General features: G+C 41.4%; 56 protein-coding genes, 4 long non-coding RNA genes and 3 other non-coding genes across 110 annotated transcripts in view; 33 read left to right on the top strand and 30 right to left on the bottom strand.

Moving 5' to 3' along the window:
- Positions 1–902, bottom strand: part of LOC116602128 — a 1452-nt gene extending 550 nt beyond the window's left edge. The window contains exons 1-2 of the long non-coding RNA XR_004290293.1: positions 770–902; positions 1–232 (exon numbers count right to left, since the gene is read on the bottom strand). The exon at positions 1–232 is cut by the window's left edge and continues 550 nt beyond it. This is a non-coding gene — a long non-coding RNA (uncharacterized LOC116602128). The remainder of the gene's footprint in view (positions 233–769) is intronic.
- Positions 113–4226, top strand: LOC116602126. Its single transcript, XM_032363280.2, has 4 exons — positions 113–249; positions 548–1396; positions 1696–1965; positions 2223–4226. The coding sequence occupies exons 1-4, from the start codon at positions 184–186 to the stop codon at positions 3369–3371; spliced, it is 2334 nt and encodes a 777-aa protein (XP_032219171.1). The 5' UTR covers positions 113–183; the 3' UTR covers positions 3372–4226.
- LOC5518581 (probable Werner syndrome ATP-dependent helicase homolog 1) lies at positions 3625–6344 on the bottom strand. The gene is made up of 2 exons (XM_001638418.3): positions 5822–6344; positions 3625–5461 (listed from the first exon to the last, which is right to left on the bottom strand). The coding sequence occupies exons 1-2, from the start codon at positions 6313–6315 to the stop codon at positions 4285–4287; spliced, it is 1671 nt and encodes a 556-aa protein (XP_001638468.2). The 5' UTR covers positions 6316–6344; the 3' UTR covers positions 3625–4284.
- Positions 6345–7558: 1214 nt separating this feature from the next.
- Positions 7559–12632, top strand: LOC116602144 (uncharacterized threonine-rich GPI-anchored glycoprotein PJ4664.02). The gene is made up of 3 exons (XM_032363302.2): positions 7559–7788; positions 9539–9925; positions 10330–12632. The coding sequence occupies exons 1-3, from the start codon at positions 7707–7709 to the stop codon at positions 10464–10466; spliced, it is 606 nt and encodes a 201-aa protein (XP_032219193.1). The 5' UTR covers positions 7559–7706; the 3' UTR covers positions 10467–12632.
- A 754-nt stretch (positions 12633–13386) lies between these two features.
- Positions 13387–16623, bottom strand: LOC5518530 (peptide methionine sulfoxide reductase-like). Its single transcript, XM_001638417.3, is given in 3 exon segments — positions 13387–14496; positions 14747–14998; positions 16313–16623. Coding segments are annotated over 3 exon segments (738 nt in total). The 5' UTR covers positions 16579–16623; the 3' UTR covers positions 13387–14276.
- Positions 16624–17291: 668 nt separating this feature from the next.
- LOC5518529 (enoyl-[acyl-carrier-protein] reductase [NADPH] FabL) lies at positions 17292–20346 on the top strand. Its single transcript, XM_001638484.3, has 2 exons — positions 17292–17931; positions 19617–20346. The coding sequence occupies exons 1-2, from the start codon at positions 17374–17376 to the stop codon at positions 19887–19889; spliced, it is 831 nt and encodes a 276-aa protein (XP_001638534.1). The 5' UTR covers positions 17292–17373; the 3' UTR covers positions 19890–20346.
- LOC5518580 (F-box protein SNE) lies at positions 18983–21492 on the bottom strand. 2 transcript variants are annotated; one of them, XR_007306294.1, is made up of 2 exons: positions 20710–20829; positions 18983–19892 (listed from the first exon to the last, which is right to left on the bottom strand). XR_007306294.1 is itself a non-coding variant. In XM_032363239.2 (2 exons), the coding sequence occupies exons 1-2, from the start codon at positions 21467–21469 to the stop codon at positions 19843–19845; spliced, it is 594 nt and encodes a 197-aa protein (XP_032219130.2). In that variant the 5' UTR covers positions 21470–21492; the 3' UTR covers positions 18983–19842. The 2 variants fall into 2 exon arrangements, 1 of the variants encoding a protein (XP_032219130.2); XM_032363239.2 differs by lacking the exon at positions 20710–20829 and adding an exon at positions 20926–21492.
- On the bottom strand, positions 20655–20726 carry Trnad-guc. The gene has a single exon. It is a non-coding gene; the product is annotated as a tRNA-Asp (tRNA).
- A 543-nt stretch (positions 21493–22035) lies between the features above and the next one.
- LOC5518528 (maestro heat-like repeat-containing protein family member 1) lies at positions 22036–58910 on the top strand. Of its 2 annotated transcripts, none has more exons than XM_048720823.1 (42): positions 22036–22223; positions 23021–23166; positions 24961–25092; positions 28227–28389; positions 29119–29217; positions 29537–29688; positions 31178–31318; positions 31848–31940; positions 32227–32305; positions 32594–32707; positions 32941–33014; positions 33477–33596; positions 34051–34158; positions 34639–34783; positions 35431–35471; positions 35804–35945; positions 36218–36276; positions 36923–37030; positions 37484–37603; positions 37896–38018; positions 38094–38176; positions 38794–38860; positions 39871–39996; positions 40385–40464; positions 40988–41111; positions 41575–41685; positions 42396–42512; positions 42692–42827; positions 43115–43227; positions 43673–43825; positions 44185–44339; positions 44645–44810; positions 44983–45161; positions 46256–46393; positions 46690–46804; positions 47315–47455; positions 48681–48869; positions 49890–50042; positions 51298–51432; positions 51883–51985; positions 52805–52870; positions 58730–58910. In XM_048720823.1, exons 1-42 carry the CDS (start codon positions 22181–22183, stop codon positions 58765–58767), a joined length of 4890 nt encoding a protein of 1629 aa, XP_048576780.1. In that variant the 5' UTR covers positions 22036–22180; the 3' UTR covers positions 58768–58910. The 2 variants fall into 2 exon arrangements, with proteins under 2 accessions (XP_048576780.1, XP_032219127.2); XM_032363236.2 differs by lacking the exon at positions 58730–58910 and adding an exon at positions 55690–56612.
- LOC5518579 (pathogen-related protein) lies at positions 58789–65284 on the top strand. Its single transcript, XM_032363290.2, has 5 exons — positions 58789–58986; positions 60877–61093; positions 61645–61833; positions 64488–64554; positions 65173–65284. Exons 1-5 carry the CDS (start codon positions 58789–58791, stop codon positions 65282–65284), a joined length of 783 nt encoding a protein of 260 aa, XP_032219181.2.
- A 1039-nt stretch (positions 65285–66323) lies between these two features.
- LOC5518578 (MIP18 family protein galla-2) lies at positions 66324–71103 on the top strand. Its single transcript, XM_001638481.3, has 4 exons — positions 66324–66483; positions 66610–66815; positions 69593–69638; positions 70643–71103. Exons 1-4 carry the CDS (start codon positions 66354–66356, stop codon positions 70738–70740), a joined length of 480 nt encoding a protein of 159 aa, XP_001638531.1. The 5' UTR covers positions 66324–66353; the 3' UTR covers positions 70741–71103.
- A 448-nt stretch (positions 71104–71551) lies between these two features.
- LOC5518527 (ankyrin and armadillo repeat-containing protein) lies at positions 71552–75547 on the bottom strand. The gene is made up of 2 exons (XM_001638415.3): positions 72821–75547; positions 71552–72311 (listed from the first exon to the last, which is right to left on the bottom strand). Exons 1-2 carry the CDS (start codon positions 75055–75057, stop codon positions 72122–72124), a joined length of 2427 nt encoding a protein of 808 aa, XP_001638465.1. The 5' UTR covers positions 75058–75547; the 3' UTR covers positions 71552–72121.
- A 1522-nt stretch (positions 75548–77069) lies between these two features.
- Positions 77070–79689, bottom strand: LOC116602081. Its single transcript, XM_032363199.2, has 2 exons — positions 79439–79689; positions 77070–78905 (listed from the first exon to the last, which is right to left on the bottom strand). The coding sequence occupies exon 2, from the start codon at positions 78743–78745 to the stop codon at positions 77576–77578; it is 1170 nt and encodes a 389-aa protein (XP_032219090.1). The 5' UTR covers positions 78746–78905; positions 79439–79689; the 3' UTR covers positions 77070–77575.
- Positions 79690–80641: 952 nt separating this feature from the next.
- On the top strand, positions 80642–88040 carry LOC5518577 (carboxypeptidase D). Of its 2 annotated transcripts, none has more exons than XM_032363262.2 (6): positions 80642–80933; positions 83777–84038; positions 84624–84819; positions 85601–85883; positions 86325–86479; positions 86807–88040. In XM_032363262.2, the coding sequence occupies exons 2-6, from the start codon at positions 83798–83800 to the stop codon at positions 87351–87353; spliced, it is 1422 nt and encodes a 473-aa protein (XP_032219153.1). In that variant the 5' UTR covers positions 80642–80933; positions 83777–83797; the 3' UTR covers positions 87354–88040. The 2 variants fall into 2 exon arrangements, with proteins under 2 accessions (XP_032219153.1, XP_032219154.1); XM_032363263.2 differs by lacking the exon at positions 80642–80933 and adding an exon at positions 81703–81853.
- On the bottom strand, positions 88016–94727 carry LOC116602117 (RNA-binding protein NOB1). Its single transcript, XM_032363264.2, is given in 8 exon segments — positions 88016–88637; positions 89166–89307; positions 91148–91245; positions 91557–91818; positions 92539–92741; positions 93125–93181; positions 93787–93920; positions 94465–94727. Coding segments are annotated over 8 exon segments (1383 nt in total). The 5' UTR covers positions 94685–94727; the 3' UTR covers positions 88016–88370.
- An 8051-nt stretch (positions 94728–102778) lies between these two features.
- On the top strand, positions 102779–109043 carry LOC5518574 (procathepsin L). The gene is made up of 6 exons (XM_001638478.3): positions 102779–103046; positions 105239–105455; positions 106226–106391; positions 107568–107674; positions 108093–108225; positions 108360–109043. Exons 1-6 carry the CDS (start codon positions 102882–102884, stop codon positions 108547–108549), a joined length of 978 nt encoding a protein of 325 aa, XP_001638528.1. The 5' UTR covers positions 102779–102881; the 3' UTR covers positions 108550–109043.
- Positions 109044–112573: 3530 nt separating this feature from the next.
- Positions 112574–113768, top strand: LOC116602143. The gene is made up of 2 exons (XR_004290298.2): positions 112574–112835; positions 113499–113768. It is a non-coding gene; the product is annotated as an uncharacterized LOC116602143 (long non-coding RNA).
- A 260-nt stretch (positions 113769–114028) lies between these two features.
- Positions 114029–119390, bottom strand: LOC125558954. The gene is made up of 2 exons (XR_007306195.1): positions 119295–119390; positions 114029–114384 (listed from the first exon to the last, which is right to left on the bottom strand). It is a non-coding gene; the product is annotated as an uncharacterized LOC125558954 (long non-coding RNA).
- A 1204-nt stretch (positions 119391–120594) lies between these two features.
- On the top strand, positions 120595–129322 carry LOC5518573. The gene is made up of 7 exons (XM_032363298.2): positions 120595–120721; positions 126121–126141; positions 126230–126461; positions 126834–127180; positions 127620–127742; positions 128233–128539; positions 128903–129322. Exons 1-7 carry the CDS (start codon positions 120679–120681, stop codon positions 129261–129263), a joined length of 1434 nt encoding a protein of 477 aa, XP_032219189.2. The 5' UTR covers positions 120595–120678; the 3' UTR covers positions 129264–129322.
- LOC5518526 (late histone H2B.L4) lies at positions 122270–122714 on the bottom strand. The gene has a single exon (XM_001638414.3). It carries the CDS (start codon positions 122655–122657, stop codon positions 122286–122288), a length of 372 nt encoding a protein of 123 aa, XP_001638464.1. The 5' UTR covers positions 122658–122714; the 3' UTR covers positions 122270–122285.
- LOC5518525 (histone H4) lies at positions 122587–124188 on the bottom strand. Its single transcript, XM_048720524.1, has one exon. It carries the CDS (start codon positions 124013–124015, stop codon positions 123704–123706), a length of 312 nt encoding a protein of 103 aa, XP_048576481.1. The 5' UTR covers positions 124016–124188; the 3' UTR covers positions 122587–123703.
- Positions 129323–131958: 2636 nt separating the features above from the next.
- Positions 131959–137376, bottom strand: LOC125558953 (protein PRY1-like). Of its 2 annotated transcripts, none has more exons than XM_048720522.1 (5): positions 137244–137376; positions 135298–135429; positions 134585–134851; positions 132960–133452; positions 131959–132303 (listed from the first exon to the last, which is right to left on the bottom strand). In XM_048720522.1, the coding sequence occupies exons 1-5, from the start codon at positions 137353–137355 to the stop codon at positions 132054–132056; spliced, it is 1254 nt and encodes a 417-aa protein (XP_048576479.1). In that variant the 5' UTR covers positions 137356–137376; the 3' UTR covers positions 131959–132053. The 2 variants fall into 2 exon arrangements, with proteins under 2 accessions (XP_048576479.1, XP_048576480.1); XM_048720523.1 differs by having other exon boundaries at positions 134585–134848.
- On the bottom strand, positions 137285–158199 carry LOC5518523 (multiple epidermal growth factor-like domains protein 6). 10 transcript variants are annotated; one of them, XM_048720511.1, is made up of 16 exons: positions 157948–158197; positions 157183–157203; positions 156253–156384; positions 155540–155806; positions 154790–154921; positions 152110–152376; positions 150853–150984; positions 148173–148439; positions 146980–147111; positions 146267–146533; positions 141972–142103; positions 141259–141525; positions 140295–140426; positions 139596–139862; positions 137943–138074; positions 137285–137510 (listed from the first exon to the last, which is right to left on the bottom strand). In XM_048720511.1, the coding sequence occupies exons 1-16, from the start codon at positions 157991–157993 to the stop codon at positions 137398–137400; spliced, it is 2706 nt and encodes a 901-aa protein (XP_048576468.1). In that variant the 5' UTR covers positions 157994–158197; the 3' UTR covers positions 137285–137397. The 10 variants fall into 10 exon arrangements, with proteins under 10 accessions (XP_048576468.1, XP_048576472.1, XP_048576475.1 ...); XM_048720515.1 differs by having other exon boundaries at positions 137285–137507; XM_048720518.1 differs by having other exon boundaries at positions 139596–139859.
- A 913-nt stretch (positions 158200–159112) lies between these two features.
- On the bottom strand, positions 159113–192667 carry LOC5518509 (phosphorylase b kinase regulatory subunit beta). Of its 6 annotated transcripts, none has more exons than XM_048720506.1 (31): positions 192528–192667; positions 191504–191648; positions 190980–191079; positions 189762–189872; positions 189312–189371; positions 188690–188826; positions 187998–188061; positions 187288–187488; positions 186642–186734; positions 186442–186499; positions 185309–185536; positions 184821–184924; positions 184519–184571; positions 183772–183865; positions 183575–183658; positions 183172–183276; positions 182465–182547; positions 181969–182121; positions 181309–181548; positions 180524–180734; positions 180025–180093; positions 179808–179867; positions 171432–171557; positions 167118–167212; positions 166610–166677; positions 166023–166084; positions 165483–165590; positions 164512–164586; positions 164040–164087; positions 161286–161460; positions 159113–161193 (listed from the first exon to the last, which is right to left on the bottom strand). In XM_048720506.1, the coding sequence occupies exons 1-30, from the start codon at positions 192601–192603 to the stop codon at positions 161335–161337; spliced, it is 3237 nt and encodes a 1078-aa protein (XP_048576463.1). In that variant the 5' UTR covers positions 192604–192667; the 3' UTR covers positions 159113–161193; positions 161286–161334. The 6 variants fall into 6 exon arrangements, with proteins under 6 accessions (XP_048576463.1, XP_048576464.1, XP_048576466.1 ...); XM_048720507.1 differs by having other exon boundaries at positions 159113–160165; positions 161290–161460; XM_048720509.1 differs by having other exon boundaries at positions 159113–159788; positions 161290–161460.
- Positions 173248–173980, top strand: LOC5518572 (late histone H1). Its single transcript, XM_032363299.2, has one exon. The coding sequence runs from the start codon at positions 173306–173308 to the stop codon at positions 173855–173857; it is 552 nt and encodes a 183-aa protein (XP_032219190.1). The 5' UTR covers positions 173248–173305; the 3' UTR covers positions 173858–173980.
- Positions 174288–174986, bottom strand: LOC5518521 (histone H3). Its single transcript, XM_001638411.3, has one exon. The coding sequence runs from the start codon at positions 174954–174956 to the stop codon at positions 174546–174548; it is 411 nt and encodes a 136-aa protein (XP_001638461.1). The 5' UTR covers positions 174957–174986; the 3' UTR covers positions 174288–174545.
- Positions 175427–175924, top strand: LOC5518571 (histone H4). Its single transcript, XM_001638473.3, has one exon. It carries the CDS (start codon positions 175448–175450, stop codon positions 175757–175759), a length of 312 nt encoding a protein of 103 aa, XP_001638523.1. The 5' UTR covers positions 175427–175447; the 3' UTR covers positions 175760–175924.
- On the bottom strand, positions 176321–176972 carry LOC5518508 (histone H2A). The gene has a single exon (XM_001638410.3). It carries the CDS (start codon positions 176931–176933, stop codon positions 176553–176555), a length of 381 nt encoding a protein of 126 aa, XP_001638460.2. The 5' UTR covers positions 176934–176972; the 3' UTR covers positions 176321–176552.
- LOC5518506 (late histone H2B.L4) lies at positions 177247–178375 on the top strand. Its single transcript, XM_032363300.2, has one exon. The coding sequence runs from the start codon at positions 177266–177268 to the stop codon at positions 177635–177637; it is 372 nt and encodes a 123-aa protein (XP_032219191.1). The 5' UTR covers positions 177247–177265; the 3' UTR covers positions 177638–178375.
- A 1150-nt stretch (positions 192668–193817) lies between the features above and the next one.
- LOC116602101 (Bardet-Biedl syndrome 4 protein-like) lies at positions 193818–207239 on the bottom strand. Its single transcript, XM_048720863.1, has 15 exons — positions 206741–207239; positions 206038–206117; positions 205491–205554; positions 204902–205013; positions 204354–204426; positions 204238–204256; positions 203729–203763; positions 200030–200157; positions 199572–199626; positions 199270–199338; positions 198697–198849; positions 196858–196949; positions 196123–196272; positions 195317–195458; positions 193818–194429 (listed from the first exon to the last, which is right to left on the bottom strand). Exons 1-15 carry the CDS (start codon positions 206967–206969, stop codon positions 194244–194246), a joined length of 1587 nt encoding a protein of 528 aa, XP_048576820.1. The 5' UTR covers positions 206970–207239; the 3' UTR covers positions 193818–194243.
- A 33-nt stretch (positions 207240–207272) lies between these two features.
- On the top strand, positions 207273–210839 carry LOC5518502 (putative methyltransferase-like protein 7A). The gene is made up of 3 exons (XM_001638471.3): positions 207273–208023; positions 208544–208577; positions 208847–210839. The coding sequence occupies exons 1-3, from the start codon at positions 207493–207495 to the stop codon at positions 209086–209088; spliced, it is 807 nt and encodes a 268-aa protein (XP_001638521.1). The 5' UTR covers positions 207273–207492; the 3' UTR covers positions 209089–210839.
- LOC5518514 (cleavage and polyadenylation specificity factor subunit 2) lies at positions 210640–225893 on the bottom strand. The gene is made up of 20 exons (XM_032363231.2): positions 225595–225893; positions 224511–224670; positions 223898–224003; positions 223435–223680; positions 223187–223275; positions 222569–222667; positions 222243–222310; positions 221863–221917; positions 220611–220778; positions 219820–219920; positions 219257–219347; positions 218964–219064; positions 218682–218739; positions 218033–218081; positions 217862–217919; positions 217302–217389; positions 216328–216468; positions 212678–212887; positions 212115–212249; positions 210640–211156 (listed from the first exon to the last, which is right to left on the bottom strand). The coding sequence occupies exons 1-20, from the start codon at positions 225741–225743 to the stop codon at positions 211064–211066; spliced, it is 2265 nt and encodes a 754-aa protein (XP_032219122.1). The 5' UTR covers positions 225744–225893; the 3' UTR covers positions 210640–211063.
- A 42-nt stretch (positions 225894–225935) lies between these two features.
- Positions 225936–235989, top strand: LOC5518516 (serine-rich adhesin for platelets). Its single transcript, XM_032363230.2, has 2 exons — positions 225936–226190; positions 229695–235989. The coding sequence occupies exon 2, from the start codon at positions 229741–229743 to the stop codon at positions 235264–235266; it is 5526 nt and encodes a 1841-aa protein (XP_032219121.2). The 5' UTR covers positions 225936–226190; positions 229695–229740; the 3' UTR covers positions 235267–235989.
- Positions 235571–236149, top strand: LOC116602125 (high mobility group nucleosome-binding domain-containing protein 5). Its single transcript, XM_032363279.1, has one exon. It carries the CDS (start codon positions 235571–235573, stop codon positions 236147–236149), a length of 579 nt encoding a protein of 192 aa, XP_032219170.1.
- A 2325-nt stretch (positions 236150–238474) lies between these two features.
- On the top strand, positions 238475–241053 carry LOC5518517. Its single transcript, XM_001638469.3, has one exon. It carries the CDS (start codon positions 238693–238695, stop codon positions 240067–240069), a length of 1377 nt encoding a protein of 458 aa, XP_001638519.2. The 5' UTR covers positions 238475–238692; the 3' UTR covers positions 240070–241053.
- LOC5518510 (ATM interactor) lies at positions 240610–245858 on the bottom strand. Of its 3 annotated transcripts, none has more exons than XM_048720861.1 (4): positions 245428–245858; positions 244714–244752; positions 242996–243222; positions 240610–242432 (listed from the first exon to the last, which is right to left on the bottom strand). In XM_048720861.1, the coding sequence occupies exons 1-4, from the start codon at positions 245719–245721 to the stop codon at positions 241232–241234; spliced, it is 1761 nt and encodes a 586-aa protein (XP_048576818.1). In that variant the 5' UTR covers positions 245722–245858; the 3' UTR covers positions 240610–241231. The 3 variants fall into 3 exon arrangements, with proteins under 3 accessions (XP_048576818.1, XP_048576819.1, XP_032219124.1); XM_048720862.1 differs by having other exon boundaries at positions 240610–242429; XM_032363233.2 differs by lacking the exon at positions 244714–244752.
- A 119-nt stretch (positions 245859–245977) lies between these two features.
- LOC5518520 (ribonuclease P protein subunit p40) lies at positions 245978–249642 on the top strand. Its single transcript, XM_001638468.3, has 8 exons — positions 245978–246107; positions 246222–246366; positions 246764–246832; positions 247293–247382; positions 247643–247771; positions 248122–248335; positions 248417–248554; positions 248796–249642. The coding sequence occupies exons 1-8, from the start codon at positions 245985–245987 to the stop codon at positions 248989–248991; spliced, it is 1104 nt and encodes a 367-aa protein (XP_001638518.1). The 5' UTR covers positions 245978–245984; the 3' UTR covers positions 248992–249642.
- Positions 249439–252568, bottom strand: LOC5518515 (centromere protein N). Its single transcript, XM_001638406.3, has 8 exons — positions 252272–252568; positions 252115–252171; positions 251954–252036; positions 251483–251659; positions 251017–251118; positions 250831–250909; positions 250641–250765; positions 249439–250458 (listed from the first exon to the last, which is right to left on the bottom strand). Exons 1-8 carry the CDS (start codon positions 252468–252470, stop codon positions 250225–250227), a joined length of 1056 nt encoding a protein of 351 aa, XP_001638456.1. The 5' UTR covers positions 252471–252568; the 3' UTR covers positions 249439–250224.
- Positions 252569–252817: 249 nt separating this feature from the next.
- On the top strand, positions 252818–272896 carry LOC5518499 (SUMO-activating enzyme subunit 2). The gene is made up of 17 exons (XM_032363232.2): positions 252818–253008; positions 253589–253672; positions 254146–254216; positions 254325–254389; positions 254713–254935; positions 255405–255597; positions 256099–256195; positions 256714–256807; positions 264338–264395; positions 264887–264980; positions 265652–265764; positions 266199–266300; positions 266374–266427; positions 267876–267933; positions 268424–268462; positions 269409–269514; positions 271939–272896. Exons 1-17 carry the CDS (start codon positions 252853–252855, stop codon positions 272201–272203), a joined length of 1872 nt encoding a protein of 623 aa, XP_032219123.1. The 5' UTR covers positions 252818–252852; the 3' UTR covers positions 272204–272896.
- A 5941-nt stretch (positions 272897–278837) lies between these two features.
- On the top strand, positions 278838–284833 carry LOC116602121 (short transient receptor potential channel 4-associated protein). 2 transcript variants are annotated; one of them, XM_032363274.2, is made up of 18 exons: positions 278838–279094; positions 279174–279308; positions 279499–279624; positions 280214–280280; positions 280405–280558; positions 280711–280778; positions 280900–281010; positions 281165–281230; positions 281337–281399; positions 281482–281583; positions 281762–282012; positions 282234–282348; positions 282467–282512; positions 282670–282844; positions 282999–283242; positions 283468–283577; positions 283787–283926; positions 284116–284833. In XM_032363274.2, exons 1-18 carry the CDS (start codon positions 279005–279007, stop codon positions 284315–284317), a joined length of 2265 nt encoding a protein of 754 aa, XP_032219165.1. In that variant the 5' UTR covers positions 278838–279004; the 3' UTR covers positions 284318–284833. The 2 variants fall into 2 exon arrangements, with proteins under 2 accessions (XP_032219165.1, XP_032219166.1); XM_032363275.2 differs by having other exon boundaries at positions 278839–279094; positions 281482–281574.
- A 1056-nt stretch (positions 284834–285889) lies between these two features.
- On the bottom strand, positions 285890–297654 carry LOC5518504 (4-coumarate--CoA ligase 1). The gene is made up of 8 exons (XM_001638405.3): positions 297475–297654; positions 295471–295749; positions 293594–294025; positions 291753–291924; positions 289554–289651; positions 289249–289330; positions 286921–287066; positions 285890–286503 (listed from the first exon to the last, which is right to left on the bottom strand). Exons 1-8 carry the CDS (start codon positions 297583–297585, stop codon positions 286195–286197), a joined length of 1629 nt encoding a protein of 542 aa, XP_001638455.1. The 5' UTR covers positions 297586–297654; the 3' UTR covers positions 285890–286194.
- Positions 297655–298091: 437 nt separating this feature from the next.
- LOC5518505 (conserved oligomeric Golgi complex subunit 4) lies at positions 298092–319225 on the top strand. 5 transcript variants are annotated; one of them, XM_032363304.2, is made up of 31 exons: positions 298130–298194; positions 298661–298743; positions 299110–299192; positions 299870–299984; positions 302126–302176; positions 302762–302812; positions 303278–303353; positions 303439–303556; positions 303799–303874; positions 304329–304383; positions 304952–305053; positions 305586–305623; positions 305792–305860; positions 306401–306456; positions 307173–307269; positions 307979–308024; positions 309885–309943; positions 310415–310474; positions 312017–312111; positions 312231–312287; positions 312740–312808; positions 313924–314005; positions 314413–314475; positions 314560–314613; positions 315290–315343; positions 315639–315731; positions 316295–316378; positions 316985–317086; positions 317848–317976; positions 318604–318695; positions 319108–319225. In XM_032363304.2, the coding sequence occupies exons 2-31, from the start codon at positions 298726–298728 to the stop codon at positions 319148–319150; spliced, it is 2187 nt and encodes a 728-aa protein (XP_032219195.1). In that variant the 5' UTR covers positions 298130–298194; positions 298661–298725; the 3' UTR covers positions 319151–319225. The 5 variants fall into 5 exon arrangements, with proteins under 5 accessions (XP_001638516.1, XP_032219195.1, XP_048576511.1 ...); XM_001638466.3 differs by lacking the exon at positions 298661–298743 and having other exon boundaries at positions 298092–298194; XM_048720554.1 differs by lacking the exons at positions 298130–298194; positions 298661–298743; positions 299110–299192; positions 299870–299984 and adding an exon at positions 300472–300477.
- A 124-nt stretch (positions 319226–319349) lies between these two features.
- LOC5518519 (activating signal cointegrator 1) lies at positions 319350–321305 on the bottom strand. Its single transcript, XM_001638404.2, has one exon. It carries the CDS (start codon positions 321165–321167, stop codon positions 319596–319598), a length of 1572 nt encoding a protein of 523 aa, XP_001638454.2. The 5' UTR covers positions 321168–321305; the 3' UTR covers positions 319350–319595.
- Positions 321306–321420: 115 nt separating this feature from the next.
- LOC116602147 lies at positions 321421–340658 on the top strand. 2 transcript variants are annotated; one of them, XM_048720553.1, is made up of 16 exons: positions 321421–322087; positions 323989–324162; positions 324733–324855; positions 327718–327813; positions 328495–328609; positions 329032–329096; positions 329416–329583; positions 330199–330290; positions 331774–331899; positions 332342–332595; positions 332915–333172; positions 335304–335952; positions 336245–336539; positions 337392–337522; positions 338267–338348; positions 339000–340658. In XM_048720553.1, exons 1-16 carry the CDS (start codon positions 321518–321520, stop codon positions 339411–339413), a joined length of 3612 nt encoding a protein of 1203 aa, XP_048576510.1. In that variant the 5' UTR covers positions 321421–321517; the 3' UTR covers positions 339414–340658. The 2 variants fall into 2 exon arrangements, with proteins under 2 accessions (XP_048576510.1, XP_048576509.1); XM_048720552.1 differs by having other exon boundaries at positions 335301–335952.
- A 1340-nt stretch (positions 340659–341998) lies between these two features.
- LOC116602146 lies at positions 341999–349838 on the top strand. 2 transcript variants are annotated; one of them, XM_048720557.1, is made up of 10 exons: positions 341999–342076; positions 342164–342281; positions 343460–343642; positions 344123–344556; positions 345682–345774; positions 346185–346733; positions 346981–347073; positions 347399–347533; positions 348373–348979; positions 349303–349838. In XM_048720557.1, the coding sequence occupies exons 3-10, from the start codon at positions 343474–343476 to the stop codon at positions 349332–349334; spliced, it is 2112 nt and encodes a 703-aa protein (XP_048576514.1). In that variant the 5' UTR covers positions 341999–342076; positions 342164–342281; positions 343460–343473; the 3' UTR covers positions 349335–349838. The 2 variants fall into 2 exon arrangements, with proteins under 2 accessions (XP_048576514.1, XP_048576513.1); XM_048720556.1 differs by having other exon boundaries at positions 342006–342281.
- Positions 349839–351213: 1375 nt separating this feature from the next.
- LOC5518513 (deoxynucleoside kinase) lies at positions 351214–358452 on the bottom strand. 8 transcript variants are annotated; one of them, XM_048720631.1, is made up of 11 exons: positions 358382–358452; positions 357934–358006; positions 357535–357639; positions 356439–356513; positions 355480–355533; positions 355149–355238; positions 354681–354754; positions 354209–354297; positions 352936–353015; positions 352097–352174; positions 351214–351807 (listed from the first exon to the last, which is right to left on the bottom strand). In XM_048720631.1, exons 1-11 carry the CDS (start codon positions 358435–358437, stop codon positions 351667–351669), a joined length of 915 nt encoding a protein of 304 aa, XP_048576588.1. In that variant the 5' UTR covers positions 358438–358452; the 3' UTR covers positions 351214–351666. The 8 variants fall into 8 exon arrangements, 6 of the variants coding, with proteins under 6 accessions (XP_048576588.1, XP_048576589.1, XP_032219135.1 ...); XM_048720632.1 differs by lacking the exon at positions 358382–358452 and adding an exon at positions 358153–358375 and having other exon boundaries at positions 357934–358004; XM_032363244.2 differs by lacking the exon at positions 357934–358006 and having other exon boundaries at positions 358382–358436.
- Positions 358453–359181: 729 nt separating this feature from the next.
- Positions 359182–364868, bottom strand: LOC5518512 (thymidine kinase 2, mitochondrial). Of its 4 annotated transcripts, none has more exons than XM_048720633.1 (10): positions 364740–364868; positions 363493–363773; positions 362837–362928; positions 362660–362734; positions 361770–361823; positions 361426–361515; positions 360610–360683; positions 360393–360481; positions 360217–360296; positions 359182–360073 (listed from the first exon to the last, which is right to left on the bottom strand). In XM_048720633.1, the coding sequence occupies exons 2-10, from the start codon at positions 363593–363595 to the stop codon at positions 359894–359896; spliced, it is 837 nt and encodes a 278-aa protein (XP_048576590.1). In that variant the 5' UTR covers positions 363596–363773; positions 364740–364868; the 3' UTR covers positions 359182–359893. The 4 variants fall into 4 exon arrangements, with proteins under 4 accessions (XP_048576590.1, XP_032219141.1, XP_032219140.1 ...); XM_032363250.2 differs by lacking the exon at positions 364740–364868 and adding an exon at positions 364020–364162; XM_032363249.2 differs by lacking the exon at positions 364740–364868 and adding an exon at positions 364024–364151.
- On the top strand, positions 364194–365461 carry LOC5518498 (acyl-coenzyme A diphosphatase FITM2). The gene has a single exon (XM_032363248.2). It carries the CDS (start codon positions 364194–364196, stop codon positions 365064–365066), a length of 873 nt encoding a protein of 290 aa, XP_032219139.1. The 3' UTR covers positions 365067–365461.
- A 1416-nt stretch (positions 365462–366877) lies between these two features.
- On the bottom strand, positions 366878–416563 carry LOC5518518 (kinesin-like protein KIF15). Of its 5 annotated transcripts, none has more exons than XM_048720627.1 (43): positions 416424–416563; positions 411757–411895; positions 408751–408778; positions 406435–406615; positions 405467–405543; positions 405014–405155; positions 403990–404169; positions 403580–403681; positions 401895–402002; positions 400480–400605; positions 400052–400110; positions 396996–397059; positions 396279–396366; positions 396081–396104; positions 394770–394918; positions 394411–394473; positions 389765–389878; positions 389178–389271; positions 388906–389037; positions 388441–388550; positions 387297–387440; positions 387087–387164; positions 385958–386251; positions 385286–385393; positions 383173–383278; positions 382688–382818; positions 382158–382235; positions 381768–381884; positions 381025–381174; positions 380692–380778; positions 380357–380419; positions 379787–379867; positions 379567–379650; positions 379255–379353; positions 374408–374455; positions 372829–372978; positions 371677–371861; positions 371179–371266; positions 370502–370539; positions 370010–370081; positions 369735–369828; positions 369177–369287; positions 366878–368205 (listed from the first exon to the last, which is right to left on the bottom strand). In XM_048720627.1, the coding sequence occupies exons 2-43, from the start codon at positions 411812–411814 to the stop codon at positions 368131–368133; spliced, it is 4380 nt and encodes a 1459-aa protein (XP_048576584.1). In that variant the 5' UTR covers positions 411815–411895; positions 416424–416563; the 3' UTR covers positions 366878–368130. The 5 variants fall into 5 exon arrangements, with proteins under 5 accessions (XP_048576584.1, XP_048576585.1, XP_048576583.1 ...); XM_048720628.1 differs by lacking the exon at positions 416424–416563 and adding an exon at positions 413391–413536; XM_048720626.1 differs by lacking the exons at positions 411757–411895; positions 416424–416563 and adding an exon at positions 408876–409126.
- A 1189-nt stretch (positions 416564–417752) lies between these two features.
- LOC5518497 (T-cell immunomodulatory protein) lies at positions 417753–431290 on the top strand. 2 transcript variants are annotated; one of them, XM_032363256.2, is made up of 20 exons: positions 417753–417978; positions 418212–418290; positions 418820–418974; positions 419553–419610; positions 419690–419782; positions 420422–420558; positions 420861–420922; positions 421371–421467; positions 421646–421734; positions 422834–422933; positions 423302–423365; positions 423908–424016; positions 424755–424811; positions 424993–425104; positions 426265–426308; positions 426655–426736; positions 427306–427427; positions 427898–427980; positions 429185–429302; positions 429922–431290. In XM_032363256.2, exons 1-20 carry the CDS (start codon positions 417813–417815, stop codon positions 429979–429981), a joined length of 1887 nt encoding a protein of 628 aa, XP_032219147.1. In that variant the 5' UTR covers positions 417753–417812; the 3' UTR covers positions 429982–431290. The 2 variants fall into 2 exon arrangements, with proteins under 2 accessions (XP_032219147.1, XP_032219146.1); XM_032363255.2 differs by having other exon boundaries at positions 418817–418974.
- Positions 431291–432972: 1682 nt separating this feature from the next.
- LOC116602111 (mucin-5AC-like) lies at positions 432973–437094 on the top strand. Its single transcript, XM_048720458.1, has 2 exons — positions 432973–434124; positions 434291–437094. The coding sequence occupies exons 1-2, from the start codon at positions 432973–432975 to the stop codon at positions 436919–436921; spliced, it is 3783 nt and encodes a 1260-aa protein (XP_048576415.1). The 3' UTR covers positions 436922–437094.
- A 2947-nt stretch (positions 437095–440041) lies between these two features.
- Positions 440042–464588, top strand: LOC5503492. Of its 2 annotated transcripts, none has more exons than XM_048720894.1 (31): positions 440042–440401; positions 440471–440501; positions 442762–443130; positions 443651–443824; positions 445938–446036; positions 446717–446811; positions 447845–448070; positions 448526–448607; positions 449173–449240; positions 450071–450141; positions 450227–450412; positions 451111–451191; positions 451632–451725; positions 452081–452197; positions 453008–453083; positions 453879–453978; positions 454557–454612; positions 455131–455248; positions 456614–456717; positions 457222–457324; positions 457912–458065; positions 458767–458833; positions 459263–459329; positions 460400–460485; positions 460749–460875; positions 461583–461624; positions 461790–461861; positions 462693–462753; positions 462879–462931; positions 463594–463707; positions 464387–464588. In XM_048720894.1, exons 1-31 carry the CDS (start codon positions 440357–440359, stop codon positions 464462–464464), a joined length of 3216 nt encoding a protein of 1071 aa, XP_048576851.1. In that variant the 5' UTR covers positions 440042–440356; the 3' UTR covers positions 464465–464588. The 2 variants fall into 2 exon arrangements, with proteins under 2 accessions (XP_048576851.1, XP_048576850.1); XM_048720893.1 differs by having other exon boundaries at positions 440044–440401; positions 464384–464588.
- Positions 454736–454842, bottom strand: Trnai-uau. Its single transcript has 2 exons — positions 454805–454842; positions 454736–454771 (listed from the first exon to the last, which is right to left on the bottom strand). It is a non-coding gene; the product is annotated as a tRNA-Ile (tRNA).
- On the bottom strand, positions 454916–455022 carry Trnai-uau. Its single transcript has 2 exons — positions 454985–455022; positions 454916–454951 (listed from the first exon to the last, which is right to left on the bottom strand). It is a non-coding gene; the product is annotated as a tRNA-Ile (tRNA).
- A 3330-nt stretch (positions 464589–467918) lies between the features above and the next one.
- Positions 467919–488581, bottom strand: LOC5503485 (FACT complex subunit SPT16). The gene is made up of 36 exons (XM_001624509.3): positions 488423–488581; positions 488208–488324; positions 486928–487152; positions 486522–486683; positions 485942–486019; positions 485505–485591; positions 482428–482495; positions 481730–481835; positions 481173–481239; positions 480963–481053; positions 479719–479792; positions 479289–479401; positions 478831–478896; positions 478452–478493; positions 478253–478306; positions 478105–478179; positions 477774–477817; positions 477251–477333; positions 476899–476969; positions 476252–476316; positions 476110–476172; positions 475595–475730; positions 474499–474600; positions 474174–474198; positions 473911–473984; positions 473480–473524; positions 473180–473233; positions 472854–472925; positions 472003–472115; positions 471481–471556; positions 470972–471028; positions 470538–470650; positions 470297–470426; positions 470010–470133; positions 469077–469151; positions 467919–468859 (listed from the first exon to the last, which is right to left on the bottom strand). Exons 1-36 carry the CDS (start codon positions 488495–488497, stop codon positions 468750–468752), a joined length of 3132 nt encoding a protein of 1043 aa, XP_001624559.1. The 5' UTR covers positions 488498–488581; the 3' UTR covers positions 467919–468749.
- A 1985-nt stretch (positions 488582–490566) lies between these two features.
- LOC5503478 lies at positions 490567–497814 on the bottom strand. Its single transcript, XM_032371830.2, has 7 exons — positions 497660–497814; positions 496859–497131; positions 495459–495528; positions 494815–495014; positions 492713–492894; positions 492338–492398; positions 490567–492194 (listed from the first exon to the last, which is right to left on the bottom strand). Exons 1-7 carry the CDS (start codon positions 497709–497711, stop codon positions 491878–491880), a joined length of 1155 nt encoding a protein of 384 aa, XP_032227721.2. The 5' UTR covers positions 497712–497814; the 3' UTR covers positions 490567–491877.
- A 1963-nt stretch (positions 497815–499777) lies between these two features.
- Positions 499778–506089, top strand: LOC5503473 (core-binding factor subunit beta). Of its 3 annotated transcripts, none has more exons than XM_032371836.2 (6): positions 499778–500040; positions 500117–500203; positions 500291–500392; positions 502922–503038; positions 503367–503503; positions 504402–506089. In XM_032371836.2, exons 1-6 carry the CDS (start codon positions 499963–499965, stop codon positions 504457–504459), a joined length of 579 nt encoding a protein of 192 aa, XP_032227727.1. In that variant the 5' UTR covers positions 499778–499962; the 3' UTR covers positions 504460–506089. The 3 variants fall into 3 exon arrangements, with proteins under 3 accessions (XP_032227727.1, XP_032227728.1, XP_001624566.1); XM_032371837.2 differs by having other exon boundaries at positions 499779–500040; positions 503367–503477; positions 504418–506089; XM_001624516.3 differs by having other exon boundaries at positions 499780–500040; positions 504418–506089.
- Positions 506090–506581: 492 nt separating this feature from the next.
- Positions 506582–522495, bottom strand: LOC5503481 (katanin p80 WD40 repeat-containing subunit B1). Of its 2 annotated transcripts, XM_032371834.2 has the most exons (25): positions 522233–522495; positions 521339–521403; positions 521127–521257; positions 520129–520246; positions 517898–517998; positions 517784–517825; positions 517570–517653; positions 517321–517436; positions 516832–516903; positions 515285–515345; positions 514890–514979; positions 514674–514727; positions 514397–514459; positions 514125–514189; positions 513675–513731; positions 513128–513243; positions 512655–512717; positions 512155–512222; positions 511764–511862; positions 511398–511500; positions 510808–510893; positions 510490–510566; positions 510082–510156; positions 509416–509535; positions 506582–507420 (listed from the first exon to the last, which is right to left on the bottom strand). In XM_032371834.2, the coding sequence occupies exons 1-25, from the start codon at positions 522241–522243 to the stop codon at positions 507288–507290; spliced, it is 2070 nt and encodes a 689-aa protein (XP_032227725.2). In that variant the 5' UTR covers positions 522244–522495; the 3' UTR covers positions 506582–507287. The 2 variants fall into 2 exon arrangements, with proteins under 2 accessions (XP_032227725.2, XP_032227726.2); XM_032371835.2 differs by lacking the exon at positions 521339–521403.
- A 32-nt stretch (positions 522496–522527) lies between these two features.
- Positions 522528–525142, top strand: LOC5503482 (UPF0598 protein CG30010). The gene is made up of 3 exons (XM_001624515.3): positions 522528–522885; positions 523592–523640; positions 523794–525142. The coding sequence occupies exons 1-3, from the start codon at positions 522730–522732 to the stop codon at positions 524276–524278; spliced, it is 690 nt and encodes a 229-aa protein (XP_001624565.1). The 5' UTR covers positions 522528–522729; the 3' UTR covers positions 524279–525142.
- Positions 525143–534568: 9426 nt separating this feature from the next.
- Positions 534569–537055, top strand: LOC116611481. Its single transcript, XR_004293501.2, has 3 exons — positions 534569–534752; positions 536036–536433; positions 536635–537055. It is a non-coding gene; the product is annotated as an uncharacterized LOC116611481 (long non-coding RNA).
- Positions 537056–537747: 692 nt separating this feature from the next.
- Positions 537748–541373, top strand: LOC5503483. 2 transcript variants are annotated; one of them, XR_004293499.2, is made up of 2 exons: positions 537748–539042; positions 540386–541373. XR_004293499.2 is itself a non-coding variant. In XM_032371839.2 (2 exons), the coding sequence occupies exons 1-2, from the start codon at positions 538454–538456 to the stop codon at positions 540724–540726; spliced, it is 531 nt and encodes a 176-aa protein (XP_032227730.1). In that variant the 5' UTR covers positions 537757–538453; the 3' UTR covers positions 540727–541373. The 2 variants fall into 2 exon arrangements, 1 of the variants encoding a protein (XP_032227730.1); XM_032371839.2 differs by having other exon boundaries at positions 537757–538643.
- Positions 541374–542816: 1443 nt separating this feature from the next.
- Positions 542817–544815, top strand: LOC116611480. Its single transcript, XM_048720457.1, has 3 exons — positions 542817–542874; positions 543047–543557; positions 543692–544815. Exons 1-3 carry the CDS (start codon positions 542817–542819, stop codon positions 544428–544430), a joined length of 1308 nt encoding a protein of 435 aa, XP_048576414.1. The 3' UTR covers positions 544431–544815.
- A 6406-nt stretch (positions 544816–551221) lies between these two features.
- On the top strand, positions 551222–555316 carry LOC116611476. The gene has a single exon (XM_032371832.2). It carries the CDS (start codon positions 552755–552757, stop codon positions 553547–553549), a length of 795 nt encoding a protein of 264 aa, XP_032227723.2. The 5' UTR covers positions 551222–552754; the 3' UTR covers positions 553550–555316.
- The last annotated feature ends 4574 nt before the right edge of the window (positions 555317–559890 follow it).

The following is a 559890-nucleotide window of genomic DNA, read 5'->3' as shown; positions in this document are numbered from 1 at the left end:
TCACTGCCATTATTTAAACTCTCTGATTTTATTGAGGAGTTAAAGACCAGAGCACCATTAACAACTGAACTGCTAGACTGCATATGCTGGTCAAAAACCAAGAAGCGTCAGAGGGCATCAGATGAGAACCCTGACTATACAGTTGTGGCTACTGTTGCAGCAACCATTCTTCGTAACCGGTGCATGCAGATGTCAGCCTTGGCCTACCAGATTGGTCTTATCCTTCGTTTCTCTGGAACATCACAAACAGTTAGTATACACGTTATCTTTTACTAGTATTACAGCTCACAAAAATACATTGCATCACTGTTTACTCCAAAATTGAAATTTAAGTTGCTGTAAATGCTTGTTTATTGGCCCTTTTTATTTTTATTTAGTCGCAAGAGTGGGGGTTGGGCGCTTAGGTATTCATTATTTTAGCTGTGAGAGGGGTTAAATTTAAAGCAGGGCACTTATTTGGTGAACGCTAAGCACAAAAGCAAAATTAGGGAGGGTCAGTTGTTATATTGCCTTTTGATAATGAAAGTAATTGTGTTTCTGTTTTAAGGGACTGGAAATTCTGAAAGCTCATGGTCTTACTGTCCACCCTACCCAGCTAACAGCCAAGGCAAAAGAAATGGGGCATGATCATGACAAGACTCTTCTTGAATGGAAGGGAAATATTGAGAAGCACAAAGACACAATGCAGTGTTTAGAGATTGTAAGGCATTGTCTACAAAGCTTGGAAAATCATCCAGAACTACCCTCAATTGGACAGTTGTGTTCTTACCTTACAGCAGCTGATCTGAGTGATACATATTGCAGTGTGATAAATGCTATTGATACCAACATGGGCACCACAGATTTCTCCTCATTAAACCTGTCATGTCTCTACAATATGTCCCTACCTATCCATGTTATTCAGAGCATAGGAAGGGAGCTACTGGAGAAGCAAGTCAGTGCTGAAGTTGCCAAGAACACATTTACATTTGTTTCACATACAACACAACCAGGAGATGATGCTTTGAGTGCCATTAACAAATCTATTCAGATTGGAAAGCATTTAGCCCCTAAAGGGTACCAAATTATTGGAGACAACTTGGACTTGCACATCAATGTAAGACATATGGATAACTCGAACAAGAATAAGTCTCTTCATACATTTAATCTTGTTGCCATGGAGGATTTTGTCTCAGGCTCACACCTACCAGATGTAACTCAAAGGACTCTTGACACTGTTCCAGTACATGAGTTTCTACCATCTGTAGAAGATATACCAAAGCTGAAGAAAGATCTCATCCCACTGTGGTCTCGTGTTATGGTTAAACAGCTACCAGCATTCCACTTTTTTAGGTCTGCAGTTGTGTACCATATACCCCATGAGTATAGCGAGGTGATGACTCTTCCATCCATTGAGGTGTGTTTATACATTGTTTGCTTAAATTTGTGGAGAGGTAATTTAAAAAGCTCTATTAAGCCCCTCCCCCTATCTAGAGCCCACAGAAAAGTGAAATATACACAAAGTTCTGATGACTTTTGTAGGGCTAGTCACCAAAAAGGGGTAAACCCAAGGGCTATCCACCAGGCGCTTTTATGTGTTTTATGTCTTAGATCTTTCTTAGTCAAGTGCTGTCAAACTAACTATTTAGCGTCTTTCATATCTCGCTTTTCATTTTACTTTGATAGACACTAAAGAGAGTTTATTTATTTTAACAGGTACCCCTTGGTTGCCTGCCAAAGAATGAGACACTTAATGAAGACATGGTCGACATAATGGAGCACATCCAAGAAAAATATGTTCCTATGACACAAGCAAATGGGAGAAAGACCCCTGCTGACTTTGTTTGCTTTGGGGGTGATCAACTCACTGAGGAAAGAGCACGGAATATCCAGAAAGCACGTGCAGATGGAAGAGACGTTGATGACTCGCTAGTAGGTCTTTGGAACAAAAACGAAGATTGGCATGGTATTCGCATCGCATACCAGGTGACTTGCAGGTTATTTCCTCATTTGAAGGTTACGGGGTGCCTTCAGCCCGTGGAAGGCAGAAAATCCCTTGATAGACACATCAGAGTTAATGGACAATGCTCATGCTATATGTAAAACTTGAATAATTGGGGAATAAGATAATCCTGTTTGTTTTTATATAACATGAGCATTGTCCATTAAATGTGATGAGTGTATGCAATTAAGTAGTTTTCAACATTGTTTCTGATGTTTGTACTTTTTTTCCTTAATTACAGCTGGCTGTTGATGTTTTACGGAAGCCTAATTCAGTTATGGATTGGGGGACAATGGCAAGCAATGCTATTGTTTCTGGGAATAACAATGCCCTCAAGGACACACTGGACCACTATGATTCAGTGAAAGAGTTCTTCGCAATTGAGGTGGATGCATTTATTATTGCTGCTACCCTCAATCATTTTGGAATGGAAGACACAACAAGTGTACCCCAAAAGATGCCAGAAAATCTAAAGAAATCAAGTAAAGAAGCTCAGAGAACATGGCTTCACAAGGAAATCAGTTCAATGCTTGAGTTGCTGGTAATGCCAGGGTACTCTAGGCTTCCTGGTATTATATCAGCTTACCATCCTCGTCCTGACCTACCATGCCGTGGACCAAATTGTGGCAGAATTTTCAAGTATTCCAAATGTCGCATCCAGCACGAGGAAAGAGAGCATGATCTTGTGGCAGCAGATGAAGCAATAACGGAAAGTGAAAGCACATCAAATAATAATGAGGAAGATTACATTTTCAATTATGGTTGCCTCCATTTAAGTATTGGTCTTCTTCTTAGAGATGCAGATGACTCCGTGAAGGAAGGTGATGGTGAACGCCTCTTGCGAGTGTGGAACTTTCTTACTGTTTTTTATCAGCTGCATAACCACACCAAGTATGCTCTGGCTGCACTCCGTTTGAGAGCATCACAGCTTGCCTTGCTCACACCAAGAGAAGCACACAGATTAAAATGGAACCGTTTCTCATCCATCAAAGGGGGACAAGCCAAATGCATATCTCGAGACTTGAGGCTTGAAAAAATCAACAAAGTGTCAAAGGAATGCATTCGGGCCATGGGTGCACCAAACGTCAACAGCGCATCGATCAAATCCTCCACGCAATCTACTGGACCACTCTTAAAACTGTTGGAATGCTCAAAGCAAGACCTCGGACAGAAAGCACGCTCTACACATCACACAAACAAGATCAAGCAGCAAACATTTGTCACTGTGTTGGAGCAGGTCCACAAAAAGGCAAAGGTCTTCACCTTTCAGGCTGGAAGGAAGTATGCATCCTTTCCAACACTAAGTCGTGACCTCTTTGATGGTGTAAATGCCCAACTGCTACATCGCTGGATTTGCAAGCACCGAAAGAAGTGGCACAGGCAGAACTGACCTTATTACAAGATGCAGTAGTACCAGGAAACCTTACAAACCAAGTTCATGCTCTGGAAAGTTTGGTTGCCTTAGGCAAGTACCTGGATTTGCTTATGGGTCTGGGTAGCCTTTGATTGTTGAAAAAAGCGTATTAATGATTTCTATCTGTACTGCTTTCATTTCTGCTTGTCAAAACATCCAACAAATATCATTGTTTCTCAATTGGGAAAGTTATTTCTGAACTACTGTAAATTGCAAACAGAAGCAGGTATGTTGCAGGCCCGTAGCCAAATTTAATATTTAAAGTAAAAATCAGCAGGTAAGAACATAGATTATTTCAAGACTGGCAAAACAGGAGACAATCTACATTCTACTTCTTAATTTCTGGTTATAGGTTCTTAAATCAGTAGGTTTTTACATGTGGGTTTTTACTGTACCCATACCCTTCAAATTGCATATAAGGTGTACATAAGGTTTTAATATTATGAAATTTTCTCCTAGTTCTAGTTGAAGAAAGATTTCACTTCAGCTTGATCATGCTTCACCATATGGAGAAAAGAAGCTGGCTTGGGAAAATAAATTGTACTTACATTTCTATGTATAAATGAGTAATATACATGCTGTATAAAACTACCAGTGCAGAGTAAAAGAGTACAGTAAAAGAATTGAATTATAAAAAAAACTGTTTTAGTATTATATTACATTATCAAATTTACAAAGGGTAGCTATTACGTAACTTAGAGCATATAGAGAAATCCCCACCCATCAATGCTTTATGTATATTATTGTGTACAGGATGTTCTTTTGAGGCAACAGTTTTGTCAAAAAAAGTAAAATCGGGATTAGCAAATGCAAAAGTAATTGAAACCCTCATATTGAATAAGTGTTTGTGTATAGTGTGGTTTCTTTACAGTTGAAATTACTATTAAAATCAATCTATGGAAATGGCATCATCTGAATTACTTGAAACATCACTTAAATAGGCAGCGTCAAGGAAGTATGGATCATCTAAATCATCTAAGTTCATACTGAGAAAGCTTATGGCAGTATCAATGTCATTAAAAATATCATTTACTACTAGAATAATATCATTTGCTAAGTTTGTGTTAATTATTGGAAAATGCTCAAGCAAGTAGTCAGCAAAAAAAATGTACTCCAGCCTAGCAGCAATCTTACTTATGAGCTCTTTACCTAATGTCTCATAGTTCCCACTCTTATCAATGTCTGTAATTACCTCAATGAACAGTTCTCTCTCGTTATCCATCACAGCACGTGTAGTGTGTCCTCCCTGGTGCATTTCAACCACATTTTCCTCTTCTTGTTCAGAAAACTCACACTCATCTCCACCACATTTACATAACTGCATGCAGTTATCACAGCAATTGTGCAATGGCTGTACACCTTTTATCTTTTCCTTGAAATGTTTTGCCAGCACCTCACGCCTGCACTGCTCACCTTTGACATAGTTGCGCATGCCACTATCACAATGGGCAAGGTGGTAGGGCTTGTAGTACAAGGTTGCATAGCATAATCTTCCATCCCTACCACCTCTTCCAATCTCTTGCACATAATGCTCTACTTCAGATGGTATTCCAAAATGAATAATATGATCCACATCTGGAATGTCTACTCCCATGCCTAAGGCACATGTTGCCACAACCACACGTATTTTGCTGTTGGACTTGATAAATTCTCCCAGCACTTCTTTTTGTATAGAGTCTGGGGTTTTGCTGTGGAACATGGCATAGGTTTCTTTGCTTTCAACATTTTCAGAAAGAACTTCGTAAATGTCCCCACAAGCATTAATGGATTTGCAATAAATAATTGTCTTTTCCACTTGTCCTCCATTAGATAATTTTTTTATAATGGTAGTGAAAATGTTCTCAAGCTCAACGTCCCTTCCAACTTTCTTGATATTGAGCTTAATATTTTTCTTGTCAGGTGCGAGGTTGATTACTCTTGCATTCTGCATATGCAAATTTTTGATAATTTTATTCCTCACTGTTTTTCCGGCTGTTGCTGTTAAGCACATGATAGGCTTTTTAGTAAAGCCACGAAGATCGCCAATCTTCCCATATGCAGCTCGAAATGGCGTGACTGTAAGACCCCTAAAAGAAAAAAAAATCCGAACACATTAGTGGAAAAGTCAAAGAAATCTAAAACAAGAAAACCAAAATCTAAAACAAGAAAACTCGGCCCACTATCGATACTTTCCTGGCATCTATTTAGTTTATTTATTCAGTCTGTTATAGTTATGTCTATAGTTATTTTTTTATTTTTTTTTTTTATACCTTTACGATATGGCCATATATGCCTTTGTGAAGTATATTATTAAACGTAAACGTAAACCATCCAATTACGAGAGGCTAGAAATACTGTATAACTTCAAGGGAGAAAATTATCGTTGGTAAGTCACCGCGGTTTTTCGTGAAATTAATTTCTGCTCACTAGCTCCTCAAGCTACTTACCAACTTGTGACACAGTGTGATTCGTCTACTACGATGCCGAGAAGGCGATGATCCAACTTGGAGAGAAGTCGCTTGGCTTCGAGAGGCTCGAGCATTTCAGGGCTACAAAACACCACTTCTGTTTCGTCCACTGTCTTGGAATTTTCTTCTTTGCACAGATCGAGCTCAAACTTGGCAGCAATTAAGCCAAGCGATCGGCACGAGTCGATCTGATCTTGTATCAGTGCATTTAGTGGCGATATAACGACAACAAATGGTTTTGTCGGAAGACCACTGATTTTCGCACTTCTCGCAACCATCACCGCCATCTGATAAATTAGACTTTTACCGTAACCAGTTGGTAGACACGCGAAAGTGTCTTCAGAATTCAAAAAGGAGTAAAGCGCATCGAACTGTGAATCTTTAAGGCTCTTGATATTTTGCTTGCTGGATTCAGCTATAACATTAGAAACTACCGTCTTGAGCTCTCTTCGGGATACGGACGCGGACGCCATGTTGGTAGTGTAGTGGGCTCAGGAAAGGACAGCGGATTAGTAAATAGACATGCGCGTCGGTATTGTGGGCTCAAAAAACGACCAGTAATATTCAAATAAAGAGCATGCGCTCTATTTCCCGTCCACGATCGTGGACGGCGGTTTGATCAAACAAAGTAGCGACCCATGGCAGAGGTATCTTTTCCTCGCGAACTCCAGCCCAGCGAAATACAGAGAAAAGAGGCCTCTGCTAGCAGGGAAGGCTAGCGCGAGTAATTGAATGATAATTGCATATTGAATTAGCATGTTATCTTTAGTTTATTTTGTCCAAAGGGAGATTTTCTATCGACTGCTATTCACAAGCTACTCTTTAATAAATATTGGTGAACAGTATTTTCTACAGCAATAAGATTTGTAATAGACAATAAAAGCTAAGGGGTTCTGTGTTTGAGATGGCCCAGATGCTAAGAATAGCATATTAAATTGTTCCCATTTGCACACTTCAGGATACATAAGAAAACACAGCTGCTGTAAGAGTGTCTGTCATTATTTTTAACAATCTAGACGGGATACAGAGTGAGAAAGACAAAGAAGAGCCACTGGAGACGAAATTACAAGAGAATAAGATTTTCAAGATAAATATACTCAATTGCTATTATAAGCTTTTGCACTCATATTCCCGCATCAATTTTTTATTCACAGCAGCACTGATTTTATTAGATAACCATGGCGTATTAACATTTTTTTAGAACTTGATGCTCATGTAGACTCAGATAGGTCCTAAAAAATAACATTTATTGCTGGACGCATAGCCATCGCAATCGCGTTTCTGTGGGTTATCAGGTGGAGGGAAGCCTCCACTATATGCTCCTATCTTCCTCCCCCCCACCCCCCCCCCCCCCCCCCCTCTCCCCTCACCCCGGATCACCCTCTCCCCTCACCCCGGATGTGCTAAAATGAGCAACTGGATTTCTTTTCTCGATCTACTTGGTTTTAAGCATTCTTTCCAATATATTAATAGTTACTACGCGTGAGGCTAGGTAGAGAGACCGAGAAGAGAATGCGGGAGAGACGGCGATAGCGAAAAAAAAAAAAAAAGGACCCCCCCAACATTGCCGTGGTTTAATAAATAAGTCCTATCCTGCTCTTCTCTTAGACTCGGTCCACGTGCAGCCCTACACAATACAGAGGAAAGTAGAAGGAAGACGGAAGTACGCCATCTATATAAGGGTCTTCCCCGCATCGCTAGACCATACCGCTTGTCACGACAGTCAGATGGTTTTCGATATTCAGTCAAGGGTCACTGACTTTGAGTCTGCAAATGTTCACAACACAGCCCTGTGCCATTATAATCATATGCAAATAGAGAATCGCAGTGATTCTACTCACGCGTTACGACAAAGAACTGAAAGATGAAGATCGCCAAAATGCGAAAGCCGGTCTCCATACTTTTTCTCCCTGTCATCGCCTCACTCCTCTGCAGCGAAACAACAGGTAAATGTCTAATTCGGGAGTTATAAGTATCGATATTCCGACAGAGGAGAAATACCAAATGTGTTATCATCACTCCGTATTACGAGGAGGATAATCGTAACCCAAAAATAATCGCGATGTGTTTTTACAAATAGAGGATGTAAGTATCTACAGTGTTGTCCCGTTCAGGGGTTCGGCTTCAGTATTTTCCAGTCCTCTTTGTTTACAGTCGATTATTTCTTGTCACGGCAAGAAAGTTTGTTTCCGGGTGCGGGTGGCCGGAATCGATCAGAAAGTTAGCAAAATAGTGGAGCTAACTCGAACCATAAAAGATGCCAGGGCTAAACTGCAGAATACCCGTCCACTTATTTGCATTTTCTTTGTATTTACTGCCTCGATCTATAGAGATCGAGGTGTGAAGTCTCATTGTTAACTCTTTGTGGACGGGTATTCTGCAGTTGCTCCGATGCCAGACCGAAGTAAAAAGAACAGGAACAGAAGCAGGAACAGAAAGTGTAGAACCTACAGACAAAGGGGTGACTAGGGAACTGTCTAATAAAGGAAGTCCTTTGGCTTCAAGACTTTCCTGGTCCGCCGCATGTATGGATCGTGTTTTCTCTTTCCTGCGAAACGTGCTTTCCAAAAGCGCCCCAGAAAAGCTATCGAGAAAGCCTTTTATTAGGGAGTGTTCATATGGCCGACGGGGGAGGGTCGCTATTCAGCGCCACTCCACTTGACTTTTCTGTTCAACACCCCCTTTGTAAACATCGAAACTTTTTAAGCCCCCCCCCCCCCCCCCCCCTATGTAGGAAACTACCCCCCCCCCCCCCCCCCCTCGGCCATAAATAATAAACACTCATCGGCTATTCCAGCTCAGCTTTTGCCAGTTTCTGTCTTTTACGCAACTAGCTCCTGTTGAACAGGCTATGTTTTCTCCAGGAATAATAATCTCCCTCCTTTTGTCGGGGAAGAAAAGACGATTATCCGTAGTTTCTTTAAGTTCTATCCAAAATTTTATCTTTGACAGCTAAAACGTTTTATCTAGAGAAGTAGAGATAGAACGGATCACGAAACAAGCGCCTCCCCTATGATGATAATGGTTATATTTATAATGACAAATGATAAAGCGGGCGCGTACCCAGGATTGACTAACGTGGGGGGTGGGGGGGGATTGGGTGTGTACTTCCATGGATCCACCGAAAACGATGGAAACCTCAGCCGTTAAAAGACAAAAGAATCTATTAAAATCTGAAATATTAAACAGGCCATCTGCTCTAAATTATCAATCACATCCTCGAAGAAACTTGCAATAGACACACTGCTTTCAATATTTTGAAATATTTTTCGCGTTTTCATCAGGGATTGTTAACGTAATATTTTGAAATATTTTTCGCGTTTTCATCGGGGATTGCTAACGTAATCGACCGGAAGTAAACTGGTGACAATGCGGCTTTAATAGAAATGACCCACCAAGAGGTGTACGCGCGCGCCCTGCGCATTCCTATGTACACGCCTGATAAAGTGATTATGACAAAACGTCTAATGATATTAATAATCAGAGCCGTAGCAGGCCACGAAAGATTGGGGGGGGACAATACAGAAACATTGGAAAATATTGGGGGGGCACAGCCACGCCCCAACTGGTCATTTCCATATACCCAAGTGTTCCACCCCCTGCTACGGCCCTGATAAGACACGACCCCTGTGCTAGACCATCCCTTATTCAGCTTAATTATTTCACATCAGAATATCGTTCCATGTTCGTTCCTAGGCCAGTCATCCAGTTTATCGACCACAAGTCCCGCAAGCACTTCCAGCTATAACACAACATCCTTCGTGACAGAATCAAGTGTGAGCAACACGAGTACAATCTCCTCAATCACCCATGGCAACGCATTTACTGCCGAGCTTGTGACCACCCCTATGTACAACCTGACATTGACGCCATCGCCGGGAATCGACACAAACACATCGGCTGCAGTGATGTCATCGCATACGTCATCTGTAGTGAAGTCATTGAACTCGTCTTCTACAGTGACGTCATCGTCATATGTTCCACCGCTCGTCACGGAATTGTCAACAACGTTCGCCTCCACGTTTGGGCTTCCTGTGTCGACGACGAGTGTTCCTTATATTACCGCGGCTCCTAAGAATCAAAGTAAGTGGCGTCATACCTGGTAGACTTCGAAGGAAAATTTGCGGAGCTGCAATATAAACTTAGGAATAGAATTCCGTCTACTCTAAGCCTACGTAGCAAGCGTTTACGCGGGTAAGAACGTGCATAAATTGCGCAGCCGAACTTTCCACTAAAAAAACTTCAGCTGAAATCCAGCTGAAACGTTTGCTACACAGACTAATTTACATGTTTGCGGTGTTTGCAACTATGTGTACGTGGGCGAGACGTCGTCAATGTCACTTGCCCGCAAAATTTGGATGCCACAATAACGTTTCGAGGCACCAGCGCCCCTATTCTTAAACTGCAAAGGACAATAGCAATTAGGCAGCTAAACATTATAAACCAAGAAAAAAAGTGTAAAGCAATGAAGTTTTTGTTTCTTTCAGCGGAAACATCTGGCGCCGTTGAGGAGTGGAAGACAGATGTGACATTGTACCTACTGGTCGGTTGTGCTGCAATCTTTGTGCTAATACTCATTGTCCTCATTATCCTACTGATACAGATGAGGAAAATGACAATCTAACGCTAACGTAACAGGCCTCGAAATATGGGAGGGGGGGGCACAATACAGAAACATTTAGAAAGGATTGGGGTCACAGCCACGCCCCTACTGTTCATTTCCTTATAATTTGTGTAAACATTGAGGGGGCACGTGCCCCCAGTGCCCCACCCCCTGCTACGGCCCTGCGAATACACTCTTTTTTAAGAACGTCTAATTTTCAGTTGAGGCTGGGCCGTTCTTCTTTTTGGATAAGATATTCTAAACGATGTTTTTACATTTTTAATGTATACAAGAATATAATAGCCAATGAATTATTAGGAAGGGAATAACAGAAAGACCAATAGCAACTATATTTAAGTTCTTGTGAACACAAATTCGGCATTTTAGAACGTTTCAGACTAACAAATCAATATTTTGCTGCTATCCGAGCCTCGGCATGTTCTTAGCATGAAATCGCAGCCTGGACGTTCTCATAAAAAATATTTTATAAAGAAAAAGAGTGTTATCTTGATACTCAATCCACTATTTTCGAAAGAAAGAAAACGATTTACGTAACCTGAGTATCAGGCCCTTCTATGTTTCTATCGCGCCGGCGAGAAACAAGACAATGGCATGATACAAGTACTGTTCGAATCGCATGTTTTCATGCCGGATTCCGGCATGGCTCCTGATTGGTCAAAAAAACCAAGGGTACTCGAATGGGACGCGCTGACTGGTTCAGCTATATATAGTACCCTAGCCCGTCGACTGCTCGTTCTCAGAGTAATGGCGGACTCCAAAAGTGCTTTTGACCTGGCGTTTGCAGAATCAGAGAAATCGTTTTCTATAACATTTAAAAAAATTATTTTCCTCTTTTCATTTTCTTCGGAAAAATTACGCCTGATACTCAAGTTAGATGTTCAAATGTTTTGCCCGGGCCGGTCACAGCGTGTGTTTATTTCTTATTGGTATCGTTTTTCGAAGCGAAGATCTACTAGTTATTATGCACTAGTCATTTGAAACCCCCACCCACACCCCCATGGTCCCGGGGAAGTGTGGGGTTAAGGTGGGGGTTTAGAGCATTTTTGAACGAGAATCTGTCCCGAGGGGGTGGGGAAATTGACAGTTTTTGACTCTAAGACTTATCCCCATCGTGGGGGCTTGGGACAAGTGAATAGTGTCACAAATATCATGTTAGTTTCTGGCTTGAGACTCTGTTTCTTCTATAGCAAGCAATTCCATGTATCAGCGTGTGGCATGCTGCACGGCGACATGTGCAAAAACGAATATTTAAAAAGTAATTTGTACAAATGTACTCGCTGAAGTGTACTGGCTTTGAAAGATAAAAAAAAACTTATTTCAGGTGACTTGTTGTCGGGTTATTGCCTATAGTTTACATCCCAAGGGGTAGGGGCATTAAACTGCTGTTATGTCCCGAGGGGGTGGGGTCTTTTCTCGGTTTGGTACAGGGTCAAAGTCTAACCCTCCACCCTTCCCCGGGACCATGGGGGTGGGGGTTTCAATTGACTAGTGCATTATCAAAGGCGCTAGATTCATAGAAGCTGCTTAATACTACATACATCATTAGTCGTAGCTATAAAATTTTTAGACAAGCCAGGCGCCGAATATACGAAGAATGCTTCAGATGCTTGGAATTGTTTGCGGCGCTCCCCGCGAGTTGTTGATCGAGTGAGCTTATCAAATAATGGCATTTGTGTTCAAGCAGCGGTTTGTCTATTTAGACGAAAAAGCCTGTAGTAAATTGGTGATGTGACTATCTTGTAGTAATTTAGTGATGTGTGGATCTGCAGTCATATACTTAAAGCCGCATTGTCACCAGTTTACTTCCGGTCGATTACACAACAATCTCCGATGATTTTTAACGGAAAACGCGAAAGCAGTGTGTCTATTGGAAGTTTCTTTGAGGATGTGATTGATAATTTAGAGCAGATGGCCTGTTAAATATCTCAGATTTTAATAGATTCTTTTGTCTTTTAACGGTTGAGGTTTCCGTCGGACCTCCGGAAGTAAACTGGTGACAATGCGGCTTTAAATCGTAAAACTCCTCAGCCGTGAACTATCTTTGCGTTTCAAATCATTTAGCATAAAAGTTACCCTCACGGGGGTTCATTGTCGTTACTAAAATTATTACCTTTGCATATAACACCAATGTAGCTTTGTTTTACATAAATGCTGTTTATAATTTGATTCGGGCATTTGATTGTGCCACCACGAGAGTCATTGGAAAATTGACAGCCGGCGTATTTTGACAATGGCCTGAAAAGGGGCGGCATGCGTCGCGTCTAGTATTTGTGACAGGCGTACTTTTACTTTTCCTCTCCGACTTTTGAAAAATAAAATCGCCTGATACTCAGGCTACGATTTACGAGGAAAGCGAAGGGTTCTGAGACCGACTTTTACTTTGGTGGTGAGCAATGCTTTCCGAGTCTGAGCTCATCACCCTAGTACAGGGCCGTAGGAGGGGGTGGGGCACTGGGGGCATGTGCCCCCCCCCCCAATATTTTCAAAAATTATAAGAAAATGACAAGAAGGGGCGTGGCTGCCCCCCCCAATATTTTAAAAAATTATAAGAAAATTACCAGAAGGGGCGTGGCTGCCCCCCTCCCCCAATATTTTCAAAAATTATAAGAAAATTACCAGAAGGGGCGTGGCTGCCCCCCCAATATTTTAAAAAATTATAAGAAAATTACCAGAAGGGGCGTGGCTGTCCCCCATATTTTCTTAATGTTTCTGTATTGTGCCCCCCCAATCTTGCATTGCCTTCTACGGCTATGTAGTAGTCCATAATGGAATGGAACATGGAGTAAGGGTGCGTGGAGATTACGCAAAACTGTCTAACAAAGTCAAAAGTCACAATTCTTATCAATTACTGGTACAGAAGAATATTCTAATGCAGCTTTCGACCCACGCAGGATGTATATCAAGAGAAGATACATTTTTATACAATTCAAAAGACAACAATGACATTTAATCGAAATATTCTGTACTGCCAAAGTAATATGTAAATATCTATCACATTATTAAAAAGATTCCATACATGATCTTGTCTGCCATGTTCAGCTGAGTCATCAATCAAACAGCCACCAAGCAGAACTTAGTATTAGCTGCAGGACATCATAGTGTTGAACATAACAAGAACTTGACTCATTTGAATCTAACGTATACAATACAACAATACTTTCTAGTAGAACAACATTAACTTGCCACTAAATCACTTATATGCATACCTGTCAACCTCCGAAAATCTCAAGGCTTGAGTTTTTTGGGGGGAGGGGTGGGGTATATTCATTTTTGGGGTGGAGGGGTGGGGTTAACCTTGCAGGCATTTGTCATATAAAAAGCTCTCACAAACAAATCCACTAATAGATCTCACAAGGTTGTTAGATAAATTGCGCTACGCAAGGGAATTATTGTTTCAAATATTTTAATAAAAAATACTCAAAATGACGATTTTCTATAGAATAATTTTCGGGGGTCCAAAATCTTGAGACTTGACAGGTATGTATATGGTATAAACAGGTTATTACTGTACAGGAGATTAAATAAATAAATGGAATGTGCTTGAAAAATTATACAAAGCAATAGAACCATTGCTGGTAAGTGTTTCAGAGCCAAAATTCTCACTACTAAGAAATCTAGGACATCGAACTTGGGTCAATAGTTTTTAAAATAATTAAAATCCAGTAGTCAAATCATTATTTAAAAAAAAATCTTTTCAACCCTCTCTTAAGACTGGTTTGATCATAACCTAAAGAGAATGATCACAACCTAGAAATAATGAGAGAATGAAACTCTTACCGACTCTAATCTAAATCTTGGTTCCTACCCAGACTAACTAGACCTGTACCTCACAATCTCCCTTAGAGCATCAAGCACTTCGTCTGTAAGCCCTAACTTCTTGGCCTCCCCATCAAGCTGTGAGAGAGACCCATGGCCACCTAGATACCCATTCAACCTGGTGGCAACATAAGAACTCTTGATTTCCTCATTGCTTAGACCAAGACTGGCCAGAATGTGTGATGAGTTCCTCAGTATGTACTTCTGGTGGTAGCTGTGGAGAGAAACACATAGGAAATATATTTGATAGCAACTAAATCGTTGCTTGAGTAAGTAGTGAAACAATGGTTGCTTATAATGCTTTATAAAAGAAAAGTCATCTATTTATGACATATTTTAAAAACAGCAAATCCTGGGTCATTTTGAACATTCCTTTAAGCCCCCCAACTAGAAAAGTTTTTCACAGATTCTATGTTTTTGCCATTGGTTGATTGGTTGACATACAATTTCTTGGTGCTACTTACTTTTCAGCATCATAGAATGTTTGAGCAGGTAGGATTTTCGTAACTATCGGTCCTCTAACTTTTTGCTGGTGCTCATTTCGTGTTATCTCTGCATCCTGCTTTTGCTTTTCATTGTGAAAGAAGATGGCGGACATGTACTGCCGCTTGTGGCAAGAAGTAGAGTCATGGTTCTCCCAGAATATTCTCAAAAGTTTGTTGTAGTCTGTCTCTTTAGGGTCATACTCTATCTGAACTGACTCAGTATGGTCCCCGCTGAAAAAAGAAACTACATTGAAGACACAACAATCAAGTATAAATAGACCCTATCAATATCATTGAGATTTTTAAGATTTTGTTTTGTAGAATGAAAGGCTCATTTTAACTCCACACACCTGGACTTCATGGGTATGAAGCAAATAAGTGTAAATAAAATACAAATCCAGGTTTCAAAAGCTGTAGGATCTTAGTTTACATTCTTATGATCATTCACATACCTTATTACACTCAATTTTCGCGACTTCAAAATTTCACGATTTCGAGATGGTGATATTTTGCGACACTTTATTTTTGTGATTTTCCTATTTTCATAAAAATCAGATATCATGATTTTGGGAAAATAAAATCAAGTGGAATTAAAATGTGCTGAATCATCAAAAATAAAACAATTGGTAACAAAATGATGCGTGGAGTAAATTTAGATTCATAAAAATCTATAAATACATGTCCAACTCAACCCTTACCGTACTATTATACATTAGATGACTAAATAAACAAGGTGTTTACATAAAACGGCCAATAGTCCCCAAGGCTTCTTGTGCTCACTTAATTTTCAAGCATCATAATTTTCACGACATTTAATTTTCGCATAACTTTATTTTTGTGAATCTTTTAGAATCACGAAATTAAGTGACGCGAAAATTAAGATTAAAAGGTAGCTTTCAGAGTCAGGCAATTTGATTGGGCAAATGAAAAATATCCGCACCTCGACACAAAGAACGAGAAGAATAGAGACAAAAGAACTCCTTTGCAAAACAAAGATAATAGGAGACAAAGCAGCTGCGTACTTACCCAGCTTTCAGATTCAAGGATTCAGCCGTTTATATTCTACCCATGAACCACCGCGGGTTACAACACATGAGTTCTCAAGTGCAACCTTATTTGAAATAGGTGTATGTTTACTTCAAACTAAGTCACAACGTAGCGTAATGACACACTGTGAGCTTGGCATACTTGTGGCTACTGGCGACAAACATCGTTACGTAACAATATTCGCAATAAAATGGGGCCATAAAATTGCCTCTACTCGCATCCTAATGACTCCAGAACAACAGTTTGAATATCGAAACACTAAGAAAAATCCACTTATAATAAAAAACTTCACTATTGTGCAGTATTATTATACAAAATGACAGAAACAATGCCATCCTTTAGTTCCGAGTTCCATCTTACATAACCACCATCCGAACGTAAGTTACATTACGTTAATAACTTACCGGTTACATTCAAACAAAAAAAGCAACTAAACAAAATACACCGTTAATTGCTCAACCAGACACAGTTTAGCTGACAATACGATTCTATACTCACAGGCTATGGTAGGTCGGATATTCTTTCTGTCCGCCAGTGTATCCGACTTTAGTGCGGACCACACCAGGCGCACACCCGAACTGCGCCTCGGGAAACCAAAATCAGCTCATGGCAAACGTTGCCTTCTCTGTTTTCACTCCCTCCATAGCGTTGAGGTTAGGACGAGTGATTGGTAACGCTGTGCCGCTATAATTTCCCGTTTTGGCGATGGATTTAGACTGGAATATACGTGAGATGGATGTAAGAACTCCTAAACTACGCGACATAATAGTTCACGTTCAACACGTCCGAGTGGGTGCAACTCGACCGAGGACCTCGCTTTTTTTCAACCACAGCCACGCTCACAGTGTGAGAGGAGGGGAGTGGGGAGGGAAATCTGATAAAAAATAGGCTTTACTTCTCTTAGAAATGGTATTCTTTAATGCTTCTGAGGTATTTTTTAGGGTAGCAATTTTTGGTGTGCAGGAATTTTTTAGGGGTATATTCAAAATTCCCGACGAACATCCCTATCACTTTTACCCTGAGGAACCCTCCCCCGGGGGTGTGATCACACTACGATTTAACTCTTTGTTTGTCGTAAACATCTTAAAAATCTCAATAATATTCGTACTTCATTGTTGTCAAATTCTGAGCTATTTGGGCAAGTGCTTTGCGAGCAACGGTTGTTGTGTTTCCACATACCAGCGAACTTGCAAACTGCTCGCCCAATTTCCCCCACTTTTTTTCGAAATAATTGTAGTTTTTTAACCTTTGTTTTTCCAAATCGTTTGAAACTATATAGGCAGCAACATTCTACAAAAAAATATTTTCTTTCATGAACAACCAACCAAAAACCTTAACATTACCGGTCTATCCCGGTTTTACTGGAATTGACTACTTTTTCAGCCGATAGAGTAAAATTACTTTTTTTGCCATTCCTAAACAGGGTTTAACCGGACAGACGAGCTCAACGTATATACACTTGAACTTGTTTTCAAACTATATAAGCACTTCTTTCCCCCAGAGAGCATTATCATCGCTACAGCAGTGCCCTCTTGGATTAAACACAAAAACGTGAAACAATGTACGGAGTTATTACCGGGGGTACTAGGGGTTTGGGGTTCAATGTAGCCGAGGAAATGGCTAAAGAGGGCTATTCTGGGCTAATTTTGACCTTCAATTCCAATGTAGAGGCCGCGAACAAGGCCAAACAAGAGCTCGAATCAAAATATGACGTGAAAGTTTTCCTTCTAAAGGGTGATATTGGCGAGGAATCAACCGTTGATGAGATTTTTCATTGCGTCGAGCAAAACTTTGGGAATAAATTAAACGCATTTGTGCATAACGCCGGGGCTGCCGTAGGTATTACATCAGGTGCGGAAACCGACAACGCGAAGAAAGCGGCGGAAAGTTACTCGCTTAACATCGGATCTGGCGATTTCAGGAACTTTTCTACATACGATTATTTCCAGAATATTTACCCGAAATGCTTCATCCGCTGCGTGGAGCGGGCCGTTAAAATTATGGAGGACGGGATGGGGTATATTGTAGCCGTGTCTACATACGGGTCAAATGTTCTACAGACTCCTAAGCCCGGCTACGCGATTACCGCGCAAGCTAAAGGTTGCATGGAACTGCTGGTAAGACGTCATTTTGCACTATATTCTAGCATATCTATCTGATACGGATAGTATTCTCTTGTGAAGGTATTACGTGACTCCTTTATTTGCTAGTTGGAAAAAATATTACGCTACAGCTGTTTTGCGAAACAGACGATGCGTATCTGGGTCAATCAAGTACCCTACTTGATTTTCCAGTATATAACTGGTTTCTGTGAGCTATTTGCGGTGTTTGAAGAGTATTAGTGTCAATCAAGTACTTTTACTTGATTTCTCAAGTCTGTTACTGGTTTCTATTAGCTATTTGCGGTGTTTGAAGAGTATCAGTGTCAATCAAGTAGTTTTACTAAACACCCTAACCTCTGATTCGAGTGTCACGCAAAAAAGTAATTACTCTAAAAAATTTTTTACCTATCTTTAATGGAAAAATGTTACAAATTAGATAAAAGCCCACATACCGTAAAGTAAGCAAGCTTTGTTCAAATGAAAAGAAAGATATATTCAGTTATGTTATGATAATAATATGCGGTATCGTCTGTCAGACCGTCGCTTAGCCCAAACAGGTTTTACTTGTTTGATAGACCCAGTCGGCAAGTAGTTTTACTGAATATGAGTGCTAGTACTGGAGAACGAACTTGAATTATCGATAATTTATTTCAAGCCAGAAAAACTTGTTACGAGCTCTTTGATGATTGGTGTTCTACTAATATTATATTCCTAATCAAAGTAGGGGATTAACGAAATGATGACGTTAGAATACTACTTCTACCATGGATAATAACATTACTGCGTTTTAGAAAAGGTTTTCGTGCTACAATTTTTTCTAAACACCCGTCTTTTTAGAATTATTGGCAACGTTCTCTCTAACGAACATGTTTCAGTACAGGGGTTCTCGAAAAAGACCGCTGACAAGCATAAAATCAAAATACAAATAAGCCGAATGGGAAGCCTGTGGTGTGGACACGAAAAATCAGGTTTTCGCATATGCGATACCAAGATTAGACTTGCTCTCTGGTCGCTGCGCTCCCTCCAAGGCCCCCCTCCAAGCAACTAGGAGATTTAACTCTTTCTCTTTATTTTTAGCTCTTTATTTGCAGATTCGTTGTTCGTTTGTAGTTTTCTTCTCAACATGAAAAAGGAACCAAAACAGCGCGAGTAGCCAAAAATCGCGAATATCTTTACAACCGAGAAACACCATAGGAAAAGCCCTACTTGCAAAAATACACAGTTCATTGTCGTAGCTCAGCTTTTCCTAAAGGGGGCCAGACATAGCGTATGTCCTTATTATACCAACATTTTTAATGAAGACTCGCTATCCCTAATATTTTAGGGTGGGGGGGGAGGTAGTATCAAATTTCCGCCAAACTTGTGAGACCGCTGTCCACACACCCTCTCCCACTAGCAATGCCTATCCCAAATTAGCAAGTATTACACATACAAAATAGTTATTTAAACACAAAACAGTAATAGTTATTTAAATACAAAGCAGAAATAGCAAGGTAATAAGGCACTGGCAATAATGAGTGTTCATTATACACCCTGAGGGGTAAAGGGGAGAACTTCCTAGCTGGATGGCTACCTGTAGCAAAGTGGCATTCAAATTTGCTGGGGTTTATATCAGGTTTACAATAAGTATATTTTCACTTACTATTCAGCTTTCTATTCTTTTGCATAGTCACGATTGAATTTGCTATCCCTTATTACAGGTGAGATACTATGCACAAGTCTTGGCTCCGCGCGGAATTACTGTCAATGCTGTTATCCCTGGCTACATAATGTCTGACGCATGGCACAATATGACTAGAGCCATGGGTGGAGTCTCTGCCGAACCTGTCCAGAAGCGCATTCAGTCCACACCCATGAGGCGCTTTGGTGAGGGTCGAGAGTTCAGTCAGGTGGTCTCATTCCTCTGCTCACCAAGAGCAAGCTTCATCACTGGTGTTGCGCTCCCTGTGGATGGCGGGCTGCATCTCCAGTAGGACCTGGGGCCAAGTCAAACACAAGACATTAGCTTTAGTCTGATCAATGGAAAAAATTTTTACTGTCGAATCTGTTGTATCACAACACCGCATTTTCAAAACATGGATTTAATTTTGTCTTTTGGGATTTTCTGTTCAACCGGTCAAATTATTCTAAGCCAATCAGATTCTTGCCATCTCTTGCCTAGTGCAGTTGCCTGACTTTCTGTTGGGACACTGTCTGGTTTTTATTCAGAGTATAGCCAGGAAAGTGCACAAAGCTGACGGAGCAGAAAACCACTAACTTTCAGTTAGGGAAAGGTGATAATCAAATAATAATCAATAAGTGTAGGTGCAGTACATGGGGAGTGGTGATAAAATTGCCTGTCATGGTAAAAGTTTATATGCAGAAAGTCAATAGATATCAATGTAAATTAGGTTTCATTGCATGTAACTTTAATAAACTATCATAAAATGAGCAGTAGGTGTTTGTCTTCAGCTGTTCTGCAAATCCCAGGGGGTCATAACAGGGGCGAAGCCCGGCGGATGGCCAAGGGGGTCCGTGCCCCCCTCCCTTCTACCCGCCAAAAATACAGTAAATTTATGTGTTTTTTTTTCATAAATAAGCAGCTTTATATAGCTTCCCACCTCAATAAGCTATGCTTTTTGTGGGACTGCTCATATGTATATATGTAACTTCAAACAAAGTTTTGTTTTTGTAACCCAGTATAACATTAAAAAATATATCACGAGGGAGGAAAAAGGAAGAAAAAAAAAAGAAATCCTCTCCCCGGCGGGGAATCGAACCCCGGTCTCCCGCGTGACAGGCGGGGATACTCACCACTATACTACCGAGGATTTCACGCCGTTGAACAGGTAAAATTAGCTATATAAACCGTTTTTGCCCGAGAATAAAGTAATATTACTGAATACCTCTCTTACGGAACCATCTATGTCAATTTATAAACAACTTTCGTCCTTGACTGTAATACACGGTTAACTGAAGTACTTTGTACGAAGACAGTGTAGTTTTCGCGAGTTCTGATGTCTAACTGACCAGGTTGGATATTCCAATCTTGCATTCCTTTACCCAAGCCAACCATTTCTCGAGCTGCAGGGCTTTCGTATATACTTCCAGAGGCCTTATCTTGTAAAATTATGCGCTTCTTTTGACTAATTGTCTCGGATTTCGTGTGTTCGTAGTAAGCGTTCCCTAGTCGGTATTCAAATCCAGCCATCTTAACAAATTCCCGTATCCCGTTTTTCGCCTTTACGTAGAGTATGACGTATCTTTCCCTTTCCAATCGCTTTAGAGACTTTTCAAGCTCATCGTATGACGGTTTTAGAAACTCTCTTTGGCTTGATCGACGATACAAACATTTAAAATGTAGTTGAAAGAACCTTTCTTTCCAAGTTTCAGCTCTCCCGAGATGTGGTCTGATATTTCGCTTCCTGCACTGCTGGAAAACGAGCATTTTCCATAAGCTGGAGATAGTGGAAACTTCATACCACTGTTTACAAACCTGACTACATGAGCACAGGGATTGAGCATCGAGGTGCGAGAAAATATGCAGTAATACATCTGTTCCCAAAATCTCCATGTTGTCCGAAAAGCGCGCGAGATTTGATTTTCAAGGCCCGCCACAGGAAGCCCAAATATGAAATTCGGGGGAAATAAATCAGTTCTTTGAGCAAAGCAGCAAAGCTTGCTTTTTTTCGACTTGATCTCAGATAATTGTGTAATGGAGGAAAATAACATTAAATTTAATTGAATAGAGCTACCGTATTTAAAATGTATATGTCCGCAAATACTACACCCTCTCTTTCGTTGCGAAAATCTGTAACTTTAACTTATTTTTATATTTTCCTTTTAAAAATTTGCCTTTTTTTTCTTATAGCCAAATTCGTTGTTGCACGACCTCGCAGAATCCAAAATTCCCTTTTTCGTTTGGGAATAGCGCGTAGTCAATCAAACCAAACAATCAAAACCATACAAACCGCCCCCAACGCTTGCCTGACAACGCGCTATTCCTAAACCAGACAAGGATTTTGGATTCGCCGAGGTCGCGCAACAGCGAATTTGGCTATAAAGAAACTTTCCCCGTCCCCGCATTCATTGTTTATTTGCAAGGCTTTGTTTTGATTGAAAATATGCGCCTCCGATCCTCTGGTACAGCAGTCTCACTGTTGAACATGGCGGATCCCGTCTCGGGGTGGTGTTCGATCGTCTTGTAAATTTCATTGGAACCCAGGTTCAAATACACTCTTTCTGTACCTGAATACTACTGCATAGGATTGTAACATAAGTAACCATGGCTAGCGAGGAAGTAAGGAAAACTGGAGGGCAGATTGATGGTAAGATTGCAACTACAAGCAAGTGAATTCTTCCCCGTCCTATTTCCGTCTTGTCAATTCCAAATAAAATGTTGACCAATGCTTAACTGCTTTATTCTGTATTGCACTATGGCTTATGCAAGTAAATTATGACGTAAATCTAATTCTCTGCATGCTATGTGCAGTTCTGTGGTTAAGTTTTTTATGTCTATCGGTTTTGCTTCGAGGTCACGAGATACGTCATACACGCAGCTTTCAGAATATTTGTTTTCTCTAGGAATACACTTTCTAGTAAGTTACTTAGTTAAATGCTAGTTATTGTAGACTATGCTACTTTACACAAAATGTGTGATTCTTTCTTTACTATTGACTTATAATCCTGCAAGCATTAAAGACAATCTTAATTAATTGATAATCTTAAAAAGGACTGTAAACCTGCAAGTATTCCAAATAAGGAACTGATACAATACAATATTTTTTTATAATGTCAATAACGTGAGGAGGGGTTACCCAATCTCGGACAGCTCGTGTAACATAAGCTTGGCAGCACTACTGTCACATATTTACACATTGTTTCCATAAGATGAGGATCTGCTACCTGTAGCATAATGACTTGAATGCCATTCTGGCCATTTTCTACCAGCCAGTCCCATTCCAGAATGATAGGGTGAAAAAACGCGCCCTAAGATGTGCAAGAGAAATGTTCCACAGAATACCTAAACCCCCTCCCCTCAAACTTAAAATCCTGGCTATGAGCCTGATACTCTTCAATCTTATCCTTTTTTATTTATTGTTGTTTGTTTGACTGATATCCATAGAGCTCTGTGTAGCGCTGGTGGATGCTGCTAACGATAAGCAAGATGGCGTGCGAGAGGTGATCATCATGGCGTTGCATGACATCGGGAAAAAGCAGCCAGAGATGGTTCTCACAACAATCAAAGCATTCCTTATCAAACATCAGAAGGTAACTTTGCAAAGTGTTTACAGCTAAGTCTTGGTCATTGTGTTGTTATAATGTTCTCTTGTGTTTACAGCCAAGTCTTGGTCATTGTGTTATTCCAGATAACATCAGTACCACCCCCACTCGCCCCCCCCCCCCCCCCCCCACACACACACACACCCCTTGGAGGGAATTGGAAATTCCTGGGCGGTTTGGGAGGGGGTATAGTACATTTTACCGTTTTCAGGGGTCAATTCTGCATCTTTAACCAACTGTCTCTTTCATGGTTCGAATAACACAGGCATACCAATCGATGTTTCTTTTGCACAATCTTGTGTGAAGCAATCAAGGGGAAGCTAAACTAAAGAGTTTTGATCAAATTTGAATGAATAACAATCTTTGTGGGTTTTCGTTCTTAATTTGGATTTGATTGTTTTTGTCTGTATTTGGCGTGGCACCTGTATCTTTATTTACTATTGGTTTCCAAATAGACTATTTTAATCACTGTTATTTCCGGTAAAGAAACCAACCAAATGGATCAACAATAAAGCAGGATGATCGGCTCATACACACACGTGCATTTAGGTGATATGAATTAAAATATTTTTTTTGAAGATCAAGAAATTATTATTTTTGCATTGGTCACCATGCTTGAAAATCCAGTATACTTTGTGGGTGCTTCCAAAGGTCACTCTCGCGAAAGAGCTGCTGGAAAAGTTTCCTAGAAAGACTAGTTCTGGGGGCATGACAAGTTGGAAGTTTAAGCCAATTTAAAACTGACAGCCGATGAAACCAAAATCATTCTGACAGAATTAAATACAGTTTCTTTCTTCGAAATACTAAAATGGAATGTCAGAAATATGTTCCTATTTGGTCAGTGTACACTAAATTGTTGTCTTGTTTTTTATTAGTTTAAACTTTTTGGGAAGAAACGCTGTCGTTGACAAAATGTGGAAAACTTAGCATTTGTTTACATTATTTTCATGCTGCAGCCCAACGCTCCAGCAGGCGGAACTCTTTGCTTGCAGTTGAACGACCGATTTCAGCGAGCAAACAACCACAATGACAGGGTTCCACGTGAACATTTTAGTCACCAATTTTGTGGTCTTCTTTGAAAAGAAGTGGCAAGATTTGAAATACCAGGCTTTTACCGAAGCCATTATCTGAGCAAAAACATTGCTCTTTCCCACTAAATGCGACTGTGTCACAAGCAATTGTTCTTGCTTCAAGAGTTTTTCTTATCGTACAAAACAAAGTAACTTGATCTACCAAACAGGCAAAGCAGCGATGTCAGTGATGCGAACATAGTAAATTAGGGTTTACAAGTAAACACTGCTGTGCTGTGATTGGGCCTTTTTTTGCACCTAAAACTCTAATAAACTTTCCAGCGGCACTTTGGCGAGAATGACCTTTTGGAGCACCGGCAAAGTATTCTGGATTCTCAAGCATGCAGTGGTCACAAAACTCCAAGGAATGTTCTGCAATAAATGCCAGTTAGAATACTGCAGAAAAGTAAAATGTTTGTGTGGGCTTTTCTTCAGTTCTTACCAATAAAAAACTTTGATATTAGTCTAAAACGCTTACCATCGACCAAGCAAATAAGGAAACGTTTTAATCAAACATGTGTTTACATGACCTTTTTGTCAAAGCAATATTTCCAGAGGGGGCTGGGGGTATTTTTGATGGAACTCAAAATTCCAGGGGGTGGGGATGTTCTCTTTTGTTTCAGCTCAGTCTTGGTCATTGTGTTGTCTCATGTTGTCTTTTGTTTTAGCTAAGTTTTGGTCATTTTTCTGTATACCTTTTCTTTCGTTTCAGCTCAGTCTTGGTCATCGTGTTGTTCTACTACGAGCAGCATCTGCAATTATAAAAGATGTTCTACCTGACCTTGACCTAGAAGTATCTAAACAACTCATAAAACTGGCTTCTGATGAGCTTACAAAATCAAAGGTAAAGCAGACAAATTTCTCAGTGATCTGATACAATTAATCTGATAAAAAATACAGGAGGATGCAGGATTATCTTGTGAAGTTAGGGACGTGTCATTATTTAGCGGGGGGGGGGGGGGCTCTGATTTAAAAAAAATGTGAAGAAAATTCAGCCCTACCCTTAGACGCACGGAAAAAAAATAGGATCCTCCCCACCCATAGGGTAAAAAAATAGGATCCTCCCCCACCCATAGGGTAAAAAAATAGGATCCTCCCCCACCCATAGGGTAAAAAAATAGGATCCTCCCCCACCCATAGGGTAAAAAAATTGGATCCTCCCCCACCCATAGGGTAAAAAATAGGATCCTCCCCCACCCATAGGGTAAAAAAATAGGATCCTCCCCACCCATAGGGTAAAAAAAATAGGATCCTCCCCCACCCATAGGGTAAAAAAATAGGATCCTCCCCCACCCATAAGGTAGAAAAATAGGATCCTCCCCCACCCATAGGGTAAAAAAATGGGACCTTCCCCCACACAAAAAAAACTCACACGCTCGTATGAACATGAAATTCATGGAAAAATACGTTTGGTTGTCAAACGAATAGATATTTAGGGGTGATATGTTTATAAAAAACGAGGTTTCTAATGCAAGGCCATAGCAGGGGGTGGGGTACTGGGGGCACGTGGCCCTTAATATTTAAAAACATTACAAGAAAATAGTTTCTCAATTTTTCTGTATCATGCTCTTCCCCTCAATAAGGCCTGCTATGGCACTGTAATGTCAGAGTCATGGTCGGAAGTGCTAGTGTTTAGAGTGTGAATGGTAAAAATTTTGGCTGTTTTTAGCAAGGTTGTGTTTTTATGCTGTATTCCTTTAGCAGTTAAAAATTGTGTTTTTGTTTTAGACCCTGTTTGTGAGTTTAGTGGTACCTATTCATCACAGATCAGATGCTATAGCATTGTAATAAATAGAGTGTTCATGTTTGAATTTGTAGCTTTTTTGTTTTTAAAGCCACATTGTCACCAGTTAACTTCTGGAGGTCCGACGGAAACCTCAACCGTTAAAAGACAAAAGAATCTATTAAAATATGAGATATTAAACAGGCCATCTGCTCTAAATTATTAATCACATCCTCAAAGAAACTTTCAATAAACACTGCTTTCAATATTTTGAAATATTTTTCATGTTTTCTGTTAAAAATCATCGGAGATTGTTACATAATCGACCAGAAGTGAACTGGTGACAATCCGGCTGTAAGTCACGTTCTTTAGATATTCATCTGCTGGAAACCCTTTATTATGCTTAGAATTGCAAGTCATTTCTTCCACTTTTCTTAGTCCATTTACAGCAATTTCTTGTGGCATATTTCAGGGACTGCCCGGGATTGTTTTGTGTCCTGGGATAAGTTTTAAGTCTTCCTCTCTTTTTTCTATGGGTGCCCATGTTATGGCTACATTACAAAGACATTCTTGATCTTGTCTAAGCATATTCAGGACTCCTCATCCCTGGTTTTTTTTTCTAGCAAATGTTGAGTATTTAAGTTCGGCATTATCTCCCTTATTTATCTTCAAGGTCTCCCAACTGCATAACAAAACTGAGGGTACCAGTTCCTCGTTCAACTTCTTCTTCATTCTATTCTTCTCATGATCTTTTTCATGCTCCATATTCTTCTCAGTCTAGTGTATGCACCGTTTGCTTTAAACAGCTTTAAAGACCACTACATATAACAGCTATATGACAAAGTGGAAAGGCGGTATAGCTTCTGGTTGTATTCAACCATATTAAACATGAGGTTCTGCTATAAAAGGGAAAGCTCCTCCCACCCCTGGGCTCGGATTTGCATCATAATCATAAACTGCCAAGCTAACAGTCTCAAATTATATGTCTCTTGTAAAATTGGTTATCTCTGAGCCTTAGTTGACTGGAATAAAACTTTTTCTGCACAGGTAACAAGACAGTTGTGTTAAGAAATTGATTGATTCGCTCTCTACTCACGTTTTCGTAATCTAACGCATCTGCATAAATTACTATCTTGATGAAAATACTCATATTTTAGAGTGCATGCAGCTTGGTATAGCAATATTTTAATATAAATAGAACCATTTTAAGTCGACAAGTCTAGGAATGAAATTTTATTAGGTTTAGAATATGAAATTTGAATTTAGCACTCAGAGCAATTTTCCGGACATGTTGGTTGACTCATTGACGGCTGATGATAACTGATTGTTCTTGACCCTGGGGGTGGGAGGAGCTTTCCCTTTTATAGCGGAACCTCGTGTTTAAGTGTCACATTCATTGTGAAACAAGTCTGCCATTTTATTAATTTTGCAATTTTTATTCCTTTTGCACCTGTTTGTACAAATAACGGCCCTTCCAAATAGGATAAATCCTACCTGACTTTGTCCTATGTAAGAGTTAATTAAAATTTGCCATGCCCCTTCTACAGCATTTATCTGACAATGAGTCTGATATTTATCTGATGATGATAATGGTATTTATACATGTTAATTGCACAATGGCCAAATAATGGTTGACTCGTAAAGTAACAAAACTATACAAGACAGTACTGTGCAGATTAATGGGTTCCATGTTGAGGTTTATGTGATGGAGCAAAACATGCACTGGAGCACTTCTCCAAGAAAAAAAATATGTATAAGAAAGCATGGACCCTCCCAACAAAATTTTAGATTGCCTGAGTCTAATTAACAATAGATAAAATGGGAAGTGTAGTGAAAAAAGGACCATACCTAAAAGATGATCTCTTAAACCTAGCAGTGATAAGCATTGACACACAGTGCATCTTTGGGGTGTCACTCACTTACTCACTCACTCACTCACTAACTCACTCACTCACTCACTCACTCACTAACCCACTCACTCACTCACTAACTCACTTACTCTCTTACTCACTCACTCACTCACTCACTCTCACTCAATCACTCACTCGCTCGCTCGCTCACTCACTCATTCACTTACCCACCCATCCACCAACCTACCCACCCATCTCCCACTCACTCACTTAATCACTCGCTTGCTCGCTCGCTCACTCACTAACTCGCTCACTCACTCACTAACTCGTTCACTCACTCATTCATCCTATATTATTATTAACCATGCATAAATAAGTGTTACTTCAAGTGTTGTTATGTTCTAGGAAATTGAGCCCGAGTGGCAGACCGCGGCGTCTGAGGTGCTGGTCGCTCTGGGCAAGAGGTTTGACCATGAGGTCATGGCTGAGCTCCTGGATAAACTTGCTCCTGGCACTCTGCCACACTACTTTATTGTCCAGACACTGGCGTCATTTGCTTCTGCGAATGGTGAGATAAAACACTTGTTGTCAACCATGTAATATTCTGGTGGGACAAGAAAGACTACAATCAGGGTGTAGAAAAACTTGGTAGTCTGTGTACTAGATGTGTTGGATTCAGGGAAACAAAATTAAAAAGGGGATGAAATGATATGTTTCAGTTGTTGTGAAAGCAGAGTAGTTTTGCTGAATCTTTGAGCATTTACCCTTTAGAGCTATTGAACTTATTTTCTCAACTTTCTTTTCACAGTGGCTTGAAACATGCCATTTTAGCATGTATTGATTTATTTCCATTTTATTACCTGATTCATTCTGATACAATTTTGTGCAATCCTTTTTTTCTCAGTATTCAAGACATGATAGATTTAGTGTGGTGGCATATCCAGGGGGTCTATGGGGGATGCTCCCTTTTTTACAGTAAAAGTACAGAAGCAAAAATTGCAATTACTTCTTATAATAATAATATGTTATACTGTATAAATACAGTTGATTGACAAAACGTTGTCAGTCGTCAACCGGCTTCACAACTATGGGACAAGCCCGCATGTAAGCATGGGTAAAAACCACTGAAGTGCCTAGCTGCATATATAAAGCCACCACATAACTGCAGGCTTAGACGTTTTGTCAATCAACTGTATGTGTCCTGCTTTAATGTTACCCCCCCCCCCCCCCTCTCTATCAGCCTATTAATAACAAGAGGTCACTTGAATAAATTAAATTTGCTTGTTTCTGTCTTTAGCTTTTGGTGTGGTCCCCTTTCTCAAGGACATTTTGGGGCGCATGTTACCCATGATGGGAATGGCTAAACAGGACAACATGAAGTGGGTATTTGCTAACTGTAAGTATCACTCTTTTACAATTACCTATAATTGGGGTATGTGCAATTTACAATAATATAGCCTTTCTCTTTAACCTGACAACTATTACATTGATCTTTATTATCTTAAGTTTGACACACTAACCATCCATGCTCCTACATACCTGTTAAGATTTTCTTTTTTTTTTTGCTATGTTTCAACTACGAATCTGTCATAAATGATGACATACAGTTAAAAAAATAGTAAACATGATTGTAGAAGGATGTTGCCTTATTTTGGTCTGTCCCATTGTGTCCCACAGTATTGTATTATTCAGTAATTTTCCTTGATTTCTTTAAGGTCTTGGCCGCTTTTCAGAGAGTATAATAGAGTATGTTGCCAATGCTGAGAATGCCCCGTACCCTGATATCAGCCTTGACAGGTTTCATGGAGAGATTGACTCAGCTTATGACATTCTCTTCAACATCTGGCTCAAGTCCAATGAGGCTAAGGTAAACTGTCAATTTCGTAAAGAAAAGTTTCTATCTAGAATGATAGCTTTTTTACTGTAACCCAAAAATTGATAACAAATAAGATATTATTAATTTCAGTTTTGAAATAAATTCAGTTGAGTCACTGTGAAATAGAATATATCCTACACTTAAAAAAATAGCTCCATTCTATTGCTAATGCATAAAAAACACATATTTTTTACCAAAATAAAGACACTTCAATGTTCATCCAAGATGGTTTAAAGCTGAGCTGAAGTTAACATGTAGATTGCAAGATGCTAAATGAATCATGTTAACACATAGACCCCTCAACCGGCCTGTACTGGCCTTGAGAAGTACCCAAATCCAAAAAAATTCATAAATGCAAAATAAACACTACAAGATAAAGATACTCAGGCATCAGTCAAAGGGATATTAAATGTTCTTGAAGATATACATCCAACCAAGGTGATAGCGACTATTCTTTAGCCAAATAATAGCTCAGGTTCTTTGACAATCAAACCGAACAAGGAAAGAAAGAAAAATTACCCCTCTCAACAAAATGCACAAAATACCACACAAGGGAGAGAGATCAGCAAACACACCAAGCTCAAGACACAAATAGATACCTTTATTCTGATCCTCCAGGTTCATTTCTGAGACCTCAAAACACAATGTCCACTCCTTGAAAGCTTGTGAAACCACTTGGATGCCATTATGTATTGCAAACCATTCTAGAAGATCCAGGGATAAATTCACGAGGGGAGGGCCAGTCAACACTCCTCTCCCCAAAGTCAGACGGTTTTTATGAGTCTCTTCATCCCAAAGCCAAACAAATCAATTCCAGGTCTTACAGAATCAGAATAGCAGTGTAAACAATTTTGGAATCAATTTGGTTTCAGAAAAGACAGCATTTAGGAGAGCTGTGGTGGTTCAGTGGAAAATTATTTTCTTATCCAGGCAAAGCCAAACAAGAAAGTGGTGTTCCACTTTGATGGGCTGTATAAAACTCAAAACAGGGGGGGGGGCAGGACTCTGTTTTCTGTCTTTTTTTTTGGTAAATTCAGCTAAAAAAAGCCAGGAGTCAATGTCCCAATAGACTTCATGATGTCCTAGGACACTCTCCCAATATGTTCATAGCTGTATTTTTTATGAAAAATACAAGCAACCATCAACTTGCGCTTGCATCAGCACGGCGACGAGGGATTAGAGATGGGACTGCAAAGTACTGCTGGAAAGCTAGGATACTGCTGATTAGGAAAATGGGTGTTTAACTTTGACGGGCTGTATAAAACTCAGGGGGGGGGGGGGCTGGAATCTGTTGTCAGTGTTTTCTGCTTTCAATTATAGTGAAACAAGCTTATTCTATTGCTGTAATGTTTTATTAGTCTATGATTCTGTTTGTTGCAGTTGCCTTTCCTGTCTAAATAAAGAGAAAATACATAAAGCCCCATGACCTGATAATGTCAGGTTTTTTTTTTAATATTTATTTGATATTTTTCCTTGATAGATCCGCCTGGCTGTGGTTGACGCAGTTGGTCACATGACTCACATCCTGTCACAGGACAAGCTTGAGGAGCAGTTACCAAAGTTACTGCCAGGGATCACTAATCTCTACAAAAAGCACACAGATCACTATCTCATCACTCAGGTATTCAACAGAATTCTTTCAAAAACAGAACACTATCTCATTGTATAGATATCCAGAAGAAACTGCAAAAGGTCAGTAGTCAACCCTGTCTAATTGAGTGCTGTACAGGGGTTCATTTTGGGGCCTGGTTCCTAGAAAGCAGGTTAGCGCTTATCCATGGATAAATATGGTTATTAAGATATTTGATTGGATAACAACCTTATTTAAATCTGGGTTAGCGTTAACCTGCTTTCTAGGAACCCTGCCCTGGGGATCATTTTGGGTACTGGGATCATTTCTGTGCTAATGGAGAGTTTGCAGAACATGGATGGTTATTTCTCAAAATGAAAACCCTGTTTCTCAATCGTTTTGGACATGCCCCTTTAAACCCTTCCATGACCCATGCTTATGGATCCAGAACTTTCTTTCTTTGGCTTAAAAAGAGACTTTCTCTAGCACCCACAAAGATCACTCTGTCTCTGAGCATTCCCATAACCAGGTAACTAGCTTTGTTCACTAAGACCTCTACTAAGTATAATGTGCTTTGCAGGGTCTGTGTTCAGTACTTGATGCAGCCTGTTGCAATGGTGGGGCTCTTCTCTCTCCACATCTTGACCCGCTCCTAGGAGGCTTGCACAATATGGTGAGCTGTTGTTGAAAACAGTGGAATTACCCATGACAAATTAATTTGTCCATTATTCACATATCCATCTCATGTTCATTTGTCTCATATTCATTTGTCCCATATTCATCTCATATTCATTTGTCTCACATTCTTCTCCTATTCATTTGTCTCACATTCTTCTCATATTCATTTGTCTCATATTCTTCTCATATTCATTAGGTGTACATTCTCCACTTTGTATTTAGAATACCTCAGATAGTGGCACACTTGTATGAAAAGTACTGAAAATTTTGTCAATTTTCAGGCGTGTGTTCAACCAGACTTCATCAACCCATCATCAGTCAAGAATCACAATGAACTGCTACGATGCTTTTCTGTATTAGGTGAGTATTTACATATAGAAGAGAAGATATAATATTCCCCTCAGGAGTAGATCCAAAATTTTGTAAAGGGTGGGGTGTCGATGAAAGGGTCTGAAAGTAGGTTTGATGCTTTATATTGTTATTTTTAATAATAAGACATTACGTTTCCACCCCTGATGCAATAGAAGAAACAAAATCGTTAATTTGTAACTGCAATGTTTCCTTAATACTAGCCCTGCTACAGTTTACTCAGTTTACCCCAGTCACCCATTTCCTGTTGTCTTTATTATTTCATTGTCCTTTTTGCAGCTCGGGTGTTTTCAGACCGTGTGGTTGCATTTCTCCTTGCTAAACTTGAACCCAATACTGAGAGGACGCGTATTGGGTCACTAGCCATCTTAAAACACCTTGTCAACAGCAGCGGTGAGTCTTCATACACTTGGATGAATAGTCTCATTTTGTCTTTGAGGTGGTGGAATGATAAATTCCACAGAAGAACAGAAAAAAAAAAACAGAAGAAAAAAAATATGCTAGGTTTGCTAGACTATATAATAGAAAAAGTGTTCCACCTGACAATTGCATCCCATTGTTAAACACAATAGATTTTTTTCCTTGAAATGCAGAAATGCATGATCCAGAATCGTTTGCTCTTTCAGGGTCGTTTTTGGAGAACAAAGAGGAGTTAATTGTTGCTGGGGTTCAGATCCTACTGAACGAAAGCAACCTCAAGGTTGGTAGCTTGTACATCCAGAAATGATTTGTGGGGCCCATCCTTTCTTTAATTGTCAACTATTACACTAATATTATACTATTCTTAGAACCACATTGTCACCAGTTTACTTCCGGAGGGCAGACGGAAACCTCAACCGTTAAGAGACAGCAGAATCTATTAGAATCCTTCTATTAAACAGGCCATCTGCTCTAAATTATCAATCACATCCTCAAAGAAACTTCCAGTAGACACACTTCTTTCACAATTTTGAAATATTTTTCACCTTTTTTGTTAAAAATCATCGGAGATTGTTACGTAATCGACCAGAGGTAAACTGGTGACAATGCGGCCTCATGCACCTTTTGTCGTAGAAAAGCCATTTGCCTTTTTGTCTTGGAACTGTCATTCACCATTTCCATTTGTATTTTGCATTCACAACATTTTAAAATAGGTGAATATGTAATTTATTTTATTATGCAGGTGAGGCGTGCTTTTGCCCAGGCCATAACGGCCATGGCACACCACAGGTATCTCGAGCTTGAGGGTGGACACAAGCTGGTGGAGTTTATAGTGAAACAATGCGCCCTTCAAGATGACGAGGTATTCAAATTATTACATAAAAAAATGGAACAAAAGATATTAATCACTTTTATTTAATTTATTAAACTTTCAGATTTCTTTTGCAATAATCAGTGATTTGAAATAGAATTGCTGTGAAAGAAGGGTTTCAAGTTTATATATTAATATATATATTTGTCACTGCATATTTTTAAAAATAGTAGGTTTTCTGGCCATGTTATATTCAAAATATAATTTCATAAAAGTTTGCAGCCACCAAAATGTGAAATACACAGCTTATTTTGCTTGGATTTTGCAACTTGATTGGTGTTAGTTATATGGAGTTCTGTTTGTGACAAATCGACTTCTACTAAGAAATCATGTGTCTTTTGAGTGGTAAATTCAAGCCAAAATAAACACAGAAATAGCAAAGGGCTATGTTTGATTTCTGAGTAATGTAAGTAGCCTTCCCTTAAGTGCCTGTTTCATTCTGTAGAAGCAAAGACGTCCTACTGATATTGACAGTGTGAGCCCACTTGCCTTGCGTGCGATGTGCGAGAACATCCTGCAATTGTTAACCACCACAGTACCTGTTATGGAACCGGTATGTACTGTCACGCAATCCCCCATGTACTGTCACGTAACCAGCCATGTCACACGATCCTCTTTGTACTGTCACTCAATCCTCTATGTAGTGTCACACAAAACTCTATGTACTGTCACACAACCAGCAATGTACCTGTCGCGCATCTATTTGTGTGATGCACATGCACAAAAATAGGAACCTCTCACCAACCAAATGCGCCCAAAATACCCTGAGACTCAGCTCACAAACATATGTAAAACACCTTTTAGTCTCCAAGGTCACGGAGTAACGCAATATGACGTTGTAGTTTAGGCAGCAACGCAGTTAGGAGAAGCAATCTATCCTGAAGTACACGTCATGTTTTATGCAACAAAATCATGACATCGATAATGTCTCGTCATCAGGCCAAAACCTTTCCACGTAAAAACATAGTCTGTATGTGTTACACAGGGATATTTCCCTTCGCATTGTTATGTTATTCTGTTGGTTTGTTTGCAGGTTCTGTGGCCTTACCTCCTGGAGTGTGTTGTTCCGGAGCCCTTCACCCATGCCATGACCGCTGTCTGTAAGAGTCTCTCTCATCTTGCCGCCAAGAGAAAGGAAGAAGAGGATGGAGGTCTCGCCATCAACTTTGAGACTCAAAGTGAGCAACGAGTAGATGACACACTCAGCCTGCTTACAGGCGTTAACCTGGTGTTTTTTGCTATGTACAGAGTCGTTGCCGCCCCCCCCCCCCCCCCCTCCGCACCAACTCCTGCACAGGAAGTACAATACAAGATGGTGGCTATGACTCGGTACTTAGCGAAAAGCACCAGAAAAACGCCTGCTATACATTGTTTGACATAATACAGTTTTAGGTCATGATCTCGAACAATTTTATTCTAATCTCATGGGACTTCGGTTGGCTTCCTATGAGGTGCAAGAAACTGTCATTCGCTGATACGCCCCTTTAAGTACACGGGGGATCTTTTAGCAGCGTCTGTCAACTGTAATGGAATGTTGGGTATTGAAGGACATTGTGCGGGTCATTTTGACTAAAGCTGAAGAATGATGATATAGATAAGCCTCAGGAATCGAACGTTGGATATCTAAGAGGAGAATATTGTTGCTTCTCTCTCCTTGGAATATTTTTAACTAGATTGGTTACTTTTTTTACGGGAGTCGGCTGTTCTATTTATAGCCAAAGCGGGGGGAGGGCTCGTTATAAGCCTGTTAGATAACCAATGGCCTTCCCTTATTTCTGATTTAATATGAAACTCAAGTAACACCAAACTGTTTCTTGTTTTGTAGCTAATATCCCCAAGCCAGAAGCCATAATATCCAGACTAATTGTAAGTTGTTCTTTGATATTATGAGTGTTGTTAAATAATAAGAAACATCATCTTAGCTTAAACTAGTCCTTTTTCAGGTTTTATGGCAACCTCGGCCAGTAACATTTTGAGAACTAATAATCTGCACAAAACATATCGAGTCCTATTTTGGTTTAGCTAATCCGAGCTTGTACAACCTTACAATTTGAGCTTTGATGTTTTTTAGTCCTGTAGACTGCAAGTCGGCCACAAAGATAGATTTGACAGATCAACAATAAGACTGAGTTTCATTAATAGCTAACCTAAAAACATTTATGTAAACAGAGCATTATTTTCGTTTCTTCGCTGTTCAGGTGATGTCAGGGCATCCATTGGAAGGAATAGGGCGTGGCTCGCACGTGCTCAAGCTCTTGCAAATCTTGTCGCCTATTCTGAACCCCAGCCTAGTAGAGATATGGGATAGTGTGATTCCCAAACTTCTTCAGTACCTAGAGGGTATGTACACGTGATCACGTTAGGGAGAGGGCGTGGCCCGCACGTGCTTAAGCTCCTTGCAAATCTTGCAAAAATTGATAGAGATATAAGGTAATTCTTAAGCCCTTATAAACCATGTCACTCACTCAACGCAAGCCTGGTAGAAACACTGTCCTTTTCAATTCATCATTAAACCCAATCATTAAATCCGCATCAAACCACGCCCTGTATGGAATTACGCCCTGCATCTGCAATACATTTCCTCTTGACTGGCGATTCACGTACATCTTTAGAACATTCAGAAGATCCAGAGAAGTGGAATCAAAAGGCGTGGGAAGATCTGGTATTGAAGGTAAGCCCTTTCCACAAACCTCACAAATGCGGACCATTTTTAAAGAGTTTATTAAAGGTTTATTAAAGAGTAAACCACTCCTTTGTTATTGTTTATCATTGAAAATACAATGGTTTATTTGCAAGGAAACTTCAAAATAACAGTCTTATAATGGTCTGGTATGTTTTCGACGATATTTGATTGAAAATATCTTGGTTCCTCGCTTGAATGAGCCGATGGAAAATTACGCTTTGTGGGAGCATTAAATGTTGGCGTGATTGGCATTCTTCAATATATATCTTTTAATATTTTAAGATTGTGGTGCACTTATAAAGTCCACTAGTTTATTTTGACATTTTGTTTATCATTTCTAATGTGTTTAGAGTGTACAAAATTCTTTCAAATAGCATTTGCTCAGTTCATGACACATTTGGCTATTAAACATGACACTGGGGCAAAATAAATGTGGCTGTATTATTATGACCAAGCCAATAACAGAGATTTCTGCACAGTGATGTCACTAGATTATTTTGAATCATGACTAAGGCAAGTGCCACGTTTCGCCTCGTACTGGGTTCGGCACTGAGCGTTAGAGTCTGCCTATTATAGTGTATAGTTAGGTTTTCTCTTACGCAATGTCGTGGTATTTTTTATTTTGTGTGTTTAGCTTCTGTCCAAGAGTCTTGATGAAGCCGATTCTGAAGACTGGGTCTGTGCACTGGGCAAGGAACTCAGCCATCAGCTGCCTCTCTACGCTGAGCTCCCAAACGATAAGGTGTGCCCCCCTCCATACAACTTTACCTTTCTTTACTTAATTTATCGTCATTTCCTTTTTTCTTATTTTTCTGTCTAACAGTTGACAGCCAAGTTTTTCATCAGATCCGATCCCATGTCCTCTTCTGACGTTATAGATATTATTTTTCTGTCTAACAGTTGACAGCCAAGTTTTTCATCAGATCCGATCCCATGTCCTCTTCTGGCGTTATAGAAACTCTACCTCTATCTCACCTCGGACATAAAGCCTTTTCTTGGAAATAGATCGGGGATTGTGGGGACAGTTGGGTAATACGTTCAGATCCCTCAATGATCAGGGCTCGAAAAAGCGGCCTGCCACTTGCCATATGGCATGCCAAATTTAGCACTTGAAGCTCAATGACAACAGACAGTCTATGGGATGGTTGGAGGGGGCGCATATGCTCTGTTTCATCCCTGGTCTTGTTTGTTTCAGAATTTCCTTTTCAAGTGTATTGGCATAGTGCTGAGGAAGGTTACCCAGAAAGACTTTCTACAGATCCAACTGAATGAGATGTTTAACTCTGTGAAGCACAGTTGTCAGATTGAACGAGAGGTGAGTACTGAGCGATAAAACCTTGTGACTGCCTTTTGACTGCACTAATAAAAATATGTCATTAGTTCAGATAATGATATTTCCTATATCAAACGTTTAGATATTATCAAGATGATGATGACGATGATGATGTTTGTATTGGTGATGATGATGATGTTTGTATTGGTGATGCTAATGATGATGATGTTAATGATGATCATGTTGATGATGATAATGATGAGCCCAGCAAGGGGGATAATAATTTTAATGACAATCGTATTGGTGTTACCGCTAATGTTTTTACTATTGCTAGGGCTGTGCAATTGGTCTTGGGTTTTGTGCCGGGACCAATCTCGACATAGCGCTCATAAAACTTGAACAAATTACCAAAACAGACATGGTTAAGAAGTCTTCTGGAATACTTGGGTTTATGAAGGTGAGTGTTGCCATTTCTCCAATCTTTGTTCAAAGGACATCGACGCCTGATTTATGAGAGTTTTGTGACATACAGGATAAGACAGACGTTAGCACAGAAAGAGTAAAAAGCACAGTGATGCTATGTTACGGATACGCAGTGCTTTACGGACCGCCAAGGTATGATCAGCATAACGTTAGAATACTTTACAAGACGCCCCCTCCCCCCCCCTCCTCTTCCTCTGATTGTTCAAACAATGGGGGTTGATTGGTTTGGCCTTTAAGCCAACACGGGAATTTAAGCAAACACATTTCTTAACGATGGACGCGACAAGAAATGTTAAGGTTTTCCTTCTTTGTAAAGTTTTTGTTTTCAACCTAATATCTGTTTCAGTCAAGCAGTCTTACATATGAAACATGCTACTGTAGCAATGCGATAAATGCGTTAGCGTTCGACACAAAAAAAACTACTTCCGATTGTTGTTTGTAATCTAAAAACGTGTGCTTTCGACCATCAAGTTCTCTATTGGCTAAGCCTTTCTCAAATAGTTTTTGAGGAGCAGGTCATTATGAGTTTGGGGGAGGTTTGTGTGCTGAAGGTTTATCCTTGTCGGTAACAAAACAAAAATAATATATTATTTCTGTCTGGATGGAGATGGTCAAACCTCAAGAGAAGGCGGCTTGTTGAGCTGGCAGCCGGCGGTTTTTGAGAAGGCTGTTGACTCCATAAACCCCCAGAACATAATGGTCTTATGTGTCTAAGTCTTATGTTCAGTAACATTGTTGTATTTATACAGCCTTATCACATCACGTCTTGAGGCCAGTGTTTTCAGGATTATAAGCAAACATTTTTCAAATGTCAAGGTGAGTGAATTACTTTTTACCGAGTCTATATGTAGAAAATAAATTTGACCCTAGAAAAAAAAATTGGCCAGAAAAAATAAATGTGGCGGTGGCTTTTTTGTACGATATGTTGCTGAGAGTTGCACGCAATACAAAGATTTTCTCTTAATTGCGCTTATTTTACAATTGCATTTACCACTGTTTCACCATATAAGATAAAAAATATTATGTATGGAGTTGTATTACGCTTTAGCCAACGATGTCCGCAACAGTCATTATGAACAAACTTTTAACAAAGATAAACGATTTACAGTGGAACCCTGTTAATAGGGAAACCGTTGGGACCAACTAAACTGTCTACATATAATGGAACCTTATTAATAAGGACACCGCTAGGTACAACTAAACTGTCTACATATAATGAAACCTTATAAATGAGGACACCGCTATGTACAATAAACCTGTCTGCATATAATGGAACCATATAAATAAGGACACTATTGGGACCAACTAAACTGTCTACATATAATGGAACCTTATTAATAAGGACACCGCTAGGTACAACTAAACTGTCTACATATAATGAAACCTTATAAATAAGGACACCTCTAGGTACACCAAACCTGTCTGCATATAATGGTACCTTATAAATAAGGACACTATTGGGACCAACTAAACTGTCTACATATAATGGAACCTTATTAATAAGGACACTATTGGGACCAACTAAACTGTCTACATATAATGGAACCTTATTAATAAGGACACCGCTAGGTACAACTAAACTGTCTACATATAATGAAACCTTATAAATAAGGACACCTCTAGGTACACCAAACCTGTCTGCATATAATGGAACCTTATAAATAAGGACACCATTGGGACCAACTGAACTGTCTACATATAATGTAACCTTGTTAATAAGGACGACTTATTAAGACTTTTACATTCAATATGAGTACGTTAAATTTATTCCTATTATTCCTGTTTTACTTCCGTTCATCACAGACCGTCATTTTGTCCCTTCCCAGGATGTAAATGTCAAACAAAATATTATACGGATGACCGAGCTGATCGCCAAGGCCCTGGAACCAAGCCGACTTCAGCAACCTGACTTTGTATTGACTAAGAGATCGGAGCTCATTAACCATATGCTGGTGGGTTACCTGTGGTTTTTCTAAGACTCATCCTGGCTATTTACGTCATGTTGTTATCTCTTGTGGAAGTGATGGCATTAGTCAAATGAAAAACGCCATCTCTTTGTTAACCGGCCTCTCTTAATTGAAGGGCTTTCAAATTCTCCATTCAAATTTTATGAAATGAAACCTCATTAAGGCGGCCACCTCTATATAACAGACACTTGTCTTAGTCGCAGACTGTCCGTTATATAGAGGTTGCACAGAGTTTTTCCGTGTTTAGATTTAGATGTCTTCTAGGCGTACATGCGCCATCCCACCCTCTTCATAACGGACACTTTCAAATTCTTTGCTCAAACTTAATAAATTAAAACCTCCATAGAGCAGTCACCTCTGTTCTATCTTCCAGGCGTATATAAGAGCGGAGCCATCCACATCCATCACCACTGAGACACGTGCTCTCGCCTTGGACGCATGCGCGAGTCTTGTGTATCCTTTTGTTTTAGATTTACCTTGCTTAACAAGCTTCCATTTTTACTCTACGTTTAAGTCTGTGAGCCATGCTTTATTTAATGGTGCACTTAAGACTCGATACCATTAGATCTTTATCAGGGGCGATAGACGGGGAGAGGCAGTGGGTGTGGGGGTGCTTGCCTTTTAAAAGTGGATTTTGTAGGCACTTAAGCCTAAAAAATCCGATACCATTTATCAGGGGCGGTGAACTCACAGCTAGCGATATCGCATAGTTACAAATGTACTAGCGATATCACAGTTACAAATGTACTTAATCGTTAAATGCTCGACTCCAACGTTGGCACATTATACCGATTGTCTTAGATCATTTTTTCATATGGTCTCTTCTTATCGAAAAATAATGCTCCCTGAATATTCAAATAACTAAAGAAGTCAACAGCACAAACGAAAACAGTCCATGCTTGGATAATGGTTTGGCTATATGGTTAGATCGACATTTACACATATCTTGCTCTTTCATTCCTTGACCACCTTACAGAAAGCTTAATCCTCGACTGACAGACGCGGAGGTGTTCGACGTTGTCAAGACAAGTTTTGATAGTGTGTTTGCAGTGCAGCTTAATCAACCGACCTCCCCCGGGAAGGGCCACGAGGCATCGCCGGTCAGTAACTATTAGCAGGGCCGTAGCAGGGTATGGGGCACTGGGGGGTGGCATGTGCCCCCACCCCCTGCCCCAATATGTTCGAAAACTATAAGGAAATGACCAGGAGAGGCGTGGCTGTGCCCCTAATATTTCCCCCCTAAGGTTTTGTATGGTGTCCCCCCCCCCCATGAAAAAGAACACATGCAGAAGTTTCACAATCTGTTTTTTTTTATTTTTGTAAAACAAATACTAAAGTTAGCACTATCTATTATATACTATTAGGCGAAATTGCAGTGATAATATTCAAATTTATGGAAGTCTGCCAACCGTTTACAGTGTAAAAATTAAAACTATTGTAAGAAAAAGTTGCAGTAGCTACATGTAGGCCTGCATGCCTATTTTTATTGTGGCAATATCAACTTGTACAATAGCTATATTGAAAACCCCATGACTCTTTTTTTGAGCGCTTCTATTTGTACAGGAAATGGAGCCGAGTGAACTTCTTCGTTTAGCTCTTGAAAGTGTGGACAAACTGCTAAAAGAACTTGTTCTTCGAGATCCTGTTTTACCAACGTTACAGAATATTTTCAAGGTAAATAAGAATAACTAGTTTACTGCCTTGAAACCAGTGGTTGATCCTTGGCATATTGAGATTTAGTTGATATCTGTTGATAGCCTTCTCAGACAACATTCTTCAATTTATCTTCTTTTGGTTTTAAATGTTCCATTACTAAGAGATACCAGACGAAGATGCTAATCGATACACAGTTCGCGAATCTCGTGTCGCGTTGCATTGTGGGCAGGGTCCAAATTTCATCGGGGAATAGATCGAATGCGTGTTGTAAGGATTTGGCTGAAAGTCCATAATCCTTCTCACCAGTACTCTAGTCGCTAGTCTAAAATTGAGTCTAAAATGTTCTATTTGTTTCTCGATAAATCATCAACAACAACAATCCCAGGTTTTATGTCACGATCTTCAGTCTAAAGTTAACAGTCTTCTGTTTGGTCCTCAATATATAGATAACCTTTGGTTGGTCTCGTTTCTTGATCTTTTCTAAAGTTCATAGTCTTCTGCTTGACCCTTAGCAAAAAGAGAACCCTTTGGTTGATCTCGATTTGTGATCTTTTGTCTAAAGTCCATAGTCTTCTGTTGCACCTCAGCATATAGAGAACCCCTAGTTGATCTCAATTCTTTTATAAATTTTATAGTCTGTGATTGATCCTTGGCATATAGAGAACCGTTGGTTGATCTCGATTCTTGATCTCCTGTCTAAAGTTCATAGTCTTTTGTTTGATCCTCAGCATATAGAGAACCCCTGGTTGATCTCGATTCTGGATCCTGAGCGAGATCGTGCGATGGACTGCGCTCTCACACTACTCAATGAGTTCAAGGACAACATGCTAGTGTCTGCTGATGGGGTAGGAAGACCCTTACACGACCACACCCACTGCCCCCCCCTTCCTACATTGCCACCTTACTCACCAAAACGTTTGATAATAAAACTAATAACCAAAATAAAGTCAAGTCCGGAAAGGATGAAACAATGGTAGAGTTCTGAGGTATTATTTCTAAAATGATGTTTTTATTTTACCATCAGAAAGAGGCAAATTTTACCGCCATAGGTCCCATACTGGCCAGAATCGTGCCACGTTGTACAGACCCTTTGATAACTGTGAGGCAAAACGCCATCGACTCGATTCAAACTTTGCTACGAATGTCCGCACGCTACCAAGGTGAGTTCAAGCACAGTCAAAGGAAGCGGACTACTCATCCCTCGGTTGCGGGGAAGTTTAACCACTAAATTCCCTTGGCGCCAGTATAAGGGGAAAGGGGAATGATGCTGTTGTTAATAAAGTCCGTATTTCGTACTTGTTCAATCCGGCCTTCTTTACTTACGAACCCAGCTCTCTCTCGATATCGCGCCACAGGAATCCCAATACCCACTTATTTGTGGAGAACACACTAAAGAGATTGTATGCAGGCAAAGTGTTGTTTTACTGTGTATTATATTTTGTTCCAGGGTACTCACCAGACAGCAGAGATGACCTCATTGACGCCCTTGCAACATTACAACAGCGCGCGCAAGAAGAGGACGCTACCATCATGTTCAGTGTGGCTAGCGACTTATCTAAGGTATACACTGTTCGATATATCCAGGTCATCGCAAAATAGTTTCCGTTCTATGTCTTATGTACTGTTCGATATATCCAGGTCATCGCAAAATAGATTCCATTGTGTGTTTTACGTACTCTTCGATATATCCAGGTCATCGCAAAATAGATTCCATTGTGTGTCTTACGTACTCTTCTATATATCCAGGTCATCGCAAAATTGATTTCATTGTGTGTCTTGCGTACTGTTCGATATATCCAGGTTATCACAAAATAGTTTCCATTTTGTGTCTATACGTACTGTTCGATATATCCAGGTCATAGCAAAATAGTTTACGTTCTGTCTCTTACGGTATGCTCGATTTATCCAGGTCATCGCAACATAGTTTCTATTCCATGTTTTACGGAGGTTTGATATCACAAAATGTGTTCCGTTGTATGTCTTATGTACTATTCGATGTACCCAGGTCATCGCAAAGAAAATCCCTTGTCACCTCCTGCCAGGATTCATCTTCACTCTGATGGAAGGTTTGACGGACTCGCACTCCTACAGCTCCAGCGGCGCATGCGTAGTCTTCAATAGCGTCATCAAAATAAGAGGGCAAGAGATGCGTAAAGAGGTGAGCATGCGCACTAGATACCATTTATTACGTGATCTGTGGTAGAAGCCTTTAAGTTTTTTACTGCCATGTCACTGTCTCCATCACGTTTACAACGTGGTGACGGCCTTGTATAAAGGCTGATTTAGACACCACGATTTAGTCGTTTGCGACCTGCCATGTCTTGCCCCTGAATAACACACTACGACTTTTGTAGTCGAGCATCGTAGCGGAGTCGTAGGCTGATTTACACTCTACGACTCGAGTTGTAAAGGTGTCGTATACAACTTAATCGTGCTGTCTAAATCATCCTAAGAATGACGCCTCGGTATGCATAAAGTTATTTACCGTAGCTGTATCTTGTGTCTCCACCTCTGCAGGTGCACGAAATCATAAAAGGTCTCCACGAGAAGCTCTGCCTCATCAACCATCAACAGACACGCACAGGGACACTGCGCATTGCTAGAACTATTGCCTCACACCACCTTGTACCATTACTGACGGCTCTGTTAGAGTTCCCTCTGCCTTACGACCAGTGAGTATTATGCCTGCGACCCTATTATTTCCAGTGTTATAACAATACCAATACCTTTCCTGTTGGTTGTTTTCTCGACATTGATTTACCCTACCCGTTGGAGAAACAATAATCCATTCATATCAGTTTTAGGCGCCTGATTCCTACATATCATACCACTGACTTGTATCTAAAAAGATTACCGGATGAATGTTGTTTTTGTGTAGCGCTGATTAATAATACCATGGCCCAGTATCCCCAGCGTTTCTTCGCGTTCCCCGTGTGCTTTTTCACGGACTAAACAAGGTTTGTTTTATCAATTGCAGACATATCATGGATATCTGGAAGACATTGGCCGGTGACCCCAGTCTAGCCCTTAGTATTTATGATTATCTCTTGGACCTCCTGGTCCGGTCTTTGCCTTATAACGAGAAACCGAACCCGAAAAAAAAGAAAGAGATTGTTCGTATCGCTACACTCCAGCCATGTGCAGTAAGTTACAACAATTTATCCGTACAAGTAGACCAAAGAGTTTCAATAAAATGTTCTCATTCTCTTCTCAGATATTTGTGAATTTTATGTGTATTTTGAATGAAGTAATAATAACAATATTAAGACTATAATGTAAAGTTATGAGTTTCGATCTGATTATTTTCGTTCCCAGATCACATGTGGGCTTACAGAGATGTTCCGAGCAGAAGATGCCACAGACGTCATCCTTGAGAATGTGCCACGCCTTTTTTCCGCGGTGCTCTCCCGTCTCGGAACATGTGTTGGCCTACTTCCTCCAGAGCCGCCTAAGGACGCCAAGAAAGGCTCAGGGCCACACATTGATCCTCTAAGGTCAGTCTATACAAGATCAGGGCCACACATTGATCCTCTAAAGTCAGTCTATACAAGATCAGGGCCACACATTGATCCTCTAAGGGCAGTCTATTCAAGATCAGGGCCACACATTGATCCTCTAAGGTCAGTCTATACAAGATCAGGGCCACACATTGATCCTCTAAGGTCGGTCCATACAAGATCAGGGCCACACGTTGATCCTCTAAGGTCAGTCTATACAAGATCAGGGCCACAAATTGATCCTCTAGGGTCAGTCTTTACAAGATCAGGGCCACACATTGATCCTCTAAGGTCAGTCTATACAAGATCAGGGCCACACATTGATCCTCTAAGGTCAGTCTATACAAGATCAGGGCCACACATTGATCCTCTAAGGTCAGTCTGCACAAAATCAGGGCCACACATTGATCCTCTAAGGTCAGTCTATACAAGATCAGGGCCACACATTGATCCTCTAGGGTCAGTCTTTACAAGATCAGGGCCACACATTGATCCTCTAAGGTCAGTCTGCACAAAATCAGGGCCACTCATTGATCCTCTAAGGTCAGTCTATACAAGATCAGGGCCACACATTGATCCTCTAAGGTCAGTCTATACAAGATCAGGGCCACACATTGATCCTCTAAGGTCAGTCTATACAAGATCAGGGCCACACATTGATCCTCTAAGGTCAGTCTATACAAGATCAGGGCCACACATTGATCCTCTAAGGTCAGTCTATACAAGATCAGGGCCACACATTGATCCTCTAAGGTCAGTCTATACAAGATCAGGGCCACACATTGATCCTCTAAGGTCAGTCTATACAAGATCAGGGCCACACATTGATCCTCTAAGGTCAGTCTATACAAGATCAGGGCCACACATTGATCCTCTAAGGTCAGTCTATACAAGATCAGGGCCACACTGATCTTTTAAGGTCAGTCTATACAAGATCAGGGCCACACATTGATCCTTTAAGGTTTGTTTGTTCGTTCGTTCGTTCGTTCGTTCGTTCGTTTGTTTGTTTGTTTGTTCATTTGTTTGTTTGTTCGGTCAATCAGTCAGTCGGTTATCTATCGGTTAATTGACAAGCGTATGGTTCCCTTCAGTTGTGCACTAGACTGTATCATGAGCCTATTGGACCGATGCCAGTACACCAAGCTATCTGATTTCATCGCAAAAGAGGATCTCTGGAAACACTTTAGGAAGGAGGAAACGTTCCCAGAAGGCATCACGCTCCTAGCTCGGTAAATACAGGGGAACACAAACTTAGATTTTTATAATCTTTAATATAATGGGAACAGGCAACCCTACTCATGTTACATTGTTTTGAGTGATTTTTTTTCGCACGTGAATGCCAAAACATTAGTTGAGTTCTTTATAATATGTTCTTGTACAATTACAGCCATACAGTGGGAAAGGTTAGTCGCAAAAAATATCTAAACGTGAATTATTTAGGACTTCTCACTGGTGAACACAAGGATACAAGTGCCCGCATTCAGGCAAGGGTAATCTAGCCATTATGTTTTCTTATCACTTTCAGTGGGCTTTGCCTTGCTGCCCCACAACACGTTGCTAAGGTGGTCAATTGTTTCCAAGCGTTGCTATGCAGCGTGTACGACTCTCAGCGAATCGTGGTGTCGGCTTTCTTTTCGGAGGTGGGTTGCTGCACTATCCGTAGTCTTATCTGTTTTGATTGGTTCTACAGCTCATAATCCATATCTAAACTCTGTTTTGATTGGTTCTACAGCTCATAATCCATATCTAAACTCTGTTTTGATTGGTTCTACTGCTCATTAATCAAATCTAAACTCTGTTTTGATTCGTTCTACAGCTCATAGGCCATATCTAAACTCTGTTTTGATTGGTTGTACAACTCATAAACCATATCTTTACTCTGTTTTGATTGGTTCTACTGCTCATTAACCAAATCTAAACTCTGCTTTGATTGGTTCTACTGCCCATAAACCAAATCTAAACTCTGCTTTGATTGGTTCTACTGCCCATAAACCAAATCTTATATCTGTTATGATTCGTTCTTCTACTCATAAACCAAATCTAACCTTTTTTTATTGGTTCTGCAGCTAATTAAACCAAATCTAAACTTGTTTTATTGGTTCTGCAGCTAATTAAACCAAATCTAAACTCTGTTTTGATTCGCTCTACAGCTCATAGACCAGCAATGCAGCCAAGATCTCGTCGAGGTCCTCATGAACAGCCTTATGGGAAGGCTCGTGGACTCCTCGCGTGTAGTCCGCAAGTACTGCATCCGCGGACTGGGGAATATTTCCAGCGCCTCGGACGCTCAGGTAAGTATGCTAATTAAGCGTGATTGGAAAGCTCGTGGATTCCTCGCGTGTATTACAATCTTTCAAATAAAAGTCCACGCGAGATTGTTGTTTTGTTGGCTGTTTGTAGTAAGATCAGAAGTATTACAAATGCACTTACTCTGAGTACCCTTCTTTATACAATGCATAGACAGTGCTGAATATTAGAATTTCTTGTTGACTTTATTCAACAATCCCCTTGGGGATGCTCAAACGCTTAAATATTCCAGCCTAATGGTTCTTCCCACACTCCTTGTAACCGGGTCAAATTTTCTTTTCCCTTTTTTCTGATGATTGTGTTTCTGCCCGTCAGTATACACACTGTATGTGTTAGAAGATCATGTATTAGAAATAAACGATGTCGACCCACGTGCGATACCCCTCAACGCTTATTGTTGTTGTATATATTTAAACTAGAAGTCTTTTCTAGTCGCCTGAGCGTAGCGAAAGAGAATAGAAGCATAGTGTTAAAACCAGTGCTGAAAAACGCAAGACTAGTTCCAGTAACGCGCTGTTAAACCAGCCTTTTTGTTTTGAAATGGCGGCGTTTTACCGGCGAACTGTCACGTTTTGGTGAATGCTAAGAAAACTAGACCAAACCTGAGGCTATAATTTTTTTTATGACTCCCTCATTATCAAACAAATCTGTCATCTTTTGTACAGTATGGTTTTAATGCTGTACAGTTAGTCAAAATAGCAACTGAAGTCAGCCTTTCGTACCTTTACTCGAAGATTCAACACTACGATTGTGCTTGTTTTTGCCTGAGCACGCGCATGCGCATACGTTATTCAGCACTGTCAGTGTTGAATCGTTCGAGTAGAGGTACGAAAGGCTGACTTCAGTCGTTGTTGTAGCATTAAAACCACATTGGACAAAATTTGTCAGATTTGTTTGACAATGAGGGAGTCGTAAAGAAAATTATGGCCTTAGCTGTGCGTTCGAGGGCAGGAAGCCGCCATTTCAAGGCTGGTTTGACCGCGCGGTACTGGAACTAGTCTTGCGTTTTTCAGCACTGGCCCATGCATATACTGTTATATGTATAACAAATGTCTTTATAAGATTCAGATAGAGGACTTCTCCCAATATACCATATCGATATAATAATACTTGTGCAATATTTGCGCACTGTATAGTACTTCTTACCCCCCCTCCCCCCCTTCTCCCTCCTGTACATTATACCAGATACCATATGTTGACATTACACAGATAGAGAAGTACTCGACCACGATCCTGTCGGCCATGATGGCAGGTATGGATGACAAGGACGATCCTGAAGATGAGATCACCCTTGAGGCCATGTCCGGCCTGTCCAGAATCCTGGCCAGGCTGGACGAGAACAATGTCCGGCAAATTCTCATCAACATTTGTCTGCGAGTCAGGCCGTGCTTCGAGAAGGTGATGTCGGTTGTCTGTTTAATTTCTCTCCGTCCACCCGTCTAGCTTTCTTTGCTATTAGGGGGTTTATGCAACGAAGAAGGCGACGGCAAGCAGAACTTGACCGAAAGAACTGCCTTAATGTTCAACCCTCCAGGGAACATGCGCTAAGAGATCACGTGACCTTTCTGGCTGGCAAATTCAAAACAAAATAATCAAACAAAAAAATCAGAAATGACTGCGCCCGTCACACCAGAGAACGACGAAAAAATAAAATATTTAAATGAAACTAAACCTTTATGATAAAAAAAACAATTTCTGGTTTTATTCGTAAGCGCTGAATAAGTTGCTTTTTGTTGCTGTTTTTTTGCCGCCTGAGTGCGCGCTAGTTTGCCACGCAAACAGTCACGTGATCTCTTAGCGCAAGTCCCCTATTCTAAACTAGTTTCTAACTCGTTTTTTATAGTTCCAATGTAAAGATAAGTCAGAAACGTATTTCTACCATAACGGACACGTTCATGCCCTCCCTAGACCATAAACTTGGAGTATTTGTGGTTTGGAGGAAAACGGTTGAAATAGATCAGAGTCCATTTCAGTGTCCATTTCACGTCTGGCTCTTTGAGTTCTCTATTGTTTTCTACCGTCGCCGTTCTATTTATTTGCGCAAGGTCCAAAAGAATTGAGCGTTAAGCATCATAGCACTTTTTAATCTCGTTCTCCCCGCCGTCTCCGTCAACTTATACCTCTCACCCTGTTGTACTCTCGCAGAAGAAACTCATTCTATTGAGCTATAAGCTCACTGGCTTAATATTTGTCTCACAGAAGAAAGATTCGCTATGTTTATTGCGTCACCCAATTTTCAATGTTTTTTCACTGGCTAAATATTGTCTCACAGGAGAAAGACTCGCTATGTTTATTGCGTCACGCAATTTTCAATGTTATCTCACTGGCTTATTTTTGTCTCACAGGAGAAAGACTCGCTATGTTTATTGCGTTACCCAATTTTCAATGTTATCTCACTGGCTCAATATTTTCTTACAGGAGAAAGACTCGGTTCGCGCCGCCGCGTTCACCCTGTTCGGCGCGCTGTCTCGTTTTGGTGACGGCCCGTCCCGTGCACCGTACATGGAGCAAGTCCATACCAACCTCATGAGCGTCCTACTGCACATGAACGAAGAGCCGGACGTAGCCAAGGTATTGAATATATTTATTTATTCGCAGTATTTTAACAGAGGTGACCTGTTCAGCAGTGCTGGTTTAAAGGGGGCTTTATCTCAAGTTACTGTACATATAAGTGAAATGTTGCAAAGCAACATGTGACATATCTGTGTGTTCGCCAGGCGTGCAACGACATCTCTGTGTTCGCCAGGCGTGCAATGACATCTATGTGTGTTCGCCAGGCGTGCAATGACATCTATGTGTGTTCGCCAGGCGTGCAATGACATCACTGTGTGTTCGCCAGGCGTGCAATGACATCTCTGTGTGTTCGCCAGGCGTGCAATGACATCTATGTGTGTTCGCCAGGCGTGCAATTACATCTCTGTGTGTTCGCCAGGCGTGCAATGACATCTCTCTGTGTTCGCCAGGCGTGCAATGACATCTATGTGTGTTCGCCAGGCGTGCAATTACATCTCTGTGTGTTCGCCAGGCGTGCAACGACATCTCTCTGTGTTCGCCAGGCGGCAATGACATCTATGTGTGTTCGCCAGGCGTGCAATTACATCTCTGTGTGTTCGCCAGGCGTGCAATGAAATCTCTTTGTGTTCATCAGGCGTTCATTGATATTAGTGTGTTCGCCAGGCGTGCACTGACATCTCTGTGTGTTCATCAGGCGTGCAATTACATCTCTGTGTGTTCGCCAGGCGTGCAACGACATCTCTGTGTGTTCGCCAGGCGTGCAACGACATATCTGTGTGTTCGCCAGTCGTGCAACGACATATCTGTGTGTTCGCCAGGCGTGCAATAACATGTGTGTGTTCGCCAGGCGTGTAATAACATATTTGTGTGTCCCTCAGCCGTGCAATTACATTTCTGTGTGTTCGCCAGGCGTGCAATGACATCTATGTGTGTTCGCCAGGCGTGCAATTACATCTCTGTGTGTTCGCCAGGCGTGCAATTACATCTCTGTGTGTTCCTCAGGCGTGCAACGACATCTCTGTGTGTTCGCCAGGCGTGCGATGACATATCTGTGTGTTCGCCAGGCGTGCAATGACATCTCTGTGTGTTCGCCAGGCGTGCAACGACATCTCTGTGTGTTCCTCAGGCGTGCAATGACATCTCTGTGTGTTCGCCAGGCGTGCAACGACATCTCTGTGTGTTCCTCAGGCGTGCAACGACATCTCTGTGTGTTCGCCAGGCGTGCAATGACATCTCTGTGTGTTCGCCAAGCGTGCAATAACATCTCTGTGTGTTCGCCAGGCGTGCAATGAAATCTCTGTGTGTTTCTCAGGCTTGTAAAGGTTGCTTGCGGGCTGTCGGACCACTGATGGGTTCAGATGCAATCAACGCCATGTTTCAGAAGCATCTTTTAGAGGAGGGCCACTTACACTATGGAGAGTTCATGAATGACTTGTCCAGGCTTATAGTAAGTATTTATGTACCCTAGTTACTTATAGAGAGTTTATGAACAACTTATCCAGGTTTAAAGTGGATATACACCTATTTCAAATAAGGTCGCACTCGAGAATCGTGTCGTAACCCTGGTGGTTCATGGGTAGCGTATAAACGGCTGAATCTTGTATCTGAAAGCCATATGAATTTTCATAAGAACATGAACAAGAATTCTAAGTTTTTGAAACCAGGATTTGTATTTTATTTACGCTTATTTTTACGCAGAGATATAGTTACTTATAGAGAACTAATGAACTTGAGTACTTATGAACGACTTATTCAGGTTTTTATCTTCATTACAATATTTCAGGAAAAATATTTCTAAACAATAAGAGATCATATGTTGTAGTACTTGACTATTATTTAAAAATTCACATTCTTTGATATTTATCTCGTTTTGATAGTGTTTTGTTGTGATATTCAGATTGCAGATTTTCCTGAGAAAATCAGTTTCTACTCGATGGGCTGCGTATCCTTCTTCAAGAGTTCACGTGATGACATTAAAGCAAACGCCGCGCTTTTCCTAGGTAAGTCTACCACTTGATTAGAAATTTTCTTGCACATTTCAAAGTTTCATGCGAGCATCCGCTTTCTGGCTGCGCGCGGGCTCGTTTGATGGGGTCAACATCGGAAACGCGACGTAGGTTGCTAGTTTAAACAGGTCTTAAGAGATCTGCGCAGCACCTAGGCAGGTAAAAGTTGCTAGTGTAAACGTGTCTTAACAGACCTGTGCAGCACCTAGGCAGGTATAAGTTGCTAGTGTAAACGGGTCTTGCCCTCTTTAGAAAGGTCCAGAAAAGGGAGTTGCCCTCTTTAGAAAGGTCCAGAAAAGGGAGTTGCCCTCTTTAGAAAGGTCCAGAAAAGGGAGTTGCCCTCTTTAAAAAGGTCCAGAAAAGGGAGTTGCCCTCTTTAGAAAGGTCCAGAAAAGGGAGTTGCCCTCTTTAGAAAGGTCCAGAAAAGGGAGTAGCCCTCTTTAGAAAGGTCCAGATAAGGGAGTTGCCCTCTTTAGAAAGGTCCAGATAAGGGAGTTGCCCTCTTTAGAAAGGTCCAGAAAAGGGAGTTGCCCTCTTTAGAAAGGTCCAGAAAAGGGAGTTGCCCTCTTTAGAAAGGTCCAGAAAAGGGAGTTGCCCTCTTTAGAAAGGTCCAGAAAAGGGAGTTGCCCTCTTTAGAAAGGGTCAGAAAAGGGAGTTGCCCTGCAGCTAGGCGCTTCAGTGAATTTTACCCATGCTTACATGAGGGCTTGTCGCGTAGTTGTGCAGCCGGTTGAGGACAACCTTTTGTCAATCGGCTGTATGTGTATAGCAGATGGTGCTCATTGCTGAATTCATTTGTTCTTTCTTGTGTAGGGTTTGTGCTAGGTAACCTGCCGGTTGCCAACAGGGATGATATTTCCAAGGATCATATTTGTAGCGGTAAGCGTTTTTATTTGTTTTCGGTGTAAAGTAGCACTACCATAACAAGTAATAAATTACTGCAGAAAATCCTCAAAACATATATAATTTGAGTTGTACGAGAACACTTTATATTGAATAAAGCATCGCGCAAGCTAGACTCGGAAGACGAAATGATGTAGTTATCCCCTCTGTCAGGCCTCTCGCGGGTAATTGTTTTCAAAAAGTCGTTCAAATTGAAGCCCGTTTAGTAGCCCCTTCAAAGCTTGCGATCCATCTGATCTTTAGCGAACCTAATAACCAATGCTTCTAGTGTGTAAATTCTAAAATAAAAATTAGATATTTAAAATCGGAAAGGCGCTACTAGATTTCGTACCAAACCCCCAAAATGCGATTTTATTTGCACGAAATCTAAAAAAAACTGTAGTTGCGTATATGAGGTCCTACTTGTCTTATATGACAAGTGGACAACCGAATCGATTCCTTGGAAATAAGGAAAAAAATCGAGTGTCAATCTTACTGTACTACTAACTTATTCTTCCATATTTCCAAGGAATCGATTCGGTTGTCCGGTTGCCATATAAAAATTTTGTGTATTTTTTAACAGACGAGTGCAGACGGGCTATTAGGCAAAGGAAAATAAATCAGCACAAGGTTGAAATGATATGTTGAACGCCTCTGTGAAAATTGAGAAGTTTCGCTGTGTTTCGAGCGTTAGCCCATCTCCTGACAAATAGACGCGTAGAACCTATACCATTTCAACGTTGTGTTGGTTTATATCCCCGATCCCACCGCGCCTACACAGACCACCTTATTCTAGCTTGTTTGTAGTTCTATAAATGCCAGTATAACCAATGTTTAGTTCGGATGCAACGCGGACGGTGTTATTGGTAGGGACATTTTGCAAATTTGTCTTCGCTTGGTACTATGGGTAGTTTGATGAGGTTTGTTTGTGGGTTAAGGTTCGATTCTTTATGCTCGCAATGTGTTATGGGAAGCCCCGCTTGGCTTATTTTGTCAGTCTCCTCGTCGAGGACTAGAATCGCCATGATTAGCTCATCCAACTTTTGCAAGCCGTCTGAATTATGATACGGGGTGCCTGTGGCTACTAGGAACACACGGGTCCTGGGGATAGGCGGAAGACTGGATGACACTCGTGACTCTTTCTGGCTTTCTTGCATCTTGTCGAGATTTTTTTTGGTTTGTTTTTTTTTCTTTCTTTTCTTTTTTTTTTCTTTAAATGAAGAACGATCTCATTAGATTCATTAGAACGATCGATCTCATTAGATTCGCAGATTTGTAATTTTTATCTACTAGTGGGTACCCGGATAAGTTAAGGTTAGATATAATATCGAGTCGAGAGCAAAATAGAACAAACAAATACCTCATTAAAACAACGTCAGTGCAAACGGAAAATGGCGAATGTCAGTTTTAAGACCGAAATGTGCTTACAAATTACCTCCAGGGATGCCAAAGCTATAAATCGATAGGCTTTAATTTATCATACTATGATTTCATTTTCTCCTGCATTTGGTTGAAATATAATAAGACGCATGGTACCCTTCTGAGATGGAACTACAGTGTTTGCCATCGCGATTTGCCGTTTGTATTTTTTTAAAGATGCTATGCAATGCCTTGTGTATGTCCTTTGCTTTCTACGTCATTGTTTCTGTCGCAACCAACTCTTGTTTTCGAATTGCTTTTGTCGTTTCTTCTCGCAAAGTTGTACAAGAAAAGCTATGATAGCCTGTTAGTACTTCTGAGCTTGATTTTTTTTTTAATTAACTATAAATTGTCTTAATTTTTTTATGCTATAGACTAATTTGTTTTGCGGCATTTGCGTGACATTTGTCTTTGATTTGCGGCATGTTACTGCCGTCCAAGTGATTTTGCAGTCGATCGGTCTATCTATATCAAAGCATTTCTAACCGAATTTCTTTTAAAACAGAAAAATATAACACATTTTATGTTACATAACTGTAATAAGAATATTTAAAAATGCATATTTCAAAATATTTACTATCTATATCAAAGCATTTCTAACCGAATTTCTTTTTAAACAGAAAAAAATAACACACATTTTATGTTACATAACTGTAATAAGAATATTTAAGAATGCATATTTCAAAACATTTACTTCTGTAAAAAAAGTGTTGAACACTTTTTTTTTACATATAATACAGCAAGGGGGTTAAAACCGATCTGTACATTTCGGCTATTTATTTTAAAAGAATAACTCGACAACAACATAGGCTTTTTTCTAAACGATATTTCGGCAAGCCAGTACCTGCCTTCTTCAGGTTACAAATGAGTCACTGTAACCCATTCCTTTTAGAAAAAAAAACAAATCTGCGTTTTTGTCGTTTTTTTTTTCTTTTCAAGTTCTTATGCTGATATACCTAACTGTCGAAGCATACCACAAGGTCCGACGCGCAACTGTAGATGATGGCTGTCCCGTGGTTTTCCACCCACATTTTTGTACAATACTCAAAGTTCTTTGTTTGCCTACCTTACAATAGTCCTCAATATGTTTTGCTTTGTAACGTAGTCTTCTTTAAAATAACGGTAAATTCATGTATTGACTTAACCACTTGCTTGGCTCTTTTACATATGTATGAAAGGGTTCGTACCAGTATACCATATTTTCACTTCCGGTGAAACCATTTCCGGTCTCTTGATTTTTTCTATGAAACAAGCAAGAAGTATACAAAACTATGGAAAGGGGAACTTATTTGGAGTTATTTTCTCGGAATGCATTTTTCTTGGAACACCTGTCCGCAAGCTTTTGCTCGTTTCTTAGATCGCTCCCCATCTAATAATTTTTTTTTTTTTTTTGTCAGCTCTGATAATGCTATTGAAGGACCCGTCACCCAAAGTACGCTGTAAGGCAGCAGAAGCGATGAGTTTGCTTTACGAATACTAAACCGAGTCCGTAAAAGGCAGCAGAAGCGAGGAGTTTGCTTTACGAATACTAAGCCGAGTCCGTACAAGGCAGCAGAAGCGATGAGTTTGCTTTACGAATATTAAGCCGAGTCCGTACAAGGCAGCAGAAGCGATGAGTTTGCTTTACGAATACTAAGCCGAGTCCGTACAAGGCAGCAGAAGCGATGAGTTTGCTTTACGAAGATTAAGCTGAGTCCGTACAAGGCAGCAGAACGATGAGTTTGCTTTACAAATACCAAGCCTAGTCCGCACAAGGCTTTAGAAGCGATGAGCTTTAACGAATGCTAAGCCGAGCTCGTACAAGGCAGCACAGGCGATGAGTTGCTACTAATACTAAGCTGAGTCGTTGAGTTTGATTTTACGAATACTTTTCCGAATCTGTACAAGGCAGCTGTGTGAGCCTCGTTTTAAATAATTCGGAAGGCATTGCGAATGTAGTCAAGCCTCATGTAAAGACCTTCTACTGTTCTAAAATCTTACAAAGCAGGAGTATGACATAAGCACCTACCCCTCGACAATATTAAAAAAATATAACAAAAGAATTCAGCAGCTTCATTGTTAATGTGATTTCATTCGAAAGACGAGGTAAAAAAAAGTCAACAGAAGCTGAAAGTATACTATTTTTTAGAACACAGGAATACTGACTAAGAACAGCATATTAATGATATAATGGTAGAGCTGTTTGTTTTCCCTAGGCGGAATATGGTAAAAAAAAATTGCAGGGATCCTGGATAGAGGTTGGTGTAAATCACTTAAATAATTTACCTAAAATTATAGAATTATTGAAATTTAATGATAATTAAATTGTTTTTCGAGTGAATTTTTGTTGAATATTTCATTTAATTCATCTCTCTGTCGGTTCTCAACAGGTTAAAATAGAGGAAAAAAACATATTTTTAGCTAATAAGAGCTAATCTATGAGCGAATATGTCCCATGTGTTAAAATACTTTATTAAACAGATATTAAACTGCCAAAAAGCGTAACTGGCATTAACAGTAAAATAGCTTGCCGATCACCTGAGACCTCAAGAGAATCTTTTCCAAAGCTTTCTTACCTGCCGGCATCACGAGGAGGAAGGCAAAAAGACACAGGAAGACAGACTTCATTACAGCGTACGAAAGTCCAGTCACACTAAGGTATAACAGCGCAAGAGAATCTAGTAGTGAAGGAAGGTCTGATGTCGAAGAGAGAGTATTCTTTTGTAAGGCGGTTTAAGGAATGACCGGGGAAGAATGAGTCGAGTCTGACCTATCGAACCAAAATCCACCGGAAGTAAAGATTTCCCTTACAAACCTTTGTATATTTTGCGCGATGTGGGGTGCGCAAACTCACTTCAAGATGCCATATTTTACGAAAATATTGAACAAAATTGAATGCGATCTGAAGCGTTAGTATTTTAAGGCGATGGACCTCATTGGATTATAGGACTTATTGCTTTAGCGTCCAGCAACGACAAAAACCAAGAATTTGGGCTTATCGCGCCATTGACCAAGCGACTACAAGACGGTAATTTGCTGTACTGTATGCGGCGTATTCCATGTTTTAAAGAAACTATTTCCTCGGATATTAGAAAATAAGACCCACATTTGATCACACTGAGGCGAAAAGTTTGTATCGTAAAGCATACATGAATATCCCGGACTTACAAGCCGTTGCAGGCCAATGTGCAGGCCTTTAACTATCCCTTCTCTCCAAGAACAATACGTACCTGAAACCTTGTTCCTGACAAAGTAGTGAACGCTTCTGATCTGCCCTTATTTAATACAGCAGTAGCACCTGCAATAAATCAACTTTGCAGACTATAGATAAGCGCTGACTGTCCCTCCCGTTATTAGAGCAATCTATTTAGGGAGTACCTATTCTAAGTTTTGACTAAAGAAAGGGCATACAGTGTTATAAACGTGGCGATCATAGAGGAGGGGTTAATCGATAGAGGCAATTTTTGTATAATAATCGTTTGAGAGTTATTGCTTTAATGAATCATACCTTAGGATTCATGTCGCATCCCGGGTCAATACCTACGCAAAATAGTACTTTTTGGAGCGAGTTTATACACCCAATATTGTTCGAAAAATACAGAGGTTTGTATGTGGAACGATCGACGATCGAAGTAAACGTTGTCGTTTTGAGGGACTGGTACCGAGGACTCTTAGTTTCTTTTCAGATACTTTCTCCATTGACTAAAGATGGTCACAGTCACTGTTTTTCTCTTCTGATTACAAGTCATGAAGTTTACGAAGCACCTGCGGTACGGTAACCCTGAAAATAAAAAGGATCATACATTTTTTTCAAATAAGTATTTTTGCGTTTGGCAAAAACGACAATTTTTGGCTGAATTTTCTTGATATGCTTCAGGTAGATTTTGGCCCACTCTACCCATAGTGTGATGCGCAAAAAAATATTTTTTCTCGCCCATGCCATTAGGTGAATCCCCTCCCCCCTCCCCTCTCAAGCTAGACCCGCCTCTGTTTTAGGAAATATTCATGACACGGGGGTATGTAGGTACGACTCCCAAAATGAGCAGTCACGTGACTACTTGCACTAATTATTTGAATAAGCGCCCTACTTTTTTTATATCTATATAGATATCTATATTTCAAGTATCACACGACGTTGCCCATCGTTCAGAACATAACGGCATTCTGAAAATCTTGAAATCCAAGATGTAGGTCGAGCGCTATGAAATCACCTAGCGATTTGGATTGCAATGCTCCAACGCCATAATTTTTATTTTAACTGGATGTTATGTCTCTGACAAATCATCTAAGGTTGAATTGATGCCATGACGAGTCTTATTTCTCGAGATTTAAGCCAAAGTCCCCGCAGGCGGTAAGAGAATGACTGGAGTACAGAGCGAAAGTACGTGACGTCACAAATCACGCACAGATCACGCATTCACTCTGGGAGTAAGCCAGTACCTAAACTTTTTATTCCAGAGAAAAGACAGTTTAAGATTTGCTACAAGTCGACCTAAGACTCCGCCACTTCCCTCAAGATGGCCGATCGCCCAGTAAGGCAGTTTATGGATGATCCTAACATCAAATGGCGCACCCAAAAACCCGATTACACTAAAGCCGACAAGGAGTTTCTATCCGGGGTCACCAAACGTCATCCAAAAGGTTCACTTGAACGGACAGTTGAAGATCTCGTCAAAACATGGGAGATGGAAGCTTCGCATAAAGTTGATCTGAAGGTACACTCTTAATAAGAACATCTAATTTTCAGTTAAGACTGTGCTGACTCGTTCTTATATTTTGCTGCTATCTGCGCCTCGTAATGTTCTTAGCATGTTCATATAATTTGGTGAAATCTCAGGCTGGACGTTCTTTAAAAAAAGATTCATTTAAAAAATGTGCATCAAGATCACAAAGTCAGTGATTTACCGAACAAATCCGTATGCTACAAGAAGATTTGTACGGCGAGACAGCGGATTTACGTATTTGTACGTACCCTTAGGATACTATGCTATGGAGGCCCAAAACAAAATACAGAAATCTAGCCATGAAACATAATGAATTTATCTAGCACGAATCGCTATTTCAATCATGATATTAACGTTTAGGGGAGAGAATTAAAAGCAGCAAGAAAATGAACATTGTTAGAAAATTACCTAGAAAACATCAAAAAGTGTTTACTTTGAAAAGCTTGAATGCCTCAGCGGATTTTTATGGAAGCCCAGCGGGGCCACTGCCCTATTCGGCTTTGTATTTCCGTGTTTCTAAACAACATCACGAGTTTGTAATTTGCTTTTGCGAGTTTGTAATTTGCTTTTGCGAGTTTGTAATTTGCTTTTGCGAGTTTGTATTCTGGTTTTGCTAGTTTTTTTTTTTTTTGCCTTTGGGAGTTTGTAATTTGTTTTTGCTAGTTTGTACTTTGCATTTGCGAGTTTGTATTTTTCTTTTGCTAGTTTGTATTTCGCTTTTGCTAGTTTGTACTTTGTATTTGCGAGTTTATTAGACTTTTTGTTCTAACACTATTTTTGAACTTCGTGCAAGCTAAGTGACGTAATGTACGGAATGTGCATTTCTGTTGTTCTGTACACAAATAATGACGTCCATGCACGTTCCGTAAAATTTCCACGCCTCTTATTGTTTAAGCTTGCACGAAATTCAAAAATAGTGTTAGAACAAAAATGCCTATTTTGCTTTTGCAAGTTTTTACTTTGCATTTGCGAGTTTATATTTTGCTTTTTCTAGATTGTACTTTGCTTTTTCTAATTTGTATTTTGCTTTTGCGAGTATGTACTTTCCAAAGGCTTGAGAATTGTTTGGGGGAGCTGTGTTTATTTTTGGGGAGCGCCCCAAGGGGGCTTGCAAGCTAAAGCAGCTAAATGGCTTTCCTGCTGTCATTGAGGCAATCAGCAGACGTTTGTCGTTTAGAAGGTTCTTGCGTACAATATAGATCTCGCATGCGTCTTCGATAAATGGTGGTACACAGGGAATTATTATTTTTCGTTACTGTAGAGAAGGGTTTTCATGGAGCGATAAAAATCGCTAAAATATCAGATCTAATAAGTACTTAGTGAGTGATAACGAACAAAATATCAAATGCGACTTTTTTTAAATTGATGCGACTTATTGTAAAGTGTCATTAAAAATTTGAGCTTTTCGTCCCTGAGGTCATACAAATCGCAAGGATGATCAAGGAAAAAATATCTTAAAAAGAAAAAATCTGGGTATGTGCATTTCGGCCTCACGTTATTTGTGTTTCAAAAATCATTCCGGAATACAAGGAACCGATGGCCATTGTAAGAAATTGTGTCTTCTTTTTCTATTTCGAATTGCGAATTTTCCAGGGTTTTCCGTCATGTCTGTCCCACCACATTTTGATATCCGAAACAGAGCAAGCACTGCGTGATCGCACATGCCTCCTGGAGTGTAGAGATCAGCGGCTGCATGCTCAAGCGTATAGTCTCATTGCTAGTGGGTCGCCCTGTGTTGTTCCTTCAGACGAGGAGATTTCCTGACCTCCTGTAATAGCCAGGCGTGACGAAAGTCTATAGGTTTTAATTGCATAGACCTCACCATAACCGTCTTTATATCATAAAATACAATTTGTACAACATTTATATTTTATTTTTTAGGATTGGGGATCAGTCGACCAAAACTGTTTCACCATGGGCGTCAACAATCAAGTGCATTACACTGGCCATGATGTTGCCCAGCGTGGCTCATACAACTTGTTGATAACCAACACGCCACTGTACGATGCCTCCTCGGAGACTCTTGAGTCATCTCACAAGCTTTTTAAAACGGCTTTCAACAACGGTTTTTCATGGGAGGTGCTGGAAGTATTCTCAGGTAAGTAAGGCAATAATTTGCAGAGCCGTGGTAACATTGGTGGGGGGGGGGGGGCACGATACAGAAACATTGGAGACACTATCAAAACCCCTACTTAAATTATTACAATGTTGGGGGGGGTAACTTGGTGGATTTTGAGCAACTTTACTACATTTTTCTTTGAAAAAAGAGGCAAAAAAAATTTACAGAAACATATGCTTTTTCTCTTCGCTTTTCTATTCCTGCTATGTTGCAAAATGATCTTTGATTGCTTAGTGACTGCAAACTCTTTCCAAGGGATAATTTTCAATCCGGCGTCAACGGTTTTCATGTATAAATCACAGCTTATTCATTTGTAGTTTTGTTAAGAAAAGACAATTCTCCGATTAGATTTCGAATTCCAATATTGCGGACGGTAATCACAGCCTTGAAAAGTTTTACGAATCGGCGCATGGGCTTTCTGTGCATAACGCAATTTGGCAGATGTGTGAAAAAAACAGTTGCATTTTATGACTTGGCTACCACAGGAATACCAATAAAAGTGAGTCAACCCCTGATTTGTTTCTACCCAGATCCCCCCCGTATGGCTTTCACGTGGCGTCACTGGGCCCGCTGGACTGGTCCGTACCGTGACCACCCCCCCTCAGGTGAATTGCTTCAGATGTTTGGAAGTGCTGTTGTAGAAGTTGACGGGAATCTCAAGATCAAGTCCATTAATTTGTATTACGATCCTAACCAGATATTGGCAAAGCTTGAGGGAAGTGAGAACAAGGGGTGCCCTTTTGCCACCGGAGTTAATCGTAAATGATAAATGAAAACCAATAGTTGTGACAGCCCATCTTTTCTGTTCTTTTTTTGTAGAGAAATCTTTGTAAACAATATAATAACTATTAGGTATTGCCGAAAATATGTCCTTGTTTTATTATAATGAATAACATGTAGAGAATGGAACCACAATATAAATACCAACAGTATCGACATGAATCGGAATCACAGCGGATCTAGGGGGAGGGTTCAGGGGTTTTAGCCCCCCCCCCCCCCTCTAGGGGGAGGGTTCAGGGGTTTTAAACCCCCCCCCCTTTTGGGCCGCCAGAAAGGCATTATGTAAAAACAAATACCCCTCCCCCCTTTGTCACTGAACCAGCCCCTTCCCCCCTCTTTAGCGAAAAGCTAGCTCCAAGAATCATATAGTGTTTTACAGTTGTGTCCCGGGTATTATTCGTATTTGTCATGGTTTCGTTTTGAATTTGTTTTGAATTTGAGTAACTTTGATTGCAATTTGATTGGATTGCTTTATGAGCTTACTATCCCAAAGGAGTTTCTGAATCCCCCATGAGCTAAGGGAATCGATGGAGTATAGTCCCATCTCCTGGTCACGCCGCAAAATGTAATAACTAGTACGCGAACTGTTATACCTTCCTACGCAAAATGTAATCATCACGCGAAATATAATAGCTTCCAACGCAAAATGTAATAACTCTTTAACGGGAAATGTAATAAATTTTTAACGCAAATTGTAATAAAATATTTTACGCGGTCAGTCTATATGAATATTTGTTTGTCTCTAAGGGGGTTAAAATCCCCTCTTGCGCTACCAAGGGAAAGTAAACAATCTTCCCCCTATTCATCCTTGATGTCTTGGCTGCTCCGAAAATAAAGAATTTGGAGTTTTGAAAATCCTTGGAAGGCCTAAGAGAATGCGATATTTTCTTATGGCCCAAAACCACTCTAACTGGTAAGCATTTTTTCGATACAACTGCCCCGAGGAGATTCGAATCTGTCTTGTTTACCCAGCCAATCGCTATTAGGTCACCTCCCCCCCCCCTCTCACAAAAAAGCTAGATCATAGAAAAAAGCAAAAAACCCTATATAGCAAACCCCAGTTAAGCTCTCCTTAAGCCTCCCTTTATTTGTACCTAGTTTTGGACACACATAGACATAAAAAAGGGGCGTCTCTAGTACAAAGGACAAGGAGTGAAAGATTTGTGGATTATAGCTCCAACATCTTTACTCATCTATCTTATTTGTATCCATGCTTCATGAAAACAAAAGTCTGAATGACAGTACAATCTCCTACCCCTTTGGATCTGCCACTGCTTGACAGCCGCACGCGCAGGTTAAGAATTCGGGTATTAATCCATCCCAAAACAGTCTAAACATTTCACCCGTGGCCATTTTGTCTTTAAATCTTGACGATTATTCCTAATTTGAATCTCACACACAGATTTGACGATGTAGAATGAGTCCGCAAATGATCCCTGTTGAGCATCCCGTTGAGCAAATAATTTACTCTCCTGATAACAATAAGGAGCCAGTAATTTGGTAATAGAAACCACAGAGTTGGAGCCAGGGGTGCCGGCGCTACACCCCTTTAGAAAAGCAAAAATCTGGATAATAATATAAAAATAATTCGCAAAAGTACCTCGGCTATATGTTTTATGTGTTGGTGCCCCCTCTCGATAAATAACTTTAACATATCAGAAGTGTATTCTTCCAAAAACTGTAGGAAATTAGATAACATCTTTTAAATTGGTGAATCGATAATAATATCATTTAAATAATACAAAATCTTAATATAAGAAAATGTAAAAAAATATACAGAAAATCACATTAACTATTTTGGGTAGTCAAACTTAGACCGAAGGATAAGACACACCACCTCTTGTGATCGGAAACGAAGATCTCCTTAGGACTGTAATAAACACTGCAGTTACTATCGCGACCCGCGTTTTCAAAACACGATTTGGTTTTCTGTTCCGTCAGTAAAACCATTCTGAGCAAATCAGAGTCTGGCTTTATGCACTTCCCTGGCTATCCTCTGTGTCGCGACGGAAAGCCATGCAACTGCACTAGGCGAGAGATGGCAAAAATCTGATTGGCGGAACAGAAAATCACAAAAGACAAAAACAAATCTATGTTTATGTCCCCCTTTATGTTCGGCGATGCAGCGAAGCTCGCGTTAGAAGCAATAAGGCTCCTGGAAATTAATTGGTCGATAATTCCAAACAGCCTCTGGTATTCTACCATATGAATTTAGTGTGCGCCCATGGACACGCAAATTCTGTGGGGCAAATGGGATTAAAAAAACTGGTCATCAATTTCAATTGCGGCTCTGGCCATAACAACGTTTCTGAAGTTTTGAGAAACTTGGCGACCGACTTTCGACAGTGGAAAATCTCTTGCACCCAAAGAAAAAAGAATGTGTGCGAGGTAAGGTATGGAATTCTAACAAGAATAGTTTTTCAGCGACGAATGAAGTGATGGTTTCGTGGGTCCAATAAAACCATCCCCAAATAACCCTTGTCCTTATAGATAGACGATCAAGATATTGGAATACTTCGTATCGTTTAGCCACCCTTTGATAAATCCTTGATTTGCCTTTTTTATTGCTGAAAATGTTTTTTTTTTTTTTCAGAGAGGGTCGCCGCATTCAATGCAGGAGAACAGAGTACACAGCGACACAGCGAGAACAAGTTCAATGAGTAAGTGTGTAAAAACCGCTACCTTTACATAGGGAGATCATCCAGGCGCGGGTCTATAAGATGATTAAGAAACTGCGCGCGTTGATTCGTATGCCTTTTTATTAGAAGGTGTACTGTGACAAGACTACGGTAGGCGGTGGTTGGACAATGCCACAAAAAAGTCAGCGCGGGTCCGCCGACTGCTTCCCAGGTGGGCTGACTACAAGAGAGGATTCGGTCACAAGAATGGTGATTTTTGGCTTGGTCTCGACAAGATGAACCTGCTGACCCATCAGACAAGGAACAGACTCCGCGTCGACTTAATGGATGGAACGGAAATACCAGATACGCTTATTACAGTTACTTTGCCGTGGCAGCAGAGAGAAGCAAATATGCGCCCTAGGGCTGGGGACTTATTCAGGTGGTAAAAATTAAAAAATAAACGTTTTTCACAATAGGCCTTGAGCGTCTCTTAGTTACTAAAAAGCAAAGCCTTGTGACGCCGAACTCGTTCTAACTAGGTTCGAAGCTGGTCAAGCAAGGCTAGAAGGCTAGCAAGACGAGGCTAGGGAGAAAGTTGGCTTTCTCTTTCCCTTTGTATAAATATGCTGAAGTCTGTTGTTGTTACTATGGTTACAGGTACCGCTGGATACTCACTGTCGTTTCATCGTGGGTCTTCTTTTACCACCAAGGACCAGGACAATGCGCATGGACGCATGGTGGTTTAAGGACTGCGACGATTGCCACCTGAATGGCTCCTTCCATCACAAGAACCATGCATCCGTTGGAAACAAAGGCGTAGTTTGGGATGGCTGGAAGAATTCTAACTAATCCTTAAAAGCGAAGTGAGATAAAGATCCGGCCCGCTGTTTTTTTTTTTTTTCCAACATTTACAAAAACAAGGAAACGCTTGCGCATTACGAAAATCAGTTAACTGCCGAGTACTAATGGATAATGGAGCGATTCCTTATCTAGCTGCATAGGTAAGTCCGTGCTGTAATACGAATGATAAAATATTGTAGAGCTGTCGTTTCCCGATGACTCAATAGAACCAAGCGAAGGTAACATTGTTATGTTATTGTTATGGAAAAAGAAAAAAAGGAAAAGACGTGATTTAAATGGGAAAATCCACGAACATGACTGGAGTCGGGTGATAATATGGGTCCGATTAACCCACAAAAAAAAAACGTAGCCAGGGGGTTGGCATAGGGGGCCCGCCCCCTCCCCCCCCCCCCCTTTAGCGGCCAAAAAAAACAGTAAATGTATGAGACATTATCTAAAATACAGGAGAAAATGTCTTGAAAGTCCCTTTGGGCGTATTCCTGTTGAATATCCTGGCTACGCCACTGGTAGATAGAGTCACTGATTTCAAGGGTTACGCATTTGAATGCGATTTATTTTTTTATTTCATTTTTTTATTATTTCACAAATGTTTCCATTCTTTTATTTTGTGTGTGTTTCGATTTGTTAATTTGCGCACTATTAGTATCCATGTTTCCTGCGCTATGGAGAAACTTCTGAAATAAAAAAATGTTGCCCAAGATACACAGTGTGAATTGGGCTTGGAAAAAGACTATCTATCAATAAATTATTCAGCGCTTACAAAAAAGCCAGACTTTTACTTTCTTCGTCGTTCTCTGGTGTGACGGGCGCAGTCATTTCTGTGGTAATAATATTTTGGTTTAAATTTAAATATTTTGGTTTGAATTTGCCACCCAGAAAGTTGAAAAATTGGGAAAAAGACTATCTTTGCTTCCCAGAATGCCCCGAGGCTTTTGTGCCACAGAATACCCATACATCACACTAATCATTTCTTCAAAATGGCGGCCGTCACAGATCGGCTTGAGAATGTAAACCCGACCGTTTTTCAACGGCTGAAGGAACGAGTCGTATTGGCTGAGGAAGAAGACGATAATATAGTGGATAAAATAGATGATCGAGAGATATTTGGTATCCTTTCTACGTTTCTTCTCAAACTAGCATTGTTCACAAAAACCTCTTATTCTGCTTTTTTGCTCGTGATCTACCTAAAGTTATACTCTATTGCAACGTTCAAATCAGCTTAACACAACCAAGATATGATCCGCTCAATCAATGACCCTGAGCACCCTCTGACACTTGAGGAACTGAACGTGGTGGAACAGGCCTTGATTGACGTGAGTGATGACGAGAGCTATGTCAAGGTCCAGTTTACACCTACTATTCCGCATTGTAGCATGGCGACGTTAATTGGACTTGCTATACGGGTGAGGCTTCTGAGGTCTCTTCCAGACAGATTTAAGGTTTGTATTGATATGCCACTATTACAGTACTGACAGAAAGTAGAAATGCAACCTAAAGTTTCTGTATTTCGCTAATGTCTGAATCATTCAAAATTCACTGTAAGTTTTAGATATGGCATAGAGCTCCCAGGGGTATAAATATGTGGCTTGGTATTTTTAAGGCAATTATAAAGACAATTATAAAGATGCCTTTTTTGGCCCTTACCATATCATTTTTAACAGGCGCATGTCCAGTGGGGGGAGGGGGGGGGGGGGGTTGAGGAGTCCCCATGTAACCAGATGAGTTTGACTCCATTTACCCATGATTTTTTCGTCCATTTCACAAAAGTTTGTTAAAATATGATTCTGATGATAATAATTATTTTTCAATTTAACCCATTGACTCCTGGCTTTTTTGGAGCTGAATTTACAAAAAACAGACTGAAAACAGATACCTCCCCCCCTATTCTGAGTTTTATACAGCCCGTCAAAGTCAAACACAGCTGCACCTAGTCAGCGGTATCCAAGCTTTCCAACAGTGCTTTGCGGTCCCCACTTTTAATCCCTCGTCGATGTGCTGAAGCCAGCACAAGTTGATGGTTGCTTGTATTTTTCATCAAAAATACAGCTATGAGCATATTAGGAGAGTGTCTCAGGACATCATGAAGTCTTTTGGGGCATAATTGAGTGCTTTGCTTATGGATATTTGCAAGCAAAGGTGGATTCATGGTGATTTTTTCTTGTTTGGCTTTGCCCGGATGAGAAAATAATTTTCTAATGAATCACCACAGCTCTCCTAAATGCTGTCTTTTCTGAAACCAAATTGATTCCAAAATTGTTTACACTGCTATTCTGGGTCTGTATGACCTATTTGTGTCTTGAGCTGTGTTTGCTGATTTCTCTCCCTTGTGTGGTATTTTGAGCGTTTTATTGAGAGGGGTGATTCTGCTTTTCTCTCCTTGTTCGATTTGAGATTTGTCAAAGAACCTGTGCTATTATTTGGCTTAAGAGTAGATGCCAACACCTTGGTTGGATGCATATCTGCAAGACCATTTATCCCTTAGACTGATGCCTGAGTATCTTCATCTTGTTGTGTTTATTTTGAATTTATGAATTTTTTGGGTTGTGGGTACTTCCCAAAGCCGGTACAGGCCGGTTCAGGGGTCAATGTGTTTACCAACACACCCTAAAAATCATGCTTGCCTCACTGCCTGAGAACAATGCATTTTTCGCAAGCTTAGGTGCATACAACAGTGTAGGCAAATTCTGCTTGATATACAAACAAGCCTCCTTTAAGTTATGGCTGATATTCTAACATATAATTCTTATGTTAAAACCATTAGGGAAACCACAGGGAGCCCAAATTCTATAAAAATATTTGCCTTTATAAATTCAAAGCAGCAGTGTCAACTCACTTTTGGTACTTTTCCTGTATATTCACCGTCAAAGTAATCTTATCAGAAAACCTTGCCTGAATCTGATGTTTTCTTGGGCATTTTTTTCTAAAAAAGCTATGCATATCATCCCTATCAATGAGTCCAGTCATGTCCAAGTAAAAAAAATTCTATTTTCTAGGTTAAAGATATTCACTTGCTAGAAATGGCATATATGTGATCCAATCCACTGGTGTATGTCACAGCACAAGTCTAAAAAGGTCTAGTTATTTTGATTAAAATCTAGGGGTGGTTGATTAACCCATTGACTCCTGGCTTTTTTGGAGCTGAATTTACAAAAAACAGACTGAAAACAGATACCTCCCCCCCTAATCTGAGTTTTATACAGCCCGTCAAAGTCAAACACAGCTGAACCTAGTCAGCGGTATCCAAGCTTTCCAACAGTGCTTTGCGGTCCCCACTTTTAATCCCTCGTCGATGTGCTGAAGCCAGCACAAGTTGATGGTTGCTTGTATTTTTCATCAAAAATACAGCTATGAGCATATTAGGAGAGTGTCTCAGGACATCATGAAGTCTTTTGGGGCATAATTGAGTGCTTTGCTTATGGATATTTGCAAGCAAAGGTGGATTCATGGTGATTTTTTCTTGTTTGGCTTTGCCCGGATGAGAAAATAATTTTCTAATGAATCACCACAGCTCTCCTAAATGCTGTCTTTTCTGAAACCAAATTGATTCCAAAATTGTTTACACTGCTATTCTGGGTCTGTATGACCTGGAATTGATTCGTTTGGCTTCGGGGTGAAAAGACTTATAAAAAACCATCTGACTTTGGGGAGAGGAGTGTTGACTGGCCCTCCCCTCGTGAATTTTCGCCTGGATCTCCCATAATGCTTTGCAATACGTAAAGATATTTTCGTGGTTGTACAATCCTTCAAGGAATGAACATTGTGTTTTGAGGCCAAGGAAATGTACCTGGAGGATCAGAATAAAGGTATCTATTTGTGTCTTGAGCTGTGTTAGCTGATTTCTCTCCCTTGTGTGGTATTTTGAGCGTTTTATTGAGAGGGGTGATTCTGCTTTTCTCTCCTTGTTCGATTTGAGATTTGTCAAAGAACCTGTGCTATTATTTGGCTTAAGAGTAGATGCCAACACCTTGGTTGGATGCATATCTGCAAGACCATTTATCCCTTAGACTGATGCCTGAGTATCTTCATCTTGTTGTGTTTATTTTGAATTTATGAATTTTTTGGGTTGTGGGTACTTCCCAAAGCCGGTACAGGCCGGTTCAGGGGTCAATGTGTTAATGATCATGATTATGATTATTGTTCGATAAAGATTATAGTTGTATGGTCTGTTATGAAGGTTCCACCGTAAAAGCTTATGGTGTTCATTACACTCTTTTAGGTTGACGTGAAGATAACTCCTGGAACCCATCAGTCAGAGATAGCAGGTAGGCTACATACAGCAGGTACTCTCAAGGGCTCTGTAGAACCAAACAAGATGCCAAATGCTTCACTAAAAGATACCTAAAAGATGACAATTCCTTACTTTAAAGGGGAACTTGCATGCTTGTAAACATAAAAAATGTGCTATAGAGTAATGTAAAATCTTGGAATTGATAGGAACTCATTTTACTCAGTTGCTAGTTTTTACAGCCTGTTCTGAAACCTTAAAAAAATACAATTTTTTTGCATCTGCTTGATGGTGGATGCTCAAACCACACTATATATTTACCTGAACGATCGAAAGGACATTTAATAAGTCTGCATCATCATTCCACATGATTTTGACTGTTTTTGAGCTTATCAATCTAACACTGAAATCAGTCTTTTTAAACTTGTGCCCTTTTAAGCTGTATGATATTATTCAGGGCCGTAGCCAAGGGTGGGTCAGGAAAAAACCCCAACTCGATTGAAAGGTCGAAAATAAGGTACCACTATGAGAACGGACGAGCTACCTACAGTAATATGAGAAAATAGTCTGCTGTATGGGTTTACACCCCCCTCCTCCTCCTCCTCCTCTCAAAATCCTGGCTCAGGCCAGCTATTATATTGTTTTCTACTTAAATTGAAAGAGTTTAATATATATAACAGTGAATTTTTGAAATACACGCATCTTTCGAAAAACACCCAAAGCAAAATGAAGGTTCCTTACTTTTGATTTACAAGAATGATGTCATATCATTCCTAACCCTGTGAGAATGGTCTTTTTTCTATAAATGGAAGGTACACCATGATATTAACTTTGCTATCTACCTTTTGTCTCTAGTCTTTTTGTTATCATAAGATTTCAATGTCATGTCATGTTCCTACCCCTATAAGATTGGTCTTTTTAGTTCTATAAGATAAGAGACATTTTGTCATCCAGGTACTTTGGCATGACAGGCCCCCTACATAGGTATCTAATTTTGATATCCTGGTGTTGTCCATGATGGGATACCATTTTGTTTTTCAGTAAACAAACAACTTGCGGACAAAGAGAGAGTGGCTGCCGCCCTTGAGAATAACCATTTACTGGACGTCATTGACCAATGTCTGGTCAGCAAGAAGTGATTCGGTGTCAAAAGCAAAGAAGTACTGTAGCTACATTGCCTCTCAGACAATTGACAATACATCAAAATTTGTGATAGATGCAATGAATACTACATTAGACAAGACCAACAAATGAAAGAATCGGTCCGATGAATACTGCATTAGACAAGACCAACAAAAGTGTGGATTTATGTATACTGAGAATGAGGAAATGCCTGTATATCCGTTGCCAAGGAGAATTCAATAGCCCTCATGAAGAATGCATTTCAATTCAAGAGAGTAAGGGGGAAGTTGATACTTTAGGATTTATTGTCAGGAAAAAAAAAGTGTCCAGATTACTAAGGATAGGGTTAGTGCGCTCTGAATAAAGATACTTTTGTTGGATCTGTTTTGAACACTGGTGAAACAGCAAGGTACCAATAGTTACTGAGGCAGACAGACCCAGGTACTTTAGCAAGCTTGCACAAATTATTTTTTTTTTTAATGATTCTTTGAACTCTGTTAATTTGAGCTCCTTTATTATGTGCTTCCTTTTAGCAATAATTTGTGGTTAAAATCGTCTTAGAGCCATTCAGGTGTGTATGAGAGGGGTGTTGTTCTGTGTTTTGTATATTATATTGATTGCATTTTTATTTGTACAGTCATTCAATTTACACACATTTTGAAACCTCACTCACTTTCTAGAAATATACTTTACAGATAAATAACTCCTAACATTAACACACCAAACAATGCTATCAAACAATATGATAGAAGGCTCGATTTCCATTCAATTCGTTTTTTTATCAAAATAATTTCCTCTTAGTTATTTATAGTTCTTATTTATTTATAGTTTTATATTGGTCTTTTTGAAAAGGGAAATGAGATTTAGATCATCCAATCATAATACAATTTAGTGATCCTATTGGTGTACCATACAGCAAAGTAAACAGTTGATCTTTTAAAAACTACTAGGATCCCTATAATTTTCATAAATTGAACCAATCTTTGAGAAACCTGTTTTGTCACTGAGAACATATGCTTATACACCTGGTCAATCAAATTTTGATTACTTCACTTTGTTCTTCCAATATATTTAAATAAAAAATTGGATAAAACAATGTAACTATCCTATCAGGTGGTCACCTTTTTCCTATTTCTTTACAGTACATGTGTGTTGAAGTGTTATGGCTTTTCTTTTATATGAGGATAAAGTAAGTTATATAAAAATTATATGCTATTTTTCATGCCAACAAAATTAAAAATCTTGTAGTTTCATACACTTGCACCCCAAAATCATAGAAATATTTCAAAAACTTTTCACAGGGCAATACATTATTTTGCATGATTTACCATTAACAATAACAATTTAATGTATTTAAGGTAGAGTGCAGCAAGAAGGCAATATTGAAAAACACTATTGCTAAGCTATAGGCAGTCTGAGAATAGTTCCCGTCCGTGTGGATGCCGACACCTTTCTTTCATGTAGATCGTCAGACCCTAGACCTGCCGGCGACATGGTGTTACCGCTGACTATAGTGAAGGTCTGCTCAGGATCAAACTGCGTCGAAAACAACTTTTTGTCTCCCGCAATGAGGTTAGGAGGCTTGTTGCTATAGTTAAAAAAAGAAAATAAATTCTAGGAGACAAATGGCAGAAGCAAGCTAATGATTTATCCATGTTAAAATAACTTAAACTGGCAGCTTATTTAATCTCTTGGTAACTTAAAATGTTCTACTGTATAAAAAGATAATCATTCAAAATGGGGCACTTATTTAATTTTGTGTTTTATCTGTAAAAGAAGAGTGCTTTTTGGCAGGTATATCTGTCAGTTTTTATCATTTTCCTCCCAATCCCCTTATCATAGTATTATGTGCATCACATTTAGAAAAGCAGTTATTAGAGCAATTATGGTACTATCACTAAAAGGAATACTTGATTATTGCAATTTTTATACAATACTTTTCATGGGCAAGTTCTAATGCAAGTTTATTGTTTAAAGTGCACATTACTGTTGGTGACAACACATGAATTCACGAGTGCAACCTTATTTGAGATGTGTGTTCACTGGGTATGTATGGGTGTAAACCATTCACCCAAAGTGAATGATACATTTACTCACATGATTGGAGGGAGTCCAATTCTTTTGCAGTGTTGCCATCTCTCTACAAAGTCAGGTGATAGTTTGACTTTGCCTGCATGAAACTGAAGCACCTTGTACAGGAAAGGCTCGTGTCTGCACACATTAAGAAGCTGTCTCTCTCCAACCTTGTCGTAACTCAAGAACCCTAATGCCACTGCCGCAGCGGCCTGGACAGTCTCAAATGGGGATAGCAGGAGCTTGGCCAGTAAATTCACTGTGCCTATTGAAATAATGGCTCCTGGTATACCTGCCCTGGTATGAGCCAAGCCACCAATAAAATTAGCAGCCAGGGTTTGTGTGTCTTCAGACTGTGAGTCAAGCAGAGAGACTAGGAGTTTGATGCCGTTGGCGCATGTCATGGACTGATCCTCATCAGGTATGATGCGTGAAAGCACAACGACCTGGAAGGCAGCATGAGCTATTTGCCGATGATCTTTAGATTCCAGGAAATTTAAGAATGTGTGGTACCTTACTCCACCTGACATAGCAATGGCTTTCTGGTTATTGACATTATTGAATGCAAATACTGCTAATGCTGCCCCTGCGAGTAATGCAACTTCTTCATCCTCATCATACAGGAGGCGCAGAACATGAATAAAGCTGAAGTCTCTATGCTCAGTCACCTCCTTCGAGATGTCATTGTTGCCAAGAGCCACACAACTCAATGTATATGCAGACTCCACCTTGATAATCTCTTGTCTAGCATGGACCATAAATCTCACCAGAAACTTGGTCCCTCCTTCGTCACCAACTGCTTTCTGGTTCTGGTGATGGGCCCGAAATCCCACACAGATGCACAAAGCTCGTAGTGTCCTCAGAACACTAAGGATAATGTACCCTGGTGTTGAAGCTTTTGCTAATAGTCTTACCAGCGGCATCACTCCATTTGCTTGCGCGATCTCATTTCTTTTATTGTGAACTCCTTCTGCTAATACTCCCAGGGCCTCTGACCCGATAAAATGTAAACTCTGTGGAAGATTCTCAGACAAGAACTCTATGAGCATATTCACTCCAATTTCATTAGCAATGGATCTTCGCTGAGTGTTTTTAGCACCTGCAATGGCCCATAGTGCACCAGCAGTTAACGTCCTCAAATCCTTTGCTCTTGACTTCTTCAACAGTCTCATCAACATCATTACACTCCCAAGATCTGTCACAAGACTTTGATTATGCTCATTTTTTTCACACAGCGCATGCAGGGCCTCTACAACAGCAAATTGACACTCGCGGGATCTCAGCTTCATCAAATCCATGAGGTGCGGTATCCCACCCTCGGAAACAAATCCATCTTGATTGGCAGTGTGCAGTCTGACAATGACACTTATCGTCCTAGCAACTGTTGCTAGGACATGTTTGGATTTGATTTCACTTAGCAAGCCAATTAATGCTTTAATTGAGGTCTTGTTATTGCCAACAATAGTTTGAATCTCAGAGTTAGAATCTGAAAGAGTCTTGACTGTCCTCAGAACTGAGTCCACAACCTCCTCATCACCTGTGTGTTGAAGCAAACTCACCAATGCGTCAACCCCGTTGTGACTAGCAATTGCCTCCTTATTTTTCAGCGAGTTGGCAAGCTCCCCCAAAAGCTTAGTGGCGCGTAAGTATAATGACCGCTTGCTCTCTTTAAGCAGTCCTATAACTGCTGGTATACCCAGGTCACTCATTTGGTCTTTGGCTAAAGCATGGTGAGTGAGATTCAACAAGATTGACAGTCCATACATTTTGGCGTCATCGCTGGCGGCCTGACTCTTAAGTAACACCACAATCGCCTTGATACCATCCTCCCTCACAAAATCATCGTGCCGGTTCGAGTGGCCATCGAGAGTGAGCTCAGCCAGGCATTTAGCACACGCTGTTTCTATGTCTTGACCGCTCAGCCCGCTAATCAAATGTTTCCACACATCGATGTCTGCGTTTTTAAGTTCTAGAAAATACTCTAGAACTTCCAAGTGCCCATATAAAGCAGCTAGTACGATCCCACTCTGCAAAGAGCGATTCGTCGCTTTCAAATTCGCCCCGAGTTCGACTAAAAGTTGAACTGTCTCCAAGACACCACTCTTGCATGCGAGAAGGAACGGCGTGCAGGAGGTCCCGTCTTGTGTTTCTAGCTCAAGTTGGTCTTCTTTATTTTTGATAAAGCGCGATACACTCTTGTGGTATCCATTAAACGAGGCATGATGGATGTGGGCCCATCCATTTTCGTCGAATTCGTCCATATTTCCCCCGAGTTTTGCGAAAACCCTTCAGCTGTTACTAACTAAACTGCTCATTTGCCCTTCGGCGGCCTCACGGTCCATTTTATCCACAAACTTTACTCGAAATTGTTCCTGAATGATTTATTTGTCTTGAGATCGAGTTCTTGGATGCATAGAATAATTGTTAGCTGGATAATGTTGCTCCAGTTGGCCGAAAAACCGGCGATCGTCGTTTCTAAATCGGTTGCTACGTTGCGAAACCTCGCACAAAGCAGCATCAATCTTGTAGGAGAGAAACCTCGAAAACCACAAATTCGCACTCCTCAATACCCTCTAAACACACGTATTTACCACTCAGAGAATTACAAAACTTGACTTTTGAAGGATTCGCTCGAGGAACAGGAGAACTGTAGTGTTTTTTTTGTTTTTTTTACGGGATTTGTGTTTGGGATTACCCTGGCGATTGTTTGTCCAAACGAGGTCATTAGATATTCATCGTCTCGACACTAAAAGCGATTGGACGCTTGGGGGTCTTTGTGTTCCTATAATTAGAAACCATTCAATAGCAGATGACCCATAAACAGAAAGTACGTTAATATTCACCGGTTAAAACAGCAGCAAGTTTTTCCTGCAAATCTTTAAGGTTGGAATAAAAAACACGGCGTAAAGAATAATAAAACAAAAACAGTGGATAAACCACTGAGAGATTAAGGGAGTGTTCATTAAATACACCTGGGGGGAGGGGGGATTGAAGATATTGAGGGGGAAATTTTTTTACCACCAAAAGAAGGGGCTTCGAAAATAAAGATCCTTTAAAAGGGGGGGCTCTGAATTTTTAGGAGCCGTAATTTTCAGCTTTGACATTTTAATGATTTGATCTAGTTTGTAGCACAAATACAGATTAAATATTGAGCCAAATGACCAATGTTTAATACTTTGTCTTCATAAACCTTATATAGATACTTACAGCTTTCAGTATATAACAGTTGGATTTACCGATAAAGTTGATTTTTAGTTAACAGCAACAAATGGAACTCAACTTCTAAACAGTGGTGAAGCATCCACAAAAAGATAAACATACAATGTTTTATACGTTGGACATTATCCCTTTTTATACAGAATAATTATATACAAATGTATACTCCTTCACAGGCGTTTTTAGGGGCGGACCATGTGACTTTTGAGGGTGGGGTGATTTTGAAGTCTACAGCTTCTATCCTACAGTCTGTACGCGCAGTACGTTTAGAAGAGGCGCATATTCTAGACGAGGCGCATATTCTAGACGAGGCGCATATTCTAGACGAGGCGCATATTCTAGGGAGGCGCAAATTCTAGACGAGGCGCATATTCTAGGGAGGCGCATATTCTAGACGAGGCGCATATTCTAGGGAGGCGCATATTCTAGACGAGGCGCATATTCTAGGGAGGCGCATATTCTAGACGAGGCGCATATTCTAGGGAGGCGCATATTCTAGACGAGGCGCATATTCTAGGGAGGCGCATATTCTAGACGAGGCGCATATTCTAGGGAGGCGCATATTCTAGACGAGGCGCATATTCTAGGGAGGCGCATATTCTAGACGAGGCGCATATTCTAGGGAGGCGCATATTCTAGACGAGGCGCATATTCTAGGGAGGCGCATATTCTAGAGGCACATATTCTAGACGAGGCGCATATTCTAGACGAGGCGCATATTCTAGACGAGGCGCATATTCTAGGGAGGCGCATATTCTAGACGAGGCGCATATTCTAGACGAGGCGCATATTCTAGGGAGGCGCATATTCTAGACGAGGCGCATATCCTAGGGAGGCGCATATTCTAGACGAGGTGCATATTCTAGACGAGGCGCATATTCTAGACGAGGCGCATATTCTAGGGAGGCGCATATTCTAGACGAGGCGCATATTCTAGACGAGGCGCATATTCTAGGGAGGCGCATATTCTAGACGAGGCGCATATTCTAGACGAGGCGCATATTCTAGGGCGGCGCATATTCTAGGGAGGCGCTTTATTAAACGATCACAGACGGAATCAGACCATAAACACTCTATTTATTCCCCAAACCAAAAAACGCTACATAACAATGCAAAAACAGCTTCTGTATCTGATCTTGCAGTGAGTAATAGTAGTAGGCAGTAGGGCACACTATCTTCATGAGAACAGGGCCTAAAATAGAAAAGTTTCTGACTGTCTGGCGAAGCAAATGTGGATACAGTTTGGGTATATTCTGTTTTGCTGGGATCACATTCACGTCACATCCTACCAAGAGGTAGACTCAAACAGTTGCCGTTGTGTTGGGCTTTCTACTTTCCAGGCCCGCAGCAAACATCGATAAAACAAGGGCACAATACTGGTCATTTCCCTTATAATCTTAGGAGGAAAAAACGTGGGGGGAGGGGAGGGGGCTCCCTGGCGTTACGGCACTGCTTGGTGCAGCAGCAGCAACTGCTTGGCGATTCCAACCCCAAGGCTGTTCTATATAATCATTTCCAGTATACGATGCCTCTCTATAAACTAGTCTCCAAGTACGGTTAATTTTAACTGTGCGCCCCCCGGGCTGATATAACCACTCTGGGCGTACCAGGGGGGTAAATGGTTGCTGGCGTACAAGGGGGAACATCCGGGCCTGACGACAGCACTGATTGGATACGAATGGCCGCTGTCAAGTCTTGATCAGCGGTTGTTACTGGTAGGGTGTGCGCACGCCTGCGAGGTTTGTGTCTGTTGGCGCGGTGTTGGTTTCTTTTCCCATAATCCACTTCGTGCCACTCATAGCATACAATCTCAGGATATGGACTTTGTTTCCTGGAAGGGTTCGCAGAACTTGGTAACCGGAAGCTGCTCAAGGAGCTAGAGTCCACTCTACTGATGGAGTCTTCGCGCATGTGCAAAGCTGAGTCAGCCGAGAGGGCCCTGAGGCGACCAGGGTCCTTATATTGTTGGTACCCGTGCAAGAAGGGCAAGGATTCATCAGACGATAGAGCCCCTGGTGTCGTGGATGTGCTTGGTCTTTCTCTTTGTTGATTGGTTCCTTGTTGGGAGCTCGGCCGGAAGTGGTAAGCAGTGCCGCCGATACCTTGCTTTTTAGCTGTGCTTTTTCTTTCAGGGAGGGATCGAAATGCATACCGGGAAGAGTCGACCTCGACTGAATGTTGAGCTATATTGCGCAGGCGCGGAAGTGAATCTGCTTCTTTCAGGGCCGAACCAGAGTGATTCGCTTTTGGCGCCCGAAGCTTTACCGGAGATATGGATAGAAGAGCACAAAACTCAGGATTCTTGGAAAAGGCGCCATTTTTCCTGTTTGTGATTTCTTGTGCTTCTCTTTTGGACTCCGCTCTAGCTCTGTTGATAGCATGAGAGGGAAAAGGCTCATTATTCGACGGCTGACTCGAACTCATATTCTCTATCCCAAAGGCTTCCTTATTTTGATCGCACTTCTTGATAATCTGTACATCGCTTGATGAAGTCGATGAACCTGACGAGCTCATTTTCAATGCGGTCGCTTGCCGCTTTTCCATCTTCGCTTGTTTGCGAACTCTTTCCTGTAGAATGTATTTTTTCTCGAGTGAGTTTGCGGAGCCCAGATCTATCCTCGCCATACCCATGAAGTCATCATCTCGGCTTGTCGCCTGACTCACAAAAAGTCTGGAAGCTTTGCCTCCGTCTAAACTAGAAGTCGCTGGTGTTGCGTTTTCGCGGTCTTCCATTTTAGACTCCCTTCTTCTACCTCCCTCAAAAACAATCGAGCTTCAAACACAACTACTCCCAATTGCAGTTTTTCTATGCTTAGTTAATTGCTAAAGTCGTTTTTCATCCTTTGTTTTGGCATTCTTTTCGGGACTTCATTTCATCTCATCGCTTTGCGCCCTGGGGAGGAATATAATCAAATGTCATTCCTCCAAGCTTATTTTTAGTTGTATTATTTGAAAAGATTGAAATTGCTTTTCTACCCTTAAAAATTGGTAATTGGTAATTTTTCCTTTAACTTAACTTCGTCATGCACTCCTAACAGAGTCTTCCCCATTATAGTACAGTTTTTTAAATTATCTCCCACTTCCAATTTAACTGCTTGGAGTCTGAACTGAACTCCAAGCCGTATTATCGATGCTCGAGAAACTTTTGCGAGTCAAAAAAAAATTCCGAGCTGGCAGTAAATGCGGGAGAGTTGAAATCATATTTTAAAAGTTTCTACGCATCTGGAGTTGCCTGAAAAAAGTATTATTTATAATGTTAAAATGTTAATAACGTTAAGACATAAACCGAGACAAACCTTAAATATCATGGTTTCTCGATAAAGATTATATTTGTTTGCTGAATTTTAAATGTATTCGTGTTTGCGTGTTTATGATAAATAAGAATACATTTTCATTCATCTGAAGGATCTTTACATTATCTCTAACCTTTGGTTGCAACATTGTTTCAGGAGACCTCGTAGCTCAGGAAGTTGAACCGCAGAATGTTCGTCTAGACCTAGAAATTTTCTCCGTTTTCGCTTCCCCTTGAGAGGTCGAGAAAAGTTCTTGACACTTTTGCCAAAGAGGGGATTTGCTGTCTAACCAAGTGGAGGCAGGTGCAGCACAAAAGTCAAATCTCGCACTGAAAAATTAATGATTCCCACTTGACTAAGTGTTAACGAACCCTTGGTTATAATTGGTGCTTCATCTTTTTAATTTTCAGCTTTACTGTGTTTATGAAATGTGGAGTTATTGTGATGAAATTAGAAGAAGTGTAGTCTGTCAATGGCTGGAAAGGCAAAAAAAGTGTTAATTGGGCATAAAAATAAGAGAAAATAAGGCTTCGAATTCGCTTAGTCTTTTAAAAAAGTAACTAGCAATTGTTTTTTAAACGCACCGACGACATCAATTAATAAATTACTGTTCAATTAAGGATCTCTACCAGGGGCCGCGGTGGCCAGGGGGGTACCAGCCCCCCTCATCCCCTTCTCCCCCCCCCCCCACTCACACACCCTTCTTCCCTCCCCCTCAGGCTCTTTTTCAATTGAAATTCTTGTACACGGAAGTTTACACATGGATACTTTGGGCGCCAGGTTTGCATCGATGTATTACTTTGCACTCGGTTTTTCGATAGATGCATTGCGCGGCCAGTTTCGAGAAAATTCTTTGTGCAGCCTGTTTTCGATAGATGCTTTGCGCGCCCGGTTTTCGGGAAACGCATTGGCCGCCAGGTTTTCATAGATGCTTTGCACACTCAGTTTTCGATGGATGCTGCGCGAGCCAGGTTTCATAGATGCTTTGCGCGCCAGGTTTCATAGATGCCTTGCGCGCCCGGTTATCGGTTGATGGCTTGCGGCTTGGATTAGCTGCCATGTAACTCCTTCTGATCACAAAAATGCTTATTTTTAATTTCTGTGGCTTATAAAAGCAACAAGAACACATACCATCATGTTATTTCATTCTCTTTCCAGCACATTGGGTTTACGTCTAAATTATGCACAGCGGTCTTCCACAAACTTGCTGGTGGCAGTGACAACGCATACTACTTCATGTTTACCGTCTAGTTGTCATTTCTGAACTTTCTTGTACCGGCGCGTTTCACACAAAGTACCTGCACTCATAGAGCGCGAAACCTATTTACGTTCATTGACCAATTTACAATATTATCTCATCGAAAAAATAAAAACAGTCCCAAGTAAAACTAATCTAACTGTCATGGCGGAAATGGTTTGACTTTCATCTAAATTCCCTACGTAGTTTAGGAAATTCAGGAATCAAAAGTGTCGAGAATTGTGAACGGAACGGAACTTTTACGCTAACTTGATCCGTCGTGGAAAATCGGTCACCAGAAAACAATCACACAACAATCTCGGTGAAGTGCTCAAGCGGAAGAAAGACCACTTACAAATTGACAATGGGTTCTCGAGCAACGTGAATTAAGGTAAATATTATGCTCATTATCTTAAGATACGATTCATTATCATATTTATTCAAAATTTACGAACAAAATCGTATTCCATAAAATGTCTCGGAAATTACACGCATGGATGGAATTTGCTTGTTATATTTTATCATAATTGTGATATTTTGAGGACACAACAACGTACTCCGAAATCACGTAGACCAAAAGGTGAGGTTGGATTGGGGTTAAGGAGCGCTAAAAATGATATTAGTGCATTCTAGAGTCTGTTTGGTGTCGAAGCCATTCTGATAAGGGAAATGAGGGGGAAGGAGCAAGAGACGCTGTGTTCCATAGCATTTGGTAGTTTAGAGCATTTTAGAAGTTCGAAAATTATCAAGAATTTCCTAGGCTGCAGACCCTTATACACAATGCTTTTCAAGTTTAAAATTTACCCATCCCAACGCCTCTTTTTGGCCAGCTGCGACGCCCCTAATAGTAAATCACACAAACGCAAATGAATCTTTTACTTCGATTTGTATTGTCTAAGGCAGCACATGTAGAGTATATTATAAGAAGAAAACTATGTCTACGCCCACTAAGTGCTTTTAGACACCACACCACGGACATTGACCTTGTGGATTAAGGCACAAAAAAAAATTCGCGCGCTTTATTTGATTTTGGAGGTGTTCTTTGGTGCAAAAAAAATAAAGTAAAAAAAAACGCATTAGCACAGCGAGATAATATCCTCAAAATGCTATAGATATCTTCATCTGGACGGCAGTCCGTAGGTCAGCGGTGTTAGGTATTGGGCCGGGCGTGATAATCGTTGATCACAAAGAGCTCATTGATGTTAGTTATCAGCTGGGGCTCAGCGAGACATATGCCGAGAGCCGGCGGAGAGGCTAAGGTTAGCGTAGAGCATCAAACTATTCAGGTACAGCAATACTTCAACACCAAAGGTAGGATTTATATTGAATTTCCTTTTTCAATTCAGATGCGAATATAATAGTCTAAACCGTCAATAAATATCAATTTTAATCTATCAAATAAGTTTAAATTATTGTGATTAATCAACGCTGAGAAAATCATAAAAGCAATAGTGTATATTGATTTTTCATAGCTAGAATCAACACAATTCATTAATAGACTTTGGTTCGCCGCAGTCCAGATAATTCGCCTATACTTTCAAGCATCTTGTGAATAATACTGTTGCTCACATCACGTATTGTCAATTATTGTCTTCTCCTCAAACTGCACACTGTGCATCATCGGCGCGACCTCTTGGTATGTGGGATGTACGGTTAATTCACGCGAGATGCGGATCTGTTATGACCGACCGCCTTTAGATGGTGAGAGGGATGGCTTACTTTGTCACGCTCCTCTATAGCATATCTAGCTACAATCCAGGCGCAATGCGGCTCTGTTACGCACTGGTTACAAGGCTGGAAACGTAATAGACAACTGGCCAATCAGTGCGTAATAGACAACTGGCCAATCAGTGCGTAATAGACAACTGGCCAATCAGTGCGTAATAGACAACTGGCCAATCAGTGCGTAATAGACAACTCTGGCTCTCCGTAACTCCGCAACTGGCTTTTGTCGGCCACACCTTTGTTTATATTTTCAACCAATATTTAAAAAACAAAAATCTTAAATGTAAAATCTTATATTTTGTTTACAAAATTCAATCGAAATACCACAACAGCTACCCCAAAAAAGCGAAGGAAATAGCCCTCTTTTTTCCAGACTTGGTAATTTGCATCAGAGGCTCTTTGACTCAGAGCCGCCATGCTGAGCACTAACACCAAGCTAGTTACGTTCGTGCTATCTCGTGCCTCGATAGAAATTTCTTCAACGACACAATTGACTTTTATCAACAGTGAACTGCTGATAGAAATGGAGTAGAAAATGCTGAGTCATGCTTCTGATTCATCCAATCACGTGTGTCCTATCTGTCGGTATCTTATCTTTAGCTTTAGTTTTGAAGTGAAAACCGCTTGGCCTGTCCGCTAGCGGCAAGACGCTAGAAAAGCCTATTTATTTCTCGGATACCCCCTAAAATACCTGAGATTCTGATTTTAACCCCTAAAAACTAGGCCTCCCGAAAGCGGCTGCAAAACAACGGGTTTTTTTTTAGGATAACAGCGAGCAAGCCATGAAGCAGAGGTGTATCTGCCCGTAGGTGCGCTTATTTTTAAACGGCTCAACTATGCGAGATGCAAACTGTTTTACCAGGCTTTGGGCGGCATAACTATATGGGGAATCATAAAGGTTGCGCGAATGGCTGCAAAGAAAATAACAATGGCGCGGCCGATAAAAAGAAAAACATTGAAGTGTTTGTGTAATTAGATAGGGCGGCCCGCAGTAAAAAAGCTAAAAGAAACAAAAAGGACGTGTATTTGACGGCTGCGCATAGAGACTAAGCTAGGCGCGGAAACATTGTAGGGACGGCTTTAGCTTCATAAAGGTCATTAGCGGATAAAAAAAACCTTTGTTACAGCAGAAACCCGACCCGACGTGCTTTTAGCGTCCCCGGCACCCAGTGAAATTTTTAGATGAACCCGACGGGTAAGTTGAGTGACCGGCGGTAATAAAAATTAGCTGACCGGTGGAAATTTCAAACCCGACGAGTTCCCCCCAAAAAAGTCGAAAATCTAGGTTTCACCAAGTCTGTTACAGATGGGTGTGGTGTAAAGGATTTAGTGGTGATAAGCGGAAAACATAAAGGCATATAGCGTAGAAACATGCAAAGGCAAAGCGCAAGCTTTTGTAAAAATATATTTACAGTATAGAGGTTAGAATAAAGCTATAGCATTTTGAGGGAACATCGAATCTCGCGCATGTGCAGTACAGGTTCGACCGCTGTGCCTATTTTTTCGAAGGTTGTGCAAAGAGTTTCCCGGATGATGGTAATGAATAGGATTGGCGCAGGCCTGGTAGCACTGGTTCTCGTCCCAGTCCTGCTCCCCTTGGTCACGTCACGGGACGCATTACCTCTTCAGTTTGTTCACCATAACAACTCCGCCATGGATGCGATTATCGACAGCCTGGCCGAGAAGTTCCCGAACATTACCCGAGTGTACACGATTGGTCGTTCGTACCAGGGCAAGAGCTTACGTGTCATTGAAATCACTAAAAATCCTGGTAAGATATTCATACAGCTACATCTCATACATCCAGATTCATACAGCTACCTATCATACAGCCAGACGTTCCTACCCGCTACAAGGACGGTAGGAACAGGGTTTGTTAGGCTTGTTTCTAATAATATAGCCAGCGACGCGCTGGCAGAAACCTGCCCGATTAAGAAGAATAATTAGTCGGGCTGATTTTGGCTAGCGTGTCGAAGCCTGTTTGGGCGACACGGGGTTTGTCGGGCTGGTTTCGGCTAGCGAGTCGGAGTCTGTTTAGGCGACACGGGGTTTGTCGGGCTGGTTTAGGCTAGCGCGTCGCAACAAAACTTGACCGGGTTTTCTTAGTAAACACGGAGAGCGCGTAGCAAGCAAGGCACATTTCTGCAAAATTAGAAGGAGATTCGTGGCATATTATCAGGATTTAGCCTAACAAACTCCGTTCCTACCGCCCTTGCTACAGCAAGACTGGTCTTGTTCCTCTTCCTCGCTTCTGCCGGGGAAGAGGGAGGCTCCGGATCATCAATGATGTCTCTTCTTTCTAGTATATAAGCGGAGATTAGTCTTTGATAGCTGTGCCGCTTTTTATATCGCTCAGGTAAACACATCCCAGGCAAGCCTGAATTCAAATACATCGCTAACATGCATGGGAACGAGGTCGTTGGGAGAGAGCTGCTTTTGCTATTGGCTGAGCACCTGTGCGAGGCTTACGGCAAAATGCCTGGGATTACTCAGCTCCTGGACACGACACGGATCCATCTTCTCCCTAGCATGAACCCGGACGGGTACGAAAGGTATGTCCGGAAACATGTCCTCCCGGACAAAAATTCTTGTTGTTGGAAAGTTTGCGGGATGTGCGGACGCAGTCATCAGTAGCGGATCCAGGAGCTTCAAAAAGGGGGGGGGGATAAGGGTTTCAAGAAAGGGAGCGGGCGGATTTATTGTTCTTCCGTGGATTTCCTTATATTTCTTGTTATTTCTAAGGCAAATATATGATAATGGGGGGGCCGAGGCCGGCTCGGCCCACCCCTAGATCCGCCCATGGTGTCATAGATACAAAAGGGGAGGGGGAAGGCGTCAGTGGGCGAGAAAAATAGGGGAGGGGGAGGGGTCAGTGGGCGAGAAAAAAAATTGGAGCAAAAAGTAAACTTCCTGAGGAAAAGGAGGCATGATTTTATCTTGCCGCAAGTAAAGACTGAGCGTTTCACACGCTGTTTTGTAAATAGATGTCTTTTTAACCTTATTTAGTAGAGAAGTATATAAGTAGTTAATGGTTTGTAACCCGCCACGTCTGTCTGTCGGGATTATCTTTAATAAAGATCTTATTATTATTATTATTATTATTATTATTATTATTATTATTATTATTATTATTATTATTATTATTATTATTATTATTATTATTATTATTATTATTATTATTATTATTCCTTCCCCCCTCCTCTCCCCAGTCTTCCCCGACCGTTTGCTACGATTTTTTGTTCTCGCTCAAAGACCCTTTCCCCCTTTCCTTTAGTTCCGTTTCGCAGGCTCGTACTAGCGTGAAAATTAGACGCTTGCTTTTCATCTTTCCAGCTCAAAGGAGGAAGATTGCACCAGTGTCATTGGTCGGTTTAACGCGAATGGAGTCGACTTGAATCGTAACTTCCCGGATCCTTACGACAATCGGGAAAACTCCCTGCAACCGGAAGTGAAGGCCGTTATGAATTGGCTGAAGAGTGAGCCATTCGTATTGTCAGCGAACCTGCACGGAGGCACGCTCGTAGCTAATTACCCGTATGATAACATCCCTCCCGAGCTCAAGAAATCCACGGTCAGGGTGTACTATGGCTCGCCTGACGATGACGTGTTTGTCAAGGTAATGGGTGTGTGTGGCTGGTGGGTGTTAGTGATGATGATGACGATGATGATTGTGGCGAAGATTGCGATGATAAGACGGCGATGACAGGTCTTGTTTATGATGATGATGACGAAGATGATTATTATTATGATTGTGACGATGGTTACGAAGACTGATAATGTTGGAAACGATAAGAGTAGTGGTAGTAGATGATGATGATGACGGCGATGATGATAATGCTTATGATGATGATGATAATGCTTATGATGATGATGGTAGTGATGTTGATGATGGTGATGGTAGTGATGATGATGATGATGATGATGGTGGTGGTGATGATGATGATGCTTGTGATGGTGACGATGATGGTGATGATGATTGATGATGATGATAATGAGGCTACAGTTGTTGTATGATCGAGACGTCTCATTCATGATGGCATGCGCTGTATGTGTTCAGATTGCCAAGGCATACTCTTCCCAGCATCCAACAATGAGGAAAGGTGACCCAAAATGCCCCATTCACCGCAACGAGCGCTTCAAAGACGGGATCACAAACGGAGCGGCCTGGTACCCAATCTCTGGAGGCATGCAGGATTACAATTACTACCACAGGTATTCCAATAAGAAATGAAGGGCTTCACCCTCTACCACAGGTATACCAAAAAGAGGAGTGATGCTATTCCAGAGGTATACAAACTTACAAACTAAAGGGAATTTGACACCACAGGGTGACCGCGCATGCATCATCACTATGAGCACTTCATCGGGATTGTGTCAGACATGCGCGCAAAGCATTTTTATCAGTGACGAGGTTTGCTTTCATCTGCCCTATAGATTATTCGGAGCTGTAACTTTTTTTTTTCTCTCCCATTTACCACTTTTTTGTTTATTGTTGTATCGCGTTTGAGCCCTAACTTTTGCCGCTGTCTTTTATCATAGCAACTGCTTCGAGATAACGCTTGAGCTTGGTTGCTGCAAGTTCCCGCCAACACGATACGTCAAGGACTACTGGTACGCAAATCGCAAGGCCTTGCTCAGCTACATCAAATTGGTGCACACCACAGGAATAAGAGGCTTTGTCACCGAACCCGACGGGAGCCCTGTGGAAGGCGCGAAAATCGTTGTGGATGATCGCACCAAAAAAGTGACGTCATTCCAAGATGGCGACTACTGGAGGTTTTTGGTCCCAGGGACTTACATGGTCAGGGTCAAGAAGCGAGGCTACAAGAATACAGCCAAGACAGTGACTGTAGATGAAGGAGTTAGTTCCGTGGTGAACTTTACGCTTGTTAAAAGAGGCGAAAGCAGGTCGAACGTGGCGTCCATTACCGGCAGGTTTCGGGCTGCTAAGGCAATAATGGCCAACAAGATACAACTTTCTTCCCAAGAATCCGACCCCCTGGTTCTCTCCAGCACGGCTTTTCGTGCCAACCTAAACTTCTTGAACGCGGTGTTTATTTGTAGTTTGTTGATAGGTTTGTTGTAAAGTAGTTTTCTTGCGCGACTGCCTATCCAGGTCCCAGGCTTTCTATCCCGGTCTTATCACTGGAAACCATCTCCTCGTTGTAGGTGAGCTCGACAGTGCTGGAAAACGCAAGACTAGTTCCAGTACCGCGCGGTTAAACCAGCCTTTTTGTTTTGAAATGGCGGCGTTTGTTTTACCGGCGAACTGTCACAATTTGGCGAATGCTAAGAAAACTAGATCAGACCTAAGGCTAAAATTTTCTGTACGACTCCCTCATTATCAAACAAGTCTGCCATCTTTTGTACAGTATGGTTTTATAGATGTACAGTTAGCCAAAACAGCGACCGAAGTCAGCCTTTCGTACCTTTACTCAAACGATTCAACACTGAGATTTTGTTTGTTTTCGCCAGAACATGCGCATGCGCATACGTTATTCAGCACTGTCGGTGAGCTCAGCTAGACCTCAAGTTACCTCGGTTATTCTCCACACACAGGAAACCCGGTAAAACTGGGATAAGGCCGGGTAGTGTTCAGTCAAGCTGGAGCGGCGGCCACTGACAAGGAAATGATGAAAATAACAACGGTGCCTACGGTGGGCTGCAACAGGCTGGCGAATATATAGGGATGGCGCCAGGGGGTTGCACCCTCCTAGAATTAGCCTTACACAAAGGTAGTACAGGGGAAGAGGAATAAAGCATTTTATTGGAACCTTTGTATGCCTGTTCTGAAATATTCACAAGCATTTAAAGAGCGTACAACCGACCCCCTCCCCCAAAGTATCGATGCATGCTGTCTTAGAGGTTCCACAAAGCTAGCCAGAAGACCAGGGGCTCCTAAGTCTTTTGAGTGATGAGAAGTGAGAAGAAAAATGAGGAGGAAGAGTTGACGCCGCTTTCGACTTTTTGAACATATAATGCGCGGTCATTCATATAGAAACCAGCATCAAATAATTACCTGAAAACTATCAGCAGCTTTTCAGCCTTCTGTCACATTAATTTATCCACAAATAAATACTGTTTATAGTAGAGTAATTATACACTATTTCTTTTTCCGCCTTCCACCCGACTTTTTTACTTCGTTGGGGTTGCGTTTGTTCCAGTAATTTCCCGTCACGTGAAAGCCATGCTGCACCGCACGGCTGTTGACGTCATTAGCCGTGAACGGGGAGGCCCGCGCCACATAATCAGGGTTGAGGACATCGACTTTGTCGCGTTTTGGCGGGAGACGCCGCTGACCGCGTGGCTGGTCCTCCACGAGGACTGGGTTCTCGGCAAAGCGTCCACCTTGGGGCATGGGTAAAGGGAACTGCAAAAAACGACTACATTATGGATTTCCCATTTAAAAAAACGTGTAGTAATGTAGTGAGCACAAGTTGGGTGCAATTAAAGAATGTCGATCAGCCACTCATGTTATTGTTTACATAAAAAAATACGACCAGTCTATTTGCAAGAACACATCAAAATAACCACGACTTTTGCTATAATAACACAATGAGGATGCAGGAAACAATTGGCATAATCTTAGCCAACCAGCAAGGCTAAGAAATTCTTCAGAAATTCATCCGCTCTAAATTATCAGTCACATTCTCAAAGAAACTTCAATATACACACTGCTTTTACAATAAAAAAACATTTTTTTCGCGTTTTCCGTTAAAAATCATCGAAGATTGTTACGTAATCGACCGGAAGTAAACTGCTGACAATGCGGCTTAAAGCTCATGTCGATCAAAACTATGATTTTGTCATGGTAACCATGGCAGCATGCTTCGTACTATAAACCAATGGTTAAGTTTCATAAGGTGTAAGTTAGAAAGAGCTGCTCTGTAGGACCAACCTTTTTCCCTCGAATGTTGAACGGTCGTTTTCTAGTGGGGACGTTGTAGCGTATAACACCATGTTCGTCGACTGTCATGGAGACACGGGTCATGGTCTTGTTACCACACCAGGGGCAGAATTGTTTCATTTCATGGGACACTCTGCAAGGGATAGGGAAAACATGAAACAGGAATAACCCCTCCCCCCTCCCAGGGGTAGAACTGCTTTATCTTGTGTGACACTCTACAAGGGATAGGGAAAACATGACACAGGATACCCCCTCCAGGGGTAGAACTGCTTTATCTTGTGTGACACTCTACAAGGGATAGGGAACACATGACACAGGATAACCCCTCCCCCCAGGTGTAGAACTGCTTTATCTTGTGTGACACTCTACAAGGGATAGGGAAAACATGACACAGGATAACCCCCCCCCCCCAGGGGCAGAACTGCTTTATCTTGTGTGACACTCTACAAGGGATAGGGAACACATGACACAGGATAACCCCTCCCCCCAGGGTTAGAACTGCACTATCTTGTGTGACACTCTACAAGGGATAGGGAAAACATGACACAGGATAACCCCCCCCCCAGGGGCAGAACTGCTTTATCTTGTGTGACACTCTACAAGGGATAGGGAACACATGACACAGGATAACCCCTCCCCCCAGGGTTAGAACTGCACTATCTTGTGTGATACTCTACAAGGGATAGGGAACACATGACACAGGATAACCCCTCCCCCCCCCCCCAGGGGCAGAACTGCTTTATCTTGCGAGACACTCTACAAGGGATAGGGAACACATGACACAGGATAACCCCTCCCCCCAGGGTTAGAACTGCACTATCTTGTGTGACACTCTACAAGGGATAGGGAAAACATGACACAGGATAACCCCTCCAGGGGCAGAACTGCTTTATCTTGTGTGACACTCTACAAGGGATAGGGAACACATGACACAGGATAACCCCTCCCCCCCCAGGGGCAGAACTGCTTTATCTTGCGTGACACTCTACAAGGGATAGGGAACACATGACACAGGATAACCCCTCCCCCCCCAGGGGCAGAACTGCTTTATCTTGTGTGACACTCTACAAGGGATAGGGAACACATGACACAGGATAACCCCTCCCCCCAGGGTTAGAACTGCACTATCTTGTGTGACACTCTACAAGGGATAGGGAAAACATGACACATCAAAATAACCACGACTTTTGCTATAATAACACAATGAGGATGCAGGAAACAATTGGCATAATCTTAGCCAACCAGCAAGGCTAAGAAATTCTTCAGAAATTCATCCGCTCTAAATTATCAGTCACATTCTCAAAGAAACTTCAATATACACACTGCTTTTACAATAAAAAAACATTTTTTTCGCGTTTTCCGTTAAAAATCATCGAAGATTGTTACGTAATCGACCGGAAGTAAACTGCTGACAATACGGCAATGCGACACAGGATACCCCCTCCAGGGGTAGAACTGCTTTATCTTGAGTGACACTCTACAAGGGATAGGGAACACATGACACAGGATAACCCCTCCCCCCAGGTGTAGAACTGCTTTATCTTGTGTGACACTCTACAAGGGATAGGGAAAACATGACACAGGATAACCCCCCCCCCCCCCAGGGGCAGAACTGCTTTATCTTGTGTGACACTCTACAAGGGATAGGGAACACATGACACAGGATAACCCCTCCCCCCAGGGTTAGAACTGCACTATCTTGTGTGATACTCTACAAGGGATAGGGAACACATGACACAGGATAACCCCTCCCCCAGGGTTAGAACTGCTTTATCTTGTGTGATACTGTACAAAAGATAGGGTAAACATGACATATGTAGGGACAATCCCTCCCCCCTGGGGTAGAACTGTTATCACTTTCACTACAAGTTGATGAGAGCTTGCAATCAAGTGTACTAACTCTCAACTACTCCAATCAAAATTATATTGGGCTTCGCGAAAAAATTTCATTTTTCAAAGAACCAGGTACTCACCAAAAGCAAGCATAACATTTGTGAACGTAACTCTTGGCCTCACGAATGAGCAATCCATCAACAGATACAACATGCAGTCCCATCTGAATCAGCACATTCTAAAAAAAAATTGAAAGACTTTAAAAAATGTCAAATCAACTTCTCCTTTATTAATGTTTATCATTGAAAATACAGAGGTTTATTTGCAAGAACTTTAAACAAACCATCCACGATTGAAGTCTGATACTTTATCAATGATATTTGATTGAAAGTTTCTCAGTTACTTGCTTGAATTAGCCGATAGAAATGGATTTTTTGTTTGACTCAGCATTGAGCAGGAGCATAAAATGGCAGCTGATTGGCAGCGGATTCAATATTGCTTTTACATAAGATAAATGTTTCCCATTGTAGCTTCCCTGTGTTCACAAACCTGCATGGCAAAATCTGTAGTTAAACAACCAACTTCTACCACAGCTGCTTCTGCCTCAGGTCGGCCGGCATTAAGCTCTGTGCGAATTCTCAGAATATTCTCAGGTGTGATCCAGCCATCTTCATCCTCCTCGACAAAACCTTCATCGTCACCGGTATCCTCAACTGGGTTGTTAGCATCCATTAAGTCATCTTCCTCTCTCTGTGTATCATCCTCCACAATGTCATTATCTTCTTTTGGGTATTCCTGCACTTGAGATAAACTGAAGGAGAAATCTAAAGTCATATAGTGGACATAAGATGGTGCCACACAAGAAGTGTGGTCACACAAAATACAGGTTCCTAGTTTAAATAATAGAGTGCCTTCATACAAGTACTTTAAAAAAAGAAATAAGACTCCTGTATCATATGAACAATCTATTCCAATATTTACAATATCAAGAGGGGAAATGGTACATATGTCCTTTAAGGTCTAAAAAGTACTCAATACATGGCTTCCCATAGAGCAAAAAACACAGTATTTCACAAAGGAATTTTAGGATCCACTGGTTCCACACACAAAGGCAATCATTTGGTGATGAAACCTACTGTAACTAATCTGAACCCAGCAGGAGGTAAACTCCTTCAATAACAGTCAGGGTGATCATGAAGCCTGAGAGATAGCACTGGGAATGCATTTTCAGATTTTTCTTTCTTGAGTCTGGTTATTATTAAATAGGATAATCCATTTAATGTGTGAAACCTCCTAAAGGATAGTGGAATTGGAAAAATCTTTAAACACCTCCCTAAGTATGTAAGGGAAAGCAGTTGGTACAATTTGATACCCTAAAAGATGGAGATGATCACCTCTGTCTACTTTTATGGAGAGTCCCCCCCTGAAAGCTCAAGTTTATTATTATTTTTGGTTTTACAATTGTCAATACATATGCTCATTCATTTATGTGACACACAGAAAATCTGCATGGAAACCTCTGTTCTTTTACCTTTGAGATTCAGAAGCCTGCATAGGGGTATCAGTTGTACACTTCTCAGATATACTACAACCAGGCAGCCCAGAAATTTCATCTATCTCGTCTTCCAGGGTCTTGTCACTGTCATCGCCAACTGGGTCCTCACAGTCATTGTTTGCTGGCTCAGTAGAGGGTATTTCTGTTTCATCCTGGGTGCTACTAGGATCCTTAGCATTCTGTTAAGGGAAACAGGGCTTTGCTCAAGAGACTGCTAACAGAGAAAAGCATGAAGAAAGAAAGAGAGATAAAGAAGACAGACATGCCAACAGTTAAAGGAATGGAAATGGGGGGAATACATCTCATGGTAACAGACAATAACATGAGAAAGGATAGATAAAGACAGACAGACAGATAAACTAATGGATATTGAGAGTAATACATCTCATGATAACATACAGAAATATAAAGAAAGAAAGACAGACAAACAGAACGAAGAAAGGAAGGAAGCCCTTTGCTTTTCCTTTGCTCGGACAAAGGACTAATGCTTTAATGTCAGCAAAATTATTTGGTTTTCACATGGAGGGGACAAAAACATCTCTTCCATACATATTGATTTTACCTTTTCGACATAAAATCCTGGCAGATTGTTGCCAACAACACCTTGGGAGTACTGGACCTACAATAACAAAAATAGCCCCGCAAGGCATGCATGTAGCTACTGCAACAATTATTACTACAGTTTTAGAAATATTTCACTGTAATTTCAATTACATACACAGTAAATACAACATACAAAAGCAATAATTGTATGTATATATTGTTTTTAAAAAGCAAAATGAAGCAAGAATGTTATTAAAAATGTTTCTTAATAATAAGCTGTTACTTCGTGAGAATGAAAATATGCATGTCTAGTTTACACATCCATATCCATGCAGTGTCATGTTGGGTGAATCACATTGGCAAGTTCATACCACAGCTCTAAGAGATGACTAAGACACTTTGCTATTTTCTCCACAATAGGATATCCTATGCAGTGTCATGTTTGGTGAATCACATTGGCAAGTTTATACCACAGCTCTAAGAGATGACTAAGACACTTTGCTATTTTCCCCACAATAGGATATCCTATGCATGTCATGTTTGGTGAATCACATTGGCAAGTTTATACCACAGCTCTAAGAGATGACTAAGACACTTTGCTATTTTCTCCACACTAGGGGGTTGCTGTAACCCCGAATGAACTGTGGGCATAAACACACAGGGAACCCATACTACATTCACCTGCTGTGTGGGCTTGGTTTTAAGGTGCTCCACTCCACAAAATTCTTTTTCCAGTTGGTAAGTGAGGGCCATGACTCTAAGATCCACTGCAGACAACACCTTGAAGTCCCCAGTGAGCTTAGAGAACTCTGTAACTGTAAACAGAAAGCACTTCAAAATTATTTATGAACTTGCTAATCCGCTACATACCAATGCATAGGAGGACACTAAGTGATCGCCCCAACACCCCCCCCCCCCCCCAACACCCTTGATCGTTTATTCTGTACCCCAGCCAGGGTATGTTATTTCAGATATTTGTCCTGAATAGGGTCAGGGTTGCAGACTCTGTGGCACGAAAATAACATAAAACAGCAAACATAGGGTTGTACATCATAATAAAACAAAAAATAAAAAAATAATTTTATAATTTTAATGAAATAACGGAAATTATTCTCACAACATCAAGGTACTGTATTTTGCTTCTCACTGCATTGCTTTTCCGCCGAAAATGAGGGACTACTTACTTAATATTTGTTGTTCAAGTAAACAATAACAAAACGCACGTCACAAGGTAGGGTAACAGATCAAGCCAAGACATAAAAACACATACACACAAGAACGTTTAACTGTTGGTGTTTCGTCGAATGATTTGTGGTACTAAGCCGTGTAAAAATTAGAATAGAAAAAGCCAAATCTTACCTGCTTTAAGAGCTTCAGTCGATGGTTGTCTGAACTGAATTTCGTACGGTAACACGGCGAGACTTTGACGTGTGGCTGCATCTTTAATTTCGGAAACAACCTCTGATATAGTGTAGACATTCTCTGCTATCGTATCCAATGGAACTCTCTTTAGAAATGCAGCAGAGTCTGCCACAAGATGCTTTATTCGATCGCTCTTGTCGCTCACGGCCGCCGCCATCTTGAATCGAATTCCCAACCACGTTGCTCATGTTGCGCAATATGTTGCAACACCACAGGCTACCCGTGAGTTCACAGAGTGAAAAATGCCTACACGGGCTGAATGGCAATATCACCTCAGTTACCTAAATATAAAACACTTATAAAAAACAAAACTTGTCGCAACGATCTGCTGTCTTCCTTGGCCACATGTTATAAGGCCTATCTTTGTCATCTACCAGAAGACTTTTTTGTTTGTGTTTCTTACTTTCCTTTCTAGAGAGGGTACCACCAAAAGGTTGGTAATTTCTGATTGAAGATCGTCAAATATTATCTTTTTCCCCATATATACCTTTGACTCCCCACCGCTCCTAAATCCCTAGTTACGCGCCACATATATTTTTGACAGCGATTTTGAACCGGAAGTTGAGTAAATACTAGCAAGCTTGTTTCACTTTGCAATTCAATTACTTATTATCTTGGGATATAAAAATGGCCGATTATTCAATCCGGAAGTGAAAATCACGCGTCGTTACACACTATTTTCGAAAAACTAGGCATGTGTAGATTGTGCTAATAAATTTGGGAAAAGTTGCTTAAAAATATAGCAAACCGTTGCTCTAAAATTGCCGCCAGAAATTAAAAAAAGTTGCTCGCTCCCTAAGTCGTTTTTTCTACATAAATGCTAAAAACATGTTTGTTTGTTTGTTTGTTTTAATTTCCACATTTCATTAACCCATTGACTCCTGGCTATTTTTGAGCTGAATTTACAAAAAAACGGACTGAAAACAGATACCTCCCCCCCTATTTTAAGTTTTATATAGCCCGTCAAAGTCAAACACAGCTGCACCTAGTCAGCGGTATCCAAGCTTTCCAACAGTGCTTTGCGGTCCCATTTTTAATCCTTTGCCATTGTGCTAATGCGAGCACAAGTTGATGGCTGCTTGTATTTTTTCTTAAAAAAAATAACGGCTATAAGCATATTGGGAGAGTGTCCTAGGACATCATGGAGTCTATTAGGGCATAATTGAGTGCTGTGCTTATGGATTCAAGGTGGACTCATTGTTATTTTTTTTATTTGGCTTTGCCTGCATGAGAAAATAATTTTCCAATGAATCACCACAGCTTTCCTAAATGCTGTCTTTTTTGAAACTAAATTGTATCCCAAAATTGTTTACACTGCTATTCTGGGTCTGTATGACCGGGAATTGATTTGTTTGGCTTCGGGGTGAAAAGACTTATAAAAAACCATCTGACTTTGGGGAGAGGAGTGTTGACTGTCCCTCCCCTCGTGTTTTTCCCCTGGATCTCCCAGAATGCTTTGCAATCTTTAATAAAATCCAAGTGGTTTTACAAGCCTTCAAGGAGTGGACATTGTGTTTTGAGGCCATGGAAATAAACCTGGAGGGTAAGAATAAAGGTATCTATTTGTGTCTTGGGCTGTGTTTGCTGATCTTTTCTTTCCTTGTTCGATTTGAAGTTTGTCAAAGAACCTGTGCTATTATTTTGCTAAAGAGTAGTTGCTATAACCTTGGTTGTATGCATATCTGCAAGACCATTTATCCCTTAGACTGTTGCCTGAGTATCTTCATCTTTTGTGTTTATTTTGAATTTATGAATATTTTAGGGTGTGGGTACTTCTCAAGGCCAGTGTAGGCCGGTTGAAAAAAAAAATCAATCATTAATATATGTTGCATGAAAAGACTATCGGTACACGCGTGTGAAGTACCTACCCTGCTAAAAACAGCCGCTGTCCAGATTTCGTGGGCACACGTAAAACGAGTGAGAACTAACTGTCCAGAACCATTTGGGATTCGTTTTAATAAAATTGGATCGATTTTATACCAATTTGTCGCTCAAAAAGTTCCAAGGAAGGCCAAAGTTGCCCTAGGTTGCTGGTCCTACCAAAATTTGCTCAAAACGCCAAAAGTTGCTCAAAGGATGCTAAGCAAAATCTACATTTGCCTATTCGAAAGTCGTCAAATGACATAAAAGACACATGTAGCAAGCCCAAGTATACCAAAAAGATAGGAACACCATTTAATGTCATTCTACCGACGAAGGCAGCTGTATCATACAACACACCAAGAAAGCTGCCTTTCAGCAGGTCATTGTTGGGGGCAGAGCCGCTTTGTTAAAAACGCTACCAGGGCTTTGAAAGGCGTGCCAAGAACTATTAGATGAGGAACCAAGGGCTATTAGATGAGGAACCAAGGGCTATTAGATGAGGAACCAAGGGCTATTAGATGCAAGATAGGCTGCCCAGCACGCTGCACTTGCATCAAAGCCAGCTTGAAATGTTCGTATAATGCCTCGTGCACACTAGTGACATAACGACATAACAACATATTCACGCGCACTCTTTTATGCCTAGTGCACACTAGCGACATATCGACATAACGACATGGGCGCGCGCACTCTTATCTTCGACATAACGACATGGACATAACGACACGTAAAAACATGTTTTTTCTTTTATGTCATTATGTCCATGTCGTTATGTCGGGTTAAACATAGTGCGCGCGCTCATGTCGTTATGTTGTTATGTTGCTAGTGTGCACTAGGCATTAAGGCCGACATAACGACATGGACATAATGACATAAAAGAAAAAAACATGTTTTTTTCTCTTTTGTCGTTTTGTTCATGTAAGAGTGCACGCGCCTATGTCATTATGTCGTTATGTTACTAGTGTGCACCAGGTATAACAAGAAAGCTGTAAGATATCTGAACTGCGTTAAACGAAGATTCTCATCGGAGCATGTAATTACGTTAGACCGACGTATATGAACTACACTTGTTTTAGAATAATCTTTTTTTTAAAAGAACGTCCAGCCTGAGATTTTAAAGGTCCTGTGCACCCCTGCCGACATTTTACAGAATTTCTGGCGTAGATTACGAATATCGAGGTCTTTTTGCCCGTTTCGACCTAAAGGTTGACCTTTTGGCGATTGCAATTTTACTTTTGGTTGAATATACGGCGGAAGTAAATATGTTTTAACACTAATTTGATGGTTTTTGAGCTTAAATAAAACGAACTTCTTAAATTTAAGCATCTACGAAAAATGTTTCATCGGAAAATTTGATCTCTTCTTTACATCACAGAAGATCTTTGATAGAAATTTACTCTAACTTTGTTAGATTTTAAGGTTATTTTTTTCGTTCTGCACGACACAAAATGCTGTGTATTTTCCAAGGTTATCCAAGGTCATTTTTGCAAACGCACCGGCTAAACCTCGCACAGCAAAAGAACCTGCTCCTTATAAAACCTATAAAGTAGGATGATATGACTGAAATAAATCAAGATTGCGAAACAGCCGATGACTCATCATAGTCAACATTATGGTATTTTCATTCACGAATCGTTGGTGATTTATTTTCTCCCAAGCTACATTTAACATTAAACATAGTTATGCTATTAAATAGTAACGTTATGACGATATAAACATTGACTTTTAGCTTTTTGGGTAGCATCATAATGCCGGTTGAGATTGCGCCGTAGTTGTTATTTTTGCTTTAAAACCGTTCAATATATCCTATTCGAAAACTAAAACCTTCCCCCCCCCTCCCCCCAAAAGGCGAACAATTGTAACCCTTTCAGAGCAAATATTCTAGTGTTAAAATGGTAGCAGTTGCATCATAGAATTAAGGTCTGTGAATAAAATTGTATTATATTGAGCAAATTGAGCCTATTCACTTTCTTTTCACGAGTGAGACTTGAAATCTTAGCATTTGACTTTGTTTTGACGCAAGACCCCCACCATCCCCCACCATCCCCCATGGTGGGGGATGGTGGGGGTACTCCCTTATATGGGCTATACGGGGACGTGCTGCTGGATCAAGGTATACTTTTAAGCCCTCTCTGTCCTAAACAGGGTATACTTTTAAGCCCTCTCTGTCCTAAACAGGGTATACTTTTAAGCCCTCTCTGTCCTAAACAGGGTATACTTTTAAGCCCTCTCTGTCCTAAACAGGGTATACTTTTAAGCCCTCTCTGTCCTAAACAGGGTATATATTTTATTTCAGGCCTCTCTGTTCTGAACAGGGTATATATTTTATTTCAGGCCTCTCTGTCCTAAACAGGGTATATGTTTTATTTCAGGCCTCTCTGTCCTAAACAGGGTATATATTTTATTTCAGGCCTCTCTGTTCTGAACAGGGTATATATTTTATTTCAGGCCTCTCTGTTCTGAACAGGGTATATATTTTATTTCAGGCCTCTCTGTTCTGAACAGGGTATATATTTTATTTCAGGCCTCTCTGTTCTGAACAGGGTATATATTTTATTTCAGGCCTCTCTGTTCTGAACAGGGTATATATTTTATTTAAGGCCTCTCTGCCCTAAACAGGGTATATATTTTATTTCAGGCCTCTCTGTTCTGAACGGGGTATATATTTTATTTCAGGCCTCTCTGTTCTGAACATTTTATTTAAGCCTCTCAGTGTTCTGAACAGGGTATATATTTTATTTCAGGCCTCTCTGTTTTGAACAGGGTATATATTTTATTTCAGGCCTCTCTGTTCTGAATAGGGTATACATTTTATTTTAGGCCTCTCTGCCCTGAGGGTGTTGTTGTAAATCTAATTCACACTTAACATTTCTTTTTTGTAGGTTTGTAAGGGACAGGTTCTTATTCTTCATCGTTCTCAAACTTTTCGGACGATGACTGTTTTGCTGTGAGAGTTTCTACTAGGCAAGTTGGCTGAATGACCTTGACTGAATGACCTTTGGGTGAATGAGCTTTGGAAAAACACAGCTTGTGAAAAAGTGACTTAAACTTATATTTATTTCAAACTACAACTGCAATAAAAGTTGTGTCTTTTGAAGAAGCGAGGAAAATTTCCGATGTAAATACATTCTTTGTCTTTCATTTTGGTCGTCTAGTGGAAAAAAATTATCAAAATGTGCAAGTTTATTTCTTATTTATTTAACTTTTTTGGAAAAAGCTTATTTACTTCCAGTTTAAATTGGCGGTCAAATCAATATTCATTATTCATCAGAAATTAAAGCCGATCTGAGCTTGGCTCTAGCCTGTCTTGTAAGGGGTATTAAAAACTATCACAATGCAAAAATTGGTAAAATTGGTTTAGCAAAAAGTGGGACTAATAATTTGATGTTTTTATTCGATCTGAAATGCATTACAATTGTCGATTTAGATTTCCTATTTGCCGCTATCATAATACTGATTATCTAAAGTACATCAATGATTTGACTTACCTATGTTGGGGTATATAGGCGCGTTCCCAGCATTGACTGAGGGGGATTCGCAGTCATAGGAATTATATAGAAAAAGATAGTAATTTACGGAGAAATGACCCACTTTTGGGTGCGCACGCCGGCCAAGGAGGGGGGGGAGCGCACCCTTCGCCCCCCCCCCCCCCCCCCCCCGCGCGCGGTATAGCTCTCTAGTATTTCCAGGTTAGCATTAAATAAATTTTAATAACTGCTTGTCCCTGTTAGATCTCGTTTTCAATACCTTGTTAGTATCGTTATCTGCTAGGTGATTATAAGCGGTTTTATAAAAGTCAATCAATGTCTATCAATGATTACTCAGCATCTCTTGTCAAAACACAAACCATCTTATTTTGTTTGAACAAAATTCCGCAGTCGTGGCTCCTACAAGGTCCTACAAGGTAACCAGACCTACAAGGTAACCAGCCAAGCAGGTTAAAAGCACGCTTTTACGATAAATTAATCCTTTTAGTCGGCTTTCTCCTCTTTGAGATCTACAACAAAGGCCATTGTGTAGTGTGTGCATTATTAAGTTTCCCAAGATTAGTCAAATGTGTGGAGAATAGAACTTGTCAAAAGCTTTATAGAGGCACTTGATAGAAATACCACCCAAAATACCGTCTTCTGGAGTTTAGAGAACAAAGCATCAAAAACGTAAAGAAAAATAAATATAGTTTGTTTACATATAAAGAAAGATGCCCGATGCTAAAACATCGTTATGATCTGACCGTGTATAGAGTAAAGTTTGTTTTTCTTGAGCGCGTGCTATGTAACTGGTGGTAAAAAGACATGTCAATCATGTGTCTAATTGGACACCTTTCCATTTGTGCAAATCACCTAGAAATATAAAAAATAAGAAAATACTCATATTCTGCTAGTGAAAATGAAATGGAAGAAAATAGAAAGCCTGAATATAGTTTTAATCAGCAGTTTTCTAGTGTGGCTGATGACACTTCTTTATAGCATTGGCTAAAAAGATGTCAGATGTTCTGGTTTAAGTCTTTTTTCTTTTTCTACTTTTTACCCGAAACTTCTTTCTTGTGGCGTGCTTTCTATCTCTCTAAACAGGTAAACTATTTAAAGTCAAAACAATTATGGGAATCACAATTAACGCATTAAAGTCCCCAAAAATATCTCTCGTGTTTTGTGATCTCTCTTATCAGTTATATTTCCTTTATCCCCTAAATGGTGGCATTTCGCATCCAACAGAAATTGTAATACAACTGTTATATTTGGGGGAGAAGCAATTTGAAAGTAGAAATAGACTTTTCCAGCGCCCCTTGATGTTCAAGACTTGGGATTGCCATGTCTGAAAGAGACAATGTTTTTATTAGAATCAGTAGGATACTGGACGTATGCCCTTGATTTTGAAGTTTGTCAATATACTTGACTCCCCAAGAGTGAAAAGTTTGGTGGCCAAAGCCTTATTAATGAAATGCTATGATAGGAAATCTTTTGCAATGAGATACGCTCCATGTGTAAATTGTTTTTTTTTTGTCTTCGTGAAATCTGAATCTCATTTTATCAAGGTGCCGTTTGTTTTGTTTTGTATAAAATTTATCTCAAATGGAAATAACAAACAGCTATACAAAAATATAACTCTTATTTTAATTCGTTTAAAAAGAAACTCTCGCAAGTTTAAACAATACATATATTAAGAATATATTCATTCGAGAAAGAGAATCGAAACCTGTTGTATCGGCCACGCCTTATCGGAGAGCTCGTTGTTATAGGGGCTTTTCCAAATATTCTTGTACTTATTCTATATGTCTATAGCTTTATAACATTGATCAGTTGATACGAACTGGGCTCGGTAAAAATAAACACATTTGCCGTTTTAAATTGTACCACTGTATCACATTAAATATAACACAAAATAAAATAGTAAAGGATTTAGGCTAGATAGAAACATTTATATTTCGGTATACTATAGGCAAACGTAGGTAAAAGTAAAAAAATATTTCAAATTGAAAAAGCAGTGTGTCTATTAGGATTTTCAACATTATTGAGAATGAAACAGATAATTTAGAGCGGATGGCCTGTTAAATAGCGCGGATTCTAATAGATTCTTTTGTCTAGGTATTAACGGACTCTCCTCTGAACTCTCAAACAGCTCAAATTGGAAAGAAACGACATAGAGACTTCCTGTAAGACTGCAGCTTTTATTATACACAAAAATCCACTAGCAATTCTTTTATTTTTTAAAAACAAAAATACGTTTCTATGCCAATAAACTAAAATAAATTAAAATACGTTGAATTTAAATACGTTTCTATGGCCATAAACTTTAGTATCGAAGAGCTCTGAACTTTGGGGGGCCTGTGGTTTGTCGGCCCTTCGGAATCGTAAAACACTAATGACAATGCCGCATGCGCGAGGATCCATCGCTTTATTCTTCTCTTGCAAGACAAGCAAGACTGGTCCTTTGGGAGCGATACATGTACCGCAGGGTACCCGACCATAAGTAAATCTCCCAAAGTTGACAGTGGTGAAATTGGGATCCCGAACTCCTAGATCCAGATTTTTTCTCTTTCAATGGAAAAACCTTGTTGTCTTACACGGTAGAATTTCTCGTGGTGTACTTTGTGGTTCAAAGTTTTTATCCAGATTCCAATGGAAAACTCGTCTTACTTTGTATAAAATTTCTCTAAGTAATTTAGTGGGTTCCAACTCCTCACCCAGATTCCATCACTCCACTGTCCCCATCAATGGAAAAATTCTCGTTGACTCACTGTTGTTATCAATCATTGTAGCATATAAAGAGGTCCGTAGTCCTTCTACCAGATTCCAATGCTTCCATAACCCCATCAATGGGTCGCGTTGACTTTTCCTTGTAGCATGAGAAACTCGTGACTTGTGTTTACTCTACGGTGTCGTATTCCTCGTAGCATATTTTAGCACTCGTAGCTGGTACGCACATACCGACAGTCCCCGGCAAAGAAACACCTAAAACACTTTCGCTGACAGAACCTCCAATCTGCAAGCAAGATGAAAGCGTTTTTAGCTTGTCTGCTAGTGGCCGTACTTATAGCACAATGCTTTTCTGAGCTGAGCCAGGACAGACAATGGCACGCATGGAAGGATTTTCACGGAAAGACTTACACAGGCGAAGAAGAGGACCTTCGACGTGCAATCTGGAACGACAACTTAGAGGTTTGTTTGTAAATCTGTGCAAGAAATTAAAAGGGATTTACAGTGGAAACACATCAACTCCGATTTCAAGGGAAACGATAAACTGTTCGAGTTTGCTGGGAAATCGAGTCCGAGTAGAAATGTCTAAAAATTAGTGTCTATGAAACTTGAAGACTGTTCGAGTAGTCTGAGTAGAAATGACACTCTAGGAAACTTGGAGCAAGTTCGAAGTTAGTGAGAAGCTCGAGTTATTCGAGTTTAAAATGTACTCTAGTAGGGGTTAACTAATCAAGCAGTTTTATCAACCTATTCTTTTTGAGTGGGGAGAATGCTTCACTTCGCTGTCTGTTGTCCTAAAATAAAAACAGATGCAACAGAAATGCTTTGTGCAAAGGTCCGCAAAGTCGGAAACCGCGTATGGAATCAACCAAGTATTTTTGGTTTTCTCTAACATTATTCAATTTTGTTTCTGATAATCAGTTTTTGTGATGGTAAAATACTACTATTCTTTATCTAAATAACTTAATAAAATTATCTCCAACCCCTATCTTTCTGCATCGCTAACTAATCTCGATTTGTGCTAATTTGACCATGTTTTTGGCAAAATCTATGGTGCAATCCAGAACCAATAGCCAGGCGTTCATCTGCATGATACTAGCCTACGTGTAGCAGCTGACTCGCAGAAAAATCCTCTCGTAGCCGGTAGTGTCTACGCAACGGCGGCGATAATCATGTTCTGTGACGCCATTGTAATAAATTTGACTAAGAGGGTAATTGAGAAAATTTACGGACGGTATCTCGCGGATAGCTCCTCGTCTTTCAGCGTTCGAAGTGAACTTGAGCGTTAAGATTTCTGTGTACACAAAACAAGCGTGTACATATACAGGTGTTGCCAGGCTCTTTGGATAGAACTTTGGAAAATAATGCACTAGTCCTTTGAAACCCCCACCCCCATGGTCCCGGGGAAGTGTGGGGTTAATGTTGGGGTTTAGATCACTTTTAAACAAGAATCTGTCCCGAGATGGTGGGGGAATTGACAGTTTTTGACCCCAAGATAACATCACAAAATATACTTTGCAAAAGTCGTGTCAGTTTCTGAGTTGAGACCCTTTTTCTTCTGTAGCAAGCAATTCCATGTATCAGCGTGTGGCAAGCTGCATGGCGAAATGTGCATAAACTGATGCCAGATGGAAATTAATTATTTTCCATTTTTTTTGGTAACTGTTATCTTCATAGTTATTAGTACAAATTCGCTGAAGTGAACTAGCTTGAAAGATAAAGGATTTTTTCAGATGACTTGATGTCGATGTCGGATAGTTGCCTATAGTTTGCATCCCGAGGGGTGGGGCATTTGACTGCAGTTTTGTCCCGAGGGGGTAGGGTTTTTTTTCTGTTGTGTACAGCGTCAAAGTCTAATCCCCCACCCTTCCCCGGGACCATGGGGGTGGGGGTTTTAATTGACTAGTGCATAACTAACAGAACGGAATTGCTTGAAGACTTTCCGTAGCCAGTAGGAAGGCTCACACAACTAGACATCGACATCATCGTTCAGAAAAGCAGAGATGGCCTTCTCTTGTTCTTTGTGTGGTTTCTCTATCCCAAATAACGTTGACACATCTTCTAAGGCTAAACTTAGGACAGATTTATCGCGAATAGGTGGTAGAGCTGTAATCCTGTTTTTTCTCCATATTTGAACCGATAAAATCAAATCTGATCCAATCAAAATATCCAAGAGAAGTTTCTAAGTGAGTGACCAATCAGAGACTATTATAGGTTTCTTTGCTAAAGCCGTGACGTCACGGAACACGATTATCGCCGCCGTTGCGTAGACGCTACGAGATAATATTTTCGCGAGTCAGCGGCTACACGTAGGCTACATGATACCGATGATAAGCCGAGACTCATTCGTAGCCGCATTCGGGTGTTCGGCGGTGGAGAATTTCTTGCCTTCGTAGCATCGAACACAGGCTTCACTTCTTCTATAACTTATCTCTTATCCATTGACTATCAAATGCTTTAGCAGTATAATGCAGCCGTACTCATTGTAGGATGGAAAAAATTCACAGTGATCCAAACCGGATTTAGTTTGCTATTTTCCTTTTTTTTACTAATACTGCGGCATTTTCAAACGAATAGTCCCAGTTTAGCACACAATTCTGCTCATGGCTTACTCGTCCCAGGCTAAGAATACTGATCTTCGTATGTTTTTTTAGATTGTAAAGAAGCACAATGCAGAGAATCACTCATACAAGCTCGACATGAACCATTTCGCGGACTTGACCGTGACCGAGTTCAAGCAGAGATTTATGGGATACCGCGCCGCCTCTAACTCGACTGGCGGTTCGACATTCCTGCCCTTGAGCAATGTACAGCTACCCGCGGAAGTAGACTGGAGGGACAAGGGATTTGTTACAGCCGTCAAAAACCAAGGTTAATAAACGCACACCCTCCCCCCCCCCCCCCTCCCTCCCCGGCCAGCCACACTCTACCCCAGTTCCAAAAGCAGACACTGACAAACCATACCGGGATGAAGACGATCTCCCTTCAGACAGTTTCACAACAGTAAAAACACACCAGACGAGACATCAGAGGACAAATCCAAACCCTCACTAACACCGACCGCTACAGAACAGTGACAGCATTTTCATAACGAAAAAGCTGTTGAATTGTCGGCGAAATAAAAAACACAACCGAATACTAAGTTTGTGATCAGACAATTCACAAACTTGGGAACCGCGCAAAACAATCTTAGATAGCGGAGCGACTCATCACGCACTACAAGTCGACTGTCAAACACTAGTGACGTCACACACTGTAGTCACAAACATTCACTCTGTGTTACCCCCACAGAAAAAAAAATTGAAATGGCTCAGAAGCAGTTCATTGCCATCGCGGCAGACGACTTTTCGTTCGCCAGGAAAGTAAAGTTGCCAGACGTGAGAGCGCTAGCTGTGGTTAGCGTAACAGTGCCGGGTTACCTGTGTAACGACAAAACAGAGGTCGTGTTGTTTCTACATCATTCGGCATTACAATGTTGGCAAGCGTTCGACATCCTCGTGGATGCCGTATTCTTTCCGGACACGCATTCTCTTGACATTAGGGACTGAGTAGAAAACAATAGTGATAGTAATGCAAACAACGGAATGTTTGTTGTCTTGCCACTCCAAAATCTCTAACCCGCCTCTCCCTTCCCCCCTCAGGTCAGTGCGGTTCGTGCTGGGCCTTCAGTTCCACTGGGTCTTTGGAGGGTCAGCATTTCAGGAAAACCGGCAAATTGGTCTCCCTTAGCGAACAGAATCTGGTGGACTGCTCTAAAAAATACGGCAACAACGGCTGCGAGGGGGGCCTTATGGATTATGCCTTTAAGTAAGGATTGATTATGTCAATGAAACATAGCTCTTTAAAGAAAGCCAATCGAGCCGTCATTTTACGCTTTCGCTATTACTCAAATAAGCACCTCCTTTGAATACGCGCCTCGCCTAAGATGAAAAATATGAAAAAGCGCCTTCCCCGAGTTTGCGCCTCGCCTATACGTGTTACACAGTAGAGTTCGATGATGAGGAGGACTGTACGTTAAAAAAGAAAGTAACGAAAAACGACAGTGCTACTTGAATACAATTTTCAATTGAAAGCTTGTTTTGTTATGGCTCAGGCCAAAAGTTTCTTCCTGTAAAAAAACATCCTCGGATACGCAATGCATCATCGAGGTTAGCGTAACGAGGCGCGATAACGAGGCGGCGAAGGGGGGAGGGAGGGGACGGGAGAGATGAGAAAGTAAGGAGAAGATGTCTTTTCACCACTTTCTCTTCTCTTACGCCCCCTATACCCTCCCCCACCGCCTAGCGCCTAGCCTGCGTAGCAAGCGTTTCTGTGGAGTTTCAGCAGGAATATGGATCGAGCGAAGAGTATGGCCGCGAGCAAGCGTTTCTGTGGAGTTTCAGCAGGAATATGGATCGAGCGTAGAGTATGGCCGCGAGCAAGCGTTTCTGTGGAGTTTCAGCAGGAATATGGATCGAGCGTAGAGTATATAGCCTGCGTAGCAAGCGTTTCTGTGGAGTTTCAGCAGGAATATGGATCGAGCGTAGAGTATATAGCCGCGCGAAAATGGGGCGCGCGGCCATACTCGGGGTTTTTTTTATTTCCGTTGAAAATCCACAGAAACGCTTGCTAGGCATGCTATGTGCCGCCAATATTCTCGCGCTTGTGGCCTCGACGCCCTGGATTTCCGAACAAAAAACGTATCTTGAGGTACTAGAGATTTTAAACTCCTCCCACGAGGAATTGCCTTGCCTTGTGACATGAGAAATAAGATAAGCGCACCATCGCTTATTCTTGCAACCACTTTATGTTTGATGGTAATAATCTCCCTTTCTATGCTATGTATAGATACATCAAGGCTAATGATGATAATAATCTCCCTTTCTATGCTATGTATAGATACATCAAGGCTAATGATGATAATAATCTACCTTTCTATGCTATGTATAGATACATCAAGGCTAATGATGATAATAAAAATCTCACGTTCTATGCTATTCATAGGTACATCAAGAATAATGATGGCATTGATACTGAGCAGAGCTACCCGTATACAGCGCGTGACGGCCAATGTCACTTCAAGCCCGGGAGTGTGGGAGCCACTGTTACAGGTACATACACATTTGAGCATTTTGTAAACCAGACCAAGAGGGAGTTCGCCCGAGTTTTGGCCGACAGTTATACTTTGATGGTCATTTGCAGGACCTTTTCTTGCGAGTCATCACGCCCGTAGCCAGAATTTTTAGCATGGGGGGGGGGGGGGGGGGGGGTCCAATTCAGCGGACCATTTTATCTTAGGCAGTTTGCCCTGGCTCGCCGTAGTGCTCAATTTCCCTTCATTAGAGCGGACCTCTTGTGGGGGGGAGGGGGGGCTATTCCCAACCCCCCCCGAATCCCCCTGGTTACGGGACTAGTCATGTCCTAGCCAGGTTCACTGTTAGTAACTATTGATAGTGTAAACCTGTAATTCAGGTTTAGGATCTCTTCTGTAAGTGTCCAAATCATCACGACATTCTATTATTCTTCCAGGTTACACTGACGTCCAAAGAGGGAGCGAGGGAGATCTACAGAGCGCCGTAGCTACTGTTGGTCCCATCTCGGTGGCCATTGACGCAGGCCACAGCTCATTCCAGCTCTACAAGACTGGTGTCTACAGCGAGCCGTAAGTACCCTCCCCCCCCCCCCCCCCTGAGGTTTCAATGTAATTCTCATCTCTCCCTAATCCGGATAACCCATGTATAATGATGAAACACTATCCTTTTCTGAAACACCTGGATAACCCGAACGCTTTCACAGGGATTGTAGCAGCACGCAACTGGATCATGGGGTACTGGCGGTCGGTTATGGAGCCGAGGATGGAAAGGACTATTGGCTAGTGAAGAACTCCTGGGGGGAGGGGTGGGGCATGAATGGGTACATCAAGATGTCCAGGAATAAAGACAACCAATGCGGAATCGCCACACAGGCCAGCTACCCCCTCGTCTGAGCAGCTACTCCGACCAAACTCTGTTTTGTGTTGATAAAATGCAGTAGTGTATTTAGTGCCATAAGTCTGGTATGAAGGAATTCTTATTTGGCTGCGTAAAGCAACTCTCTACATTGGAACTTGGATTTTACGATAACCTCGATTTTACGATAGCGTTTCTTTCTCCCGACGAAAATACAGTTAAATACAGATTACTGTCTTACAGAGACTTACTGTACAGTCTTACACGGAGTACAGCTACAATATTACTATTTTGTAAAAGTTAATAATTAACTCGACCTCGCTACAACGATATTTTCAATGGATTTTCCTTTATATCGTAAAATCGAGGACCTCTTTGCAACGATTCCCCGATTTTACGATACATTTTCTTTCTCCCGAGGCATATCGCAAAATCCAGGTTCCACTATTTCGACCAAACTTTGTTTTTGTTGCTTTAATGTAATAATGTATTTAGTGCTAGCCTGGATATAAAGGACTTCTATGATAAACTAGTCATATGACTTATTGTTTCGTTCTCTTTTGTCTTTGTTTTAGTCGGTTAAGTTCCGGCTAGCGCGTCGGAGTCTGTTCTTGCGGCACGGGGGGCTAGTCGGGTTTGTTTCGGCTAGCGCGTCGGAGTCTGTTTGGGCGACATGGGGTTTCTCGTGCTGGTTTCGGCTAGCGCGTCGGAGTCTGTTTGGGCAACATGAGGTTTGTCGGGCTGGTTTCGGCTACCGCTTCAGAGTCCGTTCTTGCGCCGGTTTTGTCGGGCTGGTTTCGGCTAGCGCGTCGGAGTCTGTTTGGGCGACATGGGGTTTGTCTGGCTGGTTTCGGCTAGCGCGTCGGAGTCTGTTTGGGCGACATGGGGTTTGTCTGGCTGGTTTCGGCTAGCGCGTCGGAGTCTGTTTGGGCGACACGGGGTTTGTCTGGCTGGTTTTGGCTAGCGCGTCGGAGTCTGTTTGGGCGACATGGGGTTTGTCTGGCTGGTTTCGGCTAGCGCGTCGGGGTCTGTTTGGGCGACACGGGTTTGTCGGGCTGGTTTCGGCTAGCGCGTCAAAGCCTGTTCTTGCGGCACGGGGTAGCAGTCAGATTACGCAACGTAACTTGACCAGGTTTTCTTAGAAAAAACGGAGAGCGCGTAGCAAAACAAGACACATTTCAGCCAAAGTAGAGAGGATTTTGTGGTCAGAATTTACCCTAACAAGCTTGTCCCTACTGCCCTTGTTAACCTGGATATAAAGTAAAGGCAACGGCAAAAAAAACCCTGTGGCTTCTGTTGAGGACAGAAGATCCAGTTCAGTGACGATTCATGGCGTTTGACATAGCTAGTCAATGGTGTTGAGACGACAGGAGATCCAGTTAAGTGACGAGTCAAGGCGTTTAACACAGCCTACCCGTCTATGGTGTTTTGTTCAGGAGTCCTGTGTTTGACCGTGAGGCAAGTAGGGGCTGGAGATGATCTTTAGTGACATCACCACAGGAAACGCCACATGAATCCCTTGTGGAGGCACGGGTGGCCTAGTGTGTTAGCGCGTCGGCCTCTCACCGCTGTGGCCCAGGTTCGAATCCTGGCTCAAACTGGGGATTTTTCCAGGTTCCTGTCTTGATTCGAATTTGTGAGTGTGAGTTGAAGATATTCTCCCGTGTTTCCAGTCTTCTCGGAGAAGGACACTAAACCGGAGGTCCCGTCTCTTCAAGCTGCACTACACTAACCTGAACCGAAGGGACGTAAAAGAACCACTGGGGACGCAATAAACCCTCTGCCAGTGACCACCCCCAGTGACAGTGCTTACTAACCGAGGGCCATATGTTAGAAAACTGTATATTCGGATAAATATGTTACCCTCGATAAACAAAGATTAAACTGAAACTGAAGAGAGCACTAGGACTAGGTTAGGTTGAACAGTGTCTGTTACAGGCCCGTAGCCAGGTTTCAGGTCCAGTCCACTTCCGGTTCGTAAAAGACGTGCAGTTTGTAGACAAAACTTTAAAACGTAAGGAAATTAGACATGAAAGGCATTCTAGATTACACATGTCACAAATCTAAAAGTCAAACTTTTTTTAGCCGAATCCGATCATTAACGTCCCGTGGAGATACTGCAATGGTATAAAAAATCCCTTTTTAGTCTTTCGGGGGTGGTCAGATTTTCATCAGAACCCCCCCCCTCCCCTCCCTGAAAAATAAGGTCCACTTTCGGATTTCGCACCCTTCCCAAGAAAATTCCTGGATGGAACCAGCCTGTGTGTTCGGGATCCTATGTAGCCTAAAGAAGACTAAAACCTCAAAATTAGTGTGTGTCGCAATGCAAGGTTAGCTAATCAGGATGCAAGAAAAGTACATTTGATTGACAGGGTTAGCACTCAGCCCAGGCGCGTAAACAGAGGGGTGTACAGAGTTTGCTTGCAGCTCCCCCACCCCACCCCTAAGGTAATTTCTTTTTAAAACTATCCTCTTTTCATATGTTACTCATTACTGTGCACCCCCTCCCCCTCAGAAAATCTTGGGTAAGTGCTTGCAGCCTGTCTGTCAAAACTGATTCTTGTATCGTGATTGGCTATCTTAGGTAACCAGTCATCACCACACCATAAGACCTCCAAATGTTCAAATATTCTGTGCAGTAAGTGTGCAGTAATCTGTTCTAGACTTAAAATTTCACTTTTCTCTTTTTTATGATTAAATATCGTAGCACAACTATGAAATTGAAAATAAAGCCTTGGAAGTAGTTTTACGAAATATTGTAACTTTGTATACAATGTGTCTGCAGAAAAAAAACCTTTATGGGAGGGAGAGGTAAGTATGGCATGGGTAAATTAGGTGGTGTTGTATCACTTCAGGCGTGTACACAGGGAGTGCCCCCTTCATATAGAACTTTATATAAAGACTAATCACTCAATTCATTACCTTAGGTAGACAGCAATTTTCATCAATAAAAGGTTTTTATTTTCCTGACATACAAAATGTCATTCCATAGAGTATGAGTCTATAAAGATATTAAAGAAAACAAGACATGAGAGTATAAGGATACCTGCTTTATCAGGAAACCTTGTTTTTGAGGGCAGTAGTTTTGGAGTTCTAATAAAAGAAGCACTTTGCTTAATAACGAAGGCTTTTGAGGACATTTTTCCAGAGTCATCCTGATAAGAAAGGCTCCATGGATTTTAGAAAATCTGTTAAGTCCTGGAAGTCTTGCTAGCAGCCGTACGCATCCCCTTGGCCGCCAAAAAGTTGGTCCTTTCTTATTGTAGGATCATCAAATACTACCCTTTTTCATACGATACCTATAATTTAGCACCCAACTCCCCTCCTTCTCAGGAACTCCTTCGAACTGCCTGCAGTAGGATAGATTTTTCACAGTAATTTAAGTTGGTTCTTTGTAAATTTATGACACCTAATTGATACAATTAAAGTAAATTGATACCAAAAAATTGCATGAGCCTTGTTTAAATAAATGGTAAATTGCAATCTGAACCATGTTTACCTACAGAAATAATTTCATCTAACAGATCCCTGAAAGACAAAAAAATGTTTATAGCTAGATTTCACCAATTTGTACTGGAGGATAAAATTAGAATTTTGATAAAATGTTTTTAATGTTAAAATTATGAATTTTTGGTATGCGACACTTGTAAATTACAGGTTCTGATTGATCCATGTGTTATTATAGCACACATTGCGTCTGCCCTCAGATAGATGCAAAGATGACACCACGCATGTCATGAACAACAGTCATGCAATTCAAAAGTGACACATGCATGGCCATAACAAGCTGGGTGAGGGGTTAATGGGTAATTATATATTTTTTTTTGTTATTATTATTTAATGCTAAGCTCTGATGTTCTTCCCCCGCCATGTTATTTTTCTATAACAAATTTATTCATTTTTAAAGGTTTCAAGATAGCTAAATAGATAAATAAATAAATTCAACATGATTCCATGTGAGGTCTCACATGCAAATAAAAAACTGCTCGGAAATTCAAACTTCTAGGAGTCGTCGGCGCGGCCGTCGGCTTTTGAGGACATTTTTCACTCGGCCGCGCCGAGTGAGTGTCTACTGTCGCGCCACCAGCGTTGCAGGGAAGAAAACACACTCACCCGGCGCGGTCGTTGTCGTACCGACGACTCCTCGAAGTTTGAATTTCCGAGCAGTGCCTCGTTCCTAGAGCCCCTCGGTTAGAAAATGCACACGATCTGTTGGCACTGTTGGCACAGATGGTGAATTCGATAGTCGACGGTGAAAAGTGTAAAAAATATGAGTGAAATTTGCAAATCTGTGACATGAGACTCGGTTCAATTGGAAGCTAAGGTATGTTTTCGAAGTGTTTTTGTGCTGGATTGGCGGCTGGTTGATTTTTGCGAGTTTTATCGGGCCTCGAAGTAGTTGTGTGGTGGCCGTTAGCCGATCGAGTCCCCAGCCTTTCCTATTTTTATACAGAGAGAGAAACACAATTCGTGGCGGGCTTCAAACTCGCTCTAATGACATTCTATCGGCAAAATTGAAATAAAGGAAGACTCAAACACAATATAACATGGTCTAAAGTTTTATTTTTCACGATAAAGTATTTTTTCGCTAACATATAAATTCACCCATACATTTCTTTATAAACCACTGATAGTAGCCTTGGGCTGCCTGTGGAAACAGTCTCTTTTCCTTGGAAAAAATTTTTTGTCAGTTATTGTTCCATCAAATGTGCATGTGTGTATCAAATATATTTTCAACAAGGTTCTCTTCTCTTCTAAGTTTTATTAATGTCACTCAAGAATCGAGCATTAGAAACTGGTCATCAGGAGAATGTTTTTCACTACATGAAGCACCGGAAAAAATAAACAATAACAACAAAAAATAGGCAGCTGCACTGCATAGTGTGAGATACGTGAACTTATTAACGAATGAAGAGTAATGATACTGTAGTTTTATCATAGCAAATTTTTTTTTATCTTTTTACTATTTAATTACTCTTTATTTCAGATTTTGTGGAAAGGGCTTTGCTTTTCTTCAATTTTATTGAATGCAATTGCAGTTGATATAATCTTGAAACAGAAGTATTAACTGTACTGAAAGAAAGGTTCTCTTTCAAAGTCTGGCAGCATCAAAATAAAACAGTGCTATTACAGTTCTGCTACTGTTAGATCATGTAGTATTTGTGGCTTATTGTATGCAACAGAAGTATTAACTGTACTGAAGTCTGGCAGCATCAAAATAAAACAGTGCTGTTACAGTCCTGGTACTGTTAGATCATGTAGTATTTGTGGCTTATTGTATGCAACAGAAGTATTAACTGTACTGAAGTCTGGCAGCATCAAAATAAAACAGTGCTGTTACAGTCCTGGTACTGTTAGATCATGTAGTATTTGTGGCTTATTGTATGCAACAGAAGTATTAACTGTACTGAAGTCTGGCAGCATCAAAATAAAACAGTGCTGTTACAGTTCTGGTACTGTGAGCTATCCATGTAGTATTTGTGGCTTTTTCTATACAATGCTGGGCAACATCATCAGATACTGCATGCTCAATTAACCATCTCCATTTGATTTGGAATTTGTGTCTTTGTATGCACAATGTTAGAGGGGATCAAATTTATCATAAACAACAATGTTCAGTCGTTCGTGTTCAGTTTGTCACAAAACAGCATTTTCACTTTGTGATGACCATGTTGTGTATTAGTGGTTCGATATGCTTCAAATGCATCATAAAAAGCTGGGGTCACCCAGTCCGATCCCTGGCCTGTCTTTTTTATATGTATTCTCTGTTCCCAACATTTCCATAAGCAGTTCATTTCTTTAATAGCTCCTCTTGTTCTTTAAAGACTTTAATAATTGAAAACTCCCCATTAATGGTGTCACATCTTTAATGCCTGAAAGATAAGAGGGAACTCTCACTGGAAAGACCTACACATGTATTACTTTGGTGGTACATTTGATTCTTCAAATTAAGCAATTCATCAGTGTGGCAGTAAACATGTGTGACCCAAAAATATTTTGTAGAATAAAATGGAAAACATAAATAATAAGGCAACTCGATAATCCAAAGGTTCTATCAAAACAGTCTACTAACCACCCGCAATAAAATCAAATTAAAAATCTGTGCATACGAATAATTAATTAAAGTAACTTTCATGCTGTAGGCTTAGTTCCAAGATACTGAGACTCAAAAAAATATACTTCACTTCTGTATATAAGTTATAGCGGAGCTAAGCGCGGCCGCAGGCCGCGCGCGGAGCCCCATAGGCATAGAAATATGGTATAGGTATGCGACTTGGTTTTTGTGGTCATCGCGCGGGTACCGTGTGGTGTCACTCGCCAGCCAGCCAGTCAGTCAGCCACGCGACTCCCAGGCCCCACTCGGCCCCGAAATGGCGACTAAATACAAGCACGGAGCAAGGGAAAAAGTTCTTATCGATTATGCGATAATTATTTATTTTGCCTCAAATTTTGTGACTTAAGGATAAAGTCAACTAGAGGAGATCTACTAACATTCATTCACGCCAAGATTTATCTGGTTTTAGCTAGTAAATTTAAGCAAGTAACAGTTCACATTAAAAAGCGAACAGAACCACAAGAAAGCGACCAAAAAAAAACAAAAAAAAACAATGCAAGGTGAGTTTCGGACGACGATTTGTATTGTCTATTGAGGATATGACAGTTATTAGGCTTTTCATTGTCCTTTTTGTATGCTTTGAGAATGCGAGTACTTAACTTAGTAATCAAATTATTTGAGCATAACAGGTTTTGTTTTGACATTCTTCGTTTTATCTATATTCTTGATTTTGTTGAATAAAATACGATGCAACAAAAACTGGAATTCATCTTTAATAAGACTTCTTCAGGGCAGATTGGTTGTGTTGAGATATTTCATAAAGGCTAACCAATATCGTGTTGCATTTGTCAAATACTGCTAAAGAAGACCGTTCTTGTCTTTATATCCTGTGCTCTTAGTCCTAAGAAGATACAGCAGCTTTTTCAACTTACCAGAGAAATTTTTCTTACCGAGGATAAAAAAAAACCCTATTTTCAATATGTATTGTCTTCAACTTTTTTTTAACTTTTTTTATTGTATCAAATTGTTATTTGTAGTAGGTGTGACTGATCTGCAAATAGACGAGCTAATCGAGACGGATCAGTCACTTACTTTTTTACATAAATATAATTGTATAAGCAAAGTTAAGTGAGAACTAGTATATTATGAAAATTTGAAAAAATTTGGGAGAAAAATGAAAATTTTTGTTGTTATTGTCTGCATCTTGCATCTCATGTGTTTATTTTTTTTCAAATAGTTGTGGAAAATTAGTTAGATTATAAATGACTTGATAAAAAGATTGTTTTGAAAGAAATAATAAATAATTGTTTTCACTCTTTTATGAACCAGGAACTACCTGAGGGCCAAGATGAATGCTAAAGACTGGAAGACATGAGAATTAAAAATCATATCTTGAAGAGAACAGTAGGGAGTTCTTATTCACTAGTCATTTGATACCCCCACACCCATGGTCCCAGGGAAGGTTGGGGGATTAAACTTTAATAAAAGCCTGTTTCCAAGTTAAGAGTCAAAAACAGTCAATACCACCACCCCTCTTGACATATTCTGGTTAAAAAGTGGTCTAAAACCCCACATTAACCCCTGACTTCTGCGGGACCATAAGGGAGGGGGTGCAAATGACTAGTTCATTACTATGTGATTCAGCAGTACACACTCATAGGTTTTTTTAGAACAAGATACTTATATAATATAAAACTAAAAACAAACTTTTGCTTTTTAAATAATAAATCTGTAAAGAAAACAGTTTTCTATCAACCTAAAGATAATGGGAAAGGGGATATTTTAGAAAAGTACTGAATATAATTATCACATTATTGTTATTATATTTTCTTTTCAAACATTTAAGGAAGAGTCATATTTCTTCCTTTTTCTTCTCCCTGTTGACTATTTTTATGCAATTGATGCTCTTTACTATTTCCCCTCTACACCAAAAATAAATTAATGAACAGATTTGATTTTTAAATTAGAGATTTTCATTTATAACTTTCACTTATATTTTCTTTTTAGGATTTTCTTTCCAAGTCTCTTGCCCATTACATTTATTTTAGATGTTTAGATTTATTTCATTGGAATAGTTAGATCCAGGGTTTCTCAAAACACCAAAATATAATGCATTACTGGATGTATATTTGTAGATTAAAATGGTACATTAAATCTTCAGCATTGCATCTTATCTAAAATTGTGTCTGACACTATATTCCATCTTTGAAATCCTGTTTCATCCATTGTTCTTCGCAAGAACAAAGCTTGTCAGAATGTAGCTTTACAAATGTACATTAATGGAACTTTTATTAACCCATTGACTCCTGGCTTTTTTTGAGCTGAATTTACAAAATTTACATACTGAAAACAGATACCTCCCCCCCTATTCTGAGCTTTATACAGCCCGTAAAAGTCAAACACAGCTGCACCTAGTCAGCGGTATCCAAGCTTTCCAACAGTGCTTTGCAGTCCCCACTTTTAATCCCTCGTCGTTGTGCTGAAACCAGCACAAGTTGATGGTTGCTTGTATTTTTCATCAAAAATACAGCTATAAGCATATTAGGAGAGTGTCTCAGGACATCATGAAGTCTTTTGGGGCATAATTGAGTGCTTTGCTTATGGATATTTGAAAGCAAAGGTGGATTCATGATGATTTTTTCTTGTTTGGCTTTGCCTGGATGAGAAAATAATTTTCTAATGAATCACCACAGCTCTCCTAAATGCTGTCTTTTCTGAAACCAAATTGATTCCAAAATTGTTTACACTGCTATTCTGGGTCTGTATGACCTGGAATTGATTTGTTTGGCTTTGTGGTGAAAAGACTTCTAAAAATTCATCTGACTTTGGGGAGACTGGCCCTCCCCTCGTGAATTTTCCCCTGGATCTCCCAGAATGCTTTGCAATACGTAAAGACATCTTCGTGGTTGTACAACCCTTCAAGGAGTGGACATTGTGTTTTGAGGCCATGGAAATGTACCTGGAGGATCAGAATAAAGGTATCTATTTGTGTCTTGAGCTGTGTTTGCTGATCTCTCTCCCTTGTGTGGTATTTTGAGCGTTTTATTGAGAGGGGTGATTCTGCTTTTCTCTCCTTGTTCGATTTGAGATTTGTCAAAGAACCTGTGCTATTATTTGGCTTAAGAGTAGATGCCAACACCTTGGTTGGATGCATATCTGCAAGACCATTTATCCCTTAGACTGATGCCTGAGTATCTTCATCTTGTTGTGTTTATTTTGCATTTATGAATTTTTGGGGTAGTGGGTACTTCTCAAAGCCGGTACAGGCCGGTTGAGGGGTCAATGTGTTAAGGGGAGGGTTTTTTAGGGCAAGATACTTAAACTTTATAACACTAGCAACAACCTTGTTCTTTTTCAATAATAGAATTCTGTTCACATAGCTTGGATAGCAAAGAGGCCTAGAGGCCTGTGGCCTGTGGTGGTGAAAGGGTTAAGATAATGGGAAAGGGGAAATGTCAAGAAATGCTCAATCAAATTATTTTCATTACTGTTATATTCTTTTCACCAAACCTATCAAGTTGAGTCAATTCACTTTATATCTACTCTCCCGCCAATTATTTTTTAGTCAATTGATATTCTTTGATTCCTCTCTACTCCAAACATAGATCAATGAAAGGGTTTGGTTTGAAATTAGAAGTTAGCATTTCCATATAGTGGTAAAGTGGGGTGCACCAATATGTAATGCATGAAAGGAGATATATTTTTGGATTTTAATTTCCAGACATTTTTCTGAATATTCGGTCCAATGAAGGAGAGAATCGGCACTAAATCAATACATAAAAATCACAGTATGGCATCTAAACAGTCTAAATATATTATTTTGAATCTTTGGAATGCTGTTACATCCATGATATCTGCACAAGGGCAAAGCTTGTGGGAGTATTGTTTTGATTAAAAATAAGATATCCATAATGGAACTTCTATGATGGGACATAAGAATTTACCATTAGACTCTTGACAACTTTGACAGCCATATCCACACCAGGAATTGTGTTTGTTAACTTTGATGTACTGCATAATTTAAATTATTGAATAAGGCCTGGATCCATTTGGTCGGTACAATAAATAAATCTCAGTAGAGAGCAGGATCCTAGATCCCCCAATAATACCTTTGATCAGTCAACACTAAAGGTGTTTATGCTGGCTCCGCTTTTAGGCAGTGCCTAAATCTATATATTATTTGTTGTATTTCTCCCCCTGATAAGAAGCTAATCAACCGAGGTTTCAATCTGCTCGGTTCTAGCAGGTAATCAAAGTAATAATCAGTAATAGTAAATCAGTAAGTAATAATCAGTAGTAATCAAAGAAAATCTTACGGTGTGTTTACATGACTCACACCGTTTTTTTCAGTCCCCCTCATGTACACCTGTATTTTGTAACTCCGCGTTTACATGATTCCGCGACAAAACTGAAGTCGTTCCGGATCGAAGTTTCGTTCTGGTGCGAGCATTTACATTTACTCGCGGTATCTTGTAAACGCGGATCGAAAGCTCAATCCGGGGCGAGATTGCCGGTCGAGCTGCCTGGAACAGTAGCGCACGCGCATTGATCTCCAAATATCCAAGATGGCGGAATCGAGTAAAGGGAAAAAGCGTACCAAACTGACAAAAACAAGTGCCATGTAAACGTGGAACGAAACTCAAAGTCAACCCGGAACGAAACTCGATCCGGTATCATGTAAACAGCCCCTTAAGCTGGTAAAAGTTGCAATAAACAATACATCCTAACCTATCTTAAGAAGCTTCGTTACAGTTGAAGATGCTTTCCCTTCCAATAAAACTGCCAATATTGTCCGTGTGATAAATGACCGCCACCTTGTTTCTCATGCGAGCTGGCGCATGCGCAGTTTTAAGCAGGCTGGTCACACTTCAAAGTGTGACCAGAAACGCTCGCGCGCCTAGTTTGTCCTTCGAAGCCCGCATTTCATTGATTAGAGTTGCTGTCTCCGCTCGGTCGCTTCAGGCGACCTCGCTACGACAGCAATAAGAAAGCAATATAAATAACAACGCTCGATTCCATTGTTCGAAAACCTGCCTAGTTACGCCAATGTTGTGATGTTGGTATGAGACATGATTGATTGACAGCTCACCTTCTCTTTGAACTTATCTAGCCGCCGAAACACACCCGGGTTTCTCCCTTCCTACATAGATAGGCTAAAAACCATCATATAATCAATCAGTTTGTACAATATTTGATTTGCTATCCTTTTAGACATATCCACATTACTTCTATGTAGATAAAGGGATTTAATTCTAGAGTCCAACATTTCTACATAAAACCACTAAATACACGATACAAGCGAGCACTTATGACCGGAACTCACTTAGATTTTAATTGCGCCTATCAAGCTAACGTCTTCGCGTATCTTCGAGTAAACAGCGTCTTCATCAATTTAAATATTGCTGGCAGCGTTAGGCGAAGGAATACTACTTGCTGTTTTGACCAGCAATGTTTGAGCAGTTTACACACGGGCTGTAAGGCTTCGTTTATCCTCAATCGTTTTAAATTGCAATTTTACACACCACACCGATTGCATATAGCACGCTCCCACCCCTAACCCCACCCCCCTCCGAACTCGCGGTTTGGCCAAAGGTTCATAATAATCTTTTGCATTTTGCCCAGTCCTACTACCAGAATGACTAAAATCTAGACAGCATAAGATCTTATGCTCTCTTGCTAAAATAGTCTCAAATGTAAAGTCAATATCAAAATAACGATAAGATTTGCCTCAAAAGACAAGCTATCGTCAGATTGTGGTTATCATAGTATCGTGTTCTACTAAAAAAACTATTCAACTAAAAACTGATTATCTTTAACTATGGCATTTAACAGTGACACTTCACCTATACTAAATCGTGCTTTCTACACTCAGAAAGTGTAACATATAAAATAAACGTCAGTCACCAACCTTACCCTGAACTCAAGCACCATGGAAACTGGTCAGCTGTATTTGTCTTAAGTGCATGCGCACCTGCCCAGCCTTCAAAGGTGTTGTCAACAAAAACGGCAGGTGATAGACAAGCTCTTATATAACAACGAGTTCAGTATAAGACCATCAAATGCTGTTCACCACGAGTCGGGGATAGCACTGAACACATTGGAGAGTGGAGACATGGAAATGAGACGACTCTGTTGCCTCGTTATAGGCTTGTTATGTGAGTACATTTTAAGCCACACGAACCACAAAACAATATATATCTGAAATATTTCAAGTATTATATATGCCTATTAATTTATTTGTTTGAATATATCGTTAGACTCCATCTACATATTGTTAGACTCCATCTACATCGTTGGAAAAATTTAATACACACCAGCGGCGTAGCCAGGATTTTTAACAGGAGTGGGCTCAAAAGACCCTTCCAAGGCATTTTCTCCTGTATTTTAGATAGAAAGGGGCCCAGGCCCCCTTGGCCACCCCCCTGGCTACGCCCTTGAATACCCACCCTTTTCAATTACGTATAAAACGAAAGCCTCCGCTAAAATAAAAAAATAGAATTGAAGTGGTGGGCTTCACAGGGGGATAGCACCTTCCGTAACCAGGATTTTAAACGGGAGGGGAACCAAAAGGGACTTTCAAGGCATTTTCTCCTGTGTTTTAGATAATGTCTCATACATTTACTGTATTTTTGGCTGCTAAAAGGGGGGACCAGGGCCCCCTAGGCCACCCCCCTGGCTTCGCCCCTGCTATCTTTTATGGTGTATATCTGTAGTATTGGAGCAAGCCGCTAAAGGTTGCTGTTCACCACACCCAAATTGATATCCCTTGGCGTTAAAATTGTTTTGACCGAGAATGACGCCCGTTTGTTTTTATGGGAGTCTCGCTGGGGGTCCTTGAGGACCACGTCTTTAAAAGAAAAAAAAACATTGACTGAAGCATTGGTTTTTATTGGCCAAATTTATGTGAAGGGGAGCCTTCACATGGCTGTAGTCCCTGGACTCCACACCACTGGGTTCGATTCTTGGTTCCGAACTATTTGACTTAGTTGGTTCTCGTTTTTGCTCCGAGGGTTTTATTCCGTATCCTTGGGTTTTCCTCTCAACATAAAATAACAATTTCGATCCTAATCTGTATTCCGTTGTCAGACAAGAGTTGTATGGTGGTTGCCTGTTGCAACTTGACATACTTTCGGCTCGACCACGTCTCTACAGTTCAAAGTACAATTGATCAAAATATCCTAACAGAAACTGGCCTTTATCACGATTGGCGTCAAGTCTTTTCGTTTCGCAGTGGAACGATCTTGAATGAACGTGAAACAGATAACAATAATTTTTATGGTTGTTATTTTTAACAATTAGATTCTGTATTTTAGAACGCAACTCAACATCAAAACAATGTTTTGCTTCTGAGCCTCGGCATGTTCTTAAAATTTTGAGAAATCTCATGCTAGACGTTCGTATAAAAAAAAGCCTGCGTTGGAGAATGACCCCTACTCTGTGCTTTTCCTAAGAAAAGGGCGCGAAACGTAATGATTTGCATAAACGGCTTTTGGCGCCAAAATATTCGTGTCATAAGATCGTAAAATACCCTGACTAAAAATGTTATAAATCTTGTAGATCATATAACATATTTTTTTTCGAGAGGAGTTTTGTTTTATAACGTTGTCAAAGTCATGATTTTTATCAAGACATAAAAGATAAGATGCACGGCCATGACTTTCGTGTCATTTGGGTGGCTCCTAAAAGAGCCGTTGTTTGGTGCAGCACGGATTGCGCCGTTTACTTGCTGCTGGTGTACTTGGTGACGGCCTTGGTCCCCTCGCTCACGGCGTGCTTGGCCAGCTCACCGGGGAGGAGCAGACGAACGGCCGTCTGGATTTCCCTGCTCGTGATGGTGGACTTCTTGTTGTAGTGCGCCAGGCGGGAAGCTTCACCAGCGATGCGCTCGAAGATGTCGTTCACGAAACAGTTCATGATGCCCATGGCCTTGCTCGAGATACCGGTGTCGGGGTGAACTTGCTTCAGCACCTTGTAGATGTAGATAGCATAGCTTTCCTTACGTCTTGACTTTCTCTTCTTCTTGCCCTCTCCAACCTGCTTCTTGACGGCCTTTTTGCCTGCGGATTTTCCGACTGGAGGTTTTGGTGGCATTTTGCTACTGATTTTGCAAATGACAATAACCGCTCCAAGTCTGAGTGGTCATATTTAAACCAAACAGACGGGTGATTACGTAGGGTCGCGGATCGAAAATCCCTATTTGTGATTGGTTACTTTGAGGTTAATATGATAATTTAGTTAAGTTACTTCTTAGGAAACATAGCCATGAATATTCGATGTCACAGGTCATCGTTCTATTGAGAAATAGTGATTTGTGATTGGTGCTTCAGTTCCCCGTCGGTCGTATCCACCGTCATCTGCGCAAAGGCAACTACGCCGAGCGTGTTGGTGCTGGCGCACCGGTCTACATGGCCGCCGTGCTCAGGGTGGTGTGCTGCCCAACATACAGGCCGTACCGAGAAGAAGGCCAAGGCCCTGTTAGGAGCCACCAAGTGACACAAAAGTCGTTGCCTAACATGCAATCTATTCACCCTTATTCACACACAAATCTTGTCATCACAAATCTAATTCAAAGCCTCGCAAAATACCCCGGGCGTTTTGCTTATAGTAGCTCAAGTTCATGAAAATCTTCCGATATACACGTTTGCTAAAGCTCGTACAATAGTTATCCAATAAAGAACTACATTTCGGTGAGTTTATGCGACTAAGCTTTCGCGCCAAAACCCGTTATTCTTTGTTGCTTACAAATTCAAACCTTATTGATAACTTGGCGCCTGAGGAGTAAAGGAGACACAAATCGTCTCTTTCAAGTTCAAAAAATAGAGCATTCTTTAGCTTCAAATGTTTCCCTACAAGAATCCAAATCAACTAACAAATCTAAATATGATTTACGAGAAAAAGTTCGAATTAGCGACTGAAAATTCTATTATACTTCAGGATGCATGACTTTATGAAATAGTATTTATTTAATGTACGCAGTATCGTGAGTAATCCCGCAAAAACTACAGAGAGATTTACGAAAAGTATGACACGAAGTTGAAACAGAGCACACTAAAAAAACCGAGTGCACTTGATCATGACTTTTGTTGCATGTGGTGGCTCCTAAAAGAGCCGTTGTTTGTTGGAGTTGACTTGATACTCTAGCCGCCGAATCCGTACAGGGTTCGGCCTTGTCGCTTCAGAGCGTAGACCACGTCCATGGCGGTGACAGTCTTGCGCTTGGCGTGCTCGGTGTAGGTGACCGCGTCACGGATAACGTTCTCAAGGAAGACTTTGAGAACGCCACGGGTCTCCTCGTAGATGAGGCCAGAGATTCGTTTGACTCCACCACGGCGAGCGAGACGACGAATGGCGGGCTTGGTGATGCCCTGGATGTTATCCCGAAGGATCTTGCGATGACGCTTCGCGCCTCCTTTTCCTAGACCTTTTCCTCCTTTGCCGCGACCAGACATGATGAGTGTGAATTTAAACTGAATAATAACCTTCTCTGACAGTTGTCGGGTTTATATACCCGATATACCCCATTGTGTATGATAATTAACTCAAGGGTCAATAGTGCAACAGATATTTACAAGTCAAATGACTAACATTTCGATCCGATCAATGTGATCCAAGCCCTGGTTCGAGGCCATGTTTCTTGATTTAAATCATTGCTCTTTTACATATATCTCGTTAATTTAGCGGCGGAAGACGAAGAATCAATTTAGTCTACTATGTCTAGGTAAATTTGTTTGTATAACATTCGGGATCGTAGAGATATTATAGGAAAACTTAGCATTCAGAAACACAGTAAAGTCTTGGCGGGCTTTTTTTTAGTGCAAGACTGGCCAATCAGATCGGACGATTTCTAACCAATCAGATTTATAGGCGGCAAGTATAAGTTTTTGAAACCGACCTGAACACGCAATTCTTGCAATCTGTTCAACCGACTTGCTGACGAAATGGCTCGTACCAAGCAAACCGCCCGTAAATCTACCGGAGGAAAGGCTCCCCGTAAGCAGCTCGCCACCAAGGCAGCACGTAAAAGTGCTCCCGCCACCGGTGGAGTGAAGAAGCCTCATCGTTACAGGCCCGGTACCGTCGCTCTCCGAGAGATCCGTCGCTACCAGAAGTCGACCGAGCTTCTGATCCGCAAGCTGCCCTTCCAGCGCCTCGTCCGTGAGATCGCTCAGGACTTCAAGACCGACCTGCGCTTCCAGAGCTCTGCCGTGATGGCTCTTCAGGAGGCTAGCGAGGCTTACCTCGTTGGTCTGTTTGAGGACACCAACTTGTGCGCCATCCACGCCAAGCGAGTAACCATTATGCCCAAGGACATCCAGCTTGCCCGCCGCATCCGTGGCGAGAGAGCGTAAACAGTTCCTCGCAAGAACACCAACCAACGGCTCTTTTAGGAGCCACCACATGCAAAAAACTCAACGGCTCATGCCCCACTATAAACTTACCTGTAAGAATATAAACACATATACGGGAATTCTTCCCGTTCTATTTCCCCGCTCTTATTTCTCTGCTAACTTTTAGTCGGGAATAACTTGTAAACTAAAAAAGCCATTGTTAGCTCGATAGGAATTTTTCTGTCTAGTCATTTCTCTCAAGCTCTAGAAAATGGCGAGTTTCGCGAGAAAAGGGAATCGATGTTTTTGTAAGCGGGAGGGCTTGGAATAGCAGAGGGGTAGTCCCTACTGGAAAACTCATTAGATAACTTCTGTGTCCTGAGCATATTATACAGGAATGCTAGCGAGTATTGATGTTTGAGCGCCAAACTCCGCTAAGATATTCAGTATGTGCGGATCTCTGCGGAATCAGGATCGACACTGATGACTCCACAAGATGGTGGCCGCAAAGTGTGTTTGTTGTGTTCGTTTCTTCTCGCAGAATTCGATGATTTTTATATGGCAGGTAGAATGACTACCATAATACTAATATTCAATATGTGAAAATTATATTACGGCGTGTTTTAAGTCGAAGTGTTTGTAATAAGACAAGTTATGATTCGAATTCGACAAAATTTACCGAACGAAGTTTCGATCTTAAATAGGTACACTAAAAGAGATTCCGTAAAAATTCGTTAATTTTTGTAATTAACCCTGAGGAGCCTAACATTCTTATCATTTTAAAAATTGGATCTATTAAGACTGTAAGAATTCAAAAATTACTTACACGTTTGGACAATTTACTGAAAGATACAAATACAAGCTGTTCTGCATGGCTGACTCGTGAAAATTATTTTTGGAAGCAGTTTGAAGATATTTCCAAATTACTTAAGTCTTGCGTTGTATGGGTGGTCTTTTGGCTCTTCAAATATTTAAATGCGGCTTCCAACAGTGCTGTTTATTTTAGCTCACTTTGTTCTGCGTATTCTTTGTAATATAGCAGCCATGCTGGTATTCAAATAATAGATATATCCCGGGGGGTTCTTCAGGGTTAAAGCAATAGAAGTGATCGTCGGGAACTTCGAAAAACCCCTAATACTCCTTAAAATACCTGCACCCGTGTTTTGTGCAAAATAAACTATCTTCTCATGTTCATTTTATTTATTGCGTTTCTTTTTTCCTTCTAGGTTTGGTGAGTGCATCAGATGGTATGTAACATATGATATTGCTGCCTCTTTTTTCGTCAGTTATGTGAAAGCAGACTTACAAAATGTTTATGTCATGTTTTTATGTCAGCATCATATGAACAGGAAGCCCTGGATAGACATAACTACTTCCGCCGAGCCCATGATGCCCCCATGATGCAACTGGATGCAGCGATGAGTCACTCTGCACAGGCATACGCACAGAAGCTGGCTCAACGGGGAAGCTTGCAGCATTCAAGCTCGGGCGAAAGGCCTGGGCAGGGGGAGAATTTGGCAATGACATGTGAAAGGGACTTCAACGGCGCAACAGCAGTTGACATGTGGTAAGTAATAACAATGATGATGGTGATGTTGGTAATGGTTATGGTGATGAAATGATGATAATGATATTTATAATGGTAATGATGATGATGATACTGTGGTGATGGAACTGTTGATGATATTGGTAATGGTCATGATGATGATGATGATGATGATGATGATGATGATGATGTTATTGGTAATGGTAATGATGATGATTATGATAATTTGATGAAAATAAAGGGATGTTAATGATGAGGTGTTATATGCCAGGTGGAAGTGATAATAAGATTTTATAATACCAGTTATGACTATAATGTTGATGATGAAGAGGTGATGTTGATGGTAATATGATGATGCAGTCATCAGCTTGTTGGTTCCTTTCACCTACACAGGTACAAAGAGGTCTGTAAGTTCAACTTCAACAGTCCCAGTTGGGGTTATGGAACTGGTCACTTCACCCAGATAGTCTGGAAGGAAAGCACTGAACTTGGTATTGGAGTCGCAGAGAAAGACGGGCGCTGGGGAAAATGCTACTACATTGTCGGTCGTTACCGAAAAGCTGGCAACATGATGGGAGCTTTCAAGCAGAACATTGCTAGAGGGTGCTTTGACAATAACAGTTATTGTAGGAACAATGGCGCGCCTTGCCCTGGTGGGGTGGTGACAGAGAGCCCACCTCTGACTAATGGCCCGGCACCCCCCACCCCCCCTCCACCCCCACCAGTACCAACTGATCCAAGTAAGCTTATAGTAGATCCATTACCTCAGCAAGAGGGGTAGGACAATCTTAAATGATGGTAATACAGGCTTCACTTCTGAAGTGAGAACATCTGGGTTTAAATCTGGGATAGGTAATAGACAGCACATTTGATATTTGACAGGGATTTTTTTTCCTGGACAGCTTTTGTGCCCGATTCTTTTCCACAATGAATGTTGTGATTTTCTGCCAGTCTTTGTATGTTAAAATTTTTGTTATTAAGAACCTGAGCCTTGCTCCATTTCTTTTTGGAAATCAGCCACCCCCCTGTCAAATATCAAATGGTCAAATGGTCCGTCCTAAGGCTTTAGAATTTAGGTTGAACAAAGGTAGAGGGAAAACTTTAAGGTCAGTTAGTAATCCCAATAACCTCTGTGCTTGTGAGGTTTATTTGCGTTATTTTTTGTTTCCTTTTTTACAGCCGATTGCAGTGATAGTCACCAGCATTGTAGTTACTGGAAAAGCCAAGGTTATTGCACAAGTTACAAGAACTATATGATGAAAAACTGCAAGAGAAGCTGTGATTTCTGTAGCGGAGGAGGAGGTAGGGGGGCATGGATTAGTACAGTGGGGTAGAGGAAGATGTGAGTATACAGGGGGCAAGAAGGGTATAGGGGGCATGGTGGTGCAAGGGGTGAGAAGGAAACAGGAGGTGAGGAGGGGTACAAGGGGCGAGTCTGATACAGAGAACAGGGAAGAGGTAAAGGGGACAAGAAGCGCAAAGGGTGATGGGGCCAGCTTGGTACGGAGGACATAGGGTGGGAGGGTAAAAATAGTCTCGGAGTTGTAAGGGAGCAGGGCAAGGAGGGGTAAAGGTGGTAAAGAAAAACAGTGGGCGAGGGGGGGGGGGGTTACAGGAGCAAAGGTGGGGTACAAAGGGAAAAGAGGGTTACAGGGGGAGAGGAGTGTCTATATCAAATTCTTATTTGATTTTAATTATTTTTAATTCCAAAGCTCGGCTCCCCGTGGGTGCAGCCATGGGTTGGGCTTTATTTTTTGACAAAATACTGCTTACATTCATTTCTTATCTCTAGGGGGCGGTGCAGGAGGAGGAGGAGAAGGAGGCGCAGGCGGAGGTGGTGGGGGAGGAGGGGGAGGAAGTGTTGAGGACTCGGATGCGCAGGGGGGACTCGCGCAGCACAACAAATACCGCCAAACCCACAACGCCCCTGCTATGACATTGGATGCTGAGATGACGAGGTCGGCCAAGGCCTACGCGGCCAAGCTTGCGCGCATGGGCAGTCTGCAACACTCGAGCTCTAGCGAGAGGAACGGTCAAGGGGAAAACTTGGCGATGGCCTGCGGACGAGAATTGACATCAGCTGGGGCGACCGACATGTGGTGAGTATGGAAAACTACGAACACACAACTGCAACAAGGCTATGGCAATAGCGACAACTATTTTGCATTAGGCTATCTATCCGCTAGCCTGTGGCCGGCTCTCTTGGATTTTTTTCGTTAGGATCCCTGTAGCGCAAAAATCGAGAACTCGAGATCCCAAACAGGAATTTCCGAAGCCTGAATTTGAGAGTGTACGAGTGTACAGGCGCGTTCACATGGGGAGGGGGAGGAGCAAAAAGTGTTTCACAGGGAGAGGGGGAGGAGCAAAAAGTGGTTTACAGGGGGAGGGGGAGCAGTAAAAAGTGGTTCATTCTTTCGCAATTACTATTATTTTTGCACCCACAATCCATTGTTCTTTTTAAGGTACAACGAGGTGTGTAAATACGACTTTAACGGTGGGGGTTTCAGTAGCGGGACCGGTCATTTTACCCAGGTTGTGTGGAAGGCCAGTACAGAGCTGGGGATCGGGGCGGCCACGACGTACAAGGGCAACATGAAGTGCACATATGTGGTCGGTCGCTACCGAAAGGCTGGCAACTTCAGAGGGAGATACCATGAGAACGTGGAACGCGGGAGCTTCAACAAGGCGAGCGTTTGCAGGGGAGGCGGAGGGGGAGGCGGGAGGGGGAGGGGGAGGGGGAGGGGGAGGCGGAGGCGGAGGCGGAGGCTGGTGGCGTCGCTGAAAGTGTTGATTATGGCTCACAATAATAAATTAAGGATCTAAAGGCCGTATGAAAAGTATATCTATGGAATGCTAAGGAAATAAAGTGTTTGTCAACTTTATTCGTATATTGCGTTATTTTATAAAGTACTCTAATGCCATCAGCATAGATCTAGTGCTTCGCCAGAAACCCAATACATACCTAAACAGCGATCGCAACCCACTTTGTTTTAGTTTTGTTTTTTCCTCATTTAACAAGGACCCGCGGTATTAAGGACCCGTGCACTTCTTTCCGCTAGAATTCGTAGAGTGTAGAGCTCCATAGCAAACAAATAATTAGGAGCAGGTTCTAAATAATGTTATATATTATAATCCATAATTATAATAAAAAATAGTCTGGGCTACAATGCTTTTATTCGGTTATCCGTATGGAGGGAGGGGAGGGGATGCCTGCTAGCTCTGCGCTAAGGGAGTGTTTATTAAATACACCGAGAGGGAGGGAAATTCTAACCAACGAAACGGGGGGCTCCGGAAAAAAAAGGAGCCGTACTTTTTAGCTTTAGTATTATACTGATATGATCTAGTTTGCAGCTCAAATACAGATTGAAGATTAAGCCAAATGACCAATGTTTAATACTTTTGTTTTTATAAACCATAATAAAGATACTTCTAGCTTTTATAGTATATATCAGTTGGATTTACCGATCCAGTTTTGACTATATAACAGTTGGACTTAGGGAAAGTACATTTACTATTTATTATCCCGAGGGGGGTGCGGCGTGAGGATTTTGATAAAAGTAAGGAATGAAATTAGTTGACCCTCCTTAGGAGGAACAAAATCTTCCATGCCCCTTCTTACGCTTCCCCCATATTTTTGGTGCCCCCTCTCCCCTCCCGAAAACCGAAGAAAGAAGGAGCAAAGAAAGGAACGGCAATGACAATGTGAAAAACGCGAGCAAGAGATTTGCTGCAAGTTGGACGTGGAGGGGAAGAAATTGGCTGAAAACATTAATTCAGAAAAAGTGAAGGCACTCAATTTCTCAAAGATGCGACTAACTTCAGGTTGCAACCTGATGATGGTTGATGCTATAGATGACGTAAAATAAGCAAAAAGGCTTTTCGATCTTCTCCTTGCAAGAAAAACGCACCATGAGAAAAGAGAAAGAGAGCGATGAAGATAGCGAATCAGATATGAGCCAGGATTTTGATGATGGGGAATAAGCGCTCATAGCATTAAAATGTTTTGTTTATATTCTAGATATGGAACATAAGCACTTTATAATATTATATAGCGGAAACCATAAAAAGATGTATTAAGGGTGTATACAGGTTTGCATTGCATTGATAAAATGGGCTTAATACGTATCCTGGACTCCTTGATTGTGCATGCCAAATAACTGCCCCCAAACCGAGACAAGTTAAACCAAGAAGTCTGATTAGACACTTCGTCAAATTATATAGTAGAGACAACACCCAAAGGAATCAGTGACTGACTCCCCTTTTAAAATCCAAACACTTTCGATGCCCCCCATTTAGACCTCAAAAATTTCTCAAGCATCCCCCCCCCACAGTATCCTCCGGCCCCCCCCCCCTCCCCCTGGGATAATAAATGAACTTTCCCTTACCAATACTGTTTATTATCAGCTTACAGGAACGAATGGAAATAAACTTCTAAACAGTGGTTGAACATGCAAATCCACTAAAACGATATACATACAATGTTTTATACGTTAGACATTATATTCCTTTTTATACAGAAAAATATTCTTAACAAAACCAAATATATACTCCAAATATTTAATCCTTTACAGGCGTCCTTAGGGGCGGACCATGTGACTTTGGGTGGGGGAGGGTGATTTGGAAAAAAAAGTCCCTGCAAGCAAAATATCCCTGCAACCCAACCCTGCACCAGGCCGAAACCGAAAGTTGTGAAGAAGAGATGCCCGCTAAAATAAAGATAAACTTGACTGGATCATCAACTCGGTCAAGGAGGGCAACTTCGCAGTATTAATTTTCCAGATTTATGACTTTGTTGCCTATTGAGGTCGCAAAGGGGGGGGGGGGCTTTGAAAAGTTGTGGGGTTCTGAAAGGGGGGGCACCGAAAAAAATTTTTTTACAATGAAAGCCCCCCCCCCCCTCGGTGTATATTTCACCGTCATGATTTCTATTTACATTATAGATAATTTTTAACATCTTAACTCTCCTATTTTGAAAGGGGACTGTTCGTCAATGCATAATAATCATTTTGTTAGACAAGACCACAAACCCTGTGCACCCCGCCTCCTGAGTGCCTGACCCGTGAAGAATTCCAAAGCTATTAGTACCCCCTAGAATCTCTCCCAGACTTTTCTTGATCCCCTTTGCACCAAAATAACAGACCCCATGGCTCTTCTTTCTAAGTATATATGCCGTAACACATTTCGCGGCCGTTAGACCGCTTACTGATGAGAAAGCGCCATAAGCAAAAGGCATAAAAAGCAGACAAACGATACATAAACCATAATACTCACAAACCAAAAGCCCTTACCACATTTTTTTTAGTTTTTAGTCAAAATTGGAATAATTGGAATTTGAAGAAATTTCGAAAATCCATCTAAAAACAAGGCTTTACCTATTTTGATCGAAATTTAAGCAATAGCTTTTCCAAATCAGCCGATGGAAATAAATGCTTTCTCGCTCTTTGGCATTTTGCTTTTTGTTTTGCTAGGAAAACAGAATGGCGGCTGAGTGTCTCTTTAACCAACAACAACGCACAGCTCCAGAAACCACTCGAACTTTATTCAAATTATAAGAGTGAGTTCCTTGAGCATCATTGTGTGTTCAGAGAATACCTGGTTCTGATTATGTCAGCTCTATCGCCCTGACTTACAGTAACTATACTTTTTGAAGCTTCCTCGGTCCACCATTTTCTGGAATTGTCCAGACATGTTACCGTGCTCGCGGTAGCGCGCTACCCAGTACGTACATGGCCACCCCGTGTACTGGCCTGGCGCGTTACCGATTCCCAGCAGAGTACTCTCCTTCCATACAAGCTGCGTGAAGTGTCCGGTGGCTCCACTCATCCCGCCGTAGTTAAAGTTGTACATACACACCTCCTTGTACCTGGGAAGGGATAATTATGTTTACATTGTAACTCAATAATGCTAAATATCGCCATACGCGGGCATCCTGTTATTAAAGAGCCCTTGCCAGCCACACCTTTGTTATTGTTTTCATTAAATATTTGAAGGCACAAAATTTGCTAAAATCTCGAAATATCCATCTAAAAACAAAGTTTGATAATTTATTTAAAAAATTCAATCGAAAATATCGCATTGGCTTCGCCAAATCAGTCGATGGAAATGGATGCTTTTTCACACTTTGCTAGAATGACAAAATTACGGCTGACAGAAACTGTTTAAGGTTGCTTCCCACTAGGATGCAAAGCAACTCGTAATGTACCCATACTCACTGGAACGCACGAAAGAGCCCCCTGCGCCTTTTTTTCTGATGATTTGATAGCTATTGGCCGAGATGTCCTAACACAACACAGCCACAGCTATGACATCTCTGCTATTATCCTTCACCCCCAAATTAATCTCTCCGTCGGCGGTAGCTGACTATAATTCCCACATACTACCACACCCAACTCGAAGCCAAGGAATGGGTTGGGAAACGCCCTACCCCCCCTTCCCCAGGGTTCTCAATGCCCAACCTCTACCAAACAACATCTCTATACCAAAACCATACAACTCACCACATCACACCATATCACTCACCACATCTCCACGGCAGCGGTAGCTGACTGGTCATCCCCACAAACAATAGCCAAGTTCTCCCCGTCTCCACCCCTCTCCTGCCAGCTCGAGTGCACTATAGTTCCATAAGAGGCGAACTTGTACGCGTAGGCCGCCGCTGACCGAGTCATCGCACTGTCCAGGCTCATCATGGGGGCGTTGTGGATTTTACGGTAATAGTTATGACGCTGTAGAGCCTGCTTAGCAAATCCACTAACCCCTCCCCCTGTGGTTCCTTCTCCTCCACTACCCCCTCCCCCTGTGGTTCCTCCTCCTCCTCCTCCGTTGCATGTCCTACAGCTTTTCTGGCAGTTCGCTTTCATCCAGACCGGGTTTTTGGCGCATTCCCCGCTCTGGGCCCACTGTGGGCACCTAGAGTCCTTGTCAATGCATGGTGCTGGGGGAGGGGTGACTGGGGAAAGAGTGGATGGGCGAGAGGTTGACACCGAAGCAGAAGGAGAGACTGGGGGCGACACTAAAGGCGAGAAAACAAGTGTTGAATCATTTTGTGTGTTATTGTTATGGATTAGGAATTATCAGGGGGTGTTGGCAACACATTTTCCATTAATAGGTGGGGGGGATATCGAAGATGAAAATGTTCCATTCTAAGAAGATATGGTGGCATGCTTCCTGGGAAATATTACAAATGAAACAAAATTTACCACGTGCCTACAACAAGAATATCTACATCTAGAAAACTAGTTCAGTTTGTTTTTCACATGCGTATCCGAGGATGCATTTCCTAGGAGCCCTATAGCCCTACCATTACTGTCACTCACCAGTGGTCCCGCCCCTTCTGTCACTCACCCTAGACCTCGCCTCTACTGTCACTCACCCATGGACCACCCCTACTGTCACTCACCCGTGGACCGCCCTTATTGTCACTCACTCGTGGTCCTGCCCCTACTGTCAATCACCCATGGACCACCCCTACTGTCACTCACCCGTGGACTGCACCTACTGTCACTCACCCGTGGACCGCCCCTATTGTTACTCACCCGTGGACCGTCCCTACTGTCACTCACCCGTGGACCACCCCTACTGTTACTCACCCGTGGACCGCCCCTATTGTCACTCACCCGTGGACCGTCCCTACTGTCACTCACCCGTGGACCGCCCCTATTGTCACTCACTCGTGGTCCTGCCCTACTGTCACTCATCCGTGGTCCTGCCCCTACTGTCACTCACTCGTGGTCCCGCCCCTACTGTCACTCACCCGTGGTCCTGCCCCTACTGTCACTCACCCGTGGTCCTGCCCCTACTGTCACTCACCCGTTGTCCCGCCCCTACTGTCACTCACCCGTGGTCCCGCCCCTACTGTCACTCACCCGTGGTCTCGCCCCTACTGTCACTCACCCGTGGTCCCGCCCCTACTGTCACTCACCCGTGGTCCCGCCCCTACTGTCACTCATCCGTGGTCCTGCCCCTACTGTCACTCACCCGTGGTCCCGCCCCTACTGTCACTCACCCATGGACCGTCCCTACTGTCACTCACCCGTGGTCCCGCCCCTATTGTCACTCACCCGTGGTCTCGCCCCTACTGTCACTCATCCGTGGTCCTGCCCCTACTGTCACTCACCCGTTGTCCCGCCCCTACTGTCACTCACTTGTTGTCTCGCTCCCTCCGTTAGTACACGTATTACAACTCTTTTTGCAGTTCGCACTCATCCAGTCTTTGTTCTTCTGACACTCGCCATTCTTTGCCCACACCAAGCACATCTGCTGGCTGTCTGTACAGTCCCCTCTCCCCCCTCCCCCTCCGCAGGAATTGCAACTCTTGGCACAGTTGGCTTTCATCCAATCAGGGTTCTTAGAGCACTCTCCATTTGTTGCCCACTGGGGGCACATCTGATTGCTGTCCTTGCAGGGTCCTGCTGAAAAAGACCCATTTTATTCATTAGAGAAGACCAGTCACGCGGCCTTCTAACACTCCCCCACAATACCGAGCCACTCAAAAATTGAATCCATTTCCATCGGCTAATTCAAACAAGTAACTGAGACACTTTCAATCAAATATCGTTAATGATGTATTAGGCTTTATCGGCGGACAATTATTTTAAAGTTTTCTTTCAAATAAACCGTTGTATTTGGGATAGACTTTTTCATGAATTAATGTCTACAATATGTTGTCTGTAATTTCTTTTGAGCGGCAAATTCCAAAACTCGAAACGAAACCCCACCATTTGCATTGTCTGCAAGAGGTGATCGATGCACAGTCTTTAAAGTTGGCTCCCACCACGAAAAGCCAGCGCAACGCTAGAGCTTGTGAAAAGGGACCACACAGGGACCCCGTCAGAATTAGCATCCACTGATTACTCACCAGTCCCTCCACTGCCGCCATCACACAGGGCGCACGTTTTCAGGCAGTTTATCTTCCTATAGTCTTTGTAGGAGGAGCAGTAACCTTTGGACTTCCAATAAGTACAGAAGTAATTGTTATCGATGCACGATCCTGGTAGGAAGAAAATCTATTGTCATTTCTATTGTTTGAGACTAAAATTCGTCTGTCATTGCGTCCAAGAAACAGATGCGACTGTCTCCTTTTAAATCATGTGGGAGTCATGAAACTGTCATTCTCTCAGTCAATCCCTTGGGACACAGGGATCCCACGGAAGGATCTACCAAGTACCATGGCTGACCACAGGGTGTGGGAGGATATTATGCAAGCCATCTCGGCCGCGACAGAAGGATAATGATAATGATGTAATCAATTTGTTTATACTTAGAAATGCTAAAATGTGTAATATCGTCCTTCATCAAGCAACCGATTTATACAGGTAACATAAACATGTAATAATTTGATACATCAACATCAACTCAGAAAAGCGTGTTTGTCAGAGGGGGAGGGGGGGGGCAAGCGTCCCTACTGCCGCCAGGGTTTTCCCTGGGACAATTTCACTCTGGCTCTTGCCAACCTACTGTCACTCACCCATGGACCACCACTACTTTCACTCACCCGTGAACCAACCCTACTGTCACTCACCCGTGGTCCCGCCCCTACTGTCACTCACCCATGGACCCGCCCCTACTGTCACTCACCCATGGTCCCGCCCCTACTGTCATTCACCCGTGGTCCCACCCCTACTGTCATTCACCCGTGGTCCCACCCCTACTGTCACTCACCCATGGTCCCGCCCCTACTGTCATTCACCCATGGACCGTCCCTACTGTCACTCACCCATGGTCCCGCCCCTACTGTCACTCACCCATGGTCCCGCCCCTACTGTCACTCACCCGTGGTCCCACTCCTACTGTCATTCACCCGTGGTCTCGCCCCTACTGTCATTCACCCGTGGTCTCGCCCCTACTGTCACTCACCCATGGTCCCACCCCTACTGTCATTCACCCGTGGTCCCGCCCCTACTTTCACTCACCCGTGGTCCCGCCCCTACTGTCACTCACTCGTGATCTCGCCCCTACTGTCACTCACCCGTGGTCCCACCCCTACTGTCATTCACCCATGGTCGCGCCCCTACTGTCACTCACCCATGGTCCCGCCCCTACTGTCACTCACCCGAGGTCCCACCCCTACTGTCATTCACCCGTGGTCTCGCCCCTACTGTCATTCACCCGTGGTCTCGCCCCTACTGTCACTCACCCGTGGTCCCACCCCTACTGTCATTCACCCGTGGTCCCGCCCCTACTTTCACTCACCCGTGGTCCCGCCCCTACTGTCACTCATCCGTGGTCCCGCCCTACTGTCACTCACCCGTGGTCCCGCCCCTACTGTCACTCACCCGTGGTCTCGCCCCTACTGTCACTCACTCGTGATCTCGCCCCTACTGTCACTCATCCGTGGTCCCGCCCTACTGTCACTCACCCGTGGTCCCGCCCCTACTGTCACTCACCCGTGGTCTCGCCCCTACTGTCACTCACCCGTGGTCTCGCCCCTACTGTCACTCACTCGTGATCTCGCCCCTACTGTCACTCACCCGTGGTCCCGCCCCTACTGTCACTCATCCGTGGTCCCGCCCTACTGTCACTCACCCGTGGTCCCGCCCCTATTGTCACTTACCCGTGGTCTCGCCCCTACTGTCACTCACCCGTGGTCTCGCCCCTACTGTCACTCACTCGTGATCTCGCCCCTACTGTCACTCACCCGTGATCCCGCCCCTACTGTCACTCATCCGTGGTCCCGCCCTACTGTCACTCACCCGTGGTCCCGCCCCTATTGTCACTTACCCGTGGTCTCGCCCCTACTGTCACTCACTCGTGATCTCGCCCCTACTGTCACTCACCCGTGGTCCCGCCCCTACTGTCACTCACTTGTTGTCTCGCTCCCTCCGTTAGTACACGTATTACAACTCTTTTTGCAGTTCGCACTCATCCAGTCTTTGTTCTTCTGACACTCGCCATTCTTTGCCCACACCAAGCACATCTGCTGGCTGTCTGTACAGTCCCCTCTCCCCCCTCCCCCTCCTCAGGAATTGCAACTCTTGGCACAGTTGGCTTTCATCCAATCAGCGTTCTTAGAGCACTCTCCATTTGTTGCCCACTGGGGGCACATCTGATTGCTGTCCTTGCAGGGCCCTGCTGAAAAAGACCCATTTCATTCATTAGAGAAGACCAGTCACGCTGCCTAGTAACACTCCCCCACAATACCGAGCCACTAAAAAATTGAATCCATTTCCATCGGCTAATTCAAACAAGTAACTGAGACACTTTCAATCAAATATCGTTAATGATGTATTAGGCTTTATCGGCGGACAATTATTTTAAAGTTTTCTTTCAAACAAACCGTTGTATTTGGGATAGACTTTTTCATAATATGTTCTCTGTAATTTCTTTTGAGCGGCAAATTCCAAAACTCGAAACGAAACCCCACCATTTGCATTGTCTGCAAGAGGTGATCGATGGAAAGTCTTTAAAGTTGGCTCCCACCACGAAAAGCCAGCGCAACGCTAGAGCTTGTGAAAAGGGACCACACAGGAACCCCGTCAGAATTAGCATCCACTGATTACTCACCAGTCCCTCCACTGCCGCCATCACACAGGGCGCACGTTTTCAGGCAGTTTATCTTCATATAGTCTTTGTAGGAGGAGCAGTAACCTTTGGACTTCCAATAGCTACAGAAGTAATTGTTATCGATGCACGATCCTGGTAGAAAGAAAATCTATTGTCATTTCTATTGTTTGAGACTAAAATTCGTCTGTCATTGCGTCCAAGAAACAGATGCGACTGTCTCCTTTTAAATCATGTGGGAGTCATGAAACTGTCATTCTCTCAGTCAATCCCTTGGGACACAGGGATCCCACGGAAGGATCTACCAAGTACCATGGCTGACCACAGGGTGTGGGAGGATATTATGCAAGCCATCTCGGCCGAGAAAGAAGGATAATGATAATGATGTAATCAATTTGTTTATACTTAGAAATGCTAAAATGTGTAATATCGTCCTTCATCAAGCAACCGATTTATACAGGTAACATAAACATGTAATAATTTGATACATCAACATCAACTCAGAAAAGTGTGTTTGTCAGAGGGGGAGGGGGGGGGGGGGGCAAGCGTCCCTACTGCCGCCAGGGTTTTCCCTGGGACAATTTCACTCTGGCTCTTGCCAACCTACTGTCACTCACCCATGGACCACCCCTACTGTCACTCACCCATGGACCACCACTACTTTCACTCACCAGTGGACCAACCCTACTGTCACTCACCCGTGGACCACCACTACTTTCACTCACCCGTGGACCAACCCTACTGTCACTCACCCGTGGACCACCACTACTTTCACTCACCCATGGACCACCACTACTTTCACTCACCCGTGGACCAACCCTACTGTCACTCACCCGTGGACCACCACTACTTTCACTCAACCATGGACCACCACTACTGTCACTCACTCGTGGTCCTGCCCCTACTGTCACTCACCCATGGACCACCACTACTTTCGCTCACCCATGGACCGCCCCCACTGTCACTCACCCATGGACCACCACTACTTTCACTCACCCGTGGACCAACCCTACAGTCACTCACCCGTGGACCACCACTACTTTCACTCACCCGTGGACCAACCCTACTGTCACTCACCCGTGGACCACCCCTACTGTCACTCACCCGTGGACCACCCCTACTGTCACTCACCCATGGACCACCCCTACTGTCACTCACCCATGGACCACCACTACTTTCACTTACCCGTGGACCATCCCTACTGTCACTTACCCATGGACTGCCCCTACTGTCACTCACCCGTGGTCCCGCCCCTACTGTCACTCACCCGTGGTCCTGCCCCTACTGTCACTCACCCATGGAACACCCCTACTGTCACTCACCCGTGGACCACCACTACTTTCACTCACCCGTGGACCAACCCTACTGTCACTCACCCGTGGTCCCGCCCCTACTGTCACTCACCCGTGGTCCTGCCCCTACTGTCACTCACCCGTGGTCCCACCCCTACTGACACTCACCCGTGGTCCCGCCCCTACTGTCACTCACCCGTGGTCCCGCCCCTACTGTCATTCACCCCTGGTCCCGCCCCTACTGTCACTCACCCGTGGTCCCGCCCCTACTGTCACTCACCCGTGGTCTCGCCCCTACTGTCACTCACTCGTGATCTCGCCCCTACTGTCACTCACCCGTTGTCCCGCCCCTACTGTCACTCACTTGTTGTCTCGCTCCCTCCGTTAGTACACGTATTACAACTCTTTTTGCAGTTCGCACTCATCCAGTCTTTGTTCTTCTGACACTCGCCATTCTTTGCCCACACCAAGCACATCTGCTGGCTGTCTGTACAGTCCCCTCTCCCCCCTCCCCCTCCGCAGGAATCGCAACTCTTGGCACAGTTGGCTTTCATCCAATCAGGGTTCTTAGAGCACTCTCCATTTGTTGCCCACTGGGGGCACATCTGATAGCTGTCCTTGCAGGGTCCTGCTGAAAAAGACCCATTTCATTCATTAGAGAAGACCAATCACGCTGCCTAGTAACACTCCCCCACAATACCGAGCCACTAAAAAATTGAATCCATTTCCATCGGCTAATTCAAACAAGTAACTGAGACACTTTCAATCAAATATCGTTAATGATGTATTAGGCTTTATCGGCGGACAATTATTTTAAAGTTTTCTTTCAAATAAACCGTTGTATTTGGGATAGACTTTTTTATAATATGTTCTCTGTAATTTCTTTTGAGCGGCAAATTCCAAAACTCGAAACGAAACCCCACCATTTGCATTGTCTGCAAGAGGTGATCGATGCACAGTCTTTAAAGTTGGCTCCCACCACGAAAAGCCAGCGCAACGCTAGAGCTTGTGAAAAGGGACCACACAGGAACCCCGTCAGAATTAGCATCCACTGATTACTCACCAGTCCCTCCACTGCCGCCATCACACAGGGCGCACGTTTTCAGGCAGTTTATCTTCATATAGTCTTTGTAGGAGGAGCTGTAACCTTTGGACTTCCAATAGCTACAGAAGTAATTGTTATCGATACACGATCCTGGTAGGAAGAAAATCTATTGTCATTTCTATTGTTTGAGACTAAAATTCGTCTGTCATTGCGTCCAAGAAACAGATGCGACTGTCTCCTTTTAAATCATGTGGGAGTCATGAAACTGTCATTCTCTCAGTCAATCCCTTGGGACACAGGGATCCCACGGAAGGATCTACCAAGTACCATGGCTGACCACAGGGTGTGGGAGGATATTATGCAAGCCATCTCGGCCGAGACAGAAGGGTAATGATGATGATGTAATCAATTTGTTTATACTTAGAAATGCTAAAATGTGTAATATCGTCCTTCATCAAGCAACCGATTTATACAGGTAACATAAACATGTAATAATTTGATACATCAACATCAACTCAGAAAAGTGTGATTGTCAGAGGGGGAGGGGGGGGGGGCGAGCGTCCCTACTGCCGCCAGGGTTTTCCCTGGGACAATTTCACTCTGGCTCTTGCCAACCTACTGTCACTCACCCATGGACCACCCCTACTGTCACTCACCCATGGACCACCACTACTTTCACTCACCCGTGGACCAACCCTAATGTCACTCACCCGTGGACCACCACTACTTTCACTCACCCGTGGACCAACCCTACTGTCACTCACCCGTGGACCACCACTACTTTCACTCACCCATGGACCACCACTACTTTCACTCACCCGTGGACCAACCCTACTGTCACTCACCCGTGGACCACCACTACTTTCACTCACCCATGGACCACCACTACTGTCACTCACTCGTGGTCCTGCCCCTACTGTCACTCACCCATGGACCACCACTACTGTCACTCACCCGTGGTCCCGCCCCTACTGTCACTCACTTGTTGTCTCGCTCCCTCCGTTAGTACACGTATTACAACTCTTTTTGCAGTTCGCACTCATCCAGTCTTTGTTCTTCTGACACTCGCCATTCTTTGCCCACACCAAGCACATCTGCTGGCTGTCTGTACAGTCCCCTTTCCATCCTCCCACTCCGCAGGAATTGCAACTCTTGGCACAGTTGGCTTTCATCCAATCAGCGTTCTTAGAGCACTCTCCATTTGTTGCCCACTGGGGGCACATCTGATTGCTGTCCGTGCAGGGCCCTGCTGAAAAAGACCCATTTCATTCATTAGAGAAGACCAGTCACGCTGCCTTCTAACACTCCCCCACAATACCGAGCCACTCAAAAATTGAATCCATTTCCATCGGCTAATTCAAACAAGTAACTGAGACACTTTCAATCAAATATCGTTAATGATGTATTAGACTTTATCCGCGGACAATTATTTTGAAGTTTTCTTTCAAATAAACTGTTGTATTTGGAATAGACCTTTTCATAAATTAATGTCTACAATATGTTGTCTGTAATTTCTTTTGAGCGGCAAATTCCAAAACTCGAAACGAAACCCCACCATTTGCATTGTCTGCAAGAGGTGATCGATGGAAAGTCTTTAAAGTTGGCTCCCACCACGAAAAGCCAGCGCAACGCTAGAGCTTGGGAAAAGGGACCACACAGGAACCCCGTCAGAATTAGCATCCACTGATTACTCACCAGTCCCTCCACCGCCGCCATCACACAGGGCGCACGTTTTCTGGCAGTATATCTTCATTAAGTTTTTGTAGGAGGAGCAGTAACCTTTGGACTTCCAATAGCTACAGAGGTTATTGTTATCGATGCACGATCCTGGTAGGAAGAAAATCTGTTGTCATTTTTATTGTTTGAGACTAAAATTCGTCTGTCATTGCGTCCAAGAAACAGATGTGACTGTCTCCTTTTTTATTATGTGGGAGCCATGAAACTGTCATTCCCTGAGTCAATCCCTAGGGACACAGGGATCACACGGAATGATCTACCAAGTACCATGGCTGACCACAGGGTGTGGAGAGATATTATGCAAGCCATCTCGGCCGAGACAGAAGGGTAATGATGATGATGTAATCAATATGTTTCTACTTGAAGAAATGCTAAAATTTGTAATATCGTCCTTCATCAAGCAACCGATTTATACAGGTAAAATAAACATGTAATAATTTGATACATCAACATCAGCTCAGAAAAGTGTGTTTGTCAGAGGGGGGAGGGGGGGAAGCAAGCGTTCCTACTGCCGCTAGGGTTTTCCCTGGCACAATTTCACTCTGGTTCTTGCCAACCCACAGGGAGCCCACTCAACTTAGCGCATAATTTATTTAGCATGTGCTTTGGACTTCGTTTATAAATATCAATTAGGTCACCAAGTTCTCAATAAAACTCCAAGCCTTGAAATCGAGTTTTTGCAAAACCCGAGTAATTCTGAAAAAAATCGACGCAGCGCAGGGGTATAAAAAAAGTGTTACAAACATGAAAGGATGCAATGAAGAGTAAGACATATGTATTTAGAAGGGGTTTCATTGAGAACTTGTCCAAAGCACATGCAAAATAAACAATGCGCTGAGTTGAGTGGGCTCCCTGTGGCCAACCTGGTGAGGTTGAGGTAAATGGTGATTGGTAAATCAAAATAACAAAGATGAACTGAACTTACCTTCGCATGATGAGAGAAGGCCTGGGCCAGGAGATAAAAAAACCGTTAAGAGGTGGTTAAAAATACAGTGATATCTTAACATGCTGTTATTATACCAGTCTTACAGATAATTCAAGGGGAAGTTTTGGGGCAGAATTTCTCGAACTATTCCAAACATTGGAGGGGGGGGGGGGGGGGTTGTGGAAAGACAGAGTACCTGTCAAATGCTCAGGTATGGTTTCGCGATTTCATTCAAAACAAAAAGTAGAGGGGCTGATTGCTAGAAAGGCGGTGGTTTCTGGTAAAAAAAAGGGAAATTAAAGTAAGGGTGGTTAAAAGTATAAACAAGACATTCGCTTAACATCTTATATATGCCCAGATACCAAAGAGCCTAATTTGCTTTAATTTGATTAATTTGCTTTGAGCTTTTGTCGTTGAAGTACGGTAATCAGTCAGACTCTCTATTTTAGTGTCAAATGCACCTTTTAAAGTGGGTATACACCAGACACAAGCATTGTCTCAGTGCAAAGGGTGAATGGCAGTTTCAAGACCAAAAGTGCTTATGGGTTTCGTAAGAATAAAGGTAATTAATTAAATCCATCGATGCCAGAGCCATAAATTGATAACCTAAACTATTTTTTGATTGATCTATATGGTCTTCGCATTCGGGAGAAATATCATGGGACCGATGAAAACATTCGGTCGTAGAACAGCCACTTGCCAATTGCCATTTGCGCTGACGTTTTATTCAGTAGGGGTATAGAATATCGTAATTCCACTCGCTTACCTATCAGAACACAGAGCAATCCTGCAGAGATGTGAAAAGGGTTCATCTTGATACCGACGGAACACGCCTACTGTACGCAATAGCTGTAATGACTCGTAAAACAGTGAACTCAAGTTGACACCAGTGCTGTATTACAGCTGGCAGTAGAACTCCGCCGAGACCTACGATTGGTCGCGAAGCAGTTTATAGCGGACTTAGTAAGTACTCACGAAACAGTTGAGTCAACACGGTCTAGATGCGCATTGTTGTGTGAATTTAAAAATGAAATCAATTTAAACAGAGCTCAAAGCTGGGTAATGCTTTTAGTATCCTGTCACTATTTTTTTTATTAAAAAGGTGTCGTATAACAACAGTTTGTCAAATAGCAATATCCCTGTTTCCTTTGCAGGGACGCCCTAGAGACCATTATGCGAGTGATGGGGCGGGGGTAGCTTCAAACTCAAGTAGGAAAGGGGACCTGGTATAAAAATGACCGAATGGAACGATTTCTTACCTAGACCCCTACTCTGTTTAGATATTGAACTATGTATTAAACTCGCGCAAAGGTTAATAAAAATCCCAGAAGTTGATACTTGATGTGTTTTAATGACACTCATTATCGTAATTAGCTTTACATCTTAGCCATTACATATCAGATCTACACAAGTTCTATTTACATCTAGAAAACCTTTATCTTTGCACCTATTGATTTTGTAGCGTGCATAAATTGCAGCTGTTACTGCCAATAATATAAGAATAATATAAAAATGTATCAAATTACACTAATCGTTTTCAGCAAGTCATCTCAGCAAATTAATTACAGCTAATCAACAAGAACACTGTCCTATACTATCTTTTACTAATATCCCAAACTAGGTCAAACAGTGTTTCCGCAATAAACCTTATCAAATCAGTTTTGTTAATAATTATTTATTGATATATTTAAGAGTTTTGATGGTTATTGCCATCTTTACATATCCTTTTGTGGAGTCCATGCACCAACAAGATAATTATCCTTTGATGATGAAGATGATGGTCCTTTTGTGGAGTCCATGTACCAACAAGATGATGGTCCTTTTGTGGAGTCCATGTACCAACTAGATGATGATCGTTTGGTGAGATCCATGCACCAACAAGAAGATGATCCTTTGTCAGATTCATGTACCAACAAGATGATGATCCTTTGTCAGATCCATGTACTAACAAGATGATGATTCTTTTGCGAAGTCCATGTTGTACAAACAAGATGTTGATCTTGTACAAAATATTGATGTCCTATTTTGACGTTCATGTCTAATAAAATAAAGACTACATTAAGGTGTTCCATGTGCAATGTGAGTTGATGTTCTATAGTTAGAAGGTCCATGTACCATGTACCAGGTAAGTGGTGGTCCCACCTTTCCTGCCTGGAGAAGTGTTGAAGAATTACTCAGGTTTCTGAAAAAAAAAGGGATTAGAATGCTTAAAGAGCCTCTGCCATCCACCGTTATGTCATCCCGGCAATGCACCAAGTGTCTGAAACAGTGGTCTCGCCCCTACTGTCACTCACACATTGACAACCCCTAATGTCACTCACCGATGGACCGTCCCTACTGTCACTCACCCATGGACCGTCCCTACTGTCACTCACCCATGGACCGTCCCTACTGTCACTCACCCATGGACCACCCCTACTGTCACTCACCCGTGGACCGCCCCTATTGTCACTCACTCGTGGTCCTGCCCTACTGTCACTCATCCGTGGTCCCGCCCATACTGTCACTCACTCGTGGTCCTGCCCCTACTGTCACTCACTCGTGGTCCTGCCCCTACTGTCACTCACTCGTGGTCCTGCCCCTACTGTCACTCACTCGTGGTCTCGCCCCTACTGTCACTCACCCGTGGACCGCCCCTATTGTTACTCACCCGTGGACCGTCCCTACTGTCACTCACCCGTGGACCGCCCCTACTGTCACTCACCCGTGGACCGCCCCTATTGTTACTCACCCGTGGACCATCCCTACTGTCACTCACCCGTGGACCGTCCCTACTGTCACTCACCCGTGGACCGTCCCTACTGTCACTCACCCGTGGACCGCCCCTATTGTCACTCACTCGTGGTCCTGCCCCTACTGTCACTCACCCGTGGACCACCCCTACTGTCACTCACCCGTGGTCCTGCCCCAACTGTCACTCACCCATGGACCACCACTACTGTCACTCACCCATGGTCCCGCCCCTACTGTCACTCTTGGTCCTGCCCATACTGTCACTCACTCGTGGTCCCGCCCCTACTGTAACTCACCCGTGGTCCCGCCCCTACTGTCACTCACTCGTGATCTCGCCCCTACTGACACTCACCCATGGTCCCGCCCCTACTGTCACTCTTGGCCCCGCCCCTACTGTCACTCTTGGCCCCGCCCCTACTGTCACTCACTCGTGATCTCGCCCCTACTGTCACTCACCCGTTGTCCCGCCCCTACTGTCACTCACCCGTGGTCCCGCCCCTACTGTCACTCACCCGTGGACCGCCCCTATTGTCACTCACTCGTGGTCCTGCCCCTACTGTCACTCACCCGTGGTCCCGCCCCTACTGTCACTCACTTGTTGTCTCGCTCCCTCCGTTAGTACACGTATTACAACTCTTTTTGCAGTTCGCACTCATCCAGTCTTTGTTCTTCTGACACTCGCCATTCTTTGCCCACACCAAGCACATCTGCTGGCTGTCTGTACAGTCCCCTCTCCCCCCTCCCCCTCCGCAGGAATCGCAACTCTTGGCACAGTTGGCTTTCATCCAATCAGGGTTCTTAGAGCACTCTCCATTTGTTGCCCACTGGGGGCACATCTGATTGCTGTCCTTGCAGGGTCCTGCTGAAAAAGACCCATTTCATTCATTAGAGAAGACCAGTCACGCTGCCTAGTAACACTCCCCCACAATACCGAGCCACTCAAAAATTGAATCCATTTCCATCGGCTAATTCAAACAAGTAACTGAGACACTTTCAATCAAATATCGTTAATGATGTATTAGGCTTTATCGGCGGACAATTATTTTAAAGTTTTCTTTCAAATAAACCGTTGTATTTGGGATAGACTTTTTCATGAATTAATGTCTACAATATGTTGTCTGTAATTTCTTTTGAGCGGCAAATTTCAAAACTCGAAACGAAACCCCACCATTTGCATTGTCTGCAAGAGGTGATCGATGCACAGTCTTTAAAGTTGGCTCCCACCACGAAAAGCCAGCGCAACGCTAGAGCTTGTGAAAAGGGACCACACAGGGACCCCGTCAGAATTAGCATCCACTGATTACTCACCAGTCCCTCCACTGCCGCCATCACACAGGGCGCACGTTTTCAGGCAGTTTATCTTCATATAGTCTTTGTAGGAGGAGCAGTAACCTTTGGACTTCCAATAAGTACAGAAGTAATTGTTATCGATGCACGATCCTGGTAGGAAGAAAATCTATTGTCATTTCTATTGTTTGAGACTAAAATTCGTCTGTCATTGCGTCCAAGAAACAGATGCGACTGTCTCCTTTTAAATCATGTGGGAGTCATGAAACTGTCATTCTCTCAGTCAATCCCTTGGGACACAGGGATCCCACGGAAGGATCTACCAAGTACCATGGCTGACCACAGGGTGTGGGAGGATATTATGCAAGCCATCTCGGCCGAGACAGAAGGATAATGATAATGATGTAATCAATTTGTTTATACTTAGAAATGCTAAAATGTGTAATATCGTCCTTCATCAAGCAACCGATTTATACAGGTAACATAAACATGTAATAATTTGATACATCAACATCAACTCAGAAAAGCGTGTTTGTCAGAGGGGGAGGGGGGGGCAAGCGTCCCTACTGCCGCCAGGGTTTTCCCTGGGACAATTTCACTCTGGCTCTTGCCAACCTACTGTCACTCACCCATGGACCACCACTACTTTCACTCACCCGTGAACCAACCCTACTGTCACTCACCCGTGGTCCCGCCCCTACTGTCACTCACCCGTGGTCCCGCCCCTACTGTCACTCACCCATGGACCCGCCCCTACTGTCACTCACCCATGGTCCCGCCCCTACTGTCATTCACCCGTGGTCCCAACCCTACTGTCATTCACCCGTGGTCCCACCCCTACTGTCACTCACCCATGGTCCCGCCCCTACTGTCATTCACCCATGGACCGTCCCTACTGTCACTCACCCATGGTCCCGCCCCTACTGTCACTCACCCATGGTCCCGCCCCTACTGTCACTCACCCGTGGTCCCACCCCTACTGTCATTCACCCGTGGTCTCGCCCCTACTGTCATTCACCCGTGGTCTCGCCCCTACTGTCACTCACCCGTGGTCCCACCCCTACTGTCATTCACCCGTGGTCCCACCCCTACTGACACTCACCCGTGGTCCCGCCCCTACTTTCACTCACCCGTGGTCCCGCCCCTACTGTCACTCACTCGTGATCTCGCCCCTACTGTCACTCACCCGTGGTCCCGCCCCTACTGTCACTCACTTGTTGTCTCGCTGTCTCCGTTAGTACACGTATTACAACTCTTTTTGCAGTTCGCACTCATCCAGTCTTTGTTCTTCTGACACTCGCCATTCTTTGCCCACACCAAGCACATCTGTTGGCTGTCTGTACAGTCCCCTCTCCCCCCTCCCCCTCCGCAGGAATTGCAACTCTTGGCACAGTTGGCTTTCATCCAATCAGCGTTCTTAGAGCACTCTCCATTTGTTGCCCACTGGGGGCACATCTGATTGCTGTCCGTGCAGGGCCCTGCTGAAAAAGACCCATTTCATTCATTAGAGAAGACCAGTCACGCTGCCTTCTAACACTCCCCCACAATACCGAGCCACTCAAAAATTGAATCCATTTCCATCGGCTAATTCAAACAAGTAACTGAGACACTTTCAATCAAATATCGTTTATGATGTATCAGTCTTTATCCGCGGACAATTATTTTCAAGTTTTCTTGCAAATAAACCGTTGTATTTGGAATAAACCTTTTCATGAATTAATGTCCACAATATGTTCTCTCAAGAGAGCATAAGATAAGAGAGGGACACTTTGCTATTCATAGATCCGACATGTCAATCACGCGCGCACGAATAGCCAATCAGGAAAGAGATGGTGTAATAACAGCCATGTGGTCCCACAAATGTCCCACAAAAACTCGGCAATCGACGCCTAAAAAGATTGGTTTGAGATATTTTTCTGCGAATCTGGACAAGCAAATAAGCATTTTCCGGTCAGCGCAGAAAGTGCTAGCCCTGTTTTCTTTGCCCAGCCGCTTTTAGTGTAGAGTTGGGACTCAATTGTAGAAAAACACGTAAAATGTACTACGAAGAAACGAAAAACAAAAAGCAAACAAACCACTTACAAGAGCAGTGTAAGTCCTACCATTAAACTTGTGTTTGAAATTATACCTAGGCTTCTTCAATTACATATAGGAATGAGACTGTCGTTTGTATTTTTGCTGTAAATCTTGACGTTTGCCGATAAACTTGTAGTTAGAAGTCGGTCGTAAACAGCGAATTCGGCTTTCTTTTCTGATTTTCCCCGCACTTAAATCACTGCAAGTTGACAAAAATATGTTTGAAAACACATAAACACTTAGTACCTACCGTAGAGAGCACCGCTTTATCTTATCATTTCCAATTTTTCGTATTTTAAGCTGGATTCGTGCCGTTTCCATTCAACAATCAAACTCCTAGTTATCTATTTCTATGCTTCATTCTCACAAGATTTTCACCAAGCTTGGACAACAAGACAAGTTTCCATCATGTTAGGTTACTGTGTTTTATTTTTCAAGTCGCAGGAAAACCCCTATAAACGTCTGTACTTAAAATAACTCCGGGCAGGACTCACTGACCTCATCCGACATGTTGTAAAATTTGTGGGACATTTGGGTTGTACTTCGCTGGCTTCTTTTTGCTGCTTTCTGATTGGATATTCGTGCGCGCGTCGGATCTATGAATTACCCGCGCGCCATGTCGCGTCCGAATCCGGCTATTTTTAGTAACCACCACCCCACCACTGCGCGTGAGCATTTTTACTCATCCTACCCCCGCGCTTTGGCATTTACATCTTGTTGTTTGCCCCTGTTTTGTGACTTGAAATCGAAAAAAACACCCTATTTGCACAAATACCATCGGAAATTTAATTCTAGCATCGAGGATACAGGCACTTGCGGTTTATTAAGGGGATGTAGTACTTCGAGGATTGCAAGATTTCCAAAACGAGACTTCATTCAAAATCAAGAGCGGAAAACCTCGTGCTTCAATCACCGATTTTGCTCTAACTTTGTGCTTTTTTCTGGTTTCTCAACATTCATTATCTTCCTAATGGTCAAACGAAATCTGTAAGTTAGACATTAGATACATTAGATATAATATTGATTGTGAGTATTCCTGTGAATTGAGAAGGAATCCAAGAAAATTACATTTCATAAAACTATCCTTGTAGCGAGGGAATGCATTTTTATGATGATCAAAGCCAGCAAGCTGAAGTATCTGAGCTTTTGTAAAAGTGAGGAAATAAAGAGGAAGATATTACTGTATTTCTATGATGTTGTTATTATTATATGTTATATTATTATTTTGTTATTATACAAGCTGGTGTCGGGATTTGAATCAAACGCAGTATCACAGCCATTTTATCTCTTGTCGGTTTTTTCTTTCTAATTTGACTTCGCCGCTCAGACAAACAAAACAGTCAAACTATTCAGGGATTTAGCTTTCTGTGAGTATATTTGCCAATCTTGGTAACTTAAGTTAGACCTGTTTTCTTCTTCCGAGTTATTTTACATGATCTCTTTTCATTCCTATCGAGTTGGCAAAACAACAACCCGCAACCCGCGGGGGAGTAGGACAAAAGAAAAGGATCAAATCCTCACGCGCAGTGGTGGGGTGGTGGTTACTAAAAATAGCCGGATTCGGACGCGACATGGCGCGCGGGTAATACCAAAGTGTCCCTCTCTTATCTTATGCTCTCTTGGTTCTCTGTAATTTCTTTTGAGCGGCAAATTCCAAAACTCGAAACGAAACCCCACCATTTGCATTGTCTGCAAGAGGTGATCGGTGCACAGTCTTTAAAGTTGGCTCCCACCACGAAAAGCCAGCGCAACGCTAGAGCTTGGGAAAAGGGACTACACAGGAACCCCCGTCAGAATTAGCATCCACTGTTTACTCACCAGTCCCTCCACCGCCGCCATCACACAGGGCGCACGTTTTCTGGCAGTATATCTTCATTAAGTTTTTGTAGGAGGAGCAGTAACCTTTGGACTTCCAATAGCTACAGAGGTTATTGTTATCGATGCACGATCCTGGTAGGAAGAAAATCTGTTGTCATTTTTATTGTTTGAGACTAAAATTCGTCTGTCATTGCGTCCAAGAAACAGATGTGACTGTCTCCTTTTTTATTATGTGGGAGCCATGAAACTGTCATTCCCTGAGTCAATCCCTAGGGACACAGGGATCACACGGAATGATCTACCAAGTACCATGGCTGACCACAGGGTGTGGAGAGATATTATGCAAGCCATCTCGGCCGAGACAGAAGGGTAATGATGATGATGTAATCAATATGTTTCTACTTGAAGAAATGCTAAAATTTGTAATATCGTCCTTCATCAAGCAACCGATTTATACAGGTAAAATAAACATGTAATAATTTGATACATCAACATCAACTCAGAAAAGTGTGTTTGTCAGAGGGGGAGGGGGGGGGGGGGTGGCAAGCGTCCCTACTGCCGCCAGGGTTTTCCCTGGGACAATTTCACTCTGGTTCTTGCCAACCTACTGTCACTCACCCATGGACCACCACTACTTTCACTCACCCGTGGACCAACCCTACTGTCACTCACCCGTGGTCCCGCCCCTACTGTCACTCACCCGTGGTCCCGCCCCTACTGTCACTCACCCATGGACCCGCCCCTACTGTCACTCACCCATGGTCCCGCCCCTACTGTCATTCACCCGTGGTCCCCCCCCTACTGTCATTCACCCGTGGTCCCACCCCTACTGTCACTCACCCATGGTCCCGCCCCTACTGTCATTCACCCATGGACCACCACTACTGTCACTCACCCATGGACCGTCCCTACTGTCACTCACCCGTGGTCCCGCCCATACTGTCATTCACTCGTGATCTCGCCCCTACTGTCACTCACCCGTGGTCCCGCCCCTACTGTCACTCACCCATGGAACACCCCTACTGTCACTCACCCATGGTCCCGCCCCTACTGTCATTCACCCGTGGTCTCGCCCCTACTGACACTCACCCGTGGTCCCACCCCTACTGACACTCACCCGTGGTCCCGCCCCTACTGTCACTCACCCGTGGTCCCGCCCCTACTGTCACTCACTCGTGGTCCCGCCAATACTGTCATTCACTCGTGATCTCCTCTCTACTGTCACTCACCCGTGGTCCCGCCCCTACTGTCACTCACTTGTTGTCTCGCTCCCTTCGTTAGTACACGTATTACAACTCTTTTTGCAGTTCGCACTCATCCAGTCTTTGTTCTTCTGACACTCGCCATTCTTTGCCCACACCAAGCACATCTGCTGGCTGTCTGTACAGTCCCCTCTCCCCCCTCCCCCTCCGCAGGAATTGCAACTCTTGGCACAGTTGGCTTTCATCCAATCAGCGTTCTTAGAACACTCTCCATTTGTTGCCCACTGGGGGCACATCTGATTGCTGTCCGTGCAGGGCTCTGCTGAAAAAGACCCATTTCATTCATTAGAGAAGACCAGTCACGCTGCCTTCTAACACTCCCCCACAATACCGAGCCACTCAAAAATTGAATCCATTTCCATCGGCTAATTCAAACAAGTAACTGAGACACTTTCAATCAAATATCGTTTATGATGTATCAGTCTTTATCCGCGGACAATTATTTTCAAGTTTTCTTGCAAATAAACCGTTGTATTTGGAATAAACCTTTTCATGAATTAATGTCCACAATATGTTCTCTCAAGAGAGCATAAGATAAGAGAGGGACACTTTGCTATTCATAGATCCGACATGTCAATCACGCGCGCACGAATAGCCAATCAGGAAAGAGATGGTGTAATAACAGCCATGTGGTCCCACAAATGTCCCACAAAAACTCGGCAATCGACGCCGAAAAAGATTGGTTTGAGATATTTTTCTGCGAATCTGGACAAGCAAATAAGCATTTTCCGGTCAACGCAGAAAGTGCTAGCCCTGTTTTCTTTGCCCGGCCGCTTTTAGTGTAGAGTTGGGACTCAATTGTAGAAAAACACGTAAAATGTACTACGAAGAAACGAAAAACAAAAAGCAAACAAACCACTTACAAGAGCAGTGTAAGTCCTACCATTAAACTTGTGTTTGAAATTATACCTAGGCTTCTTCAATTACATATAGGAATGAGACTGTCGTTTGTATTTTTGCTGTAAATCTTGACGTTTGCCGATAAACTTGTAGTTAGAAGTCGGTCGTAAACAGCGAATTCGGCTTTCTCTTCTGATTTTCCCCGCACTTAAATCACTGCAAGTTGACAAAAATATGTTTGAAAACACATAAACACTTAGTACCTACCGTAGAGAGCACCGCTTTATCTTATCATTTCCAATTTTTCGTATTTTAAGCTGGATTCGTGCCGTTTCCATTCAACAATCAAACTCCTAGTTATCTATTTCTATGCTTCATTCTCACAAGATTTTCACCAAGCTTGGACAACAAGACAAGTTTCCATCATGTTAGGTTACTGTGTTTTATTTTTCAAGTCGCAGGAAAACCCCTATAAACGTCTGTACTTAAAATAACTCCGGGCAGGACTCACTGACCTCATCCGACATGTTGTACAATTTGTGGGACATTTGGGTTGCACTTCGCTGGCTTCTTTTTGCTGCTTTCTGATTGGATATTCGTGCGCGCGTCGGATCTATGAATTACCCGCGCGCCATGTCGCGTCCGAATCCGGCTATTTTTAGTAACCACCACCCCACCACTGCGCGTGAGCATTTTTACTCACCCTACCCCCGCGCTTTGGCATTTACATCTTGTTGTTTGCCCCTGTTTTGTGACTTGAAATCGAAAAAAACACCCTATTTGCACAAATACCATCGGAAATTTAATTCTAGCATCGAGGATACAGGCACTTGCGGTTTATTAAGGGGATGTAGTACTTCGAGGATTGCAAGATTTCCGAAACGAGACTTCATTCAAAATCAAGAGCGGAAAACCTCGTGCTTCAATCACCGATTTTGCTCTAACTTGGTGCTTCTTTCTGGTTTCTCAACATTCATTAACTTCCTAATGGTCAAACGAAATCTGTAAGTTAGACATTAGATACATTAGATATAATATTGATTGTGAGTATTCCTGTGAATTGAGAAGGAATCCAAGAAAATTACATTTCATAAAACTATCCTTGTAGCGAGGGAATGCATTTTTATGATGATCAAAGCCAGCAAGCTGAAGTATCTGAGCTTTTGTAAAAGTGAGGAAATAAAGAGGAAGATATTACTGTATTTCTATGATGTTGTTATTATTATATGTTATATTATTATTTTGTTATTATACAAGCTGGTGTCGGGATTTGAATCAAACGCAGTATCACAGCCATTTTATCTCTTGTCGGTTTTTTCTTTCTAATTTGACTTCGCCGCTCAGACAAACAAAACAGTCAAACTATTCAGGGATTTAGCTTTCTGTGAGTATATTTGCCAATCTTGGTAACTTAAGTTAGACCTGTTTTCTTCTTCCGAGTTATTTTACATGATCTCTTTTCATTCCTATCGAGTTGGCAAAACAACAACCCGCAACCCGCGGGGGAGTAGGACAAAAGAAAAGGATCAAATCCTCACGCGCAGTGGTGGGGTGGTGGTTACTAAAAATAGCCGGATTCGGACGCGACATGGCGCGCGGGTAATACCAAAGTGTCCCTCTCTTATCTTATGCTCTCTTGGTTCTCTGTAATCTCTTTTGAGCGGCAAATTCCAAAACTCGAAACGAAACCCCACCATTTGCATTGTCTGCAAGAGGTGATCGGTGCACAGTCTTTAAAGTTGGCTCCCACCACGAAAAGCCAGCGCAACGCTAGAGCTTGGGAAAAGGGACTACACAGGAACCCCCGTCAGAATTAGCATCCACTGTTTACTCACCAGTCCCTCCACCGCCGCCATCACACAGGGCGCACGTTTTCTGGCAGTATATCTTCATTAAGTCTTTGTAGGAGGAGCAGTAACCTTTGGACTTCCAATAGCTACAGAGGTTATTGTTATCGATGCACGATCCTGGTAGGAAGAAAATCTGTTGTCATTTTTATTGTTTGAGACTAAAATTCGTCTGTCATTGCGTCCAAGAAACAGATGTGACTGTCTCCTTTTTTATTATGTGGGAGCCATGAAACTGTCATTCCCTGAGTCAATCCCTAGGGACACAGGGATCACACGGAATGATCTACCAAGTACCATGGCTGACCACAGGGTGTGGAGAGATATTATGCAAGCCATCTCGGCCGAGACAGAAGGGTAATGATGATGATGTAATCAATATGTTTCTACTTGAAGAAATGCTAAAATTTGTAATATCGTCCTTCATCAAGCAACCGATTTATACAGGTAAAATAAACATGTGATAATTTGATACATCAACATCAACTCAGAAAAGTGTGTTTGTCAGAGGGGGAGGGGGGGGGGCAAGCGTCCCTACTGCCGCCAGGGTTTTCCCTGGGACAATTTCACTCTGGTTCTTGCCAACCTACTGTCACTCACCCATGGACCACCACTACTTTCACTCACCCGTGGGCCAACCCTACTGTCACTCACCCGTGGTCTCGCCCCTATTGTCACTCACTCGTGATCTCGCCCCTACTGTCACTCACCCGTGGTCCCGCCCCTACTGTCACTCACTTGTTGTCTCGCTCCCTCCGTTAGTACACGTATTACAACTCTTTTTGCAGTTCGCACTCATCCAGTCTTTGTTCTTCTGACACTCGCCATTCTTTGCCCACACCAAGCACATCTGCTGGCTGTCTGTACAGTCCCCTCTCCCCCCTCCCCCTCCGCAGGAATTGCAACTCTTGGCACAGTTGGCTTTCATCCAATCAGCGTTCTTAGAGCACTCTCCATTTGTTGCCCACTGGGGGCACATCTGATTGCTGTCCGTGCAGGGCCCTGCTGAAAAAGACCCATTTCATTCATTAGAGAAGACCAGTCACGCTGCCTTCTAACACTCCCCCACAATACCGAGCCACTCAAAAATTGAATCCATTTTCATCGGCTAATTCAAACAAGTAACTGAGACACTTTCAATCAAATATCGTTAATGATGTATCAGACTTTATCCGCGGACAATTATTTTGAAGTTTTCTTTCAAATAAACCGTTGTATTTGGAATATACCTTTTCATAAATTAATGTCTACAATATGTTCTCTGTAATTTCTTTTGAGCGGCAAATTCCAAAACTCGAAACGAAACCCCACCATTTGCATTGTCTGCAAGAGGTGATTGATGGACAGTCTTTAAAGTTGGCTCCCACCACGAAAAGCCAGCGCAACGCTAGAGCTTGGGAAAAGGGACCACACAGGAACCCCGTCAGAATTAGCATCCACTGATTACTCACCAGTCCCTCCACCGCCGCCATCACACAGAGCGCACGTTTTCTGGCAGTATATCTTCATTAAGTTTTTGTAGGAGGAGCAGTAACCTTTGGACTTCCAATAGCTACAGAGACTATTGTTATCGATGCACGATCCTGGTAGGAAGAAAATCTATTGTCATTTCTATTGTTTGAGACTAAAATTCGTCTGTCATTGCGTCCAAGAAACATATGTGACTGTCTCCTTTTTAACCAAGTGGGAGCCATGAAACTGTCATTCCCTGAGTCAATCCCTTGGGACACAGGGATCCCACGGAAGGATCTACCAAGTACCATGGCTGACCACAGGGTGTGGAGAGATGATGATGATGTAATCAATTTGTTTCTACTTAAAGAAATGCTAAAATGTGTAATATCGTCCTTCATCAAGCAACCGATTTATACAGGTAAAATAAACATGTAATAATTTGATACATCAACATCAACTCAGAAAAGTGTGTTTGTCAGAGGGGGGAGGGGGGGAAGCAAGCGTTCCTACTGCCGCTAGGGTTTTCCCTGGCACAATTTCACTCTGGTTCTTGCCAACCCACAGGGAGCCCACTCAACTTAGCGCATAATTTATTTAGCATGTGCTTTGGACTTCGTTTATAAATATCAATTAGGTCACCAAGTTCTCAATAAAACTCCAAGCCTTGAAATCGAGTTTTTGCAAAACCCGAGTAATTCTGAAAAAAATCGACGCAGCGCAGGGGTATAAAAAAAGTGTTACAAACATGAAAGGATGCAATGAAGAGTAAGACATATGTATTTAGAAGGGGTTTCATTGAGAACTTGTCCAAAGCACATGCAAAATAAACAATGCGCTGAGTTGAGTGGGCTCCCTGTGGCCAACCTGGTGAGGTTGAGGTAAATGGTAATTGGTAAATCAAAATAACAAAGATGAACTGAACTTACCTTTGCATGATGAGAGAAGGCCTGGGCCAGGAGATAAAAAAACCGTTAAGAGGTGGTTAAAAATACAGTGATATCTTAACATGCTGTTATTATACCAGTCTTACAGATAATTCAAGGGGAAGTTTTGGGGCAGAATTTCTCGAACTATTCCAAACATTGGAGGGGGGGGGGGGGTTGTGGAAAGACAGAGTACCTGTCAAATGCTCAGGTATGGTTTCGCGATTTCATTCAAAACAAAAAGTAGAGGGGCTGGTTGCTAGAAAGGCGGTGGTTTCTGGTAAAAAAAAAGGGAAATTAAAGTAAGGGTGGTTAAAAGTATAAACAAGACATTCGCTTAACATCTTATATATGCCCAGATACCAAAGAGCCTAATTTGCTTTAATTTGATTAATTTGCTTTGAGCTTTTGTCGTTGAAGTACGGTAATCAGTCGGACTCTCTATTTTAGTGTCAAATGCACCTTTTAAAGTGGGTATACATCAGACAAAAGCATTTTCTCAGTGCAAAGGGCGAATGGCAGTTCCAAGGCCAAAAGTGCTTATGGGTTTCGTAAGAATAAAGGTAATAAATTAAATCCATCGATGCCAGAGCCATAAATTGATAACCTAAACTATTTTTTGATTGATCTATATGGTCTTCGCATTCGGGAGAAATATAATGGGACCGATGAAAACATTCGGTCGTAGAACAGCCATTTGCCAATTGGCATTTGCGCTGACGTTTTATTGCAGTAGGGGTATAGATTATCGTAATTCCACTCGCTTACCTATCAGAACACAGAGCAATCCAGCAGAGATGTGAAGAGGGTTCATCTTGATACCGACGGAACACGCCTACTGTACGCAATAGCTGTAATGACTCGTAAAACAGTGAACTCAAGTTGACACCAGCGCTATATTACAGCTGACAGTAGAACTCCGCCGAGACCTACGATTGGTCGCAAAGCAGTTTATAGCGGACTTAGTAAGTACTCACGAAACGGTCTAGTTGCGCATTGTTGTGTGAATTTAAAAATGAAGCCAATATAAACAAAGCTTAAAGCTGGTTAATGATTTAGTAACCTGTCATCTAAATTAAAACAGTTTTTATTTTTTTTATTAAAAAGGTGCTGTATAACAACAGTTTGTCAAATATCGAAATTCCTGTTTCTTTTGCAGGGACGCCCTTGTGAGCATTATGCGAATGATGGGGGTGGGGGCTTTAAACTCAAGTAGGAGAGGGGACCTGGAATAAAAATGACCGAATGGAACGATTTCTTACCTAGACCACTACTCTGCTTAGATATTGAACTATGTATTAAACTCGCGCAAAGGTTTATAAAGAATCCCAGAAGTTGATACTTCATGTGTTTTAATGGCACTCATTAGCTTTACATCTTAGCCAGAGGCGGGGGGTAAGCGTCCCTACTGCCGCCAGGGTTTTCCCTGGGACAATTTCACTCTGGTTCTTGCCAACCCACAGGGAGCCCACTCAACCCAGCGCATTGTTATTTAGCATGTGCTTTCGACTTCGTTTATGAATATCAATTAGGTCACGAAGTTCTCAATAAAAGAATAAAAGTCCAAAGCACATGCTAAATACACAATGCGCTGAGTTGAGTGGGCTCCCTGTGGCCAACCTGCCAACATGCTCAGGTAAGCAAATATAAACAAAGCTTAAAGCTGGTTAATGATTTAGTAACCTGTTACTTAAATTAAAACACAGTTTTTATTTTTTTTTATAAAAAAGGTGTCGTATAACAACAGTTTGTCAAATATCGTTATCCCTGTTTCCTTTGCAGGGACGCCCTAGTGACCATTATGTAGGAAATTAGGAAAGGGGACCTGGAATAAAAATGACCCAATGAAACGATTTCTTACCTAGACCACTACTCTGTTTAGATATTGAACTATGTATTAAACTCGCGCAAAGGTTAATAAAAATCCCAGAAGTTGATACTTGATGTGTTTTAATGACACTCATTATCGTAATTAGCTTTACATCTTAGCCATTACATATCAGATCTACACAAGTTCTATTTACATCTAGAAAACCTTTATCTTTGCACCTATTGATTTTGTAGCGTGCATAAATTGCAGCTGTTACTGCCAATAATATAAGAATAATATAAAAATGTATCAAATTACACTAATCGTTTTCAGCAAGTCTCAGCAAATTAATTACAGCTAATCAACAAGAACACTGTCCTATACTATCTTTTACTAATATCCCAAACTAGGTCAAACAGTGTTTCCGCAATAAACCTTATCAAATCAGTTTGTTAATAATTATTTATTGATATATTTAAAAGTTTTGATGGTTTTTGCCATCTTTGCATATCCTTTTGTGGAGTCCATGTACCAACAAGATGATGATCCTTTTGTGAGATCCATGCACCAACAAGATGATGATCGTTTGGTGAGATCCATGCACCAATAAGAAGATGATCCTTTGTCAGATTCATGTACCAACAAGATGATGGTCCTTTTGTGAAGTCAATGTACCAACCAGATGATGGTCCTTTTATGGAGTCCATGTACCAACAAGATGATGGTCCTTTTATGGAGTCCATGTACCAACAAGATGATGATCCTTTTGTGAGATCCATGTACCAACGAGATGATGATCCTTTATCAGATTCATGTACCAAGAAAATGATGATCCTTTAGTGAAGTCCATGTACCAACAAGATGGTGGACTTTTTGTGGAGTCCATGTACCAACAAGATGATGGTCCTTTTGTGGAGTCCATGTAACAACAAGATGATGGTCCTTTTATGGAGTCCATGTACCAACCAGATTATGGTCCTTTTATGGAGTCCATGTACCAACAAGATGATGGTCCTTTTGTGAAGTCCATGTACCAACAAGATGACGATCCTTTAGTGAAGTCCATGTACCAACAAGATGATGGTCCTTTTGTGAAGTCAATGTACCAACAAGATGATGGTCCTTTTATGGAGTCCATGTACCAACATGATGATGATCCTTTGTCAGATCCATGTACTAACAAGATGATGATTTTTTTGTGGAGTCCATGTTGTACAAACAAGATGTTGATGTTGTACAAAATATTGATGTCCTATTTTGACGTTCATGTCGAATACAATAATGACTACATCAAGGTGTTCCATGTGCCATGTTGGTTAATGTTTCTATAGTTAGAAGGTCCATGTACCATGTACCAGTAAGTTGATGTTTCTATAGTTAAAAGGTCCATGTACCATGTACCATTAAGTTGATATTTCTATAGTTAGAAGGTCCATTTACCATGTACCAGTAAGTTGATGTTTCTATAGTAAGAAGGTCCATGTACCATGTACCAGTAAGTTGATGTTTCTATAGTTAGAAGGTCCATGTACCATGTACCAGTAAGTTGATGTTTCTATAGTTAGAAGGTCCATGTACCAGAAAGTTGATGTTTCTATAGTTAGAAGGTCCATGTACCATGTACCAGTAAGTTGATATTTCTATAGTTAGAAGGTCCATGTACCATGTACCAGTAAGTTGATGTTTCTATAGTTAGAAGGTCCATGTACCATGTACCAGTAAGTTGATGTTTCTATAGTTAGAAGGTCCATGTACCAGTAAGTTGATGTTTCTATAGTTAGAAGGTCCATGTACCATGTACCAGTAAGTTGATGTTTCTATAGTTAGAAAGTCCATGTACCATGTACCATTAAGTTGATATTTCTATAGTTAGAAGGTCCATGTGATATGTACCAGTAAGTTGATGTTTCTATAGTTAGAAGGTCCATGTACCATGTACCAGTAAGTTGATGTTTCTATAGTTAGAAGGTCCATGTACCATGTACCAGTAAGTTGATGTTTCTATAGTTAGAAGGTCCATTTACCATGTACCAGTAAGTTGATATTTCTATAGTTAGAAGGTCCATGTACCATGTACCAGTAAGTTGATGTTTCTATAGTAAGAAGGTCCATGTACCATGTACCAGTAAGTTGATGTTTCTATAGTTAGAAGGTCCATGTACCATGTACCAGTAAGTTGATGTTTCTATAGTTAGAAGGTCCATGTACTATGTACCAGTAAGTTAATGTTTCTATAGTTAGAAGGTCCATGTACCATGTACCAGTAAGTTGATGTTTCTATAGTTAGAAGGTCCATGTACCATGTACCAGTGGGCTGATGTTCCCCGGTTGTGCCAAGATCCCGCTCAGCTGACACTGCAAGACTCCACATCCATCCCCTCTGCAAGGAGACTATTGACCACCGCCCTCGTCAGGTAAGTGGTGGTCCCACCTTTTCCGTCTGGAGGAGTGTTGAAGAACTGCTCAGGCTCCTGAAAAAAAAAGGGATTAAAATGCTTAAAGAGCCTCTGCCATCCACCGTTATGTCAACCCGGCAATGCACCAAGAGTCCGAAATCAACCACTTCCAGACAGAGCAAAAAAAATGGCACCAAGTTTTCCAATTCTCCATATATTAGCTCACGAATCTGCATACAATGGATTCCTCTGACCAAAAGCTTAATTCCAAATTTTAAAGAAACTTAGAAGATATGAAATTTAGATATTAGCAAGAAAAGGTGGCTTGATTTCTGATCAGAGCCCAACTTTATACTTTGAAAATTTAAAAATTGCACTTCAAGTCTAATATCTCGAAGACGAATCCATTAGAAAAAACACTTTTTGATATGTTGGTTTACATATCATAAGGAACCTCTATGCAAAAATTCAAGCTTACCGAAGTTATTCAGACCTTATTCTGGGAAAACTTGCCATTTTTTTGCTCTGTCAAACTGCCATTAAAAATCGGTAAATGGAGAATTACATTGCATCTTTGGCTGGTAAGTTTAGGATCTTTCCAATATCTTTAACGTAGGCCTGGGGTATTCTCTAACGCCACTACTCAGGATTGTATAGGGATGTAACCATTACCAAATCCCAAAGGAACCATTACCAAATCCCAAAGGAACCATTACCAAATCCCAAAGGAACCATTACCAAATCCCAAAGGAACCATTACCAAATCCCAAAGGAACCATTACCAAATCCCAAAGGAACCATTACCAAATCCCAAAGGAACCATTACCAAATCCCAAAGGAGCCATTACCAAATCCCAAAGGAACCATTACCAAATCCCAAAGGAGCCATTACCAAATCCCAAAGGAACCATTACCAAATCCCAAAGGAACCATTACCAAATCCCAAAGGAACCATTACCAAATCCCAAAGGAACCATTACCAAATCCCAAAGGAACCATTACCAAATCCCAAAGGAACCATTACCAAATCCCAAAGGAACCATTACCAAATCCCAAAGGAGCCATTACCAAATCCCAAAGGAACCATTACCAAATCCCAAAGGAGCCATTACCAAATCCCAAAGGAGCCATTACCAAATCCCAAAGGAACCATTACCAAATCCCAAAGGAGCCATTACCAAATCCCAAAGGAACAATTACCAAATCCCAAAGGAGCCATTACTAAATCCCAAAGGAACCATTACCAAATCCCAAAGGAACCATTACCAAATCCCAAAGGAGCCATTACTAAATCCCAAAGGAGCCATTACCAAATCCCAAAGGAACCATTACCAAATCCCAAAGGAACCATTACCAAATCCCAAAGGAGCCATTACTAAATCCCAAAGGAACCATTACCAAATCCCAAAGGAACCATTACCAAATCCCAAAGGAGCCATTACTAAATCCCAAAGGAGCCATTACCAAATCCCAAAGGAACCATTACCAAATCCCAAAGGAGCCATTACTAAATCCCAAAGGAGCCATTACCAAATCCCAAAGGAACCATTACCAAATCCCAAAGGAACCATTACCAAATCCCAAAGGAGCCATTACTAAATCCCAAAGGAACCATTACCAAATCCCAAAGGAACCATTACCAAATCCCAAAGGAGCCATTACCAAATCCCAAAGGAGCCATTACTAAATCCCAAAGGAGCCATTACCAAATCCCAAAGGAACCATTACCAAATCCCAAAGGAACCATTACCAAATCCCAAAGGAACCATTACCAAATCCCAAAGGAACCATTACCAAATCCCAAAGGAACCATTACCAAATCCCAAAGGAACCATTACCAAATCCCAAAGGAACCATTACCAAATCCCAAAGGAACCATTACCAAATCCCAAAGGAACCATTACCAAATCCCAAAGGAACCATTACCAAATCCCAAAGGAGCCATTACTAAATCCCAAAGGAACCATTACCAAATCCCAAAGGAACCATTACCAAATCCCAAAGGAGCCATTACTAAATCCCAAAGGAGCCATTACCAAATCCCAAAGGAACCATTACCAAATCCCAAAGGAACCATTACCAAATCCCAAAGGAGCCATTACTAAATCCCAAAGGAACCATTACCAAATCCCAAAGGAACCATTACCAAATCCCAAAGGAGCCATTACTAAATCCCAAAGGAGCCATTACCAAATCCCAAAGGAACCATTACCAAATCCCAAAGGAGCCATTACCAAATCCCAAAGGAACCATTACCAAATCCCAAAGGAACCATTACCAAATCCCAAAGGAGCCATTACTAAATCCCAAAGGAACCATTACCAAATCCCAAAGGAACCATTACCAAATCCCAAAGGAGCCATTACTAAATCCCAAAGGAGCCATTACCAAATCCCAAAGGAACCATTACCAAATCCCAAAGGAACCATTACCAAATCCCAAAGGAACCATTACCAAATCCCAAAGGAACCATTACCAAATCCCAAAGGAACAATTACCAAATCCCAAAGGAACAATTACCAAATCCCAAAGGAACAATTACCAAGGGCCATTACTGAAACTTTAATTGAAAAGACCTAGATTCATCATAAGGGTAGAGATGCTGACATTATCAGTAGTCCGGGAAATGCCTCACACAGCTGTTCAGAACATACCGTTGCTGGATTATCGATGAGGTAGAGTTTTATTGCTTCTTCTAGAAACTGAAAAACACAGTACATTAGTAGTTTGGTACAGTGGTACTTTTTTAAAGTATTCTTTTTTAATAAGTTTTTATATCTTCAGTCGCTGAGGCCTGTAAAACATAGGGCCAACCCGTAAAAGTCCGAAATGCAAACTAAACATTACCATACCCGGATACTCAAGGATTTATCCAAGAGATGGTATTCAAAAGCACCGCAAGGAAATGTAAAAGAATCGATTCCATTGTCAAAATATAAATCTAGATTTTTGAGCAATTCGTAAACAAAGAATTTGTAGACAAAGTCTTACACATTTCTTATCAAAAATAAATCACAAGCAAACAGTAACAACAGGCTGTCACAGCGACATCACTAGACTGAAGTGACTGCAGTGAATTGTTGGCATAGACTTACAGGCATAGACTAGTCATGAAAGAATACTCACACTATCAAGGTCGATGCAGTCATCAAAATCCACCTCGGGATTGCGTTCCAGAATAGTTGCCAAGACAACCAACAACTATCGGAATAAAAAAAATCAGACATACGATCAAGGCAATGTGGTCTTAATCAATCATCGTCATCCACCATATCCTTCCTCGCCTCTGTAATGCCCCCTCGCCTCTGTCCCTCTTTCACACCCTTCCAATCCCTCTTTCACACCCTTCCAATCCCTCTCCCCCCTTCCAATCCCTCTCCCCCCTTCCAATCCCTCTCCCCCCTTCCAATCCCTCTCCCCTTCCAATCCCTTTTCCCCCTTTCAATCCCTCTCCCCCCTTCCTATCCCTCTCCCCTTCCGATCCCTTTCCCCCCTTCCAATCCCTCTCCCCCCTTCTAATCCCTTTTCCCCCTTCCGATCCCTCTCCCAATCCTTCTCCCCCCTTCCAATCCCTCTCCCCCCTTCCAATCCCTTTCCCCCCTTCCAATCCCTCTCCCCCCTTCTAATCCCTTTTCCCCCTTCCGATCCCTCTCCCAATCCTTCTTCCCCCTTCCAATCCCTCTCCCCCTTCCAATCCCTCTCCCCTTCCAATCCCTCTCCCCCTTCCAATCCCTCTCCCCCTTCCAATCCCTCTCCCCCTTTCAATCCCTCTCCCCTTTCCAATCCCTCTCCCCTTTAAATTCCCTTTTACCCCTTTCCAATCTCTCGCCCCCTCTTCCAATCCCTCTCCTCCCTTGCAATCCCTTTTCCCCCTTTTAATCCCTCTCCCCCCTTCCTATCCCTCTCCCCTTCCGATCCCTCTCCCCCTTCCAATCCCTCTCCCCTTTAAATTCCCTTTTACCCCTTTCCAATCTCTCGCCCCCTCTTCCAATCCATCTCCTCCCCTTTCCACCCCCTACACCCTATCCTTTCCCTCTCCCCCTCCACCCCCTTAACCTGTTAACATTCTCATCATCTCTTTTCCACACCCTCCTCACCTCCACTACCAGCTGTCTGTACTCAGGATTTGAAATGTCGCTCAGAAGCTCTTCTACTTTCAGCTGGAAATTCCTCTCTTGTTTGGTCATGTCAGATATCGTTGGCAGCTAGAACAAATCATCGTGTAAATCTTGGGTCAAGAAACTCCAACCTTGGGTCACAGACTCCCATATAGTAAGCTTTTATAGAATTGCTCGTTAAATGATCAGAGACAGAAACCCATGGAGTGGAAACTCTTACACAAGCAGGATTAGAAAATATTTCAAGAGGGGAGTTTTATTATCTAAGTTAAGTCTGCAACGACATCTGTGTCAACACTAAACAATTGGACATCTAGTATATAGAGATATCTCAGGTAGCTAAGTAGTTGATGCATGGTCCATTATCCCTCCCCTCCCCTTCCCGTTTCCCACCCCTCACCCCTAGGTTATAGGTCTGTGGCTCCCCACCACCCCACCCCCCAGGTTAGTAGCTCAGATGGTTGTTCATGTCTTATCTCTCCCCTCCCCCTGATTCTAGTGAAAATAATTACAGCTGACCTGGTCAAGGTGATGGTTGCTGACTTTGATGCCCCCAGGTGAACTGCACAGTATATTCCAGACTGCAAATACATCAAGACAATACACACAGTGATGGTAAGTTTGAACTACACAGGATATTCCAGACTGAAAACACATCAAGACAACACACACACAGTGACGTTTAGTTTAAACTACACAGGATATTCCAGACTGAAAAAAGATCAACACAACATGCACAGTGCTACATTGAGGACAAGTTTGAGCTGCACAGGATATTCCAGAATGAAAACACATTTATCCAAAACACACAGGTAAGGACAATTATTTTGGGATAGGCATCCATTCTTAACCCAAGGAATTTTATGAAGGCAAATAATTCTGCCATTAACACTCCCACTCAATACCCATTGCCAGAGCTTAGCTCAAATGATTTACTGAGATCCATCCAATCAAATATTGTCAATATAGCTTTAAACTGCTTTGAACTGTTTATTTTGCAAAAAAAAACCACATAACAACAAAGGAATGGCTGATCTACACTCAATTTATTTACAACAAACACAGTAAATTCTGTATAACATATCCCACACAATGACGCTAGATACCTTTGTCATAGAAACCGGGTGGAACACGATGTACAGCGCCGTCAAGCTGGCGGATCTGCAGTGGATTCCTACGGATAAACATCAACAATTAGCGACTTGCTCTAAGAAATCCCATGACTTTTTGGGTTGTAAACTTGTGTGCATTCTGGCTTTTGGCAGCAAACCAACAACAAAATAAAACAACTTATTTAGTTTTCACAAATTTTAGAAATTGTCTATGTCAAAAAAGGCTTTATTTTATTAAAAGATTTTACTTTTTGTGTTGCTCTCTGGGATGACAGCTGTAGCCGTTGGTGAATTTTATTTATCCTGGGTTTGCCACTCAAAACATCATTAGCGCGACTTGCCTATTTAAGGCATTAAATATCTGTGGGATAATAGAGTTCTTTAAAAGCTAGAGGACTTGGATTTAATTCCACTTACTATGATCCTAGTATTCTTTTTATAGGTTTAACAAACCTATCCATAGGGTAGTGTCTGGTCAAAAGAGAAGTGAAGATGCACTTACTTGGGTGCTAGGTCTTGTCCATGTAGCTTGCCTCGTGACTTGAGCACAATCTTAAGGAGCTTTTTGATGCCGCTTGGTGGCTGAGCATATAGTGACTGACCACACAACACAACAAAAAGTTAATTAACTGCACAAACTTAGTGAAGTCCCCATGACCCATTAACCCTCCTGAATTTCAAACTCATCACTCATTAATTTCATTTGATTACATTCCTCACCTTTTATGTTTTTTTTTCTGTAACTTAGTAGATGTTGTATATCGTAATAATTCCCCTCCCTCCCTCCCTGCCTGATTCCCCACCCCTCTCCTCTAAGTGAGGTCCATAGCTCAGTAGGTGACACATGCTCTTACCCCTCCCCTCCCCTCCCCTCCCCTCACACCTAGCTCAGGTCAAAAGTTCATTAGATGATGCATAGACTTATCCCTCCCCTCCCCTCACACCTAGCTCAGGTCAAAAGTTCATTAGATGATGCATAGTCTTATCTCTCCCCTCCCCTCACACCTAGCTCAGGTCAAAAGTTCATTAGATGATGCATAGACTTATCTCTCTCCTCTCCTCACACCTAGCTCAGGTCAAAAGTTCATTAGATGATGCATAGTCTTATCTCTCCCCTCCCCTCACACCTAGCTCAGGTCAAAAGTTCATTAGATGATGCATAGACTTATCTCTCCCCTCCCCTCACACCTAGCTCAGGTCAAAAGTTCATTAGATGATGCATAGACTTATCCCTCCCCTCCCCTCACACCTAGCTCAGGTCAAAAGTTCATTAGATGATGCATAGACTTATCCCTCCCCTCCCCTCACACCTAGCTCAGGTCAAAAGTTCATTAGATGATGCATAGACTTATCTCTCCCCTCCCCTCACACCTAGCTCAGGTCAAAAGTTCATTAGATGATGCATAGACTTATCCCTCCCCTCCCCTCACACCTAGCTCAGGTCAAAAGTTCATTAGATGATGCATAGACTTATCTCTCCCCTCCCCTCACACCTAGCTCAGGTCAAAAGTTCATTAGATGATGCATAGACTTATCCCTCCCCTCCCCCCACACCTAGCTCAGGTCAAAAGTTCATTAGATGATGCATAGACTTATCTCTCCCCTCCCCTCACACCTAGCTCAGGTCAAAAGTTCATTAGATGATGCATAGACTTATCCCTCCCCTCCCCTCACACCTAGCTCAGGTCATAAGTTCATTAGATGATGCATAGACTTATCTCTCCCCTCCCCTCACACCTAGCTCAGGTCAAAAGTTCATTAGATGATGCATAGACTTATCCCTCCCCTCACACCTAGCTCAGGTCAAAAGTTCATTAGATGATGCATAGACTTATCTCTCCCCTTCCCTCACACCTAGCTCAGGTCAAAAGTTCATTAGATGATGCATAGACTTATCCCTCCCCTCCTCTCACACCTAGCTTAGGTCAAAAGTTCATTAGATGATGCATAGAGTTATCCCTCCCCTCCCTCACACCTAGCTCAGGTCAAAAGTTCATTAGATGATGCATAGACTTATCTCTCACCTCCCCTCACACCTAGCTCAGGTCAAAAGTTCATTAGATGATGCATAGACTTATCTCTCCCCTCCCCTCACACCTAGCTCAGGTCAAAAGTTCATTAGATGATGCATAGACTTATCTCTCCCCTCCCCTCACACCTAGCTCAGGTAAAAAGCTCATTAGATGATGCATAGACTTATCTCTCCCCTCCCCTCACACCTAGCTCAGGTCAAAAGTTAATTAGATGATGCATAGACTTATCTCTCCCCTCCCCTCATACCTAGCTCAGGTCAAAAGTTCATTAGATGATGCATAGACTTATCCCTCCCCTCCCCTCACACCTGGCTCAGGTCAAAAGTTCATTAGATGATGCATAGACTTATCTCTCACCTCCCCTCACACCTAGCTCAGGTCAAAAGTTCATTAGATGATGCATAGACTTATCTCTCCCCTCCCCTCACACCTAGCTCAGGTCAAAAGTTCATTAGATGATGCATAGACTTATCTCTCCCCTCCCCTCACACCTAGCTCAGGTAAAAAGTTCATTAGATGATGCATAGACTTATCTCTCACCTCCCCTCACACCTAGCTCAGGTCAAAAGTTCATTAGATGATGCATAGACTTATCCCTCCCCTCCCCCCACACCTAGCTCAGGTCAAAAGTTCATTAGATGATGCATAGACTTATCTCTCCCCTCCCCCTGGTTCCTTACCCCTCACCTCTAAATTAGGTCTGAACTCCCCACCCCTTACCTATAGGTTGGATCAGTAGCTCCTCACCCTTCACCCCTATGTTAGGCCTGTAACCCCACCCCTTACCTATAGGTTGGATCAGTAGCTACCCACCCCTCACCCCTAGGTTAGACCAGTAGTTACCCACCCCTCACCCCTAAGTCAGGCCTGTAACCCTGCCCCTTACCCCTAGGCTAGGTATGTATCTACCCACCCCTCACCCTTACAATAGGTCCATAACTACCCATCCCTCACCCCTAGGTTAAGTCTGTAGCTCCCCACCCCTCACCCCTAGGTTAAGTCTGTAGCTCCCCACCCCTCACCCCTAGGTTAAGTCTGTAGCTCCCCACCCCTCACCCCTAGGTTAAGTCTGTAGCTCCCCACCCCTCACCCCTAGGTTAAGTCTGTAGCTCCCCACCCCTTACCCCTAGGTTAGGTCCGTAGCTCCCCACCCCTCACCCCTAGGTTAAGTCTGTAGCTCCCCACCCCTCACCCCTAGGTTAAGTCTGTAGCTCCTCACCCCTAGGTTAAGTCTGTAGCTCCTCACCCCTCACCCCTAGGTTAAGTCTGTAGCTCCTCACCCCTTACCCCTAGGTTAAGTCTGTAGCTCCCCACCCCTCACCCCTAGGTTAAGTCTGTAGCTCCTCACCCCTCACCCCTAGGTTAAGTCTGTAGCTCCCCACCCCTCACCCCTAGGTTAAGTCTGTAGCTCCCCACCCCTCACCCCTAGGTTAAGTCTGTAGCTCCCCACCCCTCACCCCTAGGTTAAGTCTGTAGCTCCCCACCCCTCACCCCTAGGTTTTAAGTCTGTAGCTCCCCATCCCTCACCCCTAGGTTAAGTCTGTAGCTCCCCACCCCTCACCCTTAGGTTAAGTCTGTAGCTCCCCACCCCTCACCCCTAGGTTATGTCTGTAGCTCCCCACCCCTCACTCCTAGGTTAAGTCTGTAGCTCCCCACCCCTCACCCTTAGGTTAAGTCTGTAGCTCCCCACCCCTCACCCCTAGGTTATGTCTGTAGCTCCTCACCCCTCACCCCTAGGTTAAGTCTGTAGCTCCCCACCCCTCACCCCTAGGTTAAGTCTGTAGCTCCCCACCCCTCACCCCTAGGTTAAGTCTGTAGCTCCCCACCCCTCACCCTTAGGTTAAGTCTGTAGCTCCCCACCCCTCACCCCTAGGTTAAGTCTGTAGCTCCCTACCCCTCACCCTTAGGTTAAGTCTGTAGCTCCTCACCCCTCACCCCTAGGTTAAGTCTGTAGCTCCCCACCCCTCACCCCTAGGTTAAGTCTGTAGCTCCCCACCCCTCACCCTTAGGTTAAGTCTGTAGCTCCCCACCCCTTACCCCTAGGTTAAGTCTGTAGCTCCCCACCCCTCACTCCTAGGTTATGTCTGTAGCTCCCCACCCCTTACCCTTAGGTTATGTCTGTAGCTCCCCACCCCTCACCCCTAGGTTAAGTCTGTAGCTCCCACCCCTCACCCCTAGGTTAAGTCTGTAGCTCCCCACCCCTCACTCCTAGGTTATGTCTGTAGCTCCCCACCCCTCACCCCTAGGTTAAGTCTGTAGCTCCCCAACCCTCACCCTTAGGTTAAGTCTGTAGCTCCCCACCCCTCACCCCTAGGTTAAGTCTGTAGCTCCCCACCCCTTACCCCTAGGTTAAGTCTGTAGCTCCCCACCCCTCACCCTTAGGTTAAGTCTGTAGCTCCCCACCCCTCACCCTTAGGTTATGTCTGTAGCTCCCCACCCCTCACCCCTAGGTTAAGTCTGTAGCTCCCACCCCTCACCCCTAGGTTAAGTCTGTAGCTCCCCACCCCTCACTCCTAGGTTATGTCTGTAGCTCCCCACCCCTTACCCTTAGGTTAAGTCTGTAGCTCCCCACCCCTCACCCCTAGGTTAAGTCTGTAGCTCCCCACCCCTCACCCTTAGGTTAAGTCTGTAGCTCCCCACCCCTCACCCCTAGGTTAAGTCTGTAGCTCCCCACCCCTCACCCTTAGGTTAAGTCTGTAGCTCCCCACCCCTCACCCCTAGGTTAAGTCTGTAGCTCCCCACCCCTCACCCCTAGGTTAAGTCTGTAGCTCCCCACCCCTTACCCCTAGGTTAGGTCCGTAGCTCAGTAGGTGGCGCATGGCTTGTATGATCCAGCCAATCCTGATCTTGAGCATCCCGGTGAAGGCTTCCGGCATGGTGGCAACATATGATGCCAGGTAAAGCACCATCTGCAGACAGATTCACCCAAAAGCACAAGAATTATTATAGCTATCCTATTTTTAATTATTTAGGCTGCCTTTTTGGATAACACATAAAGTCAAAATATTTGTCAACAATATGGCAAATATAGGTTCCTGTACAACCTAATAGTGGACAATCTTATACTAACAAATTGATGTTTGCTCAGATTTACCCCAGTAACTGCATGGTCAATACCTAGGGTACGATGAAGGGCTTACAAGGGTAACTCCGGGTTTAAAAGGGGGAGCTACAAGATGGTGATGGTCCATAACATCAATTGTAACCCTATGGGATAGCACTTTGGGTGCCGTCAACAGCAATTCTTACCCCTAAAATGTGCAATTTCAGGGTGCAATTTCTTACTCTAAGCACTAAAAACAGAGTATAAAATTCTTACCAACTGCTATCTCTTAGTTGGGTGTTTTAGGATTTTTCTGATTCTGCTATCCTTTAGGGTGTCACATGCTAAATGGTGGCCCAATCGCTCAAAACATATTTTACAATAAACCACAAGTCAACTGATCGGTTGATACTACCGGCTTTATTGCCCATAACGTTTTTCCAGTTGTTCATGCCGAGAGCTCAGATTTGTTCTAGAAATACTTGAAAAAAATAGGACCCTCCCCTTATGCCCAAGAAATAGGTGTAACAAATTGTGACACCCCCCATCATCATCACACACACAAAACAGACAATCGTTTTTTTCTGGAAATAAAGATTGTCACGGCCACCAAAGAGAATCACAATAAAAACGGAACGTCACATGATCTATGTCATGTGTCTAATTGACTTACATATCGAGTCCAGGCCTGAACTAACAACATAAAACAGATCATGTTTAACAAAATCAGAGATTCCGAGGTGAAAAAAACGAACTGAGGCTCGGTGTTAAAAATTGTCAATATGTTTTTAAAAAGAATGTGCCAACTATTGAGATAGAAGACTACCCCATGCTTTATCTAAACTTATCAGGACTGCTAATAGAAAATATCAAAATGGAAACAAGTGTTAAAAAGTTCATTAGTTGCGAGTATATAAACATTAATAACCGATTTTGACAAAGTATCCATCCTTATAAATAAAATTTGCGAATTTACCCAGATATCGAGAAATAATTGAAATGAGCGGTAATGCATACCTTACTAATCAATAAATTAAATGGTTTTAGTGAAATTAGGGTGATGTTTTTATGTGGAAAAATCCGATGGATCTTTTGTTGACAGTATCGAACGGACAGTTGACTGTATTTGTATCTTGTATTAAATTGCCAAAAAGTATAACTAAACTTCGAATCCTTACAGTTCTAATGGATTAAATAAATAAAACAATAAGTAAATAACACGCTGAAATGTTTATTATAAAAATTAAGGCATTTCTACGGAAGCCATTTCAGTGTAACAACTTGAGGATCGAAACTTCGCTAGCTACATTTTGACGAATTCGAATCGTAACTCGTCGTATCTTCAACACTTCGACTTAAAAAACCATCTAATATAATGACTAGATTTTGTTCATCAATAGTAAGGTAGAATTTTTACCTATCATGCAATATTATTGGAGTTATAGGGAGACAAACGAAGCAAACAAACACACTTTGCGGGCGCCATCTTGTGCAATTCCGTGTCGATCCTGGTTCCGCAGAGGTCCGCACACACTGAATATATTTGCGGAGTTTGGCGCTCAAACACCAATACTCGCTAACATTCTCACCGAGAACAACACAACTCCAATCAATATGTCCACCGAAGCAAAACCCGCCAAGAAGCCTGCCAAGCCAGCAGAGCACCCCAAGTACACCGAGATGGTTGCAGCAGCTATCGGTGCACTGAAGGAACGCGGCGGATCTTCCCGCCAGGCCATCGAGAAATACATCAAGGCCAATTACAAGGTCGGAGACGTTGGCACCCATCTGAAGCTGGCCCTCAAGCGCATGAGCGCGAAAGGCGCTCTAGTCCACACCAAGGGTACTGGAGCTTCTGGCTCGTTCAAATTGAACAAGGCCGTAAAGGCTGAGAAGCCAAAGAAAGCAAAGAAGCCAGCGGCTAAGAAACCCAAGGCTGCCAAGAAACCCGCCGCCAAAAAACCTGCCGCCAAGAAAGCGAAATCCCCCAAGAAGCCAGCACCTAAGAAGGCAACAAAGTCGCCCAAGAAGGCAGCGAAAAAGCCTGCTGCTAAGAAACCAGCAGCCGCCAAGCCCAAGAAGGCCGCGGCAAAGAAGCCAGCCGCCAAGAAAGCAGCGAAGAAGCCCGCAGCAAAGAAGGCCGCCAAGAAGCCCGCCAAGCAGTAAAGAGACTATACAGTCACTTTACATCAAACAACGGCTCTTTTAGGAGCCACCCACTTATTCAAAAGTCATGCCTCATCCATCCATGCCTACACAATATTATCCATATATCTGTGATAAAATTTATCAAAATGAACCCCTATGCCAAAATTTATAAGATCCATCATCAGCAGCCATATTTCGCCTATTGAGTTGACCTCGATACGTAACGTAAGCTCTTCCTTCCTCAAACAGTGGGCTCGGTAAATAACCGACTGATAAAATGATTTATATATGCATTCTCATGAACGGGGGATTGGAGCTCTTTTGCGACTGACAAACGTGGACGGCTGCAAAGGAAAATAGGTCCCCATAACCCTTATCGTCAAAGTAAGCGGGAATTTTCGCAAGTGGAAATTTGACAGATCGAGTCTACTCTCATAATTCATACGAATACAATGGGTACTTTCTTTTATATAAGCAGTAATATTGCATCGGAAACAATAAGGTTGGAGAAAATTAATTCTCAATTAATTTACGTAACCCGCTACAAAAAAAAAAAGCGGGAAAATAAACAGAACCATATACGTTTTTTTTATAATATATCGTGAATGGCAATAAGGGAAAATATTCCTGTAAGCATGAGCCATAAGCTTTTTGCATGTGGTGGCTCCTAAAAGAGCCGTTGGTTGGTGTTCTTGTGAGGAACTGTTTACGCTCTCTCGCCACGGATGCGGCGGGCAAGCTGGATGTCCTTGGGCATGATGGTGACTCGCTTGGCGTGGATGGCGCACAAGTTGGTGTCCTCAAACAGACCAACGAGGTAAGCCTCGCTAGCCTCCTGAAGAGCCATCACGGCAGAGCTCTGAAAGCGCAGGTCGGTCTTGAAGTCCTGAGCGATCTCACGGACCAGGCGCTGGAAGGGCAGCTTGCGGATCAGAAGCTCGGTCGACTTCTGGTAGCGACGGATCTCTCGGAGAGCGACGGTACCGGGCCTGTAACGATGAGGCTTCTTCACTCCACCGGTGGCGGGAGCACTTTTACGTGCTGCCTTGGTGGCGAGCTGCTTACGGGGAGCCTTTCCTCCGGTAGATTTACGGGCAGTTTGCTTGGTACGGGCCATTTCGTCAGCAAGTCGGTTGAACAGATTGCAAGAATTGCGCGTTCAGGCCGGTTTCAAAAATTTATACTTGCCGCCTATAAATCTGATTGGTTAGAAATCGTCCGATCTGATTGGCCAGTCTTGCACTAAAAAAAGCCCGCCAAGACTTTACTGTGTTTCTGAATGCTAAGTTTTCCTAAAATATCTCTACGATCCCGAATGTTATACAAACAAATTTACCTAAAGATAGTAGACTAAATGATTCTTCGTCTTCCGCCGCTAAATTAACGAGATATATGTCAAAGAGCAATGATTTAAATCAAGTAACATGGCCTCGGACCAGGGCTTGGATCACATTAATCGGATCGAAATGTTAGTCATTTGACTTATAAATATCTGTTGCACTATTGACCCTTGAGTTAATTATCATACACAATGGGGTATATCGGGTATATAAACCCGACAACTTTCAGAGAAGGTTATTATTCAGTTTGAATTAATTCACACTCATCATGTCTGGTCGCGGCAAAGGGGGAAAAGGTCTAGGAAAAGGAGGCGCGAAGCGTCATCGCAAGATCCTTCGGGATAACATCCAGGGCATCACCAAGCCCGCAATTCGCCGTCTCGCTCGTCGTGGTGGAGTCAAACGAATCTCTGGCCTCATCTACGAGGAGACCCGTGGCGTTCTCAAAGTCTTCCTTGAGAACGTTATCCGTGACGCGGTCACCTACACCGAGCACGCCAAGCGCAAGACTGTCACCGCCATGGACGTGGTCTACGCTTTGAAGCGACAAGGCCGAACCCTGTACGGATTCGGCGGCTAGATTATCTAGTCAACACAAACCAACGGCTCTTTTAGGAGCCACCACATGCAACAAACGTCATGAGCAAATGCAGACATATCGTGCCAAACTGTAAATCAGTCTTCATTGCTTTTTGAAAGTGACCAACGAGAAAAAAAAATACATCATTGGATTACCAATTCGAAACGTTAGGCTTCCGATATCTGGTAATGAATCACGACATACTCTGAATTGGCTGAAATTTGCCTTGTTCGCGACGCGCTCTCCGTTTTTAATTAGAAAACCCGGCCAAGTTACGTTGCGTAGTCCGAGCTATTACCCCGTGGCGCGCGAACCATCCCCGATACGCTAGCTGAAACGTGCCCGACTAAAATAGTTATTTAGAGGGGATTTCGTGGTATATCATACTTACTTATCGGCCGACAAAAATGAATCTAACAATATATAATCGTTGGGGAAATCGTAAGTTGAAAAATAACGGATTTGAGCGGGAAATGGCCGTCCGTCATGCCTACAGAATATCACAAAGAAACGGTTTACTACTAATCGCTGACGTTCTTGATGTTAAAATACAAGATTTTGCGAGACTATATTCTTGAATATTTTTATGGGCGAGTTTAATACATTTGCTTATTTTATTATGGTGGTGTATGGGCTATTTTGCGAGTTTAATACATTTGCTTATATTATTATGGTGGTGTATTGGCTATTTTGCGGGTTAAGTGGGGGAAGGAGACTGCATGTTAGGTCACGACTCCCGTGTCACTTGGTGGCTCCTAAAAGAGCCGTTGTTTTGAGTAGCAGTAGAAACTGCTTATGCCTTGGCCTTCTTCTCTGTCTTCTTGGGCAGAAGCACGGCCTGGATGTTGGGCAGCACACCACCCTGAGCGATGGTGACACCTCGGAGCAGCCTGTTCAACTCCTCGTCGTTCCTGACAGCCAACTGCAAGTGACGGGGGATGATCCTGGTCTTCTTGTTGTCTCGGGCAGCGTTGCCGGCCAGCTCGAGGATCTCAGCGCTCAGGTACTCGAGCACGGCGGCCAAGTAGACCGGTGCGCCAGCACCAACACGCTCGGCGTAGTTGCCTTTGCGCAGATGACGGTGGATACGACCGACGGGGAACTGAAGCCCAGCACGGGATGAACGAGTCTTGGACTTGGTGCCCTTAGCTTTGCCTTTTCCGCGACCTGACATTTTGGAAATTTTGAAGTAATACTCTTGCGTAAAGATATACTGAGAAATAATGTTCGTTTCGGGTTTATGTACCTCAAGCTTGATAAGCACCGGATCGAAATGCACCAATCACAAATCACTATTTCTCAATAGAACGATGACCTGTGACATCGAATATTCATGGCTATGTTTCCTAAGAAGTAACTTAACTAAATTATCATATTAACCTCAAAGTAACCAATCACAAATAGGGATTTTCGATCCGCGACCCTTCGTAATCCCCCGTCTGTTTGATATAAATACGACCACTCAGCCTATGAGCGGTTATTGTCATTTGCAAAATCTGTAGCAAAATGCCGCCAAAAACCCCAGTCGGAAAATCCGCAGGCAAAAAGGCCGTCAAGAAGCAGGTTGGAGAGGGCAAGAAGAAGAGAAAGTCAAGACGTAAGGAAAGCTATGCTATCTACATCTACAAGGTGCTGAAGCAAGTCCACCCCGACACCGGTATCTCGAGCAAGGCCATGGTCATCATGAACTCGTTCGTGCACGACATCTTCGAGCGCATCGCTGGTGAAGCTTCCCGCCTGGCGCACTACAACAAGAAGTCCACCATCACGAGCAGGGAAATCCAGACGGCCGTTCGTCTGCTTCTCCCCGGTGAGCTGGCCAAGCACGCCGTGAGCGAGGGAACCAAGGCCGTCACCAAGTACACCAGCAGCAAGTAAACGGTACAATCCGTGCTGCACAAAACAACGGCTCTTTTAGGAGCCACCCAAATGACACGAAAGTCATGGCCGTGCATCTTATCTGTGATACGATTCCCAATTTTGCCCCATTTCCAGTTTTCCCGCATATACTCTCACGTTATGACGGCCGGATAAAAGTAATACTTGGCCAAATAATAGTTTTGGCTTTGAATTCTGGATAACAAGAATACTATTCTTAAAAAAAGGTTTAAACTTTCGTAGTATATGATAAATACGTATTTTAGGGTACTTGGATCTCAGTTATCTCATTGATAATATTATATTATTTCGGCGCCAAAAGTCGTTTATGATAATGATGCGCGCCCTTTTCTACCCTCGATCTGGAGCCTATCAACGGGCTATAGGATAATCAACGTAGGAATATGTGCTTATTCAACACTAACAAGACATTAGACTTCATAGAATGTAATGTGTTGCTTTGAGGCCATATTTAGTTCGCATCGAAAAGGATAACTTTTACTCAAGAGAGAGGCGCTATTGTTTTCGTTCAATATGCAGCCCTTGTTGTACCAAATATAATTTTAGCAAACTTGAAATTGTCGTGCACAATTTGCTGGATTAGGTCTAGAATCTGAAATGTTGCTAGGTTGTCCATACACGAAGGCAAAAAAAATAGCAGAAGTCAAGCCAAAAACAGTCAGAACAAAGTTTAAACCTATGGCAAAAAAAATAATGATAAAAGCTGAGATAATAGCCGAGGAGGTCTAAAATCTTTTTAAAATAATCTAGAAATAATGAGCTTCCGTACTGCCACATAGACTCAACGTATTTTCACAATAATCCTTACTTCCCCCTCCCCTCCCCCTTCATATCATGGGTATACTTTTAGCTGACCCCTCCCCTCCCCCTTCATATCATGGGTATACTTTTAGCTGACCCCACCCCTCCCCCTTCATATCATGGGTATACTTTTAGCTGACCCCTCCCCTCCCCCTTCATATCATGGGTATACTTTTAGCTGACCCCTCCCCTCCCCCTTCATATCATGGGTTTACTTTTAGCTGACCCCTCCCCTCCCCCTTCATATCATGGGTATACTTTTAGCTGACCCCTCCCCTCCCCCTTCATATCATGGGTATACTTTTAGCTGACCCCTCCCCCCTCTTTCTCAACATATCCTGGTTATACTCTTGACTAAATTAAAACCGATCGAGGTTAATCGAAGGTAGAAGTTTGGGAAAAAAAGCGACTGTAGTACAAAAACAAAATGCTACTTTAATCCAAACCGAATGCGGGATAATTGAGGTTAATGGAACGTCGATATATTAAAAAAGAACACTGTAGCATAAAAACAAAAGGTGAGACCTCTCTTTAAAATATGATTTCAAAAATATCATGTCTATGAATTAACGTTGGTAGAAACACGTCTTAAAGAATGATGAACATACTTTAAATCAAATGGTTAACAGAAGGAATACTAAACCATCTAAACGAGAGAATTGATGTCCCTTATAAAATAGTGTAATTAACATTTGGAGATTCCTTTTGATTGGAAGGACTTTACCCCTGACTCACCCCCTATCATGGCTACATCCCTGATTTAACCCCTACCCCTTGGCTACACCACTGACTTACCCCCTCCCCTTTTAGTATTCTGGCTACACCCCTGACTAACCCCTTAGTATTCTGGCTACACCCCTGACTTCCCCCCTTCCCCCTTAGTATTCTGGCTACACCCCTGATGTAACACTTCCCCAATTAGTATTCTGGCTACACCCCTGACTTACCCCCTTCCCCCTTAGTATTCTGGCTACACCCCTGACTTACCCCCTTCCCCCTTAGTATTCTGGCTACACCCCTGACTTACCCCCTTCCCCCTTAGTATTCTGGCTACACCCTTGAAGTACCAGCTCACCCCTAAGTATTCTGGCTACACCCCTGACTTACCCCCTCCCCCCTTAGTATTCTGGCTACACACCTGACTTACCCCTGCCCCCTTAGTATTCTGGCTACACCCCTGATGTACCCCCTCCCCCTTAGTATTCTGGCTACACCCCTGATGTACCCCCTCCCCCCTTAGTATTCTGGCTACACCCCTGATGTACCGCCTCCCCCCTTAGTATTCTGGCTATACCTCTGACTTACCCCCTCCCCCCTTAGTATTCTGGCTACACCACTTATGACGTACCTCCTGCTGTAGCACTGCCTCTCTGACGTCATGTGGATAACAATAGGTGTACAGGATTTTCTGAAAGAGAGGATTTGTTTATCCCGTCATCAGCAACCCATGGCTGGGTGGGTGGGTAAACTTGGTCCATATCGGATAGGCCCAGGGGCGCAGCAAGTTGTATTTCGCACTAGAATTCTCCAAGTGTGTACCTTTCTCATATGGAATGACGACGTACCTGTATTGTAGCTGGCGTGATGGGCTCGTAAATCACATCTTCCTCGTGACCGTACATGCCGATAGTAACCTTTTTAAACAGAACAAAGCTGAGTTAGAACCCACAAAACAACACTGTTCATGCCGATCGTAACCTGTATAAACAAAACAAAGCTGAGTTAGAACCCACAAAACAATACCGTTCATGCCGATCGTCACCTGTATTTACAGACCAATGTCGGCACATTAAAAAATAACACAATACATGCGAGGTTAACCTGTATAATCATTCCTACGTTAAGTCGGCACATTTAAAAAATGCTGTACATTGTGATCGTAATGTGTATCAATAATACCAGAGTCAATTCATCGCTATTGAAACCTAGGTAAATAGACAACGTACATCTCTTTCATGACATGTGTAAACAGACCAGCGCTCGGACAATATACGGTAATACTGGAACGTACATTTCTCCCATGAGCTATGTTAACAGACCAGACACTACATACAAAATCCTCACCACTTTCCCAGACACAAGGATGGTGGTGATGCCAGGTGCTAAGCTGTCTGCAAGCTTGCCAAGGAGTCCCGCCCCTCTCCGCACCACAGACCAGTTCCTGTCATAGCCCGCCCTGCGGTAAACGGAGTCGATGCGCTCAAGGACTGTACCATCCGTAGTCATGAAGTCTTTACCCTCACGCTTTAGAAGCTCTTGAAGGATAAGCATTTGTCTGTGTGGAGTAGGGAAATGTTCATTGTCATTGTACATTCAACTTCAAGATAGATATCAACTTTTATAAATAAAAAAAGTATTATAAAAGTGGTATAACTGGAAAAACTACGGAAAAGCTGTAGAGTAACTAGGTTGTCTGCGTTGGTATGTTGTTTGCCTCTGCTTTGTTTCCACAGAGGCGTAAACATACTATTTCAACAATGGGTTGATTTATTTCCCTTCTATAAAAGTATTCTACTCTGAAACAGACTGCCAAAACCCGACCTGACTAAAATTTTAAGCCAGCTTGTTAAAATGTTTAGCATCACCGGGAACCATTGAAATTTCTGAATTTGCCCAAACTGTTCTTGCTTAATGGAGTAAGTACGTTAATCCTGCTGTGAAAATTCTCGGACACTGTGGAGAGAACCTGAATTCACCGGATCTTCTATGAAGTGTTTGTGTGAAAATCATTAATTTTGGCGGTTATCTCTTAATAGCCATTGAAATCAAATATTGATAAAAAAATCTAACCATAACAAAGGTTTGGCTTCCTAGTTTTCTATAAAATGCAGAAATCCGCGTGAGCTTACTTTGCTAGCGAGGTAGTGGACTGCAGATCATACACAAGGCTTTCACGAGATTTCGTCACCAGCTCTCTCCCATCCTCATCATCCAAAGGGTTCCCCTTGTCATCATCATCATTGACAGTCAGTGAACGGCTCAGGCGCTTGAAGCGGGTACTCTGCCGGGAGGGACTGGCCTCTATTGGTTCTACTTCCATGATCCTTTGCCGCTCAAACTCCATCTCCTCCGTGTCAGTCCTACTTGCGCTGAGGACATATCAACCAATCAATTACTGGCATGCTTTTACTGCCATTGCATGAAATTCTGATATGGAAATCTTATATTAGGGTGCCTGAGGTTCTTGGTTTATTTCCTGGTCTCGAAGTGAGTAGATTTTTCTGGTCCTGGACTGCGTACCTGAGCCGAACATGCCTTTCACATTGCAACCTGCAAAAACTAGACACTATATAACTCACCTGTCACCGGGCTGTACTAAGTCCAAGTGCTCAGTGCAACCAGCAGATACAAGACATACAACGCACCTTAACTCGTCATCGGGCTGTACGAAGTCCAAGTGCTCAGTGCAACCAGCAGATACAAGACATACAACGCACCTTAACTCGTCATCGGGCTGTACGAAGTCCAAGTGCTCAGTGCAACCAGCAGATACAAGACATACAACGCACCTTAACTCGTCATCGGGCTGTACGAAGTCCAAGTGCTCAGTGCAACCAGTAGATACAAGGGTCTGCAGTTTCCCCAGCCTGACCTTGACACCGGCGCACTCTCCACTCTTGAAGGAGGCCAACAGATCCAACATCTCGTGAAAATGTTTGCCCCTTTTGGAAAAAAATCCACATCAGTTTCATCAGTTTTAAAGAATGTCGATCACCCACTCCTTTTCATTGTTTAAATTGACAAATGCAACGGTTTAATTGCAAGAAATTTCAAAATGACCATCCTGGAATAAAGTCTGTTATTTCATTGACGATATCTTATTGAAAAAATCCCAGATATTCGCTTGAATGTGCCGATGGGAATGTATGCCTTTTTGTTTGCCTGTTTGCCTCGAAATTTTGCGGGAGCATGAAATGGCGGCGTGATTGGCCTTATGTATCTCTAAAGCTTTAGCAGGCCTATTGGGGGGGATATAACAATCATGAATGGACAAGTACTGCGTACCTGAGGTTGTTCTCCTTGAGCAGGAAGCAGAGCGTAGGTCTTCCGCGCATGCTCCAGTTGTTACGCACAAACGACAACACTGACTGGGGAGAAGTTAACACAATATTAAGGATAAATGATCAGTCACACTTCAGGCCTTGTTAGGGAAATATATCAACACACAGACAAGCTGTAGAGTAACTACGTGGTCTGCGTAGGTGTTGGTATGTTATACGCCTCTGTGAGACAGAGTGAAGAAAAAAAGAGTAACCAAACCAGACAAGTACTATATCCTCACCAGGTCAACTCAGCAATGCCCCAGGTTCTAAGTGGGGAATCGAGTCGCCCAAGACAGCTGTAGGCGAGTAACCTAATGAGTTCTGTGCCTTTTTCATTGTTGTGGGGAGGAAGGTGGGGCGCAAAAACGGGTTTGAATATGGCCTGGTTGGTGACACTATTAGAAAGGGCTGTAAATTATGCAGAGACAGGCTTTTATTTTACAAAGAGATGTAAATTCCTTGGACCCAAAATCACACATTTTTTCCCCTAGTGAGAATAGCAAAGAGTAGTGAAAACAGGCTAGCGAAACTACTCCTTGTTGTCACAGAGGCATGAAATTCTCCCTTATTCCACCACGCCAAAGCAAACCACCTAGTCATTCTACAGCTTGTCTGTAGTTTTCCTAGTCATACCATTCAGCCCTTATTACCATTAATTGCTTGACCAACCTTAATTTCATCAATGACAAGAAACATGTCCCATGACATGTAGAAATCCAACTCATCCAGGAGCTTGGGGTAGGTCACCACCGTACGACCAAGAATACGATAGATCTTGGAACATTATCAAATCATTATTATCATACTATACATAATTAGACAGAATTACGATATATAAAATTATAGATCTAGAGACATAAGATGGGTCCACATTTTAAAGGACTATGGCTTAAAAAAGATGAAAAACATCGAAGGAAAAGATATTTCTTTGGACAGCAAGCCTACGTAAGTTGTACTTGTGCGGAAGACAGTTGTACTTGTGTGGAAGGCACAACACAGGGAGGCTCAAAATCAAGTGTTCCCAGTAACAAGAGGAAAAAGACAAATTTTTTAAATTGCCAGGTTACCTTACCTTACTTGCCCCTAGCGCTCCTATTGGTCGAGACGGTCTTCCCATCATCCCTAGCTTCTGATTGACACCTAATCTCTCATAAGCCTGTATCACGAGTAAGAAAAACTTGGATAGTCATCTCGGTTATTTCATATGATTTTGAGATAACGCTAAAACCAAGCCTCAAACGTACAAGTGCGTCTTTAAGGCGTTTTTACCTGAATAAGCTGAGCAGGGGGCCAGATCTGAATCGGTTCAATCTGCTGTGGAGTCTGTGTCTCGATGCCGAAGGTCGCCAAGATAGACTGCAAGCTGTCAAAAGCAACAATTCAGCATTGTTACAGGGTGTCGTATATATAATGAAATGAAACGTCGAGTGTCTGTATAGAACAAACTAACATTGTAAGACATGATCAAATGCACTTCAAATGTAACTGACTTTATTCGTCAGTATAGATGCAGCCTTTCAGTTTACAGTCATAAGTGTGAGGTTTTACGATTATACCATCGACCACATTCCAACAATACCTAACGGCTCTTTTACGTCCCCCAAAACAGGGTAAAACGGTGCGAGTAGGGATAGGAACTCCAAACCACCAATCTATATAGAAGATGTAGAGGATTTTACACCTCTGAGAAATTCACATGAGTTTCACAGTAGATGTAGAGGTTTTACACCTCTGAAAACTTCACATTAGATTCACAACAGATGTAGAGGTTTTACACCTCTAAAAAATTCACATGAGATTCACAGTAGATGTAGAGCTATTCCACCTCTGAAAACTTCACACGAGATTCACAACAGATGTAGAGGTTTTACACCTCTGAAAAAAAAATGCTGACCTGACTTGGGAGTGACCCATTTCCATTTGCTTAAAGAGAAAAGCTCCAAAGTCAATGAGCTATTTCATCTCTAATACACTGACTGTATAAGAACACTAAAATAGACCAAGTACGACACATACTTTCTGCTCTCTGATATCAGAGCAACCTGGACAACAATATCAGCCTCCGACACCTGTAATATAAAGAAGATTGTACCATGAGATGTCTTCACACAGACCTGTGTACAAGAGATATGTTAGGCCTTAGCAAGTATCCACAAATAGAGGTAAAGCAACACAAAACATGGAGTAATATCATTAAGTTTTGTTAAATGTCGCTAGGCATGTGTTTTATGAACTTTGATGGCCCAGCATTATTTAGCCCTTTCAGAGTTGATAGTAATGTATCATGGAAAGAGTGTGTGGTAGTATATTACCCTTACCGTAAAGTACGAGTATCTGTAGTTGAAAGAATGTCGTGCCTTTGCCGAGGGGATCAGATGTCGTCCAATTGGGTCAAGCTCATTGATATCTAGTAAATCCTCAGCTAAAGGTATAAAGATATGATTCCACATGATCAGGATACAATACTGGCATTGAAACTGTCCTTATAATTATTATCATCATCATTGCCAGTAACTCCATCACTACAAGAATTGATTGTTACCATCACCATAAACAAACATAAGATAATCACATTTCCTCGGCCAGTAACTCCATCAGATTATAGGTATTGATTGTTCCCATCACCATAATCACGCATTGATTGTCACCATCACCATCGTCACCATTATCATCATCATCATCATCATTATCATTACATTCCCTCACCCAGCAACTCCATCAGAATAAGTATTGATTGACACATTACCATTAGCATCCTCATCACTATCATAATCATAATCATAATATATTCACTACATTCCCTTACCCAGTAACTCCATCAGAATAAGCATCGATTGTCCCCACAGGAACAAATCCTCTCCCTCTGAGTGTAGTCGGACCTGGGAGTGTGGCTTGCGCCTTTCGGCATCTATATAGATCTTGGGTACATAGTAATAATGTGGCATGACGTCACCATAATCACTACTTGTCAGCAGTCCATCCTGGAGAAGCTTTACGTAGTGGTTGGCACATTCGTAATCATGGCGAAACCGAGCTGTATTGGTCAGAGAGAGCAGAAAGAAAGTTGTTGAGCTCATTTGGGTCAAGCAGGATGCATGCGTGGTAAGGTTCCATAATATTGGGTGTGGTTGGATAGGGTATGTTAGGGTGGGGAAATAAAAGGATTAAGAAGGGCAGAGTGGAGCTAAGAAGTGTTGTGTAAGGTAAGGCAGGACATGGATGGAGACGTTTTGTACTATTGGAGGTGGTGGGACGGGCAGGAAAAAAATTGGTATGTTAGGACGGGAAATGAAAAGGGTGAGTGTAGGGTGGTGACCAGGAGGGTTGTGTAAGGTAAGGCAGAACATGGATGGAGACGTTTTGTACTATTGGAGGTGGTGAGGTAGACATGAAAAAAATGGTATGTTAGGGCGGGAAATGAAAGGGGTGAGTGTAGGGTGGTGACCAGAAGTGTTGTGTAAGGTAAGAAGGATATGGATGGAGAGATTCCATAAGGCTGGGTGTGGAGGGATTGTCATCATGGTGCATGGCACAGTTAGGTGTGTTAGTGTGGAACAGTTAGGATGGGTCAAAAAAGGGTTGAGGATAGTAGGGTAGGCTTGTTGCAGCAGGGGGGTGAAGTGGTTCATAAAAGGGCTGTGTATACTGCATAAAGCTTTTTATTATACATTTATGGTACTGCACACGTCTTCATTGGCCAGCTAAAAAATATTTGCTATGAAAATTATTTCTCAAAATGCTGTATAATAAATATCGCATTTTCCTTGTTTGTTTGGGTTGCTACAACAAGCTTCTTCTTGGGCCATACAACAATGGAAAAATCATTGGGTACAGAGGTTTCCATACAGTAGGGAGGCAAGGAGTCTTCAAAAAGAATGCTATTATATTCACAGCATAATAAATTTGCAAGCATCACACCATGTTTATCCAAAGACTTACCATCAATTGCTAAATATGCGAAGAATATTGGCCACTCGTTTTCAATACCATGAAAGTACTATAAAATTGAACAAACAGAGAATTGCTTTGTTCAGAAACATTTAAAAAGCTCAAAACCCTACTTTCTACCCTACCCTATTTTCTTTTATTTTTATAGCAATTTTTATAGAAGTCCTTAAATTCCAATGATCCTGTCTCACCTCCAGCTCTCGTTTCTCGTAGTATTTTCTGTTTTTATCTTCCAGCACGCATTTGTAGCCATCCCGCATGTAGCGTTTCAGGCCATATTTACCCTAAAGCATACACACAACACATGAATACAGGAGAAATGTTAGGTGAATTAAAGTATAATTTAATTCCTAGGGAACTCAAGCTTAGGTCAAGCACTTTGTCGGGAGCTTAGGTGGCGCTGTTGGCAGAGCGTTAATCTGTAGCGCATGTGCCTCTCACCACGGGGTTCCGGGTTTGATTCCCGGTTCCGGCGTGAGTTGAGTTAGTTGGTCTGGCCTTTGCTTTTAGGGTTTTCGTTCCTATACAAAACCAACAATTTCGATCTTAGCTGTGATCCGTAGTCAGGCGTGAGTTGTATGGCGGCTGCCTGTGGCGCCTTCCCATGCCTTCAACTCGACCACGTCTGAATCTGAGCTCTCGTAATTCAGCATCTAGCTGTGATGAGAGTGATCAGCTACTCCAATTTAAGAAATGGAACCAAGTTTGAATAAGAGGGTGTTTCAGTAATTTGAGTTCAAATTTCAATGTAATTGCCCTGCCTTATCATACTGGGCAGTTTTTCTTTTCAAAACGCAAACCCTTTTACAGGCACTGAGTAACATGTTAGTTGCTGACCTCTAACTTTTCCAGCACCAAAGCCTGAGTCTTTTTCCGCAGAGTATCGTCATCCACTGCAAAGCAAGGAAATCCTGTGATCATCAGCAGTGACGCATCTGTGACCTTAGAGGAAGAGGCCACAGGAAGCAGGGAGTGTAGGATGGTGCTGTTGCGGTTATGCGCATCAGGATCCACATAGATCACAGAGGATGAGGTGCCCTTAAAAGAAATAAAGTTCAATAATCCTAATATATAGATCTCTTTTGTAAGGACAAAGGGAACATTTAAGTGTTTTTAAAGGGGAGGGGGGTTAATCCAGTAACCATGGTGATGGTCACTGAATGAGTGACTCTAAAAACAATTCATACCCCCTCCCCCATGAACGGAACTTTCTTAGACCAGCACCACCACCCAGAGTTTCTGCCCTCTTGTGGTGGCCAAAATAAATGGCACAAAAAATATCAAGGCTTGGGATGAAGAGACTTGAGGATTGTCTCAACAAGATGCAAACAGTCAAATTCTGATGATTTGAAACCTCCAAGGGAAACAATCAGGGGAGGATTTGAGTACATAATTTTGATTCTTAACTTGACATTATACAAAACAAAGAAACATGACTTTTACTTTTTTTTACTAAAGGGTTGATACCAAAGTAATTAGCCCACCTCCCACCCATCCAACATGGTAAAAACCACATATTAACCATGATTTATTCAAATGATCATTACCTGCCCACCATATAAATTGAATCCATTAATAGTTTCCAGTGCAGCCTTCGCCATCCCTATTGACCTGTGAGAAAGGTTACCATTGGCTACTATTGAAGAGCGTGTATTCTACAGTTTGGACTGTATCACAGGTGGTAGCGCATAAACCTCTCACCTCTGCAGTGGTGGGTTTGATTCCCAGTCGAGACACGGATAGTAAATTTTTGTTTCTCGGCCATGAATTTTTACTTGTTGAATGTATGGAGCTTACTAGAAGCTTGCGTTTCTTAGTCCCAGGATGGGCCATTCTTAATAGGTGCTATCATTTTTATTGTGAAGCACTTAGAGCATGGCTGATATAGACACTTTTTAAAATAAATAGCTCTAATTGACCAAGTGTGCTTAGAATGTTTCAATATTTTTTGGTCACAAGAGCAAGCCTCTGGGCCACAAATCGATGAAAAAATTTGAGGCTCCATAAGTTCTTGTATTGCCCATGCAAACGAGGACAACAATACCTTTTATTATTCCACATTTTGAGAAAATATTTTAGCGCAAAATGTACATTGTTTCTAAGTAGGTTTGTGTTTTTGCAGCCCACTAATCGACCAATGGGAGTGTCATAGCTTTGCGGCTGTATATTAAATACTATATTTTAATTTTATTTTTATTTTTTGGTCACTGCTGGCATGGTGGGTGTGCATAGTCCATACGTGGCATTCAGCTCCTTGTGACCAATGTTCTCTTTGCTTCCTCTTTCCCACATGCCATAGTCTGGTGTACGGTAGGCTCTCTCGATGTAGTACACCAAATTCTGAATAAAATTCACTTCATCACTTGTGTAAATAATCTAGAAAGAGAACAAAAAATGGATTCAGCTTCAAAGCTATCTACAGAGTCAGACGCTGCCTGCATCTGGACAGCCAACAAATTAAAGAACTATTTTAAGACTTTTAAGACCTAGAATCAAAATTTTGATACCAGTAAGAACTTGCAAAAACATGACACTTGTAAAGCCCTGGCAAATGATTTCAAAAAGCCATTCAACAAGCATTTGATTTTACCAAATGGCCATGGTGAGTCGGCATGGTAACTCCTACAAATCAGTTAAATGGTGTTGGACGTTATTTGCAAGAATTTCAAAGAAGTTTGAGTTTGTATTCAACAGTCATTCAACATTTCTATTGCTCTTGAGATTATTGACACATGTATTCAAGCCATTTGGTGTATGAGACATTTTTGTATCTATACCATAATAATGTGTCAACCATAACCATACTCTTCCGCGGAAACATTATGGGAAAGTACCCCTGGGTCTCTGAGAATGAACCATACCTGGAGACCAGTAGAAATCATTTGTGCCAGAGTGATAATGTACAGGGACACCACATCTGTCTGCAAAAAAACACATTTTCAGTGAAAGGACAATTTACCAATAAAACACAGTAACACACTTACCATACATCCTTACTAATGAATAAACAAACAAAAAAGCAAAAGATAAATAAACAAATTTGTGAAGACTATCACCCTTCTTGAATGCTGAATAATGAGAGTATAGAGAGTGCCATACAAGTCGAGTGTGGCCATGGTACATAGATTAGATCAAGAAGTGAAAAGACCTCACAGCAAAGGCAAGAACCCACTCAACTCAAGTCAGAACCAGGAATCAACCTAAAACCCAGTGTTGAGAGGCACATGTGCTACAGTGTGATCCTCTGCAAACCCCGCCATCAAGACTCACTACAGTTATACTACAGTTATTTTGTGTGGCAATGTTTTTACCTGGAGGTGTGAATACTCAGTATCAGCCTTGTAGATAGGGTCCCCCGTGTTCACGTCAAACAACACATGCAGTGAGTTCTCACTCAACTGGTTACGCTTGAACAGCTCCACCTGTGATATTTAGCGACTTTATCAAATACTACAACTACTACACCAAAGAGGTGTAGAATTATAAAGGGTGCAACTATTTCTTAACACCTTTGTTTTGTACTTTTTGTATATTTGGGGATGCTTGTAGAGTGGGGTCCATGGAGGTCTAGGTCAAGGGGGCTCAGGTCATCTAGACCAGGGGGGTGGTTCAGGGGTCTAGTTGGTATGTCCATTTGGTAGGTCCAAGGTACAGGGGATCCCAGGGAAAGGGGTTGGCAAGGTCCAGGGTGTTCTAGGTCTGGAAGAGGGGCCAAGGTACAGGGTGTACCAAGGGAGAGGGGGGCAAGGTACAGGGTGTACCAAGGGAGAGAGGGGCAAGGTACAGAGTGTACCAAGGGAGAGGGGGCAAAGGTACAGGGTGTACCAAGGGAGAGGGGGGCAAGGTACAGGGTGTACCAAGGGAGAGGGGGCAAGGTACAGGGTGTACCAAGGGAGAGGGTGTACCAAGGGAGAGCGGGGCAAGGTACAGGGTGTACCAAGGGAGAGGGGGGCATGGTACAGGGTGTACCAAGGGAGAGGGGGGCAAGGTACAGGGTGTACCAAGGGAAAGGGGGGGCAAGGTACAGGGTGTACCAAGGGAGAGGGGGCAAGGTACAGGGTGTACCAAGGGAGAGGGGGGCAAGGTACAGGGTGTACCAAGGGAGAGGGGGCAAGGTACAGGGTGTACCAAGGGAGAGGGGGGGCAAGGTACAGGGTGTACCAAGGGAGAGGGGGGGCAAGGTACAGGGTGTACCAAGGGAGAGGGGGTCAAGGTACAGGGTGTACCAAGGGAGAGGGGGGGCAAGGTACAGGGTGTACCAAGGGAGAGGGGGTCAAGGTACAGGGTGTACCAAGGGAGAGGGGGGGCAAGGTACAGGGTGTACCAAGGGAGAGGGGGTCAAGGTACAGGGTGTACCAAGGGAGAGGGGGGCAAGGTACAGGGTGTACCAAGGGAAAGGGGGGGCAAGGTACAGGGTGTACCAAGGGAGAGGGGGGCAAGGTACAGGGTGTACCAAGGGAGAGGGGGGCATGGTTAAGGGGGTCTAGCTCCAGGGGGGTTATCTGGTTTTTCTTGTGAGTGTGACATACCTTGTCAGCTTGGCGCATGTAGCAAAATAGAATGCCTCTCATGCACTTGACCGCACTCTGCTGCAGTTCGTAGGTTCTTCCTTGGTTATCACCCATGTGTCTGTCGTGTGAATAAGATGTGATTTTTAAAAGTGATCTTAAAAGAAGCTAGCATCAAGCAATTGGCTTAGGAGCTGGAACAGATAATCAGAGCAAGTGGTAGATGGGTCTAGCAATCAGTGCATGTGTTAAGTGTTAAGCTGTAAATGGAACAAGGAATCAGATCAAAGAATGAGTGGGATTGGAGCTTAAGGTAAGCAAAAATAGTGAGAGTATTAGTAAGCAACAGGTTGTTGGGGGGAGATAGTGAAACATGCAATAAATGGAGTAGGCTACAGAAGATCTTTTTTAAGAAAAGGTATGTGCACTTAATTTAGCAGCAAAGGACACTATTATATCTGTCTCTCTGTCTCACTTAATGTCCATCTGTCTGTCTGTCTGTCTGTCTGTCTGTCTGTCTGTCTGTCTGTCAGTGATTCACATACCTATAGGCTGTCCCTACTCCCCAGGCAGCCATTGCACAGTAGATGTTCTCCCGCACATGACTCTCCCGGCATCTATCTTTGGATGATGTCTTAAGAGGAAAAAGACCAATACTTCCACTCTGATATTGAAGTATTTGACGCTTAACTAGAAGAAAAGAATTAAAGAGTTTCATTTTTCTAGGAAGTGCTGCTAAAATGTAGTATATAGTAATACCTGTCAACCTCCAAAAAACTCAAGGGGTGGGGTATATTAATTTTTTTGGGGAGGGGTGGGTAAACCTTGCAGGCGTTTGCCGTATAGAAAGCTCTTGCTGCACAAATTCACATAAAGATCTTACCATGGGGTTGGATAAATTGCACAACGTAAGAAAATTATCGTTTTATTCATTTTAATAGGAAATAGGGGAAAAATCTATTTTCTATAGAATAATTTTTCGGAAGCGATATAAAATCGCTAAGCGGGAGATTTGGTGTTCCATGCGGGAAAGCAGGAGAAGGGGTCAAAATCTTGAGACTCATGCCTAATGCGGGAGAGTTGAAATGTATGATAGTTTACAGGTATGTATTAGTTGTGACTACCAAAAAAGAACATGTGAGAACTTTCAGGATTTTAAACTATATATAAAATATAGAGTATTATAGTCTTAACATTTTGGTTGCAAATTTCAGAATAAGCATCATCATCATTGTTTCAATGAAACCCTGACAGAGATTTCTATCTATCTATAGAACTAATCAAGTAAAAGTTAAGAAAAACGCATCGCGTATTCACCATGAAAGTTGGAGTCAGAAGTGGTCTGGACTGTTTTTACTCCCAATAAAAGCTAAGAATTTAGCAAACGTTAATTCATCTATTTGAAAACAGCTCTACAATAACCCGCCATATAGCTTTTTACCCCAAATACTCGAATAATCCCATAATTCACTTCTTTGTATAAGTACTTAGTGTTTGCGCCATGATACGAACAAAGTTGATTTACGACATCTGTAATCATAGAAACCCAGTCCAGTAGCTCGTAATTACCTCTGTGGTAGAATCTGTCGAGAAGAAGCCTTCTCTCTTGGTCCTCTACTCGTTCCGACCCTCTGACCCACTCCATGTTTTTAATAAAATACTTTCCTCGTTCTACGAGAAACAGTCCGCCATCTTTGTTTTTGTTGCAGTGACGGATGCTGGGATGCGGATGTGATTGGGCACTGTACTTGATTCTTGGGATGCCTGTGGTGTAAAATTAGCCATATTCTGATATCGCTACCTCTCTCGTCAGCCCATGGCATTTTCAAGTGCAATTCTTTACTCCGTGCATTGTATTTTGTATACAGTTATTCCACGCGTTTATTACCAGCAAAAAACGCTACGCGCCAGTGTCTAATACCTTATTACGCTTAATTTCGTGTCACTTTAATTTCGCGAAAAGAGAGTGACACGAAAATTAAATGTCGCAAAAATAAGGATGCGCGAAAATTAAGTGAGTACACAAGAAGCCTTTGGGGGAATATTTACCGTTTAATTAGCATAATGTAAATACCTTGTCTATTTAGTCATCTAAATGCACATATAGTACGATAAGGGGTTGAGTTGAACTTGTATTTATAGATTTTTTATAAAACTGAATTAAGCCCATGTATTTTTTTTTATTACAAATTGTTTTAGTTTTGATAAATACAACACATTTTAATTTCACTTGTTTTTCTTGATTTTATTATCCCAAAATCGCGAAAAAAGTGATCTGGTTTTTAGAAAAATCGCGATTAATAAAGTGTCGCGAAATATCGCCATCTAAAAATCGCGAAATTTTGACGTCGCGAAAATGAAGTGTACTAAGGCATTGTGGCGCGGTTAGACCACCCCATCAAGATGGTTGGGCTTTATAGAGTTTGTGACAAAAAAAGTCATGCTGCAGCCCATTCATTATTAATACATAAAGCCTCCCTCCCCGCTCTTCCTCCGTGGATACCCTACCTCCCTCAAACAAAGCCAGAGCCTGTATCCATCCCTGAAAGGTTTCCATCCCTCTTTTTAACTTTCAAAACTATCAGAGGATGGAAACAGCCTACACCCTTCCTCCTCCTCCCTCAAAGCCAAAGCGTTTATCCATCCCTGGGGAGGGATTTTAAAATGACCAGTTTTAGTCACTTTTTAATAACAAACTTTTTCGATACAATTCCTTCTCTGCACAATTTTTTTTTTGTAACTTCAGGAATAAAGGCCACAAAGTGGATACTGAATCGCTTGCAAGTTACGAAATCAGTGTGAGTTGATCAGTGGGGCGTGATGGGATATGGTGTCGATTCAGGCTCAACAAGGCACACATCCATGAGTTATAGTTTATTTTAACATTATATACAGGTCTATTTCTACTAATGCATTAACAAGGAAGAGTGCGGTATTAAATAAAACTCTGCTTCTGATTCGAGCAGGACTAAACATGCATTGCACATACAGAGACTCCTTGGCAAGAGTATAGGAGTTGTTGGAGTTTGTCTGGTGTTATTTAGATTGATGGTGTTTTTTTTTCTTTTGGCGGGAAACTAGATTGGGGCCACGCTTTGCTATTCAACTCGCCCACTGGACCAGAAAACTGCGCGTACATTGGAAAACAAAAGCAGTAATGATCCACCAATCCACGTAGGCTATTGTTCTAAAAACTGAAAACGGACTTAAAGTTTTCAAAACACTGTGGGCTTATCAATGGTTTGGCGAATCTGTTATGTCCAATTTTACACAAACGCATGCGCATTAAACAAAGGACCCGTCATCCTGAATTGCGCCCGCGCTACTAGACTGAGACTGGGGCTCGGTCGGAGCCTGGGATCGGCCCTGAGCCTTCGAAGAGCGTGACGGCTGGCCAGCAGAGCTGCCTTCCCAGACCAGTTTCTCTCCTACTTGTAGCGTGGGGCCGAGGCGATTGGCGACCTCAAGAAGCTGAAAAGCACAAGGCAAGGTTGCATGAACTATGGAAATGGCGAGTAGTCGAGTTATAGGGAGTTTGGGTTATTGAGGGTGTAAACATATTTAAAAAACTCATTAATATTCAATAGCCATTTTACCTAATCGGATGACGGGATTTAGTCACGAGGATGAGGTTTTTTTTACCACATAATCCCCTCTACATTCCAAAAGTGAATTGAATAAATTTCCAGGGAATTACGGGGAACAATAGCGACTTCAAAGAGATGCAAATTACTATGATTTTTTTTTTATATAAAGAATACTAACGAAGGTGAAATTTTATATAAAACCTTCATCCCAATTTGCATATGAAATAAAACTAAAATACTTGAAGAGCTTTCTAGATTTAAGAAACTAGGGAAATCGTAAGTAGTCGAGTTATCAGAAGTTAGGGTATAAATAAAAAGAGAAAGTACTTCAATGGAATAAATTACGAATCGCTTGAATGTCAGGACTTCACTTCATATTATCACAGTTAACTACGTCCCTGGTGTGAGTTGCTCAGCGCTGAATGTAACCATTATAACCTTTTTTGAATAGGGAATTAAATGTGGATAATAATGGAAACAATTCAGGATGCTGTTAGAGATAGGCAATGGAATTCTCCTAACCCTAATATAGGATAACAAATGGGGGTATAGTAATGAGAAAATATTCAGGGTTGATGTGAGTGATTGAATTTTCCCAATCTTTTTATAGAAAGTCATAAATGGGGCTTAGTTAACGACAATCGTTATTCTGAGATGGGGTGATTTGTACCAGAATTCTTCCAGCCCTCACGAGAATTACTAATCTTAGATGTGAATGAGACATATATGGAGATATATATGATATGGAGTAAAGTAGTGAGAATTGCTTACCTCTTTGTCGATGTCACTGCCCTTAGTCTGCCTAAGTACTTCCATCTTCTTCTCGTACGCGGCGAAGTGTTTGACGGCGTGCTTGCGATCACCCAGGTTAAACAGGAAGATAGCGTAGTTAAGGCTGATGCCGGGGTCATCGCTACAACAAACAGCATGGACAGGAACTGTGAGGACACGCACGTGATAGGAGCGTGAAAAATAGTGCAGCATGATTATGGGGAGCGCACGTGATATGAGCATGCCCTAACTATTTAAATCATGTGATATACGCGTGCACATCACGTAATAAGAGCAAGTCCTTCTTACTTGTCATACCACGTGATACTCAGGGTGCCCATAATGTTCATTTTATGTGATACTAAGCGTGCCCATAATGTTCATATTACGTGATACTCAGGGTGCCCATAATGTTCATATTACGTGATACTAAGCGTGCTCATGTTCATATTACGTGATACTCAGGGTGCCCATAATGTTCATATTACGTGATACTAAGCGTGCCCATAATGGTCATATCACGTGATACGAGCGTGCCCATAATGGTCATATCACGTGATACGAGCGAACCCATAATGGTCATATCACGTGATAGTAAGTGTGCCCATACTGTTCAAATTAAGTGATACTGAGCGTGCCCATAATAGTCATATCACGTGATACTGAGAGCGCGTTTGCTGGCCATATCACGTGATACGAGCGTGCACGCTGGCATCACGTGATATGATCAGTGAGTGTGCACAATTTCATATTCACAATTTCATCAGTGAATGGTCATATCACGTGATATCAGGGTGTACACTTACTGATCTAAGATGAGAGCCTGTTCATACGCCTGTTTTGCATTCTCCTGGTCGTCAAGGTGAGTTAAGGCAACAGCGAGGAGCTGGAACAGCTGTCCATGCTTTGGCTTGAGAGTGATGGCAGCGCTAAGGAAGTGGAAAGCTGAGGCATATCTTCACCGCAGTCAAGGACAAACTTCAGTGCCAGAATATAACACTACGAAATGGAACTAGGAGGTGATGGCAGTTATAATGATAACAATGGTGTTGTGTTGGGGAAAGAAGAGGTGATGATGATGGTGGCGGTGGTGATGATAAAAACGATGTTGGTGGTGAAAATTATTATTTTATTGATGACGAAAACCATGATCATGACGACATATTTCATGTAATGATACTTTTGTATGGTCAGATTGAAATAGTGGCGCTGCAAGGGCATCATGGTGGAGATATTGATGATGGTGATGATGATGATAACAATGACTAATAATATTGTTAACCATGATGGTGTAGATATTTGTGTCGATGATGATGATGATAACAAGGATTAATGATCGTGATTATGACGATGATGATCATGGTGGTACTTGTAGTTATTGCGGTGAAGGTGATGATGATGACGATGTTAATGATGATGGTGATGATGATGGTCTTGGTGGTGTTGATGGTTGCTGCGATATTGATATTGTTGATGATAATGTTAATGTTGATGAAGATGTTAATGGCATACCACATACACACGCCAGTACGTAAGGATACTGTTGCATGGTTAGGTGGACCAGTCCGAGGTTGTATATAATCTTCCACTCAAACGGAGCCATATACGCGGCTCGCTTTAGACAGCTAATCGACTGGAAGTTAAAGCACATCGAGGTCACATTGAGCTTCTTCACACAAAAAATATAACTATGACAAAACAACGAAATTTAACGTGGCATAACCTTACTATTGCATTACTGCTTTGTAGTGGTACCTCTACACTTATTAGGCGGGGGGGGGGGGGGGGGGGTCTAAGGCTGCGTTCAGGGCTCCTCATAAGAAATCTAAATATCTAATGTAGTCTAGAGAGGCCAGGTTTCCACTTTGCCGCAAAGTACATTAATAAAATCCCCCACTTCCCCGCCGAGCCAACACAATGTATCTTCTGTTAAATACCAAGGAGCGGGTCATTGATTTTGAGAAAAAATGGAGCACTATCCAAGAACGCTGTCCTTCTGTGGTTAATCACAAATCTCCTCAGATTCAATTGCTTTCTGAGGAAAGGTCACTAACATAATTGCCCCGAAAACAATAGATGGTTGGGGCAAGTAATCCATCGTTTGCGGTGAAAATTAATCAATAAATTTTCCCCGAGCCATGGTATAACTAAAATTACTAAGACATGGCAATCGTAAAAGCGAAGTGTCCGAAAGCGGGAGTTTGTTGTACTAGTTTAACATGTGGAAAAAACCGGAAAGAGCCCATTTGATTGGTAAATTCTTAGTCAGGCCACGACTCAGTTTTCAGAAGTTTTCCTCACAAGGGAGGGGAGCTAGAAAGAAAGACGACGACGAGCGGTATAGGAAGAAAAAAGTTTAATAAAGACCCAACTTTTCGATATAAACTAAAGTTGTTTGTTCAGACATTATGGGAGGTCGGTGTATGTTGGATACATTATGGACAATCGGTATATGTAGGTTATCTGCTTCAGTGATATAACCATGTCTTACCGCTACGTTTGTTCAGACATTATGGGAGGTCGGTATATGTAGGTTATCTGCTTTAGTGATATAACCATGTCTTACCGCTACGTTTGTTCAGACATTATGGGAGGTCGGTATATGTAGGTTATCTGCTTTAGTGATATAACCATGTCTTACCGCTACGTTTGTTCAGACATTATGGGAGGTCGGTATATGTAGGTTATCTGCTTTAGTAATATAACCATGTCTTACCGCTACGTTTGTTCAGACATTATGGGAGGTCGGTATATGTAGGTTATCTGATAGTGATATAACCATGTCTTACCGCTAAGTTTGTTCAAACATTATGGACGGTCGGTATATGTAGGTTATCTGCTAGTGATATAACCATGTCTTACCGCTACGTTTGTTCAGACATTATGGGAGGTCGGTATATGTAGGTTATCTGCTTTAGTGATATAACCATGTCTTACCGCTACGTTTGTTCAGACATTATGGGAGGTCGGTATATGTAGGTTATCTGCTTTAGTAACATAACCATGTCTTACCGCTACGTTTGTTCAGACATTATGGGAGGTCGGTATATGTAGGTTATCTGCTAGTGATATAACCATGTCTTACAGCTACGTTTGTTCAAACATTATGGACGGTCGGTATATATAGGTTATCTGCTAGTGATAAAACCATGTCTTACCGCTACGTTTGTTCAGACATTATGGACGGTCGGTATATGTAGGTTATCTGCTTCAGTGATATAACCATGTCTTACCGCTACGTTTGTTCAAACATTATGGACGGTCGGTATATGTAGGTTATCTGCTAGTGATATAACCATGTCTTACGCTACGTTTGTTCAAACATTATGTACGGTCTGTGTATGTTGGTTGTCTGCTTCAGTGATATAACCATGTCTTACCGCTACGTATTTTTTCTTGCCGAAGAAGCACATGCCGATGTTGTTCCATAAATGCGGGGATTCGGGCGTAGACGTTGCCGCGATACGATACTTGGTCAGCGCCACATCGTAATCTCCGTGAGACTGGATCATCGCCCCTGCTCCAAGGATGGCCTACACAGTACAACAAATTATCATGAAAAGCACTCCACCAACGTAGGAGAGAAATTAACAAAACGCAGAGGTGTAAAATACGGTATTCTGTGTTGCTGCGTGGTATGTAAGCGACAGCCATATCACCTAAACGTTGCTAGGGTCGTACATCAAGGAGTTGTTAGGGACTCACCTCAACGTTGCTAGGGTCGTACGTCAAGTAGTTGCTAGGGTCACACCATTACACAGTCAGGGCCGTACGACAAGGCGTTGCTAGATTCTTACTTTAAACGTTGCTAGGGTCGTGCACCAAGGCGTTGCTAGGGTCACACCTTACACTACCAATGTCGTGCGTCATGGCACCTTTACGTTACGCTGCTTAAGCCGTACGCCAATACTAGCAAGGAAATCACCGTACGTTAGGGTGTTACTAGGGCTCACCTTTACGTTACTAGGGTCGTAGGTCAAGGCGTTGCCAAGGTTCTCAAAAGCTCTCTGCGTCATACCAAGCTGCAAAATGCAAAATCAGACAAATTTTCATCAGGCATCAGTTAAGCCTGATACCGACGAACAGTGAAAAAAGGTCGCAAGCTCTAACGACCTAACAAAAAGTACTATTTTAACTAAGAAACCGGTTTTCTGGAGGGTCATACAAAATAAGTAGAAATAAACGCAATGTTGAGAAAACACAAAGGATCTTGTGTTTAGTTCTTGCGAAATTTTTCTGGGTTCTGACAATATACCTGCAGATAGAGAAGCCCCAGGGTTGTCATGAGATCTGGATTCTCCGGAGAAAATCTGAAAGAAAAAAACCTTTACGTATACTTTGCATGATATACGAATTTTAGCGTAAACCATCCTCATGCCGTATTTGGGGACGCGGGAGCCCTGATCATGCGAAAGAAGACACGGTTCGGAAAAATAAATGACAGGAAATTCAACGTTTGTCTTCATTGTAAAGTTTTTGCACCATCACAAGAAGACATATCTGTTCTATCTGTTCAACCTGCTGGCGGCATATAAGCGATAAACACAAAAACCTTCTACTTCAAAACCGTCTACTTTAAGCTGCCGTCCGTCGTCCAGAAACGCGTTTGCTAAGTTCAATTATAACAAGATGGTAGCTGCAACTTGAAGCATCATTCTGCGAGCAACAACTTTGTATTCGTGCTGCTAACCTCGTCTTTGACTTCGTACTTACTCCACAGCTTTCTTGTACGTGTCCACGGCGGCCTCAATATCTCCCTCCATGAGAAAGATCTTGCCAAGCTGCGTGAACGAGGCGTCGTGGCGATGGTACTGGATAGCATGCTTGAGACATTCCTTAGCCTGCAGAAAAGCCAATTCACACTCAAGACCTGTCAACTACTTGTATAGAAAGAGCCGATCAAAACACAAGTCAAAATATGGCTGATGGCTAACTGGTTGAAAATTACTGGCCAACAAAAAGGCAGAATCATTGAAAGACGGAGATCGTGGCTTTTGTGACTGGTTTTGGGGTGTGTTTTGCTACCACTCTTCGTAGCAAGCGTCTCTAATAGGTTTCGGCGAAATAGTGTACAAGCGAAGGTATAGAACGGTCAAACTCCTTGTTTTAGTCATTATTTCTGCTAAAACCACATACACATAGAAATGTTTGTTTCAACTTGGAGTACTTTGTATCGAAATTTAGGGAAGAGCATGCAATGAATTAGTAGTGGCAATAAAATTTGAGAGCGGACTCGTACCTCATTCCCCCCCCCCCCCCTTATTTTTAAAGAAAAAAGAATACAAAGGAAATATTTAACATCCATGTAAACTTCAAAAGTCAATCTGTAAATAGTTAAATAAAATCGTGAGAAGGAAAAGGTGAGAAGTGATGTCGATGTTTACAGCATCGTCTCATGCAAACAGGCCATACTTGAAAATTGATTCTTAAGCTTTGTAAACTTTGTTGGCAACTTAAACGTAAACTTTGTTGGCAACACAAATTCTAGTAGAAAAAACTTAAACAGCCAACCATGTGCTAACGAACACGCGCAATTGACCTTGGAGGTGCGCTAATTTCGCTGGAACTCCGAAAATGTTGTTTTTTCTCGAATGCATCCAAAATGTTAGATTGTAAACATGGCAGCAAAACCTTTTATTATTATTTTATAGACAAGATATCGTTTTTTTATTATTATTTTATAGACAAGATATCGTTTTTTTATTATTACTTTATAGACAAGATATCGGTTTTATTGGAATCGAAATCAATTTGATAACGCTCAGAACTAATTTCGAAAGCGACGTTAAATAAACACAGACACCGAAAGAGAATAAATATCTGGCGAAAACATATGAGTAGCTAAAAAGCCTTTCGGTAACGGATATTAAAAACAAGGATCGTTTCTTATAAGATGCTTTGATTAAATTTTTGACTTCAATGTTTTTCACAAACTTCAGGGATATTTTTTGTCTAAAAAGTGTCTCCCAAATTATCTCAAAATTAACTTTGACCAAGTAATCCTTATTGTATTTAGTTTACGCCTTGTTTGGTTTGTATCCGAAATTAATTCAGACTCTCCTACAAAATGAAGCAATAAAACGGCTGGCTAGCATAAAGCAGGGCATTTGACAACTCGGAACAGAACATTTGACAGAACTTGTTGTTTTGCGTCTTGAATGGAAGATTATTTGGGATTTTGGATTATCTTTCTTCGTTCTCATTACAAGAAGTATTGAGGAGTTTAAGATTAGAAGGATATCGGCAGTGTAGAGAAGATTAAAAGGAGCTAAGAAAGTCTTTCACCAAAGTAAACACATTTATAAGCTAAAATTTGCTCAAGCTCAAAGGATGGAAACAACATTTTTGACACGCAAGGCTAAATTTTGAGACTATATTTGAATGGACACGTTTGGTGCAGTTAGAAAAATATAGTAGGTCTGTCATGAACGATAATTCAAGATTCGGTCGAGGTAGGCTACCAAGAATACGAAGTCTGTCTTGGGATGAGAAAATATCGAGTGAATTCAATCGAGAAATAGACTTAGACGTGCGAAAATTAAGTACAATACCAACACTGGGAGAAGAAGTGAAAAGGTACCATAAGGGAAAAGACGAAAAAAGTTTCTCCCAGAATAGAAATCTAAAAGCTAAAAAGAATATGGAAAGAGGAGCTTGGTGTTTGGAAGAAAAATCTCAAGACTACGAAGATTACGGCGCTCCATTCCAAACACTTGGTCTTACTGTACAGCCGACAAGATTACTCGAAAAAAACGACAAGAAACCAAAGCTGATATCACCTTTTGACTTCGACCCGAAAGAATTCAGGGATAAATACATGAGTAAATTACGGGAAAACAGAACAGAGGAAAAAACGAAAGAAGGAAGAGAGCCCAGAAAGGGAGCAGATAACGAATTAGTCAGCGTGTCTCGGGACATGATGAAGTACTTGACTTTGGAAGGAAGGAAAAAGCGGAGAAAACCTTTACTATCAAGACGACATTCAGGGCAAGGAGGCCATTTTGGTTACAACGACGAATATTTCGCTAGAAAACCCAGTATCAGACCATCAAAATCGTGCCCCATTATCGTGATACATGAATGTTCGGATAACGAGATCGACAGCGATGATGACCGAAGTGAGTACGAAACAATAGCGAAGACTACACGAATTGCCGAGCACAACGCACGAGGAAAGCCCGAAAGTGATACGGAAAAAACGGCTGATAAAACTTTCACGACTAGCTCGGAAAGATCCATATTCAAAACCCGTCATCAAAGTAGGTCCGAGTCTCTCACAAGTAAATCTCGAACGCAAAATATCGCCGAGTCGCGACCCGAAAAGGAAACAAGGGCGACAGGCGACAGCGAGCTCGGAATCGACTACAAGCCGACCAGCACGATGGGAACCGTATGGCGGCCGAATGCGAGTGTGGATTGGGAACGACTTTTATTACAGTGATTCCAAGCATGCTTCACTAGTGCCGATCAATGATTAAAAAGTAATAAAAAATTCTTAAGATGGACACATTCAGAAAAAAATATCGAATTTCGATATCCATACTTCACGGGAACTTCAAAAGAACGCTCTCCGATTGGTATGATTCCTCGGAATAATGGACAATATTCATATCTTCAAAACTTGAAGTAATGAGTCGATTTTTTTTAAAATGATCATTAAAAACTTTTTTTAAAAGTTCGAGAGCAAAATCAAATTATCCTGGGTAACAGAGGCTACGAGCTCTTTGGTAGTGAACCCGGGGGGAGGGAGACTCCGATAAAACAGACGGGGGTGATCGTCGGCAAAATCGGTTTTGACCCTAAAGGAGTGCACTTTGGGCGTGGTCAACAGAAATTCTTACTTCTAAAAAAAGGCAAATTGGATGTTGTCAAAGGAATTTTAACCCTAAGAGATGGCAGAATCGAAAAAAAAAGAAAGGTTTAACACCCCTTAGGAATAGCAATTGGTCGAATTTTATACCCTAAAAGATAACAGAATCGGAAAAAAATGTTAAATATCCCCTGAGGAATAACAGTTGGTCGAATTTTATACCATAAGCGATGGCTATTGGTCGAAATTTTATTCCCTAAAAGATGTGGCAATCACTAACATTTACTTTTCTGGAGAGTCCCCCCACCCCCCCCCCCCCCCTACCCCCCCCCCCTACCCCCCCCCCCCCCCCGCGGTAGTGAAGATTGGAGCTTCTGTTACCGAGGTTAACATCAAATCAGCATTTTTATTTGCCATTCTATTTGCTGTTTATTTGTTTTTGTGGCGCTCACAACAATTTTACCACTTTAAACAGTCGTACTCGTAAATGTCAGAAGGGATTTCAGTCTTACACTTAAAGGCTTTACCCTACTTTCCGCAAAAGAATTCTTTAAGGCGTGTGACAGCGATATCAATATCCCAGATCAACAAGTTCCACTTACTTTTTCAAAATCTTTCAAGTACATGTAACAGACTCCTGTAAAAAGAGTAAAATATGTTAAACACAAAATCGTGAATGTTTTTTTAAGTGCAAAACGATCATGTAAAAAGTGAAAATTTGACTTTGTCAATTTTCAAGAAACCCCTCTATTTTCACTCTCAACTTTCATTTTTTTTTATTCAGAGTGATTCTATGTTTGCCCTTTTTTGGTAGGATATTTATTACATATAAACATAGTCAATGAGTTACCAAGAAAAAGGAAGTCAAAACATTGACTACATAGTTTTGGATCCTTCTGTCATCCTGATCCATCCTGTGAGATGCAACATAGTGGGGGCTGAGAGGGTGGGGTCTTCAGTGCTGCATTCCTAAGGGTAAAAACCCTGGGAGAAGGGGGAGATTTCATGGGGTTGCAATCTTCTAGGAAAATTCCCTCTATGTGGGAAGAGGTACACTGTATCTGTTCTGTAATCACACATTGATAGACAGACCAAGCATTGATAGACAGACCTTGATTGTGGTAGATTTCCTAAACAAAGAGAGCACAAAATTATGTCAGGAACTTTTAAAACAGACATGATCACTTTTCAATGGTCACTGGAACTTCAGCTGGTTAAAAAACTTACCCAATCCTTGGTGCTCATTTTAGCTGCCTCATTGTACACTTCCAAAGCTGCTTTATGCCTTGCTAAAAGGAACCTTTAATTATAAGTAAATAGATTCAAAGATCATTATTATTCATGCAATATGTGCAATTTTGCTCATGTTCAGAATGCATATTACTTTTGGGTTGTATGTATTTAAAAAAACAACAACATTATTAGTTTGCAAGAGGAACATGGACAATTTTAACATTTTTTTTATGTATAAACACAGCCATAAAAGGCATGAACCATCAAGATCATCAACTGATATGAAAATAAACTTTGTGGATCTACTCACTAAAAAGCACATGATCCCAGTGTGGGGGTAGGGGAACTACCCATACTTCAATGGTAGCATTGGTCCTGTATGAGTCAGTGTAATGACCATTTCACAGCTTTTTCTGTAGCTGATATCTTAATTTCTTAGGAGAGATAGGGGCGGGGGACAGGTTTTGGCTTTTATGACAGTTGTCCCCACCCTTTATAACCTGAGGTACGCCCCCCCCCCCCCACTCCAAAGTATGACTTACAATGAACGTGCCACTTGTTTGAGGTTGTCAGCATTCGATGGGTTGATCTGTACAGTGCGTTGGAACAGATCAAGGGACTCCTGGATTTTACCTTCCTGCCGCAGAATAAGGGCTGAAAAAAGGTATCAAGTTAATTGAGAAGCAATTCTTGTTTCAAGGAAGCACAAAGCTCATTCTACAAAATGTTAACACTTCTGACACCCTACTGGTTGAGCAATTACTTGTTTAGGTTATTTTTACATTACTCTGTAGAAAATAGAAAAGCCTAATTCATTCAATAACGTGTTCAAGAAAACCTGAATGAGTTGTCTTATTCTTGCAGGTGTCAATAACCCATAATCCTGTTTATTTAGCTCCTGGTCCCACTATCAGTATCTGCCTGAGGTATCCTTACATCGCGACCAAGAAACTGTGAACACCGGAAATATGTATGGAATGTTTGTTCTGACAAGATATTCAAATGGTCAATTAGAAACATGTCTTAACAAGTTTCAGTGTCTGAATTTTTGCGTCCGATTCGTCAGAAAACAATAAACATTCCACACATATTTTAAGTTGTTCCCGGTTTTACTGGTTGTGCTGTAATTACCTTGTATGTAAAGGGCATATTCACACATTCCTTGAGTTTCTTGGAGCTGTTCCTTGATAAGTACCTGTAGTGAGAATAATCCATACAGTTTATTCTGAGCTACAATTATTTTTGCATTTTGTGTTGAATTTGCATTAAGAAAATGTAAAAATTAGATAATATAGCATATCAAAAGTACCAAATAAAGCAATGAAAAAGTGAACAATTGATGGTGTTTAAAATGAAAAAAACCCTGCATACTGAGTTTTGGAGTGTGTCAGGTATCAGGATTTCTTACAAAGACAACATCCCTGCCTTCTCAAGAGGATGTGTCACTTGTAATCTTCACATCCATAGGCTGAGGGGTTGCGGGGCATGTGGACAAACCCCCTCTTACACTACCTATTTTATTTGTTGTTTTATAGATGAGTATTGTTAAAACAACTGCAGCTCCTATGACTAAGATTTGGACTTGAAATGAAGGACCTTTAAAATGCAAATGGGCCTAGTTTTATCAGAATTATTACAACCAACACTGATCTAATGGATTAGAATATGGATTTCATACCTTGCAGTTTTCAAACTCCTTCCGTACGTAGTGCATATGTATTAGCCAGTTTCTTCGCTCATACACAGGCAAATCTGGGACTGAATTTTATAAGATTTGGATAAAGGCTTTGTTTGTCTATCATAAGAAACATTGCAATATTGCACTTAATAACTAGCTCCTACAGCCAGGGGACCCAGGGTACCTACCTCCTTCTAGCAGCCAAAAATACAGTAAATGCATAGGGCATTGTCATTGGGGAGTTTCTAATATGAAGGGTTCTTTGGATTCTTCCATTTTAAATACCCTGCCACTTGCTACATCTCTGAAAATGTAACAGGGACGTAGCACTGTTTGTAACGTATAGGGGGGGGGGGGTAAATAGGGGTGCTCGAAACCGCCAACCATCCTCTCAATTTTTTCTCCGCATATTTTTTAATCCGCATAACATATGATGTTTTTTTTATAGATCTGTGAATCCACTCGAATCAATCTTCTCTTAAAGAGAAACATGTATAATGAGATATTTAGACCAACAAATAATTGTTCCACAAACCTACCCCTCCCCCCTACATAATCAGAGATTGTGATGAAAGATGCATTCCCCTCCATTTTTCATGTTGTTCTGTTTATGGTCTGTTTACCATGTCAGATAAACCTTCCAAAATTTTACGTTAGAGTTTTTGTAAATAACACAATTTTTAGGATCACCAATATATAATACCTTTGCCTCTGCGCTTGGGGGGAGGCCCCGCTTCCTTCTTCACCGGCTGAGAAGCTACACTGCTCCCTCCATCTGGAGATTGAACGGAGGGAGGTGGCGAACTAGCTTCCGGACTCCGACTGCCTTCCGGACTACCAGAGCCGTTTTCAGACGGACTAGCAGTCCCAGTAGGCGATCTTACTGACTGCTGGCTTTGCCGAACGCTGTCTGTCGAAGACATCTGAGACATGGCTGCTGAATTCCTGTTTTTTGTCCTTTCAATACGATTTGATGTTGAGTTTTTAGTACAGTGTCTTAGCAAATAAACCACAGTTTTCTAGTTTTTCGTGAGATCGTAAACTCTTAAGTCGAAAATATTAAGTGAGACCTGACAGTATATTACTTCATTCTAGAAAGTGACCAATATTGGCGAATACAACTACTTTGTCCATGTCGTCTTCCTTGACAACAAACTGTTGGACGCCATTTTGTTTCTTGGGAGACAGGTGCAGATGGGGAGCTGGGCCGAGCCCCAACCGAAAGGCACCATGGGAGTAGGAAAGCTATAAAAATCTGCAGATTTATAAAACCTATATCGATGTTTTTCTTCTCAGTTAAAAATCTTTAAAAAAAAATAGATTTTGTGAAGAACAATGCTTTGTTTTTGACACGAACGGGCAAAAAAGATAAATAGATATTTCCTAGTCTCTTCACGGCAGAGTAACCGTTCGAACATTCTCAAGAACAACATTCGACAACTAAAGGCAAATATTATGAGCTTCTTTAACTTAACCAACATCGGCCTAGCTGTCATAGGCATCTCTGTTGTGGTGAAATCAGGATTGAGCTCCAGATTTCTTGACGCTCTTTGCTCAACTAGCGCTTACAAAAGCTATTTTGCCAAACTGTTGACGATGGCGCGAAAAAAGGAAGATAAACCAGGGCCATTCAAAGATATGAAAACTACGATGTTTAAAGGGATCAAGGAAACAGCCGAGGAAATTGGAGGAGATGTTCTTGAAATAGGATGTGGAACAGGCAGTGCTTTGAGAATGTTGTCTTTGCCAAAGGGCAGTGAATTCATCGCGTTGGACCCAAACCCTCACATGGAAAAATACTTCAGAGAAGAGTTGGACCGCTTTCCTGAAGTCAAGCTAAAGGCATTTTTAGTACAAGGAGGGGAGGACTTAAGCAGGATAGCCGATGATTCACTAGCGGCGGTGTTTGTCATTGATGTTTTGTGTTCCGTACCGGAGGATGGACTTGACAAACTATTAGAAGAAGTAAAAAGAGTTCTAAAACCGGTAATTTATCAATTAAACTTGACCTGACAGAGACCAACGTAGGAAACAGTCCTGTAGCCATGTGATGGCCTAGATCCCTGGGTTGGGGTTCTTCCCATGTTGACTTAATAGGGGTGCTCGTCATATTTTTTAGGGGTCAAAATCGGGCATCAGGTATTTTTAGCGGGTATCCAGGAAAATAATAGGCTTAATAGGCTTTTCTCTTAGAATTGTTTTTTTTTATGGCTTCTTGGGTATTTTTAGGGATATTTTTTTGGGAAGAAAGGGGGTGGGGTGAGAGGTTTTAGACCCATATAACAGATATTTTCATGTATTCTCTATAATTCAGCTTCCCCCTCACCCCTTTGATCCAGATAGGGGTGTGATTGCCAACTATAAGCAAGTTATAATTGTGAATATTTGGTACGGTGGGTTAAGGCTGAAAAAAGAAGATGTCCCCCTGTGGTGCATTTGACTGGCTAGAGAACAGTATGTCCAGGGTATTCCCATTCTCACTAAATAAATTTGTTCTGCGTTTTAGGGAGGACGTTTCTTTTTTATTGAACACATCATTGGTGAGTACAGATGATTTAAAAATTATTTACTTTACTGGTAGTATTTCTCCACTTACATTTCTTTTTTATTGAACACATCATTGGTGAATACAGATTATTTAAAAATCATTTACTTTACTGGTAAGATTTCTCCACTTACATTTCTTTTTTATTGAACACATCATTGGTGAATACAGATGATTTTAAAATCATTTACTTTACTGGTAGGGTTTCTCCACTTACAGTTTTAAATGTAATTGCCTGTATTTAAACATTCACTATCTTTCAAGACAAACCTGGAACCTGGCGGCGATCATGGCAAAGATTACTCTCAAGTCACCTGGGGGTGTGGCCTCGTCTCTTTGGCAACTGTCATTGTGACAGAGATACAGATAAAATCATACAAATGGCTGGCTTTAGCAAACTAGAAATGGACAAGGTCTACATGCCAACTGATAAAATCAAGAGTGTATTTATGAGGAATTTTTTTTATTGTGTTGCATATTTTGTCAATGGCTATGCCAGCAAATAGAATTTTCCTTTCAGTATTCATCACTTTTTTAATTTAAAAGGTTTGACAATCCATAAAATAGATTCAGTCCCATTCTTTGATATCACAGACACATAGCTAGTAATGGGCACAGTGGATACAAACATGATTTTTACACCCCCTCTTTCCTAAAAAAACACCTGGCTTTGCTTCTACTACAAACATATTTTCCTCATGTCAATCAAGGCCTGTCCTTTTTCTGAATGGTCAAAAACATTACCAAGCAGGTGGGAAATCTTGGTGTCAAGACTTCTTTTTCAAAGATTGTGGCTTGCAAAAGTCTAAGCAACGTGGACACCAGCAATTTCATGTGGAAATTGTTTACTTGTAATTGAAAAAAATATTTGATAAATTTTGCAGTTTTGTTTCGTGAGGCTAAATAATCAGTTGACTACCAGGTTGAAATACAATGATGACGGGAATACGTAACACACAACGGTTTTCAGCAATAACTAAAGAAGAAATGAAGACGAAACTAGGACAGCGCGCGCTTATATTTTCTAATGTAATTTGATTGACATCTCAATCTCAAGCCAGGCCTTACAGTTCACAGCCTTTTTTTCAAAGGTTGACCAAAATTCCTGTTACTTTAGCCTGTGAAGCGAGACCAAAGGGTTTGGGATAAAGAAAGACGGAGACGAGGCGCGCAGCTGACCCCCTGCTTTTTTCCGTATACACGTTCGCTCAAGCTAAGTTCAAACGTAGCCTCCTTCCCAGGCATCTCTAAAGCAAAAGAAAAGGGGAGAAAAACAAGGGAAAACATGACCGGGCTTGCGGTGGCGGAAGGGCGGGGAAGAAGAGGAGAGTGACACAGGTATACCAATTCGGATAAAAAATCTTTCTCTATCCCAGTGTTTTTTTTTTTTCCAACACTAGAGACGCCTGCGGAGGAGGCTAGTTCAAACGTCGTATTATCCATGAGCCGTATTCAGTGCATTGAATTGAATACGGCTCATGGATAGTACATTTGAACTTAGCCTCAATAAACGTTTTAAGCTAATGAGGTAAATCGCGTTCTGGTTGGCCGAAAAGCCTTGCGCGCTAGCCGAGGTGTCGATCATTTTAGAGCTAGAGTCAGTAAGCCTTAGCGGGAAGCATTTCTGGCGTCTTATATAAATAGCATTATCAGTATTCCTTTTTATGATTCTCAGTTCTTTGATTTTTAACTTTGGAAGCTGGGTAATTTTCCCACTAAAAGTGATATCCATTGCCAGCAATGCGCGCGCTCTTCTTTGGGTAAAACTGATAAAAACGAGGTCGGCTGGAACCCCCCTTTGTCCCTACACCCGCTCTATTTTCCATGCCAGAGGCGCGGGGTCTATCACTCATTTTCCTAATCCCTTTGCGCTTGCTACGCACCGGCACATACCGCGAGCTCACAGGAACGAGCTGGAAGTCGACCCTTGCAAAGGCTCGGGGAGGACAAACGTTTTTGATGGTATTTTAGGGTCTTCTATTCACGCCCCCTTATAATCATTTGTGCCTCGATGTCAACTTTAAGCGATTGGGAGTTTGCATATCCAGACAAACAAATGCAGCAGACAAAACTACTTTATTGACAACGTATTATGTACATTAACTACATGGGCTACTAAAACAAAGCAGTTCATCCTTGACATGGGTGTATTTGTGTAGGGAGTCGGTTCGAGGGGGGAGAGGGATGGATGGGAAAAATGTTGTAACGCTGTAATGCTGTGTCTTCTTCTAGACAATAAAATGTTGTGAATACAGAAGGTCCCAGATCTTGTAGTAGTGAATGCCGGATGCGCTGGTAGGCTGTGTCCTCTTCTAGACAATAGTATATTGTAAATGCAAAAGGTCCCGGATCTTGTAGTAGTGAATGCCGGATGCGCTTGGTAAGCTGTGTCTTCTTCTAGACAATAGTATATTGTAAATACAAAAGGTCCCGGATCTTGTAGTAGTGAATCCCGGATGCGCTGGTAGGCTGTGTCTTCTTCTAGACAATAGCATATTGTGAATACAGAAGGTCCCGAATCGTGTAGTAGTCTTCGCAAACAGTTCCCTCGAGTCCGACTCGACCCGTCTCGTTCTGCAAAGGTAAAATCACGACATTGTCATGGACGAAACACTGATAAACCAAACCGGTAGAAAAAACTAGGGTATAATACAGGTTTCTCGAAGGAGAACTTCGTAATGACATAAAAAAATTAGGACCTTAATGGTTCTATTCGCTACTGAGGAATGAATTAACAATTAAAATTGTGTGTTTTACACCTATTTGAAAACTAAGTTGAAAAGAACGTTTTTTTTTATACTATAGGTGTATAATTTTCCCAGCAAAGAACACAGCGGCCAAAACAATTTCAACATGCAAAAGGCAGAATAGTATTTCGTTGGCTTCACTTATATAGGCTACACTATATTCAGAGATACGTAAAACAGACCACGTCAACCTTGTGTTGATTCATTTTTGTGATTCCACCACGCCGTATATGTAGTTTTTCTAGCTTGCCTGTAGATGTTCTAGTCATGCTATTTAATGACTGGTTCACACTAGGAGGCAAGCGCAATAGCAAGAACAAACCCAAGCGCAACACAAGTAAAAATCGGCCAGACACAAGCGAAAGAAAATCCAGCAGCTTTCTCTTGCGCGTAGGTTGCAGTGAGAATGGGAAAATCAGGCCCGTAGCCAGGGTGGGGGGGGGGGGGGGTTAGGGGGGTTCAAAACAAACAAAAATATATAACGTTTGGCTAGAGATATACCGTACACATCAATATGTCTTTAAAATGACTATAAAAATCTTTTTATAATAATTATCTTTATTATTATCGCTATATGTTAAAAGGCACCCTATTAATAACATTTTAAATACAGGATTGATTACCTAATGTAATAAGGCGAGGAGAGGGGTATACCGGAAATTTGGTCCTCTGAAATGGAAAAACGAATTACCCCGCTCAAAATCCTGGCTACGGGCCTGAAAATAATGCGCGTTGCGTCCTAGTGAGAACGAAGCCTTACTCAGCAGGCAGCCTGGGTGACTCACCCTACGCACGCACACCACGTTGTTGCATATGAGGACTCCGCCTGCGAACTCCGCCTGAATGCCTGCCTTGTTGAGCACTTGCTTGAAGTCGGAGAGGCGGGGCTCATTAATAAACACGGACACGTGACCTGCGATCTGTCAATCATTAAAACAAATACGTGACCTGATCTACCAATCATTAAAATGAAAACGTTACCTGCGATCTGTCAATCATTAAACACACACGTAAGAGGAGGTATCTACCAATCATTATGATAAACACGCGATCTGAAGATCATAAACACAAAAGCTTGACCTGAGATTTGTCAAACGTTACACAGGCACGTGACCTGAGATCTACGAATCCTGGACATAGACACGTGGCTGACATCTATCAATTATTGAAACAAACGCGTTTATCGTAAACACGAGACCGCAACTTTCGATATGTCAATCAACGGAACAAGATATTCAGGGGTGGGATGGCGCATATTCATAACGTCGGCACAATACTTTGCTAGCACTAATTTAGCCATCAATTTAATGGTGTTACCCTACCTGTCTTTTAAAAACTTTGCCCCTACCTTACTAGACGTGTTCTGCTCCAATACTGGTACAGTATCTAGCGCCTCGTCCTGATCAGTCTCCATCTTCTCCTCACCGGGCTTGTCGCCCATCAAGTCCTGATTGGCTGGAGCCAGCTTCATGTCCAACTGCCCATCAATCCACGCGAGCTCTGCGTCACGTGCCTGCGCGAACTGTAACGAGCTCACCAACGCGTCACGCAATTTTACCTGGGAAAAAATCCAAATTTTCAGATGGCAGCGGCGGATACAGGGAGCGGGGGGGGGGGGGGGGGGGGGGTTGGTACTGTCTATGTGCCTTTGCCTGCTTGACTTTGCTGACGCGACAAATCCAATTCAGCTTGAAATATGTAAGATCTTCGTAGTGACTTACCCAGAACCACTAGATCAGTTATAAGCCGTCTATCCGACCATTATCCACCCCCCATATCGATATCCTGGGTCCGCCTCTGGATGGTGTATTAATTGTACTATATATTATTTATGTGTTATATGTTATTATGTGGCATTAAGACCCCGTCCCCACGTATCCGTTTTCGTTTGAAAACGCAACCTTTTTGATACGGCTACGGGTATCGTCCACACGGAAACGCGAAAACGATGACCGAAAACGGAACAATTGGAAAACGATCTCCAGAGTGGAACAATTTAAAAACGATACCCTTTCGGTGACGTGGGGACGGACGAAAACGGAACCTTTCGATAACGATGGCGTGATAGCTCAGGTCCAGTCCACTTGGCGCGCGAGTACGCATGCGCTGTAGAGCTTGTTATCGTTCTCGTATCGTTTTTGCGTTTTAGTGGGGACGGGTTGTATCAAAATGAAAACGCTTCTTGTGGACGCGAATCTTTTTTGAAAACGGAACAAAAAGGTTGCGTTTTCAAACGAAAACGGATACGTGGGGACAGGATCTAAGGTGTCGAATTTTTTTTCTATTTTAAGCACGTATTACATTTATATAAGGTTTAAAAATTCTCCCGCGTCTAACCTGAGTATCAGGCCCTCCTATGTTTCTATCGCGCCTGCGAGAAACAAGACAAGGGCCTGATACAAGTACTGTTCAAATCGCATGTTCTCATGCCGGATTTTGGCATGGCTCCTGATTGGTACAAAAAACCAAGGGCACTTGAATGGGGCGCGCTGATTGGTTCAGCTATATATAGTACCCTAACCCGTCGACTGCTCGTTGAGTAATAGCGGACTCCAAAACTGCTTTTGACCTTGCGTTAGCAGAATCAGAGAATCGTTTTCTATAACATTAAAAAAATATATTTTACTCCCCTCATTTTCTTCGGAAAAATTAAAATTCCGCCTGATACTCTGATGTTCAAATGCCTTGCCCGGGCAGGTAATTGCGTGTATTTATTTCTCATTGGTATCGTTTTTCGAAACGAAGATCGATCTACTAGTTTTACCAAAGGCGCTGGAAATATTGATGTCATAGAAGCTGCTTGATGCTACAGACATCATTAGTAGTAGCTATCAAATTGTTAGACAGGCCAGGCGCCAAATATTCTAGGCATAAAAAAAGCACGAAAAAAGCTTGGGATTGTTTGCGGTACTTCCCGCGAGTTGTTGATCGAGTGAGCTTATCAAATAATGGCATTTGTGTTCAAGCAGAGGTTTGTCTATTTAGAAGAAAGAGACTGTAGTAAATTGGTGATGTGAATATCCTGTAGAAATGTGTGGATCTGCAGTCATATACACCGTAAGTCTCCTGAGCCGTGAACTATCCTTGCGTTTCAAATCATTTAGCATAAAGTTACCTTCACCGGGGTTCGTCGTTACTAAAATTATTACCCTTGCATATAACACAAATGTAGTTTTGTTTTTACATAAATGCTGTTTATAATTTGATTTGGGCACTTGATTGTGCCACCACGCGAGTCATTGGAAAATGGACAGCCGACTATTTTGACAGCGGCCTGAATAGGGGCGGCAGGCGTCGCGTCAAGTATTTGTGTCAGGCGTACTTTTATTTTTCCTCTCCAACTTTTGAAAGCAAATGTCGTCTCGATTTGAATTTCGCTTTAATATCAGTCCGATGCTGGCTAGAGGCAAGATGTAGCCGAATTTCTTTAGCATTAAAATACGGGTACAAAAATAGTCAAAACAAAAGTATAACTATGCCGGGTTTCCTGTGTCAGGTGAGAGCTGGACCCGACTTGCAAAATCAAAATTTCGAAAACAAAATGGACTACAGTTGGTTTTCGAGTTCATCAAGTCTTTGGGTCAAAAGACTGGTATTTTGTCTGGGACTCGTGAAACTTCTAGAACTGTTTCTATCCATAACCAAACAGGTTTCAAACACGTCACAATCGGAACAAGATAGATGGCAAATCCAAGATGGCTTCCTCTATAGCAAACTTGAAAACTCGAGCGAGAAACTCCTTTCTCATGGACCTAGAGAATCACGAGTTAGGAAAAGAACTATATTTGGACCGAATTCAATACCCCGTATTACCGGGTTCTCTCAGGGGGTAATACCTAAAGCGGCCTCTGTAGAACGACATGTGCACGAGTCAAAATACGAGGCCTTCATGTGTGTTGAGGGCCAGGGCCTTTTTATAGTTGGTACCACAGCGGAGCCAAGGGACACGGACAGAGTGCTGGATTTGGAACCTGGGACTTGCGTTGTTGTTGCCCCAAGATGGTATCACTCTTTGGAGAGTGTTGGCAGTGATTTAGTCCTGCTGTATTTTGGCGTGGCGGAATAGATAGATGTAGTACAATAGGTGGTGATCTTGTGTTAGAGTATCTTTACATGATTCCAGGTTGAGCGCCAATCCAGACTAGTGGCCTAGCCCGGGTCAGCCATTCTTCTCATAACCTCCAGTAACGTTTACATGTACCCAGCTCTAACTTGGCTCAATTTTCATCCCGGGCATCCCAGTTCTCAGATGGGGTTGTCCCTGGTTGAAAACTGCCACATTCACAACTTTCTTGTGTAAACACACATTCACTAGCCTAATTGGGCTTATATCAAGATCTCTGTCTTCAGAAACAGCCAAAAGCTAGCCTGTATTGCAAGCATTGTGGGAATTGTGTGGGTTGACCTGGCTCATGTAAATCAAAACAAGCTAGCCCAGGTTAGCGCTCAACCCAGGATCATGTTGAAATACCCCTACGGTATTATGGCATGGCAGAATACTCAGCTGTGTATGTGGTGGTCTACTCTACTAAAAGTGGTTATAGTCTAGTTTCAAGAATGGCCATGTCACTCAACAACAATCACCCAATAACAGCGTAGTCTATTCCAATTTGTATTGAGAATACAGGGATAAAAGACCGTATTGTGCAGCTCATGCAACAAGTGAAGTGCTTGAAATTGCTAGATGTACCCAAAATCTTCTGCTACTACTACATTAGTCATACAACCCCTAGCGAACACCTTCCAACACAGTTTCTAATTCAGACCTGTTGAAAAGTTTCAAAGGAGCGTGAATACATTAGAACAGTCCATACTTTTGGTCCAGTGCTGTTTAATACTATATCAACAGTAAATTGTAAATATGTTCAAAAGGTACTATGTAAAGTAGATAGGTAATTAAGTAATTTTATTCTTCCTCTTAACAGTTGAACTGAACAGTTGAGTGGTTATACTGAACTGGTAATAAATCATTATCACCATCGCCATCATCATCATTACCTGGTAAATGTGCCTCTCTCCAGTTGCCTCCACCGTCTCCCCCACAGCAGGCGTGAACACCTGACTCACTTGGATGCTGCTGCTTGACTGACAGTAATCCGCCAAATGCTGGGTGGACTTGGAGTCCCCATGGACTAGAACCTGGAACAACAAAATGATATCAGTAAACATGACTGAACAAAATGTTTCAAAAAGCTCATTACACATCAGGCAGATGATCCCTTTAACTTTCAATTGCAACTTTTAGTAAGTGTCATGTAGCTTTTGTCCCAGCATTTATAAAAATTTAAGGATGATTAAGGAAAAATTCACTGAAAAGCCTAATTCTTGAAGGTGTGCATTTCAGACTAGTGGTATCAGGGTTTTGAATAGGAAAATCAGTCTAGAATGCAAGGGGCCAACAGTGATTATAAGAAGTCATGACTTCCTTAGCATCACTTGGCAATGCAAATGCCTAATGTTTTTACCTCGAGTATGAACACTCATTGCAGGGTGATGAAGAGTATTTTCGTGATTCCTGATTGGCCCTAAATTTAATCTGTGTTTCGCGAAAAAGCCTTATAATAAACTTGACTCATGATAGAGTACTATATTGCGGTCCGTGATTTGGGTATTTTACTTTCATGAAACGTGACAGTAGGCGCAGAGAATAATTAAAACACACATACATGTAATATATTTCTGAATAAACATGAACTTTATATAGATTGTTGGTCAATAAAACAGATTTGCGGGTTAAGCTGCATTGGGTCTCCAAGTGATTGTATATTAAATCATATAATCATGAGCAAAGCAAAAGTTAAAACCGTGATTGGTGCAAGCTTCTTTTTTAAATTAATGATTCTTGAAAGCCTGAAAAATAACCTCGTGATTCGTGATGGGCACCTCCTCTGTCATTGATTACATCAGCAAAACCATAACAGATAACAACTCAAACAAGTACCTTATTCCATTGTGAAAATATTTAAACCTACCAGTTTCCTGGGGTTCACAAGATTCAGGATACGCTTGATGGATTCTCCGTCAGAACGTCCCTCGAAGTCTATAAAAGCCAATGTACACCTGGAAAGTCACAAGTTTGTAAGAGTAAGCATGCAAAGGCATCATTAGGGACTTAGGGCGTCACACCAGGGGCTCCGGAGAGGGAGGGTCTGGAGCCGTCTATGTAATCTTAGGCTTGTGTTAGGGAGAGTTTTTGTTACAGTAAGTGCTATGTGGCATGTAACAGAACTAAAAAAAACTGAGGGGAAAAAATGACAGAAAGAAGACAACCCCCTCATTAAGAACAGAAAGACAGTCCAAGGCAGAAGTAAACCATCATAAAGTAGATTTTTTTTTAAAGCTTTGAGAAACAAAGCATGGTCATTCTCCTGCAGTAGGCATGTGGCCACAATTTGTTGAAGTGGGAGGAGGGGATATGTGAAGGTATAGACATGTGAAAATAATTTAAAGAAATCTGGGGATTTTTGAATGTGGCCGAGGGTGTGTTCCTGCACCCCCTGTTGCTATAGTTTACCAGGTGCACATTACCAACCTGATGCTAACAGTCTTCTTTTGGGAGATACACTTGGTAGGGACCTTGGAGAGATCTCCTATAAAATACATAATACTTTAACAATATTGTTTGGCCTTTGTACATTTGGTCAAGAATACACATCTTGCAATCTCAAAATATATTTTGCTGAATGTTCTCCATGCTCCATACCTTGGGATGCCAAGAGCTCTGCATCCACGGACTCAGTTTTTTGTTGCTCCTGCAATAAACAAAGTCATTGTTAAAGAATGGTGATCAACCACTCCTTTGTTATTGGTTATCATTAAAAATACAATAGCTACAGTAATCACTAGTAAACTTCAAAAAAGCAATCCACAAATGAAGTGAGATAAGTTATTGACAAATTTGATTGAAATCATCTTTTGGTTACTTGCTTGAATTAGCCAATGGAAATGGGTTCTTTGTATGACTCAGCATTGAGCAGGAGCATAAAATGCTGTCTTGATTGGCCTTGTTTAAGCAAGGAACTTAAAGGAACTGAAGAATGTTTTCTTTGCTTCTTTAAATTAAGGTAATATTTTTAAGGTATAATTAAGGTAATATTTTTTTTTAAATTAAAGTAATATTTGCTTATGGTAAAAGTGAGAGAAGAACAAAGGCAAGTATATAACCTAGCATACTTTATCAATGAATTATAAAACTGTTAATTCACAACCATATAGGGCACAACCCCAACCAGGAAAAAACTACATGATACTTGATCTATCTTATAATTTCTTAGCTTATTCAAGAAAAACCAACATTAAATTAAGGTAAGGGCTGGTGGAAGTTACTGTAATATACTTCAAATGTCACTTACAACTTTCTGCTTCTCTTCCTCTGTTGCTGATAACTCTCTCTGCATATAGTCTTCAGGTCTAGAAGTTCATAGTAATCATCCAATACTTACAGTATATGGGTAAATTTACATGTGAATAAGATCAAATGCTTAAAATTAAAGTACCCCTAAGTTAGCCAGGAACATTATTCTTTTAAAAACCTCTTTCACTGCATGAACAATTCTAAAGGTTAGCCTTATGTTGTAGTTATTGGTAATTGATAACCCTCAGGATTGGTGAACACAAAAGCATCAAGAGTTTACCTGATGAACTCGCCGTAGTCATCCCACTTAGCCTTCTCTTCATGGCAAGGGAACATTGGGAAGGACCTCGCTTGCTTGAAGAAACTGCTCTTACGCCCACTCTGAGTAACACGTAAGATATTTCAACTAAGGGATGCTATATGAAGATACAACACCTGCTACTGACGAGGAAACATTTATAGCAAATAAATCAAAGTTTTGTGTGCCATAATTTTGAAAGATAGAAGGTATATTTTGTATTCTTGTATCTTTCCCTAGCACTGCTTCCCAACAAGGCTGGATGTGGTACATACCTTTTGTTCTGCCATCATGAGATCATGCCGTGCGCCACTTGCAACCTCGTCCTCCACCTCACTGTCACTGTCATCCTCGGCAACCAAGGTACTAATAGCAAGTACAGGATAGCTCAATTCCTAGACAACTTGATCCCTAGACAGCTCAATTCTTTGACAGCTCAATTCCTAGACAAGTCAATCCCTAGACAGCTCAATTCTTTGACAGCTCAATTCCTAGACAACTCAATCCCTAGACAGCTCAATTCCTAGACAACTCAATCCCTAGACAGCTCAATTCTTTGACAGCTCAATCCCTAGACAGCTCGATCCCTAGACAGCTCAATTCCTAGACAACTCAATCCCTAGACAGCTCAATTCTTTGACAGCTCAATTCTTAGACAACTCAATCCCTAGACAGCTCAATTCCTAGATAGCTCTATTCCTGGATAGCCCCATTCCTGGACAGCCTTATTACTAGACAGCACTATCCCTAGACAGTCCAATCCCTAGGCAGCTTAATTCCTACACAACCCAATTTGTATAAAAAAAACTCCAAAAATGTCTGAAAGCTCTATACATACCTGGGCATGCCGTCAACAGCATGTAACTCCTTTTCCTTTTTCTTGTTCTCCTCTAAATAGCGCTCAAGCTCCTCCCCCCCAAGACGGACCCTCTGTTTGACCTGGAAATAAAAAGCCAAGGTTTACAACAAGTATACTGAAACAAGCCATTTGTTGAGCAGTTGATAAATGAGGCATTTCAGGCTTGGTATTCTCTGTGTGCGCTAGGATCTTGAGGGCACGAGCCACTGTGGCTAATTTTAAGCCAAAAGAATTTGCAACACTGATGGGGAATTAACCACAACCAAGAAGCTATAGCAAACAATTTTCTTTCCCAAAAAATGATCACATTTGCAACAATACTTTTTTTGAGATATGAACAATTAATATAATAAATTTGCTTGTAAACAAGTAAGAAGGAAAGGGTGTATGTACCAAGTCTGTTCTAAACCTCAGGGTTTTATTATATGTTTATAACCCAGTGATGGACTACAGTGATGTTCTAAACCTCAGGGTTTTATTACATGTATATAACCCAGTGATGGAAGACAGGGGGGTGGCCTGAGGGACCCAGGCAGCCAAAAATACAGTAAATGTATGAGGCATTATCTAAAATTCAGGAGAAAATGCCTTGAAAGTCCCTTGTTGGCTCCCTCCTGTTGAAAATCCTGGCTACGCCGCTGGACTAAAATATGACATTAGTTGCACACAATATGTGCCTTGGACTAAACTCTGAACTTCAAGGCCTGACTTCCCAAGTCCTTTAACTAGCCGATAATAGCAAAAAATCTAAGCCACGGACTCACACATACCTCAAGTTCTACTTGTTTTAGTTCCAGGTTGTCAATCAAAGTGCGAGCAAGGGTCCCCGGGGAGGAACGTGCTGTAAATATGACAGTGTTCTTAGGGTTGTCTGCCCACTCAACAAATAAATCACGGGAGAATCCTGCTGTGAGATCCATCATGCTTGCTAATACAACCTGAAGACAGGGACAGCAGGGTGCAATTAAACAAGAGATTAACACTTTAAATGGGGGGGGGGGGGGGAGGGAGAATATTTACAATAGGAATTTATAATACAAGCTACAGTTACCCTCCTGCACAGAAAACAAAGAAAACATGTGGACATAGAAAGCTCTGCACAAAAGGGTAAGCTGCAGTCAATGAGTCAAAGCTGCATTGTCACCAGTTTACTTCTGGAGGGTCGACGGAAACCCCAACTGACAAAAGGCAAAAAAAATCTAATTAGAATCAGCACAATTAAACAGGCCATCTGCCCTAAATTATCAGTCACTCCCTAGAAGAAACTTCCAATAGACACACTGCTTTTATAATTTTTTATTTCACATTTTCACCTTTTCCATGAAAAATCATCAGAGATTCAACCGGAAGTAAACTGGTGACAGTGTGGCTTTAAATGTGTAGTTCCAGAAAATATCCATCCCCCCCCCCCTCATGGAGGGGATTGGAAATTCCGGGGGGCAGGGGGTTCAAACGTCCAGGAATTCCCAGAGGGGTAGTGGGTGGAGGGGGGAAAATGCCCTTTTTCATGAACAGTTACTGTATTTATTATTTTCTAGGGGTTTGGAAATTCCAGAGGGGTGGGGGGTCATACCTCCGACCCCCTCCATGGGGGGTATGGATATTTTCTGGAACTACACAATGGTTGATGTAAATGATTGATGATTGATTAATGTAAATGGTTGATGTAAATGATTGATGATTGATTAATGTAAATGGTTGATGTAAACCAGCTATAGAGACAATATGCCTTTCTTGTATACACATTAATTCCTCCCTCCCCCTATTCATAGTTGAAACAGATACAAGGTGGTCGGACAAAGGCCTAGAAGCCACCACAGGTAGCAGCCATATGACTCATGTCCGACCACACAACACACCTGAGATGGTTCCAAGTAAACAAAATTAAAAATGAACACATTCAACACGAAAAAACCCATAAAATCCCTTGGATTCCCTCTTTACACAAAAGTTTTACTTGTGAGTACCCTTGTTCGCTGAGAGAGGGATATGTATAACCCTAGCTAAAAAAACCAATGGTACCTTAGGCTCAGGAACTCTGGCAAGGTCTGCTAGGCTGTGACACAGATGACAGTATCTAATATGTCAAAATTAAAAGTCAAGCAACAGACAGTGACACAGATGACAGTATCTAATATTTCATAAACTAAAAGTCAAGCAACAAAATAAATTGCTTTAATTAATGAACTACTCTCTAAGCCAGACAAAAAAATTGCTGTTTTAGGTTATTCTATATTTCACGGGTTAGGGTTAGAAGTGACTCCTGTCTGCAAAATTAATTTTAACCCTAAGGGATAGCAATGTGTGGTCAACAGCAATTGTTACCCCTAAGAGATTGTATATTCGGGGTGTTGTCAATTCACGATTGCAGATTGCTATGTAAGATATGTCTTCACTGTTACCTGAATTGGTAGGGGTTATTTCTTCCAATTTCAAATGCTTTCATGATTTTATCGCTCATCCATTCCACCTGAGATTATTAAATAATAAGGTTGCTGTGGTTCATATGAGGTCTATAAAAATGTATGTACAGTACAAGCTTGCTTGTACAGAATATATTCATGAGAATCGTTCAATATTCTTCTCGTTGCAGTGATTGGTAGAGGGCCTTGAAAGTATGTGAATAAATTAGAGCTGACAAACTTTTGGTTCCAGTGTTGTAAATACTGTAGGCAAATAGCTAAAAGGCAGACCTTGAGTATGAAAATAATTGCTTTCTCTTTCTAACCTGCGACTTGGCAAACTCAATCACATTGTAGCTGACATTATTCAACATCGCCAGGGAATAGGCAGAAAGTCCAGAGTCCAGATTACGCCATAGTTGATCCTATGGTAAAAAGCACAAATATCAACACTTCTGCCCAGGGCCAAGAAACAAAGTACTATTTTCAAGTCATCAAAAATTGGGGTATAATGTTTTTGATTTTATTACGATTGGTATAATTTCTTTTTGCTACTGTATGTTTGAGGGTTAATGCTAATTCTACATTCATCTTAGCAACTCTAATAAGATTTTCTGCAAAACAATGTGGAATAACATGATCTATAAGCGGTATAATGTAATAGAACGTTTTCCCATAAGCGAGGCTTGAGATGCTAATGAGCTCTCAGGGCTCACTAATATGCAAATGAGTGGATGAGCGTGATCAGGATTGCAGATTGATATTTTGGCTGAGATTTATCCATTTAAAACCTCCAGATTATTCAATTAAATGAATAAATACTTCTTTGACTTCTTGAAATACTATTCGTATTTGCCCATAAACGCTTGGATGACACATTTGAATTTGAAATGTGCTGTGAAGTGAGAATAGATGTTTTGTATTCTAATCGACAGACAATTTACCAGCAGTTGGGACAGCTCTAGAACCCTTCCAGCAGTATCTATAGCGATCATGACATTGCCATGCCGACGCATTGTCTTCAAGATTTCACCTACCAAGAAATATAATTAAAAATTGATTAAGGAGCAATAGCAGTTTTCCAGCATATATGACAATCAACAAACATTCACTCCAATTATCCCTGATACTCAAACTAGCTAGAAAACTGAACAGTGATTTATACTAGGATACTAGATAGTGGTTTATTTACCCATCAGCTGTGTATCCCTTTCTCTGCGCCGTGTCTGGATATTTAGAGCATTAAAGGAGTCTGTGATAAGCAAAGACGGCCGACTGAGTGTCTCAAGCACAGCGCCATTAAGATGCCTCTCCTTCTTGTGATTATAATCCACTGCATAGATTATATCTTCTTCCCCATCTTTGACAATCTTCCACATGGTCCCGCCAATCATGTGGCCAGCGGCGTAGGGTGTTATCGTTATACCATGGCCTTTGCCTTGAGAGGTAAGCAGGGTATAGGTATGTCAAATATAACATTACAGCAAGTACTGTATATTACAGCTGTGTTCCAGAGTTCACGGTTTAACAGGTCATGCTTTAATTCAGCTTCTATATCTTCTATATATATATATTTTTTTCAACTTAATCGGCTCTCTGCGTTTTTACATTCAGGTTCAATGTTTGTCTACATAACATATCAATGTAGCCATTACCTTTTAAGCTGACAGTCTGTGAATACTTTAGCTGTATAATCTTGTCAAACACAGCGTCAACGTCATCAAGACTGAAGACATCAAACTCCTCTGAGTTTTGATGACACTGCAAGAAGAAAGACAAACTAAAACATCATTCCTTAATAAGATGCTTAGTATTTGTATAGCACAAATCAGCATTGTGAAACATGATCAAAATGGCTTCGCAGTGACTGACTTCACTAGTAAGTAAGTAGTTAAAGTGTAGGCACTGTCACTGAAGATGGTATCACAGGCCAGTGTCCCCTGTAGTTCTTTAATGTCGTCCAACACAGGTTAAGGAATTGCAATGAGAGATGGGACATCTGGTCTAACATCCTTATCCGAGAAGACAAGGGATTCACAGTGAATTCTATACCTCTGGAAAAAAAACAAGTTTGAACTGACCACGGTTTAAACCCTGGTCCTTTTACATGAGAGACAAAGCCTATACCACTTAGTTATTGGGACATATTGAGTTTGTGCAGTTGACTTTGAACACAGAAACTGTTGTCTGCCACTGTAACAAATATACAAGGAATGACTTTGGCTCCAGACAAAATGTTCCAGGCATTAGCTTGATGGACATGTATACCTGGTACCAATCATACATGAACATCTGCCCCATCTTGTACACTGGTATAGTGGTGTAAATAGGGCAGTGAAGCCCACACTTGCCGACCAAATATGGTAACCCTCCCATGTGGTATATATCTGGAAATGATACCAGTACTGCATCAACTTGCTGAACATGCCTGGAAAAAAGATAGGGAAACATTCCAGAAGTTAGCATCTAAGAATTTAAACCATCAATTGCTGGTGTTGTGCCAGACTTTTATCTTTACAGACTAAGGCAAGGACCTGCAAAATAAGCTTTTGAATGCTCCGGCTGACAATCAGCTCAGCCAATTAATGCTTGAAAAGACAGAGCAAAACATGGCAAGTTTTCCCAAAATAAGGTCTGGTTAACTTCAGTAAGCTTGAATTTTTGCATATAGGTTCCTTAAGTTATGTAAACCAACATATCAAAAAGTGTTTTTTTCTAATGGATTCGTCTTCGAGATATGAGGCTTGAAGTCCAATTTTCAAATGTTCAAAGTATGAATTCTCCTTGTTTTAGGGAAAAGTTGGGCTCTGATCAGAAATTTAGCCAACTTTGCTTGCTTATATCTAAATTTCATATCTTCTAAATTTCTTTAAAATTTGGAATTAAGCATTTGGTATGCAGAATCTTGAGCTTTTATATTGAGAATTGGAAAATTTTATGCCATTTTTTTTTCTGTCGCGTGAAAAACATTAAGGCCAAAGAAGGATGAATATTTGCAATTCAAGGTATTGGCACCTATTCTTGCCCGGGACCTATTCTCTGATCAGACTAGAATAGGTTTGGCGAAGGGTTCGTATTTACTTTGATTTTTCTCGGTACAAAAACAACCTTGTGAGAATAGTCGCAGTCTACACAATTACTCTAACATGAAGGAGGTCAACAATGCAAATTAACTCTTTGACTTGAAATTTTCTCCGGAAATACATTTCAAAGATAAAGTGGACGAGAATAGGTGACAATACCTTATCTGCCATCCTGTATCTTACAAATTCACCCAAGTTTTAGAAAAAAAACATAAAAGCTAAGCTACCGTGGCGTTACTAAACATTATTTTGCCAGTTTCTACGCTAACCGCTTTATTGATTCCATGATCTCCATATCCAATGTCTCGTTCCAGCCGCAGTCGAGCAGGAAGCGAAATTCATCCACTTGCAACAGATAACACAGAGGTGCTTCGTCGTGGGCTCCAGAGAGCACATTTAGCTTAATAATGGACGTCATTGTAAAGATAGACTTATTCGAAACAAAACTCTAGGATAACTAACTATGGAATATTTTCATATAGGGAGCAATTCATTGTAAAGGATTTAGTTCAACGCGAGCATGTCTCGCATTGGCCGCCATGTTGAAAATTACCCATGTTGCACTTGAATACTACCACACCACAGGCATACCGATTAAAATTTGATTGACCTTTCAGTTTTCTTTGCTTTTTATATTATAGAAAGATTTCTCTAAGAAAAATATTTAAAGTTGCATCTTTTATGCATCTACTAGGAAGGATACAATATAAATTAGTATTTCTCTAAAAACGGGCCCGTAATGCACTGCGAGCATTTTGGCGCGCTACTTCTCAAATGTTCGGTGATCGTCTAGAATTCTGTACCTTCTTTCTCGACATTCTCCTAAACTAATTGACGGATGACATCCACACGTGGAACATATATTGTAAGTACTACGATCTTTGCATATTCACAGTAATAATGTTGTTAGTAGTTTGTTCAGGATCATTACAACTTTGTTTTGGAGACCAGTTCCTCGAGAACGTGGCAACATTCTATACCCTCCGTTGCCCTGAATCTGTTCTGATTGCTCGTTTTATTACGGTTTAAACCATTCACTTATTGTGGTATGTCAAGCTGTAGAATATCCGCCTATACACCAGCAACTTAAGTAATAAGAGCTATCTGTATAGAGTTTGTTTTCCAAATGCACTAGTCATTTGAAACCCACATTTGAAACACGCTATGCCAGATAGCGTGTGCCGCACTAGACATGAAAACATTCCTTAACTACCGCCATGCAGCACGCGCCTGCATTCTGGTAGTTGAGGTAGGTTTCTATTTTAATGCGTGCGCAAAGTTATAGCTGGAATGGCCTATTGTACATTCCGAAATTTGACTGAATACTTATGCAAAGCGTGGTGCAAAGCACATCACCCTTGGGAGTGGGAGTATCGGGACATGCTACCTCCCGCAAGGAGACTTTTCAAATTTTGTGTTTGAAACCATTTTGGTAGCCTACCTGTAGGCTTTGATAGTTTTTACCGGCACTAAATACCCGAAAACACGGAATGTGATATCACGCCCACCATATTGGATGTGCTGTGCAGGGGGAGGGGGAGGGGGAGGGGGAGGAATTCCTAAAGCCTACCGGTGGGCTACATTTTGGGGGAAGGTATTCGACATTTAAGGGATGTAGGTATATAGTCAGATGATAAATACACTATTACCTTACCTAATACAACAAACTTGTGTTCTTGAAAGTATAGTGAGGCAACCAGTTATGCTCTTTGAATACCCCTTTGACAAAATCAAATGGTGTGATAGTGGTTTAAAATAAAACTAACTCGCATTGGAATGTTGATAGGACCACAGAGAGAAACTTAATCAACAATTAATTTCATGACCTCTTGATTCTTAGCAATTTGTAGGTGCATTATAGCATTTAATTGGTCATCTACTATCGGCACTGCTCCTTTTTGCATGTCTCTCCTAAAGTATTCATCCACTACAGGCACAGAAAATTTGTATACTGGACAATTTTTCTTGTGTGCTATCATGTGAATCGACGCTGATGTCCAAAGTACAAGGGTTGATTTTAAATACCCAGGGCAAACAAAATATTATGCTATCAATATACTTAGAATACACTTACCAGGGGGTGATGCCAACAATCATCTATATTATTACACTTACAAGGGTGACCACTTTCCATTGTTTTGGGACTTCGAAAGAGTTATTGTATTGTCAGGTTGCCACACTTTTACCCTTACTTCCAACTTCTGGAATCTAAATCTGAACACAATCAAATACTACACCAATATCAAAAGAAAAGCAGTCCACCTTTCAGCAGACAGGCTCTCAATGAGAAACATTTGCATTTTGTGAAGCCCTGCTTTGTTTTTTCAAGATTTCCGTTTGAGAGATGTGTACAAGTGATCACACACTGAAGTGAACAGAGACCTAATTACTATCGGAATTTTATTGTCAACTGATTCCAAAGCGATTCACGCTTTATAGCAACCAATCAGTGCAGAGCTTTTACTGATTCCAGTTTTCTATAACCACACAAAAGCGCTTAGATACTGAAGTTTAAATGGACATACATAGAAACCTTTTTAAAAATAAATGAATTGGTAGTGGATTTTGTTGTATAATAAAGACTGAAGTCTTACAAGAAGTCTTTGTCTTTCTCTCCCTTGGAGCCGTTTTGGGAGTTCAGAGGAGAGTCCTCCAATACCTCGAACCCCAGAGGGTAAGGCAAAAAGCTTAAAACAGATCCCGCCACCAAAAAACTGAAAATTCGCTGGCCAGTTTTAGGAAAATATCCAATCCATTGGCAAAATCTTAACACAAGGCGATGGAGCAACTCATATTCTTTGATTTAAGTCATTGCTGCCACGAAAAGACGCCTGCAACATGGAGAGATATTAAAATATTGTTACCTCTTTCGAAACTTGCATTTGTATCAAACACAGCGGCTGGAGCGGTTGGGTCCTTCACTGAGCTCAAAAGCCTCACTTCCACGAAATTGCTCTCTCCCTGGTGGGGACAGTGACTTGCCATTGGCGTTGTCACATGTCACGTTGTCAAAATTCATCCATCCTCACCAGGGAAAGAGCACGATTAAGTGCAAGTCTCTGGAGGCCTAGGGTGTCTACAGGCGCCCCCGCAACATGGGGTGGAGTGAGGCTGAAATTTTAAAAATTTCATAGGGCCGTAATGAAAAGATAAACAAATTTTCCTACTTGTCATGGGGTATTTTATGAATGCTTAACAGGCTATGAAAAATCTCCCTCAACAGCTGACAGCCACACTGGTTGAATTAAAGCTCTGTTACCCTTAGTATAATGTTCAGATAACTCATTGAAATAATTTTTTTGGTAAAATTCATGTGCACCACCTATGTACTTATTTGATGAACGAAAATCAGTCATATTTGTATGTTAGCAAGAGGGATGTAAAAAAAGCTATGTGGGACCTGGGTTCCAGTAAGTTTTCCTTCTTCCTCAAATGTAGCTTTTTATAGCTATTTATACCTTTTATTGTTTGGAATGCGATAAAGTACAGCTTAAATGATAGAAATCGTTTTCAAATATGTGCATTTTGATCTTTTCTGTCTCGTTAAAAAGGTATGAAAATCTCATCACACGGTACCCATAACACCAGATTTTGAAAAGAAGAATTGGTCATTTTCTATTGATCCCGTGATGGTACCGGTGGGCAACGGTCTCAATATTGATTCCCATCCTCTAGGCTATATTTATACCAAGTTTGGTGCTTTTGTCCACTGTGTATAGATTGAGCTCTTTTTGTGCGCCCTGACTATAAAGATGACTGTTAATTGAACTTAAACAATACCCATTCTACTTACTTTTTTACTTGCACACAGTAGAATACCAAATAAATTATTGGGAAATTTAATAATTAATTAATACCAACCTTTTTTATAAGAACTTTCAGCCTCAGATTTCACCAAATTTTAACATGCAGAATAATATAACAACATATTGTTGTTGATCATTGTGCAATCCTCTTTCTAAATCTTCATATAGTATCATGTATTTATACATTGAAATTAAAAAAAAGAACATAGCTCCAAATATATGAACGACCCAGCCTCAGCTGAAAATTAGATGTGTACACAATATGTGTAACAGGTAGCTGGGTAGGCCATTTTCACACCTGTTGAAGCTTGAAAGAATCTTCTAAGGGAATGTGGAAACTAAATTTAGAGTTTTATGCATTCTCTAAAGACCCTTTTGTGAGTGCATTCCACAGGGTTATTGTTTATTTTACCTCATGTGGCCAACTTTTATATATAATTATTTGAATATTGCCTAATCTTTTAAGCCGAATTATAAATATATATTCTTTCTCTTAATTTATTTAACAGAATCTTCATGTATTTTTATTGTTGTATAAGTTCATTTTCATCTCTTTTTTACAGGTTATGCAAGATATATATGTAAGGTTATCATGATCATTGTAACATCATGAATGGTACAGCTATCCAAGACACCCCAATAGCAGTGGATATCTGGACCAGGCGGGTGTGTCTCAAGAGTCGCTTGTTCTTTCTCTCCCACGCACATGCTGACCACACCCAAGGTCTCACTTCATCATGGACAAAATACAAGATCTACTGCTCAGAAATCACCAAGCGCATTCTTATGCACAAACTCAATGTAAACGAGGATCTCCTTGTGGCATTACCTTTAGGAGAACCTGTGGTCTTACCCTTAGACGAAGAAGGGCGGGAAATGCTAACTGTAACCCTCCTTGATGCAAACCACTGCCCTGGAGCGGTCATGTTCCTGTTTGAAGGCTACTTTGGGACAATTCTCTACACAGGTGACTTCCGATTTAAGCCAGCTATGCTGTTACACGAATCACTCAAAGGTAAACAAATTGACAAGCTTTACCTGGATAACACTTACTGCCATCCCTCATGTAATTTCCCCACAAAAACTAAAACAATGAAGCTCATATTTGATATTATAAGGCGACGTTTGGGTGATGACATTATTATCCCCCTGAGGACTCTGGGGAAAGAAGATTTGCTGGTGAAGATTGCCCTTGAGTTTAATTGCTGGATTGGTGTTACTCCGAAGAAAATGGAGCTGCTCAAATGGCTAGACCTTCCGGATGTTTTCACTTCTGAATGGCACAAAACTCAAATAATTGTGGCTCAGCACCCTGTCAACAGTTATACCCTGAGTCAGTTCCGAGATCCTTTTGTTATCCTTCCAACTGCCCTCTATGAAGGTGAAAAAAGCAATCCTTATAGACACTTGCCAAACTATGTAACAGTCCCTTATTCAGATCATTCAAGCTTTAAAGAGCTTTTGCGTTTTGTATCTGGAATCGCCCCTGCGGAGGTCATTCCACTCGTTTCTTCATGCTACACTGATATGGAGGTCTTTGAGAGCTTCCTCTCGCCCCGTTTATTACCTGTACCAGTTGTACCTGACACTGTAAAGAAATTCATGAAAATTGATATTCTATCCATGAATTCTAAAAAGTCTAGAGCACGGCAGAAACCTCGTCAATTGAAACGGAAGCGTATGGGTGTGGTGTTTGATGATGAGGTTGATGATTCGACCGACAATGATTCTCGTATTGGGGCAAGGCGTGGAATTGACCAATCAATCATTCCAGTTAACATCAATGTGGTTATTGACGTGAGTATTGGCAAGAGGGGTGCAGTGACTGAAGATGGAAGAATTTCATCAGACAAATTGATTCAAACTTCAAAAGTCTCTCCAAGTGAACCCGCACACAAAAGACTAAAGTCAATGAGTGGGGAATATATATCTACTAAGAAATACTCAAACACAATTTCGCAACAGACAGCGCTACATTCAATCGTTCCTGGAAACCTGTTAGAAGAGGTTAATTCCTTTGAATCGTCACCCCCCTGTATCAATGGTGAGCCAGGCGAATTTGAGTACTCGACGAAAAATAAGCCCAGTACATCAGATATGAGACGGAAGCCATTAGGCGGCACTCTACCAACTTCTAAACAAATGAAACTAACCAGCTCAGAGTCGCCAGATGATGAACCTTTCAACGACCTAGATGTAACTATGTTGGATTATATTTCAGACGCAGGAAAAGAGACCACGGTGCAGAATGATTCGTCAGAGGGTCGGAACCCCCTGAGAGAAGTAGATCCCAATAATCCGAACAATCTTTCAGAAATAGAGTCTCCTGTATACGAGGATTTAACAAAGGGCCAGAACCTATCGGGGGTGGACCCCAAGCAGACGTCCAACATTTCAGAAATAGAGTCTGCTGTACATAACGAGTCGTCAGAGAGCAAGAACTTCTTAAGGGAGGATCCCAAACAGACGTCCAACATTTCAGAAATAGAGTCTGCTGTACATAACGAGTTGTCAGAGGGCCAGAACGTCTTAAGTCTAGATCCCAAGCAAACGACCCACATTTCAGAAATAGAGTCTGCTGTACACAACGAGTCGTCAGAGGGCCAGAAAGTCTTAAGCCTAGATCCCAAGCAGACGTCCAACATTTCAGAAATTGAGTCTGTTGTACATAACAAGTTGTCAGAGGGTCCTCAGAGAGTCGTCATGATTTCTCGTTGCCACCAAGAGGGACCTACCCTGACAACTCAGGCTGAGGACGTAGTCAGTGACTCAGACTCTGAGTCCGTCGACCATAGCACTGATATGAATTATTTTTTAGTCCCAGACATTCGTGTATACTCGAATAAGGGGCTAGTTACACCTGGTAAGCAAACGCTTGAACAAGACTCTGAGCTCTGCACTAACAATGATGTGGAGTCATCGGGGTCTTCTCTTGGACAGCCAAACTCACCTTTACCAGGGCAAACTGAAAAGTACTTTCCCCCGATGGCAAAAGATTCCTTGAATCAACCTGAAGTTCATTCATCCTCTACGGGACAACCAGGATCTGGATTGGTGAGGCAATCGATGGCACAGTCCAAGATAGATAAGCGCCATTGCACTTCACAGATCAGAAATAGCAAGCGCGTTTGTAGAGCAAGTTATCAAAGAATAGTGAAATTAGACCACAGTTATTTAAAGTTGTCAAAGACAGTGTGTTGTGCATGTACACCCGCTGCCGGTGGTAGGGCTCCTAGTAAACCCAAGGCAGATGTGATCAAGCAGATATCACTGCATGGATCAGATGTCCACGCAAGGACAACGATACAGAATACAAACTTTGTCAAGGAGACTAGTTTTAGCTCTGAAGTACCATGCCAAGTCGCCGAATATGCCACCGTCGCGACATGTGCCAGCAATAGACAAAGAAAGTCGGGGACTGTGCTGAGCATGTTAAATTTGAGAGTTGTTTTGGACTCTTTGGATTCACGCAAATACAAGAGGCTGGCTTCTGTTTCAGGCCTAGCGAAACCTGCTTCAAAACAACCAAATCTTTATAAACGGCAATCAAACGAGGAAGAAGGGCATTGTTTTGAAAGGACTGAGAATGGGACGACGACGAGACAAGCTTCACCTGGCCTGTTGGCAGGGAACGAGCGACACCAAGACGGGGGACATCGCGATAAGAGGAACCATGAGACATACGGGAATAACGACACAGAATGTGATGCTAATTCTTCTCTCGTGAGCATTAATATCGAGCATCCAGACTCGGACACGCTCTCTGCTTTGCAAGATGTTGATAATAGTGACACTGCATCTAATACGGAGAACTTTGACCAACACCGGGATAGTAGTTTTTCTTCTGCTACTGTCAGAAATGAGTCAGTAAATGATGATTACCACACAAAGGAATCAGCCTCAAGACATCTCAAAGATTATGTTGCTGTTGATAAACCTATGGACGTTGAATCCCAACAACGTCAGCCGATGGTATCTCCAGGAGTTACTGTGAAACAGGAACCGGAAGACAGAGGGTACACAGGTGGATCCATCTCGCCAGGCCATCCTACAGGAGGATATCAACCCTCAGATTATGTTGATAAACCTGGACAAGTTGATTGCCATTGTCACCAACAGATGTCTCCTGACGCATTTGCTGTTAAGCAGGAACCGGAAGATGATGACTGCATGGCTGGATCAAGGTTAGGGCACCTCTCAAATGAATCGTCTAGCGGGATCGAATTTGGAGACATTCACCGTTCCAAATCGATTAAGCCATTTGAAGTTACTGGGAAGAAGGAGCCCAACCTTAATTTAGGTGGATCATCCACACCAGTGAAACGCCCTTCTTCGGACTCAATCAATTCCAGGAAGTCTTACAACCATTCCCAAGTGATGATGCCATCAGATTCTGTTGTGAAGAAAGAGCCAGAGAACGACTTAAGCTTGGGTGAAGCCACCCGATCAGATGAGCACGTCATGTCTAGGAGCGTTACTTGCCCACATCAACATCTTTCATCTGTCACGGTGAAGAAGGAACCACAAGATGCTGATCTCAACACGGATGTCTCAACCTTGTCTGGACATTTCCCAAATGAACCCCGCTCTCCTGGTTATGCAAACGCCATTATGGAATCTGTGTCCCAGTCTAACAAAAGACGTAACGAGGATCGTCCTGTCAGAAACAATAGAGCTTCGCTATTTGCTGAATGTAGCAACTCTAATAGAGAGCCAGGCTCTGATAGTGACTCAAATAGTGATTTAGACTCAGATAGTGACTCGGACCTTGATAGTGACTCGAGCAATGAATACGATTCCACCAGTAGTTCAATGGACTTCACTTCTACTTCTGATACGTCCTCCGAGATATCTAGCTCAGTCGAATCTACAAAATGTCATGGCAAACAGTGTGAGAAAAGGAGCCATTTGAATTATGGCAATCTGCACTTGCGGGTCGTTTTGAGACCATTAGAAATGTGTGGGTACGACAAGAGAGCGCTTATAGCGAAGATGCCAAACGTGAAGGTGCGTAGTGTTAATACGAGAGTTCAATGTTTGCACGAAAATGGCAAGAGCGATAAAGAGAGAGCAAGGCTTACTGTAGATGACGAACAGATATTTCAAGGGAAAGGGGATGGACTGATGGACAGTCAGATCCAGATGGATGAGCATCACGAATGCATATACGATCAGATAAAAGTCAGACAGATATACGAGCAGAGGCAATTCGGACGGTTGGACAATCAGAAAGAAGCTCGGAAGACAACTTCAAGAAATGACCAATCACCTGTCCAAACCTCTACTTTTTCTGCGTTTGAAAACATGGACGCTGTTATTAACAGTCCATATAAAGCAAATTCCAATAGTGATTTTACTGACTCAGAAAGTGATACAATTTCTTACACCGTGTACTCAGAAAGCGAGTGGGGTTTAGCCAGTAATCCTCAAACACTTGGCATGCCCTCGTCTAGTTTGAACCAAACACAACACGGCAGGAAAGTTGATAAACTGACAGAAAACGAACAGAAGATTTGCGACCAGCAAGTGAAAAGTCTTGTGAACGAACGGATAGAAGCCGAAATGATAGACAAACTCAATGATGGCAAACAAGTTGAGAAAATGCACAAAGGAGACAGACAAATGGACGAAAACAAAGTCAGACAGCTGGAACGACCTATGGGGAAAGGACAATTGGACGACCAGAAAGAAGATCAGAAAACAGACAAGCGTGAATTAGCTGAAAGGATGGATGAACAGAAAGATGCCGGACAGATTAGCGAACAGAAAGAAAGCAAACAGATAGACCAACAGAAAGAAGCCGGACATACGGACGAACATAAAGAGGCCGGACAGATAAATAAACAGAAAGAAGCCGGACAGATAAATGAACAGAAAGAAACCGGACAGATGAACAGACAGAAAGTAACCGGACAGATGCTCCAACGGAATAAAACCAGTCAGAAGCAAAGACGGAATAAAGCTAGACCGATATGCTCACTCAATTATTCGCCTACAAAAACTATACACTTACAGAGTCGGTCAAAACGACAACGAAGGCTTACAGATAACCGGTTTGACTGGTTTGCCTGTGATCAGGCTTTAGAAACAGACGAAAGATTTGAGGAGACTCTCGCATTTATCAACAACCTCTAGAGAAACTCATGAAGGGGTAAAAGAAGTGAAAAGAAAACGAACCCTTCAGCAGAAAAGATAAATGAATAGATAGAAACTGGACAGATGTACGAACAGAAAGAAGCCAAACAACTGCACGGACAAAAAGAAATCGGACAAATGAATGGACAGAAAGAAGCCGGACAGCTGGACGAACGGAAAGGAGCCAGACAGATAAGCATATAGAAAAAGGCCGGACAGAGGGACAAACAGAAAGAAGCCGGACAGCTGGACAAACAGAAAGAAGCCGGACAGTTGGACGAACAGAAAGAGGCCATACAGATAAATGAACAGAAAGAAGCTGGGCGAACAGAAAGAAGCCAGACAGCTGGACGAACAGAAAGAAGCCGGACAGATGGACGGACAGAAAGAAGACGGACAGATGGACAAAGTGCAAGAAGTCAGAAAGATGAGCGGACGGAAAGAAGATGGACGGATGGACAAACCGAAAGAAGATGGACAGCTGGATGAACTAAAAGAAGCAGGAGAGATGAACAGACAGAAAGAAAACGGACATATAGAACCCGGACAGATGGATGAAGAGAAAGAACCTGGACAGATGAACGAAGAGAAAGAAGTCAGACAGATGAGCAGACAGAAAGAAGCCGGGCAAATTGACGAACAAAAAGAACCTGGACAGATAGTTGAACAGAAAGAAGACGGACAGATTACCCAACAGAAAATAATCAGACAGATTGACGAACAGAAAAGAACAAAACAAATGCATGAACAGAAAGAAGCCAGACAGATGAATGAACAGAAAGAAGCCGGACAGATAAATGAACATAAAGAAGCCGGACAGATAAATGAACAGAAAGAAGCCAGACAGATAAGTGAACAGAAAAAAGCCAGACAGATAAGTTAACAGAAAAAAGCCGGACAGATAAATAAACAGAAAGAAGCCGGACAGATGAACAGACAGAAAGTAACCGGACAGATGCTCCAACGGAATAAAACCAGTCAGAAGCAAAGACGGAATAAAGCTAGACCGATATGCTCACTCAATTATTCGCCTACAAAAACTATACACTTGCAGAGTCGGTCAAAACGACAATGAAGGCTTACAGATAACCGGTTTGACTGGTTTGCCTGTGATCAGGCTTTAGAAACAGACGAAAGATTTGAGGAGACTCTCGCATTTATCAACAACCTCTTGAGAAACTCATGAAGGGGTAAAAGAAGTGAAAAGAAAACGAACCCTTCAGCAGAAAAGATAAATGAATAGATAGAAACTGGACAGATGTACGAACAGAAAGAAGCCAAACAACTGCACGAACAAAAAGGAGTCGGACAAATGAATGGACAGAAAGAAGCCGGACAGCTGGACGAACGGAAAGGAGCCAGACAGATAAGCAAATAGAAAGAGGCCGGACAGAGGGACGAACAGAAAGAAGCCGGACAGCTGGACAAACAGAAAGAAGCCGGACAGTTGGACGAACAGAAAGAATCCATACAGATAAATGAACAGAAAGAAGCTGGGCGAACAGAAAGAAGCCGGACAGCTGGACGAACAGAAAGAAGCCGGACAGCTGGACGAACAGAAAGAAGCCGGACAAATTTACAGATAGAAAGAAGCCGGACAGATGAACAGATGGAAAGAAGCCGGACAGATGAACAGATAGAAAGAAGCCGGACAGATACACAGATAGAAAGAACCCGGACAGATTAACAGATAGAAAGAAACCGGACAGATGAACAGATAGAAAGAAGCCGACAGATGAACAGATAGAAAGAAGCCGGAGAAGATGAACATATAGAAAGAAGCCGGACAGATGAACAGATAAAAAGAAGCTATTCAGATGAACAGATAAAAAGAAGCTGTTCAGATAAACGGACAGAAAGTGGCTGGATAGATTCTCCAACGGAAAAAAATGGCCGGAAGGGAGGAATAAAGCCAGGCCATTTATCTTGAGAAACTCGTGATGGGGGAAATAAAGTAAAAAGAAAAACGACCCTTGAGAAATTTATTAATTGAAAGGAAGACGAGGGTTGCTGTTTCTAATTGAACACAACCTCAACTGTTTATCAAATTATTAAAATTTGTACATATACAGGTTATGTTTCCTGTTCAGTAACAGGTGATCACTTTTTTTTATGGGATAAACATTTTAATACTAAAACCGTGTTAATAAAGGATGATAAAAGAATTTCTCAAACTTTTGATGTCAAGGTTATGGACTATGATGGCCTATATAGTCGTTCTTACCTATGTCACGAAATGCACTTGGGCTGCGTGACAGAACGATTCTGCTTGGGTGTGCATCATTAGAATTTCTTCCCACCAGAATTTTTATTTGTATATTTGACCATACTAGATGTAGATGATGTAGATGTTTTATTATTGGTACCATAACTTTTGTTACATAGGTTGTTTCAACCAATAAATTTATATATTTCCTTTACTTACTACCAATATTTCCATTTCCTCCTTCTTACCCTGAAAAATTAGTTGGAAGGGGGGGGGGGGGGGTAACATAAAATTCGAAAAACCTAACATTCAAAAGATAAAACAAATAGTAGCGCCAACCAAACGGAAGTCACGAGAGTGCAGGCAAGAGACCCATCATAGTTTATTTAATTTTGAAATTACAGACTATTAGGAGGCTCGGAAATGATCAGAATACTTGTTCAAAAAAATGAGGCCCTACCCCAAATCAGCCCTAAAAAAATTCAACCCTCCCCGAAAACATAGCAGCCCTCCCACCGTTAAATAATTACCATACCCTTAGTGAATCTAGCCGATTTTGTCCAGCAATTTCGTGCGCCCAACAATTGAAAAGGAAATGCGGAATAAAACAAGTCTCGTTGTTTTAGGGAAAGTTGTTGTTGGGGGTGGTGGTGTGTACAGGTTTTTTTTTTTTGGATGACTTGCATATCATCAGCTATCTAGACTTGTGCCTTTATCCATGTGCCATTAGAATGATTATATATGTTGCACTTTTTTTGCCTTCCGTTCTCTTATGAGCAAATTCGTTGAAAGAAACAACGTTTCGTGGAAAAAGTTATTTTTCTTTTAAGTTGTCCGCTAACTTCACTGAGTTGCCCGTTAACTTCACTCCGGTTTTTCTTTATTTGATTTTTTTTTAGTACAAATGACTTTCTAAGTTTTTTTCAAAAGAGAGGGGCGATATTAACACGAGAATGTACGCACTCTTTTTCTTCCTTGGGACATATACAAGTACAGATTATTGTTTTATACCCACAAAAGCATTATTTTGGTCCGTGTATTTATTTACGTCTCTTTGTTGAGGTCACTTGGCCGTTGCTTGGCAACGGATATTGGCCAGCTATTACGAAGAATTGATCAATAGAAACAGCGACGATGCCACGAAACCAAAATTATACGGCCATTAAAACTTAATATGAACGACCTTGAACCAACTCAAATCTAATGAATCAGGAGGAGGGATGGACAGAATACAAGTTGCGGATGCTCATAACAAACTACGCGAGCGAGCGGCCGTCGAAAGTCTTCTCTCGTGCAGTGACGACTTCAAGGAAGATGACTTCGAGAGTTTCGTTGTCACCTCAAATTGGGAGGAGGTCGCTCGCGGCTGGCGCAACACAGAACCGAATGCATTCTTTTTGTCTTCAAGTGAAAAGCGTAAAAAGACAAAAGACAAACCAAGGAACAGTCCTCCGATTCTAGAACACGATTCCCAACTGGCTAAAGTAAAGAAACTTGCGTCTCTAATTACTAATTCGAACACTTTGAACGAATCGAATTCGAAACACGGACATGTGAAAGTGCCATCGTTAGCGAAATTTCAAAATACTGGTGTGTTATCATACGACGTGCCTTGCTGGAGATATATTGTGGACCCAAAACGGTACATATACGTTAAAAGACCTAGCGTACAACAACTAAGAATACTAACCGACCGAAGAACGAATGCTACTCAAACGATCCTGTTGGACAGTGGCGGGATGATCACATGCCAGGAGGCAAATGGTGGAATCGTGCTACTGGACCCCGCTCTTTCCTTTGATAAACATTTGGTGGAAACCTTAGATGTCCGAGAAGAGTTTAGGCAGAGATCGGGCAACCGTGTGCCTTGTAAATTTGAGTTTTCTTCGGTTACACAAATCCAAAGAGAGGACAATAAAATCAAGGTTGTCCATACTTTGTCCGCTAGACCGGAACTATCCCATTGCTCTGGGGTGTGCAATATGTGTCGACATAGAACGCAGGAATGTAAAAGCGATGATAACAAAAGCTTGAATGGTAGTAACAGTCGGACAGAACTAAAGCCACTACAGAAAATTACGCCCACTCAAAGAAGAGCAGCGGATGATAGCTTCACCGTCGGGAAATTAATTATGCAACAATCCAAATCCAAAGAGCACATTCCTAAATCGGACGCCTCTTCTTCCAGTTGTAAAGAAAGTAAATCAAAGAAAGACTCTAAATCATCACCTACTCATAAGGCCGAGCCAAAACTCGACTGGTTACCAATAACACGGAACACCATTGCTTATCCAGCCTATGTCCAAACCATGGCTGGCTTTGATCGAATCAGCCATGCGCGCCTGCCAGATAGAACATTACCAACAGCAGCCAAACCTGTGTCTTTTCCAGGCCATAAGACAAAAGCCAGGAAGTTAACACTGAGTGAAGCAGCCAACCTTGTCCCAAAGACATCAATAATTGGGGATGCTATCAACAGATTAAGTAAGAAACTTGAACAGACTAAGGAGAAGCCGCTGAGTATTAGTGAGCCACTACTACCATCTGTGTCTGGAACAAAACTGGAAGTGACTGCCTCTGGGATCTGTGATACCTGATGAGTATTTAAACTTGAACAGCGCCCCCAAATCTAGAGCAAGGAAATGCCAGCATCACATTCCTACCACCCAAGTTTGAAATCTTGCAGACTTGATTAATTAAAATGGAAAAAGAGCATACATACAGCCAAATTTGTTACACCTACGGTGTATATGTGCAGTTCATATTGAGCAGTTAGTACAGAAAGATTAGCTGTACTCTCATAAATACACATTGTAGTAATCAGCAAGCAACCTTTCTCTTCATATAAAGACTCTAGCTTGTTATTTTTACAGTTCTTCTGGGGGTAATTTTGTTTTCTTTCCTTTCTGTGTGTGTTCTTAATGATATAACTCATCATTGTTCATTTGATGACAGTTTTTTTAGCTAAGAGGCAATTTGGCAATTCACCCGAAGACTACTAGAAACCAAACAGCTTGAGTTTGGGGTTTTTAAAAGGTTTTCAAAATACAATTGTTTCCTGGTCCTAAAGTTGCTATTTTAAAAATCCAGTGACAAATTGTCTCCTAGCAGTCTCCTAGTAATGACTGACAAAAGTATTATTTCAGCATTGCTAAAGGCACATTGATATTTTAATCTTCTTTAAAGGTGATATTGATGTATCATCACTGGAACATATTTTTAAAAAAATGGTTTGGCATAGCTTGCAAATAGCAATTATAATATAGAGAAATACAATTGTAATTAATTATTGTGTATTATATTTTTGTATCCATACAGAACACACACAAAATTATTAGGAAATTTTGGATGGATAACACAATATCATATAAATGTTGCAATGTAGACAGAAGAATTTTCTTTCCTGTATTTGGTGCTATTGATCAATGTGTCTTGTTCTCTGAGATTATTTTGGCTAAGATATAAATATTTTTATAATTAAATTAATATGACCAAAAGCATAAGGTAATTTTGTGTTTAGTTTAGAGAAGTGTACAGTAGCTATTTATTTTTGGTTTTGAAATAAAATAGTATTTGGTTGATATGGAATCTGATATTCCTGAATCTGATCCACTGTGCATCCAAGGGTTTAACAGCAGAAGTCCACAGTACAGTGTCTATTTCCCCACATCAATTTTTTTTTGACAATCACTCAATGAGAAATTCCCACTTTTTGGCAACCAATGGTACAAACACACACTCTGCACCGGCCTGTTACAATTATGTCTGTGTTTGCACAGTACAAAGTGGCAATACTGCACTATCCCTGAACAGGGTCTGTGTGTGGGTGTCCGTGAGTAAACCACTGTCACCTATTCCATCCAAGAAACCTGTCTGCGTCATCTGTGTTTGGGTGTTGATTGACAGCGCACCCCAGGGATGATCCCCAAACAGCTCAGGAAGGGTTTGTGTCTCAGCACTTGACAAACTGACGTCATAGGAGGAGCCAGGAAATCCAGGTTCCATCATAGGTGTCTGAGTGTGGATGTCAACGAAGTCATCTAAGGAATTCCTCTCTGAATAGTTAGTACTGGACTGGACATCGTTTGCACCTTCAGTCAACCACCCAGTTAGCCATGTTTGGGTTTGTGATTCTGTGAGCTCCACATCAGAAGTCTGTTCTAGGATCTCATCAATTATTCTTTGCGTCTGAGTGCCACAGTCTGTGGAATAGCCAGGATCAAAGTCTAGCACTGAGATCAAGGTTTGAGCAGCATTATCTTCACAAGGAACCTGTTCTATCATATGTGTTTGTGTTTGTGAACTGCTTAGGAACCTTGAGTTGGTATCTGGGAGATCGGCACTTTTTAGATGGGTTTGAGTTTGGGAACTTAGTAGAAATGAGCTGTTGTTAAAAGAAGCAATGGCTTTTTCAAATTCTGAACTTGTCATGAATGTATTACCATCTAGTTGAGTTCCAATTGATGCTTGCGAGTTTGCTGTACACAGCTCGAAAAATTGTGGCTCTGTTCCACAAGCAAAGTCCAACATTGTGGAGACATTAGATGTAGCTGAGTTGTTAACTTGAGTTCCAACCGATGATTGAGCAAGGTTTGCAATGTTTGTCACGACTTGTGTTTGCATATCAAAAGAATTTGAATCCTTGGGGTAGTCTGTCTGGCTCGAGGTGCTTTTTAATCGTGGTTTCCTCTGTTTTCTTTTGAACACAGATGGGAAATCAGTCTGGGTCTGTGAATCTCTGGCAATAGACTTAACAACAGGTTCCACAAATACAGTGTTCTGTGTACATAATTCCGGTGATAAAACACCAGAGCTATGCAACACAACTGGTTTCGGGAGTATTGTAAAATATTTCTTATTCGCATCCTGTTCTGTGTTGTTCCCAGCCTTTCTTTTCTTGTTCTTAAGTTTTTCCCCTGGGTGGGTCTTTAGCATGTTGACTGCAGCCTCAGCAGCTCTTCTAGAACAATAAATAGTCTGGATTCAATTTGAATAAAGAAATGCTCTTTTTATTTGTGTTGTATGCAACAGGCCACTTAGGGTTAGGGGTGTACATCAGCGGCTCTCCTATAACAATACATAGTCTGAATTCAGTTTAAATAAAAAAAAGCTCTTTCCATTTTTGCTATATCAACAAGCCTTTTTATTTGTGTTGCATGCAACAGGTCATTTGTTAGAGGAGAGGAAGGGGGATACCCTCAAGAGTGGACCCAGGAGACCCAATAAAGGGGGGGCTAAAGCAAGGATTTTCAGAAAGGGGGGGGGGCAAGATTCATTGTTCTTATGTGGATTTTCTTATACTTCTTAATCATTAGTTTAAGCAAAATCACTGAAAACATGAAACAGGTCCTGCTTAGCCCACCTCTAGATCCACCAATTGCCCTATATCAAAGTTGTCTAATATTTTCAACTTGATAGGGTGTGTTTCCTGCTCTACCCTGGCTTATGATCTTTTCATGACTACACTATGTTATTTAGATATTTGTTTCACAGAGGCTATATGGTAAAGTGATTGTCATTAACCTTGCATTTTCCCTCTTGACTCTCAGGGGGTCATTCTCAGGCAGGTCATGTTGATTGCGCTGCGCATGCATGAGCATCGCCTCCCTTGTAGAAAAGGGGCAGGTGCAGGTACAATGAAAGATCTGCCCACACTTTGCCTCATGTCGCTCACAAGCATCTTTCATTCCAAAGCTTCTTGAGCATTTGGTGCATGTGAACTTCTTGTCAGCATGTATCGTCATGTAATGCTAGAAAAAGAAAAAGAAACAGTATGGGCAAAGACCTTAGGACCATGTCCACAATCCTTAACTCAGATAGCAGTGGTCCCCCCCTCCTTTTGCTTAGAGAGAAAATACTACAGCACCAAGTAATGTAGCTAGTGGTGGATAAAAAGGACATGTATAACCCCCTTGGCTGAAGCAGTGTATTTTTATTGTGAAAATAGAATTTTTATAACTTATTTTTCAATATCTATGTCTGAACACTCCATCCCCCCCCCCCCCCACCACCACCACCCTTGAAAAATCATGATGTTGTTAGTGAACATCTGAGTATCAGTTCTGGAGGTTTCACAAAAAAATGTCATATGCTTGCTGAGATAATTAACTCAATACTAAGGGATCAATTTGTCTATCATTTGTACTTGAAATCTTTCATGAGATTGATGAATCATAAGCTTTAGAACAACACAACTAATCATCGTCACCATTTTTTACTCGTGAATGCTTGCAAAGCATTTACGAGTTATTTGAGGGACTTCTGTGTCACTCGATCTTCGGGTCTTTTGTGCTTTAGCAACACAGCAATCCTTAGACCATATATATATACTTATGGTGTTCAACTTCCGTTTAAAGCCTAGGTTATTGGCCTGAAAACGCTATGGTCTTTCCTAAGTATGACCGTAAAGTATATATAAGCTAGTTCTTTCAGAAAAGTCTTCCATGTGGGTTTAGCGTGCGCATGCGCATTCGTCACTGACGTCAACCGGTCTTCTACGGTTAACCCCAATTCAAGCTGTAAGTTTGCAAACAAAACAAGTAAAATGCTAGCAAAGCTTTTAATTCTTTTTGTTTTAGTACTTGCCGATTAGCATCTCTGGGTTTTCGCGTTTTTTATTTGAGTTTGTGCTGAAAGAGCGACTAGCCAAAACTGTGACTTTTAAATCCAAGAAACACAAGGGAAAAGCCTCTGTTAGCAGGGTCTCTGTTTGCAGGGTAATAAAAAAAAGACTCTGTTAGAAGAACAAAATAGAAGAGGATAGATTTCCACAAACTAATTTTTCACAGTTCTTCCCAATCAGCTAAACTAAATATCAAACAAAACTCTTACAAACACATGGCCCTTGCTTCTTTATCGAATAACGATTTTGCACCTTTCTAGAATATTAACATCCATAAAACACATTGTATGACAGTAGCGTGATCAATTTTTGCGGGTATTTTAATTTGTTTCCGGAAAGAATATGCTCAAATTTGGCATGCTATCAAAAACTTTGCGAACGGTACGATACCAATAGTATTAAAAATTATTTTAGTTACAAGACGACTCAGCAATGCCACGTTAGTCTAGCGGTGTGGAAACTTGTCTCCGACCACAATGACCCGCGTTTGATTCCCAGTAGTAGTGCTTTTTTTCAGTTTTTTTTTAATTATTTTTTTTATAATGATAATAATTTATTATACTGTTCTTGGTGTGTCATGATGTCGAAAAAAAAAAGGTATAAGGACATTTTTATGTACTCTCTGCATCTTGGATGTGTTCATGCTTTGTTCAGTACCCTGAAAATAAATTTGCATATAAGTTCGCTCACAGAGCTTTTGATTTAGCCCCAGCTGAGATGGCCAACTCAATATCTCTCCACACCCGGAAAACTGTTTTCATACTTGGCAGCTGTATCCCTGTGTCCCTGTAGAGGGATACCTGTGTCCCTGTAGAGGGATACCTGTGTCCCTGTAGAGGGATACCTGTGTCCCTGTAGAGGGATACCTGTGTCCCTGTAGAGGGATACCTGTGTCCCTGTAGAGGGATACCTGTGTCCCTGTAGAGGGATACCTGTGTCCCTGTAGAGGGATACCTGTGTCCCTGTAGAGGGATACCTGTGTCCCTGTAGAGGGATACCTGTATCCCTGTAGAGGGATACCTGTGTCCCTGTAGAGGGATACCTGTGTCCCTGTAGAGGGATACCTGTATCCCTGTAGAGGGATACCTGTGTCCCTGTAGAGGGATACCTGTGTCCCTAAAGGTAGAATCCAGGGATGATAGTTTCTTTGTTCTCATGGAGAACTGACGGAGACCCCACAGGAAAAGACAGGGAACTACCAAATCTGCTGCTCGGAAGCAATGACAAGTTACTGTATTTCACCCGATTCACAAGATTTCTGTCCAAGTTGGGTTGACAGCTATGTACCTCACACCAGAACAAAACAGTTCTGTTAATTCTTAAATTTACCCACCTGCTTAACCTGCCCCAGTCTAGGGAAGGGTTTCCTCTTGCCAGGACCCCTCGAACACCCTTCCACAGGGCAGTAGAAATGTTTTATAGCTTTAGTTTTCTGATGGCAACTCTTGTCGAAACACCTATTTTCTTCATCTGTATCCGCAATCTTATGAGTCTTGATAACGTGCATACGAAGAGAAGGCTTATTGCATAAGATTTTTGAACAACCAGGGACAGGACACGGGATGTCTTTTTCTATACTTGTCAGGCTTTCTATGGAAGGACAAATAATTTCTATACTGGTCGCCATATTGAAATTTGCAAAACAACACGGTACTGACAGCCGTGGGGAACTGGACTCTACACAGGCAACCCGGTATTCGAATTTTTTTGTTGTTTATTCCTCACTGTTTTCCAATCAATCACGTTATTATGAATAGTTATATATTCAAGTGCAGCGTCTTTTGCTTTACTTTTCTTTTAATTTCGAAGTTTTTTAACTGATTGCACGGACAAAGTGCTGTGGGTAACCTGTGGTTAAGTACTATTCTCCTTACGATAACCACGTCCAAGATGGCGGACGAAACACCACACTTTCCAACTCCTAAAAGAAGATTAATTTTTGAGAAGTATTCTTTTAAAGATGCGAAAAAAAGATACGAAAAGCAGATAAAGGAGCACTTCTATAACCATTGTGTAAGTAGTGAGTAAGATGTATTTATTGCTTACAAATCGCACTGTTTTCTCATGTTAGCATGTGCTGCTCTTTAAAAATGCCTTCCTAGTCTGATTTTAAACTTGTTACTCCAGGTTTCTGTGATGATGCCAGAAACTGTGAAAGATGAGAGAATGGACTTTCTACACTCAAGTGACTTCCTTGGGGATTTTTTGGTAGCCACACTTCCTGTTCATTTATTTACAGATAAAGAGTTTATTGAACATTTTGTTAGAAATGGTAAGGATTTGTGATTTTAATCCATCCACACACAACTGGAGTGTAGTTTGAGCTTCTGCATTTACCTGTAGAATATTGCGGAATTATTTCGTATATGAAATCTATGACTGCCTTCAACGTCCCTCAGCACCCTTACAACATCCCCCGAACCCTCATAAGCAAATGTGGGCTACTTGTGTGAACACACCATGAGATCATCAATTATATGTTCTTTATATAACTAGGATTGGCAGATTGATTGGTGGAATGATAAGAAAACTGACAGATTTTTTACCCAGTGAAAATCCTAGTACATCAAGCATCCAATCCATCATGATTTTGGGTCGCCCCTATATCTTCTAGTAGTTTTGTGAATTCAGAAATTATTAATACAATTTTTGGCATATTTATGTTTCAGGAAGCATTACCGCATTAAGTTATGACACACACATAGACACCGAGAACTGCATTGCCCTATTGCCAACAGGTAATATCTAATCACACTTTTGGAATTTATTTAAATCCATCAGATGGTGTAACAATACTGTACTTAAGAGAAGTTATTTTTTTATGACGAACTGGGTGCTTGTCTTATCACTTAAAGTTTAAAATTAAAATCTTGCTATATTTCAACTTATTAGAAGTAATAAAAGCTTATTTTTCTGGAAGATGGCATCTTTGATTGTGTTCATGGTGAAAGACATCCCTAGTACCAGTAGCTTGTATTTTACACCGTTAGTCTTTCTCAGGGTCCTTCTTACCATTATCTGCAACTCTAGTGCTTTTTTAGTCTATTTATTTCTTACAATGTAGGTGCATTGTTTGAAATGGGATCTCTTAGGGGTAAGCTCCAAACTTTTGCACAAGATATCTGGAATGAGTGATTTAGTTTTATTGTTTCTGTCGGTGCTTGTGTAAGCTGCACCTGTTTTTCTTGTGCTTACTAGGTAAGCTGGTGCTGTCATTGGATAAAGACATCTATGAAGAATTAGGAATTCCTGGTAAAAAGTCAATATTTGTGAAGAGTAATAGATTTGGTAAGTGTGTCATGATGTTACTAAAATGCTTGCTCTGACAAAGGGCTAACGCTCGAAACATCAGAGCGCAACTACTTTGTTTCACAGAGTCGTTTAACATACGTTTTCAACCTTGTGTTGATTTATACCTTGTCTACACCACGCCTACGCAGACCATCTAGTTTTTCTACAGCTTGCCTGTAGTCTTTCTTGTTATACCATTAAATTGTTATATCTGGAATTGTGCAAATCAATGGTATTCTTTTTTACTTGTTTTCTAGTTGTTGAAGTTGATGTTAAGGCGGCTTCGTTTACAAGTGGCAAAAAGTTGTATAGTAGAGTACGGCAGTGCTTTAAAAGACACGCTGAATGCTTGACCAACAAATATCTCTTAATGTGGACAGATCAAGGTAATACCCAAATTGGGGTATGGGGATATTAAACAAACTTGATAGAAAGAAACTTTTCAACAACAAAAAACAACAACACATAGTCCATTCTCACAGTTGCTGTTAATATGTTTACAAGAATGATAGCTTATGATGGTTTGAATGTCATAGTGCGATCTTGTCCTCAATAGTGCACCTACATCAAGTTCTTTGTTGTTTTTTTGGAGGGGTGGGGGTTAGAATATGCTGAATGCTGAAAAACTATGAAAACACGCTGAATGCTCGACCAACAATGAACTGCCATCAACTGTCATGCCCAGTCATATTTGCTTTGAAGTGTTCCACATAAACATTCTAAATTATGCTTATAGGTGGTGTATTGGACAATGGAAAACTGCAGTCTTTCTTGATTAATTATGAATCTAAACTTCTAAAGACAAAGAGAAGTAGGCATGACTTCCATAATGTGCTTGCCCCTGTACTGGACTACCAGCATCCAAAAACCTCAACAGAAGCCATGCCTTCTGCATGTGATGCAGCGCAGTTCCACGAATGGTTGGGTTGCATGGAATGTGGAGTTGACTGGTAAGGGATGAATGTTATTGGTACCAGGCATGACCTAGGGAGCTTGCAAGCTTCTCCCTAATTGTGTTTACTCATTTTCAGCTCTAAAGCAGCAGCAGACAGCTACACCTCCAGACTAACATGTCCCGTACCTTCTCACCATCTATACAGAATCAGTAATCTCAAATGGACTGGCTTTATAGCCACACAGAGTGTAATAAATATCCTTCATAAAGCAAGGTAGGGACAGTAACATTGACCTTGATACACTGGGAAATAAGAATCCATTTAGTTGTCTGTGCTACGACCAGCCCCAAAAGACAAGTCTAGCTTGCAGAAGCAGGGTGGAGGGACCAAAGGGGGTGCTATTCTACGTCCTCTATTCTCTCTTCTTTTTTTTGTCAAAATGTGGATCTATTTAAGGACATGCCCCATCCCTGCCTAATTTAATAAATTATAATGAAACCTGTTTTTTTTTTAGAACTTTATTCGAACAAGATCGCAAGCCGCCTTGGATCACACTTACTGTGTGGGGCTTTGCGGACTCCCCAGTTAGTTGGTCAGATAACGAACATGGTTTCCAAATAGCTGGTGACAATGTCTATACTTTTGTCTTGTTTCCGGATGATAGTTATTGGTGTTTCATTGCAATGGGAAGCCATGATGTCTGTTCATAGTGTCATATATGTAAATGCTTATTGGAAACCCCTGCAATAATTGGGGACTTGCTAAGAGATCAATGCAGTAGCATATCTTGCTTTTCGCTGAAGGGGGGGGGGGGGTTTGGCTCAGTGACAAAGGGGGGAAGGGAAAATTTTTGTTACACATGGCTTTCTGGCAGTCCAAAGGGGGGTTTAAACCCCTAAACACTCCCCCTAGATCCGCTACTGACATGGCTTTTTGGGTGAAGAACTAGTGCACACTCAGGCTTTTATCGGTAAAGTAACAGGGGCAGTAAGGGTTATTTCATGATCTGTGAACAGCCTTTTTTGTTTATCATGAAAAGGGCAAACTGAAAACTGTGATTGCTACCTTTGCCGTAATTCGTTAATGGCGAAATTTGATCAGCATGGATTGTGATCTATGCTATTTTAAAATCATGAATTGTGATTTCAGAGTAAAGATTGATTCTTGTCGTCTGTTTATTGTGAAACATGGTTTCCAATTTTTGAAACTCGTGAAACATGCACGGACCCACCCTGACATAACAGCAACAAAAACTTGTTACTAGTACTTATAAACTTAACAGCAACTCATTTAGTGCTTACAAATAAAGTCAGAAAGTTACTGTAGGAAAAGGCTTATATTCATTAAAAAAAATAATTTTTTGTTTGTTCTCTGGTGTCATGGAGGTATTCATTTCTATGTTTATTTTGGCTTGAATTTGCCACATGATCTCTAAGCACAAGGCCCCTATTTTGGTTTAAATGTGAAACAAGGGGGGACATCTGGATCCTTTTTAATGCAGGTCCTCTTTTTGCATAAAATGCATCTTAGAATTTTTACCAGTATGTAGGTTAATATTCAGGGAATTTCTTTTTCTACTTTTCAAACAAAATATGTAATTTATATCTTAATATCAACACTTAAATGTTCTACTGCAAAGTACAATATCAAACTAAATATTGAACTAAAATTTATTAAGATTTACAAATGCTGTAAAAATAGATTCAGAAAAGATTTTGGTTTGGAATAAAAAATGAGTGATAGTACTGTGCTTTTGTCATGGAATGTAGAGAGTATACATTTTTAAACAGTTAAAAATGTTATCTATGTATTAATTTAATTTCCACTAAAGGTTAAAGGCATTTTTGTGCTGTGACTCTTTCCTGTATGTTGTTGCACTGTTTCCAGCCGGGACACGTCAAGCAATATATGCGCCTAATACTTACTTACTCGGGCAGGGAGGTCTAAAGATCTAAGACCTCTTTGTGTTGTGACCCCTTCCTGTCCTTGAGAAGGAAGTGGTTTTGAGATAATGAGTGCAGGTTTGATAGGTATGATGGAAGTGGCACTGATGTTACACCTGCAGCCGTCAGAGATTTGATGCCATCAATGACACTTGGTCCTTCAAACTTGACGGAGCATCTGAATGGCTTCTTATGAAAGGCCACATACTGAGTACCCCGGAATCTTGTGAGCATCTGTGACAGAGAGATAACAAACCCAAGGTTACTTGAAGGATTGGAGATGGACAGGCTAGCAGGCACAACTGACTATCGCAAGAATCATCTATTGATGGGGGTAGCTTTAAAAATCTGGAAGAACTGGACTGGGAAAACCAATAGTCAAGAACAGACAGAGATTGATAGAGAGTCTGTCGTACCTTGAATTCAACTTTCTGCAAAGCTGGTTGAGCATTACTTCCAAATGCTACGTCAATCTGTCTTTTTCGTTTGACATCTTCAGCTTGATTTTCACTGCAGATCTCAGGGTCTGAGGTATCCTTAACTGCAAAATTAAATGTTAATCACTTATAATGATCACTCTTAACATAATGACCATCCAGTCCCCACCTTTGGTTTGTTTTCTCTTTCTGCATGTGACCAAAGGATTGACATCTACTCTGTTGAGTCTGTATTGGCTGAATGAGCCCTAAAAAAAGGCAATGAAAATTATCACTCATTAATTACCCCTCTTTGACAAATATTTTTGCTTCAGTTTATAATATCATTAACCCAATTGACATAAGATGATCCTACCTGGCTTCTCTGGTAGAGTACCATATCGGATAAGGACCAGATATCCTTACCACTCAAGCCGACTCTCTGGATAGTCTCACCTCTTAGTGCATTAGCCAGTCCCTTGGAGAAATGCCAGATCTTAGCTTAGTATAACTTAATATTGTCTAAATATTGTCTATTTTTTGCTTTATACATAAATATTCGTTTGTAGAAATCTTGAAAGAAGCAATGAAAAAAAACACATGACCACCAGGACAAGAAATTGTGCCTGAAAGAGTCTCTAACTTTATTGTTCATTCCATGACTAGAAATTTGAAGTCATACATATTTATAGTAAGTATCCCTTATGTTTGCCATGTTTAGGAGAGTGCTAAAGCTGTCAAGTGTTTTTCTAAGTTTCCAGCCCTGTTTTTCAGACCTTTTACTATCCACTAGTTCACTTCAACTTCAAAAGTAAATGAAATATCTCTGAGGCTCACTGTACCTGGAAGAGAAATGCTTTATGGCCTGCCCTTATGTTGGTGGTGATGATGTATGGTGAGTGAGGAAAGTGAACCATGTACACTACGCTTGTGGAAGACTCAGGACTCAAAGGTTTCTTCTTGTCATGAATGGCTAGACGGACCCAAACAGCACCCTTCCACAGCTCAACACACAAGCTCTGCAAACGAAGAATACATTTCAATCATTGACTGAGAGAAAGTGGAAGAGATCAGGGTCATCTCTAAGGGTTTTGTTTGCTGGTTGACTAGGAGATTGCTTGCCGCTCTATTTTCCTTGCAACTGCCAGCCCAGCAAACTACAGAGAAAACAAGTCCTCTGCTAAAAGGGAATTTTTCCCAACCCTCCACCATTTGAAGAAACAGCAGAGTGTGCTCTCCTCCTGTCTGATAGCCAGCGATCAGGAAATCTTTTATTATTTGACGTCAGTACTGTAAACACCGCAATAACTAACCATGTTAAAGAAGAGGCCAAGCTGTGTTTTCAGTTTGTGTTCAAAGACAGAGGGATCAGCTGATTCTTTACAATTAGCCACGTCTGAGAGAAAAACAAAATAACAAATAGATAGAAACCAATGGAATGTTCAGGAAATTTAAAATGTCAAAGAGATCTCACCATATCCTGTAAGACGGAGGACATCCCATGATTTGGTACTAGAATTCTTTTGGAGATCTGAAAGTAAACAAAAATATACATAATTCTTGTCGCAGTTTTGGGGCCAAAATTAATCATTTGCAGATTGTAATGATGAATTTATTCCGGCTTTACTTACAAGTCATATCCAGCAAAGCAAGATTGTGAGGCGTCAACTTTCCATTACAAGCTTTCATTAGTTTTCGAGCAACCGAAAGTTTGCTCCCTTTTTTAGCGTCATTGAACCTCGCATCCAGGATTCCCCTGCACTTCAATGCATCAATAAGATCTTCCTTTTTAAATTTCTTGAATAATTTGAGCATAGCTTCGGAGTGCATCTTGGATTAAAGAAGTATAAAATGCGACAAGTTTCTGTTTATCAAAAGTTGTCCGCCATTTTGAAAACACCGCTCGTTTATTCAAAGGCTCCAAGCATCCAATCAAAAGACGGGGAAACGCTTACCCAGCAAACCCAGCGGGCGTATAAGTGACGGAAATTTGTTTACAAAAACGCCTTTTTAATCAACAAAAACAAAGCTGAAGCCATATCTGTAGCGTAGAATGTCTGTATTTTGTTTACGTGTCTGCAAAGAGAGGAAATAACACAACTTTTATCAAAATACAAATAAAGAAGGCACATAATCACGGTCCCTGAACCAGGACCGATACAATATGTACCACTTGTAACCGCTGACCAAGGCGGGAAGACATCAAAACAAAATGGCGGCGTGCACTGACGGAGTTTTAGCCGGAACTTTGGGAGGCAGTTTGGCTGATAAAGTTAATAACAGCAAAATCCTCGTCGTTGGAGCCGGGGGAATCGGTTGCGAGCTACTGAAAAACCTTGTTTTAACTGGATTCAAGAATATAGATTTGGTAAGGTTGCCCTCTCATGTTCAAATCAAAGATTGGTGTTTTTGTTCATTGAAAACATGGTTCGGCTCCGTGCTTTATTATTCGACATCTTTCTATACAATTTTTCCTATCATTTGCAATTAAAGGTATACCGACAATTAAATAGTTAAAGCTGATTTTTGTGGGTCACTTTTTATTAAATATTAGCTTGACAGTGAATTTAGTAGAATGAAGCGCGGCATGATTTCAAAGCGGAAACACGTGACTTTTTAATTGTTACCAAAATTGATATCAAATCTAGCGTGTCTTTTTTCGATTTTAGGTGGAGAAATAAAAATATTGAAATCATAGTAACAAAACTAACATTTTAAAGCAAACAGTTAAATACTTTTGGGGACTTTTTCAAGTTCAAGGGTGCGCTCTCTTTTTGTGCCCCACCTACTGTACTTGTCTGACAGATTTTGACATGCTCTTACAATCATCAAGAGAACTACAAGAAGCCCTATCTGAAAATCTCCCAAGAGATGTTAGGAAAAAATATCCCAAATTTTGCCTTCCCAGGTTGACACCCTTTAAAACCTTGTTGAAATTGTTGTTCCAGATTGATTTGGATACCATAGACGTCAGTAATCTTAACAGACAGTTCCTCTTCCACAAGCAGCATGTCGGCAAATCAAAAGCAAAGGTGAGCTGTTATATTGTGGATATTATGCTGATAATTAAAGTAGAGAGATCAAATCACTGGCTTGTGCATGGCTCTCATGTGTTCTTAACATCCTGGAAAGTCGTGGACTTTAGAAATGTCCTTTTCCAGGCCTGTAAAGTCAATGAATTTGAATAAAAATCCACAAAATCCATAAAGAAAAGTTTATAAAATGTTGACTGTATGCTAAAGTTGAGATGTAATTTGCCTTCAGATTCAACATATTCCCTTTTTTGTATGAAATGTCGAGGTGGTAGGGTCATAGGTTTTTGTTTTCATTAGTCCTTGAAAATGTAATTAGAAGTCCTGGAATTTTGATAGCCTGAAAGCATAAGAACCCTGTCTTAAAACCCTGTAAAAGTGTTATGCATTTTATATTCAGGATTTAGGACATCCTGTTATAAGTAAGAATAATTCAGAAATAGTTGTTTTCTGATTTATGTGCTCCTTTGAAGGTTGCAAGAGAGAGTGCTCTACGATTCAATCCAGATGCTAAGATTGTTGCAATTCATGACAACATAACAAGGTTAGATCCTGTAAAAGAATATTAATTTGAGCTCTCTGGGAAGTCTATACAACAGTTACTAGAACATTTCTAGCTACGATTCTAATTATGTGATGTTTTCGTTTTCAGTCCTGAGTACGGAATTGACTACTTTAAGCAGTTTGATGTGGTAATGAATGCATTGGATAACAGAGGTTTGTATAAAAATTGTTTTATAATAGTAATAATACTTATTCTCTTGTTAGCAATCCCCTTGAATACATGTTTGTTTTGGCAACCATTCATTGGTTAATTTAAGCTTGTGAGTCAATGAGGGTTGATGAGACTATTTTGGTCCGCAGTTTTCACAAAAAAAAGTAAAATTTAATGGGAAATATAAGATTTAGTGATGCTGAATTAAAAATGTGACCACTCTCATCTACTCTCAAAGACTGTTTGATCGCACACTTATGAGATCTGAAACGAGTGAAACTCTCATCTCCAATTGATCAAAGCTTGACCCCATTCTCTTTTCCAGCGGCCAGGAACCATGTGAATAGAATGTGTCTGGCAGCTGATGTGCCGCTGGTGGAGAGTGGCACTGCAGGCTACCTTGGCCAGACCACCGTGATCAAGAAAGGAGTGACAGAGTGCTACGAGTGTCAACCCAAACCCACCCAGAAATCCTTCCCAGGGTGCACCATACGTAACACTCCCTCTGAGCCAATCCACTGCATTGTATGGGCGAAGCACTTATTCAAGTAAGTTCCAAAGGCGTGATGTGCCCGGGGTTGGAGAGAGGGGGGGGGGGGAGGGTGCACAGTCATTAAATGGATAGTTGTTGTGAGTTGAATTGTTGGTAGTTTCACATAGATTAAAACTAAGAAGTTTTTTTCTCACTGCTATGTATTTAACTCAGAATAACCAAAATAGAGTGTGGTATTGGAATTATACACTTTTGAGATTATTTTAACGAGTGGCAAGGGGTTGAATATAGATTTTTTCAAAAGAGTTATCCATTAGGTAGTGTGTGTTAGCTAGGAGTTGGTGTTGATTGTTTTTGTTAAGCTTTATGAGAGTCAGACAGAACCCAATCTAGGAGGTCACAATTATTTGTAGATTATCATACTTGTTAGTAACTCTTATTTGTTTGAGTTTAGTGTCTTGGAAGGAAATTCTAGGTAAGTCGGCATACCATCTCAGACACTAACATAAAACAATCATGTTTAGTCAGCTTTTTGGTGAGGCTGATGCAGACGAGGAAGTCTCCCCAGACACGGAGGACCCTGAAGCTGTTGGGGAGGCGGGGGCTAATGCAGCACAGGACGGTGCAGCGGCAAACAATGGCGGAGAAATACAAAGACAATCCACAAGGCTCTGGGCTGAGCAAATAGGATATAATCCTCTGAAACTCTTCAACAAGGTACACTCTTCCTAGTCACACAAATAATGGCTCTTCTTAAAAGTACTCTAATTTTTTTTAATCTTTAATCTGCTTTGTAATTGACCTCTGTTTTTATTAAATTCTTATCTTGACATATTCAAATACATAACAATTTTTTTTTTGCTGGTCTTAAACTAATTTCCTGTTGACATGATGGAAAAACCTTATGCATGTGTACTGCAAAGAGATACTAGAGAAACAATTTTGTTTAATGACCATCGGTTCCTTGATTTCAGTGCTGATTTCTATTGAAGCACTGATACCATGTAGCTTTATTCCATACCCCCAAGATTTTGGCATTTTCAGTTAATTTTTCTTTGATCATCATGGTGCCATTTGTGGATGCCAGGATAAAAGCTACAAATTTTAATGAGGCTTTACATGACATGATACTTTGCTTGAAAAATTCTCTTATTTGATGTGAAATTAGCTTGTTTGAAACATTTTCCTGTCATGTGATTCCTGTTCCATTTACTTCAGCTGTTTAATGAAGACATCAAGTACCTTTTATCTATGGATAAGCTGTGGAAGAAGAGAACCCCTCCCACTCCCTTATTATGGGATACTGTGACAACAGGTAGATTTGATACTTAAGCGCACATTGTTCAAGCCACAACAACCTACAGTACTCAAATCTTTATGATACTTGATACATGTTGTTTGAGCCACCACAACTAAAATGTAAAAGACACTTACACTATAATAGCAAAATTTAATAAAGCTGAATCATTAAAAAAGTTAGAGCGAAATTAGTTGTCCGTGACCTCCAAGAATTCAATCCATTTCTCGTCTGGGAATAACATGTAGTCAATCATCCCACAGTGACCAATCAATTCCCTTGCCGTGTGCAGTCAAATGGTTTATGGCGTGTGAAAGTGAAAACATGAAAGCCATTGATTGGATTAGAGGGTTGATTGACTTTGCACTATTCCCAAACAGTCCTAGGAGTTTGGATACACTGAGGTCATGCGACAAAAAAAATTGGCTATAACTCTATAAGTCAATGGGATTGACTGTATAAAATGATATAAACAAGCATTGTAAGTGGGGTTAGAATTGATTATCATCAACTGACCGTTCCCTTATCCTCTGCAGAAAGCCATTCATCTGAGAATGGATCAGATGATAGTCAACTGCAAGATCAGAGGGTCTGGAGTGTACAAGAATGTGCTAAGAAATTCAGCACAAGGTAATGAACAAAATTGAGAAATATTAGTTTAAGTTATTTTGGGGGTTACTCAAAGAAGAATAGCGGGATCACAGTTGGCCCAGTGTGTTAGCATGTCATTGTATGTAGCCTCTCACCACAGGTGGCCCAGTGTGTTAGCATGTCAGTGTATGGGGCCTCTAGCCACAGGTGGCCCAGTGTGTTAGCTTGTCAGTGTATAAGGCCTCTCACCACAGGTGGCCCAGTGTGTTAGCATGTCAGTGTATGGGGCCTCTCACCACAGGTGGCCCAGTGTGTTAGCATGTCAGTGTATGGGGCCTCTCACCACAGGTCGCCCAGTGTGTTAGCATGTCAGTGTATGTAGCCTCTCACCACAGGTGGCCCAGTGTGTTAGTGTGTCAGCGTATGGGGCCTCTCACCACAGTTGGCCTAGTGTGTTAGCATGTCAGTGTATAAGGCCTCTCACCACAGGTGGCCCAGTGTGTTAGCATGTCAGTGTATGGGGCCTCTCACCACAGGTGGCCCAGTGTGTTAGCATGTCAGTGTATGGGGCCTCTCACCACAGGTGGCCCAGTGTGTTAGCATGTCAGTGTATGGGGCCTCTCACCACAGGTGGCCTAGTGTGTTAGCATGTCAGTGTATGGTGTACGGAACTTGCCTATACACTAAAATCTCAGGTTTTGATTGATATTTATTCTTCTGTAATAAAGTGGTAAAAGTATAAAAAGTGTTCACTTATCTCTTTCTCCTCGCTTGTCTTGTCTCGTGTTCTTCACGCGCTGTCCTCTCTCTACTCTCACACACCCCCTCTCATATTACAATCATGGAATCAAATGACTATTTACAATTTGTCACACAATGGCACCAAATCAGTTCCGGTCAATGGGGCCTCTCACCACAGGTGACCCAGTGTGTTAGCCTGTCAGCGTATGGGGCCTCTCACCACAGGTGACCCAGTGTGTTAGCATGTCAGTGTATGGGGCCTCTCACCACAGGTGGCCCAGTGTGTTAGCATGTCAGTGTATGGGGCCTCTCACCACAGGTGGCCCAGTGTGTTAGCATGTCAGTGTATGGGGCCTCTCACCACAGGTGGCCTAGTGTGTTAGCATGTCAGTGTATGGTGTACGGAACTTGCCTATACACTAAAATCTCAGGTTTTGATTGATATTTATTCTTCTGTAATAAAGTGGTAAAAGTATAAAAAGTGTTCACTTATCTCTTTCTCCTCGCTTGTCTTGTCTCGTGTTCTTCACGCGCTGTCCTCTCTCTACTCTCACACACCCCCTCTCATATTACAATCATGGAATCAAATGATTATTTACAATTTGTCACACAATGGCACCAAATCAGTTCCGGTCACTCTCCCCTAAAATTGATGATCCTTGAATTAATTTTATAGACAAAACAATAAGAGTCTCTTTAAAGTCTCTTTCTGTATAGAGTTTGTAGAATAAGTCCCGTATTATTTACATCGTTGACTTTCCGCTTTTACAACGTAGTCTTCTTGCTGTGTTGTCATCGAGTTCACTCGTCATCTTCGAGTAGGACGCGAACTTTTTCGCGCGCATCTCGTGCTGCTCCTCGAGTCGGCCTCACGATGACCTCCGATGCTGCAGGTGGCGCACGCTCTGGTATCTGCTTGCTCGCAGCTCTAATTTCTAGAGAGCAGACGAGAGTTAGTGGCCTTTGGATGATATAGCTCTCGTGAAGCAGAGACACGCCCCGCACAATGCCGTCTCTGCCGCGCACGTGATCAACTACTTTTCCTTTCGCCCACTCGCCTCGGTTTTTGCTTTCTCCAACTAGAAGAACGACTTCTCCTATGTCAGGAGCGATGTTACCTCCCCTCTTAACGCGGTGACTCTCCATTAAGCTGTGGATGTATTCTCGTCTCCAACGCTGCCAAACTTGCTCTCGTTTCATCATTAGTCGCGCATGCAGTTTGCTAACTTCGTTTTCGTCAACCTCGATATCTTCAAGAATGTGAGAATCCTGCCCCCACATGATGATGTTTGGGGTGAGGACGTGGTCTTCTCCGTTGTCACTTTCTACGTACGTGAGTGGTCGATTATTTAGATGTCGCTCGATGTCGACGACAACTTCCTCCATCTGTTCGTAATGCAGACTTGACCTCCCCATAGTCTTGTAGAGGGTCTTCTTTATTTCTCGAATTAGCTGCTCATACATCCCTCCCCACCATGGCGATCTCGACAAATTGAATTGCCACCTTATACCTTGCTTTGCGAGATAATCTTGCAATACTTCACTTTTCCGAATCTTCTTAATCCAAGTCGCTGTTGCCTTGAATACTGACGCGTTGTCTGATACGATGCGCACAGGCCTGGTGCGGCGGGTGATGAATGCGTTCAACTTCCTTTGAAACTCCTCCGCTGTTTGAGATTTCGTCACTTCAAGATGTACTGCTCTAGACGTCGCGCACGTGAATATGATGATATAGCACTTCCCCTTTCCATTTCTCGCTAGTTTGTAATCGAGCGGTCCAGCGAAGTCTACTCCAACTGTCTCAAATGGTCTCCCACCTTCTACGCGGAAACTCGGTAAATCAGCCGTTGGGCTCAGACCGTAAGGCTTGGCTCTGAACACTTTACACAGATTGCATTCATTAATCACCTTTTTCACTCTTGACCTCAGTTTTGGAATCCACCATTTCTCTCTAATCTCGGACATCGTGTTTGCAACGCCAAGATGACTTACTTGATGGTGAACGTGTTGAACGAGTTTGTCTACGAATGCTCTGTCATCCACGTAGATTGGCTCATAACCGCAGATTCTCCCTTTGCACCTCAAGACTCCCCTCTGCTCGTCCTTTATAACTTCCCATCCAGGGCTTTGTGGGTCTGGCTGTACGTATTTCTGGACTCTCTTCACCCAGCAAACCTCTGCTTGTGCGATGTCGTCCGTTGTTAGCGGTCCTTTGCGTTTGTTCTCTTTTCTCATTTTCGCGAGGGCGTTGGCCCTAAATCGCTGGGCCCATGCAGTTACACGCAGTGTCTTCCAGTGACTGTTCCGTTGTAATAGATCATCCCACTCATCGGGTTTTCGTTTCAAAACTAACATACTTGATTCAACAGGTTTGTGTTCTTCTTTGACGGCCTTAGTTGTTTGAAGTTGTGGTTGCTCCGGCCATTCTTCTTCCTTAAGTAACCAGTCTGGTCCTGCGAACCATTCTCCTCTTTCCATCTTCTCAATTGTTGCTCCACGACTACCGAGATCTGCTATATTCCTCTCTGTCGAACAGTGCTTCCAAGTGATTGGTGTTTTATTTGTGATTTCAGCAATTTTCCTTACTCTATTTGACACGAAGGTCTTCCACTGTCTTCCTGGGTTGCAAATCCAGTAGAGCGCCACTAGGCTGTCCATCCAAACTGTAACGGAAGTAATTGGCCATCGTTTGAGCGCAGCACACACGTTCTTGACCATATTTGCCGCCATGTGACCACTCACTAACTCAAGACGGGGAATCGAGGTGTTGCGCTTGGATATTCTCGATTTAGATGTAAGCAGCCCCTTTACTACTCCCGTGGTGTCCTCGACAATTGCTATCATCACAGCTGAACACGCTACGTTGCTGGCATCAGCGAAAACATGTAGATGAATTGTTTTCACTCTCCGAAGGTCCCTCACGAGGCTTCTTGGGATCTTGACGTTTCGTAGTTGGCCTGTCCACTTAAACCAGGCTTTCTTGGTACTTTCACTGACTTCGTCGTTCCAGCCCCTTTTTTCTTCGCACGCGTCGCGGTAAATCCGCTTGCCTTCAACAGTTGTCGGCGAAATAATTCCTAAGGGATCGTAGACTCCACTAAGCTTGCTCAGTATGGCGCGTTTCGTCACGGGATCCTTCTCTTGTGCACTTACATCGGCCTGTATCTCAAGGATATCTTCCCGCTTATCCCAGACGTGTCCGAGTATCTTGCTGGGGTTTGGTTCAGTGTCCAAATCTTGCAAATCTGACTCCCACTTGTGTGCGGGGAACTTAGCTGACTCAAATATTCTAGTCGCCTCTTCTCTGAACTCTTTTAATTCGTCTACGTCATTTCCGGTCTGCATCAAGTTGTCGACGTATGTGTTCTCCCGGAGTGCATTGACTGTGTTCGTTAGCTCGGTGGGTTGGCGGTCAAGATGATGGTGAATGGTGGCTCCTAACATAAATGGACTCGCTTCTGCGCCGAAAGGTACACGGGCGAACCGGAAGTGTTCCTCTTTGTTGTTTATGTTGAAGAGGAACCTGAAGGCGTCTCTATCTTCTTCCTTAATCGCAATCTGTAAGAATGCTTTCTCCAGGTCACCGAGGATCAGGTGTGGGGCCATGCGCGCTCGTATCATGATGTCCCACATTAGTGGTTGAAGAGGTGGACCGGTGTGCATGCATTCATTGACACTATTAGCTAGTGGGTGTGGCTTGCAGCTGGCGTCGAATACCATTCGTACCTTTGTCGTTTGGGCGTTGGCTCTAACCACTGGCTTGTGTGGCATATAGAAGATTCGGTCACCACGCGATTTTTCTATAACGGTCTCGATTATTCCCTCGTGTAGCTGGTCGCGGACAATCTTCTCATAGGCTTCCCGTAGTTCCACGTCATTTCTTAGCTTCCTTTCAACATTTCGTAAACGCTTCCTACTAGGCTCTTCATTCGTGTTCTCCAGCTTAGCTCCAGGCACCCACGGCACGCTTACTTTGTACCTTCCGTCATCTGTTCTTGAGATGTTTTCGCGGAACTCGCTGTACACGTCTGATTGGTCAGTTTCGCTCCTGTCTTCGATGCCGAGCACATCTAGCGCGTATAGCCTCTCATAGTCGTTTGTTTCGCGCACAAACATACACCTTCCATCGGCGTACTCCTTCCCTCCGTGGACGACCCAGCCAAACGTCGTTCCTTCCACCACTGGATCGTCTGGCTGACCCTTGATTATCTGCTCGGTTCGTATTTTACAGTAAAATGCATCTGATAAAATCACGTGGATCGGGTACTCTTCACTTGCGGTTCGGTAAAACGATTTGTCTCTCATGTGGGCATGTTTGGCCTTTAGCTCTGCTATGGTCGGCCTCTTGATGGTGGTAAAATCAACCATTTGACTTCCAGTGACTTCTAGGTTTTCGCGGGCTTTTCCGTCGACGGAATTCATTTCAATCTCAAATACGGGCATCGATTGTTTTTTAACTCCATTTACTGTCACTATGTGGCGTGACTCGTGTCGTACAGATCTAAGATTTAGCTTTCTGATCACCTCCCTCGAAACAAAGTTTCTCCCAGACCCCGTATCGAGGTACGCCCAAAATGTCTGTCCTTTTATTACCACTGGGATAATCGCTGGCAAAGTTTTTTCGTCACTCGTTGGCGTGAAGCCACTTAACATTGCGTTGTGTTGTTTATCATGGCACAGGCTTGTGTGGTGCCTAGCCTTACACTTATAACAGCCCCTCCCATTACATTTGTTCTCTCTATGTCCAGTCCGACCGCAATTGAAACATAGGCGATTCTCTGAGAAGAACTTGCGGCGTTTCTCGAGTGTATCATAGACCGGACAGAGGTCCCCCCAATGAGCTTCTTGGCACCCAAATATACACCGTCCCTTAGGGGTTTGGGGCGATACGCCCTTTTGATTAAAATAATGCCGCTCCTTCCTCTTATCTCCCGGTTCCCTTTCACTTTCTTCAGCTGGTTTATTCCTTTTTAGCCACTTCTGTAGGGCTTTGATGACATCTCCCATTTCCCATGACTCCCACCCTTCGTCGGTTCGTACCAGGTCTGCTCGGATTTTTTGCAACTTATTGAGGGTGGACAGGGCAAGACCCCGAAGCATATTCCCTTCCCCTAGGGTTTCCAATGCATCATGACTTTTGCTTAGTGTTTCGTAAAATTCGCGTACCTTTGCATGTCCCCCACTCTTAAGTATGGGTAGGTTTAATATTTGGTCGACGTGTGCGGCCACAACGGTTTTCGTTTGCCCGTATTCCTCCCTCAGACGCTCCCATGCTATTTTGTAACCCACTTCTCCTGGTTTGAGATTTGAAAGGTGATCGCGCACCCTAGGCTCAACTAGCTCTAATAAATAGCCAAACTTCTCCTCAGCTGAGATCTTTTTATTGTCAACTTGGGAAATAAACATATTTTCGAATCTTATCCAGTCTTCAGCGGTGCCTTTGAAAGGTGTTATTTTTAACTCGGGCAATTTCGAACCACTGGCCTTTGCGGCGCTTTCTATTTCTAGCTTCTTTTCTGCAACTCTAATTTCCGCTTGGAGCCTCTCCTCCCATAGCTCTTTCTCACGCTGCTGGACTTCTCTATGTAATCTTTCTTCCTGCTCGAATTTCAACTTATATTTCTCGGCCTCAGCTATCTGAATTTCTCTCTTGTTTTCCTCCTATAGGCGCCTTACCATCCTGTCTCTGTTGTCTAATAGCATGGAATATCTATCCTTTGTATCTTTCTTCCATTGCCTTATAGCTCACGCGGTATATTTTCCAAGATCTAATTTTAGTTCTTGTAATTCAAGAATCAAGCTGTTTAATCGCGCATTAATTTGGCTTGTACGCTCGCTAGTCATTTTCATCTCTTCAAAATCACACGAGTTTATCATTTCATCAGTGTCCTATAAATAGAATGTCAATTTCTCGATTTCTTTGTCGATCCTATTGTTAAGTTCGAGTTCTGGGTCTGTATCGACACTTTCTCTCGGTTCCGGATCACCCATGTTTGAGTTATCCCGAAGGAATGTTGTTTGTCTCTTGGTTCGTATCCTAGTTTTTCTCTTAATCCTGGTCACGGCACCACTAATGTACGGAACTTGCCTATACACTAAAATCTCAGGTTTTGATTGATATTTATTCTTCTGTAATAAAGTGGTAAAAGTATAAAAAGTGTTCACTTATCTCTTTCTCCTCGCTTGTCTTGTCTCGTGTTCTTCACGCGCTGTCCTCTCTCTACTCTCACACACCCCCTCTCATATTACAATCATGGAATCAAATGACTATTTACAATTTGTCACACAATGGCACCAAATCAGTTCCGGTCAATGGGGCCTCTCACCACAGGTGACCCAGTGTGTTAGCCTGTCAGCGTATGGGGCCTCTCACCACAGGTGACCCAGTGTGTTAGCATGTCAGTGTATGGGGCCTCTCACCACAGGTGGCCCAGTTTGTTAGCCTGTCAGCGTATGGGGCCTCTCACCACAGGTGGCCCAGTGTGTTAGCATGTCATTGTATGGGGCCTCTCACCACAGGTGGCCCAGTGTGTTAGCGTGTCAGCGTATGGGGCCTCTCACCACAGGTGGCCCAGTGTGTTAGCATGTCATTGTATGGGGCATCTCACCTCTGCTGAAACAGGTTTGATTTCCTGTCGAGACATGGATGGTATCTTTCTGTTTCATGGCCCTGAATTTGACTTGTTGAATGTATATCAGCTTGCTAGAAGCATGTGTTCCTTAGTTCCTAGATAAGACATTCTTAATACATACATAACAGGATTTTAAAAGTGAAGTGCTTGGAACATAGTGTAAGCGCTATATAAATGTTTTTTATGGGAATTTTAGTATTGAGAGTCTTAAGATTGAGCTGTCCACCAAAGGAGAAGACTTGTCATGGGATAAGGTAAAGTGTTATCATGGATATCTAACAAAAGTATAAACCTTGGAATCTTTGTTTCTATATTCTATAATTCACTTTTAAGGGAAATTCATTCAACTGCCAAAGTGTTTGACAAAAATGCTCTTCATATCAAAACTCAATGAAAGTTGGAATAAATCAACACTATGTCGAAATCCTATGTTTTACGCCTTTGTGAAAACAGACTAGTTTCGCTGAATTTTTTTAAGAATAGTCTATTTTTTATCAGACAAATGCCTAACATTAAAAACCTCAGCTTAGTTTTCATAGAGGTGTAAAACATTTTATTTCAACCTTTGGTTGATTCTGACACACCTTTGCCGTCCGCCTAGTCATTCTTCAGCTTGCCTGTCGTTTTTCTAGTCATATCAATAAGAAAGGTCTAGAGAAATGTTAGAGAGTGTATGAGTCAAAGTCATTCCCTATTAAATCCAGTACATTAAGTTCTTGCACATTCTGTTAAAATCTCATTAAAGGATGATCCTGCATCAATGGATTTTGTGTGTTGCGCTGCTAACATCAGAGCCCAGATCTTTGGAATACCCATGAAAAGCCGTTTTGATATAAAAGGTACCACAAGCATGGCAGTTTAGATGGTAATAAGTGTAAATAAGTGTGAGGGGAAGAGTATTATTGAGAACATCAGCTATGCTGGAATCTCTATCCTGTTTAGATAAATGTATTTATTATTCTTATAAATTATGAAAATTATCTTTTAAGCATCCGTTTTCCTATACCTTTCAAAGTGTTTTGCTCCAGACTAAAGTAAAAGATACTGTCCTCTTTTAGTGAGCGTTTGTGCCACTTGTTTCCTGGTTTCACATGTTCCCAGTTCTGATGTGAGTTCTGGCGTTTTTCTCTGATTTCCCCACTCCTACAAAAACAACAGTGTCAATCCAATCTGAGTTTGGTGGTCATACATGAGCCATATGCAGGGCTGTCAGAACAAGCCGGCGACTGATGGAGCTTCCCCAGCACGTTTTATTGCCTATACTTTTTGTCTAATGGTTAAAATGAATATTAGAGCTGATTTTGCATTATTCCTCTCACAACCAGCTACTTTTTTTAAGCAACCACCTACTCCATTTTGACAGCCCTGCTTATGCCATTATCTGGACCACATTGGACAATCTATGCTCTGATAATCCAGCATTCCAAGAAGTTGTTAAGCCTCGTAAATGTTTATCCATTTATTAATGTTTTCAGGCCATGAATGATTTATTTTGAAAACTTTGTTTCAGCTATGGCAGGCAACATTATCCCTGCCATTGCCACCACCAATGCCGTCATCTCTGGGATTATAGTCATGCAAGGCCTAAACATCCTTGCTGGTAAACTGGACAAATGTAAAACTGTAAGTTTTACCACAAGCATGTGTTATCTCAGGCCCATTGCCAGGATTTTGAGCAGGGAGGGGGGGGGGGTAGTTAACCCATTTAGTGGACTATTTTATCTTAGCTTATACTAGCTCAGAGTGGTACTTTATTCTCCTTCATTAGAGCGGACCTTCAAGTCAAAGTTGAACTACCTGAACCCTGGCTATGGGCCTGTACTTTGCCCTGAACCACCTAAAAATGGGGACAGGGGGATATATACAATTAAACCCCCTCGACCTTCCGATGTTTCCTTTGTTCAAAGATTTCACAGTATACCCATTGGGGGCACAGCCAGGCCCCTACTGGTCATTTCATTATGATATTTAAAAATATCAGGGGGCACATGCCCCCAGTGCCCCACCCCCTGCTATGGCTCTGCCATTTCTAAACTAGCCAAATGTATTGTTTCCAGATTTATCTAAACCGACAGCCAAATCCAAGAAAAAGAATTCTGGTTCCATGTGCACTTGTGGAACCCAACCCAAAGTGTTACGTATGTGCCTCAAAACCTGAGGTAGTGTATCTGCAGTATTTTGAGCATTTTTGATGTTGAGTTCCATTTGATAGTTTTTCTTTCATTGTTTTAGGTGACTGTTTTTGTGAATACTGAGACGATGACTATCCAAGCTCTTGAAGAAAAGGTACCTTTTTAAGTACCGAAGACCAAAAAGACAGATAGCGAGAGTTGGTGCGAAGACAACAGAAAGAGGGGAATGGGATACCCTAGGTCCCTCTATATTCACTGTATTTTCCCTAATGCCTAGTGCACACTAGCAACATAACGACATGGGTGTGCACACTATGTTTAACCCCACATAACGACATGGACATAACAACATAAAAGAAAAACATGTTTTTTCTCCTATGTTGTTATGTCCATGTCGTTATGTCGATATGTCACTAGTGTGCACTAGGCGTAAGAAATTAGCTACTTGGCTAATAAAATTGAGCTGGTTAAATACAGCACAAAATGTAGGCAAAAGTGCATCCTAAAGTCATAACTCATCATCACCATGATGATTTTTGGGCCAGGTACGTCATAACTCATCATCACCATGATGATTTTTGGGCCAGGTACGTCATAACCCATCATCACCATGATGATTTTTGGGCCAGGTATGTCATAACTCATCATCACCATGATGATTTTTGGGCAAGGTATGTCATAACTCATCATCACCATGATGATTTTTGGGCCAGGTACGTTATAAATCATCATCACCATGATGATTTTTGGGCGAGGTACGTCATAACTCATCGTTACCATGATGATTTTTGGGCAAGGTATGTCATAACTCATCATCACCATGATGATATTTGGGCCAGGTACGTCATAACTCATCATCACCATGATGATTTTTGGGCGAGGTACGTCATAACTCATCGTTACCATGATGATTTTTGGGCCAGGTATGTCAAAACTCATCGTCACCATGATGATTTTTGGGCCAGGTACATCATAACTCATCATCACCATGATGATTTTTGGGCCAGGTACGTCAACTCATCATCACCATGATGATTTTTGGGCGAGGTACGTCATAACTCATCGTCACCATGATGATTTTTGGGCCAGGTACATCATAACTCATCATCACCATGATGATTTTTGGGCCAGGTACGTCAACTCATCATCACCATGATGATTTTTGGGCGAGGTACGTCATAACTCATCGTTACCATGATGATTTTTGGGCCAGGTACATCATAACTCATCATCACCATGATGATTTTTGGGCCAGGTACGTCAACTCATCATCACCATGATGATTTTTGGGCGAGGTACGTCATAACTCATCATCACCATGATGATTTTTGGGCAAGGTACGTCATAACTTATCATCACCAAGATGATTTTTGGGCGAGGTACGTCATAACTCATCATCACCATGATGATTTTTGGGCGAGGTACGTCATAACTCATCATCACCATGATGATTTTTGGGCCAGGTACGTCATAACTCATCATCACCATCATGATTTTTGGGCCAGGTACACACTGCTTATTTCTTTCATAGGAACCAAAATCATACCATCGCCAAACGGTGCTTGGATGTCTAAAAGAGCCTGTCTTATTCATTGCTTGCAGGTTCTGAAAGAGAGGTTTGGAATGATAGCTCCTGATGTAGAGATTGATGATGGCAAAGGTACCGTAACACTTCATTAACCTACAACGATATTTGAGCTTTCACATAGCCATTTGTTATCCTAGCAAAGTACCAAGTGTGAGAGCTTATTAGGCTATTGTGATATTTTTTATTTAGTTTGATAAAAAAGACAAGAGACTATACTTGAAATGGTTATTTTAATATTTCTTCTAATGGTTTGTCTAATTATATGCCATATTATATGATTTCCAGCTTGTTTCTGTGAACTTGCAGTGAGTGATGGCTGGAAATCTAGCCCAGCCACCATTATGCTACATAATTCGTTTAAGTTTTAAGGGATGGATTTAGTTGATACTTGTATTTTCATGTATATTCCAGTATTGGTTTAAAGCAATAACAAAGGTTTGGCTGAGAAGGGTTCTTTAGAGTTTTTTTCGGCTCCAAAATTTGTGTGTGGACATTATTATGTATATAATAATGTTATATAGTTTTTTTTATGATGATGCATCAAAATGATTGACACTTTCAGGCACTATCATCATATCAAGTGAACAAGGTGAAACCGAAGGTAAAGATTTTATAAAAGTCAGACAGTTTTTAATAGAATCACTGAGCCTGTTACTTCTTATATAGGGGTGTGTCGAGAGACAAATACAGGGCCCTCCCTGTAACTAAGTAACAGTAACTAAGTAAGCTCGGAATTTTTAAAAAATGGCAATAAATTTCCTTATATTCTTAGCTTTTCCAATGTTTCAGAACATAGGTCACTAGACCTATCTAGATCCAAACTTTTTCTACGTACAAAACTCATAACTCAAGCGTTTTCTTAACTATTTGAATAATCATTTAAATCTATTCAATGGTTACCTACCCATACCTAATTGTTACGTAATTTCAAATATCTACAAATGAGTAGGGTGGGGCTCCAACTCCTTACCCTTGCCCCTCCCTGCTCAACCGGCTCCGAGTCACTCATGTTCCATTGGGCGCCATGTGATTATGGTTATTTTCCACACATTAATTTTCCCATAGCGCGGTGTGTATAATATTTGATTATCTCTCAAAAGAAAATTACCCACTAATAGCACTGTACACTGTACACTTGCTATGTATATGCCTGGAAAGAGACTAACACTCTTCATTTCAAAGTTCTTTTCAGCGGCGTAGCCAGGATTTTTAACGGGAGGGGGCCCAAAAGGGGATTTTCATGGCATTTTCTCCTGTATTTGAGATAATGTCTCATACAATTACTGTATTTTTGGCTGCTAAAAGGGGGGGGCGGGCCCCCTAGGCCATCCCCCTGGCTACGCCCCTGCCTTTAGTTCCCAGAAATAATTAGTGTATTTGACAGCCAAATATGATGTTCAGTGATGGCCTGCCATGCTGTCACATGTTTCGACTTCTCTATATGCTATTATTCATAGCTTATTTGTCTATTTAAGTAAAAGGTTTTGGTGAGTGTACTAGCATCCTTACTCTGATTCGATTCATAGATCTTTGAATTTTCCTCTCAGATAACTTGCCAAAGGCACTGGCTGAGTTCAACATCATCAATGGAAGTCGACTGAAAGCAGATGATTTCTTACAAAACTACGAACTGGTCATCAACATAAAGCACAGGTACTTTTTACAGTTTTTTTTCCATTGAAGTGTTAGGAGAGATGTGTTATCAACCTTGTCAACCATTTCTCTGTATTTGAGTCTGGAAAGCCTGGGTGGTGCAGAATTGGAAGCCTGGGTGGAAAGGGAGGAAGGAGGGAAGTGATACTGGGTTGGGGGGGGTGCGGAAGGAGGGAGGGAGGGAAGTGATCCTGGGTGGAAAGGGAGGAAGGAGGGAAGTGATCCTCAGTGGAGAGGGGGAAGAATGGAGGTGATCCTCGGTGGAGATGAGGAAGGATGGAGGTGATCCTCGGTGGAGAGGGGGAGGGATGGAGGTGAGCCTCGGTGGAAAGAGGGAAGGATGGAAGTGATCCTCAGTGGAGAGGGGGAAGAATGGAGGTGATCCTCGGTGGAGATGAGGAAGGATGGAGGTGATCCTCGGTGGAGAGGGGGAGGGATGGAGGTGAGCCTCGGTGGAAAGAGGGAAGGATGGAGGTGATCCTCGGTGGAGAGGGGGAAGGATGGAGGTGATCCTCGGTGGAGAGGGGGGAGGATGGAGGTGATCCTCGGTGGAGAGGGGTAAGGATGGAGGTGATCCTCGGTGGAGAGGGGGAAGGATGGAGGTGATCCTCAGTGGAGGGGGAGGGATGGAGGTGATCCTCGGTGGAGAGGGGGAAGGATGGAGGTGATCTTCGGTGGGGAGGGGGAAGGATGGAGGTGAGCCTCGGTAAAAAGGGGGAAGAATGGAGGTGATCCTCGGTGGAGAGGAGGAAGGATGGAGGTGATCCTCGGTGGAGAGGGGGAGGGATGGAGGTGAGCCTCGGTGGAGAGGGGGAAGGATGGAGGTGATCCTCGGTGGAGAGGGGGAAGGATGATCCTCGGTGAAGAGGGGGAAGGATGGAGGTAATCCTCGGTGGAGAGGGGTAAGGATGGAGGTGATCCTCGGTGGAGAGGGGTAAGGATGAAGGTGATCCTCGGTGGAGAGGGGGAAGGATTGAGGTGATCCTCGGTGGAGAGGGGGAAGGATGGAGGTGAGCCTCGGTGAAAAGGGGGAAGGATGGAGGTGATCCTCGGTGTGGAGGGGGAAGGATGGAGGTGAGCCTCGGTAAAAAGGGGGAAGGATGGAAGTGAGCCTCGGTGAAGAGGGGTAAGGATGGGGGTGATCCTCGGTGGAGAGGGGGAAGGATGGAGGTGATCCTCAGTGAAGAGGGGGAAGGATGGAGGTGATCCTCGGTGAAGAGGGGGAAGGATGGAGGTGATCCTCGGTGGAGAGGGGTAAGGATGGAGGTGATCCTCGGTGAAGAGGGGGGAGGATGGAGGTGATCCTTGGTGAAGAGGGGGAAGGATGGAGGTGATCCTCGGTGAAGAGGGGTAAGGATGGAGGTGATCCTCGGTGAAGAGGGGGAAGGATGGAGGTGATCCTCGGTGGAGAGGGGTAAGGATGGAGGTGATCCTCGGTGAAGAGGGGGAGGATGGAGGTGATCCTCGGTGGAGAGGGGTAAGGATGGAGGTGATCCTCGGTGGAGAGGGGGAAAGGATGGAGGTGATCCTCGTGAAGAGGGGGAAGGATGGAGGTGATCCTCGGTGAAGAGGGGGAAGGATGAAGGTGATCCTCGGTGGAGAGGGGGAAGGATGGAGGTGAGCCTCGGTGGAGAGGGGAAAGGATGGAGGTGATCCTCGGTGGAGAGGGGTAAGGATGGAGGTGATCCTCGGTGAAGAGGGGGAAGGATCGAGGTGATCCTCGGTGGAGAGGGGGAAGGATGGAGGTGATCCTCGGTGGAGAGGGGGAAGGATGGAGGTGATCTTCGGTGAAGAGGGGGAAGGATGGAGGTGATCTTCGGTGAAGAGGGGGAAGGATGGAGGTGATCCTCGGTGAAGAGGGGGAAGGATGGAGGTGATCCTCGGTGAAGAGGGGGAAGGATGGAGGTGATCCTCGGTGGAGAGGGGGAAGGATGGAGGTGATCCTGTATGGTGCAGTATGCGGAGCCTGGGTGGAGACGGGGGACAACTGGCAACGCTGATACCAGGCCCGTAGCCAGGGGGTTATATGTTAAAATGCACCCTATAAATAACATTTTAAATACACGATTGGTTACCTAATGTAATCAGGCGAGGAGAGGGGTATACCGGAAATTTAGACAGCTTAAATGAAAAATGAACCACCCGGCTCAAAATCCTGGCTACGGGCCTGGACACGCAGTCCGTTGGCTGACCCCATTTTTCGAGGGTTTTTCTTCAGTTGTTAGTTGTTCAGTTGTTCCCTTCCTCCACACACAAGCACAACAAGACACATCTGATCTAAACTGTGTTCCGTGGCAATCAACGGCCAACATTTTCTCTTTGTCTATGCGGGAGATAAAATGTTCCTTTTCTTCCTCTTTGTTACTTTATTTCTAGCTCTGGAAACCCTTAATAAACTTTGAAACTCCTCTTTTTGTTTCACAGGACAGATCTAGAAACCGATCAAGAGTTCGAAGTCGAGGGAGACATTCCCGAACCAGGCTCTCCCGGTCCTGCCCCTGTTGAACCTTCAAACGAACCCGGACTCCCTAGCAATGGCGACACCGCCAGTCAGGACGAGCTCATGGTCGTGGAAAATGCTACGCCCTCACGAAAACGAAAACTCGACGAGAACTCCCGAATAGCTCCCGAGCAGACGAAGCGTGTCAGAGTTGAACCCGACGATGACGACGGTGTGATAGTGCTTTGATGGCAGAACCTACGGGGAAGATGGCGGGGAAATCAAGCAAAGTAATTTATACGCTACTGAGACAACTCTAAATAGTATACATAGTGTAAACGCCTGCATAGAAGAGGGTTGTCCCATACATTCAGCCGAAACTCGACCCACGACCACGGACGCTAGGATAGTCCCAGTCTTTATAAAATTATCTGTATTTGAAAATTTAAATTCAATCAGAATCGTTATTTGTGTTCATCTAGTGAACTATTGATACCCGCTAAACCTGAGCCAGTTTACACTTTTCTCACCTTTAAAATGATCCTAATATACCCTCCGATCTTTGAAGAACCCTTAGAAACCCTTTAAACAGCCACAAACCTCGTTAAGACTGGGGCTATCCTATCGCCCGTGATCAGATCAGGTGGTGAAATGACATCTTGGCCGTTGAATGTCATTGGCTTTTCTTTCGTTGTTGCTATTGATGATGTTAGGCTTCGCAAAGCCCTTGAAAACTCGCCAAAAGTGGTAAACCCAGGAACGGCAACCAAGAACAACATACATCAGTACACATACCCATCGGTGAACATTTTACTTCCAGTCAGATTAAGCTTTTCAAAGTGTATTTATTACCGGACAAAGTATAGGGTCAAAGCGCCGACCAGTCGAAGTTTGCATATTGAAAAAAAAAAAGTGTAATAAAGGTGCACCTTTGGAGTCTTATCTGTGTCGTTGTTCTGATAACTTCAGTACCTCCATACAATTTCTAGATGAAGCATTTAAAAAAACACGGTTAGCCTGTGGTACTTGCACTGCCCCCCCCCCCCCCCCATGCTGGTGCCCAGGTTTGAATTCTTGACTGACTTTCAAGTAAAGAGGCTTAGCCAGCCACAACCTTGTTATTGTTTTCTTCTAATTTTGGAAGACAGGCGATAAAATCTTGAAGCTACCATTTTAATGCAAAGATACTTCATTTACCAGTACAAAAGTCGCCTTGCAGTTGGTTTTTACTAGGCTGACAGATTAGCGGTTAACAGGGCCACTGCTCACATTAAGCATTTTTCCAGAAAATAGCCCAAACTGTTTAACAAAAACGCACTAAGATCTTTTTTTGAGAATGAAAAAAACAAACAATGGGCGTTCCTTCGCCTTTTTCAGCTTTAGGCCTCCACCTATATTAAAAGGACTTATGGTTATTCAGGTGTACTTCGGTAGATTCTCATTTGACTTTTTAAGTGGTTGTCGAAAAATCTAGTTAAGCTCGGAGTTCACTGGCAAGCAGATACGCAACAGACGCGCATAGAGTTGTAATAAGAGACAAAATGGATTAAAACAACGCTACGTCTAAGGTTAGTTGATTTGAAGCTCTACAAGGTTGAAGACGGCGAATTCAATCCCATGACTGTTTTTCCCGCCTTTTGTTCTGCGCCGGCGCAATAAAAGACTTCTGAAAATGGCCGGCGAGCGTTGAATACCGTATTCCATTGTTGCTCATGCGCAGTATTGTTTGCAGGCAATCGCGGCGTTCGGGTACTTTTGTCTGACTGGTCGGCATGTTCCGCACTTTTGTTGTCATGATAGAAAGGCCGCCGCGAGTTGGTTTGCGACCCTTGGTTTGCCCTCCGTTGTGCCTTACGCCGCAAAAACAGAAAAAAAAATTCGAGAATGCTTATTGACCAATCAAAAATATTGTATAAGAAGTATTAAAGTAACATTTTAAAGAATTCCCTGAAAATAAAACAAGAATTATTGCCATAAAACACGGCGCAATTTCGATCTCATAGGCGATCATTCTTGTCCAACAAGAAGACCAAATCGTCATCTAGTGAAAATGACTTATATAGAAAGACAGGTATACAGATATACACACGAAACCTTACATCATATTCGTTTTTTTCGTCATATCTTTCCATATATGTTTATTGCATTTCTGATATTTCCACCAGGAATCAGTTCGATCAAACGAGAACACGACGAGATGCTGATCGTGGAAACAAGCCAGGCGATGCATACAGTCCAGCCTAGTCCCAGGCGTTCTTACCCGGTTTCCTGTGCTGGTAGCCTGGGGGCTGGAACGAGCTCCCCTTCCCCCCCCCCCCCCCCCCCCCCCCCCCCCCCCCCCCCCCCCCCCCCCCCCCCCCCCACAGAACGAGTGAAATTCGCCAAAAGTCCCTGATTTCTCAAAACGGTCCCTGATTTTTACCTTGCCTACGCATCGACCTCACGGCTTAGATATTCGTCATTTCACGACTTAGGGCTTGTTTCCCGAGAAAGGAAAGCATCCTCTACACATTTGGAGGGTTCCATGCCACTTTCCTCTTGTTACAGCTAAGTTGTTCTCATTTGTATTTCTTTTTACTTCTTTGCGAGTTATATTTCCGTGTATAACTAAAGTTATTTTAATAAATGTGGAGAAGTCAAGAATCGAAATCCATCGTGTTTTGATTTTATGCAGCCATATGCAGCCAGCATATAGAATCCTTTGATCAATCCTGTAGAATACTAAACGAATGTGTCTAATGAGATTTTTGTTAGGTCTCCGAAGCCACTTGAGCAGTTTATTCATTACAGGGACGTTTGCATAATGGATGTTTTTTATTTCATTTTTTTTTTATTTGGGGTGGGGAAGGTGGGGGGCTCATTGTTTTACAAGAGTAGCTGTTGAAAAACATTAGCCTGGTGGGATGTATTTTGAAAATCATGGGCCATTATAGCCAGATTTTTTTAGGGGTTAAGTTTAACTTTTCAGCAAACCATTTTTCTCTCAGGTTTGTTCTGTTGCAGTGGTACTACCTAGGTATCCCAGTTCCCCTTAGCCTACAGTGATACTAATTTATCTTTCATTTGAACACAACTCCCAGTTAAGTGGGTTAGTTTGACCAAATTCCTCTTCTTCACCTAGCTACAGGTCTGCTTACTTGCTTGATAACATTATTCTTTAGTAAAGTTTTCAACTCTCGCATAACATAAACTAATTGAAATGTCATCATTGTGTCCCATCTATTCCTACCAGAAACTAATATTTTGGCCATTTACTATTTCTTTCTATCGCTACCAGCACATGCAGCTCTCTGTGAGATTATAGGAGGGACACAAAAATTGTCTAATAAAAGCCTTTATACAATCATCTGATCTGTTAAAGCTAAGGGCAACTTGGGATATACTGGAGTGATTTTTAAGGGTAAATTTAGTGGCAACAATGAAAATAAAATACAAATTCAGTCCCCTTCAGAAGACTTAAACAAACTTTTTGAGTAAAAAATATCAAATAGTTTTATTTTTTTCAGACCAAAGGTTGTTCCCTTTGAAAGAAGCTGGGATGCCATTTGAAAAGGCTTCAAATACTAACACTTCATTGCTAAAACAACACCCGGATAAGATTATCAACTAGCTATTGAGGACAAAGGTGGAACATGAGGACAAAGGTGGAACATGAGGACAAGGTGGAACTGAACATTCCGAAAAACAATTACAGTTAAAAACAAAACAAAAGCTGCAGTGTTTCTATTTGCTTATTTCTTTCATAGAAAAAATTATCATCGCCAACAAACTAAAAATTTAAGTATAACATTTGAAACTAAATTTGACATTAAAACAGCTAAAATAAGTCATTACCAAGAGTGTCAGTTCGTTCTGAACACCGCTGAGAAATTATAAAAGATGACCAATATGAGCATGTGTGAGGTTATGCGTGGAACAAACTCCTCCAAACATCTCATCGAATCTTCGAGGCAAAACAGCCAAGCCAACCCATAAAATACAAGCGTCTTTGAACGTATTACTTCGTTTGCTACTTTTGCATAAGGTTGATTTCCCTGCAGTATAATATTCGCTATTCTCTGGTCGCCATTATGGATTTGGCGAATTTCACTAGGCGTTCGGGGAGATGGTTTCCTGTGACGTCACAACTCTTACCATCCACAGGAAACCCAACCACAGGAAACCCGATAAGAACGCCTTGGACTAGGCTGGCATACAGTCGATTGACAAAAGGTTGTCCTCAACCGGCTGTACGACTACGCGACAAGCCCGCATGTAAGCATGGGTAAAGACCACTGAAGCGCTTATCTGCATATATTAGCCAATATCATCATAGTCAATCGCTGTGCAGTAAACGCCGCTCATTAAGAAAATCGCTTCAGAATAACGATACTTTCTGAACAAACCATTGGATGAAATAAGCAGGATTTTTATCTCAGGAAAGGTATCATTTAGGTAGTTTTGGATTGTTCAAATCTACAATATTCGAGGCGAAAATATGAAACCAATTGCTGAGTGATACTGGTCACACGAGAGGTTTTGTCACGAGTGGTTGTCACGAGTGGTTGTCACGAGTGGTTGTCACGAGTGGTTGTCACCAGTGGTTGTCACCAGTGGTTGTCACCAGTGGTTGTCACCAGTGGTTGTCACCAGTGGTTTTGTCACCAGTGGTTGTCACCAGTGGTTTTGTCACGAGTGATTGTCACCAGTGGTTTTGTCACGAGTGGTTTTGTCACGAGTGGTTGTCACCAGTGGTTTTGTCACCAGTGGTTTTGTCACCAGTGGTTTTGTCACCAGTGGTTTTGTCACCAGTGGTTTTGTCACCAGTGGTTTTGTCACCAGTGGTTTTGTCACCAGTGGTTTTGTCACCAGTGGTTTTGTCACCAGTGGTTTTGTCACCAGTGGTTTTGTCACGAGTGGTTGTCACCGGTGGTAAAAAACGTTTTGAGTCTAGTAGTACTGTACGGTAAGACTGAAGTTATGCGTTGGCTAATATATGCAGCTAGACGCTCCAGTGGTCTTTACCCATGCTTACATGCGGGCTTGTCGCGTAGTCGCGAAGCCGGTTGAGGACAACCTTTTGTCAATCGACTGTATATGTGTGTGCATTTGCATTTGTAATTTCTCGCACGACGATGTGTGCATAAAAATAACAAACACAAAAAACGTATATTTTTTCAAGGCCTTTCACATATACATTGGCGACGCCTGACTCCTTAAACGTGGTGTTTAAACATAAATTTAAACAACTAGCGCAAATAACTTTGCAGGTGATCGGTCTAACATGTCTTTGTAAAACAATATCAGGTAGGTATGTCTTACGGAGATAAATCAGATTTAACACATGGCGGAGTATTTCTGGTGTATGCCTAAATTCTGGGCGATACATTAACATGTGTTCGGCGACATTTGGGCTGGCTTTTTAGCGAAAACTGAAAAAAAAACTCGATGAAACACAAATCCCTTTAGTCTTGACTACTGTGGTATGGTATTACGCTTCCGACACTATAGAGCATAGTGTGATTTGTTTGCCCAACTACCGGCATTGCTGAACCATCACCGGATAGGGTTTTATTCACCAGGAAATATTTAGAAAGTAATTGTAAAAACTTTTGTCTCGGAGTAGCTATCGCCTTACGATGCTAAAGCAGGGCCGTAGCCCCCCCCCCCCCCCCCCCCCCCCCCCACACACACACACAATATTTTGAAAAATTATAAGGAAATGACCAGTAGGGGCGTGGCTATGCCCCCTCCCATAGTGTCTTAATGTTTCTGTATTGTGCCCGCCCCCCCCCCAATATTTCGAGGCCTGCTACGGCCTAGTTTGTGTGATTCCATTGCTGAATCTAATCCCAGGCAGGGGCGAATATAGGGGGGGGGGGGGGGTGGATATCTTTCTATCTGAGTCTCTTTGTTTGAAGACAATTTAAATGTCTAAGGGACGGAAGGTACTTCCTTCGCCTGCTTGATTTTGCTGACGCGACAAATCCAATTATCAGCGTGAAGTATTGTAAGATACCTCTAGTGACCTACCAAGAACCACTGGATCAGTTATAAGCCGTCTATCCGGCGATCATCCACCTCCCATTTAGACAACCTGAATCCGGATTATATAAATGTTGCACCAGCAGTGATTGCCGTTTAGTAAATCTAATTGTGCAAACTTTTTGTGTCGAACTAACACTACCACACAAAAGCCTGGAATGAAATGCCGGAAATCGAGTTACACTCAGGCAGACATGGCCAGACATGCATATTCCAGGATCGAAAGTGTGAGAACGTGTCTTCTTATTTGGCTCTGCTTGCGATTTACTAAATCCCTGATTATCCTTTTATACATTATCCTTTACTAGATTAAAACTTTTTTTTAATGAATACGGTCTGTATGTGGTGTTTTTGGACATGTTTTTCTGCCGCTTTTTTATCACCTCATATATTGTTCTAATAAGGGAGTGCTAGTCAAATAGCCCGTTCTCGCACTGATATAAAAAAATATATTGGGACCCACATTAAGACATATACTGTAATCATAGACTTTAATTATTTCTTTTATTGATACCAATTACTCTGGGAAGACTCCCTGGACAAAATGGTGGTTCAGAAGTTTTCTAACCAAAAACTCGACAAATACAGTCCCATTTCTGTGGATGGAACCTGGGAAAAGTGTTATTGTCTGTAAGGAAATAAGTCGACTCTGTGTCGGTGTTCTTTCCCATAGGAATTTTGGCTCAAAAGGGGTTGTGAAGTTGATCGAATTAGCACCACCGTCGGCCATTGCCGATAGCGCTTGAACGAACACACAGACACTGGATAGTACGGCGGTTTCCATTGGAGCGTTGCTGCGGCTTATTTCTATCGGCGTCGGCAATTGGTCGCGTGCCGAAAGCGGGAGGGACATTGTCATAGCGAAATTTATTCACCGCGGGGATATATAAGGTTAGAATGGAGGCTGGAAGAAGCAATCAGTTCTTACTGAAATCTCCGTGCTAGTCACAGCGATCTCACGAGTAATTTAAGATAACTCAAAATTTACGATAAGTTCGAAAGTTTTTTTGGTAATTTGGATCAAACATGGCCGTAAGGAATCGTTCTTGTGATAAGAATTTGGCGAGCCAGATCATGCAGTCCAGAGTATCCGGCTCTTCCATGAGAGTATTTCAGGTCTGTAAAGTTCTTACGACCGAATATAGTTTTGATTTCCTCAGCTATAATGTTGCTGATGTTTTCTTTATTTTCCTAGCTGCCTGATGCGTTCGTCGAGGAGACAGATCGTCGACTAAGACTGGATGGCGTTCCCTCTTTGCTCAGGAAAATCCAGAGACAGATTCGTTCGGGAGATCGATTGAACGTTCCTCGCTGTACAAAATTGCTCGAGGTTAGAATCATTACACTTTGGAATGGGACATGTTACATGACTAATTTTATCCTGGAGGGATTATATAACATTTCGACTGCTTCTTCCTTTTGGTGAAAAGTTATTTCGAGTGAATGGTTCGAAAGTGTGTCATAGAAAGGCCAGACGTCTCCCCTAGTTAATATTCATGTCATATTTTGCTTCATCGCAGGAATTGTGTGAATCGCTGAATCAAGAAGGAATCCCTCCAGGTCCGGAATGCAATTTTCCAAGCATGAAGTTAGAAAACGAAAAATTCAAGGCTGGGAAGATTGTCAATTTGTTTGGAGGAGTCGAGGTACTTGCAAACATTCATAAACAAAACACACGATAGAACTCAGCTGATGTCGATAATACCATGTTTTTCAACATCGTCACAGAAAATAAGTCTCTCCTATCGAAGTTTTTGCAAAGTTTCAGCAATATATTTCATTTAGTTTGTTTGCTCGCGTGGTGCCAGACAACTGATGTTAAGGCCCGACTTACTAATTGATCGGGAGGGGATAAAAACAACTTTTGTAATTACATAGGTAATCATAATTGTGACTTCCAATCCTGACTTTCACTGAGGATTATATAAGCTTCGGATTTTACCAGTGCATTCAATATTATTATTGTTGCAGACCTATAATTTTACAACAACTTTATAGTTTTTGTAGTAGTACGTCACGTGCTATGTACACCACTCACTATAAATGTGTTCTTTAATGGAATGCGTTCGAATATACACATGGAAATTACAAATCTCCTAAAATCAGAATTGTTTAACAGGGAAATTTAAACTTGCTATTAACATTATGTCCGACTACACTGTAGCGACCGACATGCACTGTTGTATTTTATTTTGTGACCTTGTTTTAATTTTCTCTACTCTTAATTTTTCCCAGATGCTCATAAGTTTGTTATTTCACCCTGCTAATTCTTCTACAAAATCCAGAGGCCGAACAGTTAATGGTGAGTTTCCACTGAGTGTTCAAAAAAGACGAAATTGAGATGCAAGAGTGACAATGTTTACAATTTCAAATAAGATGTTCTCAATTGCCAGTCATTCTTATGATTTTATAATCTTTTTCAATAGTGGCACCTGTTCAGGTTGACTTGCTCCGTGCGACTTGCTTAGAAATTCTTCATAATCTGTGCCTTACTGTTGATGGTATCGCTGCTGCATTGGCCAAGAAGAATGAACTGATCACCCATTTATTCACTTTTCTACAACAACAGAGGACTTTTATGTGAGTATTTGTCAATAGGGGTAACAATGATAATGTTGGTGGTAGTGATGATGATGATGGTAATGATGTTGATGATGATAAATCCCTCTGTTTGCAAATCCCAATACTTAAGCTTAGATTAGCTCTTAATACTACTCTTTTGTCATTTGTAGGAATGCTGCTTCTGTTCTTGAGGATATCTTAGCCGCAAAGAAGGAATTAATTGATTTAGAATCTATAGGTATGTTTTTTAGTTTTATTAACTTGCATGCATTGTTATGTGGAAACTGAATTGGCTAAATGTGTTATACTTGAGAAAAAAAGACCTGGTTTCACTCTTTTATTTTGTTATTTTGTTTCAGGAAACCTGAAACAACTTATTTCAACATTAGAATATGGAAGACTCGCCAATTTCTGCCGGGTGTTATCATTCACCTTGACAGATATGGAGGCAGTTGAAGACAGAAGCACATGTAAGAAATTCAATGTCTTTAAACCGATCACAAAACATGTGTAATACAATGTATCATACAGTAACACTATAGATATGGTTCCCAAGAGATCCATACGCCTGATGTGCCTTGGTCTTAATATGTTGTTAATTAAACTCATTGTTTGCCACTTTAGTATTAGCTCAAGATGAACAAGAAAGGAAAGGACAGGACCAGAAAGAATTAGCTGATAGTAACCAAGGTAAACTCCCAATCATGTCATCTGAACTAAACACAAATTTATTTCCCAAACAGCCTCAAGATATCTCACTCAAATACATCCTAAACCCATCTTGTTGTATTTATAGAAAGCCTTATCAGAATCCCTGAATTTCTTGCAAGACTAGTAAAGCTGGCGTGTAGAAGTTTATGTAAGTGTTCAATAAATCTTATGTTTGTAGTTATTTAGAGTTTATCCTTTTTGTAATAGACTTCATATTTTATTTGATTCAGCTGATGCTCCTGTTTGGCCATCAATGTTCGGGAATGGTCGTGATGGTTTAATGGAATGGCTTGGATTTCATGCGTTTCTTGAGGATATGCTTGGTAATGAAGGTATTTTTATTATAGTAACACCTAGATTAGGCTTGGAAGCAAAGCATGATCTTGACTCGAGCAACTCTAGTATCTATAGGATTAATATAGCTTTTTTGAACAACTTTGGCAGGAAAATCTAAGTTATATCAAACAGAGATATTGCAGACTGATATTCATGGTGGTTTTTTTTCCACAGAAATTGATGAGCATGCAATGCCTTCACTGTCTCGCTCTCTCAAATTGATGCATGAGGTCATGTACAAAGTTGAAGTATTCTACGTCCTCTGCCTTTTCTTGACGGGAAAACACAAGCAGACAGTTCAGTCTAAACTCTCAGAGCTGCGACTGATCCCTGGCATGTGTGAGCTGTTCGACAACATCATATGGCAACATACAAATGCAAACAGAGGTCTGATGGAGATTGAAGGAGATCATGAGTGCACTCCTGTAAGTAACCTAAACGAATTAGCTCTTGTTTATCACACAGTATGATGGAGGGATAATAAAGGAAAAGTCATCATATATTGCATCTGTAATAAGAATTAGTTCATGTTTGAAGCACAACTTGGTAGAAAGATAGTGAATGAAAAGTGATCTCAAATGCAGCAGTGAGAAGTGAAGTGAAACCAATAAATCTAAAACATCCTAACTTCTATTTTTTAACTCAGGAAACAGCACTGAAAATCCAGTTCCTAAGACTAGTCCACAGCTTCTGTGATCGTCATGAGAACAAGCACCTCCTCTTGTCCCCACGTGAAGTTGATGAGCTGATTGACATCTACAGTAAGTGAAGTTTTCATTTTTCAGTGTACAACAACAAAAATAAAATCATGGAGAGGTGAAGACTTGCCTGAATATGTTTTGTAACATTTTTTTTAACTGCTGCTTTTTGATTTTGTAGGACAAAATGACAGAGAAGTCCCTAGTAATCTCTTAGCAATCAACAAGTAAGTAAAGTACTGTAATATAAATGACGTGCTCTAGATCAAGTATAACTGATGCACCATGTGAAACCTTACAGTAACTAGGCTATCCAGTTCCAAGACCTCACACAAAACATTCTCAGCATTTTCATCTTACCATTTTCTCTTGTTGTGTTCAAAGGAAGCGGTGCTGCACTGGTGAGAAAGGTCTGCTGTCTAAGATCCTGGAGGTGCTTGTGAAGACCCCAGCGACGGCAGCGCTAAGGTTCTGGTTGTCACGAGCGATTGAGGGGTTCTTACGTGGCCGGTCTTCCATTGGTGATCAGCTGTTCCTAATTAAGAGAGGTCTACTAGAGGTATGAAAAGGACTATAAAAACCTCTTAAACTCATTCCCTTAATCTCTATATTCTTCTCTCTTAGTACAAGTGTATCATCTGACACTGAATCTTCACCCTATGTATCACTCTTTTTCTTAAAAAGGAAAACTAATGACTCTATTATCTTTTTAGCATCTTGTTGAGCACATTACTAGCCCTGAGCTCAAACCCAAAGAGATCCTTCAGAGCAGCTTTGACCTGCTTGGGGAGCTGATGAAGTTCAATGAGGTCGCCTTCAAGATCTTCAACTCTGTCGTGACTGACAAGCAGTTTGAAAAGTTCCTGTCAATATTGACGTCCAATGTAGTGGATTCCAACATGCTGATCAGATGCCTGATACTAAGCCAGGAACACTTCCTTGAATCACCATTTGGTGGTAAGTACTTGATGTCTTCTAGCACTATCATGTTTAGCATCTCATTTGATTGTCATGCAAACAAACATCTTGTCATTAATTCGTCATGGAAACAAGCACCTCTTGATTCCAGAGATTAAAAAACTAGAGCGAAAGAATGTTTGATTCCAGAGATTAAAATAAAGGGTGAAAAAATTGAAGACTCATTTTTTGAAGTATATTGATCTTTATTTTATCAACTTACAGGTGTCCCTACTGAAGCTTGTAGACTGAGTGCACTCATCAATGACTGGGAACAGAGAATGTACCTTCTGTACAAGCTGATCAACTCCATCACCGTCACAACTCTCACTCAGGTAAACATCATGGCCACAATTGACCAGTATTCATAACACACAAAAAGTCTTATTGTCTTATGTTGGATTTCATGGATTTAGGTAGTTTTAAAATGTAGAAATCTTGGAATCTTGCGATTACATTATCTGCAGTGAAAGCAACATCATTAGCCTTTTTGCTCTTGTCTGAGCTGTTTTCCTTTACTAATCTTATGTCTTTCTGTTGACAGGAGAATGTTAGCTGTCTCAACACGACACTCGTCTTCTTGATGTTTGCATACAAGCAAGGCCACCTACCCATGTACCTGAGTGCCTTTGTCCGGGAGGAGAAATTGCACAAGAACCCTGGCTTTATCATGAAGAACTTGAGGTATTTAGACCTTTATTCAAATAATTGCAATAACTTTATATAATAGAAGCCACTGTAGGTATTTTAAACACTGCACTAAAGCTGGGAAATAATTTGCTCAATCAGTATTTTGTGAAAATAATTTGAGATGATTTTTTTGTAGATTCTTCTATTTTTCTTTTGCTCAATGTGCTGTCTTTGTTTCTGCAGGAGACTTCTTGAATTCTGGAAGACACACTATCTGAGACGGGGCAAGGATTGTTCTGCCCTGGAACAGAGCTCTTGCATCAGTTTTGACAGGTGGAAGAAGGTGGTCGATGTCCTTCTTCAGGACGACATGGCGTGCACATCCTCAGTCAACCACTACCTGACCGCATCCCTTCCAAGCACTCCACAGACTAGAGACTGCTAGTGACACACATAGGTATAATATATAGCAATCGTTCTTTATATAGCTAGGACTGATGTGTAAATACCCCGAGTAAATTATATGGTGAAGCGTTAGTGCTTGAGGTTGGATTTTAGCGCATTATGATAATGCAGCATCACTTTTTACTCATTTTGTTTACAGTCTTGAAATAAAAACATGGAAATCCAATGAAGAGATTTTCTTGTCATAAGTAATTAGACTGTAATATGTAAAAATTATAAATAGCAAGAGCTTATATATTTTTATCATAATTTAAAATACAGTATGCGTGAAATGACGAGTATTGTTAGTTTTTTTATATCAGTGATTTGTAAAGTGAAAAATTGTGACACCATTACATTCTTTTATACGGTTTTTGAAGGTTTATGCCTCGTGATTGTGATGTCATTAACGTCATCTGTTGTAAATTCTAAGGTGTTGTAACAGTACGTTAAGCAAATAACTACACGCGTTCATACTGTACTAGAAAATTCAAATAAAACTTCTAAAGACGGTAAACTGGTAGTTGTCTAAATATTTAATTTTCTGGAAATTACATCGACATCAAAGCCTGTATAGATTGCCTTAGGCTACTTTCCTTACCTTGACATATGAATTACCATATCAAGATATTTGTGAGTATCTATGATTAAAAGTTCTATCAGAGAAAGACCGGCGCTATAGTTACAAATATCATGATATGGCCCACGCTTATCCCCTCCCCCGCTTGCATAGTTTGCTCAGTGTTTGCTTAGCAACCTTTCAGAAAAGCCGATTTTGGGTAATCGAACCAATTACCTTTCCAGGCCACAGAAGTATGGGTCTACTGGCAGGGCATGGGATACGAATAAAGAAATACATCATATATTTTCAATTTACACTATTATCACAGTTTAGCGCTTTACAATTCTTCCAATGCGAATTAAGCAGTACCCAAACTAAAGAACACAAACTTCTAGTAAGGAAGTGAAATTGAGGGCCGAGAAAGAGGAGACAGGTTGTTTACCATTTAATCGGAGATTCCGGAATGAGACCCCAGTTTTTACCGGAATGCCATAATTGTAAGAAAAAGTTTCTTATATTCCAGAATTTGCGGGGTGACTTTTCAGGCGTGTACCCAGGATGGGGGGGGGGGGGGGGGGGGGGGTGGTGGTATCATGGAAAAAGCATAGTAGTTGAAGATTTCTTGATAAGAAATTACCCACTTTTTGGCGCCTGCTTATGAACCATTTGCTTCTGTACCCAGAAATTCATTCAATCAATCAATCATTAGTTTATTACCGTCTCTCGCAGCAAGACTGAATTACAGGCGGTGTCAGCACATATTACAAAAGAAGTCTACTTTTGGGCTTCATATACTAAGGTGATAACGCTCTTTGCCAGGTGTGATTCCTAACTATGACCATTGCAGCCGAAACCGTCGTTGCGCGTTTTCCCACACTCCCAAATCCTTATTGTCTCATGCGGAAATTCTCAACCGAAACTTTAAGGGCAGTTTTAATTGAAGCCTGGGTGGGCCTGATGTATTTTATAGCTGCACCTAGCAGTTAATAATATCAAATAATATCAAATATATGAGGCACTATAAAGATGTATATTTTTACACTTGCTACTAACTAGAACATTCATAGTTTAACAGAGCATATACATTTTCTATACACTTTTTTTCAATAATACATGATTTTACATGGTTTTACAAATCCTTTAGATTGTAAGAAAGTGTATAAGGGTGTTAAAGAATGTAAGAAAGCGTATATTAAAGTGAAAAAAAAATTAAAATAACAACCTAACTTGTTCTGTTACTGTTCTCTACCATGAAATTCAACTGCGGCGATACATTAAGATGCCTGCAAATATCATATAGCTGTTATCTCACATTTCTACAACTTGTGTTTCATCTTGCGTTTCTCCACCTCTTGTTCTCTCAGTTGGCGCCTCAGAATCTTCCCGCTAGGGGTCTTGGGAATGCTGTCAACTATCTCAACCCCTCCCCTTAACCTTTTCTGTGGCGATATATTCTCGCTAACAAACTGAATGATGTCTTGGGGGGTGGTTCCAAGAGTCCCCGCCTTGAGAACTACGAATGCCTTGGGAAGCTCGCCTGCTTCTTCATCCGGGACACCTATTACTGCGGCGTCAGCGATGTCGGGGTGGGACTGGAGCAAGTCTTCTAGCTCTGCAGGGGGTACCTTAATCGAATGATAATGAAATACTTAGTACTTGTATAGCGCATATTGACATCATGAGGGGTGATCAAATAAGCTATATATTTGACTCACTGTCTGGAAAATTATTATAAACTGAACGCACGCAGCGACGCGCCAGATAATATATGAATAGTATCTTCCTGATGCTATGAAAATTTGTAAATTCTATTTATCCCTTTAACCTTATCACGTCTTCTTCACCTTTTGCTAGGGGAAGGTGGTAGTCATAGCAAAATCAATTTTAACCTAAAGGGATAGCCCTTGGGTGTGGTCAACAGCAATTGTTACCCCTAAAAGATATAGCACATTAGATGTCGTTGAAACAATATAGCACCCCTGCCCAGGCCTGTGGGAGAACATGCATTCTACAGTTGTTTTTCATTGTTGTTGTTCATTTACCTGAAACCCCTTATATTTGATGAGCTCCTTAACACGGCCAACAATGTAGAAATGCTCTTGGTCGTCATAGTAACCAATATCTCCCGTATGGAGCCATCCCTCATGGTCAATGGTGTTTGCAGTGGCTTCAGGATTGTTTAAGTATCCTCATAATTGACATAAACAAACATCACAATGAATGAAATTGTCCTATCTTCATCATCAGAATGAAATGAAATTGTCCTCATCTTCATCATCAACAACAACAGCAGTAACATCGAGGGACGTAGCAGGGGGATATACAGGGCGGTCCCTCCTCCCCCGATATTTAAAAAAACACAAAGAAAATTACCAGTGGGTTCGTGGCTTTGCCCCAATATTTCATCTTAGTATCTCTATATCGTCCCCCACCCTAAAATAATTCAAAGCCTGCTACAGCTCCATCAACACAATTGCTATCCGGGTTCCTCCACCACTGTCACCACTATTTTAATTGTTCCCACAACGACCACCCCCTATCATCTGTATTATTGTCATCTTAACCGCCATAACCAACATCATCAGCAATTCAATCGTCACAACCATCTTAATATAATCATCAACAACATCGCTATTCATCTTTCATCACCACATTCACCACCTCACTCATATGACCAATGTCACTACACCACAAATCCATCTTCCATTGATAAATGCAGCAAAGAGCAAAATACAAACACCTGTTATTGAAGTATGCAGGCCATACAGCAACCTATGCACCCGAAATTTTTTTTTCCATTTTTTAAATGTTTTTATGGCTGAAAAGGGTGAAGCTTGAATGCCATAAGCCTGGGGGGGATAAAAGCAGACGGGGATGATCGTCGGCGAATCGATAACAGAAATTCTTACCCCTTAGAAATAGCAAATTGGATGTGGTCGAAGAAATTTTTAACTCTAAGAGATGGCAGGATAAAAAAATTAATCACCCCCTTAGGAATGGCAATTGGTCGAATTTTATGCCATCTATATATAAATATAAAGATGGTAAAATCTGAAAAATCCTTCAGCACCCTAAGGGATGGCAGTTGGTCGAAATTATACCCTAAAAGATGTGACGATCACCCCCGTCTACGTTTCTGAAGAGTACCCCCTAATAAAAATATGAAAATACAAGTCCAACTCAACTCCTTACCGTACTTTATGTACATTAGATGACTAAAAAGACAAGGTGTTTCCATAAAGCATAAGGCTTCTTGTGTACACACTTAATTTTCGCGAATCTTTTAAAATCGCGAAATTCGCGAAATTAAAGTGACGCGAAATTAAGTGTAATAAGGTACAAGATTTTCCATCGCTTCCGTTATTTCTGAGGGCTGCTAATCAACCAATAGGAATAGCATCATCTAGCTGGATCATGACTAACCTGTTTCTTCTGTATAACAAGTGTCGTTATCTTTGGCTTATTAGGTTAGGATATACATGTCGGGAACTTCATAAGAACGCGCGCTCTTATTGATTAGCTAACTCGGAATTATGGACAGTATTCACCACTAAAACACAGAAAATAATGAGCCTACTTGTCAAAAATGACCATCGAAAACTTTTACGTCCGAACTTATCGAGCTTGACGTGAAAATAGCATGTTAATCTACAATAAATCTAAATCGAAATGCATTTACGGAAAACTGCCTGTGTTGTACAATTTCCCGCCAAATTATTTCGAATTATTATTTGGAACAAAATCGCCCGTCTCTTTAATTATAAGAACACAACGAAAAATCACTCAAAGCTTTTGCCTGTATAACAAAAGAAAACATCTCAACGATCAAATTCGGTAAGAAAACGACGTGTCAATGGGCCAAGTTAATTATCTTCTTGTCTACAAGATAATGTTCGCAAACATTAAAAAAATGAAAATTCTGTGTTTGATTAAAAGCATTAGGTGAAAATACAAAATTGATATTTTATCAATGATATATCAGAACGATAAACAAATAAAAACTTTCTGAACTCAGGGCCGTGCCCCTGAACTGAACTGGGGGCACGATCCCCCCCCCCCCCCCCCCCCCCAATATTTTAAAAGTATATATGGAAATGACCAGTAGGGGCGTGGCCGTGCCCCTAAATATTTTCTTAATGTTTCTGTATTGTGCCCTCCCCAATATTTTGAGGTCTTCTAAGGCACTGAAACTTCAGACTGAAGTGCCTGACGCGACCGTACTTTATGTAAGGTAAAAAAAGTTGTAAATTCTATAACATAAAAATTAAAATGATAACTACAGCAATATATGTCCTTGTTCAGTCCCCGCTTAGGCTCAGCGAATATCGATGAATAGTTCCCGAGACACGCGAATCAACTGTTAACTATACCTTTCATCATCAAAGGCCCTTTGATGCAAATTTCCCCCTGTTTTCCAGCGGGCTGGGCGACACCTGTCTTCAGATCAACTACCTGCAAAAAATAGCATCACACAAGATTTCTAGAACAATACATTTATGAAATATATGGTAGTGTTGTTTACTCTAAGTAAAGTACTGACCCACATATATTATAAGTAAATATAATATTTGTGGGTCAGTAAGTATATCGACCCACAAATATTATATTGGTATATCACCTTTCACTGTCTATACCCCCCTCTCCTCCCTCCACCTGAATCCTCCCCTGTTCCTACCTTAACTTGAGAACAAGGCAAGACTTCTCCAACAGATGCTGGTTTCTTTAAATTCTTGCGGCCTATTAAGGCTACACAAAATTCAGTCAGGCCATACCCTAAAAAAACATCCACACAAGAAGTTCACCAACAAATTAACCATTAATCTTTAAAAAAATAGTTTTCATCAGTAGCATACTCTTTTTTTATAAGAACGTCTGATTTTCAGTTGAAGCTTGGGCCGTTCTTATTTTTGGACATTTTAAGGCTGAATATGTTCTTAACGATGTTCTGAAATTTTACTGTTTATAAGAATATAATACCCAATGAAATTTTAGGAAGAGAATACACTAATGATCAAAATAGCAATAATAAGGTTTGTACTATATGCACAATTTGATTCTGCATTTTAGAACGCATCAGGACTAAAAAAAAAATTTTTTCGGCTATCCGAGCCTCGGCATGTTCTTAGCATGTTATGCAAATTAGGTGAAATCTCAGGCTGGACGTTCTTATAAAAAAGGTTCTCATTAAAAAAACACAAGACAAAAAAGTAGGCAAAAAATTATATTAAAAAAGACGGGCTGACGTAATGCGTTAATCTGTCAACGAAATAAAATAGCCGAGCCTGTACGACAATAAAAGTCCCGTGGAGATACTGCAAAGGCATAAAAAATCCCTCTTGGTGGTCAGATTTTTATCAGAGGTTCCCCCTCCCCCTCCCCGAGAAGTTAGGTCTGTACAGGACCCGAAATGATCCCAGGACCCGAAACGATCCCAGGACCCGAAATGATCCCCAAAAGTACCCCAACTGATCTAGGGACCCGAAACGATCCCCAAGAGTCCCCGAAATGAACCCCAAGGAATTGCAGTAATGGACAAACAAAAGGAATGTGGAAGGATTGGCTTTCAGTTTTAAAAACATATGAAACATTTAAGCGTCATTTTTGTCACTATCCAGAAATTTGAATTAACTAAAACCATAGTATTAAGATTTTTATATACGATTGCGCGGGAAATACAGCTTTCGACAGCTTGGTTGAGTCAACAATTGGGGTCAAATAAAAATTCCCGTGATGGTAATTTGAAGAACCAGGCCTGAATAAATAATTCATACATAACACGCCATAAACGAATGTCTCCAAAGATTAGACATGCCTCTGCTTTCCCGTAGGAAAATGTTTGTTTGTGTTCGGTGAATGAAAGACCTATCATAAAGAGAGATAGAGAGAAATCATGCAGTGGTGTACGCACTACTACATAAGGAAATTCAAAACTCACATATTGCTTTCAACAAAAGCCACATCTCTTAATATTTTGCAACGGTAGTAAAAGGGTTGTTCGAGTGCATTACTCAGTGTGCTTTTGTAATTCCATCTTCTCGGCCAAACCGGCTGTCGGTAAATATTCGCTTGTGTGAACATGGATTTCGTGGTGAAAAACACGTTTGGTTGTCAAATGAATATAGATTTTTAGGGTGATGTTTACCGGAAACGAGATTTATAGTGTCAGAGTCATGTGTTGGAACTGCAAATGTTTCGAAGGTCAAAAGTTTGGTTGTTCTGAGCAAGGCTGTGCTTTGGCTGTGCTATGTTTATGTTGTACTCCTTTCAGTAGCAATTAAAAGTTGTGTATTTGTTTTGTTTTGGGTTTACCGCCGGGGCAATGTAATAAATAGAAGTATTGTATTGGAATTTAAGTTTTTTAAGTCATTTAGAAATAGATTGGCTGTCAACCCTAAATTATGATTTAAGAATTGGAAGTGCTTCTTCTGCTTTCCCTTTGTCCATTACCGCATTTCCGTGGGGTTGATTTCGGGGACTCCTCGGTATCGTTTCGGGTCCCGGGATCAGTTGGGGTACTTTTGGGGATCATTTCGGGTCCTGGGATCGTTTCGGGTCCTGGGATCATTTCGGGTCCTGTACCTTTTTCGGATTCCGCACCCCCAAGAAAAATATTTGGTACGGGCCTGATAGCTCACAAACGCACATTCCCATTGACAAAAGATAATTTGATTGAACGATAGTAATCAAAGTTGCAGTGCTTACTAACAAGATATAAACATCGGTTTATCCCGATAAGAAAACAGGATATGACTAATAATCGCACGTTTTAACGTGCTTTTTAAAAAGCACATTCTAAACGTGCACGAATAAAATCAATTACGTTTGGAAACAATTTGTAAAACTGCAAAACAATTATAATCGTAAATTCCAAAACCTTGGTTTGATTCTACATTTGGGAATCTGGACATGAATGCATCCATCATTTCCTCGCCGAGTGGTGCGGCCCCACACCCTACAGACTTAACGCTGGACAGATCATACTTTAACACACTCGGATGCTTGGCCAGGAAAATAAGTAATGGCGGAACCACACTTATATTTGTCACCTATAGGGAAAAGCAAAAATACAAGTTTTGAGTTCATAGTCGTTGCGGGTAACACCTTTTTGGCGGGTGAGTTGTGGGCATGTCCAGAAAAAAACGCAGATTGGGGTCTATCAGGAACACACATTTATTCAACTGATAATGATTTGCAGATGTGTGGCTGTAAATTTGTTAAAAAGTCATGCATTTCTTTGGCTATAGTAGTATGGGTGGGTTTGGATGTTAAGTTTCTATTGGTATAGTAGTATGGGTGGGTTTGGATGTTAAGTTTCTATTGGTATAGTAGTATGGGTGGGTTTGGATGTTAAGTTTCTATTGATATAGTAGTATGGGTGGGTTTGGATGTTAAGTTTCTATTGGTATAGTAGTATGGATGGGTTTGGATGTTAAGTTTCTATTGGTATAGTAGTATGGGTGGGTTTGGATGTTAAGTTTCTATTGGTATAGTAGTATGGGTGGGTTTGGATGTTAAGTTTCTATTGGTATAGTAGTATGGATGGGTTTGGATGTTAAGTTTCTATTGGTATAGTAGTATGGGTGGGTTTGGATGTTAAGTTTCTATTGGTATAGTAGTATGGGTGGGTTTGGTTGTTAAGTTTCTATTGGTATAGTAGTATGGATGGGTTTGGATGTTAAGTTTCTATTGGTATAGTAGTATGGGTGGGTTTGGATGTTAAGTTTCTATTGGTATAGTAGTATGGATGGGTTTGGATGTTAAGTTTCTATTGGTATAGTAGTATGGGTGGGTTTGGATGTTAAGTTTCTATTGGTATAGTAGTATGGGTGGGTTTGGATGTTAAGTTTCTATTGGTATAGTAGTATGGATGGGTTTGGATGTTAAGTTTCTATTGGTATGGTAGTATGGGTGGGTTTGGATGTTAAGTTTCTATTGGTATAGTAGTATGGGTGGGTTTGGATGTTAAGTTTCTATTGGTATAGTAGTATGGGTGGGTTTGGATGTTAAGTTTCTATTGGTATAGTAGTATGGGTGGGTTTGGATGTTAAGTTTCTATTGGTATAGTAGTATGGGTGGGTTTGGATGTTAGGTTTCTATTGGTATAGTAGTATGGGTGGGTTTGGATGTTAAGTTTCTATTGGTATAGTAGTATGGGTGGGTTTGGATGTTAAGTTTCTATTGGTATAGTAGTATGGGTGGGTTTGGATGTTAAGTTTCTATTGGTATATTTTGAGGGTGTAGATTTGGGCTCTGTCAGTACACACCCACCCCCTCCATCAAGTTTACGCTCACATAGCATCTCCCTGAGCTGAAAATGTAGTAAGCCTGCAATTGTAATAAGAAGTTGCCCACAAATGTAATAAAAGCATAATGTAAAAAAGGCAAATTCTTTTGGAAGTTGCCCACAAATGTAATAAACCCCCAATTAGAGCAAGAAATAGAAAGACCAAACAAGAAAATTGAAGAATTTGAATTTAAATAATAAGATTCTTGTTATAACACTTGTGGGTAACCTTTTTACATTGTGGGTTTATTATATTTGTGGACAACTTCTTATTACAATTGCAGGTTTATCACATTTGTAGCTCAGGGGGATAATATGTGAGCATAAACTTGATGGGTGCTACACATTCCAATCAAGTGTGTTTGTTTGTTTGTGTGTGTGTGTGTGGGGGGGAATTAATTTGGATGAGAAATCTTAGTAGTTAATATTACCTTGTACTTTTGAATTGCCTCCAAAAATGACACAGGATCAAACTGCCGTATGCACACCATAGTTACCCCAATAGCTATATTGATTCCTAACATAATCGCAAGTCCAAACACATGAAACATTGGGACTATCAAGACTTGGATGATTTTGCTAGCTTCTGTAGTTTGCTCTGATGTCATAGCCCAGAAATTATTTAGAATAACAACTGCTGATATCAGATTGTAGTGTGTGAGTAATACTCCCTTTGGGAGGCCTGTGGTTCCACTGGAGTAAAGTATATAAGCAACATCCTGTTTCCAGTTGACAGGCACGTGACTGGGAAAGGCAGAGCCATCATCGTTAAGTATCTGGTCATACAATGTTTGGTGGCCAGGGGTATCAGCCAAGACAAAAACACGGCGTACACATGAACACTTTGCTGCAGCCTGATTCACCTGCAAAGAGATGGATTGTGATTTGTTACATCAATTACCACTTCTTATCAATAATGCCTTTTTGAATACGTTGAATGATACTGCTTGTTAATCATTGAATAAACAAATAAAAAAAGTCTCTAACAGACTCAGAGCTAGCTTCCAATGATAACTTTATGTAGAGTTCAAGCACACCAAATTGTGCAAAGTGCAGACTGCCCCATGCTTGAATTCATTTGTCAACTCTTTCAGGGCAAAAGTAAAGCAAGATCTGCCTCGCTGTGTCAAGAAAGTAAGGATAAATACAAGAAATGCAACAAATGGTAATATAGCACCATGGCCTATTTATCTTCTTACAGTTTGTTTCACTCCCATCCCATTAGCAGCATCAGAGGGAAGAGTATGATAGGGGTAGCAGGCCCATACCCAGGGGGTGCGCAGGGTACAAGTATACCCTTCTGTTATAGCTAAAAGTGGGTAATTTCTTATTAAAGGATCGTGCACACCCCCACCAAGCCAATCCTGGGTATAGAAAATATGTATTTTGGCATTCCAGGTTTAGGGAAGGGTCATTATTTATCGGGGGGAGGGGGGGAACTGCTAAGTTGAATTTTTTGGGGATAAAAAAATTTCGACCCTCCCCCCATTGAAAATTGTGACTCTCCCCCCGAAAATTGTGACTCTCCCCCAAGAAGGCTTCCAAAAATTAAGGCCCTCCCCCAGAACAGCAAAAAGCTAAATCCATTCACTTGGTTCAGGAAAATTAATGGTTGTTTTCACACTATTTCACGAAATGGAGTGAACAAAAAATATTCAGGTACAGAACTGTATATTACTGCGCGCCGTATGTGTGGGAGGGGGGACTAAGCAGACAGCCCATGCAAGGGGCGGCGGAGCTGGCCTTTAAACATTATCAAGTCAGGAACAGTGTCAATTTTAAGCCCATATTCAAGGGATATTTAATAAAGTATTGTACATAGGGGGTCTGGGGGCATACTTCCCAGTGAATTTTTTGTCAAACATCATTGGAGCTCCTTTCCACCAGAATTCTTATTTGTAAATTTTTTCATACAACCAATCTTAAAAGATAGTGGGGGGAATGAATGAAAACATGAATGGAAATTGAAAAATCTAAACTAAGCGCCAGCAAGTCATGGAAATGCAAGCAAGAGGCCCATCATATTATATATTGGAATTTTGAAATTCCAGACTATAAGGAGACTCAGAAATCGATCAGAATACTTGTTCAAAATATAAGGCCCTCCCCTAAACCCTGTTTAAAAAATTAAGGCCCTCCCCCAAATCAGTGCTAAAAAATTGGGAGCCTCCCTCCAAACAAAGTAGCCCTCTCCATCCCCATTACATAATGACCCTTCCCTAACCACAAAATAAAAAAAATTGTTACTTCTGCCTCTGTCGTGACCCTTTTTCAAATTCTAGACCTTGTCCTAGTTTTATTTTGTTACCTGGTGAATCAGTTCAGGTGTAGTGATAATGTAGTTTGCTTGTGAATCCTTTAGCTGGGGGACCATCTCACGCACTGTATACTGAGGGTTGAGTGTTGTCACCCTCATGCCGACAGACAAGGCACCGTAGCACACCACCGGGTACTCTATCATGTTTGGCAAAATGACAGCCATTGTGTCTCCTATTTGAGCACCTCGTCGTACCAGAACTGAGCCACATTTTCTTATTAAAGTGCAGAGCTCTGAGAATGTGAAGGACTTGCCTGTTGCACTGTCAATCTGGAGGCAGGACATAGATGGATTTTTGTTAGGTTCTTAGTTATTAGTTTTTAAATAGCTGATGAAGCTAATGCTAGAAGGACATTAAAATTGAAATACTTCAAATACAAATATATACATAACAGCAACAATACTAAGCAATATGTCAGCAACTTGCTAGGTAATAAATAAATAAATAAATAAATAAATAAATAAATAAATAAATAAATAAATAAATAAATAAATAAATAAATAAATAAATAAATAAATAAATAAATAAATAAATGAATAAATAAATGAATAAATAAATGAATAAATAAATGAATAAATGAATAAATAATAAATGAATAAATGAATAAATGAATAAATGAATAAATGAATAAATGAATAAATGAATAAATGAATAAATGAATAAATGAATAAATGAATAAATGAATAAATAAATAAATGAATAAATAAATAAAAAACAAATGAATAAATAAATAAATAAATAAAAAATAAATGAATATGAGGCAGGGATAAGCAGGCACGTACACAGGGGGGTGTGAAGGGTGCGCACACACTCCCCTTGGCGGCCAAAAAGTGGGTCATTCCTTATTAGGGAATCTTCAAATACTATGCTTTTTCCATATGATAACTATGACTGCGCACCCCCCTCTGGGTAAATCCAATCCTGGGTACGCACCTGATAAGGGTGTGCTATTCAGGTAGAAAAGAGTCGGACCTCTTCCCCAAACCTTACTTATCAATTATAACCCACCCCTTTATTGCAATTGTTCTTGACGAGAAGAACAGAAATGTACTTCCGAGCGGGAACGAACGGGTCAACTGGAGCCAAACTCGTCTTGTCGCATGAGTTGTGTGGTGACCCTCCTCCCCCCCCCCCCATCCCTCTGGTCACACGCCTCCTTTTACATGTCTTAATCACCCAGGGGCAGCCCCCCTCTTTTATGGGCGGATTACGCTTTTTACAAGTGAATATTTCATACAAAAGTCAAACAAACTACACTTTTGGACAACTCCACCGCCTCTGTTATCAGATGGATAGATAGATATTTTATTCATGGCACCTTAAAAAACATTTACATTTACATTGGTGTAGATCCACAAATTAAAAATAAATAAATGATATTGACAGAAGTTGACATGTTTTGCTTTACCTTTTTTCATTTTTTTTTTATTCTCATAATTCTTCAGATGCGTCTAGGGGGGGGTGAATAGGTTCGCGGATCGGCGCGGCGGATTCAGCCTCGAAATGCTCACGGATTACGGATTTTGATGATTATTTCAGCGGATTGAGGGATTTTGGAAATACGGCGGATCTCGGATCTGTTGACAATTTTGGCACGGAATTCGGATTTTGACTGCTTTGACGGTCAAATTTCGGATTTTAAATGAATTTCAATCGATGCTATTGTTTATCTGTCAAACCATGCGGATCTAAAAATATCTGCGGATCCACGGATTTGCCCCGAAAGTGTTGCGGATCGGCGGATTTACATACCCCTATCCACCCCCCCCCCCCCCCACCCTTCTAGCAACAGTGTGGTGTCGGACTTTGTAGAACTGCCGCCGAGTGTAATGTAGTATTTTTGAGTGTGAAATGTTGTCAATAAAATTGCCAAAAAAGTTATAGAACATATCTTGGTTGAGTCTAAGTAAAATTTCCGATTCACGGATTTGTGCTTGTTTGAGTTTTCGCTTTCGAGATGAAATGAAATGAGATGAAATAGCCTATGTACTTACAAGGGCTTTCTCGTCCCCATACTCGGCGAACTTCTGGAGCATAAACCGCGGGAAAGATCGTACATCATCTGGGATCGGTATATCTGGGAGTTTGCTCCGTACCACCGACATCTTAGCGATCGCGTGACTATAGGCGACGAAACCCAAAACTCACACACTAGAGTTAGGGACGGACATGGGCTCATGGGACGGACAGTTAGAAAGCTGAAGGGGGGGGGGGAGGTGGGGACGTTACAGTCGTGCATGTTTTTTCTTCTTCTTGTCTTCAAGACGTGCATGAATTCTTTTTAAATTGTTGTATGCATTTTTCTTTCTGTCTGCTTGGGCTGCACTCATTTTTTCCAGGCTTTTCTTCGTGTATGATTTTTTTTGGTTCCCTACCACCCCCCTCTCCCCCCATTTACTTAGCCCCTGCTTTATCACAGGGAGCCCAAGATATTCGGGAAAAATGTTTTCAGTAAATCAAACCAGGTTCTGAGATAAGAGTCTGGCTCCATGGTTCCGGCTCACTGCTTTTTCTTACACTCGAAAGTTATTCTCCCCCATCTCATATTATTTTGTCCTAATTTTGATTTGCGGTATTCCTGTTGCACCTAGTTTCAGCGGACCTGTACTGCGGGCGCATGTTATTTTTTCAAGATGGCGGCCGATCATGATGTTTTCAAGCTGACGGATATTAGCGAAATAGAGCAAGCATACGCTCAAATACATTTAAAAGAGGTAATGGAATGCATAGAAACACTCTTTTTGGTTACTTTGTTTAAAAACTTGATATTCAAGACTTTCTCTTCTTGGTTCTCAATTTTGTTTTTGTTGACGTGGAAGCATGACTTAGGCCTTTACCCTCGTTCCCCGGTGTGAGAACCATTGCCAGAGGAAAAATGTTTTATTCAGCTCTGCTTTATCGCAATTCGTTGTTTCAAACAAAAAAATATTTGTGAGCAAGTCGTACACACTACACAAGTTAGATAGGATGTGAGAATTGTTGCCCGTATGGGTCAAATAAAAATAAATAAATAAATTGATTATCGGCATGTTTTGCTTTATATATTAATGATATCACCATTTCACATAGACTTGAAGAAGAGTGACTCAATAGATTTCGAGTTACAGGAAGAACTAGGCCTAATTAGCTAGTGTGCCAATTAGGAGAAAAAGAGAACATATCATGATCTGGTTTATATAGGTATCCTTCAACACTTCACTTCAGTTTATTTTACCATGCCACCTTGTACAGTATGAACTATGTAGATGCATAGCGCAGCCTTGGTAAGTTACATAGAGCTCATTAGAGCCTCGAAGGCAGGCACATTTGCATGTGTGGTAACTGTTGCTTGGTCCAGATTGTTCCAGTGTATTAGAGTTTTGATAACAGTAGCCGCAGTAGCCACTCATTTATATTAATAGACAGAGAGGCCTGAGCTGAATGTGTTCTCGACTTTGAAATGTGTCTTTGACTTTGCAATGTGTTCTTGGCTCTCTCTATAAAATAATAGTTTTTCTGGGATCTTTTTCATATTCAGATCTGTATTGCATATTTTTATTTTATTTTGTTTGACATGTTTGGGCCACCATGGTATTGTAAGGATACTTAGAAACAATGTTAACAAAATACTTCTCTATATATTTCAACAGCAACAGCTGAACAATGAGCTGGACACAATCCTTGAGGATCAGCCAAGATTGGATGCCAAAATGAACACCCTGCAAAATATAGTGTATGTTCTGTGTTTCTTGTTGTAATAGTTGATTTCAGGATGTTTACAAATTTGACTAAAGTAAAAAAAAATTGATTTAGGGGACTGCTCCTATTGTAGAGTTGAAAGTAAAATGGATTTGGGGTAATGTGAAGAATACCTATCCACTAAATTGGTATTTTCAAAGCTCTGCAATCCCACTGATGTAATTGGCGTGATGCAACTATTCTCATTTTTTTTTATGAAAGGTGGATGCGGTGGTCGCTATCCCCTCTGTAACGAAAAGCTATTCAGAGTTTCTATAGGCTTTATTGCAGATTCGTGGTCGATTCGTGTGTCTCATTCATGCTCAGGCTATTTGCAAACGGACACTGGTGCCATGGTACGAATACCCGCTTTTAACCAAAAACAAATACTGTGATATCCGGGGCAAGTGTGGAGCAGTGACTCATTGCATAACAAAATCACTAATAACAAATCACTAACTGAATATAACAATATTGTTACACCCTTTATTTTTATTGAATTTGGGTACATTTTTATTATTACCTACCCCTTTCTACTGTCATTTTCTTATTTATTCACCTCCTCATTTTAGACTGCGAATCTGCTAACAGTATATTATATTTGCAAGACATTTTGTGACCTGCTGTTGTTAGGACTACAGGTACAGGTATCAGCTGTTTCTTTATTTTCAGTCCTAGTCTCCAGCTGGTAATGAGAGATGCCCAGCAGTTGTATTCTGTCATTTCCAAGACTTCTGATCTTGCCGAGAGGGTTAGCAGTAAAGTCAGACTCCTAGATAGTGTCAAGGTGTGTATATAAGTGGCCTATCCAGGGGTCAGACTCCTAGATAGTGTCAAGGTATATAAGTGGCCTATCCAGGGGTCAGACTCCTAGATAGTGTCAAGGTGTGTATATAAGTGGCCTATCCAGGGGTCAGACTCCTAGATAGTGTCAAGGTATATAAGTGGCCTATCCAGGGGTCAGACTCCTAGATAGTGTCAAGGTGTATAAGTGGCCTCTCCAGGGGTCAGACTCCTAGATAGTGTCAAGGTATATAAGTGGCCTCTCCAGGGGTCAGACTCCTAGATAGTGTCAAGGTGTGTATATAAGTGGCCTATCCAGGGGTTAGACACCTAGATAGTGTCAAGGTGTGTATATAAGTGACCTATCCAGGGGTCAGACTCCTAGATAGTGTCAAGGTGTGTATATAAGTGACCTATCCAGGGTTCAGACTCCTAGATAGTGTCAAGGTGTGTATATAAGTGGCCTATCCAGGGTTAGACTCTTAGATAGTGTCAAGGTGTGTATATAAGTGGCCTATCCAGGGTTAGACTCTTAGATAGTGTCAAGGTGTGTATATAAGTGGCCTATCCAGGGGTTAGACTCCTAGATAGTGTCAAGGTGTGTATATAAGTGGCCTATCCAGGGGTTAGACTCCTAGATAGTGTCAAGGTATATAAGTGGCCTCTCCAGGGGTCAGACTCCTAGATAGTGTCAAGATGTGTATATAAGTGGCCTATCCAGGGGTCAGACTCCTAGATAGTGTCAAGGTGTGTATATAAGTGGCCTATCCAGGGGTTATACTCCTAGATAGTGTCAAGGTGTGTATATAAGTGGCCTCTCCAGGGGTCAGACTCCTAGATAGTGTCAAGGTGTGTATATAAGTGGCCTATCCAGGGGTTATACTCCTAGATAGTGTCAAGGTGTGTATATAAGTGGCCTATCCAGGGGTTAGACTCTTAGATAGTGTCAAGGTATATAAGTGGCCTGTCAAGGGGTCAGACTCCTAGATAGTGTCAAGGTGTGTATATAAGTGGCCTATCCAGGGGTCAGACTCGTAGATAGTGTCAAGGTATATAAGTGGCCTATCAAGGGGTCAGACTCCTAGATAGTGTCAAGGTGTGTATATAAGTGACCTATCCAGGGGTTAGACTCCTAGATAGTGTCAAGGTGTGTATATAAGTGGCCTATCCAGGGGTTAGACTCCTAGATAGTGTCAAGGTGTGTATATAAATGGCCTATCCAGGGGTCAGACTCCTAGATAGTGTCAAGGTATATAAGTGGCCTATCCAGGGGTTAGACTCCTAGATAGTGTCAAGGTATATAAGTGGCCTATCCAGGGGTTAGACCCCTAGATAGTGTCAAGGTGTGTATATAAGTGGCCTATCCAGGGGTCAGACTCCTAGATAGTGTCAAGGTGTGTATATAAGTGGCCTATCCAGGGGTCAGACTCCTAGATAGTGTCAAGGTATATATGTGGCATATCCAGGGGTCAGACTCCTAGATAGTGTCAAGGTGTGTATATAAGTGACCTATCCAGGGGTCAGACTCCTAGATAGTGTCAAGGTATATATGTGGCATATCCAGGGGTTAGACTCCTAGATAGTGTCAAGGTATATAAGTGGCCTATCCAGGGGTTAGACTCTAGATAGTGTCAAGGTATATATGTGGCATATCCAGGGGTCAGACTCCTAGATAGTGTCAAGGTGTGCATATATGTGGCATATCCAGGGGTTAGACTCCTAGATAGTGTCAAGGTGTGTATATAAGTGGCCTATCCAGGGGTCAGACTCCTAGATAGTGTCAAGGTGTGTATATAAGTGGCCTATCCAGGGGTCAGACTCCTAGACAGCGTCAGGGTATATAAGTGGCCTATCCAGGGTTCAGACTCCTAGATAGTGTCAAGGTGTGTAATATAAATGGGCTATCCAGGGTTCAGACTTTCTTGATAGTGTCATGGTATATAAGTGGCCTATCCAGGGGTTAGACTCCTAGATAGTGTCAAGGTGTGTTTACTGCTAGCTTTTCCAGGGGTTTTGGGTATTTTGGTATCAGGAGTATTTGAATTCAGGTTTCTGGTATTAGAAAAAAAAATATTTGGGGACCTTGTGTTGGCACTGTATATATGTTACATTCTAAATGTGGTTTTCTTCTTTATTCATCTTTAGAGTAGAGTCCAGGAAAGTATGAAGAGAGTTGATGACATTTTGGACTTAAAGGTATCTTGATGGTTGTTGATGGTGAACATGCTGCTAATGATACTAATGGAGAGGGTGATGTTTATATGATCGATGATGATTAAACCTTGTGATGATCATATAGCCTTCATGCAGCCAGAAACATTTCCATTATTATATATGCAGGGTAAATGGAGCTTTTGACCAATTCCATGGCTCGGTACATTAGAACCAGGTGAATGCCAATCAGAAATTGCTTCACTCCGGGGGTTGGTGCGCTGGGGTCTAAACAAGCTTTCTGTTGGTAATTTGCAGATGGTAATAAATGGAACTATTTCTGGCTGCACGCAGGCTATGATCATGATATATAGGCTTGATGATGATATTATGGTGATAATGATGCTGATATTGTTTTTTATAATTCTGATAATGATAATCATGATGACGATTGATAAGTAGTGATATTACCTGGTAATGGTGTGCGTGGTTGTGGCAATGCTTGTCTATCTTTTGCTGTTTATTGTGCCACGGTGATATGATATTGGTGATGCTAGTCATGCCAGTATTTGATAGATATTATACTAATAAAATAAAAAGACCAAAGACCATTGTACTTATGATTCTCAGGCTTGTGTAAATGGAGTTCAGACCGCTTTAAACACTGGGAATTATGAACAGGTTGGTAAAATGTAACTTTTATACTATAATTCTTTCTAGACTTTCTGCTAGTTTTTTATGATCTAGCATTCATTCTAGATTTTGCCATGTTTAAGGCTAAAGATTCCTTTATACTTTGAATTGATTATGTTTGAATTGATTATGCTTGCATTCTTTTTTTGTACTTTTTATCATTATTATGCTAGCATTTGTTTGTACACTTACTAGCTTTCATTCCTAACTGTATTTTAAGCTAGCATTTATTCCTAACTATATTTTAAGCTAGCATTTATTCCTAACTATATTTTAAGCTAGCATTTATTCCTAAATGTATTTTAAGCTAGCATTTATTCCTAACTGTATTTTAAGCTAGCATTTATTCCTAACTATATTTTAAGCTAGCATTTATTCCTAACTATATTTTAAGCTAGCATTTATTCCTAACTGTATTTTAAGCTAGCATTTATTCCTAACTGTACTCTGTAGGCGGCAGCCCATATCCACAGGTATCTCAGCTTGGACAGGGCCATGATTGAAAACATCATTGGTGACAAAAATGAAGGTACAGAAATATTTGGTTGCAATTCTAAGCAAGGTTTTAGTAAAAGAATGGGTGATTATTTTAGAACATTTCTTGTCTTTTGTAGGGTCTGATTTATCAGGTGCTTTTGTGATGCTTCAAGAGGCAGAGGAAAAACTAAAGGCCATTGTGCAGCAGGAATTTGACCAGGCGATATCAAAAGGCGACAGGAGCAGTGTTGAAAGGTATTGCTGGCAACAAAATAAGTAAAATGGAATGCATACACTGTTTACGTAATCCTTTATAGGATATACTGTTTTCTTTGAATGAGTGAATAAAACAAGAAAAGCATGGTACTTTTGTGTTTTTCTTTTAACCTTTTCACTTTCAGCAGAACTCAGGTCACATAACCTGGGTAGAATAGAAATGGCCTTTTCTTAGGTTTGTGGTGGTGAAAGGGTTACTAATACCGCTTATTTATTTTTAGGTTTTTCAAAATATTTCCTCTTCTAAACCAGCACGCCAAAGGCTTGGGAAAGTATTCCCATTACCTCTGCTCTATGGTGAGTTGCTGCTTGTGTCATTCACGAAAAATAGGTTATTATTACATCTCAGCAAGTACAATTGTAAACTACTGTGAAAAGATAACATTTCAAAAATCGGAAAGCAAACCTTCCTCATCTGGTCTTGTCTTAATCCTCTACACTGTATATGCTACAACTCAATTTAAAATTTCTCAAGCCCCAGGCTCCCATCTTCTCCCAATTATTAAATATTTGTACCCAGGGTGGCAGGGCAAGTCTTATAATAAAACACTATAAATTCCATCATCCCTCCGGAAATATTCTGTTTTTAAAGGACACTTGAAGAATGCTTGTCCTTAAAGAACACTTAAAGAATGCTTGTCCTTAAGAGCAGACAGTTTGTGGCTTAGAAGGCTTTGGTAGTCTTCATTAAATGTAACACCCTTTGAAAACTCCTGGATGTGCCTCTGATTGGTGATTCTGTTGTCGACAGGTTGCTGCTACGGCTCAACAGAATCTTGAACAGATAGACATCACAAAGGACTCAGGTATGCAATTCAGAACATCATATGCGCATACAGTAGGCATGTACATGGGGCTCTGCGCAGGGTGCCCCCCCCCCTGCTGGCTAAATATTGGGTCATTTCATATTAAAGGATGTCAAATGCTATCCTTTTTGTATATGATTCTATAAGACTCTGCACACCCTGCTCCCCCTCAGAAAAATCCTGGGTACACGCCTGATGCAAACAACATTGATTACTGTTAATATGTTTATGCAGTGATAGTACTGTACTACTCATATCCATCAGTTAGGCCATTCCAGCTATAAGCATATTTGGGCACTAGACATGGAAACCTAACCCAACTATCATCATGCAGCATGTGCTTGTTTGGTGCAAGCTTAAAAGGTGCGTGCTGTATTCTTGTAGTAATTGAAGTAGGTTTTTATTGAAATGCGTGTGCAATCTGGAATGGCCTATTAAGCAGAACCTTAGCAAAGGGCATTTCTGCTATGAATGGAAAAGTTGTTCTAGTGTCTACTCAGAACGCCTTTAGAATAATAGTATCATGGGGTCAATTTCGCCTGTGTGACCATCAGTTCTTCCATTTCAGATCGCCATGCCAATGTGCTATTTGCCAATACTCTTACAATGCTTTTTGAGGGGATTGCGCGAATGGTTGAGGAGCACCAGCCATTTGTTGAGACCTATTATGGTAACTGTTCGCTTCCGAAAAAATTCAAATCTGCCTAATTGGCTGCTTGCAACAAGAGATCATGGGACTTGTGGCCAACTAATGCAAAAATTTACACAGAAATTGCTGCAGCCGTCACACCATGGAGAGACAAAAAAATTTTTCTGGCTGATTTGTAAGCACTGAATTAATTGCTTTTTGCTGTTGTTATTTTGCAGCCAAAAGCCTGAGCTCAAATTAGTTTGCCACCCATAAAGTCATGTTATTTCTTAGTGTTAGTTGACTATTGGTTTAGACTTGTTTTAATTTAACTAAGAGCCCCCTACAAAATTACAGAATCACTTATTTTTACACGTTTTTGGGCATTACCTTGTCTGGTTTCCTGTGCACTAAAGTGCAACAAAAAATCAGTAAAGTTTTTGCAATGAATCAACAAAATATGTTGTGATCAATACAATGTTCCATCAGAACTCGTTCTGATTGGTGCATATTCTTTATTAAAGCCCTGTGTTGTTTTTCTATAACACTTTTTGTTTTTTGTTTGTTTTTCTAGGACCAGGACAAATGCCTACTCTTTTACAAATTCTTCAGGTGTGTACAAATAACCCAAGTTTACTTACTGGGTTATTAAGTAATTTTTGCTAGGTGCAGAGTTTTGGCTTCTATCTTGTTTTTTTTTTCTGGCCGGGCTTGACTGAACACCTTTCAGTACTGCACATACTTTTCTTGGTCAATCCAGGCTACTCTAACATTCTACAGGTCGAGTGTGACAAGCAAGCAGACCAAATTCTAGATGCTTTTGTCAAGAGACGAGACCTGCAGCACAAAGTATGTGAAACCTGGCAGATCTTGACATTCAGTCTTCACCCCCTTCCCCCCTAACAAATTCTATCCACACAAAGCACTCCTTCTCTCTTGGCTCATCTGAATGTGTAACTAATATTCGCTGAACAAATATTGGCTGCATTTGGTATTTTGGAAGTTTTCTAGAAAATAGTTTCAAATTTCTAGAAAATATTTTCAAATGTAAATAAAAGCTTATAAAAGTAAATAAAGACTTTAGTATGAGTTAATTTAGTACGCTCCAATGAGCGATCATGTATAATCACGTATCAGTATTGGACAAATCATATGTCTAGATATCGGTGAATTTGCCGCCATGGCAGACACAGGAAATTTCGCACTACGAGTGTGCAAAGAGAAAATGGTCTTACAACTGGGTCAAGGACCATGTCATTCCTCACCTCCCTAGCACTCACAAAATCATGGCATGACATCTGTGAACAGGCTGAGCAAAGGTTTTTAAAACATGTGTGATCTTGATTGGTATTCCCATGAACACTTGACACTGTCTCTGCTTGTTTATAGATCAAGTCTGTCACAAAAAGTCTCAATATTAAAGGATCCTCTGAAAAATCAGAAAGGTATATTGAAAAAATCAGAAAGGTAGATGAAAAATCAAAATGGTAAATGGAAAAATCAGAAAGGTAGATGGAAAAATAAAAAAGGTAGGTGGAAAAATCAGAAACAGATGGAAACATCAGAAATGTAGATGGAAACATCAGAAGGGTAGATGGAAAAATCAGAAAGTTAGATGGAAAAATCAGAAAGGTAGATGAAAAATACGAAAGGTAGATGGAAAAATCAGAAAGGTAGATGGAAAAATCAGAAAGGTAGATGAAAAAAAAACAGATAAAGGTAGATGGAAAAATCAGAAAGGTAGATGAAAAATACGAAAGGTAGATGGAAAAATCAGAAAGGTAGATGGAGAAATCAGAAAGGTAGATGAAAAAAAAAAACAGATAAATGTAGGTGGAAAAATCAGAAAGGTAGATGGAAAAATCAGAAAGGTAGATGAAAAATACGATAGGTAGATGCAAAAATCAGAAAGGTAGATGGAAAAATCAGAAAGGTAGATGAAAAAATCAGAAAGGTAGATGAAAAAATCAGAAAGGTAGATGGAAAAATCAGAAATGTAGATGGAAAAACCAGAAAGGTGGGTGAACTATTATTTATATAGACAGTGAAATGATCAGTGGAATAGGCCAGCTATGAACTATAGTGCCATACAGACATTAAATGTTCTTTTCTTGGTTTTGTATAGTGCATGCCCTATATAATGACGCTGTTTTTGTCTAAGATATGATCCCAGAGACATGGAGGTACTCCTTGGGGAGGTGGTACTAATGAACACTCGAACTGAGATGTACCTACGATTCCTTGAAAAGAAAATACAGGTATACAAAGTTTTGGAGTGTTATCCCCTAATCGTTAATCCTTCCCCTACCCCCATTATAAAAAGAAAAACGAGCATTTGTAAAGTGTCTATTACATGCCTATTTCTAAATCAAACAGGTCCATGTTGAAACTTAAAGGCACAAGATTCTAGTCCTTACATGTTAGACAAGTCAGGGCTGGGTAACAGATAGATCCCCATGTCTTGTAACCTCTTTAGGCAGAAGTGAGAGGCCTTATTTGCTGACGCGCTTACACACTGAGCCTAAACCTTGATTTTGGTGATACTGTTTTGTTTTCAGCTTATTTTTTTAACCTTTTCTTAAAGCTTGATTCTGGTTATGTTTTTTCAGTATATTTGTTAAACCTATTATTAAAACTTGATTCTGTTAATAATACCGTTCCAGTTACTGATAATGTTGGTATAAACTTACTGCCATTCCTAGTGTAATTGATTGAAAAATCCGCCATTATTTGTCATCCTAGCAATATAACAAGTGTGGGAAGGCACCATTTCCATCAACTGATATGAGGATGCTTTACTTTTGATGCTTTACTTTCGATTGAATCTAGTAATTAAAGTTTTAAACTATTTTAAGATGGGTATTCCAAACTCTTATTACATAATAAATTTCCTTCCAATGGCTGACTAGTATTTTTTACAAAGCAACCAATCATTCTTTTGGTTAACTCGATCTCTTCCATCTGCAGGCCGATTACGAAAATCTTCCAGATGAAGATGTTCAGGAGTGTGCAGGTATGTTGCACTTTTAGGACTACTGTGATGATTACAATAAGCGCTTTTAGGTCTTGATAGTGTGAGGGACTCCACCAATACAAAGTGTTTTAGTGCGACGCGCGCTACCGTTGCCACCAATACAAAGTGTTATAGTGCGACGCGCGCTACCATGGCCACCAATACAAAGTGTTATAGTGCGACGTGCGCTACCATGGCCACCAGTACAAAGTGTTATAGTGTGACGTGCCCTACCGTGGCCACCAATACAAAAGGTTATAGTGTTATGTGCGCTACCGTGGCCACCAATACAAAGTGCTATAGTGTAACGTGCGCTACCGTCGCCACCAATACAAAGTGTTATAGTGCGACGCGCGCTACCATGGCCACCAATACAAAGTGTTATAGTGCGACGTGCGCTACCATGGCCACCAGTACAAAGTGTTATAGTGTGACGTGCCCTACCGTGGCCACCAATACAAAAGGTTATAGTGTTATGTGCGCTACCGTGGCCACCAATACAAAGTGCTATAGTGCGACGTGCGCTACCGTCGCCACCAATACAAAGTGTTATAGTGCGACGCGCGCTACCGTGGCCACCAATACAAAGTGTTATAGTGCGACGTGTGCTACCATGGCCACCAGTACAAAGTGTTATAGTGTGACGTGCCCTACCGTGGCCACCAATACAAAAGGTTATAGTGTTATGTGCGCTACCGTGGCCACCAATACAAAGTGCTATCGTGCGATGCGCGGTACCGTGGCCACCAATACAAAGTGTTATCGTGCGATGCGCGGTACCGTGGCCACCAATACAAAGTGTTATCGTGCGATGCGCGGTACCATGGCCACCAATACAAAGTGTTATCATGCGACATGCGCTACTGTGGCTTTTCTGCTTTTACTAGGACCATTTTGTGGTGTTTCCTGCATGATAATTTTTTTCCCAAGCGCTCAAACCGGGTTTCCTGTCAATATGCGAGGCAGCTTGGGGCCTGGGTCTTACCAACCACAGTAAACCCAATCAAAAACCCAGTTAACAAATTTCTGGTACTAGATGATGTGTTCTCTGATCATGTCTGGTATTAGATGATGTGTTCTCTGGTCATGTCTGATACTAGATGATGTGTTCTCTGGTCATGTCTGGTACTAGATGATGTGTTCTCTGGTCATGTCTGGTACTAGATGATGTGTTCTCTGGTCATGTCTGATACTAGATGATGTGTTCTCTGGTCATGTCTGGTACTAGATGATGTGTTCTCTGGTCATGTCTGGTACTAGATAATGTGTTCTCTGGTCATGTCTGGTACTAGATGATGTGTTCTCTGGTCATGTCTGGTACTAGATGATGTGTTCTCTGGTCATGTCTGGTACTAGATGATGTGTTCTCTGGTCATGTCTGGTACTAGATGATGTGTTCTCTGGTCATGTCTGGTACTAGATGATGTGTTCTCTGGTCATGTCTGGTACTAGATGATGTGTTCTCTGGTCATGTCTGGTACTAGATGATGTGTTCTCTGGTCATGTCTGGTACTAGATGATGTGTTCTCTGGTCATGTCTGGTACTAGATGATGTGTTCTCTGGTCATGTCTGGTACTAGATGATGTGTTCTCTGGTCATGTCTGGTACTAGATGATGTGTTCTCTGGTCATGTCTGGTACTAGATGATGTGTTCTCTGGTCATGTCTGGTACTAGATGATGTGTTCTCTGGTCATGTCTGGTACTAGATGATGTGTTCTCTGGTCATGTCTGGTACTAGATGATGTATTCTCTGGTCATGTCTGGTACTAGATGATGTGTTCTCTGGTCATGTCTGGTACTAGATGATGTGTTCTCTGGTCATGGCTACAAGTTGTTATCCTAATCTACCTCTTTTTAGATGTCAACAAAGTTCTGGACAAGTTGATCAACAACAGTGGGGTTAACAGAAGAATGCAGGTATGTGTTAATGGTGGTTTGTTGTGTTAACATTTGGGATGCGGCAACAAAGACAGCAATGGCAAAAAAAAAAAAAAAAAAAAAAAAAAACAATGCAAAATTATAGACCAGCACATGAAAATTCGTTTTTTTGTTGTTGTTGTTGTTTTGAACTGTTTTTCTTCAAACTATAATGTGTGAAAAGCAAGTTTGTTTCTCTGTCTGGCGAGGGCAGAGACATGCTCACTTTGAATAGAATTTAAGTTCTAATCTTATTGTTCTGTATTTGGAAATATGAACTCTAAATTTCTTTATAGAAACTAGTTTAGGAATAAGCACCAAGCATGAAAGTATTTTTTTGCTAAAACACCCCAATAAAAGGTTACAAAGAAAATGTGACAGAAAAATGAGTATAGAGCCCTTTTATCTGTGACGCCTTCTTAGCCATTGCAGCTGTCTTAAGCTCCCAAATACTGTACCCTTTTTCTGCAGGAACTAATTGGAAGCTATATTACAATGGAGGAATATTTCATGAGAGAGACGGCAATGAAGGTGAGATATGAAGGCGTTGTTTCAAGCATGACTTATTTAGCACCAGGGAAACTGGTGGTGAGGGGTGGTGGTTGAGGGCAAGGTGCTGGTGGGAGTGGGTGGGGAACAAGGCTCAATGCCTTTCTAAAGTATCGTAGTTGTGTGTGGCAGCCTGTGGTTATCGGGACCACGGCGGTGGAATGCGTCAAATCGTTTAAGTTACTCGGTATTTATATATCCGACGATTTGAAGTGGACCAGCCACATCGATTACGTTATTAAGAAGGCGAATAAAAGAATTTACGCGATAAGAATACTGAAAAGATCAGGTGTGCATGTAAGAGATATTGTCGAGGTATACTGCACCCTTATTCGCTCAATCTTAGAGTATGGTGCCCCAGTATATTCTAACCTCACTGAATTTCTCTCTAATGCTATTAAGAGGATTCAACAACGAGCACTTAAGATCATCTTTCCCGGGATACCATACTCCGATTGCCTGATCAAGGCAGGCATCAGATCTCTAAAGGACAGAAGAGCCGAACTCTGCAAAGAGTTCATGAGAAGCTTACGTAGGGACAATCCATTACATCAGATTGCCTCGTCGAGAACCACAAAGCCACTACACCAATATAATTTAAGAGCAGATAGAAAGATCGTACCCGCCCTTTGCAACACTAACAGGCTGGCGGAGTTTGTCACTGTTAAATTTGTGGAATTTCTCCAATTCATGTAATTATTTGTATTTTATGTAAGTCAGTATTTATATTCCGTGTGCGCAGCCACCCGTATTTCAGATTAATCTGCAAGTGGTACAATAAACTATCTATCTATCTATCTATCTATCTATCTATCTATCTATCTATCTATCTATCTATCGATCGATCGATCGATCGATCGATCGATCGATCGATCGATCGATCTATCTATCTATCTATCTATCTATCTATCTATCTATCTATCTATCTATCTATCTATCTATCTACCTACCTACCTACCTACCTACCTACCTACCTACCTACCTACCTACCTACCTACCTACCTACCTACCTACCTACCTACCTACCTACCTACCTACCTACCTACCTACCTACCTACCTACCTACCTACCTACCTACCTACCTACCTACCTACCTACCTACCTACCTACCTACCTACCTACCTACCTACCTACCTACCTACCTACCTACCTACCTACCTACCTACCTACCTATCTATCTATCTATCTATCTATCTATCTATCTATCTATCTATCTATCTATGCAGGTGGGACACAAGTGACCCATGCCAACTAGGTTGGCAAGGGTGGGGGTTGAGGGTGGGTGAGGCACAAGTAACCCCTGCAAAGGGGGTGGGGAAAGGGGTTTGGGCCATGTGAGGCACAAGTGACCCATGCTAAGGTGGGTAAGGATGATGGTGGAGGGTGGGTGAGGCACAAGTTACCCCTGCGAAGGGGGTGGGGAAAGGGGTTTGAGGCATGTGAGGCACAAGTGACCCTTTCAAAGGGGGTGGGATTTGAGGACATGTAAGGCATGAGTCACCCGTGCTGATCATTGCGCTTCAGGCCGTCAAGATGGATTACTACGAGGGTGAGCCAGATGAAGCCGTAACCTCCAGCATGGTTGATGACGTGTTTTTCATTGTTCAAAAGTCTGTCAGGTTAGTAAGGAATCGCCAGTTGCACTCATTAAAACCTAGATGCTGACAGTTCTTCCCAAGAATAACCTAAGTTCCATAAGTAAATCTATGGCTTAATGAGATATCGTGTTTTTTTTCAGACGTTCACTATCAAGCTCATGTGTAGATGCTGTGTGTGCAATGCTTAACCATGCGAGGTATACCAACAAATATTAATGTGTCTCTCTAATTCCTTTTTTAAAACAGAGGTATTAGTTTTGTTGCCCATAACTGTAGAAGTGGTTTGCCCTTCTTTTTCTTTTTTTTTTTTTTGTCTAGTAGGGAACATTGTGTATTGATTTGCGTATTCATAATCAAGTGTAAAAAATAGAGCACAAAAACCAAGAATGTTAGGCCTATGGAAAACGCTGATCTTTTTATGTGCCATTTCAAATGCAAATAAACATAGAATAATTGAATTAATTTCCGTACATTTGCATGCATTTGCATTTGGAATGGTACATGAAAAGAAAGGCGTCTAAACTAGGTCAAATTATGCTTTGGAAATACTTTGCGTGAAAACTCCCACGTTAAAAGTCATGTGTTGTGTTTATGAGGATAATATTACAAACTCAGTGATGTCCCACAATTTGATTACCTCTTCTTGCAGCTCCCTCTTGTCTTCTGAGTATTGTGATGTGCTCAAGACCAAAGTGAAGGCTGGCTTTCCAACAGGAGGGTAAGCCATGTTACTCTGCTTTCCGTGTTTGTAAGCATTTAAATAGCCTCCAGCTGGCATTTTGACATCCTGGCAAAGGACAAAGTTTGGAAAAGCATCCATTTCCATTGGGGAATTGGGGAAGGCTATGCAATATTTTCAATTGAATCGGGTAAATAAAGTATTAAGCTTTTATTTTAGATGGTTATTTTTATAGCATGGCACGAGGGGGATTTAGTGATTAAATGTCCCCGCAACCGAGGGATGAATTGTTGAAGTCCTGACGCTGCAGGCAGAGGGACATTAACTAGCCATCCTGAGGTTGTAATACCATGATCACCGAGGAAATAAACTCGCAACTACAAGTAATATTAGGTATGATGAGTGAACACGGTTCACTGGATCAGGGCATTGCATACGCATTGTTCTTTTTATCCCTCTAGAGACGACCACATTTTTACCGACAATTCTCAAATCAAACAAAGTTTATTTACATAGTTGCTCTACATATCGACAGTTTTGTTCTTTGACGACATTAGCGTACAGCAATCAAAATCATCCCACATGGACCTAGTCTAACGTTGTTTAGGTATCACAAGATCAAATAAACTGGTCTCTTTGTGTAGGGTCTATTCCTGCTCTAATCAGGAAGCTGCCTTCTATTTGTTTCCCTGGTGGAAACTAGAAGACAAGGAACTTGGTTCTAAATTTCTCTCATGCACTCTATGTAGAGGGAAATTTAGAAGACAAAAGATTCTTTTGTCTTTTTCTAAATTTCCCTCATTATTAATGTAGGAGGGAAATTTAGTTTCTAAATTTCCCTCATCACTAATGCATGAGGGACATTTAGAACCACCTTTTGTTTTTGAGGGAATTTCGCTAGTAATCGTCCCTCAGAAAACAAAAGAATCCGAGGTGATCATGGTTAACACACTATGTGCCTTCCAATATTAAATGAAAACAATAACCGAGGTGTGGCTGACAATGGTGCTTTAAGGACAAAACATAACATTTATAGTGTGCGCCACTAAAATGACACGAGGAGAGGCTCCCAAGCCCTTCCAGTCCTGCCCTTGCTGTCTTTTGTATTGTACGGTCTAATCAGCGTAATTCGACGTTGTTTTCACCGCCCGCAGATTGGATCTGTCTGGGATGTTCCAAGGCAAGATTCAAGTGGCCAGCACCGCCGAGAGCGAAGCAGGGAGGAAAGCTTTTCTGGTAAGAAATGTGGACTTTGAAAAGGGGTACCGGAACTGCACTTCCAAGAGATGGGAGGAAGGGGGTCATTTTTAAACATGATGAGGTGGGCACATAGCCCAAGCATTTATACCGCAAACATATTATGTCGAGTATAGAGGGCTTTAGGAAAGGGGATCCAATTGTTGGCTTGCCCTACTCTGAAAATAGGGTGTTTCCAAAAGTTTAGAGATAGGGTATAAGATTGAAAAAAAATGGGGTGTGTACAATAATCTAGGAAACAAGGTTGATAGAAAAAGTGGATTGTGATTCTTTGTAAATCTCTTGACTAGCTGCTCTTGTGAAGCTGCTATCATAGAAACCTTGTTTAAAAATTTTGTCTTTTCACGCCCATTCTTACCAAATGTTGTATTTACAATCATTTCTAGGTAATACTCAATAATCTGGAAGTCAGCAGTGAAAATATCCAAAAGCTTAAGAAATATCTAGAGGTATGTGGTTATATCATTGACTTCTTACATTTCTCCATTCCCATATTGCTGTCTGGATCTGATGGTTTCTTGCTTCTCCTTTAGGCTGAGTGTGAGCGAAACCCCAACCTTGGCGATGCAGCGAAAATGAAACTAGAGGTATGCACCCCTTGTCTGAACTGGGGGGAACTATTCCAACCTGTCTTTGGTTGGGTTTGAGATAGTCAGGCTCCTTATTTTAGCAGTTTATTTTTGTTGAAGAGATCTAGTAGTCCAATCAATTCAAATCCCTCCAAGTCAGTTCAAGATGTTCTGCAAAACCTTAACTGCAATTCGGACTATTTTAAATAAATCCAATTCCGACCCAGTCCGGGTTATGATTTCCCGGATACAAATACAGATACAACATAATTGTACTCGCTTAGAAGTGCCTTCTTGTGACAGCTATTGCCAGCGCGCTCCCCATCACTCTATTTTTTACTCCGCTTGTTTGCCCCCCTGCTTGCAAAGGGTGGTATAATCCAAGGTACTGATTTATGTCTACTGCCCCCCCCTAAAGGGTGGTATACTCCATGGTACTGATTTATGTCTATTGCCCCCCCCCCCCTAAAGGGTGGTATACTCCAAGGTACTGATTTATGTCTACTGCCCCCCCTAAGGGTGGTATACTCCAAGGTACTGATTTATGTCTACTGCCCCCCCCCCCTGCTTGTTAAGGGTGGTATACTCCAAGGCACTGATTTATGTCTGCTGCCCCGCCCCCCTTGCTTGCAAAAAGTGGTATACTCCAGGGTACTCCAGGGTTTGACGCCTAAGCCTCTCTTTTTTTTTACAGAGCTGCTTGAGTGATCTTGTCTCGACGGCAAACATCTTCAAGGATCTGCTTCAGGTGAGGCTCAAGGGTTTGTTTTTACGGGACATCTAAGCTCAGCAATATTGCACGTATTATCATTACACTTTGTCTTGTGACAGCGCAACTTCCGATGCTAAAACTTGACGAATTTCTTGAAATTGGGAAATATCCTTGTTTTATCGACTCTGTGTGCTCTCTTGAAATTTTTTGTAGCTTCGTAACGCTGTTAAACCCCCTTGAACAGTCAAGGGTGGTGCCACCGACCAACGTCCCCAGCTGTTCTTAAACACTCCCCCCTGCTTGCTAACGCCCCCTCCTTATGCTCTTGCAGGAAGGAATATGCCATCTGTGTGCTAATGCAGTGATGCCCAGGCTCAAGCCGCTTATTGATGGCTTCTCGTCAATAAGTCACAACATTTCCGAGGTATGTCACTCAGCCCTACAGGGGAACCCCAGTAACTCGAACTTACCATAACCTCCATGCTACACATATACTTATTTTCAGTCATCTCCACCCGGATAACTTGAACCTTCTGCTAGGTCAAACTGTATTGCGTTTCCCTCGAAGGTTGGTTTCTACTGTATTCTAAAACGAAAAGGAATAAATACAAAAAGCCCAAACTGCCGTGTTCGTGAACCAGAAGAATAAATACAATACACCAAAAACTGGTATTCGACTCTCCAGGCAGAGCCGAATACCAGTTTTTGGTGTATTCTAAAATGAAAAGGGAATCATTAAACACTCAAGTAGTCTTGAAGCAGAGAATAAATACTAAGTGGTAGTAGACAAATTTTAAGGCAGATTGAAGAAGGTAAAACATTACCAGATTTTTTTTACATAAAACAGTTGTGCGAGACGGGAAAACGAACGCTTGTTCGGTGTAATGTCATCAACTATGCTTAGTTGTACAAACTGTACGGCTATCATAATTGTAAGCATTCTTGTTTGCAATGTTTGCTTCATGTACACCATTTTTCCCATCACAGGAAGAGTTCTCATACTATGAAGTCAATGACCCCTTCATTCAAAACTTCATCACACACTTGGATTCCGTGTTAACGTCTTTCAAGGTAAGGGATGAAAGAAATCCACCCATATCCGAAGGATGGACAGCAAACATCGGTTAAATGTTTTCCTTCTTTGTATTTTTTGCTCCAATCGAACGAAAGAAGACGTATCTTTTCTACTACACAGTCTTGCATATGGAACCTACAGCGCAATAGCGTTACTGTCGAATCCGTTGTATTGCGACACGCGTTTTCAAAACACGATTTATTTTGGTTTTCTCTTCCGTCAGTAAAACCATTCTGAGCCAATCAAAGTCTAGCTTTGTGCGCTTCCCTGGCTATCCTCTGGACGAAAACCAGACATTGTCGCGACAGAAAGCCAGGTAACTGCACTAGGCGAGAGAAGGCAAGAATCTGATCGGCTTAGAATAATTTGACTGGCGGAACAGAAAATCCCAAAAGATAAAAACAAATCGATGTTTTAAAAATGCGGCGTCGCGATACAACGGATTCGACAGTAAACACAAAAACCTTATAGTTCAAGGTCCAAAGAATGTCTGTAAGATATCTACATCTCCATCGCGATAAAAAACGACTGTTCTCTTTACCTATTGCCACCCATGCGACCATCACATATTCTCAGTGTTTAATGAGTTACTCGATTTCCAGGGGCCATTAACCACCAGTAACTACGACTCGTTGGTGAGTTACGTCGCGACTGACATCACTGCATTGGTGGAGAAGGCGGTCATCAAGACGAACTTCAACAGGGTGAGTTTGCACAACATGTTTCAACGGGCGTGAAATATCACTTGTTATGCCTATTGAACACTAGCAACATAACAACATAACGACATGGGCGGCGCGCACTATGTGTATCACGACATAACGACGTGGACATAATGACATAAAAGAAAAAACATGTTTTTTCTCTTTTGTCGTTATGTCCATATCGTTATGTCGAAGATAAGAGTGCGCGCGCCCATGTCGTTATGTCGATATGTCGCTAGTGTGAACTAGGCATAAGTCTCCTTATTACCTAGCTCTTAACACAAAAAAATAAGAGCAAAAATACCACTAAATAGATTAAGAAAGTGTTCAGAACCTAAGCCACTTTAATTAGGACTCCGACTTAAAGTCGCTTTGTCACCAGTTAACTTCCGGAGGTCCGATGGAAACCTCAACTGTTAAAAGATAAAAGAATCTATTAGAATCCGAGATATTTAACAGGCCATCCGCTCTAAATTATCAATCATATCCTCACAGAAACTTCCAATAGACACACTGCTTTGAATATTTTGAAATATTCAAAGCAAAATTTCGCGTTTTCCGTTAAAAATCATTGGAGATTGTTACGTTATAGACCGGAAGTAGACTGGTGACAATGCGGCTTTAAGGTGGTTACCTCCAAAGGCTGATCTGAGCATTGGGCTAAGTCGCTTGGATCAATAGACTGAATTTTAAAATGCATTCCGGTAGCAATAGTAGCATTTGTCGCACTAAGAAGCTAACACTGTTAATGCTTATTGCAGTTGGGTGGCCTTCAGCTTGACAAAGAACTGCGCTCATTGGTCGGGTACTTGACTGCTGTCACTCAATGGACCATTAGAGACAAGTTTGCTCGCCTCACTCAGATATCAACGCTTCTTAACCTGGAAAAGGTGCTATGATGTGCTACAGAAGTCATGAGTTACCCTGCTAGAAGAGTTTAGATCCAGTTTTTTTTTTTTCAGTTCATTTATCTGTGCTGTGGCTCGGTTCTTTTGCATGCTTGTTACTCGTTTGTATCATGAAATGATACAGCGAATTGAATCCACCCAACATAAATAAAACAGATCATTGCATCAGTATGATAATTTATACCATTATAACCAAATTGTGATGAATGTTTGTTGAAAATAGAACCCTCAAAAACGAAACGCAAGTTAAACTCATGCGTAAATTTACAAACCTCTTATTGACTAAGTGCATGGGTTGTACTGTAACTTATGGACCCAAGAATTTTTCCATCTTTTTATGTCCAACAAATTTTGCTCTTGGGCCACAAAACGGTGGAAAAGTTTGAGGGCCCATACGTCCCTGTATGGCTCAAGCAAACGAGGGCAATAAGATGTTTATAATACAGCGTTTGAAGAATAGCATTTCATCGCAAACTATTGCTTTGTTTCTGACCTTCATTAGGTGGACACCCTCCTACACCTTTAAATTTCCCAGGTGTCCGTTCTAGAGGAGGTGCCCATTATATGAAGGTTCCACTGTTTTTTATGAGGTTACTCTGCATGTTACAGGTTAGCGAGATCATGGATTACTGGGGAGCGAATTCTGGGCCATTGACATGGCGACTGACGCCTGCAGAAGTGCGCCAGGTGTTGGCTTTGAGGTAAACCCCAACGATGTGAGACACCCAGGAGGGTCTATCTTCAATCGAACAAAAACCCTAGGAAATCTAATAGCTATTCCAAAATGAGACCTAAGCTCGATTTCCAGCTAATTTTTGTGAGTCTACAATCTGGTGGTGGCTGAAAATAAATCCTAGAGAAAGCCACAGAAAACACAAATATAGCAACTGGTTTGCAATGCGACAGATACCACATAAGTTGGATTTCTAATAGTAAGGGGAGGGGCATGTTTTATTGAAAGGCTAGCTTGTTTTTATAGCTAGCTATAAAAACACATCAATAAAATTTTCAAAATCACATTTGTCTTCATTCAAGCCAACTTGGCCAAGTGATTGTTTGAACTGTGCTTTTCCCCACATTTAAATCTGATTGTTTTTTGCTGTTTATTTTCAGGATTGATTTCCGTTCTGAAGACATCAATAGACTGAAACTGTAGAAAATTTAGTATAAACAGAAATTGTAAATAACATGAAAAATAATGGTATTAATAAATACAAATATGTGGTTTTTATATGTTTGTTTTTGTGTTGGATAAAGATTCGTCCAGGAAATCAATATGAAAACATGGCAAATAAACTTTTTTTTGCAAATAAATGTGTATAGGTGCAACAAAAATACAACAGAACAAAAAGGTGTTTGGCAGTTTTTAACATTTATTTTTATATTTTTTCAATCTCTTATATAAACATTATGGAGTGATTGGGAGCAGTGCCTTGAATCCCAGAACACAGAACAATTTCAAATGGAATGTTGCTTCTGGTATCCGCTATAGGCATCTTACATGATATCACATGCATAATCTCAACCGCATAACCAATTGCAATCAAATATTCAATGTTTCTTTTACAAACTAATCCTGTGGCACCTACACACTAATGGCACTACACCCTGGCGATCCCCTGCTTTGCCGCCTTGTGCATGCCAGACTCCAACTTCCAAATCTTATGCTGACCTTTCACAGGAAACTTCAACACCAATTGCTGAGGATTCTCACAAATAAACACAAACGGAGAGCTTGATTCTGTGTGATCAGAGTCCTGACATCTCTCTCGGTACTCTTCTTGTGACAGACAATCCTCAAGATCAACACATCCTAGAAGGCAGCCTGTGGGGTATTCCTTAGGAAAGTGTACCCCTGAGTCCGGGTTCATCTCCCTGTACATGCCTATTACCCCTGATATCTCATCTGCTGAAGGCTTTTTAGCAGTAGCAGCAATCCAGAGTCTTCCCCGGTGTGCAGTATACCAAGATCTACCCTCCACTCTCTTGATTCCAAGCACAAGCAGTGATGCCCATGGCTGATGCATGCTGAGGCACAAACCTGCATCACTCATCTCTTGCAGCTCTCGATCTTGCACTCTTAACTTCCTGATATTGTTTTCTGTTTTGAGAACTTTAGACTTGGCCTGCTTTCCACCAGAGGAAATAAACTTCAAGTTCAGTTCTGGGAAAGCTTGCTCATTCCCTATACTCACATTCTCTTTGTTACTCTGCGTACTATAGTAGCCTGACGCTAGCACTGGGAGGTCAGGGTCTTGGCCATACATGTCGAATGTTGAGTTCTCCTCGACTACACGTCTCCCTGCGAAGTCCAGAGTAATCTTCATGTCTCTTCGAGAGCCATGCCGCTTGGCTCGTAACTCTTCTTCTTTCACCGTTAACTGTTCCTTCTCTTTCTTTGACAACCATTTATTCCCATCAGTTGAAAAGTAATCACACTCGTCATCGATCACCTTGGTTCGGCACACGCTTGTCTTGTCATATTCCAAAAGCTTATTCTTGTGGGCTATGGCTTTGTCTAACCCTTGCAGGTCCTTGCCATTACTTGTACCCATCCTTCCTTGAGACTTTACTTCTTCTGAAAACTCCTGAGACATCAACTGCTTTAGGAGTTTTGCACTCTTTTTGGATTCCCTAGCGATGATCTCTTGCTCGGCACGGGAGCAGACAAGCGCACCGCAAAAGTAACAAGGCCCTGCCCCTTCCTGGTCACAAACTATTCTCCCACAGCTCGTGCAATTATTCACAAGTCCATGTTTTTGGCCTAAGCACTCGCAAGGGTGTCTGCCCGGCAAGCGAACTGAACTCCTTGCTTCTCCCTCTTTACTATATAGCGGCACAAACTTTGTCGACTTCTTTTTCTCTTGCTCTACTATCTTCTTATCCGCTTTGCTGTTCCCTTTCGTCGGAGAAGTCTCCTTTTCAAGTTTCTCCTTCCTAACCCATGTACCAGCCCTCTCAAATTCTGGATTAATTTCGTTCAACCTTTGTACCAAAATGTTTAGAAATTCAATTTGTTTTGGGTTTTCCTGGCCTAAAAAACCACCCAGATATTCCTTCACGTCCTCTATGTTGTCCATGTGTAGGATATAATCTGTTATCTCCTCTCCACAATCTGTAATTTTTGATAATTCGTCCACACACCACATTCGTAAACGTTCGATGGCCGCCATCTTGGCTGATTCGGCAGAACAAAACCACAGGCAACCCAATCATGTAAATTACTACAGGCTATTTTGTTATTTCAGACACCTCTGGCCTTGTATTTCATTTCTCATATTGATTTTGATCATAAGAGGCGTACAACTGATAAAAACTTAATTTTGAGTCTTAAAAGGGAGATAAGAGGGAAGGGAGAATGCGAGATCAAGACAGATAAAAGACTACGTCAGATTATATTATCAGCAGGAGATGATGCTGACTCAAATTACAGTGGGCTCGTAGGTCAGTTATCAGATGTTCGTTGACGAGACAAACATGGACATGAAGCTCATTTTTACTGTTTTTTAGCTTTTAGACCAAAATGGATAGCGTTAGGTACCTATCCTACCACCAGTGGAGGGGAAGGAAGCAGGACGGGGATAAAACGACGACATATCATTTGAAATTGTCGAGTAACGTTGAGACTTTGGAGTCGAATGTGTCGTTCATTGATAAACTGATCACCGGGTATTTAGACGCAATGAAAGCCTTTTGCGATGCTGGTTCACAGCTAGCAGATGCCTTCTCAGCCGTCTTAAAGCAGACCCCATTGCTTGAAATCACACAGCAACTGAAGCAAGTCGTTGAAGAGATCGATCATGTTGCGCACAAGTCAAGCGTTCATGTCACAAACCACATTCTCGCGACTTTGTGTGATTTCACATCTACATTTCCTAGTTTGAGAAGAGCTATTGAAGCACACAAAAGAAACGCTCAGAATTATGAATCCTGTCTTGAAAATCTGGAGATTCTAGAAAAAGATGAGAGTGAAGTCGACTCTAAAAGATTGAAAATCGCCAAAAAGCGTTTCAGATCAGCGGACGAAGAGCTTTCAAGCGAAGAGGAAAAACTCTACCGGAGTTTCTCTGAAGTTGAAGAAAACAGAGTGAAGGTAAGTTTTTGATTGATTATAAACGTGGGCTGATCTTTATTACTCGAGAAATTTCCTGTCTTATATGGACAAGCCCATAACAAGCAAAGGCAGTGCTTCTGACAGCCGACATCAAGCTTATGTAAAAATCGCATAACAAGATCTAAAAGTGAATGTCGTACGATTTTGTCATTTATAAATAAAAATATTCTTGCGTATCTCGAGTTTAATAAGTCATCTAGACAAAATAATCCCTGAGACAGCGGATCTAGCCAGTTAATTAGAATATAATCGCGTCGTCTGACCCGAATCGTTTGTTTCTTTGCCCTGTGCTGATTTTCTCAATAAGCTTTTATGCTGTCTTGTCTTTGCTAAAAATATCAGAGTTCCAACTGATTCTTATTGAACTGATTTTGATTCTTATTAGAATATGTCAACTTCTGTCATAATCTAAAATTTCTCTTTTCTTCTGTCGTCTGGACCCTGTCGAATAAACATGTGTGACGAGTCCAGTCAAGCATTAATCTTGTAAAACATGCTTTTATAAATTTTCCATTATTTGCTGTCAAAATTTACCCTCAGTGTTTACAATCCAACCAAACAGGAAAAAACCCTTTCGTTATTGTTAGTATTTATGATGTTTTTATTTCCTGCTGGTTGACCTTTTGAACCTATTGAATCTATAGAAGCATCAAATTTACCATGGTATTAATTTGATTGTGTTTTTCACAAAAGAATCAAGGTGTAAATGTTTTTACAGAGAAAGTCTGATTGATATGGTTGATTGACACTTTTGCCCATTGTGAATATTTTTTTTATTTTCTTTGTGATTTTTTTTCTTATCTGTTTGGTTGAAGTTTGGTAAAGATACTGATACATATAACCACAAGTATATAGCGTCTCTGGTATTATTGGCTGATATGATACACTGAACCCTTAATGATACCATCACTAGACTGCTAACCAAACTACAGGCCTGTCTGCGAAATATTAATTATTGTACTGATTAAACTAAAAAAAAGACTTATCAATACCAAGATAACCACAGGAGATAAGCTTTTATTTTTTGTCTTTGCCATTCTTGCTTAACAGTCTTCTGTTTGGTATCGATCAATTAATGTTTTGGGTCAAAGTGTGGCTTTTGATTAAAAGTTTGAAACTACCATATTCATTTAGTGGTGTAGATAAACACATTAGAAGAATCCAGAGGCTTTCAAATACAGTCAAGCAGAAACAGCGAGTGCAATTACAGTGTTTGCTTTGATATTTTTATATCTTTTTTTCTAAGAAGATTACAATTTTACTTAAGAAATTGATGTTATACTTACATGTTCTTGGGACCTTTATACATAAATATAATTAAACTTTTTGGATCATTTTGTTTGTAATAAAGAATTGTACTTTAATGAATTCCATTTTGCCAAATTATGCAAATAGTATCCCAATTTTCACAAAGGGGGACATTTGATGGCAGTATTGTGGTAGTATGACGATGATGATGATTATCATGGTGATGGTGATCATGATGATAATTATTGCAATAGTGATGGTGATCATGATGATGGTTATGATGACAATATCATATCTGATGGCAATATCATGACAGGATGATGATGATGATGATGATGATGATGATGATGATGATGATGATGATGATGATGATGATGATGATGATGATGATGATGATGATAATGATGGCAATGGTGATGGTGATTATCCTGATTACTATGGTAATGGTGATCGTAATGATGGTTATTATGACTCTGATGATGATGATTATCATGGTGATGATGATGATGATGATGTGTCAAAAATTATGATATGATCTAGGATAGTCTTGATGGCAGTGATCATGATGGTGACGATTTGGATGATTCAAATATGATTCCAATCCCTTGTTAAAAAGTGTCTTGTGTCATCAGATGCTTGGTGCCTGCTTCCTATCGTTACTACAAGTCCAGTCGCAGTTCTTGATGTCTTCAGCTGAGCTGATGTCACCTCTGGGTGCATTTGAGGAAATCGGTGACTACCTGCGGGACAGAGAAGTCACCCTAGCCCTCAAGGATGCAACATCAACATGGCTGTCACTTGCACAGGTCAGATGACACTCTACTTTTAATCAGAGACGTATAGCTAGAGGGCGGGCACAGAGGAAAGCTTTACCATCCTTGGTAATAATGATAATCATGTAATGATAGGTATCTATACCTGTGCATCCCCCCCCCCTCAGGAAATGATCTTTTAAGTATTGCATTCTGTCGATAAAGGCATCAATTACGATGTTGTATGGTTTTGAAGATGTGTTGTGATGGATTTGGTTACAAAGTGTTTGTCAACCAAGTCATCAGGCAGCTGTCTTGAAAAAAAAAACATCTTTATAAATCATGAAAGTTATTAGGCAACTATCCTAGGTTATTATACTGGTCGCCTAACAACTTGGCATGGTTGGCAAATGAATTTTGTAATAAATTTGGTTTCCCACTAATTTGTTTTTTAAATCTTCAGCAGATTTCTGTGGGAAATAGATCCCTATGTTTGTCTGATGTGCTTTCTCTTTACTTGACTTAAAAAAAAAAACTACTGTTACTGAGTTACTGATTAAAGTAACCAGGCAACTGTTTGCCTAAGAACTTGGTTGCCTTATAACCGTATACAATGGATTTCAGGCCAACCAGGGACTACGACATGGAGAAGCGTTATCTCGACAAGATGTCCAGAGCTTATTATCTAATGGACTACAGGAAAGTGAGAAGAAACAGCTGGTCAAAAGGGTGGATAACCTATTAAAGGTTTGTAAATAACGGGATTTGGTGAAAATCTTTTGAGGCACAGTATCAGAGTTTCTGCTTTTATTTTTTTGGGGTCCAATATCTATCAATCATATGGCTGTTGTGAGGTTGTTATCCTACTATCCAGATTGCAATACTGAACCACTTGATAAACATTTTTTTCTAGGAAATAATAAATATGTTATTTACCAGCTAAATCAGTATTTTAAATCCGCATTGTCACCAGTTTACTTCCGGTCGATTAAGTAACTATCTCCAATGATTTTTAATGGAAAATGTGAAAAATATTTTAAAATATTGAAAGCAGAGGTCTTAGTAAGTTTCTTTAACATTTTTACTACCGAAGCCCAATGTGTGTCACATCCTGCTGTTCCTGGAGCCTAATTAGCATTCCCCACTAATTTACACACCAAAACAAAACATGCATGCTCAGTAGGTTTTGGAGGCAGATTGTAAAAAATAAATCACAGAAACAATTAGTACAGATAATGAAGTTTTTAATGAACCGAAATATTGACGTTTTTGCCACTCTTGCTTAGAGCTGTAAAGATTTGAATTTACAATTTTATACAAAAATTCAAATTTCGCACCATCTTCTCTACCAATGATCTCAAATTTTGCTTCATTTACAAGATTATTGTTTATCTTAGACACAAAATATAAACAGAACATATAATAAAGGTGGTTTTAAGTATATAGTCATAAGAAATAGTGTAAAAATAAAGTCTGTACGATGATAGTTTATGCCGTGCCATGGTCATTTCATGGAATGCCTGGTGGCAACCGACCGACTTTGCAGATCGTGCACTCACAGTACGTCTCAATCTTGTAGCCTTTTGGGGTCTCTTTTCCCTTCTTGCTGCAAAGAACACATGCCCTCTTCATTCCTTCTACTTCTACATGAATGGCCACATGAGCTGAGGCTAGGATTTTCTGGGGAGTTGGGGGAGCAGAAACTCTTGGGCACTTTCTAGAGTTGAACTTCGCAATAAGCAAATGCGCAAGTTCTGTCTTGAAAGAGATAACAGTCCTCTTTGACTTTCCTTGCAATTGGCACTTGAATCCTTCTAGGATGAATGCGTTGGGCACTGCCAGATTGTACAAAAACCAAAAACATGTATTTATACCATTTACGTGATTGCCAGCCTGAGGAATGAAAGGATTGGAGCTGGTCCGCGCGGTCAACTCCTCCCATGTGCGCCGTGTAAACATCCATCACCTTTGGCTTTTTTATATCTATTTCTTCGCGGCCGCGATACTCTCTTCTCACTGTGCGACCCGGCTCAAGAGGGGAAACGTCATGCCATTTTGTAAAGAGGAGCTGGCCTTGCTGACGCTGAACCATTTCGCTTCAACTTGTCTTTGGCGCATGGCAACAGTTCCCTGCGATTCACGTGCACAGTCCCGCATGCATAGGTTTTTTGATCTAGCGTGTGGTCAAAAAGCTGAACAGTTGTAAAAAAGTTATCACAGAAGATGTGTCGGTAACTGTTCAGGAAAGGCTTAGCCATATCCATAACCACATCGTAGCCGAGTCCATGGACACGCTGTAACTGTTCAGGAAAGGCTTAGCCATATCCATAACCACATCGTAGCCGAGTCCATGGACACGCTGTCTGTTTTCTTGCCCAAGTTTCGCGTCGGCCGCCATCCACACTTTTATGCCGTATTTCGTTGGCTTTGCAGGCATATATTGGCGAAAACCAAGTCTTCCCTTGAAGGCAATCATTCCCTCATCGACTGATTTGTCCTTTGAGGGCTCGTAAGCTTGCTGGATACTTTTTAAGACATCGCTCAGTACCGGGCGAACTTTAAAGAGACGGTCGTAATCGGCGTCCCCACGTTGTGGCTTGTTGTTCGGATTGCTGAAGTGCAGGAATTGGGCGATCTCTTCAAACCTTGTCTTGGGGATCACGTCCTGAATCCCAAGGTTTCCAAAGAGGGGGTTTTGAGACCAATAAAGGGCTTGCTGTGGCAAGGAATTAATCCCCATCACGAGCGCTACCCCAAGGAACATGCGGAGTTCGTCGGGAGTGACATCCTTCCACTTCGCCAGCCGTGCCTCTCTATCGGCCTTCTGCCCGATAATAAATTGTGCATATCGGTTAGTTTCGTCAGAAATTAAACCAATAAGTTCATCCGAAAACATCAAACTAAAATAGTCTTCAGCTTTTGCATCTTCTGATACCGTTTTCTTCAACCGTTGTTGCCCGGTGAAGTTCTCGAGGTCGAAATGCGTGAGTTGCTCCGACCAATTTTCAACACTAACTTCATCGTTCTCGTCTTCACTTTCTTCCCAGGAAGAACTGCTTTCTTCCTCAGAAGAAAGTTCAAAACCCTGAAACTCATTTTAAGAATCATTTACATCATCATTCTTGTCAGGATTAACACCAAAAATCGCTCTAAATTCGTTCGCATCGATCGCTAAAGATTCCACCATGTTTGCAGTACAGGGTTGACTGATAAGTTTTCAGTTGGCGCTCACGCACTTTATACAATAAAAAAATATGCGCAGTTGGTGGGATTTGATTGGTTAATGTTGTAAGAATGTCGTAAGAATTCCCTAGGGAGGAGAGGGATGATTGTTTTGAGTTGTATGCAAATTGGCTGCTCCAGGAAAAACGTCACATTTCCGTTTGGCCGCTTTTGGCCGTTTTGATAGTGAAAGGGTTAAGAATATGATTGATAATCTAGAGCGGATGGCCTGTTAAATATCTTGGATTCTCGTAGATTCTTTTGTCTTTTTATGGTTGAGGTTTCCGTCAGACCTCCGGTAGTAAACTGGTGGCAATGCGGCTTTAAATAGTTACTGTTAAAGGTTACTGTATTCCACAATACAACATGTTTCCTCTGAATGAACAGCACTACAAAAGAGAGTTTGAAAGAGCCCCAACACCAGAAGCAGACATCCCAGCGGGATTCCACAGGAATCCCAGAGCCATTGAGCTGGCTCTCAAGGTCAGTATTGAACTAGTTCAGGGTTTTGATGAAAGGGGGAAACTTTAAAGAACAGAACTGTAAAGAGAACGAGATTCAGTTACCCAACAAGTGGACCATTTATTATGGGTTTGCTAGCTGGCTCTCCAGAGAGTCGGGAATGCTATGGTGAGGGAAAGGAAAAAGGAGAGCAGGAGAGCAGAGATAAGGGGCTTATCCAAACCCTAGGCCTGGAAGAGGGGTCTCATCTAAGCCATAGCCCTATAATAGGGGTCTCATCTAAGCCATAGGCCCATAATAGGGGTCTCATCTAAGCCATAGCCCTATAATAGGGGTCTCATCTAAGCCATAGGCCTATAATAGAGGTCTCATCTAAGCCATAGGCCTATAATAGGGGTCTCATACAAGCCACAGGGACAGTGCTAAATAATGTAGGCACATGCGCGTGTTCTGGCGAAAACAAACAAAATCGCACTGTTGAATCATTCAAGTAAAGGTACGAAAGGCTGACTTAAGATGATGTGCACCCCCCCCCCCTCTCAAACCCTGTCTAAATACCAGGCAATGTAACCTTAAAATATTAGATAAGACCAGCCAGTTACTTACTCATTAAAAAGTACTCCTTTGCACAAGACAAGGTATGTGCTGGCAGCCACATCTACCTTTTGGCTACCTTTTTCTCCTTTCTTTTCCCTCCCATAGGGCTGTTCAAGTGATGTGGAGGGACTCGCGGCTGGTGGATTCCATGAAGTCGCAACTCCAGAGCTGATGGAGCTTGCAGTGCTTAAACAGATCCCGACGTTACTTCTTAGAATAGGTAATAAGCATGACAATACATTAATTAGTGCACACTGAGGCAAGCACAATGAGAATAATGATAACCACATATAAACACTAGTGATGTTGATGGTTATAGTGATGTGATGATGGCATTAAATGAATTATAAAGTAATTGCTTGAAAAAGCATCAAGGTGCTAATAGGGGGAGACTTTTATTTCAAAATATGATTTATCTCTAATGAAAAAATTGTGGCTGGTAAAAAGTTAAGATTTTAAATAAATTGGTAATGTACAGATCCCTTATTGGACTCTATAAAGCATAACCCTTTTTCAAAGAAGTGCTTTTTCATATTTCTCCTATTAGGCGAGGCGCTTTTTTTGGAAAGTGCTTATTCAAGCAGTTACAGAATGTTATGATAGTGATGATGAGGTATTTAACCATTATCAATAATTTGCTAGGTGCAGTTGTTCATGAAACCTGCCCTTCTCCAAGCAAAGCTAATGATAACTTCAAGTCAAAGATGGTGAGTAGCCATAATTATACACCTGGCTGATGAAATATTATAATTTGCAAATATATACAACAGCAACTGGTGGCTGATTGACATCCTTTAAAACAATACGCAGATGGCTAATTGTTAATGAATGATTTATTATTCAGAGTTTGTTATTGATTTTTTATTTGTTTTATGAAAAAGAGCTCCTATTCTTGTATGAAAATACAGACAACTTTAACTAATTCTATTGAATCTTTAAGAGAGATATAGAGAGCACCAAATAATCATTGCAGAATCCTCTTGATTTAGGTATTCAGTTTAATTAATCTCTCTTTCTTTCAAACAGTTTTGCATCCGGGATCTGGTTACCACAGTAGCGACTCATAATGACATTCCTCTCAACAAAGAAAACCTGGACATGTTTGTGCTGTCCGTCCTGTATGAGGCATGCTCTCCTGCCTGCAGTACCGCAGCCAAGACTGCTGTGCAGTTGCTTTTTGGCAAAGCAAACTTGGTGAGTAGGCCGTCATAGACTGTTTTATTCTAATGAGATACAAAGGCAATCTTAGATGAATGTTTTCAATAATTTGAATAACCAGTATAAGGGACTTTGAGTAAAATGGGTAAAGATATGGAAAATTATTCAACTAAAGTGTTCACTAACCGTATTCCATCCAGCAAATCGGCTGGCTGATGGCACTGCCTGAAGTCAGGCACATACAGACTGAGGGCATACATTCCTACATCTCATATTTTGTTGAAAAAAAAATAAAAGTAGAAATAGAAATAAAAAAGTCCTGATCAACATAATTAAGGGTGACAACTTACGAATATCCTTTGCAGCTAAGTGGAAACATGGCTTCTGTGAACTATATGGTTGGACTTTAAATAGGAGCCTTAAAATGCACCCACAAACAATTCTTCCTCCCCCCACCCCAAAACACCCCCCCCCTCCCCCCCCCCCACACACACACCTTACCCCAAATGCAGTTTACAGACATTGGAAAAATGTTGCCAGTTATAGGCAATAGATAGACATGTTACTTTAGATATATTTTGTGAGAATGAGAACGGGTAAAAAGCCTAAAGTAGCTTTTGTCACCTCATAATGTTTATTTTTCTTCTTCAGGTTAAAGTTCGTCCTGGGAGAGATAACGCCATTAGAGTAGCTCATGTCTATGCCAAGGGGACGTTTGTACACGTTGAGGTGTCAACAACATGGTGAGTGGCTCATGTCTATGCCAAGGGGACGTTTGTACACGTTGAGGTGTAAACAACGTGGTGAGTGGCTCAGGTCTATGCCAAGGGGATGTTTGTACACGTTGAGGTGTCAACAACATGGTGAGTGGCTCAGGTCTATGCCAAGGAGACGTTTGTACACGTTGAGGTGTCAACAACTTGGTGAGTGGCTCAGGTCTATGCCAAGGGGACGTTTGTACACGTTGAGGTGTCAACAACTTGGTGAGTGGCTCAGGTCTATGCCAAGGGGATGTTTGTACACTTTGAGGTGTCAACAACATGGTGAGTGGTTCATGTCTATGCCAAGGGGACGTTTGTACACGTTGAGGTGTCAACAACATGGTGAGTGGCTCATGTCTATGCCAAGGGGATGTTTGTACACGTTGAGGTGTCAACAACATGGTGAGTGGCTCAGGTCTATGCCAAGGGGATGTTTGTACACGTTGAGGTGTCAACAACTTGGTGAGTGGCTCAGGTCTATGCCAAGGGGACGTTTGTACACGTTGAGGTGTCAACAACTTGGTGAGTGGCTCAGGTCTATGCCAAGGGGATGTTTGTACACGTTGAGGTGTCAACAACATGGTGAGTGGCTCATGTCTATGCCAAGGGGATGTTTGTACACGTTGAGGTGTCAACAACATGGTGAGTGGCTCAGGTCTATGCCAAGGGGATGTTTGTACACTTTGAGGTGTCAACAACATGGTGAGTGGCTCATGTCTATGCCAAGGGGATGTTTGTACACGTTGAGGTGTCAACAACATGGTGAGTGGCTCATGTCTATGCCAAGGGGATGTTTGTACACGTTGAGGTGTCAACAACATGGTGAGTGGCTCAGGTCTATGCCAAGGGGATGTTTGTACACTTTGAGGTGTCAACAACATGGTGAGTGGTTCATGTCTATGACAAGGGGACGTTTGTACACGTTGAGGTGTCAACAACATGGTGAGTGGCTCATGTCTATGCCAAGGGGATGTTTGTACACGTTGAAGTGTCAACAACGTGGTGAGTGGCTCATGTCTATGCCAAGGGGACGTTTGTACACGTTGAAGTGTCAACAACGTGGTGAGGGGGATTAGGGGCTGCATGCTGAGTTATAAAATCATCCTTCTGATACTGTATATAACTCATACTTGTGTATGTTAGTAATATTTGGATGAATCACTATGGAAATGGTTGAATGAATTATAATGTTTATCCATCGCTGTTGTAGAAACTAGATTATAGCAAGCTTCAGAAAGGCAACACTAAAAATTCTGATTCATTTTGTAAAACTTACTGTTTAGTTTATATTCTTTTGTTTTTAAGGGTTTGACCATGTCTAGATCTTTCCTCATAGTTGTATAGAATAAAATGTCTATATGGCATTATTTAAACTTTTATTGTATTTTACATAGCCTAGACTAAATCAGCCTCCAATTGTAATGATGTAGCCATCAAAAACCATGTTTGTGTTTTTGTTCTCCAGGGAGATAACAGCGGACAACACTCTGTTCTCGAGTATATCCAATGATATTGACCTTCAGCAGGAACTGGGGACAGTAGATGCTGTGTACACAGCAAAATTCAGCTTGATGGATTTCCTTGAAGACAAGTAAGGAGAACTTGAATGGAATTCAAGCGGCGGTCGCACCAGTTTACTTCTGGCTAATTATGTAACAAGTGCCCAGTTACCTGGAAAACACAAAAAAAATATTTAAAAATTGTAAAAGCAATGTGTCTATTGGAAGTTTCTTTCAAGACGTGACTGATAATTTCGAGCGGATAGCCTGTTAAATAGTGTTGATTCTAATAGATTATTATGCCCCCCCTTACAATGACAGGGATTAAGGTTTCTGTCGGCCTACACACTGTTAACATTATTGACTGGTGCTAAACTGGTGCGATTCCTTCTTAAAATCATTTCAACCCAAGTGTGATCTAATCAAGTTATTTAGTTATGGGATAAATGGAGATAGCAATGTGGGACATTTGTAATCTAGTTTTTTCTCTTTGATCAATTAATATTCTGACCGCACTTTTTGTACCATCCTTAGAGATCGCCCACTCCCCTCCATCCTTATCAAGCGCTGTAATCAATCTTCTTCACCCTTGACACCCACCAAGAGCTCCGTCTCCCCTTCCCACAAGCACAACAGATTCCGCAAATCCCTCACCAAGGCAACGTCCAAGATTTTCTCGCGCAAGTCAGGCCAGTCCAAGGGATCAAACATGGCCATACCACAGTCCCCGGACCACAGCTCCTCCACCCACAGTGCTGGCACTGGGAGTGGATCACCAAGGAATGAAGGTAGTGTAGCCACACACAGAATGCACGGTAGGAATTCTTTTGGAATCTGGGTGTGAAGGTTATATATAATTGTCCCAATTTTGACACTGTCAGATTTTATTTCTTTCCTTTTTAAGGTCAACAAATGCAGCATTCTTGTTCTCAGGGTTTTTTTTATGGTAGAAACTAAGCATTTCAGCTAAGCATACATTGGATCAAACAACCTCAAGTCATTGCAGAACTTACCTACATATTCTAAAAACATTGGTTTTAATCTATTGGGGCACAGCGGTATGTTAGGGACCAAAATCGAGATACATTTTTGGTTTAATATTTTCAGGTTTTCGGATATCTGTAATAACAACAAGTACTGACACTAGCAACAGTCGAGATGCAGAGATGGATGAACCTTCACCCCTACCCCCACCACGCCCTAAACACTGGGCCCGTAAAATCCAAAAGGCCAACAGTGCTGTTACAATGACTCTGGACGAGAATGAGCCTGCGGAACAGAGTGAAAGGTCTGATGGCGATAGCACTGACTGGTATCACTCGGACTCCAAGTTTCCTCTACCCATGTTTAAACCAACACTCTCAGGTATGGTTTCCTCTACCCATGTTTAAACCAACACTCTCAGGTATGGGATTTTCACTTTGACTTTATGGTGATTGTTGTACTCTCAGGTATTGTATGTTCTCTTTGACTTTATGGTAATTGTTTTTTACTTAGGTATTGTATGTTCTCTTTGACTTTATGGTGATTGTTGTACTCTCAGCTATTGGATGTTCTCTTTGACTTTATGGTGATTGTTGTACTCTCAGGTATTGTATGTACTGTTTGACTTTATGGTGATTGTTGTACTCTCAGGTATTGTATGTTCCCTTTGACTTTATGGTAAGTGTTGTACTCTCGGGTATTGTATGTTCTCTTTGACTTTATGGTGATTGTTGTACTCTCAGGTATTGTATGTACTGTTTGACTTTATGGTGATTGTTGTACTCTCAGGTATTGTATGTTCTCTTTGACTTTATGGTGATTGTTGTACTCTCAGGTATTGTATGTTCTCTTTGACTTTATGGTGATTGTTGTACTCTCAGGTATTGTGTGTTCTCTTTGACTTTATGGTGATTGTTGTACTCTCAGGTATTGTATGTTCTCTTTGACTTTATGGTGATTGTTGTACTCTCAGATATTGTATGTTCTCTTTGACTTTATGGTGATTGTTGTACTCTCAGGTATTGTATGTTCTCTTTGACTTGTTGTACTCTCAGGTATTGTATGTTCTTTTTGACTTTATGGTGATTGTTGTACTCTCAGGTATTGTATGTTCCCTTTGACTTTATGGTAATTGTTGTACTCTCAGGTATTGTATGTTATCTTTGACTTTATAGTGATTGTTGTACTCTCAGATATTGTATGTTCTCTTTGACTTTATGGTGATTGTTGTACTCTCAGGTATTGTATGTTCTCTTTGACTTGTTGTACTCTCAGGTATTGTATGTTCTTTTTGACTTTATGGTGATTGTTGTACTCTCAGGTATTGTATGTTCCCTTTGACTTTATGGTAATTGTTGTACTCTCAGGTATTGTATGTTCTCTTTGACTTTATAGTGATTGTTGTACTCTCAGGTATTGTATGTTCTCTTTGACTTTATAGTGATTGTTGTACTCTCAGGTATTGTATGTTCTCTTTGACTTTATGGTGATTGTTGTACTCTCAGGTATTGTATGTTCTCTTTGACTTTATGGTGATTGTTGTACTCTCAGGTATTGTATGTTTTCATTGACTTTATGGTGATTGTTGTACTCTCAGGTATTGTATGTTCTCTTTGACTTTATGGTGATTGTTGTACTCTCAGGTATTGTATGTACTGTTTGACTTTATGGTGATTGTTGTACTCTAAGGTATTGTATGTTCTCTTTGTTTTTATGGTAATTGTTGTACTCTCAGGTATTGGATGTTCTCTTTGACTTTATGGTGATTGTTGTACTCTAAGGTATTGGATGTTCTCTTTGACTTTATGGTGATTGTTGTACCTTCAGGTATCGTATGTTCATTTTGACTTTTTGGTGAATGTTGTGACAAGTATAGTGTTGATGACGATGGTGTTGATGATAATGGTGATGTTGTTGATGACAATGATTATGAATGACGATGGTGTTGATGATAATGGTGATGTTGTTGATGACAATGATTATGATAACTATGATTGTTAAGCAGTGTTGATAATAATGGTAGTGATGATATTTTTCTTCATAGTGACCAAATGAAAATAAATCTTGACCTTGAAAGGAATTCTTTGAAAAACTGGTCTCGACTACGCCTGTGTTGTTATAGGAACTATGCCAAGTATGACTTGGGCAATTATTTTCTTAGTGGGGCAATCATGCTCAACTGTGATCAGGGCGAAGGTACTTTGGGGTAATCGTTTTTGATTCCGTGTTGATGATGATAGTAATAACGGTGATGATTTTTGTGATGATTGTGGTGATAATATTTATGAATGATGATGATTGTCATGATGATAGGGGTGTTGATAGTGGTGAAGATGATGGTAGTGATAAAAGAATTATAGCAAAGCGAGATTATGGTGATGGCAATGATGATGATGCATGTGTCCACTCACACTCATTTGCAACAGCTTGGTCATGGCGACAATTATGATTAGTAGCAATATTAATCTGTTATTTTCTCACCTCAACTTATCATTTCATATCTTTATAGCAGATTCTCAAAGCCAGCTTTCCTTGGCATCTCAGCAAGAGCTAGACGAAGTGATCAAGTTCTTATCCGGCACACCGCTAAAACCCAGAATGGTGTATCAAGACACCAGTAGCTGTATGACGCCAACCGACAGCGGCCTGGGCAGCACCCTTAGCTTCCCTATCAGCACCCAGTCAAGTAGCAAAGACTCCACCCCGCTCTCTCCACAGGTGGAGAGCACCCACCCTTCTCCCCCCGTGAAAACCAAGAAAAGAGCTGGAGGTAACGGGGGTGCTAAAGACACGCAGAAAGTGGCAGAACCTGCTCCTGAGAATGAAGATTTTCCAAAAGATGACGAGATATTGAAGAGTAAGGAAGAATCAGCAAATTGGAAGGATTGTCAGAAAGCAGGGGAGGAATTTGGGAATAAGAATGGCAAGTCAACTGAGAACGAAACTGTCGGTACAGGCAATGATCCCCAAGCACAATCAGAGCAGAACCAAATCCAGGAGACGTCTGATGATATTGGTACAGAAAACAGTATTGAAGCAAATACTAAGGCAGTACAGGAGAAAGGGTGTGGTCTTGATGGGGGACCAGTGAAAGTGACCTTAAGTCCAGCTACAGATCAGGAGGAGTTTGAATCCAGAGTTACCATCAGCGAGAGCTTGAGGTTAGTCATCCAAGTGTATTGATATTTTTTTAAACAGAGTTGCAATGTATTGTTTAGAATGTCTTAGTCTTGCAGGCCTTGAAATTTGACTTTTTCTATTTAGAGAATCAAAAGAATATTGGAATAGAAATTATAAGCCACAGCGTTCAATTGAGAATATCTCAGTTACTGGCTTGAAATGTTGGAAATGGATTCTTTGAGGAACTCTTTGTGTGGAGGCATCAAAAGGCAGCGTGATTTGCTTTCTTTAACAGAGTTTTGCATTATGGTCAACTCTTTATCCTTGTTTTAGGACGGTGTGGGAAAAGGCAGGTCCTAAACCAAAACCAAAGTCCCGAAGCCTGGACAGTAGCCGTCCCCGAGAACTTTATGGGTCACAGGAGACGCTTTACCACAGCTGTTGGTCTCTTGCGGAGGAAGACAGCATTCAAGCTGGTCAGGATGAGGATGCAGCCAAGAGCCCGAGTGAGGGCCAGTTACCCAGTGAGGGAGCGGTGAAAGCAGAAGTGGTGGATTTGGGCTTAAAGTGGTCCCCTGGATTCAGTCACCAGGTTTGGAGTAGCAGTCCAGACATGCTGGCAGACATGGTGGGTTTAGAGTGTCTGGGTGTGTGTGTGTGGGGGGGGGGGGGGGGTGGGGGGGATGGGCGGATCTAGTTTTTCACTAAAGGGGGGTTTGGCTCAGTGATGAAGGGGAAAGGGGGTAATTTGTTTGTTGCATATGGCTTTCTGTCAGCCCAAAGGGGGGTTTAAACCCCCTAAACCCTCCCCCTAGATCCGCTGCTATGGGGTTGGTTAGATATGGGGATACAGAGGATACAACAGTCAGAATATGCTGATGGCAAACGTGGTGGAATTATAGAGAAAGGAATTGGGGGATGAATGCATTTAGCTACTGAGGCCTGTTTAGTTTAGAGAACCAGATTTAGAGAGAAAGGCATAGGGTGGAGGTACAGTCGGGAGGGGGTATGGGGGGGGACAGGGTACTACCAGGATACTATGGTTTTGGCAGGACAAGGGCAGTACTAGACATGTACCCTTCAGCCCTTGATTTGGCAGGACAAGGGCAGTACTAGACATGTACCCTTCGGCCCTTGATTTGGCAGGACAAGGGCAGTACTAGACATGTACCCTTCGGCCCTTGATTTGGCAGGACAAGGGCAGTACTAGACATGTACCCTTCAGCCCTTGATTTGGCAGGACAAGGGCAGTACTAGACATGTACCCTTCAGCCCTTGATTTGGCAGGACAAGGGCAGTACTAGACATGTACCCTTCAGCCCTTGATTTGGCAGATAAAAGAAGTGTTACAGTAATCTAAACTTAACAGATGAACAGGGTTTTGAGTTCTATTTGTTTTTATTCTGAAAAGAAACAATATCTCCGCTTTTACTTAGGTAGAGTAAAAGGTCTCCTCTAACTGGTGGTTTGTGTTTGTTAGGACTGTGTGCCTCCGCACTGGTGCCGCTCAGACGAGACGCTAGACCGTGCTGCTGGTGGAGGCAAAAACGTCTTCTCCTTGGGACTTGGTATCACGGGCCCGGAGCTGATCGCTGCAGCACACAAGGCAGGGTAAGATTTATTGTAGGCCCTTTTTTTTACTTTTACTCTTGTAGGAAGAAGAGGGAAGGAAATCGAAGGGTATAGGGTCAGAAGTATAGTATAACTAGAAAGACTACAGACAAGCTGTAGGGGGTTTGAAGTAGTCTTGAAGAGAGGTGAAATGCCCCCCCCCCCCCCCCCTCTTTTAATGTATTTACTTACTGTGTTATGCAGTTTGGGGGAATTACAAAATGAGTGATTAGGAGAGATATATATGTGACATATATGAACGATATATCTAGAAGTAACTATGAGACCTAATGGAGATAGATGATGTTCCCCTTATTTCATCACTTGCTGTGTTTTGCGGTCGAGGGCACTTACAAAATGAGAGATTATGAGAGAGATACATTAGAGACTTGATAAATGGGTGATCTAGAACATCTCTGAGCATAGAGTCCTGTAGTAGATAGATTATGTTTTCCTTGTGTGTTTTGCAGTTGAGAGGACTTGAGCAGTGCCCTAACGCATATAGGGAGGCCTAAGCCCCCTCCCCCAATGATAAGAGAATGACCGTTAGGGGCGCGGCTTCGCCCCCCCTCCCCCTCGGTTTTCTTAATGTCCCTTCTCTTGGTGTCCCTGCCCCTGTCCTCCCCCCTCAGTTCTTCTATGGCCGTTCTGTTGACAAGTGAGAGAGTAGGAGAGACACATGAGACATGGTAAATGACATAAAGAGATGGCTGATGTCTCCCTATTACTTGCTTCGATTTGCAGTCGAGGGGACTTGATAAATGATAGGGGTCTTCGAGTTCCTGGCGTCACCAAGACTTGGAGTTCAGAAGACCTTAGAGAAAAGGTAACGCATTCGTGAATTGTAACATCCCAAAGTTTAGAGAGCCTCTGTTATATTTGCCATTTTGCAATCCTAGCAAAGTACCAAGTATGAAAACCATTCCATCTGCTTATATGAGGAGGTGGTTTCTATATATATATGAGAATTTATCTTCAGTGTAAGTTTATCCTCAAATGCTTGTTGAAAACTATTACAAAGGGGGAGGGGGTTGATAATCAACTTTCCTATGGTCCACTGCACTACACCATGTATGACGTATTGGATATCTGAAGGACGTTGAGATTCCTCAAATAAAATAAAGTAACGTTAGTCTAGTGTCAGACTTCAATCCTGGATGGTTTTATGCAAATAAGCTGTTGTGGTATCTTATGTAAACATAATGAAATTGTTGCTTATAACCCTATTAAGTCGAGTTTGATGTTTAGAAAAAGCACATTATCTTGTTGTTACAGGCTTCTCTTAGTCTCCTTTACATAGTGTGTGCATTCCTTTTTTAGAGCGGCATTGACACTGTCAGAGGGCCGACGGAAACATTTTTTGCGTTTTCCGTTGATAATAATCTGAGATTGTCACCGGGAGTAAACTGAGAATGCCGCTTTAAGTGTTTCCCTACGACCATGTTCCCTTTATTCACTCCATTCTTCCCCCATTCAGAGTCCGTGTGATCCGTGGCCTCAAAAATGCTCGTCTCCTCCACCACTCCAATGGAACAAGTCCAGCTCTCTGTCCGAAAACACCGTCCACAAACCGGACTACCCCCGACGAGACCTCCCTGCACAGCACTACAGCGACCCCTTCCTACCCTCCGAGCCCTGGTGGAGTCAGGCGGGACCAAACTACCCCCTACCCTCCCACACACGGTACCAGCAGCAGCTTCAGCGCCAGTACGCAATGGATTACAACTACCACCACGGCGCAGTCCCCCGTGGGTACCCTCCCATGGGGCAATCTGCCTTCCGTCCCGTCCAACCGTCCTACCCCAAACCGACCCGCCAAGCTCACCTGCAGGTTCCTCCACATTACCAAGTATCCTCCGGGAACCACCATGCTTCAAACCCAAGGTTCTAGAAGCCTCGATGGCAATAGCCTTGTAATGGGAACCTATCATTCCAGTCAACTCCCACTAACGGACACTCTAAAGCAGACAGCTTCACGAGAGAGCTGACTGAAAGTTGGCTGTATTTTGTAAGAGTTGACGGTATTTTGTCTCGTTCGATTTTAATATTTCTTGCTTCTTTCGTTTTTTTGTCGGTCTTTGTTTTGCTTCTTTTATGTTCTTTTTATTGTTATTATTATTATTATTTTTTGCCCCATGGCAATTTCAATCCCCTTCCCTTTTAGACTTGTTAGTTTTTTTTATTAAAGATTAATATCTTTTATACTCCACAGAAGTTGGATATACCTCTTTTTCTCCTTAAATTCAGGCTTTTATCAAGTACTTTTTTGTGTTATTTTTTGTTAGTGTGACCGCTGGCGATCACGTTACCAAAACATCTCGTTGAACGAGAAATGCACCCTCTATAGCAAATGCTATTTTGTTCAGCCGTGTTCTGAATTTTCGTCTTTGATGCTGTTTTTTACTTAAAGTTTGGCTGCTATATTCTGAACAAAGCAACTTTTCCACTCCCACTCTTAGATAAAGAAACATTACATTAAGGTGCTTTGTGTTAACAATTTCACGTGTTATTGTGTTTTGAAGTGTGTAAAATTTATTGTTAAAGTCAAGGGTAACGTTTTTCTGTTCTCCGATTGCTTTTATTTTTCTTTCGTTTTGTTCTTTTACTAAAGTCTAAAAACTATTTAACTACATTAATAGTTGTCTGAGCGAAAGGTAAAAAGTTTAAACAACCCTGCATTAGCTTTCTGACGAAGAAACCCTTTTCTACTCAATAAACTGATTGAAATTACAGAAACTCAAAGATAAAGTAGCCGATCATTCAAGCAACCTTTTACCTCATTAAGAGTTAAAATATTATGTACATCGAAAGAGAAACAGGGATAGCACATCTAAAGCCTGATGTTTATATATTTTATTTTAGTTGGGACACCTAACCTTCGACCACGCCCCTTAACCCTCATGTTAACGATATTGAATATCTGTTCTATTGACTTTTTGCCTATCGGTCAGACAAATTTGGAGAGGCTAACTAGATCGTTTTATTGAAAAAAAAAATCAGGGATTTCTGCTATGAGCTTGGTGTGCTTTTAGATTGCGTAAAATATAAGATAGTGAAATCATTAGCTTTTAGTGACTACTTCATGGTCAGTGCGCTTATGCTGTTGTAATGTGATGTAATAAAGGAAAGCATTGGATTTGTCCTGTTCTCTGAGTTTAAGCTTAGATCCACTGTTGAAGCGACCCCCACCAACAATTAATTACCCACAACTCGTCATTACCCACAATTCATCAGGCGCACATTGCGCCAGTAAAAATTATATATAGATAGTGCCAAAATAGCGTAAACTATTTATGTTAACTTGGTGATATGTTCTCAAACCACATCTGCATTACTATATACATGTCGGGGACTTCATAAGAACGAATGGACAGTATTCGCCGCTAAAACTCGGAATAATGAGTCGATCTGTAAAAGGGCCATCAACAACTTGCTTTTAACTTCCGAACTTATCAAGCTTGACGTCAAAATGGCATTTTAACCTACAATAAATCTAAATTATTATTTATTTACGGAAAATCGGTTTCAAACTCCCTGTGTTTGACAATTTCGCGTCATATGATTTTGCTGGGAGAACAAAAAAAGCGGCAAATCAATCGTCCATATCTTTATAAAAAGACAATACGACAAAAACCACTGAAGGTTTTGCCTGCATAACACATCCACATCCAAGAGAAGTATTTTAGTGAGTATATCTTATCGTCTGTGGAGGATTCAAAGAGAAAAAAAAATATCAACGATCAAATTCGGTAAGAAAACGACGTGTCAATGGACCAAATTAAATTAAAGTACTTTCTAGTCTACTCTGGGTCAAAATTCAGAAAATGTGGAAATAAAAAATTGATTTTTATCAATGGTTAGAGCAAACAAAACCTTCAAGAAACAAGCGATATAAGTAATTAAGTAATTATTCGCTTATAGGCACAAGCGCATAGCGGTAATAGTCCCCGAGACGCGATCACCATTCACTGTCTTACTGTCATTGCTACGAGGTTTCTATATTTTGAAAAAAAAAAATAAAGAAATAAGGTTTATCCACCCCAACAAACTGTAAAAATGATTTAGATTATTCATAGTATTTTAAACTATGCCTAGGGCGCCAGTCTCAAATTTTGGGTTTTCGTGTGGCGTCACTGGAGTCGATCTTTTGTGATTTACTACAAACCAGGTGACACGCTCAAAAGGACATGTTGTCCATATGCAAATGAATCAAACAATGTGCAATGAAGCAGTTTATCAAAATATTTTCCCAAAACTTTTAATATTTTCCAAATAAGCCTGTGATAAACATGAGAACGATTTTGTTTTTAAATAAGCCATATTGGGCAATTCGTTTTCGAAATTGATTATTTTATTTACTTTTTGGAAACTATCTGATTCAAAGCTCTGTTTTCCTTGCCCTCCCCTCTCCTATCATTGCAATCTTTGCCAATGATGTAATGCATATTTCGGCTTGATACATATTTCGGCTTGAAACACCCTGGAATTCGATCGCTAGCAACTGGCTGCTATAACATCTTGAGAGAAAATTTCCTCTTCCTGTTCGTTGAATTGGTACAGATTTCACCGAGCTTATTGCAGAATACGACACCCTTAAAGCTAGAACTATTGAATTTATTTCGTTTGATCTTCTTGTTCTAGTATCTGAATGAAGTAACCTTTTCGAATGCAGCAGCGGGAATTAGAGTACCATTCGACAGTTCGTAGAAATATTTAGAATGAGGCTTTAACAGAGACCAGCTCGTAGTCGACGAGAAATGTGAGTATTTCATCGCTTGTAGCACGACTTTGATATGTTGTAGCTTTTCTATAGTTTTTGATTTCAACCTATTTTACCAGTTTCTTCGAAACTATTATTTGCGATGATCTTTAATCTTAATACGCAATATCGATTTTTTGTGTGGACTATCTAGATTCTATATTCAGGCCCCTAATTATGAATTACTTTTAAAAGTATTTCAAGAACCATTCTCAAACATTTGATAAAAATCACATTAAAGGTTTGAAAATTTGTTGTTATTGTGCCGCTGTGGAAATAACTTCTGTGAAGTTAGCAACTTTCCGGTCAGTTGCTAATGCTAATGTTGCTAAATTAATCCGTTAGCTAAAAGTAATATTTCATCATCAGATTATTTCGAAGATTCAATGTTAATCCGATGATTCCAAGAAAGACAAGTTGCGAGTTTATTTGTGCGATTTTGCAATAAAATTAGTGACTTTGGCAGACTTTTTGAACTGAATTTGAATAATGGTATTTTAATTATGTTAAAACTCATTGGACATTTCGAGGGGGATACCCTTTGAATTTTATTTTTTCTCTTGATTGACATTGCAAGGTTTCAACAAAGTTGTTTTATTACATTCTTAGATCAACATTCATTCTGAAAACACTATGGCCCAAGGGGGGGGGGGGGGGGGGGGGACTTGGGGAAAAACAGATGGGGGTGCTCGACAGCTATTCAATTTTAACCCTAAAGGATAGCATTAAGGGCGTGGTCAACAACAATTCTCACCCATAGCCAAGAGATAGCACATTGGGTGTTGTTGAAGGAATTTTTAACCCTAAGAGATAGCATAAAAAAAACCTGTTTTAATTGACTGACGGATCCTGTATTTTTATGTTACTGACAATAAAGCCTGAAGTATCAACCGATCAGTTGACCTTTCGAGCGATTGGGCCACCATTGGAAAAATCCTAAAACACCCCCCTAAGAGATAGCAGTTGGTAAGAATTTAATACCCTAAAAGATAGGGCAAGCACCTATGTATTTTCTGGAGAGTCCAACCCCGGGCACTATGGTGTCTCAAGCTGTTGTAGGGAGGGGATTGGGGTGGGGAAATTGCTGTCAATCAAGAAGCCACCCTGATGCCACAAGCCACTGCCAACTGTTTGTTGTTTGGAAAGCCATTTAATTGTTGTTGTTTTTGGTCTTTCAGTAAGAACTGTGACCATGGCATGCTCATGTGCATCTGCATGTTCCCACCAAACACATTCTCTACAAAACATGCTGGGCTCATCACCAGCAGTCTCTGTGTCTGAAGTTTCCGTTCTTGACAAAATTGAAATAGAGAGACCATTGACCAGGGAAGCTAGAAACATGGGTATTGACCCACCTCCAGGTAATAAAAGGTCACTATGGAGTCTAAAATTCACAAATCGCTTGCCAACTAAATGTTTTCTATATTAATGCTGCCCTCTCTTGCCCCCTCCCCCTCCCCTTTGGGATGGCACCCACCCCCAAATAAGAAATTTTAGTGAATACTGGATCCCCTTCAGGTACGTAGCACCCAAAGAGCCAAGGTAGGCCAGTTTTCACTTATGGTATCAGGCCTGTAGCCAGGATTTTGAGCGTGGGGGGGGGGGTCGTTTACCCATTTGGCGGACCGTTTTCTATTAGGTAGCTCACCCTAGCTTGCAGTGGTACTTTCCTTGATAAAACCTTCCAATCAACCCCCTGGATATGGGCCTGGGTATGAAATGTGAAAGAGTAAAGGTGGAGTTATCTACAGTTTCAAAACCTTTCTATGGCACCAATTTTCTCATAATGCTCTTGATAAAATGCTAAAATAATATTTCATTCCTTATTTCTATTTTTCAAGCTCAAGAGAAGACGGTTATTGAATTGAACCTTATACGTGAAATAAGCGATGAGTTTGGGTCTTGTTGGAGAGAGCTGGGACGATTTCTGCTTAAAAAGGAGTGTTCAGTTGAGAACATAGCTGCTGATTATAACAAAGTCAGTGAAAAAGCCTATCAAGTTCTTCTCCTGTGGAGGCGAGAACAAGGATGTAATGCAACCATCATGAGACTATTTAGCGCACTCTTGAACATCGGAAAAGACAATGTTGCACAGAGGCTGCTGGCTTACCTACCATCAGACTTGGCTAAGAGATTGTCAGAGAAGATGCTAGGGTTTGTCAAGTCTTCAAGAAATATCAAATGTGCAACTTGGCCCAGCATTACTCTGAACATTCCTGAGCCGCTGAGAGATTTGAAAGTAAATCAAGAAATGAAGTGCAATGATATCAGCCAGGTAGGTGTTGGTGTTTCTTGCCTTTTCCTCAAATACTTTTATGGACGTTCCATAGGTACAGCTTGTGTGGTGCAGTGTGTTAGTACATAGCTAACTGTGCAGGTGGTCCCTAGGTACAGCTTGGGTGGTGCAGTGTGTTGGTGCATGGCTCACTGTGCAGGTGGTGCATAGGTAAAGCTTGTGTGGTGCAGTGTGTTAGTGCATGGCTCACTGTGCAGGTGGTCCCTAGGTAATGCTTGTGTGGTGCAGTGTGTTATTGCATGCCTCACTGTGCAGGTAGTCCATAGGTACAGCTTGTGTGGTGCAGTGTGTTAGTGCATACCTCACTGTGCAGGTGTACCCTAGGTACAGCTTGTGTTGTGCAGTGTGTTAGTGCATGCCTCACTGTGCAGGTGGTCCCTAGGTACAGCTTGTGTTGTGCAGTGTGTTAGTGCATGGCTCACTGTGCAGGTGGTCCCTAGGTACAGCTTGTGTGGTGCAGTGTGTTGGTGCATGGCTCACTGTGCAGGTGGTCCCTAGGTACATCTTGTGTGGTGCAGTGTGTTGGTGCATGGCTCACTGTGCAGGTTGTCCCTAGGTACAGCTTATGTGGTGCAGTGTGTTGGTGCATGGCTCACTGTGCAGGTGGTCCCTAGGTACAGCTTATGTGGTGCAGTGTGTTGGTGCATGGCTCACTGTGCAGGTGGTCCCTAGGTACATATTGTGTGGTGCAGTGTGTTGGTGCATGGCTCACTGTGCAGGTGGTCCCTAAGTACAGCTTGTGTGGTGCAGTGTGTTAGTGCATGGCTCACTGTGCAGGTGGTCCCTGGGTACAGCTTGTGTGGTGCAGTGTGTTAATGCTTTTATGGGCTGTGTATGTTCATGTGGTGGAGCTGTGTTTTATTGTTACTGGGGGGTGTGGGCACAATAAAGATATATTAAAAAACTTGTAGCACTGCCACACCATTACTGGTCATTTCCTCATTGCAGAAAAAAAACTTGGGAGGGGGTTTCAGTACAGGGTAGCCATCTAGTTTTTTTGCTACTCATATCACTGTATCTTCCCCTCACCACCCCCCAGCTTAACCCAGCAAACAATTGGAAATTGCGTTTTTGTTCTAAACAATCCAAACATTTCTTCTGCAGATTTATTTGTGCCAGAGCTGCAACTCTAAGCGGAAATACCTTCTTTGTCAAGAAACCTCACCTGATGGCACTTGCTATTGGGCTGCAAGAGAGGTAAGCCCATCCTGAACTGTCTGTCTGTCTGTCTGTCTGTCTGTCTGTCTGTTCGTCTGTCTGTCTGTCTGTCTGTCTGTCTGTCTGTCTGTCTGTCTGTCTGTCTGTCTGTCTGTCTGTCTGTCTGTCTGTCTGTCCGTCCGTCCGTCCGTCCGTCCGTCCGTCCGTCCGTCCGTCCGTCCGTCCGTCCGCCCGCCCGCCCGCCTGCCTGCCTGCCTGCCTGCCTGCCTGCCTGCCTGCCTGTCTGTCTGTCTGCCTGCCTGCCTGCCTGCCTGCCTGCCTGCCTGCCTGCCTGCCTGCCTGCCTGCCTGCCTGCCTGCCTGCCTGCCTGCCTGCCTGTCTGTCTGTCTGTCTGTCTGTCTGTCTATCTGATCAAACATATGCTAATAGATCTGTTTTCTGTTGGTCAGAGTATTAGTATTACGGAGCTCTATCGCAGTAAGAAAAACCTGAGAAAACTTGATGTACTTCTAAAAGACCTGAAGCTTATGCAAGAAACCATCGCAACCCTGATTGATGTCATAGGAACTTTACGAGGACACCTTAAAAATCGTGATATCAGTTTTTGTCCAGACACCTTCAACTGCTCTGAATGCGAGAAAACACAAATTAAACAAGACCTTATTCTGAAAGAGCTCGAACTTTTGAACTATGAACTTGTAAAGATGCAGGGGGCTGAACAGAAAGTGCCTATCTCAGGAATTCCTACAGAAAGAATTTATAACCTTGCTGAGCGAGCTTATAATGTCTGTGAGGAACACAAAAAGATGCACGAGAAGAGGAAGGAGTTGAGGAGACGGTACAGCCACGCAGTGCTGGATACCGTGGAAGAGAAGGAAGAGGGAAAGGGCTTGTCGACCAAGAAGACGCTAGCTAGACGCTGTAGTCAGGAAGTGTTGGACGCCTCTGACACCGAGTCTGAAGATGATCTTACAAAGGATATAGAAGGACCCTTAAAGGTATTGTGTACTCAATAATGTTTCCAGGTTTGTCTCCTGTGTAAGTCATGATTTAAAAACATCCTAGTAAAGAGGTTTAAACACTACTGCTTTCTTTGTGATTGGTTTTGACTATTACTGAAGTGAGAATCGGTCAAACACAGAGTAGCATTTTGTCAAAAGGGAAGTATGAATTAGAAAGGTTTACGTTAGCTAACCATTAACATAATGTACTTTACTCATCGTTAAATGCGTCCTTTTACTTCAGTGCATTCTCAATGTGCTGCTTAAATTTGGAAGAAGACGCTCGGTTACGCAGTCCATGAAACAACGAAAACAGAAGAAAACCAAGAAAGTACAGGTACAAGCACAGAACGTCGAACTGTAAAACATAGGAAAACAGCGCGCAATGTAAAACATGGGGAGATAAACCGCAATAACTAAAATTTCGAAGCAGCAGATTTAGTGCGAAGGCGTGGAAATTTTACTGAATTTGAGTTGACCTGCGCAAGTAGATCAATAATATGTCATAGTTACCCCCCTAACCCAGTTTGCTGAATTTGAATGAGGGCCGAAATCTGCGGGTTTGACTGTGTCGTTAAATTTCCGTGATTAGGAGTGTAATCATTTGTTTTCCATCTCTTTGTTTAGCTTGTCTAATTATAAACCCGCTTTCTGTCTTCTAGCGTAACGAATCGGATAAGTCGCAGTCGCGTTGGTATGTCCCCTCCATCCGGGACAACTATCTGGAGGCAGTGGAGGCCCAGTCCCTTCTCACAACCTGGCCGCCGCGGGAAGAATGGAGACTACCTGAATTAGAGGTAAAGTGGAGGTAGTAAGAGACTGTTTGTAATCCTTAAATCGTCCGAAATAACAAGAGGTTAGGTCCTTTGCTTTATGAAATTAAACTATCACTGGACAGACAGCGCAAGTCCCTTTTGGCGCACTGACAAATCGGCAACAAACTACCCGCAACCCTGACCTGACATTAGACACATCAACACTGACCGGACATTAGTCACATCAACCCTGACCTGACATTAGACACATCAACACTGACCGGACATTAGTCACATCAACCCTGACCTGACATTAGACACATCAACACTGACCGGACATTAGTCACATCAACCCTGACCTGACATTAGACACATCAACACTGACCGGACATTAGTCACATCAACCCTGACCTGACATTAGTCACATCAACACTGACCTGACATTAGTCACATCAACCCTGACCTGACATTAGTCACATCAACACTGACCTGACATTAGACACATCAACACTGACCGGACATTAGTCACATCAACCCTGACCTGACATTAGTCACATCAACACTGACCGGACATTAGTCACATCAACCCTGACCTGACATTAGACACATCAACACTGACCGGACATTAGTCACATCAACCCTGGCCTGACATTAGACACATCAACACTGACCGGACATTAGACACATCAACCCTGACCTGACATTAGTCACATCAACACTGACCGGACATTAGTCACATCAACCCTGGCCTGACATTAGACACATCAACACTGACCGGACATTAGTCACATCAACCCTGACCTGACATTAGTCACATCAACACTGACCGGACATTAGTCACATCAACACTGACTTGACATTAGTCTTGTTTTGATTCACAGAGGTTGAACAGTGTGAGCCATCCAAGCAGTGATCCGTCCGCACCACAGGTTTCCCGTAAATCTGGAATAGAAACCACCAAGATAGATCAGCTGCCAGGAAATGCTTCCTTCAGAAACCACGCCCGCTCTAGTACCTTTCCGTCTCGCCTTTGTACACAGAGCTCCTCACCCCCCCTGCAGTTACTCGATGACCCGGGTGACAAATGGGGCTCTTTTGGAAGCATTCGGGAGATTCCGGGAGAAGCAAGTCCTGTCGGAGCGCAAAGTCTCCCGTCCGTTCATCGCGATTTTTCACAAGCTGGACGTGACGAGCGTGACAGATGTCACTCGTTGCGTGACCACGACGAGCGTGACAGATATCACTCGTTGCGTGACCAGGACAAGCGTGACATATGTCACTCGTTGCGTGACCGCGACGAGCGTGACAGATGTCACTCGTTGTCTCTTGATAGCGAGTTGACAGATAGCGGTGACGTCACGCCCAGTTTACGTAGCGCTTACAGTGAAGAGACACTGGATAGGGACTTCAGACTCCTGGCCGAGCCATGCCGCTCTACCCACGGGACTAGGGCGAGATCACCGCAGGACAACCTACGGTGGAATCAGGGTAAGTGTCACGTGATAGCAAACTGTACTGCATTACAGCACCGTGATGCATTGCGCACCGGGTTGCTGCTTAGAACAACCGCCAGTGTTTTTGCACAAAACCCGCTAGACTCAAAATATTAAGACAAAGCACAAATACGAAGAAAGCGATTGAGTTAAAGTCACAAAATTGTGTTACCCGGGTTTTGTAGAATGATACTTAAGCGAGTGTGCTCGTGGTTTTCTGGTATACAATTGGCTTTATTTTCATGAAAACTATTTTTTTTATACAATGCGTTGCATTTTGCTTTAAACATAGTTGTCAATAACTGTTTTTTTTTTCAGATATCGACTTATCGGATATCATTTGTGTGTGATCCTAACGCCTCTGGCCCGTCACTCCTCGGCAGATAGTTTAAGGCGCCAGCAATCTCGAGACTCCGCTGAGCACCACGTTTAAATTTTTCGACATATTAGTCTTTTAAATTCTTAGATGAAAAATCCATCAAATGCATGCTTTTTAACCTCTATTAGTATAAATACTGTAGAAACTTGTAATTATATTACATGAGCCATTCTTTTAATATTTTTTATATTTTTATTTAGCAAATTGATTATTTGCAGTAACCGGGGATGAGGAAGTATTTTAGAAAGAGAACTTTATTGCGTGATCATTTTAGTGACCCCTATACTGTAATACCAAGGTCAATCTTGATTGAGTTTGAGATTGAGCGAGTTTCAAATTATTTTAAACGATTAAAATTGTGGCTTTTTATTAGAGATGCGTCACCTTGAGAATGGTAGACGTTTTTATGTACCTACTTTTATGTGTCTAATTTTTGCTGCTGCTGTCATGTACAATAAATATCCATTTTATTGTTGGCCTCTCAGAATTTTGATGAAACAGGATGCGCGTAGATAATGAAGAGACGCGCGTGAACAATCAGAATTTTGATGAAACAGAATGCGCGTAGATAATGAAGAGACGCGCGTGAACAATCAGAATTGTGATGAAACAGAACAGTGCGCGTAGAAAGTGAAGAGACGCAAATGAACAATCAGAATTATGAAAGAGCAGTACGCTTGCATATTAAAGAAACGCGCGTAAACATTCAGAATTATGATGAAACAAAAAGCAGTGCGCGTAGATAATAGAGACGCGCGTGAACAATCAGAATTATGATAAAACAGCAGTTCGCGTAGATAATGCAGAGACGCGCGTAAAAAATCAGAAATATGATGACATAGAGCAGTGCGTGTAGATAATGAAGAGACGCGCGTCAGCAATGGATTGTGATGATTCAGAGAGAAGTGCGCGTAAGAGACGCGCGTAAAAAATCAGAATTATGAAACAGCAGTACGCTTGGATGATAGAGACGCGCCTAACCAATCAGAATTATGATAAAACAAAGAGCAGTTCGCGCAAATAATGAAGAGACGCGCGTTAAAAATCAGTATTATGATGGAGCAGAAAGACGTGCGCGTAGATAATAAAACGCGCGTAAAAACATCAGAATTATGAAACAAAAAGCAGTGCGCCGCGTAGAGAGACGTACGAGAACAATCGGAATTATGAAATAAAGAGCAGTGCGCGTAGATAATGAAGAGACGCGCGTGAAAAATCGGAATTATGATGTAATAAAGAGCAGTGCGCGTAGATAATGAAGAGACGCGCCTGAACAATCGGAATTATTATGAAAGAGCAGTGCGCGTAGATAATGAAGAGACGCGCGTGAACAATCGGAATTATTAAATAAAGAGCAGTGCGCGTAGGTAATGAAGATACGCGGGTACAAATCATATTATGAAACAGAGCAGTGCGTGTAGATAATGAAGAGACGCGCGTGAACAGTCAGAATTATGAAACAGTGCAGTTTGCGCAGATAATGAAGATACGCGCGTAAAAAATCAGAATTATGAAGAAACAGAGCTGTGCGCGTAGATAGTTACGCTCGTGAACAATCAAAATTATGATGAAACAGAGCAGTACGCGTAGATAATGAAGAGACGCTCGTGAACAATCAAAATTATGATGAAACAGAGCAGTACGCGTAGATAATGAAGAGACGCTCGTGGACAATCAAAATTATGATGAAACAGAGCAGTACGCGTATTTAATAAAAAGACGCGCGTGAGCATAAGAATTGATAAAAGAGAGCATTATGCGTAGAAAATTAAGAAACGCGCGTGAACAATAAGAATTACGAGCAGACAAAGAGCAGAACGCGTAGAGATAAATAAGAATTCATCACCTCGTTTTAATTTCTTTAAAAATAATCTTTTAATTGAATTTTCACAAATGATAAGATACATAAAAGAAGTATAAATTTTAGGTACTTAACCACCTTTTCAAATTATTCTTGTGCGCTTCCGCACAGTTCTGTAATTAAATTTTGTCGCCCAAAGCGGGTAAATAAATAGTTAAATTTCGACAAGAACCCAGACGAAGGCGTGTGTCGAAAACACCGCACCCAAGGACGGAGAAAATTAGCGATGGTTTCAGGCATTGTGGTCTTATTCGCGGATAGTGGTGTTACGACCGGTCCCACGTAGCGTGACCGGTTAGTCCCGGTTGTGTGACAGCGCTCAGTACCTGGTACACAGGTATCCCATTTTACTAACATGCATCCGGTGTCATCGTCATGATTGCGTGACGGCGCATTCAAGTAGAGTTACAGGGTTGTGTGACAGTGCTTGGTGATTGTGTGTTTATTGGCGGACCTCCAAGCCCTCGCATGGTACACAGGTATCCATTCCCAAAAGGCATCCTGTGTTGCTGTCATAGAACCGGTACATCTCATCCAGGCTTCTGTTCCCATCTACGATCTGAGAGGTACACCGCATGAGTATCTGAATTTAACAATCCACCGTTTTCGTTAAATGTTATCGTCGCATTTTCTTATTAAACTGACTGAAAACAGTTTTATTAAGCTAAGTTGGGCGTAAAATTAAGAAGAAATAAAAAAGAGTTGCCAGACGACAGGAGTGGATTAAGTCATTGTTACGTTGACTCCAGCTATGGGGCAGGGGTTGTCTAGTTTTTGAAGTTGCCGTAGCTAAAAATGTTGTTTTGGGTAAAACTTCCACTTTATCTCCTCAAACTGCGGTCCTGTATTTGCCTGTCGCAGAGAACACTTACCACGACAGGGGCAGGGACGGGAAACTTTTTCTCAATCAACCAAGCCTCATGGCGATCATGCAGTTCCTTGAGCAAGTCCTACGGAAAAGATATCATCAAGTATCATGCTGTTCCTTGAGCAAGTCCTACGGAAAAGATATCAAGTATCATGCGGTGACTTGAGCAAGTCCTACGGAAAAGATATCATCAAGTATCATGCGGTGACTTGAGCAAGTCCTACGGAAAAGATATCATCAAGTATCATGCAGTTCCTTGAGCGAGTCCTACGGAAAAGATATCAAGTATCATGCAGTTCCTTGAGCAAGTCCTAGGGAAAAGATATCATCAAGTATCATGCGGTGATTTGAGCAAGTCCTACGGAAAAGACATCATCAACTATCACGCGGAGACTTGAGCAAGTCCTACGGAAAAGATATCATCAAGTATCATGCAGTTCCTTGAGCGAGTCCTACGGAAAAGATATCAAGTATCATGCAGTTCCTTGAGCAAGTCCTACGGAAAAGATATCATCAAGTATCATGCAGTGACTTGAGCAAGTCCTACGGAAAAGCTATCATCAAGTATTAAAGGCCATTGATTCGTTCTGATGGAGAAACAGGAAATATGCGCAAACGGTAATTGAACATTATTAATCGAGGATTTGAGAAAGCTGGTTCAGAGACAGTACTTATGCTTGCAAATGCAAATAATCATTCTAAAGAAACAATGAGCAAAGCGCGCGAAGTAAATAATAGAACGTCATTAATTGTATTGTGATTAAACAATGAGCAAATGGAAAATCATTTAGCCTCACCAATTGGAATTGTGACAAGCAATTAAAGAAATCAAGACAGACTGACCATTGAAACAGAAGTCTCCTCTGACCGACATCGCTGTTTGATCCGCTCCATGCACTTCTCGGGTGTAGTTCGTAAGTAAACTGAAATGAAAGGACGACAGTGCATAAGATACATACAGGCAAACATACTATCACAGTCTTCCAAGGGAATTAAACGCATACAAAACGCTCAGGTCGATAAAAGTTTATATCATGGTTCGCGTCAGCCCCTTATAACATTTCAATGTTTGCCAAGGAATGTATAAACTAGCAAATAAAACCAAGCATTAGAATACATTGGAAAGCAACAGCAGACGTCAAATTGCTAGTCCTGCCTTGAAAACGTCTAGCTGTACCCGTTGAGCACTAGCATACAGACATCTTGCTACATGATGCCTCTTTTGCTATATGCTGGTCATAAAAGGAAAGTCTACACGCTTGTCTGGGCTGGAAAGCCTCTAGCTACACGCTTATCTGGGCTGGAAAGCATCTAGCTACACGCTTGTCTGGACAAAAAAGCCGCTAACTTTACGCTTGTCTGGACTAAAAAGCCTCTAGCTACACGCTTGTCTGGACTGGAAAGCCTCTAGCTACACGCTTGTCTGGACTGGAAAGCCTCTAGCTTCATGCTTGTCTAGACTGGGAAGCCTCTAGCTACATGCTTGTCAGGACAGGGAAGCCTCCAGCTACATGCTTGTCTGGACTGGAGAGCCTCTAGCTACACGCTTGTCTGGACTGGAAAGCCTCTAGCTACACGCTGGTCTGGACTGGAGAGCCTCTAGCTACACGCTTGTCTGGACTAGAAAGCCTCTAGCTACACGCTTGTCTGGACTAGAAAGCCTCCAGCTACATGCTTGTCTGGACTAGAAAGCCTCTAGCTACACGCTGGTCTGGACTGGAAAGCCTCTAGCTACATGCTTGTCTGGACTGGAAAGCCTCTAGCTACACGCTGGTCTGGACTGGAAAGCCTCTAGCTACACGCTTGTCTGGACTGGAAAGCCTCTAGCTACATGCTTGTCTGGACTGGAAAGCCTCTAGCTACATGCTTGTCTGGACTGGAAAGCCTCTAGCTACGCGCTGTTCTGGACTGGAAAGCCTCTAGCAACACGCTTGTCAGGACAGGGAAGCCTCTAGCTTCACGCTGGTCTGGACTGGAGAGCCTCTAGCTACACGCTTGTCTACTCTGGAAAGCCACTAGCTACACGCTTGTCAGGACAGGGAAGCCTCTAGCTACATGCTTGTCTGGAAAACACTAGAAACCCTGTTGAGCAAGAACACACACAGACAGGACTTACTGATGAGGTCTAGTTGGGGCTGCTCTTTCTCTGTGATCCAGGTGAACCAGTCATTATGTACACCATGCTCAACTGAAGCCATAAGTCCACTGTATAGGAGAACAAATAACAGATAACAGATAGCATCAAAAGGAAATGTACAAGGGAATGCACAAGGAAATGTAGTTTCACATGTCATTCCAACCATACGTTCTAGGGGGATGCTTATGGTAAACAGCTCTGGGAAGGGGACGAAATAGGAAAGGTAATTATAGGGGTTGCTTTCCCTTATACGCCCTATAGTATATCATTGGTAATAGCAAGATATTTGGGGTTCACAGACAGCTTAACAATGTTAGACTTCTCAGTAATCTTATCAATATCTTCATTAGATAGGTGATTCTCTGGACAGTCACAAACTTAGTGTTTATAAAACAGTTAAACTGCATTCTGAATGGCAAGTGCAGTGTGAACGATTACAAGATATGTTTACCTTGCACAGAGGTTATGCTCAAAACAGTAATACCCACTGTATACACTCCTCTCGACCATCTTTATGGGTGTGGTCTGAAATGAGCAATGTCATATCACATATTCAAATAAAGATAAAACAAGTATGTACAAGCCCAACTGACAAAAATTAATTTTACCACCTGTAAAGTTTAACCAAAACATGCCATGTGGTTTTCCTGTTTTGTGAATGAATTCTTTCGTGAGCATTGTTTTTATGCAAATCACAGACTGGGAGAACCACATTGCAGAAGCTGACACCTTGTTCAGCATCATATAGACAGGTTTGTTTAACACACATAACTCAATGTTGCAACCAAGTAGGTGAGTAAATATAGGTAATATGCTGCAGATGGAGATGGGAAATGTATGGTCCACATGAACAGCCTCTGAGAATTCATCAAGATGCAGAAAGGTGCCCATTAAGAGCCATAGCATTGCATGCCCTTACATGAGGCCGTTTGTGGATCTGCATTAGTGTAAGCAGAGCATAAGACTCAAAAAGGAAACTCCATCTCTGGCAGTCCTTGTAGAACAATTCCTGAGAAATAAAAACATGTAGGTAGCCAACAGATTGCTATATATATCACCAGCATATTGAATACCTATAACTGAATTTTTATACACAACAAAAAATTTATTCCTTTCAAGACAATCACAGACAATCCATAAGGGTCCATTAAGGGTTTTGCACTATAAAATGTGAGTAGAACCAGACTTTCAAGTGGTATTTGTTTTCTAATCTCTTTAAACTTGACTAAGATGAAGAGGGTTATACTTACAAGTAGGTTACTCCCGCCAACATTTTGCCACTTACTCACTGGTTCCTCTATAACCTATAGAAAGGTAGTACGAGAACGTCAAAATCACTGGTTCATAAATAGAAACAGGTGCACTACTTACGTAATGTAAAAGTGGTTTTGAATGTACAATAATTTGGTTATAACAATAGACATCTTCTTCAACCGCACTTATTTTTATTTTATTTTTTTCAATTTGGAAAAATCAGTGTGTGTGTGGGGGGATGTCACCCTAATAGTTGCTTTTGCTTCTAGACAATCATTGGTACACAGCACTGTAGACCAGGGCAATCATTGGTACACAGCACTGTAGACCAGGGCAATCATTGGTACACAGCACCGTAGACCAGGGCAATCATTGGTACACAGCACCGTAGACCAGGGCAATCATTGGTGCACAGCACCGTAGACCAGGGCAATCATTGGTGCACAGCACCGTAGACCAGGGCAATCATTGGTACACAGCACTGTAGACCAGGGCAATCATTGGTGCACAGCACTGTAGACCAGGGCAATCATTGGTACACAGCACCGTAGACCAGGGCAATCATTGGTGCACAGCACCGTAGACCAGGGCAATCATTGGTACACAGCACTGTAGACCAGGGCAATCATTGGTGCACAGCACTGTAGACCAGGGCAATCATTGGTACACAGCACCGTAGACCAGGGCAATCATTGGTACACAGCACCGTAGACCAGGGCAATCATTGGTACACAGCACTGTAGACCAGGGCAATCATTGGTACACAGCACCGTAGACCAGGGCAATCATTGGTACACAGCGCTGTAGACCAGGGCCCGGTTCCTGAGAGGCAGGCAAGTGCTATTCCAGGGATAACTTGGCTATTCTAGTCATTTGATTGGTCAAGATTAACATTTAGGAACTGGGCCCAGTAGTGTACCGGTGAGATATGCATTGATCACAAAAACATACCAACCTCAACTTCATCATTCTTTCTAAAATATTTCAGCAACGTGGTTTTTCCACTTCCAATATTTCCTTCTACTGCAACCTTAGAATAGCAAAAGGGAGATGTTATTTTATTTATTGGGTCACTTTTCTAATCCCTTAAGAATGTAAATTAACCCAAGTGCTATCTTTTGGGGTCTGAAACTCTGGAGTGTTCCCCAGGGACTCTGAAGAAAACAACAATTAACAAAGGCCAGTTAGTATGACAGGTGTGGCAATGGTGCAGTCTTCAAAGATAGCACCCAGAGGCATTTGCTATCCTTAAAGCCTTGATCAAACAGGACAACAGTTGATAAGAGCTGGAACTCTCACTGTTTGGCTGTGCTCTCTCATACAATCTCAGACTCATAACGATTCTTATTCACTTTGAGCATGTTACAGTTGCTACAAAAAGTTTTCACCAAAAAGTGAAAATTAATGTGTAATTACGTATTCAGTGATGAATTCTGAAGTCAAATAATTGACTGCACTAATACTAGGATAAAGGTGTACCCACTCTAATCAACTCCTAAATACCATTTGATAGAAACCCTGTGAGAGCTAGAATGAGTGGAACTCTCAGATCTCGTCCCCTACGTATCTGTTTTTGTTTGATAATGCAACCTTTTTGTTATGGAAACCAGTATCACCCACACGTTAACACGAAAACAATGGCCGAAAAATGGAACGGTTTGAAAACGATCCCCAGAGTGGAACAGTTTGAAAAAGATACCTTTTTGTGCCAAGGGGATGAAAACGCAACCTTTTGAAAACAATGGCATGATAACTCAGGTCTAGTCCACTTGGCGCGCTAGTACACATGCGCTGCAGAGCTTGTTATTGCCTCTGTTGTTTCGTGGGGATGGGTCGTATCAAAATGAAACGCTTCATATGGACGCAGATCTTCTTGAAAACGTAACAAAAAGGTTGCGTTTTCAAAAGAAAACAGGTATGTTGGGACAGGGTCTCAAGGAATCTCATAAAGGCTTAAACCGTACCATGCCTAACATTTCTGTCACCTTCCCCCCACCCCCTCCCAAAAGACTGGGACCACTCCTGTGAAGTGAAATTGAAGTTAAACTTACAGTCACATTTTTTCTCTTCTGTGGCAGAGTAAACTGAATGTTGTCCTCTTCCATAGCACAGTAATCAACCCCTCTGATACCATTTGAACCAATCATGTTGATAGCCTATAATAATATAGAGGGAATACATCACACAAAATAAAGGGAGAATATGTTACAGATGTGTCACAGATAACAAACAAAGCCTCGCCTACGGTAAAACATAAATAAAACTATTACCTACTTTGTTGTTTACCCGATCACATTAACGATACGAAAGACGCGGACTCTTCGGTCTTACTATTATAAGCAAATGTAACACGAATTTACACTCGGATGAATGTTTGAGGGGACATCTAAATATACACAGCCTTTGCACATGCAAAGCTGAATATGAAGGGTTATTGTATATGTACTTGCCTTGCTTCGCCAAAGGTGTTTTATTTTGGCGCAAAAAGCGATAACAGCGTGACGAGACAGCTTTTTTTTTTCTGTGGGAAGGAACCAAACATGAAACCACCCATGGCCGACTACCAGACGCGATATCTTGCGCGAAGCGTATTTTAGCATCTTATGGAGCTTACATGGTTATAAAAATTATTCTAAATCACATTTCATCTGTTGTGGATAAATACACACATTCTAGAATAAACAGATCCACAAAAGATTTCAAGCGATGTGTTGTTGTTTTTTAGGCCAACGCTAGCTGTTTTCATCATTTCTCCAGGGACACGGGCGAATGATAGCAGCACCACGTCGATATAAATGTATTCAATGCATTATTTAAACCGTAAAATATCCATTGACAGATGTAGATATGGTGATAAGGCTGTGGAAATCACAGTTTCGTGGTTTGTTTGCTACTCACCTCCCGCCAGATACAAGTTCAGAATTTCCCGCTCTCAGTCCAGCTCGTGACGTCATGCAATCCTGTCACGTGATTCTAGGCCCAGAGCTTTGTGCGCGTGAAAATAGTGCGCGAGAAAAAGTTGAAATGGTATTTTCTACGCCTTTGTGGAAAAAGAATTATTTTGCTAACTTTTCGAGCGTTAGCCCCTCTTTTATTGCACCGACGAAGGGCTAATGCTGGAAACACAGTGAAACCAATGTTTTCACAGAGTAGTAAAACACACCATTTCAATCTCTTACCTTATTTTTTTTTCGCGCGTCCGCGAAATTAAACGGATTTAGAAAAATTGTCACGAGCTTCAAATTCGCGATATTAAATCCCGTGGAAACACCATTTTTCTTCGCGATCGCGAAATTTAAGACTCGCGAAATGTACTGAGAAAAATTTCGCTTTAATTAATTTAATTTAATTAAGTATTTTACTGGTTCCACCACACCTACGCAGACAACCTAGTAAGTCCAAAGCTTGTCTGTAGTTTTTACATCAAAATACATTTACTATTAAAAAGGTAGCTTCTATATCTTAAGGTGTCAAACCCTGTTGGTTATAAAGATGCATACATTCACCAGGCTCTTCCATATAACACTAGCACAGCAGAGTAGTTCCAGCAACTCTCTTACTCAATTCTATTAATGAAACAGTCCTACTCTGGGTTTCTTCAGACAGCTGCAAAGCACAGCACATATTTAATACCTAGGGTGAGACCTTATCTTTTTCAACCCCGAAAATGAAAATGGATATAAAAAGAGTATATAGCACACAATTGAAACATCTTTATTGAAGAAATCATATTTTACAGTAACTAGAAAATAAGACAGTCTCGTAGTTTAAAATGCCTGTTTGTTGTTAAAGCATAAATATTTTTAAAATGCTGCTGATTGTATTTTTAAAAGTCCTTTTTACAGTTTGAATCTATACAGCATAATGATGTTTTAATGCCAAAAGACTGAATTGTCAGTAATTAAAAATGTACACCTTTATAGTGAAACATCTAACATTTCATGTGATTATCCCCCCCCCCCCCCAAAAATGTGCATCTGTTTTAGAAACAACATTACCCTGGTACCCAGGGTAACATAACATGCATCATCCTTACAGAGAATCCAGTAAATATTTCAAATTAAAACTAATAAAGAAAATATGTATTATTACTTTTTTAAAAATATACCCTATTTACCAAAATGGCTGCTGCAAGGATTGTTTCATATTGTGCACTTAATTGTGGGCAGTGCTTGGTTGAAGACAGTAAATATCCAAGTAAATTTATTATTAACACATGCTAATGTATATTATTTTCAGTACATGGTGTAGCATGTATGTAGAAATAGCTTGTCGCCAAAGTGGACAAGATTAATGGTAAACTATACACTTAGATGTTGCATCAGGGTCTTATGCTATGCACTCAGTGGATGAAATGTCATATATACAATGTACAATTTAAATATTTCACTACCTCTAATGTATGCCCTATTACTCTGCAACTTCAACCTCCTTAATACCTAGAAGTAACTGGCTATTTGCATCATAGAACTCAAATAATTCAGCAAGACTCTGGTTTCCATCCACTACAACAACTGGCGCAGGTACATGGAACTTGGTCTTTCGGATCAGCCAGTCCTCGTACCTTTCATGGAGATTCTGAATCAGGTCCTATAGGTGCAAAGAATACATGAGAATTACCAAACAAAATGATTCCATGCAAAACCAATAACATGAGAGCCCATGATATATATATGCTCGTTCCCAAGGGTGTCTGTATGAGCCAGAGTTGACTTGTATCAGCAAAATCATACCATTGAAACTGTACTCTCTTCTGATCTACTTCTCATCTTGACTCTTTTCATGCAGTTCTCAGGTGAAGTTCTCAAATAAACTGAATAAAAAAGTTAGGAATTTTATATTTGAATTTATATTTACTATAGGCAGCCAAATGAAGACATAGAAGACAACTTTTAATAATAGTGCTTACTTATCAAATCCAGCTGTGGTTTCTGTTGTTCAAGCAGGAATTCAAACCACTCTTGGAAGATGCTATATTCCACAGAGGTTACCAAACCACTAATACAAAAATAAATAAATAAAGATTTAAAATAAGAACACAGTACCACAAAGTCTAAGGGGCCTTCACAAGACAGTCTCCAAAACTGTTATCAGTAGTTTCCTGTACCAATAAAAAATAAACTTACTTTCTGTGGAGATTCTCTATGAAGCAGAAGTATGCACTGTATGCGCTTCTTTCTAACAGTCGCACAGGGGCCTTCTACAAAGGAGGGATATCATCGGCAATAAGTGTCATTGTAAACATACATTACTTAAGCTATCTGTAAACTGAGCAATGTGTAAATGGAGAGCATAACTGTGTAAACAAGGGAGCAGCTGCTTGACAACCAAAATGCTGTTTTTTTCATTTATTTATTAAGTTACCAAATCTCTTTTGCAACAGCAAAGCACTAGTTCTCAAAACATCATTTCAAACAGGCATTCAACATCAAACTTTTACACTGTCAATTGCTGTATTTATTTCCCTGTCACCAAGTATTTGAATTGTGTATGATATACATGCCTGTATACTATACAATACATTACAATGAACTTTATTTCCCAAGGGTTGCATAATAGCCTATTACAGTTTTATAATTAATGGCCCTCCCAGGTACCCCCTTCAGTAGCTTCTTGCCATGTGCCAGCATAGATATAGAAAGTGATAAACCATGTTATTTCCATAATCCCAAGGGATTTATTTGGTTGCTTGCTAACACATTATTACAGGGTTCAAAATAGTGGCCGCCTGTCGGCAATAGCGGGCTGTTTTCTGGTGTTTGCCGGCTCTTTTTTTCTGTATTCCCCTCTCATATTTTGAATGTGCAGGCTTTTTTTTCCACCAAAATCCACAAAGCCGGCAAAATCTAGCTGATTTAAAAAAAAAATTTTGAACCCTGTATTACATGCCCATAATGCTTGATCTCCTGTGATTGGTCAACTTAATTTTCATAAATTGGTACCTGTGTATTATGGTGTAACTTCATCATTGACAAAAGAACATAAGACTCAAACATGTAGCTCCATCGCTTGGGATCTTTATACATCAGATCCTAAAATCATTCAAATAAACATTGTCTGTTAATCAGATCTCATAATAATAAGGTCATGTACTTTAAAAACCAATTAGTATTACACTACAGTACTCAAAATTTACAAAATATGGCAAAATATTTAACTCACAGAAGCTATAAAATAATGTTTATATTTAGCAAGATATATTATTTTGGGAGTTTATACAAAGGCAAGGGTCTGGGATGTTTTTTAACCTGTCACTATTGATGAGTAATACAGCAAATAGACATACCAATATATTGCTCCCACCAACATTTTGCCACTTTTTAACAGGTTCTTCTAAAATCTGTGAAATGGAGTATCACAATCTTAGTATCTTATACAAAGCACCCTGATGCTATTACTAAAAAGAATTATTCAAGAAACACAAGCTGGAAATAAGTTGGAAAGCAAGTTTCTAGTAAGCCTACATATACCTGAAAAGCCAAACCGAGTACCGAGAAACAGAAAGATACTCTCAACTGGGAATTGAACCTGTTTCAGGAGAGGTAAGGTGATATATGCAAATGCACTAAAACACTGAGTCACCTATGGTTCCCTTTCTAAATTACTAGCTTGTGAATGTGAATAAACCCTTTTTTATAAGAACGTCAAGCCTGAGATTACACCAAATTCTAAGAACATACCGAGGCTCAGATAGCAGAAAAAAATTCTTTTTAGTCCTGCGTTCTAAAATATAGAATCAAATTGTGCTCATAGTAACAACCTTATTATTGCTATTGATCATTAGTGTAATTCTCTTCTTAATAATTTATTGGGTATATTTTTATATACCCTAAAATTTAAGATCATCATTGAGAACATATTCAGCCTTAAAATGTCCCAACAATAAGAACGGCCCAGCCTCAACTGAAAATTAGCCGTTCTTATTAAAAAAAGGAGTGTACCATGGCATTTTATTTTTTTTTCTGACCCTTTAAAGAGCCAAGAAAAAAAAACATCTTGATTAGTTCTATGCTAGTAGGAGGTGAAAATTCAATATATAAGGAACTTTGCAAAGAAAAAAAGCTGACCATCAATGACATCAATGATGGTGATCATCAATGATGACATGATGACATCATGTCGGATTCGGAAACTGAAATACTGTTCAAACGCACTCTGTCAAGTAATCATTTTTACCTCAACAATTGGGTTTTGCCTAAAATACTTCAGTAGCGTTGTTTTTCCACTTCCGATATTTCCCTCAATAGCAACCTGGAAAAAAACGATTTTTCACATAAAAAACATAACACATAAAAAGATGCTAGAGCTTGATTGAAATAAACTACTAAATGTTTAAACTACTTAAATCCTTACCGTTATTTTCCTCATATCATGTCCCCTAGTGAAGCCATTCTGAAGGGCTTTCTTCGGGCTTGTAGTGAATCCGTTTGTACCAAGCATTTTGCCTAAAAGGGAAATAAAACTTTGAACACACGAACATAACGATATACTTAGTTTCCCGCGCAAAACTCGCATTTAATTTTCGTCTATAGATTGTATATTCCAGTGAATTATATGCTCATATATGAAACACCTAATAATAAACAGTTCTTTTTTACAATCATTGATTTCAAATGGAAGAAAATGTGAGTAAGAGATGAGTTTATCCTCGAAAGCACTTCATAACATGGCGGTCTACCAGCAAGAAATAACGCGCCAAAATCGCGAATATAAAGATAAGCCCTCTAAAACCTTACAAAACAAGAAGAAAATTGTAAAAGAAGGTTAGGGAATTGAGTACATGGGCTACTAACCAAGTATCCAGCAGCTTTTCATGTCGTATCGCAGTTAAATCAAAGAATTATGAATTCAGGATTTGAAAATCGCGCGCAAATGTTGACCAAACGCAGCCCGCTCTCAAAAGGACTCGTTCGTTTGCCCAGACTTGCCCGATTACATCAGAGCCATAGAATAAACAGTAGTTTCAAATAAATCTTATTTTTTAAGAGAAGAATGCCTAATTTACTCACCTCTGAAATATCGGAGCAGACTTTTCGTTGTCTTTGCCGGCAAAAATCCTTGGAAAGCGAATCGGATTTGCATTTGAATCGAAGAAACTCCCGCGCTGAGCATACTGACAATTGTCCAGCGGTTGGTGTATTCAACTTCCGATTGGTCCTACCGGAAGTGACTTCGCTAGCGATGAAATCTGGATTTGTTTTGGGTCAATTGTCTTTTACTTCAAAACTGTTGTTATTGAGTTGTCGTCTGGTTAGGTCACAATTGATGGCCATTTTATTCTTGCCTCGCTCTGGTGATTAGAAATATAAGAGCAATATAAGGTCTTCCATTTATACTTTCTTACCTCATAATTTACTGAAATTTGCATACAGCCTCACTATAAATGTACACATCTGTTATCACCCTAGAGCTCTGCAGCTCCAAGAAACAATCTCTCTACGACGAAAAATAAAACACTTAGTGCAAAATCATTACAACAATTACAACATTCTTTATTGAAAAATCTAAATGAAAAAAAAGCATATCGAACACTCACAAACCGTTTTTGTTCATGAATATTTCTTTCAGATAAGTCTGATTGCTCAGGACTGGTAAGGGAGCGACGAATACCGGAATTTGAATTCTAGTGGCTAAAGTCAGTCCGCCATGTGTGTTTTGCCAGAAGTTTGAAACCTCCCAAGATGCATTGCGTTTGTCAACATTATTCAAAATGGCGGATAGCAGTGACTCAGAGCAAAGCTTCAAAGAAACCGTTTTTGATTCCCTCGACAAGCTCTACACCGGCCTACGAACGAGCGCATTCACAAAACCAAGCTACAAGGCCGGTATTTACTGGTTAGTTGTGATAGCGGGGTCGTTTTTGCACGACTTTCTTCCAATTCCTAGCTCGTATTTGAGTAACAAAAGAAATGTTTTCAACGTGTACTTTGTAAAGATTGGATGGGGATGGACGTGGGGGCTGTTAACCGCCGTGACAATCCTCGCAAGCTGGGTTCACACGCCAGGGAACCTTGTTTCCATGCTGAGACACTATAGTCGTCTGTTCGTAGCAACGCTCGCATGGTTTCTATGGGTTTCGCTCTTTGAACAAATTGAACATTGGACTGGGGTTTGCAAAGGGCAGTCGAGTCTAGACTCAAAGTATGTTTGCCACAAGAAGGGGTTTCTCTGGAGAGGATTTGATATCTCTGGGCATTGCTTTCTGCTGATCCACTGTGCTTTGACTATAAGCGAGGAGATTCAAGTTGTGAGGTACCTTGAGGAATTAAGCTCTGCCGAAGAAACCTCTGATACAAGTTTGAGTCCAAAATCTGGCCAAACAACCAACAGACACTTAACAATGTCTGGAAAATACTGGTATAAGATCTTGCGGCCCCTCATCGTCACTGCATTTATATGCACCGCTGCCTTGTTAGTGCTCTGGGAAGCAATGCTTGTACTAACTTGCTTGTATTTTCACACTGTGTATCAAAAGATCCTTGGTGCTTTGATTGCCATTTTTACATGGTTTGGAACTTATCATTATTTATATAAAGAAAATGTTATTCCTTTTATTCCCTGCCCGTTAAAGCCAGACATTTAAGAATGTGATAGCAAAGGCCATTTCAACTCTTTGGGAAATTTGTCTTCCTTTTACCCTAAGGCTTTAATGTACTTTTTTATTAAACAATGAAAAAAAAAAAACAGGTATCACCACTGCCACCTGTGTTGATATCAAATTATTTAACCACTTTTAACCTGTTTTAACCAATTAGCCTTTAGTATTTTCATGTGCATCTGAGAGATTTCATATAATAACCATACATTTTATATTCTTGTGACAAAATTATCTATCACTCGTTCGCTCTGCTGCACTCAATTGTTTGATATAATATCAACACTTGAAGATAAAATTTGTATCCGCGCACGACCAAGTGATGTCCTCTAGATGTGGGCTGCATAGATTTCAAATAAATTGTGGAACTACTGGAGTCACAATCATGGTCTTGTTCAACATGACTCATCCCCTATTCTAAAGTTTAGTGATTTCTAGATCAATATCTGTCATACCACTTATTCAGAAAAATATTTTTTTTACTCATAACACAAGATAATTCAACATAATGGTATACATATATGGTCATAGTGCATATCAAAAATTGGGAACACATCTAAGAACACTCCTACAGCTACATTGCCATGTGACCTCTCATTAGGTGATTAACGGACCATATATAGCACACTGTCGAATAAATATATCTCTCAAACACGTCTAGAGCTTCAAATTTTTACTTTGTTTCATGGGATTTCAGCTTGGCTCTTGGGCCATGAAACAATAAAAAAAGTTCTTCGGTCTTTAAGTTCCTGTACAGTTAGCCATGTGCTCCACCAATATGAAGTTTGTATGAACTCTCACTTGCCTACAGCAACCAGCTGGGCCTAGCCACCTCCACAGTCATCTTGAGATTTTTTACTATTTCAGTATTGTTATTAATTGGGGTTCCTGTGGCGAGGTGAAACGAAACCGGAAGAGGGGAGGGTATCAAAAGAAATGAGATCTCTCCAATCCAGGCCCCTACTTTTTCTTGACCACGCCACAGGAAGCCCGAAATCAAAAAAAATACTTTTTTCAAATGATTCGAGATACCAGCGAAGGAGGCTATGCTGGGCCGTGTGTACAACGAGCAGAAATATCATAGAACTGCAAGTTATCTACTACAAAATGCAGTTGAGATACACACGCATCGCGCAACACAAAGACACGGTTACGCCCTAGCTCGTCTGGGTCAACTCCGCAAGTGACAACATCAATGCAACATCTCCGGTGAACAAATCTGAGAGAAACCTGGTAATGGCGGTCTCTAGTTCTTCCAGCATGTACTCAGATCTTAGCGATCTAGCTGCCGCTAGATGTACTACAATTATCCGTAGTAACTATATTTAATTATAACGGATTACACCAAAAACTGGAATTCTACTCTGCCAAATTTTCGTCTTTAATAAGACTTCTTCAGGGCAGTCTGCCCTGAACATTATCTTTAATAAGACTTAAGTTTTATTTAAGACAAAAATTTCGACAGTCGAATTCCAGTATTTGGTGTATTGTATTTATTTTTCGAACTCATAGCCATAGCACGCCTTGAATTACTGGGGGGGGGGGGCACGATACAGAAACATTAAGAAAACATGAGGGTACAGCCACGCCCCTACTGGTCATTTCCTTATAACTTTTTATTTATTTTTTTTTTGGGGGGGGAGGGGACTTCCCTTGTGCCCCAGCCCCTGCTACGGCCCAATTTTTCCATTTCCACTGGAGCATTTTTCCAGATAAGCGTATGACAAAGCGAAAAGCAATTGTTTTCAATTATTTTCTACCAAATATATTTTCTTTGCAATATAAGCGTCATGCATTAGTAGTTTTATCGCAGAGTATGCGTTATTTATACGAATATGCCACTTCTTAACACTGTTTTACAACCAAGTACATGCGTTTTGAGATCTAAAATATAAAAGCTACCAAAAGCTTTCAGCTTATCCCACGAAAGACCTTAAAATATAAGTGCCTCAGATTTTTATTTAGACAGCCCGATATAGTCGTATCCGATCTGCTTACGACATGTCTTAGCCCTGAATTACACACTACGACTTTCGTAATCGAGCGTCGTAGCGGATTCGTAGACTGATTTACACTCTACGACTCGAGTTGTAGAGGTGTCGTAGGCTGATTTACACTCTACGACTCGAGTTGTAGAGGTGTCGTAGGCTGATTTACACTCTACGACTCGAGTTGTAGAGGAGACGTAGGCTGATTTACACTCTACGACTCCAGTTGTAGAGGTGTCGTAGGCTGATTTACGCTCTACGACTCGAGTTGTAGAGGTGTCGTAGGCTGATTTACCCTCTACGACTCGAGTTGTAGAGGTGTCGTAGGCTGATTTACACTCTACGACTCGAGTTGTAGAGGTGTCGTAGGCTGATTTACACTCTACGACTCGGGTCGTAGAGGAGTCGTAGGCTGATTTACACTCTACGACTCAAGTTGTAGAGGTGTCGTGGGCTGATTTACACTCTACGACTCGAGCTGGAGAGGTGTCGCGGGTAGGTCAATACGACTAAATCATGCTGTCTAAATCAGCCGTTATGAATAGTGGCCCGCTAGCCAGATTTCATTTGGTTTATTCAGAAATGTTCAATTTTTGAACATAAGGAGGAATTCCCGCTCTTCACGCGTTTTTTTTTTCTCTAAAATAACCCCAAAATAGGAGCTAGCTAGCGGACTTAGTGGGATACAGGTGTCCTCAAGAGAGCATGCGCGGTAACAAGTCACTTCGTTTGACAAATACTTCAGTTTCGTAGATACTACGAGCCCCGCCCACTCAGCGAATTCCGAGCGTCTGACGCGTTCGTATCTTTCTAGAGTCCCGAGTTCTATTTTTTCTAGTCAGAGTTTTCCGAATGATTTCGTATCTTTCTCAAGACCCGGATGCATTAGAGTTCGGAGCTCGTAATTTTCTCAAGCCTCGAGTCCTTCACGAGTTTTTATCCTTCTGGAACAAGAGTCTTTCTCGTACATCGCGTAGTCTTTCCCGAGTCCATTACGAACTCGCATTGTCCCTCAGAAGCTCGTACTCTCTGGCCACACACACCGTCATGTAACACGAAAGTCTTTATGAATTTGAGCCTTTGCTATTGCGATCACCACACGTGCACTTCTCCTGTTCAGCCACCAATTTGCTTATTTCCTGTTAAAACAAAAAAAGACACATTCTTTATTCATCGTTAGGATATAAGTAAGGAATAGAAAAAAGTAACAGAATCAAGGAGGCCAATTTATCGCCTGTCGTAAAAGCATCTCTTTTTCCCTTTGGGAAGTTGATAATATGATGACTAAAGGACGTTACCAAGATAGGGGTATCGATGGGTAAATCCGAGACTTGCCGAGGCGCCGGGACCCGCGTTTTAGAATCCGAGCCCGAGATTTTTGTCAAATTTCGGAACCCGAGCCCGAGCTTTTCCGGTCTCTTAAAAACCAGGGGCGGATTGATTGGTGGGCCTAGCGCCCCCCCCCCCTCCCCCTATTTTCAGATATTTGGCCTTGAAATAACAAGTAATATAAGGAAATCCACGGAAGAACATTGAATCCGCCCCCTTTCTTGAAACCGCTGCTTCGCCCCCCCCCCCTCCCCCCCCCCCTTTTGAAGCTCCTGGATCCGCCCTTGAAAACCGAGCCCAAGCTTTTAGTTCGATAAAAATGCGAGCGCGAGACTCGATTATGAAATTGTTCTTGTTAGAGTATCGTTTTTCTGGAAATAAAGATAAGAATCGGCACGGTCACAAATAGCGTTTAGAAATCCGAGACTCCGAGAACGTGCGGTAGACAAAAACGAGGCACCGAGACCGTGGTAGAAAAAAAAAACGATACTCAGAGACCCCTAAAATTTTGAAAAAAAAAAAAAAACGAGACTTCGAGACTTGGGTAAAAAAACGCCGAGATTCCGTGACTTTGCGAAATTTTTGCGAGACTTTCAAAATTTCGAGGTACACATCGCTATCCCTCAAGATGACACCAAACATTTGCCTTATCCATTTATTCTCAAATTTCCATCTTCAAAAGAGACCTGGGAGAGAAGCCATAGTTTCGGTTGTTTCGAGCAAGCGCGATTCTTTTCATTCATGATATTCTCTTCCCCATGTGAGTTTTCGAGTGACTCACCTGCCGTAACTCGTTGTTATCTCGTTTGAGCGAGAGCAGGTACTGCACCTTCTGCTGCGGGTTCTGGTGTCCCACCAGCTTGGCGTTCTCGTCGCCAAGTTTCTGGATTGTCTAATACGTAATACGCAATGGCTCAGATAATTGCAATATTGCAATCATTACACCACCATCGACGTGATCAACTTTATCATCAGCAAAACCATCATCATCGCCACTACTAATATCTTTAGCATCATCACCATCAGCAAAATAATCATGATTAGCATCAACAGTATCATCGGTATTATATTTCTATTATCAGCATTATTACTATCACCATAATCAGCAAAACTATCATCACCATAATCATAATCGTCATCGTCTTTATCACCATATTCATTCACCACCACACCACCTCCATCATCACATTCATCATTATCATTATCATCATCATCATCGTCATCATCATCATCACCATATTCATCCCACCACCACACCACCTCCATCATCATCCGCATTCATCATAGGCAACTAATATCTCCGTATTTCTCAATATTCGCCTTCATGATGCACCATTACCTGTTCCATCTTGAGCTTTTCTTCCTTCAATTTCTCACATTTAGATTTTAACTCCTCTTTCTCCTCAAACATCTGTGCTTCCAATTCTCGAGTCCTAAAACACCCGAATTTGATTTAGAATCTAAACAAACATATGCATACAAAACTTCATGTTTAAAGTTTGTTTTATGTTTAAATTCTATAGTTAGTTTAGATGGGGTAACTTATTCTGACCTTTCTAATTCATGCGAGTAAGCCTAATTGTCAGCCTAGAGCGGAAACCTGCATATCCTGACCTTTCTAATTCCTCGCAGATCTCCTCTGCACTCTCCTCAGCGTTCTGTCGATTGAAGTTCGCTTCGGCGAGACTAGAAAGGGGAAAAGAAAATCACATTTATAATCATAATAATCAGCATCATGATAAAAAAGGTTATCTTTACCCTATTCGACATGACTTATCGTCATCATAATCATCACACCGTCAATGTCATCATCATATTCACCGCCGCCGCCGCCGCCGCCGCCGCCGCCGTCGTCGTCATCATCACCATCATCATCATGATTATTACAGAAACAACCATCATCAACATTATTACTATTATCGTCACCATCAACATAAACGTAATTATCATCATCGTCGATATAATCATCATCATCATTATCACTTTCCCCATTATCATCTTTATAGAAATAACCATAACTTCACTGCGTATCATCACTGTTATCATCTATGATCCCCAGTGCCGTATGAAAATCAGACGAAATCATTATTCGACCATCGTACTTACGCTTGTTCCCACTTTTCACTCTTCGCTATCATCGATTGCTGAAACACAGAATTAGCATTAGACATGTAAACACACGAGCTGTGAAATGAAAGTCTCCTGATATCATGTAAGAGCGATGTAAACGCACGAGTTGTGAAATGAAAGTCTTCTGATATCATGTAAGAGCGATGTAAAAGCAGCTTTGGGATGAAAGTCATTCTGATATCGTGTAAGACCTATGTGAAAGTAGCTTAGGAAGAAAGTTATTTTAATTTTCATGTTAAAGCGACGTGAAAGAAACTTTGGAATAAAAGTCATTCTGATATTATGTAAAAGCGAGGTAAAAGTAGCTTTGGGATGAAAGTCATTCTGATATCATGTAAGAGCGAGGTAAAGCAGCTTTGAAATGAAAGTCATTCTGATATCGTGTAAGAGCGAGGTAAAAGTAGCTTTGAAATGAAAGTCATTCTGATATCGTGTAAGAGCGAGGTAAAAGTAGCTTAGGAAGAAAGTTATTCTAATTTCCATGTAAAGGCGATGTGAAAGAAACTTTGGAATGAAAGTCATTCTAATACAATGAAAAAGCGATGTGAAAATCGTTTTTGAATTAGAATAATTCTGGAAGTCATTCTGGTAACATGCGCTGAGGTTCTGGTGAGCTCAACTGTTGTCACTTGATCACTGGAATGTTCACTCACCAAATCCTGCTGGGCACTGGTCGCTTTCTCCGTCGCCTCCTTCACCGCCAACAGCAGCTCTTTGATGGCGTTGCTGTGCTTTTCCTCACTAAGGATCACACGGAGGTGTTAGGATGGCAAAACAGTCGGGCAATACAAGCAAAGTGCCTTAATGCAGGTTTAGAGAGGACCCCCCCCCCTACCCCCAAAAAATATGCCCAGCTTGGTAATGCAAAGCATCTTGTGCGTAGATTAAAAAACGAGCCTCCGCCCAAGGAGATATTGTGTTCAGAGCCCCACCACCCACCCACCCACGATGCTCTGTTTGCGCAGCTTGGTAATACAATCAAAGTTTTTTGTGTGTAGATTCAGAAAAGCCCACCCCCACCCCCACCCCACGCTCTCTTCACGCAGCCTAGCAATACAAGCACAGTCCCTAGTGTATAGATTTAGAAAATAGCCACCCCCCCACAAGGAAGAAATTTTCCCAGAGGATCTCCATCCCACCCCCTTCTTTACCTCTCTTTCCGCAGCTTGGCCTCGTGGTCAAGGGCCTCCTGAAGCTCCCTATTTATGGCTTCTATTCGGTGCTTATCCTGCTGGAGTTCTTCCATAGTCTCGACAGTAGCCCGCAGGGAAGTGATCTCTTTGTTTTTTGCTTGGCAGTCAAGCTCGTAGCTCTCAAGCGCTTTCTTTAACTTATCCTGTTGGTTTAATTGCAGCTGATGTGACTAATCGGAGTTGAGGTAATTACCGTAGTTTGTTCTCAATTTGAAAAGGGCTCATTTGAAATGTCGTCACTGTTAGGAAATGATTTCGCAGTTTGGAAAGAAATTGTAACCGCTCAACCTAATTTCAAAATGTGTTGTCTCCAATAAGCATGTTTACCCATATGATCATGTGTTCTTACTTGGATGATGATGTGTTCTTTCTGGTATGATCATATGTTCTTACCAGTGTGATGATATGTTCTTACTCGTCTGATAGTGCGTTCTTCCTCTTGTGATCATGGGTTCGTACTCGTGGGGTCATGTGTTCTTAACCATCTGATTATGTGTTCTTGCTCGTGTGATCATATGTGATCATGTGATCGTACCCGCGTGATCAGGTGTTCTTACCTGCGTGATGTGCTTTTTATTGTCTGATCATGTGTTCTTAACCGTGTGATTATGTGTTCTTGCTTCTGTGATGATGTGTTCGTACCCGTGAGATCATGTGCTTGTACCAGTGTGATCATGTATCCTTAACCGTGTGATTATGTGTTCTTGCTTGTGTGATCATGTGTTTGTACCCGTGTGATCATGTGTCCGCACCCTTGTGATCATGTGTTCTTAACCGTGTTATCATGTGTTCGTACCTGTGTGATCATGTGTTCTTAACCGTGTGATCATGTGTTCATACCTGTGTGATCATGTGTTTGTACCCGTGTGATCATGTGTTCGTACCCGTGTGATCATGTGTTCGTACCCGTGTGATCATGTGTTCGTACCAGTGTGATCATGTGTTCGTACCCGTGTGATCATGTGTTCTTGCTCGTGTGATCATGTGTTTGTACCCGTGTGATCATGATCATGTTTTCGTACCCGTGTGATCATGAGTTCTTACGTGCGTGATCATGCATTCGCACCTGTGTGATCACGGGTTCTTACGTGCGTGATCATGTGTTCGTACCTGTGTGGCCTTATAGTGCTCCAGGTCGTTAGACTGAGACTCTATGATGACGATAGAGCTGTCGCCTGACTGCGCTACATTCTGCAGCTCCATAACACGTGACTCGTAGCTCGCTTCCTGGTCCGCCATCGACTGCACCAGTTTAACATTCTACAAACAATATATTCCGTGAAGAACGACCAGTACTTAGATTAGAGCAGTTCCAGAACAACACATCCTGTAAGCAACCCCTAATACCTAGAGAACTGTCACGCGACACATTCTGTAAGCAACCGCTAGTACCTAGAGAAGTGTCACGCGACACATTCTATGAACTACCGCTAGTACCTAGAGAAGTGTCACGCGACACATTCTGTAAGCAACCCCCTATTACATAGAGAAGTGTCACGCGACACATTCTGTAAGTAACCGCTAGTACCTAGAGAAGTGTCACGCGACACATTCTGTAGGCAACCGCTAGTACCTAGAGAAGTGTAACGCGACACATTCTGTAAGTAACCGCTAGTACCTAGAGAAGTATCACGCGACACATTCTGTAAGCAACGGCTAGTACCTAGAGAAGTGTCACGCGACACATTCTGTAAGCAACAGCTAGTACCTAGAGAAGTGTCACGCGACACATTCTATAAGCAACCGCTAGTACCTAGAGAAGTGTCACGCGACACATTCTGTAAGTAACCGCTAGTACCTAGAGAAGTGTCACGCGACACATTCTGTAAGCAACGGCTAGTACCTAGAGAAGTGTCACGCGACACATTCTGTAAGCAACCGCTAGTACCTAGAGAAGTGTCACGCGACACATTCTGTAAGCAACCTCTAATACCTAGAGAAGTGTCACGCGACACATTCTGTAAGCAACCGCTAATACCTAGAGAAGTGTCACGCGACACATTCTGTAAGCAACCTCTAATACCTAGAGAAGTGTCACGCGACACATTCTATAAACTACCGCTAGTACCTAGAGAAGTGTCACGCGACACATTCTGTAAGTAACCGCTAGTACCTAGAGAAGTGTCACGCGACACATTCTGTAAGCAACGGCTAGTACCTAGAGAAGTGTCACGCGACACATTCTATAAACTACCGCTAGTACCTAGAGAAGTGTCACGCAACACATTCTGTAAACTACCGCTAGTACCTAGAGAAGTGTCACGCGACACATTCTATAAACTACCGCTAGTACCTAGAGAAGTGTCACACGTAACATTCTGTCAAAGCGTCTCAATAACAACTTAACTGAGAATCGCTGCTTATTCCTTAACAGATATAATGCAATTTTTGAAAAAAACGTTTTCAGATGAAATGTAAGGCTCCAGGTTAGTACATTTGTAATAATCGTTTTTTTCACCATTCGTTTTATAGAGAGACGTGGGCGTTAACGAAAATGCCACATGGCCAAACAACCGAATACCGTCAAAACTGGACAAAACTATCAGAACTTACCCGTTTATAAGAACATGGGCTATTCCAGGTTAGCCTAAACAGGTTCTAATTTAACTAGTACTACTGTAAAATCAAGACTACTTTTTGAAATACTTTTATTACGCATATTCGTGTCGTAGTTAGAAGTGCTTATTACCTTATCTTCAAGTTGGGTGATCATGTCTGCTTTAGATGAGAGGTCGGCCTGTGAGGTAAAGCAACAAAAAATATGAAATCACTAACAGAATGGTCACATACGTCGCGAGTACGTAATGATTACGTTACAGTCACGGCCAGAATACACTATTAGGCAAGCGCGTTTCTGAAGGACAGACGGTAACCTGGTAACTTCACGGTAACGTCACAGATCGTGTCATTAATTAATAGCATAAAATGGCACGTCACGATCACGTCATAACATACTATGGTCACGTCACGACCACGTAACAACATATTATGGTCACGTCACGACCACGTCACAGCATACAATGGCACGTTACAACATACAATGGCACGTCACGATCACGTCAAAACATACAATGCCACGTCACGATCATGTCAAAATATACAATGGCAAGTCACAATCACGTCACAGCATACAATGGCACGTCACAATCACGTCACAACATACTATTGTCACGTCACGACACGTCACAACATACTATGGCCACGTCACGATCACGTCAAAACATACAACGACGTCACGATCACGTCACAACATACAATGGCCACGTCACGATCACGTCAAAACATACAACGACGTCACGATCACGTCACAACATACAATGGCCACGTCACGATCGCGTCAAAACATACAACGACATCACGATCACGTCACAACATACAATGGCCACGTCACGATCACGTCAAAACATACAACGACGTCACGATCACGTCACAACATACAATGGCCACGTCACGATCACGTCAAAACATACAACGACATCACGATCACGTCACAACATACAATGGCCACGTCACGATCACGTCAAAACATACAACGACATCACGATCACGTCACAACATACAATGGCCACGTCACGATCACGTCAAAACATACAACGACGTCACGATCACGTCACAACATATTATGGTCACGTCAAGATCACGTCACAACATACTATGGCCATGTCACCATCACGTCACAACATACTATGGCCACGTCACGATAACGTCACAACATATTATGGTCACGTCACGATCGCGTCACAACATACAACGTCACGATCACGTCACAACATACAATGGTACGTCAAAATCACGTCACAACATACTACGTTCACGTCACGATCACGTCACAACATACAATGGCACGTCACGATCACGTCACAACATACAATGGCACATCACGTCACAACATACTATGGTCACGTCACGGTCACGTCACAACATATTTTGGTCATATTATGATTCAAGTGGATTTTAGTCCGCCACATTTCATTTGCATTGATTTTATTCGAAGTGTTACAAGACTCGTCACACAAATCGGACACGAAGTCTTCGTAAATAATAAAAAGTTGCTACGATATATGACAAAACATCGATTTCCTTGATGGTAGATTTGCATTATGTCGCTTAACAATTAACCGAGGCAAAAATAAAAGAGAAATATCTGCCATACAATATGTACGGACTTTGGATTTCTAACATTAATTACAATAAATATATATTAAACATAATGCAAGCAATCGTTATGATTTCATGGAACCCAACCCTAACCAAACAAGAATCTCAAAATCGGGGTTTTATTTTCTATTCCATATGTTTCATGTAATCACTTAACAAACGTTTACAGCCATAAATAACAACTCAAGCAAATATGCGTCTGAAAGGCGGACGGCAACCGGAAGTTTAACGTTTTCACTCTGTGTTTTCTCCATGAAAGAAGAGATCTGTGCCAAAACGCGGTCTTACACTAGGAGCTAGCCCTATCCACAGGCGTCTCGAGTGTTTTGGGCCTTTTATTGGGAAAAGGAACTTGTTATCCATTTCGGGCCACCTGTGGCGTGGTCAAGACAGAGCAGGGGTCTGGCTGGGAGAATAGGTATTAGGGACTTTACACCCTTTCTTAAGGCTTGCGGATCAACTCGCCCTCAGTCCCCTCTCTTCCATGAATAGTACCACAGGAAGCCCAATTCCGAAAGTGCATAATAAATGGCGTCTATCCCTTTGAGTGAAGAGACATCATTTTTGGAAGCCCTAAAAGACATTCTTTTCTATCTTCAAAGCTGTAAAGACTCGTTTATTTTGATGAGATATTTATTATTTAACATGTGTAGACTGTAAAAAATGTAAAATAATTTGTTTTTCTGCGTAAAATAGGCTATATTTGAGAAGAGATTTAACGACTCATCGAATTTTTCTAATGTAAGCAGCGATATCCTACTAAAAAAAAATACTGAGCACTTTTCAAAGCACACTTCTTTGATAGCTGGTGAAATAAAAATTATTTTTTGGAGAAACGGAGATATTGGTGAAGAATCTGCCAGGCTACTCCAAGTCAGCATGAGCACCGTCTGCCATATTGAAAAGTGTGAGTGAGCGCAAAGCATCATGGAGCTGACATCAAAGGAATAGCCTGGGGACGAGGCTTGTTTATATACGTGTTTGCTTATAAAGTATGAGGTAAGATATTGATGCATGGATATAGTTAACAGAAATTCCCGGTTCTTTACCGTCCCTGTTGCAAGAAGGTTTAAGGAGCACTTTTCAGCCACACCTTTGTTATTGTTTTCAACCAGTAGTGGAAGACAGATTACGAGAAGGAATCTCCTAAAATTAAGTGACCACCAAAAATTAAAATCTTATGTTTTATTGATTGGATGCTATCGAAAACATCACAACAGCTTCCGATGGAAATTGATGGATTGGTACTTTGCAAGGATGACAACATCGCGGCTTCCAGGGACTCTTTAACTCTTTAAGCAAGGTCCAGTGTTTACTTAGCTCTGGCTCGATGTCCCTGCTGATAGATGTAAGCGCTTAAAGAAAGACTAATCACGCCACCATTTTATGCTCCCGCTCAATGCCGAGTTACACAAGACATCCCTTTCCATCGGCTAATTCAAGCGAGTACCGGTAACTAGGATATTCTCAATCAATTATCGTTGAAGTTTCCTTGCAAATAAACCATTGTATTTTCAATAATAAACAATAACAAAAGAGTGGTTGATCGACATTCTTTAAGCTACGAGCATTTATCAGTAAGCAGTAAGCATAGATAGTAGTTGACTTAATAATACGTTTGACTTTCTTAAATTTCAAAATATTTACAAAAGGACATGAATATATTAAATATCGTTATAAAAATATCTTTACTTAATGATATGCGTAAGAGTGATGATGGTATACAGCGAATAAAGCGAGAACGAGAAGATATGGGTTTACAGAAGCATACAGTCTACCTGCAAGTAGTACAACATTGTTGGGATCGAATTCTTCTGGGTGCTTCTGCCCAACAATGTTGCCTTATTTGACAAAGGCATTAAAAGTTACTAGTATCGTTTCTATACTTTCTCGTACATACGCTTCCCTGTGCAATCTGCTAAAGCACCTGAACTCTCCTTCGTGGTTAGGGTCTACCTCATTAGATGACACTACCACCGGAGCCACGTACGAGAGTCCAGGCTACCTTGTTCTATGACACCACAGGTACCACCAACGGAGCCACGTACGAGAGTCCAGGCTACCTTGTTCTATGACACCACAGGTACCACCAACGGAGTCGCGTACGAGAGTTTGATGTACAGAGTAACAAAGTAAGGCAACAAAGCCAATGTGAAGCCAGTGTCATTTCTTTTCTTTGCAGCTGTAACGTCAACATCGCCATTCAAACTCCGCGAAGATGTTTTCAATGCTTTTAAAATCTTGAGGTGCAGATATGCATGACGAAAGACAAGACTTTGTTCTTGGTACAATATCCAAATGGCCACGGTTTCCCTTGTCCCATGAGTTGCTTATGTTCCATTAAGTGGCGAAGGAAAGCAAAATCCTTCGGTTATAGTGACGCCATAGGCTCACACGTCAGAGGTTGGGGCGATGACGTCACATTGATGACATCTAGATAATTTAAACGTGGGGAGCCACTGGAGTCACATCCGAAATATTTTGTTTTCCGATGAGGTGACGTCATAGAACCTTTCCCTGGCAGTGACGTCACTGTCAGCTGACCGCCTTTAATCAATAAAAATTTAAAAATCACATGAGTATTGTGAAGTTGCCATTAAAGGCCAAGCGCTTACAAGCACTCTCCACACACCCAGGGATAACGTCACACCCGCGTCACGGTAACCTTAGCAACTGCATGTTACGACTGTCGTGAAGTTGCCATTGGAGGCCAAGCGCTTACAAGCACCCTCCACACACCCAGGGATAACGTCTTAACAACCATGTTACAAGCGCTGTGAAGTTGCCATTAAAGGCCAAGCGCTTATCCGTTACTCGTCACGCCAATATTACAATAGTAATTTAGCTTTTCACACTCATTTAATCCCAAACATTTAGCCTTGTGTAATAAAGTTAGGCTTAGAAAGTACTGTTTTTCCAAATTGCACTTGCTGTTTCATAGTGTTATTTAAAACCATTCCCATTACGCCCTTACTGCTTGTAAGAGGCTTTTCGCTAGATATTGTAGGTTTAATGTTTTGATAGGAGAGAATCGACGCCATAGTGGCTGTAAACGAACAGCTTTTAACTTTAATTTTCCTAGACAGTACGACGTAGGTAACAGGGGGAGATAGGGTCTAACAAAAAGTTGTTTAGTGACTTTGAGAGTGCTGTAACCAGTAAATGCAGCTGATCCAGATCGACAACTCATAAGAGCCCCTTGACCATTTTCCCGGTCACGCCCTAAGCGTCCCCCAACTAGCCACATCCGCTTCTGCTAAGCCGTGATCTGTGGCTGTTTCAGCGCCTAGGTGAGCCCTATGCACCCATGCCCCCTCCCAAGCCACGCCCTAACAGTTTACCCCCATGGCCCCATAACAAATGCAATAAGTGTCGTACCTGCATGGCCGTGTACTGTTGCTGTTGCTCTTCCAGCGCCTTGGCGAGTGCTATACACTGTTGCGAAGTACGTTTGAGGTCTTCGCGAAGCGTAGACGTCTAGGAGAGGTAGGAACGTTAACTTGGGGGGCTTACGTACCGAACAAGAAACGATGGAAATAGTAATAGCAATTCATAGTGAATTAGGCAAATATCGCACTTGGGGTAGTCTACTGCGCAGTCGCCCGGAGCTCAGAGGTCAGAACGACTACGTATGATACTATACTTAAACAAAGTTTGGAGTTTTGCGGTAGACTACAATCGTTCTGTTACCTCTGACTCCCATTGTTGTCTCTCTCGATTGATTTTCTCAGCTTCCTTGCCGAGCTTTTCCTTCAGTTTATCAATCGTTCGTTCCTGAAAAAGCAAACAAAATTATATTCGCACACATGGTATTGCTGTCAATTTGCTTTCATTGGTCGAACACGTGACCAGCACCTTGAGATTTCATTGGTTTAGTACGTGACAGTAAAAGTAGCGAAGGTGGCTTTACCTTTTCAGATAACGTGTCATTCAGCTCCTGTACTCGCGAGCGTGTCTCCTCAAGTTCACTGTATCGCGCGCCCAACTCCGCCTGAAAGTAATCAAAACTCACTTCAGGGAAATACGGGATGACTAAAAACACATCAGACAAGCTGTAGAATAACAAAGTGTCCTGGTTGGTGTGGTTGAATCAGGGTAACAAATCCGCACAAGGTTCAAATGGTATGGTAGATACGGTAGTTAGGAGGTGTGAGCAGAATCATTTACGGGTGTTAAAACATGTAAAAGAAGATAAGAGTAAGAGAAATACAGGCAGCTCAGCAGCGTATTATCAATTATACTCTTGCGTCTAGCGAATCAAAATGTCGCGCGCGCGTTAAAGAAATCCCATCTAGAAACTACTAGATAAATCGCTGCCGCGCGTTTGAATGCCTCACGGTTGTTATTCTGTCACGTTTTAATTCCCTTATCTTTTCGCGTAAAAACAATCGGCGCTCGAACGAGATGTCTATTTTAATCCCTCACTCTGGAAAAACCAAGGTTAACATTTGAAAATAGCATTAAGGAATAAACTTCCTACCTCTTTTTCACTCACTACTTTCTTTAATCCTTTCACAGACTCCATCAGATTGTTGACGCAATCCTGCAGTAAGGGACAAGATTAGCAGTAACAAACAGAGAGATCTCCCCCGCACATCGCCGAGCTTGCACGCTGAGGGGATTGGCCTTTGAAAGTGCTCCCAGAAGATATCTTCCGCAGAAGAGAGGCATGATCGTTTCGCAGAGTTGGCAAAGCACACATGGGACAAGGCGCAGATTGAAGGGATCTCGCGTGAGTACACCATGTCCGGAACCAGGAACTACGCAGAAACTACGAAATGAGCACAAGTTGAAGGGATCCCGCGGATTACATACCTTGTCAGATTCGTTACGTTTGTTGAGAGCGTTAACCATTCCCTTACACTCCTCCAAATCTTGAGTAATTGCCATGATTCTGTACGCCTGGGAACAGGGGAAAATCAGGATTACAAACTCTCACCTGTGACACATTCTCTACAACGTTAGATAGCATCTTTTGGGTCATAGCCATTCTATACATAAAAAGAACATATCAATATACGTGTTTATGCTTCAGTAAGGTTTTGACATCTGTAACCTTGCCCGGATTCGATCCCGGGACCGCTGGCTTGTGGAGTAAGACCCGTCCCACCAAGGTACCTCTCCTAGCTAAAGGCTAGCAAAATGTACCTGTTGTTCGCATTGCGCGTTACTCTTCTGCAGCTCGGCTTGTAGAGTCTGGCATTGCTCCAAGGCGCGGACTCGCTCCTCCTGCACGTCCTGCGTGCTCATTAGGTTCATGTTCGTCTCTGTCTGGAAGTGCAGCTTCTCGTTCGTTGACTAGAAATTAAAAGGTGAAGGAAGTTTAGGCGTGAGGTAATGTGAGACGTGAGGAGAAAGATTCAAAGTGGGGTCAGGCGTGAGCTGATGTGAGTCTACACCAAATTGAAATATGGTTGAACTGGAGAAATCAGTTGTTGTAGCTTGCGTTGCCCCATGGGTATTAAATGCATGAACTTTGTCATTTTGCACTCAACCATGATGCACCGCGAACTACGGCGGATGGATTATCCATGATGCAACGCGGACTACGGCAGATGGATTATCCATGATGCACCGCAGGCTACGGCAGATGGATTATCCATGATGCAACGCGGACTACGGCAGATGGATTATCCATGATGCACCGCGGACTACGACAGATGGATTATCCATGATGCACCGCGGACTACGACACATGGATTATCCATGATGCAACGAGGGTTATCACATGTGGATTATCCATGATGCAACGCGGGCCACGACAAATGGCTTATCCATGATGCAACGCGGATTAACACGCATCGATTCTCACACTATTTGAAAGTGTACTGATTTTTGGAGACAACTCAAAACTGTTAAAGTATCTGCTTATTTGTTTGAATGGAACAAACCTGCAGTTCCTGCTCTAGCGAGCGAATCCGCTGACGCTCACTCTTGAGCAACTCCTCGTACTGGTCCGTCTTGTGCTGGTTGAACTCCAGCTCAGCCCGGAGCGTCTCCACCTCAGACTGGTATCCAAACATGAAATACGTCATACGCGTAGAATGGCAACAACAACAACAACAACAACAACATCGTCGTCATACTCAAAACCACCACCATCATCAACAACAACAGTATCATCAAAAACAACACCATAAACAACAACAACAGCAACAGCATCAAAAAAGCCCTACCACAAGCCACCAACAGCAGCATCAGAATCAAGGTGAAGCAACAACAACAAAGCGGTCTTGACGGTGTGGTGAACGGTTCATTGAATGTGGATTTTTGTCCCCTACCTGCAGGTTCTGGATGGATTCGATTCCACTTTCAATCTCGTTCTGCTTATTGTAGTTTTCAATCTCGAGCTTCGTCACCTAGAGCAAAAAGGTATGAAAAAGTTAAAGAAATAAGCGATCCTAGCGAATGAAAATAAATCGAAAATTGTAAAGACAAGTGAAGTTTTTTTTCTATAAACCTATTTTAAATAAGGTTGCACTGAAGAACCTGTGTCGTAACCGGATGTGGTTCATGGGTAGCGTATAAACGGCTGAATCCTTGTATCTTAAAGCCATGTGAATGTCCATAAGAATGTAAACAAAAAATCTACAGCTTTATACGCTTATTTGCTTATTGTCTTCATACCCATGAAGAACTGCGGGTTACGATACAAAGATTCTCCAAGTGCAACTTTATTTGAAATAAGTGTATACAAACATTGTGACGGCAAATTTCCAGGAAGGTGTAGGAGGGGGGAGGTGAGAGGTCTTCAGTTAAATTTCCCGTGGGGGAAAGCGTGTCTTTTGCTGCACACCATAGAGGCTCTCACCTGGCTCTCAAGAGATGCAGTTTTCCTGCCAACCTCAATACTCTCAAGGTCACGCTGCTTTTTGACGTACTCTAACTCTTTGTCGGCAGACTGTAGGACGATCTTGAGGTCTTCTACCTCACTCCCTAGGACTAACAGACAAAACAGACAACATATAAGATCATTTAGATCCGCTAGATTGTATACCCCAAATCACGTGTAAGCCCGCCCCTTGCCTTAACGCGGCTAGCCTACCATTTTGTTATCCTAGCAAAATACTAAGTAGGAGAAAGCACCCATTTCCATCAGCTGATTTGGGAAAGCCTTGGGGTCGAGATATTGATATTGTTACTATTTCACGGCCTTGAATTTGACTTGTTGAACTTATGCTGGCTTACTAGAACTTAAAGGTATTAAGATTTCAATATAAACCGCTTAGAAACTGTGTAAGAGGCGCTATACAAATGCTTGTATCGGTAATATCTTGATTTGTTGTACTCTCTTACTTGTATTTTTGCCCTTGGCCTCTTTGAGCTTATCCGTCAGACTCAGGTTACGCAGGTTAAGCTCCGTCTCTGCAGCCGCAAATTTCTCCCTTTCACTCGTCAAAATCTGCAGGTAGTGAGAAAAATACCGTAAATGTCAGCCTAGTCCCAGGAGTTCTTACCGCGTTTCCAGTTCTTTGGAAGAACCAAGAAAAAGCTTGGGGGTCTGGGGCGAGCTCTGGTTTATCATCCACAGGAAGCTCGATTAGCAACCGAGTGAGAAAGCCTGGGACTAGGCTGCATAAATGCTCGTTATAGCGCCCAGCTCCCAATAAGCGCCCATTCGAAATAGCACCCCTTAACCGCAATGTATTAGCGTCCCCCCCCTCCCGGTCAAAAAAGGATGATCGGACACAAGGCTTTTAGTACTAAATACGAAATACGCTACAAAATTTTGAAATAATATTGAAATTACCCTATAATTTTTTTTTGTTCGATTATTTGAAATGAATTTTCTTATCCATGAAGAGCTTTGAAATCGAAATTTTGATATAACTAAGCGTACTTCAAATAGCGATTCACACTCACGATTCACAGTCAGTGCCTAAAGCTCCCTCGTTAGATAAGTTAATAATAATAATAATAATAATAATAATAATAATAATAATAATAATAATAATAATAATAATAATAATAATAATAATAATAATAATCGATTTTTATAGCGCCACTTCTACTATAAACCCAGTGGCGCTTTACAATATAAAAATTAAGGTAACAATATTTTATATAAAGTATTTAAAACTTAGTAAATTAGACTAAACTAACTGACTAACTAACTAATTAACAAACTAACTAACTAACAAACTGACTAACAACTAACTAACTAGCTATCCTAGACAAACTAACTCATAGCATCTCAAAATACACTTTATATAAGAAATATAGTAAAAACAGCAAACAATTCAAAATATATTAATATATTATGCTAGAAATGATAGGTTCTTTAAAACATGTTAAAAAGCACTTCTGAAAAGATCGTTTTTAACCATTGTCTTGAATTCATTTAAACTGTCGCAATTTCTTATGTTCAGAGGTAAGGAATTCGAGAGCCTAGGCGCAGTGTGTGAAAATGATTTATAGCCATAAGTTTTAAGATTGCACCTAGGCTCTACCAGTAAGGCTTTCTTTTCAGAGCGCAGACTTCTTCGTGGCACATGTAAGCAATTCATTTAAATAGGTAGGAGCTAGGCCTTTTAAAGATTTGAAAGTTAAAAGTAGTATTTTGGAGCTCCTGTAAGATAGGGGTTATATGGTCAAATTTACGTACACCAGTGAGAATGCGTGCTGCAGAGTTTTGGACAGATTGGAGTTTACGGACATGTTCTTGTTTCAGGCCTGAAAGAAGCGAGTTACAATAGTCCAGCCTAGACGTGACAAATGCATGGAGAAGTTTCTCGCAGTGTTTAAATGAGATGTATTTTCTTGTTTTTGCAATATTGCTTAGATAAAAAAAAAGCTGATTTGCATATGTTCTTTACTTGTTTGTCCATTGACATTTCGCTGTCAAACCATGTTACAATGTTTTTTGCAGAATCAGAAATCTCAGCAACATCAGACCCAACATTGATGAAACTCAGATTAGGTTTTGGGCGATGACGAGCATGAAGTACGAGAAGTTCCGTCACCATTAAGAAGAAGCTTATTGGCTGTCATCCATCTATTAATGTCATCGATACATGATTCAACTAAGTGTCGCGACAGAGCAGGTTCTTTATCAGATAGAGGATTGAACGACATGTAGGTTTGCGTGTCGTCAGCATAAAAATGGAAGTTAAGTCCATGTTTCCTGATTATGTCTGCAAGAGGTACAGTGTACATCGAATATAGCAATGGACCTAAAACTGATACCTGAGGTACACCACAGACAAGCTTCTTGCTTTCTGATCTTTCATTTCCGATTTTCACAAACTGAGATCTGTCAGACAGATATGACCTCAACCAGGAGAGCGCCGAACCTTTAATTTTAAAGCGATGTTTTAGTCTAAGTTAAGTTGCACACTTTTTTTGCGACTCCAGAATATCATATGATCCGATTATTGCTTGGTATTTAAAATATAATAAGAATACTTACATTGTTAAGCTGTTGCACTTGGTGGTCGAGTTTAGTTGCTGTTTGACTAAGTCTGATAGCTTTGGCCTCCTCCGCCTGGAGTTTCTGGAGACAGTCATTGTTCATGTCCTAGAAGAAAAGATTTCCGGTTAATACCAATCTGCACGCTTGCCTTGACGCTTACCATATCCTGCAGATTTTTTTTCAGGTCGTCCACTATACCTCGCTATAGAATAGGCAATTTGCACTAAGAAATCATATGATTTTTGGGGCAAACTCGCGCGCTCCGGCTTTTAGCGGAAAATTAACAGCAACAAAAAGCAATTTAGCGCTTACGAATCAGCCAGAAAATTTATTTATCAAGGACTTATTTTCGACGGCTGAAGTTTCTGTGTAAATTTTGGCGTGAGTTTACAACTAAAAAAGTCACGCGGTTGCTTATTGCAAGCCATATTAGACAGCATTTACGATTTTCCGGCTGATTCACTCAAATTTCCGAAGTACCTGATTCTGAAGTAGTATGGTATGATCGATTTACCTTATTTTTTGACGCGCCTGATTTTAAAGTAGTATAGTGTGGTCGATTTACCCGATTTTCCGACCCGCCTGATTCTGAGGTAGTATAGTAGTTTGGTCGATTTACCTGATCTTTTCACCTACCTGATTTGAAGTGGTATAGTGTGGCCGATTTACCTGTAGTTTTTTCAGCTCATCCATGAGTGCCTCGCTGTAGATTTCCTCCGCGTCCATGTCATCCCCCTCAAAGTCGAAGAAAGGCTCGTCGAACTCACTGTCGCTCGTGTCGTGGAAGCTGTCTCGTCGCTTGAGCCAGCTCGGCGGCTTCTCTTCGTCCAGGCTAATCACCGGTGAGTTGAGCCTGTTGATGTCGTTGCCGCGAGGAGTCAGCGGATTTCCACGCTTGGATTTTGCCGCTGATTGCGGTGTGAGACGCTTTGAGTTCGGTGATTTTCGGGGAGAAGTCAAAGTCTAAAAATGGTATAAATACGCGTCAAACGACTCTAGCGACAGAACTTTTATAAAACGTAAACGATGGGTATTGCAAGTAAGGCAGGTGGCAGTGCTTTGATGGATATGATATAAATACGCGTCAAACGACTCTAGCGACAGAACGTGAACAGTTGGTATTGCACGTGATAATACATCGTCCGTATCCTTTTCCACTAGAGCCAGTGCCTACAATCAATGCTTTTCAATTCTCCTTTTACTCTAGCACAATTCCTATATTAAACACTCTACCAAAGGCAGTTCTCCCTCAAGAACCGTCACCAATCAACTTTGTAGCGGCTAGCGATCTAATCTGGTAATGGATCATGTTTGCCGTTTTTTCCTTGTCGTCGCGATGTCTTTTGGTCGTTTATTTATTATGTTATTACCCATTGCCTTTATGTTACTGTCCTTGGGCCAGCCACCGCTGTTTGCGGTTTCACGTTAGACGTATGCCCATTTTTGGATTTAAGATTCGAGTGAAAGTGCCAAATGGCCATTTAAAAGGAGCCATGTAAAATGTGAAAAAACATCGCTATAATAAAATTGGTAAGAAAACAAGGTCTTTGCATCGATAGGCTTACGATTTTATAGTATAATTAAAAGCTAACTTTTTGTTTTGGAAGTGGGATTTCGGTGTTCAAGAACACAAAAAACCTGGCCGTGAATGACTTAACTCTAGAAGGAGTCCCAGCCGTACAAAACGTGAACTTCGAACGGCAAACACCGCTTGAGTTTCGCGGTCAGCCGGAAAGCGCAAAAAAACTTGAATCTGAAGGTCTCTATTATTTAAAGATTAAAAACGGCAAGGTGGTACCTTGATGGTTTGCATGTGGATCTCGTTGAGCGTTGTTCTCTCCATCGCTGTCTTCAACTGGTAGGCGTCGAGTGCTCTCTGTGACAAAACAAAGAGTTGTGCAACGAAAACAAATGTATTCGGGAGCGAAAAAATCACTAGTGCTAACACGCCTTGGTGTGCGTGTTAGCACTACGTGGTCTAAGGATCACCCTTGTCGATTGTACTTACCTCTAGTTCTGAGATGGTCTTCTTGGAAGATGAAAGCCCTGCCTCCAACTCGACGATCTTACGGCGGTGGCCCTCAGACTCGTTCACGTGCTTCTCTTTCAACTGCTGGAGGCTTTCCCGGGTCTGTTCCAGGTCCTCGCGCGTCTGTACATCAATACGAGTGAGTGAGTGAGTGGGTGAGTGAGTGAGTGAGTGAGTGAGTGAGTGAGTGAGTGAGTGAGTGAGTGAGTGAGTGAGTGAGTGAGTGAGTGAGTGAGTGAGTGAGTGAGTGAGTGAGTGAGTGAGTGAGTGAGTGAGTGAGTGAGTGAGTGAGTGAGTGCGTAAGTGAGTGAGTGAGTGAGTGAGTGAGTGAGTGAGTGAGTGAGTGAGTGAGTGAGTGAGTGAGTGAGTGAGTGAGTGAGTGAGTGAGTGAGTGAGTGAGTGAGTGAGTGAGTGCGTAAGTGAGTGAGTGAGTGAGTGAGTGAGTGAGTGAGTGAGTGAGTGAGTGAGTGAGTGAGTGAGTGAGTGAGTGAGTGAGTGAGTGAGTGAGTGAGTGAGTGAGTGAGTGAGTGAGTGAGTGAGTGAGTGCGTGAGTGAGTGAGTGAGTGAGTGAGTGAGTGCGTGAGTGAGTGATTCTAAAAAGTATAAGGAGTATACGAATAACGAGTAGGGAGTGGTCTCTGTCCCCCCCCCTCGAATTTCTCGATATCGCGAACCCCCCCCCCTTCCCCCAATCTTCCCAGTCACTGTTAACCACAAAACACATTTCTGTTTCCGCTTTTGGAAAGCTAAACCCGGTTACCGATAACCAAGGCCTAAAACAAGGGTGAATCCCGATTATACCACTTCAGACCCCAAACCAAAGGAGCCGGGGAATAGGACAGGGGGAAGGGGGCAGGTAGAAAGCAAATTAAGCTGTTCCAAACCCCGTATTTGATGGCGTATTTGAGTGTTTTTCGTCAAAAAAATGAATGAATTAAAAAGAGCAGGATAGGTACAGAGGGGGGGCTGAGAGGGGAGGGTGGGGGGGTGAAGGGGGAGGGGCTGAGAGGGGTAGGTGGAGGGGGTGAAGGGGAAGAGGGTGAAGGGGTAGGTGGAGGGGGTGAAGGAGAAGGGGGAGGGGGTGAGAGGGGTAGGTGGAGGGGGTGAAGGGGGAGGCACTGACCGAGTCAAGCGTTGCCATCATCTGCCCACGCTCGATCTTGTATTTCTCTAGTTCAGCATTTGAGGCTTCTAGGTTGAGCAACGAACTCGATAAACTACGCTCGAGATCAACTGTAAAGACAACAAAAAACACCTGTTCAGTTTTAGTAGTTCTGAAGTGTTGAAACCGTGTTACAATATGCGAAAAAAAATCCCAAAAGCAAATTAAACAAACCCAAAAACAACAAATAGTCATTTATTTCAGACACAAAAAAGGAAAACTAAAGTGCAAAGGAATATGTAAGAAGTAGCTTTCTTGGAATTTAGCAGTATTCCGTTATGCAATTTATCAGGCGCGCGGGATATTTTATAACAGTAAAAGTAAGACGAAGCCAAAATGCAAAGGAATGGGTGAAAAGTAGCTCTCTTGGGATTTAACATTATTCTGTTATCAAAATAATTGGTGGAAAGCACTGGCTTTACATACCACTTCCCTGTGGCGACTTGAGAAGATTCCTGAGTTGCTGTTCTAGTTGATAAGTGTAGCGATGGCTCTTGGCGAGTTCTGTGGTGATGTCGTTGCCTTCATTGTCAATCGTTCGCAGCCTTTTAACTTCAGCTGCAAAACAAAACATGCGTGATGTGTGATTATGCTGGACTATGTCGGCACTGTTTGAGCCAGTATAGGCCTGTATAGGCGAGTTAACCTTTGGGTTAAGTGGTTTGTTGCAGAATGTAGTCTCTTGTTCGGTCTCATACCTCGGAGCTCCAGGTTTTGCATGGCGAACCGCGTGACGTCGGGGTGATGTTCTACTTGCTCTTTTAGCATACTGATCTCTTCTTTCAGCAGTTGCTAGAATAGGTAAGATCATGATGTAAACAAGAGCTAAGGAATACAAGAGCTAATATTAAAAAATGATTTAGTACTCTAGCACACTGCAAGCATTCAAAATCAAGGCGTGTATGCGATGAGTTAACTATGATGATTTATCAATTGACACGTGACATACGCTCCATCCTATCACATGACTTCTACTCTGTCGCTCTACCATGCGACTTATGATCTCTTGTTCTTCAACGTGACTTGCGTACCATTGTCTTATCACGTGATATACAACCTGTAGTTTTTGTTGTTCTACCACGTGACTTTCGATCTGTACTTCTTCGAAGTGATTTAAGCACGACTGTTTTATCGCGTGACCTACAATCTGTTGTTCTACCACGTGACCTACAATATGTCAGGGGTGCACTTTTTTGAAATTCCAGTATTTCAAACTAAAGGGTACAATATGTATTATATAACCTGTACGTGACTTGAGCGCTATTGTTTTTATTATGTGACTTACGATCTGCTGGTCTCGAGTGTCCTCCTCTTTCTCCAGGTCTTCCTTGCTACTTTTGCGCATGCGCTCCAGTTTAGCGATGTGACTCTCTCGGAATTTTAAGATCATCTTTGTAGACTGAAAAAAATCATTTAATAGACGCGAGAATTATACAAGAACTTTGATACATGGGACCTGTCCTTTTCCGTTATTGTACCCGAATTATACCTCGAATTCGAGTTAAGCAGAATCTGGTTGATAAAGCCTGTTGTAAACGTAGTTATTTCATAAAAATTGCAAAACCTTTTCCCCCAAACTTGAAACTGAGTGAAATCTCTATAGGTATATGAATTAAGCGCGATTTGTAGAATAATTGTCGCTTTTTGTAGAATAAATTCCATTTTACCAAATTTCCGAAGCAGTCAGTGGTTTTACGTACTGTGAGACCCACCTTTTATAATATATGGGACATCCCTAAGTACAAACTATTCCTGACAAAATGAAAGATTGCACTTACCAATAAATATATATATAAATAATATGAAAGATTTTCCAAATTCTTCTAACTAAATAGGTAATGAAAGATTGAAGATACCAAAATACTATTAATTAAATAGGTTATGATAGATTGCATTAAACAAAATACTGCTAATTGCTGCATTTACCAAAATAAAAAACTAAATAGGCTATAAAAGTTTTAAATTTTCAAAAATAGAATAGCTCTAATGTTAATTAGTTATTTGGGCAAAAAGGGCAAAATAAACGAATCAAAGATTAACCCGCTCGCCACATGTTACAAAAGCGCTAACCAAGCTTTAATTACAATAATCAAAATTATTTTATTCGATTATTTTATTATTTTAATTAAGATTGCCAAGGATGCATAAGCATCAGCCCTCGCTTAGTGATAATTACACTAATTGAAAGTAATTTGAATCGATGAATTTGAAATCATTTAATTTAAGTTGGTACAGGGTCAGCATGGAATGACGTCAATGGTGCGTCATACATCACGTGACGCATACGTCCCAGGTCGTCAACCTTCAGTTTATCAAGAATGTGAAAGTCCATTTTACAACTGCTTGAGAATAAGTTGCAAAATGAAATCGATCAACAGAAATAGTGGAAAGGATGTAGCCCGTGAGCGGGAAGGACTCTTGGCTCGACGGAGGAATTCTCAGAGAGGGGGAGGTGAATTAGGTCAGCCTCGATTAAGTCCATTGGCGAATGGAATGGCTGTCACAAAAAACGAACTCTATTCGCATGGACACGTCTGGGTACCCGCCACAAACTCACAGAACATTCGAGGTACGTCCTTTCTTCCACCGATAGAGAGTAGAAGTCGAAAAACAGGAAACGTGGACCGGCCAGAGCGGAGTCTAAGTGCAGGAGTACGAGATATACCACAGAAACAGTCGACTGAGTCTAAAAATATTCCCGGGCCGACAAACTCCATATCTTCTGACTCTAGACGTATTACCAAGACCACAAATTCTAACTCCACCGACTCAATACGCACTCCCGGGCAGAGTATTCACATAAAAGTCAAAGCACCCCACTGTGAAATTAAATCTGCTCCTGTCGATATTCCTTCTTTTTCTGGCATGGCAAAAAGCCCAGAGACAGCGTCGAGGCGGGAGCCGAGGCAACGTCTAAAACTACCACCGCTCCACGTCCCTTCTATCGCGAGAGCTAAATGGAGAGAGTTCCCAGAAAGGTCTTCATCTGTACCGTGCGCAGTTGATGTAACAAAGCTGGCCAGTATCGCACTAAATAATCCTTTACGTGGTAGATTATCAACCAGTTCCTTAGGGGAAACTTTTTCGCACTCGAGCTCAAGATCGATATCTGTATCATCGGTTTCATCGTTATCTTCCGTGTCCTCGTCCCCACGAACATCAAGGCGTTCGCCGCCAGGTTCAGGTTCGCTTTCACCTTCAGTATTTTCACCCTCTCCTTGTCCGATATGGGAGGAAAACTATAATACTTCAGATGACTTTGCCAGCCATGCCGAATCAAAGGCCCCGCACTCCGAGATTAATCAATATCGAACCGACCACAATACAAGGATACCTGAGAAGAAAGTAGCAGAACACTGCGAGCTCAGCAGAAGCGACAATTTTCAGACTGAACATACTGGAGACCTAAATAGCAATTTCCACACCAACGACTCGCTATTTCCTCAGAAGGACCACCACAGCAAGAGGAAGCGACACAATGCAGTGACAGAGAAAGCCAGTGTCTGGCACACCCGCCAAACCGAAGACTGGCTAAGCCTTCAGTAGAAACACCACAGAAAGAGAAAATAAAACGTGGCAATAACAAAGATAGCGAAGGTCTTTCCAGTGCACAAAGGCATAACGGTAGCATGAATAGTTACAACCCCAACGAACGATGGCCAACATTTAAATCAACAGGAATGGCCAAGCAAGAACCAGCGGCACACCAAACCCATAACAATGGTAACGAATTGCAGACAGACCATGTTGGAAGCTTCAATCGAGATCACCCCGAACAAAACAGACGACAGACTAACCACTCAAACAGTCATGGCCTTGCAAGAGGAAGCGACACGCAGAAAGGGAGAAGATTATCAGACTCAACATTGTGCTGCATGCCATAATAGCATTGGTATTTATGAACAACAAAGCTGTCGACCAGGCCGCCGCTTGGTGCCCACTAAATCCTTTGGCAACAGCATTCACATACAGACGGGGATATGGCATTCTTGCCTGCTCCACCTACAAGAGGAAAGCGCCCGGATCCCTCCAAAAGCGATCAAAAGAATTCGACCACAGCTACCAAAGCAATGCACCCACATCCGCCGTTACCCCCAACTCATCCTCAACCTAGAGGGGTTACCGATCGCAATACGAACCCAGCCAAAGATACCGAACCAATGTACCAACATCCAACATTACCCTCAACCTATCATGCACCTAGAGGGGTTTCCAAATGCAATAAGAACCCAACAAAAGATAGCAAAGCAATGTACCCACACTCACCGTCACAAAACGCCACAATACATCGTCATCCCAAAGGAGCTGCCAAATGCTATGAAAACCTAAGTAATAACACTTTACAGATGCAACCCCTTCCACCGTCACCAGGTGCACCACGAGAACGGCATCAAAGGCAAGGCCGGGTAGAGAATAGATTAATGCATAGGTGGCAAGACTCCGCAGTATAACACCCAACATCCTGCAACCAAGGAAGAAAGAATCCTTTCATCCTTGAAACCTCAGAACAACGTTGCACCGAGGAGGGCAAATCTCATTGCAAACAAACAGGCAATGCTACAGCTAATAGAGTTATCAACACCATAAAATACAGGAGTACTGGACCACTAGTACAGGACATTTCAGAGGAACTAGGGGGTTGCCTGCTAACCACGAATGAGGGTAGGAGGAGGAATGCCGTGTGTAGGAGACTTGAGGAAGAAGTCAATCTTGTCAAGGTCAATGGAATGCAGTACAACCTTTACTTGCTCAGAAAGGAACTGACGGTGATCATCACAAGCAAAGACGAAAGAGAAGCAGACTTTATGTTTTAGAGAAGGCCAATTACGCCACAGGTAGCCCAGGCAATGCTTGCTTGTTCGTAGCTCGGAATTCGGCTGTTCTGAACGGGGACGAGTAAAGCGTTTTTGTGAAATGTTGTCAATAAAGGCATGTTCTAAGTTTTAAGGCAATTTTATTGACAACATTCCACAAAAAAACTCTTTACTCGTCCCCTCTCAGAACAGCCGAATTTTGAGCTACGAACAAGCAACCATTGCCTGGGCTACCTGTGGTTACGCCGCCATGTTATGCTCCCACTCCACGCCGAGTCACCTATAAGTTTGAGGCGCAACGACACGCAGCAGCCTTGTCTCGTAGTGTCAAGAGTGTGACGCAAAGTTAAAGCAAACTTCATGTTTAAAAGAAGGCCAACCAGGCCGCCATTTTATGCTCCCGCTCAACGCCGAGTGACTCAAAGAATCCATTTCCATTGACCGGCTAATTCAAGCAAATAAGTCAATTACGTATCGCAAGTTTTCTTGCGATTAAACCGGTGTATTCTCAACTATAAAACAATAACAAAGGAGTTGGTTGATCGACATTCTTTAACGAGTTGATAATGAGGTAAGATGATAGAGAACTATTCCCCCTTTAGCTTAGAAGGTGACATCATTATAGAGACTAGGGGTATGTGATTAAAGTAGATTAGGGAGAAATATGATAAAGAAGTATAGGTGGTCTCAAGTTGAGACGCAAGGAAAGTACTATTGTAGATTGTACCAAAATAGAGTGGAGTTTACAGTGTAAACGTCTGCGTCCTCAACTGACCGTGAAACTGGGACTTTTTACGTCGTGGTTTGGTGGAAAACGGCTGAAATGTTTCAGACAGAACGCATTTTTCATGTACTGCTATTTAATTATCAATCAAATCCTATTGTTTTCTGCCGTCGTCTTCCACGTTGCCGTCGTCGTTGCTTAAGGTCCCTAATATAACTGAATCAAGCTTTGCTAAAAAGGTAACTTAGGAAGATGATTAATATAAGGACCCGTGATAACTGTAATATAGGATGACTCATGTTTGTGTATGATTATTATTATCATGTTTACAATGTACCTCTTCACGACTTCCATTTTTAGCTTAACACTCTCACACAAATACCCCTTACTCACCATCACAAATTTGTCCTTCTTGCTACACAGCTCCTCCAATTTCTGAACTTTTTCGACAAGAATCTACAAACAAACGCACCAACGGTGTTACCGATTGTCAGACATAAATTTCCTTACCGCTACTATCGGACCACCCTTAGCTCGTATCCTACCCTATTATGGCCCACCCTTAGCTGGTATCCTACCCCTATTTACGGACCACCTTTAGCTGGTATCATACCCCTATTATCGGACCACCCTTAGCTAGTATTCTACCCCTATTATCGGACCATCCTTAGCTGTTATCCTACCCCTATTATGGGACCACCCTTAGCTCGTATACTACCCCCATTAGAGGACCACACTGGCAAGTATCTTACCAACTTCTCCTGCTCCGCCCTTTCCCTTGCTTCAGTTGCCGCTAGGATCATTTCTTTCCACTCTCGATACTGCTGGCTGTACTCGTTATTGTTGCCATCTGAGGAATTCTGTCGCTGTAGCGCTGCATCGTTATCGGGTGTACTCTTTTCTGTATCAACGATACCAAATGTATTTAAGCAAATGCTTCTTTATCAATACAGTAAAAAAAGGCGTTTCTAAGCTAAATGTGACGAAATATCAATGACGACAGTAGTGCTACACATAATATTCCTCCCCGAGATGGTCCATAATAGTGCGAGGCGTGCTACCCTGGCCACCAATACAAAGTTAGCAATGCGACGCGCGCTACTGTGGCCACATAAACAAAGTTAGCCATGCGACGCGCGCCACCGTGGCCACCAATATAAAGTAAGCCATGCGACGCGCGCTACCGTGGCCACATAAACAAAGTTAGCCATGCAACGCGCGCTACCGTGGCCACCAATATAAAGTAAGCCATGCAACGCGCGCTACCCTAGCCACCAATACAAAGTTAGCAATGCAACGCGCGCTACCGTTGCCACATAAACAAAGTTAGACATGCGACGCGCGCTACCGTGGCCACCAATATAAAGTAGACCATGCGACGCGCGCTACCGTGGCCACATAAACAAAGTTAGCCATGCGACGCGCGCCACCGTGTCCACCAATATAAAGTAAGCCATGCAACGCGCGCTACCCTGGCCACCAATACAAAGTTAGCAATGTAACGCGCTCTACCGTTGCCACATAAACAAAGTTAGACATGCGATGCGCGCTACCGTGGCCACCAATATAAAGTAAGCCATGCGACGCGCGCTACCGTGGCCACATAAACAAGGTTAGCCATGCGACGCGCGCCACCGTGTCCACCAATATAAAGTAAGCCCTGCGAAATTCATAGTAGAATTCCGACGTATTTTGATGCGCAAAATAATTTCTTTGCCTCGCTGGTTGGCTAGTGAAGCGCACGTCAATCATATAGTACGTTTCCCACATCCTCACACCGCATCTGTCTGTCGCCATTTTGTCTTCCTAGCAAAGTACCAAGTGTAGAAAAGCATCCGTTTCCATCGGCTTATTTGGGGAAGCCATTTCGATAAAATTTGTTGAAAAGCACTAAAATTTGTTTTAGGTGTTTATTTCAAGATTTTATCCCATTATGGGCCTTCCAATATTAAAACAAAACAAAGATGTGTTTGACATTGGCTTTTAAACATTGGTTTCTTCCTAGAACTGTTAAGGTGGCCATGGCGCGCGTGGTACTGTTATTACATATGTAGATTACTTGCCTCTAATGGGGATTGGTGCACCAGCTAATAAATAAATATACAAACAAACGATTAGGAAAGTGCAATTAAAGGATTGACAAAACCTATCAACACTCTCAACAAATTATCAAGATAATACGAACGAACATATTTTACGATCTCTCGATCATACTGTGACCTTCGATCTTAAGGCCATAATATTAGATCATGTCATTTTACCTCTAAGCCTGGAGACTTCTTCGCGAAGCTTCTTGATTTCTGCTTGAAGAGCTATTACACTTCCGGTACTATCCTCATTGATAACCGCCTATAGCAGAGTAAGGGACGTCATAAGACACAGGTCGATATGGCGGGTAAAGATGGAGATGTGTATTAAAAACATTCATCAAAACAAGTTTCTAGTCTCGCCCCATGCTGACGGCGTAGACAACAAAAATCAAACGTGTGACACGCAATGGCACGCAAAGTCAAGAGTGTGACACGCAAAGTTAAGAGTGTCACACGCAAAGTCAAGAGTGTGACACGCAACAACACGCAAAATCAAGCGTATGAAACGCAAAGTTAAGAGTGTGACACCCGGCGTCACGCAAAGTCAAGCGTGTGACACGCAAAGTCAAGAGTGTGACATGCAACAACACGCAAAGTCAAGCGTGTGACACGCAGCGACACCGAGGACAAGAGTGTGACATGCAACAACACGCAAAGTCAAGCGTGTGACACGCAGCGACACCGAGGACAAGAGTGTGACTCACAATGACACGCAAAGTCAAGCGTGTGGCACGCAGCAACACGCATCACGCACGGTATCTAAGTGTGTTATAGGCCGAAGCAAGCGTGTGACACGCATATCCAAGCGTTTGACACAGGATAACCTGCCTGAAGATGTACTCGCGTTCGTCCATCCGTTCAATTTGTGTGCATGTGTATCCAACATACCTTGTTTTTGATCATCTTTGCTCTTCTAGCGAAGTTCAAAGTGGATAGAGTTTCCCCGAAGCACCTGAAAGTGCCAGGATTTCTGTTAAACGGGCTAGGCTATCTATCTTCACATAATAATGCCAAACAGTCAAAGGTACAACCGCCAACTCTATCAACTAAAGAAAACACGTCTAAGCGATGAACGGGGGACCGGAAGCAAGCTTGACTTTATTCTTCTGTTCTACCACGTAGTCTTACATATGAAATCTGCAAGCGTTGCAGATTTCATATGTAAACACACACACACAAAAAACGTCTTTTCTTTAGTTTCCTACTATACCGCATCATCATCATCATCATCATCATCATCATCATCATCATCATCATCATCATCATCATCATCATCATCATCATCATCATCATCATCATCATCATCATCATCATCATCCTCGTCGTCGTTGTCGTCGTCGTCATCGTCATCATCAGAGCCAGAACTATTATCATCACCATCACCACCCACACAATCTTCATCACCAACAATAAAAGCAAAAGCGACATCACGAATAGTTACAATAAGAGCAGCAACAACATCAACAACAACATCACCAACAACAACAATAAGAGCAGCAGCATCAGTCACTTCCCAATCATCATCCCCCACCATCATCATCCCCCACCATCATCATCTCCCACCAATCATCATCTCCCCCAATCATCATCTCCCACCATCATCATCATCTCCCACCATCATCATCATCTCCCACCAATCATCATCTCCCCCAATCATCATCTCCCACCATCATCATCATCTCCCACAATCATCATTCCCACCACCATCATCATTCCCACCACCATCATCACTCCCACCATCATCATCTCCCACCATCATCATCTCCCCCAATCATCATCTCCCCCAATCATCATCTCCCACCACCATCATCACTCCCCCAACCATCATCATCACTCCCCAACCATCACTCCCACCATCATCATCATCTCCCACCATCATCATCTCCCACCATCATCATCTCCCACCATCATTATTTCCCACCATCATCATCATCTCCCACCATCATCATCATCTCCCACCATCATCATCATCTCCCACCATCATCATCATCTCCCACCATTATCATCTCCCACCATCATCATCATCTCCCACCATCATCATCTCCCACCATCATCATCTCCCACCATCATCATCATCTCCCACCATCATCATCATCTCCCACCATCATCATCATCTCCCACCATCATCATCATCTCCCACCATTATCATCTCCCACCATCATCATCATCTCCCACCATCATTATTTCCCACCATCATCATCATCTCCCACCATCATCATCATCTCCCACCATTATCATCTCCCACCACCATCATCATCTCCCACCATCATTATTTCCCACCATCATCATCATCTCCCACCATCATCATCATCTCCCACCATCATCATCATCTCCCACCATCATCATCATCTCCCACCATTATCATCGCTCCCCAATCATCATCATCTCCCACCATCATCATCTCCCACCATCATCATCTCCCACCATCATCATCATCTCCCACCATCATCATCATCTCCCACCATCATCATCATCTCCCACCATCATCATCATCTCCCACCATTATCATCTCCCACCATCATCATCATCTCCCACCATCATCATCTCCCATCATCATCATCATCATCTCCTACCATCATCATCTCCCACCATCACCATCACTCCCCAATCATCATCTCCCACCATCATCATCTCCCCCAATCATCATCTCCCACCATCATATCACTCCCCAATCATCATCTCCCACCATCATCATCTCCCACCATCATCATCATCTCCCACCATCATCATCTCCCACCATCACCATCACTCCCCAATCATCATCTCCCACCATCATCATCTCCCCCAATCATTATCTCCCACCATCATCATCACTCCCCAATCATCATCTCCCACCATCATCATCTCCCCCAATCATCATCCCCCACCATCATCATTCCCCCAATCATCATCTCCCACCATCATCATCACTCCCCAATCATCATCACCCACCATCATCATCCCCCCCAATCATCATCTCCCACCATCATCATCACTCACACCATCATCATCATTCCCACCACCATCATCACTCCCACCACCATCATCTCCCCCAATTATCATCTCCCACCATCATCATCACTCCCCAATCATCATCTCCCCCAATCATCATCCCCCACCATTATCATCACTCCCACCACCATCATCATCTCCCACCATCATCATCTCCTACCATCATCATCTCCCACCATCATCATCACTCCCCAATCATCATCTCCCCCAATCATCATCCCCCACCATTATCATCACTCCCACCACCATCATCATCTCCTACCATCATCATCTCCTACCATCATCATCTCCCACCATCATCATCTCCCACCATCATCATCAATCCCACCACCATCATCTCCCATCATCACCATCACTCCCCCAATCACCGTCTCCCACCATCATCATCTCCCACCATCAACACTCCCCCAATCATCATCTCCCACCATCATCATCACTCCCCAATCATCATCTCCCACCATCATCATCTCCCCCAATCATCACTCCCACCATCATCATCACTCCCACCATCATCATCACTCCTACCACCATCATCTCCCCCAATCATCATCACCCACCATCATCATCACTCCCCAATCATCATCTCCCCCAATCATCATCTCCCACCATTATCATCACTCCCCACCACCATCATCATCTCCCACCATCATCATCTCCCAACATCATCATCACTCCCACCACCATCATCTCCCAACATCACCATCACTCCCCCAATCACCGTCTCGCACCATCATCATCTCCCACCATCAACACTCCCCCAATCATCATCTCCCACCATCATCATCACTCCCCAATCATCATCTCCCACCATCATCATCTCCCCCAATCATCATCTCCCACCATCATCATCACTCCCCAATCATCATATCCCACCATCATTATCACTCCCACCATCATCATCCCTCACCATCACCTCTAGATCTAACCCAGGGTAATAACAGCAACTAGCTTACTTGGCGGATGGGTGAACATTTGCGATGATGTAAGTGCGCGCATTGCCACCAAGCGAGTCCTTAAAAAGTAGAGAACAATTCAAGGTTACACACGCAGTTTAGGTCATACTAAAGTTACAATGGCCTTGAACTAGGTGGGGCTTTAGACTTGGGCATAATAAGGCAATATAGGCAATACAATTACCAGTTTGAAACCTGAACAATATAAGCCAATACAAGCGCGGATAGCCTGATCGCTTTACGGGGGCTTTTTAGGGCTTATTTACCCGGGCGTCTAAGGGGAGCACAGGGGCTTACGGGTTTAGAATTGACCATACATACAAAACGCAATTGTGCTTATCGATTTACGAACCCAACGTGGTGCAAGGACAGGGCGTTTTAGGGCGGCACAGGGGCTTATAGGTTAACACTTGGCACGATATTCTTACCCTGAGAAGGAACGTTAGTTTGGAGTCTCTGTAATGAATGTGTCGGTTCTTGCCGTGAGTTATATCCACAAGAGCCATGATGACGTTTCCAAGTGCCGATAGAGACTTGTTGATGCTGCTCGCCTCCTGAATATGGGAGATCATGTATTAGGTGAACAGCAAATAGCCAATCAATACGCTACCCACGTAACATGCTGCTTGCTTCCTGGATACAAGTCACGCATTAGGTACACGGTTAGTGATCACGCAACACACAATACAAAACACGTAACACGCAAAACATAACACGTAACACGCAATGCAAAACACGTAACACGCCATGCAAAACACGTAACACGCAATACAAAACAGACATGTTTTGTAGTTAGAACTACACGGAATCATGTCTTAGTACAATTTAATAGAACATCTTCACCATTACCATCGCCATGTTACACGTTTACAAATACAGAAAACACGTCAAACATTGGTCCTAAAAACAAAACCACTGACAAAAAGAACTAGTAAAAGGGAAGAAGATAAGCAAAAGTGAAGACAAGTCATAGTCGATCAAGCAGAACACAAAAAGATCCCTACGCTGCTCTTAGCAAGCATGCTAACCAGCCCTGTTAAACATGGGTTGGCTGTCGATGTCTCTTACAGGAAGCCCAACACAGACGAGGCTTTCTTACCACCCCTGTCATGCAAGGGGTTGCTGTGCATGCCTAGCACAGGTAGCCCACTCACCAGGTAATGCTAATTGTAGCGCCACCAGAGTAAGAGTAAACAGTTAGTAGCCGTCAGATGAGAAAATGCGGGCAAGAGAGATAATGTCAGACAGAGTAATGCTAAAAATGTCGAGAAATACTCAAGGAAACAACCAGACAATCTCAAAACAAAGCCACCACAAATAAAAGCTCTAACGATTCACTTGTGTGGTATAAGGCCGCGCAGAAGCGAATGGGTTAATTATATGTCCATCCATCACCGAGCCACAACTCCCTGAAGATATAACGACACTTTTCGGGCGGTAGAGGGCGGCACAGGAGCGAATGTGTTAAAGGTAACTGCCCAAACCGAGTCAACATTCACGAAAGCTCTAACAATACCCTTGAATAGTAGAGGGCGGCACAGGAGCGAATGGGTTAATTAGATAACCGCCCAAAACCGAGTCAACATTCGCAGAAGCTCTAACAATACACTTGAGAGGTAGAAGGCCGCACAGGAGCGAATGGGTTAATTAGATAAGGTACGGTTACCCTTTAGGGATGTTCAGATTAGTCGAAAAGTTACAAATAGTAAAAAGGGGAGTATTAAGTGCAAGAAAACATAATTCCTGATAGCACACTCCTTGAGCAGAGGTGAGTGTGTAAATCGGCTGGTAACATTGGGACAGAAAAAAAGAAGAGTCTGTGATAGCTTAAGAGTACAGTTACCTTTAACCTGAGGCCCTCTGCGTGAGTGTCCCTCTGTCGCTCTGATCCAGCAAGGTCCACCAGATGGAGACGTGAAACTTTGATATTAGACATGTTGTTTTTCTTCTCCTGATCAGAGAAAGTTAGTACATAGTCAGATTAGTAGGTAAAGGACAGGAAATCAGAGAAAGTTAGTACATAGTCAGATCAGAAGGTAAAGGACAGGAAATCAGAGAAAGTTAGTACATAGTCAGATCAGAAGGTAAAGGACAGGAAATCAGAGAAAGTTAGTACATAGTCAGATCAGAAGGTAAAGGACAGGAAATCAGAGAAAGTTAGTACATAGTCAGATTAGAAGGTAAAGGACAGGAAATCAGAGAAAGTTAGTACATAGTCAGATTAGAAGGTAAAGGACAGGAAATCAGAGAAAGTTAGTACATAGTCAGATCAGAAGGTAAAGGACAGGAAATCAGAGAAAGTTAGTACATAGTCAGATTAGAAGGTAAAGGACAGGAAATCAGAGAAAGTTAGTACATAGTCAGATCAGAAGGTAAAGGACAGGAAATCAGAGAAAGTTAGTACATAGTCAGATCAGAAGGTAAAGGACAGGAAATCAGAGAAAGTTAGTACATAGTCAGATCAGAAGGTAAAGGACAGGAAATCAGAGAAAGTTAGTACGTAGTCAGATCAGAAGGTAAAGGACAGGAAATCAGAGAAAGTTAGTACATAGTCAGATCAGAAGGTAAAGGACAGGAAATCAGAGAAAGTTAGTACGTAGTCAGATCAGAAGGTAAAGGACAGGAAATCAGAGAAAGTTAGTACATAGTCCGATCAGAAGGTAAAGGACAGGAAATCAGAGAAAGTTAGTACATAGTCAGATCAGAAGGTAAAGGACAGGAAATCAGAGAAAGTTAGTACGTAGTCAGATCAGAAGGTAAAGGACAGGAAATCAGAGAAAGTTAGTACATAGTCAGATCAGAAGGTAAAGGACAGGAAATCAGAGAAAGTTAGTACGTAGTCAGATCAGAAGGTAAAGGACAGGAAATCAGAGAAAGTTAGTACATAGTCAGATCAGAAGGTAAAGGACAGGAAATCAGAGAAAGTTAGTACATAGTCAGATCAGAAGGTAAAGGACAGGAAATCAGAGAAAGTTAGTACATAGTCAGATCAGAAGGTAAAGGACAGGAAATCAGAGAAAGTTAGTACATAGTCAGATCAGAAGGTAAAGGACAGGAAATCAGAGAAAGTTAGTACATAGTCAGATCAGAAGGTAAAGGACAGGAAATCAGAGAAAGTTAGTACATAGTCAGATTAGAAGGTAAAGGACAGGAAATCAGAGAAAGTTAGTACATAGTCAGATCAGAAGGTAAAGGACAGGAAATCAGAGAAAGTTAGTACATAGTCAGATCAGAAGGTAAAGGACAGGAAATCAGAGAAAGTTAGTACATAGTCAGATTAGAAGGTAAAGGACAGGAAATCAGAGGACATAATACTGTTTCGTTTTTATCTTTCCCTGATTTATTTGATACTTTAAAAGGTGAACTGAACTATTTTCATTGTAGAATGGATTTTGACTTTTACCGTGATTATAGCGGATTTACTGATATGAACATCTCGTTTGCATAGAAGTCATAATCGAATCCACAGACATTAACGAACAGATATTTGTAGCACTTTTTGACATTGCTCTTCTTCAAGGTACTTACCCTTGACTGTAGAGTTACAGTGAAGACAGCGTGACTACGGCTACTCTCACGATTCATTGAAGTAGAGGCCACCCTTCTGTTGAGCCAGCCAGAGTTCAGCACCTGTGATAACCACAGACGTCATCACCACGCACTTACAGTGATACAAACTTTTAACAATTTGCAAAGACATTTCTGCATGCAAAAATTTATTGCACATTTTTTCTATAAAGATAGAAATGCCTTAAATCGAGATATGAGCAAAGTTTCTTTGAAAATCTTTATTTGGGTGGTAGAAGGCCACATAGGAGCGAACTGGTTAATTAGATAACCCCCAAAACCGAAATGTTTTTTTTTAATCTTTATGATTTTTCTGTATGCTGTAATTCTAACCAAATACTAGCCAACACAAAGAGTTATTTTCTACTTACATTATATGCCTCCTTAGCGCTTGTCACATCACGTTCCAACAATCCACACACAAATATTCCCTTCTTGAGGTCTTCTCTTAGGGCAAGCCCGCTTGACGCCGGGTCAAGCAAGTCGAAAATTTGCTCATTGTAAATTTCTAGAAATGAGCACTGACACAGGAATTCTAAATGATCGCCATGCTAAAAAGAAAACATAACAAAAGTTTGGATTGTCATCCTGAATGAAAAATGGGGGGGGGGGGGGACGGAGAGACCTCACAATCTATTATAAGGTTGTTGGCAAGGGAGAGGCTAAGTAAGAAGATATGAAATTGGGAAGAGGTAAGGTACAGTAAGAGAAAGTCTGGATGGGCGAGGCATTGCACGCCTCACTCAGCTGTTTTTTTTTTCTTGATTAAGATTTACAAGTCTTTAGTTATCATTTTTAATGCACTTTGTGCCGAACATATTGTACCATGCACAAACTGATGCTGCGTTTACACTTGAGCATCACTCTATAACATAGGTTCCAAGAGGCATGGTTGACCGTACTCAACCGTGGTTACAAGAAGATCTGTTGACAGTTCTTGTCAGCTATTGCTTTCCAATGTCAGTCATTTCTCAAACTGCTCAAATAGTGATTACTCAATAATGAGATTACCACATGTTTTCGAGATCTGCGCATTTTGGTGAACATTACACAATACATTACAATAAACTAGTTTTCAAGTCAAGGGACTGTGAATCTCTAACGTACTAGCGCAAACAATTAAACAAAAACGACAAACGTAAGAGAAAACATCAGGCAAGGGGGTCCTTGAAAGATCCTCTTGAATTATAGTGAATCTTAAATTCAGAAGCCACCACAGAATAACAAGAAGGGCCAAAAAAATCATAATAATCGCAGCAGCAATTTGACCTCGGAATTCAAATTCAAACACCGATGCTGTTCCAGAGCTGAATAATCAACCGAGGTTACATTTTCAAGTGTAAACGCATTTCTCCAGGTTGATGCTCAAGTGTTAACACGGCATAAGTGACCCACCTTTTCCTGTTCTCTTTTGATCAGACTGAAGAGGTACTCAAAACACCTTGGGATGACACCTCTTAGCTCGTGTGTGAAGCACTCCGCCTCGCCTTCAGCAGGTCCAAGCATGGTGAAGGTCTTGCCAGATCCTGTTTGGCCACTAAAAAATAATTATCGTGTTTGAGAAAAAAACTCTTATTATAAAAATTGTTACGTAATTGAGCGTTGAAAACTGGTATCAAACAGAGATCAACTCTCAGGATTTTTTGAGCTCACATTCTCAATAATCAACCGGCTCAAAATCTTTTTGAACATGCTCAAATTCAACATGACAGTTGAAGAAAGTTCTTGTCTTTTAATTGCATGAATGAGAAGTCAGAGTATTAATTTGATGTAAAGCGAAATTTGATGTAATTCAAGAACCTGTGAGTTTTGAAAAGGGATGCCTGTGCAGTGAATGTGCAATCTTACTAGGCAAATATGGTCCCATTATAGCCGTCAACGCAACCTTCTACTATGTTCTTTGCCACTGCACCAAAAACTTCCTCCTGCAAACAAAGATAATAAACATCCTCTTATACCATCTCAAAATACTGTACATCCTAAAATTATCTAAATCTTTGGAAGTCTTATTAAAAACTTTGAACGTTTGTTGAACTAACCACAAGTAACCTATATTAATTGTGAACACCTGAATTTGGGCCTCCCCCAGCAAAGAGAATTACACTCTAAAGGGATAATTAAAGGCTCTATGTGCATAAAGTACAGAACTTAAATTAGGCCAACCATTCAACCATCTCACATGCTCCAACAATACTACTCTCAAACCAGGTCAACGTGCCCCATAGAGCCGATTATCGAGTTCATTATTTTAAATATCATTTGATTATTTGCCAAGAAGTTTCCATTCTTGAAACAAGCATTCAAATTATCGAATAGACTCGCTTCTCTTTCGGTTGGTCTCGTTCCGATGGCGCGCGAGAAATAAGACAAAATTCCAACTACTGTTTCTTAGCCAAGCAACAGTGAGATCACAACGGGTTTGTGTGATTGATAACGGGGGTTACCTCTCAATTCACATATAAAAAAACAACGCAGCCTTATCAAGATTATCAAACTGTGCATTGGAAATTTTAAAACTCGCTTCAAGAATGAAAACGTCTCTGCAAATAATCAAATAAAATTTTGAATAAAAAACTTGGTCATTAATTGGCTCTGTGGGGCAGGTTTGGCCTGCTTTGACTGCAAGTAACACAAAGGACCCACTTCCATTGGCTAGCTCAAGCAAGTAACAGAAGATACTTCCATACAAATCAGTCTCTCACTTCAATCATGGATAGTTGTTTCAGAGTTAACCTGTAGAAAGGCCATGTTGTAATTTCAAATGTAATTAATAACAAAGCAGTTGCTAATCAATATCCTTTAGCTTAGTCACTGACCTGCATAGTGTTGGTGTCAGCAACATGGTCAAAGGAGAAGGTTTTGGGCTCTGGGCGGCTGTGTAAAAGAAGACTGTTTGCAGATGTGACTTCAATGCATGGTGTGCGGTCAACTCCGGACTCAAGATTTTCGGCCGGAGGACGGACTCTGACATAAACTTTGATGTTGTCACCCTCTGAACTGCAAGAAAACAATAAAAAAAATAGCATTAGACTAGTTTGTGTATAAGAATGACTGCATGCCTCTCGGTGATGATAATGAGCTTAAAAAGATGAAATAATGTTACAAAAATTTCAATAATATACTATGACAATAAATTATACTGTCCTAAGTAAGAAATAAATAACTTAGGATTACTTTACAGCAAAATTATATTAGAACCAAGGGTAAAGTTAATTCAAGTACTGTATTGTCAAATCCAGATTCCATTGCATATTGAAAATGAGAAGTAACTTAAATGATAAATCATTATCCAGAGTATAATAGATAGAGTAATTAATAATAAAAGCCACCATGTCTCTGTAAACCTTGACATAAATAAAAACATATTTAAGGCCAGGGAACTAAGATTAATATAACTTTTATGCATGATCCATGTGGTTGATGTTTTTTAAAATGTTAATTATTTTTCAACATAAAATAAAAATAAGGTCTATGCAAAATACAATTCTTCTGACAAATCTATCATCCAAAATAATGGAGGGAATACCTGAATACCATATGGTCTAAGCAGAAATAAACTTCAAATTTGTTTTCAATAAATGACCCTATTTGACAGTGCAATAATATAACCATAAAAATAAGTTTTCAACTAATACACACTACCTGATGTAAGTATAATGAGGCTGATTTGGACTAAGTTTCCTGCGTCTTGGCCGGGGGCTTAAGAATGCCCTTGAGGCCATGCTATAAAAATTTTAACCTCATCCCCAAAATCAGACTGTATTAATGGGAATTGAAATCAAAATCAAACTCTTTAGTCTACTTAAGGATACTGGTTTTCCTAATTCATCACTAGACTAAGGGGACTAATTAATTATTGACATATATTTGTCTATTGAGGGTATAACAACATGAGTTATCATTGTTATTTAGGCTCAATGAGTTTGTGTAACATATCACATGAAAAAGATTGAAACAATACTGTGGTAATATAATTCAACAAAAAGTAACACTGAATGATATAGGAAATATCAGAGATTATAGGCAATCTATCTATATTTAATCAACGATTTTCTTCTTATTTATTTATTAGCCAATGTTTTGACAGGATGACCCCTTACAGACTGTGTCTGATATCACTGGGGTCCTGCATTAAAAATTACATTTAAGAATCCATGTATAGCATCCTGCAGTGCCTTATGGGTATCATGTAAATAAGGAAATGAAAAACGTAAGTAACTAAGTACACACAAGTAAGATTCTTGTTTGTGTAGCTGTGGCTATTCACATGGTTTTGAAAGACCAGCATTCAGCCATTTCTGCAATACCCATAAGCCAAAGTGGGTTATGGCACTGGTTTTCAAGTGCAACCACATTATTTCAAAAAGGTGTTAATATTGTAACTTTGCAGTTCTACTAACAGACACATTTTTCAATTCTGAACAGTGTCTTTTTAAATGAGTTGACTGTATCAGAGTTATATGATAAAGGAGCATTCATGGAAACAAGGATCAGACTATTAGCAGACCATTTACAGTTCAAGAATTCCTTTTTACAAGATAAACCCATTATGTCCACCTAATTAAGTTTGCAGTATTCTGTAGAATACTCTTAAAGTCTAAATTGAAATAATAACTCAGGATTTTGCAACTAGTGTTAAATATCATAGAAACACTAAAACTGTTGTAAATAGTTATTGGGCTATTATTAGTAAGTAGTACTTAATTAAGCTTAAAGTATGTTAAAAAAAAAAACAAAGAAATGTACTGGTTTTACTGTGTTGATATGTACTTCAAAGCTTGACGTGATTTCAGAAACAAACGCTCTAAAAGCATCTTTTTGCTAGAGAAAGCCTAACAGATATAATCGAATTTTATTCATTTGTTATAGTATACCTAATATGATAACAAAGGAAGCAACTGCCTTTCATATCAAATCACAAAGCAAACAAACGCGCACAAAACACAACTTAAAAACGCAGGCCACAATAGGGATGAGCAGCACAAGAAAAGATGCTTAAAGTAATAAATATCCTATAATCTAATAATATGAGAATTATATAACGACAATTACAGCACAGTTAACCGCGGTTCTTTCTTTGCGAAAATCGTGAGTTTTGTTTGCTCTGTTTAACTTAATCATAATTTGCTTACCTTTCATAACCACCCGACTCTCCATGCCCTACAACAAAACAACGATAAATCAGAATTGGACTCTATACAAGAGTTATTCTTATACGATTAGATTATAATACTCGTTCTAGAACAAGACTACTTGCCTTTTTGGCTACGAGTAACTGCCTGCCTCAGTCGAGACAAACGCGCATAACTTAAAGCCATTTCTGCCATGAAATTACCCTAAAACTCGTCAAAATCGTGAAAAATATCCGCCTTGGTCGATGCTCCTATGTTGTGGGTTACCCCTCTCTCGGAATCATTATATTTTCTTGTACTTTTTCTTATCTTCCCGGTCTATTTACAGCCGTTGACCTTGAAGACAAAAATCGAATTTCGCGCTCGCTTCAAGGGCCTCGTAACAAGTCACGTGCTTAGTGAATCGAATAAATTTTAGAAGCAAGGGCAAGAGGACACTAAAAATGGTCTAAAAATCTTTCCGGATATTCTTTTGCTAATATACTAATGGCAACTGCATGTTTTTTTATAAATAAAATATATATGAGAACAAGTAGAATAATAAGCAAGAAAAACACACACTGCTCTGAGATCGAGATAAACGAGAGTTCATTGTTAAGGGTATTCAACTGCAGATAAATATAATTTACCGTACATAAAAAGCTAGTGGAAAAGTTTAAAAATAGCGACTATTCAAATGGATTTAATACATGAAGAATGCTTGAAATCGTTAGCGAATTTTCCCGGAAATACAAAAAAAAGGGATTATCCGGTAGTTTAGTGATGGTTTATTTTACACTATTTATGAAAATGGCATTCCCAGGGAGAGCTCAGAAGACAGAGTTGATAGCCGGAAGTTTGCTTTCTAGCGTGTCGGCCATTACCAGACGGTAGTCATCTCTACAAGAATTTGTTTACACGGAGCTCGCGTTCCGCAAGTCAAAACAAAAAACATAAATTTGGTTCATGTGAACAGGATAGGCGTGCTGTCTTACACGAGCCGTTTAGAAAATATAGTTGTTTTATTTGTTTTTCAAAATTGTATTTATTGGTATGTCTGGGATACCATATCCCCGTCCAGTGAGGAAAGTAAGAGAAGTTTCAGAACAACACAATTGTGGAAACAAGAATTCATGTGCTTGCTTTCTTGGTCGACAACCAGCCCTGAGATACCTTGCCATTCAGCAAGATATATAGTTCTGGTAATTCTTAAAAAACTGTACGTAGAAAAATCTGTTGTTTTTGGATTAACGCAAAAAACCAAATGGTTCGCGCGCGTACATACGTACGCGTATCACATCGACTAAAAACTTGTACCACTTGTATCTCATAATTCGAGCCGGCTTTCACCAAGTCAAAATATCAATTTCCTTTGTTTAACCGTGATCGCCGGGGGGCTATCGGATACTAGAGTGCTCCGACGAGACGGAGTATCGCGCAAACGAAGACATTGTGGTATAGGTGACGAAAGATGAAGTACTTGGGTGATTTGACCTCTTCTACATGGGTAGCACTGAAAAAAATAAATCATGCTTTGTGTTGAGTCGTTCATGTTTTTTGAACTTTGCTTAAGATAGAAAAGTGAATACCTAGCTGTGCGTTTTAATCAAAAATAGGTTAATAAGGTCAAACAATCTATGGGACCTCGGGGTTTGCGTGCTCTCTTCAAGCATCGCGCAAGCATCGATTCGAATTACCATTTACCTCTAATAAGATTGGGCTTTTATGTTGTTGAAAGTCTTGATAGTATTGAGCTCTAATGCGGAAGTTTCAAAGAAGTGTTATTTACGACTGTGATTTCCTCCCTGTGTACGCGGCGCGAAAAAGAGTCAAACCACTCGAACCTATTACGTAAATTAAAAGTAAACAAAACAAGGCGAAATGAAAGAGTTTGGACAACTGACAATAGCCGCCTAGAAAAGACCCAAGTATTTACTCGATGTGACTTTTCGATTCGAGTAACTTGTACAATTCCGTGACTTACACATTTTAGCACAGTTATAAAATCTAATCATGCAACATCCGGTTGTAAAACCGCATCTGATTTTTGCGGCAAAAAGGTTTTTATAAGTTTAGGCAAATTTTATAGCAAGGTTGAGAGTAGAGCGCTATATATGTCGCATCCCTTTAATGATTACAACTATTTCATGGGGTATTCGATAATTGTATATGGGCTCAAACTAGAAGTTCAATATACTGTCCCCCGTGCAATCGACTCCCCCGGGTGAAACTCGGTTGGTCTTTGCACTTTAATATACAATATCAACAGAGATTAAAAACAAACAATCGTTAGTTGTCGGTACGGTGGGAATTAACGCACACAGAAATCAATTATTTGATGTGATTAGAGGAGTATTAGAATATGAAGTTTTACTATGTCTGACAGAGAGGCTATGATAATGTTTCTTAAAATTATTGGTTGTTTATTCATTGTTGTTTTAGTAATTTTGCCATGCAATCCTTACACTTCACATTACACAAAAGTGACAAAAGTCTGGATGCAAATCAAAAGTTACCGTTTTTCGCTTACAACTTTTGCAAACACGGATTCACAACGAAGTTCTTCCTTCCTCGTCACCTGGGATCTCAAAATAATTCAAGTTTCGCTTTTATTATATACAAAATACCTTACAAATGAGCCGTGTAAATTAATTAGATAAGCTTGCTATATTTCTATTTTGATGTTTTACTCCAGCAAATCTACGCCAAGATCTAAGAAGGATAGAAGTGCCACGAGACGATAAATACAATCACTCCCCGGGAAACTATTTTTCAAAACACCTATTTTTTGTTGCAATCAAGCTGAGAAAAGATAACTTATTGCCGAAATCGAATTATTTAAACGTGGGACAGCAACATCGTCCGATTTCAGAATCTTCATTTTACATACTCGTGGCATATATCTGTCCACTATAATGACCTATAGTGATGCGATAACACCTGGAAAGGGTAGATACAGCAATCGGGGAGATGCTGAACCTAACACCGATAGAAAAGGTCAACACATGAACGCTGGATTGCACTTACTTGACTTGCGTTTCGCCGGTCCTTCGGCATTACTTTTCGGCTCACTTTTTCCTTCCATTGAATAACTTGTTCGGGGTTCTTACGGTTCCATCCCCTATTTTCATGCTGTCCTCAATGTAAGGGAAATCTCAGCGTCAATCTGCAACAAGCGTGTGTAGAAATTCAGTGTTTATATCCCTTAGCGCACGCTATCAATCATTACAAAGCCCTAGGAACTCAAATGTTCTGGGACCTCTAGCACGCATGCTCGGCTAAAAGCTATTGATTAACTCTGTGTATCTGAAGGTCCAAGGCCGCTCGTCTTTTGTAATCGCAAGTTGGCTTTTATCCTAAAGTACTTTACAAAAGAACAGCGATTACGATAGCAATTGTAGTATTGAGACGATCAATCTGCATTTAAATGGACGTGAGAAGATTTAGACTCTAAGCTAAAATCAGTTTAGAAACTCCGCGCTAGGTATCAAAACGTGTTTTCGCTTATTCATTAAATTGACACGTTCTTTAAAAGAAAAACAAGATATAAAAGAAGAATGCACGAAATGTAATTCGAAAAGCTCTAAACAATGGACCACCTCTTGCCATAATTAGCTGTCAGAGTCGTTTACACTTTGCAAGGCGTAATTCTATTTTGGATTGTTTATCACTGAAATTACTCTTTAGCTTGGAAGTAAACAGGTACTTTAGTAGCACATGCTAAGAGGTACAGTAATCACAGTTCGAAACCTATCGCTGTGTGAGGGCCCGCCTTTTAAGACTAGCGCAAAGACAGCGAGTATTTCGAGGATTAACCATGACAGCTTTCTGCTTTGAAAGTGAATTCTATGCATGTTAATATCGTGAAACCCGCAACTAGCGCGAATCGCGTAGAGAGTGATTGACACTCTCCCGAGACAAACCCAGACACCCAAGGCTGGCTAAGGGGGTCGGGGAGGTGGCGCAGTCATAGTGTCATACGAAAAAAGCATAAGTATTAAGTATTTGCCGATTTTTAGAAAGGAAATTACCAGCTTTTAGCAGCCAAGTAGAGTGCGCGCGTTCAATGATCACAGAACAAATCATATGGGGGGGGGGGGGGGGGGGGGGGGGGGGGCTGTCCAGTATAGCTTGTGGTAGAGCCCGAATTGGAACATATGGAAGAATGACGTCTGACCCTCTATCCAATAACAAATAGCCAAGCCCCCCTCTCCTATCAAAGTTCGCGTGAATAGAGACTTGAAAACCTCACTAAAGCTCCCGTACCTGTACCCCTATATACGTCCATCCCCCAAACCGCACCCCCCCAAAGCGAGGGCGCATTGAAAAAGTCGAAATCCTCTTTAGCCTAAAGTGCCTTTGAGCGATAAGATATAGACGCAGACTGTCAGTATCGGAGAAATATAGTTACAAATCACAAATCCTATTGATAATGCAATTGTATAGTGATTACAGTAAATTTCGCTCTAGTTAGCGGACATTCTCTCAGGAGTCCAAGAGGTGTCGTTGGAAGGCCCACTCGCGAGAATTAATACTCTTAGTTTTTGAGGAGTAAAATCAAAGATTTCAAAAGGAGCCTAAGAGAGTTTCGAGTCATTTCGCTAAAGCGTAATGATGTCGTACTGAAATCTGTTAGAAAACTCATCGACTGTCATCCTCACCTCTGATGAAAAGCATCACTAATGCGCCCAAGTGAGCCCAAAAGCACATGGAAAAAACAACCCGATCATCATCTACGATTCCTTAGCCATCTTACTCCATATTAGATGTAACGAGATTTTTTTTATGCGGACGGGCCCGTGTGTTGATATGGCTCGATATGCCTTATCCTTACAAAGAAAACCCCACTCAAGCACGACCAAGCGGACAAAGCGACTACCACAGCGGAACACGACAGTCTAATTTTAACCCTACTGTTACCCCGCGTCACGGCGAGCAATAAAGAGGCTTCCTATAAAGCACTTTATAGCGGAGGTGACGAAAAATTGATCAAAAAAAGCTACAAACAAAAAATTGGAGACGTAGAATTTTTTTAATCATCCTTCTTGCTCCATGGCAAGAAAACAACGCAATTCAAAGCAAACGCGCTTGTTCTAGCGACATTAGACTAATTAGACTTCATCTAATGCCAAGGTTTCTCGAGTTCTTGCCCCTACTAAAAGGTGATACGTTCCAAATATTATTGTTGGAGAAATACAGCACCATACGAGGGATGACGTACTGGAATAGCCTCGAATGTCACTTCTAGAGTGAAAGGTATGATGATTTTATTCTCTCTCAGCTGTTCTGGACTCGTCACGCTGGGCGACACTTGAGCCAAAGTAACTGGCTGCGAGGGAGAGTAATCATTGAGTAGAATTTTGAAAATCTCTTGCGCAAACAAGTTCTGACGCTCTCACGCGCCGTGTATGCCGTCGGGGTCGATGTCGTTATTCAAACAGATCCTACTGAGATCAAAATGAGCACGCGCGCTGCGAGCGCGCTGTGGGGTATGAAGGATTACAAAAGTCATCAATCTAATCTCTAATGACATACTTTTGTTAGCGTGGAGTTTGCGATATTGATTGTGTGTCAATGAGGAGTATGTACCAGAAGGTTTGATAATTGATTTCTCGTTTGTAAATATGCGTAGCGATGATCCCGAGTCAAATCGAATCCGTGTTTTCTTATCTTCCCATATGATACCCCTACCCTACTCCCCTAGGCTTTAAAACAGGAACGTTTGCCTCGCCTGAACGTCAATTTTCACCAAAGCGAAGAACATGAAGGAAGGGTGGTTGGAGTAGTACAAGGGCGTAGCCCTTGTTTTGAGTTTTTTATTCGGCGAGAAAACCTGAAGTTTGTTATGTTTGCCAGCGAACTCCAGGCTCTCTCACCGAATTAAAACTCTAACATATATAAGTAGACTATAAAGGGCTGTAGTCAAGTCAAAGGGATCGGGAGGCTTAGATAACCCCAACTCAACTGCGGGTCCACACAATGAAAATGTACTACAAATTTGAGCATAGTCTGCTAGCCGTTAGAGTCTATGAGGTTATCCAGACGTAGTTTGTTATTTGAACATCGGGAATTTGGAAATCCTTTGGTGCGCAAAGAGACGAGAAGAAAATATTTCCAAAAGAAACCAAATTAAGTCTCATAACGCAGTCGTTCTGTCAAGTCAGGTCAGGTTAGACCGACTGTGTAGGATAATACTAATCATGAGAGCTTGCTATAGCAGGTAACGCGAGCACATGAGACCAGGAAGAGATACCAAACAGAAAATGTCACACTGAAAGGGCAAACCAATCCCTGTCAAAATCCTGCCTATAAGCACATGCCTTGAGCGCAGGCCCGTACCAAGGGGGGGGGGGGGGTGCAAGGGGTGCGAACGCACCCCCCAGACACAACGGCCGAAGGTCCACTTTCGGTTATCAATAGACGTGCTATTAGTAGGCCAAACTATAAAGCATAAGCTAGATCACCCTGGTATGTAGCCGCATCCGATAATAAACGTTCCGTGGAGATACTGCAAAGGCATAAAAAATCCCCCTTTGTTCTTTCGGGGGAGATTTTAATCAGAAAACTCCCCCCCCCCCTCCGAAAAATTAGGTCCACTTTTTAGGATTCCGCACACCCCCCCCCCCCCCCCCCCCCCCCTTCCTCCAAGAGAAATCCTGGGTACGGGCCTGGAGCGTAATAAACGCTTTCTCGCTAACAGGCTAAGGCAAAAGATCGGTGTGATAAAGATGCAAAGATAGTGGAAGTAGTGGTCAAACGGTTCATCCCTCTTCTTCAATACGGTGCGCTTCGATCATTTTGTTCTTTTTCTTATCGCCCTAGGACTGTTGAAGTCAATTATTCCATGGAAACGATTTCATGTGCACTGAACTTATGATGCCGCCATCTTGAATAAGAGATCCAGACCCTTAACGTTTAGATTATTACAGGTTTCCCGCGCGTTCGCTCCGGGTTATACTCTTTTTTGGCCAGCGCGCTTGACTGCTGTCTACCCGTTGCACGCCCTACACGGTGACAATGTTTCACTGCCACCAGAACAGTGTCATATTTTACGACAACTTTTGCGCTTGTGTTGATTGTTTTTTCTTTTTGCTGTTATCATACACACCCTTCATATAAAATGCCCAAGAGTAAAAGAATACTTCTTCACTCGTGGTTGAAATTCGATTATATCATAAAATCAATTAACCGAAGTACTTCGAAAACACTGTATTGACAAAGTATAATTTACAGGGCTCTCAGCGCGCTTCGCTTAAATGATCTATTTTTTTTCCTTTCTCAATGTATTTCAAGAATATTCACGAAATGCTTATAGAAATATAAGAATAGCGACAGAGAATATACAACAGAGAATATGTGAGTTGAACACTGAAATTGATAAATAGCAGTTGCAATAATGTACGGAGAACATGAAATGTATGTTTTTCTAGACTTTCTTTGCAAATGTTGTACAAGTTGAACAGCGGGAAGGTCAAATGCGCTCTAAAACGAATCTCCTTTTATCTAATACTTAAATTTAAACAGAAATTGATAGAGTGATAACAGGTCAAGCTTATTGTACTTGTCATTTCTCTTTAAAGACAGACTAAACTCATTTCCAAATGCAAATAATAACTCTAATGGCAAAGTGAGAAAACGGGGTAGTTTTTGTGCACATACCCCAGTGTGACTCTATCTAAAGCGGATATTCTTACCTTTTCTTTTCAAATTAAATAGAAGTGAATCGCCCAAGGAGTGCGTGGGATGGAACTGTTTTTATAAATCCCGCTTCTTTGTATTATTTTGGCCACATGTTAGCGAGAGTAGCTACAGTTTCTGTCGGTTTATGCATAATATGTTATGGCGGTCATAATAAGCGCTCTGATTGGCTGATCGCTGAACAAAAACACCTGTGTCTTCTCAAGTGTCGCGAGGCTTCTCGGGGCTGGTAAATCACCATAGTAACGGAGAAAGAATCAACTCTGCCAAATTAATCTGTTGATTTTTGACATAATAATCAATACTTAGTTTTTAATTGAAGAAAACATATATAGAGGGGAGTCTTTACTTTTGAGGACAGCGCGGCGCGTCTCCCCTTGTTCACGAACAGTAAATTAAAACAAAATGCGTGTATGGTTGCGCATTCTCGGAAGCCCAGGGCGTCGAGGTCACAGGCACGAGAACGAGGCAAAACAAGTTTGGCGGAGGGGGGGTTGCGCTTCACTTGCAACATACCACCAGTCAGTATATATACAGGCTGGTCCACGAAATATATTTTATTTCAATTGTGTTGTTTAGGCCTATGTGGAACCAGGGTGTTGACCACCAGCCCTCGCTCGCTCCCCAACCCCCCACCCCCACCCCCACCACCCCCCATCCCCCTACTTATCCACTCACGATCCCATATCGCAACCTCACGACTCTTTGGTCTCCCAGAATGCCTGTCAGTACCCCCACCCCACCCCTCCACCCCCAACCCCCCCCCCCCCCCCTCACTCCTCCATCCCTTATAGATGACAGGACATACATAACGTCTAATATGTAATTATAGTTAAAAAGATAATAATAAATTTGACTGCTAAGAGGGGTGGGCTGGGAGTGTACAGGTAGAATTGCAAAAAGTTTAAAGTGTGACCGTTTCCTGGTAGTTAAAAGGATATGCAGTCCCTGTGTCCTTACCCGGTCACGCCCTGTACCTACCCCTAACTCCTTGCCAACTCTAGCTACCCCGCTGCGCCCAACCCAGCTAGAAATAGAGTTTATCCAAAGAGGTCCTCCAAAATTAATACTCGCTATCGTAAATTTAAAGGAAACATTTCGCATATGGTAATCGGTAGTGTTCGCCCGTTCACGAGGTGTACATGGATTTCCCTTATTGCTACGTATTAACTAACGCGCTATACATATTATTTAGCTTTAAAATAGTAGGCTAACCATCTTTGATATATTTTTTTACGCTTTTCTACCATTTACTTTCGCCTTTCTGGAGTGGAGAGTGTTCGATTAGGAATTCATAAAGTACAGTACTGGTGTAGCTCATCCGCTGACCCGCGCCTATGATTTCCATATTTTGTGTCGTGTTGAAAAGCTTAGGATAGGATGAAATGCTTTTTCCTTTCCTTTCTTGTTTTCTCTTTATTTATTACGTCCAATGCTCGTTCATTGACGTGACAGATAAAATAGGTATTGCAGGGATTGATGGGATTCTAGCAGCTTTTGGGGATTTCGACGGAGACAAACAGAATGACTTCTTCGTTATTACAAATGGAGGTAGGCTGAAATCAGCTACACACAGTTCTTTTACATTATTGTATAGTTTTTTATTTATTTTGATACGATATTTAGAACATTGAATTGCTAAATAGACGTTTGTAAGCATGTCAATCCTTAAAGTGCAGTTTTAGCTAAGATATTGTAATAAAATTATTTCTATTTGCAAATGCAAATTGAAACGAAATCTCTTCTACTTATCATTTCTGATCCATTTATTTCTTATTTCCCAGGGAGCAGCCTAGAAATATTCCTGTGGCAAGGGTCACAACAGAAGTTCAGAAAGTCGAAAGCAAATATCCACCTTAGCAAGTAGGTTTGCAAAGTTGGTCAATCAGGGATTCTCAAGAGCTAAACTTCAGAATATGCCGCATAATTTGGTTGCATTGTATAAATGCTTCGTTCTTTGAAAATAATGAGGTGTGAAGTTCTTTTATAGAACAATTGTGACAGAGTATTCTGAAGTTGCTTCATTTTTAATATCATAATCATTGTCGTCATTATAATACAATAATACAAAAATCCTTGTTTATCAAGGGTAGCATATTAACAGAATAAATAGTTTTCTAACATATGGCCCTAATAATTTACGGGCAATTCCTATTTCATCATATCATATAATCATCATCATCAGTATAATCACCATCATCTAATGGGTGTCACTATTGTTTTCACCATCATTGTTACTATTATTTATCGTTCTCATACATTTTAGTTTCAACAACAAGCTTTGTCCCCTTTGAGAAAGAGATATCTTTATACTAGATTTCAGTTTATGCGTTTTTTCCAATGCTATTTGATTTCCACTATATTTCCGTCCCTGTTGGTTTATTCACAGTAGATCTGAAAGGATAGTGAATGCTGCTCCCGGTGACTATGATGAGGATGGGTGTATGGACGTGGTGATAACAATAGAACCAAAAGAGCCGTCACATCTGCATTCTCAGCCAAAGAAGGTGTACGTGTTTTGGGGAAACCAAGACAAGTTTAGCCAGTGTAAGTAGGCAAACACTGTTGTGTCTTAGTGGCCGACCATTTGACTTTTGAGGGGGGGGGGGGCTGTTTTGAAAAAAATATCCTACACAACCTGACAAAAAAAATATCCTGCATCGGTAAAAAAATTCTTGCGCACCCAAAAAGGCCCAGCCATCTCCTCAAAAGTCGAATGGTCGGCCCCTTATGTTGTCATTTGGGATACCTGGTAATGTGGATTTGGATGGCATTAAAGATTGTGTCCAAATGCATCTGTAACACAGGTTTAATCCATTTCAATCCGGTATTGATCTGTTGGGACAGTACAGTGATTATTGTGAAACTCAAACCAAAAAGTATACAACACACACGTTTTACCAGAAGGGCTAAGGTTTGAAACGTCAGCGCAACTACTTTGTTTCACAGAGGCGTTTAACATACCTTTTCAACCTTGTGTTGATTCACACCTTGTCTACACCACGCCTTCGCAGACCATCTAGTTTTTCTACAGCTTGCCTGTAGTCTTTCTACTTACACACTTATTACCATTTGTTATAATAGCAGTGAGGCCACAAATAATCCTTTCCATTCCCTATTTTCAGTTTCCACCAATGAATCAGTAATTGGGGAGCAATTTGCAGACCAGCCAACTGTTTTAGAGTGAGTACATAAGCTCATAGAGTTTGTGTATTGCATAAAAGATTGCCATTGATTTGTGTGTGTTTTTCGTTTATTGCAGTGTAAATGGTGACTTTGTTCCTGATTTGTTTGGCACAAAATATGATGCTGTTAATCAGTCTATTCAAATCAGAAATTACTGGATATCTGAAGGGTAAAAAACACTATACACAAGAACCAAATTCAATTTTAACAAATTAACTTTGCATTTACACAACTATTTAAACAGGTAATAATAATTAACTTTGCATTTACACAACATTTACACATGTTTTTGTCCACCCCCCCCCCCTCACCCACAAAAACGTTTTTTTTTTATTGAAGAATAGTAAAATATAAGTGTTTTGTGCACCTGCATCCCCCACCCCCTCACCCACAAAAACATTTTTTTATTGATGAATAGTAAAATATAGGTGTTTTCTGCACCTGCATCCCCCACCCCCTCACCCACAAAAACGTTTTTTTATTGATGAATAGTAAAATATAAGTGTTTTCTGCACCTGCATCCCCCACCCCCTCACCCACAAAAACGTTTTTTTTATTGATGAATAGTAAAATATAAGTGTTTTCTGCACCTGCATCCCCCACCCCCTCACCCACAAAAACGTTTTTTTATTGAAGAATAGTAAAATATAAGTGTTTTCTGCACCTGCATCCCCCACCCCCTCACCCACAAAAACGTTTTTTTATTGATAAATAGTAAAATATAAGTGTTTTCTGCACCTGCATCCCCCACCCCCTCAGCGGATCCAGACTACATGCCCGCCTAACGCTGATGCTGTACTGTTTGCAGAAGGAACCGTAAGTTCTATGAAGTAGAGCAGACAGCAAATGATACCTCTTCAGAGCAGCCCCGCCCTCTCACACTTGACCCCATCAGATCCCCTCACTCAAATGCCTTCCTGGATCTTAGTGGCGACATGGTTGCAGGTAGGTGCCATTTGGCAGTCATTGCTGCCTTTTATACTACCGTTACAAATGCTATACCCTGGTGTGAAAGGCACAACCAAACGAGGTTCCAAATCACATGCCTTCGTGTGTATTGTTAGTAAACACTGTCACTGGAGGTGGTTTGTGGTCCGTGGAGCTGCGCTCCGTGGTCAGAGCATTTCAGCTTTCTGTGTTGATTCCCATAACTTGACCACTGTAATGTATTTTCAGATAATTCAGTATCCTGTTTAAATGTTTTTTTTTAAGATTTTCACCATTTTATAACATTTGGTTTGTTTTAGATCTTGTAGTCACATCACAGAGACAAAATAAAGAGTATAAATTTGAGATTTGGGAAGATAAGGTATGTTTATGTGTGCAACTAATGGCTCTGTTTTGGTTCTGCCCTGTCTACCTTCATCTCCGTCAGTGTTCAGTTATCAGGCTCTGCCAAGATGGCCCGCACAATCTCTCTCCATACTTGCGGTCTGCCATGGCAGATCCTTCCATGGGATCCCTGTGTCCCTAGGGATTGAGCCAGGGAAAGTTACAGTAGTTTCCTGGACCTCTTGGAATACCGGTCAAGAATCCACAAGATCAGACAGGGGACAGCCTTGATGTTGTTAGGAAGCAATGATCAGTGAATTCAACTTAGCTGTTTGACCTTAGTATGTCGGTTATATGTATAAGGGGAGGACGAGGGGTTCTAGGGTTCAGCTACCTCTTGGTGTTTCCCCTCTTCTCTTCACTCTCTTCTCGTGGAAGCAGGATAGCGAGAAGTGATGTTTTTTTACCCTTATTTCTAATTCCAGGAGGGGGTTTTGGTGCTCAATCATCAAAGTGTGGAACTTCCTAATGACATCAAGACATCTGTCCATCACGTTGGGCAGTCATCATTTGCTGACATTGGTACGTACATACACTAGCTGTCAGTCAAGCATGGCATAGTTACCAAAAAGCATTTATATTTAACAGGTGGCTATTCATAGACATGTTATTTACTGATAGGAGACAGAGAACTCTTCATTCTGAAGTAGTACTGCAGGTTCTGTATATTGGGGTTTGAGAAGATTGTTTTGTTTTCCAGACGCAGATGGAAGCATTGATATGTTGGTACCTGTCTGTATGGATGCAAGCTGCAAGAAGAGCCACATTTATTTGTATTCAAAAAGCAAGGTGCACATTGCTATTTATATGCTGTATTATTAATAGGATGTCAATCAGATCGCTCCTTGGTTGAGGTTGGACCTAACTAGGATGCACGCACAAACCCAAGTGAGAATCTGTGAGCCAACTCGTGAATGCAAATGTATTTTCCTAGTTATTTTCTTGTGTGCATAAAAGATGTACAGGATACTGAACAAGGCTTGAACACATCAAAGATGCTGAGAGTACATAAACAATGTCCTCATGCCTTTTTCTTTTTGATGTCATAACATACCAAGAACAGTATAATTTTAATTAAAATTAATTTAATTTATATATCATGAAAAGTAAAATAAAAAGTAAAAAAAAATAAAATAAATAGCTCCCTCAGTGGAAATCAAACCCGGGGCCCTGCAGTCATAGACCGAGATCTAGCTAACAGATCCTTTACCTTATGTTTCTCATACATAAAAGATGCAGTTTTCCTAGCTGCTCTTTCAGCACAAATTTAAACAAACAACGCAAAAACCCGACGCGAATCGACAAGTACTAAAACAAAGAGAATTAAAAGCTTTGCTAGCATTTTGCTTGTTTTGTTTGCAAAATAACAACTTGAATTGGACTGAACCATAGAAGATCGATTGACATTCGTGACGAAGGCGCACGCACACGCTCAACCCACATGGAAGACTTTTCTGAAAATACTAGCTTATATATATTTTACGGCTATACTAACAAATGACTGTAGCAGTCACAGGTCGATGCCAAATAAAATAAAAGCCCTTTCTATAGTAATAAGCTTTACCCTGAAGTTAAACACAAGAAGTTTACAGGATGACCTAAAGATTGCTTTGTTGTAAAAACACAGAAAGGCCATAAAAAGTTTACGGATTAGTGAACCAATGATGGAGTGACATCGGAGTCCCGACAATAAAAAATTCAAGCATCTGTATTCTCTTGCTTGTACTGTCGCATTCCATTGACCGTTGGAAAACTACACTATGTGCAAAGTGTTTGAATCCTCGTGAGAACCAGCCTTTGTTGTTTACAATTACTGTTTAATGTAAATTGAATTATTTTATAGTTGTGATGCAAATGGAGTAATTGTTTACATGCTTTTTTTTTTCAGTGGGCCAAAATCCTTTCTAATGACAAAGATATCTGGGAGTTTATCAGTCCTTCAAGTAATCTAAGCCGGCCAGACATACCTTTGATGGTGCTCAGAACAGGTTAGCCAGTGACCTTTAAACATAATGTTTTATTTTTCCAGTTATTTGCTTTCTCTTGGATGGGTGGATATATGTTGCAACCCAGGGTTCATTGTCATCTAGATGGAAAAAAACTTGACTACCCTCACTACCCTTCAATAAGAAATTACCAGGTTTCTGGAGGTTTAGGGTGGTGCATGTGCACCTTTTGGACACCCTACATATGCACCTAAGCTGTTAGAGTAAAACTCACTTGAACATGACTACTATCATGTCATGTGTCATATAATCAAGTGTTAAAGAGCATAAAAATATATAATCATCATGTCATGTGAGGTAGTCAACATCAAATTATCATAGATTATGCTGGAATGGAATTTAAATTTTAGGTGACTACAACATGGATGGCTACCCTGATGTGCTCATGATTGTCAATGTTGTCATGTCTGACCAGTAAGTTCTATGTTATAAACATCTCACTTCTCTCCTTTTATGGAGTTACTGTAACTGCTCGAATAAGCAACTTCTCTGATAAGTGCCTTGTCTAAGTGGAAAAATATAAAGAAGCACCTCCTCTGAATAAGTGAATAAGTGTTGCAGTTATAGACTCTATAGATAACAAGAGGGCTGTTATAAGCGAATAGCAAAATCTGACGTACTACCTGCCAAAACATTACAACCAGCAACATTTTAACATTAAAAGCTTTGTTATGATTCTGGGAGGATTTATACCCCCAGCATGTTGTAGTACCGTCTATCTAGAAATAATAGGGGTTCTGAAAAGTGCTTACCCAACAGTACCTCCCCTGAATAAACGCCTGGGACATTAATAATGTTAAATAAAATATCCCAGCGCTTATTGAAGTAATTTCGGTACTAACATACTAATGTAAAGTGTAGTATGTGAAGAGTAGGTAGTCCTCAGAACAAAGAGTTTAAAACTAACATTAAGGCATGCTCACTTTGTCTAGCGTGTATCCTGTTGTTCTCTCTAGAAAAAAATCAATCAGACAAATTCCTGTCCTGTTGGAGAATGTCCCTTGTCCAGACCGTGACAACGGGAAGGCATGTGCTGAGGGGCGGACATTCAATATACAGTGGAAGGTTGATATGATAAATAAATGATTGTCAACATATTGTTATTCTGGCAATTATCAATGTTGCCATCATAGTTTTGCTGTCACTGTCTTAATCATTGTCTTCCACATTTTTGCTCTTACCATTGTGGGATACCTACCAGCCATCATCATCACCATCATAATTACTAGCATCACCATCATAATCACCATTATTATTAACAACATTATTATCACCAATTTCACAGTTATTATCATCACGATAATCATCACCATTAATATCATCGCCATTATCATAACCATTATAATCATCATTATAATCAACATCATCATCAGCACCATTATTATTATTATCATCATCATCATCATCATCATCATCATCATCATTATTATTACCATCATTATCATCATCATTATCACCTTCATCATAACTATTATTATTATCATCATCATCATCATCATCATCATCATTATTATTATCATCATCACTATCATTATCACATCACCAGCATCATTGCCATAATATTGGTAAACATCATTATCATGGGTGGATCTAGGGGTGACAGAGATTTTGCTAAAAAATGCGAAGAAAAGAAATACACATAATTTTATTTTTTAGCCTGCCTTCCTTGAAATCATTACTTTGGCCCCATATTTTGAAACCCTTGGTTCCACTTCTGATATTTGGCATACAAAAGCCAGTGTGAAATACCATGATAAAGTATCTTCAACATTTATTATATTGAGAATTTCTATGTTTTTGTAGGTTTGGTCTTTGATGGAGAGATCTGTTTTAGCCACATTTGTTGATCTGTTTGAAAATGTGAGTTGAGAAAATGCTTTTTTTGAGCTTTATGTTCCCATGCATTTGGTCTTTAGCGTAATTTGTTTTTCTTTTGAAATTGTTACTCTATAAACCTTTGTTGCCCTGACTACAGTACTTCTATTGAACTTATTATTAGTATCTTCAATGATGTAAACTTTATTTGGTATTTATTTGGCAGGGTATCACAGATTTCATGATAGTGACAGAAGATGGCAAGACTCCTGGCAAATACCACCTTCACGCCATCCGGAATGACATCTTCCTTGATGCCTCCTTCCTAAAGATTATTGGTAAGTTTCCCCTTATTGGTAAGTCTCCCCTTATTGGTAAGTTTCCCCTTATTGGTAAGTTTCCCCTTATTGGTAAGTTTCCCCTTATTGGTAAATTTCACAATGCTTTCATGCTGAGCAGGTTTGACTGTACATCGCCCCACAATCCTCTTTTCCATGCACATTGATCCACTACCAAGTCAGGCTGTCATGTTGTCATGTTTTCCTGGTCACCTCTTCCAACTCTTGTCATCAACATCAAGGCTCCTTTTTGAGTGAATTGGGCTTGAACCAGGCACTATTTTCTCGTGTTCTTACCACCAGAGCCAAGCATTGTGCTATGCAGTGTCCATACTTGTGATGCCAAGGACAGGAGCAAAAAATGGCAAAATTAAGATTGCAAGGTTGTGTCAGCTTACATTTTGTTCATATTTTGCCTAGATGCTCCTTGCATATTATAAAACAAAATAAGCTTTAGTACTTTTTTGTAGATGATCCCTTCTTGAGATATGATTGAGCAAAGTTGCCATAAATCGTGAAAAAAGTGGCAATTTTGCCCAATTTGAGCAATTTCAGAAAAATCAAGAGTTTTACCATTTGCAATATCTCAAAAACGGATTATCTACCAAAAAATACTAAAGCTTATTTTGTTTCATATTACACAAGGAACACCTTATGCAAAAAATCAAGCAAATATAAGCTAACACGACCTTACAATATGAACTTTGCCATTTTTTGCTCCTGTCGATGCCAAGGATATTGCCTATGATGCCTAGTCTGGTATCATCATCTGACCTAAGGCTGCACATCTCATCATTGCCCACTCACTTCACTTGAGTTTAACTGATGAATTGATTGATTGTTCCATCACTGGCATGATGACTTGTTGGTTGTCTGATCAGCCAGTCCTTTCAATTGATTTATGGACTGGTCTATCGGTCAATCAGTTCTATTGTTGGTTGATTGATTTAATGGTGAGAGTTGGGTGGTATTTGGTTGGCTAACGCAACTTTTGTAAATTTTTTGGTCCAATCTCAGTCCAATGATTGTTTTATTGTTGGATAAATGATATTGGTAAAGCCTATCTTGACCTATGTAGTTAACTCTGACGATGATCATTTGAATTATTGTGATATTGGTTAAGCTGTATCCTGACCTTGTGGTACCCTTAATTATTCCAGTTCTCGGAGGTGAACTCACAGCCTCTTGCTCAGATGAAGACAAGGTAGGGCGTGTCTAGGAAAAAGGCAGGGTGGGGTCCAGAGTAGTAATTCACTGACCACAGATCAATCAAATTAAAATAGGCATCCTTAGCTCTGGAAATAGGTCACTAAAGCCATCTACAAACATTTTTTGTTTCCAAATACAAACATTAAATTAACAGTCTTCTTCAACAAAGGAGTCAGTTGGAGTCATCACAACACATGATCAGGGTGGCGTCCGGACCTCTCGGACCCCGTCTCTGGACTAGCTTTGCCTGGACTAGCTAAGGCATATTAAGCCATAATCATACATTCATCTGAAATGCCATAATCATACATTCATCTGAAATGCCATCATTATGTTTCAAGCTTCCCTATGGCGTTAACCAGGCCGGTCCATTTATTGCCTACACCACGACTGATACCAACGGCCAGACAAAGCAAGGGAGTGGTAAGTGATAGTATGCCAGGGACCAGCTGTTTCCACACCAACAGCATCCTTAAAGAATCAACCACCCCTGAGTTATTGTTTACAATTTAAAATGCAATTGTTTATTTGCAAGAAATATGCTGTGTGCGTGTGAGCAGATGTTCTATGTGAAGTTTGAAGGCCGAAAAAAGCATAGATATCTTACTGTACTTATCTATTTCACCCCTCTCCTGGTACTCACCTTTCCCACCCTTCCCCCCCTGTACTCACCCCTCCCAGCCCTCCTCCTGTTCTAACCTCTCACAGCCCTCCCCCTCACCTTGTACTCACCTTTATCACCCTTCCAGCCCTTACCCTGTACTCACCTCTCCTATCCCTCTCCCTTATCCTGTGTACTCACCCCTCTCAGTCCTCACCCTCACCCTGTACTCACCTCTCCCATCCCTCCCCCTCACCCTGTACTCACCCCTCCCAGCCCTCCCCTCACCCTGTACTCACCCCTCCCCCTCACCCTGTAGTCACCTCTCACCCTGTACGCAGCTGTTCCACCCTGGAGACCTTCTCATCCAACTTGTCCGTATCTCTTCTAGCGGCCCAGCTATCTCAGTCTGCCTACTTTGCGCTACAGTGTCCTTATACTGTGTTCGGACTTGGGCAGACTCCAAACTTTGTAGACAAGTTGACGATCGGCATGCCGAGAGCTAAGAACTCGGTAAGTTCTCAGGATAAACTGGTTGGTTTTCTGTACATGCGGGAGAAGATATATACTGTATCTATTTTGGGGCCTTGCGGGAACTTATGGACCCTACAAATTCTGCTTGCAGGCCATAAAAAGATGGCAGAATTCGAGGTTTCATAAGTTCTCGTAAAGAGTAAAGAAAGGAGAACACTGCCCTCTGATCAACCAATAAGAGCGTGCGTAGCTTCGCACTGCTCACTAATCAACTAATAAAAGCGCGTGTAGGTTTGTTCTGCCCGCTAATCAACCAATGAGAGCGCGCATATATGTAGCTGTTTAATGAGTATAATATGAGCATACTTACTGAACTCTGTACGTATTGGATAGTATCAGCATACTTGTTTTACACAGTTATAGATTATGTTTCTAAACTCACATTGATAAAGTGCGATGTTAGCTTTTTTAGCAAAGAATTCTTCACTTGGACCATTTGATTTTTTTAGCCAATGAGGACTCATTCCTGGCCATCAATCATCCCGAACTCTCAAATGATTGTCATCCCGTACCCTCCCAACCAGCCAAACAAGTGAGTGCACTGGAGGCTTTTTCAAGCGACCTCCCCGAAAATAGAAAAAGAGTGGTCTAAACAATATGAGTTGTTCTTTGTGTGCGATGAGTTGTTCCGTGTGTGCGATGAGGTGTTCTGTGTGTGTGATGAGTTGTTCAGTGTGTTCGTTTAGTTGCTCTGTGTGCGATGAGTTGTTCCGTGTGTGCAAGGTGTTGTTCCTTGTGTGAGAAGAGTTGTTCCTTGTGTGCGATGAGTTTTTCCGTGTGTGCGATGAGGTGTTCTGTTTGTGTGATGACTTGTTCAGTGTGTGCGATGAGTTGTTCCGTGTGTGCGATGAGTTGTTCCGTGTGTGCGATGTGTTGTTCCGTGCGACGAGTTGTTCCTTGTGTGCGATGAGTTGTTCTTGTGTGCGACCAGTTGTTTCTTGTATGCGATGAGTTGTTCTGTGTGTGATGAGTTGTTCCGTGTGTGCGATGTGTTGTTCCGTGCGACGAGTTGTTCCTTGTGTGCGATGAGTTGTTCCTTGTGTGCGACCAGTTGTTCGTGTGTGCGATGAGTTGTTCTGTGTGTGATGAGTTGTTCCGTGTGTGCGATGTGTTGTTCCGTGCGACGAGTTGTTCCTTGTGTGCGATGAGTTGTTCCTTGTGTGCGACCAGTTGTTCCTTGTGTGCGATGAGTTGTTCTGTGTGTGATGAGTTCTTCCGTGTGTGTGATGAGTTGTTCCGTATGTGCGATGAGTTGTTCCTTGTGTGCGACCAGTTGTTTCTTGTGTGCGATGAGTTGTTCTGTGTGTGATGAGTTGTTCCTTGTGTGCGACCACTTGTTCCTTGTGTGCGATGAGTTGTTCTGTGTGTGATGAGTTGTTCCGTGTGTGCGATGAGTTGTTCCTTGTGTGCGACAAGTTGTTCCTTGTGTGCGATGAGTTGTTCTGTGTGTGCGATGAGTTGTTCCTGGTGTGCGATGAGTTGTTTCTTGTGTGCGACGAGTTATTCCTTGTGTGCGATGAGATGTTCCTTGTGTGCGAGGAGTTGTTCTGTGTGTGTGTGTGTGTGTGTGTGTGTGTGTGATGAGATGGTCCTTATTTGTTCCGTGTGTGCGATGATTTGTTCCTTGTGTGCGATGAGTTGTTCCTTGTGTTTGATAAGTTGTTCTTCGTGCGCGCGGATTTATTCCGCGTGTGTTGAGTCGTTTTGAATGTGTCACGGTTGTTCTGTGTTTTCAGGTGGAAGTCCATGCTCCTCGTCACGCCTAGTAAGCTCCTCCTTCTGACTGGTCTCTCGTTGCTCGGCATCTGCGCCTTCATCGGCCTCATCATCCTTGCCCTCCACCTCAAGGAAAAAGTATGTTCCACTTTTTCTTTTCAGGACAACTGATCACACACTCATGTAATAACTGATCACACACAGAATAACTGATTACACATCAGAGAAACTCATCATTTGCACAGAGCAACTTATTACACACAGAACAACACCTAGATCAACATACTCACATAAAGAGGGCTCTTAATCACGCACCTATAACACAGAACACACAGACAGACAACCAGAAAGGATGCGAGAAAAGCACTATCTGATTCACATTAATTTTACTCATCGAGGAAAAAATACTTCACTGTGCTTCAGAGTATGGAGATGTTTGTATGAATGTTCTTGCATCCTGATTGGCCAACTCAGATGTTTGTATGAATGTTCTTGCATCCTGATTGGCCAACTCAGATCTTTGTATAAATGCTCTCTCATCCTGATTGGCTAACTCAGACCTTTGTATGAATGTTCTTGCATCCTGATTGGCCAACTCAGATCTTTGTGTAAATGATCTTGCTTCCTGATTGGCCAACTAAAATCTTTGTATTAATGCTCTCGTATCCTAATTGGCTATTGCGCGCGGGGTAAGGTCAGGGCCCGGACAAATAGCAGGGATTGATTATAATGTATCGCTTTATGTTGCCTCCATCAGAGAGCTGACCAGAAAGAGAAACGACAAGACGCGCACAAATTCCATTTCGATGCCATGTAAACCGGCGCACCACGTGACGCATCCTTATTTGGCGCTTTCCACCCACGTGTGGCGCCTCTTGAACTTGTGACGTCATGTTGATCCCCCCCGTTGCCATTGGATTCTTCTGACTTTCGGCACTAGTGTCGCTCCAACTTCAGGAGGGTAGAGGCAGTCTCAGATTACCGTGACGTCATGCACCCTCCCCCTTGTTGCTTGCGGGTGCAGGCAGTCTGTAGGTAGGTTTCAGTGCGATATTCTACGTTGGCTGCAAATGCGACTTCCTCAGGATCCAAAGAATCTTTGCGAGCGTCGCATTTCTCTACCTCAGGATATGTATTTTTTTTAGCTGCCTTACCTTAAGGCTTGCTTCTAGAAATGGAGAGGTATTATTTAAAATCTTATTTAAACTAGGGAGAACAATTTAGATATAATAGATTCTACATTTAATATTTTTCCTCGTAGTATCCACTGTAAATTTACCGTGTATCAGATATATTTGAAGTATTTTGATAGGTATGGATAACATTGTGTAAATTGTTTCGTGAAATAGCCATTAAATGCATAGTTTTTTTGATGTTATGGTGCTGCCTCGTTCTCAGATTATTAACAAACATGCAAAGTAAACATACAAAGCATGATGGGAAGGGTAGACCTTCCATTAGTCACGTGCAAACCTGTTGAATGTCGCACGGTACACATTCTATGAAGAAGTGGCAGGGGTAAAGTATTCACAGAGACAAAAAGGAACGCGTTATCTAGCCAAAACCCTCAATTTACAAAACAGACATTCCTTTTTTAAAGGGGCAGTGTCATGGTAAGAGATTTGCAATAGCTCTCCGACCTGGACCCAATGAAGTTCAGTCAAATTCTAATGACTTCTAATGACTTGACTTATAAGCCTTTGGTACATGTGGGAGACTTTAATTCGAAGGAAATGACCACAAACTGTCAATAAACACAGCTTTCAATAAAATATTATATATTAATTTAACAAGGCATTGACAGATTAGAGTTCAACTGTGTCGACAATTAAAAGCCTACAATCACTCCCGACATGCGCAGTACCATGACGCTGCCTCTTTAAGCATTTCAGGTGGCACCAACGCCATGGGCATCTCTAGTAAAGGCGGTAAACGTTGCAAGTTGAAAAGTAGTGTTGAAGAAAGTGGGAGTTAATTCTTCTTTTCGCAACAATTTTGTTAAGTTTATTCTTCGTTTGCATGTAAATGATTATTCTTTTGTCACTTGTTATTGTAGTTTTATAATTCGCTGTCACTGTTATTACAATGATTGATTGGAATAAAGCAATATAGCCGCTTTAAACGTTTACAAGGAGGGTAACATTTTTTTAGAAAAACTTTTGACTCGGTAACTAGTAACTTAATACCAAGGTCTGGCCGGGGGCAAAACGGACGTTTTTTTTATTCTATATTGTTGCTTTATTTCTCCTGAAAAAAGACACACCAGCTGCATGCACCTTTGGTCACCTTCAAATTAAATAAATTAGAAGAACCATAAAATCTAAGTGCAATACGTAATGCCCGAACTTACAGACCAAGACTTCGCCCACGACTTATTCGAAAATACAGAATAAAAAAAAGAAGGGTAAGAGACAAGATGTCTTGTCGTTGAAATTAATTTTGAACGGTTCTGAAAGTATTTCCGCTTTTACCTGCATGCGACGACCCAAAGGAGCTTATAATCGCTGTAAATCATTACATGGTCAGCCAGACAAAAGGTAGAGGCACGTTCTGAAGAGGGCACTTTCCTCCTATCTCTCTGCATGATCATCCAGACAAAAGTTAGCGGCGCGTTATTAAAGGTGATCACTTTTTTATCTCTCTGCATGGTCATCCAGACAAAAGTTAGCGGCACGTTTTTAAAGGTGGTCACTTTTTTATCTCTGCATGATCATCCAAACAAAAGCTATCGGCGCGTTATTAAAGGTGATCACTTTTTTGATCTCTCTGCATGGTCATCCAGACAAAAGTTATCGGCGCGTTATTAAAGGTGATTTATTTTTTATCTCTCTGCATGGTCATCCAGACAAAAGTTATCGGCGCGTTATTAAAGGTGATCACTTTTTTATCTCTCTGTATGATCATCCAGACAAAAGTTAGCGGCGCGTTATTAAAGGTGATCACTTTTTTATCTCTCTGCATGGTCATCCAGACAAAAGTTAGCGGCGCGTTATTAAAGGTGATCACTTTTATCTCTCTGCATGATCATCCAGACAAAAGTTATCGGCGCGTTTTTAAAGGTGATCACTTTTTTATCCCTCTGCTTGATCATCCAGACAAAAGTTAGCGGCGCGTTATTAAAGGTGATCACTTCTTTATCTCTCTGCATGGTCATCCAGACAAAAGTTATCGGCGCGTTATTAAAAGTGATCGAGTGATCACTTTTTTATCTTTCTGCATGGTCATCCAGACAAAAGTTATCGGCGCGTTAAGAGATCTCTTTGTTCCTATCTCTTCGCGAAAACAAACCAAGAAGGACTGCATCATTTTATGCAATAATAATCCTATTAGTTTTTACGCTAATGACTGATCTTCGCTTCATATCAGGCTTTGTTTCGCCGGATGGGCGGTTGGTTCGATGCGGAGACGTGAAAAGTGCTATGCTTCGAGCCATGTGTACGGGTTGGTGTGAGACTTTATTCTGCTCGTATGAGGCAGAGAATAATGAGGGCGACTCTATTTCAAAAGTATTGCTTCTGCGCCAAGAGCCACTACAACGCTGGGATCTACTACCTTAATATGAAGGAGTTTAGCCATTACGTCTGGGGAGAGAATATACATGGTACCGAGCCTGGGGCCGCTTCTGAGGAGAAGGAAGGCGTTTTATTAAAAAAAAATGGCAACAAATCTTCAACATCGGATCGACGTCATCGTCCGAAGTGTCGAATGTGGCATCGCCTATTAACCTCACCACCAAGTTCCAGCCTGTAACGCCCCTTGAGACAAAATCGAATGCAGGCATTTCATTGACGACGAGCATGCTCTGAGCATGCTCGCTCCTCCGATCTCGACTTCAATCGACATCTATTCAGGGTGGACTACCATTGCCTTGGCCACTACCCCCTCTCCACAAGCCCAAACATCGTCAACTACTGGCCTCACCACTTCAATTCAGCCCCAAACATCGTCACCAATTTTCCACACCACCTCAACTCGGCCCCAAACAACAACAACTGTTGGCTCCACCATCTTAACTCAGCCCCAAACATCTTCAGCTATTTGCCACACCACCTCAACTCAGCCCCATACATCATCAGCTGTTGGCCACACCACCTCGACCAAGCCCCAAAAATCGTCACCCATTGGCCCCACTACCTCAACTCAGCCCCAAACATCATCAACTGTTGGCCACACCACCTCAACTCAGCCCCAAACATCATCAACTGTTGGCCACACCACCTCAACCAAGCCCCAAACATCGTCTCCCATTGGCCACACCACCTCGACCAAGCCCCAAACATCGTCACCCATTGGCCCCACTACCTCAACTCAGCACCAAACATCTTCAGCTATTTGCCACACCACCTCAACTCAGCCCCAAACATCATCAACTGTTGGCGACACCACCTCAACCAAGCCCCAAACATCGTCACCCATTGGCCCCACTACCTCAACTCAGCACCAAACATCTTCAGCTATTTGCCACACCACCTCAACTCAGCCCCAAACATCATCAACTGTTGGCCACACCACCTCGACCAAGCCCCAAACATCGTCACCCATTGGCCCCACTACCTCAACTCAGCACCAAACGTCGTCACCCATTGGCCCAACTACCTCAACTCAGCCCCAAACATCGCCACCAATTTTCAACGCCCCTTGCGACAAAATCGAATGCAGGCATTTTATTGACGACGAGCATGCTCTGAGCATGCTCTCTCCTCCGATCTCGACTTCAATCGACATCTATTCAGGGTGGACTACCATTGCCTTGGCCACTACCCCCTCTCCACAAGCCCAAACATCGTCAACTACTGGCCCCACCACCTCGACTCAGCCCCAAACATCATCAACTGTTGGCCCCACCACCCCGACTCAGCCCCAAACATCATCAACTGTTGGCCCCACCACCTCGACTCAAACCCAAGCATCATCAACTGTTGGCGACACCACCTCGACTCAGCCCCAAACATCGTCAACTGTTGGCCACACCACCTCAACTCAGCCCCAAACATCTTCAGCTGTTGACCACACCACCTCAACTCAGCCCCAAACATCGTCAACTACTGGCTCCTCCACTTTGACTCAGCCCGAAACATCATCAACTGTGTGCCCCACCACCTCAACTCAGCCCCAAACATCTTTAGCCGTTGGCCACACCACCTCAACTCAGCCCAAAACATAATCAACTGTTGGCCACACCACCTCAACTCAGCCCCAAACATCATCAACTGTTGGCCCCACCACCTCGACTCAGCCCCAAACATCGTCAACTACTGGCTCCACCACCTCGACTCAGCCCAAACATCGTCAACTACTGGCTCCACCACCTCGACTCAGCCCAAACATCGTCAACTACTGGCCTCACCACCTCGACTCAGCCCCAAACATCGTCAACTACTGGCCCCACCACCTCGACTCAGCCCCAAACATCATCAACTGTTGGCCCCACCACCTCAACTCAGCCCCAAATATCATCAACTGTTGGCCCCACCACCGCAACTCAGCCCCAAACATCATCAACTGTTGGCCCCACCACCTCGACTCATCCCCAAACATCGTCAACTACTGGCCCCACCACCTCGACTCAAACCCAAACATCTTCAACTACTGGCCCCACCACCTCAACCCCAAACATCGTCAACTACTGGCTCCACCACCTCGACTCAGCCACAAACATCGTCAACTACTGGCCCCACCACCTCAACCCCAAACATCGTCAACTACTGGCTCCACCACCTCGACTCAGCCCCAAACATCGTCAACTACTGGCCACACCACCTCAACTCAGCCCCAAACATCGTCAACTACTGGCCCCACCACCCCGACTCAGCCCCAAACATCGTCAATTGTTGGCCACACCACCTCGACTCAGCCCAAACATCGTCAACTACTGGCCCCACCACCTCGACTCAGCCCCAAACATCGTCAACTACTGGCCCCACCACCTCGACTCAGCCCCAAACATCATCAACTGTTGGCCCCACCACCTCAACTCAGCCCCAAATATCATCAACTGTTGGCCCCACCACCGCAACTCAGCCCCAAACATCATCAACTGTTGGCCCCACCACCTCGACTCATCCCCAAACATCGTCAACTACTGGCCCCACCACCTCGACTCAAACCCAAACATCTTCAACTACTGGCCCCACCACCTCAACCCCAAACATCGTCAACTACTGGCTCCACCACCTCGACTCAGCCACAAACATCGTCAACTACTGGCCCCACCACCTCAACCCCAAACATCGTCAACTACTGGCTCCACCACCCCGACTCAGCCCCAAACATCGTCAATTGTTGGCCACACCACCTCGACTCAGCCCAAACATCGTCAACTACTGGCCCCACCACCTCGACTCAGCCCCAAACATCGTCAACTACTGGCCCCACCACCTCGACTCAGCCCCAAACATCATCAACTGTTGGCCCCACCACCTCAACTCAGCCCCAAATATCATCAACTGTTGGCCCCACCACCGCAACTCAGCCCCAAACATCATCAACTGTTGGCCCCACCACCTCGACTCATCCCCAAACATCATCAACTGTTGGCCCCACCACCTCAACTCAGCCCCAAATATCATCAACTGTTGGCCCCACCACCTCAACCCCAAACATCGTCAACTACTGGCTCCACCACCTCGACTCAGCCCCAAACATCGTCAACTACTGGCCACACCACCTCAACTCAGCCCCAAACATCGTCAACTACTGGCCCCACCACCCCGACTCAGCCCCAAACATCATCAACTGTTGGCCCCACCACCTCGACTCAGCTCCAAACATCGTCAACTGTTGGCCACACCACCTCAACTCAGCCCCAAACATCTTCAGCTGTTGACCACACCACCTCAACTCAGCCCCAAACATCGTCAACTACTGGCTCCTCCACTTTGACTCAGCCCGAAACATCATCAACTGTTGGCCCCACCACCTCAACTCAGCCCCAAACATCTTTAGCCGTTGGCCACACCACCTCAACTCAGCCCAAAACACAATCAACTGTTGGCCACACCACCTCAACTCAGCCCCAAACATCGTCAATTGTTGGCCACACCACCTCGACTCAGCCCCAAACATCGTCAACTACTGGCTCCACCACCTCGACTCAGCCCAAACATCGTCAACTACTGGCCCCACCACCTCGACTCAGCCCCAAACATCGTCAACTACTGGCCCCACCACCTCGACTCAGCCCCAAACATCATCAACTGTTGGCCCCACCACCTCAACTCAGCCCCAAATATCATCAACTGTTGGCCCCACCACCGCAACTCAGCCCCAAACATCATCAACTGTTGGCCCCACCACCTCGACTCAAACCCAAACATCTTCAACTACTGGCCCCACCACCTCAACCCCAAACATCGTCAACTACTGGCTCCACCACCTCGACTCAGCCCCAAACATCGTCAACTACTGGCCACACCACCTCAACTCAGCCCCAAACATCGTCAACTACTGGCCCCACCACCCCGACTCAGCCCCAAACATCGTCAATTGTTGGCCACACCACCTCGACTCAGCCCAAACATCGTCAACTACTGGCCCCACCACCTCGACTCAGCCCCAAACATCGTCAACTGTTGGCCCCACCACCTCAACCAAGCCCCAAACATCGTCAACTACTGGCCCCACCACCTCAACTCAGCCCCAAACATCATCAACTGTTGGCCACACCACCTCAACTCAGCCACAAACATCATCAACTGTTGGTCACACCACCTCGACTCAGCCCCAAACATCGTCACCCATTGGCCACACCACCTTGACTCAACTCCAACTCCAACCCAGATCAATACCATTGCATTGATGGTGGCAAAGTGAGTTATGAAAATAGTGATGAATAGAGGGTCAATCTTGAACATACTACCCATCAACTTTTAATCTGTGACCTCCTGATAACTCGCCTTAAGTTTCATATTAACTACATCAGTTACATCAGTTACATTAGTTACATATATATATATATATATATATATATATATAGATAGATGGTGAAGGGGGAGAAAAGACAACTCAGAACTAACTTCATTTCACGTTTACTACAGGCCTGTTTCGAGAGAGTCATGTTTGCTCGCTCTCATCAGGTATACGTGCCTGAATGGATACGGCTAATTTACATGTTGTAGGATGGTTAGGTGTTACCTAAAACAAACTTGCGCGAATGGCGGCATGTAGTTGCAAGCTCATTACGTTTGTTGAGAGAACCCATGTTCGGCTTACAAATGATAAAATATTCCTCCGTAAGGCAAAGATTACACCGTTTGCACCGTCTGCTTACATTAGAGTACGGGTTGGCGCGAGCTAAATTCATCCAAGAGATGTCGTAGTTAAAGCCTGTCCTTAAGTTGTCCTTAAGGGACCAGATATATTTACTTAGCTCAGTTGAGTTGCGTTTTGAGCTATGCTGGAAAGACGACATATGATTACGGTAACGTGTTTTGAAATCGTTAGCATTGAGGCCTACATGCGATTCATAGCCCTTTGCGCTCTTCACCGTTGCTTGGTAGATGACGTTGCTGGTTAGGCACAAGCCGTCAAGCGGACATTTAGATTTGTCACTGCAATTGTCACTGCAGATTTATTATGCGCGCTTATTTTGGCGGCTAGACTGGGAATGCAAGAATAGCTTAGCTTTAAGGTGTTTCTGTTAAAGATTTTAGCCAAGGGGTGCCCTGGTCTGAAACAGTTTTTAATAATACTAAGGAACTTGCTGCCTACGTTAGTTTTCACTTAGCTGTTGAATGGTGGATTGTACCAAGTAATGTTCCAACGTCGCCTTTGCCCAGTCACCTCTCGTCCAAGGCGCGTTGGTAATCAGGTGAAGCCTGGTCAAAGCATTCCTGCGACGATGAGGTTTCGCTGAGCCTTTTGTTCACGCCGAGCGGGATGTTTTTCAGTACGACGGGGGGGGGGGGGGGGGGGGGGGGGGGGGGGGGGGGGGGGGGGGGGGGGGGCGAGTGGTAACTATCTTTTTGGACGTATAACGGCGTGTTACTAGGTGTTTGCTGTATGGCTTGAATGATCCCTTGCTCAGGTCAAGCGTAACGTCAAGGAAGTTGACCACCTTCTTGTTCGCCTCGATCGTGATTTTAAAGCCATTGCGGGAGAAAACGGCACATATTTCTTCCTTTATCTTCTCTATTTGACTGGGTGTCAGGTCAAATATGTATATATATGGTTGAATGGCCATATACCTTAAACAGCTTACAAGGTTCTTAAGAGGAATTTTGAGGCGTGACGGCACGTGGACGCGAGCACGTTTCTCTTGTTGAGCGTACTTTAACTAGCCATGCATATGATGTAATATTTCTCTAGTAAACATTGATTGCTTGCTGTTATTTGAGTAGGGCGTAGCACGGGCTATTCTTTTCGAGCTGACAGAATGTTCTACCCCGCTCTCTTTGAGTGTCCAGATGTATTTACTTAATTCAGTTGCGTTTCTTTTGTTCTCGCGTTTGAAGGAGTGCGTGTGGCTGTTGTATCGTGTCTTAAAGTCGTCCTCTGGGAGACCGATGTCCCCCCCACCCGGCTGGAAGGTCCGCTCAGATTTAACCGAAAAAATATAACGTTTGGCTGGATATACCGTGCACATCAATATGTCTTATAAAAGACTATAAAATATTTTTAAAATAATTATCTTTATTATTATTAGCTCTATCACGAGACTATGGTCTCTATATTAAAAAGAACCCTATTAATAACATTTTAAATATTAGATTGAATTTATTTGAAGTATTGATTCCCTAATGGAAATTTGGTCCCCTGAAATGAAAAAACGAACCACCCCGCTCAAAATCCTGGCTACGGGCCTGTGTCTCCTCGCCTGTGCTGTTCGTAACCGTTTTTGGTAGACCACGCCCCTTTGTTAGATATTCACCTCTTAGGGGGCACTCTGGCTTTCTTCTGTAATTGCAGGTTTTCGCTGGTGGTTGGAGTCTCTCCCAAAAACTAAATCAAAGAGGCAATGTCACGAGCTTACTTCCGGTCGATTACGTAACAATCTCCCATGATTTTTAACGGAAAACGCAAAGAAATATCTCGCGTTGTTAAAGCAGTGTGTCTATTGGAAGTTTCTTAAGAATGCGACTGAGAATTAAGAGTGGATGGCCTGTTAAATATCACGGATTCTCATAGTTCTCTTGTCTTGGTTAAGTTTTCCGTCGGAAAAGTAAAGTAAACTAGTGACAATGCGGCTTTAAGGATCTGATATCAAATAGGGGAGAGGTTCAAGAAGGAAGGATATCTAAAAATACACATGGGCGTGCTGTCAAGAAGTCTCGATAAAGATGAAAATTTGGCCAGAGGTCTGAAGAACTGACAGGCGCCCTAGGCTGACTCCCTAAAACACTAGGCAACCTGTTTATCCATTTATCAGTCCCCCCCCTCCCCACTTTCTATCCTGCTTCTTGATAAAAGTGCAGTTTCGAATTCTTATATCCCTCTGGACAAACAAAGGAAGCAAATATACAGCGCAAGATTCGGTTTGAAACTAATTTCATGCGTTTAGCAAGAATCTGTTTCTGTTTGAGCTTAGAATTATGCTGGTGTTTGCGAACGGCTCGCCTGAAACTGAGGCTCGCACTATATTTCTGAGTCCTTAGTACTTATGTCCAGCGAGCACATTCGAATTGGAGATTTGCAAAACTTCAGTTCTTGCCTCTCACAACGTTCAATAAACAAATAAAGCACTCGCGTCATATAGAATTGTACATATCTAAGTAGCGTGTCCCTTGCTGGAAGCATATAATCGTTGAAACTGTCTCGTCTCTAGATTTATTGATTCCACAAAGTCTCAACGTTACTCAAACATTTATCGCATAAGTTTTCTTGATTGGCTTAGTTTAGTGACGTTATAATTTGTCCTTACTAAATATAACACAATTCTAAACCAACTACCTCTGTAAAGCCAGTTATGGGAAGGTATTTGTTATGAAATTATTGAATATCTATTCCTCCAAAGTATGTTAGCAGGAGCCTACTTCCGATACCTAACTATTTGTCATGACAAATAGCGGAAATTTTTTTAAACCTCTTTGATTATTCACGTGCTTCCTATTCTCTAGTCGAATTACTATTTACTTTTGTCTCATTTAAACAAAGAATACTGCTACTAAGTAAACAGGCTAAAATGCAGGTGCACAAAACATAGGGAAATCCCGGAGTGATGAGCCAGTTTGGCAGTAGTCGGTTTGTAGATTGTTATGGCGGTGAAATGTCTCTTCGAGGTTCTTCTTTTTGTTGTTAAGGTAAGGGAACTTCATTATTTCTGTGACATGTTCAAATATTCGAGACTAACACCAAATTTTCTTTTGTAGTTTTCCGCTGTCCTGGGTTATAAAAATCAAGGTAAACTATCCATATTCTCTATTCGAAATCAAGAACCCCAATTATCACTGCCTGGAATTTGTAAGCGTATTATCAGAGTATCTTTGCACCGTTTGTTTTATGGTGTGTAAGGTGTAAAAACGAACGTGTTTTGGATTGTTGGATTAATGTTTATCTTTTGAAAAAAAAATCACTGATTTAAATTCAAGGGCACAAAACGGATCTGTTCCGCAAAATATATGTTCCGCAGCCTCTTTTTGCTGGCTGGGAAGATGTTAGCCTACTCGGTTGCTGGGGGGGGATCGTTCTCCTGGCAAATTTGTGGAGTCAAACCAGTTGTGCTGGGAATATTTTTGGGGCGCTGGAGCGGTTGCTTGGGGAAAAAACCGCCAGATCGGTTATACGGCCAATTATTCATGTGCTAAAATGCCTAACCACTGTGGTTGGAAAAAAATCCTAACCAATGCTGGCTGGTAAAAAAAAACGGTCACTCCTGGGAAAAAGGAACAGATATTTTTTTCCAGCGACTTTTAAAATTGATATTTTCGGCATCAGAAAATAGTCAAACGACGAAATATGCCAGTTTAGCCTGTTTCAGTAAGGGGGGCTCGTTGTATGCTCTTGTGAATTCCGAGGTATCGTATACTTTTTTAAAATTTCGCTCTCTTGTTACCCATCTCCCATTCTTTTAGTGCATTTTTGCATATCTCATTTTCCATTTTGTCTTGTATAAGCATTAAGTGTCGTGGGTTAAAAATAAGAGTAAATATACCAATCCAATCCAATAATAACAGCAGAGTGCTAATTAGGCTAGATTTGACTTTACTGTCAGTTCGCAAGTATTTCAGACGCTCAGTTCCGACAGAGCTGTCTTGTGTACAGGCGGTTAAGTGGCTGCGTAAGCCAATATCAAGGGCTCAAATTAAAGAATGTCGATCAACCACTGCTTTGTTATTGTTTCATTGAAACTACAATGGTTTATTCGCTAAGAAAATTTAAAATAACAATCTACAAAAAAAAAGCCTGATATGTTATAGACGATATTTTATCTTGGTTACTCGCTTGAATTAGACGATGGTAATGGATGCTTTGTGTGACTCGCCATTGAGCGGGAGCATAAAATGGCAGCGTGATTGGCCTTCTTTAAGGAAATATAAAAGATTGATCAGATAAGAAATAGCGTAGCGACAGTATAGTCCCAGGCGTTCCATCCGTGTTATGATTGGATATCCTGTTGTTGGGTTTCCTGTGGTTGGAAAGAGTTGTGACGTCCCAGGAAACCTTTTGGCCCGGTTCCTTTGGAGCTCGTCTCAGACCCCATGCTGCCCCACGGTGTATCTTTAAACATAGGAAACCCGTTGATAATGTCTTGCGCTGGAATGTCGTAGCGAAAGTTGTTTCTCAATTACACGAAAGAATTACACACATACAGCATTTTCCATTACACAGACGCGAAAATAACGCACGAAATGACAGGAGGAAAAACCTGAAAAATGCGCAATTCGAGATAAAGAAGCCACGATTTCTTACTATTGCCATCGGTTCATTGTATGCCGGAATGATTTTCAAAACCCCCAAAACGCCAGGCCGAAATGCAAATACCTAGATTTTGGCTTTTTAAGATGTTTTTTCCTTAATCATCCTTGCGCTACGTATGGGCTCAAGGACGAAAAGCTCAAATTTCAATGACACTTTACAAAAAGTCGCATCAATTAAAAATAAGTCGCATTTGATATTTTGTCAAATGCACTCAGTACTTAGTACCCACTTAGTACTTAGAGAAACTTTCTGCCTTATTAGATAGGAAGTGGGCTTATTTGAGGCGTCATGTTTTTCCGTCATGTCGCGCGAAATATATACCCGTCTTGAGGACGTCCGTTAGACTTGGGCGTGCATAAAATACTGCGGTAATAAGAAAAGCACTTAGCAATTTTTATTGTGGTCTGCGTCGATGCATCTTCAGTTATGCGTAAACAACGCAGAGTTGCTTTTATATTAACGAAATTTCGACCGTCCAATGCTTGCCTTCTTCAGGTTAAACTCAACATTACAGCTGTACATATTATCTTTTAGAATGCCACGTTATCATCAGAAAAGCTTTTCATTATGGTTTTCATAAAACAAAGTGTGATACTCAAAGAGTAATAGTCAGTAAAACACAAAAGAGAACAATAGAATCACATCACAATAAAGTGTAATACGCTTAAGTGTAATTCACGGGTCAATGAAAATCACTCTAATCCGCTGTGTACTGTTGATTTAAGTGTATATCATCTCACAGGGTTAACGCTTGGCAACGGGGACAGAATTGATATCAACACCAGTCTCCCCTCGGCCACGGTGATAAAAAATGGGCATCACGAGACCTATCACATGACTCTAGAGCATAGCAACTTTACCGGACCAGGCCCCCGGGTTTGGTCCCATTCTACAGCGGTGCTTGCTTTTAGAGGGGACATCATTCTGGGTGAAGGTTCTGTGGTCACGGTCAGCGGTCGAAATGGGCTGTCTGTGAGGTCCATTATCGGTAGCGTACGGGTGAGCACCAGTGTAAATATGACCTGTGCTGTGGACGCTACCGGACAAGGAACGTGCCTTGGTGGTTATACTCCAGAGTACCCTGAGTTGATTTACTTGGCCAATACCCCAGGTACGCAACTATGCATAAACTCGTCAAAAGCGATCATCACCAGCATAATCATCATCGTCATCATCACCATCGTCATCATCATCATCATCATCATCATCGCCGCCGCCGTCGTCGTCGTCATCATCATCATCATCATCACCACCATCATCACCATCGTCATCTTCATTGTATCTTCATCATAATAATAGCGACCACTATCATCATCATCATCATCATCGTCATCATCACCACAACTATCATCATATCATCGCTCAATTACCACTATTATCATCACCATCATTTTTGAAATCACCAACACCACTTTTATCAACATCATCATCACCCCCACAATCATCGTCATTGTAATTTCTATCATTATATCATTATTATTATCAATACTACTAATAATAATAAGGATAATGATAACGAAATCAATATAATGAAATTAATATATAATTTGTTATTATTATTATTTTTATTATCATGGCTACTACTGTTATGATTGCTGTTGACATTAACTCAAATAAAAATTACTTTAAAGGGCGTGGTCCAGGTGTCAATGTCGGTTATTATGGCGAGCCATGTCTGCCAGACTGCGACGAGATAGGCGCGGGGCATGGCGGGAAGGGTGCTAATGCGAAGTCCTCTGGTGGCGTAACAATGGGCTGGTTCTATGGAAGACATGATATCAAGCAGCTGATTGGTGGAAGTACTGGTGAGTGACAGTTATGCTCCTCCTATGGTTTATGTGTGATGTTTTGGTGTGATGAGATGTTTTTTTTGTTGTGGTCTGTTGTTGGATGGTGTGGTGTTGCATGGTGTGGCGTGGTGTTGCATGTTGTGGTGTGGTGTTGCATGGTGTTGCACGGTGTGGCGTGATGTTGCATGGTGTAATGTTGTGTTGCATGTTGTGGTGTGGTGTTGCATGTTGTGGTGTGGTGTTGCATGTTGTGGCGTGGTGTTGCATGTTGTGGCGTGGTGTTGCATGGTGTGGCGTGGTGTTGCATGTTGTGGTGTGGTGTTGCATGGTGTTGCACGGTGTGGCGTGGTGTTGCATGGTGTGGTATTGTGTTGCATGTTGTGGTGTGGTGTGGTGTTGCATGGTGTGGTATTGTGTTGCATGTTGTGGTGTGGTGTGGTGTTGCATGTTGTGGTATTGTGTTGCATGTTGTGGTGTGGTGTTGCATGGTGTGGTGTGGTGTTTCATGTTGTAGTGTGGTGTTGAATGTTGTAGTGTGGTGTTGCATGGTGTATTGTGGTGTTGTATGGTGTGAAGTGTTGTTGCATGGTGTATTGTGGTGTTGCATGGTGTGAAGTGTTGTTGCATGGTGTGATGTTGTGTTGCATGTTGTCGTGTGGTGTTGTGTTGCATGTTGTGGTGTGGTGTTGCATGGCGTGGTGTTGCATGTTGTGTTGTGGGATTGCATGGCGTGGTGTTGTGTTGCATGTTGTAGTGTGGTGTTGCATGGTGTGGCGTGGTGTTGCATGGTGTGGTGTGGTGTTGCATGGTGTGGCGTTGCATGGCGTGGTGTTGTGTTGCATGTTGTGGTGTGTTGATGCATGGTGTGGCGTGGTATTGCATGGCGTGGCGTGGTGTTGCATGGTGTGGTGTCTCATGGTGTGGTGTTGTGTTGCATGGTGTGAAGTGTTGTTGCATGGTGTGGTGTGGTGTTGCATGGTGTGGTTTTGTGTTGCATGGTGTGGTGTGTTGTTGCATGGTGTGGTGTGGTGTTGTGTTGCATGGTGTGGCGTGGTGTTGCATGGTGTGGTGTGGTGTTGCATGTTGTGGTGTGGTGTTGCATGGTGTGGTGTGGTGTTGCATGGTGTGGTTTTGTGTTGCATGGTGTGGTGTGGTGTTGTGTTGCATGGTGTGGCGTGGTGTTGCATGTTGTGGTGTGGTGTTGAATGTTGTAGTGTGGTGTTGCATGGTGTGGTGTGGTGTTGCATGGCGTGGTGTGGTGTTGCATGGCGTGGTGTTGAATGTTGTAGTGTGGTGTTGCATGGTGTGGCGTGGTGTTGCATGGTGTGGTGTGGTGTTGCATGTTGTGGTGTGGTGTTGCATGGCATGGTGTTGAATGTTGTAGTGTGGTGTTGCATGGTGTGGTGTTGTGTTGCATGTTGTGGTGTGGTGTTGCATGGCGTGGTGTTGAATGTTGTAGTGTGGTGTTGCATGGTGTGGTGTGGTGTGGTGCTGCATGGTGTGGCGTGTTGTTGCATGGTGTGGCGTGGTGTTGCATGGTGTTGTGTTGCATGTTGTGGTGTGGTGTGGTGTTGCTTGGCGTGGTGTTGTGTTGCATGTTGTGGTGTGGTGTTGCATGGCGTGGTGTTGAATGTTGTCGTGTGGTTTTGCATGGTGTGGTGTGGTGTGGTGCTTCATGGTGTGGCGTGGTGTTGCATGGTGTGGTGTGGTGTTGCATGGTGTAGTATGGTGTTGCATGGTGTGACGTGTTGTTGCATGGCGTGGTGTGGTGTTGCATGGTGTGGTGTTGCATGGTGTAGTGTGGTGTTGCATGGTGTGACGTGTTGTTGCATGGCGTGGTGTGGTGTTGCATGGTGTAGTGTGGTGTTGCATGGTGTGACGTGTTGTTGCATGGTGTGGTGTGGTGATGCATGGTGTGGTGTGGTGTTGCATGGTGTGGTGTTGTGTTGCATGGTGTGGTATGGTGTTGCATGGTGTGGCGTGGTGATGCATGGTGTGGTTAGGTGTGGTGTTGCATGGTGTGATGGTGTCGTGTTGATGGGGTCATGTGTTTTTTTTTGTGCGGTTTACATAGCATATTTCTACTAATCCGATGTTTTGCCTTTACGCCCTCGTGTTTAACTGATAGGAACCTACAAAACGCCAGTCGACCAAGAAACAGTGACCCGCCCCGGAAGTGGAGGAGGAGCCGTTGAGTTCCGAGCAGAAAAAGGATCGATTACCATAGGTAACTCTGGGAAAGGAGAATAGGGAAAAGTGAATTATTAACGGTCCTTGAGAACACAGGAAAGAAACAAAGGTAGGTGTCAGAAAGCGTGAGGAGAAAGGGGGAAAGAGGAGGAATTGAAAAAGGTCCAAGAGGAGCGGTCTAAATCGGGAGAGAGATTAGGGGGCAGTAGGAACAAGGAGGAATCGAAAAAGAATCTTTGAGCTGGCGTAGAGCGTTGTGGGTAGGGGGGGGAGGAGATGGAGGAAGGAAGAGGAAACAAGGGAGGCAGAAACAAGAAGAGGGCAAAAGGGATCAGGGAAGGACCTATGTGACAAAAAATATGAAGGAGGAGAAGGTCAGGGCCTTAGCAAGGGGTGGGCACTTGGGGCACGTGCCCCCCAATATTTTGAGAAATTATAAGGAAATGAACAATAGGGGCGTGGCTGTGTCCCTGTATTGCCCCAATATTTCGAGGCCTGCTACGGCCCTGAAGGTACATTGGACAAGGACAAAAGGGGGAGAAAGGAGTGAAGAGGAGGGGGTAGAGAAGCCAGGAGATGTCATTCGAAACGTGAGGTACCTAGAAGAGGGGATGGAAAAATGGAAATGGAGAGAAGAACGGGAAAAGGGAAACAAGCCGAGAATAAAAGAGGGAATATGGAACAAATAACTCAATGTCGTTTTATCTACGTGACAAGCATCTAAGATAACAGCAAGTGCGCAGAAGATGTATGGACCAAACGAGATCCACACGGGCAGCTCTGGTGGAACAATACGTCTGCTGGGGGATAAGGTGACGCTCAGGCCCGTACCAAGGATTGTTATTGGGGGGGAGGGGGGCATACTCCAAAAAAGTAGGCCAAATTTAGGGGAGAGGGATGGGGGGGGGGATTTAGTTTTCTGATTTGAAACATCTGACCATACCCCGAAAGATAAAAAAGGGATATTTATGCCATTCCAGTATCTCCACGGAGCGTTTATTATCGGATTTGGCTACAAAAAGTTTTCACTTAATAATAAACTTATTTACAATGGAGCTGTGTAAACACACACAAAACAAATAAAGATAAATTTAAAATATGTAACTATATAAATATAAGAATTACTCTAGAAATAGTATTATGTTTATTTATATTTCTGAATTCTGAAAAGACCAATAAATATTAGTAAAAGCTCTAACTGAATTAGATTTCTTGACACTATCGTCATGGCTGTTAAACAGTTTAGCTGCAGAAAAGGAAAAAGAGCGAAGGCCTGACTTAAACGAAACTTTATGCATATGAATGTTATTACTAAAACGAGTATTATAGTTATGTATTTCTGAATTTAGACAAAAAATGTTAGCTAAGTAAGAAGGACAAAAGCCATTTAAGCATTTAAAAGCAGTCAAACATTCGTGAAAGTTCCATCTGGCGGTTATACTAACCCAGCTAATACTTCTAAATAATTTTTTTGATTGATCTTCTCTTACTCTCTTCTTTAAGATGATGCGAGCGCCTCTTCTCTGTAAACGATGGAGTCTTTCAAGAATTGTAGGATCTGCATTAGTCCAAATTTCATCACTTACAGATTTATGACATACCAGAGTGTCATAAATGCCTTTTTTTAAGCTTATTCGTTTATGCTTTGTAGTTTTGTCTACAAGTAGCACGATTTTTGCGAAGCAAAGATGGGCTTTCCGCTGTTTTCCGCACCCCCTGCACCCCCACCCCCACCCCCTAGGGAGGGGCCTGTGGCTAAAATACGGTCCTTGTCCGTAACGCGAGAGTTAACTATTTCTGCTAGGGTGACGAAATGGCGACTGACTGACACTCTTTAATACCCAGATTTGCATCACTGACAAAGGTCGCCTGGAGGCTGATGGGGCATCTGCTGGCATTTTGGCGCAACCTAACCCCTCAGGGGGTTTGACAGGCGGGTCAGGGGGGGTCATACAACTCATCTCAAGAGTCGGCTTCGTGGCGACACACACGATCTCTCTGAGAGCAGGAGGGAACTTCAACTGTGATGACTCGAAATACAAAGTGGAACATGGATTTTTCCTAGTAGCAGGTGATAATCATTTGATACGGAAATCTAGTCAAGCAACTGCAGATGAAAAAAGGAAATGTTTTAAACGCAAAGGGTTTCTTTACGGAGAATGCCTTATTTTTAATTCACATTCAGTTAATCGCGGCAATAAAATACATGAGTGATAGCGCCAAGCGACAAAATGTACTGATTTGCGAAATTTAATAATGCTTTAAAAGCCAATCTAGAAAGGACTAGATGCCAGTATTTTTTAAAGTCTCTGTGGCGCAATCGTTTAGCGCGTTCGGCTGTTAACCGAAAGGTTGGTTGTTCAAGCCCACCCAGAGACGTAAGATGCATTTTTGCATAAGATTAATACTAAAGTAGTTCCAGAAACCATGAAATATGCTTGCATACATTACTTTAAAAGTAGCGACAAAACCAAGTGCCACGAGATCAGTGTCCTTTTGGACGATTTAAAACGTTCTTCTTTTTAGATCCGGGAGGGGCTTTTAACATGTCCTGGTCGAATGCGAGTCTTCCTCTTGGAAACGTCTCGTGGGGTCTGGGCACGTCGTGGTAAGTCTGCAGGGCTTGGGCTTTTATTCAGTCCTTGTTTCACCACGTCGTGGTAAGTCTGCAGGGCTTGGGCTTTTATTCAGTCCTTGTTTCACCACGTCGTGGTAAGTCTGCAGGGCTTGGGCTTTTATTCAGTCCTTGTTTCACCACGTCGTGGTAAGTCTGCAGGGCTTGGGCTTTTATTCAGTCCTTGTTTCACCACGTCGTGGTAAGTCTGCAGGGCTTGGGCTTTTATTCAGTCTTTGTTTCACCACGTCGTGGTAAGTCTGCAGCGCTTGAGCTTCTATTCAGTCTTTGTTTCACCACGTCGTGGTAAGTCTGTAGGGCTTGGGCTTTTATTCATTCCTTGTTTCACCACGTCGTGGTAAGTCTGCAGGGCTTGGGCTTTTATACAGTCCTTGTTTCACCACGTCGTGGTAAGTCTGCAGCGCTTGAGCTTCTATTCAGTCTTTGTTTCACCACGTCGTGGTAAGTCTGCAGCGCTTGGGCTTCTATTCAGTGTTTGTTTCACTGCGACTTGAAATCGTTACACCAAATTGCATCAAGCTTTATTTCTTTTTAACAGCGAGTTTTTAAAAGCGCCCACACCAACATCAAAGGCATCTTCTACGATGAATCCCGATCTTGCTTCTGGTGAGTAGTTTTAGTATAATTTTTTTAGTTGTTTGGGTCTCAACCCTCTTGCATCCTTTTCATCCAGCATTTTTCTTTTGTGTATTCTCTTTTGACACCCATCTGTTGCTCTTGTGTCCTTATCTGATCCCCTAGTGATCCCCATATGATACCTTTTGATCCCCATCGGATCCCCTTTTATCCTAATCTGATGCCTTTTTCTGATCCCTATCTGATTCCCTTTTAATCCCCATCTGATATCTTTTGATCCCCATCTGGTTTCCTTTTGATCCCCATCTGATATCTTATGATCCCCATCTGATTCCCTCTTGATCCCCATCTGATTCCCTTTTGATCCCCATCTGATATCTTTTGATCCCCATCTGATATCTTATGATCCCCATCTGATTCAATTTTGATCCCCATCTCATATCTTATGATCCCCATCTGATTCCCTTTTGATCCCCATTTGATATCTTTTGATCCCCGTCTGATTCCCTTTTGATCCCCATCTGATATCTTTTGATTCCCATCTGATTTTCTTTTGATCCCCATCTGATATCTTATGATCCCCATCTGATTCCCTTTTGATCCCCATCTGATATCTTTTGATCCCCATCTGATTCCCTTTTGATCCCCATCTGATATCTTTTTATTCCCATCTGATATCTTTTGATCCCCATCTGATTCCATTTTGATCCCCATCTGAATGCCTTTTGGTTCCCGTCTTAAGATCATCGTCCAATGCCCTTCTTTATTCCCTTCTTATCCTTTACTCTCCTTCTCCTGATTCTTTTATCATGATATTTAAACGAGTTGTTTCTTCTCCTTATTCTAACCCCTCCTACCAGCCATTCCAAAGCCTATCCCTGGAGTCACTTCTACTCTCGAGGGTTTGAGACGAAAAGCTCTTGATATAAAGGTATGACGTATTGGCTTATTCTATAGAGAAAAAACACCATATCACACACATCAACAGAGGAATGACTGGACATCTATTTTTTTAGGAGAATTTAAATTTGATAGACGAAGTACTGCTTGTTGCTGATATAAGAAGTCTGACCCGAAAATTTCAAAGTCTTGTTAACTGGACAAGCATGACGGGACCCCAGATTATGATTTGCCTCGACATCATGGCAAGTTTAAGGGATATTCACGTGACCGTCGCTAGAGGAACTTCAGGTTATCTCAAGGTAAGAGATTTAAATACGTTTTTAAACAATTTAAAGCCGCATTGTCACCAGTTTACTTTTGGAGGGCCGACGAAAACCTCAACCGACAAGAGACAAAAGAATCTATTAGAATCCAAGATATTTTAAACAGCTTATCCGCTCTAAATTATCAATCACATCCTCAAAGAAACTTCCAATACTACTTTGAATATTTTGATATATTTTTCGCTTTTTCCGTTAAAAATCAACGGAGATTGTTACGTAATCGACCGGAGATAAACTGGTGACAATGCGGCTTTAAGTGGAACATCGAAAACGCTGATATGGATATTATAGTAGTCTATAGATATTTTTAAGTGTGTTTACTTACATAAATGCTGTTTTGGTTGTATTTTTCACCTTGTTTGTTTGTTAAAGATGCGTTGTCAAGCATACCTTTATTATCGCAAAAAAATTATTAGAAGAAAGCAGCACCTAAAAAACCGTTAACGCTTTATTTACCATTGACCAAACTCAATTGAAAATACCGCAAAAGATTCCTAAATCAGCCGAATACTTTCTTACACTGAAAGAGACCCTTGAATAAATGCTCGTCCCCAGGGTCTTCTGGGTAATTTTCAAGGCGTCAAGCTGAGACGCCATATTAAAAATTACCCAGAAGACCCTGCGGTCGAGGTTGTATTAAATAGTGTTATATGCCATGGTTGTTTGTTCCTCAGGAGATGACAACGACCTTGTTCCAACTGACGAATTCTCTTTACTGTGACAAGAACCAAGAAGCCTGGTTTGCCGTGAGAGAGGTGGCGCATAAATTTTATATATATATATATATATATAATGCGTGAGTGCAGGCGTTCATATAACAGTGCTCAATACATAGGTGTAGAGCGGGAAAAAACACGCGAACTACCGTTTCATTTCTACAAGCCAGTAGAGATGAACTGTAGAGATGAACAGTCTGAACAGGCTTGTAGAGATGAAACGGTAGTTCGCGTGTTTTTTTCCTACAAACCAAGATATATATATATATATTATATATATTAATTTAAATGGTCATGCGCACTTCATTCTTATCATAAAATAGGTTTCGACACGTGACTGCCAAACAGCTCAAAGATACTGAACACCATATTTGGTCATCAGACGCTCGAGAGGCTATCCGGGACTACCTTACAATCTTCTAAACACGCGCAACGTTTTGATTCGTAGTAGTTATAATTCAATTAAATTCATTTCATAGCTGCCAAAATTGGTGGATACTATGGAGACCGTTGCCATGACAACCGCTCGTGTCCTGCCTGAGCACGAGATTTTGTTTGCGGGCTCACTTTTTAGTAAGTATAGCTGCAGGATTTCACAATGTGATCAAATCACAACAATCGAACTAATTTTGGAAACAGTTGATTTTCTAACTCTCTTGGTAAATTCATTATTATGACATTTATACCATCTTTTGGAGTCAATCATCATTTTTTTCTCTTTATCGCCCTAGAAACGTGCACTTCGATAGTGTTCATGTTCACTTTCAGAAATGAGTGTTTTCTACAGTCAATCGTACAGCCCTCCGTTTTGAAAAAAAGAAAAAAACGACCTAGACCTTAACGGATTTTTATACAACAGCATACGCGTGTACTCAAAAACAGCCACTCATCGATATGTGTTCATGCAAATGTTTCATGTTTTTCCCAGTGTCACAGACAAAAACGTTTTCATCACGAAACTTTGAAGGCATCGTCCTGCCATCTACGGGTGGTAACTATGGCAGCGAGGCTGTGATACCAAATGACGTCATTGGATTATTTGAAGGTATTAACATAGAACATACCACGTGATTCAACAAGGCTGCTGAACAATTACTGTCAGAATATCTCATGTTGAATAGTGTATTTTGAGATTTCTGTGCTTTGCATGTGCATCATATATCTGTTTTTTTCTTTTTTTTAATGGAATACATTTTGAGAAACAAAAAAAATAGGGATAGGATCGAACTCTCGACCTTCGACCTTCAACAGGGCGTCCAAGGGACACGCCCGTACTGCCTATAAGTACGACGCGCTAACCGACTGTGCCACCGAAGCACTGTCGTTCATATCTTATCAGAATCATAAGCTCTACTCCAATGAACATGATCCAAGTATCATTATTACTATCGCCAGCTCCAGCAACCGTAGCAACCGTGATCAGCTTCTCATCATTATGATTATAATCAGATCTCATAATTAATATAATTATCATCACCTTCATCATTATCACCACCAACACTCATGGCGGCGTCGACATCATGTAGCCTTATTCCACTTCATTTTCGCGTCACCCTAATTTCCAAAATTTTTGAAAACGCGAAAGTGGCGCGAAAATTCTTACGGCACGGAAATTAAATTAACCACACAAAGCATATTTAATAAGCAGAACATCACTTTTAGCTACAGTATTAAATCTTCAATTCCATTTTCATTTTTGTTTAATTTATCGCAAAATCACAAAAAAGGTGACCATTTTTTACGAAAACAGCCAACTCGCAAAAATGAAGTGAAATATCGCCTTCTCAAAATCGCGGAACTTTGATGTTCCGAAAATTAAGTTTAATAATGTATATTATTTGTGATTGTGATAAAGGAAACCTGTCTGTCATCATTCAAATCTACAAGGACGTCAGGGAGAAAATCAAATCACAAGATACAACGAACACAAGGTTTGGCAACTTAACAGCTAGTGTTAGCGTGTTTTAAGGGTCCTGTTTACTGAGTCAGAAACGTGTAGTTAATCGTAGATTTATCTACAATTACTACGCGTTTTAGTCTCGTCCCCAGGCTCCTTTTCGCTGCACGGCTTGACCTTGACGTTGTGTTTGATAATCCGCCATTTTGAAAATAAATATGATCGCGTTGCATCATGGGCCTAGGAAAAAAGCTGACAAAGGAGAAGCCTGAGGCTAGACGCATTTGATGTTTTGACAAGTAGTTGTAAAGGCTGTTTTCCATATGAACACAATTGATGGCAGTTCCGATTATATGGAAATCGCCCTGCGAACATGTGCGGCAATATTGAAACCAAACGGCCGATTCCAATGCTTTCCTTTTTGTAATAGTAACCCCAATAGCCGCATAGGATTAAAAAAATATTCGTTTTTTTCGATCTTGTTTTGAAAACCGTTGTTTTTCAAGCTCGCTCGGTCAATTCCTTCTTAGGGCATACATACCATATTTGGGAGTCTACTTCCATCGTCTTTTAGCTTTTTTCTTGTTCACTGTGTTTTTGCTTGCCTTGCCGCCATTTAAAAAAGGCCCAGACCCTATCGTTTTAGAACGTCACAGGTTTTCCGTACACCCAGGCTCTCTTAGACTATTTAGAGTTCAGTTTTAACTAATTGTCAGCCAATTTGATTAATGGTTAAAAATAAAACAGGAAATGTCACACCACACTGATAAACGACCACTACAAAAAGCCTTAAGACCACACCTCGATAACTTCAGTTTTTCTCGGAAAGTTTAAAGGTCATCAATGAATTCATCACGTGCTCATTATTAGCCAATCAGCGAAGAGTGGTCGAGTTGAAAGCACCTGTGATGTTCCACTTTTATACTAAGGTAAATGTATAAAAATATACTATCAATGATAAACCTCAGTACTTCTAAATGGGCTATGTACTTCTAAATGGGCTATGTACTTCTAAATGGGCTATTTACTTCTAAATGGGCTATGTACTTCTAAATGGGCTATGTACTTCTAAATGGGCTATGTACTTCTTCTAAATGGGCTATGTACTTCTAAATGGGCTATGTACTTCTAAATGGGCTATGTACTTCTAAATGGGCTATGTACTTCTAAATGGGCTATGTACTTCTAAATGGGCTATGTACTTCTAAATGGGCTATGTACTTCTAAATGGGCTATGTACTTCTAAATGGGCTATGTACTTCTAAATGTACTTCTATGTAGTACTCCTATGGGCATATGTGACCATATAAGGCACTGCGAACGAAGGACACTATCCGTGGGGAATATGTTTGATATGATATGAAGGGGTGGGTTGTCATGGTAATATCGGCGTCTTTCATTGGCTCCCTCAAACTTATATGGTTTATTAGCCAATCACTGTTCCTAAATGCCTGCGCTAAAGAACAATTGTCTTAAAAGCATTGTCTTGTGGTCGTGTTATTTTTAGGAAAGTATGAAGGAGACAGGAGATCGTATTTGTGTGTACTGGAACAAAACTTACAAGTGAGTCGCAATGCATTATACTTATAATGGGCACATCCTCGCGTTTTTGTATTTCAAGAGCTTTGTGCCAAATAACGAGCATATCTTTAGTTCACATATTAAACAACGCGTTACAAGGGTAAGTGCTCCTGGAGAGGATCGAACTCTCGACCTTCGCATTTCATGGCGCCCACGGGACACGCCCGTACTGCCTATAAGTACGACGCGCTAACCGACTGTGCCACAGGAGCACTTACATCAAGGATTTAAAAGAATATCTTTCATGATTATACACTGAGATACTATTTAAGAAAATAAAAATTGTGCTCCTGGAGAGGATTGAACTCTCGACCTTCGCATTTCATGGCGCACACGGGACACGCCCGTACTGCCTATAAGTACGACGCGCTAACCGACTGTGCCACAGGAGCACTGCTATTTTTCAGGGAATTCTACTTCGCCATCATCACAAGCTCTACCAGTGAATATGATAAAGTAAATTCAATGCCGTATTTTACTTCAATTTTTGTATGTCCCAGCTCATGGGCCACAGATGGCGTGACACTCGTTAGTAATGCAACAAATACGACGCATGCGCAGTGCAAGACTCATCATTTAACAAGTTTCGCTGTGCTTACGCAATTCAAAGGTTACAAGGTAAGTCCACAATTGTATTACAGTGCCATATCGATAAATCCTCTAAATCCCGCGTCTTCCTTGGACCAGAGAAAAGACAACCATGCTCCAGGCTCAGCGTTCTTTGGTCGCGCGCTCTCAAAAAGTCTGGTCTTTTTGCGGCCAAAAAAAAGCGCCGAGTCCAGCCTTGAGTCCTCGAGCATGGAGGGACGGAAGCTAACACGAAGAGCCCCTCATGAATCTGTATGCTTCTTTAGGTCACTCAACTGATATAATAAAAGAAAAATAGGTTTTTATGCCCTAAGCGTAGAAGAATCAAAACGCTGTGCAATGCTGGCGGAGAGCTGGGCCGGAGTTAGGCCGGTTTGTAAACTGCCCCAACACATCTCCAGCACGTTGGGTAATAAGTTCACGCGTGACTGGCGTTTGATGCATGACAGGACCAAAGGCAACCCAAGACCCCACCATTTTACTTGGGAAACTGGATTCCGGTTAAATCTGGGTCTTTTTTGCCCTCTGATGTTGTAGCGGTTGCCATGTTTACGACTACGAGTGACAAAATAGCACCTGGGGTTGTGTTCTGACATTTCCGTCATATATCGGTTTCGCGACTAACGCTATGGAAACAATCCAAATGAGCCCAGTATTGCTGGGTTCGTTTGCAAACTGCGTCAGCAAAGCTGTGATGTGCTCGAATGACTACGAGACAAAGGAGATGCTGGCGTAGTACAGGCCAAAAGTTTGAACTCAATCAAACTTTCGCCAACACTCGCCAGCACCAGCCAGCACCTCCCAACACGGTGTTTAAAGCAATGCTGGCGCAGTTTGCACAGGGCTTAACAGCTACATCTCTGGATCCCATTGGATACAGTGTCTGGAAAATATGTAAGGAAGTATAGGGGAAGACAGACAAAACAGAAGCCGAAAAATTTTAACGCTTTGGGCTTTACTTGCAGTCCTACATCAGGACGGCTACTGTAACCAGGTGCGGATCCAGAAAGGGGGGGGGGGGCAAAGCAAGGGTTTCAAGAAAGGGGGACGGAGTCAATGTTCTACCGTGCATTTTCCCTTATATTTTTTGTTATTTCATTATTTCAAGGCCAAATATCTGAGAATAGGGGGGGGGGGGGCGAGCCCGCTCGGCCCACCCCTAGATCCCCCTGGTAACCGTTACAAGAACAACGCTTGGATTCGGTTTTCCCTTTACTTTTGCCCTAGGCTCGTCAAAAACCCTAAGCTCAATACAAAGCTAATTGGCTTTGTTGACGTAGATTCAAGCAAATCGACAATCTTTAAGAAAATACCCATTGCACATTATAACGCGATCGCGCGCCGCCCGCATTGCGCTTTTCTATGGCTTGCCAGCACTTTCCTGTTTCTTGGCAGATTTCCCCTAGACATGTCCTCGCCCTCGATGTCATAACATTCATAGGCTGTGGGATGTCCATCGCTACTCTGTTTATCACTCTGCTTGTCTTCTCGGCTATAGAGTGAGTACGCATAACCCCGATAAAACATGAAATCATTTCGATGGAATTCTTGCGTGTATCTAGCGGCTTTCACAGGTTATACTGGTGCCAAGGAACAACAGAGAGAGGCAAAAAATTAAAAAGCCACTGAAGCCACACCATTTTATTTTTTTATTCAATATTCGAAGGCACATAGTGTGATAAATCTCGAAATTACCATCTAAAAACAGAGTTTTAATACTTATTTACCAAATTCAATCGAAAATATTGCATTGGCTTTCCCAATTGGGCCGATGGAAATGGATTCTTTTTAACACGTTCACACTGCTAGGATGACAAAATGGCGTGATCCACCACAGATCAGGCCAAAGAGAAGGTGCGCGCGCATTCCCTGAGGTGCACACCTGTGCCCATGTATGTTTATTTTGTCAGTGTTTACAAGGAGCACAATTTGGGCGTACTTCCAATAGAATATAGGCTTATGTTGAAGATCACGACTTATGTATACCCATGTTATGCTTGTAGGTCGCTCTCGACCGATAGACATCGCATCCACATGAACCTGGCCCTCAGCATCCTGCTCTCGCAAAGTCTGTTTTTACTCGGGATCAACGCGACCAGATTTGAGGCATGTATTCCTAACAGGAAAAATACCTTCAATGGAACGTCTTAGCAATATAGTTTCACACTCCTTTATTATGAGTGGTCATATTTGATCGGCAAGTTTTGTTTTTTATGGAGCAAAACGTGTAGAAGAGGCATTTGTTACGAAGAAATGAAGCGTATTCAATAACTCTATAAGAAAGATCTCACTAGAGATTCTTCCCGTGTTCTCCACAAGTTCATAACCAACGATAGATAAAATCCAAGATGGCTGACAAAAGAAAATGTTTATTACCAAATTTGTGATGGTATCCAACCAAAGTTATTTTAGTCACGACATGGGCGAATCATTGACCGTAGGGGGGTGGGGTGGGTGACTGGCTTACGCTTTTAAACCAATTGAAAACAAATTTGGGACTGAATGGAGGCGATTGCATATAACTTGACTCCATACATATTTTGGTACATTTCTTTTATTTTCCACACCTTTTCACGTTCAGTTTGGATTCGCTAGTGCAGGATGAAATCCAAAAACCGATAAAAAGCACCCTTAAATCGCGTATTGCCATGCGTTATGCACGTGGTGACCACGTGCTCTACCCGCTCTCACAGGTTCTATGCCGCATAGTGGCTCTGATGCTGCACTACCTCTTCTCGGCCTCGTTCACCTGGATGTGTATTGAGGGATTTCATCTCTACATGAAGATCGTGACTGTCTTTGGTGCTGAGGGCGTCAAACTCAAGTATTATTACATATTCGGCTGGGGTGAGATCCTACGAAATACCACTTATCCCTTACTAAATAACAAGCATCAGTCTGGTAGTGTTATGTGCGAAATGGGTTATATGCGCGGTGTGTTATGTGCGCAATGTGTTATATGCGCGGTGTGTTATGTGCGCAGTGTGTTATGTGAGCAATGTGTTATGTGTGCAGTGTGTTATGTGCGCAATGTGTTATATGCGCGGTGTGTTATGTGCGCAATGTGTTATGTGTGCAGTGTGTTATGTGCGCAATGTGTTATATGCGCGGTGTGTTATGTGCGCAGTGTGTTATGTGCGCAGTGTGTTATGTGCGCAGTGTGTTATGTGGGCAATGTGTTATGTGTGCAGTGTGTTATGTGCGCAGTGTGTTATGTGTGCAGTGCGTTATGTGCGCAGTGTGTTATGTGCGCAGTGTGTTATGTGAGCAATTTGTTATGTGTGCAGTGTGTTATGTGCGCAGTGTGTTATGTGCGCATTGTGTTATGTGAGCAATTTGTTATGTGTGCAGTGTGTTATGTGCGCAGTGTGTTATGTGCGCAGTGTGTTATGTGCGCAGTGTGTTATGTGCGCAGTGTGTTATGCGTGCAATGTGTTATGTGCGCAGTGTGTTATGTGTGCAGTGTGTTATGTTCGCAGTGTGTTATGTGATCCATTTGTTATGTTCGCAGTGTGTTAATAAGCTTATACTGTTTTCTCTTTTTCCAGGATTCCCGGCGATCATGGTGGGCGTGGCTGCATCTGTTGACTCGTCTGGATATGGGACAAGGGCAGCGTATGTAAATTAGAAGGGCGGGACTAAGCGGGTCGAGGGCAGCGTGTGAAAAACATATTTAACAATTAGACTACGAGTTCGAGTTTTCTATGTGTCAATAGATAGTCAACGACTCATAAAAACGAGAACGAGTAGTCTAATTGTTTTAGTATTATTCCACTCACATACTACAATCGAAAAATTCTCAAGAATAAATAACCACTTTTGGCGCGAAATCGCCGGCTTTTTCGCTACTCACTATCTATGGCTTAATAGATAGTGAGTACGGGAGCCAATCAAATTGCGAGATTCGTGATTGTATGTGAGTGGATTTATACTAAATATATTTATGAGTTCTGTCCACGCTGTTGTCCACATTGTATATCTGGGTTGACCCTTGAGTTTTGTTCTGGCTGTTGTTAACGCTGTATATGTGGGTTCTCTTGATAGCTGTTGGCTCTCGATGGATAAAGGCTTCATCTGGGCCTTCCTCGGCCCTGTGGTCGCCATCATCCTGGTATGGAAACTTGTTGAATCGTGATGCCCCTTCTGTACGGCCTACGGTTAATGAGGCCAAGAAAATCTTACATTTTCAGTGTTTTCTCTCAACATTTAAAGACTAAATTTGTGAAAAAAATTTCAAAGTAACCATCCTAAAACAAAGTTGAATATTTTGTTTACGAAATTTGTTCGACAGTATTACATTCGCTTGCCTTAATAGGCCGATAGAAAAGGATGGTTTCTCTCACTTTGCAGTTTGCTAGCCTGACAAAGATACTTAATTAGAGGGCCGTAGCAGGGGGAGGGGGCACCTGTCCCAAAATATATTATACAATTATAAGGAAATGACCAGTAGGAGCGTGGCTGTGGTCGTTGTCGTGTTTATTTTATACAATTATAAGGAAATGACCAGTAGGGGCGTGGCTGTGGTCGTTGTCGTGTTTGTTTTATACAATTATAAGGAAATGACCAGTAGGAGCGTGGCTGTGGTCGTTGTCGTGTTTATGACCAGTAGGAGCGTGGCTGTGATCGTTGTCTTGTTTATGTGCCTTGTGTGCCTTATGTGCCTTGTCTTGTTTATTATGACCAGAAGGGGCGTGGCTGTGGTCGTTGTCGTGTTTATGACCAGTAGGAGCGTGGCTGTGATCGTTGTCGTGTTTGTTTTATACAATTATAAGGAAATGACCAGTAGGAGCGTGGCTGTGGTCGTTGTCGTGTTTGTTTTATACAATTATAAGGAAATGACCAGTAGGAGCGTGGTTGTGATCGTTGTCGTGTTTATATATAAAATTATAAGGAAATGACCAGTAGGGGCGTGGCTGTGATTGTGGTCGTGTTTATTTTATACAATTATAAGGAAATGACCAGTAGGGGCGTGGCTGTGATCGTTGTCGTGTTTATTTTATACAATTATAAGGAAATGACCAGTAGGAGCGTGGCTGTGGTCGTTGTCGTGTTTATGACCAGAAGGGGCGCGGCTGTGGTCGTGTTTATTTTATACAATTTTAAGGAAATGACCAGTAGGGGCGTGGCTGTGATCGTTGTCGTGTTTATTTTGGGACGACCCGGATGCTATGCCTTTTCCAGGTGAACTGCGTGATTCTATCGATGGTGGTCAAGATAGTTATGACGTCATCAGCCTCTCAATCAGAACCAGAGTATCGTCAAATCTTGTAAGTGAATTGTTGTGATGTGTATATATCTAAAGGATATAGCTTTTTTTAACTATAATATTAGTTTTAGGTACACCTTAATTTTACAGCCTATAAGATATTTTCATTTTATTGAATTGTACCTTTTCATATTTATTTATATATTTACGCAACATTGTATCTACTTATATATATGTTTAATATTTAGTAACATTTGATATATAATCGAGCACGAGTCTAGCTCTTGTCCCAAATATCTCACCCTGAAAACCATTTGTTTATAGGGCTGGTGTTAAGGGGGCTCTAGTCCTACTGCCGTTACTGGGGATAACTTGGGTCTTCGGGCTGCTTGCAGTTACCAAGGAAACTGTTGTGTTTCAATACGTGTTCGCGATCTCAAACTCTTTGCAGGTATGGGCTTGGTGATGCCTTGTAAATATGTCCACGATGAATCCTTGAAAATATGCTCATACTCTCACGTGACTCCTCGTGAACATGGCCAGTGTCACGTGACTCCATGTGGGTCTGGCCAGTCTCACGTGACTCCTTGTGAACATGGCCAGTGTCACGTGACTCCTTGTGGACATGGTCATAGTGTCACGTGACTCCTTGTGGTTATGGCCGCAATGTCACGTGACTCCGTGTTGTTATGGCCGTAATTTCACGTGACTCCTTGTAGTAATGGCCATATCAAGAAAATTTAGCCATAAATTGTCGTTTTCCCCAGATGATCCTTATTTGGAAAACCTGCACGATTCTTGTCATTTTTAAGGCTGCCGTACCGCAGGTGCTTCGCAAACTTTATGAATTGTATTCAAAAGAGAAAAACAGTGACCGTGATTTTTAGTAAATGGAGAAAGCCTCTGAAAAAAACTAAAATTTCTCGGTACCAGACCCCTAAAACGACAACGGTTTCTTCATATGCATAGTTTCACATGACTCCTAGTGGTTATGGCCGTAGTGTCTCGTGACTCCTTGTGGTAATGGCCATATAGTATAACATTTACTAAGCTTTATACAAAAATAACTTTTGTTTAAACCTAAAAACGGCAATCATAATAAAGCTAGAATGATATAAATAGTTAATAATTTATATTTGGCTAAATTCTTTTTTGTAGGGATTTTGCATTTTCATATTCCAATGCATTGGAAATAGCGAGGTAAGTACAACCACTCTAATAAAGCAAGGCTTTAATTGGCCAGCTCTGATAAAGCAAGGCTTTAATTGGCCAGCTCTGATAAAGCAAGGCTTTGATTAGCCAAATAAATCGATATGAAGAGAATAGAAATCTAAAACAACCTTGATAATATTTACTCGTACCAAGGTCCGCGCTGCCATCAGGAGGTTTCGTCAAAAGCACTCCACTACCGATCTCCACAGTACCGTCTCAATGTCGGTGAGAATACTGAATTTTGGTACTGTTATGTAAAAATGCTATATTGTTTGATCAAGATTGCTAACTGGGTAAACCACTTCCAAACTAGAGCAAATCAGCATGCGAGAGTGTAATGATTAACACATCTCCAAATGGAGATCTTAAACATAGAAGTGCACTTACCGTAAATGACCGGGGCGGGGCGTTTATTAAATTCCGATGGTCCGAGGGGGTGCGTTCATTAGATAGGAGGCGTTTATCAGAAAAGGGCACAAACTATGAAAATATAACAAATCCAAGTGCAGTGGGGTTCTAGTCACAGCCAGGATCACTTTAAATTATAGCCTGTGTAGCAAGCGTTTACCGTGCGACGAATGCAATGATTTAACGGTGCAAGTATGCGGTAAACGGAATCGAGAAGTAGGTCTTGTTATTCCTGGATGCTACACTGCGAGGACAAAATGAAAGAAAATTGCAGACATCCTAAGCATAGAGATCAGGAACGTTAGAGAGCAGTACCCTTATTTTGAACATGACATTGAACAAGACGCTACTCGTCAGTGTTGATTAAGCAGGAAGGCAATTAAATTACCATTTATATTTCCGGAATTCCTATGTTGTTTGTTTTTTAGCTGGCAGGGAAGGGAGCGGGGAAGGGGAGGGGGGCGTTAAATAGAGGGGGGCTTTTATTAGAGAGGGGCGTTCATCACAAACTTGTAAGTTTAGCCCAGAGGCGTTCTTTAGATAGGGGGCGTTTATTAGGTCATTTACGGTACGCAAAAAAAAAAAAAATCAATGGTGGTAGCTAAAATATTGATATACAGATTGATAGGTTATTGATTTTCTTTTCAGCAAGTCGACACTCGAAATATTTTGACTCCAAAAGGGAAAAGACGTGTCAGTAAAATGAAAGGTAGTAGTAAGGATTGTTTCGTATGGACCGTATGGGCTGCTTCGATATATCCTTGTTACAAGGTTATAACAGGGTTTCTGTCTGGCTCCATCTCATGTGCTATACCGTTTTGATTTTGTTTGCAGAAAAAGTCGCATATAAGGTCAGTCGTTCCACTGCGAAAGTCTTACCAGTAAAAGTGAGTAGCAACACAGAAATAGAAAAGCTCTATAAGGAGCGAGGTTTTGATAAAAAACGAGGCAGAAAATAATGAATGTTTGGATTGATAGATTTATAATTGATGAGGAAGTACTAAATCTTTTAAAACAAGCGTCTATGCGTGACCACCTTGACAGTTTTATGAAGTAAGCCAATCAAAACTGTGATTTTAGCATGCTGGTTAACTAGCTCTCTTATTAACACTTTGTATTGGTGGCCACGGTAGCGCACGTCACACTATAACACTTTGTACTGGTGGCCACGGTAGCGCGCGTCACACTATAACACTTTGTACTGGTGGCTATGGTAGCGCGCGTCGCACTATAACACTTTGTATTGGTGGCCACGGTAGCGAACGTCGCACTAAAACACTTTGTATTGGTGGCCATGGTAGCGCACGTCGCACTAAAACATTTTGTACTGGTGGCCACGGTAGCGCGCGTCGCACTATAACACTTTGTATTGGTGGCCATGGTAGCGCGCGTCGCACTATAAAATTTACTCTTAAAAATAGTCAACAAAAATTCATTTCGACTTTATTGTACACATCACAAACACACGCTTCCCAAAATCTTCTTTAAAATGTATAATCAAATGTATAATCAAATTTCGACAAGAAATGTTATTGTTTGTTTTACTAAGGACCCTGACAGTGTGATGGCGAAACCAGATCATCCTCCAATCAGTAAACTGTACAGCAAGGAGTTATGGGATCGCATGGAGCAAATAGACACAAACTCACTCAATATTCCACAGGTAGGGAGAATATTGATATTCGGCAGTTAGAGAGAATGCCAATAATCCACAGGTAGGGAGAATATCAATATTCCACAGGTAGGCAGAATATTGATATTCAGCAGTCATAGAGAATGTCAATAATCCACAGGTAGGGAGAATGTCAATAATCCACAGGTAGGGAGAATATCAATATTCCACAGGTAGGGAGAATATTGATATTCAGCAGCCATAGAGAATGTCAATAATCCACAGGTAGGGAGAATATTGACATTCCACAGGTAGGGAGAATATCAATATTCCACAGTTAGGGAGAATATTGATATTCATCAGTCAAAGAGAATGGCAATAATCCACAGGTAGGGAGAATATTGATATTCAGCAGTTGGGAAGAACGCCTATAAACCACAGGTAGGGAGAATATCAATGTTCCACAGGTAGGGAGAATATTGGTATTCAGCAGTTAGAGAGAATAAAAATAATCCACAGGTAGGGAGAATATCAATATTCCACAGGTAGGGAGAATATCAATATTCCACAGGTAGGGAGAATATCAATATTCCACAGTTAGCGAGTATATCAATATCATGCAAGTAGGGTGAATTCGACTATTAGTGACTGAACCGCAACTCGGATGGAATCCTTATCGTAAGAGAGATACTGATATAACTAACATAAATAATGCAATAATTTTTAGCAGGATACCGAGATGATAACCGATTGGGCGAAAAAGGATTCTGCGATAACGCGACGACATTCCAAGCCTAGCTCCACATAAGGCGATAAATAAATGGAAAAGGACAAGGTCACAGAATAAAGAAAGACAAGATCTTCTTTTATTTACCTAAAAAAAAGGAAGAAAATTCATGTCCTGTTTTAAGAAAATAATTTTTTTTTGCTTTTTTTGAGTCTTTTTTCTTGTTTGTATTGTAATGGCCCATTCTGCTCAGACGAGGCAAAAAAAACCTATGTTGAATGTGTAGTTCCAGAAAATATCCATACCCTCCATACCCCCCCCCCCATACAGGGGATTGGAAATTCGGGGGGGGGGGGGTAAAACGCCCAGGAATTTCCAGAGGGGAGGGGGGGGGATTAAATGCCCTTTTTCCTTAACACTGTATTTTTTTTCCAGAGGGGTGGAAATTCCAGAGGAGTGGGGGGTCATACCTCCGATCCCCTCCATGGAGGGGTGTGTGTGTGTGTGTGTGTGTGGGGGGGGGGGGGGGGGAAGGGGGGTGGGGGTTATGGATATTCTCTGGAACCGTAAACAATAGTACAATGACATGATGACGGTAGACCCCGATGACCCGGATATCAGGAGAATCATTCCCTGTCAAGCATTGTCAGCTCATTATCACGTGATATAATAAACACAACAGAAGAATCAAAACCTTCACAACGTACAACTGTCTTCTAATATTCATGAAGCATAAAAATAAATAAAAGAAGTATATAAGTATTTTTGCGCTCGGCACTTAAGGTGTCTGGCGTCTCATTGTCTCGTGTGAAATGAACCTGCACCAACACAGCTTCTTTATAGTTATCATAAGAAACCACAAGGTTCACTGAAGCCCATATAGCCCACTGTAGCCCATGTAGACTTTGTAATCATCTTAACATAGTTTACTTTGTTTCCATATTCCCATTACTTGCCCTGTTTGCCATCGTACTCGATCTGCTACTGCTCCCTTGACGTCGTCGCGCTCTTCTCTGCTCTGCTGTTTGAACAAAGTCAGGTGCACGAATCCTGTGCTGTCCAAGTGAACCCGATTCTACGGCCTTCTCCTTTTGAACAGATACAAAATCCCTCTCTTTTCTTACATCTTGTTCTGAGGTATCGTCCGCCTCTGGATGTAGCCACGGCGGTTGTTCGCTAACCTTGCGTCCCAGGTTTTTCTCGTACATGCTCGTCCATGTTTGATCGTCTTTGAACTCGGAGTACTTTCTCGCGTACACCGAGCCGTAATCGCACGGGCTCATGGCTAATGGCTCCTCCTTAGGCAGTGAGAGTTTGTGCTCACTCATAACGACTGAATAATAAAGGCTGTTAATCGTCTTTTGCGCGCGATTAAAGCTCACTCACAACGACTCGCAGAAATAGACCGTAAAGTCTCCAGCAAAATACGACCCTACTTAACCCTAATATGTCGGCTAGCCCGAGCAGAACACATCATTCTATTGATGACAAGATATGACCTCAAGTGCGATACTGAATTGTGTCCTGATATAACCTATCGCTAATGATAACGCCAAATTATCAGAATGCAAAGTATGGAGGATTCAGCGTCATGTTGATGAAGACGCGATTTTTGTTGTTATTGTTGTCGATCAAGAAGTTACTCAATTCTAAACCGCATACAAAATCTCTTCATCCCCGTATTGTAAAGTTCCTTCATATTATACATATACAAATTAACTTTGGTAAAATTTTTGACCACTTAAAGTTAATAACAAGCAATCCGCAATTTTTGTTCTCAAGTGCCAGTCCAGCCATCTAAGATCTGGGGATTGGTTTTATCTTTCCGCTCCACCATACGCCTTATTATCAATGCCTTTTAAAAGATCGTAGAACATACCCTCGGCCATCTCCTGTTATAATTGTCTAAAACAATACAAGGTTTCAAAACATTATCTTTTTTTGTCATAAAAAGTTTTAAATAACTCCATATTGGGCTGGAAATGATGAAAAATTGAAGTATATTAGGGCAAGTCTGAAAATAAGTTCAATTGAAACTTAAATATTATCATGCACAGTCTGTGCGAAAAACCGAAACAGTCTACAATATGACACATTTTAGTCCTTCCCAGTAATTGATCTCGTGTTTCTCCCCTTTTTACTTTGTACACTTGTAATCGCGATCGGCAGGCAATCCAATAATTTTTTTTATAAGAACGTCTAATTTTCAGTTGAGGCTGGGCCGTTCTTATTTTTTGGGACATTTTAAGGCTGAATATGTTCTTAAATTTTAGTGTATATAAAAATATTGTACCCAATGAATTATTAGGAAGAGAATTATACAATTGATCAATAGCAATAATACAAATAACTTTGTTATTATGAGCACAATTTGATTCCGAATTTTAAAATTTTTAGAACGCATCTTTTTTTAACCTTTTTTTTAAATACAATAATTGCCACTAGCGAGCTAATCCGGCAATGAGGGTGTAACCTCGGTTAAGCACTGTCACTGGGGGTGGTCACTGCCAGAGGGTTTATTGCGTCCCCAGTGGTTCTTTTACGTCCCTTCGGTTCAGGTTTAGTGTAGTAGAAGAGACGGGACCTCCGGTTTAGTGTCCTTATCCGAGAAGACTGGAAACACGGGAGAATAACTTCAACTCACTTGTGACAAATTCGATTCAAGGCATCAGGACTAAAAAAGCAATATGTTGCTGATGTCTGAGCCTCGGCATGTTTCAAAATTAGGTGAAAATTTAGGCTGACGTTCCTATGAAAAAGATTCTTATAAAAGAAAAGGGTGTATTTAGGAGCAACTTTTCGTGGCGTTTTACATTTTCAATTACCAGATCATCTTAGACTAACTTGTTTATATGCTAATAGTAGCGACATGTATGTTCAAGTGGCTAAGAATCTCGATAAGAGCTTGCAAGAAAGGAAGGCTTGAATTAGTTGAAGGTGTTTTCAATGAAAACTCGCAGTACTATATTTGATACAAAAACTGAACGCCATATTAGAAATTACCCAGAATTCCCTTGAATGCCAACCCTAAACATACCGAAAATAATCACCGCAGACGAAGGTTTCAACCAGAGTGATATTGATTCCGCGGTTATCTTGCAATTTGTCATCCCAGTACATGAGATCACGCTGTTTTGTCCTCCTTAGTCGACCCCCTCTCTGGATCATATGTCAGGCGCCATAACAAAACCCCTCTTCCTCGATAGTTGGTCTACTTCTATAACGAAGGCCAATCACGCCGCCATTTTACACTAAACCAAGATTCATACAATGCATCCGTTTTCTTTGGCTTATTCAAGCGAGTAACTGATATCTTTTTAACCAAACATCGCCAATAAAGTAACAGACTTAATTTGTGGATGGTTTATTTATGGTTTTCTAGCCAATGGACCGTTGTTTATCAAATGTGAATAATATAAAAGGTGCGCTTGACAGAGATCCCCGAAATGCTATATTTTGCCGAGCCCCCCCCCCCCCCCCTCGCGCGTACAATGTGAAACATCAAAACCGTACTCAAAATAGAACACAAGAACACTAGAATGTCTGAGTAAATTTGTCAAATCACAATGTACATAAGAACTGCTTGTGCGTACTAAAACACGCAAGAAAGGGTTCGACCCTCGATCTTGAAGTACCACATCATGGTACATCAAGACGACCTTACATGAGGTTAACTGCTTAGCTTTCCGTAACACTGTTACATGAAGGCAGTGCTTAGGCGTAGCCAGGGGGGTTGCCTAGGCCCCCCCTTTAAGCAGCCAAAAATACAGTAAATGTATGAGACATTATTTAAAATACAGGAGAAAATGCCTTGAAAGTTCCTTTTTGGCCCCCACCTGTTAAAAATCCTGGCTACGCCGCTGCAGTGATGCGTGGCCTTTGCTAGAGTCTTTACTGGGTAACCCGTGGTAGCAATACCACGATGTTCTTCAAAACCTAGATATGTATGAATTTTTAGCTGGGTAACCTGTGGTAGAAACAACAAAGGAGGCCCAATGTGTTACAAAACCTTGGGCTTGACGTTGGTATGTCTGCGGTGAAAGGTTGGAGCGCTCAATTGTTTATCAAGAGCCTGGGTAACTAGCAGGTTATTATACAAAGGTGACGGGATCGTTCGTTCATCCACATGTCTAGACACGTCTATATGATACATTTGACTAAAACCCCTCCCCCCAACTCCTCTTTGTACGCGGCTGATTTCTCCCAAGTTAGCAAACTCCAGCATCCAGAGTCAAAGCTTTCACAAACTACAGAATTTTCATGCTTTTTTTATGTTGAAGTTTTTTCTCGGCGCTGTTCGCATTGAGACTTTTAGCTGCGTTTAAAAGATCTGTTTGTCCTGGGGAATTATACAAAGCTGTTCAGTTTAGCGGCGGCGGCGTTTCTTCTTGGGTGAGGGCGACTTGGTCGAAGGCTTCTTGCGTTTCTTCTTGGTAGAAACTTCGTGTTCTCGATATTCACCCTTATCACGGTCAGCTAAAAACAAGCCAAAAAACAAACAATGGTTTTATAACATAGACTGATTGCAGCCCTAGATCACCACAAGCCATCGGTTTGTCACGCCACAGGGAGACCACCTGTTTACTATTAAGGTTTTAGACGTGGCATTAGTCGATGGTGGAATACTGCTAAAGTTAGGCGTAGTGGAACTATTTGTAAGAAAAAAAATAACTCGACTAATCAGAATGTGTACCTTGAATGGCTTCCTCCTCCAGCTCGGACCAGTCTTTCCCGCTCTCTTCCTCACTTCCGAGATCTTCTTCGAAATCTGGAACAATAATCACATGAGCACAGTATCAGGCAGGGGATCAAGGTAGGCGTGGCAAACACGTGGTACAAGCTAGGCGTGGCAAACACGTGGACCAAGCTAAGCTTGGCAAACGCGTGGTACCAGCTAGGCGTGGCAAACGCGTGTAACAAGCTAGGCGTGGCGAACACGTGTAACAAGCTAGGCGTGGCGAACACGTGGACCAAGCTAAGCTTGGCAAACGCGTGGTACAAGCTAGGCATGGCGAACACGTGGTACAAGCTAGGCGTGGCAAACACGTGCAACAAGCTAGGCGTGGCAAACACGTGGTACAAGCTAGGCGTGACAAACACGTGTAACAAGCTAGGCGTGGCGAACACGTGTAACAAGCTAGGCGTGGCAAACACGTGGTACAAGCTAGGCGTGGCGAACACGTGTAACAAGCTAGGCGTGGCGAACACGTGTAACAAGCTAGGCGTGGCGAACACGTGTAACAAGCTAGGCGTGGCGAACACGTGTAACAAGCTAGGCGTGGCGAACACGTGGACCAAGCTAAGTTTGGCAAACGCGTGGTACAAGCTAGGCATGGCGAACACGTGGACCAAGCTAAGCTTGGCAAACACGTGGTACAAGCTAGGCGTGGTGAACACGTGTAACAAGCTAGGCGTGGCGAACACGTGTAACAAGCTAGGCGTGGCGAACACGTGTAACAAGCTAGGCGTGGCGAACACGTGTAACAAGCTAGGCGTGGCGAACACGTGGACCAAGCTAAGTTTGGCAAACGCGTGGTACAAGCTAGGCATGGCGAACACGTGGACCAAGCTAAGCTTGGCAAACGCGTGGTACCAGCTAGGCGTGGCAAACGCGTGGCTTATTGACCTGATCCCTCCTCAGAGGTCTCTGTTTCTGAAGAAAAGTCCTCATCTTCCTCAGACTCAGCGGCATCGGATCCGGAGGGCGCGTACTCGCTTTCTGGTTCATCGTCGCTGCCTGCTTCGTCTCCCTATTCAAGAAAAACATAGCTGCTTAGTTATTCTTTCCAACAAATCTTGATTATTCTTTCCAACAAATTCGTTTCATTCAAACTGATTTTATCACATTACATCTTCAATATATTTACCATCATTACCGCAAATAGCATTTAAAATAATTGAAATTAGACTTACACTACTATCAGGATCCAGAAAACTCCAACCACCATTTTCCAGGAATTCTTCTGGATTCTCGTTAATGGTCTTCATGATCTTGGCCCAGTTCAAACTTTGTATACCTTCAGTGTATTTGATATCACAGGAGCTGTGATCAAGGGATTTAAAAATAAGGGAACAAAACAAAGGCAACATCCTTTTTTGGTCTTTGCCACAAAGCCGTGACGTCATAGACTCTGTAAGGTCAAGTGGCACTTACTTAAGCCACTCCTTGACGCTGTCGAGTGACGTCATGGGCACGGCGTTGATGTGTTCCACCTTGCGATGGTAGTCTTTGAAAATAAATACCATGTCGAAGTTTTTCAGATGGAACTGGAAATATAAACAAAAACAATAATTCTCGGAAAAGCGAACCCCTTTTAGGCTCAATTTCCTTCCCAATGCTATCAGAAAGTCAACAGAAACCGAGTTAAACTACGCTGTCATGGGCTAGCAAGATCGAAGAAACAAACGTTACACGAATCTTTACGCCAGGAATCTTTACGCTATGTATGTATTGGAAACCGAAAAAATAGAGATTCGCCTCCACGCTATTTGAATTTTTACGACGTAGAGGTACGCCATAGGTGACAAAACATTGTATTGGAAACCATGGTAATAGAGAGTGACACTGTAGGCGATTTAACTTCTTACCTGGACGCGCTCAAAATGAACAAGCTCCACTTCATCCAGTGTTATGATAAAGGAAGGCTGGAAAAAATTTGGACAACAACAATGGGCATCAATGACAAATAAAAGGCGAATAAACGTCCCTTTGGTTGGACATGCTGGGGCATTGTGCGTTGGCGTTGCTTGTTATTGGTTTCAACAAGGTTGTACGGGTGTCATACTGGTAAAAATTAAACTTGATGTTGATTAGGTCTGGTAGCGCTAGGAAATTCACGTTATATTTTGTTGAAAGGTTTGTTTACAGCGCTAATAATGTTGTAAAAATACAGACATTTCGAGGCTACTGCCTCTTTATCAGTTGCTTTTAGACAAGGATAAATAGGCAGTAGCCACAAAACGTCTGTATTTTCACACCATTATTAGCGCTGAAAAAAAACATTTGAACAAAATTTACGGGTGTCATATTTCATTTGGTGGGTGGGGGGGGGAGGGTCTGCATTTGCGTCCCCGATGGACAGGTTTGGTTTGTACACCTGTTCCGTGAGGTTGACCAGGCAGTGAGTAGTGGGCTGTAGGAGCACAGTGCTGCGGAACGGAACGCCAGAGAACCTACAAACAAAATAAAAAGCATGAGAGCAAACATCCTTGGCGGAAATGCTGCATTTTTCAGACACGAGGACAAGAGTTCGAGCCCAACCCAGGTCAGGTAGACTTGAGATTTTTCCAAAGGTGTAGAAACCTGGTTCTTTTTATCTAATCGGGGATGTCAAACTCACCCTAACTCCCTGAAGGGGACGTCAAACTCACCCTAACTCCCTGAAGGGGACGTCAAACTCACCCTAACTCCCTGAAGGGGACGTCAAACTCACCCTAACTCCCTGAAGGGGACGTCAAACTCACCCTAACTCCCTGAAGGGGACGTCAAACTCACCCTAACTCCCTGAAGGGGACGTCAAACTCACCCTAACTCCCTGAAGGGGACGTCAAACTCACTCTAACTCCCTGAAGGGGACGTCAAACTCACCCTAACTCCCTGAAGGGGACGTCAAACTCACCCTAACTCCCTGAAGGGGACGTCAAACTCCACCTGACCGTGGGTTATACCCTCCACTTTATCAATGAAGTTTTTGAAGACGGCTTTAAGTCTTTGTCTCAGCTCGCGCTCAGCCTATTGAGGACAGACAAATAAAGAAATAAAATAGAGTTTCTGACTACGGTTTTATTATTACGCTTTCCTGATAGAGTAGGGGTTTTACTATCTATGTCCTAGACAGGGTATATTTCTTAAAGCTTTCTGTCCTAAACGGAGTATACATTTTAAACCTTCTTTCCTGAACAGGGTTCCGAATTCTCCAGTAAAATGTCATTAAGAGTCTTCTGAGGTTCGGGGGTTTTCAGGTTTTTCGCTATCGTTTCTCCTTTGTCTAAGGTAGGGTAGTTTTTGTCCTAAATGGGGTATGTCATTTCAGGTAATTGTCCTAAATAGGGCCAGAGGGGTATCCTTACAAACAGGGGCTGAGTATCCCCGGGAGGGTGGATCAGGTAGTTGCATGAACAAAACACTGCACTTACGATGACGAAATTGACTATGTTTATGACAATACGATTATTGATGCGGACAATACGATCATTGATGCTGATAATACGATAGTTGATGCTGAAAATACGATAGTTGATGCTGATAATACGATAATTGATACTGACAATACGATAGTTGATTCTGACAATGTGATCATCGATGCTGACAATACGATCATCGATGCTGACAATACGATCATCGATGCTGACAATACGATCATCGATGCTGACAATACGATCATCGATGCTGACAATACGATCATCGATGCTGACAATACGATCATCGATGCTGACAATACCACCATTAATGCTGACAATAATTCTCTACCTGTTCTGCTTGCAGGTCATCTCTGTCGTGCATATGCTGGTGTTTACCCAGATCTGTTGTGATCTCTCCGACCTGGACATCAATAAACATAACAAGCAATCAGCATCTAATATAATAATATACATTATCTTGGATACCGTATATGTTAACGAGCCTCTCTCAACCACTATGTTGTCATCCTAGCAAAATACCAAGTGTAAGAAAGCATCCATTTCCATCGGCTGATTTTGGAATAATATATCTTCCAATATTAGTTGAAAACGATAACAAAGGTATGGCTGAAAACGGCTCTTTAAAAAAAGTTCATAAGAAATGGGTGTGCCCACCTCAGTGTAAAACTGGATGTCTCTGTACTTTTTCTTTCCAATAATAATTGGGTGCTGAAGATTTAAATGCAATTTATACTGTTAGTATTTGCATGAATAGCACAATCAATTAACTTAAGTGTTATATTTGCCTCTGCGTGGTCACCATAAAGAGGGAAGGTTAGCATGTTTACAATTCAAATCATTCTCATTCAACATCAAATAAGGCGAAGAATGCAATAGCATTTTGGTTTTGAATATGGAAAATCAGTGTGGGATGGTTGATGGTTGCTGGGGGCAGTATAACAACAGATACAGTACCTTGAGATGGAAGTGAATGAGAATAATCATTTCCCCATCACACGGCTGCAGAGAAGCAAAAACAATGAATCATCAGTGCAAACAAAGGAAAGTCTGCTGACATACCAAGACAATACATAGAACAAGTCGCCGCTGTTGAACTAAAACTTTCAAACATAATTCAAACTTCCTCAGAAACTGTGCAAAAACAAACATAACGACCTTACCAACAAATTATTTTTATTGGCCTCTAAGTTTTTGTCATTTTTGAAGAATAGACTGTTTTTCAGATAATTGAATTAAGTGCCTTGGCAGGTCGAGTATCAGTCTTTAACCAGCACATGATGCCTTACACAGGACACCATTATCTAGAAAATGTGACTTTGGGCACTCACATGGCATTTCTATGTATATAATGGTAAGCTAAGTAGACAGAAGCGGGTTTGACTAACCTGGAAGTAAGCATGCTTTACGTTCCCATAGATGATATCCACATGTTCACCACGGAATGTTGAAAAACGAAAACCTTCAACACAGAAAAAAGGAACTATCAGCAACAAGTGAGTTGTGGTTTCAGGATGATAGATAAAGGGAGGGGTGAGCTGGTGGTCAAGGAGGGGGGGGGGGGGGTAGGAAAAAGAAATCACAAGGATTTATCAAAGGAAAAGGGAAGCCCAATCATTATAAGACACAGTAACTAAAATAAACAAATTACCATTTGTGTGTGCTTCTAACATCCCCTGAAATAAAAAGGATATCAAATATTAGAGAGGTACAGTAGATCAATCAATAAACTAGATCTTTCAGGATAACCACCCAGTTTTGAGGCTCACTGGAAGCTGAAAAGCTATTTCAAATATCTTGAACAAAGGTTTCAGCGACGTAAAGGTAAGGTGTGTGGAACAGTGAGAAAGTGATGCTGTGCAGCAGAAGTCATTGAGAAATTACAGAATTCAGCATAACCTTCATCTGCAAATGTCCCAGAAAGGCAATTTAAAAGAACATCAACTATGAATCACTGCTGTAGCTGTGTTGCTTACCGGCGTTTTCCTCTGCGTGATGCTGGGTCTAATGTACAGGTCTTTCAGTTTAGGGTTACCCTTGGTGTTGCTTAGAAGAAGAGTACCTTGTTGGACTGCACCCTACAGAGGTAACGTTCACTCTATTAAGATTTAATGAACACAATCACTCAGGCGCATGGCCAGAGGTAACATTCACTCTATTGAGATTTAATGAACACAAACACTCAGGCGCATGGCCAGAGGTAACGTTCACTCTATTGAGATTTAATGGACACAAACACTCAGGCGCATGGCCAGAGGTAACATTCACTCTATTGAGATTTAATGGACACAAACACTCAGGCGCATGGCCAGAGGTAACGTTCACTCTATTGAGATTTAATGAACACAAACACTCAGGCGCATGGCCAGAGGTAACGTTCAGTCTATTGAGATTTAATGAACACAAACACTAATGCCAACTGTTAGGCACATGGCCAGAGGTAACGTTCACTCTATTGAGATTTAATGAACACAAACACTCAGGCGCATGGCCAGAGGTAACGTTCACTCTATTGAGATTTAATGAACACAAACACTCAGGCGCATGGCCAGAGGTAACGTTCACTCTATTGAGATTTAATGAACACAAACACTAATGCCAACAGTCAGGCACATGGCCAGAGGGGAGAGCTTAGAAGAGCCTCCACACTGAAAGGTCTGTCTTAATGAAAGAAAACTGAGAAGTACTGAGAGTTACAGTAGGAGGAGATACAGTACCAAGAGAAATCGGCCGATTCCTCTAACAGGAAATCCTGGCTTTGGGCTCAACAACGACAAAGAAATAGAGGGAACCCACAATCATGGAAACAAAATACAGTGTACATTGTGAAAAGACAAAGAAAGAATTCCAAAGCAAGCTGACAGTAACATGTACAAACATACAAAAGTAAGTAATGCATCAATCGAGGTCAGGAAACAGAAATCAAACCAGGAAACAAAACAAACGTTATTAGCATTAATCATTATTTATATAAACAAACAAACAAACATAAAAATCATGTAATATATTCCATTTCGATTCTGGATTACTATAATGCAGTACCACTTATGGCTTTTGTCCAGTTTGACAAACCTGTTTTTCTCGTTCTTCTGCTTCTCTTGTTTTGAATTTCTTCTGGACCTCCTTGATAAGTCGGAAGGCTGTGTTCAGGTTTTGAGCCGGAGGAAAAGCAGATCCAGGCGTCTTTGTGTTTGAGCTCCGAAATGTTCTGAAGTCCACAGTAAGCATAGATTCAACCATACATACGGCTTACAGCTTTCTAATTATTTTCCAAATATATCTTCCATGTACTGTAAACAAACCAACAGTACTATATACATATAAACCTTGGATACCTGTTGCTTAAAGGGCCACTTTGGGTGCTTATAATATCAAGAAAATCTAATAGAACATGAAAGAATGTGTTACAAACCAACAGAGTCTTGTTGTTTTCTTTATCTACCGTATGTGCATTAATTAGAATGGGACCATTTTCCGTAAAATGGATTATAATGCAGAGCATTTGGTTTACACTATGCCATTTAATAATATGAGAATGCGCTGAGTACTGAAACCAATAAGTACTAATCCATCAAATCTGAACTCACATTTCCTTGACGAATGTTGCCTCTGGCTGAGCAAATAGGTTTCCCTCAAGACGACCAACAGAACTGAAGCAGTGAAGCAGTCATTAAGAATTTTTATAGACTATCAGATAGAACTAAAGAATTTCTGTAAATCTCTTCTCACCTTCCAGGGCAATAGAGATTGATTCTGAGATAAGTATAGCCACCTTCGTCACTGGAACTGATATTCTACAGACAAAACAAAATAAATCTTAGGATGTTATTGTGTGAGGGGAAATTTTTACAGTAATTAATGTAACAAGAACATGTAAAGCAAGGAACAGTACAACAACAGTACAGTAGAAAAAATGAGTGTTGGGTGTTAAAACTCAGAGTTTCTGGGTGTGTTGAGTGAGAAATAAGTGTTTAAAAGCAGTGTTGATAAAGATTGTATCAGAGGCTTGCTTCTCACGTAGTTCATAAACTAAATGCCATCCCCTCCCCTTGGAGGTGTTCTAGATCTTACAGTATGACACCAGCAAGAGGAAGCCAGCTTGCACATACATTTAATTTTTTGCCTGCATCACCATTTCATGCCTTTTCATGTCCTCTTCAGGACGCAATGCCACAAAATATCAGTCGGCTTATGTATCCAGGTACACCAGGTAGCATCCCTATGCAACCTCAGTAGATCTAAGGGGATCTAGTTTCCTAGAATGACTGAAATTTGAACCTGGGAATTTTGCTTGGGTAGTAAAGCAAACAACATTTTGGACCAAGATAACAATGAGGTCAAGATTTAGGTTCCTTAGGTTAATTCATACTACACACCTTGATGGTGGAAATGTGGAAAGGAGTAGCTATTCCAAATAGAGGTAGGATTATTGCTTCATGCTTCTTGTCTGAAATGTGAGGAAAATACAGCTCTTTTTTACACCAAAAAGTCTACTACAACAATGATTAACATCCACACTTCTTGCAAGAATGGCTGAAAAGTTAATTTGTCACAAAGAAAAATAGATACCTAATGTAAAAAGTTATATGGATCGGAAAGTTGGTGGATGGGGAAAATCAGCCTTCAACTATTAACCAAATCATTTGACAGCAGTACTTGAAGCAATTGCTGGAAGGGGAAAATACTTTATTACACCAACATCTTGAACAGTAGCACTCATTTACTCACCAACAAACAATCTCAGCTCTCGCACATCATGTTCCCTTGGTATGGATGTCGCATGCTTATAGGCCACGTTAGATGCCTTCATCCTAAGGGAGAATACATTATAACCTTGAGTATTATTTCAATTACACCATAGGAAATGGCAAAATTGTCCTTGGCCTTTTACAAGCTGTTCACCGGCGTTTGAGAAGCAACAAAATGATCTTATTGCATAGGAGCCAAAAGGTTGGGCATGCAGACTAAAAATCAAACCAAAATGTTAAATAAATTTCTCTCAAACATATGTTCTGCTTTCCGTCAGAAACATTTTTTGTGTCCACAACAATGTTACTCCTTGTTGCCAAATGCTGTTAGGAAAGACATCATCATGAAAACATTTGTCTGCAAGTTTTGTCTCTTTGACAGTGTCCTCATTTACAGTATCCATGCCCCTTCAGCACTGTATTTTAGTCTATCTGATATTGTTACGTAATCGACTGGAAGTAAACTGGTGACAATGCGGCTTTAAACAGTAATTTTTACTTACTTGATAGGCTTGACAGAGTCTCCCTTGGACTCCAAAAGTCGCCGCTGAGGAATTAAACACAGGAGGGTACATATAAGATACCAGTCCTAACCAAATGATAATACTTAAATAGATTGATGACTGTTGCATTATTTCAGGGTAGTACAAGACTCCAGAATCTGATTCTAAAACAATTAGTGGCTTAGAGTCTGTAGATCCAATTTGTGAGACTATGTTTTGGTTTTGAACAACCATGTCATGCGAGTCAGTTCTACAGACATTAAAACAATTTCACAATACAATAAATACATAAAGACACAATACGATTCCAATAATTCAAGTTCCACCTTACTCTAGCTTCCTCATGGAGCTGCTCTTTAAGCTCCAACTGGTGTGCCCTCCTTTTGTCTTCAGCCGTCATTTCAGTCTGTAGCAGAGAAAAAATAGACCAATTCATTTCTACACAAGGACAACAAAGGCACTTAATCAAAATACCGTACCCTTGTTCTGCTTTCAAGTACAGCTCCTCTCGTCTTTAGGTAGTCCTCTTCGGCCTATTGAGAAATCAAGAAGATTTTTGCTGTGCTTAAATGGATGGCCATACAACACATCATGACGGCCACATTACATGGTGGCCATTGACCAGTTACCATTTGAATTATTTAAATAAATGACTTTTTATGTTATCCATTGTTGTACCTCTCCATTTTCTTCTTTCTCCTCCTCCTCGTCTTCCTCATCCTGAAAATGGATTGAGACATCTTGCAGTAAGTACAAAAATTGAACTTACTGTAGCTATGGACATTATTACAGTTAAGGATAAAGTAAACAATGAAAAATCAAGTTCTTGAGTAAGTAACAACTATTAAAAAAATGTTTATGACATTACCGAAGGAATTCCTCTGTCAGTTGGCTAAGACATTGAGTCAGTTAAATTATTAAACTATTTTCCAGCTGGTAAAATTCGCTGACAGCCGGCACTTGAAAAATACATATAAAAAATATAAACTTTGATGACGAATACTGTGTTATACACATACAGTACTAGATAAGACAAATGTTTGTTATGTGTAGTCACCTTTAAGAATATTCCAATATTGCTAATTTTTTTCTTTGCAGGTGTAAGTATGGTTGCGGGAGATCCCTGAAGACAAGAAAAGTTTTCAAAGTTGTAATGTTGTACAGTAGAGCTCCAATATAAGGGATATTTGCATAAAATGGACTGTTTCTATAGAAGTCCCATCTTGTTGTCAAACAGAGTTGTTATGCTGTAGTTGTATTGGCATTGGTATAAGCTGTTGTTTCTGTTGTTACAGCTACTGTAAAGTAAAACCTACTACTACTGTTATTCAAGGCAGGCCTGCAGCTACCAGCGACAACCCGCTATACGGCAATATTTTTAGATTAGTTTGAGCCAATGCAAGTACAAATTGAGAATATTTCGGCTAAGTGGAGAATTGACTGCTATTGACAACAGTATATAGCTAGACATTAATGGGGAACTAAAGCTCAATCATGTCATACCAGCGGCACTACCTCATTAACTAGAAGTGTGTCACCGATAAATAGAGCATAGTTCTTGTTGACATCATCTCCTGCCTGGCTGTTAACAAGACCTGAGAAACCTGCGCTGATGTTGAACACCATGCCTAAGAGTTAACCATGACAGGGTTAGTACATCTTTTAATAGGACGAGGGTGGGGGCGGGGGTAGGAGGGGAGGGGGAGATGGTGTGGCCTGAGAAAATGTTATGGGAGAGGACATTTAAGGGTAGTGAGTATTAGTTGTGAAGGGAGATAAGGCATTCAGATGAAGGGGGGGGGTGGAGGGGATAAGGATAAAGGGATGAATAGAAAGAGGGGCGTGCTGTAAGGTGCAAGAGAGTGGAGAAGGGAGGTGAAGAGATTTTTAGGTGTGAAGGGAAACGGGGTGTAAAGGCATGTGAGGGGTGTAGAAAGTACTTCACCTTTCTTGGCGAGGTGTGTGTTCTTGGGAGTGATGAGTAGTGATCCTTCCCTGAATTCTATTCCTGTCCCAAACCTAAAGCACAAACAGTCTTTGGCAATGTATGGTAGATATTTTGGGATGGACGAAAACCTTTTTTTTAAAAGGTAGTGAATCATTAGCTTTACTCAAAGACACACCAAAATTTGATTTTAAAAATAGTTTAACACATTGACCCCTCAACCGGCCTGTACCGGCTTTGGGAAGTACCCACAACCCAAAAAATTCATAAATTCAAAATAAACACAACAAGATGAAGATACTCAGGCATCAGTCTAAGGGATAAATGGTCTTGCAGATATGCATCCAACCAAGGTGTTGGCATCTACTCTTAAGCCAAATAATAGCACAGGTTCTTTGACAAATCTCAAATCGAACAAGGAGAGAAAAGCAGAATCACCCCTCTCAATAAAACGCTCAAAATACCACACAAGGGAGAGAAATCAGCAAACACAGCTCAAGACACAAATAGATACCTTTATTCTGATCCTCCAGGTACATTTCCTTGGCCTCAAAACACAATGTTCATTCCTTGAAGGATTGTACAACCACGAAAATATCTTTACGTATTGCAAAGCATTCTGGGAGATCCAGGGGAAAATTCACGAGGGGAGGGCCAGTCAACACTCCTCTCCCCAAAGTCAGATGGTTTTTTATAAGTCTTTTCACCCCGAAGCCAAACAAATCAATTCCAGGCCATACAGACCCAGAATAGCAGTGTAAACAATTTTGGAATCAATTTGGTTTCAGAAAAGACAGCATTTAGGAGAGCTGTGGTGATTCATTAGAAAATTATTTTCTCATCCGGGCAAAGCCAAACAAGAAAAAATCATCATGAATCCACCTTTGCTTGCAAATATCCATAAGCAAAGCACTCAATTATCCCCCAAAAGACTTCATGATGTCCTGAGACACTCTCCTAATATGCTCATAGCTGTACTTTTGATGAAAAATACAAGCAACCATCAACTTGTGCTGGCTTCAGCACATCGACGAGGGATTAAAAGTGGGGACCGCAAAGCACTGTTGGAAAGCTTGGATACCGCTGACTAGGTGCAGCTGTGTTTGACTTTGACGGGCTGTATAAAACTCAGAATAGGGGGGGAGGTATCTGTTTTGAGTCTGTTTTTTGTAAATTCAGCTCCAAAAAAGCCAGGAGTCAATGGGTTAAGGTACTGTATATTAAATGTCTTGCTATCCACTCACCCAATATTTTTCACAAACTTTGACTGCAGATCTGGCTTGTTTTTGGAAACATGCTGCATGGCAGCATTGTAGACATCACAGAGCTTGGTGTCTGCAACAAATACAAGCTCCGCTCTAATTGTCTGTTTTAAACTCTTTGACAAGCAGCATCTGCCGTGAACCAATTCCTTGCATAGAAACCCATCTAACTATCAATCACACTATTCTTACCATGTCGAAGCTTGTCTACAATCACATCAAACACAGCAACAAGAAAAGTGTAGATCTCCTGTTGCTCCTGTAAAAGAATCAGATAGAACACATTCTCGAGGGCACTCTTCGCAGTCTACTGTATATCCCTAATTAAAGAGCTCAAGTTTTTTTTGTTGTCTTATGGCCCCTGAATTCACTCTTGGGCCATAAAATGGTGGGGAATTTATCTGGTCCTTAAGTCCCTGCATGGCCCACACACAAAGTCAATCAGAGATTGCTTCTCTTATCCTATTTCCATTCATGTCCCACCCCCCCTCATGAACTATAACTTTCAGTGATAATTCAAAAGCCACTAAAAATATTTTACCAACTCCCTTTCTGAAATATAATCTCCCATTATAAACTTATTAGAGGGGGCAACAACATATAGATCATTGCAGGATTTTTTAAACTTAGCTCTGTACTTTCCAGCTTTAATACTCATTCAAAGTAGGGGAAACCCCCTTTCCCTCCCGTTCCCCTGGATCTGCTGCTGTTTTGGGTAAGGCAAAATCTTGTGTTGTATGCAACTGTACCTCTGTGGGTTGAACCATCATCGTCCTGACGATATTGGAGCAGTAGTATTTATAGCGCACACCAAGAGAACAGATGATAACACCAAAGTTCAGCTTCTCGTCATTGCTGCAAACAGACAAGCCATTGACTGCTATCAATACTACACTTAAAAAAGAATAGCCTAGGAATAGGCAACTTGCGCTAAGAGATAATGGCACTTTCTGGGTGGCAAACTAATGCATACCCAGCTTTTAGTGTTGAAGTAACATCAATTAAAAGCAACTTACTCAGCCCTTAAGAGAGTGTCTGTGTAAGAAATGGTTTATTTTCAGTGAAAGATTTTGTTCTTTCTTTGCTCTCTGGCATGGTGGACACAGGCATTTCTGTGCTTATTTTGCCACCTGAAAAGTCATGTGGCTTATTAGTGCAAGTTGCCTATAGCTTAAGAAAATAATGAGAATCATGACCAAACAATTCCATTATATCAACAACTGCCTAAAATCGGCACTTACAAAACGCAGTAGTACATAATGCAGGTTGTTCTTTGAAAATATTATTCATTAGAAATATTTCTAATGTTGCCTGTCTTCAGCCCGCTCCTTGCTTGTTTTTAGGTGTACTTGATCTGTATAACTATGGAGCGTTTTGTAGCATATCACCATGGCACAAGACACACATGGGTTGAGATGTTTTCTTGACCCCTAAATCAAGTCCTCACCTTACTGTACTGAACTTGAGCGCAAACTTGCCGCCACTTTGAACTATTGGCGAGTAGCACATCTCCACCTTAGGGATAACAAATTAATTGAATTCTGACTGGACTACCACTATTATTAGTTTAGTTATTAAGGTAGATAGATATATCAAGACAATTTTGTTACAATATTGTTGTTTGCCTGCAAATGCTAGAGGGTATAGTAAGAGAAGAGGGAAATAAGAGTGTTAAGTCATTTTGGCAATTGATGGTATACGGCCACTCATTTAACTCAAGATGGCTCAACCAATGAGAACTTGTAAGGGCTACTTAGATGAAGAGTAACCTATTTAGCCACACCCCTGATATCGCTCAATTTTTTTTTTTTTAAATTTATTGACTTTGCCCACGGAGAAAAAAAAAATACACATACATAATACGTTATACATGAGAAACAGAACATGAATACATACAATAACGAAAGGGCAGGGTATCCGCCACAGCTAGGCCAATTACGGCGGACCCGAGTTTAAAATGTGTAAAAGTTACAAGGTCACAAAAACTAAATTAGAAACAACATGAAATTTGGTGCGTTAGCACCCTGGCCCGATTGCAGGTGAGGCAGACAGATTTCCATGAGCGCGGATCCTCTGGATCGTAAGTTATCGAAAGAGCATTTAAGTAGTAATTTAATAAAGCGCGCTTGAAAGAAGCATGGTCAGAGTAGCTAGAACTATTTAACAAATTAGTGAGAGTGTTCCATATTCTTGTACAACGGTTTAAATATGATTTTTGAAAAGCAGAAGTTTTGCATTTGCGAGCGAAGAATTGTGGTGCGCTTGAGTTTGTAGATGATCTAGTAGGACGGACTGAGCGAACTTTGGGAACAATTGATGGATTAATATTGACAAGCCCATTTATGATTTTATAAAAGTATGACATGTCCAAATATTCGTGCCAATACGATAGTGGCAATAATTTAAGTTGAGTAAGTCTTTCTTTGTATGTTTGGCTGCATCTAAATGGGAGTCCTAACATGTACTTGCTAGCCCGTCTTTGGATTCTTTCAACTCGTCTAATCAGGTCCTTTGTCTGCGGTGCCCACAGTTGTGTTGCGTATCCTAGGTGAGGACGTACTAGGGCGAGATACATCGATCTTCTTATGTTGGTTTTCTTTATGGATCTTGAGTGTCTTCTAACGAACCCCAGCGTCATGTTGGCCTTACTACATGCCTCGTCAACTTGCTTAGTCCAAGAGAGGTCGTCTGACATCCAGACGCCGAGATCCTTCTCCGTCTCAGTGCAGGCTAAAGGCAAACCGCCAAGCGAATATGTTTTGAGAACTGGTTTACGCTTTCGCGAAACCCGCATGACTTTGCTCTTTGTTTGATTAAATGTCATGCCTGTCGATGCCGCCCAGCCATTTAGACTGTTCAGGTCAGATTGTAACACATCCGTGTCATCCGCCGAGTTGATAACATTAAAGACCTTAGTGTCGTCTGCGAATGTCGCAACACTGCATGAGCAAACTGAATCTGGCAAGTCATTTGCGAAGAGGACGAACAGTATAGGACCGAGAATTGACCCTTGCGGGACGCCGGAAGTCACAGGTTGACATGTTGAGACCCCCCCTGGAATAGCTACGCGTTGGCTCCGATTGGTGATATATGATGTAAACCACTTCAACAGATTTCCGCCAAAACCATATTGGACTAGTTTCCGTGTTAGCATACGGTGGCTTACTCTATCGAAAGCCTTTGACATATCAAGGTATACAACATCAATTTGGTTCCCATTGTCTAAGTGAGAGCCAATAGTGTCAAGGACTTCCACCAGCTGGGTGACACAAGAGCGGCCTGCAATAAACCCATGTTGACACCTCTGGATGAGGCAGTGCACCCTCTCTCTTATCTTATTAAATACACAACGTTCCATAATTTTCGACACAACAGACAAGAGTGATATCGGTCTGTAATTTTCAACTTGTTGAGCAGAGTCTTTCTTGTAAACAGGAACGATATGAGCAATTTTCCATTCAGAAGGAAATTTGCCAAGCTTGATAGACTTATTGAAAATCTGACAAAGAGAGGGAGCAATCACAGCCGCGGTCTCTTTTAGTAATCTGACGGGGATGTTATCTGGTCCAGAAGCTTTACTGGCGTCCAGCCCCCTGATAACCGATAATATATCATTTATATCGAATGAAATATTAGATAGCTCGGGTACAGGGGGTGCACAATGTTCCGGGTCAGTGTTTAGGTCTTGAAGAGAATCTTTTAAAAACACTGAAGCAAAGTATTTATTGAATAAATTTGCAATTGCTTCCGGATCATCAGCTGTGGTTCTTAGTGGCGTGGGGTCCTGGGAACCAGTGGGTGGATTTACGGTTGCCATAGAGACCTGAGATGGGAGCCCACGTGATTTGGATTTCTGTTTTAGAACAGACCAAAAGCGTTTGGTGTTGTTTTTATAGTCCCGTTCGAGAGACTGGAAAAAGTTTTCACGACTTTCCCGCAGTGCTTGTTTGACTTCCGCACGCAGCGCTTTGAATTTTTCCCTCAGAGACGCTTTAGCAGGGGTCTTTTTTAGACGCCTTCGAGTCGTTTCTTTCTTCTTAATTAGGTCAAGAATAGTTCCATTCATCCAAGGTACTGGATTGCGACCCCTAAGCTTTTTGGATGGAACGTGATCTGCTACGGCAGCCAAAAATAGATCTTTCCAATTTTGCCAGTCCGTGTCAATATCGCTGTTTTCGTTAGAGCTCATTGTCAATTCTAATGCACAATTGAGGACATTATCACATGAAGAAATCTCAAAATACCAATCCATGAAAAATGATTATATATTTAAGCATATTTGTATTAACTCAGGGCTTCGGTTTATAGCAGAGGTTAGTTTTAGCTTCTGATCTGACAACCCTGAGTAATAATAAATAAAGGTTTTTATCTATTATCCTCCCGAGTGTAAATCAGCCAACAAAATGGTAGCTTACAGAGACTTTTCAAACACCTGCATGAAGGCTTAACATGTTAGGAATCTTATTTTAATGTTTGACAGAAAATTTACCAATGAGTTTTACAATAAATTTTAGTGTAGCTTACCTGGTCTGCATCCATTCCTGGCTGGAGGTATTTTTTAGTCTCCAGTGCACCCTCTATGCTGTCCGCAATCTTGGAGTGTTTCACACGCTATGAGTGGGATAAAAGAAAAGGTATGGCTTAAAAACTGCAGGCAAACTGTGAATTAACATGGTTGGTCTGCATTGGGATGGTGGGATCAGGGAGATAAACCAAAACAAGATTGAAATGGTATGTTCTTTGCCCCTGGGAAAACAGAGTTGTTTCATTTTCAGCATTAGCCCTTTTTCAGAGCAAAAGACTGAGGGCTAATGCTTGAAACATCTGTGTTACTTGAGAGAACGTCATTTAGTCTGAGTCTATAAAATTACTTTAGTAATTGGATTGGTTTCAAGATTTATTTTGTGATTTGAAGTATGACATTCAAGAACACTAATTGTACTGTATCTGTAATGATCTACCTTTTCTTCATCAACAATTTCCATGATCTGGTTCTTGAAGAATTTACTGAATATATCAGAGGAGACCTGGGCAGCTTTCTGGTGAACAAAAGCAGCAATATTCAATTAGCAATGTTCAAACAATAAAATGCCTCGTGAAACAGCAAATTGTAAGAGGGCTCAATTAGACAGTTTTACAAAGACACACACAACATAAATCCTGCAGCTGAACAGCCTTAGCTGAAACCTTGATTTGGTATATATCAAATCAATACTGTTTGCAAGTAGTTAGACAAGTTATACAGGAATGCCCATAGAGCTGAAATTTACATGCAAAGAACAGTGAACAGTGCCTTTTGGAGAATTCAAAATCAATTTTAACAACTTCCAGCCAAGATATTGCAATGAAAACACCACCCATAATTACTGACATGTTAACGCTTTTAGAGACACCAAAACTATTGCTGCAGACTTTCAAATTTCCTGGTGCAAGATTTTTGATTGCCATAAGAGGAAGTTGCTTTATCATCTTTACTTTCATTACATAGTAAATGGCCACTCACAAATAGACACAGAAAATGATTTTTTTTAGAAAACTCACCTTCACATTGACGAGTTCTGAGTCTTCTCTGACAGCCATTATGAACGCCATGGCATTACTTACATCTACCTTCTCAAAGCTTTCATTCTCAAATGCAGTTTTCCAACCATCCATGAATTGACCCTGAAAAGTGTCCTTGATAAAAACGCCAACCTGTTTGCCCTGAAACAAGTTCCAAGGTGTTGTTATAGGTCCAATAGGTATTGTTAAAATAGGTTAAAATAATAGGGCTTCTAAAAAAAAACTATTTCTCTTTGATTGTAAGAAAAAGCTTGTGAAATACTTAAGAGGTCTTTGGGATTGGGTTAACTTGAATTTTTCTTCTATTTTTCTTAGATATACCTAACAGTATATATAGGTTTCATTTTCATTTTGATGAAAATACAGGGAAAGATTGAATGCAAACCTTTCCACTGGCATTCATCTCTTCCACTAGCTTGGCAAAGTTGGCCTTGTCTTCATCAGATTTATCTCTGAGATGAAGCTTGATGGTGGGGGTGCCTTCCACCTTTTTCTGTGCATCTTGCAAAGGCTTTAGGAAGTCCACTTTTTTCTTGCTTGCCAAGACATGGAGAGTCGACTTACACAGTATTGTGACAGTGTCTGCCAGTTCATAGCCGAACAGCCATTGCTGAAAGACAACATAATGGTACCTCTATAAAGGTTTCCATATAATCGCCACCAAGAGCCAGCAAACACTGAGATAGAACACTGATCTATACGTCAGCGATTCAAACGCTGAGATAGAACACTGATCTATACGTCAGCGATTAAAACACTGAGATAGAACACTGATCTATATGTCAGCAATTCAAACGCTGAGATAGAACACTGATCTATACATCAGCGATCGGTGGCCATCAGTGGCCTTTAAATGGAAACCAGGCTTTATGATTGCAACCAATCATGGAGATAGATCAGTGTTCTATCTCAGCGATTGGTGGTGATAACTTGGCTAAGTGGTCCCATATTAAGCCACAAACCTTATTTTTAAAGCAGCTAATTCAATTAGTCTCAAAATAGGAATTTATTATTTAAGTACTGTATTATTTTATGTCCTTTCACTGTTGCAAGAGGGGGCAAGAACAGAAACAAGAAACCTGTTTCCATGCCCAAGAGAGATAAAAGCAATTTGCACCTTTTTACAGTGGAAACTCAATATAGCGATACCTGATGTAATGATTATCTTAGTACACCTATACCAATATCTATTTTAGGTTTTACCAACCATAAAATATGTGGAAAAAAAGACTTGATTTTAAGATATTCTTGTTGATTCTTATTGATATTGTTACATCAAGGTTCCCTTGTATTGTACTACAGCCAAGCAACCTATTTTTTTCTGTCCCCCCCCCAACCTTCCTCAACACGCAATCAAACAAGGGGGGTCTTATGACAAATGATAAAAAACGCAAAAGGCACAAGCAAAAGACACAAGCAAAAGGCGAGTTCAGGGGGGGGGGGTATCCTAATGAACCACGAATTAAAAACCCTTTATGTCATAGGCACAACGCAGAATACCTTTTAAGGATATCTCAAATGGAGTGTAAGTGAATAAGTTTGAGGTTTTTATATTTCATACTTTTGGGCAAGCTGTTTTTGGTTTAAAAATCTTATTAAAAACGCATTTACAAAAAAAAAACTTTGATGCTGATTGTCAAAAGTGGGATAAGTGAAACTATTTACCTGAAGAGCTGTTGATTTGCTGTAAATCACATCTTCATCTTGACCCACGGCAATCACAACAGAGCCAACTTCTGGAAAAGCAACTCCGTTCTCTTCTTTCACAGTTCCATCCGGCTTCTACAACACATGTGAGTAAAGACTACAGCTCAACCGATCGATTAGATAAGTCTAGTAGGGCTCAATAATAATCAAGGATCGGTAAGTATCGTACAAACCTGCCACGCAGCATAAATCCTCTTTATTCTGCGGAAGAAAGCATCTTTGTCGAGAGATATTTTAGCCGCAGCCATGACTGGAAATTCCACATGAAAGCTGCTTCTCGAACGAAAGGTCGATTTACAAACAAAATGGCGGGAAGCAAGGAAGGTGACGTCATCGAAGGTTGGGCCAATCACAGTATAAGATTTATGATTGCTAGAGGCCAGTCTCTCCCGGTCAAAACCCGACTCGAATACAAATAGCAGAAGCCCAAAAGAACTGTTCCTATCTAATGAACGTCTCCCTAAGCTTACAAGTAGTGAACACCCTCTCTAACAAACGCCCCCCCCCCTCAATTAAACGCCCCTTCCCTCCCTCCCATCTTAAAAAAAACGACAATTTTTCGGTAGTTTAGAATTTGTCTGATTTTGGCTTCTAGTAGGTGAGACTTGCTTAATGTCAAGAAATGCTTGCTACGCAGGCTATAATTAAACGTGATCCTGACTGAGACTAGAACCCCACTGACCTAGGTCTGTTATATTTTTATAGTTTTTAAAGAAAACCCTTCTCTATTAAACTACTCCTATCTATTAAACGCCCCCTATCGGACCATCGAAATTTAATAAACGCCCCGGGCGTTTATTAGATCATTTACGGTATATGACTGGAATAATGGCCCCCCTCGACCTCGAATTTTGGAATTAGCGACCCCTCCCTAATAAGCGCCCTCCCTCCCCCTAAAAAAGAAACCCCAACACGAAAGGACAACTTGAATTGTGTAAATCTTCATTTTATTTAGTTCGCAATGACATTCCCACATTGCTACACAGGTCTGCTTATTATCCCTCCACCATTATATCTATACGAGCGCAAATTAATAAAAATTATGTTATAGAAGCTGGTAGTTTACGCCCCTCTCCAATAAGCGCCCCCCTTCCCTCCCCCCTAAAAAGATCGTAGGAGGAAATCCACCGAAGTTGTAATTTGCGTCGACAGTTGAATATGAGTCCAGAATATCGTTTTTAAAGAAAAAAAAAACTTAGTTATTGTCAAATGATATAAATCTTCATTTTATTTAGCTCCCATTGGCATTCTCTCATTACGAACACGGGTCTACTTATCATCACTCCAACTTCTATATCTCGTACTGTCGTTTGAGTTAAATCGCTAACAATCCAGAAACTGGCATTTTTTCGCCGAAAGGAAATAAGCGCCCTCTCTGCAATAAGCGCCCCCTGTCTTATAAGGGAAGGACCATTAGAAAAGTGAAGGGAGGGTAGGGAGGGTAAGGAACAAAAAAATCATACACGATGGAAAGCCTGGTGAAAAAACGCATGCAACCCAAACCAGACAGAAAAAAATGCATACAACGATGAAAAGCCTAGAAAAAATGCATGCAGCCCAAAGCAGACAGAAAAAAAATGCATACAACGATAAAAATAATTCATGCACAACTTGGAGACAAGAAGAAAAAAAACATGCACGACTGAAACGTCCCGACTCACCCCTTCACTTTTCTAATGGTCCGTCATAAACACCCCAAAAGACCCTAAATCATTACGATATTGTACGTCACATAAAATCAGCAAATCTAAATCAGAGTTAGCTTAGGTGAACAAAATCAGTTTACCTGTAGCAGGCCTCGAAATATTGGGGGGCACAATACGGGGTACAGCCACGCCCTTACTGGTCTATCCATATAATTTTTTGAAATATAATTTTTTGAAAATATGGGGGGGGGGGGCATTTGCCCCCAGTCGTCCCACCCCATGCTACGGCCTTCGCTAAAAATGCTGAACAAATATTATATCACACAAATGATCTTGCTTTTCGCTAAGGGGGACGGGGCTTATTATTTTGAGCCCTCTGACAAGCATGTGTGCTGGTTTGACTCTTTATGAAGGACCCCCTCCTCCCCTCCCGAAAACTGTACTGACTGCCTATCTAATTGCTTGACAGACTGACTCGATGGCAGTCAGTCGTTCACTTTGTAGGTTGAATACTGACAGACCGTACTCCCTTGGGGAGCGGGAGTTAGGAGAGCTATGGCTTTTTAGATATGTAGAGTATATCTTACTAATAGTTTTCGATATTCTGCGGACTCTCTTCGAAGATTTCTAACATCTAATGAATGATAGATAATTAAGAAAGACGCGCCACATTTGAAAGGTACCGCCTTTATTTTATTGTGGTTTCACGTGAAGCTTTATTACATTGGTGCTCGAATATATTGACATCAAAAAAATTTAGCCAAAAATTGTCGTTTTTGCCAAACGCGGTAACTTCCATATAAGGAAACTAATATACCTTTTTTGGAAAAACTGCATAATTTTGTCATTTTTAAGGTTGCCGTACCGCAGGTGCTTCGTAAACATTATGACTTGTAATCAGGAGAGAAAAACAGTGACTGTGAGAATCTTTGGTCAAGGGAGAAAGTATCTGAAAAGAAACTAAGAGTCCTCGGTACCAGTCCCTCAAAACGACAACGTTTTCTTCATATAATAAAAGAATGTAATATATTAATGGTTTAGGAGATCACTCCTTCGGACACCTTCGGGGCTGGACCACGTGACCGCTTAACAGAGCCCAAAACGTATTAATAACACAAGCTCTACATTTATCCATTCACAAACAGTCTATAAAGATAATACGGCAACTTGATGCATCAGTGTTAATTATTGCCGAGCTCTAAAATATATAAGGTGCGAGTCATTGACGACAATCTGGCAAAATAATTGAACTACAAACTGGGTGAACCTCGGCCAAGTGACCGCTTAATAAAGGTCAAATGCAGTGGTATTTGGCAAACGGAACGGGCGCCCCTTGCTTAATAGAAGTGACCGCTAAGTCTGAGGTAAATATGAGGGAAAACACTTTTTTTCTTGACCGTTGAGTTAACTTATCATACACACATAATCTAAATCTAACCAGGCTCTAACAGAGTTTTATTTTTTAGAGTAAACTTTAGAATTAGGGAGTTCTCTTTTTAGTGCAAATAGAACAAACATTCTGCGTATATTTTCTCCGCTGTTTACGCAGCCTGCTTGCCGGCTCTCACTCGGGGTTTTGCGAAAATGTTTTGTTTTTGAATATTGGGAATTCTTTGGCGCGAAAAGGCCGAGGAGCGTTGGGAGAGGGTGCTTCCAGCTTCCTCCGCAGTCATCTCTTCTCATCGGAATGAAAAAGCGTTTTTTTCGGTGCGGAGTTCTTGTGGCAAAAAAACGTAGGGGGAGGTACCAGTCTCCCGCGTCCTAAAATCGCAAACACAGGAAATCCTAATCTGAATAAAGGCCATTACAGAGTAGAGTTGTCTGCGGAGGATAGGAGGCCAGTGTGCTTCCTCGTACCAGCGCACCTCGGCCTTCGCTTCCCACAGAACTCCCAGTATTCGAAAACAGAATTTCCCGTTAACCTCGAATAAGAACCGGCTATCATGCTACTGTTCACGGGTCAGCGGTCTCTTTTACAACAATCAGGACAACAAATTGACTATAACTGCGCATGCGAGTATGAAGAGTACGCTGACCCCTGCCCTAAAGGCGCCGTTGCATCCTAGACCGCTGCAGCATTTATATGAACACTCGGCGGAACCTTTGCCAGAGCATACCCCGGTAGCGAGCAGACAGGTCAGGTAGTCTCTGGAGCAGCCTTTCTCGTAGGTTCCGTTGTTATGCTTCGTGAAGCAGTTAGACTGAGCTCCTTCCATTAGACTGCATTCAATCAAATACTGATTCTCTGTGCAGTCTTCTGACGAGACTTTCGAGTTGCAGTAATAGCATTTTGGGTAATCTGGAAAAAAATATCAGGAGTCCACTAAACAAACTGAGACAAAATTTTGTAGATTTCAATGTGTAGGTGATTTGAACAACTACGTTTTTTTTCATTAGTTCAATGATTATTAATCGTAATATTGATTGACGTCGTGATCTTACTGTTAGGAGCGTCGGGATTGTTACAATATCCATAAGGGCAGCATGAGATATGGCAGTTTGTCTGGAGACAAAAAAAGAAGGTTAGAAGCAAAAAAGAAAAACATGTCTCCCCTCACCGGGCGATACAAATGTACATGCGAATGCGAGTGACTCTAAGAATCCATTACCACCGGTTAATTAAAGAGAGTAACCTAGATATTTTCCATCAAATATCGTCAATAACTTAATCAGAATTAATTCCTAGATTTTTTATTTTCCTTGCGAATAAACTGTTGTATTTTCAATAATAAACAATAACAGCGGAGTGGTTGATTGACATTTAGTATCCCCTCCAGTCCCTCGCTCGTTATTCAACTGACGGTTGTCTAGTAATACCTTTCCAGCGCAGCCATGTTGTTTTCCTGTATCTGTGCAGTTGGACATACATCCAGCAGTCGTCACTCGGCTTTTTTCGCCCGCGATCACCTTGGTCTGGTTCATGACGTAGCAGTATGCTTGGTTTGAACACGTGACCGGACTACAGCTGGATTTGCTGCTGCACTGATAGCAATTGACATCTTTTTTTGGGCGAAAAAAAGTAGAAAGAAAATAAAGAAAAAACTTTATTAGAAATCTCAGTTAACAGGTGCGTGCCTTAAAGAAATGCCGGGTGTGGTCCAGAGTAGTAATGCACAGAACACGGATCAAGTTCAAATCGGCATCCTTAACTATGGAAATTTGTCAATATAGATCCATCTAGATCTCCTTTTTCAGGATAGAGGCACGATAGGACATTATCGAGTAAAGAGAAGATGAGTAACGAGCTCGACCTTCTGCGCATTATAAAATGTGAAGATAAGACTTGTTTACCCTCTGCCCTAAAGCTTTTAGATGAAGGCAATTTAACATTCATTGACCAAAGAGCAATGGCTTTTGTCAGGGAAGTACACTCTACTGTTAGAGAATTCGTGAATGACGCTTGTTTTGATAGGTATAAAAGTAAATTGTTAGAAGTAGCCCATTTCAATGCGGTCAACAACTCTAATATTTTTAGAGCTTTTAAATCCTTCCTCGGAGATACGAAAATCGACTGTGCAATTATCGAAAGTGTTTGTACAGAGTTTGTTACCAAAGTGTGTAATACTCGTGTCAAAGAGTATTTTAGGGGTAAATTTGAGAGGGATCTGGCACTCGATGGTAAGGTAGTGGACGCTGATCAGAATTTAAGAGATACTTTTTAAAGACACACAGTGTGCTAAAAAAGCACAGTAGGGGACTTGCACTAAGAGATCACACGTGACCTTTTGATAGATACTATAGAAATGATGTGATCTCTTAGCGCAAGTCCCCCACTGAGATGTCTTTTATTTTGATTAAAACCTTACCGGTGTCGTTTTTTTACTGGGAGACTTCGGGCTTTTTTTCCCTCTAAAACATGTACTTTTTTACCACTAGAAAGCTTCTTCTCTACTTATTCAGTAACGACTGTATATACTTTGTAAATTTTTAACTTCATATGCTTATTGAAACAAAGTTTTAAGTGTAAATGTAAAGAAGGAGTAATAGGAATGTTTTAAATACAGTGTTTGGAATCAGCACTTAAAAACCCTCCACCCAATCATTCAAAATTCCCACATGGTGGGTTGGTGGTATGAAATTCCAAATCTTTTCTGGGATTACAGAAACCACTTTAGGCTAAATAAATCAATGCTATTATTTTCATATCTTTTGCTATTACAAAGCTTTACACGACTTAGCAACAAATTACTCCAACAATATATCCCAAGATGATTATCTATGAGAGTTTCTTTGTTGGTTTTTCTTATTTACAGTATAATTAAAAAAGTTTGGACCAACTAGTGATAAAGCATCCCTTGATAATTTATGAAGGTCAGAGTGCAGGTTTCTTGAGCTTTTCGAGAGTACCAGTGTATCAGCTGCCTTGTATTCCCCGGTAAAGCATATGCCATAACTGCCCCATACATACCATGTGAGTGTGAGTCAACAATCATTGTTGGCCCATTTCCCCAAAACAGTAGTGCAATGCTCTCTTGGTCAAACACAAGCGCAAGAAAATCAAGCAGTTGCGTTCGCTTCCGCTTTCGCTTGCGTTCGCTTCCGCTTTCGCTTGCGTTCTAGCGAGATTCGGAAAATTACGTGGGTTGCGCTAACGTTCGAGAACCAACCTTGAATGGTACTCGTTCACGACGTAAAAATGACCGATATGTCAACCTGTCCCATGTGACATATCCCTTCGGGGTCTCCGATTACTTTTAGATACTGGTCTTTCAGAACCGTAGAAGGCCCCGTAAGATTGGGGGAGTGGGGGGCACAATACAAAATCATTAATAAAATATTGGGGGGGGGGGGGGCACAGCCACGCCCCTTCTGATCACTCCCTTTTCATTTTCGAAGATATTGGGGGACACGTGCCCCCAGTGCCCCACCCCTTGCTATGGCCCTAGTCTTCCATGGTGCAATAATTGAGAGCTAAATACCTTGTAACTGGTAAACCTCGTTGCTAAGGGACCCTCCTGTGCCATCCGCATCACAGTTCGAAGCGTTTCCATGCTTGTTGTAAGTTGACGCCGCGTCCGCACCAGAATAACAGTTCCCTCCAGATTGAACGCCGAAAACGGAATAGCCATCACTGCGGGCATTATCTGCGCATGTGCGAACTGCAACATCTCTGTCCCACCTATATTTTAAGCAAATAGAGTGAGGAAGATGAAGGAAGAATTTACACCAGCTACAAAAACATTCACATGGCAATGAAGAGACTAGAAGGACTACAGTCAAGCTGCACAAAAACATGATGGTATCTTAGGCGTGTGAGAATCAGGTAAATAGACCAACAGAGGCAGATATATATTATGTTTCTGTGAAAACAGAGAAGTTTCATCCTGACGTCTTTCAGCATCAGCCTTTCGTCTTCCACTCCGTTTTCACCATGGCGTTGAACATGCAATACTTTGTGCGGAGGTTATGTAAACCCTTTAAGCAATCTTTTCTCAGCCCTGCCATAACAAGTCCCCCCCCCCCCCCCAAACGTTAAATTCTAAGGGAATGCGAATAATCCAGCATTCCAGTGATTAACTTCTTATCACTTATTTTTAATACCACAAAAACACACATTTCTTACTTTCCATAATGCTTGCTCATTGATCTGTTGGCATTGTTGTCACCGTAGCAACCAAGACGCTTGTAGGAAACTGAGAAAATAATCCAGGAATAAGGGAGTGATAGGCGTCATCCATCCGCCATGCACAGTTATCAATAAAAATAGCGTTAAAGCCGCATTGTCACCAGTTTACTTCCGGTCGATTACCTAACAAAATCCGATGATTTTTAACGGGAAACGCGAAAAATATTTCAAAATATTGGAAGCAGTGTGTCTATTGGAAGTTTCTTTGAGGGTGTGATTGGTAATTTAGAGCGGATGGCCTGTAAAATATATCGGATTCTAATAGATTCTTTTGTCTTTTAACGGTTGAGGTTTCCGTCAGACCTCCGAAAGTAAACTGGTGACAATGCGGCTTTTAATAAAGTGTTACACATAAAGGCCCTATGTGCCAACAGGAGTGAGGAGTAAGATAACAGTGAAAGCATAAAAAAGTTAACAATTACTAGATTTACTAACCCTTTGTACACCGCCTTTTCCCACCTTAAATTTGCGATAGATAAATTTCACATATGACAGCCGCATGCTCTATGATTCTACCGGTGAGCTAAAAGCATATCACAAAACCAAGCCCCCCCCCCCTCCCTTCCCCATATTATTGGCACAGTTGGACAAAATTTCTAGGCTAGAAATGCGAAGCTATGGTCGGTGTAAGCGGTAAAACAAAACAAAAATATATGCTCTATGATTCTACCGGTGAGCTAAAAGCATATCACAAGACCAAGCCCCCCCCTCCCTTCCCCATATTATTGGCACAGTTGGACAAAATTTCTAGGCTAGAAATGCGAAGCTATGGTCGGTGTAAGCGGTAAAACAAAACAAAAATATATGCTCTATGATTCTACCGGTGAGCTAAAAGCATATAACAAGACCAAGTCCCCCCCCTCCCTTCCCCATATTATTGGCACAGTTGGACAAAATTTCTAGGCTAGAAATGCGAAGCTATGGTCGGTGTAAGCGGTAAAACAAACCAAAAATATATGCTCTATGATTCTACCGGTGAGCTAAAAGCATATAACAAGACCAAGTCCCCCCCCTCCCTTCCCTCATATTATTGGCACAGTTGGACAAAATTTCTAGGCTAGAAATGCGAAGCTATGGTCGGTGTAAGCGGTAAAACAAAACAAAAATATATGCTCTATGATTCTACCGGTGAGCTAAAAGCATATAACAAGACCAAGTCCCCCCCCCCCCTCCCTTCCCCATATTATTGGCACAGTTGGACAAAATTTCTAGGCTAGAAATGCGAAGCTATGGTTGGTGTAAGCGGTAAAACAAAACAAAAATAAATAAAGGGTCGGCCGCAAGCGGTCTTTCCCTTTTCCCCTCAGATCGTTATCTAGGCATGGTGGTGGCATTACCTCTGAACTCATACACTTCGTTAGCCCAGATTCCCCCCATGCCATTGGAACAGCCGGACGAGACTCCTAGGTTTTTGTACGTTGCAGCTGCTGTTTCCTTAGAGTAACACTCCTTTCCATTCTGGACTCCAAACACTGAGTAGCCTTTTCTTGCTGCAAGCTTAGCACAATCGGCAACCGACTTTACGTTCATCGATAACACATCGGACATTGTGCGGATCCAGTTGTCTTTGAAACAGCCGAGACGAGTGTAATCGGTGACGTCAGGAATAGCTGGTGATAAATGAACATATATCAATTATTTACACGATAGAAACAAGTGAATGGGCTTGATGTTTAGCATACTTCTTGAAATATTCTATTTTTACATACTCCCTTTAAATACCACCTCAATAATGCAAACATATCAATTAAACCTGCATACTATACCCAAGAAAAATAATAAATAAATTCTGTATTGATCCAGGCTCGTAAGTAGGCTCTGGGGTTCGGAAAAAACCCATTCGATTGTCCGCTCTTATGAAGGAAAAATCAAGTACCACTGCTGCAAGCTAGGATGAGCAAAATGGTCCGCTAAATGGGTATACGAAACCCCAGGGCCGTGGCCAGATTAGGCAAGTGAGGCACTCACCTCGCTAAAATTTTGATGTTTAGTGTTTAACAATTGAAAAGTATGAGATAAAACACCTGCTTTTGTTGGGTTTATCGTTCAGTGGCTAGCTTTGCCTCGGTAATATTTTGATTCTAGCTACAGGCCTAAACCCTCGCTCAAATTCCTAGCTACGGGTCTGTTCTACATACCTTCAATGAGTGAGAACTGCAAAGCCATGATAAATACGATGGAGGAAAACATTTTGATGATGGCCCTTCTGCGCTGTTTCGAGATTTATTGTAGTGTAGTTGTTTGACGGAGCTGGTCTCTGTACAAAATGAAAAACACCCTGGGGACTTCAGCATTGTGCTATTCATAAAGGGTTTTTTCTTAATGCATTTTTATTGGTCGAGAATTGGATAGCAACGAATGTTTGAATAACATAGTTACAAGTATTAGCATAACTTAACCAGATTTCCTAATCTAAGGAAATCCATAATTGATGTTTATACGACTACCGTTTTATACCTGCCATTTAAAGTTATTTTAACTTTTAAGGCAATCTTTCTAAAGGCAAATCAAAATAAACAGAAATACAGTCGAATAATCTTATATTAGCCAAATTTGGGTGACAGAGAAAAGCTGAAAACGGATTGAACAATTGAACAATTGAATTGAACAATTGAAGTCAACATATAACAATAAATTGCTAGGCAAAAAGTGAGTGAGTGAGTGTAATCGATTACAAACTAGAAGGGGGCTATTCGATAGAGACCCATAAATTTTATATTCAAAACAATACTGCACATATTTTAGTACGGTGAGGTACTCGCGAAACTGAGATCACAGCTAAGAGAACTTGTCGAACCTAGGGCTAGAACAATAGAAAAAAAACGTAAATTCGCCCTCCCTCCGGCATTTGTTCGGCATGCCTTTCGGGCTTATTCCAGTGTAAGGTTTACTTTAAAATTGCAACCATTCCCATGCTATTGAGATCCATATACCTATCAATGTCGACAATGCACTATGCTTTTTGTTTCATTGCAACACAAAATTTTCGTCATTTTTTTGTGTTATTGCTACCAACTGGAAATCAGGTACCGCTCTTTCGCGCGGCCAAGATAAGAGAGTGAAATTCTGTAGAAAATTCAGACTTAAAAGCGATCTGGGATTCGTGTCGGGGAAAATACATGCGGGATTCGGGAATGGAATTTTTCACTTGATGGATAGTGTGGCTTCTATCGGGATAACGGGTTTTGGGAAAAAGTATCAGGATTTGGCTAGCTATTGTGGACCCTCACCCCAGTCACTTTCATGAGCCTTCCGTCACACTATTTGAATATTACCTTACATTCACACAGGTTGCCCACAAAGGTAGCCCACACAGCTAGTTACACACTACGTGACACTCACACAGGTAACCCACACAGCTACCAGAGACAAGCAAGCCGCATGTTCGAGGATCCAGCGTACTTTGCGGGCGCTCCCAAAGGTCACTACCGCAGAAGAGCTGGTAGTTACCTTTGAGAGCGGCCGCAAAGTACGCTGGATCCTCGAGCATGAGCAAGCCGTTCACTTTTTTTGGTCACCAGTGCCTCCGGACTTTTCTTGTCCAGCGACGCTCAGCCAAAATGCCGCAACGAGCGAAGCGAGGCATTTTCGCTGCATTTTTTTCGCGGTATTTTCGTTGAGCGTCACTGGACGAGAAAAGTGTGAAGGCTCTGGTACAATCGCGTTTTCATAGCGCGGACCCTTTTTAAGGCGACTCTTGCGTGTCGACACAGAGGACAGATGTGGTAGGGAAAAGCGTGACTCGCAGCACGCGAATATTAACGCAATAAATCACGCGCACGCACTGTTAATGGCACACGTAGAAGGCGAATCCCCGTGATGTCTCGCCCAGCTACATTTCCCTTCCCGCTCATTTCCACGCACCCTCTTTCCCCCACACACTCCGCTTGACTCACTGCGTTACTTCCGGTTAACACGCTTCCGCCCACTGTCACGTACTACAAATTGTGTCGATATTAAATCATTTGAACTGCTTGTGCGGGGTTAAATCGGTGCGATAGAAAAATAAGAAACTGCTGAAGGCTACGGAGGATTAAAATTCCTAGATCTAGACGATTTAGGACGAGATTTGCGCGGTTTGCCTTGTTGACGTCCGTGCAAAAGAACGGAGTGGCGTTTGCTAATTTTGGATAAATTAGTCACGCCTCGCTGCATACGCGTGCCCTGTTTTTGTACGGTTCAATGAGTGGGCAAATGGACCAATATGAAGCCAGAGTTGCTTCTCGTGATTGGCAGGTAATACAATGCCCTCCGCTTGTTGTCATTGTGCCGAGTAGGGGCAGTGTAGACTGTGTAAGACTAGGCTTACGGAAGTTTCGTCATTTTAGGTATGAAATTTCATCAAGAGAACACGCGTGAGAAGCCGTGAGGACACAACAGATTTAAATGATATAAAAAACACCAAGTTCAAACTCAAAGTAGAAACAAATAGAACGCAAAAATGCCCAGGGTGGTACCGGAACAGAAGCAAAAATTTGAGAACGATGAGATGTTCAGAAAACTCGCTCGTGAATCCGAGGTAAGCCTAAAAGATTGAGTTTTTGAGAAGTGTCAAAGTTGAGTTCAACTTTGTGGAATTCATTATTTTGCTTTAGATTAAATACACCGGGTACAGGGATAGATCGCACGAGGAAAGAGTTGTTCGATTCCAAACAGAGATACGCGACGGACAATCCAATGTAGTAAGTACAGTAGCAAAGAGTCGGATTCCTTTGCTTTAAACAGAAGTGTTTCAACAATTGAATTACGCGCTTCTCTGTTTTCCTCAGGCTTATGTTGCTTCAGGGACAAACCTTACACTGCATTTCCCAAAAGCCGAGGATGGATTCATACGGAGTGAGTTCTTAGATTTCGATCGAGAGCCAGGCAAGGTAAATCGCAATAAAGAAATAAGCTATTCCGTGTAGTTATAATTTGATCATAATGAGTATTTAGGGATTTAAAAATGGACAAAAGCGCGCCGGGAGTAAAGAGTTTGTCAATGTGTATATGTTTATAGTTCGTCCTAGTTTGTGGCTTCCAGGGCAGTTGTTGTTTATACATTAACGCGCGCGCATTCTGGTTCGACGCCAAAACTTATAGTCTCTGTTGGGGTGTGTAGAGTCGCCAAAGACGGACGGTTTCCGTTTTAACATAAGATCTATTTTTGTCGGATAAATAACCTAATTTACCGTGCTCTTCCTCCATTAATGAGGCAATTTTCATCGCAAACAGCTGGCGAGCAAAATATAGCAGGTCGCAATAGAATATTTAAGTGTAGATTTTTTGTTATTGGAATAATAAAATAACAATTACGATCGTAGGACAAAACGATCATAAAATCCTCTGGAAAATATCTTTTCTCGGTAATCATCACGTTGAATGAGTGCCGCTTTGTTTCTGTAGTGTTATTTCCGCCGGTTTTTTTCTGTAGTTTTAGAAATCATGCCAAGATACTCATGTCGACAATTACCCACGTGCGACAGTTTGTAGTAAATTATTGATTAAGGGGAGCTTCAACGAAAAAAAAAAAAACACTTTAATGGCTTCCCAGCACTTGCATGGTTTTCAGTCGAAGGCTAGGATGCCATTCAACAGCAAATCCTCTAAGATGTTTGGCAAGCTTTTTTTGTCTTGAATAGAAATTTCTTTCAAGCGATGTACAACCGTGAAAAGTATTTTTCCACCCGTTGATTTTCTACAGCAAATCAAATAATCCATCGCGTTTGCCATAAATGAAATTCATTTTCCCCTTAAAAAAGCTTAACTAAACCAGAATTCATGTAGAAATCTACTCACACAAAAAATCCTTCTATCGTGATATAACGATTTTCAATGCTAGATGTGGGTTGGGAGTTATTTTTTCGATTACAAACAATCGGAAACAGTGAGTAGATCAAGCAAATAATAATGAAAAGAAAGTGAAAATCACTTAAAGCAGGTGCTTAGCGTGCCAGCTGTGGTAATGTAATGGTATTTAGTTACAATAAACTTGACCATGGCTACTGATTCTGTACACAACGCGAGAGTACGATTCTAAGTTTACCACACCTTCCCTCGTTAAAGCAAAGTTTTTCATTTTTATATCATTCATTAAGAATATATATATTTTTTGGGTGAAATTCAAACACTTTAGCTTTTAGTCGAATCTTTTGTTCAAATTCATTTGCATTTTGTTCGGTATATGCATTCGCTTATTTTAATTCATGCTTTACCGCAAGCCCAAAGATAAAGTTCACCCCGAAATTGGAATCTCCGATGCTTGTTTCTTTAACTAGGGGTCAAGATTGATGACAGTATCTTTCGTTGAGAATAAAGATAAAACCCTTCCCCATTGAGCCCCACCTAGAATCATGCCTTTCTCTTATGATGCAAGAAAGATTTGTATTGTAAATGATTGGCATGATCTAAAATATCTTACTAGCATGGCAATAAAATACATCGTACAAGCAAAAACTTTCTGGATTTCTGGTCCTTTGAGATGATAAAAAGCGGAACAACAACAAAAAAACGTAGCGAAAAAAATCGAATCGAAATGATTTGGGCTAACCTCCAGCTTCAAATATCAAATGTCTCACACCAATTGTCGATTAGGGCTATTTCAATCTCCTTTAATTATCTTTTTTCCTTAAAAGGAATGTGCTTTATCAATATACGGATTGCTAATTTTCACTGCTGACTTTTGGTTTATGCCTCTGTAAAATGCATCTTTCATTTCAAATGTTACTATCTGTAAAATAAGCGTAGATGTGGAAACTTGTAATTTTGATTCTATTAGACTTTGGAAAGAATTCAGTTCACACTCGCCGAAAAGTCTCTACCTATTTGGGATTTCCTCTACTATAGCTGCAACGGAAAACCATACCGAAAGATTCATTGCGTTGCTGTTTTGATGGAGAAAGGTATCGAGATCCAGATCTTTCTATATCAGCTACATGGTGACCACAAATTTGTAGAGAAAAAGCCACAGGAACCTCTAGGCTGCGCGGACACTGTTTTTAATGACGTCATCTTTTTTCTCGCTTGTTCCGCCATTTTGGATCCATATGAGTACAATTGACCGAGTGTAGCCTGGGGACTAGGCTACGGTGCGTAGCTAGATGTAGCATCAAAAGGGCACGCACTCCACTCCCCCTCAGGAAATCCTGTCTCAGGAACGCCCAGAGAGAGGTAGTTTTATAACTGCAAAGAAAAATTCATTGGGTTTCCTGTGGTCGATAAGAGCTGTGAGGTCACAGGAAACGATCTCCCTGAACTCTGTGGGTGTTCTGTTGATGAGCTCGTTCCAGACACCAAAATGCCTCACGGTTCACTTCGAGCAAAGGAAATCCTATAAGAACGCCTAAGACTTCGGTCACCGATAGCTACATATTTATGTCTAAATCACATAATGATCACAATTTTTTTTTATCTCTTTGTAGGTTCACATCAAGAGCCATTTTATTCTGAACGGAGTATGCATCATTTTCAAAGGCTGGATAGACCTTCAGAGGCTTGATGGCATTGGTTACATCGAGTATGACGAAGAGAAAGCAAGGGTAAGAAGTCCAGAGGGGAGGGGACGGGGAAGAAAGACCTCTAAAGACTTTGTGGCGTTGGCCACGCCCGTGATTGTATAGTTTTTTGGGGGTTAAAAGATAGACCTCCAGAGACTTGAAGGTTCCTCCAGAGGAATCTTCATAGTGGGATTGGCCATATGGTTTAAGACAAGAAAGCAAGGGTATTGTGTCTAAAGGAAAAGGGGGGTCGTGTTTGTATAGTTTTATGGGATTAAAAGAGCGGGGCTAGGGCCGGCCGGATTTGTTACTTTTTCTTAACTCTTCGCCCAGTAATGATGCCCAATGTTTCCCTGATATGACTTTTCAGAAAGAAGATAAGATAATGCGCGAGACCCTGGAACAGGCGAAGCAAAGACTGGCGGAGTTTGAAGAGAGGCAGCGACAGTGGCGAGAAGAACAACAGAGAAAGGAGAGCGAGGCAAGTACTCACCACCATAGATTTAGGTAAATGCAACAAGGTTTGTCTTTATTTTATTATTTCTTAATTAGCCTTGCGAACAATAGCAACATAACGCAGCGACACGAGTACGCGCCCGTAACGTAAGACCATCCTCGATGTCGAAAGAAAACACGGCCGTAACAGAGGGAGGGGCACTAGGGCCCGTGTCAGCCCCACCACAATAATTCAAGGCACAAGACTATTGTTTTTCACTAAGAGTGCCCCCTCTATATTTCTAAGGGTACCAGGCCTTGCTTCTGTTAATTGCGTCATTTTTGCGACGTTGTACCTCCATCGAGTTTCTTATAAGCCTTTCAGCTAAAATTAATAGCAAATCTGGTTGGCGCGCATCGTGGTATCGTTGTATGGTGCTACTGTGCTCAATGCATTATTATTTGTGTTTTAGTCAACCAGGGGGGATCGAAATGTCCACTACGAACTCTTGCTATCTTTTCCATACAACAAATCATCCCCTGAACCCGGTAAAACACAAGATCTCGCTCTGAAAGAGCCCATTTCTCCCCAATATGGGTGTTTTTTAAATCTCCCCCATTGGTGTTCATCTCCCTTATTGGTGTTCAAATCTTCCTTATTGGTTTTCTAATCTCCTTATAGCTGTTCAAATATCCCTCATTGGTGTTCATATGTGTGCTCAGATCTCCCAAATCGTGTTGATATTTTCACCCTCGGTTTCGCAAAGGCGAGAGTGCGTGCTGATTTCTAAAAGAAGAAACCCCAATGTCCCTCACATTTAACTGTTGTAGCTATAGCGGGGGGACTAACTCCTTCCCGTGTCTACGCCCCCAGTTCCTTACGTTTACTCACATTAATCAATTTCTTTTTCTTTTCATTTAATCATTGGTTTTAAAAGGTGATGGATCATGCATGCACTGATGTGTACAGCCCTTATTCATTTCAGGCAAAATTAGGGCTGCGACATCATCCCAGTCACATGAAATGACCTTGATTTAATTATGACTACTTCTCCGGAGGGAGAAACAACACTGTAGCATGCCGAAGGGCCGAAACAAATAGACAATTGCTATAAGGTCGTCTAGGAGGCCGTCAGCTACAGGTGAAGCGTTGCATCTTCCTCGCATGGCAACCATAGACAGTGATCTAAAAGCACATCGAGGCATCCTTCTCAAGCATGGGACTAATGGTAACGTTGCCGTATGGTACACATCTTGCATAGTCAGCAAGTCAAAGGCCAGGCATGGAAATCAATTCGTAGTAAGACTTCGTTTTCGTGACTGGATGCACTAAACGGGATACGAAGTGCTTTGTCTTCATTTGGTGTGCGGGCATTGCGGGTCCCGTGTAATGACCTCTCCCGATGCTTCGTCGATTGGATTTTTACTGCGTTATTTACTGTGGCTCTTTTGGTAGCTTAGCTGAGAGCTGCTTGACAAAGATGATATAACTAACGTGGCGGCCACGCTACTGTAGTTAGATTGGACTTTCCCCCAAGTGTAGATATTGAGTTTGCTTATTGGTTTGCAAAGAAACTTTTTTCTTCCGCGACAGATGAATTTGAATATCCTGCAAATCTTATTGCAATAATTGAAAAAGTCTGGCTAGATTTCTTTTTTGCCAACCAATGAATAACAACAATGTATAGTATATAGATATCATAGATTTTATTTAAGATATAGAACTTTACCTAAAATGATTTGATTAGAGATTACATAAAATACAATTATAAACGAACGCCTCAGGAAACCTTCAGGTGGTTTTCTTCAAATTATTTACGAGGCAAAAGGAAATCATACGATATTTAAAACCTAAAAAGGAATCAAAGAAAAAGTTAATAAATAATAAGTCGCCTCCTTAAATGTCGTTGTCGCAAAATATATTTTTGTCGCGCGGCACGTTTTTTTTTTTTGCCGCAAAAATCGCAGCTCGCGTCGTGCGTCAAAAATTGCATCAATTTTGATTTTCCAATTTCACAAATGAACGCATCGCTCGCGTCTTACTTTCTAATTATGATAAGCAGGCATTTAAAATAAGTCGCATGCGACTCCTTTATATACACCTATTCCAAAATTACGTTTTCAGCGCAAATGGTAAATGCCAAATGGCATCCAAAAATACCAAGAGACCTCTTATTTTAGTGAAAGCAGGAAAATGTGTATATCTCGTGCGATTAGTTTATTTATTCTTTACTCTTAGAGGTAAACTGTACCTATTACAAGCCGCGATTTGTCGTACAAGTACCATTTGCCATTGCACCGACAACTTTTATTGAAATAGCTGTATAACGTAAGAATGCAATACCAGTAGAATGGTTCCCATGAACTCGCGAAACAAAGTTTTATGTGCAGTAAAGCCAGCTCCAAAAAGAGCAGACATTAGAGCGTATCAATGCTATAAAAGAGCAGACATTAGAGCGTATCAATGCTATATAAGCTTAAGTTTTTTTTCACGAGATTATGAAAACCACTTTATTGAAAGAGAACAAATCGCAACGCTATTTGCGATTATTTAATTTTATTTAAGAGATAAATAAGGAGAATGTTAATATTGTTTTGCGCATGCAGCCATTGATGTTGTAAAAAGTAAATCAATAAAATTATACTGTACAGAACAAATTATTTGCTTGAATAGACTTGAGCGATAGTTAATACTATAAGTTGAAAATAGAAAAGAATACAGGAAAACCGCCTGTGCGACGGGTTATTCTGGAGTTATTACAAAATTCAATTTGGCTCAACGAATGGGCCGGTTTCCAGACAATAGGGGTCTTGTGTTTATTACGCGTGAAAGCGAGGCTTTGGAAGGTTGGAGTTTGTTAATAGGCGTTTTTAATTTTTTCTAAACTTATCTTTTATGATAAAGCTAAGAGCAAACCACTTGGGGCTTGAAATGCAGTAATTGGTGAGAAAACTCTGCATAGTGTATATTCGAGGAAGGCTGTAAACAAACATAGACCTATCAAAGCCTCACTTTCGTGTTCGAACACGATCGGCCTATTTTCAATGTTTATTTTGGCCTCAGTCATTTCTTGTTTGACACTCAAACAGTCACGTGATTTCTCAGTGCAAAACGCGCATTCTAGCAAAATAAAAATGATTGAGACCTGGTTGATACAAATAATTATTTATTCGCATTGTCAGAAACCACCTTACACAACTGTACAGAGCATTGTAAGAAATTAACTTGCACAACTCGAAAAAATAAGTTACGACAGTCTACCGCCATAAAAATAGTCTCGGGATCAACAATCGCGGGTTGCCTGTGGTTTTCGTATAGAAACAGATGAAGTGTAACAGGTCCCTTCCACCCCCCTCCCCTACCCTCATGGAGAAAGGCTAACATTTTACACCGTAAAAAACAACAACAACAACAACAACAACAAAATATGGCGCATACAATCAAACTATAAGCCAGTATTAAAACCCCATGATGGTATGAACAATATTTACAAATTCTTTGTCAATGCTTGACTTTTAGTTATATTCGAATGGTTTGACTCGAGTCGAATGTTTTCATTTAGTCACCGTTGCTTCATATTTTACAACTTCACGCGCGTCCCCTGTGCGCCTTCGTGCCAGCCTGCATCAGACAAGGCTAGAAACTCCTTCCATTGAACAAAACGCCAAGAATTGCATGAGTGCCATTTCGCCGCAAACTGCACTGGATAGATTCCACTGATAAGTTTTGAACAAGTGTTGTCTAGAAACTCCTCTCATTACACAAAGCGTCAACATATTTGCGTGTGCAATATTGCTGCAGCCTGCACTGGGTAGATTCAAATGATCTGTCTTTAATCTTTTGGCTATTTAGTGTTCAGTCGAGCGCGGCGAATGCGAGGCTCAGCTCGCGGTACAGGCTTCCCATCTTGCCAGAGATTGAGGTTTTGCTGGAGATGATGTTGCGAATTGCCATCAGGTGGGAATGGCAAGCCTGACACTTCTGGAATCTAAGTGAGAGAGGGAAAAAAGTGTCATTACTAGCCAGTGAGTTGAAAATAATTAAATAATATAAGAGACCACTCGGCTGATTAAGATAAGAATTAAGTTGGTGGTTATGACGGCGATGAAGTAATGGTGGTTTTGATAATGAAACAAGCGATGATGACGATGGTGATGATGATGGTGATGATGATGATGGTGATGATGATAATGGTGATGGTGATGATGCTGATTATGATGGTTTTGATGATGATGATGGCGATGAAGATGATGGTAATGATGACGATGATGATGATGGCGATGAAGATGATGGTAATGATGACGATGATGGTAATGATGACGATGGTGATGATGGTGATGATGATAATGGTGATGATGATGATGATGATGGCGATGAAGATGATGGTAATGATGGCGATGAAGATGATGGTAATGATGGCGATGAAGATGATGGTGATGATGACGATGATGATGATGGCGATGAAGATGATGGTAATGATGACGATGATGATGATGGTAATGATGGCGATGAAGATGACGGTAATGATGACGATGATGATGATGGCGATGAAAATGATGGTAATGATGACGATGATGATGATGGTAATGATGACGATGGTGATGATGATGATGATGATGGCGATGAAAACGATGGTAATGATGGCGATGAAAACGATGGTAATGATGGCGATGAAGATGATGGTAATGATGGCGATGAAGATGATGGTGATGATGGCGGTGAAGATGATGGTAATGATGACGATGGTGATGATGGTGATGATGATGATGATGGCGATGAAGATGATGGTAATGAAGGCGATGAAGACGATGGTAATGATGGCGATGAAGATGATGGTGATGATGACGATGATGATGATGGCGATGAAGATGATGGTAATGATGACGATGATGATGATGGCGATGAAGATGATGGTAATGATGACGATGATGAAGATGATGATGATGATGATGGTAATGATGACGATGATGATGATGATGACGATGATGATTATGATGACGATGATGATGATGGTGATGATGATAATGGTGGTGGTGATGGTGATGATGATGATGATAATGGTGGTGGTGATGATGCTGATTATGATGGTTTTGATGATTATGACGGCGATGAAGATGATGGTAATGATGACGATGATGGAGATTGTCGATCAGGCACTCCATTGCTATTATTTACAATGGAACTATCTGGCAGATTGGTAAGCGCTGAAAAAAAGTTTTTTGTTTCGTTATATTGCCGTAAAAACCTTCCCATGAATCAAACTCCGGTTAGCTCTCCTCTTCGGAAAAAGAAAATAACTGTTCAATTTCAATCACCTAAAACGTCACTAAAAAGATTGAACAGCAAACGCAGCAAAGACGAGTTTTATCTTGTTTGTGGGATTAATTTCAAGACATCTGGGCAGGGGTCTGGGCAGGCGAGTTTCTTCAATGTAAATATCGCACAGTTGGACTCGAAGAAAATGTTACAAAACTTTTTGGTAAACTTAGATCAGATATTTCCAGAAGAATACGCAAAACCTTAAACGGAAGATTGACTCGTTAGTCAAAAGAGAGAAAATTCTGAATGAAGATAAGGCATTGAATGGCTTCTTTTATAATTCGTCGCGTGATATTTCCACGGAGGACGCCGTTTCGAATGCGGGCTTATTATCCCGCAGCGGATATACGTTTCATGCATGCGCTAGTCATTGTGGGCTCAAATAGTGGCCAGTAATTAATGAACGGAGCATGCGCTCTGGATCTCCCGTCCACGATCGTGGACGGCGGTTTGATCAAACGAACTTGCGACCCATGGCAGAGGTATCTTTTCCTCGCGAACTCCAGCCCAGCGAAATACAGAGAAAAGAGGCCTCTGCTAGCAGGGAATAAAAACCCTGAGCGCGCGCAAGTTTGCCACCCCAAAAGTCACGTGATCTCTTAGCGCAAGTCCCCTATCGAAAATACAACAGTGTGTTAATTCACCGTGAACAGACAAGCCATACCTTTCCTCTCTCACTAAATCCACACCAACAGACACGGGTGGAGCGGCCATGTTGCTTTTGATAACAGGCGCGAAGTTCCTGAGAATTAGCTTGAGGGCAGACGCACCGGCTTGCACGTAGCTTCGTAGACAAAAACATTGAAATTGAATAAACAAACAAGAAAGCTACTGTTCTAAATAAGATTGAGCCTCCAGTGAAGTTTCATCTTTGGAAGCGAGCCACTAATATCACAGGGAATAAAATAAGGCACTTCTTATCCAAAAACAGTCAAACATAGTAGTCCTTTGCTGGGCAGTCTTTGCGGGCACTCCCTTGTGGTCGAAGGGAAGAATGCAATTGATCTTTGGGATTGCCTCTAAGGTTATTAGTACTCCTTCCCGACTGCCTGTAATGACTGGACCCCTCATCTTTGCATGGTTCCCAGAAACAGCTAAGCAATAATTCAGGGAAAAGTGCACTTTTGAAGCTGTTTATAGGGTGGTATCATTGAGTAAGCCCCTACAGAGCTATAGAGCGAGAATTTAAAGTGTATATGTGTAAATGAATATGTTGACACATATTCTGACAGGACCTAGAGTAAACACATCAGAATGCCTCCAGCAACCCCAAATACACCAATCAGCTAGCACTTTAAGGTCTTGTGCAGGGCAACAAGGTGACACGTACCTTTCATATTTACTATGAAACAATTCCTTCAAATTTGGGAGAATCAATAAGCAGATGCCAAGGTTCCAAAGCGTCCTGAAAACAGAAAAAAAGGAAAAAAAAGATTTAACTGGAAGCACGATTCACCTTCCCCACTACTCCCCACAACCTTCTTCAACGAGGTCAAGCGCTGTCGTTGTGGGAAAAAGCGGGGAAGGTGAACGGCATAAAAGCTACCACACTATGGTGTATATGGTGTGTATGGTGTATGTGTGTGTATGGTGTATATGGTGTATGTGTGTGTGTATGGTGTATGTGTGTGTGTATGGTGTATGTGTGTGTATGGTGAATATGGTGTATGTGTGTGTATGGTGTATATGGTGTATGTGTGTGTATGGTGTATGTAAACTACAACAAGTGTAAACTCACTGTTTGAGGCAGAGCACATTGAGGACATCAACTAGGATCGCTTGATCATTCATGTTAACTGCAGTCTCAACAGAGGTCTGAGAAATAAGGCACTATCAGAATTCTGTCTTTCTGTCTGTCTGTCTGTCTGTCTATTAACTCCACTTTTGTGAGAAAATAAAGAAAGTTCTAGGGCTACTGACAAAAGACCAACCAAGATGTCTTAGGGTGTTCACTTTTAGAGTAAGCACCAATCAAAAGTGTGCTCTTCATGTGACAAAATTAACAGCTTTAGCTGAAGTAATACTGTGAGTAGAATAGGGTTCTATTGTTTCAAACCTTGACTTCTCCATCCGCCCAATAGCGAGCAACCAGGGAGAGGTTCCTCTGCCTTGCCGCCATTATTGCGCAGATAGATGCATGACCTGTGAACAGGTGAACAAAGTTTTATAGAATGCTATAAAAATAGACAACTGACACAAGGTGGAAATGATATGTTTTGTGCCTCTTATTTTACAAGTTATGTACTGTTTTTAAAAGTGGGTATTCATACATACCATGGCACCTGGGGTGGGTGGTAGGAAAATAAGGGGGGGGGGGGGGGGGTTGGAAGAAGAAGAATATGTATAGGGGGAGCCAGTAGGTAAACTATGCATAATGGTATAGAATGACAGAAGTTAAAAACAAATAAAGGAGGTATGGGATATTTCAAAGAGCTCTCGAAATGTAAAGCAACCTAACATATGTTCTAGTACAAGGTTTATGATCAGGAGGTAAGACCAGGTATACTAGCCAAATGCAAAGGGAAGAATGAAAACGAGTTATGGCCCTTTTATGGCCCTTCACTGGAGAAGGTCAATCAGCAGTAGTTTGAAGAATATTAAAGACTGCAGCGACTTGAGGGAAGGATGAGTTCTTTTTTAACTTACTTTTTGATAAAGAAGACAGGGTCTCAGCTTCTGACACTTGTAGTTCCGGGGACTTGAAGTTTGGCTCATGGCCTTGTGAAATGACATTTTCAACAACAGCGGCCTAGAAAACAACCATGGTGAAACTGAGCATGAAGTATAAATACAACATGTAATCAGTATCTACTAAGTGCATTTAACTACACCTAAGTAGACTTGTACAAAATGCATGATAGTACTAGACAGATTACAGACAAGCTGTAAAAAACTAGGTGGTCTATGTAGGCAAGGAGGAATCAGTTGAAACAACACAAGGTTGAAATGGTGTTTTTCACTGACATAACATTTCAGCCTTGTGCTGATTGATTCCCCTTGTGACATACTTACCGGTAGGAAGTCAGCCATCTGAAGTCCTGCTGGCTTGTCCCTGTCGGACGGCACCATGTTGGCTGTAGGGGCTGGGGCTAAGCTAGGTTCCTTGACAGGCTAGATAAAACTACCAGTTAGTGCGCAAAACCCTAACAGCTAATTACCCCTTTTAAAATAGATAATGGTCATATAGTTTTGAATGAGATAATGAAACCTATAAATAATGGACCTCCATTAAGGGCATAAGATCTATATTGTGGATGGTCACAATCATTTTTGTCAGTACATATATGGAGGTGCCGCTGTACAATAAAGATGGAAATAAGGGAAAAACTTGTTGAATAGACACTATCTATTCTTTTCCAGTAAAATGCTGTGAGATAGATATGCTGTGTTTTGTTAAACCAACCTTAGTTTGTTTAAAAGGTTCTTGCTTAGTGACAGGTCTGGCTGGAACTTCTTTGACTGGCTCTGGTACTGTCAAAGGAAAACAAAGAGCATGACAAGGCAGTTCTCAAACATGCTCAAGATTTTACACTTTGCAGTTTAAAAAAATAGCAAACACCTATGAAAAAATACATCTATTATATAGATATTGATAAAATATCAGGTTTTCTCTAATGTGAAAACTAAATTGTGAAGGTGATGTCTAAAAAAAATACAAAAGTCTGTTTGCAAGGTAACTTTAAAATAAACACCCACAATTAAGGTCTGATACTTTACTAGCGATATTTGTTTGGATATTTGTTTACTTGCTAAAATAAGCCGATGGAAATGGATACTTTGTGTGAATAGGTATTGTGCGGGAGCGTAACATGGCAGCATGATTGGCCTTCTTTAATGGAGGCATGTTATTTTCAGTTTCACTGAGCTTTTGGTAAGGAGGAAGGATTGAATTGTAGTGCTTACCTGGTGTGTCATCTAAGGGAGCCACAAACGGCTCATGCTTCTTTCGAAGAGGTGGGCTTCGATCTGAAGTTGAAAGATGGCAAGAAACAATAAAAATAGGAATGACAGTCCTGTGGTGAAATGTGAACAAAAATGTTCTTGTTTAGTATTTGTATAATGCAAATTAACATCACAAGACATGATCAAATGCACTTCACTTGCAACCAACTTTACTTGTCAGAAAATGGGCTGTGTGTACAATAAGCACTCGTTCTAAAGATCGTGCAACAGGCAATAGTCCCCAGCATTTTCTATTAAGTCTGCCAATACAGGCTAATAAAGACTGGTGACAGGCAGAGAGGTGAGAGGCAGGAGCTCTAGCTTAACAACTTACTTGAAAAAATAAAATAAAATAAATCAAACAAACAAACCAAAAGATCCCTAATGATTCACAAGCCTATAAAATGTAATAAAGGTTTGAGGAGTATACATACCCAATTTGGATCTTTCTTGGAACACTTCATCAGCATTCTCCTTTTCATCTGGACCTTCCTTCTCCTCTGGATCTGTGTTTGGTTCCTCCTTCAGCTGTGGAGCTTCCCTAACTGACCTAGTATGTAAATGCCATAAAATCTTGTTTTACAGTACCCACCTCGAGAATTACCATATCTAGATTTAGCGAAAAGGGTGCAAAATTTTCCCCCTTCTAAAGCGCTCTCTTTGGATAAGCATCCAAACCCATCCTCTAACAATGATGCTCAAGGAAGAGAGACACAGAAATCAGAGTGATCTCTGAGTTGCTTCTGAAACACAGCATTTGCTCTAGTTTTATTACTTGACTTGTGAAAGGTATTTAATATTATCCATACAACACCTATCTGAGCATGAAATAAATATTTGAGTAAGCAGCTTGACAAGGAGCCTAAACCAGGATTTCAAGAACAGAATGTTGTGTCATGTCAAATCATCTTGAGCCAAATAACGGTTCCTATCTATTCAAACTTGTGTATTGTATCTAAACTTGGTGTAACTCTAGCTTACTTTTGTTTTGTGGAAGTTGTTGGTGGTCTTTCTGTATTGAAGTTCCTTCTTGGTGGACTAAGGAGCAAACCACAAATCATGTGTAACAAGCAAGGTCTCACAAAATATTTTTCCTAACACCTTTATTTTATTCTCAGTGAACCAAGCATGTTTTTGTTGACAAGGATTTAAAAAGTGGCTTGGTAATAACTGCTTTTCCCTATTGTTACCCTCAGTTGTCAATGAACAGGGTTAAGAAAATATGAACAGTGAAACCTCAATATAATGATGATATGGCATGGTTTTCTTGATAATATTGTAAAGCATAGAAAAACATTAAGTTGAATTTATTTCCCCTATGTCTTATGGTTGGCAGGGCCAGAAATCAATATTGTTATAGCAGGAATATTGACATTTCACTGTACAGTACACAGCTAAAAGTTGGTTCAACACATTCTAGGTGAAACATACGTTTTAGTTGAGGGAACCCCTTTCAGGACAGGGTTGATGCCAACAACAGGGGGATCTTGAGATTCCTTGGAAAAGAGAGTAAAAATAATAAGTTTTACTGGAACAAAGCAGGCCTGATAACAGTCACAAATTTTGTCACACACCAAAATGTTAAAGTTTTATGGCCAATTTATTGCAGCTCAAATTGTTAACAGTAATTGCCACAATTACACCGTGACAGCAGATTCTTGACATTTTTACTTAAAAATGCATACTGTATAGAAAATACTTACTCCGACGTGCTTTCCAACATCCCTGGTTTCTTCATTCAATTTGGTGATCATATTTTCTATGTGCTAAAGTTTAATAGAAAGAAAAATAATTTACAGGGAAATAGACTCATGTAAACTGCATGGCAACATGGTGTGCTTGTTTACTGTAGCCGTCGGAATAAGACCCAGTGTAATGTAAATCCAGAGTAATTCAGCCTATGGCTGCAATCCTGGATACAGTCAGCTGCAGGTTTATTATTTTCCTTTTATAAATCTAAAGTCTACTTTGTGAACTTACACCAATGTTGACCACCCAAACAGAAACATTTGTTTGTGAAAATCCAGCTCCAATCTGCAAAGAATAGATGAATAATTGGATACACAATTTACGGTATCAACAAAATGCCGGATCAAAAGTAATGTATCCTTGGACTACAAGAACATAGCCAACAAAAAACAATGATTTATTTGATGCTTCTAAAGAATCTATGAAGAAGTAAATCATCCCACTTACAAGCTGATTAGAATAAAAAGTGAAGTCACCAAGTTTGCCCCAGCCAAGGGGAAAGCTCTCGTAACACTTGATCGGCTCCCAGCCATACACCTAGAGAAGATATTGGCATTGGCAGATATTGACTTAAAATAGATAGCATACAAGTCATCAACAAATTTATAGCAGAATTTGTTGTCCCATGGCTGCTGAGAATTCAAATTCACTTCTTGTCTGTGAATAGCGCGAAGTCAATCAATACCACCTTGACCAATCAATTCCCTTGCTGTGTGCAGTCAAATGGTTTATGAAGCGACAGTGAAAACATGAAAGACACTGATTTAGACGATTGATTGACTACGCACTATATCGAAACGGACAAGTAATTTTATTACAAAACAACTCTACAAGCATATTACCTTAAGAGAATCTTGGGCACCACTAAACAGACATAATCCATCTGTATGGAACCCTATACACCTAACAAATAAATGAGAAAAGGTTAGAGGTTTTAATCTAGTTTTCCTAATGAGTGTTTCAATGAAGAGTCCAAGTTTTATATGTGGCCACTACACACACTGCTTGAAGTAGCAATAAGATTTGCGTGAATTTGGGGATTTACCTGATAGGATTAGTGTGAATTTGGGGATTTACCTGATAGGATTAGTGTGAATTTGGGGATTTACCTGATAGGATTAGTGTGAATTTGGGGATTTACCTGACAGGATTAGTGTGAATTTGGGGATTTACCTGATAGGATTAGTGTGAATTTGGGGATTTACCTGATAGGATTAGCATGAATTTGGGGATTTACCTGATAGGATTTGCGTGAATTTGGGGATTTACCTGATAGGGTTAGTGTGAATTTGGGGATTTACCTGACAGGATTAGTGTGAATTTGGGGATTTACCTGACAGGATTAGTGTGAATTTTGGGGATTTACCTGATAGGATTAGTGTGAATTTGGGGATTTACCTGACAGGATTAGTGTGAATTTGGGGATTTACCTGACAGGATTAGTGTGAATTTGGGATTTACCTGACAGGATTAGTGTGAATTTGGGGATTTACCTGACAGGATTAGTGTGAATTTGGGGATTTACCTGGCAGGATAAGTGTGAATTTGGGGATTTACCTGATAGGATTAGTGTGAATTTGGGGATTTACCTGATAGGATTAGTGTGAATTTGGGGATTTACCTGATAGGATTAGTGTGAATTTGGGGATTTACCTGATAGGATTAGCATGAATTTGGGGATTTACCTGACAGGATTAGTGTGAATTTGGGGATTTATTTGACAGGATTAGTGTGAATTTGGGGATTTACCTGATAGGATTAGTGTGAATTTGGGGATTTACCTGACAGGATTAGTGTGAATTTGGGGCTTTACCTGACAGGATTAGTGTGAATTTGGGGATTTACCTGACAGGATTAGTGTGAATTTGGGGATTTACCTGGCAGGATTAGCGTGAATTTGGGGATTTACCTGGCAGGATTAGCGTGAATTTGGGGATTTACCTGGCAGGATTAGCGTGAATTTGGGGATTTACCTGACATGATTAGTGTGAATTTGGGGATTTACCTGGCAGGATTAGTGTGAATTTGGGGATCTACCTGGCAGGATAAGTGTGAATTTGGGGATTTACCTGGCAGGATTAGTGTGAATTTGGGGATCTACCTGATAGGATTAGTGTGAATTTGGGGATTTACCTGATAGGATTAGTGTGAATTTGGGGATTTACCTGATAGGATTAGTGTGAATTTGGGGATTTACCTGATAGGATTAGTGTGAATTTGGGGATTTACCTGATAGGATTAGTGTGAATTTGGGGATTTACCTGATAGGATTAGTGTGAATTTGGGGATTTACCTGATAGGATTAGTGTGAATTTGGGGATTTACCTGATAGGATTAGTGTGAATTTGGGGATTTACCTGATAGGATTAGTGTGAATTTGGGGATTTACCTGATAGGATGAGTTTCTGGCTCTGTACTTGACACTAGCTCAAATGTTTCTAAATCCCAGTATTTTACAGTTCTGTAAAATAAATACAGACACAAAAACACTTTAGTCAGTTAGTTCTTGTATTTTTGCTAACATTCATTCTTAGTATGGCAGGTCTTTCTCTTGAATTTTTTTCTCTCTACACCACTGGTCCCTTTTAGCCCCCCCCCCCCCCCTAATTCCTGTAGAAAAGCTCCCAAAGATGCAGTAGATCCTTTACCCACACCTTCAATAGCAAATGTTACTTCAAGCACAAGCTCAATACCACATTGCACAATTGCAGAATAATAGAACATTGTGTCTCAAATTTCCTGAAGTCTAAAATTTGCTAAAAATTGACTGAATTAAAATCTCCTAGATTCTATTGTAGGACGTTTTTCCTTTTGAAATGTCTTGACATTTAAGTACAAAATTAAACAAACAGTTGTCCCACAGTATCATCCAGTATACCTGTCTGAGCTACCAGTAGCTAATAAAAACTCCTTGGGGTGAAATTCTGCGCAGTTCACAGGCCCAGTGTGCATCTTGAAGTCATTTATAATCTTACCAGCTGTCAAGTCCCATAACTACATAGAACAGACAATTTTGGAAGTTAACATTCTTTAGTAAACTATTCTTAAACGAAACCTCCACTTTTCTCCATATAGGGTACCCACTATTCTACTTCATCAAATTTTGTTGCCAGTGCCTGTTAATTACCTTAGCAGCGCCATCCTCCCCTCCAGATATAATCCAACGTCCATCGGGACTGAAGCGGAGATGATTGACACAGTCTGTGTGACCCTGATACATCACATCACAAGTTACTTAGTACAGTTGGGTTTAGCAAAAAGCAAACTAGTGGCAAACTAAGAAAATAATTTCATGAGTTCATATGGTATTTTTTAAAATATATATATGCCTGGAACATTACCTTATATGTAAATATGCAACCTTTTCTTCTTATGTCCCAGAGCTAGAGGAAAAGAAAATTAATAGAGTTAGGGGAGCCTACTTAAGTATTCATATGTGCAGGCAACATTATTACCTTAAGGTTGGTATCAAGCGAGCCAGAAGCTACAAAGTCGCCAAATGGATGAAAATCAAGGCTTCGTATACTGCTTTTGTGGCCTGTTAGTGTTCTGAGGACTAAAGAAAACAGAAACACTTGAATCAGTAATATACTTGGGGAAAACTATCACGAAAAAGTCCAGACCATAACCGACCTAGTGGAAATCACCTACAGTAAAATAAAATTCCAGTAGAAAACATATAGACACAGACCCTTTTAGAAAAACATGGTTACTGCAGCTGAGCAGCCAACAAATTTAAAAACCTTTTAAGTTTTTCTAAGATGTAGAATTCTAAAATTTAATACCAGTGTGAACTTGAACAAATACAGTACAGCCTGAAAGAAACCTAACAGCGTTGTGCATGTTTTTTCCGCGTATTTTGAGTGTCGTGCATGCGCGGATTTTGCGTGTAAAACGCTGAGTGTACCACATGATCAGTGCGTGTAGTTTTCCTTTGTTATGCAGGAATGTATAATGAATTTATAATGCAGGGAGAACTATTGATAACGCCGAAAATAATTTCATACGAAAGCCACATAAAACGAAGACGTTTTAGTTGAAGCGTATGGCATGTATGTATTAAAATAACACGGTACGTTGTTTGTTCTCTCGGCTTGCGTACGACAAAACTAATCGAGTGCTTTAACGATTGTGACGTTTTTTATAGCAAATTCAAGCTTAGATATAGAGGTTTTTTTTCGAGAAGTCTGTTGGTTGCGCGAGTTTAAAAGCAAGAGAAAACAGTCATAGTTTACAGTAGTTGCTGCGACATTACACTGTCTTTGTTTTGCAAAGGAGAAAACAATCATAGTTTAGTTGCCGCCGACATTAACATGCTGTTGTCGTCAATGTTTTACAACAGCGTTTTCAACAAGCGAAATTTACAACACTTCCTAAACACAACAACATGTCATGCAAGTGACAAACAACAAGATGTAGTGTCTGACTAGCCGGCAAGACTTTGTATCCAGTGACTAGACTAGACAGATCTTCTAGCTGGCAAGACTTTGTATACAGTGACGAAGCGGTGTTACTTCGCACGTTTGTTTGTTGTTGGTAAAACTAACACATTGTCTGATCGCAAATTAGACTAACAAACTTTGTTTGACTCAGAAGTTTGGAAAAATTTGAGTGAAATCAATCTTTTCCTAGATGTAAAAATGCAAAGGATTTTTAGTAGGACGATTCAGTAGGGCGGCAGTGATTGTTTGACACGCCTTCGGTCCTATTTTGCTGTTCGACAAGTATAAAGTCGCACCGGCGCACAACTTTTACATTTATTCCTTTCGTGCATCAAGAACCTCTCTCCTACGTTACTGGTTACTGATGCCAAATTGACCCATGAATTGTATAGACTAAGGCTTCCGTTGTTATTTCGGTGCGATTTCATAAAACGGCTAAGAACAGTGATATTTGAAACGGTTTATGGTACTCGGTACGTAACAATTTTAGTAGCACGGAGCGCGGCTAAATATATTAGTTCACATTGATTCCTTCTTATTAATAAAAAAAAACTTTCTACTTTCGCTTGGTAAAACTACTTCTATTAAGCCAAATTAGGCATGACGTTTGTAGAGATCAGTTTTTATTGCCAATATAAATTAAAGGAGCTAAAGTTGTACCAGGCTATTGAATAGTGGAATTCTATCACATCGAATGCCAAATGCCCAAGTTTGCTTTTCGCATACAAATACATGGCATTGAGTTGTAGCCACAAATACTCTCAAGGGGTTTCGTAGAAGTTAATGAGGCAAACAGGTGCGTGTAGTTTGTTGAGTGAAGTCCACTCTAGGTGCGTGGAGTTTGAGTGTATGAATCTAATTACACTCAAACTACACGCAAAAAACTTAAAAAACACAAAGAAACAAAACGTGCAAAAAACATGCCCAAAATGTTAAGTTTCCTGCAGGCTGTACTGTACAACACTTATGTCAGAAAAAAACCAAAATTAATCGATCATAGCACAATCTTTATGCTATACTGGACATTTATCTGGAATTTGAGAAAAAATAAGACTTTTTAAGACCATAACCAAACTTTTCTCAAATTTAAGACCTTTTTAAGGCCTTTAAAACTTGAAATAACTTTTAAGACATTTCAAGACTTTTTAAGGTCCAGTGTGAACTATGAAAGTTTATATTAAATTACAGGCCCTGAGGTGGAGACGTCTTCATATTCAGATGTGTACAAATATCTTTGTACTTACTTTTGGCAGCTTCTAAATCCCAAATCTTGAGGGTCCCTGACTGTGAGCCTGCGACAACAAGGTCCTCTCCGGAATTAAACTGAACACACTCCACAGGGCTGGTGTGACCAGCAAGGCTCTAAAACAACCATTAGCACACGGGGTTACTGAAAAAACATAAGCTAAGGAGACTAGAATGGCTCTGAAACAATCATTAGCACACAGGGTTACTGAAAAAACATAAGCTAAGGAGACTAGAATGGCTCTGAAACAATCATTAGCACACGGGGTTACTGAAAAAACATAAGTTCAGGTCAGAGATGGTGTTACGTTGCATCAAGAATCCATTATTCTTCATACCATTCTTTAAGGCTACTGTAAATTCTGTTATTGTTTTTGCACTAAATTTGCTTTGAATGAAAAGCAAGTCAACTTTAAATCTTTACAGCTACAGTTTATATAGAAAATAGACGGAGGCTTTATAAAGATGGGAATTTCATCTGTGACAGGAAGAAATCACTTTCACAATGATTGTTAAAGCAGGAATTTGTCCAAATATTAGGCCAGGACATACAGTAGTATTTGGGTCACCAGAAATAGGAATTATCAACATAAATAGTGACTGGGTACAGTACAACATAAGAATTAAGAGATACCAGGGATGGGGTGTTCGCAGAGTTATAGGTACAGTACCGCTCTCGAACATATGGACACTGTTTGCGAAACTTTCGCTAACAGTGTTCGTGAAATTCTCAAACAACGTTCGCGACAGCCTCGTGCTTTCATCTCACTTGGTGTTTGGAATCGTTGATGAAACACTCGTTTTTCATATATTACGACTAAATGTTAGTAAGTTCAAGTGACACCTTCATTAAATTTCAATGGTCTGAGGAGGTTGTCAATAGATGGGAGGCATTTATTAGAGAGGGGAATTATTAGATTATTTACAGTTAGGGTTCTACTGTGTAGAAGTCTGGGCATAGACTGGGTTGTCTAGTAGCTAAACTCCACCAACATACCATGATGACGTTAGGTTGGCCAACAGCCCACATGTTCACCTTACGATCCTCTCCCCCTGTGACCATGACACGCCCTGTACTAGGTCCCAGGGACAAACAGTTGATATTAGAGCCATGAGCAACAAACTCTTCTGCAATCATAGATGTACAAATTGGTTAGAAAACTATTCAATGATACATAAACATAAATATATTCCGGTATATGTCTTCACCTTGAGCCAAGATACAGTTCATCCAGGTAAAAATGTTTAATACAGGCTTAGTGGGGCTGGTTGACCTATACAAAACAAGCTTGCATTAAAAATGTTTCCACCTGGATGAACTGAGTCGTTCATTGCTAAACTAAACATAAATACATATTTTTGTAATAAATCTGTGAGTCTATTTAAATTCAGAAGTTGCTAAACATGCTGATATGACTAATAATATTTATCAGGTTTGCACAATAACATGTGACAAATAAATGCAAGTCAAGGCAGATTCCAGCAAAGCAGAGCTTTTTGTTACATTTATGAAGAGTGTGGTATTGTTTCATTTATAATTTACTGAGCAAATCAAAGAATGACTACACAAAACCTTTGACATGCATTTTACAAAATAATCCTAGATGGAGGGAGATAATATGGTAAGTGAGATTTAGCTTTCTAGTTGACATTTTCTAACAATTTAAAACACACAAGATATACAGGAGCTCATGAAAGTAAGTGTATACTTGAAATTTTAGTAAAGAAATTTCACGGCTATTACAAAGTTACAAAAACACTTTGTACAATTACTGTACACATTCCTTCAAGTATAAATCACACATCACATGCCACAGGAAAAATAATTAAAAGAGATATTCTATTTCTACGTATATCAGCCTAGAATATGACAATATTGGACTCAGCAAGAGGGAGAAAGTTCCTTGGGGAACGATTACCGGCGTGAAAATATTCACAGGGAAGAGATAATGAAATAGGACTAATCTAAGTGCTTCCAGTCGTTTTGTAACAAACTCCAAGGCGAAGCATCTAAATTAACTACATGTCTACATCGTACCCATCTATTTAGGTAAAATTAAGCGTTAGTGGATTCTAAATTAATGAGAAAAAGGGAAAACTTACGTAGTTTCCATGCACGCTTGGCTTCAGTCGCCATGTTTCTTGACCGTTGTCGCGTTCGTAGGACTTCAAACAAATCCCAGAAATTCCACCAAATAAACCCTAAATTACACAACTCACATTATAATTGAACTGCAGTTGAGCATGACTGTAAACAAAATAGTCTAAAAGGATAGTTCCTCAATAAGAATGGGATAAAATTGACCACGCCGACCGAGCTCTGACAGGATAATTTAGTCGAAGTTGGCGCCTGCTCAACGTTTACGTCCTGCGGGCTTTTCAAATGAGCATGCGCCGTAGGTAGCACAATGCATTTTGCGATTGGTTTTCCGTTCAAAACAAATACAAAGATAGAAACGCGAACGTTCAGAGATAAACATTTTAATTGATTTTACGTAAAAAAAAAACACCCAACAGTTACCTGGAAATACCAGGCGGTGGACTCCCGAGACGATTACCCATAATTGTCTTGATTTCACGTCAAAGGTCCTTGAAGCAGTATGATTTTCACAGCGATGTTGCGAGCTCGGCCATCATCTTTTTTACACTCACAGACTGGGTGCCTGGTCTTAACGCGGTGCATTAGCTATGTACAAGGGCAGTCACCTGCCCCTAAAGTCAGAGAGTACTTCTATTACATCGACCATCAAGGACAGGTATGTTCTGGAATGATATATTTCATTGAATTGATAAAATACGATGCAAATTTTCAAAAAGCATGATTACGTTATTGACAAAAATAGAAATTCAACATCGCTGCTGATCAGACTATAGTCCATATAATGGAAAGCTTGTTATTATATTTAAGGTCCTTATGTATTTGAAGGGGACTGGTTCACAGTCTTCACACCTTGCCCATTGACACTCTGTCAGAAGTGAAAAAAAATATGGAATTATTCATTGAATATCATAGGGATAATCCTGGTTTACAGTCTCCATTATCTGGAATGGAACCCTGCCTTGAGTGCTTTAAACATTTATCAACCTTGTCTGTATTGTTAATCGACTGTTAGGGACTGATTGTTGGATAACAGACTAGGTGGTTCCTATTTTTCTGATCTATGTTTTTTTCGCAGCCATTTTGGTTGCTTGATAGTTAGATATTATTTTAATATCAAACTATTAATAGTTAGATATTAATATATACGAATAAACAGCTGCTCCTGGTCATGTATGGCACCAACATGTCAGTAACACATACACAATTAGCCAATCAGAAAGGGTGACATAACAGCAGCCGTGCTGCCCTATAAAAAGCTTTCATGCTTTTCCGGAAGAAGTGCTTAGAGGAGGCTGTTTTTAGAAAGTCTTAGTATAACACATTTGGAGAAGAACAAAAAAAAATCTTGTTTTCTTTTTCAGCTGTTTCTTGATGACACAAAAATAAAAAACTTTGTCACTTGTTTTAAAGGTAAGTCGTCATGCAAATGTTTATAATAAAAATCAAGGCAAAGGCACAATTTTTTTTCTATTTTCCTGTCCCCTTCCCTCTCTTTTTTTCCTGCACTTCACAACAGAAATCTTGTTGAGGTCTAGTGGAGTTCTACTTGATTTTTTTTTCCAGATAAACAGTTTCTGAGGTTTTTCTTCAGACGACTAAAAATAAACAAAACAGGTCGTTTTGATGACGAGTTTCCTTACATATCCCCATGTGGAGTTGAGAAGAACTACATTCGGTGTGAAGATCTCCCCATAGTATTCCACAAGTTAGAAACCTCACAAGATAACACATCCTTCAGCGTCTTGAAGTGTAATGGAGTTGAGGATGGAATGGATGTAGAATTTCAACCATCGAAAATTTGTATGCTGCCTGAGAGTGGAAGAGTTTACCACCCTGGCCCAGAAAAGGCAGGAGGTATAGGGCTCATTAAATCAAGCCTGGCTATTTCCCTCAGCTCGTACTTCGAGTACAAGGCTGGGAGCAGTGACGAGGATCCTCCATCTCATTTCAATTGGAATGGAGAATTGCATGAACTTGACAACTCACTCTGGGATCTTATAAGAAGTGACGAAATTGCAAGCCTACAAAAAAGACTTGGGGTCAAATAGATTGTCTTTGGCTGGATAACTGCATATATAATTATTTTATTAAAATTCTGGTGCATATATAATTATTTTATTAAAGTTCTGGTACAACAAATTATAGTGGGCAAACAGTAAAAGCGTGAAAGATTATTAAAACCAAATTGCACTATTTTGTACAATTACTACAGTAAATAGTAAATTGTCAATTTCCCTCACAAAATAGTGTGGCCGCAAAACCGAAACAGTGAGACAAAAGAAAACAAAAGAAAGCCAAAGTCACGGTCCAACTATTTTACTAAATACTAAAAAGTGGTGTTCCAGTTCCACTGTTTTCATCAAATTATACAAAGAGTACTATTTACTAACTAATCTTTCACGCTTTTACTGTTTGCACTCTAGTTTATTGAAAGAGAAAACAAAATTGAATATGATTGTCTTCTGTATAAAATGACTTTACAGACGAGATGCGAAATGAAATATTATCGCAGGCAAACTATAGAATAGTACTAGTTGCACCTTGCTCGAAAATGGACAGCAATAGATCCCAGACAGATATTATATACGAGAGAGTTTTAACCGTGTTTGCAAACACTAAACACTTGATTAACATTTGTGCGTTTTGAGTTCGGCTTGAATGTTAAGTGCGGATTCACATATAATTGGCTAAATCCTGTCCCGGAGAAACAAAAACACACGTACCGACAGTGGACAAAACCATAAACAAAAACAAGACTCCGTGTAGTGCGGATTGGCCCATAGAGTCATAAAAACAGGCGTTCACATTTGTGCATTTGTTATTTCACAGATTGCTATCCTGAAAAAAAAAAACTTGAGTACAGAAGTATAAATTATGAATGTCAATAGTTAAATTACAACACCATCAGAGACTGGATTGTTACATAACTTAGAGGTGTACATGGGAAAGGTTTGCGCTCGAAATTCTGGCTCGCGAGCCAGAGAATGTCGAGCGCAAAGAGAGTCCCGACTAAAGTCCCGAGAGGTCTGGACTATGGTCGTCCCAATAACACGGATTCGTTTGAATCCGTATACTTTTTGATACGTTTAGGACTTCCGTTTACACTAACACGCGCGCTGGATCCAGCAAATCCGGATACTTTAGAAAACGCCGTCGTAAGTGAATCAAAATGAATCCGTAGTGTGGACGGTGGAATCCGTATCAAAATGAAAACGATGGCGTCATATCGCATGCGCATATCATAGCAATGACATCACCCTGTACCTTTCAGTGTTTTCAAAAGTTTGAATCCGTGTTAGTGTGGACGGCTGGATCCAGGCGAACACGATGCGAAAACGATAATGTGGACGCGAATCAAGTGATGCGTTTTCGGCGAAACGAATCCGGATACATTTGAATCCGTGTTAGTGTGGACCCCTAAGAGAGTCCCAGGTCTGGACTACGAAAAGGTGTGCCCTGCACCTTCTGAATGTTTAGGATTTTTCTTGTGGGGGTGCGAAATCCGTAGAAGTTGACCTAATTTTCCCAGGGGGGGATGGTGAGGGATTTATTGAGTTCTATGATAAAAATGATAAAAATCTGATCATCCCCGAAAAAACAAAAAGGGATTATGCTTTGCAGTATCTCCACGGGACGTTTATTGTCGGAATTGGCTACATACCAGAGTGATCTAGCTTATGCTTTATAGTTTTGTCTACAAATAGCACGTCCATTGGAAACCAAAATGGACCTTCGACCTACGGGGGAGGGGGGGATGCGTTCGCACCCCTTGCATCCCCCTGGGTACGAGCCTGTAACACACGACGCCGACTTAAAGCCAATTTGGCTTTTCTATAATTTTATTGCCTGTTTTACACCATTTACACCATAAAAACTGAAATCACAATAATTAACTAGATACAGGACTACGAAGCGATGACTAAACTAAATATGTCTAAAACTACGGTGATTATGTAATCAAAGCACGAGGAATCAAGTTGTAAACCATCGTCGGAATAAATGCGTAATTATGCGATATCGAACTATCCAATAGGCAATATTCAAAGTAAGAAATCAGATACGTGCGCTACCCGCAAAGAAATGGAACGAAACATACCTTGATCCGGCTTTATCAGGGGAAATCGTCGTGTGCGTCTTTGATTGTCTTTGCACTGCCTGGCTCTAATTTTATCAGGTTACAGAGTTGAATAGTTAATTATTAGTGTAAAGGTTAATTAATATCTAATAAGCACAATAAGCACTGTTCGCTACACTCCCCCCTTAAATTGTCCGTCTTTCTCAGCTAATCTGTAGTACGCAGCCTCTCGCAGGTTGTGGTCCCGAAGTCGCCTATGCTGTCGTCAGCTAGTCGCCGGCTTCTTCGTGTGGCAGTAGCAGCACCAATTTCTGGACTGGTCTCTGGAGGTAGGTTGTTTGCTTGCATCGTCGCCCCGTGCGGCCCAGGGATAAGTCGCCATCAGCCACCTTGACGGAGCGCACCAGGCCATCGTGGCTTGTGAACGCCTCGACTACTCGTGCTAGGCGCCAATCGTTGCGATGAAGGCTCTCGTCCGTGACAATAACGATATCGCCGACCTCGAGGTTTCTTCTAGGACAAGTCCACTTCTGGCGTGTTGAGATATCGCCGACCTCGAGGTTTCTTCTAGGACGAGTCCACTTCTGGCGTGTTGAGATATCGCCGACCTCGAGGTTTCTTCTAGGACGAGTCCACTTCTGGCGTGTTGAGAGGGAGAGCAGGAACTCCTTCCTCCATCTGTTTCAGAACTCTGTCGTAAGGTGTTGCACTCTGCGCCAGCGCTTTCTCAGGTAGAGGTCCTCACGGTTGAAGACGCCAGGCGGTGCGGTGGAAGGACGACTGACGACTTCATCGTCAGGATATGGTTTGGCGTCAGCTTCTCGCAGCTGTCGGAATCTGTCGATAGGGGACGACTATTTACGATCGCCTCAGCTTCTTTGAGGAGGGTTCTCAGCGACTCGTCATCAAGTTGAGTTCCTTGGTTATACAGCAGGGAGTCGAGTATGTTCCGGACTGTGCGGATCTGGCGCTCCCATGAGACCCCTCGGGGTCTAACGTAACGTCGGGGACGTTACGTCCACCCAGTCGCAGTTCTCCTTTCGTAACTAGGTGCCAGCTCGCTGGTTATCCATCTCGGAGAGGGCACTCTGCAGTTTGTACCTGGTGCCGACAAAGTTTCAAAGTTTGTACAACGGTCTGATCTTAGTTGTCGCACGGGTCCTCGTCGTCCAACGAAGCGGCAATAGGCGTTCAGGAATGAGTTTGTGTCTAAGGAGCTCGCTGTCTCGATGTGCACGGGCCCGCGAAGCCATGCAGGTAAACAAGACACCATATCGTTCGACTTATCGACGCCCCTCCTTCGTGGTCCATGTTCCAAAGTAGTCTACCGCGTTGTAGGTTAATTAGTCCATCACCTAGACCGGTCCGAGCACTCATTTTACGAGAACAAGCGGGCTTAGGCTCAATTAAAAGCTTGTTTATTCAGGTTTTCAAAAATATCTTGGCGGCCCTGTGGAATGGTAGCTTTCATGTAGAAAATCGAGTTTTAATTTTCCTTGGTCGACCTGGCATCCGGCCGCCATTTTGTTCGTCAGAGGAAAACTCGCGTTATGAGCGGACGCTTATACAAACATTTTATTAAGCCCGTGAAGTGTTCTCTATCCTTGTCCAAGTTTATAATTTGTTTTTCTTAAAAGTTTATCAGTAAGAGATCGCTTTAAGTCTCTCTCTCCCTTGTCCCCCTACAAGCCCCTCCCTCGTATCCCTACAAGCCTCTCCCTAGTATCCTTACAAGCCTCTCCCCCTCGTATCCCTGCAAGCCTCTCCCTCGATCCTTACAAGCCTCTCCCCCTCTTATCACTGCAAGCCTCTCCCTCGTATCCCTACAAGCCCCTCAGCTTATCCCTTCAAGCCTCTTGTATCCATGCAAGCCTCTCCCTCGTATCCCTACAAGCCCCTCCCTCGTATTCCTTCAAGCCCCTCCGTCGTATCCCTGAAAGCCCCTCTCTCGTATCCCTGCAGGCCTCTCTCTTGTATCCCGGCAAGCCTCTCCCTCGTATCCCTACAAGCCCCTTCCTCGTATCCCTGCAAGCCTCTCATCCCTCGTATCCCCTCAGGCCTCTCTCTTGTATCCTTTCGAGCCTCGCTCTTGTATCCCGACAAGCCTCTCCCTCATATCACTACAAGCCCCTCCCTCGTATCCCTGCAAGCCTCTGCCTCGTATCCCTACAAGCCCCTCCCTGGTAACCTTACAAGCCTCTCACCCTCGTTTTCCTGCAAGCCTCTCCCTCGTATCCCTACAAGCCCCTCCCTCTTATTTCTTCGAGCCTCCCTCTTGTATCCCGGCAAGCCTCTCCCTCATATCCCTACAAGCCCCTCCCTCGTATCCCTACAAGCCCTTCCCTTGTATCCCTGAAAGCGTCTCTCTTGTATCCCGGCAAGCCTCTCCCTCATATCCCTACAAGCCCCTCCCTCGTATCCCTACAAGCCTCTCACTCATATCCCAAAAGCCCCTCAGCTTATCCCTTCAAGCCTCTCCCTCGTATCCCTACAAGCCCCTCCCTCGTATCCCTACAATCCTCTCTCTTGTATCCCTACAAGTCTCTCCCTCGTATCCCCAACAAGCCCCTCCCTCATCCTTACAAGCCTCTCCCTCGTGCAGGGTGCGAGCAAACCCTATGCCCATCTTGGCCTGCCCTTCTTCCACCGTATGGTATTGGTATGTGTCTTGTTACCACCTCTTTCAACATGGCGCGCCTGCATGGCCCTTAGCTAGAGTCTGTTGATTGCACGGTTCGGGTTTATCGTCCTGTATGATCAGTGACGAGAGAGTTCCCCGGTAACTCGTTGTTCCAGCACCGGTGACAGTGAGAGATGGATACCCTCACGACTAGCACGAAGTCCAGAGGGATTTATAATTCGATTACATCTCTCTTTGTGATGAGCTCAGTTTCAATTTCAGTCACAAGGTTAACACTTACAGGCGCATACCCAGGATTGGCTGAGGACAGGTGCGCATCCTCGAGAACCCAGGGCGACGCGGTCAGCATAACGAGGCGCGAGAGCGAGGTGGCAGAACTGCGACGCCCTGGGTTCCCGAGGATTGGGTGTGCACAGTCATAGGAATCATCTGGACAAAGGATGGTGTTTCACGATACTACAATAAAAAATGACCCACTTTTTGGTGACAAGGGGGGGGGGGGGGGAGGAATGGTGCGCGCGCATCCTGCACACCCCCTGTGGACGAGCCTCGCTTGCATCATATTCAAATAAACATCGTTTTTTCAATGTCTGTGTCGTTACAAAAATCCTTGATTACTGCCGAAGAAGCACGTTTTTAGGAAGGTTGCTAATTATACCGTTAGAAACGTCGTACATAATAGTGCTTGAAAAAGATTTGGAGTCTCGTTCTTTCCGACACGCCCCTCCCCATACACTACTGACCTTATAATAGAATTGCCACAAAGATGTCAAGTGCTGAAGGTTTCTACTTCTTGACTGGAGGTCTTTCTTTTCAGGCGGCTGGGCCGCTGGAAATAAATGTGCTCGTTTCTAGTGTTATGGACCAGCTAAACGAACGAAGTTGGGTCTCACTCGAGTTCAGAAGGTTGCTTACTGATTTGTTCACGTGGTAAACAAATACACAATTTACTTGTAAAACACTATACTCGCAGGAAGTTCTTGTATTACAATCGCGACACGCCCTTCTCGCAGCCTCGTCTAAAATATCTCTTCGCACAATTTTAAACTCGATAACCCCGCGACACAAAAATATACCACGTTATAAACCGGCTCCATAAGGTCTGTACTTTTTACGTCGCAGTGTGGCTTGTTATTTGATGAGCGCGAACGCATTATAACAGAGTTTGGTGGTCCTTGCTTCACTGCCCCCTTCTCCCCTTCCCTAATAATCTTACCGCCTCGTCCCCCTCCTTATTTCGAGGCCTGCTAGAGTGGAACCTGGTTTTGCAATATGCCTCGGCAGAAAAAAAAATGTATCGTGAAATCGAGTATTGGTAAATCGGGGATTTTACGATATAAAATATATTGAAAATATCGTTGTAGCGAGTAAATTATCAAACTATTACAAATTAATTATATTGTAACTGTACTCTGTATTGACATTAAGATATATTAGCTCCAGCAAACAGTTGAACATCAATGTTTTTATCCAAGAGGGCGGACTCTTTCCCAAGTCCCGGATGTACACAGGGTAACCATACATCACTAAACTTTAACATAATACTATATTTCCCTTTTAAAGTCTAACAATCTGCTAATCTGCCGACTCTTACAACGGAAATGAGAATGTTAGTAAGCAACAAACAATAAAGTTCAATATCCCGTATATGGTAATGTTCAAGTTTCATTCATAAGTCTTTGAGGGGGTTCACAATCCTGCCACTGCGGGTAGTGATTGGTGATGGCGCAGCCGTAGTAACGTTGTCGCTCTTAGCTGGCAGCACAGCAGGTGGTGTTGCTGGCTTTTCTTCACTTGCTGGTGCTGGTGGTTTCTGTTGGTGTTGCTGAGACCAAGGCACTTCTGTTTCTTCTTATCTGGCTGCCTTTCTCCGTCTCCACAATGTAAGATCTTGGCGACGCTGCCTGCGATGGTATCTTCCCCATCCGACTCTCTCCCTGTCCTGGATGTACACACGGTAACCATACATCACTAAACTATAGCATAGTACTACAGCTATTGCTCTCGGATTGACAGTTTATAATAGAAAAGAGCCAGATACAGAAATTGAAATTAATTAGCGGCGCACTGATGTAAACACGCCACCAAACATTAAAACCGTCTCAACTAAAACTCTTTGTAAAACTTCAAAAAGTCTATAAAGAGTATGATGTGTGATTATTTTTCCTACCATTGATGAAACATATTGGCATTTCAAGTAAAATTAGGTGTTATTATTCACTTTTCTTAAACGGGCTGTGTCGACAGCATTTTGCAAATGGCGGCGGGTGCGACATTGACCAAGGTGACTTCAAACTCCTTGGCATAACGTCATCGATGACGTCACGAGAAACAGAAATACTTATATTTCTCTATCCTATGCTCCTTAACAAATTGAATTTAAGATTTCAGTTAGTCCCTATTTCAATCAGCGACTTGTAAAACATTAAAAACGAATTATCATCTCAGTTGACTTGTTTCTAGGAGTGCTCTTACAAAAAAACATATCTAAACTTATATATTCCTTATTTGGAAAAACTGTATGATTCTTGTCATGCTATCGGGTTGATGATAAAGTGAGTGATATTCGGGAATAAATCGGAGTCGGTTTGGTTGTGAATCGGTACACAATTGTATACCGGTGTATTTTCATGAAAAATTTCCCTATAAAGCTAAGTGAATTGTTGTTGAGTGTTTTTATTATTAATTTGTCTGATGTCTAAAGCCTCACATCATCTCTGTCTAAAGCCTCACATCATCTCTGGTTGTGAATCAAAGTTGGACTCCTCCATTGGTAATGGTGAAGTTTTTCCTCATGATTATGAGATCTTTCGCAGAGATAGAATAACATGTGATAACCCTGGTGGAGGGGTATTTCTTGCTATTCACAACAGCATACTTGCTACACACAACTTTTCCACGTATTATTCTAACTGGTGACTTCAATGTACCAGATATAATATGGGAACAGTCATCAATTGCTCCAAATCCACAATATTGGTATTCTTTAAATCGAAAAATGTTGGACCTTCCCAACAAGAGAGGAATCAAGATTGGATTTAGTTCTTACTACCAACTCTGACTTAATAAGTAACCTTCATGGCTTAGATGGCATCAGTAATCATTCAATAGTATCATTTGACCTGAATGTATCAATTAAAGTTAACAAGAAAAAGCCTCGATATGTCTATAAATTTCACAAGACTGACTTTGATGCAGTTAGGACAGATGCTGAGGAACTTAGTAACAACTTCTTTGCTAGAGAACCCTCACGGTATTCTGTAGAGCAAAATTGGCAGATGTTTATAGAAGGATTACTGGAGATTGCTAATAAAAGAATCCCCATGAAAAAACTAGGCTCGTGGAGTGATGCCCCATGCATTACAAGGGAGCATAAGAGATTGCTTAGGAAAAGAAAGAGGCTCTACAATAATTATAAGAAGTTTGGAAATGCAGCAGATGATAAGCAAAAATATCGTCGGTTCCAAAAAGAGCTAAAAGCGACATTATGCAAGTCCCAAGATGACTACATTGCAGAGATTCTAAATATAGATCCGAAGAGCAAACTAAAGAAATTCTGGTCATATATTAAAACAAAAAGACAGGACCAGATAGGAATCCCTCCTTTGAGGAGTAAAACTGGACTTAAGGTTGACAGCCTAAGCAAAGCTGAAACCTTGAATGCTCAATTCCAACAAGTGTTTACAATGGAAGATCTGTCATGTATTCCTGAAAAGAACTCTAGTGGTGTAACAAGCATGGAAGAAATCAGTTTTAACCCTGAGGGAATAAAAAAGCTTCTTCAAGACCTGGACAGTAAAAAGGCTAGGGGGCCTGATGAAATCCCCACCAAGATAATTAAAGAAACTGCTGCCGAAATAACCGAGATGGTATCCTTCCTATTTAATCAATCTTATAAGTTAGGCCAACTTCCAAAAGATTGGTGCAGCGCAAACATTGTACCTATTTTCAAGAGAGGAGCTAAGCAAGACCCTAGTAATTATAGACCTGTCTCTCTCACAACAGTTCTGTGTAAGGTGATGAAGCATGTAGTGTATGGAAGTATTATGCATCATTTCAGCCTTGTCAAAACAGGCCGGCTGGCGGCCAGAATCGCAGGCTACTCTCATTTCTCGGCCGGGTACTTTTGCTCAAAATTTCAAAAATAAAAGCATGATTCCAGACGCTACTTGCCGTTTCTTTCATTAAATCTCTGTCAGTTTTCTGATAGCTTCCGTAATCTGAAAACTGTCGTTTTTTCCCTTCTCTGATGTATGTGTGACATCGTTGTTTACGCTGTGCGAAAACTACCGGCAACACGTAAGTACAGGAGCAAACAGGAGTGGTGCAATTAGCGGGCGCCCGCACGATGCACGGGAATTTACGAACTGCCGAGCCTCGTTTTGAAGTCTGGAAGTTTCGCACAAACTTTAACATGTCCACCAGACGAAAACGCAGGATTACGCACTTTTTCCCTAAACAAAAAGGTAAGTGATTTCGTAATGTCTTGCCTTTATTACATTTCCTTTGTTTCTGAGGGATGAAAGTGTATAAAGAAATAACTTAGGGACAATCGCAAAATATATACTTACTTAACTATGTGCTCTGGGGTTCGTTTCTCAAAGCGCCCGATAAACTCGGAAACCTGGAAAGTCACCCGGTAAGTCCCCGATAGACTTTACGGGTGTTTCTACAAACCCCCGCTATTTTCAAGCCGGGAAAAAATCCCGGTGACTTACCGGGAATCACTTTCAATGCGAAAAATGATACCTGAAAACGATGTTTTCCCCTAATATTTTCGGCTATATTTATAGATTAATTCTTCTTCTTGAATTAGCTAAGTTGAAATATTTAATTTGGTGCTTTTTTGCCGATTAAATCGCTTCATTTTCAAGTCGTGTCGAGTTGTAGTAAGTTTTCATCACAGAGGAAACCATTCCACTGCCCGGTAAGAAGTGGGCCAATCACGGCTAACATCATTTTGTGGGATTCCCTACCAGCCAATCAGGTTTCATCTCTGTCAAATGGTTTGACATTTAGCTGTCACCGTGCGCCCCCAAAAATGTAAACAACTTTTACAAGTTTTGCTACAAAATTATACCTTATTTACCTGCTCCTTTGTCTTTTTTCGAAAAGTGCCGATGCTACAGGATTGTTTAGGGAGCCAGTTGTCTACAGACATCGACAAATCTAGTCTTATTATCGAGATTCAATAATTATTTAGCCAATCTATTCTAAACTTTTGAAAATTATAATTTGCTTATCGGGAACCCGTAAACAACAGGGACGCTACACCGCTAGCTTTGAGAAACGCTCTTCCTCGCCCGAAAAAGTTTCCCGTAAACTCTCCCGGTAACCTAACGGGCCCGGTAATTACCGGGACTTTTGATAAAACGACCCACGGGCATTTCTGATATTCGCCTCGCCTCGCCTCGTGATCTCGCACATGCTCGCTAGTTGTACTGTTTTTTTTGGGGGGCTTTTGTACGTTTTGGAACATGCGAACGCCGAAATATGAGTAAGGTTTCTACGGAGAGGTCCGGACCAAGGAAATTTTGAACTGGTATAACTATGTTTTTGAGCGGATTTCACGGTAAAGAAACCGCGCTATAGAAGGGCCTGTGCCAGACGTTTGTCACCTTCAGTTGTCATTCACCCTCCGAACTGACAACAGCTCCCGGTAGCGCTTTGAATAACAACTTATAGAGAGAAAGATTTTGCCTTTATCCTGCTTAAATTATGAAAATACCGCCTACAATACATCATTAACTCTACTATGAATCTTCAAAAGGCTCTCACTTACTGCATAATGAAAATCAACACCTCGGTATGTTGAATTACAATTACACGCGCCGTTACGCGATCTCAATCTCGCACTCGCACTTATAAGCTAAAACTTCTATATTTTAGCCTAGAAACTACCCCTGCAGAAGTACTCCTTTGGAAGCAAACCTGTGATATCACAAATCGAAGAAAGTTGCCCTAACCACTTTATAAAAGGATAAGCGTGTGGCACGATACGAACCGCGACTGATATAAATATACCAACCGTTGCGCAAGTCATGTTGAAGATTCGAAGTTATAAACACACGATTCATAGAATGAAAATTGAAATAATCTACAGATCTTACGCAGAGTTGCTATAATGTAGGATTCCATTTTCTCGATTTCATTGCTATTCTTGCTTAAAACGGCTGAAGATTTTCAGTAGAGACTTTATAACTCGACAACTCGCCTCTCGTGTAGCGCAATCCGATGTCAGATATGTTTCAGGAAATCAAAGAATAACGTCCCGAAATTCTTTTGTATTAGTCATCTAGCTCAACCCGCATCAAGAGGGACATTTGCACACATGTTCTATGCTGTGTAGCGGCTGTAAAGATATTGTGGGCACGTAAACATGGCGTTGACAAGGACGATTCGTGAATGGCCCGGGGAAATCGGCGCGTAATTCGAATTCAACGCAAATCTCGGTCAATTTTTCGCAAGAAACCGATCCTCTTATGCTTCTTGGTTTAATATATAAGGTATAAGTCTACTTTAAGTGTCTAAATATGTTTATTTTCGCCTTGGAATTGTACGATATAGAAGCAAATCGATGCAATTTATCTTGCCGCTCAGAGTTCCGTTACCACCGGCCATTTTAACTTCGGATTCGATTGTGGGCGGTCCTTACCCTTTTATAGCGCGGTTTCGTGTTTAAAAGTAGCACGTCTATTGCGAAACGGAAGTGGGGCGTCCCCCCGTCCTGGGTACGGGCCTGAAAGGAAGCGTAAAATTTTTAATAAAAGCCCCCTCAAAACATAAATGACCAATCTTAATGATTTACAAGGGGAAACTGGCGACAACAGAGCACCAGAGTTCCCAAGAGAGTATGAATAATTATATCGTAATTAGTTCTTTGCCTGTTAATTTTTTATCGATTTTCGGGCTGCCTATCGAACCGCTTAAATTTCATCATTTCGATTTGATCACTCAAACACTTGAATTACTCCTTTCCGTCAGTCGCTAGAAATTATTACGGACCGCAATATAGACTGACAGTACCCTCCGGTCCCATAAATCATGAAATTATCATCTGATTTTTTTATTTATTTATTTTTATTCTAGGTGATCCACCAGAGGAGATTGAGCTACAAGTGCTTTCATCCACGTCAGCTGCAACTTGCAAGGCTCCTTCACAAGGGACGACACTTGAATTTGATGACCATGTGATCCTTCAAATATTTGATGTAACTTGTAAAAAACAAAATTGATCCTTTCAGATGACAAACATAATAAATGTCATAATGCAGTGAGCAGTGAGGCCATGTTACTTTTTTTCACCGTAACGTTACGTGTTGTTCAAACAATTATGATAAGAATGATAAACCATATCATATTGTTACTTCAGTATTTGATATAAAGTCTATGTAATTTTGCTGGTGCTGAAGAAGACTTAACTGACAGTGGTGCAGGTCCTTCTGCTGGATCTACTAGTCACGGAGCATCTTCAGTTTGTTCTTAAGGTATTATTTCACTTCATTTTACCTACTTAAGTCATGTAACAGATGATGTGAATTTTCAATAGAAGGAATTGATGTTCGTAGAAGGTTTGGCAATTGTTTTTGTCCGCTGACGACTGATGGGTGTTTCCTTCTTCATTGGTGAAGCGTATCTGTGATTTGATATTAATTGATCAATGTCTCAAAATGTCATTTTTCTTTCAGTCTGTATTGCTGATGAGGCTCCTACCATCCCCCTCGACGAAGGAAGAGGCCTTGTAGAGTCTATTTGACACCAAGAACAAACATGTGCACAGCTACTATACATGCCGATTTGACAACTGTTCCCCCATCTCACACACTGAAAGCCAAAGAGTGAAACACCTGACATACAAGTTCAAGCACGACTGGCTTTTTCCTTTGACCTGAACGTAGGGTTTTGGTGGCTAGTGTATGTGGAGGGTGAAGGGATGTACTGCCTCCTGTTCAGGAAGCACAAGCACGTAAACCAGCAAAACAAAAGTGACAAGTTTGTCTTGCTGCCTTCCGTCAGGTTTAAGAAGGCTGCGGTGACAGACCCTGGTGGTTGTGACACCCACAAGCGTAGCTGCGAAACAGAAAGCCAACAAAGGAGAGGCAGCATCATTCACAGAGAACTGGAGAAAAAAACAGAGTACACACTTCACTGCAGTGCACAAAGCTTTTGGATGTGCTTACTTCATGGCAAGGGAGAATGTTGCCAACCGGAAGTTCCTGTCCTTGATCAACTTTTTGGAGGATGTAGGTGTGCCAGATGTAAAGTACTTTGAACACAGAAGTCAGGGCTCTATCAGGGAAGTTTTCTTGACCATAGGTGAGACAATCCAGAAGACTGTGATTGAAGGTATCAAAAGGAGTGGTGTGTTTGGTGTCTTGGTTGACGATGTCACTGATGCTGCAGCCTTGGAGCAAATGATAACATTTGTGCAGTTTGTTGACACCGAAGAGAACAGAGCGGCTGTGGCTTTCCTTGGCACAAAAAATGTCCTGGAAAGCCACGAGTCAGCTAATACAGAAGCTCTGCTAGACAACTTCACAGAACTGTTAGAAACTACTATTATTATTATTATTATTATTACTTGTGGATTAGAACTGTCTAACATTCATGGCCTGTGTTCAGATGGAGCAAGTGTGATGCTGGGAGCCAGAAATGGATTTGCAGCAAAGCTGAAGAGGCCTTGCGCACGGTGTTGTGCAAGCCTGGCTAAACAAGGAATTTCTAGAAATTTTGTTTTAGATTTGCTGGCATTTCGTATTTTTTGCGTTATACGTATCACGAATTCGGGATAGAATAGCTTGATTATCGTAGTTTAAAAAATAGCAATACTATTTTCTCTAACCAAAGTGAAAGCTTCGAATTTTTTTCTCGAAGTATGGGGTATGTTGTTACACGGAACTTTCTGATGAATCATTTCATCGATAAAACAGTGTTTTGCCTTTTTTGCCTGATTTTTGCCTTATCGCGCACTTATTTTCCCTGCCAATTTTTGCCTTTTTTGCCCTTAGCCATTTTTGCCCTATCGTGCGCTGATTTTGCCCTGCCAATTTTTGCCCATCTGATTTTTGCATTTTTAAGGGTAAGTTTGGTTGCTTCTATTATTTCTTCATGTGTGCATGCAAAAAGTTAACGGAATTCAATTCAATTGTGTTAGATATAGCAGCCATCCTATTTTATTTTTTCCGATTATATTGATTAACAATATGATCATCGAAGTAATATGGCAATCGTTAAAAAAAACTGTCGGGAATTAGTTTTAGTAGTGATATAAAAAATCCCGGCAAAACCAGGAGTTGGCGGTGTATATCTCTATGTAGCATCATCATCACTTCATTCTCAACAAATGCTTATTCACAACAAAATTAAAAATCAAAGTTTAATAAAATTTGTTCTTAGTTACTATTTAGTTCTACTTTCCGATGTAGTCTTTTTCTTTGAATACTTAAAAGCTTAAGCATAAATTGTTGTTGTTCTATCTTGTTGTTCACTCGCCCTTGTTCACTTAGAATGTCGAGACGATTGAACACCGGTGAGTCCGACAAGATATGGCCGCCGTATGGTCTTGTTCTTTTTATTTCTACCAAAGAAGTCGGCGTGGTCCAGAGCAGCCAGGCTGTGGAGGAGATGCGTGTTGGGGAGTACACTAACGTAAATTGGTCAAGAAAGACCTATAGAACCAAGGTGTTGGCAGTGGCAGGTATGTAAACTCATGTTCTGTGTCTTACGGTTAATTTGGATTCTTCTCGCTATTCCGTTATTTTGCAATAGGATTTGTTGACAGTGTAATGTGTCCCCACGGTCGATTTCTTGCTATTGTTCTTTCACTATCATTTAGCGAAGGTAGCATATCCTTATCAAAGGTTTTCATTTCTACCTGAACGTAGAGAGCGGTACCAAGAATTTCAGTGACGGCTCTGTCAACTTTCGATTAGAGCGTGTTTTTCGTTCAGCCGATCGACCTCAGGCTTTTGTTTTAGCCAAGCCAATCACCGCACGTGTTAGTATATGCCAATCAGCGCCCTCGACGGAAATGTGTAAAGACCTATCTAATATTAGCGTGGTAAAACGTTGCCTGACGTTTTCTTATCGAATTAAGGTATGTTTTCAAAATTACAAGCTTTTTCTTTCAAATATTAAGGCACAGTATTCAATCACTATGGCCTTTTTTTCTCGCTATGAATCTTCAAGGCTTAATGGTTTTGGAACGCTTTTTTCCTATTGAGATCAAAACATTGATTGTGATGAGCAAAACTTGTCATTCTTGATAAAAAATTAGTCCTTATGGGTGCTAACATTAAACCTTTCAAGGTATAGAATATTGCTTTCGGAGGCACATCGTTGAAATTATGCAAGAAATGACTTGAGGGGACTGATATGTTGACCATACAGCACTGAAATGGCCTCCTGAAATGTCACCATAAAATTCCCAAATCCCATTTGTATTTGTATGATATTTCTCAATTTCAACTTTTAATTTTTAACTCACATATTTGTCTAACATATAATTGCATAATAATATACATACACACACAAAGGCTGACATTGGAAAACGCAAAACATTTCCAAATAACCCTGAACACGAGCTGGTAGCAAGCTATATGATTTGAAAATAGAAGCCAATTTTTGCTATCTTAGAATATATGGCCAGTGTAATCCAAGAATTAAAAGAGTTTTTCTATTCAATTTTCTTTTTGTCTTGAAACAAGTGCTATAAATGTCAATTTCTGACCAAATTATTTGTATATGAAAGCTCCACTTGAAATTTACCAGCATCTCTCTCACTTTTTTTGAAGAAAAATATGTTTCTTTATACTTTCATGTAAGGAATTTAAGAAATAATAAACGTTGGTAAATGGTCAGAAATATCCATATGTATCCATATGTGATAATTCCGAAATGCAGTTCATTATTTGAGGGCATTGATAATCAATGTTACAGATTGATTTGTTATCTTGGTTTGTTTGTTATTAATTGTATCAATTAATGTTTATAAATTATTTGATATGGCTAATATTATTTAGGCAATTTAGACCGTGCAATTTAGGAGATTCATTTTCCAAATGTTTCCATGGTCAGGTTTTTATAATGTTTTGCTCGTGTCCAATCCAGCCCATTTCCTGTCTTTTAAAAGAATGCTCAATTGCACTCAACAACAATCAGGAGTCTGGAAGTTTGACTGATGTTTATGATTTTGCCTTGTTCAATTTGAGATGCACTAGAAAAGGCCCAAAAGCATGCTAGAAACAGCAATACTTCTAGGAACCTGTTTCATAGGAAAGACAGATATAGACAGGCCAACACATTTAGAAATTATCTCTTAAAGAAAACAAAAATGTTTAAATATGAATCAAAATAAACAAAGGAAATATCAATAACTTACCATAAACAAATTGGAAATTATTTGACTGAGATCTCACACTACATTTTGTATCTTTTTAGATGACAAGCTAAGTTTGATGAGGCAGGAAGATGGATACATCAAACTTATTGAAGATGGCATGCTGCCAAGCCCAGAAGATCTACACCAAATACAACAAGTACCCCCGACCCCCCTTACTTTTACCCCCAAATCAGGAAAAATAGATAATATCAACAATATGACCCTTCCCTCTGAAAGCTGTGAGGAGAAGCTGCTGCTCCTTTCTGAAAAAGTAGACAGCTGCAATGCAGATATAAGTGTACTTCTGGATAAAATTAACAACATGGAAACCACACATCATCGTATATTAGATCTACTCAGCCACACTTACACACCCACACCTACTCCGCAAACCATTTGAGCTGCTGTGCAAACAATACCCATTATCAAAACATCTGCAACTACACAAACCCCTCCAATTGCCAGCACGACTGATACATCAACCTCACAAACCCCTCCAATTGCCACCACACCATCATTAACCACACAGACCACCCTAATTGCCACCACACCATCATTAACCACACAGACCACCCTAATTGCCACCACACCATCATTAACCACACAGACCACCCTAATTGCCACCACACCATCATTAACCACACAGACCACCCTAATTGCCACCACACCATCATTAACCACACAGACCACCCTAATTGCCACCACACCTGAAGCTTCAATCACACAAACAACCACAATTGCTACCACACCATCTGCTGTTACACCATCAACATCATTTACAGACAGCCTTCCTGATATACCGTTTCCCTTTTTCCCTGTATTACCATCATATTCATCACTTATGTTGGATCCTTCACCACCTGATCATCAAGATTCTTTTCACTTTCCTTCTTTTAATAGCAGTAATTGCTCTCCGCCATCGCTAACGCTAACACCTCACAGCCCGCAAAATACTTTACCAGATGACACTTTTCTTTATAACTTAGGTAGTATTTGTAAGTCCAAGACTAATTTTGCAGTAAAACTTCTTTTGTGTTTGTACCCAAATCCGGATGATTTATTTAATGTTAATATGAATGGTGGGAAAGGAAAGAGGCCCCTTAATCCCATGGCCAAAACTTTTATTTTTGATTCTTTTTTTAAAGTCTTTCCTTCTGCAAATATCGTACAAATCTAGGAAGTAAGACAGCACAATATTTCCTCCTGGGTATTGGTGGACTTCTTCCATGTTGACCTGATAGTGGTGCTCATCATATTTTTCAGGGGTCAAAATTGGGCCTCAAGTAATATTTAGGGGTTATCAGAGAAAAAAAATAGGCCTTTTTCTTAGAAATGATATTTTTATTTAGGCTTCTGAGGTATTTTTAGGGCAGCAATTTTTGGTGTGCAGGTATTGTTATGTATTCAAACCTCTCCCATTTCACTTCTACCATTTCATCGCCACTGCTTTCCCCTGGCAGCCGTTTGAGTCTCTCTACTCCACAATTACTGCATTCTCTCTCAATACAACATTTACTGTGGAAATTTGCATCTTCATCCAACGGACAAAGGGTGTCCTCTACAACGTCAGACAAGTAGGATACACTTTAACGCCTTCCACTGGGTCATGGCTTTTGCGGTAAGCCATCACACACTTAAAGAGCATTTGTATTTCAACATGCGCTCTACAGCAGCATGAGATCCTATCCTGCGCGCGTGCAGGGATTACAAAAAAAGGTTTGCACTCCTCAAAGCAACGCTGGCCCATCTTTATGTTTGGGTGTTTTTGTTGAAATTCGAGGTATACCTCTGTCTGCGTTTTCTCTAGGATGTATTTCTCGTGTTCTACGAATTCATTAGGCCCTGTCCTTTTCCTTATGTTGTCACGCTTATTTCCTGTAGGGCGTGAGATTCCTACACTGGCCCAAAAGTCTTCGACAGCCTTGCGATTTTCATTGGAAACAGAGTCACTTCTTGTTTTACGTTCAGGGGTAGCCTTCGCTCCCCCCACTGGCATGGCCAGAGCACGGTGCTGCAAACTTATTTTCAACCTCCGGTTTGACACCCCAAGCTTCTTTGCTACTGAACCCCCTAGACCGGTTTTAGACACGTTTGTGCCGCAAATCATTGACAACCCTACACTCATGGCAACCCTTGCGTCGTTAGTTCGTTGTTGCTTGAGTGTTGAAATCGCCTCTCTGGCATCTTGTAATACGGCCTTCGCTGTGTCAATGGTTAGTTGGTGCGGCTCTAACTGATCTGAAATCAGCTCTCGTGTCTTCGGGCTGTTCAGGAGGTGCTCTAAGATCTTTGCCTTTTTTTCAGATGTTTTTGGAAGCACATTTCTCACCTTGTCAAGCGCTCTTTTTTTGCTCTGACGATTTTTTGAAGGCTGTTATGCTCTCTTTTCTTTTTTTTCTTTTTTCGTAAAATATTTTAGCACGGTCTCGTTGCTGCTGTCTTTTCTTCTCTTTTGATTGTAAAAGTCTTTCGCGTCCGCTTAACTTAGGCATGGCTTCTGTAACAGCGATGATAGCGAAAACTCAGAAAGGCGCGATGGGCAAAAAAGGCAAAAAAACGCGCGAGGCACAAAAAGGCGCTATGGGCAAAAAAAGGCGCAAGGCAAAAAAGGCAAAAAAAGGCGCAAAGCAAATAGGCAAAAAAAGGCGCGATGTAGACAAAAAGGGCAAAAAAGGGCAAAAAAGGCGCGATAGATTGTGCAGTTTTGTGATTTTTACCAGAATTTTTGTTACGCTCTGATGCGCAACACCGTGCGCAAGGCCAAGAGGCTACCTGGCTGCGAAAAGGTCCTGGCCTTCCACAAGCTCTCTTCAGGAAGCTGAAGAGAGCTTGCCACACAAGATGGCTTAGCTTCGACGCAGCAGTTAAAACTGTGTACGCTGACTTCTGGGCGGTACTGCAGACACTGTCGGCATTCGAGTCCTGTCCGGTTGCAACTGGTCTACTCAAGAAGATGGCATACCCCAAGTTTCTGGGCATCATCATCATCCTCAAGAATGTACTGTCACACTTAGCAAACCTGTCTAAAGAACTCCAAATAAGTACTCTGAACTTCGCCCAAGTCCAGCCTGCTATTGACCGTGCCAAAGACGAGCTACAAAAGATCATACAGTCCAACATCGTCTGCAAAGAGCTCAAGGCTGACTTGCACCCACAGCACGGACAGTTTAAACACACAGGCATTCTCCTTAAAGGTGATGTTGAAGTCCAGGTGGCAGGCCTTGCGCGCAAGTATACAGACACACTTTGCCAAAACATCGACAGACGATTTGCAGGCAGCCTTCCAGTGATGTCAGCCCTGTCATTCTTCGACCCAGAGGCACTACCAACACCACAGTCTTCTCTCTTTAGCTCCTATGGCTCTGACAAGGTAGATTGTTGGCTGCCCATTTCTTTGAAGAATCACAGCAGAATGAGCTCAGAGCAGAATGGGGGAAGTTCAAGTACGACCTGCACACGAACCTAAAGTCCCAACTAAAGCCTGACACACTGACAGGGAGTGCCACTCAATGGTGTCTGGAGAGAATCATTGAACTGAAGACTTTTTATGGACATGTGTATCCGTTATTGGTGCACATTGCCAAGGTTGCTTTGGTCCTGCCACTGTCAAATGCATGGCCAGAGAGAGGAGCAAGCAAGGTGAAGCTGATCAAAAACCGCCTCCGGACCAGACTGGGTGGTGAGATGCTCAACGCCTTGCTCTGCATGTCAATCAATGGACCACCAGTCAATAGCCCAGAGTCACACAGCATGCTGACATCTGCAGTGGAGACCTGGTTTCTGCAGAAGAAGAGGCATAGATCAAAGAAGCTAGCGGAGGACAGAAAGAACGAGCAGCGAGTCCAGAGAGCCATTGTCAAGCTGAGACAGCTGTATGCTCCTCCCCATCCTGAAGAGGAGGCTCCTCTTACCCATCCAGACGAGGGAGCTAGGATGGACGAGGATCAGGAGAGTCAGGTTGCGGATGAGGAGGCTGAGATTAACTACTTGAGGGTCCTGGAAAGGGAAGATGCTTCATCAGTGGCCAAGGCCATCATGGCGGAGACACCTCCAGATTCAGAGAGTGACTCGGACTCTGATGACTATGAAAGCATGTACTACTAGTAACTATTAGGTATAACTTTTCCCTGCACTGCCTTTCTTGTTTTCCCTGCACCGCCTTCCAGGTCAGGAGAAAGTTTTTTTTTTTCTGTTGGAAAAAGCAGTGTTTGTGACTGAGGGGGTTAAATAGCACATGATCCCCTTCAAATCATGTAGCAAACCATGTACTGGTAAATATGTATTAAGTGAAACTTCTGTTTTCCCTGAACCCCCTTCCAGGTCATGAGAAAGTTTGAGACCCATTTATTTCACAGATGTGACAGTGTTGGTGAGACAAAATCACATCAAAGACTCTGATCATGTAGGAGTGAAAGGTTATTAAATTAATTGTTTGCTTCTCAATTTGCTTCAAGGTTTCTGTATTTCAAGTGGTATAAAGACCAGATAGTAAAGAAAGGACTGAATATTGATTGGTGAATTAATTGGATGGAGTAGAGGAAGAAATAGTAGATAAAAAAGAATTGCAGATCCAAATTCTACTGCAAGAGCAACATCAACATACAAATTGCAGGCCCTTTGTAAGCATTTCAAACAGTGACTTTTAATGCATTTGGTAAATTGGAAAATCTTTTACTTCAGGATTTAAAGACAAATGGACCATTATTGCTCAATTTTTCCTATGAACTTGATAAAGAATTGATGTTTTATACCTTATTTGTGCATCAATCAGTGGTAAATTTTGGTTATAAAATGTCAATAACTATTGCACAAAAATGCACCAAAAGCCAAGTTTAGAGGTCTAGATTTTAAAATTTCCCCCTGACGCCCCCCCCCAAAGGGTCCCCTCCCGTACCCACCCCCGCGAGCCTCTTCTCATTTGAACTCATCGTGTATGTATTCGGTGGAGGTGAAATATGGCGTCGGAAGCGGCTTCAGAACACTCTGAACTTACTAAGTTCCTAAGTTACCTACCATCCAAGAAACAATTCAAATGGAATTCGAATGCAAAGTCACTTTTGGAATTTTGCATTAAAGAACTGCAGGATGGAGATCAAGACGCTTTGATAAGTCATTCTTCAAAAGAAAACTCCGAAGTTTACCGATTCGAAAATATAACGGTGAACTTTTATCCGTCTACGAAGACCGTACAACTGCAGGGTACTGATAAAGATTATCTCATCAAGAAACTGATGTCTTTACTTGATTACTCTGGACAGACAAATCAGACAACTGATTGTGATATTATCGAACAGGAATCTATTGTAACTGAGCAAGAAACAACGGATCCAGTCGAACTCTCTGAACCGTGTAGTTCAAAGGTCGCCTTAAAGGACAGCTCAGATCAAAAAGGTCATGATGACCGATATCAAGAATTTCTCGATTTCAAAGAAATGATGAAAGGCTTCATTGAAAAGTTTGACAAGAAATTATCCGATCTTAGTATGGATATGAACGAGCAACTAATTCTAATCAAAGATCTGGAATGCCAACAGAAGAATAGCCGGAAAGAATTAATTATGGAAATGAATCGGAAGCTAGACGAAACAAAGCAAGATAAAGTCCTTGCTGATCTGAAAGGTTTGCAGAGCTCACATTCCAAACTTGGAAATAAAATTCGCGAGACTAAATTAGACCTCGAAAAATGTGAGCAGCGATTGACATTCATAGAAACCAAAATCGAAATGGACGCTGAAGAATCCAGCGACGATGACTCAGAGGACGAAGAGAGCGGCGAGCCATCGGATTCTGAACAAGTGGAACAGGTGGAACGACAAATTAATACACAAACAACACTGCGGACGACAGTGGCTAGCAGCTCTAGTATCGTAAACTCTCCAAACACGAACGATTTGCCGCAGCTTGCTTCTAGCGGTAATATTGAATCACCAATCAATGGAAATCAACAACAAATAGTCGACTCCTCTCGCACAACCAGAGGCGAAACTGAACCTAGACCAGCCCAGACAGCAACAGAGAATACGACAAGAGGAAATACTACGCTCGCAGAAACCTCCGGAAATATTCTGATGCTCTCTGATTCTATCTTTGGAGGAATTATTCAAAGCCGGTTCGCGAGAGGTAGATATGTAAACAAACAATATGTACAAGGAGGCACGATTGAGATGCTGGACCACTTGAGCACAATGGGATGCGAGGCTGGCAATAAGTACGAATACGTCATATTGCATACAGGAACAAACGACATACGTGAACTTCCCACAGAACAAATCTGCTCTAATATCGAGAATATCGTGGAAGAGTGCATTAAATTATGGCCCCAAAGCAAAATAGTTGTATCTGGCTTAACGTTTCACTTGAGAGATCATGCTAAAAATGACATAATAGACGTCGTTAACAGTGCATCTGAGCGATTGTCTTCTAGGTGTGCAAAGGTGTATTTTGCAGACAATAGAGGTGTTTGCTTATCACGTAATGGAGATATCGACGAAAGTGTATACAGAGATAATGTACACTTAAATAACCAAACGGGAACGAAAAAACTAGTCGCAAGCTTAAAAAGTCAAATTCCAGGGCTTAGAAGACAAAGGGATCCCGCTGTAACTCGGAAATTCCCAGTCAACAACCGTTTCCAGCAAAGAAGACAAGGCGCTCCTAGCGGATCCACAGGTATCCCACAAGCAAGATATCAGGCCCCCACAGGCAACCCACAAGCGTACTGTCCACCAACAAACAACCCGATGTTTCGCCCATTCCCAGGTAACCCACAGGGGTATCAGCAACCCACAACTAATCAACTTCCCACAGGTAGACAGCAGTATCCAATGAACTCTCAGCAGCAACAATTAGAACAAGCCCTAAAAATTATTTCTGAATGTGTAAGGTTAGCCTATAGAAATGGATAAAAAACATCTCAAATCACTGAAAATGTCAATATGCCAGGTTCACTAACTTCTCGTAATTGGGATTTTGGGAGGTCTTTAAGAATTGGTACGTGGAATATCCACGGTCATAAAAGCAAAGAGCTCGGTAATAAAACAAAATTAGCAGAGGTGGTTGATATCATTCAACAACATGATATCTTCGGAATTGTGGAAACTCATGCTAGTCAAAATACAGATTTAGCTGTCGAAAAATTCAAGCATTTCATAAAAACAAGACCAAAATCTGGTAAAAAAAATTCTGGAGGGATCGCACTCTATATAAGCAACAAAGTAGCAGAAGGAGTCGCGTACTTACCTTCGGAAAACCGGAATATTATATGGTGCAAATTAAAACGAAATTACTTCGGAACGGAAAAGGATATCTTCCTAGGTACCGTCTATTTTAGTCCTCAAAATTATGAACAAACAAATGATGAGGATTATATGTCTGATCTGGAAGAGGATATTATAAAATATCTCGGCCAAGGGGACGTCATTCTGCAAGGGGACTTCAATGCTAGAACTAGTGAACTAACTGAACATATTAATTTTGATGAAGATAGATTTTTAAGCCTTCCTGATGATTATGAACTCGATGTACCATCGCCAAGGTACTCTGAGGACCACTATACTGATAGCAGAGGAAGATCACTGATTGAGCTTTGTAGTGAAAGTAATTTACGAATTGCAAATGGAAGGATAATTGGCGATTTAACAGGGAAAAAGACATGTTATCAATACAACGGTACCAGCTTAGTCGACTACGTGATAAGTAGCAATAGAGTACGGCAGAAATTTCAATTTCTTAAAATTCACCCATTGCTTCCACATATTTCTGATCATTGCCATATAACATATAATATAAAGATTGGAAACAAAATTACGGTAACACAATCAAAAAGCTTTGCTAAACACGCACGAATATTCTGCCACGGTACAAATGTAAAAGAAAATGTGGACTCTATTCTTCGCTCTGATATCTATCGGTCTAAACTGGATAACCTAGTCAGTCACTGCGATACCAATTGCCCAGACACAGCAAGCAATATCACATCAAGTTTTACAAAGCTGCTAGTTGAGATCAGTGAGAAAGCGGGTTTTAAATACGGAGACAAGCAGAAATGTCAAAAAACAAACGCACCATGGTTCGACAAGGAATGTCGATCAGAGAAGGCAAACCTTAAACGGTGTGGAAGGAAGATATGTAACTCACCCAATGACAGTGAGCTAAGGCGGGAGCTATTTTGGAAGAAGAAAAAATTCAAGAAATTATGTAAGCGTAAGAAATATCAATACAGAGCAAGCGGTATCAAAAATTTGGATTTCAAAGATAGCAAAAAACTTTGGCGATCACTCAAGAATCTATTCAGCGTAGGGAAAGACAAAAAACAACAAGAATGTGATTTAGAAATAGAAAGCTTACACTCACACTTCATGGACTTAAACAAAACTACAACTACAAATTTATCCATCCCTAAATGTAGAGACCAGACGGGCCCTTTAGACTCAGAGATACGGCTAGAGGAGGTAAAATTAGCTATAGAAAACCTTAAAAACAACAAAGCTCCCGGTCACGATAATATACTAAACGAGCTACTAAAATATGGTAAAGATACTTTACTACCCTACCTAACTAGGTTATTCAACATCATTCTTAGGTCAGGAGTGTTTCCACAAGAATGGAATCTGGGTTTTATTATTCCAATTTTCAAAAAAGGCGATCGCTCTGACGTCAACAATTATAGAGGAATAACACTTTTATCATGCCTCAGTAAGTTATTTACATCTATACTTAATTCAAGACTCTATGACTACCTTGTGCAGAAAGGATATCTAAAGAAGGAACAAGGGGGGTTTAGGAAAAAACACTCAACAGTAGACAGTATATTTATTCTGAAAACCGTTATCGACAGAGTAGTAAAAAGCAAGCCCAAGAAGAAAAACAATATGCTTTTCACTTGCTTCATAGACTTCCGAAAGGCCTTTGACAGCATTCCTAGAGATAAACTATTTGCGAAAATACAACAAGCCGGTATTTCTGGAAACTTTTACGAAGTTCTAAGATCAATGTACTCCAATGATATATCGTGTGGGAAGATAGGGGATTCAATTAGTGAAAGTTTTAGATGCATGGTTGGGGTAAAACAAGGATGCATGTTGAGTCCAACTCTTTTTAATCTGTTCCTTAGCGATTTACCTGATACCTTAGCGAAATCTTCAAGTGCCCACATCTTAGGCAACACAAAATTAAATTGTCTTCTGTATGCAGACGACTTAGTACTTTTCTCGGAAACAAGTAGTGGTCTGCAAGACCTTTTAAATAGACTTTCTATCTACTCAGAAGAAAATAGTCTAAAAGTCAATACTTCAAAAACTAAGGTGATGATTTTTAATAACATAGGCAAAGTAATGAATAACTATCAATTCCTTTTGAACAGGGAACAATTGGAAAATGTCAAATCTTATAAGTACCTAGGGCTAGTATTCAGCGCGGTAGGAAACTTTAATTTAGCAAAAGAGGAGCTTAAAAAAACCGCACTCAAAGCTTTATTTAAGTTAAGGAAAGATCTCGGTATTCACTTCAGATCAGACATTAATCTTACATTAAAACTGTTTGATGCACTGATCAAACCAATTTTATTGTATGGCAGCGAGGTATGGGGTGCCGATAATAAAAGCTGTGTTGATGATAGAGATCCGCTTGAATCAGTACATCTTAAATTCTGTAAAATGTTACTAGGAACTGGAAAAACGGCTGTGAACAATGCGTGCAGAGGGGAACTAGGCAGATATCCTCTTTGTATAAATGCAACATATAGGAACATAAAATACTGGACCAACCTTCGGTCAAAAGAAGAGGCCCTCTCAAAAGTAGTTTATACAGAGTGTGTAAATAACCCTCACGTGTCCTACTGGACCCACAAAACAAAAGAAATAATTTTCAAAGCGGGTTTTGGGTTTATGTGGCTCTATCAAAATGAAACCGACCCTACATTGTTCCTTGATATTTTCTCTAAACGACTTAATGATATGTATTTTCAGAAATGGCATGGGGAAATTTTCAATGACCAAAGGAAAAACAGTAATGAAATGAACAAACTAAGAACTTATAGAACTTTTAAAGACAAATATGAATTAGAGAATTACCTTGTAGCCATCCCTAATGTGAAACATAGAGTTGCGCTAACAAAACTAAGAATAAGTAATCACCAATTGCAAATTGAGAAAGGCAGACACACGAGGCCTTACACAAAGGAAAAAGATCGGATTTGCCCAACATGCAAAAATGACGTGGAAAATGAATTTCACTTTCTAGTACAATGCCAAACATACAAAGAGCTACGAAACTCAGTTATCCAAAATTTGCAGCGCAATCAAATTACACAAAAACGCCTTTTCAATTTACTAATAAATCCGCCAACTCAATTAGCAGGGATAGCTGCAAGGTACATTTCCGAATGTTTCAAGCTAAGGGAAACGCTAATATGAAAAATTAAACCTAAAGCACAATAGAAATCTGAAGTAAGCAGAGCAAAAAAAAAAAAAAAAAATACAAATACAAATAAAAATAAAAAAAGGAAAGGGGAAAAAAGGGAAGAAAAAAAGAAAAAAGAAAATACAATGTAAAACTAAGTAGTAACTAAAAACAATCAGAAAAGATTTAGAAAAAGAAAAAATGAAAGAAAGGAAATACAATGTAAACTAAAACTAAGAACAATCACATCATAGCTGTTGTACGTCTTATATACGTACTATTTTACCTTTTTTTAAAATTTTTTGGTCACTAACCGATGTAACTTTACTGTTTCAAGGGACCAATAAATAAAATCTGTCTGTCTGTCTGTCTCTTCAGGGCTGGCCTACTTTTTCAATTTAGCCACCTACTCTGAATGTTTCTGACAAGGCTGCATTTGGAATGAAACAATATTTTGTATGCCCTTCAGCATGGCTTCAGAAAGTCTCATTCATGTGAAACCCAACTGCTTCTTAGCATTGAGGAGCTTGCAAGAAACCTGGATAATGGAGTTGCATTAGATCTACAAATATTTGATTTTAGCAAGGCCTTTGACAAGGTCCCTCATCAGAGACTGTTATACAAACTGCATCATTATGGAATTCAAGAACCTACGCTGACATGGATCAATTCTTGGCTTACATCAAGGTCTCAACGTGTCATTATAGACGGAGAAGCTTCTACCTCTGTCAACGTCACCTCAGGAGTACCACAGGGGACGGTGTTGGGCCCACTGATGTTTCTTCTATTCATAAATGACATCCATGTGAATCTGAATAGCACACTTAGGCTCTTTGCAGATGATGCTTTGCTGTATCGACCAATTCACTCACCTGATGACTGTCTGATTTTGCAGAAAGATATAGATAAACTTGTTTCCTGGTTAAAGCATTTGGCAAATGGAATTTAATGTCACTAAATGTCATACAATGAGGATTTCAAGGAAGAGGGACTTATTGGAACATGATTATTATATTGATGGAAAGAAGTTTCACAGGTAAAAAATCATCCCTACCTTGGAGTGACATTGTCAGACGACCTTCGCTGGAACTCACATGTCAACGATATTGTGAATAAGGCAAATAAATCACTTGGATTTGTCAAACGTAACTTATATCCTTGTTCTCAAGATACCAAACATATGGCATATACCACTCTTGTTCGGCCGAAACTGGAATATGCTGCATCGGTGTGGGATCCATACAGACAAGATCAAATTGATGCCATTGAAGCAGTCCAGAGGCGTGCAGCAAGATTTATAAAGAGGGATTATAGTAGATACTCTAGTGTAACAGAAAAGCTTGATTCTTTAAATTTAGCCCCTCTGGTATGGGCAATGCAATGTTGTTATGAATTGCTTGATAAAATATACTCAACCTATGAGTTCTACGTCTGTCCTGGTTGAGTATATTTTATCAAGCAATTCGTAACAACATTGCATTGCCCATACCAGATTACTTTTTACCAAAGCTACGTCCTACTAGAGCTTTTTCTGGCCATGCCTTTATTCAGCCTAGCTGCAAACATGACTGTTATCTCCATAGCTTTTTCCCTAGAACTATTAGAGACTGGAACTCTTTGCCTAGCTATATTCAGAATACCCCATCTATTTTATCTTTTAAAAATCAATGTACCGCATCCAATAGAAATAAATGATTTAATTTTTTTTATACCAACTCGATGTGGAAACGTTGTTGGCCAATAAAGTAGACGTTATCAGGGATATTTTCAAGATTACCCGCAGTTTATGTGGCTTAAGTGCGAATAAAACCGCACTCGTATCAGCAGAACAACGCTTCCCCAATGGCGGCCGATCAATGAAAAAGAACCTGGCGTTATTTAACTCTTTTCAAGAGTTATATTCCCCTCGGGGAGCTATGATTCCTTTACTTGGGAGCTAATAAATTCCTTAGGGAGTGCAAAAAAACTATTCCCTTCTGGGAGCTAAAACTGAACTCACCACAGAGATAGACTGTCAACCCAGATATGTTATGGCACAAGGTATGTGCAAGCAACGAAAACATTTTTTCCTCGAAGCAATAAGTGCGTCCAAGAAGGCTGTGCCTGGTTCTAGAGAGCTTGAAACCACATGTACGACTAGTGCTGTAAATAGTAATAAAGTTATTGATATTACAGACAAAGTTATCAATAAAGAACAAAACAAACAAACAATTTTTTACAAAGGAAAACAGCTAATGAAAGCTGAAGCCGTAATTGCTGATCACACAAACACAATAAAGTTAACCCTATGGGAAGACCTTATTGATGCAGTAAAATGTGGAAAGTCATATCGCTTAAAGAATGTTAAAATTCGATCTTTCAATGATGTCAAGTTCCTGGGCACAAATGAAGGAACCACCATTGAGCTACAAAGTGACATCCAAGATATTAGCATGCATACTGAGGACATAAACTTTAACCTCAACATCACTGAGGGTAAATGTTTGGGTGTAACACTCACTAGAGAGCCATCATGCATAGCATGCAACAGTTCTTTCAAAGAACAAGTATCAGATGGCATTATTAAATGCCTAAACTGCCATATCTCCTTACTACAGGAAAGTTGTAACACAAAGCTTGTTGGCCATTTGGTTATTAGATTACCAAACGGGAAATTCCAGAACTACGCATGCTTTAATGACGCATTGCAGAGCTTCTTGGCTTCAATAGGGAATAAGACTGACATCAATACCATTGACCTTGGCACTTTGGAGAGTCTTCTACTAAACACCAAGTCAGTACAGATGATTATCGATGATGCAACAAAAACCCAATTTCTGTTATAATATGTTAAATTTCAAAACCGTTTGTCATAATATTTCAACAGTTGCTGTTGTTACAAGTTAGCTAAATTTAAATAGGAACAACCATTCAGCTGCAAAGTGACATCCAAGATATTAGCATGGATACTTAGGAAATAAGCATCAACATCACTGCATCGGGTAAAACCAAGTCTCAACAGATGATTATCCATGATTCAACAAAAACTATCAACCAATTCCTGTTACAATAATATGCTAGACCGTTTGTCATATTTAAAGAGTTGCAGTTGTTTCAAGTTAGTTACAGTTATTACAAGTTCAAGCATTTCCAAGTGAAGCCGGGCCAAGTAAATGAGGTGTACATTGGAACTTCTGTTTATCTAGGCAAGCATTACAGTTCGAGCCAATCAATTACGTCCGTGTTATGCTTTTATTTAGTTGCTGCTTTACATTCTGTTGTTAATAAATATTTTTTTATCTTCTCGTTATTTTATAAAAGTCAATAATCATACAACCACTACTTGAAAATAACTACTCAGTATTAATTTCACTACCCTGGGGATCTGGGGACCAGAGGTTGAAACTCCACTCCCCCGGTGTGGTATATTTTGTTATACCACAACGCGCGCGTTTCTCGAATTCTGATTGGCTGGAAGATGTAGGTAGATGAATGTACTACAGATAAGATGGCGTCATCAGCGCGCACTTTGGTAGAAGTGTTGTTGTTTTTCTCAACGCGCCCCCCAAAAAAGGAAACCAATAAAGGTTTTTGTTGTGGTATAAAACAAATATTCTCTGGCTTTCTGTGGTATGTCCTCTTATATACCAAAAAATACGTCATGAAGCAGTCAGGATTTACTGCAGACAAACTCGGCGACTCTACCAGGAGAGTCGCGTCAGCCTCTGGAGGCGCGCGATACTCGATTGTCTTTAGGTTCGGATTTTGAACTCGGGCTCTGGTTGGCTAATGACATAAACAAACCATCTAATTGGTTGATTAGACCCACGTGGTGCAAAAACCGGTTCGACCAGATGGGGTATAAATATGAGCGATCGACTATACTCTCAAACACACACGACATGACTCGCGGCTGGATTTGCTGAATCTCTCACGAATTCAGGGATAAATTAAATATAAAGAATCTGCAAAAGGGCTTTCTCTTGCTTCTCTATTTCTCTTTTGCATGTCAAGCAAATTACCTCAGAAATTTTCGCACCGTTCTTTCCAACGGTGCGTTTACTAATCTAATCTGATAAGCGCTCGGCGAGTTTACTTGACCAGTAATTAAATGAATTGTACTTTCCTCGCCCAAGAATAGCTGGATTGTATCTGTAGAATCTGCAAATATCTAACGATCTGTCGTCTACACTGTAAAATTCATCATTATAAAACTAGACTATAAAGCATGGCGCGAACAGTAGAAAAATGTAAACTGGTAAATAAGATGTCTTGGATGTGTAACTTGAAACTTTGACATGACAGCTCTTTGACAGCCTTCAGTGGCCAGTAACCACGTGATTCAAAACCAGTATTACTAATTGGATTAGTGTGAACCGAGAATGTTACCGGGCGCCCCCAGCGGGCGTGCAAGGAGGGTTAACCTTGCCTCAGGTCCAAACAAAGGGAAATGTGGGACAATGAAATGGAGAATTCACAGTTAGGACGAGTAATATACCCATGTCATGTCAACTATGGCTGTATGCAGTTTAGCCTCCTAATAGCAGTCATGTTCAGCTTCCTGTGTCATTCAGTTCTACATTGTGATTTTAATAAAAGAGAAGCGGCATGTAGTCGTAGACTGCCTATTTTTAAGGTTGCCGTACCGCAGGTACTTCGTAAACTTTATGAATTGTAATCAGAAGAGAAAAACAGTGACTGTGACCATCTTTGGTCAATGGAGAAAGTATCTGAAAGGAAACTAAGATTCCTCGGTACCAGTCCCTCAAAACGACAGCGTTTTCTTTATATGAAAAAAAATATATAAAAAATTAGTTGCAATGGAAACTCGTTATGGGTGGTTTTGACCGATAATGCGTACCGAGATGGTAGTCGGCCCTTTATATCTATCAGCCCGCTGTTGCTTGATCCACGGCTTACTCGACCCTTTGAAACCAACTAGTGCCCAGGACTCTCGAAACGCTGGGAGAACTGGCGCAACTGCGCCCACGCTCGCTAGCGCGGAAACCGCTGTGGCTCCATAATTCTAGGCATAATCCACACAACAGACTAGAACTATCGTGTTGTTAGGCAATGAGTTGATGTAATTAGCCATGTTGTTACCGGAATAGCGGTATCCGTGAGTATCGAATTGCTCGGATGTGAGCACAACACCAGTTGAATATTGAACAGCGACTATGTTGTGTGCCCTTAACTGTAAAAAAATAACAACAAATCATTAACTAATGCCGGTTAGCTATTGTATTTCTTTGTCAATTTCTGTAAACCCACGTACTAAAATTGATTCAAAGATCTCGCTCGAATGTGGTTTGAAATGATGCTTTCGTGATTTCGTGAAATCTGGAACCCAAAGACATGCCCATTTGTAAGCATTGCGTTATTTATTAAAAGATGGGAACAATTCCGCCTAACACGGTATCGGTAAAATAACACAGAACAGGCGCGTAGCCTGTAGTGTCAAAAGCAAAAAGGTCTAAGATTTATTATTTACATGTAGCCTTTTGGTAGTCGAGTTGTGTGCACCCTTGCGACAACACATAGCTTGTTAAAGTGAGATATTTACCCTTAGACTGTAGGTGACTCCGTTCACCATAATTGCAGTTTTGCTTCTATCGTAACCCGCATCGTCAGCCCCTCTTGAATCAATGTGTATGTTGATGATCGCTGTAATAAAAATTTTAGCTTGAGCCAGGATGCCCTCTGGTGTCATAACGATATATTCAGTGTCATCTTAATAGAGTTCCTTGTTGCAGATTCGTATTTTAATATTTATATAGCACATTTATAACATCCACGTTCTAGACACATTTTTATTTATTATGAGCGAGAAACAAACAAACAAAAAATACCCGTCATGTCTCCGCCGGGAATCCGTTTCTGCAAAGGTGAAAGGTGCCAACACTGCGCGCCAACACTCTTACCATTTTCACAAAGATTTCCAGTGTAACTTGAGGTACAGTGGCATGTGTATGTGGTCATCGGATATCGTGTCACGCAAGAAGCACCATTCAGGCAAGGATGCGATGCACAGTCACTCAAAAAAATCATACGTGTGAATATATTTCGTTCTTACTCGTTTGTTTTTCTATCTATTATTTATCACATAGTAACCAAGTTTCGTGGTCTTTATTATTACCATGTAAGCGCGGTTTCGATGTATTGGACAAGAGCAAGTGAATTAATGCTCACAAGCTCTGGATTTATTTATTCAGCTCGTGAAAGCAAAACATTTGAAATTAAAATCAAAGGCCAATAGACATATCTAAAAGACAGTAAGCATTTATTATGCTGACTCAGAACTTATTTTCTAAGTACGACAAAGTGCAAAATACAGTTTATTTTACTTCAAAGTAAGTATTTTATGCATGAAAAGAAAGTATTGCAAACTTTCAAATATGCTTTTCATCGGATGACGATGTCCGTCAAAAGAATCTAATATAGATTTAGGCATTGCCTTAAAGCGGAGCTGCAATCGACAAAATCTTTGCTTATTGTCGCTTAATAATTTAAGAAATATTTGACAATTATTTCGCCGAAGGCGAAGTGAATAGCGGTGGATGCGGGACTATCCACCGCTATTCGCTGAGCCTGAGGAAACGGAGCTATCGCTTCTGAGAGTTGTTGATGTTCGTATCTTTTTTGAAGATTTTACTCGCTCTGAACATTCTGTTTTTTCACACAATGCTTTTAACCACCACGAAATACAGAACCTCCAATGAGGACAATATACGAATTTTACTATCAAACAGGACTGAATAATCGCAAATAAAATTTCAGCAAACTTTGAATTTGTCGCTCGCGTCGCAAAATCATTTCGGCGGGAAATTGTCAAAACACAGGAAGTTTGAAGCCGATTTTCCGTAAAGGACAGTAAATCTAAATCAATTTTAGCAAAAATGCCGTTTTAATGTGAATCTCGATAATATCGGGTGCTAAAAGCAAGTTCTTTTTCTATGGTTATTTCAAAAATCGTCTCATTATCCGGAGTTTTAGCGGTGAATACTGTCCCATTATTCCGAGATAGCGAACCAATCAGAGCGCGCGTTCTTATGAAGTTCTCGCCAAGTATATACTAATAAATTTTATTATTATATTTTTGTTTTTGACGACGTCAACGATTTCACAGATCATGCGACAAACTTGTTTAAAAAAACCCTTCCCCCACGCTTGACATCTACATGACACATAACAAGTTGAGTTGTCATACAATGTTTCGGCGTCAGGGTGGTTTTACTTTTAGTGACATCATCCATTACATCACGTGAAATCATTACATCATTGAACCCAACTTGAAACATACATGACACCTACCAAATTTGGTTGTCGAACGATGATTTTATGAAATAAATATTTTTATTTTGTTGACGTCAGCATATTTTTGCTTTAGGTGACGTCATTGATGACGTCAAAAATCACACTACCATATTGTTGCACATTGACACATACCATGTTTGGTTGTCAATGTTTCGTTTAGGAGATATGAATATAGATATGACATCGGGATAGTTTTGCTTAAAGTGACGTCATCGATGACCCATCACGTCAACATATTTTGGCACCGCCCTTAATACATACATGACAGCTACCACGTTTGGTTGTTATACAATGCTTCTTTCACGAGATATGGACGATATGACATCAGTATATTTTGCTTCTAATGACGTCATTGATGACGTCACAATCACGTGACCACATTGGAGCACCTTCCTTGACACCAACATGACACCTACCGAGTTTGGTTGTCATATGATGTTTTTTTGATGAAATATAATTTTTTTCATTTTGATGACGTCAGCATACTTTTGCTTCTAGTGACTTCATTGATGCATCCCAATCACGTGACCATATTGGTGTACCCCTCTTGACAAGAACTTCATTAAACATACAAAGATTGGTTTTCATATGATGCTTCGTACATGAGATATGGATATTTTTGTTCTTAACCCATTGACTCCTGGCTTTTTTGAGCTGAATTTACAAAAAACAGACTGAAAAAAGATACCTCCCCCCCTATTCTGATTTTTCTACAGCCCGTCAAAGTCAAACACAGCTGCACCTAGTCAGGGGTATCCAAGCTTTCCAACAGTGCTTTGCGGTCCCCACTTTTAATCCCTCGTCGTTGTGCTGAAGCCAGCACAAGTTGATGGTTGCTTGTATTTTTCATCAAAAATACAGCTATGAGCATAATAGGAGAGTGTCTCAGGACATCATGAAGTCTTTTGGGGCATAATTGAGTGCTTTGCTAATGGATATTTGCAAGCAAAGGTGGATTCATGATGATTTTTTCTTGTTTGGCTTTGTCTGGATGAGAAAATAATTTTCTAATGAATCACCACAGCTCTCCTAAATGCTGTCTTTTCTGAAACCAAATTGATTCCAAAATTGTTTACACTGCTATTCTGGGTCTGTATGACCTGGAATTGATTTGTTTGGCTTCGGGGTGGAAAGACTTATAAAAAAACATCTGAATTTGGGGAGAGGAGTGTTGACTGGCCCTCCCCTCGTGAATTTTCCCCGTGATCTCCCAGAATGTTTTGCAATACGTAAAGACCTCTTCGTGGTTGTACAAGCCTTCAAGGAGTGGACATTGTGTTTTGAGGCCATGGAAATGTACCTGGAGGATCAGAATAAAGGTATCTATTTGTGTCTTGAGCTGTGTTTGCTGATCTCTCTCCCTTGTGTGGTATTTTGAGCGTTTTATTGAGAGGGGTGATTCTGCTTTTCTCTCCTTGTTCGATTTGAGATTTTTCAAAGAACCTGTGCTATTATTTGGCTTAAGAGTAGATGCCAACACCTTGGTTGGATGCATATCTGCAAGACCATTTATCCCTTAGACTGATGCCTGAGTATCTTCATCTTGTTGTGTTTATTTTGCATTTATGAATTTTTTGGGTTGTGGGTATTTCCCAAAGCCGGTACAGGCCGGTTGAGGGGTCAATGTGTTAATATAATCGTAATATCACGTGACCATATTGGTGTACCCCTCTTGACAACAACTTCATTAAACATACCAAGATTGGTTGTCATATGATGCTTCGTTCGTGAGATACTATAAAAGTGCTTTGTCATCGACCTGTGACCGCTATGGTCATTACTTACTAAAGTATATATAAGCTAGTTTTTCCAGAAAAGTCTTCGATGTGGGTTGAGCGTGCGCATGTGCCTTCGTCACTGACGTCAATCGGTC

The sequence above is a fragment of the Nematostella vectensis genome, chromosome 13 (assembly GCF_932526225.1).
Source record: "Nematostella vectensis chromosome 13, jaNemVect1.1, whole genome shotgun sequence".
Classification (NCBI taxonomy): domain Eukaryota; kingdom Metazoa; phylum Cnidaria; class Anthozoa; order Actiniaria; family Edwardsiidae; genus Nematostella; species Nematostella vectensis.
This window is presented reverse-complemented; position numbering and strand designations above follow the sequence as displayed.

Bases quoted from the DNA above. Each gene is read 5' to 3' on its own strand.
- LOC5518520 (XM_001638468.3), top strand. From the start codon at position 245,985: ATGGCGGACGAAACACCACACTTTCCAACTCCTAAAAGAAGATTAATT. The intron at 246,367-246,763 runs GTAAGGATTTGT...TTTATGTTTCAG, and splicing joins TGAACATTTTGTTAGAAATG to GAAGCATTACCGCATTAAGT. The intron at 247,383-247,642 runs GTAAGTGTGTCA...CTTGTTTTCTAG, and splicing joins TGTGAAGAGTAATAGATTTG to TTGTTGAAGTTGATGTTAAG.
- LOC5518515 (XM_001638406.3), bottom strand. From the start codon at position 252,470: ATGCACTCCGAAGCTATGCTCAAATTATTCAAGAAATTTAAAAAGGAA. The intron at 250,910-251,016 runs GTAGGATCATCT...GCCTTTTTTTAG, and splicing joins TACTCTACCAGAGAAGCCAG to GGCTCATTCAGCCAATACAG. The intron at 250,766-250,830 runs GTGGGGACTGGA...TTAATTTTGCAG, and splicing joins AAAGAGAAAACAAACCAAAG to TTAAGGATACCTCAGACCCT.
- LOC116602147 (XM_048720552.1), top strand. From the start codon at position 321,518: ATGGATAGCGTTAGGTACCTATCCTACCACCAGTGGAGGGGAAGGAAG. The intron at 335,953-336,244 runs GTTAGTCATCCA...TCCTTGTTTTAG, and splicing joins ACCATCAGCGAGAGCTTGAG to GACGGTGTGGGAAAAGGCAG. The intron at 336,540-337,391 runs GTGGGTTTAGAG...TGTGTTTGTTAG, and splicing joins CAGACATGCTGGCAGACATG to GACTGTGTGCCTCCGCACTG.
- LOC5518525 (XM_048720524.1), bottom strand. From the start codon at position 124,015: ATGTCTGGTCGCGGCAAAGGAGGAAAAGGTCTAGGAAAAGGAGGCGCG.
- LOC116602146 (XM_048720557.1), top strand. From the start codon at position 343,474: ATGGCATGCTCATGTGCATCTGCATGTTCCCACCAAACACATTCTCTA. The intron at 343,643-344,122 runs GTAATAAAAGGT...CTATTTTTCAAG, and splicing joins GGGTATTGACCCACCTCCAG to CTCAAGAGAAGACGGTTATT. The intron at 345,775-346,184 runs GTAAGCCCATCC...TCTGTTGGTCAG, and splicing joins GCTATTGGGCTGCAAGAGAG to AGTATTAGTATTACGGAGCT.
- LOC5518506 (XM_032363300.2), top strand. From the start codon at position 177,266: ATGCCGCCAAAAACCCCAGTCGGAAAATCCGCAGGCAAAAAGGCCGTC.
- LOC5518512 (XM_048720633.1), bottom strand. From the start codon at position 363,595: ATGCTCAGCGCGGGAGTTTCTTCGATTCAAATGCAAATCCGATTCGCT. The intron at 360,297-360,392 runs GTAAGCACTATT...TTTTTTATTCAG, and splicing joins ACCACAGCTGGATTTGATAA to TTTATTTGAGAACTTCACCT. The intron at 360,074-360,216 runs GTATGATTTTGC...TTGCACCTATAG, and splicing joins AAGAGAGTACAGTTTCAATG to GACCTGATTCAGAATCTCCA.
- LOC5503478 (XM_032371830.2), bottom strand. From the start codon at position 497,711: ATGTTTTCCTCCATCGTATTTATCATGGCTTTGCAGTTCTCACTCATT. The intron at 495,015-495,458 runs GTAAGAAATGTG...CTTAAAATATAG, and splicing joins ATGAGCAAGCATTATGGAAA to GTGGGACAGAGATGTTGCAG. The intron at 492,399-492,712 runs GTATTACTAGAC...TTTTGTCTCCAG, and splicing joins AACATGGCTGCGCTGGAAAG to ACAAACTGCCATATCTCATG.
- LOC5503492 (XM_048720893.1), top strand. From the start codon at position 440,357: ATGGCGGTGAAATGTCTCTTCGAGGTTCTTCTTTTTGTTGTTAAG. The intron at 446,037-446,716 runs GTAACTCTGGGA...CTACGTGACAAG, and splicing joins AAAAGGATCGATTACCATAG to CATCTAAGATAACAGCAAGT. The intron at 460,486-460,748 runs GTAAGTGAATTG...ATTTGTTTATAG, and splicing joins CCAGAGTATCGTCAAATCTT to GGCTGGTGTTAAGGGGGCTC.
- LOC5518579 (XM_032363290.2), top strand. From the start codon at position 58,789: ATGGCCGATCGCCCAGTAAGGCAGTTTATGGATGATCCTAACATCAAA. The intron at 61,834-64,487 runs GTGAGAACAAGG...TTTTTTTTTCAG, and splicing joins ATTGGCAAAGCTTGAGGGAA to AGAGGGTCGCCGCATTCAAT. The intron at 64,555-65,172 runs GTAAGTGTGTAA...CTATGGTTACAG, and splicing joins AGCGAGAACAAGTTCAATGA to GTACCGCTGGATACTCACTG.
- LOC5518516 (XM_032363230.2), top strand. From the start codon at position 229,741: ATGAATGGTACAGCTATCCAAGACACCCCAATAGCAGTGGATATCTGG.
- LOC5518521 (XM_001638411.3), bottom strand. From the start codon at position 174,956: ATGGCCCGTACCAAGCAAACTGCCCGTAAATCTACCGGAGGAAAGGCT.
- LOC5518577 (XM_032363262.2), top strand. From the start codon at position 83,798: ATGATGGTAATGAATAGGATTGGCGCAGGCCTGGTAGCACTGGTTCTC. The intron at 84,039-84,623 runs GTAAGATATTCA...TATATCGCTCAG, and splicing joins TGAAATCACTAAAAATCCTG to GTAAACACATCCCAGGCAAG. The intron at 86,480-86,806 runs GTATTCCAATAA...CTTTTATCATAG, and splicing joins GATTACAATTACTACCACAG to CAACTGCTTCGAGATAACGC.
- LOC5518572 (XM_032363299.2), top strand. From the start codon at position 173,306: ATGTCCACCGAAGCAAAACCCGCCAAGAAGCCTGCCAAGCCAGCAGAG.
- LOC5503473 (XM_032371836.2), top strand. From the start codon at position 499,963: ATGCCCAGGGTGGTACCGGAACAGAAGCAAAAATTTGAGAACGATGAG. The intron at 500,204-500,290 runs GTAAGTACAGTA...TGTTTTCCTCAG, and splicing joins GCGACGGACAATCCAATGTA to GCTTATGTTGCTTCAGGGAC. The intron at 503,504-504,401 runs GTAAATGCAACA...TGATGTGTACAG, and splicing joins ACTCACCACCATAGATTTAG to CCCTTATTCATTTCAGGCAA.
- LOC116611480 (XM_048720457.1), top strand. From the start codon at position 542,817: ATGGCTTCTGTAACAGCGATGATAGCGAAAACTCAGAAAGGCGCGATG. The intron at 542,875-543,046 runs GCAAAAAAACGC...GATTTTTACCAG, and splicing joins AGGCGCGATGGGCAAAAAAG to AATTTTTGTTACGCTCTGAT. The intron at 543,558-543,691 runs GTATACAGACAC...CCTATGGCTCTG, and splicing joins GTGGCAGGCCTTGCGCGCAA to ACAAGGTAGATTGTTGGCTG.
- LOC5518526 (XM_001638414.3), bottom strand. From the start codon at position 122,657: ATGCCACCAAAACCTCCAGTCGGAAAATCCGCAGGCAAAAAGGCCGTC.
- LOC5518510 (XM_048720861.1), bottom strand. From the start codon at position 245,721: ATGGCGACCAGTATAGAAATTATTTGTCCTTCCATAGAAAGCCTGACA. The intron at 244,753-245,427 runs GTGGGTAAATTT...ATTTATTTTCAG, and splicing joins GACTGGGGCAGGTTAAGCAG to GGTACTGAACAAAGCATGAA. The intron at 242,433-242,995 runs GTTAATGACAAT...TTATTGTTCTAG, and splicing joins GTCAAGAGGGAAAATGCAAG to AAGAGCTGCTGAGGCTGCAG.
- LOC5518581 (XM_001638418.3), bottom strand. From the start codon at position 6,315: ATGGCGTCCGCGTCCGTATCCCGAAGAGAGCTCAAGACGGTAGTTTCT. The intron at 5,462-5,821 runs GTAAGTAGCTTG...TTTTTCTTTTAG, and splicing joins TCACACTGTGTCACAAGTTG to GGGTCTTACAGTCACGCCAT.
- LOC116602126 (XM_032363280.2), top strand. From the start codon at position 184: ATGCAGATGTCAGCCTTGGCCTACCAGATTGGTCTTATCCTTCGTTTC. The intron at 250-547 runs GTTAGTATACAC...TTCTGTTTTAAG, and splicing joins TCTCTGGAACATCACAAACA to GGACTGGAAATTCTGAAAGC. The intron at 1,397-1,695 runs GTGTGTTTATAC...TTATTTTAACAG, and splicing joins TGACTCTTCCATCCATTGAG to GTACCCCTTGGTTGCCTGCC.
- LOC5518527 (XM_001638415.3), bottom strand. From the start codon at position 75,057: ATGGACGAATTCGACGAAAATGGATGGGCCCACATCCATCATGCCTCG. The intron at 72,312-72,820 runs GTGAGTAAATGT...TTTTAACTATAG, and splicing joins ATTGGACTCCCTCCAATCAT to CAACAAGCCTCCTAACCTCA.
- LOC5518573 (XM_032363298.2), top strand. From the start codon at position 120,679: ATGGAAATGAGACGACTCTGTTGCCTCGTTATAGGCTTGTTAT. The intron at 120,722-126,120 runs GTGAGTACATTT...TTTTCCTTCTAG, and splicing joins CCTCGTTATAGGCTTGTTAT to GTTTGGTGAGTGCATCAGAT. The intron at 127,743-128,232 runs GTAGGGGGGCAT...TCTTATCTCTAG, and splicing joins TTTCTGTAGCGGAGGAGGAG to GGGGCGGTGCAGGAGGAGGA.
- LOC5518519 (XM_001638404.2), bottom strand. From the start codon at position 321,167: ATGGCGGCCATCGAACGTTTACGAATGTGGTGTGTGGACGAATTATCA.
- LOC5518578 (XM_001638481.3), top strand. From the start codon at position 66,354: ATGGCGGCCGTCACAGATCGGCTTGAGAATGTAAACCCGACCGTTTTT. The intron at 66,484-66,609 runs GTATCCTTTCTA...AACACAACCAAG, and splicing joins AGATGATCGAGAGATATTTG to ATATGATCCGCTCAATCAAT. The intron at 69,639-70,642 runs GTAGGCTACATA...TTTGTTTTTCAG, and splicing joins CCATCAGTCAGAGATAGCAG to TAAACAAACAACTTGCGGAC.
- LOC116602101 (XM_048720863.1), bottom strand. From the start codon at position 206,969: ATGTCTCAGATGTCTTCGACAGACAGCGTTCGGCAAAGCCAGCAGTCA. The intron at 206,118-206,740 runs GTATTATATATT...TATAAAATTCAG, and splicing joins CCCCAAGCGCAGAGGCAAAG to TCCCAGATTTGCCTGTGTAT. The intron at 200,158-203,728 runs GTAAGTGGAACT...GCTTTTCTGCAG, and splicing joins ACTTGAAAGATTTTGAAAAA to GCTAAGGAATGTCTCAAGCA.
- LOC116602125 (XM_032363279.1), top strand. From the start codon at position 235,571: ATGAACAGAAAGAAGCTGGGCGAACAGAAAGAAGCCAGACAGCTGGAC.
- LOC116602121 (XM_032363274.2), top strand. From the start codon at position 279,005: ATGGCCGTAAGGAATCGTTCTTGTGATAAGAATTTGGCGAGCCAGATC. The intron at 279,309-279,498 runs GTTAGAATCATT...GCTTCATCGCAG, and splicing joins GCTGTACAAAATTGCTCGAG to GAATTGTGTGAATCGCTGAA. The intron at 282,349-282,466 runs GTAAGTGAAGTT...TTGATTTTGTAG, and splicing joins TGAGCTGATTGACATCTACA to GACAAAATGACAGAGAAGTC.
- LOC116602111 (XM_048720458.1), top strand. From the start codon at position 432,973: ATGCTCGCTCCTCCGATCTCGACTTCAATCGACATCTATTCAGGGTGG. The intron at 434,125-434,290 runs GTTGGCCACACC...AAACATCTTTAG, and splicing joins AGCCCCAAACATCGTCAACT to CCGTTGGCCACACCACCTCA.
- LOC5518517 (XM_001638469.3), top strand. From the start codon at position 238,693: ATGGACAGAATACAAGTTGCGGATGCTCATAACAAACTACGCGAGCGA.
- LOC5503485 (XM_001624509.3), bottom strand. From the start codon at position 488,497: ATGGCTGCGGCTAAAATATCTCTCGACAAAGATGCTTTCTTCCGCAGA. The intron at 478,897-479,288 runs GTAGTGCCGCTG...TCTTGTCTTCAG, and splicing joins ACACACTTCTAGTTAATGAG to GGATCTCCCGCAACCATACT. The intron at 473,234-473,479 runs GTACTGTATCTG...TTAAATCTTCAG, and splicing joins TCATTCACTTCCATCTCAAG to CACCCAATTATTATTGGAAA.
- LOC116602144 (XM_032363302.2), top strand. From the start codon at position 7,707: ATGAAGATCGCCAAAATGCGAAAGCCGGTCTCCATACTTTTTCTCCCT. The intron at 7,789-9,538 runs GTAAATGTCTAA...GTTCGTTCCTAG, and splicing joins CCTCTGCAGCGAAACAACAG to GCCAGTCATCCAGTTTATCG. The intron at 9,926-10,329 runs GTAAGTGGCGTC...TGTTTCTTTCAG, and splicing joins CGCGGCTCCTAAGAATCAAA to CGGAAACATCTGGCGCCGTT.
- LOC5518498 (XM_032363248.2), top strand. From the start codon at position 364,194: ATGGCGGATAGCAGTGACTCAGAGCAAAGCTTCAAAGAAACCGTTTTT.
- LOC5503482 (XM_001624515.3), top strand. From the start codon at position 522,730: ATGATTTTCACAGCGATGTTGCGAGCTCGGCCATCATCTTTTTTACAC. The intron at 522,886-523,591 runs GTATGTTCTGGA...TTTCTTTTTCAG, and splicing joins ACATCGACCATCAAGGACAG to CTGTTTCTTGATGACACAAA. The intron at 523,641-523,793 runs GTAAGTCGTCAT...TTTTTTTTCCAG, and splicing joins CTTTGTCACTTGTTTTAAAG to ATAAACAGTTTCTGAGGTTT.
- LOC5518571 (XM_001638473.3), top strand. From the start codon at position 175,448: ATGTCTGGTCGCGGCAAAGGGGGAAAAGGTCTAGGAAAAGGAGGCGCG.
- LOC5518504 (XM_001638405.3), bottom strand. From the start codon at position 297,585: ATGTCGGTGGTACGGAGCAAACTCCCAGATATACCGATCCCAGATGAT. The intron at 295,750-297,474 runs GTAAGTACATAG...TCCTGCCTCCAG, and splicing joins ATGGGGACGAGAAAGCCCTT to ATTGACAGTGCAACAGGCAA. The intron at 291,925-293,593 runs GTAATATTAACT...TTTTCCCTATAG, and splicing joins AGGCAATTCAAAAGTACAAG to GTGACAAATATAAGTGTGGT.
- LOC5518508 (XM_001638410.3), bottom strand. From the start codon at position 176,933: ATGTCAGGTCGCGGAAAAGGCAAAGCTAAGGGCACCAAGTCCAAGACT.
- LOC5518513 (XM_032363240.2), bottom strand. From the start codon at position 358,083: ATGCTAAAATACGCTTCGCGCAAGATATCGCGTCTGGTAGTCGGCCAT. The intron at 356,514-357,534 runs GTAAGTTTAACT...TGCTATTCTAAG, and splicing joins AGAAGAGAAAAAATGTGACT to GTTGCAGTAGAAGGAAATAT. The intron at 351,808-352,096 runs GTAAGTGTTCTC...TGTTAAATTCAG, and splicing joins CCGTCCCTGCCCCTGTCGTG to ATACTCATGCGGTGTACCTC.
- LOC5518509 (XM_048720505.1), bottom strand. From the start codon at position 192,603: ATGGAGTGGGTCAGAGGGTCGGAACGAGTAGAGGACCAAGAGAGAAGG. The intron at 189,873-190,979 runs GTATGTCACACT...TAAATATCACAG, and splicing joins ACATGCGCCAAGCTGACAAG to GTGGAGCTGTTCAAGCGTAA. The intron at 164,088-164,511 runs GTGAGTATTCTT...TGTGTTTTTCAG, and splicing joins ACTGCATCGACCTTGATAGT to TTTCTAGAAGAAGCAATAAA.
- LOC5518574 (XM_001638478.3), top strand. From the start codon at position 102,882: ATGAAAGCGTTTTTAGCTTGTCTGCTAGTGGCCGTACTTATAGCACAA. The intron at 107,675-108,092 runs GTACATACACAT...TTATTCTTCCAG, and splicing joins TGTGGGAGCCACTGTTACAG to GTTACACTGACGTCCAAAGA. The intron at 108,226-108,359 runs GTAAGTACCCTC...ACGCTTTCACAG, and splicing joins ACTGGTGTCTACAGCGAGCC to GGATTGTAGCAGCACGCAAC.
- LOC5518529 (XM_001638484.3), top strand. From the start codon at position 17,374: ATGTACGGAGTTATTACCGGGGGTACTAGGGGTTTGGGGTTCAATGTA. The intron at 17,932-19,616 runs GTAAGACGTCAT...CCCTTATTACAG, and splicing joins AAGGTTGCATGGAACTGCTG to GTGAGATACTATGCACAAGT.
- LOC116602081 (XM_032363199.2), bottom strand. From the start codon at position 78,745: ATGGAAGACCGCGAAAACGCAACACCAGCGACTTCTAGTTTAGACGGA.
- LOC5518518 (XM_048720626.1), bottom strand. From the start codon at position 408,945: ATGGCAGAAATGGCTTTAAGTTATGCGCGTTTGTCTCGACTGAGGCAG. The intron at 408,779-408,875 runs GCAAGTAGTCTT...GTTTTGTTGTAG, and splicing joins AGTTACTCGTAGCCAAAAAG to GGCATGGAGAGTCGGGTGGT. The intron at 400,111-400,479 runs GTAAGAATATCG...CTACTTTTTAAG, and splicing joins AACTAACGTTCCTTCTCAGG to GACTCGCTTGGTGGCAATGC.
- LOC5503483 (XM_032371839.2), top strand. From the start codon at position 538,454: ATGTCGAGACGATTGAACACCGGTGAGTCCGACAAGATATGGCCGCCG. The intron at 538,644-540,385 runs GTATGTAAACTC...GTATCTTTTTAG, and splicing joins CAAGGTGTTGGCAGTGGCAG to ATGACAAGCTAAGTTTGATG.
- LOC116611476 (XM_032371832.2), top strand. From the start codon at position 552,755: ATGGCACAAGGTATGTGCAAGCAACGAAAACATTTTTTCCTCGAAGCA.
- LOC5518514 (XM_032363231.2), bottom strand. From the start codon at position 225,743: ATGACGTCCATTATTAAGCTAAATGTGCTCTCTGGAGCCCACGACGAA. The intron at 223,681-223,897 runs GTAATGGCTACA...TTACCTCTCAAG, and splicing joins ACAGACTGTCAGCTTAAAAG to GCAAAGGCCATGGTATAACG. The intron at 222,311-222,568 runs GTTAGAAAGAGA...TAATAATCTCAG, and splicing joins TTGAGTTTGCCAAGTCGCAG to GTGGAATGGATGAGCGATAA.
- LOC5518523 (XM_048720511.1), bottom strand. From the start codon at position 157,993: ATGAACCCTCTTCACATCTCTGCTGGATTGCTCTGTGTTCTGATAG. The intron at 146,534-146,979 runs GTGAGTAATCAG...GGTCTTTTTCAG, and splicing joins TGGCGGCAGTGGAGGGACTG to CAGGACCCTGCAAGGACAGC. The intron at 137,511-137,942 runs GTGAGTAATCAG...GGTCTTTTTCAG, and splicing joins TGGCGGCAGTGGAGGGACTG to CAGGGCCCTGCAAGGACAGC.
- LOC5518497 (XM_032363255.2), top strand. From the start codon at position 417,813: ATGCTTTTTCCTTTCCTTTCTTGTTTTCTCTTTATTTATTACGTCCAA. The intron at 421,735-422,833 runs GTGCACATTGCT...TTTTTTTTTCAG, and splicing joins ATTTGTATTCAAAAAGCAAG to TGGGCCAAAATCCTTTCTAA. The intron at 427,428-427,897 runs GTAAGTTCTCAG...TGATTTTTTTAG, and splicing joins TGCCGAGAGCTAAGAACTCG to CCAATGAGGACTCATTCCTG.
- LOC5518580 (XM_032363239.2), bottom strand. From the start codon at position 21,469: ATGGAGATTTTGGGAACAGATGTATTACTGCATATTTTCTCGCACCTC. The intron at 19,893-20,925 runs GTCAGTTAGACA...ACTTGGCCCCAG, and splicing joins AGATTGGAATATCCAACCTG to GTCCTACTGGAGATGCAGCC.
- LOC5518528 (XM_032363236.2), top strand. From the start codon at position 22,181: ATGGCTAGCGAGGAAGTAAGGAAAACTGGAGGGCAGATTGATG. The intron at 31,319-31,847 runs GTATTCAACAGA...TGTGCTTTGCAG, and splicing joins ATCACTATCTCATCACTCAG to GGTCTGTGTTCAGTACTTGA. The intron at 36,277-36,922 runs GTAAGCCCTTTC...TTGTGTGTTTAG, and splicing joins GGGAAGATCTGGTATTGAAG to CTTCTGTCCAAGAGTCTTGA.
- LOC5518499 (XM_032363232.2), top strand. From the start codon at position 252,853: ATGGCGGCGTGCACTGACGGAGTTTTAGCCGGAACTTTGGGAGGCAGT. The intron at 256,808-264,337 runs GTAATGAACAAA...TGGGAATTTTAG, and splicing joins GCTAAGAAATTCAGCACAAG to TATTGAGAGTCTTAAGATTG. The intron at 267,934-268,423 runs GTACCGTAACAC...TGACACTTTCAG, and splicing joins AGAGATTGATGATGGCAAAG to GCACTATCATCATATCAAGT.
- LOC125558953 (XM_048720522.1), bottom strand. From the start codon at position 137,355: ATGTGCTTGGTGTGGGCAAAGAATGGCGAGTGTCAGAAGAACAAAGAC. The intron at 134,852-135,297 runs GTGAGTAATCAG...GGTCTTTTTCAG, and splicing joins TGGCGGCAGTGGAGGGACTG to CAGGACCCTGCAAGGACAGC. The intron at 132,304-132,959 runs GTGAGTGATATG...ATCCCTTCCCAG, and splicing joins ACCGCTGCCGTGGAGATGTG to GTACAAGGAGGTGTGTATGT.
- LOC5518505 (XM_001638466.3), top strand. From the start codon at position 298,114: ATGGCGGCCGATCATGATGTTTTCAAGCTGACGGATATTAGCGAAATA. The intron at 304,384-304,951 runs GTATGCAATTCA...CTTCCATTTCAG, and splicing joins AGACATCACAAAGGACTCAG to ATCGCCATGCCAATGTGCTA. The intron at 307,270-307,978 runs GTATACAAAGTT...TTCCATCTGCAG, and splicing joins TCCTTGAAAAGAAAATACAG to GCCGATTACGAAAATCTTCC.
- LOC5503481 (XM_032371834.2), bottom strand. The intron at 512,223-512,654 runs GTAAGCACTACA...TTCCTTTGACAG, and splicing joins TCCCTTAGATGACACACCAG to TACCAGAGCCAGTCAAAGAA. The intron at 511,501-511,763 runs GTAAGTATGTCA...GTTGTTTTCTAG, and splicing joins AGATGGCTGACTTCCTACCG to GCCGCTGTTGTTGAAAATGT.
- LOC5518502 (XM_001638471.3), top strand. From the start codon at position 207,493: ATGAGCTTCTTTAACTTAACCAACATCGGCCTAGCTGTCATAGGCATC. The intron at 208,024-208,543 runs GTAATTTATCAA...TCTGCGTTTTAG, and splicing joins TAAAAAGAGTTCTAAAACCG to GGAGGACGTTTCTTTTTTAT. The intron at 208,578-208,846 runs GTGAGTACAGAT...CTATCTTTCAAG, and splicing joins TTTTATTGAACACATCATTG to ACAAACCTGGAACCTGGCGG.